Source organism: Colletotrichum destructivum, chromosome 9 (genome assembly GCF_034447905.1).
Source record: "Colletotrichum destructivum chromosome 9, complete sequence".
Taxonomy (NCBI): Eukaryota; Fungi; Ascomycota; class Sordariomycetes; order Glomerellales; family Glomerellaceae; genus Colletotrichum; species Colletotrichum destructivum.
The window spans coordinates 582,349-1,059,374 of record NC_085904.1 but is presented as its reverse complement, the minus strand read 5'-3'; the positions used below and the strand labels follow the sequence as shown (position 1 = coordinate 1,059,374).

General features: G+C 56.1%; 163 protein-coding genes across 163 annotated transcripts; 77 read left to right on the top strand and 86 right to left on the bottom strand.

Moving 5' to 3' along the window:
- Nucleotides 1-2,374: 2,374 nt before the first annotated feature.
- On the bottom strand, nucleotides 2,375-5,033 carry CDEST_13445 (Putative ferredoxin-NADP reductase (FNR), nucleotide-binding domain-containing protein). The gene has a single exon (XM_062929601.1). It carries the CDS (start codon nucleotides 4,753-4,755, stop codon nucleotides 2,854-2,856), a length of 1,902 nt encoding a protein of 633 aa, XP_062785652.1. The 5' UTR covers nucleotides 4,756-5,033; the 3' UTR covers nucleotides 2,375-2,853.
- A 4,774-nt stretch (nucleotides 5,034-9,807) lies between these two features.
- Nucleotides 9,808-11,302, bottom strand: CDEST_13444 (uncharacterized protein). The gene is made up of 2 exons (XM_062929600.1): nucleotides 10,879-11,302; nucleotides 9,808-10,790 (listed from the first exon to the last, which is right to left on the bottom strand). Exons 1-2 carry the CDS (start codon nucleotides 10,981-10,983, stop codon nucleotides 10,263-10,265), a joined length of 633 nt encoding a protein of 210 aa, XP_062785651.1. The 5' UTR covers nucleotides 10,984-11,302; the 3' UTR covers nucleotides 9,808-10,262.
- A 2,001-nt stretch (nucleotides 11,303-13,303) lies between these two features.
- On the top strand, nucleotides 13,304-17,100 carry CDEST_13443 (Putative protein kinase). The gene is made up of 6 exons (XM_062929599.1): nucleotides 13,304-13,497; nucleotides 13,679-14,563; nucleotides 14,587-15,360; nucleotides 15,411-15,668; nucleotides 15,734-16,495; nucleotides 16,526-17,100. The coding sequence occupies exons 1-6, from the start codon at nucleotides 13,405-13,407 to the stop codon at nucleotides 16,988-16,990; spliced, it is 3,237 nt and encodes a 1,078-aa protein (XP_062785650.1). The 5' UTR covers nucleotides 13,304-13,404; the 3' UTR covers nucleotides 16,991-17,100.
- A 387-nt stretch (nucleotides 17,101-17,487) lies between these two features.
- CDEST_13442 (Putative quinoprotein amine dehydrogenase, beta chain) lies at nucleotides 17,488-19,574 on the bottom strand. Its single transcript, XM_062929598.1, has 2 exons — nucleotides 18,908-19,574; nucleotides 17,488-18,846 (listed from the first exon to the last, which is right to left on the bottom strand). The coding sequence occupies exons 1-2, from the start codon at nucleotides 19,321-19,323 to the stop codon at nucleotides 17,514-17,516; spliced, it is 1,749 nt and encodes a 582-aa protein (XP_062785649.1). The 5' UTR covers nucleotides 19,324-19,574; the 3' UTR covers nucleotides 17,488-17,513.
- Nucleotides 19,575-20,542: 968 nt separating this feature from the next.
- Nucleotides 20,543-22,408, top strand: CDEST_13441 (Putative metal-dependent hydrolase, composite domain superfamily). The gene has a single exon (XM_062929597.1). The coding sequence runs from the start codon at nucleotides 20,793-20,795 to the stop codon at nucleotides 22,245-22,247; it is 1,455 nt and encodes a 484-aa protein (XP_062785648.1). The 5' UTR covers nucleotides 20,543-20,792; the 3' UTR covers nucleotides 22,248-22,408.
- Nucleotides 22,017-24,182, bottom strand: CDEST_13440 (uncharacterized protein). Its single transcript, XM_062929596.1, has 4 exons — nucleotides 23,713-24,182; nucleotides 23,490-23,609; nucleotides 22,995-23,371; nucleotides 22,017-22,906 (listed from the first exon to the last, which is right to left on the bottom strand). The coding sequence occupies exons 1-4, from the start codon at nucleotides 23,935-23,937 to the stop codon at nucleotides 22,492-22,494; spliced, it is 1,137 nt and encodes a 378-aa protein (XP_062785647.1). The 5' UTR covers nucleotides 23,938-24,182; the 3' UTR covers nucleotides 22,017-22,491.
- Nucleotides 24,183-26,331: 2,149 nt separating this feature from the next.
- CDEST_13439 (Putative succinate--CoA synthetase, beta subunit, ATP-citrate lyase/succinyl-CoA ligase) lies at nucleotides 26,332-28,478 on the bottom strand. The gene is made up of 6 exons (XM_062929595.1): nucleotides 28,308-28,478; nucleotides 28,186-28,251; nucleotides 28,051-28,123; nucleotides 27,139-28,002; nucleotides 26,934-27,055; nucleotides 26,332-26,878 (listed from the first exon to the last, which is right to left on the bottom strand). The coding sequence occupies exons 1-6, from the start codon at nucleotides 28,353-28,355 to the stop codon at nucleotides 26,789-26,791; spliced, it is 1,263 nt and encodes a 420-aa protein (XP_062785646.1). The 5' UTR covers nucleotides 28,356-28,478; the 3' UTR covers nucleotides 26,332-26,788.
- Nucleotides 28,479-28,889: 411 nt separating this feature from the next.
- CDEST_13438 (uncharacterized protein) lies at nucleotides 28,890-29,327 on the bottom strand. The gene is made up of 2 exons (XM_062929594.1): nucleotides 29,097-29,327; nucleotides 28,890-29,037 (listed from the first exon to the last, which is right to left on the bottom strand). Exons 1-2 carry the CDS (start codon nucleotides 29,219-29,221, stop codon nucleotides 29,001-29,003), a joined length of 162 nt encoding a protein of 53 aa, XP_062785645.1. The 5' UTR covers nucleotides 29,222-29,327; the 3' UTR covers nucleotides 28,890-29,000.
- Nucleotides 29,328-29,448: 121 nt separating this feature from the next.
- CDEST_13437 (Putative short-chain dehydrogenase/reductase SDR, NAD(P)-binding domain superfamily) lies at nucleotides 29,449-30,984 on the bottom strand. The gene is made up of 5 exons (XM_062929593.1): nucleotides 30,811-30,984; nucleotides 30,508-30,755; nucleotides 30,237-30,440; nucleotides 30,097-30,179; nucleotides 29,449-29,910 (listed from the first exon to the last, which is right to left on the bottom strand). Exons 1-5 carry the CDS (start codon nucleotides 30,863-30,865, stop codon nucleotides 29,727-29,729), a joined length of 774 nt encoding a protein of 257 aa, XP_062785644.1. The 5' UTR covers nucleotides 30,866-30,984; the 3' UTR covers nucleotides 29,449-29,726.
- A 1,092-nt stretch (nucleotides 30,985-32,076) lies between these two features.
- CDEST_13436 (Putative alcohol dehydrogenase, zinc-type, GroES-like superfamily, NAD(P)-binding domain superfamily) lies at nucleotides 32,077-33,948 on the top strand. Its single transcript, XM_062929592.1, has 3 exons — nucleotides 32,077-32,514; nucleotides 32,585-33,564; nucleotides 33,625-33,948. The coding sequence occupies exons 1-3, from the start codon at nucleotides 32,238-32,240 to the stop codon at nucleotides 33,652-33,654; spliced, it is 1,287 nt and encodes a 428-aa protein (XP_062785643.1). The 5' UTR covers nucleotides 32,077-32,237; the 3' UTR covers nucleotides 33,655-33,948.
- Nucleotides 33,949-34,465: 517 nt separating this feature from the next.
- CDEST_13435 (Putative PLC-like phosphodiesterase, TIM beta/alpha-barrel domain superfamily) lies at nucleotides 34,466-35,946 on the bottom strand (the record flags this gene model as incomplete). The annotated part of the gene is made up of 3 exons (XM_062929591.1): nucleotides 34,466-35,447; nucleotides 35,516-35,584; nucleotides 35,648-35,946. 3 exons carry the CDS (start codon nucleotides 35,944-35,946, stop codon nucleotides 34,466-34,468), a joined length of 1,350 nt encoding a protein of 449 aa, XP_062785642.1.
- Nucleotides 35,947-36,379: 433 nt separating this feature from the next.
- On the top strand, nucleotides 36,380-40,014 carry CDEST_13434 (Putative membrane attack complex component/perforin (MACPF) domain-containing protein; the record flags this gene model as incomplete). The annotated part of the gene is made up of 14 exons (XM_062929590.1): nucleotides 36,380-37,008; nucleotides 37,070-37,160; nucleotides 37,224-37,364; nucleotides 37,416-37,522; nucleotides 37,592-37,707; nucleotides 37,763-38,082; nucleotides 38,145-38,271; nucleotides 38,330-38,463; nucleotides 38,527-38,660; nucleotides 38,714-38,768; nucleotides 38,832-39,088; nucleotides 39,155-39,242; nucleotides 39,318-39,831; nucleotides 39,902-40,014. 14 exons carry the CDS (start codon nucleotides 36,380-36,382, stop codon nucleotides 40,012-40,014), a joined length of 2,826 nt encoding a protein of 941 aa, XP_062785641.1.
- A 261-nt stretch (nucleotides 40,015-40,275) lies between these two features.
- Nucleotides 40,276-40,895, bottom strand: CDEST_13433 (uncharacterized protein; the record flags this gene model as incomplete). The annotated part of the gene is made up of 2 exons (XM_062929589.1): nucleotides 40,276-40,387; nucleotides 40,474-40,895. The coding sequence occupies 2 exons, from the start codon at nucleotides 40,893-40,895 to the stop codon at nucleotides 40,276-40,278; spliced, it is 534 nt and encodes a 177-aa protein (XP_062785640.1).
- A 1,969-nt stretch (nucleotides 40,896-42,864) lies between these two features.
- On the top strand, nucleotides 42,865-43,480 carry CDEST_13432 (Putative ubiquitin 3 binding protein But2; the record flags this gene model as incomplete). The annotated part of the gene is made up of 1 exon (XM_062929588.1): nucleotides 42,865-43,480. The coding sequence occupies one exon, from the start codon at nucleotides 42,865-42,867 to the stop codon at nucleotides 43,453-43,455; it is 591 nt and encodes a 196-aa protein (XP_062785639.1). The 3' UTR covers nucleotides 43,456-43,480.
- A 1-nt stretch (nucleotide 43,481) lies between these two features.
- Nucleotides 43,482-45,314, bottom strand: CDEST_13431 (Putative Zinc finger, MYND-type). Its single transcript, XM_062929587.1, has 2 exons — nucleotides 44,241-45,314; nucleotides 43,482-44,115 (listed from the first exon to the last, which is right to left on the bottom strand). The coding sequence occupies exons 1-2, from the start codon at nucleotides 44,952-44,954 to the stop codon at nucleotides 44,035-44,037; spliced, it is 795 nt and encodes a 264-aa protein (XP_062785638.1). The 5' UTR covers nucleotides 44,955-45,314; the 3' UTR covers nucleotides 43,482-44,034.
- A 321-nt stretch (nucleotides 45,315-45,635) lies between these two features.
- On the bottom strand, nucleotides 45,636-47,887 carry CDEST_13430 (Putative glycoside hydrolase, family 76, six-hairpin glycosidase superfamily). The gene is made up of 4 exons (XM_062929586.1): nucleotides 47,501-47,887; nucleotides 46,953-47,432; nucleotides 46,653-46,894; nucleotides 45,636-46,596 (listed from the first exon to the last, which is right to left on the bottom strand). Exons 1-4 carry the CDS (start codon nucleotides 47,586-47,588, stop codon nucleotides 46,033-46,035), a joined length of 1,374 nt encoding a protein of 457 aa, XP_062785637.1. The 5' UTR covers nucleotides 47,589-47,887; the 3' UTR covers nucleotides 45,636-46,032.
- A 374-nt stretch (nucleotides 47,888-48,261) lies between these two features.
- On the bottom strand, nucleotides 48,262-48,798 carry CDEST_13429 (uncharacterized protein; the record flags this gene model as incomplete). Its single annotated transcript, XM_062929585.1, has 1 exon — nucleotides 48,262-48,798. One exon carries the CDS (start codon nucleotides 48,796-48,798, stop codon nucleotides 48,262-48,264), a length of 537 nt encoding a protein of 178 aa, XP_062785636.1.
- Nucleotides 48,799-50,540: 1,742 nt separating this feature from the next.
- CDEST_13428 (Putative prolyl 4-hydroxylase, alpha subunit) lies at nucleotides 50,541-52,248 on the bottom strand. The gene is made up of 2 exons (XM_062929584.1): nucleotides 51,244-52,248; nucleotides 50,541-51,081 (listed from the first exon to the last, which is right to left on the bottom strand). Exons 1-2 carry the CDS (start codon nucleotides 51,764-51,766, stop codon nucleotides 50,753-50,755), a joined length of 852 nt encoding a protein of 283 aa, XP_062785635.1. The 5' UTR covers nucleotides 51,767-52,248; the 3' UTR covers nucleotides 50,541-50,752.
- Nucleotides 52,249-53,691: 1,443 nt separating this feature from the next.
- CDEST_13427 (Putative major facilitator superfamily, MFS transporter superfamily) lies at nucleotides 53,692-55,814 on the bottom strand. The gene has a single exon (XM_062929583.1). The coding sequence runs from the start codon at nucleotides 55,482-55,484 to the stop codon at nucleotides 53,730-53,732; it is 1,755 nt and encodes a 584-aa protein (XP_062785634.1). The 5' UTR covers nucleotides 55,485-55,814; the 3' UTR covers nucleotides 53,692-53,729.
- A 127-nt stretch (nucleotides 55,815-55,941) lies between these two features.
- Nucleotides 55,942-60,013, bottom strand: CDEST_13426 (Putative major facilitator superfamily, MFS transporter superfamily). Its single transcript, XM_062929582.1, has 5 exons — nucleotides 59,578-60,013; nucleotides 59,491-59,516; nucleotides 59,149-59,434; nucleotides 58,506-59,097; nucleotides 55,942-58,457 (listed from the first exon to the last, which is right to left on the bottom strand). Exons 1-5 carry the CDS (start codon nucleotides 59,745-59,747, stop codon nucleotides 57,879-57,881), a joined length of 1,653 nt encoding a protein of 550 aa, XP_062785633.1. The 5' UTR covers nucleotides 59,748-60,013; the 3' UTR covers nucleotides 55,942-57,878.
- Nucleotides 60,014-62,466: 2,453 nt separating this feature from the next.
- On the top strand, nucleotides 62,467-65,248 carry CDEST_13425 (Putative Zinc finger C2H2-type). Its single transcript, XM_062929581.1, has 3 exons — nucleotides 62,467-62,484; nucleotides 62,706-63,435; nucleotides 63,501-65,248. The coding sequence occupies exons 2-3, from the start codon at nucleotides 62,975-62,977 to the stop codon at nucleotides 64,036-64,038; spliced, it is 999 nt and encodes a 332-aa protein (XP_062785632.1). The 5' UTR covers nucleotides 62,467-62,484; nucleotides 62,706-62,974; the 3' UTR covers nucleotides 64,039-65,248.
- Nucleotide 65,249: 1 nt separating this feature from the next.
- CDEST_13424 (uncharacterized protein) lies at nucleotides 65,250-67,522 on the bottom strand. The gene is made up of 3 exons (XM_062929580.1): nucleotides 67,278-67,522; nucleotides 66,687-67,223; nucleotides 65,250-66,619 (listed from the first exon to the last, which is right to left on the bottom strand). Exons 1-3 carry the CDS (start codon nucleotides 67,332-67,334, stop codon nucleotides 65,525-65,527), a joined length of 1,689 nt encoding a protein of 562 aa, XP_062785631.1. The 5' UTR covers nucleotides 67,335-67,522; the 3' UTR covers nucleotides 65,250-65,524.
- A 189-nt stretch (nucleotides 67,523-67,711) lies between these two features.
- CDEST_13423 (uncharacterized protein) lies at nucleotides 67,712-69,819 on the top strand. Its single transcript, XM_062929579.1, has 2 exons — nucleotides 67,712-68,851; nucleotides 68,909-69,819. Exons 1-2 carry the CDS (start codon nucleotides 68,617-68,619, stop codon nucleotides 69,643-69,645), a joined length of 972 nt encoding a protein of 323 aa, XP_062785630.1. The 5' UTR covers nucleotides 67,712-68,616; the 3' UTR covers nucleotides 69,646-69,819.
- Nucleotides 69,820-69,825: 6 nt separating this feature from the next.
- Nucleotides 69,826-71,321, top strand: CDEST_13422 (uncharacterized protein). The gene has a single exon (XM_062929578.1). The coding sequence runs from the start codon at nucleotides 70,310-70,312 to the stop codon at nucleotides 70,910-70,912; it is 603 nt and encodes a 200-aa protein (XP_062785629.1). The 5' UTR covers nucleotides 69,826-70,309; the 3' UTR covers nucleotides 70,913-71,321.
- A 7-nt stretch (nucleotides 71,322-71,328) lies between these two features.
- Nucleotides 71,329-74,006, bottom strand: CDEST_13421 (Putative transketolase, thiamine diphosphate-binding protein). Its single transcript, XM_062929577.1, has 6 exons — nucleotides 73,856-74,006; nucleotides 73,578-73,624; nucleotides 73,402-73,497; nucleotides 73,243-73,327; nucleotides 71,528-73,186; nucleotides 71,329-71,472 (listed from the first exon to the last, which is right to left on the bottom strand). The coding sequence occupies exons 1-6, from the start codon at nucleotides 73,907-73,909 to the stop codon at nucleotides 71,356-71,358; spliced, it is 2,058 nt and encodes a 685-aa protein (XP_062785628.1). The 5' UTR covers nucleotides 73,910-74,006; the 3' UTR covers nucleotides 71,329-71,355.
- A 3,813-nt stretch (nucleotides 74,007-77,819) lies between these two features.
- Nucleotides 77,820-79,277, top strand: CDEST_13420 (Putative SAM-dependent methyltransferase; the record flags this gene model as incomplete). The annotated part of the gene is made up of 1 exon (XM_062929576.1): nucleotides 77,820-79,277. The coding sequence occupies one exon, from the start codon at nucleotides 77,820-77,822 to the stop codon at nucleotides 79,275-79,277; it is 1,458 nt and encodes a 485-aa protein (XP_062785627.1).
- CDEST_13419 (Putative SAC domain, inositol phosphatase, hSac2 domain-containing protein) lies at nucleotides 78,703-82,710 on the bottom strand. The gene is made up of 3 exons (XM_062929575.1): nucleotides 82,116-82,710; nucleotides 80,275-82,054; nucleotides 78,703-80,212 (listed from the first exon to the last, which is right to left on the bottom strand). Exons 1-3 carry the CDS (start codon nucleotides 82,312-82,314, stop codon nucleotides 79,339-79,341), a joined length of 2,853 nt encoding a protein of 950 aa, XP_062785626.1. The 5' UTR covers nucleotides 82,315-82,710; the 3' UTR covers nucleotides 78,703-79,338.
- Nucleotides 82,711-82,878: 168 nt separating this feature from the next.
- Nucleotides 82,879-83,829, bottom strand: CDEST_13418 (Putative ribosomal protein eL8/Nhp2 family). The gene is made up of 3 exons (XM_062929574.1): nucleotides 83,725-83,829; nucleotides 83,540-83,670; nucleotides 82,879-83,481 (listed from the first exon to the last, which is right to left on the bottom strand). The coding sequence occupies exons 2-3, from the start codon at nucleotides 83,643-83,645 to the stop codon at nucleotides 83,210-83,212; spliced, it is 378 nt and encodes a 125-aa protein (XP_062785625.1). The 5' UTR covers nucleotides 83,646-83,670; nucleotides 83,725-83,829; the 3' UTR covers nucleotides 82,879-83,209.
- A 197-nt stretch (nucleotides 83,830-84,026) lies between these two features.
- Nucleotides 84,027-85,396, top strand: CDEST_13417 (Putative V-ATPase proteolipid subunit, F/V-ATP synthase subunit C superfamily). The gene is made up of 5 exons (XM_062929573.1): nucleotides 84,027-84,235; nucleotides 84,391-84,403; nucleotides 84,526-84,655; nucleotides 84,736-84,996; nucleotides 85,054-85,396. Exons 1-5 carry the CDS (start codon nucleotides 84,219-84,221, stop codon nucleotides 85,119-85,121), a joined length of 489 nt encoding a protein of 162 aa, XP_062785624.1. The 5' UTR covers nucleotides 84,027-84,218; the 3' UTR covers nucleotides 85,122-85,396.
- A 562-nt stretch (nucleotides 85,397-85,958) lies between these two features.
- Nucleotides 85,959-88,831, bottom strand: CDEST_13416 (Putative sterol reductase). The gene is made up of 4 exons (XM_062929572.1): nucleotides 88,397-88,831; nucleotides 87,002-88,183; nucleotides 86,402-86,951; nucleotides 85,959-86,344 (listed from the first exon to the last, which is right to left on the bottom strand). Exons 1-4 carry the CDS (start codon nucleotides 88,429-88,431, stop codon nucleotides 86,333-86,335), a joined length of 1,779 nt encoding a protein of 592 aa, XP_062785623.1. The 5' UTR covers nucleotides 88,432-88,831; the 3' UTR covers nucleotides 85,959-86,332.
- A 204-nt stretch (nucleotides 88,832-89,035) lies between these two features.
- Nucleotides 89,036-89,441, top strand: CDEST_13415 (uncharacterized protein; the record flags this gene model as incomplete). The annotated part of the gene is made up of 2 exons (XM_062929571.1): nucleotides 89,036-89,216; nucleotides 89,326-89,441. 2 exons carry the CDS (start codon nucleotides 89,036-89,038, stop codon nucleotides 89,439-89,441), a joined length of 297 nt encoding a protein of 98 aa, XP_062785622.1.
- Nucleotides 89,442-90,590: 1,149 nt separating this feature from the next.
- On the top strand, nucleotides 90,591-92,676 carry CDEST_13414 (Putative Translin family). Its single transcript, XM_062929570.1, has 5 exons — nucleotides 90,591-90,933; nucleotides 91,153-91,392; nucleotides 91,473-91,569; nucleotides 91,631-91,776; nucleotides 91,860-92,676. The coding sequence occupies exons 1-5, from the start codon at nucleotides 90,879-90,881 to the stop codon at nucleotides 92,201-92,203; spliced, it is 882 nt and encodes a 293-aa protein (XP_062785621.1). The 5' UTR covers nucleotides 90,591-90,878; the 3' UTR covers nucleotides 92,204-92,676.
- A 906-nt stretch (nucleotides 92,677-93,582) lies between these two features.
- On the bottom strand, nucleotides 93,583-95,282 carry CDEST_13413 (uncharacterized protein). The gene has a single exon (XM_062929569.1). It carries the CDS (start codon nucleotides 94,978-94,980, stop codon nucleotides 93,586-93,588), a length of 1,395 nt encoding a protein of 464 aa, XP_062785620.1. The 5' UTR covers nucleotides 94,981-95,282; the 3' UTR covers nucleotides 93,583-93,585.
- Nucleotides 95,283-95,340: 58 nt separating this feature from the next.
- On the bottom strand, nucleotides 95,341-98,120 carry CDEST_13412 (uncharacterized protein; the record flags this gene model as incomplete). Its single annotated transcript, XM_062929568.1, has 5 exons — nucleotides 97,871-98,120; nucleotides 97,286-97,799; nucleotides 96,669-97,199; nucleotides 96,222-96,612; nucleotides 95,341-96,151 (listed from the first exon to the last, which is right to left on the bottom strand). The coding sequence occupies exons 1-5, from the start codon at nucleotides 98,105-98,107 to the stop codon at nucleotides 95,341-95,343; spliced, it is 2,484 nt and encodes an 827-aa protein (XP_062785619.1). The 5' UTR covers nucleotides 98,108-98,120.
- A 409-nt stretch (nucleotides 98,121-98,529) lies between these two features.
- CDEST_13411 (Putative mitochondrial carrier domain superfamily) lies at nucleotides 98,530-99,662 on the top strand (the record flags this gene model as incomplete). Its single annotated transcript, XM_062929567.1, has 4 exons — nucleotides 98,530-98,682; nucleotides 98,757-98,891; nucleotides 98,942-99,114; nucleotides 99,206-99,662. 4 exons carry the CDS (start codon nucleotides 98,530-98,532, stop codon nucleotides 99,660-99,662), a joined length of 918 nt encoding a protein of 305 aa, XP_062785618.1.
- Nucleotides 99,663-100,440: 778 nt separating this feature from the next.
- Nucleotides 100,441-102,266, top strand: CDEST_13410 (Putative major facilitator superfamily, MFS transporter superfamily; the record flags this gene model as incomplete). Its single annotated transcript, XM_062929566.1, has 5 exons — nucleotides 100,441-100,712; nucleotides 100,783-101,010; nucleotides 101,081-101,154; nucleotides 101,222-101,646; nucleotides 101,718-102,266. 5 exons carry the CDS (start codon nucleotides 100,441-100,443, stop codon nucleotides 102,264-102,266), a joined length of 1,548 nt encoding a protein of 515 aa, XP_062785617.1.
- Nucleotides 102,267-102,939: 673 nt separating this feature from the next.
- Nucleotides 102,940-104,877, top strand: CDEST_13409 (Putative heterokaryon incompatibility). The gene has a single exon (XM_062929565.1). It carries the CDS (start codon nucleotides 102,972-102,974, stop codon nucleotides 104,781-104,783), a length of 1,812 nt encoding a protein of 603 aa, XP_062785616.1. The 5' UTR covers nucleotides 102,940-102,971; the 3' UTR covers nucleotides 104,784-104,877.
- A 1-nt stretch (nucleotide 104,878) lies between these two features.
- On the bottom strand, nucleotides 104,879-106,768 carry CDEST_13408 (Putative zn(2)Cys(6) fungal-type DNA-binding domain-containing protein; the record flags this gene model as incomplete). Its single annotated transcript, XM_062929564.1, has 4 exons — nucleotides 104,879-105,260; nucleotides 105,326-105,429; nucleotides 105,496-105,624; nucleotides 105,710-106,768. The coding sequence occupies 4 exons, from the start codon at nucleotides 106,766-106,768 to the stop codon at nucleotides 104,903-104,905; spliced, it is 1,650 nt and encodes a 549-aa protein (XP_062785615.1). The 3' UTR covers nucleotides 104,879-104,902.
- Nucleotides 106,769-107,061: 293 nt separating this feature from the next.
- CDEST_13407 (Putative gfo/Idh/MocA-like oxidoreductase, NAD(P)-binding domain superfamily) lies at nucleotides 107,062-108,273 on the top strand (the record flags this gene model as incomplete). The annotated part of the gene is made up of 2 exons (XM_062929563.1): nucleotides 107,062-107,659; nucleotides 107,735-108,273. 2 exons carry the CDS (start codon nucleotides 107,062-107,064, stop codon nucleotides 108,271-108,273), a joined length of 1,137 nt encoding a protein of 378 aa, XP_062785614.1.
- Nucleotides 108,274-108,681: 408 nt separating this feature from the next.
- On the top strand, nucleotides 108,682-109,724 carry CDEST_13406 (Putative glutamine amidotransferase domain containing protein ChyE). Its single transcript, XM_062929562.1, has 2 exons — nucleotides 108,682-108,767; nucleotides 108,823-109,724. The coding sequence occupies exons 1-2, from the start codon at nucleotides 108,746-108,748 to the stop codon at nucleotides 109,707-109,709; spliced, it is 909 nt and encodes a 302-aa protein (XP_062785613.1). The 5' UTR covers nucleotides 108,682-108,745; the 3' UTR covers nucleotides 109,710-109,724.
- Nucleotides 109,725-109,847: 123 nt separating this feature from the next.
- On the bottom strand, nucleotides 109,848-112,357 carry CDEST_13405 (Putative HNH nuclease). The gene is made up of 4 exons (XM_062929561.1): nucleotides 112,194-112,357; nucleotides 110,739-112,051; nucleotides 110,118-110,627; nucleotides 109,848-110,059 (listed from the first exon to the last, which is right to left on the bottom strand). Exons 1-3 carry the CDS (start codon nucleotides 112,239-112,241, stop codon nucleotides 110,156-110,158), a joined length of 1,833 nt encoding a protein of 610 aa, XP_062785612.1. The 5' UTR covers nucleotides 112,242-112,357; the 3' UTR covers nucleotides 109,848-110,059; nucleotides 110,118-110,155.
- A 323-nt stretch (nucleotides 112,358-112,680) lies between these two features.
- On the bottom strand, nucleotides 112,681-116,557 carry CDEST_13404 (Putative nucleoporin Nup85). The gene is made up of 2 exons (XM_062929560.1): nucleotides 113,887-116,557; nucleotides 112,681-113,835 (listed from the first exon to the last, which is right to left on the bottom strand). Exons 1-2 carry the CDS (start codon nucleotides 116,275-116,277, stop codon nucleotides 112,909-112,911), a joined length of 3,318 nt encoding a protein of 1,105 aa, XP_062785611.1. The 5' UTR covers nucleotides 116,278-116,557; the 3' UTR covers nucleotides 112,681-112,908.
- A 272-nt stretch (nucleotides 116,558-116,829) lies between these two features.
- On the top strand, nucleotides 116,830-120,860 carry CDEST_13403 (Putative alcohol dehydrogenase, zinc-type, GroES-like superfamily, alcohol dehydrogenase class III). Its single transcript, XM_062929559.1, has 5 exons — nucleotides 116,830-118,176; nucleotides 118,351-118,480; nucleotides 118,599-119,372; nucleotides 119,450-119,663; nucleotides 119,754-120,860. The coding sequence occupies exons 1-5, from the start codon at nucleotides 118,156-118,158 to the stop codon at nucleotides 119,794-119,796; spliced, it is 1,182 nt and encodes a 393-aa protein (XP_062785610.1). The 5' UTR covers nucleotides 116,830-118,155; the 3' UTR covers nucleotides 119,797-120,860.
- An 8-nt stretch (nucleotides 120,861-120,868) lies between these two features.
- On the top strand, nucleotides 120,869-121,461 carry CDEST_13402 (uncharacterized protein; the record flags this gene model as incomplete). The annotated part of the gene is made up of 2 exons (XM_062929558.1): nucleotides 120,869-121,097; nucleotides 121,127-121,461. 2 exons carry the CDS (start codon nucleotides 120,869-120,871, stop codon nucleotides 121,459-121,461), a joined length of 564 nt encoding a protein of 187 aa, XP_062785609.1.
- A 4,142-nt stretch (nucleotides 121,462-125,603) lies between these two features.
- On the top strand, nucleotides 125,604-126,855 carry CDEST_13401 (Putative Zinc finger, AN1-type, AN1-like Zinc finger). The gene is made up of 2 exons (XM_062929557.1): nucleotides 125,604-126,055; nucleotides 126,154-126,855. Exons 1-2 carry the CDS (start codon nucleotides 125,912-125,914, stop codon nucleotides 126,226-126,228), a joined length of 219 nt encoding a protein of 72 aa, XP_062785608.1. The 5' UTR covers nucleotides 125,604-125,911; the 3' UTR covers nucleotides 126,229-126,855.
- A 1-nt stretch (nucleotide 126,856) lies between these two features.
- Nucleotides 126,857-127,229, bottom strand: CDEST_13400 (uncharacterized protein). Its single transcript, XM_062929556.1, has one exon. The coding sequence runs from the start codon at nucleotides 127,129-127,131 to the stop codon at nucleotides 126,940-126,942; it is 192 nt and encodes a 63-aa protein (XP_062785607.1). The 5' UTR covers nucleotides 127,132-127,229; the 3' UTR covers nucleotides 126,857-126,939.
- Nucleotides 127,230-127,795: 566 nt separating this feature from the next.
- On the bottom strand, nucleotides 127,796-129,559 carry CDEST_13399 (Putative endonuclease III-like protein). Its single transcript, XM_062929555.1, has 2 exons — nucleotides 128,571-129,559; nucleotides 127,796-128,511 (listed from the first exon to the last, which is right to left on the bottom strand). The coding sequence occupies exons 1-2, from the start codon at nucleotides 129,398-129,400 to the stop codon at nucleotides 127,869-127,871; spliced, it is 1,473 nt and encodes a 490-aa protein (XP_062785606.1). The 5' UTR covers nucleotides 129,401-129,559; the 3' UTR covers nucleotides 127,796-127,868.
- Nucleotides 129,560-131,075: 1,516 nt separating this feature from the next.
- Nucleotides 131,076-133,555, bottom strand: CDEST_13398 (Putative alpha/Beta hydrolase, lipase). The gene is made up of 3 exons (XM_062929554.1): nucleotides 132,660-133,555; nucleotides 132,227-132,526; nucleotides 131,076-132,161 (listed from the first exon to the last, which is right to left on the bottom strand). Exons 1-3 carry the CDS (start codon nucleotides 132,714-132,716, stop codon nucleotides 131,196-131,198), a joined length of 1,323 nt encoding a protein of 440 aa, XP_062785605.1. The 5' UTR covers nucleotides 132,717-133,555; the 3' UTR covers nucleotides 131,076-131,195.
- Nucleotides 133,556-134,859: 1,304 nt separating this feature from the next.
- Nucleotides 134,860-137,765, top strand: CDEST_13397 (Putative ribonuclease H-like superfamily, exonuclease, RNase T/DNA polymerase III). Its single transcript, XM_062929553.1, has one exon. It carries the CDS (start codon nucleotides 135,458-135,460, stop codon nucleotides 137,612-137,614), a length of 2,157 nt encoding a protein of 718 aa, XP_062785604.1. The 5' UTR covers nucleotides 134,860-135,457; the 3' UTR covers nucleotides 137,615-137,765.
- Nucleotides 137,766-139,323: 1,558 nt separating this feature from the next.
- CDEST_13396 (Putative prohibitin, Band 7 domain, Band 7/SPFH domain superfamily) lies at nucleotides 139,324-140,570 on the bottom strand. The gene is made up of 2 exons (XM_062929552.1): nucleotides 140,026-140,570; nucleotides 139,324-139,952 (listed from the first exon to the last, which is right to left on the bottom strand). The coding sequence occupies exons 1-2, from the start codon at nucleotides 140,344-140,346 to the stop codon at nucleotides 139,446-139,448; spliced, it is 828 nt and encodes a 275-aa protein (XP_062785603.1). The 5' UTR covers nucleotides 140,347-140,570; the 3' UTR covers nucleotides 139,324-139,445.
- Nucleotides 140,571-140,640: 70 nt separating this feature from the next.
- On the top strand, nucleotides 140,641-141,598 carry CDEST_13395 (Putative cytochrome b-c1 complex subunit 8). Its single transcript, XM_062929551.1, has 4 exons — nucleotides 140,641-140,810; nucleotides 140,963-140,988; nucleotides 141,169-141,346; nucleotides 141,419-141,598. Exons 1-4 carry the CDS (start codon nucleotides 140,752-140,754, stop codon nucleotides 141,471-141,473), a joined length of 318 nt encoding a protein of 105 aa, XP_062785602.1. The 5' UTR covers nucleotides 140,641-140,751; the 3' UTR covers nucleotides 141,474-141,598.
- Nucleotides 141,599-142,040: 442 nt separating this feature from the next.
- CDEST_13394 (Putative ribosomal protein eL8/eL30/eS12/Gadd45) lies at nucleotides 142,041-143,694 on the top strand. Its single transcript, XM_062929550.1, has 2 exons — nucleotides 142,041-142,501; nucleotides 142,598-143,694. Exons 1-2 carry the CDS (start codon nucleotides 142,204-142,206, stop codon nucleotides 143,005-143,007), a joined length of 708 nt encoding a protein of 235 aa, XP_062785601.1. The 5' UTR covers nucleotides 142,041-142,203; the 3' UTR covers nucleotides 143,008-143,694.
- Nucleotides 143,695-143,726: 32 nt separating this feature from the next.
- Nucleotides 143,727-144,877, bottom strand: CDEST_13393 (uncharacterized protein). The gene is made up of 4 exons (XM_062929549.1): nucleotides 144,702-144,877; nucleotides 144,463-144,531; nucleotides 144,157-144,392; nucleotides 143,727-144,106 (listed from the first exon to the last, which is right to left on the bottom strand). Exons 1-4 carry the CDS (start codon nucleotides 144,712-144,714, stop codon nucleotides 143,972-143,974), a joined length of 453 nt encoding a protein of 150 aa, XP_062785600.1. The 5' UTR covers nucleotides 144,715-144,877; the 3' UTR covers nucleotides 143,727-143,971.
- Nucleotides 144,878-145,628: 751 nt separating this feature from the next.
- CDEST_13392 (Putative FCP1 domain, HAD superfamily protein) lies at nucleotides 145,629-148,568 on the bottom strand. Its single transcript, XM_062929548.1, has 3 exons — nucleotides 146,737-148,568; nucleotides 146,453-146,681; nucleotides 145,629-146,387 (listed from the first exon to the last, which is right to left on the bottom strand). The coding sequence occupies exons 1-3, from the start codon at nucleotides 147,898-147,900 to the stop codon at nucleotides 146,236-146,238; spliced, it is 1,545 nt and encodes a 514-aa protein (XP_062785599.1). The 5' UTR covers nucleotides 147,901-148,568; the 3' UTR covers nucleotides 145,629-146,235.
- Nucleotides 148,569-150,832: 2,264 nt separating this feature from the next.
- On the top strand, nucleotides 150,833-152,559 carry CDEST_13391 (Putative nagB/RpiA transferase, initiation factor 2B-like protein). Its single transcript, XM_062929547.1, has 3 exons — nucleotides 150,833-151,166; nucleotides 151,228-152,394; nucleotides 152,450-152,559. Exons 1-3 carry the CDS (start codon nucleotides 151,072-151,074, stop codon nucleotides 152,547-152,549), a joined length of 1,362 nt encoding a protein of 453 aa, XP_062785598.1. The 5' UTR covers nucleotides 150,833-151,071; the 3' UTR covers nucleotides 152,550-152,559.
- A 919-nt stretch (nucleotides 152,560-153,478) lies between these two features.
- Nucleotides 153,479-156,491, top strand: CDEST_13390 (uncharacterized protein). The gene is made up of 2 exons (XM_062929546.1): nucleotides 153,479-153,663; nucleotides 153,748-156,491. Exon 2 carries the CDS (start codon nucleotides 153,779-153,781, stop codon nucleotides 156,473-156,475), a length of 2,697 nt encoding a protein of 898 aa, XP_062785597.1. The 5' UTR covers nucleotides 153,479-153,663; nucleotides 153,748-153,778; the 3' UTR covers nucleotides 156,476-156,491.
- Nucleotide 156,492: 1 nt separating this feature from the next.
- CDEST_13389 (Putative GNAT domain, acyl-CoA N-acyltransferase, N-acetyltransferase Ard1) lies at nucleotides 156,493-158,006 on the bottom strand. Its single transcript, XM_062929545.1, has 2 exons — nucleotides 157,492-158,006; nucleotides 156,493-157,398 (listed from the first exon to the last, which is right to left on the bottom strand). The coding sequence occupies exons 1-2, from the start codon at nucleotides 157,802-157,804 to the stop codon at nucleotides 157,028-157,030; spliced, it is 684 nt and encodes a 227-aa protein (XP_062785596.1). The 5' UTR covers nucleotides 157,805-158,006; the 3' UTR covers nucleotides 156,493-157,027.
- A 1,142-nt stretch (nucleotides 158,007-159,148) lies between these two features.
- CDEST_13388 (Putative short-chain dehydrogenase/reductase SDR, NAD(P)-binding domain superfamily) lies at nucleotides 159,149-160,287 on the top strand. Its single transcript, XM_062929544.1, has 2 exons — nucleotides 159,149-159,328; nucleotides 159,394-160,287. The coding sequence occupies exons 1-2, from the start codon at nucleotides 159,277-159,279 to the stop codon at nucleotides 160,194-160,196; spliced, it is 855 nt and encodes a 284-aa protein (XP_062785595.1). The 5' UTR covers nucleotides 159,149-159,276; the 3' UTR covers nucleotides 160,197-160,287.
- A 226-nt stretch (nucleotides 160,288-160,513) lies between these two features.
- Nucleotides 160,514-161,207, top strand: CDEST_13387 (Putative essential protein Yae1). Its single transcript, XM_062929543.1, has one exon. It carries the CDS (start codon nucleotides 160,662-160,664, stop codon nucleotides 161,193-161,195), a length of 534 nt encoding a protein of 177 aa, XP_062785594.1. The 5' UTR covers nucleotides 160,514-160,661; the 3' UTR covers nucleotides 161,196-161,207.
- A 246-nt stretch (nucleotides 161,208-161,453) lies between these two features.
- Nucleotides 161,454-162,300, bottom strand: CDEST_13386 (uncharacterized protein; the record flags this gene model as incomplete). The annotated part of the gene is made up of 3 exons (XM_062929542.1): nucleotides 161,454-161,478; nucleotides 161,565-162,082; nucleotides 162,244-162,300. The coding sequence occupies 3 exons, from the start codon at nucleotides 162,298-162,300 to the stop codon at nucleotides 161,454-161,456; spliced, it is 600 nt and encodes a 199-aa protein (XP_062785593.1).
- A 256-nt stretch (nucleotides 162,301-162,556) lies between these two features.
- CDEST_13385 (Putative Thioredoxin domain-containing protein) lies at nucleotides 162,557-163,991 on the bottom strand. Its single transcript, XM_062929541.1, has 2 exons — nucleotides 163,342-163,991; nucleotides 162,557-163,255 (listed from the first exon to the last, which is right to left on the bottom strand). Exons 1-2 carry the CDS (start codon nucleotides 163,688-163,690, stop codon nucleotides 162,825-162,827), a joined length of 780 nt encoding a protein of 259 aa, XP_062785592.1. The 5' UTR covers nucleotides 163,691-163,991; the 3' UTR covers nucleotides 162,557-162,824.
- A 1,141-nt stretch (nucleotides 163,992-165,132) lies between these two features.
- CDEST_13384 (uncharacterized protein) lies at nucleotides 165,133-166,526 on the top strand. Its single transcript, XM_062929540.1, has 4 exons — nucleotides 165,133-165,875; nucleotides 165,949-165,998; nucleotides 166,092-166,131; nucleotides 166,234-166,526. Exons 1-4 carry the CDS (start codon nucleotides 165,849-165,851, stop codon nucleotides 166,291-166,293), a joined length of 177 nt encoding a protein of 58 aa, XP_062785591.1. The 5' UTR covers nucleotides 165,133-165,848; the 3' UTR covers nucleotides 166,294-166,526.
- Nucleotides 166,519-169,417, bottom strand: CDEST_13383 (Putative mitochondrial carrier protein). The gene is made up of 2 exons (XM_062929539.1): nucleotides 167,836-169,417; nucleotides 166,519-167,779 (listed from the first exon to the last, which is right to left on the bottom strand). The coding sequence occupies exons 1-2, from the start codon at nucleotides 168,374-168,376 to the stop codon at nucleotides 166,977-166,979; spliced, it is 1,344 nt and encodes a 447-aa protein (XP_062785590.1). The 5' UTR covers nucleotides 168,377-169,417; the 3' UTR covers nucleotides 166,519-166,976.
- Nucleotides 169,418-169,816: 399 nt separating this feature from the next.
- CDEST_13382 (Putative cytochrome b-c1 complex subunit 7) lies at nucleotides 169,817-170,852 on the top strand (the record flags this gene model as incomplete). The annotated part of the gene is made up of 3 exons (XM_062929538.1): nucleotides 169,817-170,124; nucleotides 170,219-170,381; nucleotides 170,450-170,852. 3 exons carry the CDS (start codon nucleotides 169,817-169,819, stop codon nucleotides 170,546-170,548), a joined length of 570 nt encoding a protein of 189 aa, XP_062785589.1. The 3' UTR covers nucleotides 170,549-170,852.
- A 1,790-nt stretch (nucleotides 170,853-172,642) lies between these two features.
- Nucleotides 172,643-175,588, bottom strand: CDEST_13381 (Putative nucleotide-diphospho-sugar transferase). Its single transcript, XM_062929537.1, has 6 exons — nucleotides 174,622-175,588; nucleotides 173,861-174,489; nucleotides 173,679-173,807; nucleotides 173,494-173,628; nucleotides 173,261-173,443; nucleotides 172,643-173,208 (listed from the first exon to the last, which is right to left on the bottom strand). The coding sequence occupies exons 1-5, from the start codon at nucleotides 174,792-174,794 to the stop codon at nucleotides 173,295-173,297; spliced, it is 1,215 nt and encodes a 404-aa protein (XP_062785588.1). The 5' UTR covers nucleotides 174,795-175,588; the 3' UTR covers nucleotides 172,643-173,208; nucleotides 173,261-173,294.
- Nucleotides 175,589-178,568: 2,980 nt separating this feature from the next.
- On the top strand, nucleotides 178,569-179,696 carry CDEST_13380 (Putative HhH-GPD domain, DNA glycosylase; the record flags this gene model as incomplete). Its single annotated transcript, XM_062929536.1, has 1 exon — nucleotides 178,569-179,696. The coding sequence occupies one exon, from the start codon at nucleotides 178,569-178,571 to the stop codon at nucleotides 179,694-179,696; it is 1,128 nt and encodes a 375-aa protein (XP_062785587.1).
- Nucleotides 179,697-181,515: 1,819 nt separating this feature from the next.
- Nucleotides 181,516-183,153, bottom strand: CDEST_13379 (uncharacterized protein). Its single transcript, XM_062929535.1, has one exon. It carries the CDS (start codon nucleotides 182,661-182,663, stop codon nucleotides 182,175-182,177), a length of 489 nt encoding a protein of 162 aa, XP_062785586.1. The 5' UTR covers nucleotides 182,664-183,153; the 3' UTR covers nucleotides 181,516-182,174.
- A 1,367-nt stretch (nucleotides 183,154-184,520) lies between these two features.
- CDEST_13378 (Putative Receptor L-domain superfamily) lies at nucleotides 184,521-187,174 on the top strand. The gene is made up of 4 exons (XM_062929534.1): nucleotides 184,521-184,785; nucleotides 185,299-185,370; nucleotides 185,463-186,321; nucleotides 186,374-187,174. The coding sequence occupies exons 2-4, from the start codon at nucleotides 185,316-185,318 to the stop codon at nucleotides 186,666-186,668; spliced, it is 1,209 nt and encodes a 402-aa protein (XP_062785585.1). The 5' UTR covers nucleotides 184,521-184,785; nucleotides 185,299-185,315; the 3' UTR covers nucleotides 186,669-187,174.
- A 49-nt stretch (nucleotides 187,175-187,223) lies between these two features.
- Nucleotides 187,224-189,408, bottom strand: CDEST_13377 (Putative G-patch domain, RNA recognition motif domain, RNA-binding domain superfamily). The gene is made up of 5 exons (XM_062929533.1): nucleotides 189,056-189,408; nucleotides 188,510-188,983; nucleotides 187,743-188,437; nucleotides 187,573-187,656; nucleotides 187,224-187,504 (listed from the first exon to the last, which is right to left on the bottom strand). Exons 1-5 carry the CDS (start codon nucleotides 189,237-189,239, stop codon nucleotides 187,409-187,411), a joined length of 1,533 nt encoding a protein of 510 aa, XP_062785584.1. The 5' UTR covers nucleotides 189,240-189,408; the 3' UTR covers nucleotides 187,224-187,408.
- Nucleotides 189,409-189,776: 368 nt separating this feature from the next.
- CDEST_13376 (Putative AMP-dependent synthetase/ligase domain, AMP-binding, AMP-binding enzyme domain, ANL) lies at nucleotides 189,777-192,162 on the top strand. The gene is made up of 4 exons (XM_062929532.1): nucleotides 189,777-190,655; nucleotides 190,711-190,747; nucleotides 190,800-191,668; nucleotides 191,722-192,162. The coding sequence occupies exons 1-4, from the start codon at nucleotides 190,113-190,115 to the stop codon at nucleotides 191,824-191,826; spliced, it is 1,554 nt and encodes a 517-aa protein (XP_062785583.1). The 5' UTR covers nucleotides 189,777-190,112; the 3' UTR covers nucleotides 191,827-192,162.
- A 1-nt stretch (nucleotide 192,163) lies between these two features.
- CDEST_13375 (uncharacterized protein) lies at nucleotides 192,164-193,062 on the bottom strand. Its single transcript, XM_062929531.1, has one exon. It carries the CDS (start codon nucleotides 192,776-192,778, stop codon nucleotides 192,248-192,250), a length of 531 nt encoding a protein of 176 aa, XP_062785582.1. The 5' UTR covers nucleotides 192,779-193,062; the 3' UTR covers nucleotides 192,164-192,247.
- A 1,603-nt stretch (nucleotides 193,063-194,665) lies between these two features.
- On the top strand, nucleotides 194,666-195,059 carry CDEST_13374 (uncharacterized protein; the record flags this gene model as incomplete). Its single annotated transcript, XM_062929530.1, has 2 exons — nucleotides 194,666-194,751; nucleotides 194,807-195,059. The coding sequence occupies 2 exons, from the start codon at nucleotides 194,666-194,668 to the stop codon at nucleotides 195,057-195,059; spliced, it is 339 nt and encodes a 112-aa protein (XP_062785581.1).
- A 190-nt stretch (nucleotides 195,060-195,249) lies between these two features.
- On the bottom strand, nucleotides 195,250-197,410 carry CDEST_13373 (uncharacterized protein). The gene is made up of 6 exons (XM_062929529.1): nucleotides 196,762-197,410; nucleotides 196,321-196,706; nucleotides 196,105-196,271; nucleotides 195,840-196,053; nucleotides 195,605-195,790; nucleotides 195,250-195,548 (listed from the first exon to the last, which is right to left on the bottom strand). The coding sequence occupies exons 1-6, from the start codon at nucleotides 196,973-196,975 to the stop codon at nucleotides 195,396-195,398; spliced, it is 1,320 nt and encodes a 439-aa protein (XP_062785580.1). The 5' UTR covers nucleotides 196,976-197,410; the 3' UTR covers nucleotides 195,250-195,395.
- Nucleotides 197,411-197,694: 284 nt separating this feature from the next.
- CDEST_13372 (Putative large ribosomal subunit protein P1/P2) lies at nucleotides 197,695-198,687 on the top strand. The gene is made up of 4 exons (XM_062929528.1): nucleotides 197,695-197,883; nucleotides 197,983-198,060; nucleotides 198,128-198,266; nucleotides 198,323-198,687. Exons 1-4 carry the CDS (start codon nucleotides 197,815-197,817, stop codon nucleotides 198,367-198,369), a joined length of 333 nt encoding a protein of 110 aa, XP_062785579.1. The 5' UTR covers nucleotides 197,695-197,814; the 3' UTR covers nucleotides 198,370-198,687.
- Nucleotides 198,688-199,003: 316 nt separating this feature from the next.
- On the bottom strand, nucleotides 199,004-200,762 carry CDEST_13371 (Putative UBX domain, UBA-like superfamily, Zinc finger C2H2-type, Ubiquitin-associated). The gene is made up of 3 exons (XM_062929527.1): nucleotides 200,368-200,762; nucleotides 200,080-200,305; nucleotides 199,004-199,919 (listed from the first exon to the last, which is right to left on the bottom strand). The coding sequence occupies exons 1-3, from the start codon at nucleotides 200,450-200,452 to the stop codon at nucleotides 199,280-199,282; spliced, it is 951 nt and encodes a 316-aa protein (XP_062785578.1). The 5' UTR covers nucleotides 200,453-200,762; the 3' UTR covers nucleotides 199,004-199,279.
- A 457-nt stretch (nucleotides 200,763-201,219) lies between these two features.
- Nucleotides 201,220-203,061, top strand: CDEST_13370 (Putative major sperm protein (MSP)). The gene is made up of 7 exons (XM_062929526.1): nucleotides 201,220-201,684; nucleotides 201,747-201,817; nucleotides 201,878-201,900; nucleotides 201,956-202,014; nucleotides 202,065-202,180; nucleotides 202,246-202,383; nucleotides 202,443-203,061. The coding sequence occupies exons 1-7, from the start codon at nucleotides 201,645-201,647 to the stop codon at nucleotides 202,845-202,847; spliced, it is 852 nt and encodes a 283-aa protein (XP_062785577.1). The 5' UTR covers nucleotides 201,220-201,644; the 3' UTR covers nucleotides 202,848-203,061.
- Nucleotides 203,062-203,100: 39 nt separating this feature from the next.
- CDEST_13369 (Putative fatty acid desaturase domain, sphingolipid delta4-desaturase) lies at nucleotides 203,101-205,346 on the bottom strand. Its single transcript, XM_062929525.1, has 2 exons — nucleotides 204,774-205,346; nucleotides 203,101-204,688 (listed from the first exon to the last, which is right to left on the bottom strand). Exons 1-2 carry the CDS (start codon nucleotides 204,966-204,968, stop codon nucleotides 203,741-203,743), a joined length of 1,143 nt encoding a protein of 380 aa, XP_062785576.1. The 5' UTR covers nucleotides 204,969-205,346; the 3' UTR covers nucleotides 203,101-203,740.
- Nucleotides 205,347-208,485: 3,139 nt separating this feature from the next.
- On the top strand, nucleotides 208,486-210,752 carry CDEST_13368 (Putative protein Ice2). Its single transcript, XM_062929524.1, has 2 exons — nucleotides 208,486-209,437; nucleotides 209,577-210,752. Exons 1-2 carry the CDS (start codon nucleotides 208,916-208,918, stop codon nucleotides 210,363-210,365), a joined length of 1,311 nt encoding a protein of 436 aa, XP_062785575.1. The 5' UTR covers nucleotides 208,486-208,915; the 3' UTR covers nucleotides 210,366-210,752.
- A 280-nt stretch (nucleotides 210,753-211,032) lies between these two features.
- On the top strand, nucleotides 211,033-212,485 carry CDEST_13367 (Putative alpha/Beta hydrolase). The gene is made up of 2 exons (XM_062929523.1): nucleotides 211,033-211,836; nucleotides 211,888-212,485. The coding sequence occupies exons 1-2, from the start codon at nucleotides 211,209-211,211 to the stop codon at nucleotides 212,379-212,381; spliced, it is 1,122 nt and encodes a 373-aa protein (XP_062785574.1). The 5' UTR covers nucleotides 211,033-211,208; the 3' UTR covers nucleotides 212,382-212,485.
- Nucleotide 212,486: 1 nt separating this feature from the next.
- CDEST_13366 (uncharacterized protein) lies at nucleotides 212,487-213,561 on the bottom strand. The gene is made up of 2 exons (XM_062929522.1): nucleotides 213,300-213,561; nucleotides 212,487-213,112 (listed from the first exon to the last, which is right to left on the bottom strand). Exons 1-2 carry the CDS (start codon nucleotides 213,491-213,493, stop codon nucleotides 212,488-212,490), a joined length of 819 nt encoding a protein of 272 aa, XP_062785573.1. The 5' UTR covers nucleotides 213,494-213,561; the 3' UTR covers nucleotide 212,487.
- A 91-nt stretch (nucleotides 213,562-213,652) lies between these two features.
- Nucleotides 213,653-215,380, bottom strand: CDEST_13365 (Putative folylpolyglutamate synthetase, mur-like, catalytic domain superfamily). The gene has a single exon (XM_062929521.1). The coding sequence runs from the start codon at nucleotides 215,059-215,061 to the stop codon at nucleotides 213,814-213,816; it is 1,248 nt and encodes a 415-aa protein (XP_062785572.1). The 5' UTR covers nucleotides 215,062-215,380; the 3' UTR covers nucleotides 213,653-213,813.
- A 353-nt stretch (nucleotides 215,381-215,733) lies between these two features.
- CDEST_13364 (uncharacterized protein) lies at nucleotides 215,734-218,543 on the top strand. The gene is made up of 3 exons (XM_062929520.1): nucleotides 215,734-216,119; nucleotides 216,436-216,973; nucleotides 217,030-218,543. The coding sequence occupies exons 1-3, from the start codon at nucleotides 216,109-216,111 to the stop codon at nucleotides 217,978-217,980; spliced, it is 1,500 nt and encodes a 499-aa protein (XP_062785571.1). The 5' UTR covers nucleotides 215,734-216,108; the 3' UTR covers nucleotides 217,981-218,543.
- Nucleotides 218,544-220,030: 1,487 nt separating this feature from the next.
- CDEST_13363 (Putative serine/threonine-protein kinase, active) lies at nucleotides 220,031-226,586 on the top strand. The gene is made up of 11 exons (XM_062929519.1): nucleotides 220,031-221,347; nucleotides 221,438-221,572; nucleotides 221,640-221,669; nucleotides 221,726-221,790; nucleotides 221,838-222,279; nucleotides 222,334-222,706; nucleotides 222,764-223,293; nucleotides 223,338-223,829; nucleotides 223,881-224,024; nucleotides 224,084-224,573; nucleotides 224,629-226,586. Exons 1-11 carry the CDS (start codon nucleotides 221,174-221,176, stop codon nucleotides 226,080-226,082), a joined length of 4,329 nt encoding a protein of 1,442 aa, XP_062785570.1. The 5' UTR covers nucleotides 220,031-221,173; the 3' UTR covers nucleotides 226,083-226,586.
- Nucleotides 226,587-226,590: 4 nt separating this feature from the next.
- On the bottom strand, nucleotides 226,591-227,618 carry CDEST_13362 (uncharacterized protein). The gene is made up of 2 exons (XM_062929518.1): nucleotides 227,321-227,618; nucleotides 226,591-227,082 (listed from the first exon to the last, which is right to left on the bottom strand). Exons 1-2 carry the CDS (start codon nucleotides 227,456-227,458, stop codon nucleotides 226,840-226,842), a joined length of 381 nt encoding a protein of 126 aa, XP_062785569.1. The 5' UTR covers nucleotides 227,459-227,618; the 3' UTR covers nucleotides 226,591-226,839.
- Nucleotides 227,619-227,702: 84 nt separating this feature from the next.
- CDEST_13361 (Putative ubiquitin specific protease, papain-like cysteine peptidase superfamily) lies at nucleotides 227,703-231,827 on the bottom strand. The gene is made up of 5 exons (XM_062929517.1): nucleotides 230,761-231,827; nucleotides 229,780-230,715; nucleotides 229,624-229,730; nucleotides 229,405-229,567; nucleotides 227,703-229,355 (listed from the first exon to the last, which is right to left on the bottom strand). Exons 1-5 carry the CDS (start codon nucleotides 231,388-231,390, stop codon nucleotides 228,324-228,326), a joined length of 2,868 nt encoding a protein of 955 aa, XP_062785568.1. The 5' UTR covers nucleotides 231,391-231,827; the 3' UTR covers nucleotides 227,703-228,323.
- An 843-nt stretch (nucleotides 231,828-232,670) lies between these two features.
- CDEST_13360 (Putative DNA endonuclease activator Ctp1, DNA endonuclease RBBP8) lies at nucleotides 232,671-235,059 on the bottom strand. Its single transcript, XM_062929516.1, has 2 exons — nucleotides 234,898-235,059; nucleotides 232,671-234,841 (listed from the first exon to the last, which is right to left on the bottom strand). Exons 1-2 carry the CDS (start codon nucleotides 234,983-234,985, stop codon nucleotides 232,776-232,778), a joined length of 2,154 nt encoding a protein of 717 aa, XP_062785567.1. The 5' UTR covers nucleotides 234,986-235,059; the 3' UTR covers nucleotides 232,671-232,775.
- Nucleotides 235,060-239,041: 3,982 nt separating this feature from the next.
- On the top strand, nucleotides 239,042-241,874 carry CDEST_13359 (Putative Zinc finger, CCHC-type). The gene is made up of 9 exons (XM_062929515.1): nucleotides 239,042-239,193; nucleotides 239,602-239,707; nucleotides 240,348-240,367; nucleotides 240,425-240,459; nucleotides 240,512-240,525; nucleotides 240,584-240,598; nucleotides 240,652-240,788; nucleotides 240,842-241,004; nucleotides 241,062-241,874. The coding sequence occupies exons 2-9, from the start codon at nucleotides 239,653-239,655 to the stop codon at nucleotides 241,208-241,210; spliced, it is 588 nt and encodes a 195-aa protein (XP_062785566.1). The 5' UTR covers nucleotides 239,042-239,193; nucleotides 239,602-239,652; the 3' UTR covers nucleotides 241,211-241,874.
- Nucleotides 241,875-242,123: 249 nt separating this feature from the next.
- CDEST_13358 (Putative cytochrome b5-like heme/steroid binding domain, acyl-CoA dehydrogenase) lies at nucleotides 242,124-244,559 on the bottom strand. Its single transcript, XM_062929514.1, has 4 exons — nucleotides 243,437-244,559; nucleotides 243,046-243,322; nucleotides 242,847-242,955; nucleotides 242,124-242,766 (listed from the first exon to the last, which is right to left on the bottom strand). Exons 1-4 carry the CDS (start codon nucleotides 244,253-244,255, stop codon nucleotides 242,430-242,432), a joined length of 1,542 nt encoding a protein of 513 aa, XP_062785565.1. The 5' UTR covers nucleotides 244,256-244,559; the 3' UTR covers nucleotides 242,124-242,429.
- A 4,208-nt stretch (nucleotides 244,560-248,767) lies between these two features.
- On the top strand, nucleotides 248,768-250,700 carry CDEST_13357 (Putative amine oxidase, FAD/NAD(P)-binding domain superfamily; the record flags this gene model as incomplete). The annotated part of the gene is made up of 3 exons (XM_062929513.1): nucleotides 248,768-248,920; nucleotides 249,123-249,708; nucleotides 249,796-250,700. 3 exons carry the CDS (start codon nucleotides 248,768-248,770, stop codon nucleotides 250,698-250,700), a joined length of 1,644 nt encoding a protein of 547 aa, XP_062785564.1.
- Nucleotides 250,701-252,081: 1,381 nt separating this feature from the next.
- On the top strand, nucleotides 252,082-259,999 carry CDEST_13356 (Putative vacuolar protein sorting-associated protein). Its single transcript, XM_062929512.1, has 3 exons — nucleotides 252,082-252,930; nucleotides 253,010-259,054; nucleotides 259,118-259,999. Exons 1-3 carry the CDS (start codon nucleotides 252,757-252,759, stop codon nucleotides 259,133-259,135), a joined length of 6,237 nt encoding a protein of 2,078 aa, XP_062785563.1. The 5' UTR covers nucleotides 252,082-252,756; the 3' UTR covers nucleotides 259,136-259,999.
- An 888-nt stretch (nucleotides 260,000-260,887) lies between these two features.
- Nucleotides 260,888-263,086, top strand: CDEST_13355 (Putative glycosyl transferase, family 8, nucleotide-diphospho-sugar transferase). Its single transcript, XM_062929511.1, has 2 exons — nucleotides 260,888-261,355; nucleotides 261,572-263,086. Exons 1-2 carry the CDS (start codon nucleotides 261,319-261,321, stop codon nucleotides 262,570-262,572), a joined length of 1,038 nt encoding a protein of 345 aa, XP_062785562.1. The 5' UTR covers nucleotides 260,888-261,318; the 3' UTR covers nucleotides 262,573-263,086.
- A 1-nt stretch (nucleotide 263,087) lies between these two features.
- CDEST_13354 (Putative helicase, P-loop containing nucleoside triphosphate hydrolase, SNF2-like domain superfamily) lies at nucleotides 263,088-266,488 on the bottom strand. Its single transcript, XM_062929510.1, has one exon. It carries the CDS (start codon nucleotides 266,288-266,290, stop codon nucleotides 263,096-263,098), a length of 3,195 nt encoding a protein of 1,064 aa, XP_062785561.1. The 5' UTR covers nucleotides 266,291-266,488; the 3' UTR covers nucleotides 263,088-263,095.
- A 315-nt stretch (nucleotides 266,489-266,803) lies between these two features.
- CDEST_13353 (uncharacterized protein) lies at nucleotides 266,804-269,263 on the top strand. Its single transcript, XM_062929509.1, has 6 exons — nucleotides 266,804-267,848; nucleotides 267,918-268,022; nucleotides 268,072-268,110; nucleotides 268,166-268,301; nucleotides 268,358-268,494; nucleotides 268,554-269,263. Exons 1-6 carry the CDS (start codon nucleotides 267,786-267,788, stop codon nucleotides 269,202-269,204), a joined length of 1,131 nt encoding a protein of 376 aa, XP_062785560.1. The 5' UTR covers nucleotides 266,804-267,785; the 3' UTR covers nucleotides 269,205-269,263.
- Nucleotide 269,264: 1 nt separating this feature from the next.
- Nucleotides 269,265-271,479, bottom strand: CDEST_13352 (Putative adaptive response protein AidB). The gene is made up of 2 exons (XM_062929508.1): nucleotides 271,290-271,479; nucleotides 269,265-271,233 (listed from the first exon to the last, which is right to left on the bottom strand). The coding sequence occupies exons 1-2, from the start codon at nucleotides 271,384-271,386 to the stop codon at nucleotides 269,396-269,398; spliced, it is 1,935 nt and encodes a 644-aa protein (XP_062785559.1). The 5' UTR covers nucleotides 271,387-271,479; the 3' UTR covers nucleotides 269,265-269,395.
- Nucleotides 271,480-273,802: 2,323 nt separating this feature from the next.
- Nucleotides 273,803-276,094, top strand: CDEST_13351 (Putative Marvel domain-containing protein). The gene is made up of 2 exons (XM_062929507.1): nucleotides 273,803-275,423; nucleotides 275,499-276,094. Exons 1-2 carry the CDS (start codon nucleotides 275,154-275,156, stop codon nucleotides 275,721-275,723), a joined length of 495 nt encoding a protein of 164 aa, XP_062785558.1. The 5' UTR covers nucleotides 273,803-275,153; the 3' UTR covers nucleotides 275,724-276,094.
- Nucleotides 276,095-280,335: 4,241 nt separating this feature from the next.
- Nucleotides 280,336-281,947, top strand: CDEST_13350 (uncharacterized protein). The gene is made up of 2 exons (XM_062929506.1): nucleotides 280,336-281,599; nucleotides 281,679-281,947. The coding sequence occupies exons 1-2, from the start codon at nucleotides 280,464-280,466 to the stop codon at nucleotides 281,842-281,844; spliced, it is 1,302 nt and encodes a 433-aa protein (XP_062785557.1). The 5' UTR covers nucleotides 280,336-280,463; the 3' UTR covers nucleotides 281,845-281,947.
- Nucleotides 281,948-287,060: 5,113 nt separating this feature from the next.
- On the top strand, nucleotides 287,061-288,851 carry CDEST_13349 (Putative autophagy protein Atg5, UblA). The gene is made up of 2 exons (XM_062929505.1): nucleotides 287,061-287,730; nucleotides 288,087-288,851. The coding sequence occupies exons 1-2, from the start codon at nucleotides 287,425-287,427 to the stop codon at nucleotides 288,642-288,644; spliced, it is 864 nt and encodes a 287-aa protein (XP_062785556.1). The 5' UTR covers nucleotides 287,061-287,424; the 3' UTR covers nucleotides 288,645-288,851.
- A 955-nt stretch (nucleotides 288,852-289,806) lies between these two features.
- Nucleotides 289,807-296,061, bottom strand: CDEST_13348 (Putative zn(2)Cys(6) fungal-type DNA-binding domain-containing protein). Its single transcript, XM_062929504.1, has 6 exons — nucleotides 293,642-296,061; nucleotides 293,394-293,503; nucleotides 291,751-293,331; nucleotides 291,578-291,679; nucleotides 290,856-291,509; nucleotides 289,807-290,742 (listed from the first exon to the last, which is right to left on the bottom strand). Exons 1-6 carry the CDS (start codon nucleotides 294,443-294,445, stop codon nucleotides 290,277-290,279), a joined length of 3,717 nt encoding a protein of 1,238 aa, XP_062785555.1. The 5' UTR covers nucleotides 294,446-296,061; the 3' UTR covers nucleotides 289,807-290,276.
- A 1,345-nt stretch (nucleotides 296,062-297,406) lies between these two features.
- CDEST_13347 (uncharacterized protein) lies at nucleotides 297,407-298,264 on the top strand. Its single transcript, XM_062929503.1, has one exon. The coding sequence runs from the start codon at nucleotides 297,856-297,858 to the stop codon at nucleotides 298,237-298,239; it is 384 nt and encodes a 127-aa protein (XP_062785554.1). The 5' UTR covers nucleotides 297,407-297,855; the 3' UTR covers nucleotides 298,240-298,264.
- A 9,621-nt stretch (nucleotides 298,265-307,885) lies between these two features.
- CDEST_13346 (Putative RNA polymerase I-specific transcription initiation factor Rrn10) lies at nucleotides 307,886-311,178 on the bottom strand. Its single transcript, XM_062929502.1, has 2 exons — nucleotides 310,516-311,178; nucleotides 307,886-310,447 (listed from the first exon to the last, which is right to left on the bottom strand). The coding sequence occupies exons 1-2, from the start codon at nucleotides 310,649-310,651 to the stop codon at nucleotides 309,828-309,830; spliced, it is 756 nt and encodes a 251-aa protein (XP_062785553.1). The 5' UTR covers nucleotides 310,652-311,178; the 3' UTR covers nucleotides 307,886-309,827.
- Nucleotides 311,179-311,218: 40 nt separating this feature from the next.
- CDEST_13345 (Putative DNA excision repair protein Rad28/ERCC8/Ckn1/ATCSA-1) lies at nucleotides 311,219-314,693 on the top strand. The gene is made up of 2 exons (XM_062929501.1): nucleotides 311,219-311,582; nucleotides 311,655-314,693. Exons 1-2 carry the CDS (start codon nucleotides 311,365-311,367, stop codon nucleotides 312,877-312,879), a joined length of 1,443 nt encoding a protein of 480 aa, XP_062785552.1. The 5' UTR covers nucleotides 311,219-311,364; the 3' UTR covers nucleotides 312,880-314,693.
- Nucleotide 314,694: 1 nt separating this feature from the next.
- Nucleotides 314,695-317,962, bottom strand: CDEST_13344 (uncharacterized protein). The gene has a single exon (XM_062929500.1). The coding sequence runs from the start codon at nucleotides 317,850-317,852 to the stop codon at nucleotides 315,570-315,572; it is 2,283 nt and encodes a 760-aa protein (XP_062785551.1). The 5' UTR covers nucleotides 317,853-317,962; the 3' UTR covers nucleotides 314,695-315,569.
- A 562-nt stretch (nucleotides 317,963-318,524) lies between these two features.
- Nucleotides 318,525-318,835, top strand: CDEST_13343 (uncharacterized protein; the record flags this gene model as incomplete). Its single annotated transcript, XM_062929499.1, has 2 exons — nucleotides 318,525-318,571; nucleotides 318,643-318,835. 2 exons carry the CDS (start codon nucleotides 318,525-318,527, stop codon nucleotides 318,833-318,835), a joined length of 240 nt encoding a protein of 79 aa, XP_062785550.1.
- Nucleotides 318,836-319,573: 738 nt separating this feature from the next.
- Nucleotides 319,574-320,564, top strand: CDEST_13342 (Putative S-adenosyl-L-methionine-dependent methyltransferase superfamily; the record flags this gene model as incomplete). Its single annotated transcript, XM_062929498.1, has 2 exons — nucleotides 319,574-320,333; nucleotides 320,395-320,564. 2 exons carry the CDS (start codon nucleotides 319,574-319,576, stop codon nucleotides 320,562-320,564), a joined length of 930 nt encoding a protein of 309 aa, XP_062785549.1.
- A 294-nt stretch (nucleotides 320,565-320,858) lies between these two features.
- CDEST_13341 (uncharacterized protein) lies at nucleotides 320,859-322,016 on the bottom strand (the record flags this gene model as incomplete). The annotated part of the gene is made up of 1 exon (XM_062929497.1): nucleotides 320,859-322,016. The coding sequence occupies one exon, from the start codon at nucleotides 322,014-322,016 to the stop codon at nucleotides 320,859-320,861; it is 1,158 nt and encodes a 385-aa protein (XP_062785548.1).
- Nucleotides 322,017-323,486: 1,470 nt separating this feature from the next.
- On the bottom strand, nucleotides 323,487-324,988 carry CDEST_13340 (Putative malate/L-lactate dehydrogenase). Its single transcript, XM_062929496.1, has one exon. It carries the CDS (start codon nucleotides 324,795-324,797, stop codon nucleotides 323,727-323,729), a length of 1,071 nt encoding a protein of 356 aa, XP_062785547.1. The 5' UTR covers nucleotides 324,798-324,988; the 3' UTR covers nucleotides 323,487-323,726.
- A 176-nt stretch (nucleotides 324,989-325,164) lies between these two features.
- Nucleotides 325,165-327,710, top strand: CDEST_13339 (uncharacterized protein). The gene is made up of 4 exons (XM_062929495.1): nucleotides 325,165-325,356; nucleotides 325,421-325,515; nucleotides 325,573-326,632; nucleotides 326,695-327,710. The coding sequence occupies exons 1-4, from the start codon at nucleotides 325,258-325,260 to the stop codon at nucleotides 327,700-327,702; spliced, it is 2,262 nt and encodes a 753-aa protein (XP_062785546.1). The 5' UTR covers nucleotides 325,165-325,257; the 3' UTR covers nucleotides 327,703-327,710.
- A 1-nt stretch (nucleotide 327,711) lies between these two features.
- Nucleotides 327,712-329,873, bottom strand: CDEST_13338 (Putative dihydroxy-acid/6-phosphogluconate dehydratase, ilvD/EDD domain, dihydroxy-acid dehydratase). The gene is made up of 3 exons (XM_062929494.1): nucleotides 329,394-329,873; nucleotides 329,089-329,300; nucleotides 327,712-328,989 (listed from the first exon to the last, which is right to left on the bottom strand). Exons 1-3 carry the CDS (start codon nucleotides 329,839-329,841, stop codon nucleotides 327,787-327,789), a joined length of 1,863 nt encoding a protein of 620 aa, XP_062785545.1. The 5' UTR covers nucleotides 329,842-329,873; the 3' UTR covers nucleotides 327,712-327,786.
- Nucleotides 329,874-330,260: 387 nt separating this feature from the next.
- CDEST_13337 (Putative short-chain dehydrogenase/reductase SDR, NAD(P)-binding domain superfamily) lies at nucleotides 330,261-331,243 on the top strand (the record flags this gene model as incomplete). Its single annotated transcript, XM_062929493.1, has 1 exon — nucleotides 330,261-331,243. The coding sequence occupies exon 1, from the start codon at nucleotides 330,434-330,436 to the stop codon at nucleotides 331,241-331,243; it is 810 nt and encodes a 269-aa protein (XP_062785544.1). The 5' UTR covers nucleotides 330,261-330,433.
- Nucleotides 331,244-331,414: 171 nt separating this feature from the next.
- CDEST_13336 (Putative stress-response A/B barrel domain-containing protein HS1/DABB1) lies at nucleotides 331,415-332,243 on the bottom strand. Its single transcript, XM_062929492.1, has 3 exons — nucleotides 332,110-332,243; nucleotides 331,798-332,026; nucleotides 331,415-331,737 (listed from the first exon to the last, which is right to left on the bottom strand). Exons 1-3 carry the CDS (start codon nucleotides 332,126-332,128, stop codon nucleotides 331,614-331,616), a joined length of 372 nt encoding a protein of 123 aa, XP_062785543.1. The 5' UTR covers nucleotides 332,129-332,243; the 3' UTR covers nucleotides 331,415-331,613.
- Nucleotides 332,244-333,135: 892 nt separating this feature from the next.
- CDEST_13335 (uncharacterized protein) lies at nucleotides 333,136-333,579 on the top strand (the record flags this gene model as incomplete). Its single annotated transcript, XM_062929491.1, has 2 exons — nucleotides 333,136-333,467; nucleotides 333,528-333,579. The coding sequence occupies 2 exons, from the start codon at nucleotides 333,136-333,138 to the stop codon at nucleotides 333,577-333,579; spliced, it is 384 nt and encodes a 127-aa protein (XP_062785542.1).
- A 1,308-nt stretch (nucleotides 333,580-334,887) lies between these two features.
- CDEST_13334 (uncharacterized protein) lies at nucleotides 334,888-335,067 on the bottom strand (the record flags this gene model as incomplete). The annotated part of the gene is made up of 1 exon (XM_062929490.1): nucleotides 334,888-335,067. One exon carries the CDS (start codon nucleotides 335,065-335,067, stop codon nucleotides 334,888-334,890), a length of 180 nt encoding a protein of 59 aa, XP_062785541.1.
- A 1,238-nt stretch (nucleotides 335,068-336,305) lies between these two features.
- On the bottom strand, nucleotides 336,306-338,328 carry CDEST_13333 (Putative heterokaryon incompatibility). Its single transcript, XM_062929489.1, has 2 exons — nucleotides 337,773-338,328; nucleotides 336,306-337,660 (listed from the first exon to the last, which is right to left on the bottom strand). Exons 1-2 carry the CDS (start codon nucleotides 338,271-338,273, stop codon nucleotides 336,365-336,367), a joined length of 1,797 nt encoding a protein of 598 aa, XP_062785540.1. The 5' UTR covers nucleotides 338,274-338,328; the 3' UTR covers nucleotides 336,306-336,364.
- A 1,630-nt stretch (nucleotides 338,329-339,958) lies between these two features.
- CDEST_13332 (uncharacterized protein) lies at nucleotides 339,959-341,839 on the top strand (the record flags this gene model as incomplete). The annotated part of the gene is made up of 2 exons (XM_062929488.1): nucleotides 339,959-340,905; nucleotides 340,960-341,839. 2 exons carry the CDS (start codon nucleotides 339,959-339,961, stop codon nucleotides 341,837-341,839), a joined length of 1,827 nt encoding a protein of 608 aa, XP_062785539.1.
- Nucleotides 341,840-342,171: 332 nt separating this feature from the next.
- Nucleotides 342,172-345,100, top strand: CDEST_13331 (uncharacterized protein; the record flags this gene model as incomplete). The annotated part of the gene is made up of 5 exons (XM_062929487.1): nucleotides 342,172-342,346; nucleotides 342,405-342,485; nucleotides 342,550-343,172; nucleotides 343,224-343,900; nucleotides 343,988-345,100. 5 exons carry the CDS (start codon nucleotides 342,172-342,174, stop codon nucleotides 344,991-344,993), a joined length of 2,562 nt encoding a protein of 853 aa, XP_062785538.1. The 3' UTR covers nucleotides 344,994-345,100.
- Nucleotide 345,101: 1 nt separating this feature from the next.
- CDEST_13330 (Putative six-hairpin glycosidase superfamily) lies at nucleotides 345,102-346,958 on the bottom strand. The gene has a single exon (XM_062929486.1). It carries the CDS (start codon nucleotides 346,804-346,806, stop codon nucleotides 345,103-345,105), a length of 1,704 nt encoding a protein of 567 aa, XP_062785537.1. The 5' UTR covers nucleotides 346,807-346,958; the 3' UTR covers nucleotide 345,102.
- Nucleotides 346,959-347,268: 310 nt separating this feature from the next.
- Nucleotides 347,269-349,687, top strand: CDEST_13329 (Putative major facilitator superfamily, MFS transporter superfamily). Its single transcript, XM_062929485.1, has 6 exons — nucleotides 347,269-347,623; nucleotides 347,701-347,870; nucleotides 347,937-348,811; nucleotides 348,865-348,900; nucleotides 348,950-349,090; nucleotides 349,143-349,687. The coding sequence occupies exons 1-6, from the start codon at nucleotides 347,444-347,446 to the stop codon at nucleotides 349,358-349,360; spliced, it is 1,620 nt and encodes a 539-aa protein (XP_062785536.1). The 5' UTR covers nucleotides 347,269-347,443; the 3' UTR covers nucleotides 349,361-349,687.
- A 343-nt stretch (nucleotides 349,688-350,030) lies between these two features.
- On the bottom strand, nucleotides 350,031-351,720 carry CDEST_13328 (Putative arylsulfotransferase; the record flags this gene model as incomplete). The annotated part of the gene is made up of 3 exons (XM_062929484.1): nucleotides 350,031-350,583; nucleotides 350,652-350,788; nucleotides 350,848-351,720. The coding sequence occupies 3 exons, from the start codon at nucleotides 351,718-351,720 to the stop codon at nucleotides 350,031-350,033; spliced, it is 1,563 nt and encodes a 520-aa protein (XP_062785535.1).
- Nucleotides 351,721-354,402: 2,682 nt separating this feature from the next.
- CDEST_13327 (uncharacterized protein) lies at nucleotides 354,403-355,053 on the bottom strand (the record flags this gene model as incomplete). The annotated part of the gene is made up of 3 exons (XM_062929483.1): nucleotides 354,965-355,053; nucleotides 354,807-354,875; nucleotides 354,403-354,726 (listed from the first exon to the last, which is right to left on the bottom strand). Exons 2-3 carry the CDS (start codon nucleotides 354,834-354,836, stop codon nucleotides 354,403-354,405), a joined length of 354 nt encoding a protein of 117 aa, XP_062785534.1. The 5' UTR covers nucleotides 354,837-354,875; nucleotides 354,965-355,053.
- A 416-nt stretch (nucleotides 355,054-355,469) lies between these two features.
- On the top strand, nucleotides 355,470-356,483 carry CDEST_13326 (uncharacterized protein). Its single transcript, XM_062929482.1, has one exon. The coding sequence runs from the start codon at nucleotides 355,734-355,736 to the stop codon at nucleotides 356,457-356,459; it is 726 nt and encodes a 241-aa protein (XP_062785533.1). The 5' UTR covers nucleotides 355,470-355,733; the 3' UTR covers nucleotides 356,460-356,483.
- Nucleotide 356,484: 1 nt separating this feature from the next.
- CDEST_13325 (uncharacterized protein) lies at nucleotides 356,485-357,375 on the bottom strand. The gene has a single exon (XM_062929481.1). It carries the CDS (start codon nucleotides 357,151-357,153, stop codon nucleotides 356,662-356,664), a length of 492 nt encoding a protein of 163 aa, XP_062785532.1. The 5' UTR covers nucleotides 357,154-357,375; the 3' UTR covers nucleotides 356,485-356,661.
- Nucleotides 357,376-357,910: 535 nt separating this feature from the next.
- Nucleotides 357,911-361,359, bottom strand: CDEST_13324 (Putative Homeobox domain, Zinc finger C2H2-type). Its single transcript, XM_062929480.1, has 3 exons — nucleotides 359,716-361,359; nucleotides 358,446-359,595; nucleotides 357,911-358,343 (listed from the first exon to the last, which is right to left on the bottom strand). The coding sequence occupies exons 1-3, from the start codon at nucleotides 361,133-361,135 to the stop codon at nucleotides 358,268-358,270; spliced, it is 2,646 nt and encodes an 881-aa protein (XP_062785531.1). The 5' UTR covers nucleotides 361,136-361,359; the 3' UTR covers nucleotides 357,911-358,267.
- A 308-nt stretch (nucleotides 361,360-361,667) lies between these two features.
- On the bottom strand, nucleotides 361,668-365,391 carry CDEST_13323 (Putative peptidase S8/S53 domain, Fn3-like domain, peptidase S8, subtilisin, His-active; the record flags this gene model as incomplete). Its single annotated transcript, XM_062929479.1, has 9 exons — nucleotides 361,668-362,560; nucleotides 362,648-362,860; nucleotides 362,931-364,243; nucleotides 364,312-364,371; nucleotides 364,432-364,492; nucleotides 364,569-364,677; nucleotides 364,730-364,793; nucleotides 364,848-365,192; nucleotides 365,260-365,391. 9 exons carry the CDS (start codon nucleotides 365,389-365,391, stop codon nucleotides 362,149-362,151), a joined length of 2,709 nt encoding a protein of 902 aa, XP_062785530.1. The 3' UTR covers nucleotides 361,668-362,148.
- A 1,112-nt stretch (nucleotides 365,392-366,503) lies between these two features.
- Nucleotides 366,504-368,299, bottom strand: CDEST_13322 (Putative GPI transamidase component PIG-T; the record flags this gene model as incomplete). The annotated part of the gene is made up of 2 exons (XM_062929478.1): nucleotides 366,504-367,896; nucleotides 367,950-368,299. 2 exons carry the CDS (start codon nucleotides 368,297-368,299, stop codon nucleotides 366,504-366,506), a joined length of 1,743 nt encoding a protein of 580 aa, XP_062785529.1.
- A 283-nt stretch (nucleotides 368,300-368,582) lies between these two features.
- On the top strand, nucleotides 368,583-370,118 carry CDEST_13321 (uncharacterized protein). The gene is made up of 3 exons (XM_062929477.1): nucleotides 368,583-369,079; nucleotides 369,145-369,842; nucleotides 369,893-370,118. The coding sequence occupies exons 1-2, from the start codon at nucleotides 368,723-368,725 to the stop codon at nucleotides 369,595-369,597; spliced, it is 810 nt and encodes a 269-aa protein (XP_062785528.1). The 5' UTR covers nucleotides 368,583-368,722; the 3' UTR covers nucleotides 369,598-369,842; nucleotides 369,893-370,118.
- On the bottom strand, nucleotides 370,114-371,898 carry CDEST_13320 (uncharacterized protein). The gene has a single exon (XM_062929476.1). The coding sequence runs from the start codon at nucleotides 371,634-371,636 to the stop codon at nucleotides 370,290-370,292; it is 1,347 nt and encodes a 448-aa protein (XP_062785527.1). The 5' UTR covers nucleotides 371,637-371,898; the 3' UTR covers nucleotides 370,114-370,289.
- A 1-nt stretch (nucleotide 371,899) lies between these two features.
- On the bottom strand, nucleotides 371,900-372,745 carry CDEST_13319 (Putative nucleoside 2-deoxyribosyltransferase). Its single transcript, XM_062929475.1, has one exon. It carries the CDS (start codon nucleotides 372,540-372,542, stop codon nucleotides 372,042-372,044), a length of 501 nt encoding a protein of 166 aa, XP_062785526.1. The 5' UTR covers nucleotides 372,543-372,745; the 3' UTR covers nucleotides 371,900-372,041.
- A 1,115-nt stretch (nucleotides 372,746-373,860) lies between these two features.
- Nucleotides 373,861-378,036, top strand: CDEST_13318 (Putative peptidase M20, WD40/YVTN repeat-like-containing domain superfamily). Its single transcript, XM_062929474.1, has 3 exons — nucleotides 373,861-374,367; nucleotides 375,109-376,139; nucleotides 376,190-378,036. The coding sequence occupies exons 1-3, from the start codon at nucleotides 374,241-374,243 to the stop codon at nucleotides 377,828-377,830; spliced, it is 2,799 nt and encodes a 932-aa protein (XP_062785525.1). The 5' UTR covers nucleotides 373,861-374,240; the 3' UTR covers nucleotides 377,831-378,036.
- Nucleotides 378,037-378,267: 231 nt separating this feature from the next.
- On the top strand, nucleotides 378,268-379,925 carry CDEST_13317 (Putative peptidase T2, asparaginase 2, nucleophile aminohydrolase). Its single transcript, XM_062929473.1, has 2 exons — nucleotides 378,268-378,561; nucleotides 378,644-379,925. Exons 1-2 carry the CDS (start codon nucleotides 378,424-378,426, stop codon nucleotides 379,904-379,906), a joined length of 1,401 nt encoding a protein of 466 aa, XP_062785524.1. The 5' UTR covers nucleotides 378,268-378,423; the 3' UTR covers nucleotides 379,907-379,925.
- Nucleotide 379,926: 1 nt separating this feature from the next.
- CDEST_13316 (uncharacterized protein) lies at nucleotides 379,927-381,525 on the bottom strand. Its single transcript, XM_062929472.1, has 5 exons — nucleotides 381,278-381,525; nucleotides 380,971-381,194; nucleotides 380,853-380,906; nucleotides 380,687-380,788; nucleotides 379,927-380,613 (listed from the first exon to the last, which is right to left on the bottom strand). Exons 1-5 carry the CDS (start codon nucleotides 381,318-381,320, stop codon nucleotides 380,572-380,574), a joined length of 465 nt encoding a protein of 154 aa, XP_062785523.1. The 5' UTR covers nucleotides 381,321-381,525; the 3' UTR covers nucleotides 379,927-380,571.
- A 282-nt stretch (nucleotides 381,526-381,807) lies between these two features.
- On the top strand, nucleotides 381,808-382,580 carry CDEST_13315 (Putative GNAT domain, acyl-CoA N-acyltransferase). The gene has a single exon (XM_062929471.1). It carries the CDS (start codon nucleotides 381,863-381,865, stop codon nucleotides 382,376-382,378), a length of 516 nt encoding a protein of 171 aa, XP_062785522.1. The 5' UTR covers nucleotides 381,808-381,862; the 3' UTR covers nucleotides 382,379-382,580.
- Nucleotides 382,581-382,713: 133 nt separating this feature from the next.
- Nucleotides 382,714-383,560, top strand: CDEST_13314 (uncharacterized protein; the record flags this gene model as incomplete). The annotated part of the gene is made up of 2 exons (XM_062929470.1): nucleotides 382,714-382,810; nucleotides 382,922-383,560. The coding sequence occupies 2 exons, from the start codon at nucleotides 382,714-382,716 to the stop codon at nucleotides 383,380-383,382; spliced, it is 558 nt and encodes a 185-aa protein (XP_062785521.1). The 3' UTR covers nucleotides 383,383-383,560.
- Nucleotides 383,561-383,927: 367 nt separating this feature from the next.
- Nucleotides 383,928-386,018, bottom strand: CDEST_13313 (uncharacterized protein; the record flags this gene model as incomplete). The annotated part of the gene is made up of 1 exon (XM_062929469.1): nucleotides 383,928-386,018. One exon carries the CDS (start codon nucleotides 386,016-386,018, stop codon nucleotides 383,928-383,930), a length of 2,091 nt encoding a protein of 696 aa, XP_062785520.1.
- A 1,282-nt stretch (nucleotides 386,019-387,300) lies between these two features.
- CDEST_13312 (Putative NACHT-NTPase and P-loop NTPase domain-containing protein) lies at nucleotides 387,301-388,175 on the top strand. Its single transcript, XM_062929468.1, has 2 exons — nucleotides 387,301-387,364; nucleotides 387,449-388,175. The coding sequence occupies exon 2, from the start codon at nucleotides 387,470-387,472 to the stop codon at nucleotides 388,160-388,162; it is 693 nt and encodes a 230-aa protein (XP_062785519.1). The 5' UTR covers nucleotides 387,301-387,364; nucleotides 387,449-387,469; the 3' UTR covers nucleotides 388,163-388,175.
- A 1-nt stretch (nucleotide 388,176) lies between these two features.
- Nucleotides 388,177-391,827, top strand: CDEST_13311 (Putative P-loop containing nucleoside triphosphate hydrolase; the record flags this gene model as incomplete). The annotated part of the gene is made up of 4 exons (XM_062929467.1): nucleotides 388,177-388,232; nucleotides 388,286-388,478; nucleotides 388,691-389,225; nucleotides 389,286-391,827. Exons 1-4 carry the CDS (start codon nucleotides 388,209-388,211, stop codon nucleotides 391,825-391,827), a joined length of 3,294 nt encoding a protein of 1,097 aa, XP_062785518.1. The 5' UTR covers nucleotides 388,177-388,208.
- Nucleotides 391,828-392,295: 468 nt separating this feature from the next.
- On the bottom strand, nucleotides 392,296-396,442 carry CDEST_13310 (uncharacterized protein; the record flags this gene model as incomplete). Its single annotated transcript, XM_062929466.1, has 7 exons — nucleotides 392,296-392,895; nucleotides 392,951-393,399; nucleotides 393,453-395,066; nucleotides 395,132-395,449; nucleotides 395,502-395,798; nucleotides 395,851-396,175; nucleotides 396,224-396,442. 7 exons carry the CDS (start codon nucleotides 396,440-396,442, stop codon nucleotides 392,296-392,298), a joined length of 3,822 nt encoding a protein of 1,273 aa, XP_062785517.1.
- A 756-nt stretch (nucleotides 396,443-397,198) lies between these two features.
- CDEST_13309 (uncharacterized protein) lies at nucleotides 397,199-398,219 on the bottom strand. The gene has a single exon (XM_062929465.1). The coding sequence runs from the start codon at nucleotides 398,100-398,102 to the stop codon at nucleotides 397,233-397,235; it is 870 nt and encodes a 289-aa protein (XP_062785516.1). The 5' UTR covers nucleotides 398,103-398,219; the 3' UTR covers nucleotides 397,199-397,232.
- Nucleotides 398,220-399,272: 1,053 nt separating this feature from the next.
- CDEST_13308 (Putative heterokaryon incompatibility) lies at nucleotides 399,273-401,139 on the top strand (the record flags this gene model as incomplete). The annotated part of the gene is made up of 1 exon (XM_062929464.1): nucleotides 399,273-401,139. Exon 1 carries the CDS (start codon nucleotides 399,313-399,315, stop codon nucleotides 401,137-401,139), a length of 1,827 nt encoding a protein of 608 aa, XP_062785515.1. The 5' UTR covers nucleotides 399,273-399,312.
- A 515-nt stretch (nucleotides 401,140-401,654) lies between these two features.
- CDEST_13307 (Putative FAD-binding domain, FAD/NAD(P)-binding domain superfamily) lies at nucleotides 401,655-403,335 on the top strand (the record flags this gene model as incomplete). The annotated part of the gene is made up of 5 exons (XM_062929463.1): nucleotides 401,655-401,783; nucleotides 401,858-402,209; nucleotides 402,284-402,599; nucleotides 402,723-402,804; nucleotides 402,859-403,335. 5 exons carry the CDS (start codon nucleotides 401,655-401,657, stop codon nucleotides 403,333-403,335), a joined length of 1,356 nt encoding a protein of 451 aa, XP_062785514.1.
- Nucleotides 403,336-403,344: 9 nt separating this feature from the next.
- CDEST_13306 (Putative major facilitator superfamily, MFS transporter superfamily) lies at nucleotides 403,345-405,452 on the bottom strand. The gene is made up of 3 exons (XM_062929462.1): nucleotides 405,035-405,452; nucleotides 404,148-404,941; nucleotides 403,345-404,076 (listed from the first exon to the last, which is right to left on the bottom strand). Exons 1-3 carry the CDS (start codon nucleotides 405,211-405,213, stop codon nucleotides 403,583-403,585), a joined length of 1,467 nt encoding a protein of 488 aa, XP_062785513.1. The 5' UTR covers nucleotides 405,214-405,452; the 3' UTR covers nucleotides 403,345-403,582.
- A 2,798-nt stretch (nucleotides 405,453-408,250) lies between these two features.
- CDEST_13305 (uncharacterized protein) lies at nucleotides 408,251-409,243 on the top strand (the record flags this gene model as incomplete). Its single annotated transcript, XM_062929461.1, has 2 exons — nucleotides 408,251-408,459; nucleotides 408,520-409,243. 2 exons carry the CDS (start codon nucleotides 408,251-408,253, stop codon nucleotides 409,241-409,243), a joined length of 933 nt encoding a protein of 310 aa, XP_062785512.1.
- Nucleotides 409,244-410,131: 888 nt separating this feature from the next.
- On the top strand, nucleotides 410,132-413,069 carry CDEST_13304 (Putative mechanosensitive ion channel MscS, LSM domain superfamily; the record flags this gene model as incomplete). Its single annotated transcript, XM_062929460.1, has 4 exons — nucleotides 410,132-410,787; nucleotides 410,844-410,949; nucleotides 411,008-411,794; nucleotides 411,853-413,069. 4 exons carry the CDS (start codon nucleotides 410,132-410,134, stop codon nucleotides 412,815-412,817), a joined length of 2,514 nt encoding a protein of 837 aa, XP_062785511.1. The 3' UTR covers nucleotides 412,818-413,069.
- Nucleotides 413,070-413,351: 282 nt separating this feature from the next.
- Nucleotides 413,352-414,603, bottom strand: CDEST_13303 (Putative tyrosinase copper-binding domain, di-copper centre-containing domain superfamily; the record flags this gene model as incomplete). The annotated part of the gene is made up of 4 exons (XM_062929459.1): nucleotides 413,352-413,684; nucleotides 413,760-414,189; nucleotides 414,246-414,401; nucleotides 414,476-414,603. The coding sequence occupies 4 exons, from the start codon at nucleotides 414,601-414,603 to the stop codon at nucleotides 413,352-413,354; spliced, it is 1,047 nt and encodes a 348-aa protein (XP_062785510.1).
- Nucleotides 414,604-416,831: 2,228 nt separating this feature from the next.
- Nucleotides 416,832-417,383, top strand: CDEST_13302 (uncharacterized protein; the record flags this gene model as incomplete). Its single annotated transcript, XM_062929458.1, has 1 exon — nucleotides 416,832-417,383. One exon carries the CDS (start codon nucleotides 416,832-416,834, stop codon nucleotides 417,381-417,383), a length of 552 nt encoding a protein of 183 aa, XP_062785509.1.
- A 2,069-nt stretch (nucleotides 417,384-419,452) lies between these two features.
- On the top strand, nucleotides 419,453-421,270 carry CDEST_13301 (Putative NAD(P)-binding domain superfamily; the record flags this gene model as incomplete). The annotated part of the gene is made up of 1 exon (XM_062929457.1): nucleotides 419,453-421,270. One exon carries the CDS (start codon nucleotides 419,453-419,455, stop codon nucleotides 420,710-420,712), a length of 1,260 nt encoding a protein of 419 aa, XP_062785508.1. The 3' UTR covers nucleotides 420,713-421,270.
- A 1-nt stretch (nucleotide 421,271) lies between these two features.
- Nucleotides 421,272-423,252, bottom strand: CDEST_13300 (Putative peptidase M20). Its single transcript, XM_062929456.1, has 7 exons — nucleotides 423,072-423,252; nucleotides 422,980-423,011; nucleotides 422,853-422,920; nucleotides 421,983-422,767; nucleotides 421,605-421,928; nucleotides 421,423-421,539; nucleotides 421,272-421,364 (listed from the first exon to the last, which is right to left on the bottom strand). The coding sequence occupies exons 1-7, from the start codon at nucleotides 423,125-423,127 to the stop codon at nucleotides 421,277-421,279; spliced, it is 1,470 nt and encodes a 489-aa protein (XP_062785507.1). The 5' UTR covers nucleotides 423,128-423,252; the 3' UTR covers nucleotides 421,272-421,276.
- A 612-nt stretch (nucleotides 423,253-423,864) lies between these two features.
- Nucleotides 423,865-427,063, bottom strand: CDEST_13299 (Putative Cellulose-binding domain, fungal, WD40/YVTN repeat-like-containing domain superfamily). The gene is made up of 7 exons (XM_062929455.1): nucleotides 426,843-427,063; nucleotides 426,575-426,789; nucleotides 426,443-426,518; nucleotides 426,273-426,393; nucleotides 425,800-426,222; nucleotides 425,507-425,682; nucleotides 423,865-425,436 (listed from the first exon to the last, which is right to left on the bottom strand). The coding sequence occupies exons 1-7, from the start codon at nucleotides 426,948-426,950 to the stop codon at nucleotides 424,009-424,011; spliced, it is 2,547 nt and encodes an 848-aa protein (XP_062785506.1). The 5' UTR covers nucleotides 426,951-427,063; the 3' UTR covers nucleotides 423,865-424,008.
- A 5,517-nt stretch (nucleotides 427,064-432,580) lies between these two features.
- Nucleotides 432,581-432,959, bottom strand: CDEST_13298 (uncharacterized protein; the record flags this gene model as incomplete). The annotated part of the gene is made up of 2 exons (XM_062929454.1): nucleotides 432,581-432,760; nucleotides 432,813-432,959. 2 exons carry the CDS (start codon nucleotides 432,957-432,959, stop codon nucleotides 432,581-432,583), a joined length of 327 nt encoding a protein of 108 aa, XP_062785505.1.
- Nucleotides 432,960-435,063: 2,104 nt separating this feature from the next.
- On the top strand, nucleotides 435,064-435,363 carry CDEST_13297 (uncharacterized protein; the record flags this gene model as incomplete). Its single annotated transcript, XM_062929453.1, has 2 exons — nucleotides 435,064-435,251; nucleotides 435,327-435,363. 2 exons carry the CDS (start codon nucleotides 435,064-435,066, stop codon nucleotides 435,361-435,363), a joined length of 225 nt encoding a protein of 74 aa, XP_062785504.1.
- An 888-nt stretch (nucleotides 435,364-436,251) lies between these two features.
- Nucleotides 436,252-437,057, bottom strand: CDEST_13296 (uncharacterized protein; the record flags this gene model as incomplete). Its single annotated transcript, XM_062929452.1, has 4 exons — nucleotides 436,252-436,497; nucleotides 436,564-436,720; nucleotides 436,876-436,909; nucleotides 437,054-437,057. 4 exons carry the CDS (start codon nucleotides 437,055-437,057, stop codon nucleotides 436,252-436,254), a joined length of 441 nt encoding a protein of 146 aa, XP_062785503.1.
- Nucleotides 437,058-438,264: 1,207 nt separating this feature from the next.
- Nucleotides 438,265-440,200, bottom strand: CDEST_13295 (Putative major facilitator, sugar transporter, major facilitator superfamily). The gene is made up of 4 exons (XM_062929451.1): nucleotides 439,910-440,200; nucleotides 439,495-439,851; nucleotides 439,001-439,422; nucleotides 438,265-438,935 (listed from the first exon to the last, which is right to left on the bottom strand). Exons 1-4 carry the CDS (start codon nucleotides 440,130-440,132, stop codon nucleotides 438,306-438,308), a joined length of 1,632 nt encoding a protein of 543 aa, XP_062785502.1. The 5' UTR covers nucleotides 440,133-440,200; the 3' UTR covers nucleotides 438,265-438,305.
- Nucleotides 440,201-442,188: 1,988 nt separating this feature from the next.
- On the top strand, nucleotides 442,189-446,135 carry CDEST_13294 (Putative Beta galactosidase small chain/ domain 5, glycoside hydrolase, family 2). Its single transcript, XM_062929450.1, has 3 exons — nucleotides 442,189-444,282; nucleotides 444,336-444,639; nucleotides 444,711-446,135. The coding sequence occupies exons 1-3, from the start codon at nucleotides 442,471-442,473 to the stop codon at nucleotides 445,874-445,876; spliced, it is 3,282 nt and encodes a 1,093-aa protein (XP_062785501.1). The 5' UTR covers nucleotides 442,189-442,470; the 3' UTR covers nucleotides 445,877-446,135.
- A 2-nt stretch (nucleotides 446,136-446,137) lies between these two features.
- Nucleotides 446,138-446,877, bottom strand: CDEST_13293 (uncharacterized protein; the record flags this gene model as incomplete). The annotated part of the gene is made up of 2 exons (XM_062929449.1): nucleotides 446,138-446,506; nucleotides 446,623-446,877. The coding sequence occupies 2 exons, from the start codon at nucleotides 446,875-446,877 to the stop codon at nucleotides 446,138-446,140; spliced, it is 624 nt and encodes a 207-aa protein (XP_062785500.1).
- Nucleotides 446,878-448,027: 1,150 nt separating this feature from the next.
- CDEST_13292 (Putative mitochondrial carrier protein) lies at nucleotides 448,028-449,456 on the bottom strand. The gene is made up of 2 exons (XM_062929448.1): nucleotides 449,147-449,456; nucleotides 448,028-449,060 (listed from the first exon to the last, which is right to left on the bottom strand). The coding sequence occupies exons 1-2, from the start codon at nucleotides 449,249-449,251 to the stop codon at nucleotides 448,209-448,211; spliced, it is 957 nt and encodes a 318-aa protein (XP_062785499.1). The 5' UTR covers nucleotides 449,252-449,456; the 3' UTR covers nucleotides 448,028-448,208.
- A 1,191-nt stretch (nucleotides 449,457-450,647) lies between these two features.
- CDEST_13291 (Putative chloramphenicol acetyltransferase-like domain superfamily) lies at nucleotides 450,648-452,297 on the top strand (the record flags this gene model as incomplete). The annotated part of the gene is made up of 4 exons (XM_062929447.1): nucleotides 450,648-450,732; nucleotides 450,808-450,917; nucleotides 450,999-451,783; nucleotides 451,916-452,297. 4 exons carry the CDS (start codon nucleotides 450,648-450,650, stop codon nucleotides 452,295-452,297), a joined length of 1,362 nt encoding a protein of 453 aa, XP_062785498.1.
- Nucleotides 452,298-453,043: 746 nt separating this feature from the next.
- Nucleotides 453,044-454,699, top strand: CDEST_13290 (Putative SKP1/BTB/POZ domain superfamily protein). The gene is made up of 2 exons (XM_062929446.1): nucleotides 453,044-453,922; nucleotides 454,006-454,699. The coding sequence occupies exons 1-2, from the start codon at nucleotides 453,229-453,231 to the stop codon at nucleotides 454,467-454,469; spliced, it is 1,158 nt and encodes a 385-aa protein (XP_062785497.1). The 5' UTR covers nucleotides 453,044-453,228; the 3' UTR covers nucleotides 454,470-454,699.
- A 667-nt stretch (nucleotides 454,700-455,366) lies between these two features.
- Nucleotides 455,367-457,225, top strand: CDEST_13289 (Putative zn(2)Cys(6) fungal-type DNA-binding domain-containing protein; the record flags this gene model as incomplete). Its single annotated transcript, XM_062929445.1, has 3 exons — nucleotides 455,367-455,850; nucleotides 455,993-456,261; nucleotides 456,365-457,225. 3 exons carry the CDS (start codon nucleotides 455,367-455,369, stop codon nucleotides 457,223-457,225), a joined length of 1,614 nt encoding a protein of 537 aa, XP_062785496.1.
- Nucleotides 457,226-457,443: 218 nt separating this feature from the next.
- Nucleotides 457,444-459,744, bottom strand: CDEST_13288 (Putative peptide-N4-(N-acetyl-beta-glucosaminyl)asparagine amidase A). The gene has a single exon (XM_062929444.1). It carries the CDS (start codon nucleotides 459,563-459,565, stop codon nucleotides 457,547-457,549), a length of 2,019 nt encoding a protein of 672 aa, XP_062785495.1. The 5' UTR covers nucleotides 459,566-459,744; the 3' UTR covers nucleotides 457,444-457,546.
- Nucleotides 459,745-460,679: 935 nt separating this feature from the next.
- CDEST_13287 (Putative cation/H+ exchanger, sodium/solute symporter superfamily) lies at nucleotides 460,680-463,862 on the bottom strand (the record flags this gene model as incomplete). The annotated part of the gene is made up of 4 exons (XM_062929443.1): nucleotides 460,680-463,014; nucleotides 463,092-463,421; nucleotides 463,554-463,637; nucleotides 463,722-463,862. The coding sequence occupies 4 exons, from the start codon at nucleotides 463,860-463,862 to the stop codon at nucleotides 460,750-460,752; spliced, it is 2,820 nt and encodes a 939-aa protein (XP_062785494.1). The 3' UTR covers nucleotides 460,680-460,749.
- A 2,692-nt stretch (nucleotides 463,863-466,554) lies between these two features.
- Nucleotides 466,555-467,983, bottom strand: CDEST_13286 (Putative ribonuclease Z/Hydroxyacylglutathione hydrolase). Its single transcript, XM_062929442.1, has one exon. It carries the CDS (start codon nucleotides 467,763-467,765, stop codon nucleotides 466,761-466,763), a length of 1,005 nt encoding a protein of 334 aa, XP_062785493.1. The 5' UTR covers nucleotides 467,766-467,983; the 3' UTR covers nucleotides 466,555-466,760.
- Nucleotides 467,984-469,152: 1,169 nt separating this feature from the next.
- On the top strand, nucleotides 469,153-470,939 carry CDEST_13285 (Putative zn(2)Cys(6) fungal-type DNA-binding domain, fungal transcription factor; the record flags this gene model as incomplete). The annotated part of the gene is made up of 1 exon (XM_062929441.1): nucleotides 469,153-470,939. The coding sequence occupies one exon, from the start codon at nucleotides 469,153-469,155 to the stop codon at nucleotides 470,851-470,853; it is 1,701 nt and encodes a 566-aa protein (XP_062785492.1). The 3' UTR covers nucleotides 470,854-470,939.
- A 1-nt stretch (nucleotide 470,940) lies between these two features.
- CDEST_13284 (Putative major facilitator superfamily, MFS transporter superfamily) lies at nucleotides 470,941-473,218 on the bottom strand (the record flags this gene model as incomplete). Its single annotated transcript, XM_062929440.1, has 3 exons — nucleotides 470,941-472,046; nucleotides 472,177-472,312; nucleotides 472,401-473,218. 3 exons carry the CDS (start codon nucleotides 473,216-473,218, stop codon nucleotides 471,132-471,134), a joined length of 1,869 nt encoding a protein of 622 aa, XP_062785491.1. The 3' UTR covers nucleotides 470,941-471,131.
- A 2,070-nt stretch (nucleotides 473,219-475,288) lies between these two features.
- Nucleotides 475,289-476,098, bottom strand: CDEST_13283 (Putative SIS domain-containing protein; the record flags this gene model as incomplete). The annotated part of the gene is made up of 1 exon (XM_062929439.1): nucleotides 475,289-476,098. One exon carries the CDS (start codon nucleotides 476,096-476,098, stop codon nucleotides 475,289-475,291), a length of 810 nt encoding a protein of 269 aa, XP_062785490.1.
- Nucleotides 476,099-477,026: the final 928 nt, after the last annotated feature.

Here is a 477,026-nt window from a genome sequence, read left to right as displayed (position 1 = left end):
CACAAACCCCTATAACTTGGCTCGACCAGTCACAGACGCTGGGATTGTGGATGGATGCATGGTTTGCAAAATGCTCCGATAGGAGGAAATGTTTGCTCCAAAGTCCAAACCCTTCCACGGTGCGGCAACATAGCACGAGGAGGACAAGTTCTGGTAGAGGTGGCGGGGGCCAGACCTCACCCTCCCTCGGAATGTAACAGTGCAGATTGCCTTTGTCGGTCAAGCCTCATGACCGGGGTGTAGGGTCCAGGTACAGCACTCTACCAGACGCAACGGGAGACATGAGCAGCCAGATGAAGGGGCGGTGCGCAAGGCCATCATGGAGAGGCGAATGTTTGCTGCCGAGCCGAGTGGCGCCAGACAAACGAGAATAAGACACACCAGAGACTAGAGAAGCAGGGGGGAAACCTCAGATAAAGGAAGACGTTCCTGATGTCGAATGAAGCATCATGATTTCAGCGTTTCTACGATTTGTACAACGCCTCGAGACACGATGAAGGCTCAAGACGGCTGGGGACGTTCGAGTGAGGTCGAAACAGGCGCGCAGGGCGGTTCCAGGAACGGGAATGCGGAGGCAGCACGGCGCGTCCCCACGTTGCGGTGCGGCATTTCGATCCGGGCTTCCCCCCTCCATCAGTCGCTGGCCGGGGTCAAAGGTCGTCAGCTGGCGCCTCTTGGCCAACTTCTTGTCAGGAGCAGGATCATCAGGATGCGACCCTCGGGGACGCATCAGCCATGCCGCATGCGCCGCTTTGCTGGTGTGTGTGTGTGACAGTGGGCGTACTGCGTGTCTCTCGGCCCCCTGCCCGCGAGACAACGCCACGGAGCTTCTCATAGATTGCGGGGATGGCTCAGAAGCAAACACGATGCCGGCATCTTGTCAAAATCCCAGGCGTTTGGGGAGGCGACATGCAGTTGTCTTGGTTTTCCGCATGGAAACAGATCAATCAAGTCCATATCATTTCCCGGACCGGGAACAGTGTGTATGTAGTAGACGGTAGAAAACAGTAAGGTTTTGCTGTGTTGGTGACGAGTTAAGCAGCCGAGATCACTGGTGTGATTGCAAGGCTTTGTGCATTCCTTTTCTCTTCTCCCCCCTCTGTCGACAGAGCGGATCACGTCTGTAGTCTGTGTCTGTCGATGGCAGCAGTGGGAAAAGGGAGGGGAAGAGGGGGAGCAGCAAGAGTAAGACGCCGCCCGGTTAATCAGAAAAGTAGCCGGCCGTCGTGCTGTGGTTCATTTCGGCTCGCCACGAATGCGACGGTACGGTATTGCGTCTCCCGAAGCCAAGGGCGAGGACAAGTCGGCAACGGGGTCGATTGGTGAAGCCAAGAAATCGACATGGAGGCTCGACTGAAGAGGGAGGTCAGTCAGTCTGTCTGTCTGTCAGACGGTCCCCCCATATGGCCAGCTCGACGCGGTGAGTGGCGGCCTTGGTACTATATGACATTTATCAAGTGCTGGGGGGAGGGGGGGCGCAAAGAGGGCGCGGGATGGAGCTCCGAGTCCGGATCCGGCGTCTTGGCGAGCCCTCGAAGAGATGGCGTGGGCGGCAAAGCGATATCGAGGTTCAGGTTGGACGGAGTGAGTTGGTTGGATGCAACGGGAGGGTCGTTTGGGCGTTGCTTAGTCGGGCATTTGTAATCGAGGCGGAAATCTGTTCTGATGATTATGCGAAGATGTGTGTTTTCCGTGTAGTGTTGTGTTGTGGTAGATGGAAAGGAGATGAAGTGATGATGGGTGGGTGGTGTTGTGAGTTGGAGGAGGAGGATGGATAGGGAGGATGGACAATGTAACAGTCCCCGTAAAAGTATTGTTCCCACTGTAAACTCACCTAACAAGTACTTGAAGTCAGGTAGAGACTGTATGCTAGAGGGAAGTATGCGGTGCGAGAAAAGAGAGGACAGCCATAGTTAGCACAGCCAATAGTTCAATGTTATACAAACCAACAACTAAAAAATGGCTTCGTTCTGCATCAAAGTAACAGGGAACACACTAAAACCGACAGCAAAAGAATGATCAGTGGGAGGCTTGAACTCCCGGCCTTGGCATTACATGACATTCCTGGTGGAATATTAGTACCACGCTCTAACCAACTGAGCTAACCGACCCGTTGGACTGCCGTGATTGGCTGATGTCTTGACATGCAATGTGAGAGTCTATATACGTCGACAATTACGGGGAAACTGAACATCAACAATACCGCCGCCCGTTCAGACTATTCGCAACTCTTACCAGATTTCTGTAGTTGCAATGGGTGTAGGAGCAAACTGGTCGACAAGCACTCTCTTAAATATTCTTTCTTCTACCTTTTTCTTTCTTCCCTATAACTGTGAAGTGGGAACAGCTCTCTACCTCAAACGCCGCCCAGCCAGGGAGCGCCAACATGAAGCAAAAAAAAGAAAAGAAGCCAAGATGAGAAAATCCACAAATCCACAAATCCACAACCAAGAGAGAGAGAGAGTGTGTGTGTGTGCGTGAGGGTGAGAGAGGCTAACCCAAATCCAACTAACCCATCAAGATACCCGCCAAACGCCTGCCTGCTATGCCGCAATCCCGCAAATGCCCGCTATGCAATTGTACACAAATGGACGCAACCAAGACAACTTCCCTACCTCTCCTCCTCCTCCTCCTCCACCACCACCACCACCACCACCACCCCCCGGTTCACCCCGTTGCCCCAGTTCCACCAGCGTTTGATACGACGGTGAGCTACAAGAAGCAAAAAAAGCAACGACTCCCCAACTCTCACATACGCAGACATGACAGACAACACGACAAGAGAAATATGAAAAAAGAAAAAAAGAAAAAAAAATCAACAGCTTGCTTGCCGCCCCGTGTTAAACCTCACACTCACGAGTCGAAGATGGCCCCGTAAGCCGGGATGCCCCGGCTCTCCAGCCCGTAGACGACCTTCCTCGTCACTTTTTGGTTGGAGATGATGACGACCGCCTCGCAAGGCCCCGTCCTTCTCCCGCTCCTGGTCGTCGTCGTCGTCGTCGTCGTCATCGTCGTCTGCATAGTATTTGTCGTCATCGTCGTCGTCGTCTTCGCCTTCGTCTCGTCGTCTTGCGCGAGCCCCAAGGCCCGCCGTCGGCTGCCATCCCAGATGCGGTACGCCACCGCCACGAGGTCCGGTCGCCCCGTCTTCTGCGTGTCGATGATGACGGCCCCCGGGTCCGCCCGGTACAGTGCGTCGATAACCGCCTGCCCGTACGTCTCCGCCGGCCGCTGTGCCGACCACACGATCCGCACCGGGTGCTCCGGCCGCTGCACGAAGAGGCTGAGGCACGGCCCGATCCCCGAGCCCGTCGCCATGACGATGCACGGCTCGAAGAGGCCCGCCACCCGGAGCACCCCGTACTGCGGCACCCCGCGCGTCCAGATCTTCTTGGGCGGGTCCTTGATGATCTTGGCCGTCCAGTCGCCCGCGTTGGACACGAGCACCGAGAAGCCCTTCTTGCCGGCGTTGGAGAGCGCTCCTCCTCCTCCTCCTCCTCCTCCTCCTTCCCTGCTCAACGCCTTCTCGACGTCGTCGTCGTTGTTGGCGGCTGTCGAAGAAGACGGCGCCGCCGGGTTGGGGATCACGGCAAAGGCGTGCGTCTCGCGCAGCGGCGCGTCCGTGAGCCGGACGGCCTGGCCGTAGTGCACGTCGGCGTAGTTAAAGTTGAGCTTGACCACGTGGTCCGACATGGCTTCAGCCTCGACGTCGCGCAGCCGCAGTCGCGTCCAGGGGTAGGCGACGAGGAGCGTGGTGGCGATGAGCATCCAGAACGACGGCGTCGCCACGAGCTGCGCGGCGTACGGGACCTCGGCTGCGCTGTCGCCGCCGCCGCTGCTGCTACTGCTACTGCTACTGCTGCTACTCCTCCTCCCGTCCTCGGCGAGCATCATGACGAGCGCCCAGAAGAGGAGGATGACGGACCACCCGAGGAAGCGGTGGGTGCCCTCAAACCAGTTGTGCAGCAGCACGCGCGCCCTCGGGTGCGCGAAGCCGATGATGGCGGCGAGGAGCGCGCAGATGAGATAGCTGTCGAGCAGGATGTAGGCGCGGATCGCGCCCGGGTTCGCCGGCGTGTCGCGCGTGAGCACGACGAGGAAGGTCACGAACCAGAAGAGCGAGGCCACGCCGCAGCCGCTGTGGATGCCACCGTACGAGTAGATCTTGGCGAAGGCGCGGCGGACGGCGAGCGGCGTCCGGGAGGCCGGGAGGAGGGCGAGGGCGCGGAATAGAGCGTTGACGGTGTGCTCGTTGCGGATGAAGAGCGCGGCGAGGATGTTGGACGAGACGGCCGTCGCGCAGGTCCCGGGCGTCAGGCGGGACGACGACGAGGACGGCCCGCCGATGAGGGACCGGACGACTACCAGGGCGAGGGCGGCGATGTTGCCGAGGAAAGCGAGGGTGAAGACGCGTCTGTAGACGGAGCCGAAGTTCCAGCGGAGATAGCGGTAGGCGCGCGTGCCCCTTTTCGACGGGACGGCGAGCTCGTTGTCTTCTTCTTCGTCGTCGTCGTCGTCAAGGTCAACGTCGGTTGAGCTAGACGAGGACGGTGAGGCCCGGTGCCTCGTGTAGGTAGTATCTGTTACCACGAGAGTGTTGGAGGATGAGTTGCGGCTCGAGAGATAGGCTCTCGCGGGGGCTGTCAAGCTGAGTTCGGAGCAGCCATTCTGGGGTTCTGGCGTACACGTCCCGTCCTGCTGGACGTCCTCGCCGACTGGAAGGGTGACTGAGGAAGACGACGTTGTAAAAGACATGATTATCTGATATGGAATACGGGGACACAAAAGAAACTAGGATGGTCGGTCAGCGACAGGCTTTTTAAACAAACGTCCCACGCGGTCGGGATCGACAGCTGCTGCTACTTACAAAACAAGATGGAGGATGAGGAGAAGGAGGAGGAGAAGGATAAGCGTGCAGAAAGAGAGACGATCTGATCCCGGGGTATACGAAGGAGGCCAGCGATGGGAGATATAAAGAAAGTGAGGCGACTGGGGGAGGGGGGGTGTTATCCAGAAAAGGAAATCTAATCGAGGAGACGGGGGAACGGAAAAAGAAAAGAGAAGGAGAAGGAAGGGGGGAAAAAGGAGGAGAGAAAAAAAGAAGGAAAAGCGTGTAGGGAAAGACGAGAAGAGACTAGTGTACTTACAGACAGTGAGTATGTGCTTTGATCTCCTGTATGACTATCTAGAGAAAAGGATGCCATCATGAGCCGAGAGAGGGGGGGGGAAGCCTTGATGAGTCCCGATATACACTCCCTTCGTGATCATCCCCGGGGGGGAATGTCTTCACCAACTAACCCCTACACATGTCTGTCATCCGGTGAAGGCAACCATATGCGGCCCATGACTAGCGGCAGCTGCCACAGTTGCAGTCGAAAGGAGAACGACGTTGGACCTTATCCCTCCCAGGGACGAAACTGAACCCGACTTACACCATCGACGGTGGCATTTCCATGGGCATGGGTTATTGGGGGGGCTCTGAGGTAGTCGGGAACAGCATTGTCGAATGTACCGTGTATACGGGAGAGAAGAAATGCAGATACAGATGCAGATGCAGTGCTGTATGGCTGCATGGCTGCATGGCTGCATGGCTGCATGGCGGCGTCGAAGGCTGCGGAGTCCCGTCGCGGACCCGCGGTGGAGGGCGGCCAAAGCCGGTGGGCCGGCCCTGCTCGAGATAGAGTCAAACAAGGCCGCAGGGCCACAGGGGCGGGGATCCCGGACTGATTGGCCACGAGATGTTGTTATCTGGGAACCACAGTACAGGAGCGATTCCGCCTCCGCGATGACGGTCTTGGCCGTGGATGGTGGTGCGGCGTCTGAGGGGGGCGGCATCTTAGTAAAGAGGCTGCATCGTGGATGCATGTGCATGAGCTGGGGTCATGGAACGCACCTTGAACGACCGACGAGGCTTGAACTGCTGTCGAAAGGGGGCTTCATGGCTAGTGAGGTCTCTTCTTCTCGACCCCCTCCTCCCCTTACTCGATCGATGCCCACTTGGCCGCCGACACTCTTTACTCGGAGACGGGCGCAACACCACATCAGCCGAGAGGGCCAATTGGACATGGGCCCACGATGGCGTCGACTAGGGAATAGGGAATTGCCAGAATAGGACGATGGGAAAGACAACACGCGGGATGGGGGATGGGAACCTTGGACGAGGAGGGTGAGGAGGACCACCAAACCCCACGTGAGACAGAAACGCTTCATCCCTTCACACCTGGGCAGTCTCGAAAAGAACCGTGAGAGGGGGGGGGGAAGAGAAGAAGAAAACCCCGTTCGTGCTTGTTGTCTGCCAGCTTTTGCAAGAGAAGAAAAAAAAGAAAAGATCAAGCCAAATCGAGGTTGAGTGAGGCGGCCACGTCGTCGTCCTCGGCGGCGGCGGCGGCGGCGGCGGCGGCGGCGGCGGCGGGATGACAACTGAAAAGGGCCTTTTTGGAGAGACTCAGACACCGTTATCGTGTCCCGGAAGAGCCTCCCCGGAGAAGACTTGGACCGTCAGACATTGGCAGTTTGTCTTGTATACACCCACACACACACACACACACACACGCACACATACTTCGGGCGGTCGAAAAGAGGCTCAATAGCCGAAAGTCAAAGCTGCCAAAAACAACAACGAAGGCGGGTTTTGTGTCTCTCCTCCCCCTTCCCCTTAACCTCTTCGAGAGGAACAAAAACGTCACACACGCGGCGGCGGCGGCGGCGGCGGCGGCGAAACGGTTGACTCTGCCGCTGTGGTGTGCCCATGCCACCTGGCGTGGCGGAAAACCCGCGTGGTCTGAATAACGCGATGCGGCGTTGTCCCATGTCCCCCCTCCCGGGGAGCCGCGGGGCGCAACGCCGACACGGGAATGGCGATGCCGGAACTGGCGGTGGTGACACCTCCGCTAGGCCAGTCCATCTCCTTCTCTTCTCGAAGTTGTGGCTGCGTGGCTGCTGTCGCTGTGCAGTAAGTGGCATGTCTTTCTTTGTCTTTCTCTCTCTCTCTCCCCGCGGTGCTGACCGAGCGGGTTTTCGTTTCGTGGCGTGGCCGAGAGCCGAGAGCTGCGGGAATACCAGATTCCCTGCCTTTGAGATTCTCAGCTTCACCTTCAACATGGCCAAGAATATCCCACCGGGCTCGAATCTCAAAACTCACGGCTGCATATCGCTATTCCCCCCGTCCCCTCCAACGCTCGGACACCAGCTGATGCCCCCCCCTCCTCACACCCCCCGGCGCGGATCGCGTCTCGCCAGACGCGAGGGGAGCCGAAAAAGCAATACTGGAATACCCAAGATCAGGGAACCGCGATGGGGGTGGGGGGGGCACAGTCGACGAGAGTGGACGAGAGTAAACAGCGAGTGGACGACAAGTGACGGCCAAGGGAGGCAAACCATAGTGCAAGAGAGAGAGGCAACGAGAGGGCGGCTGACGTGCTCGAAGCTCGGTCGAGCCCCACTGGGAATGGCCTCCCTCTGTCTTTCTCTCTCTCTCTCTCTCTCTCTCTCTGTGTGTGTGTGTGTGTGTGTGTGTGCGTGTCTCTCTCTCTCCCACGAGGCTTTCGCCTGGCGGACGCCGACTGACGTGACATCGGTCGACAAACTCTAAAGTCCTCTGTCTTGGGGGACCAAGTAACTCCGTAGATTACATACATACATACATCATGCAGTGCCCGGCGTTGGCGCCGTGTTCTTGTCAGTTTCAGTGCCACCCAATCCATCGACTCGTTCGATTTCGGCGCCCCAATCCATGTGAGACGTTCCCATCATGACAGCCCGATCGTGCGTGTCTTATCCTTGTACTCCCAAGACTTGACGCATCGTGGCTGTAGGGAGACTCGAGGCAAGGACGACAAGAAACACACACACACACAGACACAGATACACAACCCCGGTAAGAGGTTTTGCTTTCTTGCGTCGCATCTGCCACGGGGAAGGGGTTTGGGACGCCAAGGGATTGGTACCCTTACCCAAACCCTCGTCACATCTCACCTGGGCCGTCACTCATCAAAGCAAGGGGGCAGACCTCAGCGTATCCCGTCCGTCCCGATACGGCATGGCTGCAGGTGAATATCGACTCTTCTCGTATCGTCACTGAACCACATCCCCGTGCGACATGAACCCCGGGTCTGCGCGTCTCGGGGGGCCGGACCGGGGGGGGACGGGGAGGGGGGGTTGTTGCGGTGACTTGGCTGGGTCAACGCCCGCGACGGCCGGGGGGGGGGGCCTGCGTCGCCGGGGACGATCGCCGCTGATCCATTGGCAATGTCTATGAGGCTTACTGCAGTTCGCAGGCTGCATCGCGTCCGCCCTAGAGTTGATCTGTCGATCCGCTTCGGCTTTGGGACAAGGGCCTGGCCGTTGCTGAGGGAAAAGGGACCCGGGTCCGAATGGGCGGATGAGAAGAAAGCAAACCTTGGGAAAATCCAGCAGCCGGGAGAAGATGCTATTTTCGGGACTCCGCACCAAGATGCAATCAATCGGTCCGCCTCGTTGGGGGGTTGCAACCCTCCCCTCCTCTCTCCCCCTCCCCCCTCCCCCCCCCATCGTCCAGGTTTACTCATCGCCCTCATCACGTTATGAAGTCTTGAATCCTTCCCGCCCTCTTTTTCCTCTCTCAACCTGTCTTCTCGCTGGTTGCAGCCATAGGCAAAGTGTCGAGCAATTGGCGATGAGCTCAGCGTCAAGCCGTCTTGCATCGTTGTCCCTCCTCCCCCCCTCCCCCTTGCATCGGCGGTTGGCTGACTATTCCTGGGCCATGTGATACTCCCCCGCGCCTCTTATCCACGTCCATGCAGATGTGTGTGTGACGTTCTGCCGGGTGCTCTCTTGCAAATGCCACCAATGGCAGCTGTGGCAATACATCTAGTGTTATTTATGCTACCAGATTGATACCGAAAGCCATGTCTTCGGTTACTGCTTATCGCCTTCGGAATCATCTCTACTCCGACAACCATCTGCGACAAATGGTTCGAATACTTGGGACGTCGAACGAGTTGACAATGTGTGAACTTACCTGTATCTGTGTCGGACCGGTTCGTTCGACACATGTTTTCTCGAGCCTATTTTAATACCATGGCACAAGAATGATGCGCAGCAACTTGCCTGACAACACCTATCCAACCTTCGGCAGCTAGGGGACAAGTAGGATAAGTCTATCAGCATAGATAAGCAAAGAATCATACCAGGAACCGATATAACAGCACATTGGGTCGTGCTAGAGCCTTTAAAGCGCATCTCACATTATGGCACATACTGCCCCATCATTTACCGAAATCTGGGCGAAATCAAATCCATGATGACAATCAGTGCCCTCCCCAATCACTTATAAAAAGGGAAGATTCCTTAAGTTCAATTTCAATAACCAACTTTGAAGGTGATTTCCCAGTTCTGGTTGTGTCATTGTCAGAAACTATCACAGCTGTCTCGACTGTAACTCTAGGAAAACCAGTACCGTCTTTCATTTCTAATAGTGCCTGAAACTATGAAGTAACCACCTTCAGCTGGGGGGGGGGGGGCGGGGGGGGCTCTCATCCAGTTGTGTAAAACTCAGCCCGAGCCTCTTCTATATACGCTGCTCGAATTGTCTAGACATGGTCTCCCAGGGACTCTGAAGTTGCGATCCCCGTTCGAACTTCCGCCGTTTCCCCGTCTGGTTTGTTTTCAACCCACGCCAACTCCGGAAACAACTCGATGTGCTTCGACATTTCGATCAACATAGGGAGACGCAAGCGACCTTCGTTATCGTCCTGTTCCATCCAATTCTCATGTCCATAGTACACACACATCCCAATGCTTCACGGCTTGTGCAAGTGGAAATCACGGGTAATAAATCAGCCTCCTTCCTTCATTGGTACGTCAAAGAGAGTCGGGTGCTTCAAGCAGCCCTCTAAACTCTTCGGTTGGCTTGGCTCGGTCCAGTAGATATTGATCAACGCGTTCAGGTCGTGCGCACAGGAGACACCTGGTCTCTCTGGGTTCCCACTGCAAGCCCTCGCGATCCAGCCGAAACTACAAACCAAAAAGAAGAGACCACATAACGCCTTCTTGCCGGGGAATCAGTGAATGACAAACAAAAAGACCCAAAAAAAAAAACCATGCTGGAAACCTCCCTGCCGTAAGAGAAAAACCTTTGGTATCGCGCGTGTTCCTCTTCCTTTTCCCACCCTCCTCTCTCTCTCATAGACACACACACACACACACACACTGTCTCCATATTCCAAGAGGGTCCAGTGACCGAGCTCTCCCTCATCCGTATGTCCCAGCTCCCCCACCTCGACTCAAGAGGCCTGCCCTTGAGAGCCACCGCGGTCCCCGTGGTCCGGGTCATCCGGTTGGAAGCCGCCGTGCTTGACCTTCCGGTACTTCCACTTGCTGATCGCGCGCTTCGGGCTCATGGCCTTCTTGAACTTGGTCCAGGTGCCCTCCCTCTTGCCCGCCGCCGGCGGCAGCTCGTACTCGCAGTCCTCGAACGGGTTGTCCCCGCCGTCGTGGTCGTGGTCGTGGCCGTGGTCGCGGTCCCAGTCCCGCCCGGCCTGCTCGTTCTGCTCCCGAAAGTCCTCGCCGAACGGGCTGCTGTCCGAGTACGGGTAGTCGTCGTCATCGTCGTCGTCGTAGAAGGGGCTCGCCGCCCGCCGGCGGAACGTCGGGCTGCGCAGGGACGGCGTGGCGGACCGCGGCAGCCAGGAGAACCGGCGCTGTGGGTCGGCGGGGGTGGAGGCGGCCGGCGGCGGCGTGGGTTCCGGGATGATGGTGGTCATCATCGCCGTGTTGATCGTGTGCCTCATCCTGTTCGTCGACGCGCTCGGCTACACGGTAGAGAAGAAGAAAAACTGTCAGTCTGAGCTCACGTGCGAGTGTGTCTTGGATTTTTTGGCAAAGGAGCCTGGTGCGTACAGGTGTTGATATCTGCGCCTGGGAGAAGGCGGTGCTCTTCTCGTCAATATCCATCGATGGTCCTCTCGCTCTCTCCTCCTGATTTCTGTCGTATCCGTCCAGCATGATGGGAGAAGGATCCGGGGAGTGGACGAGAGAAGTCTTGCTGTTTTCGCCCAGCGATCTGCAGCGCGGGAAGGAGAGAGAGCCGTTTAGGAACCCGCCGTCTGTTTCCTTCGTGTGGTTCTTCCTGTGCACCCGGCACTCTTATTGAATCAATCCTTTCCCACGGCGGCGAAACGACCGTTGGGTGGCGGGGGGGACGACGAAGGGGGCGCGAGCGGGTATGGCCAGCCACCTATTTGTATGCAGGCATGCGCGGAAAAGCGAGCGATGTTTCAAGGGATGACGAGTCATTGATCTCATGTTCTGAGTTTTGTCTGGGTCTTTCTTCCTTCGATCGCCGCGATGCATGGAACAGTATATTCGATGGATCTTTTTCTGGTCCCGAGTGAGGGGGAAACACTGGGGTTTTCCCCTCAGACATGGGATGCAAAAGAGGCGTCTTGGGCGATCTCGGTCGATCTTCCGTTACAACCCGTATGTATGTACTTGTATGTACACCGTGTCAACGCTTGACAGGTGGATCTTATTCTTGATGGAAACAACCACATCTGGGGAGATCCATGTTTGACGGGACCATTGTGCTGGCACTGAGCTCCTCTTCAGCCGTTGCGTCCAGGATCGTCCCAGCCCGCGCCGGAGTACATCAGTTCTGTCTATGCGGGGGCCGCTCCGACTTACATGGATAGCCCGATTACGATACCCATTCCGCTGATAGCTGGTCGAAGGTATGGGAGCTTGTTTGCGTCTGCATAACGGATTCAGAACGAGGGCCACCGTGGGAACGGATTTCCTTCCCCGCCTCTTTCCCTCCTCCTCTGGGTTGCATGAACAACGCACCGTACTGCTGGACAACTGTGCGTGGTGCTCATGGAGCATATCTGCACAGCCATGTTTGGCCGCAACTCAAGCTTGGAATGCATGCTGCCAGAGAACCAGGGCGCTTCGACACGATCATCATGCGTGACGACGGTTGCAGAGACACTGGTGGTCCAAGTTGATACGTCCGACTGCCGCCGTGCATGAAGTCCCCATGCTGAATCCAGATGGGATTCTGTCAAACCCATCCTGCCCATGAACCCCTCATCAACCCCGGGTCTTCCGATCCAGCCCGTGCGCCGACTACTCCCACTCTTCTCCCACTATTGGACGCGGAGGGGGGGGAATAGTGATCACAGACCTCATTTCTTCCGTGCGGGCCTCTTACCTTTAGGCGACTGAACCAGTTCGCATGAATCTGATTACAGCCACAATCCATTGACCAAAGCGACAAAGCGCTAGGTCCTTGATGACGTTTCCGGTCATTCCGTAAATGAGTGACATACCGCCGCCTACAGGACCGGAAGAAAAGCTGCAGCTGTTAAGATGATATGGGCGATGTTACGGCATAGTTAGCTGCAATTTGTCTCATTATCCCATCGCCGCATATCTATGTTTGTGCACTATATATGTAGCAGGATCGCAAAACAGTCTATTTACATACCTACAGCTCGTCAAGGTCTTCGCGGCAGAATATGCCAGTAAGGGCTGTCACGAAACAACCAACTGTTCAACGACAAATTGTTCAACAACCAATCCAACTCTTTTTTACTCACATTCACGGGATCCGTGTATCTAAGCTTCTTGAAACACTTCTCAGTATAAATGTACCGATCCTACTCTCGTGGCTCATCAAAATACCCAAAAAGCATTGTTAGATGTTGAAACAAGACAGCGCAAGCATTTTGCTTCAGGCCAGGCGTTGGACGGGTTGTCACGAATGGTGTACCGTAGCCAGTCAAACATCGCGCCACTGTTGTCACCGAGGACCCCAAATTGCACCTTTCCTGGATCCACGGCCGCGTGTTCGTAAAGCGCATGTTATCTGGAAATGAGGCCAGATTGCCCTGTGTACCTTTTGCGTGAACAACTCAAGGTTGCACCATCATGGCGCAGCTGGGCGGGTGCGTGGTGCTGATGCTGCGGCCCGTGGCGGGCCCAACCCTTCACAGCTGCGCCTGCAGCAGTCCTTCTACGGCTGCCAATGAATTGTGTCTCCGAGGGCTTCTGTGTGCATATCCTCCAATTAGAAATTGGTGGCGAGGGAGTCTTAGGAGGACGAATATGCAATGGGGGGTTGTGGCTGAGAGCGCTTCTATCAATTTCGTAATTCGCAGCAACGGCTGCAGCCAGGAGCCCGAGCCGACGTGTTTAGGTGGGATTCGCTAATATTACCTCTGCGCCCAACACAGAAGCCTCGCTGTGTGCCTTGGAGGCAGGATTGCTCACGGTTGTGATGACGCATGAAAAGAGAACTATGGCAATGGTTAGGTCCAGCTGGAGGCTTAAATAAGCAGGTCCAGTCGTAGTCTTTGGCAATGAGCACCTAGAAGTTTCATCTGGGCCACGCTCTACGTTTTTCTTCTCTTTTCATCCGCATGAAGCATGTCTTCTTTCAAGTCACAACGCAAAACATGGTCGTGCGATTCGGCAAGCCCGACGACTACCATCTCTAGTCATGGGGTGAATATCGGAAGGGTAAGCCAATTGTCTAACCCGGCTGGGCAGTTGTCCGGAACAAGTGGATGATGCATTGTTATAAGGCTTTTGCAGCTAACGATGTTGGAATGATAGCGAACAGCAGAACTTGTTCGCACCACAAGCTCCTTTGTAGGTTCAAACTTTCCCACGCCAAGTCTATCGTCTAACCTGTTGAAAGCTCTCTGTGAAACGGGATTCGGCGAGAAACACCAGCATAGCTTCCTCCACGTCCGACAGCTTCCAATCTAGAGCAAGCTACCTGGGAGAGGACTGGATGGAAGTTCCACCCATCGAGGACACGGACGATAACCAGGTTCACGAGGGAAGTAACACCCTGATTAGTGACCTTGAAGAAGACATTGAGATCATTGAGGACCGAGGCGAGAGCCTAAGAGCGGTTCAGCTACTGTTGGAAAGCCATGCACCGGAATTCAAAAACAGCGAGCATGAAGAGTTGAGGGCGGCCCTCCTGAGTGCTCGTGTAAAGTCATATGAGGGGCAGAACTTTATACCGACGCCAACCGTAGAAAGGTTACTGACTGCAGAAAGTGTGAGGTGGGAACTAGGTAGGAGTCTGCCGGACAACACAAGCCAGGAACTAGACGGCATTTCGCGGAAAATTTGTCTTCGGTCAGGTACAGATGGCGAATCTCACCAGCCGGGTTTCCTCCGAGTGTTTGCTACACTGATCCTGATGAACCGTCCCGCCGACATTCGAAGATTTATGCAATCCGGTATCTCAGATGACGACCTTCCTCTTTCCGAGAGCCAGCTTCGGCAAGCCCTGGATGGCGAGAACTCGTCTGATAAAGTGCCTGCCGTTGTTGATTGGAGTTCGAAACTCATAGAGGAATTCCAGTCCCTACAATGGGAGCTTTGTGCGCCTTTTTTCTCAGGGCCGAACATCGCGTCCAAGGTTCACTTTTACCGGCTCGACAAGAATGCCATTCTTCCATTTACTACCGAGGAATTGGGTGATTCTGCACAAGAAACGGTGGGGGGATACGGCGTGGTGCACAAAGTAAAGATCCATAACGGGCATCACGGCTTTTCAGGTGAATCTGTACGATACTGCCTTCCTCAAAGGTTTGGAAAGCCAAGACTGATTCATTACAGGCGTCAACCAGGAGCTTTGCGGTGAAGAAGCTCCGAAATAGCGATGAACGTTACTTCGCCGAAGAGTTGAAAGCCCTTCTGAGGTGCTCGAACGGAAGTCGTGGTCATCTTGTAACTCCCCTGGCCGCTTTTCAGCGGGGCGAGACCTACAATATCATCTTCGAATGGGCAGATGGAGGAGACCTACGGCAATATTGGAGAGCGAACCAATCTCCTCGCCAGTTCACCCCAGGATTCGTCCATTGGGTAGCCGAGCAATGTCTAGGCATAGCCACAGCGTTGGGAGAGATTCACACCAATACTCTTGCGAAGTCCGGCACACGGAAGTCGTCGAGATCAACAATTGATTACGGACGACATGGAGATCTCAAGCCCGAAAACGTGCTCTGGTTCCATCAACCCGGCAGTCGCGGAACCCTATCAATAGCCGATTTTGGTCTGACCACGTTCGGTCGATCTGCAGGGGCCCAGCATAGAGATAAGAGACATACACCAACGTACCGGGCCCCGGAGTACGATCTTAACAGAGGTGTCACCACTCAGGCATATGACATATGGTCTCTGGGGTGTGTGTTTCTCGAATTTACAACATGGCTCCTGATCGGGTCCAACGGTGATGCCAGGTTCAGCAGAGCCCGAACCACAAAAGGGATCGGGGACCTCCCTGATGATGGCTACTTTGTTATCAAGCGAGACGAGGCAGCTGGCAGTTTAAGGGCTGAAATCAAGCCTTCCGTTTCACAAGTCAGTGGCTCATCACATCCCCCCCCGCACCATGCACCCCATGCTAACAGCCATTGGTGCAGTGGATAGACGAATTGCGACAGCACCCGAACTGCATAACCTTCTTGCAGCGCATGCTAGATATAATAGAAACCAGAATGTTGCTGGTAGATGTTGAAGAACGTATCAAAGCTTTAGACTGTGCTTCTGCTCTTGCTGAAGCAGCATTGCTTATAGAACCCGACAGCCCGAATCAACTCGAAAGTCGGGTCTCCAGCAGTGTAGTAGCAAGAGAGTCATGTTATGAGATACAGGATGAGGATACAAGAGTAGGTTCAAGTTGTATTGACTGCTCTGTAGCCGTGAATACTAACAGTGGTAGGTTGACCATCAGTTAGCGACTCCACTTCCTCGGGAGAATGGCATCCGAAATCTGAGGTTGGAGCTTCTCGATACGACGTCTCACAGGATATCAACCTTTGATGGATTAAGGTGGTGGGTCGAACGCCAATTTGGCCTCAAGTTCGACTGGTTCCCACTGCCCTTGTTGGACCGCCGTCCAGCTTCGGCCAAGGCGCGTCTCGTCTGGAACGTGAGTTTCAAACACCCGCAGGCAACTGGTGGGATCCTTTTAACAATTATGAAGTATGGCGGCCATGACGTGTCGATATTTCTCAGTAGCCATCAACTCCAGCGTTACAGAAGCCGCATTCGAACTTGTGACCCGGGGATTCTACCAACAACGAACGCTCTCCAAACTTCTTCTTCTACAGCATCGATGAAATCGACGAGTTTGAAGTCTCGCTGGGACTCCGTCGGTAGAAGTTTTTCGAAGACAATGCAGTACTGGCAGAAAAACAACGCGGCCAAGTGCCACACTGCAGCGACACATGCTCCATCCAGTTTGACGGCCGGGAGTCGAAAGGAATCGTATTTCTGCATCGATAAGCACTGTACAAGCATCAGACAGACCAGCATGTATACCGTACCATCCATTGATTCATTGGAGAACGACTATCAGCTTTTTCTTGCACTCCGAGAAAGTCTCACGGCTGCTCGAGGATCTTGGCTACACCGCCTGAGCTCTTGGAGAACTTGCACAGGGGTTCGGCTCTCCAAGGTAACACCGAAATCTGCCTGTTTTGCTCAAAACCAGGTCACCAACCGAGCTGACGCGTTTCTCTAGTTCACCTTTCTCTTCGATAACTGCGACTTGGTCAAGGCATTCGAACAGGAATTCAACGGGAACTATCGAGAAATATGTAAAGGATATGATTACTGTTGCTTGCCAGATTTGGACCCCCAAGAACACATGGAACTTATGGCTGAGACCATACTGCAAGGGCTCCAGGAGCCCGAGCGCGGCAGATGCGGTCGCGCCGTTCTTGACGGCATTCCAAAACTGCAGTCCCCCCCCGGAATTAACAAGAGACAGTACAACTCCGGATGGGGCTTCCACACAACCCAGGGGTATTGCTTGATGAAGATCTTATTGTGGGTAGGCGTGATCCTGTCTCCTGGGGTCGTCTTCGCTTTGGCCTGGCTTTCGTCGGTGAATGCCTTGGACCTGCAGAATGCCTTTGTGCCTATATCTTTACTGGCGGGTCTGTTTACTATCATGCTAGCAGCTGTCTTGATGTGTACAACCTGAAGGGGCTATAGAAGATGTTAGTGTTATGTGAATACTAATGTTTCTGGTGTTCTGGCGTGGGTACTATTGGGGTTGGTTTTTAAGTGAAATATTGAACGCATTGAATCGGTGATTTGTTCCAAGGAAGTGACTGTAAAGCTGTCATTGGTAAGAAAGATGTCACGAGTTAGAGCACACAGTAAGGCATAGGAGAATAGGGGAGAAAGATGCTTATTCTATATAATATGAAGAGTGAAATGTGGTCTAGTTATATACGTCTGACCACGTCAAATGGCACGTGATGGGACTGAATCGGTGAGCTCTGATATACGAGGGTATTCCTGTGACAAAAGATGTTGCTGGACCACAGGAAAACATGTTCTTGTCACTGCCCATGGCCACAATCGGAAAGCAGTTCAGCTGCGTGAGATACCCCTTGAGTCAAGCGATAGGAGGATCCCCTGTGTTAGCCTTGCCGACGATTGTGGTAAGCAGTACGCTGTGATGTCTTTGGGCCTGAACTTGGTAATAATAATTTCTTTATCTATGTTTGAATCTCCCACATGTTAAGAATACCCGAGTCGGTCCGGGCGTGGTGCCCGTTCAGGCATCGTCCGACAACGAGATACCGCCCACCGGCCGAGAAGGCCGCCGAGACGGCGAACCCGGACTCCAACCTCGCCGAGTACACCACCTTGCCCGTGGCCAAGTCAGTGACGTCCGCCCCTTCATCCGAGCGGTACGCGGCCCACCGCAAGTCGGACGAGACGGCCAGCGGGATACCCTCGCTCCCTTTCGCCGTCTCGAGGTTGTAGCTGCTCACGGCGCCCGTCTCGTAGTCCCAGATCGTCACCGTCCGGCCCCAGATGGAGGCGACAACGCCCGTCGGCGACACGCCCAGCATCAGCGGGTTCCGCCAGTGCTCCATCTCGATCTTGGCGACGTTGCGCCCGGTCTCGACGCTCGACACGCGCAGGGTGCCGTCGCGCGACATGGTCACGAGCCGGGCCGCGTCCGCCGTGAACTCGGCGTGCGTCACCTCGTCCGTGTGGCCGCGCAGGACGCTGTAGCCCTGGCCCTTGGCGCTCGTGACGACCTCGACGCGGTCCCGCACGCCGCGGATGGCGAGGAGCCGGCCGTCCGGGCTGAAGGCGTACGGGCGGATGCCGTGCCAGTGCAGCATGAAGCGCCGCGCGTTCGGGCTGTTGTCGTTGGCCCAGTCGACGACGTGCAGCGCCGCCTGGCGGAAGTGCGCCATGTCGTGCGACGTGAGGATCGGCTGCGGGTTGAGCTGGTGCAGGCCGTCCTCGACGTGCTCGGTCGTAACGGCGACCAGGTCCCCCACCGGCGAGAAGACCATGTACGCCCCCTTGACCTTGATCGACCGCCTGCGGTCGCCGGTTTCGGCGTCGAAGAGGCTGATGTCGTTGAAGAAGTTGGACACGGCGAAGGAGGTCGGGTCGCTGGGCGAGGTGAACTTGATGCCGACGGGCTCCTTTTCGAATTGCATGACGACCTTTCGGATGTGTCGGAAGGTAACGGGGGATGAGGCCGCCGGGAGGAGGGACGGGGCCGGGTACGGTTCGACGCTCGGACTCGGCGAGGCGTCGTCGGGCAGAGAATACATCGATGTGCGGGCGTTGCTGGCGGTGACGGTCAGTCTCGCCATGTCCGACGCCGGGACGGTGGTCGAGTGGCTATGGACATAGGACTTGAGATACTCGAGGAACGCGGCGAGTTTGCGCAACGACGCGGCCTGGTCCTGTGAAGATTGCCGACTGAGAGTTTCTTTGATGGAGGTGATCTCCTGCAAAATGATGTTGGTGGCATAGGGAGGGGACTCGCCCGCCTCCTCGGCCCTGCGGAGGCTCTTGGACCTGAAAGGCGAGTTAGAGTCTATTGCCCACGTACATACATGGATGGAAAAGGTGGACTCACAAGTCGAGAGCATCGACGGCCAGGCTCATGATCCTCCTGCCCGTGGCGAGGCACGAACCCAGCGCGGACGCCCTCTCGGCGGCGCTCCTCCACGCGTCATCTTTCCGCAGGGACCATCGGCTGCTGCCGTCCTCCGGGAACGCGCCCTCGACCTGACGGACGATGTCGGCGCAGACGCCCGGCACCTGTCGCGCCTCTAGCAGAAAGCGGTCCTCGCCTTCGCAACTCGCGGCGCCGCGCAAGAGGGCGGCGACGACGTCGGGCAGGCAGAGCAGCTCCTCGGCCAGCGGGGAGAGCCGGACCTGGGTTTCGGGATGGGCCGAGATGAAGGCGCGGACCGCTGCGCCGGCCGGTGTCAAGCCGGATTGCAGCCTCTGGCACTCGGGGCCGAGACCGGCGGTGTGGGATCCGTCCATTGGGCAAGAGAGAGGTGGTGGGTGTCGTCTTTGTATTGTGGGTATAATGTAGAGAAGTTAAAGCCAAGGGACAGACAGAAATCCACGCTATCTCACGGTGCAAATAGCTGCGATTATATAGGGAAGAGCTCTTTCAAAAACATTCTCTCGACGGCCGATGATCAACTGTGTAGTACGGCAGTTTAGTTTAGGCAGACGAATTCCCGATGCGGCTATGCTGAACCATGTCAGATCCAATCCCATGTCGCGGGTCCGGCGCTGCCCACAACACAAAAAACGCCATTCAAGCGATCCGGGGCTGCGGTCAGGTCTCATGCCCCGGGCGGTGCCAAGACCTATATACAGATCTCACTCTTCTCGCTGTTCGATGAGGGGTGTTTTGTGTTCTGTGGCTGTTCAACTGTGTGCATCCAAAGAGAATGTCGTGGCTGTGTTCTCGGTAGATGTTGGAGACAGTGTAGCCATGCCTCGGCACTTGACGTTTGTGTTCAGAGCGTCGGGTTGTACTGTGATTTAGAAAAAAGGCTGCTCTCTAGCCAATTTCAACTCGATTCCAGCTAAGCCGTCGAGATTAGAGGGCACTAAAGGTACGACATCTGGTGAAATTTGCAAGAAATCATTTATATACATCAATTGTGCGGTAGGTCTGCAACAATCACACTATCACTGGGTGATCACACCCATCAATCCCCGATAGTCTAGTGGTGAGGATATCTGCTTGTCATCGTGGAAACACAACTCGCAGGGGACCGGGGTTCAATTCCCCGTCGAGGAGATTCTTTTTGCTTTTTTTTTTTGCGTCTGACACAATGGATGAATTCTGCTTACTCAATTGGCCTAAGAAGCACCCCTGTCATCCAACAGTCCTTGATAGTCTAGTGGTTAGGATATCTGCTTGTCATTCAAACGATTCGCAGGGGACCGGGGTTCAATTCCCCGTCGAGGAGTTCTTTTTGCCTTTTCGACCCATCATCATGCATTGCCTAATTTTAACACTCTGACGATGTCTTTTGTTGTCTCGTTTGGCTTTTGTCTCAGGTGTCTCGAGGCGTTCGTCAAATTTGCAGTGCATTTTTCTTTTTAGCAAGGTCTTTCTTTGCTTGTTGCTCTGCAGCTAACGCTATTGTCGAGATATGTCGGCCTTGAACCGTGTAGACTCTGCTCTGCTTAGTTCACAACCCTTCGGTAACCTGCAAGGATATGGTTTGCCGTGTGTTTTGTTCCCAAGAGGATGAGCGATCCTTCAGCCATTTCAGGAAGGTAAACTCGCCTATCGCCGACTCCGCACCGGCAAACATGCTCCGGCATGCTTATCGGCCTCATGCAGATGGACTCTCCCTCAACTCTCGACGCGCAACCTCGACCATTGGTATTTGAATGTTCCACTTCATTCTTCCATCCATCTACCCTTCTCCTTCATCTGAGTTGCATTTGAGTCCTTCAAGCGGCTAGTCATCAACCCAAGGCCAATGACGGTCCGCAAAGCTGTTCCCGTCCCCGCGGACCCCGCGACCCATCTACCGCAGCGTCCGTCGCCGCCGCGGCAAAGGGCCGATGCCGCACATGCCATCCCGGAGAAGCTCATCAAGCCGTGGAAGCTTCCAAGGCAAAACACCTATTTGTTCGTCAACGCCAACGTTGTCGACACCGCCGCCGGCGTCATCATCGAGAACACGACCGTCAAGATCTCTGACGGGCTGATCGAGAAAGTAGGCGGGGGAGGAGGAGGAGGAGGAGGAGGAGAAGACCTTGAAAGCATCTCCGGAGACGCCGTCGTCGTCGACCTGCGCGGCAAGTACCTTTCGCCGGGCCTCATTGACTGCCACGTCCACGTCACCTCCGTTCCCGGCGAGGCCGGCCTCGACGGCGGCTTCGGCATGGACGCCGCCGTCTCCCACTTCAGACAGCCCTTCGTGTGCGGCCGCATCCTGAGCAAGGGCTTCACGACGGTCCGCGACACCGGCGGCGCCACGCGCGCCCTCGTGGAAGCCGTCGAGGACGGCGTCTTCCCCGGCCCGCGGCTCTTCATCGCCAACAAGGCCCTGTCGCAGACGGGGGGCCACGGCGATCGGAGGGGCGTGCACGACCACTCCGGCTTGTGCTGCGGCGGCGGCAGCGGCGCCGCCGGCCTCTCTGTGGTGGTGGACGGCGTGCCGGAGTGCATCAGGGCCGCCAGGGAGCAGCTCAGGACGGGCGCCGACTTCATCAAGATCATGGTCGGCGGCGGCGTCGCCTCGCCAACCGACCGCATCGAGAACGTGCAGTTCACGGCGGACGAGATCCGCGCCATCAGCGAGGTCGCGCGCAGCTACGGCACCTTCGTCACCGCCCACGCCTACACGCCCCGGGCGATCCGCCACGCCGTCGACAACGGCGTCGCCGGCATCGAGCACGGGAACCTCCTCGACGCCGACACGGCCGCGTACATGGCCGCCAGGGGCGTCTGGCTGACGCCGACGCTCGTCACGTACGACGCCATGGGGTCCAACCGGTACGCCGGGTTCCTGCCGCCCGCGAACCAGCGCAAGAACCGCGAGGTCCTCGAGAGCGGGCTGCGGTCGCTGCGCCTCGCCGCCGACGCCGGCGTCGTCATCTGCCACGGCTCGGACCTGCTCGGCCCCCTGCAGGCGGAGCAGAGCAGGGAGTTCGGCATCCGCCGGCGGGCGCTCGGCGACCTCGAGGTGCTGCGGTCCGCGACGGTCAACGCCGCGAGGATGCTCCGCCAGGAGGAGTTCCTCGGGCAGGTCAAGGGAGGGTTCGCCGCCGACCTGGTCGTGCTGAACGGGAACCCGCTGGAGGACGTGTCGATCCTGGACGAGCCCGAGAAGAGCGTGCTGGCGGTGATCAAGGACGGGAGGGTCTACACCAGCCGATGGAGCAGATTGCCGGAGGACGTCACGGAGCCCCCGGCGCTCATCGAGTGAAGGTTTCCCTCGCTTTGTCGATGTTATAGCGTCTTGGGCCATGCCACTGTGGCTTTCCATCAACACTGAGCCAGTCACGCTCTACACCTTGAGGAGACCCCTTCCATGCACATCACCAGTGTCGCATCATCCGCATCTCACACCACCGGTCCATCATACCCCAGGAAGCCATCAAGTAGATGAGGGGGGAAAAAAGGACATGATATCTCGTAACATTCGTGTGTCTACGTTTGCCGTAGCTGCTCTAATAGCTATCCCGCGCGCTGCTGGCCCTGCTATACGTGACTTTCCCCGGCACCGTCGGCATCGGTATCACCGGCACCTGCGTTGGCGTCGGGCTCCTGCTCTTGCGCTCGTAGTCGTTGAGCTGGTACTGTGACGAGTTCTCTTCCACGAGAACGAACCCGCTGCTCTCCCGGCTCTTGCCGCTCCGCGCCAGCCTGGCCGAGTCCCCGTTCGAGGTGTAGTAGTTGGCGGTGCCCTTGGGCGAGTAGTGCGAGCGGCCCAGCAGCGGCCGCAGGAAGGGGATGCAGGCGAGGGTGATGCCGACGCCGGGCTCGAGAGCGCTGAAGATGAGGGCGTGGGGGATGTTGAAGGTCACGTCCATGTACTCGAGGTGGGCGAGGTAGTACAGCCGCAGGGCCGACACGATGCACGTGCTAAATACGAAGGAGAAACGTCAAGGTCAGCTCCGAGTCACCAGAGATATGCTTCCGGGGGGGGTTGGTGTTATTAAACACGACTTACAAGACTCCCAGTGAAAAGGTCACGATGAGGGCGACCTTCTTGTACATCTCGAGACGCAGCCTCCACAGGTGCGAGATGGGCATGACGAGCACGGCGACGTCGGTCATCATGTTCAGGACCCCCATCGTCCCGTCGGCCGCCGGCTGGTTGCCGCAGTGGCGGCCCTTGAGGTCGAGCAGCCAGTTGTCCGAGAGCGGGCGGCAGATGAAGAAGGCGATCAGGACGGTGACAACGGTCCATGCCATGGTGAATCCGGCGAGAATCCTCGCCGCCAGGACCATGGCGCGCGTCGTGAAGATCCTCGCGTAGAGCAGGAGGATGGCGATCTTGCAGAGGCTGAGGCTGATGGCCCAGAGGATCTGCTGTGCGACGAGGACCTGTGGCGTGTGTTTGCGGGTCAGTCGTTTTTGTCGTCACGGACACTCTTGGCAAGCTGCACAGCAGGGGGGGGTGGAGGGTTGAAGGGAAGGGGGACTGAAAGAGAGATCAACAAACCTTGAGGAACTTGATGATGGGCCCGAAGCCGTACTTGGGGATGATCTCGGTGTTGTGGAGGCCGACGCCGCACTGGATCACGCTGACAATCGAGACGGCCTGAAGAGCGTTTGAGAAGACCTGAGCAGAAGCACAAGAATCAGTATATACGATGAAATCACTACCAGTTTGGCCCTTCTTGGAAAAGAAAAAAAGAACATGAGCCGCGGGGACCAAAACGTACGCATGCCGCAATGATGCACCAGTCGCTCCCGTCCACCACCCTGTGCGCCATGCGCTTCGCGAGGACGCGCATCATGACCATGATGGTCGGTATGACGATGAAGGCGATGGACACGGCCACCACGGACACCTGGATCTGCTTCTCGAGCGGGAAGATGACGAGTCTATCCACCGTCGGAGGCATTCTCGGGGGAGAGGAAGCAGAAGTCGGAGGAGGCGCCGCCATGTTTGCCCTGTCGTCGTCTTCCCTGGGTCGTTACAATGGAAGGGATGACGGTCCTGGCACGGTTCCACGACGTTTGGATTGTTTCTGCGGGATGCCGAGGAAGGATAAAGCTTTCCGAGTTCAAAAGCAAAACACACAAACCACACACGCTGGGGCCGGGAGACATGGTCCAGGGGAGAGGGAACGTGAGCATATACACGCTCTTATTTTGAACCTCGCGAGCGTCCCCCGACGAAGGGGACGAACATGTTTACTTTTTCTGCGAGACACCTCAGGTCATCGATTTCCGTCCAAGTCGGGGGGTGGAGTTTTATTTGCTTTTTCTTCTTTCTTCCCAATACGCCATTGACTTCGTCTGTGGTTTATCAAGAGCAGCGTGCAGACGCAATGCAGGGAGTCTGGCAGGGATGGGGAAGAGTCTCGAGTCTTTGCAACCGACCAGAGCTTCCAGAAAAAGGGCTGGCGAGGGGGGCGGGTCGGGTCGGCTTGGTGTCGTACCACCACATACAGCTCCATCGACCGGCAGACTAGGACGGCTGAGGGTGTGATGGCTGGCCGGCTGGCTGCGCCGTGCTTTAGCCAAGGGGGGAGGGGGAGGAGAAGCAGGATGGTCAACGGTGTGATAACGTGATGAAGCCTGTCGGTGGGAGCGAATCCGGCAGCGATTGCTGGATGATGCAAGGGTACAGTGGTTGGTTGTAGATGGTCGATGATAACGACGTTTGTTGCTTGAACCGAGTTGATAACCTCACCTCGCCGGCGCTCTCTTTCGCTCTCTCTCTCTCTCTCTCTCTCTCTCTCTTACAAGCAAGTTAACAAACAACCAGACAGACCAACCAGAGCGGTTCACAAGGATGCCCATCTTGGCTTGCTTGAAGAAGTTGCCGGGCCACACGGAACATTCAGGAACCACTCGAGGAACACGGATGTTGCCTGTAGTTTTTCAAGACTCGGAGTTCGCAGAGAAACCCATCAACACGTGTTTTTGTCGTGCCCACTCGAGAAATGGCTGCATCACCATCAGCAGCAGGGGGGGGCGGTTAGACAGCCAACTCCCTCCCATGTGGTGATTCACCCCCCCCCCCAAATAGCCACTCTGGGCTCATCGTACATAAAAACCGCCAGGGCCCATCAGTTCTCGGCCCATCGAAGGGGGTGGGACCCTTCTTTTCTTTTTCCTCCAACTCTAGTCAGCCTAGTGTATGTCGGTCACGCATATCCCCGTCTTCCATATGCCTGCGTGGCCATCCCAGGCCAATCACGGCCGCCGCTGTCCTACATTCGCCTGAAGCTTTGCATGTCTAGTTGCTCAACTTGCTCTAGGTCGATGCTGGCCTCAGCCGTTTTTTTTCGCAAACCCTCTCTCACGGCCTGTCTCCCTCAGCCCAGCCCCTCCCTCCCCCAACCTGCAAGTAGTGGCATATCAAGAACTACTGTGGTGTAAATAATGTGGGCTCGCGTGGATAGCCTCCCCCCCGCTACGCCCTTTTCCACCCCGTCAAACCCTTGTCCACCGTTGAACCCCGTGTGGTACACCATGGGAAACCATCCAGAACGGGCTCGTCGTCCGTGAGGGCAGGGCAACCTAAATCCGACGTCTCGCTCGAAAGCGGCAGGGCCAGCATTAGCCTCGGACAGACTTTTCCCAACGCCGCATGCCTATCTGTCCATCTGCTAATCCGTGGAACCCTTTTCGGCCTCCCGCGCGGCATGGCGCCCGAGCTAGACCATGCACGCCGGGACGGGAGGCAGAGGCCGGCCGCCCCGCCCCAGCCGGCGGTGGGCGTTGCTGTCCACGGAGTTGGAGTGTGGTGGGTGGCAGCCGCTTCATCTTGCAGCATACGTGTGTGTGTGTGTGTGTGTGTGTGTGTATGCGTTTGTGCCACCTCGCGTCGACCAAGGCCTCCCGGCTTACCCGGCGGTCTTAGTCCCTCGTGGTGGCTGGTCTGTCTGTCAGCGGCCAGAAGCCATCTGTGAGAAGGAATATCCTTCGCCTTCGTGCCGAACCGAAAGGGACGAGATACGGGATTGGCAAACAAAAGGCCTCGTACGGAGTGCAGACTCGTCATGGTGGACTGGTCATTGGTGCTGAGTCCGATCAGTTTTCGTTTCAGGAGTTTGTTTTTCGATCAAGATCTATAGCTGAGTCGTGTGCCATGCAAAACTCAATCTATTCACACCAAACAATGCTCGTCGAAAGAATAGCACATCAAAGTTAAGCGGAGTCGTTATCGCCATCCCCGCGGTCATAGCCGAATCGCTATGAATGAAAGTGGACAAGTTGAGTTGAGTGTACATGCGGCTCGAGACAACGGTAGTTGGAAGACCACAAGTCCAGGACACAGCACATGGCCCAATGGGATGATAACACTCGGCGCCTCGTGGAGCTAGTATCTTGCCTCCCCGAAGTTGCACAGGATGTGTCTCTCATGAAACTATAGTTCGATGCAGGGGCGGCAGCAGGCTTGTGTCTCTTCTAGGAATGATACAGTATCACTAGCCACATCCAGGTGGATAGGCTAGCCTGATGATGGAACAGAAGAGAGTACCTTTGTGAGAACATCAGCCTATTAGAGGACTCAACATGAGAGGCTAGAGCTCCCTTCGACAGAGAGTGACTGAAGAAACGAAAGGGAACCAGCCTATCGCCAATGAATCCAGGGCAAACACTCGCCACCATCAACTTCCCACTACTCTCCACAACCAAGGTGGACTGATGAACTCAGAACCAGCTTGAGGCCCAGGAGTGCTGAGAACAGAGCAATCTCCACATGACGTATCCAGCTCTGGACTCTCGACTGCTGACTTCCTCAACAACTCTCTGCGGAGCTCCGTCTTGCAAAAGTTGTCGTTACTGGCGCCATTTGGCCAGTTCCACCGCCCTCTCCGCCGCTTTTCCAAAGTCGGCTTCCGTATGCAGCCCGAGGTTGGCCTTTTCCAGCTGCGTGACCCTGTTAGCAAATCGTTGACTGGAAGACACCCGGAAAAAGACATACAATTCTCAGTCCCAGTTCGGAATTGGTGCCTTGGAGCCGGACCACCATGGGCACCCTCAGCGGGCCCAGCTGCTTCGCTGCCCCGAGGATGGACTCCGCTATCATGTCGCCTCTGGTGATCCCTGTGAGACGCCGTATCAGTGACCCGGAAGACATCCGCCCACTCCCCCCCCTTGTCCGTCAGAAATGCATCAGCCGGACTCACCGCCGTATATGTTGACAAGGATCGCCTTTACCCTCTCGTCCCGCAGGATGATCTCAAACGCCTTCACCATGGTCTCCGTCGTCGCCTGCCCGCCCGCGTCGAGGAAGTTTGCGTTGGCGCCCCCGTGGAGCGCGATGGCGTCGTTGGTCGCCATCGCGAGCCCGGCGCCGTTCACCACGTTGCCGATGTCGCCGTCCATCCGGACGTACACCAGCCCGTACTTCTCCGCTTCCACCTCGTCGGGCACCTCGTGCTCCGTATCGCGCATCGAAAAGATGTCCTTCTGCCGCTTGCCAGCAGCGTCGTCGAACATGAGCCTGGCGTCCCGACAGGTGAGCGTCCCGTCGAACGACTTTGCGAGTGAGTTGATTTCGACCAGGGTGGCGTCTTTGGTTGTGAAGAACTCGTACAGCCGACGCAGTAGGTTGTGTAGATTCTTAGCCTCCTCTTCAGATGCCCCGAGGCATCGCGAGACACTCTGAATGACCTCTGATGTGATTCCTTCGGTGTAGCCAAGCTTGAAAGTGTTCAGATGCTTCGAGTGTTGCTTCACCGTGGTATCGATGTCGAACCCCCCTCGCTTCGAAGCAATGATCGATGGGCAGTAGTTTTCGCGATCAAACGTGATGGCCAGATACCATTTAGCTTCGTGCTCGATCAACTCCGTGACGAAGAACTTGTTGTCTGTGTTATCGCGTCTAGATCTTCTACCTGCCTTCAATTGGTGCCCAAGTAGGTTTTTGGCGATGTCTCCGGCTGTGTTGACAGCATCGATTCTTCCAATACTGCCTTCAGAGCCCTCTTTGTCGGTAGTTGAACATCTGCTGCTCTTCAAAGTCTGAGGCTTGGTAATGCGGCTTCCGTCTAATGATGTTATTAGCGACTCTGGGTCTTGCATCAAATTGCACATACCGAATTCTTCTGTAATTGTTCTAGTTTTAGTCAATGCTTGGGCGACTTTTCCCCTGGACACCGGGATTCCAAACTTGAGGTCGCCGTGTTAGGTATCCATAGTGCATAATGATAGTCATAGGTTCTTTGATTTACCTCTTTCAGAATCTCGTGCGCTTGGTGACCACCTAAGGTAAGTCGTCTTATCTGCTGGCGAGATGGCTGAGACACTGGTCAGCGATGAGTTGGGGTTCAGTATAATACTGGTGCGTGCATGCCTGTTGTCTAACCCTCCAAACCCTTGACAAGATGCTCCGAGACGCCATAGCGAATGACAGAAGTGACTTGACATGAACTCGAAGACAATGATGGAATAGCAGAGCATTGGCTAGCAGAAAGAAGGCAGTCTCAAAAGCGACAGGTTAGTTGTCGAAGACGTAGCTGATGGCACAATGGCTAGATACGTCATCGTGGCATATCGCGGCAGCTTGGGCGGCTTTGTTGGGGTCGACATAGCCGAAGCCCGGGCGCGGGGAAGATAGACATTCGGTTATATCACCGGCTATATCGCTTGTTACTAAGAAAGCTTGCATACATGATTCATTAGAGTAAATTAGTCAGAGTAGGCCGCACAGATTAGTTTAGGCTTCATCACTTCACAAGCACTGTCTAAGATAGGCAGAGTGGGCAGGGGAATAAGCATAAAATGACCGGGCTGATGAGTGCCAGTATTGACTTGGATGGGGGGTCACTCTCTCCTGTCTGCGAACATCAGTCGTAAGCTCTGATGTTCCGACTTTTCACCTGACATCATTCGAATCTTCAACGATACGACGTAAATCGAAAAGTGATATTATCCTGATAGAAACAACGTAACTCCGCAGTCTATGCCTAAGAAAATAGCCAAAGGTCGAACGTTACTCCGTTGTTGTCACGTTTCCGATGTCAACGGCTCCGGCAACGGTTAAGCTCTAGTAGGGAATGCACTCGCAGAAATTACCCGGGAGGCTTGTCATATGAGCGTTAGCGCGTGTGCTAGAAAACGAAATTTACCTATTAATACTCACTGGCACAGGTTGTCTTTGCCCAACCCGCAATTCTGAGGGCAATCCGCTGTGGATTGACAAGCATATGCTTCTTGTGTGAAGACGACGAGTGCGGTCAAGGCGATGGAGATGAAGTCTAGGCGCATTTTGGGCAGGGTTTGTGTGGGTTTTAAAATGTTGGAATCAACGAAAGAATAGGTTAGGTACCTCGATTTTCTCAGTATCAGTATAGTTTGAAGGAAGCTCTTTGCGTTTCCTACGTTCAGCTGGATAGGGATAGTCGTCGAGATTTATAAGATTCTTACTGCCCAGAAATGCGGGTCTTTTGTGTATCCATTCAGGTCCCAGGATGGCCTACTGGTCGGTCCGTAACAACTCGACACGAGTCATATTTTGTCTCGACATTAGATAGTTAATCAATCTGACTCGATTCAAGCAGCCTTCCTCGTCGGTGCGGACTTATAACCTGACGGCGATTGGGAAGGATCCGGCACCAGGACAATGACAATGACAACTCCTCCGACTACTAACAGAATATGATGTATATATCCTCCCGGAAGCCTACCTGAATCCAACCGAATCAGACATCTGGAGTCTGAGCGACTTAACGCTTCATAGGAGGACTTTGAGGGTTTAAACCTTTTCAGTCTCTCAGATGGCTCTGCCACCATCGACTTCCAGATTGATGCCGGTGATGAACTTGCTTTCATCAGAGGCCAGGAACAGGCAAGCATCCGCAACGTCTGCTGCCTCGCAAAGTCGCCCGAGAGGGACGTTGTCGATGAACTTCGACCTGTTCTCGGGGGTATCGGCCTGGCCGGCAAATGACTCGAACCTGATATCGATGTTGTGTCAGAGGGCTCGGTTTCGCAAAAAAAGAAACACGATAATGACTTTCAGTCCCGTTCCGCTCAGTAGAGGGCTCGGTTTCGCAAAAAAAGAAACACGATAATGACTTTCAGTCCCGTTCCGCTCAGTAGAGGGCTCGGTTTCGCAAAAAAGAGACACGACATTGACTTACAGTCCCGTTCCGCTCAGTAGAGGGCACACCGAGTTCACACGAATCTGGTGGGCACCATACTCGGCCGCGAGTCCCTTCGTTGCCTGTGGCGGGCTATCAGATGAATGCAACCACGGTCATTCCACTTGGTGACAGCGTACCGTGCACACCGCCCCCTTGGAGGCATTGTACCACACGAGGCCTGGTCTAGGGCGCACCGCCCCAATCGACGCAATGTTTAGCATGACACCGCCCTCACCCTGCTTGATAACCCGGGGCATGAACGCCGCAGTCCCGAGGAAGATGCCCTTGACATTGACGTTGAAGACCCTGTCGAACTCGGTCTCGGTCACCTCCAGGGTGGGCTTCGAACACGGTTAGCGCCTCTCGTTCCCCATTTCATACGCGAGTGGTGTGATCAGCGGCCCGAACCTTGTTCCTGTACGTGGTGCCGGCGTTGTTGATGAGGCAATCGATCCGCCCATATCGCGACTGCGCCGCGTCCATCAGCTTCTCCCAGTCCTCTGCGCTCGTCGCGTCCGCCCTGAAGAAGGAGATCGAGTCCGGAACGTCTCGGGCGACTCTTTGTCCGTCGTCCTCGTTGATGTCGGTGATCAGGACTTTGGCACCCTCCTGGGCGAACTTCCGGGCGATTCCTTCGCCAAAGCCATGTCCACCGCCTGGTTAACTGTTGGGGAATGCGATCCAAGCTAATTACAGCGTGGGGGCACTTACCAGTGATTATGACAACCTTACCAGCGAGCCTTGGTCCTGTCTTGGATTCACTCATTTTCTCCTAAACTTGGTTGTATGGTATCAGAGAAATGATCAGTGGTGTGTGAGATTTGCTTCACCGTAGGCTAGTTCGGATTTCAGCTTTACTGCAAAGTCCATCACGGAATAGAGCAACGCCACTTTCTTAACCCCTCATTTATATATCCGTTCAGGTTTTTCATCTCAAAGAAATGGTACGTCGACTTTGGCAGTGTTCATTGCATCATAAGGAGGCGGGGGAATGCGGGGGTCCTGGGTGAGCAGTCCGGGCAACGAATTCCGCGTGGTGTCACAGGATGCCGAAGATGCATACCTAAATGCTCGGCAACCCCTCTTCCAAGATCCATACTGCAGGTAAAGCTGCCAGATTTATGCTGCTCTCTTCTGTCGACACAATGATCTGTGAGACCGTGTCGACAAGGCGGCTTCAGACGGCTAGCAGCCGCTTGTTTTCCCTCTCGTCAGACAGCAACCGAGGATATCTTCTGTTCTGGGCGCGCACTTGAAACTAGCAATAAAATTCAAGACGAATATTGCAGATTTTGGAACCCAGTCAGGCTCCGATTGGTTACCGGGGACTATCAGGGTCATTCTTGATTACCATAAGCCAGCTCTTTTTAGAATATTATATAAATATTGAGCCTGCCGGCTTCACCAAGGGAAAGAAAACGGATCTGATGTTTCTAGTGAGCCAGATGCCCAGATAAGCGACGCAATGTGCTTCGCATAACGTAAACTCAACGTGGAAAATCAGTTCCAAGTCCATTTCTCGGGATTAATATGAGTTTCTTTTCAAGGCCATTGAACACCAACCTCGAAACACACCAGCAGGCAACCGAGAGACAATGGCTCTTGAAGAACACAACGGAATGAGACTATGATTCGCACTCATGATATGGAAGATACTTGACACATTGTGGAGGTTCTGGAGCTTTGGTCCTGGATGCAGTCATGAGTAGGGTACTGTCGATGGTTACAGGTGCTTGACTTTATCAAGGACTTGTTTATTCCTCCTTCAAACCTGTCCTCGACATTGATTTTTGTCTACTAAGAATAGGCCTTGTTCATCCCAGCGTACCCCGCACTTTGCTGAAGTCTAATGGAGAATTGGCGAGTCTGGAAGTCCCGGTGATGACGCCCGTCATAGCAAGATACCCCATCGAGACTGCCTGAGTGCGGGGTGCCAGACAAGCTCCGTATCAGAAGTCCTTGGAAAATAGATGACCCATCTGGAGTTCCGTTGCGGAACTATTGATTCCGCAGTGCTGTTCTTTTCCGAGTCTTTCCTGGATGGATATTAGGTCGTCAGCGTCTTGGTGCTTAAAGGCCTGCATCTCGTCTTTCTTCAACACTGAGCGACTACCGCGGATCAACCAAGAAAGGAAAAAATGGCAACCATCCCAGCTGTTTCCCTAGGTATCAACCCTGGCACCAGGGCGGCATTTTCACATAGTCCCAAGTCAGCAGCCGGGCATGTGGATCACGTTGAGGACATCGCTGCTGCGGGTCAAGACACGGAGCCGAAAAGCCGCCTCGGGCTCAGGAATGTCGAAACCGAAGCATACGTGGTGGAGCACGTCAAGGCCGGATTCAAACTGGTCCCGATCGTCCTCGATGAGGTCCGACCAGATGAGGTGCTGGTTGAGATGAAGTACAGCGGAGTCTGTAGGTGAACACTGGCAGTTTTCCCTCCTTTGATGATTTGCTTCCGGACAAACTCACAGTTCAACCTCAGGTCATACGGATATCGTGATGCAGCAAGGCGGCCTCCCGTTTGTCGACTTCCCCGCCATTTTCGGCCACGAGGGCGCCGGCATCGTCCGCGACATTGGTCGAGACGTCAAGATCAAGGACCTCCAGGTCGGCGACGCCGTCCTCCTGTCTTTCAACAGTTGTGGGACGTGCAAGACCTGCGAGAGTGGGCACTGCGCGTGGTGTCCGGACTCGACAACGATCAACGTCAACTCGGTGCGCACCGGCGACCGCAGCACCCCAGCCCGCCTCGCCTCCGACGGTCGCGCCGTCCGGAGCCAGTTCTTCGGCCAGTCGTCCTTTAGCAGGATGTCCGTCGTCAACGAGAAGTCGGTCGTTCGGTGTCCCCCTTCGGCCGTCGAGCACATGGGCGTCTACGCCCCGCTCGGGTGCGGACTCCAGACCGGAGCCGGAACCGTTCTGAACGTCGTCAAGCCGGGAAAGGAGGATTCCATCGTCATTTTCGGACTCGGCAGCGTGGGTCTGGCGGCGCTGATGGCGGCCCGCTCCCTCGAAACCGGCCAGATCGTGGCCGTCGACATCGTCCCAGAACGTCTAGAACTCGCGAGGGAACTGGGAGCGACGCATACCATCGACTCCAGAAACAGTCTCAACGTGGTTAAGGATATCAGAGATGTTACCGGAGGAGGCCCGACGTTTGCCTTGGACTGCACTGGCGTCCTCAGAGTTATCGAAGACATGATTGCGTGCGTTGGCCCGATGGGCACCGCCGTTCAGGTCGGCGTCCCGCCGCCTGGTGTTGAGATCAAACTAGACCCGCAAGAATTCTTGTTAGCCAACAAGAAATATATCGGCGTGATCGAAGGGGACGCGAACCCTTCCGATTTCATCCCGAGGCTCATTGCCATGCACCAAAACGGCAAATTTCCCATTGACAGGCTGGCCAAGTTCTATCCAGCCGCAGAACTGAACCAAGCCATGCGAGACATGGCTTCGGGCAAGGTAAGTGCGGTGATTTCGGCCTCGACCGTGATCATTGCTGAGACTGACTTGACTGAAAAGGTTATCAAGCCCGTTATTCAATGGAGCTAGGCTGCCCCTCACCTCTTGGTTGATGAGAGCAGCATAGTCACTTGGGGGCTGTAAACTAAAGGGTCTCAAAATGGTGGCTGAAATCCACGGGTTTTGACAGTGCTAAATCATCCGTATGTAAGTATTCTGGTGTGCGGTTGGTTCCGCAATTGATTTTGTCTTTTTCGGTGCATCTCACTCGATTCTGGTGATCTTGGTCTCAACATGTACAAAATGAGGCTGCGTCACTGGTACTGTCTTCGTTCAATACCTCAGCATCCCTTCGCAACGGAAAGATGAGAATGTAAATCCCCTTCAGCTCGAGCAAGCAAACCGGGAAGTACTGGTCTTGTCGTGTCTCAGTCGACCTTTCAGCCCATCCGCCGCCAGCATCAAGTCTAGAAGGAATGCGTTTCAGCTCAGCCCGCGAACCATGGTCATGGGGACTTCTGCAAACGTATAGAAGTCAGATAGTTCAAAAGCTACCTAGAACACCGTTGGAACCCCCTCCATGTGCAAGCTACTTCAGGGAGCGAGTGGCGTTGCTGGGCAGTAGACACCACGGTTTTGGCCGTAGGCTCGGGCCGGTCTTGTGGTAGTTACCGATATTCCTCGAACACGTAAGTAGACATGCAAACCCACGAATTCAAAGGGGAAAATGAAAGAAAAACAAGTCGACTTGGCTTCTCTGCCTGGTTCTCAGGTACGTGCTTGGAACAACAATCTGGTCTCCTTCAGGTTGTCTAATCATGATTGAAGCTATCGTGTGATGAATTATGATTAATGTTATCCCCAGACTGGAGCTTGCTAACATCCCCCGACGAGTTGTCCTTCACGCAGTTTTGGAAGCGACCGGCGGTGGTCTGTTGACCCCCTCGTCGTCCGACCCCCAGATATTCAGCTTCGCGATCGCCATGTTTGTCTTCTCATCCATGTCGTCGCCGTAGATCCATAACCGCTGCAGCTGCCTCGGACACTGGTTGATGTGCTCCTCCGCCTTCTTCTGGAGGATGGGCGCCGTGTGCAAGGGGGGAATCCAGGTGGTGTCGCACCCGGGGTCGTGGTTGAGCGAGGCCGCCAGGACTATCGACTTGAGCGAGTCGTGGCTGCGGAAGTCCTCCACGATCTCACTCCACCTCTGCTCGGCGAGCTCGGCGGCCTTGGTGGACGACGGGGAGCCGTTGACCGAGTCCCACGCCGGCAGCCGGCAGTCCAGGGCCCACCGGTTCGCACCCGAGTCCAGGCCCCACCCGCGGAAGATGACGGCCTGGCCGCGCACGTCGCCGAGACGGGGCCACTCCGTGCCGGTATACAGGTCTTTGTCTCTCTGCATTTCTCTGCTGACGTCCTTGTTGAAGTGCTCCGGCACGTCGTCGGCCTTGACCGAGTACCCTTCGGACCAGGGCTTGGCGGCGTCGTACGCGGCGGTTGCCGATGAGAAGCTGAGCATCACCATGACCGTCTCCGAGTCGTTGTCGGTCAGAAACGTCTTGACTTGGTCCAGTGCGTCGTCCAGCTGCTTTTCTATAGTTAGCGGCCCATGTCGGAGGGTGCGCAAGCCGTCGCAGCGGAGGTCGAGAAGCCGCACGCCGCTTTTCAGCTGGTTGAGGATGCTGCTCTTGTGGTACTTGTGCATTTCGAGTATTCTTGACTTCAGCCTCCTGTCTTCGATCTGCGGCTCAACGTCTAGATCCCCTGCGTCGTTGATCCAAACGGACGTCGCACTGCTGCAGCGAGTTCCGGGCAGGGTCAGGTCCTTCAGGCTCAAGTCATCGTCCAAGTATTTCATCCAGCAGGACGCAGAGAACTCGGGCCTGCAAAAAGCAAAGTCAGGGATCCTGAAGCAATACTCCAGTTGGTTAGGCTGTCGGAATTTTCTCACTTGGGCCTCATGATACACTGCTTCTTCTCAAAGTCGAATTCAGCCGTGGAAGCCACGTACGTAGAGTAGCTGTCCATGGTCAGCAAAGAACTGATCGTTCAAGATCACAACCCGAATAGTATGCCTACTTACTTATTTGACCTCATCTTCTTGTGATCATACTCATAGGTTCCCTCGATTATGAAGTAACACTCGAAGTGACGGGTGCCGTTCCTGAAGGTCGGCAAGGTACGGCTGGTGGGAATTTCCTCGCTCGTCCGTCCAACCCATCGGGTGCCGGGCAGAAAGTTGAAGCACGATCCCGCATCGGAGTACCATAGTACGATGTGGTACTGGGGATATTTGGCCTGCAAGGCCTCGAGCCTCGCCTGCACAGGATTCTTCGAAGGGCTTCCCACGGCCATGGTCGGAAAGCTGTCGAGGATCAACATGGTTGCCACGCCAGGGGAACGCCGAATAAACCGAGTTCCAAGACAGGGTTATATAGATAGCCGCTAGCTCCCGCGTGCCGCTTCGAATCTCGACGTTGCACGGAACTAGTTAAGCAGGCCGACATGAGACACGCTGCATTCGTGCAGCTGAAGTGAGTCGGCCAAGACGTCGGGCCATATTACTTCCCACGGCTGAACAGACATGGTAAGATAACCTATCATTGAGGTCCCTTTCGTTCGCTTTCAGCATGATTCAAATCATTTTACCTGAGTTCATGCCCCGGGCCGGAAAAGGATGTCCGTCCAAGCCAAAGGCTGGAGGTTTCGGTACATAATCAATGCCATGCCTCTTCCACGTGCGACCTTTTTTTTTTTCTAATCGCGTCTAAACGATTCTCCATCTCACATTTCCCTATTCTCATACTCTTTCAAGATGGCAGGTTTACCACTCAGCCCTCCGCCGTCTGGAGGTGACAAGACGTTCAACGATGTGACAAGAACCTTGCTCGACAGAAACACCATTGTCACGTTTCAGCGAATCGGCAAACCGATCCCGGCATCCGACAGCAATATAATGTCAGGCCCATCCGTTGCCCAAGAAGCAGGCACCATTGGATTTTCCGTCCTGCTGCAGAAGTGTGGCATTAGCGATGATACCGGAATGAAGGATGTCTCCATGGCTAAGATCAAGGACGGCATGAGACGAATCGGTCTCGCAAAGGAGTTTGACATATGGAGCTCGCCCACTTCCAAGCTTCTAGACTATGACCTCTCGTTTCTGGACTATCTGGACCAGGTGTCACGCCTCTCCAAAGCGCCGGAGCTGTCCATGCAGGTCTACTACGGTCTGAGGAAAGACCACGACCAGCAGACGGTCCAGGAAATATATCAGTCTGGGAACTTTGTCATCAAGCTAATTCAGATCAAAGACGGGAAGACTCAGGGAGTTGGGTCCATCCGGGTCATGGAGGCGCATCCCGAGGAAGCTAATTGTGACAGACTGGACCCGGAAAGACTTCAGTCTCAAACTCTTGGAGATTTCCGAAAGAGAATCCCAACCATGTGAGCTTCGCGGTCTGCCGCGTGTACCACCGACACAACCTCTTCTGATGCAATTTTCAAGGTCGCAACTCATTTCAAAACATCAATTCTGTCTTCTTGACGAGACGCCTGTTGCAGACGCTACGTTGTTCAAGGACTACGTAGACCTTCTCGTCAGTCCATTATGATCCGACCGCCATAGCTCTATATAGAACATCGCTGACTCTTTGTCACAGGATGAGACATATCCTTACGAAAGCAATGTGCCGGCCATCAGCCTCAGGTTCAAACAGATGGTCTCCCCTTTTACGGATGGAGACAAGGCAAAGGCAGCGCTGGCCGCCTTGGGCATTAACCAACCAGTTCAGAAGAATGAGGTATTTGGGTCAACAAGTGAGGCGTCGGTCCATCGCTTACTGGCGTCATAGACCCCAGCCAGTTTTTCAAGCTTGGCTTCAGGCGCCTACTCTGACAAGCCCCAAGCATCGCTTGTTGCTCAGGAAATGTTGAAGATTGAGATGTCCCAGAACGCCAGGTAGTTGAGCTTCTCCTCTTTATTAGCTTCTTGACCGGCCACATCGCGACTAATGGGGTGTCGATATAGTTGTCCATCGGCGTTAGACGAGCTGCAATGGAGTCTCGTGATGAGAAACTGTCAAGTCATGCATGGCTGGTACACGGACACGACAAACAACCAGTACAAGATGGCGCCGAAGCCAGGTGCGTCGCACAACATTCCCCCGCCTTGCTATCATGATTTTGACAAGAAATCCAGCGTTTTCCCTGCGTCCAGGTCTGAACCTGGAGTACGCGCCTAGCCGAGGAAACGGTAGCGTCTCCGGGACCCCCGTCGCCGACGCCATCCCCAACTACGGCGTCACGGACGGGTCCAAGATCGACGTGGTGATCGCCGAGAGCGACATGCGCAACTCGCTTGTGCGCAACAATTTTGAGAAGTCGTCGATGGACAGCAAGATTGCGATGGGCTACTCAGGACTGGGGCTCTCCATAGGCACTGGGACGAGCTCCGACGCCCAGAACAGCCAGTCCTCCGAACGGAACAGGTCCACGAAGAGGATGATTGGCAAATACATGGTGAGTATCCCAGTACATCCCGAGACTCTGAGACTCTGTGAGGATTGCTCATGGGTTTCCAGTTGCCGCGAGTCACGCTTTTCCTCAACGCCGACGACCTTGTTCCGACTCGAGAGTTTGCGGAAAACATAGAGCATATCAGGAATACCAAGGACGTCGCGGAAATCCGGAAGTTTCACAGAAAGTTTGGTAGGCCGTTCTTCCAACCACTCCGCCGTCTGAGATGAACCGCGCCTTACCCTCGCAGGACAATTTTTCTGCCATGAAGTCACTCTTGGAGGCATGTTGGTGTCGACAAAGACACTGACTGACGATGAAATGGTCGAGCAAGACAAGAACCGAGACATGTTCAAGCACGCGATCGGATTGACGGTCTCTTCGGTGAGCTCCTTGTACCAGATATTTCCCAGAGTGTCTTTGAAAAACTGATGTCTTGCGCCGCAGCCCGTGGAGATTGGGGGAGACTCGAAGAGCGAAACCACCAGAGGCAGTGACCAAGACTTGAGCCGCAGCTACAAAGCAAACAGTAACGATGTGGTTTTCGAGGCCGTTGGCGGCAACACCATCTTGGCTTCGAAGTAAGTGAAATCCAGATCTTGCCATGTCCTGACGGCTTCCAACGTTATCATAGCCCGGGCCAGTGGTGTCCTACTGTCGGTAACCACGTCAACTGGAGAGTCATCGAGGTGGGAGCATCTACAACTCTTTCGAAAGAGACAAGGTCTTGCAAAACGTCTAACACCTCACAGCGGGCCGAGTCGAGGCTGATCATCGACTCTCTGGTCGATATCGGGGACCCTCGGTTCACGAACGCTGCCGACGCCTTTTCGGGCGCGACGCCCGGCCCGGCCACAAAGGGCATCAGCATCCCCAAGTTGAACAAGATACTCGCCCAGCTCCGTTTCAAGACGAAGATAACCAGCGAGAAGACGCACTACCTGTATCACGATATCCATAACCCCATTGTCGCGCAAACAAAAAGTGAACGGAGGGTTTCGCCCCCAAAGTAAGACTGCCGGCTCTTGACCTCGACCTCCAGCAGGGCCACTTCTGACATCGCGTGCTCTCGCAGGTTCCAGGGCCCGCGAGCCGCACCCTACCACAGCAGTTGGGAGAGCAAGGACGGCATTTGGGTTATCACTCCGACCTTTGATACCAAGGTAAGCAGTTGACTGGGCTCGGTGGGCCTCGACATGGACGAGACTACATTCTAACACTGGACTGCAATATGAAAGTACGGCCTTAGTCGACAATCGCAGCTGGTGGATGGCTCCACCGTGACCATCAGTTCCGCGCGCAGTCCTCAATCTCCCTGGTTTCTGTCCGTTCTACGCACAAACGCGGGGCTCTTCATGCCCTGCATGACCACGTCGGAGCAGTTCGTGTGGCGGGTCCGCGAGGTCCTGCGGCCCTCGTCCTCCAAGACCACCGTCGGCGAGAGGCCCTCCCTCCAGCCGCTCAAGCACGACGCCTGGCTGTGCCTGACGTTCGATTACGACGACAACCCACGCGGCTTCCGCGACTTCAAGGACGACGACCGCGGCTCCCGCAACGTGGAGTTCCCGGACAGCGAGAGCAGGCGGCTCGTCCTCGTCGAGGCGCCCAACAAGTCGGACTCCTGGGAGGACCGCAGCGTGCTCTTCCTGTCCAACGGGGACGACCTGAAGCCCGACTCGTCGCCGCGGGTCATGACGTTGGACGACGTGGAGATCTCGGTCAGGATTGCGCAGTTCAGGATCGACGTTCGCGGTAAGCTGAGTCGGTGGTTTTTCCCCCTTGCAATGATACGGAAGCTTACCTGACGTGTTCATGGTTGTAGATGGGATGGACGATGATTATGATATCTTGGAGATGGTTGGAGACGACATCGAGGCGCAATACGAGGCGCAGCAGAAGAAGATGAGGTCGAAAGGCCAGGGGGTCTTGGACTGATGGCTGGGGAGTTCTTCCCAAAGGCACAGGAGCGGTGGTTACGAAAAGCAGTTCATCTGAACTGAGTTGTTATTGACAATGACCATCGTTATTCCCCAGGTAAACTAACTCTAAAATAGTACAAAAACATGAATTCCTTAGGCAACGATGCCAAAACCCTGAACGAAACGTCACTCAATACCAGTTCGAACCCGCAGGGTGAGCAACCAGACTGATCTCTGACAGCCTCCCAATCACAGAACACCTTGCTCGGAAGCCTGTTTACTTCAGGCAGTAAAAACATCCCACGCCGTCGCCAAAGTCCTCCTTGTTGAAGTTGTTTCCAGGGTAACTCATATCCTGGGTCTTGTATCTGGCATTGCAATCAGGGCCGCTGAGGGGAGAACACACACACACACGCGCATCGTTAGCAAACACGAAGCCCGGCGACCAGGTAAGTGATATAATCATGTCGCTTACAAGAAGAACTTGCACTCGGCGTCTTCGCTGGTCCGGATGGACTTGATCCTGGAACGCCACTGCGAGCGGAGGTACATATGATGGCCGCTGTCGAAACAGGCCCAGTGGCACACGCCTCCCCAGTTCTCCTCGGTGCAAAGGTAGATGCTGACGCACTCTTTCTTGTCCCGCCTCGTCAGCGCGTCGATGCCAGCGAGCTCGTGGGCGGAGAGCGGGCCTGCGAAGGCGTTGGGCAGAGGTCCGTCGTGCCAGAAAGGCCGGGGTGGGGATACCAACTTCCGGTGCCCCGGCTTGACCTCGTTATTGATTTCGTTCAAAACGGCGGTCGGCATAGGCGTCACCATCGCCATTGTTGGGGAGGCGAAATTGACGGCCGTGGAGGGGCTGAAGAGGGTGAGTCCTGAGTGGCTGGGGATCATCATCTTGACGATCCTCGAGGGCGACGGCGCTGGGAAACCAGTGATGCTGAGAGGCTAGGGAATGAAGGTTGTGGTTTCAAACTTCAGTGGCTGATTCTCTGCTTTTAACATCCGATTTTCTGCATGTTTTGTAGTTCGTCACAATTTAGCTGGGATACTCGTCGTACGTGGTTTGGATTTCGATGATGAATGAATTAAGGAAGGCATATGGCAAGTCGTACAATCTCGAAACAGCACAAAGAATCTCAGCAGTTGAGCAGTTGTACAAGAGTGTTCCAACCCCATGAATGTTTGCTCCGCGTCTTTGCCATCCTCCCTGAGGTGTAATAGTCCGCAAGGGGGGTCGTATTGATATCCTTGTATTCGAGGTCCCAAAAAAAACGCGAGTAGATCGAAATCTTTCCTATTGCAAAGGTGGACTTGTATGACTGCGCTGCTGGTTTTTACGACATAGCAGGCTAGGTTGGTTGCTTCAACCATGGTGTAGCACAGGCAGTGTCGGGTACAGAGAGAATGGAGCAAATCATTGAACAGAGTCCTCTCAAAGTTAATCAGCAGCTCACCATTAATGATTCCGTTTATTGTGTGAACTTGTGAGTTACCGTATCCTTATTTAACGCAACGGCCTTTCCACTCCATGATCCGCGTCCATCACACGAGCCTTCCCCTTCACTTTAAAAATATTTGCGATGGATAAACTAACCACTAGCAACCATTGAACGGAATAGTGAGCACGCCATAGCCCAAGGACGGGCGATACGTGTGGCTGAGATGTGCGTTGTCAAGAGACCTCTCAGCTCGGCTTACACAGCCCACTCACAACGCCAGCCAGCGCCAGCCAAGTCAACATCGTCGACCTCGGGAAAAGAGATGCACTTTGAATTACACCGCGTCTTACGCCCTTGAAATAGAACAAACCAAAGACCCAAGATCGTCTGTCTGTCTGTCTGTCTATCTCTCTCGTCTCGCCATACAGTGAACCCTCCGACCCTCCACTATAAACACGTCCCGTATCCATGTCTCAAATAAAATCCCGGAAAGTACCATATACGGACGAATATGTGTGTGTGTGTGTGTGTGTGTGAAACTCTCTACAACTTCCTCTCAGGTCATGCTAAAGCACCGTCAAGCACAGCTATGCCGCCACAGCCCACAGTAGCTCATCAAGCCACAAAACGCAGCCCACGATGACACCCCCGACAGGTTGCAGCCCGCCTATTCCCCGCTCCCGCGCTCATTGGGCGCCCAGCTCCCGGGGAGCTTATACCTGCTGAGCCTCCACCACACGAGCTCGTCATACCCCAGAACCCGCACCAGGTGACGGCGTTCCGGAGACATATGCCGGCAGCATCGTGGATGTTGGTTCAGGTAGGCTTTCCGAGGTCACCCTCGCCATTGGCTGGGTTCGGGCACACCGTTTTCCTGCTCTACCCTCGCGTGATCTAGCTTCTGCTCGTATAGCTGGCAGATCCGAGAACGCCACCTTTCGCGGGGGAATCGGGGGGAGGAAGAGAATAGAAGGCCCGTAGGGCTGATCGGATCTGACCCGACGGCTGGACTAATTATTCGGGCTGTGTCAGTTTTACGGATGTACGCTCGGTGAGAAAAGGTTGTGCTCGTATGTCGGCGTTGCTATTTTTGAGAGATCCGTGCAAAAAAGATTGATCCGCGAGCTGCGTCGAGAACGCCTCGGGCGTTGGGATGAAAGCCACGATAGTCAGGCCATGTCACCTTGATAGCCTGCTTGAGGGTCACGATGTTCGAGACGTTGATGAAATCCTAAGCATTCGAGGCGAGTATAAATATCCATCAAAGTCGCTGCGAAAATCATTACTTCCTTCTCTCTCACACACATCTCCAGCTCATCCTCAGGTACATCTACAACTCAACTCAAACATAGAACCTTTCCAGCAAACCAACCAAAAAACATCTCAAATCAAACCTAACCCCTGAACCCCCCCTCACCATCACAATGTTCTCCAAGACTCTCCTCGCCCTCTTCGTCGCCGCGACCTCGGCCGTCGCGAGCCCCCTCCTCTCGGCCCGCCAGTCCACCCCGCCGCCGACCTCCTTCGCCCCCTCGGCCATCTTCACCTACAACACCCGCAACGGCGCCATCACCCCCTCCTCCTACGGCGGCGTCGTCTCCAAGTCCACCTCCAACGCCGGCAACGACCTCACCGCCCTCCTGACCTTCACCTACCCGCAGGCCGCCGCGGGAAAGAAGTGCCAGCTCTGGTTCTACCTCGACGCGCCCACCTCGAGCGTCTCGGGCAGCCGCAAGCTCGACGTCTACACCTCCACCAAGCCGGCCCCCGCGTCCGGGTCCACCGGCTGGGGCGCCGGCGGGCCGGGGAACCAGCGCGACGTCAACCTCGGCCGGTGGTCCGTCGCCCCTGGCGGCTGGGCGACCTGGGACGCAACCTACGGGGCGTACCTCACGGCGCCGACGGACTGCAAGGCGCCCGGCGCCGTTGAGGGGTTCGAACTCGTCGGCGTCTGGGACAACGACTACGTCTCCTGGAACGCCCAGGTCTCGGGCGCGCGCATCGCCTACTTTTAAGTCCGGTCCGATTTGCTGGTTTTTCCAAGGAGTGGTGGGTGGAATGTTCGGGGCATGCGAACGCCTCTTCGATTCTTCTTCATTCTCTTAGAAGCGTTTATTTAATATGTTATTCTTGGCGATAGGTGCGGGATATGTATGGTGTCAATCGGCGTTGGACGGCGGGGTTCGGGTTCGGGTTCTGGGTTCTGCGATCACGGTCCTTTCATACCAGAGAGCCGGTTGATTAGATGTTTCACTCCTTACGATTCGTTCTGCTTCATGAATATATCATACAGCATCTTTGGAACTGGCGCTCACATGATTACATGACCAGGGCAACTCGTGGCACTCTGGATTGGGACGTGGATTTGCCTTGCCCACCACACCTGACGGGCCGACCCAGCTCGCCTTCGATCTCGACGACAGAGATTAGGGCCATAGTCTGAAAGGTCGGACGGCAGACTTGGTTATTATTTCCGCGAATAAGCGAGACGGTGATATCGTCGTCGTCGGTGGGCACGTCCTCGCCTCGAGAGCCTGCCTTCCCCCCCCCCCCTTCTCGTGACCCCAGATATCCTAAATCTCAAGCCTCGCTCATCATAACCCCCACGCGTTCACCATGCCCCTCAGAATCTTGCAGTCGTTCTTGTGCGTCTTCCAATCCTCCTTCTGGCATTCCTACACCCGGTCACGTCAGCACATCATTCAAGCAGCAAACCCCACCCACCCGCCTGCCCCTCTTCGCTGCCCAAGAATTCAAGCAAAGAACCCATTTAAACACATATCAAAAGGAGAAGACTCACCTTGCCGCAGTACCTTGCGACGCCGCACGCAGTGCAACTCTTCAACGCGCCGCCGTCCTCCCCCTCGAGGCTCCCGCACCCGGCACACCTGCCCCTGAACCCCTTCCCCTCCTCCCCCTTCTCCCCCTCCTCCTCCTCCCCTTCCCCCCGCACCCTCGCCCCCAGCTCCCCGATCCTCTCCAGCCCGCCCGGGACGTACTTCACCCCCGTGCCCCTCCCCTCCGGCACCCGCACGAACCCCCTCTTGCCCCCCTTGGGCGCCGTCCTCACCGCCCGCGGCACGACGATCGTCCACCCCTGCCTCACCGGCCGCAGGTCGATCCCCCGGTCCTCAAATGTCACGGCGAACTCGGTCCCGGCGCGGTCCACGACCACGAGGGTCGGCTTCGTGATGGTCATGTTCTGCCGCACCTCGGCGACGAGGAACCACTCCTCCCGCGCGTCGTGCGACGATGGCTTGGGCGTGGTGACGACGGCGGTGGCGGAGGTGGCGGCGGGCGTCGTGGCCGCCGTGTCGATCAGGGACGTCGTGGCGGCAGATGCGGAAGACTGCGAGTCCGAGTACGACGGCGGGTCCGGGGGCGGCGGCGGCACGTAGGACGGGGGCTCGGAGGACGCGGCGTAGGAGGGCGGATCGGCGGCGCCGGCGTCCTCGATGGGGAGGCCGTCAAAGGCCGGGAAGATGGCCTCGTTGGCGAAGTCCGGGATCGGCATTGTCGCGTTGGTTTGGTCTCGCGATGAACAAAAGCTGTGGCAGGGGAAGGCCAATCAGAGGGAGGTTGGATCGGGGGAATGAATAAGTTCGGATAAGAACAAGGTCGTGCGGCTACTCTAACCTGACCGCTATGTGGTGAGATTTAATTGAGTCGTGGTGGGTGGGTGGGTGAGTGAGTGAGTGAGTGAGTGATTGACAATGCGGTCATTTGTGTGTGTGAGGTTGATTGTGTGAGAGAGGGATCGCCCATGAGAGTTTCCAATGTCGTGGTTGGTCAAGATGTCTTTGTGGTGGGGTGTAGGGTGCTGTGTCGCCTATGAGAGGAGAGAAAACAAACACTGTTGTTGGTTGTAGCGGTGATGATGACTGATGAGCAAGCCCGGAGGCGATGAGCGGAGAAAAGTCGGCCAGAAACAAAAGAAGACTTGGCAGGTAGGTTCTGATGAAACGCCTGTCGCCACAGGATAAGACGACAGACACAGGATGACGCTGAGTTGCGGCGTGCAGACGTCCCATGAACAGGTTGGCGACTGCAGATGACAGCTGCAGCATCAGAGTATCGGTGCCTCTAAAAGCCGGCTCCCAGTAGCAACATCGGATGAAATGGTCTCATGTCGTCATGGCGTTGCCAAGATTCCATGCGTCCCGTTTCACGACTGACCAAAAATTGGCTGCCTCCCAGGTTCAGGTGAGATAAGATGCAGTACATCTTCGTCGTCGTGACGAGTTGTCTATTCCAAGATGCTGTGTGTGAAGCAGCACAGCTAGCTACATTATAGACTATAGGTAGTGACTTTGCACAATCGTGGCTTGTGTATCCGACACCCACGATCACATGGGGTAGAGACAGGTAGTTGTCAGAACCCGAGGACACTGCAGGACCCAACATCGCTGTGGATGAATAAGAAGGGAAAGCCAACGCCAAAAGAATACATCCAATAAAGCCTGGGCCTTCCTTGGCCCCTAACGCCCGTGCATCCCTATTGCGAGTACGACTCGCCAGCAGAAACCATAGTGCTGCTATGTGAATAAATGGTAAGAAAATCAAGTCGTTATATAGGCCGCTCGTCCAACTTTTCACGCTCCGAAACTCATCCAGCCAAAGGTGCCGGCGGCGGACGCCAGCATCAAAAACGTCAGGATGCCGGCGCCCGCCTTGTCCGCTGTTGTTACCGGGCTGAGTTCTCCGAGCAGGTTGTCTGAATGACTGCCGGCGTTTGGGTCTCCCTTGGAGATACCGCCTGTGGTATTTGTCACCGGCGGCTTGATTGAGTTGATGAGGAGAGACGACACGGCGGCCAGCACGTTCATCTGCTGACCGGCTCCCTTGGTCCCGTCGTAGGTGCCTGTGCTCCATTTGAAGCCACACGTCCGCTGGTTGTCCTGTCCTGTGCACTGCTTGATCGCGGCTTCGGCCGATGTCTTGAGCACCGGCAGAATTGTTCCGGCGGTATAGGGTGCGACCTGGGTCACGACCGACATCCATCGAGCGACGTAGCCCTTGAAACTCAACATGTCAGTCGTGCAAGTGTTGTGTTCCTCGCAAGCAATCTCAAAAGCGATGTTGTTGGGGAAGAACAAGTTGAAGGTGCCGTTGATGAGACCGTCGAGGCGCGATTTCCACTTGGTGTCTCCGTCCGTCTGTGGCAGGGTCAGAACAAACTCGTCAAGGTTCGAGAACAGGGGCAGCCGCTTACGTAGTTGTACATCATGGCGGCGCCGAGGAGGAAAACGCCGTTGTTGTAAGAAAACTGGGCCTTGTTGATGTCGGTGCAGTTCTGCTCGACATGACCACCGTCGTAGATGTTGTAGTCGGCGTCGATGAAGCCGACGTTCGTCATCCAGTCCCAAGTCTTCTCGGCCCAGTCGGCATACGTCTGGTTCTTGGTATACCGCGCCAGTCTAGCGCCAATGTTGAAGAAGCAACCGTTTGCAATGCCTGTTGCTTTCATCAGCATCGAATTCGCGGATGGGCGTTCATAAAACATCAGCCTTACTGTTCTTGTAGTTGTACCCGTTGTTAGAGAAGGGAATCTGCCAGCGGAGACCGCCTCCACACGTGGTGTCGTGCCTTTCCGGGCTCGCCATAGTGTTGAAGACGGCCTGGGCTAGGGCAAGCCATTGAGCCTCATCCTCAGGCGGGTTCGGGAAGCCGTTCTCGGCGGCGGTCATGGCGGACATGCCCCAGAATCCTTGATCGTCGTTGCCCAGCGAGGCCGTGTAGTTGGGGGGCATGTAGTCGCGGTCGGGGCCGACTTGGTGCAGCATGGCTTGCATGACGACGTCGTTGTAGGTGGCATCGCCGGTCAAGTGCCAGTAATCAATCATGGTACCCCACATGGCACCGGCCTCCCACCAGTAGTAATCGCCATTCGGCGGAGGGCCGGGCAAGATACCGGGCGTGTGGCCAGTCAGGTTGCCGTCGTAGAAGCTCATGAGATCGTAAGCAAGGGTCTTGGCCGACGACTTGATTTCATCTGGACGCGGCGTTAGTTCAGTCTGGGGCACGACATCGTGTCGGCCGGTAGGGCGCAGGTGGATGTACCGTCTGAGGCGATCGAGTATACGGCGTTGGCGAAGCCGCTGGAGAGGAGAAGGGCCGCCGCAGCGCGAGCGATAAAGGAGCGTTTCATGGTTGTAGAGGTAGTCGAGTGACGATGTATTGCTGAAGCGAGTGACTGGTGGAGAGAGATGCGGAGAAGGAAAGGAACAGGGAAGGATGGTCGATTCCTTCGAGAGAAAGCGGCGCGATCGTTTCACGGTGGTATCATGAGAGTACGTCGTCGATAAGGTACGTCGAACGGGTAGAAGGGCTAAGGGGCAAGGGGCCAGCCGTCGAGTCGATTGTCGTCGCTGGATGCTGCGTTTGGTGGATTTGGTGGGTATAAGAAACAGGGAAAACAAGTGATTGAAGGAGAGAGAGGAAAGAGATGGACAGGGACGGCGAGGACGGAGGGAGGAGGAAGAGGAATAAGAGGGTCGGGTCGGGGGAAGGATGAGTGGTGACAGCGAAGGGGTGTGGGCTAGCGTCAGGTAGCTGGACATCGGGCGGGTGCAAGTGCGAGAATAGGAAAAGAGGGATCCCGGGATGGTACCGGTACGGGCGGCACGATGATTCCTAGCTACCTTACCTGATAGGTATTCGTACCTGCCGACCTAATGACGGGTGGACCGAGGTGTTCATGCCAGGAAACGGTACAGGTACATTGCTCCTCAATTTGTGGTGGTATCCAACCAGCGATACGAATAATGCGCTACATCTCCCAGCCGGGGCTTCCAGCGGGAATGCGGATGGGAAACAATGGCCTAAGCAACTGTGCTTCGAAAGGAGTTGCATCCTTGCACGATGCGTGCGCCTTGTAGACTGTAGACTGTACATAGACTGACGGCTGAACAATCGAAGACAGTAGCTACCGTAGCTGCGTGGGTAGGTAGGTAGTGTACATGGCCGGCGGTTCTGCCGGCAGTTCGTGGCGTACCACGCAGTGCCCAGGCGCGCCAAGTCGCCAGCACCGAAAACAAGCAAATTCCAAGTTTTCCAGCGTCTTGTCCCGTGGTCTTGGCGATCCAGGACAGGGCCCGATGTGCCAAGAGACTGGGGGGGAGGGGAAGGAGGGAAAGAAAAGGGCTAACAGATCCCCCATATAACGGTTGCAAAGCTTGGGTCTTGGCGTTTTTGTGCCATGTCGACTGACTGCGTCCTTCATGTCGTGTTTTTGCATCTCTTGTTCTCCATGTCAAGAGCAATTGTTCCCGACCTCGTATGGATACGATCAAAGGTATAGGTACCGGTACCTCATGAGACGCAGCAGAGGAAGCGAGCGATGGCGCGCCAACAGTCATCTACGGCGGGACAATCGCTTTAAGGGGCAAGGGAGCCCCTGAATCCAAAAGCAGAAAATGGGTCACGTGACCTGCTCTGAGTCCAGTGAGATTGTCTTCCGATCCTTGTTTTCGTCGTCGCCCTTGTCGCTGTCCCGTTTTTCTCTCGTCTCCCGATTAATTAAATATGGGTCCGAGTTGGTCGAAGATGGATGGAATTAGAGCGAGCGAGTGGCCTGTTTTCATCTTCGTCTTCGTCATGCAGGGCCAGTCTGGTGGTCGGCGTATGGGATCGACAATCTCTTGTTTCCATCACTTCTTCAACAGGTTATGACGACAACGACGACTCGCCCTCCTCAGGACACACACCACTCACTGCATGCAGAATGAGCGCGGATAGTGTAAGCACCACCTCTGTCGATGGCGCCACAAACGACATCAATCTCCAGAACAAGCTTTTGTGTTCGCTCGTCCCCTTCTCCCTCGGGGCCTCAGGTTCTTGGCTCTGCTAGCCAGGCTTCCTTGCCTCGCCCGCGCGGCCACGCCCCTGGACTGGGCCTCCCGCGATCTACGCGCCTGGGCGTTCCCTTGGCACCAACGCCGCCAGGGCCATCCAACGTGAGCTCGTTTGCCCAGGTCTATCTCATCCGTCAGTCCATGGAGAGCGAGAGGGAGGGAAGAAAGAAGAAGACGACGAAGGAGAAGTAGAAAAAACGGCCAGCTCATGGCCTGCTCTGGGCCGTAGTTCTGGAATGCCCGTGTCTGGGATGCATCGTTTGTATGGATTACTACTGCACACTAACATTATCGGACGAGTGACGAGTTATTCTCGTTGCGCACCGACAGCGTGGCTTTGCAGCGCCTCATCGAAAAGGGGCACTCCCTCAAATAGCCCGTGGGCAAACATGGAAAAACACCGCTTGACCCTAATGGGAACGATCCTCGGAAGGTACTCACTCTTTGCACCTAACACTCAACAACAACGCCCGCCTCCATCGTGCATCATGCTAGGTCTCAGCGGTCAACGTGCATCGTCTCCTGCCAAGCCAAACCTGTCTGGAAGGATGCCCGGTAAGGCTGGATTTGCTGCCTCTCGGTCTCGACTCGAGCACGCCAAGACCAAACATGCAGGTTACCCGTCTTTCCCCCAGAGTGACAGTGACACACCTCGTAATACAAGAACCCCGACGCGGGCCCTCTTGACGGGTTCAGTGTTCAACAACCAATCTCTCGACCTACCGCAGAGGGTCTTGCACTGCCCCGGATGCTTCCCCACCCACCAGGCCCGGCCGCAGAGTTCCGCCCGCCCCGAGAGACCCTGAGCAAATCGCAAATCTCCGCGTGGAGTATGGCTAGGACGGCACGAGACTATGGAGAGACCCGACTTGGACCCTTGGTGCGGATGTGAATCCGGGATGCGCGCCTGTCCTACGCATTGCGGTCGTGGTTGATGCCGATCGAGCCAAGAGATCGCAACCGAAGGTGCAACGCTTGTCGGATGCAGACAACACAGCCATTGTCAGACTGGTTGAAAAGGACTGCGAGCTTTCAGAAACAACAGAAGGGCACGCAGGGGATGGAAATGATGGGGATGAGAGGTGGGTCTAGAGCGGGTTGTGTGTCTTCGATTTGTCCCTCTAAATGAACAAGTTTTCAGAGATTCATCATCCAATCAGCAAGCCTTGTTGGCTAAGTGGTATAGCGTCTCACTAGTACTCTAGTGTCATGAGAAGATCGGCGGTTCGATTCCGCCACGAGGCAGTTTCTTTTGCTTTTTGGCTGAATTGCATGCTACTAACTAACTAACTGATTCGATTTATTGCTGTGTGAGTCGTGCGTGGGCGACTGGTTTGCTTATACGGCTGCTGCGTCCGGAATTTCACCTTTGATCTTCGGGGCCGAAATGTAGTCGACGACAAGCACACAAACAAACGGACCTCAACGATGTTGTGTACTCCCCCCCCTAGTTCCTTTTTCACCGACTCTGACGACCCTTCTCGATCTTGGTCTTCACCAGCTCGTATAGGATGTCGGTCCTCATAGTGAGCTTGGTCCCCTCGACGACGTCGTCGCCGCAGTGGTACAGCCCCGCGTGCTGGAAGATGAGCACCCTGCCGGCCCGCGGGTCGACGTCGACCCGCCGCTTCTCGTCGCCCGACAGGAACGTCGTCGCGCCCCCCACGAGGCCTGACTTCTCTGGCCCGACCTCGGCCACCGAGTCGTTGAGGTAGAGGTGGACGGTGTGCCACGTCCGGAAGACGGTCCCATCCGCGCCCTCTTCGCCGTAGGGGCCGTCGCAGTGTGCTGTCGCGTCTCGAGTCAGCTTGCTTTGATGACAGATCTACACAGGCAGGAGAGTGAAACAAGACAACAACAAAAAAACAAAAAAAAAAAGAAGAAGAGAGAGGACAGAAAGGGAGGGTGCAGCAAACCCCCCCCCCCCCCCCCCCCACGAAAAAAACTTACGCCTGAAAAACTGCCCCTTTTGGTACCTCAGAAACCTCATCCGCTTGTTGAACCGGTTAAACACCCACCGCGTCTCCTCTCCCTTTCTCGTCTTCCCCACGCCGGCCACCTCCTTCAGCTGGTCCTCCAGCCCGGGAGCGAGCCGGCACCGCGCCCACAGCCGGTCGACGACCTCCTGCTGGTCCCAGATGATGCGGTCGCTGTTTCGGTAGTGCGGCTCGAGCACCTCCCACCCGGGCCCGATGTTCACCATGGCCGGCTGCCACGGCTCGTCGCCCGCGTCGCCGCGATCCTTGGCGCTGTCCTCAGCCATGCGGACCAGCCGCGCGCACTCGTCGGCGGTGAGCACGTTGTCGATCACGGCGGCGTAGCGCGGCCCGTTCTCGGGCAGCGGCGTCGCGGACCAGTCGATCTTTCTCAGCGTCACGGGCGGCGCGCCGGGGGGCGGCGGCCTGGAGAGGAAGTCGGCGGGGACGGCGACGTCATTGGATGTGTAGGACGTCTTCTGCGGTTTCATGGGCATATCGAGGGTTCGGGTGGGCTTTGCTGGGCGCGCTGGTGTTGGGGAGGTATGGCTGGCTGTGTTGTCCTGCCAAGATCGGTATTGGCGCTCTAGGGTGAATGAAACTGCAGCGTAGGAGGCGGGAAAACGGTTGTTGAACAACGAAGATCCTTAAGAACTGATACAAATATTTTTACAAGAAAAGGAATCTCGCTGCCTGCGCGCCAAATCCAAGGGGCTGCCTGCTTGGCTTAGGTGTTTAGTTTACTTGCTGGTTGGTTCACGGGCCGGCAAGTGGCGGTGTTGAATTGGCCTCAGGCGGCGCTGTTCATCAAACACTTGTCCTCTCAGGGGGTAGCGGCTCTCATTTGGATTGGTGACTGTTCCTGGAACAGTTGATGTGTTCCTCGGGCGTCACAGGCCGGAGGAATCAGTGCTTCCTGATGTGAGTCTGGACATCGGATCAGGGTGTGAGTGACGGGTGCCTGGTGCGAGTTGCCGGGGGAAGGGTTCCGGTGATTTCGCAGCGCGCAATGCCGGCGCTCGGTCCCCGCCAAATCGTCCCTGCCTTTGAGGTGGATGGTGTGTGTGGCGGTGGCTCACTCATCTCACTTCCCCCATCGCCAAGGTGGCGCAAGCAAGTTTCCGCAGGCTTCTTTCACTTTACCACCTACTGATATTTTGGACTCACCGAGTCTGCGATTTCTTCTAAAGCGACATGGCGAAGCGCGCAAGGCAGCTTTGACAAGCAAGAACATCGTTAGTGGCTGAGCATGGACTGGGCTGTGGCCTGTTGGTTCAGCCAAGTCCCTCAGTTGTCCTCTGCTGCCCGGGTGTACATCAAACCCTGACATTCAGGCTACTCAGGCGTACAAAGGGCTCTCTGATGGCAAGACAAGCGAAAGGTGGGCTTGAGAAACATCGGCAGTACCTTTCCCCCCCTCATCGCCCCCTCAAGAAGAGAGCCGAGCTTCAGGACCGGTTCAATATTCCGCGAGCTTGACGACAATCAGATTACCCGTCGCCTGCTTTTACAGAACGTTTACAGGGGGGTTGAAGAATAGTTCTACTCTTTTTTTTCTTCTTTTTTTTTTCCAACGAATAACCAAGGCATTGCAGCTAGAGATGTCGATCCTAGCAGGGACAGGAAGCGGAAGAATGTCAAAATGAGACCCAATTCAAAAGTCCCGGCTCGGCGTTCTGGATGCCTAGTCCGTGTGGATGGGTCCTATCTCCTTCCGCGTGCGGCCTGGAAGTCTGTTGTAAAACTAGATGTCTTTGCTACAGTTTCTGGCTGTTCTTTACCTGCGATCACGTTCTTGTTCGTCATAGAAACCGGACGGTATGTCAAAGTATGAGGCGGCATCCGCGCAGGATTCGAGGCAATGAGTTGCTTTGGTCGTCGATGCCAGAGTTGTCTCTGCAGACTGTGCCGTACACATGTCAAGAAATTCTTACTCCAGATTATTGTTTCTTGCAGATTTCCGTGCGAATACGAGCAGTGTCGGAATGGGCCAGCCGCCCGTACGGCTGCTACGGGCTAGGCCCGCGCGACAGCCTGAGCTCCTGAATACACCGGTGTTAAAGGTGGGGCCGACGACACTCGCATCCCTGCCGGACCGGCCTGACCAGCGGCGCCTGAATGCTGCTGCCCCCGTCTATCTTTAGGAGGGGAGCCTGCGGCCGAATGCCCGTATCGCCTTTATCCTTCCGTTCGTTGGATTTCAGAAACAACTGACTTACCTGCTGTTGTCTCACCTTGTCGGAAGGTATCTTCGCATACGCGTGCAATGTGTGATACCAACAAGAAGGCAGGAATTCGGTCGCCGGATCCTGGGACATCTCCCTCGTCGATTTCGTGATATTGAGCCTGGCTTAGACCCAAGCAAAGAGTCTCTACAGTCATGCTCCTAGACCACACGTTCTACATATCATCACACGAGTAAAGAAGCCCCTCAGCCCTTCCATACTATCCTGACCGAACTCAGACCGCATTATCGCCCTTCGTCGCCCTCACCCTCGTCCTCTCGTCCTCAACAACCTTGGCCTCCTCCGCCTTCAACCCCGTCCGCGTCTCCGTGTGCTCCCGGCTCAGCTCGACCTGACGCACAAAGAAGGTCGCCGCCAGCCCGACCCCGGACGCGACGCAGAAGAAGATCCACAGCTTGCTGATTCCGTCCGCCACCGCCGCCCTGACGACCTCCTTCTGAGCCTCCCCCAGCGCCTCGACCACCACCCCGTGCGCCGCGATCGCCGACCCCGCCCCGAGGCTCGCCGCCACCTCCTGCGGCACCCCGGCCTCCGCCATCCTCCCGGTGTGCCGGCCCATGACGCTCTGGAAGATGACCTGCCCGACCACCACGCCCGTCCCGAGCGCGACGTGCCTCACGAACGCGAACGCCGCCGTCCCCGCCGCCACGTCCCCCGGCCACACCTGCACCTGCACCGCGATCAGCAGCGCCTGTAGGTTCGGCGACACCCCGAGCGCCGCGACCACCTGGAACAGTACCAGCCGCGGCCAGTCGCGCCGCGCCGGCAGCGTCACGAACAGCCCGAGCGCCACCGCCGACAGCGCCATCGACCCCCGCACGATCTCGACGTACCGTCCCGTCCGCTTGATCGCGACTCCGACGCCCACGGTGCACGCCGCCAGCGGCAGCGCCGTCGCGAGCAGCCACACGCCCGACTGCACCGGCCCCGCGCCGAGCACCGCCTGGAAATACAGCGGCAGAAAGAAGGCCACAGCCGCGAACCCCAGCCCGTGACAGAAGTCGGCCGCGTAGCAGGCGACCACCGAACGGTTGCGGAACAGCGACCCTGGCATCAGCGGATACCGCGCCGAGCGCTCGACCAGCGCGAAGACGCCGTAGCCGACGGCACCGAAGACGATGAGGCAGACGACCGTCGGCGAGCCCCAGGGGTCTCGGACCCCACCGAACTGCAGCCCGAGAAGGAGCATCAGCGTCGCACCCGTGAAGGTGAGCGCGCCGAGCCAGTCGATGGCCGCCAGCCCCTTAACGAGGGGTGTCCTGGGCTCGTGGACGCGCAAGAAGAAGACGAGGATCACCAGCGAGGCGCCTGCGATCGGGAGGTTGACCCAGAAGCACCACCGCCACGACACGACCTCCGTCAGCCCGCCGCCGATGAGCGGCCCGACGCCGCTGGCGAGGCCCCAGACGGCGCCGATGACCCCAAAGTACGCCCCACGCTCCCGCGGGCTGAACAGGTCGCCCACCGTGATGTTGACGAGCGCCATCAGCCCGCCGCCCCCGAGCCCCTGCACGGCGCGGCCCGCCACGAGCGCCCCTGGCGCGCGCGCGAGCGCCGACGCGACGCTGCCCACCATGAAGACGGCGTCGGCCAGGACGAGGATTGACTTGCGCCCGAAGACGTCGCTGAGTCGGCCCCAGAACGGCACCGACGCGGCGTTGGCGAGAAGGTAGGCGGCGCCGATCCAGGCGAAGCCCGAGTCCGAGGCCCCGACCTCGCGCGCGATGGTCGGCAGCGCCGTCGTGATGATGACGGCATCGAGCGCCGCGAGGAAGACGGACATGCAAAGCGCCAGCATCAGGACAGCTGTCTGGGCCCGGCTGCGGCCCGGCGGTATCTTGGCCTCCGTGGTTGTCGTGCTGCCTTCCTCGCCTTGGTCGGTACTTCTCTTCTCTTGGTCGCCTCCTCCATCTCCATCGTGCGGCGGCGTGTCGTGTGAAGGAAGATTCTGGACCTTTTCAGCCATCATCGCAGATAGCAAAGATATCTCGTGTGTCGGGAGCACGACATGTTGCTCGAAACTTCACTCGGGACTGGATTCATATACCTTCTTTCGCAAGGAACCAAAGAGGCACTGGTCCTATTTCCTTTCTCCGTCTCTCGGCTCCACAGCATACGGCAGGGTCGTCGTAGCATCATCGTTGTTCGATATCAAGAGAGCCCCTTACACGCTGGACCTTTGGATACTTAGGTACGACCCACCGTACATGCGATGGAGGGCATCGAGCAACAGGGGTTCCAGGGACGTGAAAAACGGGCGACGTTGGCCAGATGTAGTTGCACGGCACATGCGCGGGAGCCACGCATACAGCTTTATCCGCTGCAAGCTGAGACTGTGCAACTCGTCATATGGTTGGCTGTTGTACGAGTTCGTCATGGGGGCCGGCCTGACTCTTGTCTCTCGCTCGTCCTGCCGACGATTTTCCTTGAGAGAAGTCCCGAAACTGGTAGACAACCAACGATTCTTCTATCGAACCCACCCCCCCCAAAGAAAATGCCAGAGAGAAAAGAGCCCGAAAAGCCCAGCGCACAACGGCCGTACGTACGGATCCAAAAGTGCTATTCCGATCAACCGATGGGCGAGGCTTTCAGCCCCCTGCCTGTTGGTCGGGCTTAGCGACGCCCGCCGTTTTCGTGGGCTGACGCTGGGCGGACGAAAAGTGACAAAACGAGACACCCAGCATCACTTTCGGATCAGCCTCAAGACCATCCATGGTTCTCGAGGTATCATTTTTTTGCCTTCTTCAAGCCCTCTTTCCAACGCAACATTTAACGACGCAGGGGGGAGGAGGCGCGTGAGCCCTCTCCAATCGATCGCGTAACCGGAACACTGCGTGAAGCAGAAAACCTGCAAGAAACAGGTTCCGAAGCGGACACGAGACGAGGACAAGAAATGGAGGTGGTAGAGGAAGAAGAAGAGAACGCTCGGCCCGGCGTCTAGTGGAAAGGGGGAGGCGGCCGACAAAATCGCGTCTCCGATAAGCACGATCATGCGGACGGCCGACATCACGCCGAGGAGGAGCAGTGCACCAGGTGACGGAACCCTCTTGGAATATTCGTTGCAGATGATGGCTGTGCCTTGCGTAACCGTGTTTTCTTATCGTAGGACACGCGTGTTAAAATCGTGTCCTGTCATCATGGCCCTGAAGCTACTTGGCTGGAGGGGCATGCGTCAACTGTGAATGTATGGACGAATGGATGGATAGGTGTCTGTCGACCAGAATCACTGTGGCGTGCGTGTTCTCGTCTATTTTGCCTTTTCCTAGCGGTCTTCCCGAGTGTTCGTTCTCGTCCTCCCAATGTTCCCGTTCATCTACTTGAGCCTCGTATTCATGTCCCAAGGCTCGCCTTTTGCAACGTGCTAGGCGGTTGACATGCGCCATGTGGTGTTTCGTGACGACCAGTCACACGCCCTCCGAAGCGCATGCGAGCCTCGTGGAGTTCTTGTCTCACCAGCGGGGAGGGTGGACTCGAGGTCTTTTGCCGGGGACTGGGATTCACCTTGCTTCCTTCGGCGATTATAAACGGAAGCCGGACGAGGGGAAAGAAGACTCAATTTATGTACTATGAAAAGACTGACTAGTCGTTCCTCCCTCTCCTCCTCTGCATGCAGTCAGCCAAGCTGGAAAGCCGGTAGTGAGGCGATAACGATATCGTATATCAAAACAAAACAAGTCGAATTCGCAAAGCGCGCCCACGAGACAAGCCAGACGATAGCGCAGGGGCATTGTCGCCGTCATTGTCTCGGTTCAACACGCAGTCCCGGCGATGGCGTAGCAGCACTTTCGCGGTCGAGTGGCGAATAACTCGAAAGACAAGCGTATCTAAACACGTATGGGGTATCATCAAAATGCAAAACAGAAACGCAAAACTCCCTTCATCCTCTGTCCTCCTCTTGCTCTCGTTTGTTTCCAAAACGTCCTCCCTTTTTTTTGGTTCCCACGAGGCGGTCCGAAATGCGATAGCGCAAGAGCATTGTCGCCGGTCACCGTCTCCAGTTCAATACAGCCTTTCCCGACGATGGCGTAAAAGCACTGTCGCCGTCGAGGAATCGGGCCTCGTCTTTCCGCCGCTCATCGCCCTGCGGCGGCGTGGATTCAGGCCTTTCCTCGGATGAAACGCATATCCAAACGTCGGATGGGTAATCTGTATCCGTAGTGTGTGTTGTGTGATTAAGTCAAGTTGTCGAATTAAAGTTGCCATGCAATGGCATAAAGAAGAGAATTTCGCAGGTTGAGCCGCTTCAAGGAGGCAAGACGTCGTACCCGTTGTGGATCTGGGGGAGGCCATTGGCGGTTGTTGAATCCTTCGAAGCAGAAATTACTTCGATCATTGGTCGGCCCGGCGTCGAGACGGAAGTCATTCAGGCTTCCTGGCGTTGGTTGTTACGGGGGAACAACTTGCCGAAGCCTCGTTCCCGGGCCTCACGCCTCGCGGCACCGTCCTCGATTTCGCTCGAGGAGTCGTGGTTCGACATCTTGGCCGCGGGCTTGTTGCCGAAAATCTTCAACAGGAAGAACATGGCAAAACTGCTGAGGATGCTTAGACAAAGGATGCCAATCATTGCGTAGTTGCTGCGACGGTACTGGTAACGGCCCTTGGCAGCGTCCTCCGGCCATCCCGTGTAAAGCGCGTAGGTAGTGACGATACTTCCCAGGTTTCCGAGGCCGGACACCAGGGCAGTAGCAGCCGCCACTCCGACCTCGCCGTGACGGCGTTGGAAAATCTCGTTTGTCCAAGTCATGCAGTTGGGGACTGTTGGGCCCAGGCCAAAGCCAACCATCAGAAGCCCGCCGTACCGAGCCCATCCGTTGTCGAGGGCGAAAGTGACGACAAGCAGTCCGGTGATCTGAAGGCACACGGCGGCCGAGAAGATGAATGGCCGATGACCGTGGAAGCGGTCCGAAAGTGGCATCACCAGCAGAATGGCGATCAGATCCATCTGGGCCGGGTTAGCTGGTGCTGGAGAAAGACGGTGCGGAATACTCACGATCCAGATGGGAGCGAAGAGCAAGCTGACTTGGATGCTGGATGCCGTGGGCACAATGGAACGAATGATGACGGAGCCGTAAAGCTGAGTGCCAATGCCGACGCCGACAACTCCGAAGTACATGAAAGTCAAAGGCCAGAGACGCCAGTCGATCAGGACTCTGACGAGGTCCCTAAGGGTCCAGGGTCTCGGATGATAGACCCGACGGAGGTCATGGTAGTGAATGACGGCGTCCTGGCCCGAAAGCGCTTCCGGGGTGGGTGGAAGCCACTTCAGCCAGGCCGACCTTTGACGCTTCTGCCCAGGAGGAAGGGGGCGGTCGGGAAGCCACCAGAGCAGGCAGAAACCAAGCACGATGGCGACGAGTCCGTAAATGAGGAACATCCAGCGGAAACCAACCAGACCTCCAAGGCCATCCATGAGCTGGAAGCCGGCAGATACGAGACCCACGACGGCAGCCGAAAGCTGGGCAGCTGTAAAGTACATGCCGATTCTCTTGCCGGTCCGAGAAGGCGGGTAGAACAGGGTCAGATAGTAGGACATTCCCGGCCACATGCCTGCAATGACAACGCCCAGCAAGAACCGAAGCAACCTGGGGCGGTTATGTTAGTCAGGATCAATAACCGGGGTACGAACGACATACTTGACACTCCAGGCACTCTGTACGGCAGCGAAGCAGGTGCCAATGATGCCAGTGGCGATGACGATTCGAGCCATCCAGATTCGGGGGCTCAGCTTGGCCATGACCAGGTTCGAGGGACAGTCGAAGATGACATAGGCGACGTAGAAAAGAGCCAGCGCGGTCGAAGTATCCCGTGCCGACAAACCGAGAACCGACATCAAGTCATGACCTTGCGCCGCGTTCATGGTTTGGGCGATGCCGATATTGGACCTGATGGCAGAGCAGAGGAAATACAGTGTCCAGAAAGCTGCTAGAACGTTAGATGTTTTGTTACACCGAGAAAGGGACAATGTAGTGAGTGACCTGGAATGATGCGAAGGTCGAGTTTTCTAGGGACTGGTTAGCATCGTCTGTGCATCAAAAGGGCGATGGCAGCGTTGAAGGGCGTACCGGTAGACCTTCTCGACCGTCTCGACATCGTATTCCTCCTGCTCCTCGTCCTCGTCTCGATGGGATGGTCCAGCCGGAGTATCTGCGCCCGACGAAGCAGCCGCAGTGGTGAGAAAGTCAATGGGTTGCTTGTCGTCGGCGCTGCGCGCTTCTCCATGTAGGTGAGCCATGCTTGACCACGGAGCAATGGAAGTGCGTGCTACTGGTCTTTTTTCTGGCCACACTCTCACAAAAGGCTGATTGAAAGAACACTGGAGGATTCGTCTTGGGTTCTAGTCGGCTCAGGATTGCGTTTCCAGGGTGAAGCAACCAGCGCGAGGTGTGATCTGCAGTGGATGCTCAAGTAGGGTGAGTGAGTGTATCCGTAAGGTAGGTAGGTAGTGAAAGATTTGATGAGCGGATATTATACAGGCGGGTTTTATTTCCTTCTGAAAGGCCATCGGAGCTGGTAGTGGACACCTCCCAAAGAGCAGCTAGAGCTCTTCTTTTTCCCTCAGGCGGTTCTGGCCTAGCTGCACTAGCAGATCTAAGCATGCAGCCCAAGGTCTCTCAAGCGGCCTAAGGGAGCGATGCCCTCTCCAGTGACCTTCCAGTGGCCTCTGTTCGGCCGTTCTCGCCCAACAGAAAATGGCGCTCCACCCTTCTTTCGCTGCCATTTGTCCGTCGTCTGCGGTGAGATCCACATTTTCGATCTTTTAGCGACTCCGGACTCGGTCACTAGAGCCAGTCCACCTGTGCAGAGTAGCGCTATTAGACCGGCCGGTCGAGGGTTGGGGCACCTTGAATGGTAGCCGAAGGAGCCAGCTGTTCGTGTTTTTCTATGATGAAGAAAGAAGAAAAGGAAAAGAAACACAGCTACAGAAACATGGGTGAGTCTTTCGCGTATGCACGACTTGTTGATTATTACAGTAAAAAAAAAGCCCGAGACATGTTGTGTGTAACAATAAGCCCGAGCTACTCTGACGGAGCAGACAGACAGAGACAGCTGTTGGGCGATGACGAAATGGAACGCGGTTTGTGTGTGCGTAGTGTGTATATGTATGTGTGTGTGTGTGTGTGTTTGAATGGGAGAGGGACCAGACGTGGTGGTGGGGTAAAAACTCCCAATAGACATTGGACGCTGCTTCAACCTCACACCCGCCCGTCTGGCTTGTCATCATGGCCGGCCCCAAGATCCATTTGCCTCACATGTCTTCTACCGTCGCAGTATATGCTTAGACGCTCGTGTACCGACCTATGCTTGTTCATAACCTGCATCCATCAGTGCCCATCCCATGTACATGCCTGGCTGGGCTGATACCCGCCTTCCCTTGGCCGTCACTGGCTTCAGGCATCAAAAAGTCTGCCTCAGAAGTGAGGGCAGACGTTCATCTCCTTTCCCTTCTCCTCACCACAAACCCCACTTCAGCGGTCTCATGCCCATCGACAACTCGAACTTCTCTCCTTTTCTTCTCTCTCGTCTCGCTTCCAGTCTCCCTGGTGTCTGCTGTTAACACTCCGCTAGGCCAGAACTGCCTAGCCAAGTCCCGGATTGGAGATCTTGATTCTCCTTCACACATTCTCACTCTGCACATCGTTGCCAAGTCAGGTGCCTGCCTGTCCGATGCCCCTCAAGTTGCCTGGCCACCATGCTGTCAGCCAAAACTACGATGCGCAATTACCTCGATGCGGTCTCACAAACTGGCAAGCTTGGCTTGCTAGCCAGCTGCTTCACCGAGGCAGCCGGTGAAGATCCACCGTGAAGGAGTCCAGATCTGGTTTTGGTCCTGGTCCTGGTCCTGGTCCTGGTCCTGTCAGCGCGGGATTGTCCTCCACACACACACCCGTCGTCCTTCCGTCACGACACCTAACCCAGTCACCGGCCAAGAGACCGAATAGGCATCCAACTCCTCAGCTAGTAACCGATCAACAGCGGCGGCTTCTGGCGACCCAGAAGTGCGGTAATCCGCCTGGACGGCGAGTATTGGGAAGACCACCCGAGTCCCAAAGGGGGAGGTGGTGTGAGCCGTTGCCTGTTGTTCATGGCTCAAGTAGACCCAAGACGCGCGAGTGCGAAAGCAGGCCACTGTACAGAGTACACAACCAGTGATTCTCTGTGGGTAACTTCGTGGTAAGCTCCAATGAGCAAATGCCAGCAGTCTGGCTGCGTGGTTCCTTACGAAACCTACCTCTTGCATGCATGCCTCATGTTACCACTTGTAACATGTCTTGTCGAAGAGGGCCAACCGCTGCCTGCGAGAATCCGCACATCGTACTTGGGCATCAGAAGAACGGCATCACTTACGCCAGTTGGAACGCCCGCAGTCCCCAACGGCACGCTTGTCACCGAGAATCATTTGTTGGCCTAGGTAGGCAGCACCACCAGATTGGCCACCGGTTACTAGGCCCCCCAATAGCTGATCCTGTCAGACGGCCTCATTGCGGCTGTGAATCTCGATTTTGGACCAGTGCCTTGGTCTAACGCGGCCCAGTCGCGTTTGACACTACCAATCATGGGCACGAGGAATGCTTCTAGCCTTGAGGACCATCTCTATAAGAGTCCTTCGCAAGCGGGTGAGTCCTCCAACACCATCCCTCTCCTATGTTTGGACTAACCGTGCAGACATCCTCGCCCGGAAAATTCAAGACATAGTCACGGGACCGACCCAGTGTCAACGAGGCGAGCGCAAACCCCTGTACAGGATGGCAGCCTTAACGCCAGCCGGCGTCGTGTTGTGACTCACCTTGGACGGGAGGCATAGCAGCCATCACCATCGCTGAAGAATCGAGTCACCTGTTGTCTGCCGCCTAGATTCCCTACGCGACCGTAAGACATATAACGATTCAGTTGTCGCCCAGTACCAAGTCGAAATTCTCGTATTTTGCTTCATTTTGTTACAGTGCACCAAGGTTGATTATCAAGCAGCTGTAAGTTGTTGTCTTCTGACTGAGTGAGCAGGGGGGGTTCTCTTATGTGCTTTCGGCTTCTGCCTCCTCCCCCGCGCCACATTGAGCACGCAAGTGTGGGTCCATGTGGCTGAGTGGCGAGCAAAGGTAGTCACGTGGACCAGATCATCCACGTTGTGGCTGCTACTGCCCGGTCTTCCGCCAGAATTCTCAGGCCAAACTAACTTTTCTGCCTTTCGCAGCACCACCCCCGGAGCTCATCGCAACTTGTGCAAGCTTGACGAAAGTACGCGTTCTCGAGTACGAAAGTGCAACCGCAGTTGCTGCACCCCACAAACTGCACCCTTTCTTCTTTCTTCTTTTCATTCATCATCTTCTACGGTCCTGATTGCGCATTCCCCGCCAAGGACGTGGAGGTTACGACTTCTTTTCCCGCCGGTCACGACATCCCACGGCCATTCTACATCATTCGTAGCAAGCTTCATTTGGTAGCCACCACATCGCATTCAACATGAGCGTCGTCTACGAACCCCGGACGTTCATGCACGATGGGTCCTACCCTCCGATCGGCGACCCGGACCACGACCACAACGTCGACCCGACAGCACAGTACCAAGCGACCGACGTCCCAGACCTTGCGTCCTACAACCCGACAGCTTCGATGCTCGGAGATGATCGGTCTCTGATGCCGGATGGTCTCGACGATGGTTCCGTGGGTGTTCCTGATGCTACGCGACTCGATCTCTCCGCCCCCTCGACCCTCGCCTCTCTCCCCTCTCAACTTCCCGCGCTACCCGAACCTCTGCCGTCAAACAACAAGGACGAGGGCGAAGCCTCAACACCATCTTCGAGGGTTAAGTGTATAGCCAAACCCGAACGCGAAGTTACAAAACAGCCCGACGGAAAGTTCTACTGTACTTTCCCGGGATGCACGGAAGAGACGCAAGTTTTCACACGGAAGTGCGAATGGAGGTAAGCATAGCTCGCCCCAAACCTCGCCACTCTTTGTAACTCCACTAACATACTTCTCCTGTCAGCAAGCACATGGACAAACACGAGCGACCCTACCGATGCGCCGCCGAAGGCTGCGAAAAGCTCCCGGGCTTTACATACTCGGGCGGTCTCCTCCGCCACGAGCGCGAGGTCCACGGCAAGCACGGTGGCCCGAAGAACACAGTCAACTGCCCGCACCCAAACTGCAAGCGCCATACAGGCAAGGGCTTCTCGCGCCAGGAGAACTTGAACGAGCACCTTCGACGGGTCCACACAAGCGACGGCTCCAGCACTGTCCAGGAAGACGTTCAGACGGGCAGCGACGGTGACAGCGAAAAGGCTGGCGTCTTCGGCGCGGGGAACAAGCGGAAGCGCTCGAGGAAGAGCTCCGACGCGGGGCTTGACGAGCTGCGCGAGGAGATCAAGCGCGTGCGTCAGGAGAACGAAGAGCTGCGTCAGCAGCTCGACAGGCAGGGCCAGCACAGCTTTGCCATGATGACGCAGATTGCAGAGCTGCAGGACGCGCTGCGCACGAATCTCGACGGCACCGGCCTGGGTGCGCCTACGGCCACGATGTTGTGACAATCAGAGTCAACGCCTGCGCCCCCGCCCGAAAGCGACAGCTTTCTCTCGAACTTCCCGTTACGGCGTTACGACAACATTTCACCCTAGACATCTCCGGTGGTCGCGAAGACTCGCTCCAGGCTGCCACAATCTCCACCACTCCAAAACCCATCGCCCCCAATCCGCTTACGCATACGCATACGCACCACGCCACCCATCATACAACGTACACAATCTGCTCACGAAGCACGCATCAACGAGGCGTTCCGGGGGCCAGAAGCGCTTTTCATGATCCATACCTCATCTCTACCTTTCTACTCTCCTCCTTTTCCTTATTATGTTCCCTAGGCGTGTGGCCACACGCCCCGTGTATAAGTCTGGCACAACGTGGGTAATTCTACAAGACAAGGAACCGGCGTTTTCTACGGCAATCATTCGTGGGAGGGTGTTGCGATTTTTTGTTTTCATTTTCACCGGTGGCGAAGCAAAGAACGATGACGACTTACTTTTTTGATATCCCACTCTCACAATTCCCTTTCTCCTAATCCCATCTCTTCCTCTTCCTCACTTGGAGCGTGAAACAAATCAGGAGGGTGAGGTAGAAAAGAAGGGGGGAAAGAGAGAAATACCACACCTTTTCCAGAATCCCCCCTCCTATTGCAATGGCAGCAAATGGTAGATTGTACATTTCCCCTCGTCCTTGCCCCCTCAACTCATGGCTTCAAACTTGTTGCTCAACACAACTTTGTAATTGTATTGTTATTGTATTTTGTCTGGCCTTTTTAACATGTAGTAACATAGACCTGAGGAGATGGGATAACTTTTGCTCATGAAGAAAAAAAGAAATGAAAAAAAGGCAGACATCCCCTCCCAGACACCCAAATCAACAAACCCTCCTCTTCTCTCTCTTATTTTTACTGACATCCGTGAACATTTCTGTGACTTTTCTTTCTTTCCCTTTTTTTTTTTTTTTTTTTGTGCTTTTGCGGTAGCACTTTTCGTACATCAGTTTTCTTCAGACTTAATCTATGCGGCTCCAGAAGTCTTGGCTGAACACCCCCATTGCTTACACTTACAGTCTCTTCTCCCCCCCCCCCCCCCCTGCCCCTGGGGAGTATATGAGATGACGTACCCTCGAGGTGCTTTACGCGTCCATCGCCGACATGGGAACGCCCGGATACGCGTCGTCACATGCGGTTTTGCCTGAGGCCAACTGCCTATCCTGCGCAGGGGAGGGGGGTCGGATGCACGATGCACGATGCACGAGTGACGATCATCTCAGGCTGAGTAATTGGGGGGGTTGGCGACCAGTGAGGGCGGGATGGAGATGCGAACCTGGCGATGCTGGTCTTGCATCGATTCTCTCGAAATTCCCATTGTATTCAGCTGGATATCCAGCCTTGGTCTACCCACCTACATAGTACATGCGACACTGGGAACCCGGGTCAGCAGAAATGTCTTCAATCAAAACCAAACACCAAGTTCCTAGTTGCCACAGCTAGATCTAGACCTCAAACACCTCACCGACGCCTTCGGAGCCGCCCCGCCGGTTCTCAACGAGGTCCAGCCTCCATCCCTCCCAGTTCTTGAGAGTGCGCTTGATCTCCTTGATGCGCTCGAGACGCTTCTTGGACTCCTCTTCCTGCGCGCGGCGGAACGCGTCCTCATCAAAGTCCACGTCATCGTCCTCGAGTAGCTCATCATCGGCAGTGCCGGTGAGGGCGTTGATGCCGCTCTGGAAAAAGTCCCCGATGCCTCCGGGTTGCTTCCTCTGCGCGGACGGCGAAGTGCCGCGGCTACCGCCGAGGTCAACGTTTTCGAAGCTGGGGCTGTTGAGCTCGCGGCGCTTCTCCTGCCAGTGCCCGTGGCGGAGCTCGTAGACCTCGGCCTCGAGATCGCGGACCTTCTTTTCGAGCCGCAGGCGCTCCTCGTTCTCGAGCTCATCGACTCCGTCGTCGTCCAGGCCACCGCCGCCTTCGGCAGACTTGCGGCTGCGTAGTCTCGTGTTCTCACTCTCCAGGCTCTCGACTCTCGCTTTGAGCTCGCTGACCTCCTTCTCGGCGCGCTCTTTCTCCTTGCGCAGTGCCTGCGTCCGCGTGTCTTGTTCCTTGTGCAGCGTCGTCAGCGTCGCGACCTTCTTCTCCAGACCATCCGCCTTCTTTTCGGCCTCCAGCCTGGCATCGATGGATTCCGCGAGTTCGTGCTCTAAACTGCGAAGTTTGGTCTCTGCGCTTGTGCGCTCGCTACCCTCGCGAACGGCCTTTTCCGCCGTACGGTCAAGGTTCTTCCGCAAGTCGGTGAGCTCCTGCTGCGCTTTGGTGGCGGCCTTCTCAGACCGAGCAAGCTTCTCTTCCAGAGCCGCGATCTGCTCGCGTTCTGAGGATGTGCCGCTGGCCTGACGTTCAACCTGGGCGCGCAGCTTCGAGATCTCGATCTCCATCGACTCGATGGTCGCTGTCTTGGAGGCCAGCTGGGCTTCGAGCTCAGCAGGGGGTGATGACATTGAAACCGATGGCGAGGATCCATGACGAGCACCAGAGCGAGAGGCTTGTTGCTGGAGCTGAGAGTTCTGACGCTGAAGGGCCTCGATCTCGGATTTCTGTTCACAAGCATGTTAGCATCATGAACAACTGCTGTCGCACATTCGAAACCAGTAGAGTTCTCACCAGCTTCTCAACTTGACTGTCTGGTCCGACCTTAGCTTCGCCCTCTGTCTCGCGCAAGTCAGCAAGCTCCTCTTCGGCCTTCTTCCATCTCTTCTCCGAGTCGGTAGACTCCTTGGCGAGGCGCTTGTTCTCCTTCTCGAGCTCTTCTATGCGAGCAACATGCTTGCGGTAGATATCGGTGGCGGTTTCTCCCTCTGGACCCTGAGCCCCCCCCGGTGAAATAGGTCCACTGCCGGCTGACACAGATCCTTGCCTGAACGAGGCAGATCGAAGCTTGGACTGTTCAGCCAGAGACGGCTGGGATGCAGTTGGCGATGCCGGGTGGTCTGCGACGGCTTCCGCCGCCTCCCTTTCTTCCTCGTTCGTCTCTTGGTTGGGGTTTTCGGGCTCGGCAGCAGTTGTTGGCTCGGGTTCGGGTTCCTTTTCCGTTTCCTTAGGGGTGCTAGGTTCTGTCGTCGTCGTCGTCGTCTCGGCTTTATCCTTCTTGGATGATCCGGCGGCAGCTTTCTTGGTCTTCTTTTTCTTCATCTCTTCCACCTGGTAGGCTGTCAGTGCCGGGCTAAAAGTCGCATGCTAGGGATAGAAGCTCACCCTCTTCCTGGCCGCAGCCAGCTTCTCGGCCTTGGCTTTCTCCTCTGCGTCGGCCATCGTGAGTCAGTGGACGTAGTTGCTGTTTGATTTGCTAACGAATCAGTGCGGTGACGGAGACAGTTGCAAAAGCTGTGAAAGAAATCTGGAAGTCGTTGCTGGAAGGTTTGTGGTAGAATGCGAATGAGATCGCGAATTGAATGGTCGAGCAGATTTGGCTGGCAGGAGCTTGCTTCAGCTTAGCTGTCCACTCGTGTCAGGAACAAGCCACATTCCACTGTCGGTAGTGGTGTCCATGTAGGTATGGTACCGACAGTGCGTGGGCAGGGGCCTTTTCCCCAACAACGCGCGGGCGCACGCTTTACGCGGTATCGCGGACGCTAAAGTTACAGGGAACAACCCTCTCATCCGATAAGCATCTTCCTTCACCTTCACATCTTGACATCTCCAACGCCGCCCATCAACCAACAAACAACACTCCATAATACTCTTTTGGTTTTCAGGGAAACATCCTCAGCCGGTGTACTGATTGATTACACAGACATCTAACCTCCTGAAGTATGCAGTCATCGTTTCAAAGATTGGCCACTCTTTGTGACTGACTTACTGGCTCCTGACTGACCCTGGCATATTTGGGCTTCATGTCACTGCTCCATGGAAAAGTCAACATCATGAGACGACGAACAGTTTGCGGCACCCGTCGAACGGGAACCTGATTCGCAGGTTCCTCTGATCCACACAGAAATAGACGAACACAGTCCAACGACTCAAGCGGGCTTGGTGACAGCTTAACGGCACCGCTCAACTCTCTCTCCCCTGCACTCTCGTATGGTCCACTCGACAATTTCCAATGCGTTGGCGCCTTACGTCGTCCTTGTCGCATTGCTCCAACTGCTCCAACCCTTCTCTCGCGCACGCGACTTGATTGGCAAGCCCTCAGTCGTTTCGTCTGCGCCGATGTCCAGTTGGCACCAGTCCCGCACCCAAAATGGATGTGAAATGCATTCGCGCCTCCAGTGACAAGGGGACCTGTCTCTCAGAGTCTGTCTGCCAGCGCGGGATGCGACAGACAAGGGGAGGGGTGCTCTGCAGCCTCTGCTCTGTCTGTCGCTCGTCAGGGCGGCCGACCTGCCCTGTCCTGCCGGTCCAGAGGGACGACTTACCTCATTCAGGCCATAGGAACAAGCTGCCGCAGTAGCAGCAAGACTGGCACCTTTTTTTGTGCCGCCTAGATGTCAGACGGGTACTAAGCTGACCTGCTCTTCGAGAAATGCTCTCCTCCAACACCATCCGACCTCCCAGCGCGTGCTGGAGGAGGAAACGAGGACGGCAGTAGGTCGTCATGGGGCAGTGTGTTTCGAGCGCCACCTCCGGCGCCGAGAACAGCAGCAGCAGCAGCAGCAACGCCAATAATAACAACCTCGGCAAACCCAGCCCTCGCTGTCAGGCTTCTGGTTGCCAGAGAGCTTGCGATCCAGGGCCCAGGTCGCGATACTGCACTCAACATGCTGTGTGTAGACGACAGGGATGTACAAGGCCGCGATACCGCAAGGGCCCATACTGTCAAGAGCATTTAGGTGAGTGTCCCACCTGGCTCCTTCGATGGCATACGGGTTCTCTGACTCTCGAGCCAGATACGTGTCGGGTGTCCAGGTGTGCCAACGACCAGGTCAGAGTTCACGATGCTCGCTTCACCAATTATCTTTGTTGGGACCACCAGCCTGTCGAAACTCGCGAGGCCTGGTTCAACGGGACCCTCTTTTCAAACCACGAAGCATCCAGGGCAGGTGCTCCCAATCATCAACAGCAGCAGCGCGCCCGACGACGTCGTTCGCGCCAGAACACCAATCCCGCATTGGCCGAGGCCGCTCCAGAACCAGTGCATGAGCCTCGAGAGCACATTTCCGAGGCCTCCTCGTCCGACGTCGATGACGATGACGATGCCTCGAGCGTGGGCCGCCGGCTGTCTACGATAGAAGAGACCGACAAAGCCGACACTGCGGTCTGCTTGAACAGGGCGCCGCGAGATATCTCTCTAGAAGTAGAGCCAGGAACGCCAACCGCTCGTCGCAGTCAAAAGACGGTGCATTTCGCCGAGTCTCCCCCCCGGGTGTCCTTCCCGGAGAAGCACCACGGTGCGACGGCATCCGTCCGGGCTGCCGACCCTGTACAGTCTCCCTCGGCAACCCGCCTCCGATCTTCCCGTCACCGGCGCAGCGTTGACGGTCGACACGCAACACGCTCGTCTCCCAAGACTTCGAGCAGCGCCGTCGCCCCAGTGGTGCATAACCGCGAGAAGCGTAGGAGCACCGGCAGCACCCCCAAGTCAGCCGACGCCAAGCGAGCACCGAGACCAAGGTCCAGCCCTTGAAGACAGACAAGCAAACCGGCCCCTGCAAACAAGGCTTTGACGTGGCGTCCAACGAGTCTCATGGCCAGTCTGTCGTCAGATAACTCAGCTGCGGCTACCTATCGTTCTGGGACCATCACGCTGCTTGTTATCGCTTTTCTGCAGGGAGCCCTCTCCTGTTTCTTTTGGAAGTGGGGAGGGGAGCAACAGCAGATAGTGTGCTAAAGATCCCATGTCATATCTCTCAACGGCGGTAGAGAGGGTTCCACCTTTTGGTATCGGGCACGGCATTTGGCGGGGTAATGGCGGGGTACGGCGCGAACCAGGCGCTATAATCGCTGAACCACCACAAATGCAACCCGCGCCAAACCGCACCCTGTCTCTCTCTCGCTCTCTCTCTTTCTCGCTCTGTCTCCCTTTCACCAAGCCTCGTCGTCCCTCTCCTCTTCTATTCTCTTTTCTCCTTCCAACGTTGATCTTCTACCAATTTTCTCCAAAATTCGATACTCTCGTCGTATTCTCCCCTTGGCAATACTGATTCTTTTCCACACCCTCGTCCCCTTACCTGTCTTTAAGATCAGCAAATTCCCAATTCACACACCCACCCAACCACGCGCGCGACGTCACAACAGTCAGTGTCAGCCCATCGTCGTCGTCGTCGTCCGCCGCCGTCCCCGACGACATAATGGCCTCCCTCCCCTCCCAGCACCCTTCGCTGGCGCTCCATCTGACGGACCGCGCCCTAAACCCGATCCTGACCTCGGCGCACTCCCAGGCTCAGCTCGAGGCCCTCACCTCCTTGACAACCACCTCCTTAACCGCCCACGCCGCCGCGAACCGCTTCTCTCTCGGCCCCGCCCAGCGCATCATCGTCGAGCACGGCCCAGGGAGCCCCGTCGTCCTGGCCTCCTTCCTCAACGGCGCTGACGCCCTGCCGCACGACGGAGAAGGCCCCGCCGCCATAAACAACAACTACAATCATACTTCCGCCGCCTCCTCGAGGCCCGTGTCGTCGGGCGTCGCGGCCGGTGCTGCCCGGACGGCGGACTCGTCGGTGGGAGGCGCGTCTTCTTCAGCGAGGACGGGCGCGATACCAGACGCCGGGAAATCAGACGATGACTCGGAGGACGCGGCGCCCATGCTCGTCGGCGTTGTGGTCGCGGCGACTGGCGAGGAAGCTATGGAGGCGCGTCGTGCCGCTGGAAGACTCGAGAGGGTGGGTAGGGAATTTCAGCGGGAATGGGCTGTCGAAGAAGGGACGGGTGACATATCCCGCGGAGGACAGTGAAACAAACAGATACGCGGAATGGGTATTGAGAGTCTGCTTTTTTTATCGCAGCAGCAGCAGCAGCAACAGCTGAGGGCATCACTGAATATGGGAGAAGAAGAAAAAAGAACTATTGTGTCCGCGAACGGACGATTGATGATGGGAGGACCACGGCTAGGCCATGCGTGACTTGGATGGGCAGGCAGGCAGCCAGCCAGCGATCGATCATGACAAGGACATGAGCGATGAAACGAGAACTGGCCGCATGAGAATTCGGCACGGCGCACCACCACAGGTTGCAGAAGCGGCGTACAAGAGAAAGCGCGATTCGCGTTAATCATAATCTTTGATTTTGACGGTCTCTATATACCGAGTTCATTTTCCCCGTAAACATCCATCATCGCGTTAAAAAAAAACCAGAACAATCGCCCATTAACAAATTTCTACCCATGGATATAACCGCTCTAAATGATCTGCTGGAAAGCACGGTTGATAGGAGAGCGGACGTTGGGGACGTCCTTCCAGAAGTCGACGGTGGCAACGGCGCGCTTGGCAATGCCCTCGGGGGTGAACTCGAACTTCTGCAGAGGTTGTTAGCATCGTCACTGCTTCGAGATAAGAGATGGGTGGGCTTGCCTTGTAGACATCCTTGTAGGGTCCGGAAGCACCGAAACGGTTGATGCCGAACTGCTCGTGGGAGTATCTCTCCCAGCCGAGGGTGCTCATGACCTCAACGGACATGATGGGCTTGCCGTCGGGAAGGACAGACAGCTTGTAGTCCTTGGGCTGGGAATCGAAGACCTCCGTGCAAGGCATGGAGACGACACGGGCAGTGATGTTGTGCTTCTCCTTCAGGTACTGGACGGCATCAATGCAGATGCAGACCTCAGAGCCGGTGGAGACGAGGGTGATGTCGGCGTTCTCGGCCTCGTGCAAGACGTAACCACCCTTGATGGCCTTCTCGATGATGGAGCCCTCAAGCTGGGGCAGGTTCTGGCGAGAAAGGGCAATGATGCTGGGGGTGTGCTTGGAGGTCAGGGCAACGTAGTAGGCGGCGCTAGTCTCGTTACCGTCGGCAGGGCGCCAGACCATGTTGTTGGGGAGAGCACGGAAGTGAGCGAGGGTCTCGATAGGCTGGTGGGTAGGGCCGTCCTCGCCAAGACCGATGGAGTCGTGGGTGGCAACCCAGATGGCGCGGATCTGGGACAGGGCGCTGAGACGGACGGCACCGGCAGCGTACGAAACGAAGTTGAGGAAGGTACCACCGTAGGGCAGGATGGTGCCGTAGGCGGCGAGACCGTTCATGATGGAACCCATGCCGTGCTCGCGGACACCGTAGCGGACGTAGCGGCCAGAGTAGTCACCCAGGCCGGTGGCGGGGGCCTGGAAGTCGACGGCGTCCTTCCAGCGGGTCAGGTTGGAGCCAGTCAAGTCAGCAGAGCCACCGAGCAGCTCGGGGATGACCTGGTAGATCTTCTGGAGGACAGTCTCGGAAAGCTTGCGGGAAGCGATGGCAGGGTCGTTGGGGGTGTAGACGGGGAGAGACTTCTCCCAGCCCTCGGGAAGCTCGCCGGTAAGGCGGCGGGAGAGGTCCTTGGCCTCGTTAGGGTACTTCTCAGAGTACTTGGCGAAGAGCTTCTTCCACTCCTCCTCAGCAGCGGCGCCCTCGGCAGCGTGCTTGTTGTACAGGTCGTAGACCTCCTGGGGGACGACGAAAGACTGCTCGGGGTTGAAGCCGAACTTCTCCTTGAGCTGCTTGATGTCGTCAGTCTTGAGGGGGGATCCGTGGACACCGTGGGTGCCCTGCTGCAGGGAACCGAAACCGATGGTGGTTCTCAGCTTGATGAGGGTCGGCTTGTCCTTGGACTTCTGGGCCTGGGCAATGGCCTTCTCAATGCTGTCCAAGTCATTGTCGCCATCGTCGACGACAAGGACCTCCCAGCCGAAAGACTCGTACCTCTTGACAACATCCTCGGTGAAGGCAACGTTGGTGTCACCATCAATGGAGATGTGGTTGTCGTCGTAGATGGCAATCAGGTTGCCGAGCTGGAGGTGACCAGCCAGGGAAGAGGCCTCGCCAGAGACACCCTCCATCAAGCAACCGTCACCGAGGAAGGTGTAGGTGTAGTTGTCGGACAGGTTGAAGCCGTCCTTGTTGAAGGTAGCAGCGGTGTGGGCCTGGGCCATGGCCAGACCGACAGCGTTGGAGATACCCTGGCCGAGAGGGCCGGTGGTGACCTCGATGCCGGGGGTGTCGTGAGCCTCGGGGTGACCGGGGGTGATGCTGTCGACCGTCTTCGGGCGGTGTAAGCAAGGATTCGTCTCATGGCATCGAGAGGAGCAGAACTTACGCGGAACTTCTTCAGGTCGTCGATGGAGACGCCGTAGCCGAAGAGGTGGAGGAGAGCATACTGAAGCATGCAGCCGTGGCCGTTGCTGAGCAGGATGCGTCAGTCTTTCATGTTCGGCAACGGTTGGTGCTATCGTCGGCAGGGGAAATGAGAACTTACGAGAGAACGAAGCGGTCACGGTTGACCCAGTTGGGGTTCTTGGGGTTGAACTTCATGAACTTGTTGAAGAGAACGTGGGCGACCGGCGCCATACCCCTGGAAGACAGATTGGTGAGCTTGATGAACTAAATGTTGTTGTACACGAAATGCGCGCATTGCGGGGGACTGCTACGTACATGGGCGCACCGGGGTGGCCGGAGTTGCTGTTGAAGGTAGCATCGACCTAGAAATCACAATCGTCAGCAGGCCAGTACACTTTTTGGAATCGAGCCCCGTCCCCTCTCATGTCGTTTGGAAGCTTGAGCTCGTTGAGCGAAGAGCTCATGGCGAGCTGTTCTCTCGTCGAGCCAGAGCAAGAGCCGGTGCCAGTGCCAGTGCCAATGGCGGGGTAGCCAGCAACGGTCTCTCAACGAGCGTAGGCGGGGTAAAAATTTGGCGGGCGGGTGAAACTCACAGCGAGCAGGCGGATCGTGTTGATCGCCTTCCAGTCTTGTTCGGTGTAACCCATGATGTCTGATTTGCTTCCAAGAGGTTTTGGTTGTGAAGAGCTCGATCAAGAAGGAAGGACGAGAGAGTGAGGTGGGAGAGGGAGAGGTTTTAAAAGAGCAGCCGGATGGGAGAGGGAGAGGGAGAAAATTAAGTAGATCAAATAGGAGGAGAGAGAAAGAGGCGGACGGACAGGGAATGGTGGTGGTAATGTCTCTCTCTCACTCCTCCCTCCTCACACTGCCTGAGTGCGTATGTCGGCCGGGAAGGTAATTATTGAGCATCTGGTGGGGACCTGACGTGGGAGTGGACAGGGGACCTGAGGGACATGGAGGGGACATGGAGGGGACATGGAGGGGTGGAGGGGCAAGCCAGCTCGCGCCAGGCCAGACCACACCACACCAGATACAGACAGGCCAGGGACGCCTGCCGCCGGATGCACTCGCTGGCTCACTTGCCAAGCGCCCCCAACACAAAAAATGCAATTGGTACACCAGGATCTAGCACCTGGTTATGCTTTACTCGCCATCACACGTTGGAATGAAAGCCTTGCCTGGGGGGGGACGTGGCTGAAGAAGTTGTGGTGAGCTCGGATCAAGTAGCCCTGGCAGCCCACCAACAAGGCACGTCTATAGATTGGATTGGATCTGGGTTGGACTGGCCACCAATTAGTTGCTGGCTGAACAGTGGTGATGACTGATGAAGAGCATGGAATGTATCTCGATGTACCCAACGCCAGGTACTCCTACCTACCTACCTTCCTACCTCCTGACTGACTGGCTGGCTGCATGTACAGATGCTGTAGCTTCGTTCCGTCGCCTCTGTCTCATCATTGTGAGAGGCGGGAGGTGAGGAAGTAGCTCTGCCCCTCCACTAGCGCGATAAGATACATTGGCCCAGCTTACCAACCTGGAGCTATGCGCCTGCCTTTTCACTGCCATGTCCTTACTCAGAGCGGGCATCAGCTTTTGGACGGAACGCCCGGCGGGGGGCAACTCTTTCTGTCCTGCCTCACCAGCTTGACAGACAACACACAGTTCTTGTTCCCAGGCAATAAGACGGTTGTCCTGATATGCATGTCTACCTAGTATAGAACAACACGTCGAAGAAGAGAAGGGTAGGTACATCGCGCAAAGTCACTCGCTCATCCCAGGCATTCACCGTCGTCCATTCCAATCCAGCTTCACATGGAGTGGGTTGTCTTCCTCGTCCTTCTCCTCCCTTTCTTGTCGCATCTCCAGTTTTCGGCCTTGAGAATGGGACAAGAGAGACCACGGTAACCCTCAGCTCCGTCTCAACAACCCCGTCATCCCGGCAGTAGAAACGCTGTGGACTGGCCGGTTCCGCCCCTCCCGCTGCCCAGTCACCCGTCTTCCTCGTCCTAGCATTGGTGGCTTTGGTCAAAACTTCAGACCACAGCCCGAGTCTCTCCCCAATTCACCCGGCAACCCCTGTGAGGCAAAACCGAAAAAAATCGTCGGGGGTCTCGAACTCCCGCTGTCGCTTGTGTTTTCTCGACCGCCGCGTACCGACGTCGGGGCGACACATGGCTCCCAGGCCATCCCATGATTTCAATCCCGACGAATCATACCGGGGCTCAGGCAGTCCAGGTTTCAACCGTCACTCACCATCCACAACAATGCATCCCTCACTCAGTCAGCACCCAGATTGGCATATCACATACCTGTCGGTGACGTATTGTTCGCCATGAACTGACTCTCGACATCTTCGAGAAGTCTTGTCGAAGCCGTTATTGACTCGTGCGGACAACGGCAGCGATGGGATCGATGGGGACTGGAGACGAACTGTCGTCATAATGCCCACAACGCTTCACCAGCGGTCCTGTGCTTCTTCTGGGTCCCTCTTCTCGGTATCTCGCACAACTGGCACTGCTGGTTTCTCCTTGACTAATCCGTGGAGATGGCTGCCTCTTTTTTGGGTATCTCCGGTCCACCCTATCGCCCCCTCCTGGTCCCCCCCACGGGCCCTAGGAGCCTCGCGCTATTTATTCACTCACTCTGCTGGTGCTGTGCTGCGACCCGCGTCGGCCATAGGCCCAGAGCCTGTGCCATGCCGGACTTTAAGCCTCGTCCCTAGCAGAGCAAGCCCACCGCAGCGTCTGGGACAGACTGGGAATGAGCCAAGCGCCGAAAATGTCCCGCCCTCGTCAGTTTCGCTCGTCGCTCGCGCCGTTTCAAGCCGGCGACGCGGATAAGCTCGACCACCTGGATACCCCCTGGTCGAATCTCTTCGCGGCGTGCTCGTTGCTGAGAATCGCAATTGGATCCAGTCAATGTCAATATCGGTGGACCCTGACTGCGTAATGACACCCCTTCCCGTCTGGCGTTGAAATTTTTTTGCTTCACACTTCGGTCGCAGGGCCGACTCGCAGCCTTCCGTTCGGCGTCAGGATCGCCCCTCTGACCCCTCCATTGCGTCGTTGCCTTGCATTGAGATGTGCGCGCGACACCCGTTGATAACACATAATGTGTCCGTAGTGTACCTGTAGGTGACACGGCCAGCGCGGGAAGATCCAGCTCCAGCAAGACCGATGGCCAAGCGTACCACCCTAACCCAAAGACCGAGCTGGCATTCCGCCAGATACTAATGCATGCAACGGAAAGAAGGACTTGAAAAGAGGTTTTTTTTTTTTTAATTCTGGGTTTTCCCCATGACCGATTCTCGGCCTGTCTCGGAGCGCGGCACTCGGGACCGGTAGAATTCACGCCGCATCGACTCCATGCCGCGAAGCTTTTATTTAGGCTGTTCAGTGTATTGGCTACCTGCCTACCTACATACATACTACGCTTTACTGCTTCACTACCTGCTTCAGGGCGCCTCCGTCCCGCTCTTCCCACCACAACGTCCGCCCGGAGCCGGTGCGCACGGGCCATCCGCCTGGGATCCGGCCAGTTTCGTATTTATCCGCACAAATCAAGGCGGCCCCAGGTCCAAGCTCCCTTCTTCCCTGCGGATGACATCAAGCCACTCCACCCGCATATCCGCCACATGTAGCGACTGCGTGTCCGTTGTTGGCTGGGATTGAGCGGAAGAACATGCGAATGGATAGAAGCAAGGGGAAGAGGGGGAAATTGTGACTCTTGGTATTTCGAGACTCATGCTTTGCCTCATTTCATTCGAAATGGGATTAGCCTCGTCGTTACAGGATCGGAAACCGGCCGCTAATCGGGCCTCTTATGACGAGTTGACCCAGCGAGGCTTTGTTTTGCCCATGAGTTTGTCGATGCCGCGTTTGGCGGTGCAACTCATCATATCTTATGTGATTAGCTCGATGTGAGGCCAGCAAAATTCGATTTTGCGCTTTGCGAGATAACCGCCCATTTTTGAGTCGAGATGCGCAGACGAGTGTCAAGACGAGACTCGAGCGTTGTGGTACTACTACTAAATTACAAGGCTGGCTCTCTCATGAGCCCGCTTTCAAGCACCCACTGACCTCGACCGCGAGTGAAAGCGGGCGGTGTGGATCCTGCCCGATTGAGTTTTCGCCTCACCCAACTTCAACCACAGCCGTAGCCGAAAAACACCTTTCTATGAGAAACCCATTACGTGAAGCCGACATCGATACATCGTGAGAATTAACCTACAAGTTTAGACAGCTAGGGGAAATAGACAATCTCAACTGGTACCACTCGACAGTCTTGTACCATTAACGCAGAAGCCCCCCGTCCGAAAGAAAAGAAAGAAGAAAACGAAGAGGGAAAAAAACGGAATTAGGAACAAGCGAAGACCAAAAAAAAACTACCCCTCCATTACCCCTCCATCAAATTCTCACCCAGAACCTCGACTTTGTGTGAATATCAGTCCAACCCAAGTCTAGACCCTCTGTCTCTCTCTCCCCTACAATCGAAAGGGGGAAAAAACAAGAAACAAGACAAAAAGAAGGGAAACCACCCGCCACACCCACCGCAACCATGGGCAAAAAAATGAAGGTCGAGCACAACATCCGCGACACGAGCCACCAGTCCGGCCGGAGACCCTCCAAGAAACCCGTGGCCGCCGCTGCCAAACCGAAGAAGCAGGCCAAGGAGGAGGCCCCGACCCCAACGGCCGAGTCCAACGCCGTCAGCGCCCTCCTCCCCATGCCCCTCCAACAGCGCGTCCTCTCCACCTTCAACGCCGCCTACAACCCCGTCCTGACGTCCCGCGACCTCGGCGACGTCCTGCAGCGCGTCAAGGCCGCGCTGTACGCCCGCGACTTCGACGCCGCCTTCGCCCGCGCGACGCCCGAGGCCCTCGACGCCTACGCCGCCCGCTGGAGCCCCACCCGCGCCCTGGGCTACGCCGCCGTGCTGCTGGGCATTGCCGAGTACCTGGAGGAGCTCGAGGTCGAACTCGAGGTCAAGGTCGAGGCTGGGGCTGAGGCTGAGGCGACTGAGGCTCGGACGGCTGGAGACAAGGTCGAGACCACGGCGGAGGGGACCGCGGGTGATGTTCACCAGGATGCCGTCCCCCCCTCCTCCCAGACCCAGGCCGTCGGCACCGCTGGGCCCTCTGGAGGCGATGGACCCTCCGTAGAAGCTGCTGCTGCAGTTGTAGCAGACGACGATCAGCCCGCTCCCGCCCCCGCGGCGGTGGGCGAGGACGTCACTCCCCCTCCACCCGCGGAGATCGAAACCACCGCCGCTCCCGCTGCTGCCCCCTCCACGGCACCCAGAAAATCCATCAGGATGCTCTCCGTCGGGGGAGGCGCCGCCGAGATCGCCGCCTTCGCTGCCTACCTCTCCGAGCAGCCCTCCCGCTCCCTAGGCGGCACCGTGGCCCTCCTCGACTCGGCGCCGTGGGACGACGCCGTCGCCAAGCTTCATGCCGCCCTCACGACCCCGCCGCCGCTGTCGCAGTATGCCAATGCCGCCGCCAGGGCCGCCAACGTCGCCATCGTCGAGCCCGGCCGTCTCACATCCTCCTTTACGCAGCAGAACGTCCTCGCCATGACGCGCGACCAACTTTCGCGCTGCCTCAGGGGTGGGGACGGTGATGGGCATGGGAACGGGGGCGTGCCGGTACTAGTCACATTACTATTTACGCTCAACGAGCTCTACACAACCGCCGGCATCGGCAAGACCACAGCCTTCCTCCTCGACCTGACCGCCACTGTGCCCCTCGGCTCCCTGCTCCTTGTCGTCGACAGCCCCGGCAGCTACTCCGAGACAGCCGTCGGCAAGGAGAGCAAGAAGTACCCCATGCAGTGGCTCATGGACCACGCCCTCGTCACCAAGCCCGAGAAGGAGGGTATCGTTGAGGGATGTCGCTGGGAGAAGCTCGAATCCCACGACTCCGTCTGGTTCCGTCTCGCCGACTCTCTAAAGTACCCAATCCCCCTCGAAAACATGCGCTACCAAATGCACTTGTACCGCGCCACAAAGCCTTAAAACGCCACCCGTAAAAGGAGATGATGGGAAGGGCGGCCGTCCGAATCCGGCGAGCACAAGCCTATGCCCACACGAGTCTCTTCAGGGAGTAGCTGATATGGTCTAGCAGGCCGGTGCTCTGTCTCGCCTCCTCCAATGAGATGATGTCTCCCTTCTCTATAATGCTTTCGGTCCCTGGCTTCTCCTTGCCGGGCTGGCTCAGGAACGCCAATCGTTCTATATCAGCACAGATGCTGACAACCTGCTGGATCTCGCTGAGCTTCGGTCCCTCGCCCGTCACAGCGGCAGACGACTGCGAGTACGGAGCCTTGAAGGCGATCTTGCGTATCGGCAAGGCCTTGGGGCGTCCACCGCCCAGGAAACTGCTCAGTGCGGATTGAGGCTGTCGTTGTTGCTCCTCCGACGAGCGCGAGCGGTCTGTCTTGGTTTTGGTTATGCCCAAGTTCGAAAACGTTCTAGTGTTCGTTCTCGTGACGTCGTTCTTGCCCGGCTGGTACGAAACGACGAAGCCTACGTTCTTTGTCTCGTCCGTCTGTCCCGGGGAGACCGTCGAGATGATGTACGTGCCGAACTTGATGCCGACAACGTGGGCGAGGTCGATCCGCTCAAAGGAGGAGACCTTGTCCATGTTCCAGTCGAACCGGCACAGGTAGATGGCAGCATCGGTCAAGAGAAGCACCACTTCCTCGAAGGGCATGGCTCGCAGAGTGTCTGACTGATGAGGGCTGAAAAGAACCCAGCCGCCCATGAACTCCTCGCTCTCGTCCGAGATGACTCGTCTCCGGGATAACTCGATGGCCTGCTCCCTCATTTTCAGCATGGAGACGGCGGGGTCTTTCGTCATCATTTCAGCCTCGAACTCTTGGAAGACCATAGAGTTTACGTTGCCTAGAAGAAAGTCGATGGCGGCCTGACTGAAGTAGTCATTGACCATTCTGGGTCATGCGTTAGCAAGTTAGAACTGAAATAGCAAAATAAGAGCCCAAAGCAATCTCACCCGTTGTAGTATCGAGTCAGCGAAAGACCCAGATCGTTCAAAGTGCCTCCAAGATTCCTTTTCCTCGTTCTAGTGTAGTCACCCTTCATGGCGGCCGTAGATGCGTATTGCTTCGACACCGCATCGCCGTTGTCGGCCCACAGCGTGTTGAACCATTGTGTTTGCTGGTCCACCTGAGCTGCGAGGTCGTAGCCCTCCGCCTTCAGCTGAGCCTCGAGCATGAACTTTCCAAACGAACTCTGGCATACGTTGGTTCTGTCAAGGCAGTCCATGCAGTTGGTGCGCAAAACGCCTCGCTGTTTGGCTGTAACCTGCCCAGCTTCTTCGACAGTGCTCCCAAACGCTTCCAGCTTGTCGCGGAGTGTCTCGAGAAGTAAACTGACGTTCTCGAACTTCATTCCCCGGCAGGCCGAGTGAAAGTCGAACCATTCGAATGCAACACCCTCGTCCTGGCCCTTGAATTCTTCTTCATTGAGTCTCTCGACTGTTTTTTCGTACTGGTCGCCGACCGTTGCTTCCACGCCATGTTTCTCGACAAGATTGACAATTTGCAATCCGCCATATTCTTTCTTCAGACGCTCCAGATGCCTCTTTGTTGCGCTATAATTTGCTTCAACTGAGTGTTGAATCACAGGGGCGGGCTTCAAAGAGATGGGTGACTGCGTAAAGAACAGCGGAATGCTGCCTCTGATCTGTAGGAAGGAGTACGTCTTTGATGACTTGTCCCAGGAAGTGCTCGAGAGAATCTGTTCCGTTTCGACGGCGTTCGCAACGAAGCCCTGTTCGTCAATGCCTCGTCTCAGGTATCTGAGACCGGCTCTCTGCGTTGAACGACGGGAGATGATCGTCAATAGATACTTTTTCTCAGTAGAACGAAGATCGATTGAGTCGCGGGCTTTCTCTGATGGCGGAGAGGGGAGCTCTGTGTCGGATTGTTTCATGGTAGACATCTCCACAGCATCTCCCAGCCCATCATCCTGCTGAGGAGGGCTGCTGTCCACCACGAAGCTCGTCTGGCCTACGAACCCCTGCATCAAGGGAAGTAACAACGTATCTTGCCCGGCTTCCATGAACGGCTTCAGGGTGCTCCTGTTCCAGAAGAACATCGGATCTACATGCTCATGGAGAGGTACTTCCTCGGATTGTGACGTCGAACGGCTTGCCCACCGCCGGGTGATATCAAAGTCGTACGAGAAGAAGAAGCTCCGCGACGAGCCAAAGAGAATCTGGGTCGTTCGGAGAAGCTTCGGCAGCAGTGTAGATGCTGGCGCCGATTCCTCATCGTCCTCCACTGCTGGCCGCGAAGGGGCGGCCTTTGTGGGACTGTGATCGACGGAGCGCCGGACTTGATGCGCAGCACCGCTCCAGCCAGCAGATCTCTTTTGGTCTTGCGTCCATCCACTCTTGCTGAACCAGGTCTGAGCGAATCTCCCATAACTTCCTCTTCTGCCAATAACGTCCTTAGCAACAGTACTCTTCACGGCCTCGGACCCCTTGTCTTCGTCCGCCTTGGCTTCTTGTGCGGGATCCTCGACTTCGTCACCGCTCGTGGGGAGCTCTACAAAGTCGTCACTGTCACTTTCATCAGCATCCTTATCCGCACTACGGTCTTGCAGCTCCGAGGCCGTCTTCGCGATAGCCTCCCCGGCTTCTTGCTGCGAGGTGCATGGGGTCACTGCGACCTCGGTGACGACGTAGATCGGGAACCCGCAGACTTGCGCGACCTGCTTTCGTCGCGTAATCGTGATCAGGTAGCTCAAACGTGAGACCGTTATGAGTCCTACATGACACGGTAGTCAGCGTCTGATGCACAACAGCTAGAAGAAGCTTGGAGTACACACCGATAACGCCGAAGGCTTCAAAGGAGGAGTTTGGTTGGGAGACATCGGGGATCTGCTCTCGAGATGCAGGGGTGATAGAAGCGTCGCCATATTTGATCCTGAGCGGCTGCGCGGGGCGCTGTCCCTTGGTCACAAATGGCTGGATGATAAGGCCGTCGACCGCAGCGCAGATGATAATCTTGCGGGCGATACCGGGCATCTTGCGATCCGGCGACCACACAATGCGCGTGGTTTTATGGAGATGGGTTGAGCGATCGGAATAGTCCAAGAAAGATTCAAACGAAGCAAAGAATTAGGATATCAGCAATTCTCAGGCCCGAAGTATTCGCAATAACGGTGTTGGTGAAGATGTGCAGGGGAAGAAATGGGATGTTGTACGCAGCGCGAACTGCTGATGAAGTGCGTGCATGCCCTCCAGCACCGCCCAGCAGCGTCAACCAAAAATCGTCCATTTAGCTATGACATGGGTGGTGGGCCGCGGGGTAACGTCAGAGTGCATATCCCAAGCGGTGCGACTGGCTGCCAACCCAGGTAAAGAGTCTGGGGATCACGCCTGAGACATGATGCCAGCCGATGAACAACTGATTCGCTCTAGTTGTCCCAGTCCATTTGATCAGTTACGTCTAGTCTTGGCTACACCCTAAGCACTGCACTCTCGTCTGCTGCACTATCTAGGTACCTAGGTATAGCTTTGTCAGTGCTGTAGCTCCCAAGAGGGTATCCTTTCAATTTCAAGTCTCCACTGCCTACCTAGGTAGGTTACAGTTCATGCACTTGTTCCAACCAGGCACCGTTACCTGCACAATCGCTGACTATTGCATATGTGATATTTTTTAAATTTTAATTTTTTTTCGACGATCATCAATTGACGCTTTTCCAGGCGCTGGCTATTCGTAGCAGTCAACCGTACTCGCAGCAATGAAACCACTTTCATAGCCATTTAGCCGCTCTACAGGCGATGCAATCAGACACCCTCAACTCGAGAATAACTAGTCGACACCTAGCAACAGTTCAGGCTTTTCCATCCTAAATTGTTCGGTAGTACCTCCAAGCTATAACGTAATTGCCGCCCAACATCCAATATCGTGGGTATCTTAGATAGCAAGTCTCTCGATCTTGTCGCGGAGAGCGCGAATGGGCCCAGCGAGCTCGCTGCCCTCGTTGGAGGTGATGCTGGCAGCAATGACAGCGCGAGAGACACCACAGGCACGACCAAGGGCGGTCTTGGACTTGACGTAGACGTAGGGAACGTTCTTGTCCTCAGAGAGGAGAGGCAGGTGAAGAACGATGCTGAGAGGGTTGGTATCAGCGGCGAGGATGATGAGCTCGGAGACACCACGGTTGAGGGTCTTGGTGGCTTCGTTGGCTGGATCACAATAGTCAGCACCAAATGCAGGAACCATAAGAGAGGAAGTATCACATACCGCCCTTCTTCAGCTGGCGGTAGTGCTGGCACTGCTGGACCAAGTCCAGGATCTCCTGCTGAAGAGCATCGTCGGCCAAGGGCCAGGCAGCGGATTGATCAGCCATTGTTGAGGTTGGGTCGAAAAGATGTCTAGCAATGAACAGTCAGATTCTGCCAATCGGCAACCAGAGAAGCGTATCTTACCGATGTTATAAAATGCAGGGTTCCTTGCGTTGGCTCGCCCTGGTGGTGAGGATGAAGATGGGTGGGTGTGTGTGAGCGTGAAGATCCAAAAGTCTCGGTCTGAAGCCAGAAAAAAAAAAATCCCACCTTCCCCAAATTCGGACGGCAAGTTCCGCTGAAAAAAAGAATGGGGATGTTCCACAAATGCCAGCCACCCTCGGAAGTGACCTTTCACCGGGCTCCGTCGCACCGCCTCCTCCTTGTCTTACGTAAGGGAACGGAGCTGTCGACGCGCCGCAAAACCTTGCAACCAACCAGAAGGCCAACCTGGAAACGAGATCTTAACAAGCACACCTCATCTCGAGCAGTCGCCGACGCAGCATCGAACCTCGCCGCCCCAACACTCATCACCGCCATCGTTCTCAGCCCAGCTGCCGCCGCATTCCCCTTCATTTCCGACCTCCTCTCGACGATTTCTTCGACTTTTCTTGTCCGAACTCCCACAAACCGCCAAAATGCCTAGCGAACTTTGGTACGTCGACGTCAACATGCGTGTTGCCCCCGTTAACGACGAGCTCCTTATCCATCATTCGAAGCTCCCAACCCCATCCATTCCGACGCCCAACCTGCCCAGATAGCTTCCCATTGTTTTTCTGAAGCTCATAAGCTAACGCGATAATGCCACAGCCCCGTCTATGCGGTTCGTCACCCCTGTGCTTCGCAGCTCTTCGATCCATGACGTCGCCCCCTTCCAACTACCCACAATGAGCCATTTGGGCATCAACTCGACATCGCGTTCACAACATCGCTAACATGGAACAGCCCTTTTTCGGTGCCATGGGTTGCACTGTGGCCATCGTCTTCACCTGCATGGGAGCCTCCTACGGTACCGCGAAGTCCGGTGTCGGTATCTCGGCTATGGGTGTCCTGCGCCCTGACCTGATCGTCAAGAGTACGGCATAGCCACCACCTCCAACGATCTCCCAAGTTGGGCGGTCGATGTACTTCAACCCATGCTAACAAGTCAACTAGACATTGTTCCCGTCATTATGGCTGGTATCATTGCCATTTACGGTCTCGTCGTGTCCGTGCTTATCTCCGACGGCCTTGCCCAGGAGATGTCTCTGTACACTGGTTTCATCCAGTTTGGCGCTGGTCTCTCTGTCGGTCTGGCTGGTCTTGCTGCTGGTTTCGCTATCGGTATTGTTGGTGACGCCGGTGTCCGTGGAACTGCTCAACAGCCCCGTCTCTTCGTCGGCATGATTCTGATTCTCATTTTCGCCGAAGTCTTGGGTATGCTCCTCCACCGTCTTTGTGCCCAACCTACATCGGCTAACATATCGCTACTAGGTCTTTACGGTCTGATTGTTGCCCTTCTCATGAACTCCAAGGCCACCCAGGACGTTGTCTGCCATTAAAAGACACCTACATCAGCGACGAATGCTCGGTTGAACGGTTGACAAGATGTACTTACGCCACAACTTGCACGGGCATCACTGCCACAGAGCAGACAAATATCATCAGCAGGCGCGTCGAAAATTCGATCAAAGGTTTGACGGCATGGACGTGGAAACGGTCAAGGGTCATGAGATGCCACTGTTTGGGACAGTCGGGGATCGCTCCGGCCTGGATTCAAACGTATATGTACTATTGTGCCAACAAGGTATGCTATCCATTTAGGGGGCGGTTGCTCAGCATAGACGACGGTGATGGGGAACGGAATTGTAGTCTAGGTTGCGATAATGCTTTTCTGCGTCTACTATATGCATTGATCCCCTTGCCCGCACGCACGTGACTTTTTATATGACGGAACTCTTCTATGCGAGTGTCAGATGGTTGCCTCGTGCTATACGCTCAGCCGAATCAATTTGAACGATGAGGGTCCATATGGACTAGTTCTAGTCCCTCCACACGTTTCTCGTCGAATATTAGCACAATGGAGCTCGCGTTGTCGGGCAGCCCCAGCAAAAAGTAGGTAACCAGTGACATGCTGTAGTGGAGAACTGACCGCTTGGCCGATGAAAGCGCCCCGTGAACAAACCGTCGGTCAAGGATAAAGTCTCTTGGGGCAGATTAGGAAGAAAACCTCGACCAAGTCTAAATCGGAAAGACTTGGACCACGGAGAGTTTGGCAGCCCTTTGCTTTTTTCTTTCCACCAAGAAACCACGCGGATCGGTGTACTAGCGACACAACCACTAACTTGAGGCAAAATGTTCTCAAGATGTAATTGTTTTTAATCTTTTTTCATTCTTTTACATTTCACTCATTTTAATCAGATCCGTAACTCACAGCGCGCACTGTGGATGATATGTACAAAGAAAGCCGCGGTGGTACCAAAATAAAGAAAAAAGAATAAAAAAAGACAGAGAAAAAGCGCCACCGCTTGTGTGTATGATTACAAGAGATCTGTGTGTCGGCATCGTTTCCACGTCAGATGCCGGCATCATTTTGTTTTCCGTTTCCCGTAGCTTTTTAGCCTCGATTACCTCCAGCGTCAAAGCAGTCCCGCCGACCGGCTCCTTCCAGGTGAATGAAGCATTTATTTACAGAAAAGAATGGCCCAAAGGCCGTGGCATTAGACGCCAATTGTTAAGGGGAGGGCTAATATGTCAGAGAGCCTTGCGTCATTTAGATGACGTACTGTGGTCATGGTTAGTTCAAGAACATGATCCCGCTTGGTTGAACGTGGAAACTCACGGGGATGAAGAGGTAGGGAACCTCGCGCTCGTACTGGGCCCAGGCGTCGCCGTACTTTTGACGGCAGCGGTGGATGTCGCGGGCGGCGCGGTGGGCGATCATGCCGCAGAAGAAGACGGGGTAGAACCAGGGGAAGGGGCTCTTGAAGCCCGTGATGAGGCCCCAGCAGATGGCGAAGAAGGCGTCGCAGGTGTAGTGGATCTTGCGGGCGTAGCCGTACCAGCCGTCGGCGAGGATGACATCGCCCTTGGCCGAGGTGATTGTCTTTGGGTTCTTAACAGTCTGCCAGGGAAGCTGGGGGAACGTGCGACGCTTGACGAGCTGGCCGCGCTCCTGCGCGCGGAAGCCGTTCTTCTGGCTGTTGGTCGTGTCCCAGACCCAGTAGACGAAGAGGTACGACGCAAAGAGGAGGGCGAGCGCGAAGGGGTTCCACTTGTACTCAGAGGGGTGGTGGTTGGCCAGGAAGATGGTGCAGTGGCAGTACGAGAGCGGCACGCCGGCGAGGTTCCAGAAAATGAGCATGAAGCCCCACTTCTCGTAGTACATGTCCCTGAGATAGTGTTAGTCAGGTTACTAGGTCGAGGATCACACAGAGCTTACCAGGTAGGAACGATGAGCTGCTCGCCCTTGGCGCAGGCGTTGGCGTACAGGTAGTGAGCCATGACCAGAAAGAGCACCTCGCCCGAAACGTAGCCGTACTTCTCGTACTGGCGGGCGGCGGCGCCACAGCTCAGGCCGAAAAGGATGAACCAGGGGATGCGAACCTCGAAGAACATCTTGAAGTCCAGGATTCCAAACATGCGAGGGTTCAACTCGGCTCCCAGGAAGAAGTCGTAGATCGGATAGCCGGTCATGCGGTGCTGGGCACCCCTCAATAGAGCGGAGAAGTAGGCGATGAAGGACACAAGGAAGCCGCTCAGGATGGCAACGGACATCAGGGGACCGAACTCGTCAATAAAGGTGTAGACGGGGAAGAGACCGGTGAAGTGGAGGACAGCCATGACGGAGATGGTGAAGTAGAAGCTGACATAGGCGTTGCAGAAGTACTTGAGCTGCTTGCCGTTCTCGTGGGCGAGAGGCTTGCCCCATGCCCAGACGCCGGGCAGGACGCAGTAGCAGATGCCCTCGAAGACGAAGAAGGTCCAGTAGATGCGCCAGGCGCGGAGGCTGGGGAAGGCGCCGGTGTAGGCGAGGTCCACGAGGTGGCGACCGAACTCGCCCCAGCTCTGGCCCTGCTCGCGGGTAGGCATCTTGCCATCATAGTAGGTGGCTCCGATCCACATATACCACATGAGCAAGGGAAAACCGATCATCAGCGAGAGTGCGCCGATACTGCCGCCGAACTCGAACTCGCCCGAGGCGTCAACCTTGGGGTCTGTGCCGACCTCCCAGCCGTCAATAATGTCGCCCTTCCTGTAGGCGGGCAGCACCTCGTTCGTTTCGGAGTGGATGTGTCCGTTGGCTTCTGCGGTCTTCTCCGTCTTCACCTCAAGGTGCCCGTTGATGGCGTGACCGTTGCCGTTGACGGCATGCTCCTCCTCCTTGACGTGCCCGTTTGTGTGTCCATTGGCGTGTCCGTTGGCATGACCGTTCGTAAGGGGTTTCTCAACCTCGTCATCCGATATCTCCTCTCTGAATTTGCCAGTGGTGCGCCGTCTCGGGGTGGCACGGGTCTGGGGCTTCGACTCTGTAACTTCTGCAGTGGTGGTAACCTCGGGAGACTTGCGCCTGGAAGAAGCACGGCGAGGTGTCTCGACCATGCCCTCAAAGAGCTCCTTCTTCCTGCTCCATAAGTTAGCCATGGCATGAGAGAGACACGTTGTACGGGATATTGACCCGTTGGAGGGATGGGTAAGGGCAGCCATAGTTCCAGTTCGTGACAACGGCCGCCTTGAACTGAGTATCCGTTGGAATGGTGGTAGTGATAGTCCCAGCAATCGGAGCAGGGGCTTTCAAGACCGCAGGAAGAAAAAGAAGCAACACAGTTGGACTAACCTAGGAGTCTGGCGCAAAGAGTATCGACCTGTCATGTTGGCTGCTTCTTTTATACAGAGATACAGATAGCAGAAAACTTCAACGTGGGGTCATGCACGTCTCATGTAGCTGAAAGGCTAGTCCGTGTGATGGTCGTGGATCTCGCAGCGCAATCCGGCCGAGGTGGGAAGGGGGAGGGGGGTTCGGAGATGGAAATTGTCTGACGGAAGCCGAATGGAAGCTTCGTCCAAAGAAGCGTCCAGAGCACACAGGGAGACGGGGTGAGGTGGGAAGGAGGAGAGGCGGTCTGGCACGAGTAATCCGAGTACGACCAGACGAAGGCGTCGGGGGTTGTGGCGGGCAGTAGGAAAAAGCACGGGAGGATAAGAGACTCGGGACGGCGTCAAGTCAAAAAGTTCGCAGCGTGTCCTCGGACTTGGATTGGGCCTTTTCCAATTTGGCTTGTCTCTCTCGGCTGCCACTCAAAATTTTGTTGACATTTGTGTTTGCCCCTTTCAGCCGGTAGTCATGGGTCACCACTCGGAGCCGGGAAATGGAGGTACATGAGAAATATAGTGGACGGGCAGCAAAAGGAATGTACCACCCTCCAAGTCCTAACCCTCTCGGGAGCGTCCCTCGGCTGCAAGGGGTGGGCGCCATATGCACCTTTCGTCTAGACGAGCCGCCAATGAGAAGCTTGATTTTGCTTCGATTGAGATGGTAATTCTGGCTTTCTGGGTGGTGTGGCTCTCCAAGCTGCGTTTGAACGAATGGAAGCGCGCTGCAGACAATGGCTGCACCCTGCTGGGCGTTGAGCGTCCGAGCTTTGAGATTGTTCATCGTACAGATAGGAACACGCTACACTAGGTACCTAGGTGGTTAGAGCTCCCCTTTTCCCACTGCTAGACGACAGCTGCATGACATGCATTGCTGGCCGGTATCTCGACCAGGGCTCAAGAACGGCCGGACCTATGAGTCCCCGAGTTCCCGCCTCCCAAAGGGAACGAAGCACGTTATCGACTGGGTTCACCCGGATGTCGACTTGGCGTCGCCTTGTAAAATGTGATACCCCATGTCGATGCTTGGTGCCTGTGATTGGACTGTTTGCCTGCTGCACGAGACTTGATGTTCTCGAGGCCTTCTTGATATGCGATGATACCCGATCGGAGCACAAAGCGTTCATTGTCCAAAGGTCTCGAGACCTCCTACCTATCCCAGTTGAACCTGTTGCCAACAATTAGGGTTTACGGCGGGCTCTAGGAAGCCTTAAAATGTCAACGGTCCAAAGATGCATTGACTTCATTGTTTTATTCGAGCAAACTATACTAAACATGCTTACTTCACTACAGGCCCGTGGTCTTGCAGCAGGAGGCCTCTCTTCAGAACTGATAGAGATGCTGATGGTAGATACTTCGCCGTCAAGGCGTCGTCAACCTTGGTAGTTCGACAGTTACATGCGTGGGGTCATGCCGAGTGCGAGCCATCAATGGAGTAGAAGCAAGGTGGCGGGCCCATCATGTCGCTGTTCGGGTACTCAAAGATGGAAACGTCTGATGCATTCGGCCTTCCATGCACACCTTGTGCAGAACAGGCAGTTCGACCGAAATGCAGACTTAGACTTGGTGGTTCTGCCTGGATTTCGATTGCCTCGAGGCAGCAAACCGTTCAGATACAAGAACCAAAGGGTGTCGAATGTAAGCTTCTGCACTTGCAAATGCGGACACACATTTGGCCTCTCGTTGCTGGCAGAAGTGATCTTCGATATCATCACATAATGAAGCCTCAGAGCCTGTTGGCTGTTGGTCGGTACGCATCGGTCGGTATCTAAGGTACCTAGGTGGGTACTTCAAGATGCACTGCAATACGGATACAGAGCACCTACCTACCTAAGGATTTGGCCTCATTTTCCCTTTGTGGTACGTACCTGTAGAGTGATCTCTTCGCCCGCACGGATCACTCGCAAAATGTATATAACCCCTCCCAATCCCGCCGGATCTTGGGATTTCTTCTCCTTTTCTCCTTAGCTCTTCTTTGCCTTTTGGCTTAGATCAAGTGTAGTATCTGTTCTTTTCAGTTTAATCTCTGAAAGATGCCTATTGGCATCAATCTTGATTATTCCTATTTTTGATCACCGGAGATGGCCTCTGCGGCTTGCTGTATGTCGTCTCCACCGTGTCCCTGGTATTTCACTGCCTCCAGGCGACGCAAACCCCCGATCTTCATTGCATTCGTCTGGCTTGCCCAGGCGTGTGAAGAAGTCCTTATTATCCTGAATCTGGTGTCCACCAGTCAATAGTGCGGTTCAGAAGACGACACTGAAGTGAATAAACGGTTATTTCTATGCGTGCCAAGAGAATGCTTGCTCTCTCCAAAGTCTTAAGTCAGTTGCGATTGATGCTCGAATTGCCATCCGTGACCGCCTTCTCTTTGCTTGGTTTTCCTCGAGCCTTTGACCATCCATCGCATCGCGACTCTGCCGTGACCGTAAATATTTCGTCCGTTGATGCTGCGTGGTTGTGACTGTAAATTTCATTGCCATCAAAAGCACGTCGTTCGAAGTAAGTAAAACTCTGATTTTCTGTGCCTGCCTCTGCCTCCTACAGTGACGTCGCTCCAAATCGCGGGGCTCAGTCCTCGAACCTCACCCCCTAAAGTTGCTACTGCCCAATTTTTCCCCCCAGCAACGGTTCAAGAACACTCATCGAGATTACGCGACTTTTTCGGAGCGCAATTGGGCGAAGTAACCACTCATTTCAATTTACTCACCCGTTTGCCAGAGTCTTCTCCCATCCACCGCCCGGTCGCATCATCACCAGCCATGGATAACGACACCAACATGGGCGAGGTTCCCGCCTCCCGCCTCCTGGACCCCCAGATCTTTGAGCACCTCAAGGATAAGATCGACGAGGATCAACAGGTTCGCGACCATATGAGCCAGACGGTCCAGAAGCTCGACAGGGCCATCTCCTATGTCCAGGGCCTGCTGTCCCGCATCCACGCCACCCCGCGTGAGCAATGTGAGTCCTCGCCCGTTAGCACATGCCCCGTCGGCGTCTCTTGCTCGAGAAAAATGGCTGACAATGGATGTCACCGACAGATCCCTCCCTGCTTTCAGACGTGCAGGCGGGCATCCAGAAGGAGATCGAAGTCATTGGGGAGCTCGAGGAAATCGCATCCAAGCACCCCTACTACAAGTAGGAATCCATCCCATGTCGTCAAGGCAGCAAGCACACCATCTGACTCATCCGTATCTAGGTACAACCAGAAATGGAACCGCCAGGTCCAGAACGCCATCTTCACCGTCCTTCTCTGCGGCTGGTTGGGCGGCCTCACTTCCGACGGCAAGCCCGGTCCCATCGCCCGTCTTCTGACCCTCGAGGAGGTCGGCAGCATCTTCAAGGGTACGTGACTCATCTCGGCCGTCCCGGACGACCGTCGCTGCCTCGCTTTTCGCCCTCGGAACCTAGAGCTAACGACATGGCAGTTCCTGTTAACCTCAAAGACCGCGACGCCTTCCACCTCACCATTGAGGAGTACCTTCTTGCCCTGACGGACCTGACGCAGGAGCTCTCCCGCCTAGCCACCAACGCCGTGACCCTCAGCGACTTTGCCATGCCCGTCGAGATCAGCAGCTTCGTCAAGGACCTGTTCGCCGGCTTTCAGCTGCTCAACCTCAAGAACGACATCCTCCGGAAGCGCGTCGACGCGGTCAAGTACGATGTCAAGCGCGTGGAGGACGTCGTCTACGACCTGACCCTCCGCAACCTGATCCCGCAGAAGAAGAAGGAGGTCGCTGTCGCCGAGTCGTCTTCGGCCCAGAAGGCGTAGATGACCTCGGAGAGATGTCGATAGTGCCCGAGGCCTCTGTCGACTTGAGTAAGCCTGGCCGCTTAGGAAACGGGATACGGACAGATTGGTTCTGGCACTTGGTGGGTTTCGACAGGAAAGGATATCAAAAGCGCTCTTCACCAATTTATCGATGCCTTGGGTTTCGATCGTGCCGTACTGTGACGTCGAGGAGTTATCGTTCCCCATCGCCACGTCTTTAAAGCGGGCTATCCGACGGCACGACTAGTGTCGTGTTTGCCCCCTGGACCACCTATGTTGCCTTGTCTCTCGACTGCCCATAGCACATGCATTCATTGCCTCCAGCCCCCAAGCAGGAGAAAACCGCTGGCATTGTACTTTTTCCAGTTTGAAAAAGGGGCAAGGATCATGCATGAATCACATGATCAGCGGTTTCGGAGTGTTTGTTCTTTCGTTTTTTAGTTACACACGCCTGAGTAGCCGGGAAACCTCGTGAAGACATTTGCTGCGGTCGAACACACGGCAGACGATGGATGCCCTCGTTTCGTCTCTATTCCCAAGCCACCGCGACCGCAACGCATCGCAGGGACTCACTCATAAGATAAGCAAATAAAAACAATAACGCGAAAGAGAAAGACAAAAATCATTTTCTGTCATGGGGACCGGCCTGTGTAGCCAAAAGCAGACACAGACAATCCGTGGGGGTACGCACTGACACCAGACTACATAAATGCTCCACTTGCAACTTCTCCCAACCAACTATCACTGGATGAACACATCCACTAATCCCCGATAGTCTAGTGGTGAGGATATCTGCTTGTCATTGATAATCAACGATTCGCAGGGGACCGGGGTTCAATTCCCCGTCGAGGAGATCTTTTTAACCCTTTTGTGTTTATGATAACTTCAACTTCCAGCTCTTGTTTGTTGTATACTGAGCATCACGACCCATCGCATCAATCAATCCAATCCCCGATAGTCTAGTGGTGAGGATATCTGCTTGTCAGTGTGGAAACACAACTCGCAGGGGACCGGGGTTCAATTCCCTGTCGAGGAGTTTCTTTTGCTTTTTGCCATGACCATCTTGCCAAGTGCTTTTTTGCTGGGTTCTTCTTTTTTTCGTGATGCTCTATCGTCGGCATGAAGTCCTGATGGGTCGGGCTTGCAAAAACCCTAGGTCAACGTGGGAAGTGGGCTGGGGAAAACATGAACTTACGTTTTTGCTTTTTGGGCTTCACTTTCAAGCAAGCCACCCAACGAGCCAAGAAGAAACTGGCAAAAGATGCGGTGCCACTGGCGTGATGTCAAGTCGTCATGAGAAAGTACATTTGGTGTGTCTGTGACACATATCTATCGCACGCTATGCTTGAATCAAACCCATCTGATCGGTCCCCTCTTGCGTATCATGAGTAATAGAGGACGTTGCCCTCAAAAAGCCGCCGCGCCGTCCTCGTCACGACGCATCGGTCCACCGCAACTCCCTCTGCGCCCTCGTGGGCCCAGACCTCAACGTCCATTGTGCCACTGCCATGCTTAATCCGGACGGTCCGGCCCGCGTTGTGCTCGCCGGTAAGCGAGCCGCCGAGAACCTCTCCTGCTGGTGACTTTAGGGCTCCCTCTACCGGACTCGGCGTTCTCCTCGGCGTGGGTATGCCCTCCGTCTGCAAAGTCGATCCCTCACCGCCTGCGATGCGATGCGCTACCGTTCCCTCCGTGATGACGGCGCTCGCCAGGGTGACGCCGCCGGTCAGTTGCAGGCTGGGGTGCGGCTTGCCCATGCTATAAGCCTGCACCCGGATATCCGCCGCTTCCTTGGCCATCGTGTTTTCGTCGGCAGATGGCCGCGAAAGGTACGCGAGCTTCGGCGTTCCCCTGACCAGACCAGCAGCCTCGATGGTGGCGGCGAGACCCATCCGGACAGCTCCCCGTCTCCGGATGGCCTCGGCGACCTCGAGAGCTAGCGGGGAATCTGCGGGCTGGCCCCTGAGCGGCGCAGGCAGGCTCTGGGCGTCGACAAGGACGAATGGATTAGCCGAGTCGATTAGGGTAACGTCCACCGCGAAGTCTCCCAGCGCGCGGACTTCTTCCACGACGATCTTCTCGGACCGCTCCCCGCTCGGGAACAGCTTGCCGGTCATGCTCCCCACGGGCTCGACGAAGGCGACCTTGATCTCGCTGCCGGAACCCCTGACGCCGGGGATCAAGCAGTCCCCGTCCTCCTCCACATTGCCGTCCTCGTCGACGTGGACGGTCTCGACAATGAGCTTCGAGGTGTTGGTGTTAAAGATCCGCACGTCCACCGCCCGAGCCCCCGGCGGCGGTGCCACCAGCCGCTCTTGCACGGCAAAGGGACCGACTCCCGAGCAGATGTTGCCGCAGTTGCCGCTGAGGTCGACGGTCTCGCTGCCAACGGCGACCTGGACGAAGGTGTACTCGACGTCGACGCCGGGCCGGCTCGAGGGGGCGACGACGGCAACTTTGGAGGTCACGCTGCTGCCGCCACCGACGCCGTCGATCTGACGCGCGTCGTTGTACCTCGATCCCATCGCCGCGAGGAGGGGGGTAGCCCACTCATCTTGCGTCTGCGGGAGGTGAGACCGGTGGATGAAGAGGCCCTTGGAGGTACCGGCGCGCATCAGGACCGCGGGGAGGGAGTGCCTCACACGGCGTTTTGGTGTGGATGGGGTTATGGCCATGATGGGGATGGGAAAAGGCGGTGGTATTGAAGTGTGTAAGACTTGGTGAAGGAACCTGCGGGGGCCAATGTGCGTATTGAAGGCTTTGGTGTTGAAGGGCATTGGTGGCGCTTATAAGAGAGGCCCGGAAGTCATGCTCTTGGTATAGATAAGTCTCTTGGGTTCGAGAACGAGTGGCCTCTGTGCGTGTAGTGTAAGTCTGTAATCTTGGTGACGACAATGTCATTGTTCGTCGCTGTTCCATTGCTTGTTAATAACATGCTTCGGTGTCGTGAGTTGCGTCAGTGTGTTAGTGGTCCGTATCCGCGGGAGTGGTTTTGGCCCGCGGGATCTGTCGCCGTGTCTGTGCCACCCGCAGCAGGTGGAGCAACGGCCTCGCAGATCTGTTGTCCGGCCGGGAACAACCCCGTTCACTGATCAGAATGCCCCCTGCTGGTGGTGTTATCAATTAACTTGTTCACATCAGGAGAACATGCTGTCAAGCGCGGAGCCGTTGAACCCGAACAGAAGGTCGTCGAAAGAAGCAGCGCCGCTGTCTCCTTCCGGTATCCCGTGGAACCAAGTCTGGTTTCCGATGAAGCTCGAAGAGTCGAAGTTTGCCGGCTGCAACCCCGTTCCCGAAGGGACCGGCTGCTGGTTTAAGTCCGTCTGGCTCATATCCGTTGCGGCAGTGTTGTGCTCTTGCCCTCGCACAAAACTTTGGATGATTCCGTCGATATCTGACCACCCCATGGAAGGGGATACGTTCTCAAGCACTGTCTGCGGAGGGCGTGCCTCATCAGTTATTGAAAGACGCACTCTGTCGTTGGGATTCCCTAAGGCGTCGGGCGCGTCGCCGTTCGCTGTCGAGACGGGAAAGGCATTGCTCCTCTGTCTTTCGTTGCCGTCCACGCGGGTGAGACTTACACCCAGACGCGTCATCAAGCCTTCGACGATGGTTTTGGCCCTTCTCACGGCCCAGTTTGTTTCCTGATTCTCTCGAAACACGGACATACAGGTTTCCAGGCGCTCGCGAGCCTCCGATTCCGTGCTGCGCTTCGCGGCGATTCGTACATGAATCGTTGCAGCGACATACGTGGCATAGGAAATCAAATAAGGTGCGTGTCGCACAGAAAATACCCTATTGTATGCTCGAAGAACGCCGACTATGCTGTCGGCTGCAGACGCGCAGGTGATGAACGAGTTGACCGATATGGAACGAGAGGTGTTGTACAAGTGGCCATCAGCAACAAACGGACGGTGAAGAAGGATGGTGAGAACATTGAACATGGCGCTATAGTCAAGTCAGATGGGTGTTTGCGACGCCTTTGTTGACGCAATGACCAGTTGCCACAAGTACTTACTGCAAGCTTAGTACGTGTGGAGGAGGAACTTGGTCATCATTCTTTGGATCGAAAACGAGATGGGTAGGCAAAGCTTCTTTCCAAGCAGCCAACTTGGAGCTTAGACTCTCTAGCATTGTGGAGAGCTCAGTTGCGCTTTTGTCAAAGGCTCTCTCCGTATAGATGCAGCTCAGAATATCGCTCATGACGACCGAGAGTCGACACAGGTAGGTGAAAGTAGACACACTGAAGGCAGGCGATCCAGGGTAGCTGGTGGCATCAGTAGAGTACGCAAACGGCTTCCAATTTTCAAACTCCTCGAACGTATCGAGAAATTTGATTGGTACCAGCGTGTCGGACTCTTTCAAGGAGGCCGGGCGTCCCTGATAGAGACTCTGGATCTTGTCAACGACTATACGATGGTTAGGAGTCTCGTCCGTCAGCTGTTCGGACAGTGTGGCTTCGTACCGAATGCACCCCAGAAGACCCGCCGTCGTATCTCTAGGTCTTCGTCAGAGAACTTCCGTGTGCTGCCGAGGCCTGGCGCATCAACATGCATGCCTAAGTCGATAATCATGCGGAATGCCAGGCCCGCGTATAGCCAAGCAGCACTCCTTTCGTCACCTAAGGCGAAAAGCGAATTTGTCATCACCAGCAAAGCCTGAATGGTTGTGATATCACTGCTATCGAGCGCGTCGCCAAGCAGCTTCCTGACACGCTCACGGAACGCCCAGCCGGCGGTGCGCACGTCGTTGTGGTCCCTCCGGACTTCTCGACGCGGGCTGAATTTGGAAGCCCCGAAGTAGATGGCGTTGAGCAGTATCTTTGAAAAGTACGGCCCGTTGCAGGCCATGTCCCGCATGAATGCGGGTCGGTACGTGAGCAGAAAGGAATGGTGCTGGCGGTTCCAGTGCAGGGACAGGAGGTGCATGCCTAATTCCGGGTCCACACCATCGAAGTCGAGCGTTCCCGCGCGATAGTTGAAGTCTTCGAGCTGGCCTGTTTTGCCCTGTCAGTGCGGTCCCGCGACAGGCGGCGCGAGATCCAACCGAAGCCAAGCTTCTGGTGGAGAAGAAGGATCATACGTTGTCTAGCCGCCTCGGCAACCAATCCCTTCTCTATCCATTCATCCGGCATCCGTGGACGTAAGTCGACGGCCGATGATCGTTCCTGTAGATTCTCCTCGAACAGGGCGCTCGTGCGGCCGTGATAGCTCGAGACTCCGTTAGCGGATACCACGATGCGAGAGACACCTGCTCGGCGAGAAGGGTTATGTTCTGTCAGAGCTCCGGGCTGTTGCGTGCTGGTATGAGGGGGAGGGGGCGGCGAGTGGATAGCAGTATCAGGGCCGTCAGGGGTGTGTGGCTGTGGCGTGTCGCCGCCATGCTCCGCGGCAGAGTCGTTGCCGCTAATATCCTCCGGAATGCGCGACGGGGTGGTGCCGAGGTCTGTTCTTTGACGACTCTGACGAGTGACTTGTCGCCGCCGTTCTGCACGGCGCGGTGTTGGTGTTGACTCTACTACCAAAGGCTCATAGACGCAATCCTTTCCGTACGTCCTGCAATTGGCGCACGTCGGCTGCTCATTGTTGCACTTGATCTGGCGGAAGGAGTTAGCCCTCATCAAGTGTGCGACGGACGGCTACGATGTCGACCACCACCACAACGAACCTTGCGCCGTCGGCAGAACGAACAGGCCTCAACGGCCCGCCTCCGAGGGCGACCGGATGCCGTGATGCTGTCTCCCGGTCTCGGTGCCATGAGAATAAGAAGCGGGAGAGTGCCGAATGTCTTGATCTCAATACCCGTGGGTGGCAAGCGGGTAGACGAGTGAATCTTTTCCACGTTCGTCAAACTGAAGGGGTTGTCGGGAGAAGAAGCAAGCAAGTCTATCCGCGGAAAGAACATGACGTCTGGTGGGGGTTTGAAGCCGCCCACCCGGCCGCGAACGCGGGAAGAACCCCGATTGGTCAGCGTCTAAGTCCGCGCATGTCCCTTCACACCCGTCCAGTGTTCCCGCGGATAGCGAAAAGCGGCAAACCAGGGGTCGGCCCCTTGTCCACAACGGTGCAGAAGGAGGTATTAGTGGTGGTGTGCATGTCATAAGGGAATAACGACAAGGAATGGATTGCTTTCCGTGTTCCCACAGTTGACTCGTTTCCAACAAGTTGGTCGTGTTGATGAGACCGTCTCAAGGTTCGCATCGGATGTAGGTTTCTTGCCACGCGGCAGCCTTTGTTTTATTTACTACTCGTCACGTTTTCCCTCGGGCATAGTTGAGAACAACAGGAGGCAACGACAGAAGCATCTGGTTTCTTGACATAAGAACCATGGCGTCCGTGATCTCAGCTGTGCCGAACCCGGCACTCGGAAAAACAACCGTGCTACAACGGAAATCTGATTCAAACGCGAAACACAAGATCTCCCCGAGCATCTCGTTATTCTCGGGTGGGGTCGCCGGGGCTGTCGAAGCTGCCGTCACTGTAAGTGATCACTCTGTCAATCTGGAGGTGATTTGTTTGTTCTCCAAGTCTATACTCACTGATACCCTTTGAAGTACCCTTTCGAGTTTGCAAAGACAAGAGCGCAACTCCAATCAACCGGCAGCAAGAACCCGTTTTCGGTTCTTCTCCAGGTTGCCCGACAAGATGGACCCAAAGCCATCTACACCGGCTGCTCAACGTTGATCATTGTACGGCATTTCCGTTTCCCCTGATGATCTATCGCGCTCACCTGTTTAAGGGAACAACCTTCAAGGCTGGAGTTCGATTTCTCTCCTTCGACTCCATCAGAAATGCCCTCATTGACGAAAGTGGTCGTTTGACGCCTGCACGTGGCATCCTCGCCGGTATGATCGCCGGGTGTGTCGAAAGCGTCGTGGCGGTGACTCCTACCGAACGGGTGAAGACGGCGCTGTAAGTTCTCTAAAGCTCGCCGGCTGGCGAGACTCGCCTGATCAAATCTGTGCCTCTTGAGAGTATCTAATCAGTTCTTGAATAACCACAGCATTGATGATGCCAAAGCAGGCGCAAGGAAATATGCGGGTGGAACGCATGCGCTCATCACAATGGTTAGAGAGCACGGAGTGGGTGAAGTGTATCGCGGTATCGTTTCCACCACGCTGAAGCAGTCTGCGACCTCTGCTGTGCGGATGGGCTCTTACAACGTGCTGAGAGAGGTTTCCAAGCAGCATGGGCTCCCTAACAACAGCCTCGTGACGTTCGGCTCTGGTGCTGTTGCCGGCATCATCACTGTTTATGCCACCCAGCCGTTCGACACCATTAAGACGAGAGCGCAGTCTGCGCGTGGAGCCGGTACTCTGGAAGCCTTTCGAATGGTACTGTCAGAAAGAGGTGTGAGGGGTTTCTGGAGCGGAAGCACAATGAGACTCGGTCGTCTAATTCTGAGTGGAGGAATTGTATTCACTGTATACGAAAAGGTTTCAAGCCTTCTGGCGCGTTAGAATAGCTCGTCAGAGTTACTGGTCTCAAGCAGTGGAATCGAAAGTTATCGGCATAGTCTTCTCATCCCAGATACTAGATTATTGGCAAACCGTAATGCGCAATGAATGCGAGGCCCTGACTTCGCCAACATGTGGCGAGACATCAACTGCTTGTTCGTTAGAACGAGTGGAAGTGACGTCTTCCAATCCAAATTGAGGCTATGCATCAGAAGCAAGACCTTCGCAAGGTAGTTAGAGCCATAGAAGTCACCATCTCGGAGACTAAATCTAACACCGGCCCCAAGCCCATGCATGATAGTTTTTATGGCTGGTGGTTGTTGACGAAAGTGAAGGTATACATGTCCTAACCTAAACCAACTAGCTCGGTTATTGTATGTGGGTTTTCCAGCAACCCAAAAGAGTTCAGGAGCCCAACATCGCTCCCGGTCACACAACCTACCGTCAAAGGTGCTTCCCGCGGGAACGCTTCCCCAGGTGGTGGGTGTGGAGAGTCCGTCAGACCCCAATGCTCCTGGACCCTGCTAGACGGTTTTCGACGCGGGGTATTCTGGAGTCCCCGGATTGCCAAGAACGCCAGACAATTCCTAGGACTTGCAACTCGCGGCTTATGACTGAGAAGATGGCCTCGTTGTACAAGTATAAAGTGACAGGCTCGGATCGAGGGTTGAGGGAGACTCAGATGCTACCGACGAGAGGTCTCTCATCGCCTCAGTTCCAACATCAGCTCGAGCACCAATACCGGTCTTCTGATATTTGAGCCACCTCCAATCTGATGAAGATGACGACGAACACCAATGACCCCGCGGTCATCAGCGTCACGAAGGATGCCGTCGAATGCAGCCAGCTCGAACACTCCAACAGATCGGGCGACGATTTGCAGTCCAAGGAGAAAATATATCGGCAGTATGAACTCTCCCCTCGAGAGATTCAGGGTCGCTTCGATCTGCTGCGGGATTTGAGCGACACGGAAATGGAGAAGCTCAACAAGGGGGTGGTGCGGAAGATCGACTGGAGGATGATGCCTACGATCACTGCCATGTTTCTCATGAGGCAAGTTGGCGAACCACATCTGTCAGAAAGCCTATAGAAATCAGCAACTAACATCGCAGCGGCATCCCAGCTACCTCGATCGAATCAACGTCTCCAATGCACGGCTGGGTGGCATGCAGGAGGATCTGCAAATGTCAGACACCATGTGGAATCTGGGGATCTCGACCTTCTACATCGGATATCTCATTGGACAGCTGCCGGGCAACTTGTGGTTGGCCAAGGCGAACCCAAGATGGTTTCTCCCCTCGACGATGTTGGCATGGGGTGCCGCGACGATCTGCACTCCGGCCCTGACGAAGTAAGCATGAGCTTCTCGACCCTGGTTGGCAACGAATATGAAAGAATAGTACTTACCATTCGTTATTCAGTGGCGCTGGCTTTGCCGCCCTGCGATTCTTCACTGGCCTGGCCGAAGCCCCTTTCTTTCCCGGCATCACTCTCAGTAAGCGGATGCCCTCGAAGTTATTCACAACACCAATAACATCGACTGGCTGATTAACGTCTGCTAGTGACCTCCTCCTGGTACAATAAACACGAAAGCCCGACTCGCATGGCCATCTGGCACGCCGGAAACACCATTTCCAACATCATCTCCGGCTTCCTCGCCGCGGGCATCCTGACCACGATGGGCGGCGTCGCCGGGATGTATTCGTGGCAGTGGTTCTTCCTGATAGAAGGTATTGCTACCTTCTTGATCGCCTTCGCCGCTTTCGCCCTTCTTCCGGACTGGCCTCACAACACGCGATTCCTGACCCCGGCGGAGCGAGAGATGGCTCAGTATCGCATCTTGTGCTCCAACGGCGGAGTCGAAGAGGTGGTGGGCGGCACCTGGGACGGTTTCAGGGACGCCGTCAAAGACCCTTTTACCTGGATCTTCTGCCTCATGCACTTTGCACTCGTTACAGCCCAGGCATTCAAGGACTTCCTGCCTTCGGTGAGCCTCATGTCCATCCGATTCTCTCCCTTGCCGGGAAGATGGTCACAAACTCTAACATCTATCACCAGATTGTCAACACCTTCGACTTTGGTGAGCTCACAACCTACCTCATCCAAGCACCTCCGTACGCCTTTGCCTACGCCTTTGCATGCGTCGTTGCCTGGTCTTCGGGTCGGCGTCAAGAGTCCTTTTGGCACATCGTCCTGCCCATAATCGGCAGCGCCGTTGGTTGTGCCGTGTTGATCTCGACGACAAATGTCGGCGCCCGATACTTTGGTCTCTTTCTGCTCATCTCTGGCACGTACAACGGCCTGAACCTGCAACTCTCCTGGGAGACAACCGTAGTCCCGGCACCTCGGAGTAAGAAGGCTGCACTAATCGCGATTGCCAACTGTCTCAGCCAGGTCAGCCACTGGTTCAGCCCCTACTTTTGGCCTCGTTCGCACGAGCCCTTCTACAGACTCGGCGGAGGCCTTGTCCTGGTCGGTTGTCTCTTGGTTGTCACGTCAGCCGGTCTGGCAAAATGGCGCGCGATTAAACTGAACAAGAAGTTGGACGAGGCCGAGGGATACTCGGAGAACTCGGGGGTCGAAAGAGGCTGGAGATATGCGCACTGAATAAGGGGGAAATCTTCCAGCTTAAGGTCTTTGTCACAGGAACCTTATTGGCGCATAATGCTCACTATGGGAAGAGGGATGGGTTGTTAGGCGGGCGATTGGAGTAGCTGGGGCCAGCATTTCTCAATAATAAAACGAAAGGGCATGTCATTTCCATGCAGAGGATCTCACATCTTGAAGATGGATCCTGACTTCTAAAACCATCACACAGACATTGCTCCAAGTCGCCTGTACAAGAATCATACTCCTCTATACTTTACGGCTGAAGACGAAAGCGACAACATTGCCCCTGACCACACATAGTTAAAGTCGATCCACGAGTGCGACGGAAAATGGATGGAAAGATGTGCCGTAATTGTGATTTGGGGAATTGACGTATTTGGACGAGAGGCATTACGCATGTCCCAGAAGCAAAAGGTGCTCTAAATGGAGATTGCACATGAGGCGGATGTATCGCAACTGGTAGTCTGTGAAATAAAGATGATGAGTGACTTCAGGTAACATTATCAAAGAAGGAAAGTCTTTCTGTCCCAGTATGCGACTAGAACAATAGACCAAACAGGGCATGTCGTTTTCCCAAGTTGTCTGCTCAGCTGCAGGCTCATGCTGCCGTCGCTTATGTTGCATCGTGCATAGCGTACCCATGGTGACGATTTCCCCGCCTCTGACCCTCCTCAATTCCATTCATACAAACAGCAGTCAGATATGTGGCTGATCAGTACGGAGACGTTGACGCTTCACGCCTTCATCCCCCCGGACGTTCCACCTTATGCCATACTGTCTCATACCTGGGAGGCCGGGGAGGTGACTTTCCAGGAGTTCGCCGACCTCGATGCCGCCAGGGAAAAGCCCGGCTTCGCCAAGATCGATAAGACCTGCGAGCTCGCCCGCCAAAACGGGCTAGAATGGGTCTGGGTTGACACCTGCTGCATCGACAAGTCCTCGAGCGCCGAACTCTCAGAGGCGATCAACTCCATGTTCGAGTGGTACAGGCTGTCGGCCGTCTGCTTTGCTTATCTCGCCGACCTCCCCGTCGGTTCGCCTTCGCTCTGGATGTTCGAATCCGAGTCCGGCATCCACAAGCGGCCCTGCCGTTGGTTCCAGCGCGGGTGGACTCTCCAGGAGCTCATCGCGCCCAGCAGGCTCGAGTTCTTCGACGTCGGGTGGAACTCGCGTGGGTTCAAGACCGACGGGACGGTGCTGCGGCAGCTGTCAAGCATGGCAGGCATTCGCGGCAAGACTGCTCGGGTTCTAAAGAATAGCGACGCGATCGGCGAGATCTCCATCGCCGAGAGAATGTCGTGGGCTTCGAAGCGGCAGACGACCAGGACGGAGGACATGGCCTACTGCTTGCTTGGCATTTTCCGCGTGAACATGCCATTGCTATACGGCGAGGGTCCACGGGCTTTCATACGGCTCCAGGAGGAGATTCTGAAGAACAGCACCGACATGTCTCTTTTCTGCTGGACCGCGTCGGAGGAAGCGATACAGCCTTACCGCGGGCTTCTGGCCCGGCATCCGTCCGAGTTCGCAAGTTGGTTCGACACGGAATTGACCTCGCGGAAGTCCATCAGCTGGGCCATGTGCGAGCAGGAGAAGGAGTTCTCTTCGACAAACAAAGGCATCCGGATGGAAGCGACACTGGCGAGCTTCTTTTACGACGGCGAAGAAAGAACCTGCTTGAGGTGCACCCTCTTCCCGGACGAGTATGTTGTGTTCGTTGCCCTCCGATACCACAGGGACAACATCTACGTCAGGGAGCTCCCCAAAGTCATCATCCCGTCGCGCACGACGCGGTACGAACAGAAGACCATCTACATCGCCAAAGACGTGGACCAGCGCATGTCGACCTCGCTGCAGGAGACCGCTGCGGAAGCGTTGAGCTTCGACACCTCGTTGCTTCCAGCGAGCTTCTCCCTGGAAGTGGCCGAGTGTTGGCCAAAGAAGCAGTGGCACCCACGACGGAAAGAGTTTGCGTTGACGGGCTCCAAGCTATTCAGCTGCACAGTCGTCTATACTGTTGCGTTTGACGGTGTTCAGATCGGAGAAGTCTTCCTCATATGCCAGCGGCACGCTTCTGCCCTCCAACCTCTGCGGTATGCCTTGATTCCTAGCCGGCATGCAGCAGGGATAAAGAAAGGCATCCTAGACCACGAGACGGGCGATGATCAAGGCAGCCCTCCATTCGAGGCTTTCAGCATGATGGAGCAGTTCATTATTGATGGACGCCAAGAGGTGAAGCTCTGGCACGGGGAGACCTGCTTTTCGCTTTTCGTCACGCGGTATTCCGAGACTGGCGAGAGCACCAACCAGCTTTTCCTCAAGGCGACGTCGTCGGATGATCTTCTTCATCCCATGCCTGTTCGGCTCCCAATCCAGAGGTCGATCGGTGAGGGGAACGAACCCGATCAGCGTCTCGAACGTGCCCCTCAGATCGGAGGCGACGCTGGTGTGTTGGCTGTACAGCAGCCAAACCCCATGGATATTTTGGAAGCTGAGCGCGAAAATACAGGCTGAGGATCATAGGAGTTGGCCTCCGTCCGGGCTTTTTAACATCGTACCCATAACAGCAGATTTCATGAGTGCTAATACGTCTTTCCCCCCTCTCTCCCAAAATAGTATTTTATATCTTATCTCTATTTTGTATACTTTGACTCTTGCATAACTGCCATCCACACCATCATCCCAAGCTCGTCCAGGCTCTCGCACCACTCTGCAACCCGGCCTACAAGCCGCCCTTCCTCGCTCTGATCTGTAATATCTGTCTCCAGAGCTCGTCTCGCCCGCCGAAGGTCCTGTATATTCAACACATTATCGTCGCGGTACCGAGCATGAAGCTTCCTATACCGTGCCGCCCACTCATCATTGGACACGGTCTCCCACAGCTCTCGTCCCGAGGGGAGAGGCAGTTGGCTGTAGCCGCCGCATTCTCCTCCCGCGACGTTGAAGTCCACGTCCAACATAAGCTGGACACCGAAAATGATACATATCGTCCTGCAATTTTCTCTTTTCAGCAACTTCCCTGCCAGACAATGTGGCGATACGTTTCTGCGGCTTACCTTCGAACACTTTCGCGAGCGACCCATTTCCGACGATCAATCTTGGTGCTGTTGGTCAGATTGACGGTGTAATCGGAGGACGTGTGAAGGGACTTGGCGATGGACTGCCAAAATCAGTATGTTCTCGTCAGCAGTGTATGGGGAGCATTCTCCTAGGCGGAACTCCTCACCTCGGGGGCTGACACCAGTGCTGCGATATCGTTATAGGGCACCGAGTCCGGGTCTCCTGCTTGCAGCAAGATGTATATGACTACAGCCTGCAGAGCTTGAAGCAGCTCTTCACAGTTGTATGAGTCATGCTTCATTCAACAGATCTGTTAGAAGAAGAAGCAGAAGAGCAGCCCAAGCGGGCCAGGGTGAACAACTGCGGCGGGGGGGCCTTACCTCATTCTGGAGCCTCCCGACCTCTTTGTAAATGCTCTTCCATACAAACGACGCACTTCCAGCGGTCCTTGCCTCAAAACTCTGTACCAAGTTGCAACAGATGGCCAAGGTCTCTGGCAGGCACTTGTGGTAGCCAGTGCTACAGCAATCCGTCGTCAAAACATTCCCTTCCACGACACAGGGAGGGAATATGAACGGCGGCAGTCGTCCGCCCTTGGCCATCATTTTGGGATAAGCCAAAAGCTGGCCCATGAGTACTTTTACGGTAAAACACGCCGCTACTACCTTGTTGGGTCGCAACGCAAAGGGCCTGTCCTGGTAGAATGGGCGGCGAGGCCGGGAGAGGCGTGTTCTGGCTTGCGTCTGCAGCTGATCTGGCCTGGCAGTAGGAATAGAAGGAGGACTACCTAATGGAGACCGGGCCTCTGGATGGTCTGGTACACCGGGTCGTTGGCCGTTCCGAATCCATGGCACCCCGCTAGACTCGGGTGGTGCCTGAAGGCCTTGAAATGTGTTCAGGCGCATGTCGGAGGAGGACGGGCTTAGTAAACTTGAGAAACCAAGCTCACAGCCCGGGGACAGCTGTAAAAATGAGGGTGAAAGTAACGTATCCCAATTCATCGACGGCCCATCAAAATGGTCAATGTGATTTTCCATCAAGGGCCCGGGAGGAGGGCTTCTACGGTGAGTCGATCTCTCGGCATGGGATCTAGTTTCTTCTATGTCTCTGCGTGAGCTCTCCTCGGGGGTCTGCAGGGGACGCAATGCTCGGTAGGTCGCTGGACGCCTCGGCGGATGGTCGTACTTGCAGTCGAGGTTTCTCTCCTCGCATCGCCGACACGGGGAATCGAGGGAACATCTCGCCTTGCTGATACGGCAAGAGGCGCAGGACTTCTTGCGGCCGAATGTCGCGCTCATGCTGATCGCCGAAGCAGCGCTGTTTTTGGTGTAGGTATTGATTGGAGGAACTTGACAAGTAACGTCGACGTTGCGGACTTCATCCGGTCTGCCCGCGGAGTTCCGACCAATCACCGTCAATGCCGGAAGGCGGCTCCACATCTCCGACCCGACAGGCCGGAGTTTCGTCCTGTCGGGGCCTCTGTCATCTGAGACCAGGTACGTGCTGCCAGCAAAAAATGTAGGTATAGGAACGAGGAAAATACAATTGAGGGGATCACATTTTGTTGGTTTATATTGAAAGCGTATAAGAAGACGCTTATCCCAATCGACTGGAAACCCACAATCGGTCAGTCGTCGAACTAATACTCTTGCCGGTTGACTATTGAATCAAAAACTACCCAAACGGTTTTCCCCCTCTTCTCCAAGGTCAAAACACACTCATTTTAACTATCATGGCTCCCACACGCGTCGGAATCGTCGGGCTATCTGCCAAGGGGCCAGGCTTCGTCCCGGGAGTGTGGGCCACATTGACCATCCTGCCGTCCATCCGGAACTCGCCCGAGTACGAAATCGTCGCTCTCTGCAACTCGTCCGTCGAGGCCGCCCGCCGCTCGATTGCGATGCACGGGCTCCCGAGCTGGACCAAGGCCTACGATGACATCCGCGAGCTCGCGGGGGACGCCGACGTAGACCTGGTCGTCGTCAGTGTCGGCGTGCCCAAGCACCTCGAGCTGGCGGTCCCCGCACTCGCCGCCAAGAAGAAGGTCTATATCGAGTGGCCGCTTGGCGCCTCAGTCGCGGAGGCTGAGAGGCTGGCCGGGCTGGCTGAGGCGGATGGGCTGCAGACTATTGTCGGTCTCCAAGGCCGGAGTGACAGCCTCACCGTCAAGCTGAGGGAGATAGTCGAAAGCGGCGAGATCGGCGACCTCTTAAGTACTTCTGTCGTTGGCACGCTCCTGATCAACCCCCCGAGTTACTGGGTCGAGGGGGCTGAGTATTACCTCGACATCAAGAGCGGAGCGAATATGTTCCACATCGGCTTTGGACACTGTGAGTTCTGTGGTTCTTTTTCTTCCGGCAGTGTCTGTTGATGAGTCAACGTGGGCTAATTGACTCGGTGTACAGTTCTAGACTCATTTACTCACGTCCTTGGCGATTTCGACCTTGGCACTCTGTCCTCCGTCCTCAAGATTGACCTCACACATGGGCCCCTACGCAACGCAGAGGGGAAGGTCGTCGACCCAGCATACCCTAAAAGCGCGCCCGATCACGTCCTCGTTCAGGGAAAGCTGAATGGCGGTGCCACGGCCTCGCTGAACTTCAGGACAACCAGTGCCACTGTTGGTGACGTTGGCGCCCGCTGGATCATCAGCGGGACCAAGGGAGAAATCGAGGCCAGCTGGGGCAACATGGTAATGTGGCAGACCCCCCACCCCAGCAAGAAGCTCAAAATTAAGCTCTTCACCGGGGAGGAGCGGGACGTCGAGCTGAAGAGGCCGGATATCCCCACCGTAGCCAATGTTTCAGACTTGGCGCTGAACACGGCTCTGATCCTAGATGCCTTCGCCAAGGGTAACGGCTCGCGGTATGCCAACTTTGAGTCTGCGTTGAAGACCCATCGTCTATTGGACGAGATCTTGAAAAGGTCCGGCTACGAGGCCTAAAGATGAGGGCCTGTGTTGCGCTTCTTTGTCATCCGTCGGGTGAGAAAAGACTCTTATCGGAGCTTACCTTGGGTGGCATGAGGCTAGAGTGGCGCAGTATTGAACGATTGTTTGGTTAGCATCAACTTTAAGGAATGGCTCTCTTCGAAACATTCATTTTACCGAGTCCAAGTTGTCCACTTGCCTCATCTCATGTTGAAGACTGCAGTCACTTCGACTTGGGTTGCTGTGGGCCAATCGCTAGTGGTCTTGACTCGGCCCCGGGGACCGACGCCGGCGTTGACGTCCGAAAACGGGGATCGTGACAAATCTACTCCGACTCGGAGCAGCTCCCGAGCTTCAACAACGCCCGAATGCCGGCCAATGCCACCCGCACTGCTTCCAAACTTTTGCCCGTTCGAGTCGCTGCGACACAATCTCGCCGTGGTTTCTAGTAACGAATACCTATACCCCGTCAACAAAAAAACAAAAAATGAGACAAGAAGATTTGCAAGGTCAGTGGGCAAAGTGATGCAGAGGCCGTTCCTGTACTGAAATGACGAGAGGCAGCCGGGGGAGGGGTGGCATCAGGCACGGCGCCAGAGACAAGCCCAGCCGAGACGCAGAAAATCAGGCACATCGCCATCCTGGACACGGACGTGATGGTCCCAGCCGTCGTTCCGACCTACGGCCGGTATTTCAGTGGGCAATACATCAAGCTCCTCGGCGCAGCCGCCAAACGGCTCGGCGTGTCCCACCTTGTCCGGTTCACGACCTGGGACGTCGTCGCCGGCCACTACCCGGACCCGTCGGACGTCGACGCGATCCTCATCACCGGCTCCATCGCGGCCGCCTACGACACCGACCCCTGGGTCCTCGCGCTCGGCGCCTTCATCGAGGGGGTCTACGCGGACCACCGCCACGTCCGCATCTTCGGCACCTGCTTCGGCCACCAGCTCGTTGGTCGAGTGCTTCTCGGCCCGCACGGCGCCGTCGTGGAGAAGGACCCTAACGGTTACGAGTTCGGCGTCCAGACGATCGCACTACACCCAAGGCTCGTTGAGGACTTCCCGTGCCTGGCAGCGCTCGGTGGTGCCGAACCCGACGCCGCCGCCGACGGCACGGGCCCGAGCCGTCGCGGCCTACGGCTCCAGATGTGCCACGGCGACCACGTCGCGCTGCCCCGGCCACCGGCAGGGCTCCCCGGAAATTGGATCAGCATCGGGGGTACCGCGCATTGCGCGGTCCAGGGCCTGTACGAGCCGTCGAGGGTCCTCACGATTCAGCCGCACTTCGAGTGCGACCAGGTCATCATGGAGGAAACGATTCGGTACTTTTATACGCCGGATAAGGGGTTCTCAGAGGAGTTTCTGGAACGGGCGTTTGCAGGTACCAGGAGAGAGGACGACGCGGGGGCCGCGGCAGAGTGGGTTCTGAGATTCCTGGCGAAGATCTGAGTTGTGTGAGGGTTTTTTTTTCTTTGATCTTTTTGGAAAGGTTGGGGAGGACATGTCGTTTGGTTAGCTTCTGGAAACGATCGTCACATCGGAAGGTTGATGGTCGATGCAGCTGACCCCAGGGGTACCAAGAAAATGGGGGAAAAGGTGACAGGTGTCGCCGCTTAACGGCTCTCGAGCAGCAACGCTACGAGTGAGTGATCTATATACAGTATTCTACATGATGGTGCAGGTACATTACTGAAACATGGCATGGACGCCTACGGTCGAGATCGTCTTCGAATACAGCCTTTGTGACAGACCAGGAGCGGAGGGATGAGTCTCTTATGCAGAGAAGCGCTTGATTACGTCTAGGAAGAGTTAGTTGATGCAGCCGGCTGGGCAATAAGGCCGGCTGAGAGCGCTTACCGAGGCGGTTATTTGGTGGGCGCTCCACCCTAACTCAGCTAGGCTGTGTCAGTAATCCTCCACGGCTTGAATCTGGACTCGAATTCGCTGCGGTGGTACTTCGGTTTGCTACGGTGCGAGCTCTTGTGCTCCCTGAACCTCGTGGTAACCTTTCTTTTCGGAAGAATCTTTCCTTGTGATCCTTCAAAGCCCGTTTTTCTCAATGGAATCTTGCTTTGCGATTCTTTCAGAGGCCGTTTTTCTCGGAGGAATCTTGCTATTTGTTCCTCGCGACTCCCAGACTTGAAAACATGTCTGTACCAGTCCGCCCATTCAGGTCGGCTGCTCAGCGCAAGCTCGATCTCATACCCGACGGTAGTCGTCGGGGCACCTGCTTTCCGTAACGCCTTTCGCAATGCACGACGTCGGTCACCGATACACTCATCGTCGCCGGGAAGCTCCCGCTCATACCACATTCTGGCGAGGATCTTGTCGAGCATGGCCAAGATCACTTCCAATAGCGCTCCAGTCCTATGGTGATAGCATCAGCATCGTTTCCCTCACCATGAAGTTGGGGGAAAACGCCGGGTACGGAGAGAGATGAGGGTTGAAAGAGGACGCGCGTAAACTGGTGTTCCTTACTTTTGGAATCCCTTTATATTGTGCGGGGCAGGGGCTGCCATGAGATGATGCAGTTCTTCTGTAGATAAACGCTCCGCAAAGGCCAACCACATTTTGAATAGGTTGTTTCTTACAACCGCGCCACTCCACGTGAAGTCATCAGCAAGCTTTCTGTGGGAGAAAAGCCCGTGCAGCACTTTGTGGCATGGCTGGCAAAGCGCCATGACCTCGTCCCTCATGTCGCGAGGGTAAAGATGTGCCACGCTTTTTGGCACCACGTGATGAACAGTCCTTCGGTCACTGTGTCGTAGACAGACGGAACAGTCTCCTGAGAGTCTTGACAGTGTGTCCGTATTGTTGAGAAGCAGTTCCATCCAATACGCGTCGCCAATCGGCCAGGAGTTCCGTGGTCGATAAAGTCTCGCAATCTCTTCCTGTACGACTGGTTTCCCCGTTATATCGATGGGTTGTCGGTCATGATTGGCGGTACATGGCTTCCAATAAGCCTTTGGTCTTAACTCGACAGAGCGATGCCCTTGTTGACTTAAAACCCTCCTCTTCTCTTTCCTCAACGCCCTTTTCCTTAACTTCTTCAACAATTTTGCAGATATGCTGCGGTTCTCTGACGGCGGTGCTGTTTCGACAGATGGAAACTTTCCTGAGGGAGGTTTCAGCACGTCGTCTTCTGTCGGCTGCAACTCGTCTGCTGTCGGCTGCGACTCGTTTGCTGCCGGCTCGTCAGTTTCGGCGGCGCTCGCGACGGATGAGTCGGCTACTGGAGGGCCCCCTGAAGATGCAGGTTCCTGTAGAGCGTGAAAAAGGCCCCATGGGCCAGCCCTTTTCTTGACCGGAAGGTTATCGGGCCTCCATCGCGGCGCCGGTAGATGCTTCAAGGAAGTCCTGATGGCGGCCTGCCTCGGCTTCCTCTCGACCCTCGGGGGGGAGGGGATCGATTGCCTGTGGAAGGTTCCCCATTCCGCACTCTCAGGTTCCTTCGGAGCAGGCTGGGCCACCTTTTTGCCTGCTGCCGTCTGCGTCCTTGAGGCAGTCTTTTTGCTGCTGGCGCGAAGGGCAGGAGCAACGGCGGGCCGGGGAGGAAGCGGCTCAGGGGCTGCCGAACCCCATTTCTCCGTGCCTGCTTTTTTGGGGAGTACTTGAGGTTCTTCCTTCGCCACGCCCGTAACGATCTTGGGGCCGGTGCTTGCCGGGGTACGCGACGTAATGTGGAACGCGTATCCGCCCGCCGATGGCCGAACTTCACTTGGCGCCCCGGGCCGGTGAAGGCGGTGGCAACGCGTCAGCCGCCGAAACGGTAACGTGCAACCCAACGAGACCTGGTACACGTCAGAATACGTCACAAGATTAAACACGATACGGAGCTCTCGAGTGAGTCAATATCATGGGGACGGATTTTTGGGCTGAGAGGTTCCATGAGATGCCTAGGTAGGTAGTAGGGTTAACATGATCGACGCGTACCTGGCTCCGTACCGTGGTTGCTTTAGCCACCGTCAGCAAGATGAGCATCTTCTCGAGGTAAGTCCAAACCCGTATATGCCAGTTAGAGATGTAACTGGTCTTTGGGGCAATCGGGAGTGCGACGCCGGAGTGTCATTGCTGCAGTGAAGGGGGTTTTCTCGTACTTTTCATGTAGGTGCCATAGTGAGGTAGTGGCGACACGGTGAACCACAGTTGATTTACAGCAGGTGAGACTATTGCACTGTGCAACTTACCGAGTCGGACAGGGGGCGGCTTGTCGGATTAACCGGACAATAGGTGCCTAGGTACCCATTGAGCACGGCTTCCTTCCTATCTATCCCCTGACTTACAACACAAGGACGGCGCCATCTGTGAGATGAGACCTAGCAAACAACACGAAGTTTTGGCTCATTTCCAGTCTACATTCACAAAACACGCGATTCGGCACCTCGAGCAATCCTCTGCACAATGAATCAACTTTGGCGTAGTGTGGTCTTGAATAATCAATCATCCGAGAACAGCGACGAGTCGTCACTTCCCCCAGCGAACCAGTGGTATTATACATCAGTTTGAATGCCTTCCATTTACATCATTATCAAACTCCATTTCCGAATCATCCCTATCCCGTCTCCGTCTCTCTGGCTCTCCCCTGTATCTAGGGAGCCATTGCCCCCTCGTGCTTGCGCTTGACACCCGCGACACGTCCGATGCGATCCTAGTACTCGGGCGTGTTGTCCGCATCGGCCAACCACAACGTTGCCAGGTCCCTCGAAAGGCCCAGCCGAAGCATGCGAAGCACGTCCCCGGCCGACGTGCCAGCAGTGAGCCCCGTTCGCCAGTCCCAGCCGCGCCTCGTCTTGGCGAGAGAGAGACCGCCGCCGCTGCCGCTGCCACTGCCACCGATGGAGCGGTGGAGCTGGCTGGCCAGCAGAGAGCTGCCGCTAAGCATGTAGCTGCTTCCGCCGAGAGAGCCGGTGCTCTTACGCATCAAGTCTGCCGGCGTAGAGCCCTTCAGTCCTGGCGTCGAGGCCAAGACGAGCTTGAAGAACTCATCCGTCGCGTTGAAGATGGTGGAATTGACCGTCTCGATATCCTCGATGGCCTTGAGCAGTGTGTCCATCTGGTCGAGAGTGATGACGGAAGGCTCCTGGTTGACGAACGGGAGAGCCTCGCCGAGGAGCGCGAGGATGAAGTCCTCGCTGACGACCGCATCGCGCGTCTCGTCGTAAAGACCGCCGCGGATGTTGTCGTCGGAGCTAGCAATGACGGCCACAAGCGCCGAAGCAGCTTGCTTGCGAAGCGAGGCGGACTTGTATCGTGACATGTTTGTCAGTCCTTCGGTGTCGCGGATGTCATAGAACTTTCGGAGAGTCGCGTATCCGCTGAGCATCCGGCCGAGGAGGTTCGCCGCCTCAAGGTCCTGTTTGGCATACTTCTCAAGCGTCTGACTACGCTCATTGAGCAGTCGGTAAAGGTGATCGTCCAAGTCGTTGGCGGGAGGATACACTGTGGAGTGAAGAAGAGAGTAGGACATGAGGAGGTTGAGCACTTCACGTACTTTGCCTGGCCGGTGGGCCAGAGCGTAGTACCAGAGAGCCTCTCCGTATCTGTGCGAGTCCTTTGCGAGGATCTCCGCGTATGTCTGCCATGGTTAGTCGCGCTGTCAACCCAGGTCCACAGGTGGACGACATACCTCTGCTGTCTCTTCGGCATAGGTGATCATGCCGAGATCGTTCAGAATCCTCCAGACCTTATCGACGGTGGCGCCAGAATCCGAGTCCAGCTGCGCCAGGATGTCGCGAAGCAGCTCTCCAACCATCTCCTCGGATTTCGTGGCCGAATCCATACGTCCGAGCACTTGGATCGCCATTTCCCAGCCGCTTCTGTCTTCGGAAAGCTGGTCGATGCCAGCCAGTTCGCGCGCGTAGTGCGTAAGTGTCGTGTCTTTGATACCCTCAACCTCATCCGCCGTCTGGGGCGAGACTCCCAAAATGTCCAGGTCCTCCATATCCAGGCTCTCCATTGTGATCAGGTTGGGTTGTTCGGGCTTGGGTAGCCATTGGCCGAGAGACGCGAGTTCTGCGACCGAAGAGGCGATGGGCAAAGACCATGCTCGAAGGATCCCGATGACAGCCGCGAAATCCGATTCAAAAGCAGAAGCGATGGCAACCTCCACGGGATTCATGGAGTTGAAGTGGAAGCCCGACTCGACTGCCGTGTGGAAGGCAAGCGAGAGGCGCTCAAAGTAGCCCTCCGGGCTCGAAGAGCTACCCTGCATCCGCAGTCCCTGTGAGCGAGACATACGCAGGCTCTTCTGTTGACCCCGGCCTTCCTCCCACCACCCAAACAGACCAATCGTGGCTTCGCACCAGTCCTGTGCCGTGTCCAAGATAGCTTCCGGCGTTCCCAAAATGATCTGGTAGATGGACTGGAGGTGTTCGTAGATGTCCCAAGGAACCTGGCCCTCTGCCTTTCTCACCAGGCCAGCCAGAGACGCACCTCCGTTCCCGTTATCGTTTCCGCCGGCGAAAAGATTCTTCTCCTTGCCCTCCGCAAAGCGCTGTAGCTTGTCGAGGGAGCCCTTGGCCTGAATGCGATACAGTGTCCAATCGCTGCTAAAAATATCCCAGTTGCCCTTGTTCGCTGGACACATGTCGAGTGCCTCGCAGGCAATGCCAACTGCGCGTTGCAAGTTCTCGAGAGCTTTGCCGGAGTAAGCGTAATCAGCTCTAGGTCCCTTCTTAACAGACTCCCATCCAGCATTCCTTAACAATTTGGAGGCAAGGTCGACACTGCCACGAATGAGCGCGCCTCGTAGCGTTGGCCAGAAGAGGCTGTGGCTCGCCGGGCTCGGCCTGTGGTTCAGCACGATGTCGTATTGCTCGGGGTATAAATTGTGGTTTTCCTCGATCCATCGGAAAAGAACGTCAGGGAGCGGGGGCACCTCGGTTTCGGCGGAGCCCTGCTTTGCGAAGCGGGTGTGGTGCATCTGGAGAACCAGACGAGCGACGTAGGCGGCCTTCTGGAAAGGCTCACTGTCGGGGCCGGGGCCAATCTCGGCAATGTGTTCTCCCTCCAGCATGGGCAGGCTTTGGGCAAAGTCGTCCCAAAGCTCCACCAACGGGTAGACGATGGTCGATAACGAAATGTCGAGCTGCTCGGGGTCCTCTTGCGCACCAATACCCTCGTTGTAAAGCTGATTGATCAGGTCCTCCGTCTTCAGAACGACCTCGGGCGACTCTGTGATAACAGTCATGCCCAGTCCCTTGTACAGATCCTTCGCAATGGCGGAGAACTTGAAGTCTTTCCGTCTCCCAGCTGACGAGCGGCGCATAGACGAAGCACGGAAAATATCCTCGGCCTCTCTGCGCATGCGCTCCGTCGCGGCGGGTGTGGCCAGGAGCAAGAGATCCGAGTCCTCGGCGCCGAGGCCGCCTTCACCTTCGTCCGAGTAGTCGAGTTCTTGGTCGTCGCGGTCGCTGTGTTGCATGTTGAGGAATATGTCGTCGTCATCTTCGATATCCTCGACGCCCGGTTCCGCGGCAATGTCATCCTGATCGATGTCGGCCTCAAGGTATCGCTCCATTTCCGCGTCGACGGCGTCGCGCTCATCGTATTCGTCCTCCCCATCGTCCTCCTCGTCTTCAGAAGACTCCGGTAGCGTGTACCTGCCCGTCCGGTTGTCGTGGCTGGCTTGGCTGTTGCCGGTGCCGTATTCCCTGCTCAGTGCCGACGGCTGCCTCGTCGATGGCTTGGCGCTCTGGATGATGGATCGGCCAAGAGGTTGCTGAGAAGCCGAGTCACTTCTTCCGAAGAGGTTTTGCCTGGCGCCATTTGAGCTTGCACCACCAAAGCTGAAAGGTTTCTGTGCAGTGACGCCCTGTAGCAGGGAGCTTCCGAGGTAGGATTCGGATGGCGCGCCTGCTGGGGTGAAGGAGGCGGCCGAGGACGGTGGGGGCCCGGCCGGCGTGGTTGATGGATTATCGCCAAATGGGTAGTGTGAGTTCTTCTGAGGAGTCTGGCCTGGTGTCGACGGCGGCGAGCTGTCGAAGGCTGAGTCGTCAAAGGAGAACTTGTTGGGCATGGCGACGTCGATGAAGCGGGCGACCTCAGGTCACCACCCCGTTGGACCTTTGTGTGTTGTCGCCGTACTCTGATGGTGGGCAGGAGCGGGCAAGATTGATGCAATAACGACAACACAAAGTCAAGCCGTTTCCTTAAACTTTGCAGAGGTTGTCGAGGCTGATTGGTGTTGCAGGCACGGCCGGTGACGAGGCTGAGAGGTGGGTGGGTGGGAGCTGTGTTTGGCCAGACGCGGTTTTGCTGGATGGGTAGGTAAATTTTGGAGATTCGCGATGCCTGGCCGGTCAACGCGGAAGATGCCGCTGACTTGGTCCCACTTGGAGCTTCCACTATGCACGTTCCACCATCGGTGCAAGTGTGAAGCCCTTTTTTTCCTTTTTTTTTTCCCTCTCCCTCTGTTTCAGTGGATCAAGCTCCATGGCCGCTTACCTTACACACCAGGTCGGGTTTTAGGCGCCAAGTGTTCCAGAGCTTCCAGGCGGATGGCGCCGAAGCATCCCCAGCCTTGGAGACTCCCGCTTAAAGTTCAGATGTTCCCTCCACAACTATGCAACTGTGATGCCATTGTGATGGTTTGATACGGGGTAATGCGACACACACACATTCACACGCTCACATGACGGATCCCCTCTTTCTGTACTGTTGGCCATCTCCATCTTAACGACAGTCTCGCATTGGATTGTATCTGGGTTGATTGTTCATCTGCTGTTGAGATAGAGAACCTCCCTTACCCCATTGCAGTCCCACCAGCAATCTTCAACCGAAAGCATCCGCGGGCAACTTTGTCGTCTAATCGTCTAATCCCCTAATCATGGCTCTCTCCCGAGTCTCCAGGACGTATCGGGGAGGGGCCGTAGATTAGATAGGCTACAGCTACCAAAGGTGGTAAAACGACGAAGAAACCAGCTCCGGACATAAATCGGACAGTCAAGACAGTCGCCTGCCTCCCCCGACCTTGGCATCACGGGAAAGCCATCGCGAACGAGCCTTGGCCCAGACAATCGCCGATGGGCCATGCCTGGACGGCCTGCATTGACGGGAACTCAAAAGCCTAACCCCGACGGCCTGAACTGAATCATTTTGGCCAAACCCCTCATGGGCTCGTCATGCAGGCAGAACCGGCGGGAAGAGAGATGGAGGAGGGGGGGCATGTAAACACTTAGATCCGGCACACAGACTACGGAGTACCGTACCAAGGAACTGGCCCCGGCTGCACCGGCTGGGTGGCCGTGGTTCGGTTTTCGTTCTCGGAAAGCCATCCGCCGGTCGTCTCCTCGTTTGCTACGACACATGGCCAGTTCGCTAGGAGACCGGAACAGCAGCGAGGTACAAGTACATGTCTGTTGATATAGTTTCGTCGCCCAATGACGTAACATACTCTCTCACTCTCTCTCGTCTCCAAGAGTCCCGGCTGGCGTCGCCGTGTCAGTCGTGATTTTACCCCGTTCCCATCTACTTCCCAACTCACCTTCCACTATGGCGGTCACTCTGGCGGTCGATGACGGCCTGAGACCCCCGCTTTTCAAAAGTGTTTGGCAATTGGGGCTGGGCTGGCGTAAGGTATAAAAAAAAACCAGTATGTATGTACAGCTCAGCTCCCCGAACCCCCGAGGCTCTCTTCGCACAGGCAGCTTTCCCCTCCTTGCCGAGGGGGGGTAGGGGCGGGAGGGGAGAGCAAAGGTGGGGTTTGGAGATATGCGCCAAAAGACAACCGGGGCGGCGGCAGTTCTTGGCCCATTTGCATCTCGAACTGATCCCCCCTCCTCTCTCCCTCCCCTTGAAATAAATACCCTACCCTGCCCAGTAAGCTAGGCTTAGTGTGTGATTTCTCTTCCATCAAGGTTCTCATAATCCCATCGTCAATCTTAAAGAATCAGCAATGTCTGCCACCGCAGGAAAGGTACGTTTAATCTATATTAGCACCCGTGTTCCCTGCTGCTGCTGCTTCGGATTGCGGGGTAGCTCTCTCTCGTCGAGGCGAGCCGAGTCGAGTCGGGTCGGCCAGAGACCAGCAGCCAGCACGCAGATTTCCCGCCCCGAACGCTCCCGCTGACCCAATTGATCTTCGAAACAGACCATCACTTGCAAGGCTGCCGTCGCCTGGGAGGCCGGCAAGCCCCTGAGCATCGAGGACGTCGAAGTCGCCCCGCCCAAGGCCCACGAGGTCCGCATCGAAATCTACTACACTGGTGTCTGCCACACAGGTGAGGAAACCCGCTCGCTAGCTGCCTGCGCTCCCGAAACCACACCATACAAACAGAAACGAGAGAGAGGGAGCAACGAAGACGGAGACAGAGTATGCTGACCCGCGACCTCGTCCAGATGCCTACACCCTCTCCGGAAAGGACCCTGAGGGTGCCTTCCCCATCGTCCTGGGCCACGAGGGCGCCGGAATCGTCGAGTCCGTCGGCGAGGGCGTGACCAACGTGAAGCCCGGCGACCACGTCGTCGCCCTCTACACCCCCGAGTGCCAGGAGTGCAAGTTCTGCAAGTCCGGCAAGACGAACCTCTGCGGCAAGATCCGCGCCACTCAAGGCAAGGGTGTCATGCCCGACGGCACCTCGCGCTTCAAGTGCAAGGGCAAGGACCTGCTGCACTTCATGGGCACCTCCACCTTCTCCCAGTACACCGTCGTCGCCGACATCTCCGTCGTCGCTGTCCAGCAGGACGCCCCCATGGACCGCACCTGCCTGCTCGGCTGCGGTATCACCACGGGCTACGGCGCCGCCAAGATCACCGCCAACGTCCAGGAGGGCGACAACATTGCCGTCTTCGGCGCCGGCTGCGTCGGTCTCTCTGTCGTCCAGGGCGCCGTCGTCAACAAGGCCGGCAAGATCATCGTCGTCGACGTGAACCCCAACAAGGAGGAGTGGGCGAGGAAATTCGGCGCCACCGACTTTGTCAACCCCACCCAGCTCGGCGACCAGTCCGTCGTCGACAAGCTCATCGAGCTGACGGATGGCGGCTGCGACTTCACCTTCGACTGCACCGGTAACGTCAGCGTCATGCGTGCTGCCCTCGAGGCCTGCCACAAGGGCTGGGGTCAGAGCATCATCATCGGTGTCGCTGCTGCCGGCCAGGAGATTGCCACCCGGCGTAAGTTCTAACCGACCTTTCAATCTCATTATCCATCACAATCAAAAAGTCCTGTCAGATGCTAACTTTTTCCAAAGCATTCCAGCTCGTCACCGGTCGCGTCTGGAAGGGTTGCGCCTTTGGCGGCGTCAAGGGCCGCTCCCAGTTGCCCGGCCTTGTGGCGGACTACCTTAAGGGCGATCTCAAGGTGGACGAGTTCATCACCCACAGGAAGACGCTGGGCGAGATGAACAATGCGTTCGAGACCATGAAGCAGGGCGACTGCATCAGAGCCGTAGTCGACATGCGCAAGTAAGCAACGGGCTCTAGTTGCAACCTGTCTGCTTCGTTCTGTTACCAAAAAGAAAAAAAAAGTACTGATAGTTTAATGCAAAAAAAAAGTGAAATCGATATCCTTGGCAGACCGCGCGATTCCAAACTGTGAAGCCAGGCGGACGGGCGAGACGGTCGACGACGACGACGACGACTGCGGCGAGTTGGAACCCCTCGGCCTGTCCATACGAGCGATGCCGCGATGAATGTCAAGAGCAATGCAACATTTGTGTCGTCAATTCCCGATCTTCCCGATTCTCATACAATTGATGTGTGCTTTTGGGTGCTTGTACCGAGGTTCTAGACCGTCGTCCATGCCCATGTGGAACGGGCCCAGTAGTCGGTAGGGTCTTGTGCAATGTGGCGCACCTGCAGGCTCACATTTCCGTCCTGGCTAGATCCTGGGGGGGAGCACATCGACTGCGGGTTAGCGCTCCTTACAGGAGGAGGAGGCCTTGCTAAGGGAGGAAGGGACAGCTTCTTGCTTCGGTAAGTCCAGGCGAGCGGTGCAGACTATCGTGAGTGAGTGAAGCTCGTCTTACAGCAGTTCACCCAAGCGAGCACATTGCCAAGGGTATGCCCACCGAAGTTGCTCTTCCTTCATCCTTCAGTGCAGCACGACGCGAAACTCCACGGGGCCATGCTTGGCCACGGGAACAAGCTGCATCGCCTCTTCGGGAGTGATCGATGAAGTCAAAACGATGATTCCAACTACAGCTCAGTGATATCGGATTGTCAGCGTGTCGAACTGGCGTCCCGTACCGACGCCGGGAAGGTGTGAGCTGATGCCGGAACCCCTAGCAAAAGAAAACATGCGCCGCGCCCCCGACAAACGTTATCCCATTGTGAGTTGCATGTACCCGGCATCCGCATGTCTTTGTCTCCTCCTGTTGGCTCGGCTGAGACATGGCTGTCTCCCTCTTGATATGGCTGCCTCCTGACCCTGCCTCCGGGCTGTCGTTTGGGATGCGCTCCTTCAAAGGACCATTGACCACTGTCTTGGAAACTAGTGGACGGCAGCCTCGCAGCATGTCTCGGAGCTCTGCGGACGCATATTAGGTTCGCTGCAGGTAGTACTGACCTGTCGTGCCCCCTCGCCTCGCCTCGCCTCTCATCGACCGCTTGTCTGCTTGGTTCCAGTACCTTGGAGGTAGTTATCTCCCCTGGTTGTATGGGGGTGGAACATGAATGGACAGACGTCGCAAGCGCCTCAATGGGATATTGGCAGAGCGGGACCTGGGGGAATCGGACGATTTTTGGAAAACGGGAACAAGGGTTGGAAATGGAATGAACCGTGGGGGGGGGATTGCATGGGAAACAACATGTCAATAACAACAGCAAACCCCGTCCGGTTCACCGTTTGGCTCATCATTGCTAAGAAATTGGTGGATGGGGACTTCCCAGCTGTAATGGGTAGGGGGTTTTCCCCATCAAAAACCAAGATCCGGGTGCATTGATGGCTAATTTTGATGGGCAATCAAGGCTAGACCGGCAATTTCGACTCCGGCGTTGTATCGAATCGTACTGCCCGGGGAACAACCCAGAGACGCATTCCGTGAGAGAATGGCGTAGGATGCGCTCTGCCGGCGTTTCCATAATTACTGCACCAAACTCGGGGTTTCGTTGGAATGTCGCGGCGTATGGAGCGAAGGATTTTGTAGGCTTGATCATAGCTCATATTTTGACAAATAGGCTGTTTGTTCCGAAAGAGACGACGGTTTCCATAAAAAGGTACGGACGATGGATGAATCATTCACATCAGCCAGCACCACCCTGAATCCAATTGCTTCGAATGTCGGTCAGCTGCGCCAGACGGGATCGTGCTGGCTCGCTACTTCTGCAACGCAAGGCAGCCTTGGGTCCCCAGCGGAGGAGGCATCAGTGCCTCCGTACGGCCTAGGCGGTTATTACCCAACGATGCGAGCGAGGTTGGCTGGTCTCGTGGACAGGCGGAGGTCAACAATACAATGCGTCTCTGCCTATCAAAGACGATAAGACAGATAGGAGGGGCCTGGCCGGCCATATCAACGATCCCGACAGTGTTCGGCGACGTAAGGATTGCTGCCCCGGGGTCTTCGTATCCATTCGTCCGTCTCGTCTTCGATTAACAGCAGCCAACCGAAGCAACGACAACAAGTCCGGGTTCGGTATCAGGGCTCGAAGTAAGTAAGTCGGACAGCGACGGCCGATGCTCTCTCTCGGCGGCAATTCTCTTCCACGATAGTATGCTATACATGCCCACGTCATGTCTCTCAACCATCTAGCCACAGCACAGAGGCTGCTCCCGAAATCGCATGCCATGAGCAAATGGCGCCGCACCCAAGCACCAGATTGTAGTGGCTGCAGGAAGCCAAATCCAATAACGGTAGGAGGCCGGGGTTCACGACGCTAGGCTAGGTAGCACTGCGTAAAGGTCCAGTTGCGACTGACATAGGCAGGCGACGACTTCACTTAGTTCGCTCCAACCGTCAGAACTCAACTTATGGGTTGAGCTGATCAGGCCAGAGAAGGGAAATACGTGGTTCGGCATAACAAGAAGCGTTTCTGGGCACACGCCGGTACACATCACCGAAACCGAGCCTACGAAGCGCAACCCAGCAATGCTTGGTACGGCGTTGCTCTTTGACGATCTCAGCAGCCTGCTGCACCGCTCGGCCTAGTGGTGTCCGTCTGTCTGTCTGCTTGTCTCCCCTCCGGTCGACCCAGTCAGACTGCCAGCACTAGCATCCGTTCTGTTCGAAAATAAAAGGTTGCCCAAGTCGCGGTCACTGAGTGCGGTGGCCCCGACGGAACGAGGCTGGTCCCATTGAAAGTGTGTGTCTGGAGGGCGAGGTTGTCCCTGGCAGGCGTCCAAGTAGTACAAAACTTCGGGCCGGTAAAGGGTCCCAGGATGCTTATCCTTTCTTCACAATAACTTTACCTTGATCCGCCGCCGTGGTTGCACGTCATTGTACAGCAGCAAGGTCTGGGGCACTGCACTAATTGTAAGAGTGGATGAGGTGAACGCAGTTTGCAGACACAACTGGTTGGGCAGCGGCATGTTCATCGCAGTATGTGAGAGTTGGAAACTGGTAGGTAGGCTGCATTTGTCGCGACGGGCAGCCGGCGATAACGGCTCGATGAGGGATGAGAGGTGAGACAGCCGGCTGAATGCCGAGCGCGCGCGAAATGACTGGATGACTACTTAATCACACCACGCACAGCAAGTCAGGCATCCGCCCATTGCCAGCCATATTCGTGCTGGGCTGCGAACGATTGTAAATCGAGCCGGGATATCTCCTGTAACTCGTGGTTCTACGGGAGCCATGATCCATGGGGCCATGCGATTGCCATCGTCCGTGCCATGCGGCGCCATGTGATTACCAAAGCAGAGGAGTAGGATCCGGGATCTGGACCGCAGGACGGGCGCAACTCGTAAGTCGGCATTGTGTTCGTAGGGTTTCCGTGACCGGTTTGTTGGATTGTGGAATAGCCGGCATTGGGAAGTATCTCGACACTGAGAGGTGTACAGCATTAAGATGATTGAAACTGGTGGTTTGCAGGGTGGTGTTGGTAGGCATGTCACAAGAAGAGAAGAAAATTTACGATTACCGTTGAAGGTAGATAGGCATTCGCAGATACCTTACTGTGTACAGAGTACGCATACAGTACGTACATTGATTGGCAAGGTACCTAAGGTAGGTAAGCAAGAGTGTGCCTTCCTCAACACTGAATCATGGGATGTTACTCTGTGTCTTCCCTGCCAATGTTTCTCTGTCTCGTCAATCGCAGTTGCTCTTTCCGAGCCAATGAACGCAACTTCCACGTCGCAGGAACGCCCAGTCGTGACATTTGTTCGGACATGGTCCCAGCATGTACGGCTACACCAACGAAAAGAACGCTCAACTCTCCATCTTCGCACGCATTGTTGGCAGCATTGTTGCATCTGCCTGACTCAGGCTCGGGATTCCGCAAAAACACGCCCTCCTCGGAGCTGGTCGCCCTCAATAGTCACCTCATCTCAACTGATATCCGACCGACCGCTGACGTACTTGGTACACTAGGTACCTCCTCACAGTTCACAGTTCCCTGCCTGTCGTTCGGGCACCTTCATTCCACCTCGCTCGATCCTTTCCAGTCTCACCAGTGAACCCTCAGCACCCGTCCCCCTCACTTGTTACTTGTATCCGTGTATGACAAAACCCATTGCCGCATCGGACGGGGGAACCAGCCAGCGATCGTACGCTGTTCCGGTACAGATCCGGCAGAAGTGCTGCGTCGATTCGGGACAAAAACAGACGGCAGAGAGACATTACTTCCACACGACGCAGAGACAAGACATAAGGCGTAGGGTCCAGTCCCGCCCAGTGCAGTCCAGTCTACGGCGAACCACAGCGGTCCAGCCGGAGCTACAGGTATCCCCCGACGTCGCCTAGTCACCGCTTTCAGTGCCTCGCAAACCCGTCGACCCCGTGTCATCGCAGTTGCACAGGCGTCCATTTGACGCAAATCACTCCAGCCACCGCCAGCCCTGGTACCGCTCGTGGACCTTTGAATAATCCTGAGGTCCAAGCCACCACCGAGATCCGCCGGTGACACAACGAGTTCGATGTCCCCTAGCCGCCGGTGTTTGCATTTACACTGGTGATGGACGTGGTAGCCGGCGGGTGGAAAGCACCTCGAGAGGCCGGCGGGACCGGCAGAATTGCAGGAGCAAGAGATAAGAGAAGACGGCGCTTTCGTTCCGCACGACCCCGACTCCATCGCGCTCGTCTCCGTCAGCGCTGTCTCGGTCGCCTCCATCGGATCTACTAGCCCATCTGTTAACCACTTGCCTACAGTCTGCAAGTTACTACTAACAAGGCGCTGGGGACAGTGTGGGACGGTACCCAAGTACCTCGGATGCACACGTACGCCGTTCACTGCCTGGCTGCCCGTCCTATCATAGCAGGGAAACACCCACTGTTCCGGCTGAACAAAGGACAGGGAACCTCGCCATTGTGAGCATGTGTGTCACCAGCCACTGAGCCTCTCGTTCTTCATGTACCCGTTCGTACCCCCTACCCTGATCTGGTTGCTTTCTGTATCTTTCCCTACCCCCCTCCCACTCACTTGACCTTATCCCCACATGGCTGTACCGGTATCCGCATCGTCAACTGCGCTTCGAAGTTGGAGCTGACTCCCTCCCATCGCGTCACGATGGCCAGTTGTCCATGTCGGTCTGCCGGGCTACAGCCCAACATCGTGCCCAAGATAGCAACGGCGGCCAACACTGCGTATCTGCTTTCCACTGTCTCGTGTCTCTTACCAGCACTAGCTGCCTCTCCCCCCATTGTTCCATTGGATTCTGCATGCGAAAACGGAAACGGCCACCTTAGCACGCTGCGTGGCATGGATGTCGCTGCGGACACCGCGGACGTCGTGGACCACGGAATGGTCTGGCCGTGCGTTGCAGCGCAGGCGTATTGTGTAGGTACTCAGTAGTATATCGGAGCGCAACTGAACAGACGTCCCCTCGAGCGGAGGTGAGTGTTTCCACTCTCTCCTCTCTGGCGTGTAGTGTGTTGGAGCCACACCCACCGTCCTCTCTCCCGGCCTGGACGCCTCGCCGCTTCGTTGCTTGGGGTCTCCGTTTTAATCAATCCTGCATTGGCGCCTCCGATGAAGTGTGCCCTGCATGGTCATTTTCCCAATAAATAACAACACAATCCACCCCCCCCCCCCTCCCCGGACCAGACCCAAAGCTCCACCAGCCACCCTGTCCCCTGCCCCACGTCGTCTCTCTTGTTCCTTGTCTTGCGTGTCTGGTGTCTTGTGTCTTGCTTGTCATTGTGAGCGCTTCTCCCGCCTTTGACCTGGCGGCGGCCTGGCCTGGCTGGGACCTGGACCCGGACCTGGCTCTTTTGCTTATTAGATCATCATTGACTGACTGACACAATTCGCCTCCAACCGACTGCTTATTACTTCTCCTCTTGCTCACCACTTCTGCTTTTCTCCCCGTTCCCTTTCTTTCTTTTCCTTCATCACCATTCCATCTCGTCCACTCCTACTCCCTCCTTACCCTCCTCCTGCAACTCCCCCGTCGTCTCAACGGCGAGTCACCTTCTCACGACCGACCAAAGCCGAGCTCGACTTCCGAACACACCACATTCTACGTCACCTCACACGAGCGCCTTACCGCTCATCTGACGAGATCACACACAAACACACACACACATATAACACCACTACACCGACAACCACCCATCATGCCTCAGAAGAAGATCCGCTGCACCTTCAAGGAGTGCAAGGACGCAGCCCAGCGCATCGTCGGCGACTGCGGTTTCTGCAACGGCCATTTCTGCGGCAAGCACCGCCTCCTCGAAGACCACAAGTGCTCCGGTTTGGAAGACGTAAGTTGGGATCCCAAATTTTCGTGCTCTTGGCTTCTCGGCCTCGGCACTGTCTTGCAAGACGAAGGGCTTCTTTGCTAACTACTTCGGCAATCAAGTGCAAGAAGCAGTCGCACGAGCGCAACGCCGCCCAGCTCGAGTCTGAGCGCACGCAGGTCATCCGTGGAGTATAGTCGCACCTTCAGCTATCACGAGACCACAATCTTCCCATCGCAAGCACGAGTGGTTTACACCGCACTTTCTACGTTTTCGTCCAAGATGCAGCGAGTCTCGACTTTCGCACATCTTGTCACGGCTCGGATTACGCCAGCAGCGACAATGCATACCGACAGACGCGAGACGGACTCATAATTGCACGTCCCCTTTCACACTTTGGGACCTCTGCACGATGCGAAGGCTTCCCCTTATTACACAGTTTCAGCGGCATTTTATAAGGTGCAGCCACAGCAAGCGGTATCAGCAATGGATGGTGGCAAGCGCTCCTGTGTAATTTCTTCCCATCGTTGTCGATACACGGAGCGACTCGTCGTCCCCGAAAGTTCTACAACCAACCAAGGGTTATCATGTTTCAAGCTTTTTAAGGATATTGTTTTAGGCTTTCTTACTTCCTCCCGCACGGCGTAATGGCGTTATTTCGGCTCATCGAGCGGCCGCCAAAGGAAGAGAACTGGCCGCCAGAATCAACTTTACTATCAAATTTCAAACCCCATTCCACGTTCCATATGTTCGCTTGTCTATTACTCTCATTTGTGATCATTGAGTTTTAACTATCTCGTATCGGTCGCCAACGCGCCGCACGTGTTGCGGCAGCGGAGATGCACCGGCAGCCAAGCCCGGAGAAGTTAGTCGCCCATGTCAGCCGGATGTAAACACGGACGAATATTTCACACGCGTACCGGAAGAAAACGACGACCGGCGCAGGATATCTTTGATCCGTAACCTACTCCATGTTCCAGATGTCTGAAAGGGGAAAGGGTGGGGTTTGTTTCCTGTCTTTCGGGGAAGAGGGCGAGGAGGAGGAGGAGGAGGAGGAGGAGGAGGAGGAGGAGGAGGAGGACAAGCCGAGGCCACGCCATGGTTCACCCGGCCGCATTTGTCGTACGCTCTGGACTGGGGGCGAGTCAGGCCCGCCCGTCCGTCCGCCTCCGCCTACGTCGCTGTCCACGTCACACACTTGCACTGTGAGGTAAGGTAAGGCCAGGTCTTTACATCGTATTTTTAAAAGCCGACAACGACGACGACGACGACGACGACGACGACGACGGCGAAGAAGGTGGGCACGGGCGCAACGACCGAACCCCGGCCCATCTCCGACAATGTTTGCTGCTGACTGCTTCAGTGCTCGGGTCGTTGATGGCACTGCGCTTTTTCGCCTCCCTCCCCGCCCTCATCTCACTCTTTCTCCCAGTGTCTGTCACCTTCTCTCCGCGGCAAAGGGCCGGCCCACTTCCGAGGATGTATTTACCTAAGCCGCACAGTGCTGCTGACAAAGGCATTGGCAACGAGACACACCCGTACAATTCCCCCTTCGCGATGTCGGATTCCCTCCGAATCATCTCGGGCCCGTATATGCCCGAAGCGAGGCAGGCAAGCCCCGGACATGCCCGCCCCCGTCGCACGGTCGGCGTGCGGTACCCTCGACCGGGGCGGACTGACTTGAGCTGCGTCGCAGCCCCCTGTGTTGCACTGGGTTGTTGCGCACACTTCGCGCGTCGCACACTGATGATTCTGGTCTGTTTTGTGTCTCTTATGTCGGAGCTCCCGAGTTATTCAGCGTGGGCTTCCCCCCCTTTTCCCCAGTCGCTAGGACGGACTATTTATGCCTTTGCGGTGATGCCTTTCCATTCCGCCTTCTCCGCGGGGCATCCGCACTCGCTGTCTCCTCCAGCCCTCCTCCTTCTGCTGCAGGCCGCTGCTCGCCATCCCCCAACTCGGGCTCCCCCGTAGCCTTGCTAACGACCCTATCTCGTATGATTTCCTCTTCCTTGACGACCTCCTCTTTCTTGATAACCACGCCGCCGCCATCCTCCTCGTTCACCTCGATTTTCACCTCCCTCGCCCTACGCCCCTCGTTGACCTTCTTCCTCTCCGCCGCCCGACACATCCCGCGCAGCCCGAGCTCGCAGTCGCCGCACTTCCGCCCGACCGGCAGGCACACGGTCTGGCCGAACCCGACGAGCAGCCAGTTGATCTCGCGCCACCTGTCCCGGGGCAGCCAGCCTTGCAGCGCGAGACGCGTCGCCTCGGGTTGCGTCGTCTTGTGCCACCCCCAGAGGTTCGTGATGCGATGCACGTGCACGTCCACGCCGATGCCCTCGGTGCGGTCCCACGCCGCCGAGAGGCAGAGGTAGGCCATCTTGGGCCCCACCCCGGGGAGTGACGTGAGCCCTTCGATTGTGTCGGGGATGTCGCCGTCGAACTTATCGCGGAGAATTTCAGCAGATGCCTTGATGTATCTTGATAAACGCCCCCGTCAGCGTCACAGTCCTCCAACGGAGGAGACTCCGTCACTTACTTGGTCTTGTTGTTGTGAAACCCTACCGCCCAAATCAGCTCGTTCAACACGGCGGGCTCCACGGCGAGCACGTTCTCCAGGTTCAGCCCGCCCGCCGCGCCCGGCTCGTGCGGCGGCAGCTCCGCCATTAGCCTGCCCATGGCCACTGCGTTGACTGTGTCCTTTGTCTGGCTCGAGAGCATCAGCGCGATGAGGATGTGGAACCGGCGATCGCGCTCCGAGGCGTCTGGATCGAAGAGCCGCTCGCAGCCCATGGTGTCGACGGCGGCGTTGCGCGCGGTGCCGTGCAGCCGCATCTGCTTGACCGCGTCGTACATCGTTTCCCAATCGGAGGGCGGTTCGACGCGAGGCTCGGCGGCGGTGCCGACGCCCCTGATGATGCGAGCCGGCTTACGAGCGGCCTTCCGAGGCCGCGGGGGCGACGGCTGCGTCGCTGCCGTGCTTTCCGTCTCGGCCTTTTCGATCTTGACGTTTGCTACGCCGTGCCCGGTGTCCGCGCTAAGTGCATCATCCTTTGTCTTGGTGATCCGTCTGCGTTTCCTGGTCCTCGTGTTTGCGACCGCATCTTCGATGTCGGCGACGCCCAGGACGATATCGTGGATGGCGTCCGTCGCCGCTGTCGTTGCGGGTTGTGCTGCGGCGTTCGTGCCGGCGGCAACGGTAGCGGCGGCGGAAGAGGGTGATGGGTTATACGCGAACCGCGCGAGAGAGGAGCGCGTCGTCCTGCGCGTATGCTGCGGTGGCGACGGTGCCGTCGTCGGCGGCGAGGATGGTCGGGCCATCTTGTTGAGGAGGGCCGATGTCTCTTTGGAGACCTTTGACGTCCTCATCTTTCTTGTGTGCTCCCAAAACACATACTATCCGCCGGAGAACTGGATGCTACCCGATCGTCGACTTCCGGAGTGGAAGCTGCCGAAACCGGGGGAAAAAAATCAGGCTTGGTATTTGCGATATCGAAGACGCAACTGACTTTGCAAGATGCAAGAGGGCCCTGCCGCCCGCAGAGAGCGTAATCGTAAACCCATTGGTCCCAATGCACTCCCAGGGGTTCGTGCGGAATTTGTGGATTAGCGTGAATGCATCCCTGTCCCATCTGCATAGCCGGCGTCGGGGGGGCGGGTGGCTACAGGAGGCAGTTAAGCGGGGCAAGATACACATCCCTGCTCGATGACGCTACGAGCCCAAGACGGAAGAGCCGAAGGTTCGTTCCATTGGCTTGGGCCTGGGACCGTTTAGGGTGGTACTTAGGGGGGGGGGGGGGGGTAACCTAAAGCGTGATGCGGCTGAGGGACGCCGGAGGAGAGGACTCAAACCGACTGCGAGCTTGGGTTGGGCACATTGCGGTGATTGTACGTGCTTGGTTACTTGGAAGACCAAAGAAGACGAGCTTAGCACGGACTATGGTGAGAGAAAGGCGAATTCAGACCAACATCATTTGTATTGCTCAATAGGATAGTTACGGCCCTGGAAGCTTTCACGATACTGCGTCTCTCATTGCCACAGAAACCATATTGTTTCCAATGCTAGACATAGCTTACTAACGTGGGGGGGAGGGTTCCCCTTTCTCTTCTACCTTATGTTATGTACATGTGCGACTTTAAGAGGGACCGCCTTGGCTACGTACCTAGTCGTTTGTGATACCATTACAGATGGCTTAATTATACACATCCAAGTCTATGACCACTTTAGCCTAACCTTGAAGTCCAAACCAGTCATTCCACCAGTGTAACCGTGTCCCTCCCAAACCTTCGAGGCAGACGCGGAAGAAACCCGTAGGTCGAAGTGGGAAATAAATACCCAACCGTGCCAACTCCTTTTCTTCAGTTTCACCCCTCTGAAAGTTGACGGGATCACCACCGCGCAACACGCGAAAAGCTGAGCGCGAGCGCTCTGTAGATCAGCGGTACCTTCACTGAAGTGCCGCCGAATCATCAACGGAGTCCATACAATTGGGTTGTGAAAAGCTCATCAGTGATGAGACATGGCTGCTGACGTTGGGGCCTGGCTTTTGCTGGGCCCCGACCGTGAATAACCCACAGTCAAAAATGTCGTCTGAGATGAGGCGCTTGCGCAAGGGTCGATGTCGAGGAGCGAGGTGTACTTGGAGTGGGAGGGGCTCAACGTACTGCGAAAGAATGTCGTGTACGAGGGCGAAGAGGCCGACGACGATGACGACGATGACGACGACCATCCACCTGCAGGTTCGGGGATGATGGAAAGTTTGGAATGCGGATGGCGATACAAAAGATGCTGGAGAATGATAGATGGGTGGGTATTCAGGATGGAGGATGGAGTTGAAGGTTGGAGGTCGGTAGTCCATGTAGTCCTAAAAATCACGTAGGCCTAACGTTCGTCTATTGTCTGACCTTGGAATACAGAGAATAGCTATGGGTGTGGCAAACGAACCGAGGCTCATCTGTCCCCGGAGTCGCTTTCAGCCAATGTCGGAAACCAGCAGTCGTCATCGAGGAGTGCACTCAAACATACAAACATTTGATATAGATACGGGTAAAGAATATTACAAGAAGCAACCCCTGTACTGACACTAGAGTCTCCTCGAGGAGTCGATATTTACCAAGTCCCAACGCCTCGCTTACACCAACTCCAATTTGCAAAAGCCGATACCTAGACCACAAACTCTTCGTTCAGCCAGTGCTTCAGCACGACGTGCCCCTCGGCGAACCCCTTCTTCTCCCAGCGCACGATGATGGCGGCATGGCTGTGGCGGTCCTTGTGGATCCACACGGGATACTTGTGCCAGCCAACAGTGTCGAGGCTCTGGATCATCTGGAACTGGTAGGGCGCGAGCGCGAGCGTGGGCTGGGACGGCACCGACATGCGTCTCTCCCTAGCGAGCAGTTGCGTCGTGCTGCGGTCCATCTCGACCTCATCCAGGTCGTCATCCGTCTCGCTCGCCAGGTACTCCTGGTCCTGCGAGCTGTTGAGGGTTTCGTAGACGTGCTCCACTTCTTCCCGTATCTCCTTCATCCACAGCGGGCCGCGGTACTCGTCGATCGCTACGCCGGCAAGGCCCTTCTCGTGCAGCTGGATACGTTTTGACGAGCGGACTGTCTGGACGACGGAGCTGAAAAGGAAGGCGACAATTCCAATGGGGACGAAGATAACGAGGGCGAGGGCGAAGGGCACTCGTTTGATTCCCTTCCAGCCAGCGGAAGCGACGGACGAGAGGGTGGCCGGCTCGGCAACCTTGGGCTTGGGTGCGACCGGGTGGTTGGGGTCGAGAATGACATCCTCGTAGCCGTCGACGAAGTTGCACTTGACCTTATCGAGGTTGGTGTACGGGTCAGTCTTGGTAATGCCAGTGGTGTAGTGCACGGCGCTCCTATCGTTGACGATGTTGCTGTAGAGCGTGTGGCGCTTGAAGCGCTTCAGGCCGGCGAGGAAAATGGAGTTCGGGTCGGCCAGAATGGCGAGCAGCGGTCGGCCAGTGTCGCGGAAGTCGTCGATGGTAAACAGCTGCCGGCCGGACATGGACAGAGTGCGGGCGCCGAGGACATTCCAAACATGGTTGTGCCATCCGCGGAGCGGCGTGCGGACACCTAGGTGAGGAGTCGCAAATGTGACAAAGTTCTGGACTTGGTCAGCGATCGTGAACAAGCTCTCTATCGACTGGGATTAGGAATGCGCATCCGTACCATGCATTCCAAACTGTCAAGGATGCCCTTGGAATGAAGCAGGCCGACGGCGTAGCGGGAAACAAGCCCACCGAGTGAGTATCCCACGATACTCAACTTGGTGATCTTGCCGCCCCTTGCCTCGATCAGGCGCAGCTCCTCCTCGATTTCGGCGCACACGCGCTCGCCGCCACGCTCGATACCGTCGTAGGTGAAGGAGCCGCTGTTGCGTTTCGCGAGCAACAGGTAAAGTTTGTCGGCGGGGTACTTGGCTCGCAGGCTTTTGGCGATCTGGGCCATGTGGTTGGGGTTACCCCAAAGCTAGGCAGCGTTTCGTTAGCATGGTAGCAACATTCAGAACGTCGGTGCGGGTAAACGGTGCAGATGCAGATTCCAGGAACGGGCGAGGGGAGGGGCAGCAGCACGACAGACGACGGGAAATGCATGTACGAACCCCGTGGACCAAGACGCAGAGATGATCGGCCTCCGCGGTGCCGCCGGTGTAATCCATGATGGAGTCGGATGAGATCAGGGACCGGTGAACAGATTGAACGGCAAAGGGCAACAACTTTGGCAAGAGTTGCAATGAGGAACGTCGAGGGGAAGCTCGTGTGGGACGCGCGCCGAGTTAATTAAATCTCGGGGCGACCACAAGAGTCCCTCCAACGGACAGTCCGCAAAAGCCCGACCGGGGGAACGAGGGAAGCCCAAGTCCGCCTAGGTCCTGTTCCTGCACACGTCGCCGTGGAATTCGATGACACTAACACCTGGCCCGCCAGGCACACCACCGCTGCTGAGAGTGCCACTGTACGGATACCTAGCAGCGTCTAGATAGGTACGTTGGCGCTATTGGGTGCCGTGCGCCGCGTGGCTTCGGTGGTGATTCGTCCACCGGCTCCCTTCCAAGGTACTCGGTAATTGGGTGCTATTCGTATTACCCAGGGGTGACGGACCGAAATGGATTACGCGCACGCGACGTCTCGATTAGGACCTTGGTTTTACAGGCGGAGGGGCTGCAATAAGTATAATGGGGACGAGTGGGGGAGGGGGTTAATCGGAGTTTCGATCCGTGACCACTGACGACGAACTGCTGGATTTGGCTTGTGAAATTGGGTTGGGTGAGTTCCTGCGATGGTCGATTCGGTGAACCAATCGTCAAGGCTGGATGGATGAGGGCCAATTTCGATGTCAATTTTCGAAGTTTGAATTCACGTTGGGAGCCTAAGCGTCAGGCACCCCATGTGCTCGCCCAAAGTCAGTATGGGTGTAAACACAGATGTCGCGGGAGAGCAACTCGTCGTCTCCAAAAGTTGTCGTCAGTCGAGATAAGGCTCAAGATGGTGACAACGATCCCAGAAGAGTCCCAGAGATCATGTTTACAGGTCGATGGGCAACGAAGGCTTGCTTTTATAGACCCCTCTCGGACGATGGAATCTCGCAGAAGCCTAGAAAACCCCGGAATGGCTTGTGGCCCCCGATCGCCATCATTGATAACGATTTCTCGATAAACTGAGGGCATTTCCCCCCGCCGTCCTCCGTACACCGCCGGTGGGTTCTGTCCAACCGGTGTACCGCGATAGGCAAGTCCATCCTCAAGGCCAGGGCTGCCCATGGTTTTGCACAACGGCTTGGTGCCACTAGCATCCGCCGGGGCTCAGATACCGGCCACCCGTTATCAGTCACCAGCGAAGATAAAATGCACCCAAGTATGGCCTTACTGGTGCTCCTTGAGTCGTTGCCCTCCGCGTCACCTTCCCATCCATCCGTACAGGCGAGAAACATCCGTCCGTCACGCGTGTGACCGTTTTCGTGTTACCCTTTTCAGATAGTCCACCCATGCACTCGTTGGGCACACATCAGATAAGAGGCGCCGAGACGAGCGAGCATCTATCTCACTGGGGGGGGCATGTATGGCTTGCCACGCCGTGGGGTTGTCAGACTTGGGTAAGCAGCCGCCAAAGTTAGCCAAATAATGGCCGAAATTCCCATGGCCTTGAATATTCCCAAGCCAGGAGTCCATGTCAGGCGTTGCTGAAATTGTCCGTGTGTTCTTGTTCGCTTTGGAAAAGATGAGACGGCGGATGAAATAGAGTTAGCGTCCCTAGATCTGCAGCGATAAACATTCTGTACCTCTGTGTCTGTCTCCTCGATCCTCCCTGCACAAGGGCCACAACCCCCCGGAGATGGTGAGTAGGGACGCCGCCGTAAGGGAATCGAGAACCGCCTTAGTTCAATATGATTCAGAGATTCCGAGGGCATTTCCGCAGTCGAGGGGCTAGATTGTCGGTAGGAAAAGGAGCTGGCAGTGGAGGATAGGGAAAGACTGCCATGACATTGATGAAATGAGCCGCCCAGGCTGGCGGTGATTTTGCACTAGTCCAACTATGAAGACGGCATTACCCTTTCTCCCTACGAGGCACCTTAGCGGCTTCCATTGTCGTGTGAGGTGCGTAAGAGAAAATGGCGAGGGGGAAAAGGTTTGGTTTCTGTTCTGGCCCAAGCTGGGAACTGGCAACGGTTGATCGAAAGCATCTCCAGCGGTGGCCCCACCACAGCTCTAACCATACAATGCAGCATTACCTAATCCGTCTAAAGCTCGGAGCCTACCTCCATATCCCTCCATCCCTTCATCCCAACTCTGACAACATTCGAGACACATCAACCTCCTGTGACACGTTCTCAAACCAGTCCATCTTTATGCCTTGGACGTTTCCGTTCCCGCTGTTGTCGTCGTCTTGATCAACGTCCAATCTCACTTCATTCCTGTACCAGCCTCATCCTGGCCACGCGCCACTTCCGCCTATCGTCCACTCGCCCACTTGGATGTCCACGAATTCTCCGACTGGAACGGGACAACATCACAAACGACCCGGCTGCGGTTTTTGGTTATGAGATCTTCCGACCAATCCCCCGGATCTTCGCAGCCTTAATCGGGCGCATTTACCCTCATTCTAACCCCCATCTCCCTTGAAACGACCAGGCGAACACGGCCAGATAGACCTCCTCGACTGTCTGGAACCTAAGTCACCCTTCTCTCGCGGAGAGATATTCCTTCCTCGGACGAGACTCTGGTAGTTGTCCTCACCTTCCGTCGTCATTGCCCTTGTCTTATCCTCCTCTTCTTCCTCCTTCCCTCCGCTGTGTAGCAACAGTAGAAAGGCGGAAACAACAGCATACCCCTCCTGTTGTCCTTGCTGTCATTGGGCCAAATCTGGTGTATTTCAACAGCCCGAGGAAGGTCTTATTGTCACAATGTCCTTTGTTGACCTCAAACACATCCCCTGTCCGGCCGGAGACAGGTGCACCGCATTCCAATGCCTTTTCCAGCATAAAGATGACAGGGATAAGATGGCGGCACTTTCAGCACCAGCGCCGGCACCAGCACCGGCACCGAAGACGTCAGCGACGTTGGTCAAGAGGTCGTCGACTGATACCACGACGGATGCAACCCAGGGTGGCCCTCGAAAACGTCTGAAAATTGTTCAAGACGTCAGAACCCCCACCGATTCCGCAAGAACGCCTCCTCCTGTCAAAACCACCTCAAAACAAGACACGACTGCTCCGAGACCAGACGACATTCTGTCAGCTGTCGCTCGGCCCATATCACCTCCGCCTTTAAAGCGCCCCTCATCCTCCTCCACGGCCGTGAAGAAGGCCCCCAACTCCGGTCCAGTCGCACCTTCTGTCGCTTCGTCCGACCTCAATAAGCCGTTGATTCACTCAACGACTCCCATCGGATCCTCTCCTTTATCTGCAGTGAATCACCCATCCAGACACAATACCACTACTTCAGTCACTACTCCGGCTTCTACTGCTTCTTCGCACACTCCTTTAAAATCCATCACATCCAAGGCCGACTCATCACCCAAACCCAAGCCTAGAAAACCAGAGGCTCTTACGCCTCGTTTACTCAAATCATCTCCGGCCAAGTTCGATATCCGATACAAGCTCGTGCAGATGATGCACGGCGAATACACCCGCCTCAACAACGAACTCAAGAAAACTGCCAAGGACGCTGAAGAGAAGCAACTCATTCTCACAGACCAGGACCTCATCTGGAGAGTCCTGGACGAAGAAGAGACTACTGCTATCGAGAAAGGCGCCATCTACTCCAACGTAATCAAGAATAAAATCATGCAGTACAAAAAGATGACAGTGCTGCAGTGGAAGGACGAGAGGGTCGTCCAAAGCCGCCAGCAAACTCAAAAGGGCCCTCACAAGAAGCCGCTTGCGTCTCCCAAGAAGATCCTTACTGGATTGACGCCGGCGCAGGAGGTTCGGCTCGTCCGACAGCTCATCACCCCTATCGACGATCTCGCTGTCCATGGATACGTCTCATCTGTCCCTCCCGAGGCGGACATCAAAAAGGCCCGTGAGGGCCTTGAGGCCGCTAAGGGCTGGGAGAAATGCGATCGCTGTGACAAGCGCTTTCAGATGTTCCCGGGCAGAAGAGAAGAGGATGGTGCCCTCGCCTCCGGCGGCACTTGCACCTTCCACTGGGGCAAAACCTACTTCCCCGAGCGCCAACTCGGCGACAGATCCCAGCAGCCGAAGCGTTACCGTTGTTGCGGTCAGGCTGTTGGTGACTCTGCCGGCTGTCACACCAATCCCCATCATGTCTTTAAGGCGTCAGACCCCAAGCGACTAGCCACAATTCTCAACTATGCCGAGACCCCTGCAAACCCCAACGCACCTTCCGACAGAGCTGTCTGCTTCGACTGCGAGATGTGCTACACCGTCCATGGTCTTGAGCTAGTTCGCCTCACTGCCACAGCTTGGCCTACTGGAGAGGAGCTTTTGGACGTCCTAGTCCAGCCGGTCGGCGAGATTATCGACCTCAACTCACGATACTCGGGTGTCTGGCCCGAAGACATGGCGTCAGCGGAGCCATGGACTGCTCAGAAAGACGACAAAGAAGATCCGACTCCTGCCCAAGCCAAGAAGATGCCCATTTCTAAGAAGAACAAGAAGAAAATGAAGATTGTTTCATCCCCCGAGGTGGCACGCGACCTGCTCTTCTCTCTCATCGCCCCCGACACCCCTCTTATCGGCCACGGTCTGGAGAACGACTTAAACAGTGTTCGCATCGTACACCCTACCGTAATCGACACTGTTCTCTTATTCCCCCACAAGCACGGCCTCCCCTACCGTCAGGGTCTGAAGATGCTTATGGACAATCTTCTCAACCGCAAGATACAGGTTGAGACGGCCGGCAAAGTCCAAGGCCACGACAGTGCGGAGGACGCGCGTGCTGCAGGTGATCTCGTGCGCTTTAAGCTCTCTGAGGAATGGAAGAGCATGAAGCTCTTGGGCTGGAAGCTGGAGGGCAACGAGTTCATACCGCCAGGCGGAAAGGTGGACGACTTTCAGGGTCAGTTGACCGTAGAGTTTCTCGAATCTGCTCTCTAGCGACGGGCAGTCTTCGTTGAAACTTGATTCTGAGGGGTGCGTATTGGCGTTGAGGAGGACCAGGGAGTCCTCAGATGCATTGGAAGGCGTGGAACGGACACAATGATACCTATCCCGTAAAAATGGGTCTTTTTTTTAAAATAATAATGGCTCTTTTCCACGAACCTTTCGACTCTCGATGACCTTTGCATGCCCAATTTCATTATCCAAACCGTTCATTTACGTTTTCATGAACGCGATGTCAATTATACGCCTTACTCCTCTTATACTCTTTAGGACTGGGAGTGATGCCGGCACATCAAGGAAGCACTTACTCACCCCCTTTGCTGTTGTGCTAACTTCGTGACATGTACATCGTCTACGCCCTTCTGATGAGAGCACTGTGAGTGAGATACCGGGTCAAATCTGTTCCTTTTTATAACGTTAGGATTTCACTATCCATTGTCTGGCATTGGGCATTGCTGTCCATCGCTGGCTTGTTCCCCGTGCTACACAACACAACATTCACGCATAACTCTTGGACACAAGGGCAGCAAACGCGTTGTACTCTATCTAGAGTTGTGCCTAGGGCCGTTTCGAATAAAATCGTTGTTTGTTTCTTTCAAGTGACTGCATTATTCTGAGAGTATTGAACGCGTTGGTTGTACCTGCCGCTGCTCAGTATAGTGCAACTTTGCACGCCCCTTCGCACGCCCCTTCGCTGAAGGGAAGCACCCCAGCACACACAGCACCCCAACGAAGAGGACGCTGGAAGCGAGCGAGCCTTGAAAAAGGGATTTCAAAAACAAAAGAATCAATCGCTCGAAGGCGCAAAACTTCCGAAACCGAGAATCGAACTCGGGGCTATGCCTAACCTCTCAAGCAGATGAGAGGGCATCATGTTGGCCACTACACCATATCGGATATTGATGAAACATTTCGCCAGTCAGTGGCCTAAGTACGTCTGCCCCACACCGCCCACACAGTATGATGTACGCCCAGGTCTCGAAGGTACTCACGCTGCTTGAACATCAATCTGATCAACAGTTTTGAAGAGAGTAAACTCAAACATTGTCTCACTTGTCGCTCTGCATGGAAGTATAGTGATTTCACTCAAAAGTGTTTTCTTGATAACCACTGATTGGAAACAGAACGAAGGGGAGAAATGGAAAGGCGAAAAACCCGCATAGGAAGAAGGAGAGAGAGAAAATGGATGCCGTCTTATCCTGTATATCTACCCTGGATGTGGAGGCTTGTTGGCGGGTGGAATCGGTCTCTGAGGCTGCGATAACATGCTTGGGCTTCTGTTCTTAAGGGAAAATACGATGCTTTTGCTATACACATGTAAATAGACACCCATCGGCTAGTCTTATTTAACGGACCAGGCACCGGGTTTGTACCAGTTGTCTTGAAACATTAATCTTCCTCTACCGCATCGTTCCAATGGTTCAGATGCCTTCCAAGGACATGAGGACGTAGCATCGGAACAGCTTCTAAAGGACCGCCGTAGGCCTACATATCTGCGAAGCGCGCTTGGGGTTAGCGTTTTGCTCTTCTTGTTCACCCCGTTCGAAACGGTTCGGTCGAAAGGAACCAACTCTCAGCAATCAAACATCAGTAACAACAAAGTCTATGATCGACGCCACGCTTTCATGTTGTCACAAGTCGCTTGCTGTCGCATATATATAAATATATATACAGCGCAGCAGATGACACCATTGCAGGCTCAGTTCGTGGAAAGGAGGCAGGATTCATTGCCCTATGATTACATTTATTGAAGCGGTGACTTGCCTTCAAAGTCTATAATACAGCATCGCCTTTTCTTCTCTCATCCAGCCACTTCGCAACCCACTCAACGTCCGACGTTCAGCAGCATCTGGCTGCCGCTCTTGCCGCCACTGGGCAGGTAAACGACGTTGGGATTCGCCGCCAGCGTCGCGGCGATGTCCCTGCTGGCCTCGATCTTTCTGATCTGGACAAGACCGTCGCCGTTCTTGGCGATGGCCTTGCTAATAGTCTCGGCACTCTCGGCCTCGCCCTCGGCGCGGATGACGTTGGCCTGGCGTTCCTGCTCAGCCTTCTCGACGATGAACCGCGCGCGCTCGGCGTCCTGCTGAGCGATCTGCTTCTGCTCGACGGCCTTGGTAAACTCCTTGCCGAAAGTCATGTGCGTGATGGAGACGTCCTCGAGGGCGATGTTGAACTCGGCGGCGCGCTTGCGCAGGTCGGAGCTGATGCGCTGCGAGACGGCCTCACGCTGAGTGATGAGCTCGGCGGCGTCGAACTGCGCGACGATGGACTTGAGAACTTCGTTGCCGATGGAGGGGAGGACTCTCTCGTCGTAGTCTTGGCCAAGGTTCTGGCAGCATGGTTAGAATCTCGTTCCTCTCGTCGTCGTGGTTGGCGAGCTTGTGCGAGAGCTTTCGACTTACCTGGTAGATCTTGGGAAGAGCCTGAACTTCAGGACGGTGCAGCACACGGAGGGTCAAGCTGACCATTTGAAGATCCTTGCTACCCGTCGTCGTGGCGATGTTTCTGGGCTTCGTCCGCACGTCGAAAACGATGCTCCTCTGCAGCCACGGTACGAGGAAGTGCGTACCCTCGTTGATGACAGTCTCCTTGACACCAGACAGCCTGTCGAAAATGACGGCCCTGGATCCACCCTTGACATCGTAGATCGACGACTGCAGCACCGCGACACCGATGGCCGCGGGGACGGCCATACGGTACGCAAAGCCCAGAGCTTGAGCCATGGTTTGGGAAGCGGAAAACGGGGGGTTTATTCAGCGGGAGATATTGTTGACGAAGCGGTTCAGTCCGTTGGCGGAGATCGCGGGCTATCCGACTGGGCTTTTAGACGTAGATGGTGGGCTTAGTTGTTCAGTGTAAGGACGGATGAAGCTGTCGAAAGCTCCTCTCGCGGTAAGCTCCGTCATGGAATTTTGGGACTTTCGACCGGGGTGGTCGGAGGGTGGTGGTGCACTGGTGACGGTTCGAAAGCGCAAAATGCGCTAGTCTATTTTGGGACGTGCACCTCAGCGTTCGGGTTCGGCAGGAAGGGGACAAGATTTGAACCTCGTCTGATTCGACCCATTCCGACCGCCAGCTTAACGACTTTCAACCCGGTCACACATCACCGTCCACCACACGCCGCCACGATGAGACCTACGCAAGCTCTTATGGGAGGACCCAGCGTCCCTCACGGGAAGTACAACCAGTAAGTGACGCCCCGTTCGAGGCCAATTGGGCGAAGGGGACCGGAAGGGCGTGCGGGCTTTTCAGATCGAGAGGCCGAGATGATTCCGTCTGCCCGCCGCTTTGTGCTGCCATCAATTACGCTGTGGGTGCATGCCGCTGACATCGCGATAGCCACCTCGGCTGGTGGGGACACATTGGTACGTTTTCTTGCAATTTGCTCGATGTCGAAGCGAGATGGCGACGCGCTTGAGCGATGCATCCTGGGACCGACCGACCAGATACGATGATACCGATGAGGATGTCGACACGCGGCTCAACTCTGAGACGATATGACTGGAATTTTTGATGTATGGGACAGCAAGCTGACGGACTTGCAGGCGGCGAGAAGCAGAGAGGCATCATCACCTTCGGCATTACCCCCAACCGTCAGAACCCCTTTGCCGGCGCTGCCCACGACGCCGTCTTCAACACCTGGCGCCGCACCAGCGCCCAGATCCTCTACGTTGTCCCTCCTCTGCTTGCTGGCTGGTACATCATGGACTGGGCCATCCACCGGTCCGTCACCCCTTCCGAACGCTCGCTCCAGAGATGAGCCTCAGTAAGACCTGGTATTAATAAGTGATGCAGCAACCACTACCTGAACTCCAAGCAGGGCCGCGCCGAGTTCGCCGATGAGGAGTAAATACAATTTTCGACAATAGTGAGTGGCGAGAGCTAGAGGCGGACAACGATTCCCTGTGTCAAAACACGTGTATATCAACTACGTAGAGGGGAGATGTGGAATAGAACCCCAATTTTTTGACGATTTCAAAGACTGAACTTTCGGCCGCTGTAGAGTTGCAAAGCAGTGAGTGCAACATATCAACCACCAAATATTATAGGTTTTAGTAGGACAGTATTCAATGATCTAACTCAGAAAAACATAGCATCAGACAGACCACTTGCTTTCCTGCTACTAGATTCATAATCCGTGTAAACATCCATGCTTAAACGTACATTTTCTACATCTATTTTTGACATTGACATGGACTCGACCAAGCCCTTCGAAGACAGGCAGAACCACTCAACGGGGATGCGCTGACATTTGCCGAACATCCAAGCTGCGATTGGCTGGCCTACATCACGTGAGTGTCTCTACAGTTCTGCGAGCTTATTCGGCACGGATATACCACAATTCCGGGAGTACTCTCTGCACTTGGCTTGCACGGTGGGGCCCCGCCGAAAAAGCTGCATGGGCTCTGGAAAAAAATTGAGCTTTTGCAAATCGACCTTGTCCCGCCGAAAGCTTCAACTACCGCCGTCGCCGCCAATCCACCGAGTCCTTCGATTCTCTTCTTTGGACCTCCTTCGCCCTTCACACTTCGAAACCCCTCCAATCAACAAAAGCACCGCCCCCCCGACAAACCTTCACAATGGCCGCCGAGAAGCCCGACAGAAAGGAGAAGAAGGACAAGAAGCGATCCGTGTCCGACGGCGCTATCAAGAAGGACAAGAAGGACAAGAAGGATAAGAAGGACAAGAAGGAGAAGCTCGAGCGCGCCCTCGATGAGCACCTCCAGGCCGATGTTGCTGCCACCGCCGTCGCTAGCGGCGAGATCGCGTCCAAGTCCACCGCCGACGGCCTCCCCGTCGTCGGCGCTCTCGTGCCCTTCGCTGTGCCATTGGCTGATGACAAGGCCATGAAGAAGGTCATGAAGTCCATTCGCAAGGGTATGTTCTGTTATAAGTCTTTCCCCTCCCTCTAACGGAGTGCCATTTTGTATCTCATGGTTCAAGACCAAGCAAACTGACACCGCACCGCAACAGCCGCCAAGAACAACACCCTCAAGCGCGGCGTCAAGGAGGTCGTCAAGACCCTCCGCAAGTCCCCCGCCGCTGGCCCCGGTAACACCGCCTTCCCTGGCGTCGTTATTATCGCCGGCGACATCTCTCCCATGGACGTCATTTCCCACCTGCCCGTCCTCTGTGAGGACCACAACGTTCCCTACATCTTCGTCCCCTCGCGCGCCGAGCTCGGCGCCGCCGCCAAGACGAAGCGCCCGACCTCGGTCGTCATGGTCTCGGAGAAGCGCTCCGCCGCCGACGCCAAGAAGGCCGAGAAGAAGTCTGACGCCAAGGACGACGAGGAGGACGACGGCGAGGACTACTCTGAGGTATACGCCGCGCTCGTCAAGCTCGTGCAGAAGGAGACCGCCAAGCAGTCTTTCTGGGCCTAGATGCCGGCTCCTGAAGGTACGGACATGGCTTCGTCTCACAGAGCGCGTCACACCATGTGAAGACGCAGACGGAGCGATTTATCGAACCAGGCACGAGGATGACATCCCTTGACTTGCAACGACTAATGTCACCGGGGAGGTAACATCTGCCACGCTTCGTTCCCGTTATCTTGACCAATGGGGAAGCGTGGTTCATGATCGCAAACAGTAACGGCTTTGGAGAGGAGTTGTATTATATGCACGCTTCCTTATTTTTGCCAAATGCGGCGCGGACATACGGGAATCTGGCTGGGGAAAAAAAAAAGAAGATATCGGCGTTCTAGGGCACGTCTTTCTTGCTGCGCTGGGTAGCTTTTCTTCTGCTACTCGAACCCAATAAATGATTTTCAATCATTACAACCTCCGTTGGAACCTTTAGGGTGCGGAGGTGTGGAGGACCCTAAATTTGCGTCTCAGACACGAGGTGTTGAGAATGCTCAGTGAGGCCGTGACCAGGTGTCGCGCGAAAGCTGACGACAGTTTCCCATCATCTCGTCAGACTGACAACTGAAGGCAGAGCTCATGTTGACCTGGTCGCTGCACTTCTCATCGTCTATTAACCCTTTGTCAACCCATCTAAGTTCAGCTGACAACTGATTGGAATATGGTCCAGTCAAGAATCACTCATGACAATCGGTCCTCAATTCCCTGCTCACTAATCGTGTACAACAATGAAAATGTGTCGCGTACAATAGCTAAATCTTCACGTGTATGTTTGATGAAGAGCGATGGCTTGACTTGACTTAGTCAATTGAAGAATCATGGCTCGAGCAGACGTAAAAGTGTAGGTACATGGCAATAACCCTAGCCGCGATTATGGGCTTTCTTTAACTCCATGACCACATCCCATCCGACCCAACTATAATAGCACAGTAGCAATCCATATCCTTGGATGCTCGACGGAATTCATAACACATTAAACCCTTTAGTCGAAGGGGTTGGTGCGGGTGCCCCACCAGGTAAGGAAGACTGACAGGCCAACGGTCTCGATGACCTTGGCCAGGACGCTGACGCCGACTGTATCAACAGGACGCTTCTCGACAAAGACCTGAGAGATGTACTACGTTTTCATTAGTGTCTGGATCGTTTTTGAGGAAATCAAGGACATACTCCGGGGGCAGAGGTAGCGAAGAAGATCAAAGAGCCGAGGTAGGCAGCGCCCTTGTACGACAAGGTACCAGTCGCGTTGATGAGGGCACCGACACCATATGACTGGAGGGCAGAGCCGACGAGGGAAGTACCCCAAGCGACGGCAGCACCCTGAGCCTCCTTGGAGCGAGCGAATTCCTCCTTGGTGTTGGCGGCCTTAGCGCGCTGGTAAGTCGCGCCAAAGATGGGAGTCAAGACTGCCAAAAGGAAATGTGTCAGTTGACCAGGTCTAGAGCATTAAGCAGTGGGTATCAAAGAGATCCATACCAGCAAGCTCGGCAGTGTGGTTGAAGATGGTGCCGAGGGCGATGGCCGAAGGCTTGACGGGGGGGAGGTCTATGGAGGCCTGCGGTCAGCGGGTTGGTTTCTTTGTTTCGACATCGCTTCGACGAGGAATCGAAATCAGGTCTCAAGTCCATCAAAGGCGCGTCTCGGATGGACGCATCGGGATTCTAGTTCTTGGAATACGAATCCCTAGCTCTCTTGTCGGGAGGATGTTGACTTACAGTGCAGAGACATGTTTGCAAATTTTTTGGTATCTTATGGTGTAGAAGCAAGAATCGATTGGTCTGTTTGAATGATGTAAACAGAAGCTTGGGAGCAAAGTGGTGGGAGGGAAGGGTTTTTATGTGCCGGCATGTCGGGTGGTATGAGCTACTTGTGACCTCAGCCTCTACATGCAAGCTTGGTTTGGTAAGTAACCGGAGCAAGGCAAGTGCGTCGTGCTTCTCCCCCGTTCGTCCTAGGCGAAACAGCAGCTAGCTATCTCGAGCTGGGAGGCGCTTGGGAAGGTGGCCCAGCCGGCCAGATCGAGGTCTCATTCCATCATCGGTTGTCCCTGGAGGCCTGTTTCTCTGCCACTTTGCCCTTTCCTTGTCACCTCAGGCAAAAGGCGGCGCGCAGCTAGAAAGCAGCCGGGCATGGTACAAGCAGGGGGCGGGTGGTAAGCACCAAAAGCCATGTCACTGTGCTCTCCCTCCTGGTTTTCCCCTTCTGATTCCTGCATGTGCAATGTGTGCTGCTGCTGTCTCTGCCGCTTGTGTCCCAAGCTTTCCCAAATCGCGCCATGCCCCTTTCTCTCCTCCCCAGTGGTCGATGTCGTGGTGTCGTCACCTGTGCCATGATGTCACCACCTACTTCCCCCGCTGAACCCACCCATGACCCACATATGCTCCGATAATTGGTCGAGACTCTTCTCATTGACACCTTTCCCTAGCCATATACTCCCCCTGGCCAACTACCCGCTTCTAGCCCGTCCACCTCCCATCCCGTGTCGGCCTGGGATTTGATTAGCACATCGTTTCTGTGCTTAATGCCTGCCAGATGCTTGCTCTGTGACGGTCTCGGAGCATGTCCTCCACGACCCCCTGTACCGCACCCGCGCTTGCAAAGCAAATCCATCTTGGTGGAGATTATGCGAATAAGAATGATCGAGGTGGTACAGATGGGATTTCGTTTCTTGCCTACTACGGCCAAGGCAGATTCACCTTGTCGCCAGTCCATTCTGTATCATATCCACCATGTCGGGCCCATTCGGGCTGCGCCTCAACTGCCGCCAACGCAGATAGCTTCTGGATGTAGCTCCAGCGACTGGGACCCTTACGTATGCATTGTATCATTCCCGCATGTTATGTAGTTCGTCAGAGTCGCCCTCTTCAGGTCCCACGTTAATCAAGCCCGGGCGCATAGAGAACAGAGACAAACGGACGTGTCGCCGGGCTGGCAGACGTTCAATGTCAACACTGACCAGAAACAATATTCGCCATCTACCGAGTGCCAAACGCTGCAGTACTGTCTTACAAATACGCGACAACTTTTGGTGTGGACTTTGGCAATCGCTAAAAGGCTGGTGCCCTGGCATGTGTTCTTGAAGCTTTGCAGAGCCGTGCCGACGACACGTCGTACCACCACAAGAACTACTTGTCTCCCGTCACTTTATCAAAATATTAATACAGACCTACACCACGTAGTTGAAGCCGTCGGTGTTCGCCTCGTTGTTCCCATGCCAGTACACCAAAGTTCCTTCTACAGACCCAAACTCTACGCCATGTGCTGACCGTCCTCGCCTCCGCGCAATGCAAGTAGCGCCCTCACGTCCGAAACATACTGTAAACCTTCGAGCAGTGGCACCAGGTGCAAGAGGTCGTTGTCCGTCGGATCGTTGATCCACCCTTGGATAGGAATCGCATTGTCTATCAGAGGACGCACGTCAGATGACACTCCCGAGACCCAAGCAGCACGCGCCGATCCCACATACCTTGATGAAACATATAACTCAACGGACTATTGTCCAAGATCATAACCTTGCTCAAATCTGGTTCAACCGAGCTGAGGTCTTTGATAAAGGCTCCTTGCCGGAATGTGCAGTGCTGTCGGTAGTATCGCGCCGAAAAAAACTTCCTCTCGGCTTCCAACCAGTCAATGACGGGATCTGCATATTCTTGAACCGAAGCTGTGAAGACAACTAGATTGTACCATTTGCAAACCTTGAGGAAATGTTAGCGATCTGTAGCACGTAGACCAGTTGCGACGGCTTCTTACCCGGCGCAGGAAGTCATCGCAGTGCGGGCGCTTGTTGACCCAGTAGAGAATAGGATGCTGCGGTCCGATAGACGTTTGTCCTCCGGCGCCCACGTAGGTCTGGCTCAGTCTGACCTCAACCATGTGCCCGGTGCTCATGCGTCCCCCCTTGGACATGCTGTGAATCAGAGTCTCGTCGAGGTCCAGAATTAGCGTCTTCTGGTATTTGGGGTCGGTCGAAGGTTCAAGGTTGAGGTACGAAGGCTGTCTGCGAGGAATCAAGGGGCGAGGCGGGGCCGGCGTCTTAGGATAACGGGTCAGCGCGCCAGCAGGAGATGTCGGCGACTTGAGCTGTGCGGATATGTCGGAGGAGCCGGGTTCGCCGTTGCCTTTGGAGCGTGCTGCTGCAGATTGCGTCTTCCTATGCTTACGCTGAGGCAGGGCATCATCGCTGTGTAGTTTTATGCGTATGGATCTCCGTGCAGGCGCAATCTCCTCGGAAGCGGATTTCGAGCGGGAGTGCCGACTAGAAGAACCCCGGCGTTGGCGGTCTGCATCCGATTCCGATTCCGAAGATACACCTGACGAAGAAGACCCAGAGGATCCCATTGGCCTCGAGTAAGTAACGCCTCCATATCCAGCACTTCCCTGGCGACCAGACTTTTCGTCCATGGCGTCAGGGTAGTCTGTCGCAAGCTTCCCGTTTCCGTCGTGAAATCCCAACAGCTTTTTAAACTGAAAGAAGGGCGCAAAGTTTCCTCGTTCGTCGCACAAACATGAGATCAGATAGACGCCCGGGACGGCCAATATGGACAAGACCCAGCGGAGCGAGTTGATGAAACCGGCAGCGATGCGCCGCGGCAGGGAGTGCCATGTGGTCGACCTCAAGCTCGGGTTTGTCGATTCGCCTATCAACGGTGTTGCTTCGCTGGCGAGGTCCATCCCATGGCTGTCGTTGCGCTGCTCGAAGGCGGACTTCTCGAGCGGAAACGTCTCGTCGTCTTGGTCATCGTCGCCGTGGTTCTCTGCGCTTTCGCCGCCGCGCTGGTCGTCAGATTGTACGGCTAAACCCAGGGAGCTGATGGAGTTAGATCGCGAAGCAACCGGGCTCGGCGGCGGAGAGACGCGAGAGGTGATGATGTTCAGGGAGTTCATCTTTGACAGCATGTACAATCCATGAGGCATGAAGGCTCGACGACGGATAGCGAAACGGGGACAAAAAAGGCCAGGAGAGGTCGGGGGTTCGGTAGTAAGGGGTGGTATCGGTGGCCAGGAATGTTCCAGACGTTCCGCGCGACAGAGTATACGATGGGCTAACAGTCGCGTCAGGGGAAGCGGGCGTCGTGCAGCAGCGAAGGACGCAGTCGAAGGGAAAGAGTGAACGGATGCCAATCGTCTGTCCGTTCGTCGCTGAGGTTCGATTCGGGAGGGCAGATTGCTGATGGTGGGGAATCGAGTCTGCGATGGTCCCGAAAGAGTTCCAGGTCGTGGGTTGGCCAGATGTTTCCCCCCCAGGTCCAGAGTCGAAGTGCAAGGAGCGGCAACACTCAGCTCGCCATGGACGAATAACGAGGCCCAAGTAAAGTAAAAGTAATCAAGCGCGAAGTGGTGGCGCTGGCAAAAAAAGGTTCGTCCGTCTGGTGCTAACGAACACTAAAAAGCGAGTTGTGGCCGTCAGCGCAAACCTGACGACTAGGCCGTGTGTGAGGTGTCAGATCAGAGAGGAGGAAAGTTGAGTATGCTGCAGAGGGAAAGGGACAGTCGGGCTCTCGGGAGTTGGAGGTATTGAGGCGGCCGGGATGCGGTAGGGCGCGCAATGAATGGGTGGTTAATGGTTGAGATGGACAGGGAAGTTGCTTCTGATTGGAGGTGACAAACCATGCGTCCGGGGCCGCCCACAGTCTAGAGTGCCTTGGAGTATCTACTGCCTCGAGGTACCCAGGTGGGTAGGTGAGTAAGGTACCTAGGTAAGGTACCTTAGAGAGGTAAGTAGAGTGAGTGGTAGAGAGCCCGATTGTTTCCCGCGACGCCCCAGTGGAAGCTGCGGAACAGGAGCAGCTGCGAGAGTCAGGGAGGGGGACAGCAGCAAGTAGCTCAACACTCTGCACTTTTGGTCTGGGGTGCCAATACACGTGTGGTATTCTGGTTCAGTCTTGCTTGGGTAGCAGCTTTGATACAGTACTGGGGTTACATTGCCTGCTGACCCTTGTGGGGGATGTGGAATGAAGATAGGTTCACGTGTCGAATCTCGAATCGTCCAATTCCCCCTTTAGGCGTTGCCTCTCGTTTTCTTCCTGTCACGTTGCGCCTCATCTTCTGACTTGCCAGCAGGCAGTTTACTATGGGGATGCAGAGAGGAGGGAGAGGAGGGAGAGCAAGGGAGCCAGCTGCCGCCAAGCGGCTGCGTAATCTATGCACCGATACACAGGTAGGTCGGTAGGTAAGGTACCTACCTACTGTACCTCACTCAGCCCACATTCTAAGGTGGTCTTCCCCAACACAAACTGGAGGGACGGATACACTACTAGAGACACGCGGATCCCGAAGCCACTATGGGTCTGCAAGGCGGTTGCAGTCAGTTGTCTTCCCTCTGACCCTCTCCTCTGAGCTGGTCCCCCAACTGGCTTTCGCCCCGGAGAGAAATTTTTCATCGACTTTGGCTGTTCGTTGACTTCTGACATGAGTGAAAGCGTCCATCGGCCGATTCCCGAGCCACCCTGGCTGGCAGCATGTGCTCTTTTCATGTGAAAGACCAACAACTCCACTTTTGTCTTTGTTGTTGAGACTTTTGATTGAACAGAGCCGGGGGCTGCAGGCAGCGTACGGATACATATGTAGCTCAGAGAGCCTTTGGCGGGATACGGACCCTTTCGGGTGTCACAACTCCGATCCGTCTGTATCTTCGTGCCCGTCTTCTGGTGCCGCCTAGCTATTCGCTCTGAGTTGATGGTCAGCCCCGTTATTCAACTCTGACAGCAACAGCAACCCCTCTCTTTGCAACTCCACCCATCGCGAGAGTGACAAGACTGCCTCGGGAGCGGCACAGAACGAAGAGCCGTTCGGTATTATTGACATGGTAATGGCGCCGCTAGACGATTGGTCGGACACTGTCACTTCCCTGGGCATAGCTAGTATCGATACCGCGTTGGGCACAGTGCTCTGACATCGCCCAGCATTGTTGTTATCTGGGCTGATTTGTCTTGTTTCGTATGCTCAAGTCAACGATACCCATCTCAACCCAATGTTCTTTAAGAATTGCTACAAGCCGTTCTAATAGACGGCAACGTCGACTGATGGCAATTCGCAGCGGGCGGAAACAAGGGTCCAGTACGATACACGCCATGGCTTGCGTCTCTCAACCGAGCGGGATTTGAGGTGTGTCCATGCAATGCAATATGCAATGCATCAACAATGAGCTCTTGTTGTAATCGGCTTATAAGAGATCAGATGATGCCGTTCAGCCTGCGGCTACCCGGAGGCGGGAAGTCCCTTATCCGAAGTTGCGAGTGAGGGAGAACGAACACATATATGCATACATATATAAACATAAATCAGCAGGTCTGGAAGCGCTGGTCAGTACCAGGTACTAACTGTCGCTATCGAACCAAAAAAAAGCATGTATCACAATCCAGCTAAGCAAGAGGACACTCGACAACCCTAGGTAGGTAGGTAGAACTAAAGAGTAAAGATGGCATTGGGTTTCTTGTAGGAACTCAAAAGGAACCCCCAATTTGACTGCCAACATTTACCTTCGTTTCTATCTACTCCGTCATGTCGGTAGACCTGGTTTGTCAAGATGACGGGCAGCTCGCAGAACACTGGCCAACCATCTGGCGCCCTAACGTATCACTCACAGCGGCGATTCAGTGACCAACGTCATTTTGCAGTGATGGAGGGGCATCTGGATAGTGGAGTAGGTTTTTTTCTTCGCGAGGTGCTATTGGGGATATTACCCATGTCCCCAAGCACCGGCCGCTTCGGTCCGAGCTTCGAGCGAGCTCCAGCGAGCCGTCACCCCCTGACGCCAGCTGCCCCCCTAGAGCTGCTTCGGTCATCCAATGCCCCTCGAATTTTTTAGTGTGACAGGGGTGGGTTGATTGTCCCTCCACGAGCTTCATTGTTGAGTCACAACCACCTGCGCACAATTTCCCAATTCACCATCAGGCCCATACCAAGCGACAAGAACAGCCGCTGCACTGTGCGTTGATGTGTTGCTGCAGCTGAAGGCCACTGCATCTATCTCAAAAAAATACATTGCGACTCCAGTGACCTACCGACTGCCTCCTGAAAACTTTGCGACAGCCCCGCGACACGACCTTGCCCAGCCTCGGACCTTGAAATTGGCACCCACCGAAGATGGCGACCCTGAAGCCCAGCGCGGGGGATCTCGAGCGGTATCTGAAGACTTTCAAGGGTAAGACCTTGGAAGCGTCAATTGACAGTCTCATCTCGTACGTACCCTCACAGCCGCAGCATTGTACAAAATGTCGACTGACCCGATTCGACACTCAGGCTCTTGAAGAGAAGACAGATCCAGGGCTCCGAGCTCTGCGCCGTCGCGACCGCACACATACTCCTCCAGGTCGTTGCCAAGGCAAAATGGAATGACGTGGATTCATTGCTGGAAAAGGTCCAGCAGGTCGGCTTGCGCCTCATCGCTGCTCAGCCCAAGGAACTGGTGGTCGGCAACATCGTTAGACGCGTATTGAGCCTGATCCGAGACGAGGCTGCTGAGGACCGAAACGAGGATTTCAGCGAGACCGCCACAGAGGCAGGAGCGACGCCGACAACAGCGGTGCCGGACCCTTCTAAGCTGGAGCACCAATGGCCTCCCTCTACCTACACCAAGCAGGATGCCGGTGCAGACTACATCTCGAGCGGCCCGAGACCCGTTCGCCCTGGCGCCCTCACATCCACGAGCTCTTTCCACGTTTCCAAGTCGCTCTTCTCACTTCTCGAGGCCTCTCCCCCGATGGACGCCGCCGGCATCATGGCGGGCTCGCCGTTCGGCAAGGACTCGGGCGCCTCGACTCCACTCCGTGGACAGTCGACCAGGGTACACGCTCTGAGATCGGAGGTAATTGAGGGTATCGAAGAACTCAAGGACGAGATCGGCCAGGTCGACGACCAGATTGCTGCTGCTGCTGATGTCCAGATCCACCCCGGCGACTACGTGCTGGTGCACCAGCCCTCGGCTACGGTTCAAAAGTTCATCTTGCGCGCCGCGACGAGGAGAAAGTTCACCGTTTTCATTGCTGCCGGAACCGTTCGCAACTCGGCCAACGAGGCACCTTATGCATCGTTCAGGAAGAAGTTGGGGGCCGCAGGCATCAGCGCCATCAGCATCTTGAATGGTGGCTTGATGGCCTACATGCCACGTATTAACAAGGTCATCTTAAGCGCAAGAGCCGTTCTGGCTAACGGCGGCATCCTGACGGATGCGGGAGCCGGGGTCATTGCTCGTGCAGCCAAGGAGCAGGGCAACCCGGTAATCATCCTCAGCGGTGTTTACAAGCTCTGTCCAGAGAGCTACTTTGACGAGGAGAGCCTGGTGGAATGGGGCAGCTCCATGGGCCATGTGAACTTTGCAGATGGAGCCATGGTCAACGGTGTCGACGTTCGAAGCGCTGTCAGCGAGTTCGTACCTCCCGAATTGCTCGACACCTATATCACCAACCTGTAAGTTGGATGGGCGGTTGCATGGTGTTGGGTCACACAGCTAACGAACACATAGCGGCGCGCACTCTCGCAATCATCTGTCAACCATCATCGCAGACCACTACAAGCCGGAGGACGTTGACTTCCACCTGTGGAGCACCGAGGCTGACCGATGAGGTGGCGCCTACGCAAGTACGTCGCAAGAAACGCCTTGAAACATTTAGAAGCCTGCCGGGACGCGACAGCGGCGTCCGCGGCCTTAGGAATGATTCGCGGCCCCCCGAAGGCGAGAGCGAAGTATTGGCCCATGGCCAAACCATCAATGTATCCAGGCACATGCATAGCCTGGTCTGTACAGGTAAACTAATATGCGGGCTGGCCCTGGGCTCTTCCTGTTCTAGGGCTAGGCCCGGTTGGGTCGGCAGCACGGCGTCAGTTGGAGTGGTACACAAGTGTTTTTTTGAGGGTCCGGTGTTCCAACGGCAAGGCCACTGTGGCTGATATGGAGGAGGGGGCCGCTGCTGATGATGATGATGGCGTACTGGGAATTGCTGCCTTCAGAGGGGCCGCGTCAGCCGTGCTGCAGTCACCGTGAGCCAGCCTGCTCGCGTTGTGACTGCGGGCCATGCATCGTTTCAAGCGTCGAATCGGCGGTGGTTTTTTTAAGGGATAAAGTTGGGTTGCGAGAAACGCGTTCACCTTGCAGAAGGTGCTGCTGCGCCGTCCGCAGGGTCCCCCCTAACCAAGCTTGATGCTTATCTTTTATCTGCCTGGCGGCGTGGGATCGGCAGCACCGTTTAGGCTCCCGATGGCGGGGTTCCCCTCTGTTTTAGTGATGAACCGTGGTTCGATAGCTAGGACTTGGCTTGGTGTACGCGGTAAGGCTACGCGAAGCGAAAGGGGGACGACTGGAGAGGAAGAAGACAGTGTTCGCTACCGCGGGAGCATGGGACTGGACTTGGTGTGAGGGCGGATGTGGAATTCGGATTCTTGTTGATGGAAGTGGAGGGGGGGGGAGGAGAGGGGATGAAGGAGAAGGATGACTGGGTACATCTATCTACCTACCGAGTTTGGCCCATTTAGCTCAGCCAGCCCAGCTTGTCAAAATGCCATATGATCCCACACTTTCCTCACCCTTCGACGCCGCCGCCGCCGATGTGCCGTTGTGCCGTTGTGCCGTTCACACTGACCTTGGCTTTCTTTCCTTTTACTGTTACCCTCAATTTTCATCTTCATCGCCGACTCATCGAACGTCAAGAAAACTGTAAGGGTGTTAAATAACAAAAAACCGTAAGGAATTCCAGACCGCATTTCCGACCTTCCAGAGAGCCTCGCAGCTCTCTTCAAGCTTCACGAGTTATAACTCCCACTTAGTTCATCGTGTACACGCCAGCCCATACCGCAAATGGCGATGCGGCAGACTGACGTCGACGACGTCCCGCCTCCGCCGTATTCCGAGACGGACATCTACTCAACTTCCGGCCAGCGCTCACAGCCGTCCTTGAACTCGCCGCGCATCCCTTCCCACCATGGGGACGACGCCGACTCGCGCGTCTCGTCGCACACCTCATCTCACAGCGAAGTCATTTACACCCCTCCGCTGACACCGCGCACCACCGCCGCTGCAGCCGGCCCTCACCACCGCGATTCGAATCCCAACCTATCCAACGGTTCGCCGCAGTTCCCTGCCGCCGCTCCTTCGTCCACCTCATCAGCACACTCGGAATTCGCAGCCGCCTACTTCGAATCAAGGCCCGCGCCCACCCCGTCCCCGCGAGACCAGCTCGTCCACCTGTTCACCGTGACCCCCTCCACGACGCCGGACGACATACCTTGCCCCCCGACCTGGGCCGTCCGCGACATCACGCGGCAGGATTGGGCGACTTTCACGAACTGCCTTATCCCACACCACACCGCCGCGCGGAACGAGGCCGTCATCAACCGCAAGCTGCAGGCTGAGGAGGAGGCCATCGCCGCCGCTGCCGCCGCCGCCACGTCGCATGGCGGACGAGCGGGGAACACCTCCAGCGGTGCGCGAAGTAACAGCAGCAGCCACGCGTCGGCCCAGTTGGATCAGATCCGCTCCGACCCGGTCACCGACCCCGGCGCAGCGGCTGCCGTTTCGGGATTGAGGCGGGAGGACGTGGAGGCCGTGATCGCACAATGGAACGAGGGCTTCTTCGGCCCGCGCGGCGTCGCCGTGGCTCTCCACCCCACGGTTGACGAGCTGCGCATGCCGGGCGCCTGGGACCGGTCTTTCGACAGGAACGTTGAGAGCCCGTCCATCCCGGGCGGGGGAAGCGGCGGCCCAACGCGCGTGTCATTCCCCGCGCACCCGGGCCCAGGTATGAGCGAGAGTGCGAATGACCCCCGGGGCAGTTGGAGTTTTGGGGGCATTACGGTCACGCCGGACGGGATCTCGATCGGCGACCGCATCGTTGCGCGCAGCAACGGCATCCGGGTGGGAAACCTGATCGCAGACGAGAACGGCATCCGGTTCGGGAGCAACACCACGCCGCGCGCACAACCTCACTATGTCGGTCCGAATTCGAGCTGGGCTCCTCCCCACCCTCCTATCCCGCCTGCCCCCTCAGCGGCCCCTGCGGCGCCCGCGCCACCTCCACAAATGTTCGGGCCCGGTCCCGGGCCTGGCCCATTCCCTCCCGGACCGCATCCTCCTCAGCCATTGGGACATCCGGGATCGCACGAGCACCCCTTCTTCACAGGCGGCCATAACCACGCCCACGCCCATGCCCATGCCCACACCCATATCCGCCACGACAGCGGGAGCCGCGGCCGCGGTCGCCCACCAGCCAGACACCCTTCCGACCAGCGCTCATCATCGACATCATCATCGTCCTCCTCCTCTTCCTCTACGTCTTCGACATCCTCCGTCGGCTCACTGCCAGATTACGAGGACCTCTATGCCGCCCAGCTTCCCGTTTACCAACAGCGCGTGGCGTCGTGGCTCGCGCACCCAGACCAACCCGTCTCGAGGGCCGACATCGCGCAGCTCCGCGAGGAAATTCGCTCCGCACCCGATGCGCCGGGGCAGCAGAAGCAGGACGGCGGCCGGACTACCGCATCTGCCGCGCCGAATACGGCTGACGAGGCGGCGCTGAAGGCGGAGCTCAAGGCCCTTACGCAGGAGTGGCGCAAGCTCAAGCGTCTGCAGCGCGCGGCGCGTAAGGAAAAACGGCGGGAGCGGCGCGCGAAGCGCAGGGAGGAGAAGAGAGACCGCAGGGAGCAGAAGAGGGAGCGTAGGGAGCAGAGGAGGGAGGAGAGGCGTGAGCAGAGGGGGATTAGGAGGGGCGGTGGTGGAGGTGGTGACGGCGGAGCGAGGGGGGGTCATCAGCACCAGCAGCAACATCACCAGCAACAGCATCACCATCACCACCACCACCACCTTGGTCCGGGACCCATGCCGGCGCCGTCACCATGGGGTGCGCCCCAGCCGTTCGTGCCACAGCCGCCCGTTATGCATACCCCGCCCATACCGGCCGTCCCCATAGTCGCGCCGAACGTTCCTAACAGCTTCCCGTGGGCCCCCGGCCCCGGCAGGGGGTTCGCGCCGCCGAGCGGGTTCCCGAGTGGCGGAGGGCCGTGGGGCATGGGATTCGGGACGGGTTGGGGCCGCGGCCGCGGCCACGGACCCGGACACGGAGGTGAGCATGCGTTTCCGTTCACCAGCGGGCCTCTCCATCCACCCGGCGCGTGGCCCGTCTGCAGTGGTGGTGGTGGCGGCGACGAGAGAAGTCCAGGGGCATCCACGCCGACCTTGCCACCGTCGCAGGGGCTCTTCAAAGCCGTGGAGGAGATGGAGAAGGACATTGCCCGGAGGGTCGACGAGCTGGACAAGCTGAGGAACGAGATCAGAAGCGGTAGCACTGTCGGGAGGGGAAGGGACAGTAATGGTCGCGGTAGGAGCCGGTGCGGGTGGGGAAGGGGCGGCGGCGGCGGCGGGAGAGCTGACGAGGAGGCCCGGAGGATGGAGGACGAGATCGACGAGCTGTCGAGGAACGTCGAGAAGCTCAAGGTCGAGGCGGACGCCGAGTTTGCAAGAGAGCTGGCGGCGGAGGATGGCAAGTCTAGCGGGTGGTAGGGACAGCACAACAATAAGGGTACACATACACAAAGGGGGGGTTGTATGTAAGGTGTAGAAAAATAGACCAGAGTGCTCTTCCCCCCCCTCCCTTTGCTTCCATTCAAAACTAACACCTTTTGTCTCGTCTATTTTGTTCTTGTTTTTGGTAACCCGTGCTATGATGCGTTGTATTTGTCATCGTGATTCTTCCGTTCTTTTGGGGCATTTTTGAAACTTCCTCCCTGCAATGGTGTGTAGAGATATGCTGGTTGTCTGCTAACAGAACTCCTTGTTTCGTTGGCTCACCTGTTGTAAAGCCTGCAACCCCTTCGATATCGATTTCAGTTCGAATTTAGCACCATCCCAAGATGTGAACTTCTGAAAGGACCAAGGGGTGTGGCTGTGACCGCAAGGCCTGCGCCATCAGTCTCTCAAAACACTTCCGAGATCCTTGCAGCTTCTCCCTCCACTGCGTGTTCAGGCGCAAGACTCGCCGCTTTCAACAATGTCGACGATGCCACCCTTCTGCAGCCAGCCTCTAGCTGCTGGATTGTACAAAGGTTCGGGTCCTTAGTTCTTGCTCTCGTTCTTCTCGACTAGCTCGCCGACGCCGAGGCCGCGGCCAACCTTGACCTTGCGCTTCTTGTCGGCGGCGGCGGTAGCGCTGGGGTCGCGGCCGACATCACCGACGGCCTCACCCTCGTCAACGGGCTCGCCGTCCTTCTCCTCTTCGCGGTCGCGCTCGTCCTGGACCTGCTCGCGGATGTAACCCAGGTCGAGTTTCATGCAGAAGGCGTCCTCGCCGTCGGCGTAGTACTTGCTCTCCGTCTTTTCCGTCTTGAAGCCCAGGGTATCGCGGTACAGGTGGATGGCGGCTTGGTTGGAGACGCGGACGTGAAGGGAGACGTACTGGGCGCCAAAGGTCTCGACCATGGCGAGTTCTGGTGGTGGTTAGTGGGGGGAGGGCATGGTATTTTTTGGTAGGGCCAGCGGCAGCAGCAGCGAAGGCAGAGGCAGAGACAGAGGCAACGTACGACTTTGGCGCATCAGCTTTTCAGCGATACCCAGACGGCGGTGGGTGCGCATGACGCTGAGGCTGGTGATATGGCCGTGGGCAATGCCGTCGGCGGGCTCCTCCTCCATCTTGGCCAGGACGTAGCCGACAATCTTGGGGTAGTCGTAGGGGGTGCGCTTCGGGCGCGAGACATCGACGGCGACATAGCTGAGCTGGGGCCACGAGAGGGCGTGGTAGAGGTAGTACTTGAGGAAGTAGTTCTCGGGCAGGTTCTCGAGGTTGGCGTGCTGTATGAGGGGGAGGTCGGCGGACTTGAGCAGGCGGATATCCATGATGGGCGTGTCTCGATCGCGGGGTTTCCGGGGCGGGGGAAGGATTTTATGGGTGGAAGGTTCGATTCGAGGGAGAGAATCGAGTCGATCGGAACTGACGAGGCCGTCGTTGAGTGCAGGTAGGCAAGCGGACGCAAGGCTGAGAGGAGGGGTGTGAGCGGGTGGTGGAATTGAGTGGTGATGCAGGCTGGAGAAGGGGAGGTAGACTTTTAGAAAGAACCCTGGTCGCTGAACCACGAGTTGGCCGAAGCCTGTAGGTGGCTGCTGTTGACCCCACCACTGCGGCACAAGGCTCCGAGGGTCGGGTCGCTCAGTGGTCACTGGTGCCCCGCTGCGATCCGAGCTGGTGATGCTTCTGTATCTTGTAAATTGCAAGATGACTACCTAGCCTGTCACCCGAGAGTGCTCAATGATCGCAGGCTCTTTCAACGCTTGAAGCCATTCTCTGAGCAAGTCGTCTTGCTTGCTCCGCCTCCTTTATGTGATTAAATTATAGCATTATCATGTTCTGGTCGGCTTACACTCCTTGGCAACTTGGATTATCAATACTATTAATTTCTAGGGAGTTGTGAGAGTTGCTTCCAGCCTGAGCGTGACTTACGGCCACGATAACCTCTCTCTGAGTGTGATGATAGTGAATGGCATCTTGCTTGTGTTTCACAAGCTTATTGCTGAACAGATATGTAACAAGAAAATACATTCAGCATAGCGATTGCCTGATAAAGCCCATGCGGCCTCGCTGCCTCAGAAAGGGCGGTCGGCGGCGCCCTAATTCTCATCGTCGGTGCTATCAGACTCGAGTTTCCCTATACATGTGTTCCTACCTCAATATACAAACTCCTCGGTCGAACTCAACGACAAATACCAAACATTCCAAAGGCATGTCCCCCGCCAAACGCGGAAAGCCGTAGCACTCACTAGCTGACAGGTGGCCCTGAAGGTCTAGAAGCAAACCCCCTCCCCGATCGGATCAAGCCCTGGCCCAGGATTGGCGCGGGAGAATGACGTGGGGGGAGCACCACTTCAGCGCCGTTACAAGTCCACCGCGGGGCAACTGAGAGCTGTTGCGACAGCGGGGTAGCTTTCACCCAGAACGCCCCCAAGAAACCCGGCAATCCAGATTTCTCCCGGGATCGATGCCACGAGCTCGCCTTCCATTGGGTGGGATGCGTCCATCTCTGGGTTCTCATCATAATCCCGACGGGTCACGAGAGCTGCTAGAATTGCCCGTTCGGGACAATCGCATCCTCGGGTTCTAGCTGCTCCTGAGTGCCTAGGGGTCAACATAGGTATAAACCTTAGGTCCCCCGTCTCCTCGTCCCGCTCTTGTCGTGACTTGCCATCGTCCTCTTCTTCCTCTTTCCGTCTTCTCTCTTCGTTTCTCTATTACTGAAACCGTATCTCATTCTTGCTTGTATCCATCTTTGACAATCAACTTCGTTTGCAGCCCATATACCTCCGCAGATCACACGATGTCTCGTTCTCTGGAGGGCAAGCTCGGCATCGTGACCGGCGCCTCTCGAGGTAAGGAACCCCTTTAAAACACCGTGATGACACGGCACATTTTCTGACACAACACCCGCACCCAGGCATCGGCGTCGCCATCGCCGAGAACCTCGCCGCAAAGGGCTGCAACCTCATTCTGGGCTACACCTCCACCTCCTCAAAGACTCCGGCCGAGCAGCTCGCCACCGACCTTCAAACCAAGCACAACATCCAGACCCTCGCCGTCCAGGCCGACATGGGCACGACCGACGGCCCCGCGTCCCTCGTCGCGACCGCAAAGGCCCACTTTGAGGGGCTCAAAGGCGGCAGGTTCCAGGTCGACGTGCTCGTCAACAATGCCGGCGTCGCCCACAACAACCTCCTGCCCGCTGTCACCGTCGACCAGTTCGATGTCTCGTACCGCGTCAACGTCCGCGGCCCGCTCCTCCTTGTCCAGGCCGTGCAGCCCTACCTGCCCACCGACCGCAGCGGCCGCATCGTCAACATGTCGTCCGTCAGCTCCTCCACCGGCTTCCCCGAGCAGAGCGTCTACGGCGGCACCAAGGCCGCCCTCGAGGCCATGACCCGCACTTGGGCTCGCGAGCTCAGCGAAAACGCCACCGTCAATGCCGTCAACCCGGGCCCCGTCCTGACCGAGATGTACGCCGGCAACACCCCCGAGTTCAAGCGCTTCATCAAGGGCTTCATCGAGCACGCCCCGCTTATGAAGGCCCGCTCGGGCGTCGACTCGGACGACCTCGTCAAGGCCGCCGAGGAGGAGGGCGGTCGTCCGGCGTACGTCGGCGAGATCGCCGGTATCGTCGGCATGCTCGTCTCGGCTGAGTCGGCGTGGTGTACGGGTCAGGTTGTGTGTGCCAACGGTGGCATGTTATTTGGCATGCAGTGATTAGTTGCTAATGATGATGAAAAACGATGGGCAAATGGCTGGCTGGCTAGTTATAAGATAGACTTAGAATTGATTCCCCACATTCACAAATGAATCGAACAGTCGCACTGCTTCACTTTTGAGAATTCAGGTCTACTCATGGAAGTGTTAAAGCCTCCTCAAAACGATTTCCCGATCACAATTGGTCTTTCAACGTGAAGCATACGGATACATGTAAGTGAGGTGAGTTGTGAAATGTCACTAGCAAAGAAATAATTAAAAAAAACCAGTTGCTGAGTCAAACTCTCAAATTTGCCCCGCCACCATTTCAAATCACCCCTCCATCGGCCTCACAGCACTCACCACCCCGACTTACAACCAGCGCAAGTGTCTTGTAAAAGACCACCAAGCAAGAAAAAGGCGAGCAGAAAAGCACGGTTCCACCTGTAATTTTCATTTTTCCTACCCCCCCCCAAAAATTCAAGCATGTCCCTGGACCCATTTGACGACGTCCTCACTCTCGAGGACCAGTTCTTCGCCGAGGGCTACCGCCAGGGCACCGAAGACGGCATCCAGGCCGGTAAGATCGAGGGCCGCTCCGTCGGCCTCGCCAAAGGTTACGAGAAATTCCTCGAGAGCGGCAGGATACACGGCCGCGCCGTCGTGTGGGCGAACCGGCTGTCCTTGCCACAGAAGGGCACCTCCTCCACCTCATCCTCCGCCGCCGCCGCCGCCACCGCCGCCGCCACGAGGCCTTCAGACTCTTCGTCGCAGCAACAGCAGCAGCCAAAGGCCTGCTCCCTTCCACCACTGCCGCCCAACGCAAGGCTTGAGAAAAACGTCACGGCTGCCTTCGCCCTCGTTGAGCCCGACACGCTGGCCAGGGAAAACAGCGACGAGGCCGTCAACGACTTTGACGACAGGCTCAAGAGGGCGCAGGGCAAGGTCAAGATCATCGAGCGGATGACGGGCGAGGTCGCCGCCGAGCCCAAGGCGGCGACAGAGGCCAAGGGGCTTTAGTACTGTTTCGTTCAGAGCATGAGATGTAGTTTCGTTTTGGCGAAGAAATTCGTCGGGTTTCGGGCTGGAGATATACCCCAACGGGTGAAAGGGTATAAACATGGCAGGGCAAACTCTCAATCCCAAGCCTGTTGAGAAAGTAAAACGTTCAATGGAATCTAGTGCCCTGTATATCTACATTCGTTGCACACCCTCGCCCCCCCTCCTCTCTCTCTGTTTCTCTCTTCTGTACAACAAGAACTCCGGATTTCTCATACCTCACGCAAAAGTCCGGCAGGGGTAGCTGCTCCTTATCATGTTAGCAAACACCATTGTCACCGAAGCCCATTTTCAAAACATTGAAAGCCGCCGCGGACAGGAGAAACTCACCCCTCGCCGTAGGACTGATCCTTGTTGACCTCGTACTTGTGCACATTCCACGTTCCGCTCTTGAGGTCCTGGCCGCTGGGCGTCGGCGGCAGGCCGTTGGTGAAGAGCGCCTCCTTGCTCGCCTCGATGGCCTTGGCGGCGTTCTTCTCGAGGTACGGCGCCAGGCCTGTGGCGGCGGCCTCTTCGCGGGCGGCAACGAGATGTTTCTCGCCGGCCTCGCCGATGAGCTCGACGCGCGGGCTCGCGGCCGAGCCGACCGACAGCAAGCCGACGACGTCGGCCTGGTTGACGACGCTGAGGGCCGGGTAGTTGCGGCGGGCGTCGCGCTTCCAGTACGGGTTGTCGGCGATGTCGCCCGCGGGCAGCGTGACGGGGTCGTCGTAGCTGAGGGGGTCGTAGGCGCCCGGTGTCGGGTTGCGGAAGGTCGGGTTCAAGGGCACACCGGAGGAGCGGTTGGGGTCGAGAGCAAGGGAGCGGCGGATACGTTCCCAAACGCCCTGGGACTGGAGGGTGTGCTTCTGTGGATGGAAACAGGGTCAGCTGAGTGAGCCAATTGAGTGGTTCCGCGGTCCTCGGGATGAGATGGCGATGCTAGGTGGTTTTTCGTGCTTCGCTGGGAGCAGGAATGGGCAGTGGGTGGCCACCGGGTGTGAGCGACTCAGCGCAGCGTAGAGCGTACCTTTGAGATTTCCACAACACCGCTTGCCGCGGCCTTCGCAACTGCCTTGGAGGCCATATTAGGCGACGTCGTGGACGGTGGAAGGAAGATTGGGGGGCGGTTCGATTGGCAACGGTTCGATGACCAGCTTGAGGTTGGTATGTGAGCGTTGCGGCGCCTGGGTCGTCGATAGTGCTCCAGTTTCTGGCAAGGACCGGGCGGCCGAGGTTTTGCCGGCCGAAGCAATAGCCGTGCTTGAATTTGCAACCCGACTTTCTCGACGGGTATCCACTTCACCCTTTTCCCCTTGCAATGCCCTCGAGGCTGCATTGCTGCCACTCACTCAAGAGGTTCTGGGGGGCGATTGACGATTTGGCCGTGCGTTGGTATGGCACCCGGTATCCGGAATCATGCAATGATTGCAGTGCATCGCAGCGCCGTCACTGAAGCGGGAGAGCGAGTGCACAAGACCAAAAACGCCAGTCAATCAATTCCCAGCGACTATACGGTTACAAGAAGATCGCCCCGTGTCCTACCCAGCCCTTTCGTTCGCAATCACATGTTTTCCCATCACGATTTCTACTTACGCAGAAGTACTGTAATTACTCGTCCTTTCCATCCTTCTTCTCGGCGGCATCCTCCTTCTCCTCGGCGGTCTTGGTCTCGCCGTTGGCTGGCTCCTCCTCCTTGGCATCGACGGCAGCGGCGTCCGCGGCAGCCTCGACATCGCCGCCCTCAACGAGCGCCGTGACGACCTCGACGGTGCCGGCGGGACTGCCGGGCTCGGCAATGAGAACCTTGCCGGCCTTATCAACTACAAAGACGCCGCGCTGGGTGCTCTTGGGCGCCTTCTTCAAGCCGATGGCACCAATTAGGGTGGCCTTGGGGTCGCAAAGCAACGGGTAAGGCAGCTTCTGCTTCTCCTTGAAGGTGGTATTGGCTTTGGGCGAATCCGTGGACAGGCCATAGATAGCGAATCCCGTCTTGGTCAGCGGCTCGTACGAGTCTCGGAAGAGACAGGCTTGCTTGGTGCCTGGATATCACGGAGCAGGTTAGCATGGTTGGTCCGAGAGGACTACCGGGTGACATGCCGGAGCAGACAGAAGGAGAGATACTCACATCCGGGAGTCGAGGCCTTGGGGTAGGTGAAGAGGACAACGCCGGCCTTGCTCTTGTCGACGAGCTCCTTCAGAGTCGTCTTGTCGCCTTCGTTGGTCTCGATCTCGCCGCCGAAGCCGTCGAGGTCGATTATCTCACCCTTAATTGCCTTGACCTTCTTGTCGGAGCCATTGGCGGCGGTAGGCTTGTCGGCAGGCTCATCGACGACTGTCTCGACAGGCTTCTCGGTATTGCCCTTGACGGCGCCCTTGACCTTCTCTGCGGCCTTGGCGACCTTGGAGGAGGCCTTCTTGGGCGCCGGAGCCGGGGCAGGCTCGGGGGCTTTGCGCTTGCGAAGCTCGACGGGCATGGCGTCTACTCGGGATGGGATTGCTGTGGGAAACAAGGATGCAATAGGTGTCGCAAAGGATGGGCGACTTGGGTAGCGGCGTCACGCTGATGATGCGATCCGGATGCGATGGGGAAAACGGGTGAAATTACAACAGATGAGAGGGGGATATGGGAGTCGAGGGAAGATGGGAGGTAAACAGGAGGTTCAAGAGGACGTCCTCGGGACGAACCAATCACAGGTGGCCATGGCCAGAGCTTCAGCCGGGACCAGGGGGCTGATGCGATGCAGATGTTCTGCGGTGGTGGTGGTGACTGAGTGGACTGGTGCTGGCTGCATTTTGCGGTGCGGTGCGGTGCGGCCCCCCCCCCCCCCCCCCCCCCCCCCCTCGAGGCCCACTGGCCCAAAGGCCCAGACTAATTATTAAGCTCGGTCGCCGCGAACAGCATAAACGGTAGCAGCCGTTGCTGGTTTTGGCGTGCGAAGGCAAGGGGATGGATGGTGGTGCTGCCGCTTCACTTGGGTTTGCGTTGCTGCCAGGGCGCTGGCTCGGGATCTGCGTGTCTGTGTCCCTCCTCTCGTTCCCCAACTTGAGCGGTACAGGCTTGTCAGTTCGTGTGTTGCTTTCGTGCTCTCTCTCGGCTGTTCTCATACCGCCGAGCTCCCATCTCTCACTCTCGCTGTCTCCCTCTCATCCTCCCCCCTCTCTCCCTTCCTTTCTCTCTCTCATTTTCTCTTTTCATTTCCAACTGACATTTCTCCTCACCCACCCACACCCCGGTCCTCGTCGTATCTAGTAAGCTTTTGACCACCGGCCGTGCGTTCCTCAACCCCGACATGGTCTTAGCCTCTGAGAGGAGCGCACGTTCTGGTGCCCGTCGGGCTTATGTGGGGGATACTCTAGGTGGCTGGGCCCAACAGCCCGTGTAGGTTGCATGGTTTCACCCGCAGGGCAACCGTCCTGGACGGCCAGCGACTGGTCTCTTCTCCGCCTTTGCTGTCAGTTATCGAGATCTAGGACACTCACTGATGGGCTCTCTTTTCCTCGTCCTCAAATTGATGCCGACCTATGATTTGCTTCCCGCTTTCGACCGGAACGAGTCACTCCATCCAGGAACTTCGTGCTCGTGCTTGACACTGTCTCTCCGGGCTTACCAACGCCACGCCGGTGTTGGGCAGTCGTCCGGGGCCACCGCTAGTTTTGCGTCTACCTGACGGAACGGGTCTGAAGACGACAATCATCATCTCCCCCCACGCGCCGTGCAGCCGTGCCGTCGACTTGAGGTCCCCGCTCTCTTCAACACGTCCCCTCCGCTGGGGGAGATGTTTGGACTTAATCTATAATACCCCCACAAGACACAACTTCCAACATTCACAGCGGCAAGATGGCCGAGCGGTCTAAGGCGCTAGCTTCAGGTGCTAGTCAAGTAATTGGCGTGGGTTCGAATCCCACTCTTGTCATAAGAGTCCCGCGTGGTCTTTCACTTTTGCTGTTCAAAACTACCAAGGTGTTGAAGGGAATTCCGAGGCTGGGACGACTTTGTTTGCGTTGGCATGATCGAGTTGACAGGCGTGGGCGCAGAATATCGCGTCAAAACTTTTAGCCTTTCTTTTCTGTATGGCCCCACTCTGGTCTCGCACGCCGCCTTCAACATGGCTTGAATCGGCTTGACATACAGCAAAGGACTCCGCCCTGTCCCTGTCGCCCAAGAATTAAATGTGTGATATGTAATTATAAGAAACCGTTGTCGCCTTCGCCCTTGCGAAACCTCGAGCGCAGCCAGACGCAGAGTCCAACTGTGGTAGCATAGTGCGATGAAAGTGGTTCTCTAGGATATGACGATGCAACAACACCCTGCACAAAGTGCTGGCCCAATTCAGGCAACAGGTAGCAATTCCAACACTCATAGAGTATATTGATTCATCGCTTGACATGCTATTTCTGTCCCAAACCACCAATGCGACTCTCGTCATTCGCCAGCCGCATATGCAACTATCACAGCCGTAGCCCCGATACCTGCAAATATCCACCCCGGACCATGTTCTAAACTACAATCAGCCCATTCTACATCTCATCTATAATCCCACTTACACACTTATACTCATTCTACTCATTCGCAACACAAACACTCCCTTTTCTTAACACAGACCGTAGCAGAGCCGAAGGAACACTTTCGAGATGCGGAAAGGAAACCTGACACCCAAGGTGAGCAGCTCTTAAACCCCCCACCCCCCGCTCACGATCCGATCAAACACCTCCTGACTGCCCATCTGCGTAGACAATCACGGCCCCGCTAGCGGCGTTCACGATGGCATGCATCCTCTTCGCGTAGGTTATCCGGCAACCCCCTCCACCCCTCGTCGCACGATGCTCACATTGAGCGTCGTAGTGACTGCAAAGTGTCTTACTGATTCAAAAAAGCTATACCCGCTCGTCTATCCGCTCAGCGCGTGATCAGGCCGTACGTCTGCCTCGTCCCCGTATCATTGTCTTTCCTCCATTATCACATCCTCCATCATCACGCTCACTATCATGTCGAGGCCGATACTAACAGCCGACTAAGAGATACGGCAACAGCCCCAGAAGTCCTAGGTCACCATCCTCGGATTCCAGCCCCTCGTAGCACCGCGTATGTGCTGAACGAACAAAGGCGTGCATAGGACCGGTTGTTATCTTCCGAATTGCATCCATCTCACCATGAGATAGGAGGATGAAGAGAAAGCGAAACTTTGCCGTTTCATTTTTCTTGTCTTTTTACTGTTTTCCCGTGCTTTCTCAATAGTCAATACCCCTTATTTCTGTCTGCATTTGCTAGATACCAACCAACACAGAACTTGCCGACTTTCTTTCTCTCATGCATATGTGGGTGTGTTTGACAAATCCTCAGAAATTCCATGCCAACGGCTTCAATGCCCCAAACTGTGTCAACCCCGCTGAATATAGCTCTTGCCATGCTGGCTTCGTTGGCTAACTTGAACTCTTCGGTCCAGTTTGTGTGAAAAGGAAAGAAAGCGCTCCGCAATGATTGAATGCGATGGAAAAAAGAAAGGGGAGGGGGGGTTGAATCGATCCGTAAACCATCCCTCGGAGAACTCCTGCCGCAGTGTGCTTGTTTCGTGACCTGAATCGAGTTTGTCTAGACCTGACGACCAAAATTAAGGGTATCTGGAAAATCCCATCCCCATTTCCTAATCTCTCAGCAACTCTTCGCTTCCATCATTGTTCAACCGCACATCTGGTCTTGCCAACTTCTGTCCCAGCGTCTTCTCGGAACGATGCCGCTCCTGGCCCCTAAATTTGCTGAGGTCAGGGCTCAGCAGGCGCGCTGCCCCTTTCCAATTTCCTCTTGCCCTCGGCCCTCGCGTGGTTCAAATGCTTCATCACGTACTCGTACGTCAGCATCGTCACCGTCGCGGCTGGCACCGCTCGCATCATGTTGGTGCCCATGCCAGCGTAAAAAGCCCTCCAACCCTCCTCTTTGAGAATGGTACGAAAGGTGCTGGCCACGCCACGATACTTTGGAGATAGTACCTGCTGCGTCTTGCCATCCTCTCCTGTCACGGAGGGCGTCACCTTGATACCCAGACCCTGGAGATACTCAGCCCCTCCTACAGGCTTTCGTTGGGTCTGCAGCCTCGTACGGATGACCTCGTGCGGGTATGTAGCACTGCTCGCCATGATCTTCGACAATATCGAAGCGCCCAGCACTCCCATCCACTGCGATTCTTGTGTGTCGCCCGGAGTCGGCTCTCCCATGCCCTGACCGGTAAACTTTGTCTTCAGGTACTCGTACGCGGGAAACTGGACGGCCACATGTGTGAGACCCAGTAGGGCCGGAGTGAGGCCTGAGTAGAAGGAGAGTACGCCCTCTGACGTGTACATCTTGCGTGCCGCGTCCATCGTTGACCGGTAATGCCACGAGCTGTGCATTGTCGGTCTCGAAGTCGGGGTGTTGCCTGATCTCGGGAACTGCGAGTAATGCTTGCCTGGGTCGTGTGCAACGCTCTGCGACATTAAGCGAGTCTTGATGACCCAAATCGGGTTCGTGACGATAGTGCTACTAGCACCAGCTATGATGGATGACCAAAAGTTGATCAACACTGTGTTTTCTGTAGTCCGAGTCAGTCCATGGGGCCCGGTCTCTGACCTGCCAGTTCTAACATACCATGGCGGTGCTTCAGGTAGTCTTTGCTCTTATTGTAGACAGTAAACCACACAGCCCATGTGGGCAAATAACCCAGTACTATCGGGCCGAGTCCCCTGTACATGCCCCGTATGCCCTCTTCTTTCCATATCACACGGGCGGTGCCCAGCAGGCCGTTGTAGAGTTTCGGGTGTCCGACATGCCTCCCTTTTTCGACGGGATTAAACCCACCCTGTGCTTGCAACTTGGTCTTGATGACGTCGAGCGGGCACGTCACGACGCCTGAAGTGAAGCCTCCTACTGCACCGGACAGGGCGTTGAACTGGGCGTCGGAGGCACCGGCGGCCCACCTATCGAAGGCAGTAATGGTCTCGTTTACGGGTATCGCAGCGGCAGCTTTCTCTATGGTAGCCATTGCTGCGCGGGTAGGGGTCGGGGCCGGGGCCGGAAACGCTCTTGAGCTGCTATAGTTGGGGTATGTTGAGGTCGGATACGGCCCATATTCTTGGTCTGGCGAGTGCGGCGCACCTCGTTGAACGTCGTGGTGTTCGTCGTGAGACATCCCCTCTCACTGTTGAGCTCGTTCAGGCTTCAGAATATGGAGGTAAGGGGGATCGAAATGGGAACTGAAAGGAAAGCACACGGTGATGTCCCGGGGTTTGTGGGCTCTCGCGAAGCAGCCAAAGCGGGATATCAACTTTTTGAGGGGTCTGTTCACCCGAGGCGGATGTTCAGTTTTGTCCAGATTCGTCGTGTGTCGTCGGTGGTGTGTGTTTCTCTCGGTATGCGTCTGCCGTTTACCTCTCTCTCTCTGTCTGTCAGGTAGATGCTGGGCCTTCCCAAGTGTCCCGGTATGCGGGGAACGCTCCCACGCCGCCGTGACACTGAGCGACTAGCGGTTATCGCAGCCCATTGGCCTTGCGAGGAACAGAATATCTAGCGCGGAGAGTTGAGGACGGATTCGGTGGGCAAGGCGCTCCCAAGCATACGGGAATGGGAAGTGAGGGGGGAGAGAGGCGGGCGGCGGAGGAGAAGGGAAGTGGTGGTGGTAGTCGGAACGGTGCTGTACGGTAAGAGCGCAGTCGGGGGAGTTGGAGATGGAATATTGCGAAAAAGCGCCGAGTGTGGAGCGGGACGGAGCAAGAGAGCAAAATGATGCGAGCTATCGGCTGTCTCTTTTGGCAAGAGTTCCACGTCCCGGGGGTACCCTTCAGGTGGAGGTGGAAACAATCCAATGGGCTGGAAGGAAGGAGGAGCACCTGCCGGGCTGGATAAGAGGCGCCGAAGCTGGTGCGATGGCCGCTGAAGGGGCCTGCGCGATGACGCTGTGGGGGCAGGCACTTTATTTCCGACCACTGTCCAGGCGTTGTGCTGAGACGGCCAAATACTGCGCTTCTGGGATGTTGTTGGCCTGAGTGAGACCCGGGAGCTGCCGAATGTGCCAATACTTGTTTGCAGCCCTGAGGGGTCAGCAAGTGAGAGATGACGCAGGGCCGATTATGTCAGATCAATCAATCACAGGCAAGCACGTGAAGTACGCAAGGAGTGTTGCGTGTTGCAGGTTTTGTGGCGTTGGGAGCTGGGAGATGTCGAGACGCTTGCAAGGGAAACACCACTGCTCTCGAAAATTTGCCAAGTGTCCAGCTAACATGCAGAATCTCTTAATGGCAACTTCAAAAAGCCCAGAATGAGGGGAGAGGGGGAAGGTTTTGAGCTTCCCGGCCATAAAGAAATGAGCTCCACCTCCGCCGGTTCTTTGCGGCTTTGCTAGCACCACAAAACCACCATCTCCCATCAGACAACCGGGACTGCGGCGGTGCTATCGCATCGCAGAAGGCCGCAGGGCATCCCGTTGGTAGCTCCCATTACCTCATCGGTTGACAGGCCCCAATCACGAAATACCTGTGTTGCTCCCCGCATGTGATCCGTGCTTTTCGACATCTGCCCCCCACCAGCCACATGGGATTATTGTGCCACACATTTGACTGTCATCTTGTGGCTGATGTCGGAAGCTCGAGGGAGGTCACATGACCCGACATCCCGAATCTTTGCGCCTCTCCGGGATGCTCCACGATTTTGCCAGAGAGACCAGTCCCAACCTCAGGCGATCCGCAAAACCGTACTCCGAGGCATTATATCGAACCCTCTCCTCTCCTGCGTCCACCACCCACCCCCAGCCGCCACAATGACTTCTCTTATCTCAAAGAAGCTCGCTGATGGCATCCTCGCTCGCCCCTTCCTGAAGAGCATCTTCGTCCCCTTCTCCAACTGGTACGCCAACGCTGCCGGCCACCGCAAGCTCGGCTTGAGGTAAGCAATTAGACGACACGCACCCTCTGCGACAATTGGCCACCGCCTGGAATATCGATGACTGATTGTCTTTGTCTTTTTGCTCCGCTTCCAGATTCGACGACCTTTTCGAGGAGGAGACCGATATCGTCCAGAAGGCCCTCAAGCGCCTCTCCCCCAAGGAGTCTTACGACCGCGTCTTCCGCATCCGCCGCGCCGTCCAGCTCTCCTACCAGCACAAGCTCCTGCCCAAGAGCGAGTGGACCAAGCCTGAGGAGGTGCGCACCTCCCCGAACTATTGAAACTATAACAACCCGGCGTAGAGGACTGACCCCTCGATCTTTAGGACTACCCTTACCTCGGACCCATCATCCAGCAGATCCAGGCCGAAGAGGCCGAGAAGCTGGCCTTCGAGACGATGGAGGTCCAGAAGAAGCACCACTAAACGAAGCCTCTCTGGTGGGGGGCACACGTTGACCGTGGAGGAGCGAAGCCGCGCGCACGATGCTGTAAAAGTATTAGGGACGAATGGAACCGCCTGGCCAGGGCGCGCGACTGAAATCTAGACCAGGGGGTTAGAACCAAGGCCAGGCGGTTCGTGTACCTTATGTATAGACCTCGGGGGGGTTCTTGCCTGTCAATTGGAACTCACTGCTACAGATATAGGTTCCGCCGCGCTCGAATAGCACCAATTGACGACTCTTTTTTTTTGCGTTTTGATATTTATAGTCTCGCGGCCCTCTCGCCCCAGCTCGATATTGAAGCTAGCTGACATTATGCGCCCTCTGACTGGTCAAAAAATACTAGACCCACCATGCTTACAGCAACATCACGAAAAACGACTGCTCATCGACAGTTGATGGATGGGCTTGCAGCTGCACCACTACCCCATCCTTCAACTTGGACAACGGTTTCGGGATGGAGTCCTGGATGGGCTGGCTCCCTTTTTTAATCTGCTGCAGTTCCCTATGTCAACTCATTTACTTTCCAAATTACCATTCACAAATGCTTCAGCGATGATATTGGAGAGAGCTAATCCTCTTTTGTTGCGTCTCTGTTGACGATGCCCTCAGCTGGCATTTGGGTAGCACTTTAAACTTCCTTGTCATCTCTTTCTGTACTGTTGTTTATCGGAAATCTATTAAGTTCATAGGGTCACCATATTCATTCTCCAATAAAGTTTGCCTACAAGCTTCTTCATTACTTCAGCTTCGATAGCCTAGTCACCCTTTATCTATGCTGTGCCCGGAGCCAGGGCTCAAGGCTTGCAAAACACCGACCATTTTGCCTCGTCAAGGCTTCTGCAGCCCCGGCCGACTAGCAGGACTCTTCATGCAGGTCAAAAGGGGCATTGCGATGACACGCTTCTTCACTAATGCAAGCTGATACTTGCGTGTTGATTTTAGGTGTCATCCTCCTATGTCTACTCACTGCCATCGTCCGTCAGTAATATGGTTCAGTCACAGTAATGAGCCGACCACCTTCAGTTGCACCATTGAGCTTTGGCAGAATATGTCAAAATAGCAACTCGGATGTTTGACTGTAGAAAGCAACTCCTTATTGACATGTGAACGTATCCGTTAGGAGCAAACCCTCCACAAACCGACTATCGAGATCACGCCAGCAAAAGCACGTATCACAGCAACGCCATATAAAACGATGCAGGTCAGATCTAATGGAAAGAACCTTGCTGAAGTACGGCAGAAGAGGGAGCTGGAAATGCTGTATACCCTACCTACAAGCAAGCTGGATCCCCCCACCTTTCCCCTTTCCTACGACGCCCAGAATCAGAAATGAGACATACATCTATTTAGAAGATCAAGATGGCTCACATACGCAGCAGTATTCCCCTGCCTCAGCCTAGTAAGACCAAACCATGATCTCGACGAGGATGATCGATAGCCGACTTGACAAGGAGGGAATTCAATTCCTCAGTTGAGACTGGGTCTGATACTCACGCTGCCTTCATCAACACCTCATCGGATAGATGCCCCCCGGCCCATAACATAAGAGAGCAGGATCATTATCACCGCACAGTGACGATCCCACAGTCTACTCGCCTTCATGCTGCGGCGACGATCCAGAGTCATGATTCCTTCGTCATACTGCCATTGTCGTCATTCACCCGGCAAACGACTGCTCTATGTCAAGTTCGAAGGTTACTTTGGGCCATGTCCAGTTACCCCATGCTTGTCTGTCTATGCATGTTCGTGTAGACTAACTCACAATTGCCCGACATAGGACCCAGATTATCCTAGCTTCCCTTCTCCCGGTTAAACGACATGCGACCTACCTAATCCGAGGCCAAGAGTCAGAAAAGAGCCTTCCTGGGGACAGGTGGCAGAAAGGCATGTTACGGTATAGGAAGTGCCAGACCAAGTACTGGCTAAACCTGCCAAACCTTGCAATCTCATGCCCAAGCGTAAGTCGTCGTCGAGAATTGATGATGGCCCCTTCGATCTTTTTCTCACCGGACCGGGTCTTGCTCGATCACCCATTAGCCAGCGTGGTGAACCACGAATAAAAGACGGACATTTGGAGACAAGCCAAAATGTTTAAAATTACGCCTCTTTGAACTCCAGAGTTTCCTCATACCCTAGATATCACACTCAGACGTCGGGATAGAGCCTCAACACACAAGCGTCCTCCCCGCACAATGCTGCTTCTCATCACCGTCCCAAAGTCTGAGGCCGTATAGAGGGCTTCCCTTCCTATAATGGGCGACACCTTTCTCCCTCCTATGCTAACAGGTGATATAACCAAGTCTATTATTACAGCGAGACATCCCTCCATCTGGCATGAATCGCCTGTTCTGACAAAAAGAGCACCCCTTTAGGTTCCGTTCCGTAGGTTTTGCGTTTCCTGGCCAGCCCTTTCAACTAGTTGAATTCGAGCGAAAGAAAGGTGAGGGTTTGTTGGATATATAGGTAGCGGGAAGCCAAACTTGCGAAGAAGCGGCGTAGCCGGGATAGGCAATCTAGGCTTTGAGCCTCTCGCCAATCATTCGCAGCCCAAGACGTTCCTAGGCCAGCATACGGAAATGCTTTTCGTCGTGAAACGCTCCCCAGATCCCGTTTGTGTGTATCGTTACGTGGTCATACAGTACTTTGTTCCGTCAGCCGCATTCTGCGGATGAGCCGGAGGAAATTTGTCGTACAATCGAAAGAAAAAGGTAAAAAACGCAACCATGATCATGCGTTTCCAGGCTTCTCCTCAGTATCAATGTGCCAAACAACGTAGTTGGGCAGACCGACAACACGGTAGCCAGCACGCTTGGCCATCTTGGCGAAGCCTTCTGTCTCGGCCTGGTTCTCAAAGGCATAGCACGGGAAGTTGATTCCTGGAGAAGTTAGCAGGCCTGCAATTCGATTTTCGACGACGAATACCAACCTGACCGGTGGACATCGCCCTTGACGAGGATGTTGACGCCACCAATACCATCAAGCTCCAGCTCTTCGTCCTTGTTGTTGCGCCAGTCACCCTCCCTGGCCATATGTCTGCGACCAGTGTCGTACTCCTTGTAACCTGATTCTTCGTAAGCATGCGCGTTTGACATTCAATGGCGTGGCCCTTACCTTCTGCGAGGACGACATCCTTGTCCAAGCTCGCTGCAAGCCTGCGGCCCTTATCAGACTCAACCCAGGAATTATAGTCGAAACGACCCTCGATATCGCGACCATCGCGGTAGCGGTGAAACCAGATGTCTATCAGGCTGTTAGCATCGTGCGGGTTTTCGCCACGCAGCATGTGGACTCACTGGGCACAAGGATGTCGGTGTCGTGGGCAATGAAGTCCTCGAGGATCTTCTTAGGACTGTCTACAATGTCGACATCACGCCAGTAGATCCAGGAGTGCTCGGGCTTCATGGCAGCAGAGAGGAGATAGTTACGGGCGCGGCCCATGGCCATTCGTCGGGGACCCTGCGCCTTGAACGAATGGCGCTCCTCGACGCTCTGACTGAGCCCGAAGCCGAAGTCCTTCTCGACAATCATGGCACTGTTAAAGGGAATCTTGTCGGGTCGGCGCTGGATGCGGTCCAGCTCGGAGGCGAGAATGGCGAGGGTATCATCCTTGGAATCGCCCACAAGGAAGGCAAGGTCGATCAGGTGGTGGGGGTAGGTGAGCTCGGCGATCAGTTCGAAGTACTTGGATAGGTAAGGGGCGGCGTCCTTGAGGGGAGTGAGGATCAGAACACGCTCCTCATTGGTGACAGCCTTGCGCGTGGACTTGATGGGGTTGAGGTTGACGTGTTGGATCGAGGTATGGTTGACTTCCAAGGGTTCGTGGTGGTTGAAGATGACGGGGGTCTGGAGATGGCCGGCCCACGAAGCTTGCTCATTGAGCGACATCTCCATGGGGGGCTTCGCAGGGCCCCAGCAGTAGAAGCTGTGCGGCGTCACATGTTAACAAGCTTTCTTGTACGTGGTGCGCGCGCGCATCGCCGTGCATGAATGACAAAAAAAAATAATTGTCGCGCCTCTTGAGGAGGGCTGGTCTCCAAACCCTTGGACAACATACCTCTGCATTTCAGAAGCTGACGAGCGGATACCGCGCCATAGCAGCAAAACAAAGCCAGTAAGGGCGATGAGAAAGAGGAAGCGCGTCCTGGTCAGGAAAGCCCATATCGCTCTGGTAGGGGGTAGTCTGGACTGGGCCGACTTCCAGTTGATTCCGCCTTTGGGAAGAAGCATGGCTCCTGTGGAATGGGTGGGTGGTCGGGGACACCACCCTAGAAGACGTCTTTACAAAGAGAGAAGATGTCGAGTGTGTATTCCAGCACGACAAGCGTCCAAAATGGCGGCGTTGCAGGTATGGCAGAGTTGTTGCTTGTTGCGCGCGCAAGATCGTTGCACGTGTCGCTTGAGGGCAGAGGCCGGGTAGAGGTAAATGGGGAGTCGAGCGGAAGGGATGTCTGGTAGCACAAGCCTCCCTAGAATAGATGCGAGTCCAGCGACAAATTGAAAAGTTGGAGGCAGCGGGCAATTGATTCAGCGTTTTTGTGTCGTCCGAAAGATGGCAGTCGTGGCAGCACAACTCTCTACACAAGAGGTGGGCCAAGGCTAACTGACGACGAAGGTCCGGTCGCTGGATTGAACTGATAAGGGTCGAGATGCCAAAAAGGTAGACCGCAACGTCAGTAGTTCCACGGTTCTTGGTTCTTGCGGGGGATGCGATGCGGTCGCAAGGTCTTGGAGCAACGGTTCTGGTTGTCTTTCAGCCTTGTTGTGCCTTTGAAGAGGGCGATGGTTTCGGCCAGAGTGCTTGTCGAAAGGCAAGAACAAGAACGAGGGACGTTTGGGTAAGCCCAGGCAGGAAAGGGAAGGAAGGAATTGAGAGAAAGGAGCCACACCAAAAGGGCCCCGGAAAAAAAAAGGGTCGACTGAGAGGAGAAGGACTGGCGTGTGTGGGAGAGGAGAGAGAGCAAAGCTTGCTTGGATGGGACAGGCTAAGGCAAGTCAAGGTAGAGAGAGGCAGGCTTGATTTGGTGGTAGCAGGTAAGATACATGCAAGTACGCGGGAGACGGGAGACGCATGGCCGGCTGGCAAGGCCTAGGCTTCAGCAGCACACCACGATTGCGGATTAATTACAGGCCGTCAACAGACACCAAAACCCACCTTCAATAGTCCGGCCAGCATGTAGAATACCGCCGTCAACTCTCAAGAAGACAACTTGACCGGAATCGCAAACCTGTGTCCTACCTATGCAGTGAGGTGCGTATGTGACCTACCTACTGTAGGTAGCTTGGAACGGGTTTCGAGACAGCTGCCACCCGCCGTTGGAGGGTGGCAGGATACGAACGGTCAGCCAATGGCATGCCGTCCAAAAGTTTAATCAGGATCCCAAAGTATCTTTTTGTACTGATTGCTCTCTGCACGCGAGATTGCCGGAACTGCCAAGCGCTTCTGGACTCAGGAGAGGGCCTGTGCCGCAACCTGATGGTACCTGTCATCCTTTTCCCTTCTTCCTTGCACTCAATCCCCTTCCATTTCTGTAGAAGGCGACCAGGTTTTCGACATCTGGTATTTGTTTCTTTGCCGTCGTCCCCGGATCGATAGACGGCGATGTCCTTAGACATTGTATCCTTATTCGTCCCTAGGTACATCTATATCAGCGGTCGGCGGCTGGGGCTGTCAGCAGGCCACAGCATAAACTAAAGGCAGTCATCAGCAAATGGAAACAAGTTGAATGACACAACCGCCCGCCAAGGACTGGTTATCTCGCGGATGGTAGAATAACGGACCAGGGCATACCCCAGTGGCCTCCAGGGGCCAGCCGAGGCATTAAGCACCCGAGGAATCACCATCTCGCTCTAGCTTCAATACTTTGGGGGTCTGGATCGCTGGAGCATCACAACAGGGCTCAGGACTCGGCACCAAAAGCCTCTCTCGTGTCTTACAATAGCTAGCGTAACTGGTTCTCTTCGATGTCGTTGAAATCGACAGCTGTGGCCAGATCTCCACACGTCGTTTTCGTGTGTCCGACACTTCTTTAAGACCTCGATTCCTCGTTCATCGATGAACGGTCGCCGATGGGCCATGGCACACAGCTCCACCCTTGCTTTGCCAAATATCCGATGTCACCGCACCGCAAACCATCACAGGTAGCAACCTCCTGATACTGGCCTGGCGTTACCGTTTCCAGCGTTTCAACTCGTTCACGGTCCAACCGTTTCCTGCGCCAAATCCTCACTGTGATCCAAGGAGGGAAAGGGTAAGAAGGGGAAGTTCAAGCTCTTCGTGCAGCGGCATTACTGAACTTGGTACAGGTGAATTATGCGAGAAGGAAGAACCGACCACACCGACGACCAAGACAGTCACCTCCCCCCCGACCAAACGATGACTTGGCAATTCTAGCCATCTTCTTTGCTAGTCTCGACCATAGCACAGTACGGAAAGCGATGAAGGAATTTAGATGGAGAGGGGGGGGACGGACAGGGGTCGTGGTCAACCTCCAATCCACTATCCCACACTTTTTGCCCACGCAACGCACGCGAATGCCACCATCCGGAAGACAGATATATGGGGATATGGAGAGATTCCCAGGTGTCCACGCCATTTGCCAGTGCACTGCAAACCCTCGAGCCCACGTCTCCGGCGCCAGCGTCCCTCTCCTCTCCCCACGGACAGTGGGAGTGACAATGCTCTCCACTTCCTGGTATGTTAAGACATCACGATATCTAGTCGTCAGCCCATCGAAAAGCCCAGCAGTCGTCGTCATCCGTCATCGTCATCACGATATAGGCACACCAAAGAGTCATCCTTCGCACCTACACTTCTGAGGTTGTGCATTCAGCTTCGCTATTGACTGCGGGCACACCGGCTTAGAACATCTGACTGTATGGGAGAAGGGATATCGCTGTAGGCGAGACTGAAATACGTTGACGCGGATGTTTTTGCACTCTCGTGTTGACCATGAATGCTCCGCCCTGTCGGGCTGTTAGTTGCGTGCGTCAACAGACAGTTTCCACCGGCCATCCCCAACTATCTGTGGACAACGGCCCGTTTATGCCCACGACGCAATCGAATCACCGATGCCACGTCGATCCATCACTCTTAATTATAGCAACATGCCAATGTTCAGCATGTGGGAGTGCTCCATTCCAAGGTCGCCCAAACAAGGAAACCCGGAGTAACTGCGTATCTCATGTGGCCAAGCTCACACCCACGCACTTCCAGCTGCTTTTACACTCACATCGGGTTCCCAAGTGATTCTTCAAGCCGAAGAAACTATAGCTTGGTAGCTCAGTAGCTTGGTAGCTGGATCATCACTCTCTCGCAGACATAAAGACAACCCCCCCCCCACCGTAGGATGCGCAACGGTCTAAACGCAGGGTTTCTAATCTGATATTTGCGGACGGTGCGAGGGGCAGCTGCTTTGCTGAACTTCGGACGAGCGACGACGACGCAAAGGTACGGGCTGCCTACATCTCGAGGGGCTGTGCTCCTTGCAGCTTCTTCGCCCATCAGATGAGAACGCAGGCAGCTTAAGTAAGCCGCTTTTGGCGGACGCCAATGTCGATCACGGCAGGATTTGAAAGCGGCAACGTCGAGCTGCCAAAACATCGGATGACAAAGCAACTGCGCTCCCGCCGCTGAATCCCGCCTTGACTGACTGCCTCCCGCCGCCGTGAACGACTGCATCATTGGAGACGTGACAACGTGTTGTTGCAACCCATTCGCACCAGATACTTATAATTGACTTTGAACGCCAGGGGTTCCACCGACGCCTCGAGCTTTTTGAGACGTCCACGCAAACCAATGACTGCCAGATGAGATTTGGCGTGATCCATCGTCCACTGATTCCCCTTGCGTCCGCACAACTGGCACCTTTCACAAGTTACTTGATACCGTCATCGAACAGGTACTTCGTCGCCCACGGCGGCCTACGTTTCACCTGGAGCGCGTTCAAACACTCAAAAACTTACTCTTCGTCATCAACATCGCCATCAGCAAACACAACAAAGATGGCGACCCGGCGTTCATCTCGTCTGAGCGCTCAGGCAAACACCATGATGGCGCCCCCTCCTGTCGCACCAGTGGCCACCAAGAGCCGAAAGAGAAAATCTACGGCAGAACCTACACTCACAGACCCGGTGCCGTCCTCGGAACCCGTGACACCCCCGAGAAAACGGGGCCCGAAAGTTGCTCCCGTCACCCCGATCCCTCCGCCGATCACGCCCACCCCGAGCGCCGTCGGCATCATCGCTGAACGGGTGAACCGCACCGCTAAGGCCAAGGTGAAGGCTGTCAACCGCCTTGCTGATCCGAAGCTCACAAACGCACCCGTCATCTCACCCGAGACCTCGCGAATAATCGCCTCTAATCCTGCCGAGGACTCGTCCCCGTCCAAGGCACCTGCTGCAGCCTCCGCCACTGGAGGCGGGAAACACACTACAACGTCAAACATTCTTGAGGAAGCATGCCGGCATCTTATACAGGTCGAACCGCGTATGAAACCTCTCATCGAGAAGAATCATTGCCGCGTGTTCTCGCCCGAGGGCCTGGCCGAGAAGATCGATCCCTTTGAGAGCCTCTGCAGCGGTATCATCTCGCAGCAGGTGTCCGGCGCCGCCGCAAGGTCCATCAAGAACAAGTTCGTTGCCCTCTTCGCGGAAGAGGGTTCCGATGCCGAGTCCAAGGAGTTCCCCCACCCCTCGGAGGTGGCGGCCGCTTCCATCGAGCACCTCCGCACCGCCGGCCTGTCGCAGCGCAAGGCCGAGTACGTCAAGGGCCTGGCCGAGAAGTTCGCGAGTGGCGAGTTGAGCGCGCAGATGCTGGCGGAATCTCCCTACGAGGAGGTGCGGGACAGGCTCATCGCGGTGAGGGGTCTAGGGCTTTGGTCGGTCGAGATGTTCGCCTGCTTCGGGCTCAAGAGGATGGACGTGTTCTCGCTGGGCGACCTCGGCGTGCAGAGAGGCATGGCGGCCTTTGCGGGACGGGATGTGGCCAAGCTCAAGGCCAAGGGCGGCAAGTGGAAGTATATGTCGGAAAAGGAGATGGCCGAGATGGCGAGCCGCTTCGCGCCATATCGCAGCGTCTTCATGTGGTATATGTGGAGGGTCGAGGAAACCGATATAAGCACGCTGGAGTAAGCAGTTGACAGAGCTATTAGGCGTTTTTGGTGTCCAAAACCATACCCACTCTTCTACTTTCCAATATCTCCATTTCGATATATCGCGAAATTGCAGATTGACCAATACAGCATGTGGAGTTTCTTGGGGCAATACGAGTCCAGACGATACGAGGGAACTCGACCCTGTTTCGCTCATGCTCAGAATGACCGAAAAAGGGGCCACTCACGGGCTTCCCCGACAAGCGTTCCCGGTATAGAATCAAGTCATCAATATCAATCTTTAACAGAGTTGAGCGGGTCAGGTCATAATAATTGCCAGCAGCACCGGGTCAGATTTTGGGCCGCATCCCGAGATTCCCGCCCGTAGCAAACAAGCTTTCTGGCTATCCCAACCTTGTGCTGCGATGGCCAAAATTACGGGCATGGCTTGTGAGCTTGTCCGAGTCAAGAGGCAAACACCAGCCGCAGAGCTTTTGTGCATCTGAAGTTCTGAGGCGTTGCGGGTTGAACGACGCACCGGCACGAGCGCCAAACACACATCAAATAGTAGTATGACGGCAACACAGAGACAGGAGGCTGGCGGCATATAAACTGCTGCGGGCCGCGTCAAGGAAGGACATTCAGTGGTTCGCGGCAGGAATGGAAGGCTTTCTCCACGCGGATACTCCGTCTGGAACATCGTGACCGTGGGGTGTACAAGTTGGACGTGCGTGCATCAGCCAAGGGTGTCGATGTTTGAAGTTCCGTCGCAGGATGATGAGCCCATTGTTACCACTATACTTGGTGGGCGCACAAGACATTCGATGCTGGAATAACTGAAGGAGCGTCTCAAAATACTTGCGTCACAGCCGCAGAGTGACGCCTGTTTCTCAATGTTTGTGGTCGGTCCAACGACAGAAGCGGTCCAAGTCGTTCGTTGCCATGAATAAAGATCTGGAGAGATCTACCGCAAACCGCCGTCTGACTCCAAGACGCTGTACCGAATTTCGGCGACGCAGTTGGCCAGCTGCGATTGATTGGACGCGGTAGCACATCAGCCGTTGCAGGCTTTGTAGGTATTGGAAGCGTCCGTTTGGCCAGCGTCGTTCGCTAACGCCAACGGGTGCCATGAACGCAGCCACAAGACAGCCGAGCAAAGCCGTCATGAAGCCTGGGAAACCTTTGTAAGAACCCCCATGGCCCCCCTGCAGGTCTGCGAGATTGGATAACTAGGAAGAGCGCGGATAAGCTAGGGGGGAAGCGTTAAGTACGCCGCTAAAGTGTTGTAAACAGGCGAGCCGGCCGTTAGTTGGGGCCCATAAAGGTCAAGCGGACAGGCGAGCCGCCGGCCGGCATAACGCAAGGTCACAGATGTCGAAAATGAAGACTGGCATGTGGTAATATGTTGCGCAGCAGCGGCACAATCTTGCAGGGTGTTGTATTTTTGCCTTCTCCCCCCCTTTGTCATTCCGACCTCCTATTTGGGGTGGATAACATTCAATCGGTGGGTGATGAGGCTGGCATTGGGGAGGCAAAGAGGCAAATCTTGGATGGGGCGAGCCAGGCATTGATGGACGGCCGGGGGCGAAACGGCAAAGGAAGAATGCCATCGAGTCAAGTCTTGGTCGAACCGTTGTCTCGGCACGGTATCGTGGCAGATCAAGACCGAGAAGAAGTCTTGCTTCCGGCCACTCAGAGCCGCGGATGTTGTCGTGGGCTGCTGAAAACCCCCTGGAGGCTTGGACGGACCCGTGTAAGGCAAAGAAAAGAGTCGTCAGCCCACTCAATCGCCTCTCGCAAGCTGGCTTGCTGGCCTCGCTCAAATGTGTCGGCGCGTCCTCGGTAAGGTTTTAGCGTCTGTGGAAGAAGGCGCAACAAGTGGCTAGCGATGCGAGACTGTGAGCCGCCGAATCATGACGATGACGGTGGATAGCCGTCGTACCCAGATATTGCCGTGGTTGGTTCCAGGGATGTGCGAATACACTACTCCGTCACATCCACCAAACGACAACGCTCTGCTGCAGCAAGACTGCTGCAGACCGGTGAGTGCAGAGGGGCTACAGGACGAATGCAGAATGCAGAATGCTGATGGACAGGCCCCCATCCACACACACACATGAACCTCCCGCCAGGCCCGTTAAGCTGTCAACGAATAGCAGCGCTCAATGCATTTGGATAAGTTCCTATCTGACGCGTCGCGCTATCTGCACAGCCAACTTCTCTTCTCAATGGGTTGCTTGGTCGCAATTCATGACCCAGGCTGCCTGGGGCGCGGCGAGATTTGACATGAAGCGAGCGGAGGTGTGGCTATCCGAAGCTTCAGCCGAAAGGTTTAGGGCCCTCTCAATACTTGCATCTTGCCGGTCTTCGTTGGCAGTAGCACTACGATTCGGGTCCAGGCCAGGGCCGTGCCCATCATCATTCGGATGGCCGAGCAACTGCATCACGGAACAGCGTCGGTCCTTGGTGGTGTGCTGGCAGTTCTGGAATTGTCGATTTCAACAACCTAACTCTCTGATCAAACCGGCCAACTGGTCATCGAGATGAAACATTTTGTGGATGGGTAGTTTGCAGGCGTTCGTGTCGCGGCAGTGACCACAATGTACTTGGTACACGCCCGGCACCATTTTTGATAGGGTTTTCTCTGGCTTGGAGGTTCGGCTTGGTTGCGTGGTTTTGGATGATTCGAGCAGGAGCTTTTGGAGACTGGGCCTGTTGGTGGTGTGTGTCCGTCCGCGCCGATATGGCCTGGGGTGTTGGCAAAACAAGAAAAGACCGGACCGCAGATTGATTGCCAGATGAGGCCTGGCTCGGAAGACTCGGTCTTGATTGGCGCTGGAAAGGACTGATTGTGGATTGGGAGTCCTTGAGTTGTGACACTTTTGTCAGAGAAGGAAGTCCCGGCTGGAGCCCCAGGCGGTATAGACTCGACTAGGGGAAAGTCGAGTGAGAGTCGCCGTTTAGTCTCAGACAAGGAATCCAGTACCATCAGTGGACACTGGTCCATTTCTCGCGTCTGAACTTGGCAGGGCCTTGTGCGGGATAACTGGGGAGTGGGAGAGTCCGTTGACCATTTCCATGCGCATCTCCATCTCCATAACCAGGTTTGACCTTACTGCGTAGGGAGAAGTGCTGCAAGTTATGTAAGGTACAGCCCGTAGCCGGTGGAGCGGTAGGAGGTTGTTTGTTTTGCTTGTCGACGGCCGATTTTGCTGCTGGCAGTGTCGTGCCTCGTGCATCCATCCTTGCGGATGGTCGAAATATGGTGGAAGTGGTGGAGGGGGGTTTGCACTTACCAACCTGGCATGTTGACTTTGACGGAATTTTTCTCTCTTGGGGCACTTGGTTCGTCGGTGGGTTGGGCCATCATCGATCGTTTATTGCCCGGGATCCCGAACACGGCACATGATGGCTTTGGCAATTGGACTCGATTTAGCCGCGCAGTCTACGGATACATGTTCATCCTATATATCAGCAAAGAAGCCAACTCTCGTAGGTTCGCATCCGTACAGGTACTGCATTGAAGAAGGTTTCTGGCTGACTGTTGTGTTGTTGGCCTGTGTGTTTTGATTGAAGAGTTTGTGCTCGTGCCTGAGCACGGGAGTGGTGTCCTGCCTGTTCTTGCCTATCATTGCCCGACTGTGTCTACCTAATATCCACACCCCTCTCTTTCGAACACTCACCCTAACCCACTCCTCATCTCGCCCCCCTGCCCCTGTGCTAGTGCAAAGAAGGAGATGGTCTGCTCCAAAGTGGTTCCCGATGGGCGGAGCTAGGCAAAAAACCAAGACGCTCAAATCTCGCCAGAACGGTGGAGGCAGGGTTAGTTGCAGCGTAATTGCCTTGGTCCGATGGGCACCGCCTTGGCTTGGGCGGCCACCGCGAATTCATCGTCACTGAAATCAGCTGTCCAATAATTGCTGATACGGGCTTTTACTCCGTTGGATGCAGCAAATCCTTGGTATGGAGTTCCCCATGTGGAAGGGTGAGGTCAGATAGGGAAAAAAGTCCCAGAGTCGGCAGATAGAGTCTGGCGGGAAAAGGGGGTCGGCGAGGCGAGTTTGTACATGGCTGAACACATGGTCAACGCCCATTTCTTTCAGGAAGCCCACTGACGAAACACCACAGACGTCGTCCTGTCGTCTTTGCCAGCTGACAGGGCTGCCACTGTGTGCCAGTTTCTGAATGATTGGCGACTCTCTCCACAACGGCAGCAGCCTACGGAGTGTCCGTCCACGCCGTAGCGCACTCCGTGTCAGGTACACGCAACTCTACCCGTCCATTCTGACCAATGGCGTAGCTGTGGAAGTACGTATTGAGTATTGAGTTGATTGGAGGCGTGCTAGAAGCCAGCGATCGATGTTGACTTTCACAACAACGATGCAATGCACTACCTCTCGCGCGACAACACTACCATCCATCCATCCATCCATCCATCCATCCATCCTCCTCCTCCTCCTAAACATTGATGAGTATACCTATGACTAGCCATGATGTGATCAATGAATGATGAATTGGTAGACATCTCGCTCTCCCTCTAGACCAGCCGGTGGCCAACCCAGCCGGTCCAGGTCCAGGTCCAAGTCGGCTCAACCCCCGTCGGTTCTTGGTGTGTCTCTTGGTCCCAGTCTTGACCACACCCTCGCCGACCCTGGCCCCTGTATTGGTCACTCTGTACCCGCAGTGTGCACCACGAATAGCAGCGTGATAATTGCCTTGACCCCCTCCACTTGGGTTGTTCCCTGTCGCTCTCCGTCTCTTCCTCTTTCCAGACTCCCTCGTCCTGGTTCCCCCTTGCCCCCTTCTCCAAAAGTGTGTTTCCCCTTCAAGCCACACCCTCCTCTCCCGTACTCTCTGTCTGTCTGCTAGCGCCAGCCCACGCCATCTTGCTCACCACACAAAGTCGGTCTCGTCCCTCCCTCCAGCTTTCCCAGACCATATTCTCCCTCTTCCCTTTCCGTGACAGCTTCGTTTCCTGTTCGTTTTGACATTCTATTCCCGTCTCTCGTTCATCACTGTACCCACAAAGGCTCTCCTTTCCCGCCTTTCTCAGCTTCCTTTTCTTTATCTCCAAGAGAAAACGAAGTCCAACGACCAAAAACAAACACAATCAACACACGTGGATAAAGGTACGTAACCGTCGTACAACGACGCCAAAGGAAAAAAAACTCCCCCAACACGAACGGAAGGAGCGAGGCAAAGAGACGCCGCCAATGCTGGGCAGGAAATCTCCAGCCATTGCTTGCCGCGTCTTGGAATTCCACCTACCTCCTGCTGGCCTACTCCTTCCCAAAAGCCCGTGTCCAATTCTTCTCTCTCTCCCTTCCCACTTCTCCTCAAGCCAAAGCTCTCGCCATCGTCGACATTCGAGAAAATAGGAGGCGCCTGCAGATTTCAGAGAAACACACGAGGCCCCAATACCCAAACCCACCAGAAACCCCAGAGTTGACCTTGTCCACTCTTTCACCTTTCTCTTCAAATCATCGTCGCGCGTTTTGGACCACCACTTCAGCGTTATCGACCTGGAGTAGCTTGCTCCGACTTGAATCAACCCCCGAATCAACGCTTCCATCATCCTTCTGTCGAACCATCATCTCGAGCTTGTCTTCTTCTTACAAAGTCCGCTGACCCCAAGACCACAGCGTCCAGATCAATCACAATGTACTCCAAGATCATCCCCGCCCTCGCGGCCCTTGGTGCCGGTGTTGTGTCCGGTAAGTCTTGCCATCCGCGGTGCCCCCCCCCCCCCCCCCCCCCCCCCCATCTCCACGAGAGGATCAAGCTGACAGTAATACGTGCTTTACAGCCCAGAGCAGCAGCAACATTTGCTCCTCGGCCACCCTCACCATCACCGATGCCGCCATGGCCACCAACATCCCTTGCGGCACCATCAACGGTGCCGTCAAGATTGCAGAGGACATAACCGGCAACGTCGACATCAACGGCCCCAGGACCATCAAGGGCGACCTGATCGTTACCAACGTCACTCAGCTTGTTGGCCTCAGCAGCTCCACTCTCGCCTCCGTTGAGGGCACCTTCAAGATGCAGGGCCTGACTGTCCTCTCTAACCTTCAGTTCACTTCGCTCACCACTGTCGGCTCCATCGACTGGGTTACTCTGCCTGCCCTCGGCTCCCTCGTCTTCGGTACCGCCGGTGTTACCAAGGTTAACGACATTCTCATTAGCGACACCTTCCTCAAGAGCTTGGACGGCCTGAACGTTGCCTCCGTCGACTCCCTCCGTATCAACAACAACAACCAGCTCGTTTCCTACAGCAACCAGCTGGCTAACGCCACCAAGACCATCGAGATCAACTCCAACGGCCCTGACCTGGGCATCACCCTTCCCAACCTTATCTGGGCCGGTGAGATTATTATTGCCGATGCCGCCAAGGTCCAGATGGACTCCCTTGAGGTTGTCAACGGCTCCATCAAGTTCGACAAGAACACCTTCACCGAGTTCATCGCCCCCAACCTGACCGAGACGTCCGATGGCGATGTTTCCTTCATCAACAACGTTGAGCTCACCAACCTGTCGCTGCCCCTTCTTACCAAGACCGGCGGTGGTCTGACCATCCAGAACAACACCCTGCTCCAGAAGATCGATGGCCTTCCCGAGCTTAAGCAGATTGGCGGCGCCGTCCTCCTCCGTGGCAACTTTACCGAGTAAGTATCACCACTAGCTCGGATACCATGCCAAGATCTAACCATTTAACAGGGTCGCCTTGCCCGCTCTTGAGGACGTCAAGGGTGCCTTCGACACCCAGTCCACCGGCAACATTGACACCTCTTGCGACATCTTCAACAAGATGGACGGCCGCCAGATCCAGGGTGACTACAAGTGCCGCTCCAACAACACCAAGGCCAACGAGGACGGCGACTCCAACGGCGGCAGCGCCGGCGGCTCCCAGAACGGTAGCGGCAGCGGCTCTGAAGGTGCTGCTGGCATCGTCTCTGTCAACACCGCCCTTCTCGGCGCCGCCCTTCTTTTCGGGTTCGCTAAGCTGTTGTAAAAGGCTGACACCGGATAACATGGGCTCGGATAATGGTGGCGTTCTCCATACATCTTTCACTGTTTGTGCAATTTCTTTACTGCAATTCTGTTTTTACAGCTTGCGAAAATCCTTCCCCCGCATTCCCTAGACAGGGAATCTCCTACGTACAAGGGGAACTTCTAGATTTAATACTGGACGACGGGTTGAGATGTACCGGACCCTAGTCGACTTTTCACTCCTTTTGCGTGATGAACCAAAAGCACCTACAGGCCAACGCGTCGCGTCGTTGCCATCGCATCGCTCGGCTCCGGCCTTGTCGCGCACAATATCATCCCGACTGGACTATTTTGGGAATAGAGTTGGCCAAGCGGCATGTCGGGGCTTGGATGATAGATGGCGAAACACGAACGATGGGATGGCAGATACCTGATGGAAACATGAGATTGAGGGGGCAGGCGGAGGATCAGGCAACGAAGATAGAGAGGGTTGTGGTGTGTATTGAAGATCCATGATGTGTATACCTTTTCCATCTTGGTTGTGTTCATACCTTGCCGCACGCGCTGTGACCTGCTTGTGTATCCGTGAAGCATTCAACTTGTGTGTACTGTGGAATGGCCGGCTCAAGTCTCACAACGATGACGGGGGTTTTCCCCCAAACGAACTGTATCGAACGAGGAAGCTAACATAAAAAACAACTTGATGTATACGGAGAGGTGAGAGGATCAATCTGGACCATTGTTGGCGCTGCTGGTTTAACACTACTGATAGACCCCTCTCTCAAATTTTTCAGTATCATAGAACTTGGGCACTACGGTGTTGCCGTTGAAGACGCGGCCATCCAGTTCGTTGACGGCCTGTTATGCAGGGCGATGGTTGAGTCAGCCGGTTCAGAACATATGGGGCCAAGTTGAATAGAACTTACACGAAGTGCGGAAACTTGATCTGTGAACCTGATGAAGACCTGCCGGTTCTCGACGTCGATGTATAAGCGCTCAACACGGCCATACTGTTCAGCGTCAGTTTGTAAATCCATCGTATTCCCAAAACGTGTCAAAGACAACGAGGGATGCGGTAGGAATCCACAAAATATACCTTCTCGCCGCACTCTTCCCCAATCTCCTGTCCCAGGCCATTTGCGATCTCTCCCCGGAGGTCTTCCATGTTGTCAAGCATCTGCTGCAGCACGATGACTTCGCTCATGGGCCCGCCGAACTTGCCGCCCTCAGCGTCGTCCTTGCGCTTCCCGCCGAGGACCTTGGCACGGTTGGCGGGCTCAGCCCAGCCGCCGCCCTCGGCGTCAGACCTCTTCTTGCGCTTCTCCACCTGCACCCTAAGCGGGTTGACGATGCCGGACTCGTCAGCGCCGAGGCCGGAGCCCTTTGTCCAGCCGTATTTGCTCATCAAGCGCTGGGCGAAGCCAGCTTGGCCTGGGCGGGAGGAACGCGGCACAAGCGGTTCGTCGTCGGCGCCGGCGGGGGTGGCGCCGAGGCCGAGGGCTGGAGGAGGGGAGTCTCGGTCGGAGTCTCCCTTTTCTGCTGCCGGTTGGGGTTCTGTGGACGGGGTGTAGCGAACGGGCGCGCGGGATATGGTTGCTGCGTCTGTCGGAGGTGGCAGAGGAGGAAGATTGGCGTCGGGAGGGGGTGGCGGTACATCTCCGGAGAGAGCTAGGCGGCGAGTGTAGACGTCGTCGCCGGCTGTATCGTCGGGAATCTGTACCGCGGACGCCGGCGGCGGGGAGGCCGGTGGTGGAGGGACGAAGGAGTATTCGGGCGGCGGCGCAAACTGGTCTAGCAAGGTGTTAGTCACGAACCGTCTTTCAGCATATGCGAGGGGATAGGAGGGTGAAGGTTGGAACGGACTTGTTGCCTGCTGGCGAGCCGGCTCTTCGTCACTATCATCGCTTGAACTCCTGCGTCTGCGGTGGCGGTAGAGCACCCTCTTCCATTCCTGCACCTCGCGGATACGTTCGTCGCTGCGCAAGTACTCCTCGACGTTTGTGGGCTTGGTCGGGTCGTAGATGTCGTCCCAGTTCGTCTCAGCCGGCTGGTCATTGTGACCTTTCTTCTTCTTCTTCCGGCGGCCGCCGCGCTGGTGAGATTTATCGCCGCTCACGTTCACGCTGTACCGCCACTCGTCGTCCTCGGTGACGGCCCAGTCGGCGAGGGTGCTTTTCGGCGGCGGGGGCTGCTGCGGAGCTGTCGAGGGCGCGGATGCGGGCGACGGTGCTGATGATGCTCCTGCAGAGGCGTTCGCGCTGGGTATCGTTTTCGGGAAGGTTGGCTTTGGTTTTGTGGCCTTGGCCTGTGGCCTACGGATGGGCTGGAAGCGGAGGGCTGGATCGAGGTGAGATGGTAAGTTTGCTGTGGGCGAACGAGGATACGGAGTTTAAGAGGGTGATGTGATACATGGATCTATGAGCTTCTTCGCTGCTGCGTCGTCTTTTGCATCTGCAACGGTACCATCTTGATTGTAGCGGACTGGTGCGCTGGAGATCGTGGCCGAGGAGGCGTCGACAACCGGGTCGAGGAGGTTCGCGTAGAGAGACAGGCCGCCTCGCGCCGGAGGAGGTGGAGGGGGGGGCGCTGCCATTGAACCCGAGTTCGAGGCGGTGGAGTGTTCTTGAGAGGTTGATATCGTAAGCGAGACTCAGGTGAATCGTGTCGGGTGGGTTGGTTTGCAAAGAATGTGTACGGAGAGTGGACTATCGATGCGTCGTAGGGGAAATCGGCAACATGCTCTCAGCCTCTTTGGGTTGCGATCCAAGTTGAAGCTGCAGAGCTGTGGCCCCACCCGCTGCTGCTAGCTGTTACTGCCGTTCTTCCGTCAAAAGGCGGAGTCCAGCGTCTGGGTTTCGGCGCGTCGGTGGCCTCTGGGGAACATTTTGGGGCATCTGGGCCACTGGAAACCCACCCCCAGCGCGATCCGGCACAGCGCCCAGCCCGCCGCGCAAGCGAACGTCCAGGTTTCTACTGGGGAAGGGCCACCCGCTGTTAAGGGCAATGCGCTGGAGGGCCGGACGGCGGGTAACCGAGTGGGCGAGGGGTTCAATGGCCAGAAAGGGCGACCAGGGTCTTCCGGCTTGTCCCAGGCTGGGCTGGTCCCGAGCACATCATTGTTCTAGTCAGGTTTCCCTAGCAGTCGACCATATTTGTGCCTCAATTCTTTTTTACTTTGTACTTGTCTTCCAGCATCGTCCTGTACTTTTTACCTTTGATTTTATCGGAGCAACTATATACGCTCATTGAAGCTCGGCTTAGTACAGATTGAGCTCATATCCTAGCTGCAGCTAAGACTTCCAGCCGGTTTCACGCCACCTCGCTCCACCTCATCTCACCCCGAGTCTACTCCGACTTCGCTGGCCTTCGCATTCTCTATCAAGTGCCGTCCAGCCGCAAACGCGTTGAACTATACTCTGTCCTCCAATAGACTGAGAGCGAGAGACCTGCAAAAGTGAGCGCAAAGATGTCATTGACTCTTCAAACCGCCATCAATGGCCCCACCAACTCGACGGCAGTCATCGTGCCGTCCAAGTCCAATCCTCTGACTGTTACGTACGGCGACCTGGTCAAGGAGACGTCAGCCTTTCAGCAGAAACTGGCGGCCATCGGTATCACTCGCGGCTCGCCCGTCTCCATCGCGACCGTCAACTCGTACGAGTTCATCGTCTCCTTCCTGGCCGCTTCGTGGCAGCGTGGCATCGCCGCGCCCCTGAACCCAGCCTACAAACAGGACGAGTTTGAGTTCTACATCGAGGACGTCAAGTCTGCCATAGTCTTGGTTCCCAAGGGCGCCTATGCTGCTGGTGCTCCCGCCGTCAAGGCTGCGAAGAAATTCAACGCTGCTGTTGCCGAGACGTACTGGGATGAGTCCAAGAAGGAGGTCGCGCTGGATGTGAAGGACCTGGGCCAGCTCAAAGGCAAGGGGCCCGAGAAGGTATTGAAGGCCGAGGTGGACGACGTCGCCTTGGTGCTGCACACCAGCGGAACAACGTCCAGACCCAAAGTCGTAAGTCACGGTCGCAAACTGAAGCTCACCAGCTTGACATGCTAAAACAGCCTAGGTTCCTCTGACACACCGCAACCTGACCAGGACGATGAGTGAGTCCGGGTCTGAACTGATGAAGAGATCCATGGCTGACGCAACCCCCAGAGAACATCCAAAACACCTATCAGCTGACGGACAAGGACCGCACCATGCTGGTAATGCCTCTTTTTCATGTCCACGGCCTCCTCTGCGGTCTCCTCGCACCCCTGGCCTGCGGCGGCTCCATGGTGGTTCCGTCTAAGTTCTCTGCTACCGAATTCTGGGGAGATTTTGTCGCCCACAAAGCCAACTGGTACACCGCCGTGCCCACCATCCACCAGATTCTCCTCAAGAATCCGGCGCCCAATCCGTTGCCCAACATTCGCTTCATTCGTTCGTGCTCCTCCCCTCTGTCGCCCACCGTCTTCCACCAGCTCGAGGAGACGTACAAGGCCCCCGTCCTCGAGGCCTACGCCATGACCGAGGCCGCCCACCAGATGACCTCCAACCCCCTGCCCCCCGCGAAGCGCAAACCCGGCACTGTAGGTCTCGGCCAGGGCGTCGACGTGCGCATCCTCGACGACGCAGGCAACGAACTCGCGCAGGGCCAGGAGGGCGAGATCTGCATCCGCGGGGAGAACGTTACCAAGGGCTACCTCAACAACGAGAGCGCCAACGCGTCGTCCTTTACCAAGGGCGGCTTTTTCCGCACGGGCGACCAGGGAAAGAAGGACGAAGATGGCTACATCATCATCACGGGCCGCATCAAGGAGCTCATCAACAAGGGCGGCGAGAAGATCAGCCCCATCGAGCTCGACAATGTCCTCACGCGCCACCCCGCCGTCTCCGAGGCCGTCAGCTTCGCCATCCCTGATGACATGTACGGCCAAGATATCGGTGTGGCTGTTGTGCTTAAGCCGGGACAGCAGCTCAAGGGCGACGACTTGAAGAAGTGGGTATCGGAAAAGCTGGCCAAGTTCAAGGTTCCCAAGAAGGTCAGTCCTGCCTTTTGCAAATGTTGCGATACGAAGTCGACTGACGGCTGCAGATTTACTTCACAGAGACGATGCCCAAGACAGCCACCGGCAAGATCCAGCGCCGCATCGTTGCCGAGAAGATGCAGCAGCAAGAGGCGCCCAAGGCCAAGTTGTAGACGTCATCAAGCGATCCACACCAGACCATATCTGTCCATTTAGATGGTGATGTAAGAGTGTTGAACGCTCGTATATTTCCCGACAGCCGAGCAGAAAGATTTAGAGCAAGGTTTCGAGTAAGAGTAGAGAGAACTTTGTTTAACACCTAGAAGGAATAGAATAGAGGGACTTCCAATATCTATAAACGCCGGCCACCCCGCATGAGTTACAAACAATGTAGCAAAACAATGCCTCATACGTTCCGAAGCAAAGCCGCGTACTTCAGGCCCATAGGCCAAGTCATGAATTCCTGCATCCCAGTCGTCGTCGATCCATTCGCCACTCAACCGTTGTGCCAGTCAAGCCCGCGGTGCAACGGTGTTCACTACCCAAACGCCAACTCAAAAAAACCAGCCCGAAGCAGGACGTCTGCAGTCTCCCTTAGTCGTAGTGCCCGCCCTCGTCCTGGTCGTCGTCATCAAGGTCGGGGTCCTCGCCCTCCTCAGCATCATACAGCTTCTTCGGCGGCTGCTGCTCCGCCGGCGACGACCCGGCGGATGTAGTTCTTGGCACGAAGGTCTTGGGCTTGACGGCGTGCGCCTCGACCCAGCACGACGTGCCGTCGGGGGCGTCCCACCGCACGGGGCTGATGTCGTTGGCCGTGACGTCGGCGAGGTTGACACCCTGTTCCCGCGCCAGCCTGCGCACCTCGGCGTTGGCGTCAGCGAGGCCGGCGTGGACGCCCAGGACGGTCGTCGTCGAGGAGGAAACGTCGTCGCCAGCGTCGCGGTAGAGGACGAGGGCGACGGCGTGCGGGAACTCGCGGCGTGCGGGCGGGAGGGCGGTGACGGAGGGACCGGGGGTTGCCGCGGGGCGCTTCGCAGGGGGAGGGGTAGTCTGGACGGCGCTGGTGGCCGAGGCGGTGCGCTTGTGCGCGGATTCGTCCGTGGTGGACATCGGTTTGATTGCCATATGGTTTCTTTCTCTCGGTAGGTGTCTGGTGATGAGGTTGTGAGACTTATGTGAGGAGGGCGGGGCGTGGGTTGATATCGATCAACGTAGGTTTGTTTGTATATTGAGGGGCTCAGGTGTGGTGTATGGATGTATGCAGTTATGAGACCTCAGTCGGTGAGAGAATGTTGGTCAATGGCAGTTGGATTGATGAAAGGGAGAAAACCTTTCGTGATTTGGTGTAGAGCAGGAGATGATAGATTGATGCAAGATCATAGGCAACGCTCCATTCGTCCCCTCGAGCGTCCCGAATTCCCCTTATATATCGAAAGAAAAATCTCTCGCCCAGTTTTGATGAGTGATTCTATGACTGATACCCAGATACAGAACGCCGATGGAGCCTCGCGGTCTGCCGCCGCGCCGCCGTCCGCTTCGCTCTTCCTCGGAGCTGTGCAGCCGGGCCACACGCACTCCTGGCAGCTCCCGTTCTGACCTGACATGGATCGATGGCCGGTGGAGCGCGACGCATCACAAGACAGGCTTATTCTGGGAAAGGGCTCGGCTGGTCCGATGACCGGCACGCGCAGGGCTAGGTCAGCCATGGGCCCGGGACGTTGCGTGATGACATACACGCTCTGTCCAGGGACTTTGTTCCAAGAAGGGAGGGGGTGAGCTGTAGGGGACCACCCCTGGAGCTGAAGGAGCTTCGGGGTTGAGCTCGAATGCGCGAAGTGCGTGAACGCTGCGTGAGCCGACTGTAGCCAGCTGGCCCCGCCGTGGGTTCCCGTAGTGTTGGGGCTGCGTGGTTCTAGGTCCAGCAGATGATGGAATGATGGAATGCGGGAAGCTCCTACGTACTACGTAGAGATACGGACACCGAGCTCCCAGCTTCTTGGGGCCGGCGGTACCGGAGATATGGGTCTGGGTGACTCAACGAGTTCAACAACCCAAGGCTGGTTTGTCCGTCACCCGTTTTGCTCACACTTCACGGTACGCTAGAAAGGGGGGCGGGGCTGCCAAGGTCGACTCTTACTTTCTCGTTTTCCCTCGTTTCATGCGCGTAGGTAGTCGACCTGAGCAGATGATTCTTCTTTCCATCCAGCTTAGAATAAACCTAGCCGTCACAAACATCCTTCGACCGGAACCACGTCGCTCCAGCCGTATCTTAACCGTCAGCCCGCCTTATCCATATCGGCTCCTCCAGAGGGGCCGGGGAGGGGGGATGAGCCGATGGTTGGGGCCACTTTGCACCGTGTTCTCCCATCTCTCGATCTCTTATCTTCGTGAATTTCTCCGGTCGACTTGCAACGCGGGGGGGTAAACATACAAAGCAGCCAGACGTTGTGATTGCTAGCTCATAGATGACTCGCACCCGCCACCTCTCCCCGCAGTTTCTCATCAGATGCATCCCCTGTAGCGTCTTCGAGGTCCTCCTGCCCAGTTTCCTCTCTCGTCCGCGGGGCAGCATCGAAGGATTCATCATTCCTTGGAAGTCAGTTAGGGCGTCTCCAGTGGCTCTGCTAGACTGAAGTAGGAAAGAGAAACAGAATGCCCAGCCATGAGCGTCGGGCAACATCAGTATTTGCAGTCTCCCATCGCCCTCATTTGATCGGCTCGTGGCTTGGGAGTCGCCTGTGTCGCGAGTCTGCATGAGACTGGCCTGCGCACGCGCGGGGGAGGGAGGTGCATGCTAAAAGTCGATTGAGGCCTTCAAGTCATTGGTAGACGATAGCGAGCCTCCAATATTAAGACAGCGCCCTCTTCTATCTATATGACAGCCCTATTGCCCTGTACTGTCAACATGCAAAGTTCAGGGAAGTAGTGATGGCATCTCGCTACGCAACTTCAGCTTTCCTCCGGTGCACAAGCCGGCTCTTCAGCCTCGGACGGCCCTCCGGATGCCGTAGCATGGCTACCACGTCGACGAAGTCTGAATGGCTCGTCATCATCCCTGACAAGCCCGGTTCTCTCGCGACGCGCTTCGCTGTCCGCTCGTATGGCCTGTCCAATCCCTGTATATCCCAATTGGATGCTCACACCAATTGATAGCACGCACCTCAAAGGCGTCGAGCCGTTTCGGGATTCCGGCGTCTGGAAGATGGGCGGCCCCATCCTGCACGAACTTCCCGCCAACGACGAGCCTTCGAGTCTCAAAGTCATTGGCAGCACCATTGTATGCGTGGCCGAGTCTAAGGAGGAAATCATGGAAATGCTGAAAAGGGACGTCTATGTCGACAGAGGCGTCTGGGATCTCGAAAGAGTCCAAATGTGGCCTGTGAGTCTGGTCATGGCCACCCTGTGAGATGATGTGATGGACTCTCGTGCGAGCTAACACATCTGAAGTTCCGATGTACTTTCAGAAACCCTTGAGTCGGGATGGAATGTCAGGGCACAACCGCGCTGCTGTCGGCCGAGGTGCCATCCGATATTTGGCAGAAGCTCGAGCTCAAGATCCCCGACTGTTGAGAAATCATGTCATTGGTCCATATTTGAATACACTTGAGTTTGCCTCGTCCCGTTTACCTTTCCCATTAGACTGTGGTCCTGACAGTCCCAGTGGCCAGTTGAGAACCCAAGGCCGACATAATGCAGCCGCTATTCCGCTTACGCCCCGAAAACCCAATATCCCCACCCGTCATTAAGCCTCAGCCTGCTCTTCAGCGGCGACCCTGAGCTCGTAGTTGAGCTCGAAACACTCAGCCAGAAGTTCACTGACACTACCCTGCCCCTCGGGAATATCGTTGTTGATCATGAATTTTCCGTCCTGGCGCATGTTGTCAATCGAGTGAAGCTGCGACACAGTTAGTATTGTCTCTCCTGACCGGTTTCCGGGCTAAAGTAAAGCACCTTCATGCTGTAGGGGTACAGCTCTCTAACGGATTGAACGCCACCGCTGTTCTTCACCTCGATCAGGCATCGCTTCAGCGTTTGCAGCTGGTTGTAGATCGGTAGCAAAGCCTCCGACACTGGTTCCGAGGATATCATGAGGGAGTAGATGTAGGCGTAGCTTCTTCTAATAAGGTATAGGAGCGTCTACCAGCGTCAGCCGAGAGTTCCGACACGGATCGGTGGGTTCACTTACACGCTGAACATAGAGTTCAGCAGGCTTGCCTTCATCATCTAGCCAGTTGCCGTTGACTCTGCTCTCGTCGATCTTGTCCAGCTGCCGCTGGAAGTCAAAGAGATCCGCCTCACGCAGAGACCATGCTTGCGTAATAGAGAGCTTCTCAAGCTCATTGCGGATGCGAAATAAAACGTCGTATGTCGGTCGGAAAGAGTCGGGGATCACTCCCTTTCTAAAACCACAAATCAGCAGCATTCTTGGTAGCGAAGGCGCGGCGTTGTACCTATCAAGCACAGTATCGGACCATTGCAGACATTTCTCCAGTAGTGCGGCCATTTCTTCGCCCCCGGCGGGAGCCTTTCCATCCGCCGTAACGAATTTGCCATCCTTGCTCTGTTCATCGATCTCTCGCAATTGAGCTTGAAGCTTTTGTACTTCTGACGACGAGAACTGCGTTGCGTCAGACGTTATACCACATGCCTCAAAACACCAAACCTACCTTGGATCGTGTGTTTGCCAGAGACATGGACCTCAGAATAGAGATCAGCTTCTCGTAGGTCTTCGGCAGTGGATCCTCGAGACGTTCCAAGCGCTTTCTGAGATTCGCCAGCGACTTTTCACAGAGCTCCAGCCTGTTAGACAATAGAGTAATGATGTATGGCGAGTATTCGTTCTCGGTGGACTTGACATTATGCGCCAGCTTCGTTAGAGTGTGCGACAGACTCTCCAGGTCTTTGGCCGAGTAAAGATCGACCTCGGTGAGGTGATCCAGCAGTCTCCTAATGGTGGACGTCAAGGCATAGGCGGCCGGAGCCTCGTTGTTTCGACCGATCGTCATGAAGAAGAGCGACAGCAGCTGGAAACAGCTTTCCAGCACCCTGTCCACTGTAGTATGCGGGTTAGCCGTTGACCCCGCACAGTCGCGGCGATAGCGCAATACCTCTGTTCTCCTCCCTTCGATCAGACGACCGGCACTCGTTGAGCTGGCGGACCTGCTCGATGGTCTCGTCGTACAGTGGGAGAACATCCTGACTGCGAATGTAGGTGGTGCGGTCCTGCTTCAGTAGCTGCAGTCTGTCGCGGATCGCGACCAGCTTCTCCAAAATCTCCTTCTCGCGGTCGTCCCGCGGCGGGGGGCAGGTAGGGGTATCCATTATACGTGACGTAATCTACGATGGGCGCTGGTTGCTGGGAGGGTTGTAAAGTTGAAATATAGGTGACTGGCGACTGTTCGAGATCATGGACGGCCAAGGCATGCACCTCTTGCGCTGAATGTTAATACCCTTGCAGATCTGCCAATGCTCCAACATTCAACGAAGCACGATAGCGGGGACTAGGAACTCAAAGGTCAGTCCAGTCCGGTTGCCGGTCGTGTTCTGCGAGCGGATGGACACGGTAAAAGCGTATTGGTAAGGGTGTCTGTGACAAAGAATGTCTCCCGTGGGATCCGCAGGTAGATATGCGTGGAGGGGTGAGTATGTGTAAGGCGAGTGGTGTATTGCGGATGATGCGCGTGGTCGTAAGGTGGCCCAGCTGGTCCGGAATCTGATGGAAGGGGGTGCACGTCGACTGCAGCAAGCAATCAGCGGTGCTTGTGATAAGTAACAGTGTGCAGCAAGCAAGGTGGGGGGGTCTGACCCGGTGCTGCCACACCTGGGCGCTATGTTGAAAGTCAAATGGGGATGTTGATGTGGGGCATGACCCAAGTGACTGACGGCAGCGGGGTCAGGTATACCCAGCAGTCCAGGCTGTCGATCTGTAATCCTATTGGCTCGGGCATTCGTCCAATCACAGACACTTCAGAGCGGAACCATCGGAAAGGCACTTACTTTAGCCGAAAAACCGCCGATTGCAAAATTAGGTCTTGAAAGCCCTGCTAAATTTCGACGGTGGATTGAACTCGCGATTACCATATTGACTGCTCCTTCGACAATCACACTCACCATCCGCGAAGTCAACCTCCAGTCGCAAACGCCCCCCCAAATCAGTCACAATGTCGACCGCCGAGCTCGCTTCTTCCTACGCGGCCCTCATCCTCGCCGATGATGGTGTCGAGATCACTGTGCGTCGCCCCGAGAACACACACACACACCCCGCAACGGAATTGATACGATACAAAATATCCCGGACTCGGACGAATACTAACGATGGTGTTTACTAGGCCGACAAGCTCCAGACCCTGATCAAGGCTGCCAAGATCGAAGACGTTGAGCCCATCTGGACCTCTCTGTTCGCCAAGGTACGACGCGACAATTCTTCCAACGATCCAACGAAGAGCAACGAAGGCTGATTTTGAGGAAACACAGGCTCTTGAGGGCAAGGACGTCAAGGACCTGCTTTCCAACGTCGGTTCCGGTGGTGGCGCTGCTGCCCCCGCTGCCGGTGGTGCTGCCGCTGCCGGTGGTGCCGCTGAGGCTGCCGCTGAGGAGGCACCGAAGGAGGAGGGTACGTTTCGATCCGCATTCCCATTCAACGTCCCACACACTGACACCTAGCTACAGACAAGGAGGAGTCCGACGACGACATGGGATTCGGTCTCTTCGACTAAGCGATTTCCGCGACGATTTCCTTCCCTTTGTAACTTCAACTGCATGGATCCGGGGGTTCTACGATTCGCGCGATCATAAAGGATTGGGTGGAGGCACGATATCCTGCTGCCTGGACAGAGTAGCTCTCATACGGAAATGTGAAGACGCTCTCTACGCGGAGTTCACTGGACATCCTAAAAAAATGAAAGTGGAATTTGGCATGCTTTGAACATACCGGGACATACGCGCGGCGCCTCTGACGGAGTGAGTCGCGTACGTCGACATGATACACCAGCTTAGCTCGAGCAGAAATGGCTTATGATTCAACCCTCGGTGCCTATCTTGCCTAGAGTGACTCATCATCACTTCTGGTCCGTGTCGTGCCAACGCCCTCGGCACCGGCGCAGAGCGATGCCCTACGTCACCAAGGTCGAACGCGCCCAGTTTATCATTGCTTCAGTGGTTGAGAGGTGTTTAGTCTTAAGGGGGGGGTGCCCTGGACTGACAGTTCGTCCTGTATGTCACTGATGCGTTGGTGTTCTTGTCTTACTTATGGTTCTTGACATCCGCATGCCTGTTCCGAGTCCAGACCTGGAGTGTTTGGCCCGGAGCTGTACAGTCATACTGCTTTGTGGCTCAAAGTTTGTCTTGGCTGCGGACGTGAAACGGCTCGATCAGCCGTTCATCTGAGTCGGTTTGAAAACTCGTGTATTCATGTGTATCGCCCTTCCTCATCGAGGAGGGTGTGATCTAGCTTGGGTCACAGTATGCGTGCTTATATTGAATGTCATTTTGATGGTTGGACCGGCGGCTAGTGTCAACTTCTTCACTCTTATGTCGCACTTTGGCGTCCTTTCCTCTACCTTCTACCACCCCAACGCCAGCCTATGCAGCCCTGTACTTCCCGATCGTTATTCCAAACTGGCGCGCCTATTTGACGATGAGAACAGCGCTAGGTGTTAGACCAGCCTCCTTCAGGGTCTTGCTGAGATCCATGTGGCCCTCAAACGTCTTCCTCGGGAAAGTGGTCGAGAAGCTCGTAACCTCCAAGCCGTTCTCAGACTGGAGCATCTGCGCCACCTCGAATAGGGTAGTCTCGGCTGGAAGGGTCTTCAGGATGTTGCCGTCCGACGTCTGCAGTCTCAAGCGAGCCTCGTTGTGGTTTGCAGTCGCCTTCGGGATGGAGGTCGCGGCAACGGGACCAGGTGCAGGGGCTCTGCCTTCTCTCGCGGCCTTGGCCTCCTCCGCCTTGCGGCGCCGATCTTCCTTGTCAGCCTCGATCTTGGCCTTGATGCGGCGCTTCGCCTCGAGGTCGTCCTGCTTTTCCTGACGCTTCTTGGCAGCCTCCTTGATCTGCTCCTTGCGCTGCAACTCTTCCTTGGCTTCCTGACTTTCCTTTGTCGCCTTCATGCGGATTTTCTCGTTGCGCTTGGCTTCCTCCTTGTCCAAGAGGGCCTGCTTGGCCTTTTTCTCCTTAAGCTGCTCACGCAGTTCATCAAGCTTAGCCTTCTTCTGATCATCTGTCAGGGGAGCAATCTCCTCTGTCGACTCCGAGAAGTCAGTGTGGTCCCTGTTAGGTGTCAGCGCACAAGTCCATCGTAAATAGAGTCATGTCTGTTTGAACAGGCCTGCACTCGCTTCAGGTTGCCACTGAGATAGGACCCCGTTTCGTGCAAGCGCAGACGGAGGGCAAGGCAGGTAGCAAGGGAAAGTAAGATAGGATAACTCACGTCTTGGTTGCATGGTAAGAGGCCGTGTCCTGAGATCTGAAGCGTTTGCCACACTCATTGCAAACTAGCGACTTTGCGGTGGCACCGCTCTCAAGAGCATCGATGTTGGCCTGGACTTCACCTGCATCATCGTCGTCGTCCTTGGCAACAGTGCTGGAGGCAGCAGCAGTGAGCTCATCGAGGGGTTTATCCTGGTTTGCCTCAAGCCATTCAAGGGCTCCATTTACTGTGAAGATTGTCAGCAAAGCTGTTCTTGGGGTCTGTTTTGTGACATGAGACGGGACTGACGGTTGCCTGTCTTCTTAACCGCCAGCTCAGCCCGGGCCTTCTCAAAGCCCATGTCGAGCAGCTGATCAAGGTCGGACTGGGTCATCTTGCGTGGCGGGATTGGTGGTTGTTGGTTGTTGAGGCAACGTAGATGACGAACTGCAGCTTGAGGAAGCTTGGTCGTTGAACGAGAAAACGTATGGCGGTAGACGTCTGCTTCTGATAATTAATCAGAGTCGGGGGTGTTGTGAATAAGCGTTGATTTTGGTGTATGCACCGCTAAATATGCAGGAGGTGAAGGAAGTACTGATCTGAGTCGGATTTCTGTTGGAGACGTCATCTGCAGCCTGCAGGTCTCCCAGTTGTGGATAGAGGGGCTGTTTCCCTTGGAGCAGAAGTGGCTGGAGCGCGCGGGAGGGACCGAAAACACGGACGATGGGCCTCTCTCGTTTCTCATCTTGTATTCATACATTCATTGATTGCCCTTCCGTTTCTGACTAATACACCTATTCTCTGCTCTGTTGACCCTTCTCCATTCTTTTGACAGCGTCTGCAATTTCTTCATTGGCCAGCGGCGTATTATTTTCAATGTTTCTAAGGAAAAAAGAAGAACACAAGAGCAAAGCATTCGTCGTTGTTCGCCAACTCACGCCCCCATGCCTCAGCAGCCATCTCGTGTAAAGTACATTTCATCTCGGAGGCCTGGCCACGAGGAAGTGGTCCCTTGGGTTTCCATTTTTAGTGGACAAACATCCCAGGAGCCGGATTAACCCCCTGTCCCCAGAGCAGCTTACTAGTCGAGGGCCCCAGCGCGCAACTCCGATTGACCGCCCGCTAGGGGCTAGAGTGCACCTTAATGAAACCTGGCCTGGACTCCTGGACAGGATTGCTCAGAGCCGGACTGTGTGCGCATCCTCCCTATCCCAATCGAGTCCAGCCCGGGTCGTGCTACTGTTGGTTACCTACGGTAGTGTGTATTACGTCGTGGGCTCTTGCGTGCGAAACACCTGCTTTTACCCTACTACCTTCCTTTACTTCCTTCCTTCCTTCCGTCCTTCCGTTCGAACACTTCCAGGAACCTTGACCTTGCCTTACCTACCTTTTACCCTACAACCCGGCGCCTTTTTCTAATATTGCCCCGCGCGCAACACTCCTTCGACACGTTTCTCTCCTCGCCTTTCATAAATTCTCTTTTCCGATCTATCTGCTTAGGCTAAGGCCTGCGTTGAATGCGCCGAGACCTGCCATACTCCTCACCCGTATCCTAAGCGTTTGCATCTCCCTCCCGAGCTTCCGCCATGTCCGTCGACATCGAGCCCTCCGAGCTGAGCTTCCGACGTAAGGACTTTCTTTGCGCCATCAATCACGTTGCCTCACACTCACATTCCCTCCTCTCTCAGGGCCTTTCACCGTCGAAGTCTCTCAGATTCTCCGGATCAAGAACCCGAACCAGACCCCCATCGCCTTCAAGGTACGTCATCGCCCAAGTTCTGGCTCGCCATTTGACTCTCCTCTCACGATATGCGACCAGGTCAAAACCACCGCCCCGAAGCAGTACGATCCCCTGCACCCCATGCAGGTCCTCGTAGGCGACTGACGACATCTGCAGGTACTGCGTTCGCCCCAACTCGGGTCGTGTCGAGCCTGGACAGGATGTGGAGGTTACCGGTAGGCAACTTGCAATTGCCAGGTGGTCACACGCAACTGACCGCAACAAGTCCTTCTCCAGGCCATGAAGCAGGAGCCACCTCTCGACACTAAATGCCGCGATAAATTCCTCGTCCAGTCCGTTCCCATCACTGCCGATAAGGAGTTCGCGAGTATTGCCAACATTGTGAGAACAGACTTTCAAGGAAGCCCAAAAACGTGGCGCATGGGCTAATCAAATTTGGCAAATAGCTCGATCAGACCGACAAGTCTTCTGTCATTGAGAGGAAGATTCGTGTCAACTGGCTTACCGCCGATGACCAGTCGCCCAACCCGCCCAGTGCCTCTGCTGTTACCTCTACCCCGAACCGCCACTCTGTCGTTAATGGCGTACGTCGATACCGGCATTCCGATCGAAACTACCTCGCGCCCATGCTGACAAATAACAGGACAACACTCCCGATGTTTCGAACGTCTACTCTTCCCCTGGCCAAGAAGCTGATCGCTCTGGTAGCCCCAGTGCTTCAGCTGTCCGTCCCTCGACTTCCGACACGAAGGACGACACGGTCTCCGAGAAGGCCCAATCAACAGTCAGCGCCGCGAGCCACGTTGTCGCCAACACCGCCCAGGTCACCTACGAAGAGCTGAAACAGAAGCTTTTCCAGGCTGAAGCCAAGATTGCCAACCTGCAGGATAGCAGTGGTCTACGCCAACGTATCAAGACGGAGAGCGAGAAGCTCCCCAGCACCCAAGAGGCTGCTGCGGCGGTAAGACAGGGAGTTGAGGGTGTATCGGTGCAGATGGTTGCCATCCTGTGTCTCCTCAGCTTCCTGCTTGCCTACTTCTTCTTTTAAACTTGGTAACCCCGACAAATAACCCTTTCTACGAACTTTCTATTGGAGGATTTACGAAGAAGTGCTGTGGGGTATTGGAGTGCCTTGGTGTTATTGCCATCACTCTTGTAGGCCCAAGGAAGGCAGCATGGCGAGAGGAGGTTTTGACGACGGGGTTTGGCGGATGGAGACCATTCATCCACAACAACCCCGATCTGACATGGAATGGAGTCACAAATTACACATGTAACCATACGGATTCTTTTTGTTCTAACGGCCCGGCGTCCTGGACGCGAAGTAGTTGATTTCAGAAACTGATCTCACCATTTGGCTCTGGCATTTGCAAGTGACAGTGACCCCTACCGACTTGCCCCTCCCTTGATCCCTTAGGCTTTCGCTTCGGGGACTGGTACTGTGACCATGAATAGGACATGAAAGAGAAGCTTTGACGATGGGGATAGGTTTTGAGCAAGTGCTTCCAGTACATGTTTGCATTTGCCCCTCGTTTGTCACTTATGCCTTGGTCATATCGCAGTGAAACGGACATCCTCCTCACCGAAAGCTGTGTTCGACCGGTGGCATTTCAAGAACTGAGGTCTTGAAGCACCTTTGCTCAGATATCTAGCAGGCGGGTATCTTAGCAAGACCCTTCTAATGAGCACAGTCCAATGCCTATGTATAGTGAGTATTCTCGTTCGTCATTGCCACAAAAGCTTCGTACCGACGTGTGCTCGTACCAACAGGCCATTTTATCAACGCCCACTCATGAAACCAAAGGCAAACGAACAACAATTCTTCTTGCGGGTGCTGTTCCATCTTTCTCTCCTACCAGCCCCAGCGTTTTTTTTTCGTGACAAAATGTTAATTAAGTTGAAAAGGGGGTTTTCTTAAGAAATTTACGGCTGTATCTAAACTCAAGCCTCAATCTCCTCGCGTGACCATTTTGCGCCGCCACCAACAATGCGGCCGCCCTGCTTCCTCTTGACGCGGGAGGTCATGCCAACGTTCTCGTCGAGGATGAAGCGCCAGATGACATAGGTCCAGCTCTCATGGCGGGGCAGGTCGTCGTAGAACTCCTTGGCGAGCTCACGCAGCTTGGGCAGGCGAGTCCAGGGGACGGCGGGAAAATCGTGGTGCTCGTTGTGCAGGCCGACGTTGTAGGTAAGGAAGTTAAGGGGCCCGTAGTAGGAGAAGGTCTCGGGTACGGGGATATTGTTGGCGGCGTCGCGGGCAGCGGCGGGGACGGTCTCATAGACATAGTGCTCGGCGATGAAGTGGCCGGCGACCGGGTGCAGGGAGCCGGCGAGGAAGGAGGAGAGAAGGAGGTAGAGGATGGCGTTGAAGCCAAAAGCGGAGTAGAGAGCGAAGTCGAAAGCGAGCTGGACGGCGATGTTGACGTAGTGGACCCAGGTGAAGGCGACGCTGTAGATGAGGGTCGGGCGGATGGCGTAGAAAAAGATCTGGAAGGTGCAGAAGAAGGCCTTGCCAAGGATGGAGTCAAAGAAGACGACCTCGATTGCGGTGGGAAGGTCGGTGTCGAGGCCGTCGACACCCAGGGACTTGTGGTGGGTGAGGTGATAGGGGCGGAAGGAGGCGCTGTAGGGGACGCCGATGGGAAGGTTGGCGACAATGGCAAAGAGGCGGTTGGCAAGCGGGGAGCGGAAGGCGAGGTTGTGGGAAATTTCGTGGATGGCGAGGAAAAGGTTCTGGTTGGCGGTGGCGCCGAAGATGTAGCCGACCAGCCAGAACTTCCAGGAGAAGAAGGGCGTCTCGCTGAGGTACCAGGCCCAAAAGATTTGCATCGCGACGACGCCGGCGACGACGTACTTTGTCAGGGGCTCCGGCCCGCAGAGCTTTGTGACCTGTTGGAGGAGGGGGGTAGTCAGTTGCCTGCGAACGCTACGGCGACCCATTGGCCCGTCAGGGGAAGTTATGAGAAGACGGTACCTCGGGGTGAGCCTTGATGATGGCAAGGCGGCGGGTTCGGTGCGGCTCCTCGGTGTAGGTCCAGAAGAAGTCTTTCTCGGCGGACGCCGCGTCGGTCTTCAGCTTACCGGCGGCGGCGGCGCCATCTGCAGCGGGCGCGGCGGTGGACTTGCGCTTGGACGCCGCTGTCACGGTTTCGGCGCCGGATGAGGCCATTGTCGCAATTTGGTAAAGAGGTGTGTTGTCTGGTGTATCCTCGTGTTTGCGCGTGTGTGTAGGGAGCGCGTGAGTACAGAGAGATGGCACTGTTGTTGTTTTTCTGGCAAGAAACAAGTGGAATATATCTGTCCTGAGTGGAGGGGGGCGAATGGGACAAGGTAAAACGAGAGTCCGTCACTGCTCTGGGTCCTTAATATGGATTTATATAAAGACAAGAGATCAGTTGGAAGAGGGCGCCCGTGGAAGGAAACGGCAGTGTTGACCCTGTGCGCTTTTCCTGTACGAAAAGAGATTGTTGTGTATTTCCCCCTCTGCACGCAAGCGAATCGAGTGTTGTCGGGAAGAAGATCACGCCTCGAAAATGGCAAATCTCCTGATGGCGGGCTGTTTTAGGGGATGGAGGGGCTTGGGTGGCACTGGGGGAGACGAAGGGGTTCGACATTTAGTAAAAGCGGTGTAAAGGTCGCCTCTGCAGGACTACAGCTGCTTCTGCTATCTGCAACCTGTGGCGCAGCGGGTATCAGTGGGGGAAGAGGTGGAGCAGGATCCCTTGTCCCGCTGTGGCCAGTCGTTCAGGCGGCCACACGTTGCTGCGTTTCTGGTTGCATGGTTGCATGATTGCACGAGGTACAAGGTAGCAGAAACCCAGAATGAGAATTGAGATGCAGCCAGGGTGGTAATTGCGCTGTAAATTTTCTTGGTCGGGGAGGAATTGGGGATGCTAGAAAGAACTACCCACACACCAAATTATGTTTTCGGCACGGTTTTGTGCGTGTTGGGGAGCGAGATGAAGAACATGGCCCATTTAACACCGCAATGGCTTCTTAGGTATCTCTGATTGCCGGTTTTCATTTTCGTTGCTCAGAGTGGCCAATGCCGGCGGCGTCGCTTGGCATCACCCGACGCTGTTCTGTAACCCGTTTGATCAAGTACGGTTACGTTGTGCTTCGCATTGTGCGAGGGCGTTTTCATGATCTTTTGTTCATACGCAAACTTCCATGTTGTTGCGATTCTAGTTGATTAAGGGAGCCATGGGGTCATTGTACACATGATTGCACTTCATGCCTCTATCATCAGGATCGAAAACGCAAGACACAGCCCAAGTCTGTTGATATACCCGCCATTTTGATCTGTCAATGTCCGAGGAAATCGCACCTTTCCGTGCCTCGTGAACTTCCATCGCTGAGGATCATGAGCTGCAACGAGGGCATGCTGTGAATGTTCAGAGTGGCCCGTTAATGACCTTGATGATCCTATCTTTGCAAGTCCATCAACCTGTTACTCGACCTGCATGTCACAACCTGCCAGTAGTCTCAACGCAACGGTCCAGCGAGTGCGTATTCGTCCTACTTATGACCCGCCTCGGTCCCCTTTCCAGGAAGGATGCTGGTCAAGCCTGAGTACCAGGGGCGTGAGCAGCCCAGACAACCGCCTGTACCTGGAAGTGTAGGTGGCTCCGGGATGAGTCGAACCCGGTGCTGGTCCTCGGCCGAGTTCTTCAACATCGCCAGGGCCACCCAGAACATCCGATTGAGCCTGCAATTGCACGATGGGAGCAAGGCAACGGCGTCAAATATGTTCCTATTCGCCGTATACGCCTAATAAGTCATGTCGAAATCGCACGTATACGAACAATTGATGATGAGCAGATCTGAACGTCGTCAGTAAGCTAGGCGAGAGCTGTTGGTAACTGTATCTACAGACCTGCAGGAACGCCCAGACGGTGTCTCTTCCACTGTATCTAAGTGATACATGGACACGGCACTCGCTGGCGGTAAGTAAAGTATCCGTTTGCACTTGATGAACTTGACATAGTTGGCAACGTTGCATCCAGGCAATCGCTACCAAGAGATATCATCCACGAAGCTGTGGCTGACGACTGAAGAAACACGCGCCATTGTGCGACCTCGAAAAATTGGTCTCGAATGCTTGCATTGGCGAACAAGGAAACCGTTGGCTGACAGGGTCGACGCCACTCGAGCGATCGGCCGGTCAAACTATATTACTCCGATCACGGATGAGGTCTCACAGGGCTACACCAAGCCTGGTTTTCACTTTGCATACTTGTTTGGTGTTGTTCTGCCCGTCGTACGACCACTCGCATCTGCTTTGAGAAAAGGGGGTCGTATGGTTGTGTGCATGTCACGTATTCTGCCTCAATTTGCGTGAGAAGTAGAGTTGATGCTGAGGGTATTTCCTCATCGATCGGACCAGAGGTGATATTCCTCTGTGAACACACGCGTTTCGCGGGAGCGACATCGGCGCTTACCCTGGCGGCGGCTGAGATTCCTCTCTCTGCTTTTCATAGTCGATCGATTCTGGCCCCCCAATGCATGATTCTTCTAGCTCTGTTGGTCGTCTACACTTGTGCATTGTCCGTATTGAGAGAAGGTCCTTCTCCTATGCTTCGCTGACCGCCCGACCTTACCGAGTTCGCATAACCATGAGAAGTGAAGTGAAACCCAAAATCAAGTCCGACAGACGGTAACGACTGGTATCGTGTGCAAGAGAAAGAGGTGAGCTGTTGACAGAGACGCGGTATCCGCCCTCAGTCTCGAGAGTCGGGGTTTGCTCCGGGGCAGTCCCAGTCAGGGAAGCCATCCTTAAGAGCACTACTGGCTGCAGTACATTATCGTCAAGTCCGAGTTTGCCGTCGAATTTGGGCTGAAGGATGCAGAGGGGTTTTAATTGTTCAGGTGACCTGCGGTGGCTGTTCAATCGTGATGCCAAAGGAGGGTTAGGTGAGGTTGAAGCAGAGACACTGTAAGGAAGGGGGGGTCTGTGATTGGTTGTCACATGCAGACAACTTGGAGCTTGACTTATTTGGATGGAGAAGCAGAGGGGGCCAAGGGCAGGGATGATATCAGACGGGCCTAGAATTGCACCAACTCGAGAAGTGGAGGGCTGTAGTTTACTGTAGCTGCAAGGGCGCCTCTGGAAGAAACTGCAACGCTGGAATGACCGCTGCAATACGTCCAGGCTGTGTCGTCGTCGTTTGGTAACCAGATTCCATTAACGCCCCCCTAGAAGGCCGTTATCCGAGGCCGAGTTGAAAGAGACTGCGATAGGGGCACGGGACCTGGGAGTTATCTCCATGCCCACCAATGCCGATATTTTTCTTCTTCTCTCTGCCTATCCTGCATGTGCGTCACATGCCGCCTGTGGCCTCATGTATCGCAGATCATGGTCTCATTGCTGCCTCCCCAGCATTTACACTATGTAAGAACACCGGCCATTTGTCCTTATTGTCTGCAGGGGTCTGAAGAAAGAAACGGACAACAAAGGGGGAAGGAAGGGATGGAGAACAAAAAAGCATTGACACTACACCAGAGCTGCAGCTTCACCGCCCACAAGCCTAAAGTGCTTACATCCTTGGGCGTTGGGGGGGGGAGGAAGGCCTTTGTCCACTAGGTAGCAGACGGTGCCACGTGAAGATAAGAACTAGGCAAGAGCAGCCGCCTAAAACGATAAGCCCGAGCTCCAATCCTTGGGTCCGCTTCCTGCCACCTCGCCCAAAAATTCCCCGTTGAATTTAATCACCCAATGCGAACCCTCCTCCGGACAACAGTACAACTGCAACCAGCAACCACGCTCTTTCTCCCACGAGCATCTGCCATCCTTACACAACAACGGCTTTCTCTCCAGCTCTTGGACCACCTGCTTCGACCACTTATTCTCCCGCTGGTCTCGACCGCCGAAACAAGACGATATACCTTGCCTCGATAGCAACCTTCAGCCTGCCCTCAGTCCCCTCGCCATCTCTCCTCCACCACCAACCCAAGTCCGGCCCTCTCAAGGACTGCGGCAACCCCACGACGGCCTCTCTCTCTCTCGCGTTCCTTGTTTGACCTCCCTCGACCCGCCGAGCCGTCCAAGGTGGCCGGCCATCGCCAGAAACAAACCCCTCTGTCGGCGCGGCTCCAGCAAGCCAGCTCGTCGCGCCGATGTGGTGGTTCCTCCGAATCCTCACCAGTGCCATCTTCTTGCTAAGCATAGTGCTTTCCATCCCCGTCGCGTTCGATGTCGGCGGCAGGGATAGTGGCCTGGCATACAGTCTTGCTCTCTGCAGCTTCTACTTTATCTACTCGGCCATCGCCGTCGTCACTCCCGCCGAGTCGCGCGTCCGATGGGCCATATCCGTCATCCTCCGTCTCTCGCAATGGATCGTCATTCCGGGCCTGCTGATCTGGGCCCTCGGCCGCTTCGCCGTTGACGCCGGCGCTACCAACTGGGTTGAGCGCACGTTACAGGGCATCACGGCCTCCAAATCGACGTCATGGGGCGAGTGGGTGTTTGGCGAGGGCGGTGTTATCGAGACCATTACCTTAGGTGGTTGGGATAAGACTTTAAGGTACTCGAGTCCGGTATTTCAGCTTCTTGAAGGGTTTTGCACCTTGCTCGTCATTCAGGCCGCAGGACAGATCACGAAGTGGCTGGTCAATAGAGGGCGAAGTGACACTTGGATTGTACGTCGAAACCCCTCCCTGTGCCCCCAACGTACGGAGCAAGACCCAAAACGTCACCAACAACCTGGTGATAGTAGGGCCGTACGAACGCTGGAACTACCAGGCACTGTTGCGACCAACTTGCTAACAAATGTCGCAGATCATCCTGCTCGTCATCTCCGGCAGCGTGCTTGCGAGCGCCGTCTACTTCCTCTGGCGCGTCGCCCACTTCCCCTACATCGACAACTCCGATGCGATCCTGATCGGTGTCACCATGACTTCGGCCTTCTTCCTCTGCGCGTATGGAATCGGCAGTGGTCGCGGAAACCCTGTCGAGTCGTCGCTTCTCTTCGCCTACGTCGTCCTCTGCGTCTATCAAATCTTCACTGATTACCTCCCCTCCGAGTCCACCGAGGCGGACCAACACCAGTCGTCTCAGCCCGACTTCCCTCCTCTGCCGCCCATCATCATGGCATCGTACTCGACCCTCCTTCACATGCTCGGTTCTCTTCCTTACGCCGTCCACTCGTCTCTCAGTCTTCTCTACGCCGCTTTCCAGACCATCACCCCATCTGTCATCATTTCGCTTGCTTTCCGACTTCTCGTCTTCTATTGCGCTACCCGCATCATCCCTGCGGTCCGCGAATCTGGGGCTAGGGCTCTCATGGAAGAGCCATCTCTTGAGGAGTCGGACGCAGCCAATTGGCTCATTGGAACCATCACTTACTTCTCGCCGTCGATTCTGATTGCCATGTACACAAGCTTGCTTCTGCAGCATTTCTCGACCAACGACGGACCGGATGGTTGGACTCTTAGAGGAGGCGACCCAGGCGGGAACGTCTGGCGCTGGACGAATGTGGCTGCGACAATGTCCCTTTACGCGGTCGAGCTCTACTTAGGCAGCGAAGACCACGACAGTGGTCTGACAAACCATTGGAAAATGGATTGAGTGCGAAACCATCCAGCATTTGCGAAGCGGTTATAGCATCTACGCCACGAAGGCATAAGTGGTCACCTGCGTCCCAGGAAGACTTACTGAGCATCGCCTGTTCGAGCAGGCCAACCAACAAAATTGACGGATCAACGTACATAGGTCGTAACGACAGGACTACAGGGACAGGCACGGAAGGGGAATAGGAAAGGTACAGAAATACGGCGTTTCGGGGGATTGAGGAGTCTGCATGCTCGAATGGCGACTCTTTTACTGCGTATTCTGCGGAACGGCTTCAAGTGACATTGACGACAAAGGCGGCTCAATAGTTCGTGTTGCCACTGCTTAGGCATCTCCACATCACATTAGGAAACTTATCTTTTAAATTGATTGCCTTGGAAATCATTTCTGCTTGTGTTCTCCGCTCTCCGCTCTGAAGCCGCTCTCGACAAATGCACTACGAACGAAACGAGAGGGTTCAACTGGTTTGGGGGGATCGGATCAATCCTCGACACGACAGTCGCTGAGGCTGTAACAGGATGAAGTTAAAAGTCGGGATGGGTTCAGAGCTGCTCGGGAATGACGCCGCTCGCACCCACTTTGACGACACTCGACTCCGTCGCAGCACCGTCTTTTCTGGGGCCTCGGCAACGTCGTGCCCGCCCTCTCACTTACACCTAACCTAGACTTCTTCACTCACCCACCTCCTACCCCATCAATCCATCAACTCACGGTAAAACCTTTCGTCGTCGCTAGCTGCGTGTTTCCTTCTGGGCATCATAAGAATACAGGATTAGCCATACCCTTGCTACAAAATCATTTGAGACTTGAGGGCGTCAATACCACCTGCTTACGATCAAGATGGCATCGACAAACAACCCGATGAGCTCGTCCACCCCGGCACCTGATGTCTCCAAGACGACCCTACCCATGTCAGGCCTCCTCTGCGACGTCTACGGTCTAGAGGAGCTCATCGCGAAGCAGGCCTCGACCGTCTCGTGCCTGTGGCTGCACCACCCACGCCTGCGCGCCAAAGAGGACATGGCGGACTTCGCGAGCCGGGTCATCTCGCAATGGGAGCAGACATCCGCATCCGAGTCCACGCCCGTCACCGGAAATAAGGCAGGCGGCGGTGGCGGCAGAGCGCTCATCGCCGTAGCTTTCGACCAGCAGAACCACGGCACCAGGACCGTGTCCTCGACGGCGAGCGACTCGTGGCGCGAGGGCAACGCGACGCATGCGCTCGACATGTGGGCAATGGTCTCGGGCATGGTGAGCGATACGACGTCGCTGATCGACGTCGTCGAGGGGTACTTAAAGCTGGAGCTCGCGCGGAGGGGCGCTGGCGCTGGCGCCGGCGCCGAGTGGGCGATGGATCAGCACCTCGTACTGGGCGTGAGCTTGGGCGGGCACAGCGCGTGGCAGACGATGTTCCGGGAGAAAAGGGTATCGGCTGGAGTTGTGATCATCGGGTGTCCCGACTACATGGGTGAGTAACGGTGATTAAGGGTCGAAGAGGGAGCTGACGAATCGGTGACAGCTCTGCTATCGGACCGCGCGAAGAAGTCCAAGCTAGCGACCTTCTCGGCGTCCGACGACGGCGCCTCGTTCCTCGGCAGTAAGGACTTCCCGTCGGACCTCGTGGCGTCTTGCCTGCGGCACGATCCCAAGGGCATCCTCTTCGGCACCGGCGCTGTCCCGGCGTCGGCGGAAGGCCTCCCCGAGGATGAGCGGCGGCGTCTCGGAGGCATTTTGGACGGTCTCGGCCTCCGACGCAAAAGGTTCCTTGTGTGCTCCGGCGCCGAGGATAAGCTGGTCCCGTACAAGATGTCGGAGCCGTTCGTCGAGTTCTTCGCCGGGGCGGCGGGCGCGTGGTACGCCGACAGGGGTGTGGTGGTCGAGAACAAGGTGTACGATGGCGTCGGGCACGCGTTCAGCGAGGGGATGGTGGAGGACTCGGTCAGGTTCCTGGTCGATGCTGTTGCCGAGAAGGATGGCGGCCAGGGGGGTGACGAGAGGAGGGCGAAGATTTAATTTGTCCGTATCGTGGGATCACGGTGTAGGCCCGGCAATCGACTACAAACTCTTGGCGAGTTAGATGGAGTCTATGCTATATGCTCGGTTTTATGGTCTATCTTTCTTAAGCCCACGGCCTCTTCGCGTCTTCGACCAATGCCTCGTGGCCGTCTATGACCCTCGTGACAACACCGCTCCTCGCTCTCTCCTCCTCGCTCGTGAACAGCCTATCATCCAGACCCCACGGGTTTCTCGCCCTCCTCTTGCCAGCCAGACTCGGCCCGACGCCGTGGGGATCCTGCGTCCACTCGTCCACGGCACGCTGCACGCCCACGATGGCCCCTGTCTTGATATCGCCCCCTCCATCGTTGCCCCCGTTTCCCTCGGCACCCCCAGTGTCGGCAGCGTCACGCATCCCCGGTGGGTTGATGCCGATGAACCGCACCCTCCCAGGCGGGAATCCGATAGCGACGCAGTGACCGTCGACGATGCGCGGCCTCTTGAAGGTGTGGCTGACCACCGTCAGGGTGCGTGGCCAGCAGGCGTGGAGGCGGCGAAAGAGGAGGAGGGAGTGCAGGATGTTGTGGTACGAGTCCAAGGCGAGAGCGTCTGTGTGGATGCGGGATGCGAAGGGGGCGGCAATGCCGCCGCCGGGAGAGGATGGGAGGATGCCGAAGTAGGCGTTGGCGGCGGCGAGGTTGGCGTAGCTCTCTGCCTCCGAGAGGCGGGTTTCCCGACGTGTTGGTCCCCTGCGCGGCGGATCGTTAGCGTATGTGTCATGTCAACGAGTTACATGTAACAGTTCGACTGAATGAAGTTCTATGGCTCATCCTAGTGAGCGCAGAGACAGACAGGCACGTGAGCGATTTTCAGTGAGAAGAGGGGGGGGAGGGCATCAATGTTCTGCACAGGGCCGAGGTGGTTGCGTGAGCTTACCCCGAAAACACTAACACGGAAGCCGGGTCGTCCCGCAGCGCCGCCAGCCCGGCTTTGATGTGCTCGATGAATGTTGGGGTCTCGCCGGCCTGGAAGCCGGCGATGAGCCACTCCGACTCGGCGGCGCCGTTAGTGGGGCCGCCAGTCCAGATGCCGTGGCAGCAGACGATGATGAGGTTGCTCGTGACCGACATGACGCGGTTCCGTTAATGGCACGAGGGGGATCAGGCTGTGGCATTGCACCGTACAAGTTCCTGACGAAGTCGGGACAGATCCCCGCGCATTGGATGGGCTGTTGTGGATCATGTGATGCGGTGGCGGCGAGGATGTGGTGTTCTCCATTCATGCCACGCAAGGTTTCGCGAATGAATGAAGTGAGATCGTCACGGTCAGCGAGAGCCGCAGAGAAACCACAATCTTCACGAATCTAATCGTACCATGCTGGCGCAATATGCCAGAGTGGTGTATTGCCATGCACTTTGCCTTGATCCTTGATACTTGATTCAACCCTTTTTCATGACAGACTTCTGTAGGCATCTCCAACCAGATAAAGGCTCCCAGTCAAAACAACAGGTCCGTCTCTCGCAGTATCGACAGCCCATTGAGTGGCCGCCTCAAGACCTCCCTCACCCATGAAAATCTCCTTCGCGCCTGCGTTTGATGCCATTTCCCTCAAGGTGTCCAGCGGTAAGGGTTCAACCCAGGGCATGGTCTCTCGCTTGGAGAAAAGTACGCAAGCGACACTGTCGCCGGGCCTCAGCAAGGTGCGAAGCATGCCTCCAGCGTCCTTTCCGTCCTGTTTAGAGACCGACACGATCCACGTAACGGGTTTGTCTGCATCCCGCAGGCGTCGCTCGACATACGTGGACAGAGTCTCGGCCGACTGCGGGTTATGAGCCCCGTCAATGAGAATGGGCTTCCCTTTTCGTGACGGGTACTTCTCGCCGAGTTCCAACCAGGACAGCCTGCCCAGATGTGTGATGTCCTTCAAGATCGGCAATGCCTTCTCGACGGAGAGGTCCAGATGCGGGTAAGCAAGCTGAAAAGCTGTGATGGCGCATGCCATATTCTGGGCTTGGTGAGGCATTAATTCGGATCGATACAGGGTCTCCAGCAGGCCGGTCTGATTTGTGGTGAGGTGCAGCGGTGCCGAGACACTTGCCGCGTGCTGCCGGAAGACCTCGAGGACTTCGGGCGGGTTGCTCCCGTCGACGACGCACGGGACACCGGCCATCATAATGCCGGCCTTCTCCTTGGCGATCTCGGGTAGGGTGTTGCCGAGGAAGGCCTGGTGGTCGAGGCCGATCTTGGTAATGACGGTGACCTTCTTCCGCTTGAGGGCGTTTGTTGAGTCGAGTCGCCCGCCAAGGCCGACCTCGACGAGACCCATCTGCACGTCGGCGCGGCCAAAAACGCCAAAAGCGATGAGGGTAGTCACCTCGAAGATGGTTAGGGCTTCCTGCGATGTATCTTGCGATAAACGGGCTTGCTCGTCGTCCAGGATCTTACGTCGGACGTCGTTGTAGATATCTTGCTGGACGGGGACGCCATTGATCTTGATGGCGTCGCGCGGCTCGACAAGGTAAGGTGAGGTGAAAAGGCCGTTGGATATGCCGAAGGACCGGCAGAGGGCCGCAAGGTACGTGCAGGTGGTGCCCTTGCCGTTGGTCCCGGCAACGTGGATGGCATCCCACTTCTGCGGGACGCCTTCGAGAGCCCTGGATATGCGGTGCAGGCCTAGGCTAATGCCCTTCATTGCCATGCTTGGAGCGTGCTGAAGTCTTGGGGTGTCTTGTAATGGATGTGCTGCTCTGGATAAATGTTAGGCCCAAGGGAGCCAGCCCATCTCTCTCTCTTTCTCTTTCTCTTGGCTTTCTGGGGCAGACAGACGTCAGTGAGTGGACATGGAAGCCCGTAGCCCGGCAACGGATGGAGATGCCTGGGAGGGTGGTTCCGTCAGTAGGAGTGAGTCACTGGAATGCTCTGGTGATGAATGGGTCTTGGATTTTCAGGGTCTTCGATGTCGCATCCAGGGGCGGGCTGGATGCTACTAGTGGTTGGTATTGATGATACAGGCCTTTCCGTCTAACCCAAGCAAGTGTGCACGACAGGACAGATGCTACCTTGGTAGACATGAGAGGAAGCTGGGCTTGGTACGTACCTGCCTCCTGCAGTCCTCCCAGCCACGCCTGTCGCAGCCTGCAGATAATTGCATCGACTTGCTCCCTCAGCCACACTGCCCGATGTCTCCACTACCAAGACCCCATTTTCCCCATACCGGGCGCCGAGGAGCCCCCGTGATTGGTTACATAGGATTTGCTTCTCAACCTGACGCCACATGGCAAGGAGTCCTGGGACTACAGCCAGCAAGGGGCAGGATTGGAGCGGATTGGAGAGGCCAGCCACTCACAAAAACGAAGTAAAGCGGCTATTCCCTAAAACACCGGCGCATTTTTCCTATTTTCCCTCCTGTTTTCCTTTCTTTTTTTGATTCCCCGTGCATGCCTTTTGGTTTTTCCCTCCTCCCGTCCCTGACTGTCAGTCCACGTCCAGTCCCAGTGCCCCGTTTCCGTCACTGACTCGACCCATCCTTATCCTCTTTCCCGCCCGCCTCCCGCCCCACGTAAAAAGCTACCTATATTGGCTACGCGCAATCGCGAATCCATCGCGAACCACGGCTCGCGGCCCCATTTCATTTTTGACGACGACGATTGGATCCATCTCGCGATCCATTCGATATCCCTCCTCCATCACCCCTCATCTTCGTCGTTGTTGATTCATACATCGTGCGCGCAACGAGCCGTTCAAGATGGGACTTCCGTAAGTTTCCCTTCCACCCCTGCGTCTTCACCGGCTCGCTGCATTTGCCTATGCGCCAGGCCTCGACGGACGCTGGCTCAATCTCAGCCCGCGCAGCCGTGTCACCACAATGTTCCAATTCATATCCATCTCTTCTCTTCCCGTTCACCACAAATCGCCTGCATCTTTGTGCGCAAGCGATGCCCGTCGCTTTAATGTCCGTCCTCGATGGCGCCGATGCCGATACGCATCGCAATCGCAATCGCGGCTGATGTCGGCAGCCGCCTCCAATCTCGCCATCGCACCCCTCGCTAATCTCGGAACCGCCCATCTGCAGTCTTTTCATCGCTCCCGTCGAGTCGGACGTCCCCTCTCAGATTGGCGACAAGTCGGAAATGTCGCGCCATGCCCGCTCCGCCATTCGCCGCGCCCGCCGCAATATCGACTCTCGTCCTTTTCGACGTCGCGCCGCACTGCTTCGCGATAACTTCCCCACTCCCGGACCCGAATCCGTCGCGCGCGCCCGTTATCCATGGATAGAGTCTGGTCATCTACCACCGCCGGAGGCTTACGTCGCCCCTCCCCCGCGGACTATGCCGCCCACGGATGCGGATCGGGGTGCCCCCACTCCCGAGAGCACCGAACTGCGTGATGCGCTGCGGGAGATGAGAAACCGAGCCGCGGAACGGGGCCCCGAAGCCAGTGAGGCTCGATTGATCTCCCTTTTCGGCGAACGCTGGGCTTTTGAAAACTTGCCTCAGCCCTCTCGGACCAGCGCCACCCCCCCAGCTGGCGAAGAGCAGAGCGGCTGGCAGGAGCCTGAACGGCCGTCTCATCCGCGATTCCCCCGTGCGCAGCTTGATCGCATGTCGATGGTTGGCTCCCTTGTCAAACTGATTGACTTGAAATGCAGAACTAACGTGCAAAGTAGCCTGCCCCACCGGTTGCTGCCCGGTTTGACCGCAGTCCTGACAACCTGGTTGCCGCCAGATTCTCTGGTCGAAGGCAGCGTGTGGAGCCGCGAACGGTACCCCAGACTCTGCACCAGCGCATCCGTCGGATACGTCCTTCTGGACAACCCAACGAACCGTCTTTGGCTGACGGCCTCGGCGACCGCGACCGAAGCTTGAGTCCTGACGAAGACGGCGTGTGGGACACGCTGCTTACTACGCTGACACCAGATCCGCAGCCTCCAAGTGCTGGATCGTCCTTCGCCTCGGCGTCAGCTTCCGCATCGGCCTCGGCATCGGCGTCGGCCTCTGCATCACAGTCACAGAGTGCCGCCGCATCATCCCGCACCTCGCTCACCGGACCCGAGACGACCGAAGAGGCTCTTGAACAGCCCTGTGAATCTGGCCTCGACAATTCAGACGACGAAGGCCAGGAGGCCATGCATGGGACCAGGTCCTGGGCAGACCACTGGACGATGAACTATCCCTCGAGGCACCGTCGGTTCGTCGCCGATCTGGACGCAAACGACACGAGCAGGTTGTCATTCATGCGAGACGATCCATCATATAGGCGAATCGCCAGAACGCCCGCTGCCCGTAACGCCCAAGACGACGAGGAAATGCGAACTCGTCGACGACTCGAACTTCTTCGACATTACCGGATCGCCACCCGCGACCCCACTCCGCTCCCGGAGCTATTGGATCACATCGTGCGGGACTCGAGCGAAGAGGCAGGAGGCCCCAGTGGCCAGGGGGATAGCAACGGTGACGGTGACGGTGACGGTGCCTCATCGAGCCACAACCAATCGTCCAACGACAATGCATTGCATGGAATGCAGATGATTGTTCGCAACCTCGCGCGTCGGGAAGACATTCCCGATGAGTGGTGGGCTGGTGCCGGGCTCAGCCGGACCCTGCCAGAGGGGTCATGAAGAGCGGCTGCGCTGCGTATGGGTCGCTGTTACGTTCTTCCATGAACAACAAGGAACGGCGAGCTGATGATGAAAAAGCCCTTGAAAAGGCATTGGGTTTTTGACTGGGGATTTTGGCGTTCAAGGTGTTAGACACCTGCTGTGGACAGGGCACGGTCTTGTTGGGTTTGCCGGGGCCATGCTGCGACATGGGCCGTCTGTATAATATTGTGTAGTCGTGGAGCGGGTCGAGTTCAGTTCCTTAGGCGTCAAATCTCTACGAGTATGCTAGGGCTGGGCGATAGGTGCCTCATTTGGACGGGCGAAAGGACCCGATATTCTGGAGACGGAGACGATAATGAAATCAACCGGCAGCCAGTCACTTGTTTGTTGTGAAGTTGGGGCATGGCGTGGGTGACAGACATAATTGACAACGTGACCGGCACAGAATGGACACTGGACATAAACACACGAAGTCGATATGTCTCAGTTCCACGACCCTGTCTCAGTGGATTTGTTCATCGAGCGAATGCCCTCGACAGTCGAAGAATGAAAGCTAGCAATAAGTGGAAGTACTAATTCACAGCGTTGACTTGATTCTCGGTCTCGGTACGGGGTATTGTGAGTCACCTCATCTAGGATGATTAGGTGACGATCCATAAGTGAATGAAATCTGCAGTGTTGAAATTTGACGGGTACTCGACGGAGACGATAGTAATGGAGTAAGAAAAGATTGTTCTCGGCGCCCGGGGCAGCCGTTTGCGGCGGCGGCAATGTTTCTTGGGGCTGATGCAGGTCGCCGGGCTGGCCACTGACATACGGATCCGGAGGGGTCCTACAGTATTAGTGTATCGTTCCCGCGCAGATCCGTCAGTTTGAAACGCTGCGGCTAGCGTCGTCTCCTTCGCCCTTGTCTGCCGGCCGACTGTCGTCTTTGCTTGTCGCCGGGCTGGGAGTTTTGGGGAAGAGGGATACATTGGGTAGAGGAAACCGTGGATAGAATGAGAGGGAGGGACTCAGTGGCCCTGTCCTCGACATGGGGGTTGGACTGGGGGTGAGCTGAGGTAGGGGTAGGTATCCGTAACATGCAAACCAGGGTTTTGTTGACCTTAACCAGACACTGTCACGTCGTTACTACGGTGAAGAGCGACTCAGACAAACACCGAATGATTGGAAAATGGGACGGAGGGGAAGGGGGGCGACCTGGTATTGTCTTGATACTTCAAAGAGTTTGAGAGAGAACTGCTATGCCGCGTGCCTGGGTGGAATGCATCTCTCGCAAGGACGGGCGCCCTGGGGTCGGGCGTGACGTGGTTCCTGTCTGGGTTTTGGCACGAATTGGGAAATTCTGGGGAAGACCAAGAGGCTCGGAATGTGTCTGAGCGGGACAAGACAGGGGTAGCGTCGAGTGTCGTCCGTTGGATGGCTGCGCGTGTCCGTCTTGACCTTTTTTTGTTGTTGTTGTTATTTATCGAATACGGACATCAGGGAGGAGCGTACGGATAGACTGTCCAGGAAAACAAAGCGATGGAAATCGAGTCGAGGGTGTTGGTGGCCGGCGAAGGTGAAGCCCGTTCATTGTGTTTCCGGTTCAGGCCGGGTGCTTCTTAGCCCTTAGCGTGTCGGTGGAGCGGCCTGTGAGAGCTTCTAGCGTGGCTAGCGCGCGTGGCCGGCGTTTGTCCAGCAAGTCGCAACTCAGGCATCATCACAGCACCAAACGCGTTGCCTGTAGGTAGGTACCTTAGCATTGTCCACTCGCTGCCCCGCTCGCCCCTCATCGGTCATCACAGCCAGCCCAGGCCCAGGTGGATGAAATCCCAGCAAAGGCTACCATCACGATCGGGTGAGGTTCTGACCAGGGTCCTACGAGATGAATCGGTGATATGATGGTCGTCACCTGTGAAACTAGATGTGCATGGGAAACGGGCACTGCCGGTGTGATTTGGGTTGCGTGAACGGATTTTATGATACCCAGTGTACGAGATGAGGTGGTAGGTGCATCCGTCGTTCGTTGCCATTGCTGCCCTGCGGCTACCTGACCACTGACCATTGACCGCTAGCTGGGCTGACCGCTGGAGTTGACCAGACTGGCCCTGGCTGTGTGTTGTTTTTCTAATATTCATCGTTGCTTTTTTTTTTTTTTTTATACAGCGAACGTCCCTGAAAGAGCCTGATGCCGCCAGTCCTCTGGCCCGTGTGCATCAGCATCGGTCAACGTGAGCCCAAAAATTTATCACCTTTCTGCAAGGGATCCAGCAGCCGCCGTTTTGGCTTGTTCCCCTACGAATAGAGTAGTCATTTCTAGGGGGCCTTTCTCCCTCTTCTTCTTTCCTTCCTTCTCCTTTCCTTCCGTCTCTCTTCCGCCTCTAGTTCCTGGGGTTCACTGCTCCCTAGCAAGGTTGGTATCTAGGTGTCTACACCACGACATCGTCGCATCTCTCTCTCCACCTAGCGCGCCGCTCGTTTCCCTTGGACCCGAACCCCCTCCACCAACATCCACCGCGCGACCGGCATACAAGCCAGACCAGACCGAAACCAACGGTTTTGAAGACAACAGAAGACGCCGTACGAACTTCCAAAAAAGAGGGGATCAACAAACGTCATTCGTGTTGTCTAATTCTGCCCCCGAACCCCGAACGAAACAAAACGCCCATGTACTTTCACAACTTGGAATCTCCGTCGCCTGTCTGTGTTCCTCGCATGTTGTACATGTGTGTGTCTTGAGCGTGTACGCATATATCGCCAGCGTCATTCGGCATTGTCCCTGCACCAGAGTTGCGCGCGCGCGCCCTACAACGCATTTGGCTCGCTCGTCCTTCGACTCGGTTTCTTGTCCCTCCCCACTGATGCTCACAGACATCTCCATGGACTAAACCGCCTTGTCTGCGAGACCACCGACGCTGACCCGACCGACCGAATCCACGAATCGCGACTCGACTGGCATGCCGTCCTGCCGCCGGGCTACGTGCAGCGCGCCCTCTTCGTCTTTGTCCTAACCGCTGCCCGCTTGCTGTCCCGCGATCCTTAAAACGTCCGTACCTACCTGCGTCGACTTCGGCGCCGTCCAATTCCTCCCTCGGAACAGCTTCCGCCCACAAGGGCCCCCGCGAACCCCCCGAATCCGATCGAAGAAGAGAGAGTGAGAGTGAGAGAGTGACGGAGAGGGATAAAGAGAAGTCTGGTCCCGTGCCAGACTGTCTGCCCGCCGCCGGCCATGCCCAATCCTTCGCCGCCATCCTCGGCCTCCTCATCTGTCGAGCGCCAGTACCATGCGAACGGCAGGGCGGCCGTGGTCGCCTCCCGCGAGAGGGGCTCGGGAACACCGCGAAAGGAAAAACAGGGCCCAAGAGAGAGTTCTGCGCTGCAGGACCCTGGCTTGAAAGATTATGTGCGTATACGCGGCCATTAGGTCTGACCCGGACACATGGACAACGGTACTTTATCAAGGACGAATGGCTGACGCTCTTGTGTACTGCAGCGCTTAGGAGAGTGCCTCGGAAAGGGAGCTTTCGGGTCCGTCTACAAGGCATTCAATTGGGGAACCGGCGAGGCTGTCGCCGTTAAGCAGATCAAGCTCGCTGACCTGCCCAAGAGCGAGCTGCGCATGATCGAGGTATACCTTTGTTCCTGGAGCATGTATCTGCCCATCCTGTGGCTAGCCGAGACTGACGCCTTTCCAGTCTGAAATCGATCTTTTGAAAAACTTGCATGTGGGTGTTTCCGAGTCAGTCAAGCTGTGAGGCACCTCAGCTGACAGTTTTCGTAGCATGACAACATTGTCAAGTACATTGGCTTCGTCAAGTCGGCCGACTGTCTTAACATCATTCTGGAGTAGGTCAAGCCCTCACTCCTTCTGACCATGGCTGAAACTGCCCCAGGTACTGTGAGAACGGCTCTCTTCACTCGATTTGCAAGTCATACGGCAAGTTCCCCGAGAATTTGGTCGGCGTCTACACGACCCAGGTCTTGCAGGGCTTGCAGTACCTTCATGACCAGGGAGTCATTCATAGGGATATCAAAGGAGCCAACATTCTCACGACCAAGGACGGCAAGGTCAAGCTCGCGGATTTTGGAGTCTCGACAAGCACTCTTGCTGGAGGACAGGACAAGGAGGCCCAGGTTGTCGGCACTCCTTACTGGATGGCGCCCGAGATCATCCAGCTTTCCGGCGCCAGTCCTGCGTCTGATATCTGGAGTGTGGGGTGTACCGTCATCGAGCTGTTGCAGGGCAAGCCGCCGTACCACAACCTTGCCGCCATGCCCGCTCTCTTCGCCATCGTCAACGACGACCACCCCCCGTTACCTGAGGGCATCTCACCGGTGTGTACCTCGCCCATCTCGGCGTCCAAAGCAAACACAGCTGACATCTTGTAGGCGTCTCGGGACTTTTTGATGCAATGTTTCCAGAAAGACCCCAACCTGAGAGTGACGGCGAGAAAACTCTTACGGCACGCGTGGATCATCGGATGCCGAAGAAGCGACGCACCCGTTTCCAAGGCCCCAGCTAATTTCAGCCAAGCGGTGGAGGAGGTAAAACAGTGGAACAAGGCCCTCAAGTCCTCCGAGAGCTCACTAAGAGTGTCCACCGGTTCCGACAGCGGATTTCCTGGCATGCAAGGCCATCCTGGCGCAAGATTTGGCACCAATGAACCGCACCGGCCGAGCCTGATCACTCAGCCCAAGGGGCCTTTGGCCCTCGCGAAGCCGAGAAGGACCCCCGAAGCCTTCAGATCTCCCGAGCTTGCTAGTAAGTATTAGTCAACATCCATGGCGGCGAAGGATAAATGTGTTGACATGCTGGCAGACGACGACAACTGGGACAACGACTTCGCGACGGCCATCTCACCAAGCGCACTGCACTTGCCTCACCTTAAGCCCCAGGACAACTTTGGTGGTCTGCTCTCTGCCGACAAACTCAAGGCCTTCGCTTCAATTACAGACCCTCGAAACGATTCTGAGAGTTACGATGACGACTTTGAGGGTGAGCTGTTGACGATCAAGGGGCCCCGGCAGTTCGCCGATTTTGAGCTCCAGGAGCAAACAATACGTCCAATGTCCCGCAAGAAGAGTAACAAGTACGCAGAATCCATGAAACAACAGCAGCAGCAACCACAACAACTGCCGGCAAAGTCTAGCCCGCGGAAGACGGCGCATTCCAGAAATCCTTCCCGCCCCAAATCGCCCAGCAAGCCGCAGCTTGGCCCTGGCAGATTTGAGATCCCTGCTCCTCCAGACCTAGCGTACAGAGAACAGAATACCGAAGATTACTCGGATTTGTTCCTTGAAAACGACAGTGTCTTCAACGACAACGAACTGAACCCATTTGTCAAGAAGGTATGTTCAGTCTCAGTCTTTGATTCTCTTGCTGACACAACCAGGCCGATTCTCCTCAGCTCTTTCATCCTTCGGATCTTACAAGTCTGCCTCGTTCGACACAGTCACCCGTGGCAGGGGGCTCGAGGCGGCCACCTAGCGCGAAACTGCGCCCCTCCGTATTGCCAGACCGCCCAATGCGAAGAACCAGGTCGTCCATTGAGATACAAAAGTTTGCCGAAGACGAGGGTGACGAGGACTTCTCTGACATCTTCGGACCCGAGGATGCGGTCACAGAAAGGGAAGAGAGCGACAGGGGCTCGGAGGACGGCGGCCTGATGGTGCTCTCGAAATATTCGAACAACTCTTGGCTGGGCGATGACGAGGACGAAGACGACCCCTTTGCTTCCATGGATCCTGGGTGGGATGAGATGGATTTGGAAGCAAACATTGCCAGGGACAGACACGCGAGACTGGCAGGCAAGGTCGAAGGACTCGTGCGCTCCCTGAAGACCTCGGAAGGCGAAGAGAAGCTTTGCGAGCTGGCCGAAGACTTGGTGAGATTGATCCGACGCATTTTGTGGAAGAGTCGGCTGACCAAAACGCAGCTTGCCTTGCTTTGGGAGAATACCGAGATAAAAGACTTGATTCTCAGTGCTCATGGTCTGCTGCCCATTCTGGAAATCCTTGAACCTTGCACGGTCAAGAGCAGGCAACAGATGATCCTGTCACTTTTGAAGGTCGTCAATACTGTAAGTCAAGACAATAATGACGCAACGTGTTTAGCAGAATGTTGACTGGGCCTCGGCAGATCATTCTGGACGATGTCGAGATCCAGGAGAATCTTTGCTTCGTCGGTGGGATTCCGATCATCACTAAATTTGCAGCCCGCCAATACTCCAACGAAATCAGGCTGGAAGCAGCCGCCTTTGTGCGCCAGATGTACCAGACTTCCACATTGACTCTGCAAATGTTTGTCAGCGCCGGTGGTCTGAACGTGCTTGTCGAGTTCTTGGATGAAGACTTTGATGATGCGCGAGACCTCGTCCTAATCGGCGTTAATGGCATCTGGAACGTCTTTGAGCTTCAAGGACCTACTCCGAAGAACGATTTCTGCCGCATCTTCTCGAGAAGCAAGATCCTGTACCCGCTTGCTCTGGTGCTCCATAGAGTGCTCGACGAAGAGGGCGAAGACGATCTTTCCGAGCTCATCGAGGGGCGAATTGTCAACATATTCTACCTCTTTTCCCAGGCTGAAAACTACGTCAAGGAGGTTGTCGCTGACCGACAAGTATTGAAGAGTCAGGAAGCCTTCACTCGGTATAATTGACTGCCCGATTGCTGACACTCGATCAGGCGTTTTGAAAGACTTGCGACGAATGACGCCGAACCACCAGATCACGATGCTCAAGTTCATTAAGAACCTCTCAATGTTGTCGACGACGATAGAAACGCTCCACACCGCTGACGCCATTGAGTTCCTGATTGATGTTCTTGGGTACAGTATGAAAAAGGGGCACAATCACTTCCGAGAGATATCAAACCAAGTTTTGAACACCTTGTTCAACCTGTGTCGCCTGAGCAAGGAGCGACAGGAAGACGCAGCCGTTGGCGGCATCATCCCCCTGCTCATGAAGATTATGCAGACCGATCGCCCTCCAAAGGAGTTCGCCTTGCCTATACTGTGCGATATGGCGCATTCGGGGAGCAAGGGCCGAAGATATCTGTGGCAAAATAAGGGGCTGGATTTCTATGTCTCTCTATTGGCGGACCAATACTGGCAGGTCACGGCACTTGACGCTATCTTTATCTGGCTTCAAGAGGAAACAGCAAAAGTTGAAAGTCATCTTCTGGATGGGAAGTTTACAGACGCGATTGTCGCCTGTTTCCACACTAACAAAGTCAACTCATTCGACGCCAACCTCTTGGAACCTCTGCTGAAGCTTCTGCGGTTGAGCCCTTCCATCTCAGGGTCGCTTGCGAAACCCGAGATGTTTGCTGGCATTGGTCAGAGACTGGGCCACAAAAAGGCCGTCGTTAGACTTAACTTGCTACGTTTGGTGCGTAACATCATGGACGCCTGTGACCCAGAGATGTTGGGCATGGGCAATGGCAGTAGCTCTTTGAACGTCAAGCAAGTCAGATCTCTGTTCGACGCCATCCAAATGCTGGCAGAGAAAGACACGGCTGTGCTCGTTCGCAACCTCGCGTCAGAGTTGGTCAAGTCGCACAACGAGAGCGAGCTATACGACATGGCCTCGGAACGCAACGGGTCGTCTGGGTCGGTGACATCCCGACGCTCGGGATCCGGGCCCAGGCGGAAATCTTCATATACGCCGCCAGGCCTTCATCACGCAATGTCGATGCCTGCCACGCCCACGCAGCCACAGTCCCGTCATCATCGGCTATCTCAAATACCACCAGGATCCAGCGGCGCGTACATCGAGGTGGCTGCAAGTCCACGGCGGACGGCTGTGCAGGAGCGGGAGGCCATTCTCTACCGCCCACGTAGCAGAGACGGGGCCACGAGCATTCCCAGACGGGTGAGCGGCGAGATGTCGACAAGCATGCCTACCGGGCCATCATCAGGAAAAAGCAGATTGCCTCGCCATTCGTTCGCGAGACCTAGCAGCTCATCCGGACAGCCTCCACTGGTGAGGTCAGAGAGTTCCTTGTCAAATAAAGAGAACATGGGCAGAACCACTTCGGCCATATCAACACCTGCGGCCGCATCGCCAGCTCTTCCGACGAGCATGGCTAACAAGCGGCGAAGCAGGGCTCCGAGTTCGGACGTCAAGTGGTCTTCATAGTTGGAAGATTCAACGATAACCACATTCCAGCCATCCGGCTGTATTCTCTTTTTATTTTGTCTTTTTTGTCTTTCTTTTTGCATGTGCGAGCGGACGTCTCGTACCATTGGGTCGCATGTCCCGTAGGCCAAGAGCCTCTCTACAGCTCCCACTTCGGTTGGGATATGACATTTACTTATATTGTGTGAGGGTTGGTCCGGGAAGGAGGCTTAGACGAAGGGTTGGGAGGACGACGGGTATGGCTTTATCACGTTGTACGTTCTGCTATGAGACGAGACGAGGCTGCCATGGATCATACTCATGCGTGCGGGGCGGGAGTCGCAAGGGAATGCGAAGAGGGAGAAGAAAAAAGCACACCGCAGCACCTTTGTCCATTCGATTTTTTTTTGTCATTGACTTTTGAAGACCGAGGGCGTAACTGGTCAAGTTACCCAGAACACGCACGGGATAGATGCGGTTGTCCAAACGCATTGAGTAAGACAGAGTGAGGCATTAGAAACACCGTATAGCAAGCAATTGCATCTTTTGACTTTAACGGCCATCCTACGCCGTCATTGCGTGTCTGCGTCCTTCGCCCCCTCTATGGATGAACAGTATCCTAACCTCCCAACCAAGGCCCACCTGTCGAGTTCCTCATCCTATGCTTTAAACCCCCGTTTTCGCGGCAATGCTCTTGTCAAGGAACGGCGGGGAGGGGGGGGTCCCGCCTTCGGAGAGGGAGGACAGAGGCGGCGGCGACACATGACCTCTCCTCTCCTCAGGAGAGCCACGCGTCGCCCCCGAGAACCTCGCTCCAGGCCCGACCCTCGTCGCCCCGGACGAAGCCGCGAGCGTCCTCGACGTCGGCGGCGCCAAAGTTGCGACCGTAGAGGTGCGGGAAGCAGCCCGCCCCTGAGGGGAGATCGTCCCACCGGATCTGGGCCTCGAGGGCGGCGTAAGGGAGCTTGAGGAGCCAGAGGGAGGCGGAGGCGGAGAAGAAGCGGTCCGCCGTGCCGAGGACCTGGGGCGTGGGGACGCGCGTGATTTTGTCAGTTTTGGTGTCAGGGGCTAGGACTCTGGAGTGCCGGGGGATCGAGGATGGGGATGGGGATGGCGGCGTTTTCTCCCCGAGACGAGATGGGCCGGACGTTGTGTGGCGAAGGGGAAGTGTGAGAGTAAGTGAGATGATCGAGAAAGAAAGGGGGGGGAGGGGTGGTTTTGTTTGCAACCACAGCGGACAGACGGAGCGCCGGACTCACCTGCTCGGCAGTGCTCAGGTGGATGAAGCCGTCGTTGCGGTCGAGGTCCGAGAGGGGGTACTCGGCTGGCAGCGGCGAGGGCGGCGCCTCGGGGACGATTTTGTACAGGTACTGCGGCATCTGTGCAGGAGCGGGCATCTTGGTCGGCTTTTCCTTTTTTCCCTCTTCTTCGTAGGCTGTTTTTTCTCTACTTGTTCTATCTGCCTGTGGAGTTGTCGACTCTTCGATGTGTGTGAGAGAAGTCTTCTAGATACGCGATATATAAGAGTAGCCTTCGATGAGGTCTGGACGTTTCGGGACGTTTGAGTGGTTTTGTGCGGGGGACGTATGCGTAAGAGTGATCTTGACCCCACTTTGACGTTCATCGGCCTACACACACACTCACTCACACATTCCTATATGGCCAGCACCTTAAGCATCTCGCACCACAACGACTAGGGCTCGGTATGTTTATCATCAATGGGGTTTTATTTTTACAGGGACACTACATCCCATGTTTGGCTTCATTGATTCCTTCATCGCTCACCCCCTCCTCCCTGCTTTTCGGCTCAGTCTTCTCCCCCTCCCTTAAGTGTGGCCGATCGCCGAGACACACCCAACTAACACCTTTGCTCCCGATTCACCCCAACCATGCCACCTCACCTCACCTGCGTCCCTCCTCTCCTGTTTGTTAACCACCACCTGTCCAGACCACCAGTTAGTCATAAGAAAGCCTCCGCGACATTCTGCAGATGACTCCGATCAACTTTTCTGTTCCTGTCTCGCCGGGATGTTGAAAAATAAAAGCCCTTCCAACCGACACCGCCGTGAATATGTGTAGTCAAATTAGATACCGGAACATCGCGGCATCGTAGAGGCACCCCCTCTACCACTATCCTGTCGTTGTTCCGTATGGTTGGTAAAGCTGTCGAGGTTGAAGCGCCGCCTCTCTTAATCGTTCATCCCCACGCGCCGTCAGCACGGGGATTTTCTTTCGATCTCTGACCCCATCTCCTCTTGGTTCTCAGATGCGCTGGTAGAATAGCAGATACGCGACCTTGTTATCCTTGATGTTGTCCTTGGCCGGCTTGCCCTTGGGAGCAAGGCCGTTGCCGTTGGCGACAGCGCTCCATTTCTTCTCACCGCTCTTGTCACCGCCCCTAGCAGATGTCGTGACCTCCTTCCAACCGTCACCCTCGTCCTCATCGGCCATGGCACCGAACCGGTTGGCCGATGCGTCGCGAGAGGCAGGGCCGGATCGGCCAGTCTCCTTGACCTCCTCCTCGGCACCGGCCTCAGCTACATCTTCGCTACGGACCCGTCGGATGACCGTATCATCAAGCCGGATCCACTCGCTGTCGTCTTGCCGTCGCACATCCACCGTGTAGTGGCCGCCGTTGGCTTGTTTGCCGTGGTGGTAGACGACGCCGATCAGTCTGTACTTTGGCATGGGCGCACCCTCTGCAACAAGCGCGTTGCGTCGTCTTTTGGAAAGAACCTCGACCGGAAGCTGCAAGTCGAGCGGGTAACCAACCTTTTTCCCGATCTTCGTGGTTCCCTCGGTGTCGAACTTGAAGCGCTTGAGATGAAGGATAAGAATGGGGGGAAGCGTCTCAATCAGCGTCTGCTTTGTCATAGGGGCAGCATCGCCTTGCAGTCGCTCAGGCACCGTCAACCCCTTGATGGCATCTACAACGTTGTGAATGTAAGGAGCGCCGATGTCAAGCTGCAGCGACTGGAAGGGTTCGGTGGTAACCGAATCCTTGACACCAGGACGACGAAGCTCCGAGCGGTACTGTCCACTGAAAAGTCGAGTGATGGGCGTTGTCGAGCTGGCCCCAGATGAGCGCGTCTCAACAGCCCGCTGTCTGGATCCAACCTCAAACCATCCCTCCGCGCCGTCAGTTGACTCAACAGCGCTGGCAGCAGAGGATGTCGGCCTCGTTTCGGCAGAGCCATTGGCGAGACCACCGGCTGACATGACCTGGGCGCACTCTTCGTCAATGGCATTCAAAATCAGGCCAAGGAACTCCTGGGCATCTTGCTGGTGACCGCGCTGCAAAGACATTAGCCGGGAACTCGATCAAAAGCAAAGGGCAACATACCCTCATGCTCGCAAACGCTGGGAGGGGCTGAATAGCCTTGTAGACAAACTCCGGAATGAACGATTCGCCGTATTGCTCCAGTTGTTCGCTCTTGAGCTTGCGGCGAAGTTTCTCGACTGAATCGGTTGCGTCGATAACCCGGAACTCTCTCATGAACATGATCCTGGCGGAAAGTCAGTCACCAAGCTTACCTTTTTGGCAACAGGCAATGAAACTTACATGGCGTCAATGACGGGCGTATCGCTCTTGAACTTGTGGACGGCTCTCTTGCTGACCTGGTCCAGGAAGTTGTAGAACGGTGCACAGAACAGGAGAACTTGCAAAACCTGCACTTGTTAGCAATTTAGCTTGACGATATGGATAGAGAGTACCCACTGAATTCATATAGCACATGTTGCCGGTATTGATGAGGCCTCTGGGCTCGATGAACTGGACCTTGGCAGGGTTGCTGACGCGGAAGTCCTGGATAGCAGCAGCAAGAGAGTTTGTGTTTCCCGCCGAAAAGCTGGAAGCACCACCATTGACCGCACCATCCCCATTCGTGGCCGCTCCGTTGGTCGCCGCCGGAGCAACAGGGTCATCGGCACTGGGCTGGGACTTGGAAGCTGCGGCAGCCGCAGCAGAGAAGAGACCGCTCCACGTCTTCGGGGCTGCCTTCACGGGGGCCGCCGGTTGGTCACCGGCCTTCTGCTCCGCACCGGTGGCATCTGTTGTCTCCGCTACCTCTGCAGACTTGGTCTCCTGGGTTGCGGGCTGCTTCGGCTCTTCTACAGACTTGCTGATACTAGCGGGCTTGGTCTCCTTGGGGCTACTTCTGGGAAGAACGGGAACAACCGGGATGATGGGAACAGCAGGGCGAGAGGCAGAAACGTTGGAGGAGCTTGTCGTGGGTCTCGCGCTTTCCTTGGGTGTCTGGGGTGCGGCACGGTCTGAGGCAGGCGCATTTGCCTTAGGGCTACCCGCGTTTGACACACTGGTTGCCGATCTGTCACTCTCCTTAGGTGTCTCAGAAGTCAAGGAATCAGCGTGGAGAGTGGCGCTCTCTGAGTCGGTGTCCTTCGAGTTCCAGAATGCCGTCTTCTTGGATTGGGCCTTCACTGCCGAGCCAGGCGTCGCATCGTGCACCTCAGTCGCACTTACCTCAGCGGGCAACTGACTGGCCGAAGCGTTGGACTCCAACGCGCCTTCATGTTGTTCCACGGGCAGTGTCAGATCTTGAGCGTTTGCGCTCATCAATCTTCTTCGCCGTCTTGACTTGGGAGCTCTCCTCGGAAACGGCGCCTGGTCAGGTGGCGTCCACGGGAGCTTTGGCTGCTTAGCAACATGATCGATATAGCAAGGAGTAGATAGACTTACCGGTGCCCGGAATTCCTTGTTCTGTTTAGGAAGCTCCGGACTCTGCGGGACTGGGGCGGCAGGTACTGAAGGATGGAAAGGCTCGGCAAAAGGCGTAACAACTGAAGACGAAACGACTGAAGAGGCGACAACTGAAGGCGCAACCACCGAAGGCTCAGGAGTCGGCTCAATGGGCTGAGGCGGAGGAGGCGGCGGCGGCGACTGAACAGGGATGGCAGTGGGCATAGGAGGCGGTTGGTAGGGCGTCGACAGCGCAGGAGACGGTTGAGGCGGCTGGGTGTACGGCTGTGGAACGCTGACGCCGGCCATGGGAACATACTGAGGCATCGCCTGTGGTGACCGAACGTAGGGCTGCTGTTGTTGGTAGTGCATGTAGCCTGAAGGCATGCCGCCGTTCTGGTATTGATGCGGCAGCTGATGGTAGTACGGCGCCGCGGCGTAGGGGTTCATGTAGTTCGGATACATGGGCATGTGCTGCTGTTGGTATTGCTGCTGCTGATACTGCGCGTATGTCGGTTGCTGCTGCATCCTCCGCCTGTTACCTCCTCCAGGCCCGCCACCCATATCAACTCCTCCAGCACCTCCAACCCCCGGCATGGCTTGCCCAGCCGGCAGATGACGATTGTTCATCCTGCCGGCTTGGGATTCGTGTATTTGCAGTGACCGTCCACGGCTGGAACTATCACTGCCTTGGATCTTCGACTGGCTTCGACGCGGTTGCCGGGGCGGTTGCGATGGAGCGTCGACAGGGGAAGCGGCGGCCGGGTCGTGCGTTCGATTATTATGTTATTTGGTCGCGTGGGATGCGCGAAGGCAAAGGTTTCCAAAAAGCTCGCCAAGTAGTGCGTCGAATTTGCGGGGGACCGGGAGAAAGAAAAGGCTCGATTCAAATACCCGCCGGGGCGAAAGCGTCACACTCGTTAGGAGTGATGAACCGCGTCGAGGCGAAAGGGCGGGCTGCGAAGAGGAAGACGGCAACAGTGAAGGGCCGTTGACTGGGGCAGGGCGACAAGTGTCAAGCTGTGCGGTTGCCTCCAATGGAGGTAGATGACAAAAAATTAAAGCCGCGCGCGGGAAAGGTCCAACTGACGCTAGCAAGCAGCGGGATCCGGGCTTTGTTGGCGCAATGCGATTGCCTGGCTGGACCGAAAGCCTCGCGCACGGATCGTTAGGTAGTCCCCGCAGGGCTACCCCCCAAGAGTCTCTCTTCCGTAGTTTGCCCGAGATCGGCCCCACCCTTTGGCTGACATAGAAGCACACCTGCTCACCAAGAACACTCTCAAGGTGAGCTCGGTCAAGTTTTTGATCTTTGATCCGCTTACGAATTCGCTTTTGGTAGGTGTGGCTGGTGTGGTTGCTGGTGTGGTAGTGCTCACTTGACTCTCCCTCATCTGGTATGAATCAAGCCCTCGGAAAGTGTATATTGAATCGGATTCACCAGCCCTAGAAACCCTAGGACATTCCGTCTCACAGCGTCCGTCTTCGTCACCATCGCTGTAAGACGCTAAGCTTGTAAACAAACAAAGTTTCCGCACTAAATTGTATGCCTCTATCTTTCTTCGACAAGTGGCAGGGAACACATGGTGGCCGAGAGGCTGAAACAACGTCATTAAGAAATCTTAAGAAAAGACACAATGGCGTTTGGAGTTTCACCTGCACCGTCCCATTCATCCTTGTCCTCTGCCTTTTTATAACTTCTCCGAGCAACCATCCATAGGGCTTGTCCATCTATCGTGGATACTTCATCATTCGGCGTCGAGTAGCTGATGCTGCCTGGTCATCATGAGATCAGTTACAGCAGGAAGATCACTGGGGAACTACTGCATTGTGAGGGAAAGAAACGCTGCGCCATTCGATCTGATATAAGATATACCGTCTGGGCCTTGGAGCCACGCTATCGAAAAAGTATCAAAAAAAAAACAAAAACCACCATAAGCCACCAGTCCCAGCTGACGAGACGAAGATACGCCACGATGCAGGTTATTTAAAAAAAATCGAGCATCAAGCACGCCGCTTCATTCGTCCCTGAACATCCACCGCCCTCCACCTCTAACCGCCTCCCGATACCTCTCCTGAATCAACTGCCTTTCCCTTTTCTCGGCCTCAGACCTCTCGTCTTCTACCTCTTGCGTGGTAGGGAAATCCGCGTTCCAAAACCCTGGAGGAGAAGGCCTTCGGGCATACCGGTGACGATGCTTGCCTAGTTCGTTGGCAAGCTGCCACGTCTTGGCCTCGATCCACAGCTCGTCTTTTTCCGCCTTGGACATCCCCAATGTTATCGTGATTCTGTCGCCGAGGTAGTCTTCGAATAGTTTTGCGTCCGACGCCGGGGTGCGATCGATGTTGTTCCTTTGGGCGAGTGCCATGGCACGGAATTGCTTACCACAGCAGTCCATGTCGACACAGCCAGGTAAGCAAGCCCTGTCGTCTTTGCCCCTGACTACCTCCGAATATGCGTAGTCTGAACCGCCGTTGAACTTAGGGTTCACCTTGAAATCCTCGAGGCGCATGGACGCCATGGGTTTGGTTCGCAACGATCCTCTGACCGTGGGCAATGGCGTTGTAGCCCCGCTACGGTTTCGACCAAGTGCACGTGGAGTATCATTTTCCGTATTCTCATCGAGCGCTTTCCGACCAGCAGGGGCTTCCTTCAATCTCTCACGACGATCCTTGTTAAACGGTAGCTCTCGTCGCTCCGGGAAGTGAGGGCCATCGTCTGCCGCCCTATGCGTATCACGAAGACGCGGCGCTGATCGTACTATTGTAGGAGCCTGCTCCGGAGATGGCACGTTCAATAGCGTTTTCAACCGACCAGGGGGCTGTGGTGTGCTAAACAGTCCTCCGGCTGGCTCTCCACGGCCTGTTTTCTTATAGGCAAGTCCATCCTCGGCCAGGCTTTCTATACCATGGGCGAGTCCTTTCTTGTTCGGCTTGTCCAAAGTCTTCAACTCGTATGGCCGCACCGGACGGACGTTAGGGTTGACTGGTGTCAGAACAGCTGATGGTTCGGCGTTTCTCGGCGTCGGCGTACCCGTATTGTCAGGTCTGACAAACAAAGGACCCGCCGTTCTGGCTCTCCCAGTGTCCACCTGTCCTGACGCAGCAAGAGTGTCGGGCAATGTTCTGTTCTTCCTCGGCGTACTCAGTTTCTGGCCAACCTCGTCGAGGTCCATGCTTTCTTGTTGAAGTTGACTTGTGGCAGGGCCTGCAGAAGGATTCGAGCTCTCAATTTTGATTCGACGTCGCCCTTGTTGCTCAGCGGGGGAGTCGTCCGAATGCTTTCTCTTGCCAACAAAGCGCTCCGACACGACAACTGGACCGTCGGAGGAGGGCTCTGGTTTGATGCGAATATCGGAATCCGTTTTGGGGGGTTGTCTCAGGGGTGGAAGAGTGAGAACATCGGCATCCTTGCTGCTCTCTGTCGTGTCCTCTTCCGTCGAGTCCTCCAGAGGCAGATCTCGAGTCTCGTCATCGCTTGCAGCAGAAGCAGCAGCGATGGGCTCGGCACTACTCCTTCTGGTGAGCTTCGTAGTATCATAAGTCGTTGTCGGTCTTATACCAGGATCTGAAGCGAAGCTCGAGGCCAGACCAGCCTCAGGTCTACTGGGTTCTAAGTATGCTTCTGTTAAGCGCGTGGCTTTGTCTGACCCCCCTCGATACTGTTCATTGCTCTTTAATTTGGCTTCCAAGCTTGTCGCGTACTCTTCCCATTTTTTATTCTCGTCTCTCCTTTTTTTGAACTCTACCTTGAGGATCTTGAAATTGCGATCCAGCGCATTGTATTTCCGACGAAGCTTTTGACTCTCGCGCAAGACCTGCTCCAATTCTTCGTCTTTCTCGGAATTCACAGCTGACGTAGAATCTGTGATGGTGCCTCTATCATGGGAGACATACTCCGAACGAGAGCCGTAGGGCGACTCGGCGGACCGGGTCTGTTGGTGGAATTGCAGCAACTTCGTCCGGAGCTTTCGATTCTCCTCCTCCAAACGGTCAACCTCGGCGGAGCGAGACCTTAGTATTTCGAGCTCATCGGTAAGCAGTGCGCGTGATCGGTTGTCCTCTTTCAACCGCTGCTCGACCTCTGTTCCTTGAGCTAGTATCGCGGGCCATTACGTCAGGGCGCGTTGTTGCACGTACCGTTCTGGGCTTCTTTGCTGATGGTTTCACGTAAGGCATTGAAAGCATTCTGAACCGCTGTCCGGCTTTCCGGCGACCAGCTCTCCATGATGACTGACAAGAGCGTTGTCAATGATGCATGTGAGGCTGATGTACTATGGTAATCATAGGGCGAGGGGCTTCGTGCGTTGCGTCAAAGCAAAGACGCGTCTTCCCTGCACGTGTTGCCTAGAGCTCGGGTGCATGCGCCACATTGTAAATATGTCAGCAGTCTTCCTTCACCAGCCACACCTGGCAAGCAACAAGCACATTTGCTGTCACTCACCAACAGTGGACTCTGGTCGAACCGGCTCTAAACGACTTTACTCATTATATTATTCCCTCTGGAACTATTGCGGTTAAACTCTGGAAATATTGTCATTCACTGACTGGGGTCGCAATGAATAGAGGTCTCGGGATGGATTAAACGCCCGAGGCTGCGACTCTCTCTCCACACTTTCCCATTCGTCGTACACCGCATCGGAGCCACTTCCGCAGCTAGATACCAATTCAAGTCGACCTTCGGCGGGGCACTGTAATCAATAGCTCATTGCAACATAACTTCGACTTCAATTGGTACGGTTGAACTGGCATACGATTGACAGTGGACCTACGCATCACGGCTATTCCGACAAAACGTCGGGGTCGAAGCTGATGGGGAGTCATGCCCCCCCCGAAGTCTCCACGGACTGCGGTCCTACAGCCTGGCAGGTCTTTAACGGTCGCCAATCCTGGTGATTGATCGTCGCGGGAGAAAGTGCGACATGGGTTCCGTTTGTCGGCCCTCTTGTTTCTGTGCTGTCTGTCCATAGCGACACTTCATGTCTCATTTAGAATGACAATGATCCTCCCGGCGCCTACACCAAGTCACGAAAGCATTACATCTGTCCAATCCAGCGGATCGAACGCTAGCCAAGCTTTGAGAAGGACTCTGCACAAGGCAAGCGTCGATTCCTGTCCAAGCCGGTTAGCCTTTCGAACATGGCACCGCCAACAGGACGGTCTGCGGGATGATGGCATGCCCCAGTCCGTTCCTAGATGGAAGCCGTCGACCAATGTTTTCGGCTTCTCGATGCCACGTCTTCGCCTGGAGATTGCATGGTGCTGAGACTTCCAGGGGGCGTATGTCGGATAATGCTCATGTTGTTGGTCTTCATCCACAGCCTGTCGGCTCCTGCATATGACTGAGGCGGATTGTGGTTACATGCCGTCCTAGCGTCTTGGGTCGCAGGTGCGGCCTCGAAGAGGCCAGTGATCCGGCATGTTCTCCACTAGGGTCGCATTCGAAGAGGACGGTGCCTGTCTTGTCTTTTGCAGAGATGCAATGAGACCGTCATGTTATCCCTACGTCCCCATTGGCAGCTCGTTCAGGCAGGTCATGGGCTCGTGGGCATCATCGCTTCAGGTGCTCCTGGCGACACACCTGCGTTCCTTGGATAAAGCATAACTCAAAATATTCATGAGCTATCCTATGAGCCAGCGTTGGAGATTCACAGGATCAACGATATCTATTTAGCTTGCAGCCTACTATGTAAACAAGACATGGGGTTGGCGGCACGGTGCGTCCTGCCCTTGCACGCCTGTTGCGTAAACGCTAATCAAGCGAAGGAAGATTCGATGGAACCTGAACATGGCCGTCGACCAACGGCTTTGGTGCAGCAAGAGCTGCGCATTTGTGAACAGAAGCCAGCTTAGACCAGGACAAAATTCCGGACAGGTGTGCAAACGCCACGAAAATTTGCTGGCATCCAGTACGTGGGGTGTTCATCGGTCGAGGTGGGTGACGGGGTTCATCCGGTCGACTTATTAACAGGTTCGGGCGGAAAGGTTACCACCAACCTGAAAGGGAAGACTGGCCGAGATTGTGCGCGGCAGATCTCTCCGAACCGGAGCAGCATCTCGGTGCAACGAACCAATCCTCGGTCGGAGTTCGTTTGGATGGCGTGGCTCACTGGGCGTTCGGAGCTCTTTGGAAATTCGTGCGTTATTTCCTCCAGTGAAACATCGCAGATTCGCTTGCAGGCTGGAAGGAGGTTGGAAATACGGAGCCGACGGTGAAGGCTTTCATGGGGTTTGATGAGGGGAGGACGCTGTCGATCTGGAGGAGGCGGTCCAAGCCTCGGTTCGGTTCAAACCTATTTCGATGTGACCTGTAAGGGTGCCTCTCCATGGCCGCCAGGCCAATAGGGCTCTCAGCAGGTAGCTAGTGGCATTGGCGAGCAAGTGATAGTTTTTCTTCCTAAAGATATGACTGACGCGGCAAAACCTTTCTATCTCGGAGGATCCTTGAGTCTGGATGTTCCGCCTCGGACGATAAGGAGCAAAACACGAAGCTTCCTCGACTTGGCTCCCGCCTAGTATAAAGGGAGGATCACAAGGAGGCGTGTGTCATCCCACTGACGCACCATCGTCGACCGGCAGTCGAGGATCGCGGGGCATCAAGCTGAGGTGTGTGCAGCCGAGACAATCGGGCCAAACAATACGCGGGAGAGCCATTACCTCGTCCTACGCACACACACACTCAGACATGAACACGATAGCACAGTGTGAGTCAGCGTTGCTTCCGGGCAGAGATTTTCCATTGCATGAGGGGGGGGTGGGATATGCTGCAGCAGTGAAGGAGGCTTGTGAGACGGATTTATCAGTCCACTTTTGACTAGGAGCGTCGGGCGTGAATGCGAGAGCAACTGAAAGGAGGGGTCGAAAATCCATGATTTCGTGCGCCACTGTGCTCCCGTCCCTTGCATCTCTCCCTGTCCTGTCCTGTTCTGTCCTGAGTGCCCCTCACACGCTCGCCAGGGATGGAAGCGGCTTAGCGAGTTTTGGAGCATCACTTCCCACGGTGCAGAGGCCGGGCCTGGCCTGCCATTTGCCTGTCCTGTCGGCGATTTTTAGAATCTTGCACAGGGGGTACCCCACCTATCAGCTTTTTTTTTTACATGCTGAATTTTCTGATGAGCTGGGTATTTTTTATATTCCCCATGGCAGAAAAAAAAACCGAGTCGGGAAAATGGAGGGGCAAGAAGAGCCAAAGACAGTGGGAGACCGGGACCGACCACCTCAGCATGCAACACAGCAACGTAATGTCTGGGTACCGCCCAGCAGACGCTGAGATTTGAATTTGCGAGTCGCCTGCCTTTGAGTTCGCGTCCCTGGTGTCTGAGAAGCGCATGGGCCCGACCCTCTTCTTCTTCTCCGTTCACAACTCTGAGTTGTGTCCCGTCCCATCCATCATTGACGGAAATGCTGGGTTTTGTTTTTGTGCTTGGAAGCAGTGAAAGTCCAGACTGTGCCTCGTCACCCGAACTTTAGGAACCTTCTTCTTGCCGTGGACACCCATTCCACCGGGAAACATACGTAACAGCTTGGGAAAATGCCCCTTTGGGAAGCCCGCGTTGCTTTCCGACAATGCGTTAAATTATTCAGGCATATCACTGGCAGTAGCTGGCTTCTCTCTCTCTCTTTCTCTTTCTTTTTCTCTTTCTTCCGGCCTAGGTCCCGAACAGATGATGTGCACTGTACCGTGCCGGTGTAGATGAAGCGGAAGCACAGTCTCATCTTCGGCTATTGTAAGGCGCTGGAGGCGCACCCTCGGGCGACGCAGCCCGGCCCAACGCAGGTGTAGCAGCAGGCAGTCTGGCCAGTCCAGGCTAGCCACAGACGGAGCGGAGGAAAGAACAGGCTCTATGGTACAGTGACCGATGATCGATCATGTCGAGTGGCGACATGGAGGGGCGCGTCCTCTCGAAGCGACGTGAGCCAGCAATGCGTACGGGGCGTCAGCCGGCAACGACACTATCAACAGCATCATCGAAATGTCATATCAACAGGCCGTTGGCGGTGGTCAGGACGAAGTAAGGGTACATGCGAAGGGAGGCTGAAGCTGAAGACTCAGTCACACACTCTCACCTCCAACATTTTTTTCACACAGTCCGTTAGTTAGTTGCCTGCCTACTTCGGCCAAAGGTAAGGGATCCGGGAAAGTGAGGTAGGTAGGTTAGGTTAGCTCGCCTCTTCCCCTACGGGAAAGCTCTTGCCTCGTTGATTGGTGCTCCGCGCCTGTCCGTCTACCAGATTTTCTTGGGCTCCACAAGGCGGTCTGTCTTCCAAATTGACTGCCTTTTCTTTTTTAACCTTGCCCACTCCCTGCCGCAACCACCGGTCTCCTCCCCTTCTCTCCCACAACATAAACCACCACCATCACAAACCTTGCAAAACTTCCAAACCCCCTCCTTTTCGAGCAGAGATTTCTTCCAGCTCGATAGTCGCCCTTCATTCGTAAGTACCAAAGTCTGCTTCTGCTGTATTTTGCGTCCGCGGTCTGAATACGCGATGATACGGCTGCTTGGCCATCATCAAGACCTCTCGAATCGCCTTTGGAATCGGCACGCGCGCGCACACATGGCAGGGCGCCTACCCATTTGCCTCCTGTGTACCTAGTGTATCTGGCGAAGACGGCGCGGCGCACACACGCACCCCCTCCATCTCCAACTTCCCCACATGGCGCGCGCACACATGCCACTTCGACTTGCCCCTCCCCACCTCATTTACATCGATCGCGACAAACCACTTCCTTTCACCTCCCAGATCTCCCTCTTTCACACACGGAAGCTTGGCTCAATCTTCTCACGACATCTTCATCATCACTCCATCAATCCGCCGTGCCTCTAACACATCATTTACTAGACAAGAACCAACACCTTTACGTCTCCGCATCACCAACCAACATCAATCGCAATGGACTTCCAGGGATCCGCCGGCGCTCCTCCCCAGGCTCGCACTTGCTTCACCTGTGAGTTATCTCGATGCTGCAATTTTTCTTCTTTTCGCCACTACCCCATCCATTGCCTTTGCTCGCCACCACTGGGGGCCCTGCTGGAATTGTGTGATTTTTTTCACTTTCATTTCTTGTGGGTGGCTTCGGCATTCGGTAACAAATGACAATGGATCTCGTCAAGACGTCTGGTTGTCATTGGTTCACCGAATTCTCACCGCTTCCACGATGAGCCAAGTCAATCTGTTATTGGTGGCAGCTTCTTGTGCAACTGGTCTTTGCGACTTGTATTCCAGTGTCCATACGCATCTGCCCCAATTGGAGGCCTTGCATCTCAACCCAGCCAGCCTTGGGTTCTACTGCTCAGTGGTTGCCGAGGTGTTTGTCTTGAAGCCTGCCTCACCTGGGGTATTAGGGTTGGATAGATGGAGCACCTCAGCGCCGCTTGAATGGGAATATGTCACTTGACAGCTCGGCACCCTCGCATCACCTCTGTGGCAGACTCTCAAGACTATTCAAGAGCCCGCATGTAGACCCTACTGCGATGTCTTGCTGACTCTGAGCCGGTGTGCCAGCGACACCTTAATCCCACACTCCCCACCATATCACCATATCACCACCCTTGAATGAGCGCAAGAGTCTGACCAGAGAAATTTAGGCGGTACTGCTGGTCACCAGGTATGACACAGGACAGAATGACCGTATTCGGCGTTCAACGCACTAACAAAATGGTAGGCTCGCGAGTGCCCTAACCGTGGCGCCGCCAAGTGGTACGTTGACTCTCACCGGCCTATCTTCTTGATGTATACTGACATGCTATAGCTACAACTGTGGCAGTGAGTTTTTATGCTTGTCCTGATGACAAGGAGGTTGCTGACATATGTCTGCTCCAAGACGAGGGTCACATGAGTAAGTTTACGTTCGGACCAGAGACATCCACTCATTTACTGACTTTCATCAAGGCCGTGACTGCCCCGAGGGCCCCAAGGACACCAAGTCCTGCTACCGCTGCGGCCAGGCTGGCCACATCAGCCGTGACTGCCCCCAGGGAGGCAACGTCGGTGGTGGTGCCGGCCCCTCCAGCTCCGAGTGCTACAAGGTCAGTTGATGCCAACTCGACCCCGAATTTGAACAATGCTGACTTGTCAATAGTGCGGTGAGGTCGGTCACATTGCCCGCAACTGCCCCAAGTCTGGCGGCGGCTACGGCGGCGGCTTCGGCGGCGGTGCTGGTGGCTACGGCGGCGGTGCCGGTGGCTACGGCGGTGCCAGCCAGAAGACCTGCTACTCTTGCGGTGGCTACGGCCACATGTCTCGTGAGTTTTAGCCAAGCCCGCGACCTGAAGAATCTTGCCTCCCTAACATATTTCCAGGCGACTGCACCAACGGCTCCAAGTGCTACAACTGCGGCGAGAACGGCCACTTCTCCCGCGATTGCCCTAAGGAGTCTTCCGGTGGCGAGAAGATCTGCTACAAGTGCCAGCAGCCCGGCCACGTTCAGTCCCAGTGCCCCAACAACTAAAGTCTCTACAATGGCTTATCGGTGATGAGTGTTCTGCCAGGTAATGGCAGTTTCGGTTTCGAGACAGTTTGACGGCTTCGAGGCCACCATGGCTATGGCTCACTTATGCGATCGACTTGGCATTGCGGATGATTTGTACATTTCCTTTTTCTTTTTTTTCTTCTCCTTTTTTCCCAGTCTTTCTTCCTTGCGCTCATGTTCTTACGGCAAACAACTCTGGGACTCGGCCCGCGGAAAAGTTTTACACGGACAACGGCATATGAATCACGGCTTTTTCTTAACGCACCAAAGATACACCTTTCGCATTTGGTCGTCAACCTCGGCAAAATGCGGGGTTGGTCGGATCGTTTGGATGACGATGGCAGCAAAGCAATTGGGGGAAACAAGCTTGCGCTGACCTTCTCTCCGGTTTATGAATGAGAGAGAGAAGAGCAGAGTGGGAGGGGCCTCCTCGGGCCGGATAGCTTTCGACTCTGATAGATATACTGGTCGCTCCGGTTGAGCAGCTGGGAAAAGGGCTCTCAACACGACCTGGACAGTGTGGGCCGTTCGAGGCGGTCATAGCTGTCGTTCAGGGCAGGGAATGGAACGTTTGCGTCTCACTTGGTTGCCTTCATTTGTGTGTGCTGTGACGGCGTTTGTCCGTAGCGACGGACTCTACTAAAGAGAGACTTTGATGCCTTACGTGCTGGTCCAATACTGCGTCCCACCTCGGTATTTCTGAAACTCGATAAAGCCTGCCCTTCCATCGCCGGGGGGAAGCAACTGACTGAGATTATCCTATTTGCGCCGGGAATTCGGTTTTGCTTGCTGGGCCGAGCTTCGGAACTCATGAGGCTTAGTTGGGTTAACTTTTCGCCTGGCCCCTAGAATGGAAAAGCAACACCGGATGGCTGATGCGAAAACCCACGCTTTGTCTGATTTTCGCAGGCATCTCTAATCCGAACATGTTTACGGAACTATGGAAAAGCCTTGAAAAGGGGGCCTGTCCACAAAGTCAAAAAGGAGAAAAGGAGAAGGGGGGTGGTAAGTCTCATCCGATCTTTTGGTTTAACTTTGTTGGTTCCGCTCTACTCTACTACGTGGTTGCCGTGATGTTCCCGAACATGATAGTTGATACATTACAATCCCGAACCCACCTCTGTCGGCCCTCCCCCCGCGCTGTAAAAGTGGTGATCGTGGTGATAGAGAACGAGGAGGTGGCGGCGGCGGCGGCGACTTACAACCGCGATTTGGGCATGAACTTCATGGCCTGCCTAACGCCCAGGTCGCCGAGGACCTCCTCGGCACCGCCAAGGATGGCATCGAACTTGTAGGTGCGGTTGAACATCTCGATGACGCGGCCCATGCCGGTCCGGGTGAGGCCGCGCCCTCCCCAGATCTGGACGGCCTCGTCGGCGATCTCGTGGGCGGCGCGGGTGGCGCTCATCTTGAGCAGGCCGATGGGCCCGCCGAGGTGCTTGGCCTGCTCCTTGTAGGGCATCTGGTTCATTTGGTAGGTGACGGTCTCGAGCCAGGACTGGTGGGACTCGGTGAGGGCGATCATCTTGGCGAGCCTGTTGGTGGGCAGGAGAGGTTAGCTTAGCTGGCTGTGCGTCAAGCCGGGGATCCGGACATGGGGGGAGGGTTTGGTTACTTGAGGCGGATGACGGGCTGGTCGATGAGTTTCTTGCCAAAGACGAGGCGCTGGTTCGCCCAGAGGAGGCACTCCTCGACAATGGTCCTACACTGACGGATCGTGGCGCCTATTATCATCATGGTCAGCTCCAAACATGGTCTCCCCCTTCAGTGTTCTCTCTCTGTCTCTCTCTCTCTCTCTCTCGCCTGTGACTTACAAGCCATGGTCCACCGCTCGTGGTTGAAATTGCTAAGAATGACGTGGATTCCCTTGTTCTCCTGGCCCAAAAGGTTCTCGACGGGAACCTTGACGTTGTCAAAGGTGATGTAGGTCGTGCCGGCGGCGGGCGAGTATGACGTCTTGATGGCCTTGGTTTCGACGCCTTCGCCGCGCTCGATAAGGAGGACGCTGAGCCCCTTGTCCGTCTTGACGCCGGTGACGAAAAAATCTGAGAACGTTCCGTTCGTTATCCATTTCTTAGTTCCTTGGACGATCTATATAACGTATTATGTTAGTATTATTCAAATCATTGTATAGCTTTCTATAAGGTAGGGCTGGGTGGTCATGATGGTTGCGATGGTGATGGTGGCGACGGGAAAAGGGCTTACGTAGTGCTTGCCATCGGGCGTCTTTGTAGCCGTCGTCCTCAGGCCCGCAACGTCACTTCCGGCAAAGGCCTCGGTGATGGCCAGGCAAATCTTCTTCCGGCCGCTAAAAACCTCGTCGGCGATGCGCTTCCTCAGGGACTCTGAGTTGGCAAAGTTGAGGACGACGGGCAGGCCGATGGTCATGCCGGCCAGCATGCCGTCCTGGAAACCACGGCAGTTGGTGCGGGCCATCTCCTGGCTGAGGATCATGTCGTGGAAGTAGTCAAACTCTTCGCCCTTGACGGCGCCGTTGAGCAGGTCGACGCCGTGCAGGTGCTTGCCCGGGCCGAGGCGCATGTGCAGGACGCCGGCCTTGGACATCTTGTCGATGAGGTCCTGGGGGATGTGCTCGCCCTTCTCCTCGCACTCGAGGGCGACAGGGGTGATCTCGCGGTCAGTGAAGTCGCGAATGGCGCGCTGCAGGGCGCGGTGGGAGTCGTTGAAGTAGGGGGACTTGAACTGGGGCGTGAGCCAGGTGGGCTCGGCGTAGGGAACGGCGGACAGCTCGCCGGGGCCGGGGTTGGCGACCTGGGGCGTCTCGCCGGCGACGGTGCCGATGACGAGGGTCTTGTCGTACTTTGTCAGGACCTCGTGGCGGTGGAGGTTGTAGAAATCGGCGGTGGCGTCGCGGCCGGCGACCTGGCGCAGGACGGCCTCGCCGCCCGGGTGGCCGTCGACGAAGTCCGTGAGGTCGTAGACCTTGGAGTCGATGATGCACCAGAGGGAGTCCTCGGTGTTGTTCTTGGCGACCTCGTCGCGGGTGAAGGTCTTTGCGGCCATGGTGGGCGAGAGAGCTGTAGAGCGCTGTGTCTTGTGTGTTTGTATGTGTGTCCTTTGTTTGGGTTGGAACAAGAACAGACGGCTGTGTGCGGGCGTTTTGGAGCTGGGCTGGAGTCGCAAACAGTGGCAGTGGTAGGAGGGTGAGAAGGGAGTCGAGCTTCTCGGACGTCGAGGAATCAGGAGGATGGAAGTTCGTAGAGCTGGCAAATGCGGTCAACTGAGTCGATAGGATGAGGAGGAGGAGAAACGACGTGTATCGGTTGACGTCGGTCTGGGGGCGCACGGGCGGCGGCCAGCCATGTCTGGAAGTTGTGCCGCGAGCCTCGGCTTATGTGGATGGAGAGTGTGGAAGACCATTCCGGAAGGGGGCGTGCTGAGATTCGGAGGAGACGTGATTGGGCAGAGGGAAGCTGGGGGAACGAGATGGCGTCCCGGGGCCCGGGGGAATGACATTGAAGGCTAGCCGGGGGGGCTTGCCAGATCAGAAGCTAGGTTAGTAAACTACATAGCAGAAAAGGCATGCCACTGAGGTCCAGGTCAGAGAGGGGTGTTTTTTTTTTTTTTTTTTTTTTTTTTTAACAAGAATCCTGTATCCGAATGACGCAAATGACTTGGCACCCACGACGAAGTATAATGATATGCAAAGACACGACGGCCGAGGGCGGGAAGCTCTGTCAGAGTGCTTGATCGCTTCTTTGCGACGTCTGAAAAGCTGCGAGCCTCGATGGGACCCCCCTGTCGAATGCTCCCCACATGGGAAGCTTTTACCCCGCAGAGGGGCGCTTCTCCCCGTACCGTACCGCACCGGAGCAGAGTTGCATCCATTCCGGAGGCTGGAGGTCGGTCGCCTGCCTTCGGAGCCGGCGTCGTTTTGCCCCATTCGGCTGCCGCGTCTCTTCTCCACGTGCATGGCTCGCCTGAGTGCCCCGGACCCGGGGGTAGGTGGCTCAGCACCGATCAGACGGCAACCAGTAGGATCTGGGTCAACATTGAATTGGGACACCGTCACCAATATCGGACTGTCGTGGGGAGACGGCGTTATTATCTCTCCTGATTTGGGCCGGCAGGGGCTGGATACCCAACAGCATGCATCAACCGAAACCGCCTCCACCGAGCCAATTCCTTCCCGTCCCATCCCTATCCCAGCACTTCCGTCCGTGCCGGTTTGTAAAAGTCGCATCCCGATCATGCGCAGAGGTCCATAGAGATGGCCATCATCACTACAACGCGTGAGCCGTGGACCAGAGTAGGAGAAAGGCAGATTGTTGGCTTAGGCGTTTTGTTGCAGTGAGTATCTGTAAGTTGCCTGCGTGTGCTACATCTCAAGATAAGAGGACATAGGCCCACGGACCTTATCACAATGCCCCAAGCTGAGAGAGCCTGCGTGGACAGCTCACCTCTCTGCTAACTGCTCCCTGAAGGAATATAAGCTGCAGAGAATGAATACATGCCGCTGCGTCGTTAGAAGAGACATCGCAACGATGAGTGCAAGTTTTGCGTCTGCCTCGCAGGGGCTCGAAGACGAACATGATCAGACCAGGGAATCATCTCGATGCGGAAGAGACTGCCTAAATTAATCGCCGCCAGAGCTCAAGTCTGAAGCGTGGCCTTGTAGGAATTGGGCTTGGCTGCTTGGAACAAGAAGTCCCAGGACGAAGGCGGCAATAGGAATGAGGATATCGAGCTGTAGGGGCTGAAGGTCAATACAGATGAGGGCATTGGTTATGTGACTGTCGGTGGGTGACCGGCTCGCTATGTCGAGGGGGACGAAAACGAGGGTTATCACGATAGTTGGCTGGTTATCAGAGGCCTTCGAGGAAGGGGGACAGGTCAGTTGCAGTGCCTGACGCGGCCAGGATCATGAGGACCAGGGGGGGGCGAGAATCGGCAAGGCTTCGTCACCGCGGGCATGAGGCTCTGACAGGGACTTTGAAGGCAAAGCTGCAAAGGTGCGTGTGGATGTGGCGGCCATGATCGGCAAGACAGCGTGACCGTGGGCATCCATTCCCTTGTCGCGTCGGTCGGCAAGAAGACCCAATTGGATTGGCTTGCGGACCACACGGAAAGGTATCTGTGTCCGTATCCGTACACCAACGAACACAGGGGGGTGCAGCGTGGGGCATTGCGCATTTTGTAAAGGGATACAGCGGCTGGAGAGTGCAAGGCGGAAGGTGAAGGGCGAAAGGTTGAGGGTATCGTCGGCTCCTCTGAAATGCAGTTTCAGACCCCTTTTCGTCAGACCGTCGTTACGTTCCATCGAGTCAGTCGGCGACATCGTGACAGGGTGGGCATGGCGGGCGCTGTGTCGACGACCGGAGGACTGCAACACACGCACACACACACACTCTCTCTCTCTCCCTTCTCTCTCTCCGGCTGGGAGGGCGGAAGTGGTAGGGAAGAGCTTGAAAAGGAGCGGAGAGGAGCAGAGTCGGATAGAGAATGGAAAAGGTGGAGGGATGACGCCGACGGTGGAGAAGAAAACAGTGAAGTGTCACCGGCCCAACAACTCACTGTGACTGCCCCTCCCTCCCCTCTCCTCCTCCCCCCTCCCCTCCTTGAGTCCTTGGGTGCCCATCATCCCACACGCTGTCGCCATTGCTGTCGTCGCTGTCGCTGTCGCTGTCACCTATTCACACACATCAGGTCGCAAGTCGCAATTCTTGCATTGTCCCGGCCCCACCAATTCCACCAACCTAGTAATTCCACTGTCCACCGCACCGTCACCGTCACCGTCGCGGCACATCTTTCACTATCCCGATTCCGCTCTTTTATCCCTCTCCCTCTTTTCCCTCTTGGTCTGTTGGTGGTGCCTTGGCTTGCGCATCTTGAGACCTGACCCCGAAAACCGAAGACCAGGACCCTGACACCCGCTTTTTCTCTGCCCGCCCAGAAGAGAAAGAAGAAAAAAAAAAAATCTCCCAGAGCGGCGAGAGCTTCAGCAGCAATTCACTGAACCCAATCTTACCAAACAACAACGCCAACAACCGCCTTAACCAGCCGGACTTCTGTCCTACCTGGACGTCGTCGTCGTCTGTCGTCCGTTCATCCTCATCCTTCGTCTTCCATCCCAGCTCCATTTCTCTCCCCTTTCCCCTCCACCTTTCTCTCTATCTCTCTCTCGGGCCTATTCGATCAATCCCTTCCACTCGTTTTTCCCGGATGATATCGAGGCTTAGCGCGCGCGCAATCCCCCCCGTCCGCTCGCGTATTGCATTGTAAGTCTTTTCGACGCTCTCTTCTTCTCTACCTTCCTGTCCTTACTCCCCTCGTCTCTTATTCACGTTGCGAAACACCAACACCAAACACAACTTGCTTCGATGCCCCTCCCATTCCCTCTCCATGAAAAAAAGAAAAGAAAAAAAAAAGTGGAAAAAAAAGAAAGGACAAAGAGGAAAAAGAGTCGTCAAGCAGCAAGCACTTAAACGTCCCGAGGGGAAAGAAAAGAAGAAGAAAAGGAGTGTGATAGCTGCAGACCAGATGCGAGCCGCTACGTTCCATCCCACCCACGACCAGCCCAACCGCACGTACTAGAGCACAACATCACCCATCACCCGACTTTCGCCCAGCGGTCCATGCCCCTGATTCCAGCGAGCCCTGTTGGCGAGAGTGATGGGTGCCGAGACGACACGTCGGAATGGGAAGGGTGACGGGTGTGACTGGTCATCGCTGCGTCCGAACAGCTTCTGCAACCCAACTCCATCTGAAAAGAGACGGAGAAACAGAGACAGTGTGTGAGAGCGAGGTTGAGGGTGAGTGGACGAGTGAGAATGAGCGCAAGAGTGAGATACCGAGAATGAGAGGGCGAGGTTGGGTTTCGAGAACTGCAAACTCTGGAATGGCTCAAGTGTCTCCAGTTTCTTCTTTCTTATGTCCTCCTTACCCCCCTCCTGTTCCTTATCTACTTTTCGGTTAGGCATGATACGCTCAAAATGGCACTTCGTGGCGCACCTCTTGGGCCTCTCATCCAAGCTTGCTCTGCTCTACACCTTGCAGCTTGCAGCTTGCACCACCCTAGCCGTCTCGTCTCGCCTTACCTCTCTCCTCTCGACCTACCTACCACAACTTATCTGGACCTCTCGCGCTTGTCCTTCTCGGCCGCTGTACCCAGATCGACGGGTCCTACCTACATATTCAGATCCCCCCCCATGATCCCAACCGGAAACCCTCTAGCCGCTGGTTGCAAGACACTTTACCACGTTCCTCGCCCATCCATCCCCACAATCGCTCGGCTGCCGCCTCCGCATGACATACATCCTCTCCCGAACCCCAAGTTCCCTTCCCACCCCCCAACTGCTCTTCCCATGTCTTACTCACCCTCCTGGTTTTCTTCCCCAGAACCGGACCCGAACCCTGTGACTTCACTTGTTTCCATACCGGACTCGTGCTCAGTCGGCAGCATCGTGGTCTAGTTTGGCCTCTTTCCCCCCGTTAGCCAGCATCCGTGACCGGCTCATCAAAACCCCAAATCATACCACCTCTTCTTTTACCCTCCTCATCGAGGACGTTGCAGCCATGGACGCTTACTCAGTATCTTTTACCAGCCCTGACCACCGGAGTACATCCCGCATCTACCAGGACCTCGAATCCTGTCGAGTTCAGAGCCTCTTTGGGACCGGCCGAGACAAGCTGCTGCTCAGATCGCTGACAATGGACTCACTTCTGCGGGTAAGTCTGCTTCTTGTCAACCGCCTGCCTAACGTCGCTAGTGGGACGCTTCGGGCCTGGGCCGCTGACTTGTCTCCTCTGATGAACGATATCCCGTCTTGATCTTTCCCCCTTGACCGTACTACCTGTCCTATGCCTCAGCGTATAAGACGATGACGGCCTCTTGTTCCTGTACAAGCAGCTTGCTCCTGACACGTCGCAGCGCAAACAATCCGAGTCAGGCCCCAGACCTCATGTGGCTATCATCGGCGCTGGCCTCGCCGGATTGCGTTGTGCCGATATCCTGATCCAACATGGCCTGCTGGTGACCATAATCGAAGGCCGGGAACGACTCGGAGGCCGCATGTTCCAGGAAACGCTGCCGAACGGACACACCGTCGACCTTGGACCCAACTGGATACATGGCACCGACGACAACCCCATCAACGACCTTGCCAAGGAGACAGGGACTGCTACTGGCCACTGGGACCGTCGGTCGTACGTATTCGATGAGGCGGGGGACTTATTCGATCTGAGCGAAAGCGAAGTCTACTCGACCATCATGTGGGGCATTGTCCAAGATGCGTTCGACCATTCGAATAAGAGCACGGCCGATATCCATCCCGATGAGAGTCTATGGGATTTTTTCCAGTATAAGGTGGTAGAGAAAATTCCCGATACCGAGGAGGACTACGCCAAAAAGAGGCAAACCGTTCTCCAGATTGCCGAACTTTGGGGTGCTTTTTCAGGAAGCCCAATCGAAACCCAAAGCCTAAAGTTCTTCTGGCTTGAGGAATGCATAGAGGGCGGTGAGTTATTGTGCTAATACGGATCCCGCAAGCCTCTCTTTATTTGCGGTTCTCTCGGGAAAAGGTACTCTGACTGACTTGCGGAAGAAAACGTATTCTGCGCCGGCACCTACGAAAAGATATTTGATAGGATTGCGCAGCCTGCGAGGCACAATGCGGATATTAAATACGACACCCGGGTTGTCAAGGTTGAGTTGAAAACCCCGGAGCGCGAGAAGCCCAGGGTACACACCAACACGGGCGAGACACTTGAGTTTGACGAGGTCGTCATGACGGCACCGTTGGGCTGGCTGAAAAAGAACCTGCAAGCCTTTGAGCCGCCGTTGCCCGACAGGATCGAGCGCGGGATCCAGGCGATTGGCTACGGGTGCCTTGAAAAGGTTTACATCAGTTTCCCTAAGGCGTACTGGCTCGAGCCCGACGCGGAAGGGCGGGTAGTGCAAGGCTTTTGTCAATGGCTGGCCCCGAATTATACCCCAGATACGAACCCGAACAGATGGAACCAGGAAATTGTCGACCTCGCCTCGTTGGGCGAATACTCGCACCCGACGCTACTGTTCTACATTTACGGAGATGAGTCGAAATACATTACAGAGGAGGTGGCCAAGCTGAAGACGATCCCGGAGAGGAACTTCTTCCTTTACGACTTCTTCAAGCCCTACTACTCCCGGCTGCCGCACTATGACGAGACGTCGCCCGACTGTAAGCCCACGGGGTGTCTTTCGACAGATTGGATGCGAGACGATCTCGCGGGCAACGGTAGCTACAGCAACTTCCCCGTCGGACTGACGGAGGGCGACAAGAACATCGAAGCGATGCGGGAGGGCGTGCCGGAAGGCGGTCTATGGCTGGCCGGCGAGCACACGGCGCCGTTCGTGGCGCTAGGGACGGCGACGGGGGCTTACTGGAGCGGTGAGAGTGTCGGTCTGAGGGTGGCCGAGGCTTACGGCAGGGCGAGCAGCAGCAAGGTTCCCGAGAGGAAGGAGGAGTAGCCGAGGAGAGCCTGGTCGCGAGTCGAAATTTCCGACAAAAAATTGAGCGGGCGAATATTCTTCATGTGATTGATCGGCCACGGCCATGACGTTGCGCTACTTACGAACCAAGACGGTAATGCGGGACGTTGAAACGGGTCGTGGTCATTGCATCTGCTGGCCATAGGGAAGCCTCGGGGCTGCATTCTCTTTTGTTTTAGACGGACCCGACGGCCAGGATAGCTATCCGATCCACCCAACATCTATTTACACTACAATCTAATCCCCCTTACCGTTCGCTCCCTCCCTTGCTCTCTCTGTGTGTGTGGCTCGGAGCTTGCTCATCACACGTGTCGGTGTTGGGAACAAACCTTCAAGAATCAAATGCGAATAATGGAGAAGTCTGCTGTGTATGTAAGCAACAGCAGCAGCACTGAAACACGCACTCTCAAATGGAGCAGGCAGGCAGTACGAGATGCTTCTAGCGAGAAAAGCACTCAGACCTAGGAAAGAGAAACGGTCGCCTTTGTTCCATGAGCGTTGTGCCTCGGCCCCTGTTGTTAAGAAAAGAGCCTGCCTGCCTAGTCGAACAAAGAGCAATGCAACGGCCAGCCAGTCCGGGACTCATTCCAAAATAGACTCACGTGTGTATGTAGATTACGCCCATCGAAGAAAGTGGGATGGATATTTAGACGCGTAAAACAACAACAAGTAAGACCACCTATCTATTTAACCCTGGAGAGACTGTTGCCAGGCAGACATGGGGTATGGCGAGTGACATGCTGATTCTTTCATTCTGGGGAGAATGACGACTTCAACAACTGGCAGGCTGGGACAAAGAGGCAGAAAGAAGCACGCAAAATTGTAACAAGACGCACTGCACTCACTGAGACAGAGACAGCCAGCTGTAGCCAGCCGCCACCCGCCAGCCGGTAGCCTGCAAGTTTGAGAGAAATGTACGTACAAGGCGTGGCGTGGTGGCTTCCTTCTCTTCTGCATCAATCAGGTGGAACAGACAGACGCACGGCTCACTGCTGTCCTACTCATTGGAGTCAGTGATCCAACATGCCCAGTCACAAGTGAAGGGTACCCCTGGTCCCTCCAGTGAGTTTTATCCCCCCCTTGGCCCTTGCCCCCTCCTCCCCAGCATCAAACCGTCCTATCGGCTCCAGCCACGGTCATTCCCCATCACTTATCGATAAGAACTCAGACCAAATCACCAAGTCAACTGATACAACTGATAGGGCCCGGCGCCCCCTGCGCACCCTGTCGGTGACGTGAACCCGGCCAGAGTCACGCGCTGTTAGAGCTTGTGGGGGGGGAACCAATCTTTAGTGCATTTAGGTGCCAAGTCGCTCCTCTGCATCTGGGCCCCGTCTTTCCAGCCCAGCCCACTGCCTACCGCCAACCTGCCTCATCAACACCCACATCCAGGCATACATACCATTTGCTCAAGGTTGCCATTACCGCTGTCTAAGAGGGCACCTTACCTTACCGTGCCTTAGGTACATACTCTGCCATACCTTAGTTTGACCCATCTTCGCCCTTTGCCCAACTGCTTCAAAATCCCAACTGACTTGGAACCAACCACACACAATTGCTTGATTCTTGTTTCTCTACTTCTCTCCCAAATACCTCTTCAACTCCAACCTCTACCTCTCCGGCCCCTCCCTCGGCCTTGGTTCACTCCCCATCTTTTGACATTTAACCACCCACTCTACAGTTCGACATCCCTCTCTCTCCCTTTCCTCTCCACAGCGAAACCCTATCTTTGGATGACGAACGCACCATGAACAGCGTCCCCTCCTTGGGCCGGATGTCTTCTGATAACACGGCGACTGCAGACTGCGTCACCCACCCCCGGTGAACCGCTGCCCTCGTCATCCACTTGTAGACCAGCTTCGGACGTTTCTTCTGTTGTAGTCTGAGGAAGTAACCCTAGCTGTATTTATCGTTGTCTTCAAGATCGCCTCTTCCGCTTTCCAACCTCCAAAGCGACCGACTGAGCAAACCCCGCCCTATCCCGAACCGAATCGAACCGAGCAGCCCACCGGGGGTCGGGCATACATAGCCCATTATGGCGACGATATTCCAGAGCTTCCGAAGCTCGACCCTGTCGAAGCGTCTGCTCATCTACGCTCTGCGGCGTCTGGAGCTCCTGGACGAGGAGACGCTGGACATGGAAAACCTGCAGTTCGCCCTCGGCAGAACCACCACGGCCGAGTTCAAGGATGTCGGAGTGCGCCTCAAGGTACGGCTCGGCGCCACTCTTGCCGTAGTTCTCTGTTACCTAGTAGGTCACTCTAGCTGACATGATCGCCAACCTCTAGAAACTCGAGCGACTCCTGCAACTCCCCACCTCGTTCCAAGTTCAAAAAGCAAAAGTGCTAAAGCTCAACGTCACGGTCCCCGTCGATTTCTACACGAGCCCTATCATTATCGAGATTGATGGCGTCGACGTGCGCCTAAAGGTGTCCACCGCCGGCGAAGACAACAAGAGCAAGGCGGCCGCCGCCCCCACAACATCAAATGAAGACGAGTCCAAGGGACTGCCGAACACCGTTAACCTCGCCGAGTCGTTCCTCAACGAGGATGCTGCTTTGAAAGATACCAAACTGGCCGACGAGAAGAGGAGGTTGGAGGATGCCCTGGCCGCCGAAACGCAGGACCTCGGCGGTTCGACCTTAAGCGAAAGCTCCACGAGCGACGACGGTAGTCAGTTCGGCACAGGCCAGGCGCTGTCGCTCCCGGGGTTTCTGGCCGGCTTCCTCCAGGGCATCGTCGATCGTATCCAGGTCCGTATCCGGGGAGTCACCTTCCAGCTGGACGTCGAGGTCCCTGTCGAGCCCAACTCGACAACGCCTGAGCTGGTCACTTTCCAGCTCGCCCTCGATCGCATAGATGTCGAAGGCGTCACCGCGGAGGCACGCAACGACGAAGGTGCGCCGACGATAGTGCCAAAGGACGGCAAACGCCACATTGCCTTGTCCAAGATCCGTGCCTACCTGATATCAGAGGCGAACGTTTTTTCGCAGTTTGCGCGCTCTCCCTCCGTCTCGTCACCCGCCGTCTCGCAGTCTCCGTCGTTCAGCGAGCGCGCTTCCGCATCGAGACACAGCTCCTTCCGACCGACTATGCAGGACAGTTATCTTTCCGACTCAGCAGACCTCTCCGAAGTTGACGATGCGCTCCTGCAGGACAGCGAAGATGCGTTTAACATACCGTACGACTTTTCCGGCCAGACGGAGGAACCTGTCGAGGAGGAGGAAGTGAACACACCCAGGGCCTCGATATACCAGGACTTTTCTCCTCGAGGCCATGTTCCAATGTCCCAGTCCACCGTCGTGGGAGACGATAACCGTGCTGCGCCGTGGGCGAGCTTCCAGCGGGAGGCGAGATCAGAGCCCTCGCTCCAGCCCATTGAGGGCATGCAGACAGCCGACCTGCTGGACTTTGGAACACCCGAAGCATCGCAGCACTCAAGCACGACAGGCCACAGCTCGAGTCCTGGGGCAGGCGAGGATTTGGCGCAGTCGCACCTGTTCACCCACGAGGAGGCTGAGAGCATGTACATGAGTGCCTTTTCTCAAGCCGAGCCACAGCCAGAAGGACCAAGGATGCCAGGCGGCTGGGATGCGGATTCGAGCCCGGAAGCCTCGCCTCAAGTCAAAAAGGCGAGTCCAGTCCCGCGCAAACCGTCACCACCCGCGTTCGAGGCAGCTCCAGATATCCCCGAGTCAGCGACCCCCAAGTATCATGATGCACCTGCATCTCCGCGGCCACAGACACCGCCATCGAAAATCGAGTCTTCTGAGCCCAGCTTTGAAGATGCGCGGGAGCCAAGGCAGTCTCCACGGATCCTCGAAAAAGACGAACTAAGGGATCATCTGGCAGATACACTCGCGCAGGCGGACGATGTGGCGACCCCGAGAGGACCTACCAGATTGGTGAAGGAGCTTGTATCTCTCCAGAACATATCGCTATACGTCCCATCACTACACCAGCACCAGCATGTACATGCGCCACTCGATGCACAAGCCTCTGTTATGAGCCATAATGCGGCGTCAACCGGTCTTGCCAAATCAGTTGCGCCTCAAGTCCCGGGAGCCTTCTCAGTGTACTCTACATCACCAGGAATGAGGTCAAGCTTCGCGCCGAGGTCGCCAGGACTCACTACGACCGAGCCAGACAGTGATGGGCCTCTGGAGGTACAACTATCCCCTCTGGAGATCCGTTTCGATGCCTCGCTGGCGTACCTCCTCGCCGTCGTCGTTGGCAAGTTGCTCGATGCGTTGAAGGGCAATGCCCGCTCTACTCCTGTCCCGAAGCCGACTGGGGCTGCAAAGGAACAGCAGGAGTCCACAATACCTGACATCAAAGTCGTATTCGAGAAGATCTCGCTCCATTTTCTCCACCAACTTGGCGGTGTTGCCGACACTGCGGAAAGAATCCTGGGTTCTCCGAGATTGCAGCTACAGCCAGAGATCCTTCTCCGCACCGATCTCGACAACCTGAGCGTGTCGCTCAAGAACTCCAAGAAAACCCTAGAAACGACAGTGGACCTTGAAAAATTCCGCTTTGGCTATGCGAAAGACGACATCATCTCGTTTGACCAAAGCCTCCAGATGCGTGCTTCCGTCATGGACAAATTCCCTTCGGCCGGCTCAGACATATCTGTCAAGGTGATAAAATTATCTGACTCGATTCGTACAGAAGTCACGACCTTGCCATTGCTGGTGCAACTCGATCTACAAAGACTAGATGAGACATTCAGTTGGTTTGGTGGCTTGAGTAGTTTCCTCAACATGAGCTCTTCCATGTCATCAAGCGCCTCCCCATCTGTCAGGTCGCCTGTGCAGCCGCCTCCAAAACCCCGTGGAGTTCACTTCGACGCGCCGATCAACCCAGATGACAAGTCAGCATCGGCCGAAAACAAGATTGACATGCGGATTGGAGGCTTCAATCTCGAACTGAAGGGCAAGGAGTGCAGCGTTGGCTTGGAGACCAGTGCCGTTAAGATGGTGAGCCGAGAACTGGGCATCGGCTTTGCGATCAGCAAAGTCCGACTCGCTGGACCTTACATAAGATACTCTCGAGGTGAACCGCCTATTTCGGCGGATATTGGAGGTGTGCGCTTCGAGTACCTCGCGACGCCAAAGGACAAGGATCTCGAAAGGCTTCTCGAGCTCATCATCCCTTCCAAGGCCAAATTTGACCAGGGCGACGATGAGATCATGGTGGACACGCTTCTACGGCAACGGCGCAAGGGCGGCGTCCTGCGAGTCACATTTGATCAGTTCAGCGTCAGGGTCGACCGGATGCATCAACTGAACTGCCTTCCCGTACTGGGAGATGAGGTGGCGCGACTTGCCACCGTTGCTAAGTATCTTCCGGAAGACGACCGCCCTGGCATCCTCCTTCTAGCCGAAGTCAAGGAGCTGGCTGCGGTTGTCGATTTTGGCGGAAAGCTCGGCGTGCTGAACGCGAACCTCCGAAACTTCGAGGTCGCTCAGATTACGGTGCCGTCGCTGGTGGCATTCGGCGTGCATGCTATCTCTGTGAATCGCAACCACCGAGAGGACCTCGTGAGTTCATCGACGACATTGCCGCCCGGAACGCTCACCCAAGGGCCCGTGCTCATGGTACGCATGATTGGAGATGAGATGGAGCCGGTGATTAAAATCAAGATGCGCGATGTGACGATTGATTACCGTGTGCCGACGATCATGGACGTCCTTGGGCTTGCAGACGATGCAACGCCTCAAGACTTCGAAGCCAGCCTGGCCGCTTCTGTGGCCAATCTCGGCGAGCAAGCACATACTGCTCTGGCCGGCAAGAGGCCTCAGACCACGACTCGGCTGCCAGATCCTGCTCGACCTAACAGTAAGCCTATGACGGTCGACCTGGTTCTTCGCGATTGCTTAATCGGCCTAAACCCCCTGAACCTGCCCTCGAAACTTCTCATCGCCCTGACTGATGCCCGGTTCCAAGTGGTGCTCCCCAAGGACGTGGATACCACGGCAAGTCTGGACTTAAACAAGGCCTCGATCTTGCTCATCGACGATGTGGCTAACGTAGGTGCGAGCTCAACTGTCAATCGTCGGCAGTCGGCCGACATGTCGTCCCAGCAGGTATCTCGACTGGTTTCGCAGGGGTTCGTAAGCATCTGCTATATATCGTCGGCCAAAGCGGTCGTGAAGGTGTCGGAAACCCCGGATGACGGTGAAAAGCATGTCGACATCGAGCTCCGTGATGATCTGCTTGTGCTGGAGACATGCGCCGACTCGACGCAGACGCTCATTACCCTGGCCAATGCATTAACGCCGCCCACGCCGCCCAGCAAGGAGAACAAGTATCGAACCTCGGTTGTCCCCGTGCAGGATCTGTTGGCTTCGATCTCGGCGGAGGCGTTCGGCAAGGCGGAAGGGGATTACGACTTTGACAAGGATTTCGAGCTTGCCCAAGAGCTAGGCGGCAGCGACGAGTACGATGCGGCGAGCGACAGCAGCCCGTTGCAAATCGATTCGCGCTACTACGGAGATGCCGGCGGCCCCTCGGAGCCGCTCTTTGACGCGGAGGGCTCAATCACGTCGAATGCCACAACCACTCAAGACACCCACGACGGAGTGTTGCTGACCAGCTTCAACGCGAGCGCATCTCACCATTCCGATGACGGCAGCGACCTAGTGATCCACGAGCACTTCTTCGACAAGGGACCCGAGACCGACGGTAGAGCCCAGGTCTGGAACTCGTCCAAGAACAGCTACGACAGAGCGCCGAAGGAGCTCGTCAGGAGGAGCCCGCTTCGGGTCTCGGTTCGCGACGTGCACGTCATCTGGAATCTTTTTGACGGCTACGACTGGGAGCGCACCCGGGACGTGATCTCGAAGGCCGTGCAGGACGTGGAGAACAAGGCGTATGAGCGCCGCCGGCGATCGGACCGCGCCGTGTTCGAAGACGACGCCGAGGAGGATGAGACTGTCATTGGCGACTTCCTGTTCAATTCGATCTACATTGGCATCTCAACCAAGCAGGATCCCCGAGAGCTTGCGCAAATGGTTAATCAAGAGTTGAACGACAATGCGACCGAGACCGAGTCTCTTGCGACCACGGCGTTCACCACGACAACGAGCCGAGCGGGCGGTTCCAGGCCCAAGAAGAGACTGAGACTGAATCGAAGCAAGCACCACAAAATCACGTTTGAGCTGCAGGGAGTCAACGTCGATCTGATTGCCTTCCCTCCTGAGTCTGGCGAGACGCAGAGTTCCATCGATGTTCGAATCCAGACCCTGGACGTCTTTGACCACGTCCCGACGTCGACATGGAAGAAGTTTGCCACGTACGACCAAGACGCCGGCGAGCGGGAGATGGGCACCAGCATGGTCCACCTGGAACTGCTCAACGTGAAGCCCCAGATGGACCTGGCGGCCTCCGAGATGGTGTTGAGAGTCACGGTGCTGCCTCTTCGACTTCACGTCGACCAGGATGCCCTCGACTTCATCACCCGATTCTTCGAGTTCAAGGACGACAGTGCTCCTGTTCATAGTTCTACCAGCGACGTGCCGTTCCTCCAGCGTGTCGAGGTCCACGACATCCCCGTCAAGCTGGACTTCAAGCCCAAACGGGTTGACTATGCAGGGCTGAAGTCGGGGCGGACCACGGAGTTTATGAACTTCATCATCCTAGACGAAGCGCGCATGACGTTGCGGCATACCATTATCTATGGCGTCTCGGGCTTTGACAGAATGGGCAAGATTCTCAACGACATCTGGATGCCGGACGTCAAGGGCACCCAGCTGGCCGGTGTCCTGGCCGGTCTCGCGCCGGTCCGCGGCATTGTCAACATTGGTAGCGGTTTCAAGGAGCTCATTGAGGTGCCCATGAGGGAGTACAAGAAGGATGGCCGCATCGTGCGCAGCATCGGAAAGGGCGCGGCGGCCTTTGCGCGCACTACCGGAACGGAGATGGTCAAGTTCGGAGCCAAACTGGCCATCGGAACCCAGTATGCGCTTCAGGGGGCCGAGGGTCTTTTGAACAAGCCGCAGGCCGACAACACCTGGGAGGAGGCCGATCTCGATCCAGAGGAGAAGAAGCAGATCTCGCTGTACGCGGATCAGCCGACGGGGGTGATCCAGGGGCTGCGCGGCGGTTACTCGAGCTTGACGAGAGACCTGAACATGGCCCGCGATGCCATCATTGCGGTTCCGGGTGAGGTCATGGACAGCCAGAGCGCGCAGGGGCTCGCAAAGGCAGTATGGAAGCGGGCACCGACCATCATCTTCCGACCAGCCATTGGGGCTACCAAGGTGATTGGACAGACGTTGATGGGCGCGACGAACAGCCTGGATCCTCAGAACAGGCGTAGAGCTGAAGAAGTGAGTGATAAACGCATCAACCCTCACCTCAACGAGATGAAGAGTGACTGACTTTGCATGCAGAAATACAAGCGGCACTAGATTTCAGTGCTGTTAGGAGTGCACACGCATGAAATACACCAGATACCAGTAATCGGACATACATTGGGGACGTTTCTTTTTCCTTGTTTGGATTGGCTTGGAGCGTTTGTCACCAACGACGGGTCCTGTACGACTGCATGAGACTGCATCATAGACTGGCGAAGGAGGGCTCGTCTTTTTATTTTTATTTTACACGCAAAGTTGAGATTTTGTTAACAGTTCAAGGGCACCCAACCAGTGTATTGCTTGCAAGGTAGCAGGTAGAGAGAAGCATGCACTTGATGATATCATGGGGACTGGACTTGCTTCACTAAGTTGGCCTGGGCATTGTGGGGGAAAGTCGAAAGGCCAACCTTATTTCTGTAACTATTTTGTCTGAGGCAATAGGGGTTCATGGCCTTTCCTCTACGAACATTCCAACCGAGGAGATTCCGACGCGGGTGATGCGATATGTTTGAAGCACGGATGCGAATAGCGAGACGACGACGACCATCGGAGTTTCCTGCGCCGGAATGTCGGAATCCGAGTATCCACTCTTTCTGCGAGGGGCAGTTAGGCAGACACAGATATCGGGATCGAGCACGTCAACGGGCTGGAGGGAAGAAGGGGGAACACGATTGGTTCCGCCGTCAGATCTGCTGCGGGTTTAGCGGGGGTCCCCTGGAAACCCGCGGACCGACCGGGCGAGCTCAGTTCAGCGTGTCCTTAACGCTCATGGCTCATGCCGGATGCCGGCTGGGAGACGAGGTTCTCGTGGCGGAGACGGCGGACATTGAATGGGGAGGAACGCATCCCGCCAAACCAAAAAACGGCTTTTCGGTTTGCGGACCGACGAACGGATTGAAGACCGATCGTCCCCCGTCTCTCAAGCATTTACAGAATTTTATTTTATTATTATTAAATGAAAGAAAAAGGAACTAAAAACCAAGGGGCTAAGCAATGTACTAAGAATTATGGTTATGAAACGTGACTCGGGGGAGAAACAAAGTAGGGCTGACACGAGCAGAACCGATATGGGTGGTAATATGCATGCGCGCGTTATTTGCACCTGTCATATGCAGGGATGAACTCTACGATAAGATGCCGTTCCTCGCTCTCGTTTCCCGGATCCTGAATGGGTGGGAAATCTATGACCCTCACACTGCAGAAGACGCCCGGAAGCCATGGGGAGGAGGGGGGGGGACTAGGACAAATTGGACAGAGAAGTTCCCCTCTTTTTGGACATGGGCAATCTCTTGAGGTCGTGTTAATCCATGCGGGAATATGAGAGAGAGAGAGAGAGAGAGAGAGAGAGAGAGGAAGAAGCACCACCACTCTCAGGTCAGAGTTCACACACCCGCCTGTTACTTCAGGCTGTCCGAAATCCCCGGCCCGCTCGCTCTTTTCTGTATCCATCCCCCCCCTTTTGCATCCGTAGTACCGAGTTGCGCGCGGCTATCCGCTTTGTTTGTATTTCTCAGCTCGACCTCGATGTTCCCAGACATGATGGCGTCATCGACGCGACGGCCGATCGGAATCCCTCGCTGTCTATCAGTCGAATTTGTCCGTCAAACACCCCCCCCCCCCCTCTCTTCTCCCCGCTTCAGCTCAGAACGGTTCCTTGGGTACATGGGCGAGGATGGTGAAAATGGAAACAATTCCCATTTATGGCTGGCCAATGTGGCATCGTCGGGATGACTCGTGGGGGAGTGAGGTTTTTCACCCCCCCCCCCCCCCCCATTTGACGCGCCAATTTTTATTTCCATTGTTGACATTTGGAGCTAAAGTTGACATTGATTGCTGCTACTTTATCTTCCACTGAAATGTTAATATCGTGAACCTGTCCTCTCCCCCTTGTCTTCCTCCTTTTCTCTTCCTTTCTTGCCTTCCCCTCCTCCCGCCTCTTACATTCTGCTTCGCATTCACACGAAGGGCGCAGACAAGACATCCCCCAAAAACATCCCGGCCGTCCCGAAATACCTACCCTGCACTCTGCTCTCCGTCGCGCTCAAGCTTCCATCAAGCTTCCATCAAGAGAGAAAAGAGGGAGACACCAATACCCCGCCTCCACCGCCGGAACCTGCCCCGCCAAAGTCGACGCGCAGCCCGCGCATCGCATTCGCAGCCCGCCGTCGCAACGAAGCGCCCCCTTGGATTTTGTGAGGTTTGAGTTGACAACCGCCATCATTCTTTCAATCGCCAACATGTCGGACGGGAGACGCGCCGTTGAGTCGGACAAGGGTTTGTCTCTCTCCCCCCCCCTTCCCGCCTGTTCTTGCCCGCGCACGCACGCAACTGCATCACTCCCGACTCTCATCTCACTCACTCAATGAACTCCCCCTTGCACCCAACCAACCACTCACTTGAGTAACCCTGTTTCTCATGATGTTCCCCCTCCATCGGCGCATCGTCGCAAACCGCTCCCAACCCTCACCAAGCTGACTTCCCGGCGCACAGTCTGGACAACCCTCATCACCAACCTTGACTATCTCCCCGGCCTCCTCACCCTCAACCACTCTCTCGTCAAGTCCGGCTCGGCGTACCCCCTCGTCGCCCTCTACACAGACTCCTTCCCGCCCGAGGGCCTCGCCGCCCTCGAGCGCCGTCGCATCCCCGCCCAGCGCATCGAGTACCTTCTCCCCACAAAGGGCCGCGACTACTCCAACGACCCGCGCTTCTACGACTGCTGGAGCAAGCTCTCCCCCTTCTCCCTGACCCAGTACTCTCGCGTCGTCCAGCTCGACTCCGACATGCTCGTCCTCCGCAACATGGACGAGCTGATGGAACTCGACCTCGACGACGGCGACTTCGCCGCCCAGCAGACCCCCGGCGCCGCCATTGGCGGGTCCCCCAGGAACCCTTCCTCCCCGGGTTCTCCGTCCCTCGAGGACCTCGCCGTCAAGAACCCGAGCACCCGCGTCTTCGCCGCCGGCCACGCCTGCGTCTGCAACCCGCTCAAGAAGCCACATTACCCGGCCGACTGGACTCCGGCCAACTGCGCCTTCACCACCCAGCACGCCGATCCGGACGCCGCCCAGCGCACCTCGCCCGACCCCGTCACCCAGTCGCCCCTGGGCTTCATGAACGGCGGCCTGCAGGTCGTCAACCCCTCCAAGAAGCTGTTCGAGCAGATCGTCCGGCACATGGAGCTGGGCGCCATGGACATGGACTTCGCCGACCAGAGCCTGCTGTCCGACCTGTACCGCGGCCGCTGGGTCGCCTTGCCCTACGTCTACAACGCGCTCAAGACGATGCGCTGGGACGGCGTCCACGCCGACATCTGGCGCGACGCCGAGGTGAAGAACGTGCACTACATCCTGGCCCCCAAGCCCTGGGACGAGATCGACGCCGACACGGGCGAGTGGACCGGCACCGAGGAGTCGCACCGCTGGTGGGTCGACTTCAACAGGGAGAGGAAGGCGGGCGAGAAGGCGAGGGGGGTCGACGACCGGTTTTGAGGACGCCCGGGGGTGGGGGGCAGGGCGAGTCGAGGAAAGGGGTTTGAGGACGACGTAATGAGGAGGAGAAGGAAGGGTGGACGCACATAAACTCACTGCCACGGCAATTTTTTTTCTCTTCGGTTAACTTGGCTTGGCCTGGCTTCACGGTATTAAAGGGGATGTTGGGATACACTTCAAGCCTCTCGGTTCCATGGGAAACGGACCGAGATAATAATACCCGGGTATTGAATCGTGCTAGACATCAGACACGTCTCCCCCCCCCCTCTCTATGCATGCGCCGCGCCATGCATGCTCATTGTGTTTCCCGTCTCGGGCGAGAATTCTGTGCGCCCTGCCTGATCCCCCTTGTCCTGCTAACTTCCCGGGTCAGGCCACTGCCATCACCCGTTTGTCGAACACAATTTCGGTAACGTCAACTTGCGAGGCCCGAAGCCCTCCCCTCTTCTATTGATCTCGAGATAAATCCGTCAAAACACCATAACGCCAGGGTATCTATCTGCCTTTAGTTTCCAGAACGCCTTCAAAGCTCATCTGTACCGTCGTCCGTGTCGTAGAGGAAGACCGACGTCCTCTTCAAGACCACATCCGTCTCTAGCTTTACCATTTTGGGTTCCTCCTTGACCCCTTCTTCCTTGACAGCGTCCTCATCGTCTTCCTCCTCGGTTTCAGCGTCATTGTCAGCGACCATGACGTTGTCCTTCCTTGCCTCGACCTTCACCCTCAACTCCTCTTTGACCTCGTCTTCGGCCTCGTCTTTCGGCCTCGGTGACTCCTCTTTGGCAGCCAGTTCCTCGGCCTGGATCTCCGCCTTGACTGTCTCCTCAGCTAGCAGCTTGCCTTCGCGAATCTTGTAAAACGCCTCGAGGCAATTCCGCCTCTGGGCCTGCGTCCAGCTGCCGACCACCAGGGCGAACTCCGTCGCGCTCGCGAAGCCGAATTCGCGTGCCATGGAGCAGAATTGCCGTTGCATGACATCCTCCGGGGGGTTGTAAATGTACGCGAACCCTTTCAGCTTCTGCGCCTTCTCGTCAAACGCCTGGCTGTCTGCGAACAAGGCGCTGTCGCCCTCTCCGTCCACGTCAGAGCTAGCCGCCATTTCCGCCTTGCGGGACAGCTGCTCCTCGACTTTGGACGTCCCAATCACTTCCGAGTTTTCGTGCGTGTACTCGACGCCTGCTGCCGACAGGATGGCCTGGACAGCATCACTCTTGGCCTGCTGGGCTTTCTCGGAGCCACCGGCATTGGACTTTTTAGCGGCCAGGAACGTGGCGAGCTGGCCCATGTCACCGTCTTCAGAGTCCAGGGGTGGCTGTTGCTTCAAGGATGCGAGTTCTCTTTCTTCCTCCTTTGCAAGCTTCTCCATGTCGACCGTGGTCATTGCGATGCCCGTTCCTGCTTTTGCCTCGGCAATATTGGTCTTGTTGACAATGTCACGGATCACGAGCTGGTTTTCACGATAAGTAAAGAGGTTCTCCAACCCAAAGATCTCTCCCTTGCGTTCAGAGTCCTGCTGGACACCTTTGAAGTACCGGCGCTCCGACGACGCCGTGTAGCCAATGTTGGCCTGCTGCTGTTTGTAAATCTGCCTGCCGTAGACAATCTCCTCGATAGTGCCGGTCGAGACCAGCCGGAAGACGTCGACATCCCGCACCTGGCCAATGCGATACGCTCGGTCCTGGGCCTGGAGATCGTATGAGGGGTTCCAGTGAGGGTCAACAATCACCACCTTGTTTGCCGAAGTGATATTCAGGCCCACACCGCCGGCCTTGGTCGAAATCAAAAAAACAAACTGAGTCGGGTCGGAGTTGAAGTCATCTACGGCCTTTTGCCTGTCCTCGTACGTCACCGAACCATCCAGATACGTGACGCTGTAGCTGGTATTGTGGAACAGGTGCTGCAAAATCCGTAGCAGCCGGACGCTGTGCGAGAAGACCAGGACTTTGTCGCCGCTGTCGTGCCAGAACTTGAGCAGCTTCTTTAAAACCTTCCATTTGCCACAGAATTCGGGGTTGGCCAGATTCATGATCGCGTCTCTGTTCGTGTAGAGTTGGTGCCACGACCCCGGACAGCAGGTCTGCAGTGTGCGCATCTCTCTCTTTTGCTTTTCATCTTGCTCGCCTCCCCCGGCAGGGATTAGAAGGGTGAGGTGGTTCGACAGCTTTTGCAGCGTTGTGACGCAGGGGAAGATAATTGACTGCCACGACGTTCCGTCGTCGAGCGTCTTCCGACAGCACCAGCCTTGACCAACACCCGACCCGCATTCGCAGGGATCCGAAAGGGTACGAAGAAGCTCGACATCAGGCCTATTGATGAAGTTCTTGTATGCTTCCTGTTGCTGCTCGGTGAGCGGGCAAAAGACGACTCGGTCACTCTTCTTGGGTAGCTGATGGGCTATCAAGGTTTTCATTCGGCGCAGGAAAAATCCGGGGAGCAGGTTATTGACAAGCTTCCTGGCAGTGACCCTGGCATCTCGTAATTGATTCAAGGTTGCATCGTGAGACTGGCCTCGCGTCAGTGGCTTGGTGATGGTGTTGTTCCATTCTCCCAAGGTCCCGAAATGGCCTGGATTTGTCCAGTTCAACAGAGTCCATAGCTCTTCGTACTTGTTCTGGATGGCCGTGCCCGTCAAACCGATGCGGCAGAGCGCATTCACGTCGTTCATCGCCTTGGCAGTTTCGGAGCTTCTTTCCTTCATTTGGTGGCATTCGTCGGCGATGACGGCATCCCATTTGACTGTGTTTACCAAGCTCTTGTGATTTTTGTACGTCGTGTAGGTCGTGATCATGATTTCTGTCCGGCCCGCCTTCGCAGTGGAGAGCACGTCCTCTTTCCCTGCGCCGTGGAAGACGTCGACCTTCCACCAGCCCCAACGGTTCAGTTCGTTCTTCCAGTTTTCGATGATGGACCCCGGGCAGATGATCAATATTCTCGGATACCAGCGACCGGATACATCACGGATCTTCTTCAAACGTTTCCTGTCACGCTCGTCGGCGGTCTTCCCAAAGGCCGCGGTGAGAAAGGTGGCAACCTGCACCGTCTTTCCGAGACCCATGTCATCTCCGAGTATGCCACCTCTCTGGTAGACGAAAAGACGATGCAGGAACTTGACGCCGACGATCTGGTACTCGCGTAGATACTGCGCGATGGAAGCAGGTATGATTCCTGCCGAATACTCGAGCTCGACTTCTTCGTAAGGCCGGCAGGGCTTGATCTTGGTGCTCTCTTCGAACTTGGGTCGGCGTTCCAGGACGTCCAGTCGATCATCGTCGGAGAAGACGACGTCGGAATAGTCGGGCGGCAGTAGAAGGCCGGCATCTTGCAGCCTTTCTCGGTTCTGGTCGAACTTTTTCCTGCGCTCCTTCAGATAATCCGGTGCTTCGGCGACATCGAGGTCGTCAGGCTCGTCGGTCTCGTCGATGTCTAGCTTGACAAAAGCGCTTTTCCTCGACGGTCTGCCCGTACCCGTGCCCTTAATCTTAGTCTTAGTCTTGTCTTTTTTTCCCTTGCTAGCGGAGGCACGCTGGCCTTTCCGCTTCTTGGGCTTGGGGAGCAGCTCGAGGTCGGAATCTGCGTCCCACACTTCTTTCTCTTCGAAATCGACGTGGATTTTGCGTTTGCCTAGGGCTTTCCCGCTTGAGGGCTGAGGTTGGTCGCTTTCTGATGCAGTTTCCTCGTCAGAAATAACGATGGGTTTCTGCTGGACCTGACGGGGCATGGTGGCGGCAATCGCATCGGTCGCATTGCGTGCATCAAGGATCTCGGTGATGATGATAATGGGTCGATGATGGTGGGGGGTTGAGAAGCGCGACGCGACAGGACGCGGACCTGGAGTTGGAGGGGTGCTTGCGGTTAGTAGGTGGCCTGCAGGACCGGCTGGGTCAAAACCGATTTAGGCACCCAGGTAGGTACCTAGCTAGGTAAGTAATTGTTTATATGCACAATTATGACAAGTTGGTACCTAGGCAGGCACCTTTCACATAGGTACTACAATTTGCTTCACTGGCAAACCAGCATGTAATTCAATTGGCTCGCTCGCTAAATCCGTGGACCCAGGCACTGCAAAAGGTGCTGCCTTTCGTGCCTTTCGCGGTGCTGGCAGCAGTGGACAGGTGCGTCTTTTTGTAGACCTAAAGTTTTGGTTGAATCCTTGATGGTATCGTTGCATTTTAAACCCAATGCTTGCAGACAAGAGGCTTTCTTTTATGCAATCAAGAGATGGTACACTTTTATCTCCTCTTCTTACGCGGCCATTCCCATTTCCCTGGCCGATTGCCGAGTCTCCCCCTCCGCAGCCCGATCGGAACGGGTTTGTTTCCTTCCTGCATCGCGGCAAACAATCACCAAGATGTCACCGTAATGCCCAGGAACTGATTTCTCAGACAATCATATTTCCCGAGTGTGTTCCCCGGACAGTGTTCCCTGGACAAAAGAGTTTCCGCTAGGTTTGCTTCCAAATAACTGACCGGAGCATTTTACACCCAGACCGGGCTACTTAGGAGAAGGGATGCCGCGAGTCATGTCGACTTCTAGAAGATGTCTAAGACTGGGCGTCGTTTCTGTCCAGGTCACTCACTTTCCAGGATGCGATATCAAACAACAAAGAAAAGCAAACGTCAAACTTCTCAGACCCAACTTAACGATGAACGGCGGGAAGACTTGCGTATGATAGATAGGAGTATCCGACGCCACGCTCCGCTGTACGTCTCGATCGAAGACGAATACTTCGATGAGCCGGATACCCCGGACTGCACTCTATGCCGGGGCGGCAACGAGCACAGGACGCGAGCCTGTTTCGAACTAGGGGGAACCTCGGAATACTTGCTAACATGCCAGCTTCAACGTATTTGCCGACAAGCTGGGGCCCAGGAGTCCGAGCTCGTCGCGGTGGGATGCCCAGTTGATGGATGGGCAGCAAAGGGAACCTCGAGATACAAGGTTCTGGACCGGGCGTTCTTCCTCTAGCTTCAGACGAAACAGTCCCTTTATTCCTCTCTTGTCAATCGAAGCAACGTGATCCGCGGGAGGGGTGAGCGTCCCCATCCCATGCAAGCAACAGGGCCCCTTTCCTCTCTTCTTAACCCAAACCCATTTCATCCAGCGCGTCTACCGCCACTTTACCTACCCGACCGGCTTCCCATCCGCCAACTTTCTCATTCCAGTTCTTACATCGACGAAATGCAGATGCCTCTGGCGACGACCCAGGCGAGATTATGCGGGGACCAAGCTCAAATGTCCAGTTGGAGCAAGACGACTCTTATCTACCCGAAGTCTGGGTAAAAACCTCAAAGCCAATTCCATCCGCGGGACCCGAGGCCGTAGCTGACATGTAGGTGATGCGCCAGGCTTGGTATGCCATCGGCGTCTTCGTAATACTTCTCCGATACGCGGTGCGACTCCGAACCGTTGGCATCCATGGGCTCCGCGGCGATGATTACCTTGCTTTGCCTGTAAGTCCATGAACATCTGTCGGGCGGTAGGATGACTGATGCGATGCAGTACCTCGTGCTATACAGCATCAACATGTACGTTGTACAAGTGAGTACTTGGTGCGTGTGCAATCGTCAAGGAGGTCGGCTGATGGCGGTCCAAGATCACGTATTACACAGGCGGGAACATCGATATCACCGCCGACATGGTACCGAAGTTGTCGGACCACGACGTCGAAATTCTTGAACTCGGTTCGAAGCTCGAGTTTCTCTCCTGGTATTCGTACCCGGGCTGCATCTGTAGGCATCTTTGTGTGGTGGTTCGGCCCAGGCAAGATCTAACTAGGTTTCAACAGGGGTCTTGAAGTTCACGGTATTGTTCTTTTACAAGCGTCTGACGATGGGGTTATTCAGGAGGCGAGCCATGATTGGGCTCTTTTGGTTGTGCGGCCTGTCGTACATCGTCTTGTGCATGACGGTGACGCTCAGCTGTGTTCCGTATGTTTTCTCTCTAGCAACGCCTTCTTTGCAAGTCGGGGTGCTGACTACTAGTTTGGATTTTCCGATAACTGGCGAATCCGGCCATTGCCAGGCCCTGAATGCACGTTCCGACCGCAGAACTTCTGGGTACTGCTCTGGCTCAACATTCTCACCGATGCGGCGCTCCTCACCATCCCCATACCGATCCTGTGGCACCTCCGAGTATCCCTGAAGCGGAAGATTGGCGTCGCCATCCTGCTATCGTCGGGCGTATTCGTCATATCGACGGCGGTCGTGCGAGCGATAACGACGCTGGGTGGCGCGCCATCCATCATCAACATCAACCGATGGGGGTTTCGCGAAACTGCCGTGGGTCTCATCACCGTCACCCTGCCTGTATTGAGCCCCCTGGCCACCAGAGCGTTCTGGCGTCGAGGCCCGTACATCCGAGACTACTACGACCGAATCCGGGGTCCTCGGGAGCAGAACCATGCGCGGTTCGGCAACTGGCTCGGCACTGTAATCCTGAGGTACGTCGACGAGGAGGACGGCACAATCCCTAGGAGTTCCAGCGCAGCGAAGCAACTGGGAGAAGAGGGACACGGTGGAGAACAGGCCGCGCCGGCCGAGTCGATTCGAAAGGGCAGCTCGGAAATCTACGAAATGATGACGAAGAGCGTCGGGACGAGCACGATGACTATGGATGGGATCGAGGAGGCATGACAGTCAGTCATGCGGTGAGAGCTTTCCGGCGTTGGAGAGGGAGGAAAATCGCAGGGATCTTATTATTATGAGATTGATTGGAATAGTTGTATCTAGTGATACCCCAAGAGCAGATGTAGACCTAGGTCTTTTGACATTGGAGACGAACTCAAAGTCCGCGTGTTGGTTTCGCTACCGACACAATGGAGTCGTTACAATTTTGTCCGCCGCGCAGCGTCGGAGCCCAGCCTACCGTACACAATTATAGTGTTTCTTCTCAGCCGATCCTCACTGGAGAGCCGCGTCTCATTCTGTGCGCCCCCTTTGGATGATGGCCCCCGCAGAGTCGCGCGTGTTGAGCGAACCTTATGGCGGCAGAGAAGGTCGAATGCTGCTGCGCTCTCATCCCTGGCATAGTCCATGTGCAGCAACAGTCCGATAAGGGCTTCGGCCACTGTCCAGAGTATGTACCTTGCGTGTGCAACAAGCTCCGGCTGGGAGCTACCACCCAGTTCCCTCCTAACGGCCCGCCACGAATCGTTCGGGCTCCCGTTATCGACGGAAGAGGAACCCTGCCTGGGCCAGTCGTTCTCCGCGAAGAGGGCGTCCAAAGCCTCGACCGACCCGGCACCGCCCTGGGGGTGTTTCAGCGCGCGCACAAAGTCCGTCGCCAGGACGTCCGTGGTCCCCTCCCAGATGGCGAGCACGCAGCAGTCGCGGTGGAGCCGGGCGACGTTGAGATACTCGGTCTCCTCGTTGAGCATGTAGCCGACCCCGCCCAGGGCCTCCATGCAGCCTTGGAGCAGCTGGATCGACGTCTTGCAGACGTACGCCTTGCAGAGCGGCGTCAGGACGCGCAGGAGAGGCACCACGTGCTTGCGATCCAGCTTGAGGGCGGCAGGCGCCCCCGATCCGCCTCCGGTATCCGGATGTTCGTCCAATCCCAGGAGGTGTGCCGTAAAGAAGGTCAGCAACATCAGACCGTGATACTCCCCCGTCATATCCGCAAGGGTCTGCATGTGCAGCGGGCTTTCAGACAGCGGCATCCGCCGTCCTCTCCCCGCGTGGACCTGCCTGACTTTGGCGTATGCTCTCGCTATGGCCAGCCCGCGGCCGACGTATCCCACAGCGGCCACGGCCGAGTGGACACGCGTGAGCGTGAGGACGGTGCTGATCTCGTGGACCCCGCGGCCTTCCTGGCCGAGGAGCCATCCACGCATGCCGTCCAGCTCGAGCTCGGCGGTCGGCAGGGACTGCGTACCCGACTTGTTCTTCAACCGCTGGATCCTGACCCCGTTCAACTCCGTGCCGGCGACGCCCTTGGGTCGTCCGACCATGGTCGTCGCGGAGGAGCTATGCCTCCTCATCGGCGCAAAGAAGGCGCTGATGCCGTTCTGCGTCCTCGCGAGGAGGATCGTCATGGCCGCGTCGGTGGCGCTCGAGAACCACTTGAACCCAGAGATCGACCACGGCCCGAGCGGGATGCCTTCTTGTGCGTCCGCTAGCCCCTGTTCCGCGGATGGGGTGTGCCTGGCCACGGTTTCGGTGAGGGAAACGTCGCTCCCGCCGGTCCGCTCCGTCATCCACTGTCCGCTGGTCCAAGCCGTTGCCGGATCCCTGGACAGCAGGTGGTGGAGCGCGTTCTCGAGCACCTTTCGCAGGGTCGGGTCCGCGTCCTTGGCCAGGTGCAGCTGCAGCAGTCGGGCGGCGCCGTCTTGCATGGCGGACGGGCAAGACACATTGGAAGCAGAGCCCTCCCACAGATGAAGCCTCAGGAACTGGACCATCCGCGCGGATGACCCGAGTGAGGCGTCGTACCCGGTCGCAACGATGCCCTTCCTGATGCCGAAGTCTTGTAGGCCGCGCCACCCTTCGCCGACGACTAGTTCCGAGGTGGGCCGTCCAAAGGCATCGCGGCCGTTCCCTTTCAGGTACGGCTTGTTCCTCTCGGAGTCGGTGACCCACGAAAAGACCCGATCGGACAGGACGTCCTCGCCGAGCTGGGCGAGCTCGACCTCGACGCGTTCGACCACGTCGCTCGGCAGGAACACTGGGGCCCCAGAGTTAGCAGCACCGGACGAATGTCGCGTGTCACGAGATACGCACGTCTCAGAACCCTTTGGAAGCTGGAGTCTTCGAAAAATTGGTTGGGCAGGACCGGCAATTCCTGGAAGAAGCCGGTGTTCGCGGTGGAATGCTTCATGACGACGTGTTACTGCCCCATGTGGCAAGGCACTCCTGATGAACTAGAAGGAATAGGAGAAGAAAAGCCAAGAAATACCGGTACGTCTGGAGATTGCGCTTCTATGGTCAAGCCGTCCGTACAAGCAGCCCGGACCAACACGCGTTGCTGTGGAACGCTGTATGCACCCCAGACTGGCCCCCGCGGGGTTGGTAATTTGTGGGGTTGCCGAGGTGCAATTCATGGAGTGCCGGTGGAAGAATTCACAAAATACCGGGATCATCCCCGGGGCCGAAAAGGAGATTCGGCCGAGAGGCACCACGCACCCCCCTTCCCCCTCCCACCCGACCTTGAAGCTTCCTGAAAGTACCAGCGCCACGGCGTCTTTACCTAATTGAAGAGTGCCTCAGACAGTAACAAGAAGACACAGCGACGTAGCCTCGGGAAATTGCCATCCATCCAGAACAGTCTCGCATCGGCCAGTTTTGTTTCCAGGCCGATGGGAGTAGCCAGGATCGTGAACTTCGTCACCCCGTTGAGGGCAACAACCAAAAATACACATGATTGAAAAGATCTCCCACATTCGGAATCTCACCTGGTTAAAAGGCCAATCGTCGGCATAGGATAGATCGGCCTGTGCTGCCGACTCAGCCTGCCAAGGAAAGTCTAACGCTGTATCGAATAAGCCAAGCGGCGGCCAACGCCGTGGTTGTTTTCGAGCATATTTATTTTTGGAAATTAGGTAGTTCTAGCTGATGGGCGTATCCTGACATGGGATTGCCCGTACGTGTATGCTTTTATTCGAATCGTCAATGAATTGACTTCAAACTTATCATGTCACTTTGCGTAAAGGGGGCTGGACCATGAGTCGATGACTCGCAACAATTAGCAATGACACCACTTTGTTCATACGTTGTGCTTGGCACTATCAATAACAGAGGCGTGATAAGTGCTCCCCAGCCTATACGTCCTGTCGTGCCAGCATTCAACAACCGCAGATCAGTCTTGGGGAATTAGAGGCATGTTTTCTTCAAGGTAGTCCCTATTTTTTTCAATTTTGGTACGGGATAGATCAAGCTGCTATTTTCCGCTTATTTAACACTAACAAGAACCTTCCGATGAGTAAACATGAGGTTAGTTGTTCTAGTTCCACTTTCAGACCCGCCTGAATAGTCAATCAGTCAGTTCACTGCCCCAAACTATTTTTCACCAGGCTTGTCATCAATGAAATTTGGAAAGCACACATTCGATAGAGAGTGTAAACGCTTATAAAACCTATCAAACATTCCTTCTCCTCAGCCTGCCACAGATCGATCCTCTCCTATTAGCAGATCTACGTTCATCCCTACATTGGGCAACTTCAGCATCACTCAACAGACCATCTAGTAGTTGCATCAAGCACAACTCAAGCACAAATCAACATGCAATTCCACATCCCTGCTCTGCTCGTCACCTTGGCCGTTATGGCAGCGCCGGCTGCCGCTTCTCGGGTATTCATTGCTTCCCTGCGCCTCTGGCCCGTTAGCTGACATGCAGCAGTGCGAAACGTTCGATGGCTTCATGATAAGTGGCATAGTGGGCAACTGCTGCTATGGCAGAGACGCTAAGTCGTGCAGGGCACAAGGAAACGGACGCAGGTGGTGCAGAAGGCAGAAGGGGAACTTTTGCTCAGAAGTCTTTGTTCTGGGCACAAACAGGAAGGTCTCGGAGAGTTGCGTGAGTATCTTCCTTATTTCCCCCAACCTCGAAACCCTGAATGCTGATAGCCCTGTACAGGACGCCGACTGCTGCAATATCCAGACTGGATGGGGGATGCCTTGCCCCAAGTAGTCAACGACTCTCTAGGCGTATCAGACGGATTGACCGAGATTTCTCTTACAAAGTCGTTACGATAGATATTTGGATTTTTCGCGGTTGCATGGGAATGGCCTTGGTGTCTAATGGCCCTGGGTTACGGTTAATATCTGGAATGCGGAGCCCCCAGTCAGGTATTACGAGGCTGAATATACCACACAGACAAACAAGAAGTACATAGAAAAAGAGATTTCGCCCAATCTATCCGTTGAAGTGTCGTTTGCTAGTCAAGCGACGAGGACGCCGGTAACACGCAAGGAAACTCAAAGGACACAGAATTTAGCGCTATTTCAGGGGGGTTTTTGGACTCGGCAATCTAGCCGTTACTTGCACCAGATACCAGGTGATCAAAGTAAAACCGGTTGAACTTATTGGACTGACTGCAAGTTTGCAACGGTTCGGGAAGCATCATGACATGAGGAGCAATTCGGTAAGTGTGTGGCTGGAACGGGATGTGGCGCCACACCCGCAGGAAAAGGGCTGTGACGTCACTTTCACGTTTTCTCGGTGAGCCTGGCTTTTTCGCTGTACAGGTACGAATATGGCGATGACATTCCAAAATTCTTTTTCCTTACCTGGCAGGCCTGGCAGCCCAGGGAGGAAGCAGGGCCAGCCACCCAAATTGCATGGCGCTGTCCGCGTGACGGCCCATCGCAAGCGCCCCGAGCCTGTTCTCCTTGCCGAATGCCGATCGCAAGAGCCTGGAACCCGTTGAGCCACAGCGATCGCCACAGACGTCGCAAGCGACCACACTGGACGGTGGCCTCCTGGCAAGTAGCAAGTAGAACAAGTCGCAAATGAGATGCCGCCATTCCGACATTTACGCAAACATTACACAGTCGGCTAGGTCGAGGGGAGGGAGAGGAGGTACGACGCAACGGTGCCACCGTTGACAAACTCTCCGATGAGGTCACGGTTGGAACCCAACTTCGAAGAGCAGCCACACCCCAAGCCGCCGTCGCACGACAAACCGCCTCGCTGGTCGCTTGGCTGAGTGGTCTCGGCCTCGTCAGCTTGGTGTGGACTCTCCACTACCCAGCAAGCCGGCCCGCATTGGCTGACAGCATGCAAATTTCCCCCCATCATGCACCGAAAGGAAGACTAAACGGCTGTCCGGACATTGCATCGCGGCCCTTCATAAGCGTGTTTCAAACCTTATGGACGGGGTGGATAGTAAGCGCCGCCCTACCGGGAGGCATGCCAGCCCTGCCATCGTCTTCTCATACGGCCATCGCTTCCCTTCACCCTGATCGGGGATGACCTCATCCGGGACAGCTTCAGGGCCGGGACAAGCGGACAAGAAGAAGAAAACGAACGGACTCGATAGCGTGCCACGAAGCCAGCCTGGTGACGTTGAGCCAACCCCCCCCCCTAGTTTCCTCCCTCCCTTTTCTCACGGCATAGGTGCCGAAGAAGTATGCTTGGCAGGGTCTCTGCGTTATGTACCGGCCCCGCACCAAAGAAACCGGGACTGTTGGGTGTCTTTATTGTACACCGACATGAGTCTGTCTGTCTTTCTTGGGCCTCTCTGCACTGCGTGTCTACCTACCTACCTTTACCTACATCTTTAGCCCCGGTCCCTTTAGTCACAGATTTTCGGCACACTAAGACCCGCGATCCAGGCGCGTCTGCTGTGCTCGGCGGTGACGATGCGACTGACTCTCCTTGTTGGCGAAGTTTGCAATGTCAGACCACACCACCCTCAAACCTGCTTTCTCCCCGATCGTCATCCTGATGTGTCTCTCCCCCTAACTGGCCCAAACTTCTCGGCATGCCCGAAAGGGTGATAAATAGAGATAACCTCATGCCCTTCCCATTGCTTCTTGATATTCCATTTCATCAGGACAGCAACAGACCAGCAGACGTTCAGAGAGACAATCTTTCTTCTCAACCATACCCACACTACACACACCACCAATAACACCACAACCACAATGGCGTTCGACCGTATTGTGCAATTCATCCTTCGCGGCGCCCAGCTGGCGTTCGCCGCCATCGTCGCCGGTATCACCGGCTCCTACCTCCACAGCTCCAACGCATCCTCGTGGGACAATGGCCGCTTCATCTACACCATCGTCGTGGCCAGCTTGTCGCTGCTCTTCGCCCTCCTATGGCTGCTCCCCTTCTCGGCCAGCTTCATCCACTGGCCCATGGACATCTTCCTCAGTATCCTTTGGTTCATCGCCTTCGGCCTGCTTGTCAACGTGAGTTTCCCTCCGACTTTATCACTGCCCTAGGCAGGCGCAATCAACATACTGACGTATATACTCTCCCCCCAGCTCATCGGTGATGGCTGCGGTCCCGTCTTCGACTGGAGCAACGTCAGCCCTCGCGGTGATGCATGCGGTCGCAACAAGGCCAACATCGCCTTCTGCTTTCTGTCCGCCATTGTCTGGCTTGCGTCGGCCCTCGTCGGCCTCTTCTGGGTCCGCCGTCGCAACGCCGTCGCCGACACCCGCCACACCCACGGCCGCCGCCGCTGGTACCGTTCTTCCCGCGTCTAAGCAACGCGCGCTCGTTGTTCATCAGTTGCCCCTCGCGGCAATCCGCTCTCACTACTTGGTGCGGTGGTCTCCATGGCTTTAACATGCCAAACGGGGACCACAGGGGCAATGTTTGATCGACCTTTTTTGACGGCCTATGGAGGAGTTAACTAATGGATCTTGTGTGTTTGTAATGTTTTCTTATGTAGGTTCATGATAGTATGAGAAGATGGCCTGAAGCTTCACGGGAAGGCTTGATACCCAATAATACCCAGCCTGTTGTATCATAGTATCTACGTTAATGTTATACCATGGCACCTTTCTATGACTTGGTTTGTTTTTTTACAATACCTACAGTGAAAACGAAACAATCTTTTCTTTACTCAAACTTTGTTACATGGCATAGGTGTGAAGTATTAAGTTGTATCCTACTTCGAGGCAGTTCGGATGACACTTGCCAAGGACCCTGTTTAAGCCTGGTGACCTTCGCTGTCCAACTCCACCGGTCGAAACACACGTTCGTATGATTCCGGGAACCCATCATGTTCAGCGGCGCAGCCACACATAAGCCACAGTCTGTTGGTCCAATGTTTCGCCCCTGACACATGCATAGCCTTATCGGGTAGCGTTGATTCAACACGGCACTCGCATAACGTTAGGACGCAGCCCTCAAGTCACTCACTCACCGGGCTGCCGATGGGCCCTTCCCCCCCCTCACGTAGGGATGGGTGGGTCTCCGCGGCGACGGTCTCAGACGATCCGGGGAAAGTGGAGTCTTCCGCCCGGGGCGCAGCCCTAGGAAATCCCCGGATGCGGGCCGCAATGTTTCGGGATGCTCGACACACGCGGTCCACTTCCGATGGAGACGGGAGGTGGCTTTCTGAATTCTTTCTTCAACTGCGGAGGGCGGAATCCCCGCCCGGCGGTTCTCTAGGGGCCCGGCCGATGACAGTCATGGAGCACAGCAGCGTCGGCACGATGCAATAATCAGGGTGCCGACTTCATCCGTCACGGCCTTTGGGTGCCAGACTGGCGGCGAGCATTTACCTCCTTCCTCCGCATGCAGGCAGTGAGACCTGAAGTTGCAACAGTGTGATTCTGCCTTTTGGATCGTGGTTAAAAGTAAACTGGAACCACTTGCCGTCGCACAGTGCCACAGATAAATGGGCGTCTTACTAGAGGTCACCGGCGGCATCGGCTCTGAATGAGCAACCGGTCCTGAGTAGCTTGAGGGAGCCTGAATAGGTTTGACACCATCATGGACCTCGTTCTACTCGTCCGACTCCCATGTCCAAACCTGAGGCATTCGACTCATTGTGGCGTCGAGGACACTTCGAGCATTATCGCCACATGTGTGGCATCGCCTCTTGAGGGGGGGGTTATGGGCGCAGCAGACGGCCTCATGTGGCAACCTTGCACGATGACGTAGACGTGCTGGGAGGAAAACCCCCCAACGGGATATCAACCAAGACGGCAGGACGAAATCAGGGAAAAATTGCTGCCGGCTCGAACAAAGACCGAAGGACAGACGAGCCCGCCGTGACAAGCGAGATGAGAACGAAGCGGGCATGGCAGCCCAAAAGAGACAAATGTAGAGAAAACTAACCCCTCCCCCCCCCAAACAAAAAACACCAACCAAGCAACCGAGTGCTGCATACCATCACGATTCACCCACCCCGCCTCGGTTACTGACCGCCTCTCGTATCAGTATTTCAGCGGCCGCCATGCCGTTCCGAAAACAGCCTTGTGCTCCGCGAGGAAAGCGTTTGAAATGAGAGAGAGGACACATGGCGTCTTGTTCCTTGGCCCGCCCCTCCCCCTCGTGACCACACTAACGCCTGGCGCCCCCCGTTTGGGGAGCCTGCCGTTCTGGACCGCTCCATACCACAGGTGCGAGCGTGTGTCTCGGTTGGTTTGTATGGCTGTCGGATGGACAATTGGCGCTATTATTCCCAACTTCGTCTCGATATTAAACCTGATCCACTGCAAGTATTCTCCCGCGGGCGGGGCGGCGGTGCACTTCTGGGGGCTGACCGAGCTAGCAGAGACGGAATCCTTGTATCGTTTTCAAATGGGTGTTACGTAGGATGGTCGGTAATCGAGATGGCTTTAGGATTCCACGATCTGCATTACAGAATGCCACGACGTTCGGGCTGAGAGGTCAGGTCAGGGCTGGGCGGAGGGGAGAGAGAGAGGAAGAGAGAAGAGACACGTCCCCTAGGCCGCTTTCAAGCTGCCGTGCCGTGGTTCCCTTAGCTTTCCCCTCTCCTTCCTTCGTGTTTGGACTAGCTCTCCTGCAACCGCTTCTTCCCAAGAGGGCGCGCGCGACTGCCGGGTCGAACGGGAAGACGACATGCGGGAAAGATGAGCGAGCGCGTTTCATCGGCTCTGGCGACGAAAAAACAACAGGTCACGCAGCATCCGTTGCGCATGGCCTAGTAAGGTAGTGTAGTGCGAAGGCAAGGGGGTGGGAGGTTGCGGGACAGTGAGGCGCATGTGGCAGATCACTGTAAGGAACGGCGACAGCGACAGCGACAGCGCAGGTCCTGCAGGAAAAAGGATGGAGGGGATCGGGGTGATGGCGCAAATTGGACTTCACAATGACCCAACTCTGGCGATCTTCACCCCCATTTTCTAAGGTTGGTAGGCAGGTAAGGAAGAATGTTTATTTTTATTTTTGTTGCGTGGCATTGAGTTGACGGGTATCCGCATCCATCCATGTACATATGCGAAGGTAGTCAGCTCAACTCTGCGCTGGCATCTAGGAGGATCTCGAAGCAAACAGAACAATCTCCTGCCTAAAGACATGGAGGGGGAGGGAGGGAGGCAGGCAGGGAGGGAAGAGCATGTACCTGACTTTCTTGTCCGATGAGAGCCGCATGGCGTAATGCCCCGCAGAGCGGCGTCGGAGCAGGTTACAGGCTTAATAGCTAGCGCCACGGGGCTGCAAGAGCTGATCCATCTATGACCGCATGCTTTGCATTGTGTGGGGTAGGTGACGCCACAGAGCGCTACACCAGCCACACCACAGTCTCTTGAAGCTGTCCCATTACCTTGGCTTCCAGCCAATGATGAAGCTTGCGCCACACGCGGGGCCGTCCAGCCCAGCTTCCGAGCTGCGTCATTGGCGGAGTTTCTTCCTCCCCTGGGCCCTGCCTTGGTCCTGTGGACTTCACATTTCGGGAACGTCAAACCTCGATCCATGTCATTCCTTCCGTCGCCTCACGCCGCACACGCCTCACAGCAGACAGCTTCTCTCCCTTCGTCAACGTGCAGACCAGCTCTCAGACCTCCTTTGGGAGCTCATCCCAGGCCATCCCCATGCCGGGGGGTAGAGAGAGAGGCGCGAGTCCAGGTACAGATACACACAAACGAATAGATGGCTCGGATCACGTCTTTCCTCGTACAACCGCCGCCTTGGATTGCGTTTTTCTCGGCCTGGCACCCGACTAACCGCCATTGAAACCACGCAGACGATCTCCGATGTCTTACAGATTGATTGACTGTTGTCCCTTTTTAGCCTGTGCTGGCATGGGCTGACACAATAGCTGGACACACCCCGTGAGACACGACGCGCGGCAACCGGTATTCCAACGACCGCCGCACTCGGATGCCCATTCTAGCTTGGCGGTTTTCCAGACTTCCCCCCGTCCGCTGGGAGCGGCAAGGAGAGACGAACAGGGACAGGAGCCGCCCTCCCCTACCACGTGTAGTAGCGCGTACCTGATCAGAAAGCTAGGTGCCCCAGGGTGAGCCACAATGAGCCAGTCGCCATCGCCCTTGCCACATTCCGTGTCCATCTGCCATCCCACGCAGCCTTAGGACGTCACTAGCCACAGATCTTCATGGCTCTGCAACCACCGTGACCCGCCCTTCTTCCGTTCATGACGACAAACCCTCGATACATTACGTCCTTTCTCTCCTCAAGAGACCCTGAATTCCAGTGTACCCCATGTCGAACAGGTGGGCACTGTGTCCCGTACAGCGGTGGCCCACGCAAGATATGCGAGATTCGTTTTCATGAGGCAGGCGAGAAGAAAAGGCTTGACGAGAACAAGCGCCGTGTCACGCCAGACAAAGGTTCTGGGTCGTCATCCGGCCATGGCAAACTGGGGCCCAGACCCGTCGCCTCGCCATTGGCCGTGGGTCCCGGCCCCCAGTCGTCGGCGGAGTCCACTCCATGTACCGGCGTACCAACACCTCATCCCGACTGGCCGACAATTGAAGCTTGTATTCCGAACGAGACACCTACGTCCAAGACCGATGACGACGTATCAACGTAACGGCTCAAGCGCGCCTGTTCTTTCCCTTCCTCTGCGGTCCTTCTCCCAGACCCATGCCGGCACGACGGATGATGGGCATTGGCGCTGACCTGGCCCAGGCAAGACGAGCATGAGCATGTCGTTGCTGTTGCGGATTCCTTGATTGCTGTCAGTCACAGCGCGCCGCCAGTCGACCTGCGCTGCATAGGCTGCATGGGTGTGCAGGGCAGCCGCAGGCTTCCTGGATCGGCATCGTAATTCTCTCTGATCTGCCATCGGCAAAGGAAGGATGAGATGCGGCCTTCCAGATGCCTTCTCACATCTATATAACCACCTCAATCTCCCACCCTCATTGCCCTTCTTTTCTTCCCTCCTCATCATAACACAAGATACCCAAACAAAACAACCACCCACAACAAACACTACCAACAACAAACCATCATCTCTCAATATCTACATTTGATTTTATTTGATACCCACATTGCGAAATCAGCCCAACATGTCTTCCATCGTCAACAAGGTCAAGGACGCTCTTTCCTCCGACAAGAAGCACGACCAGCCTGAGGGCACTTCCGGCCCCCACACCAACCGTGCCGCCAACGCTGCCGACCCCCGCATCGACTCTGACCGCGACCACCGCGCCAACCCTGCCGGCACCACTGGCACGCACACCGGCACTCACACTGGCACCACAGGTTCAGGCCTGACTGGTTCTCACGGAACTACTGGCACTCACACCGGCACCACCGGCTCCGGCCTGACTGGCAGCCACGGTAACACCACTGGCTCCGGTTTGACTGGCAGCCACGGTACCCACGGTACCACTGGCTCAGGTTTGACCGGCTCTCACGGAACCACCGGTACTCACACCGGCACCACGGGCTCCGGCCTGACTGGCAGCCACGGTAACACCACTGGCTCCGGTTTGACTGGTTCTCACGGTACCCACGGTACCACTGGTACTTCCGGTCTTACCGGCAGCCACACTACCGGCACTCACGGCGCCACTGGTTACGACGACCCCGATGGTGTTCACGGCCCCCACAGTGGCCGTGCTGCCAACAAGGTTGACCCTCGCGTCGACTCCGACCGTGACCACCGCGGTGCCCCCGGCTCTGGTTTGACTGGTAGCCACGGCACCACCGGCACTCACGGCACTACCGGCTCCGGTTTGACCGGCTCTCACGGTACTCACACCGGTACCACCGGCTCTGGCCTTACTGGCAGCCACGGTACCACTGGCTCTGGTCTTACTGGCAGCCATGGCAACACCACTGGCTCCGGCCTCACTGGTAGCCACGGTACCACCGGCTCTGGCCTGACCGGCTCCCACGGTACTCACACTGGCACCACCGGCTCCGGCCTTACTGGTAGCCACGGCACCACCGGCTCTCACAACACCCACGGCAACTCTAGCTTGACCGGCAACCCTAGCACCGGCGCCACTGGCGGTGTCTCCAACACCCACAACGCTGCTGGCCACGTTGGTTCCGCCGTTGCCGGCACTCACGGCACCGGCCCTGCCCCCAACACCGCCGGACCTCACAAGTCTGATGCTCTCAACAAAGTCGACCCTCGCGTCGACTCTGACCTCGACGGCTCCAAGACCGTCGGTGGTAACAAGACCTACGCCCAGTAAGCGACCATCTACGAGCGCGAGCCGATGTACGACTGTCGAAGCCGAGAGAGAATGGGGACTGACGAGCAACCTCAGGGACACCACGGGCGTTGCCAAGGACCCTACGGATGCCGCTCAGGTCCCTCCCTCGGTGCTGGCTAAGCATATCGGTGAGCCCGAGATTGCTCACGACGACCACTCCCACGGCCGTGCGAGACGCAACAGCAAGGTGTCAGCTCAGGAGCTGCACCGCGGACTGTAAAGGTTCTCAATTAATGCGAAGGAATGGAGGGATTGATACCTAGTACTTGTTGTACACTAGCCTGATATGACTTAATGATATTAGCATCGTTAAACTGCTGCAAGTTGTTCACTGTTTGTGCTTTTGTGTGAAATGTGTGTCCTCATCACGCGGTGGAGTGTAGGTTTCTAACCTATATTTTACCATGATTTGTCTCTTTCGACGACGATAGGTTAAAGTAACCATTTAACTTTGTTTGAAATTTTGTAAATTTACAATCTCAGGATCCTTTACTACAACTCTGAAGTTAAACTCACATAATGGGTTGAGAGAGACGAGTCGATGCACAAAGGAGCAAAGGAGCAGACCGCTAGCTAGTTCGTCATAGATAGCATGTCGAGGACTTATCCTGTCTTACCCATCCAACTATTCCCAAACTCTGTCGATTACAAAGAGCTTGATCCATCATGCGGATGGTAAGACAAACCATGGTCTCTCGCCCCGCGGGAGTCCTCGGTCGAAGGGGTTGGTCGGGCTGGGTTAGTTGGTTGGTGACAATCGGCCTCATCATCCGCCCATCATCTCCGGGTCATTTATCACCCGCATGCAACTTTCGACGGCCGAGGGGAGGAGACACATGCCCTGTATGCAAGGTCGCACGACAGTTGGCCGTTGCAGGTGGTCTCGTACAAGAACCGTCGATGGTGATCCGGATCGTGATGGCATCTCATTCTAAAACGTACCAGACGCTGCAATGAGACGCATCCCGTCGTCTTTTGCATTGTGCCGCTTCCCCCCTTCCTCCTGAAGCGTACGTACATCGCCCCCCGCCCCCTCTCCTCATCCTTACCAATACGTTTCCACGCGGACGGAAATCGAGTTGCCATGCTTTTCTTCTTGGATGTTGAGCCTCGTCGTTTTTTATTGGGGGATGGTTGTTGGAAACGAAGAGCAAGTGCCGGTCTCACGGCGTAGTCGTCCTGTCGTGTCCCCCCCTTCTCCCGTGTCGTTAAAGTGGGAGCGATGCTGACTTGCATGATTACGGCAATCGCCCGGCGCTGTCCCGGACCGTCATATCTGTCGTATCTCTCTCTCTGTCTCTCATCCCATACCCCGTGGCATCATGCACCCCGCCGGCTTTTCTGGCGCGAAAATGCTCCGATGGACTACGACGTGGGCACATGCAACAACGTTGGCGACGCAGCATACCCCGGCTTCCGGGACCATGAACACCTTTGTCACCATTCCGTCACGATGCCGTAGACGGGACAGGGTCCGGGGGGGAGAATGAAAGAGCGGAAATTGAGCCTCGGCGGCGTTCGGTGGTGTCGAATCAGTCAGTCACCTCATACATCCGTCCGTTTCGAAAGGACCGGACCATGCTTCCTCTGGAACAGCATTGCCCAACGTGGTTGTCGCGTTGTTTACTGCATGGTCGCATGCAGTGTTGTCAAAAAGGGGGGGGGGGTTAGGGGCTAGGGCGATGCTCGGTGTTTACCTGAGTTGTCATCTGTATCAGCACTGAGAACTGAGCGATGGAGAGGTTGAGATCCACCTCTCAAATATCGAACAGGTCGTTCTCGGAACCTCCGACAGTTAGCAACGATGCGGCCGCTGCATCTCGCTTGACAATAGATGGGGGGGGGGGGGGGGGGGGGGGGGGGGGGACAGCGGATTGTGTTTTATTCGAGCACAGTATCCATCCATCCATCCATCCACCACTCCCTATGGAGTCGCTTTTGGGGGCCGGCGTCTGAGAGGTCGCCTTGCTTTCTTTTTAGATTGTGTGTTGGCGAACGAGTGCAGTGGTCTCGCAGCGCATCCCCTCGCCTTACGCGCGCGAAAAAGAAAACCGACCGATTGGAAGGAAACGAAAAAAGGGGGGCACTGCTGCAACATTCGATGACTCGCCTCACTTAGTGTAGTTCAGAAGGATGCTGTCGAAACCCAAGTTTGGCTGGGTGTGATCGATGCACCGGGGAACTTGGCGGCATGGAAATCGCATCGCATCGCACCGCACCGCCTAGCCCTCCCCTCGCTCCCCGACATCCGTCAACTGTCAAAACAGGTTGACAGGCAGCACCCCCTTTTTGCTTTCTCCAAATGCGATGGGCCTCGAGGCGAGAGGAGTCGACAAATCAGTCTGTCTAGCCCTGCACATTGCCGTCCCCCGCTAGGTCTCTGGCCCGGGGAATGTAGCGCTTGGTGAAATGGAGCCTTGGAGGAGGTGGAGAAGCGGTGGCGTTTGTAGAGCGGACTCCCTAAGGGCGTTTCCATCTGGGAATCACCCGTCCCTGCCACTGCGGCGAATTGGAGAGGAGGATGAATGGATGGATGGATGGATAGATGGCTAGGCAAAGCAGGCCGGCACAGTAATCTGCATGCACGGCAAGCAAGACACACCCCCAGCGTATGAGGGTTTCTGGACTTAGTTGGTGATTGACTGGGGGGAGCTTCGTGATGGTCTGAAGGGACCTAGACAAGAATCAAAGAGCCCGGAGATTGGGAAGGGAGTTGGAAGTGGGCGCCGTTGTGGCGTGGGTTGGTTTCCACTGGGTGGTGACATGTGCCTTTTTGGGACAAGAGGGAGATCATTCGCCCCTCGGAACTGAAGGACCAGTGCCTCGGGACACTGGTCGAGCCTCGTCTTTCTGATGAGAAGCGGGCTTGCCTTGCTTGGTCTACCCGAAGGAGGCGGCTCATCTCTGCACGGCTGACGGGATGGACGGATAGACACTCACACGGCGAGGCGGCGGTCGACGCAGGGCGGGACGCGGGAGGGGGCTGGTCTGTCTTCGAAGGGAATTCCTTCGGGAGGTGGGGAGGGGACCCAGGCCAAAGGACCGAACACCCGGACATGGGATAGCGGTAAGGCACGGGAAGGCCAATCTCTGTTTGGAGGACGGCCGGGGGGAAGGGGTGGGAGGAGGGCTAAGATGGATCAGGGTGCCTCACGATTTGCAGATTCTGCCGTTTGACGGCCATCGTGGGAGATGGGGAAAAAGGACTCGAATGTGATGGGAAAGTGATGGGGACGAGCTACGAGGGAGCTGTGGTCCATGGAGGTAGCTAAGCAGGGGAGGGGTGTGGATGTGTGTGTGTGTGTGTGTGTAAGCAAGGCACTTGAGGTTGGTCGATGGCAGGGGGGGGCAAAGTGAGTGAGACTCTTAAGTGCGTTAGTGTCCAAGTCAGTAAGAGAGAGCTTCGCGTCCGCAAAGGTGATCTGGCTCTGTAGGCAACGGGGAATGTCACTCCAGGTCACTCAACCTAAGAGGTACATTGCGTTGGGCCAGGTTGATGGGAGCTTGGGGGACGGCTGGGTGCGCAAGACGCAGGGAAGAAGAAGGTCGCAGCGCATGTGCTGCTGCGGTGTGCTGCGCAGCTATCTCGTTTGAGTGATTTTGTCAGGAATGATAAGTGACAGCTGCGAGGGAGGGGCGTGTGCAGACGGGCAGACACGCCAGATAAACTACTAGCCAGCGCGTCAGCCTGTAACTCATTGCGAAAGGAAAGGGAAAAAAAAAAAGAAAAAAAAGCAAACAGAGTCCAAAAGCCAAGGAACCCTGAATAGTGTCTCCCGTCGCAAAGCGGCCCCCCCCCCCCCCCCCCCCCCCCCCCCCCGGCCAGCAGCAGCGCAATACTGACAGGGATGCGCTTTTTGGGACTCATCTTTTCGAGAGTCTAGGAATCTGATAGCTCGCGCCGATTGCCGATTAGTGAACCGCGCTAGGACGGCATCAAACGCTAATATGGGCTTTGCCTCGTGCTGAGGGACGAGGAGAGCGAAAAAGGGCTGATTGAATGGTGTTGAGTGCATCGCATCCCCGGTGACATTGGGCCCAATGCACATCCAGACTCGCCAGCATTGGACCGCCCCGGCAAGAGAGTTGAGATACTATTGATCGCACCAGCTCCCGCGCATCATGCACAAGGAACGGATACCTGATCCCCTATCGTTCGTACCGGGGAGTACGGGGAATAAAACCCCCCTCCCCCCGTGGGCCAACGGTCGACTTGGTTCGTGGTTTATCTCGGAGGAATCATGGACATAACGTGCTGGCCACGCGTGCGTTCCAAGACTTGGGGGGAGAGAAACTCTGCGAGAAAAAGCAAGCACAACTTCGAGAGCGACGTGATCGTCTTGGGGGTGGAAAGGGGGGGTGTGTGAGAGCGCTACGAGGTCGCTTGGTTGCCTGGCTGCTATGTTGGAATGCTGTGTAGACTTAATCAGCTACCAAAGAGGGCGCCTTCGTTCCCGTGTAACCAGGAGGTGCGCGTATTGGTGCTGTTGTTTGCTTTTTCCTTCTTCTTGTTCCCTGCGCCCAAGTGCGCCTACTGCGCAAGTCGCGTTGCATCGGGCCGGGTTGGGACGAGGGCGTGCTTGTGTGGAATGGTGAGGCGTGCCGCCGTAGCTTATACACGTGTTCTTCGAGTGAGAGGCCCGTGTCGGTGTCCCTTTTCGGAGGTGGATATCCAGGAATATCCAGACAGGACGAGCGATTCGGCGGTGGACGCGAAGCGAGGGCGATCGGTCGGGTCATGTGTTATCTGGACGACTGGATGACTGGATGAGCTCTCCCAGGCAGAAGGCAGAGTGTCCAATCGCTTCATGACAATGGCCCCTTCCCCTCCCCTCCCTTGCACCCCCCTTGGGAAGACGTGATAATTTCTGTCGTGTTCTGTGGAACCTGTCATACCTGCGCTCATCACGTTCGTTGCACCGGAAGATACGCAGGCACCAAGGCTCCGACGATAGGCTCCTGCTGTGATTGGGGTTCGTCGGGACAATCATAGCTTGGGGTATCTGTATGACATCTCCAAAAACAACAATAAAAAATTCACACCCCCATAGGTGGAAGGGGGGGGGGTACGTGTCAGAGCTTCAGAAGGCAGATGGATGGATGTTGTTGAATTTTGAGTGTTGCGGTTGCAGTAGGATTTCTCAGCTAGGGGCGCCTAGACCACCCCCTTTGTCCCTGTAGCGGCCAGGGAAAGAGCCGCTGTCAGTGCTGGGAAGCTCCCTGGAAGGGAAGCCTGACGACGAACAAGCTGCGGGAGGCCGGAGCTGACCCTGAGCCGAGCTGAGCTCCAGCCCTCCAGGATAGCCCCAGGTGGTCGCAGCGGGCAGCGCGATGACGCTTATGTAATTGGACGATACCAAGGTACATGCATCTCCTCGGAAAGCGGGGCTTCGGTTCGGCCGGGCTGAGCGAGGTCGCCCCACACTCCCGTCCGCATCCCGTCGTACCGTCGTCCGTCATCCGTCTCCGAACCTCATTCACCCTCCACCGCTCCTCCGGACGCCCCTGCAACCTCATTCTCCGCCTTCGTCTTCCCGTCGGGGCTGCTTCCAAACCTCAGCACTTGCTGGAAAACGGCGCAGCGGCTGCCTCGTGGCACTTCACAAACCCCCTCCCACGCAGACAACAACTCACGATGATTCCCTGACCGCCGTCTCTCTCCCCCACTCACTCCACTGGAACTTCACCTCATCTCATCCAATTCCGTCTCACCTTTTTACCGGGACCAAAGTGACCGTTGCAAGCCTCCTTCAGAAAGAACATCCCTAACCCGGCATCACCACCACCACCAAACACCACCATGGCCTCCATCCCCCAAGCCCTCTGGTCCGCCCAGATCCCCCTCCACATCATCCACCCCTCCCACCCCAACACGCCTCTCATCACCTCCCTGCCGCGCTTCTCCTACCTCGCTCTCCTCGTCCCACGCTGCTCCGCCTTCTTCCGCGCCCCGGTCTCCGCCTTCCACCATGAGGACCTGCTGCTCCGGAACCTGCCCCTCGGCCTGCTCGTCGACCTCTACCAGCCCCCGCTGCCCTGGCGCCTCACCGTCAGCGACGGCGACAGCTGGGACATTGGCGACACCTTTCTCAACTGCGTCAAGGAGGTGAGTCGAGCCGCTTCTCATGAGACCTTGTCTCGCATTTTCCTTTTCTCTCCCAGCCCTCTTCATTTCTTGTCTCATTCCTCACCCACCGGAGACCTAAACGCTGCCAAGCGGACATGTCATGTCATCCGGATGTCTCTCTTCCAGCTGTTTTTGCTTTTCATCAACGCCACTCAAACTATCACCTGCCCGCTCGTTTCCCCCTTCACCTGACCCGTCCCTACGTGCCACCCTGCCACGAGGAAAGCTCTCCACCACTACCACCTCACCTCACCCCCCCCCCCCCCCCCCCCCCCCCCTAATCATCTGCATCTTCCGTCTCTCCTGAGACCGATGCTAACAACAGAGAATCACAGGCAGACTTCGTCCGCTACGGCAACGCAAAACGCATCATGTCCCTCTCCAAGGCCGACACCTCGGCCCTCTGGAACGCCGTCCGCGACAACGACCACGCCTCCTTCGCCAAGATCAACGCCCTCCTCCTCAACGCCCCGACGCCCCTCCGCAACGTGCCCCTGCGCGTCTACATCCCCTCCTCGCCGCCCCCGCCCTTGTCGGCGCTGGCGGCTCCTGTGCCAGCCTCGCCCTCGCCGTCACCTACCCTGGACTCACCGCCGCCGCCCCCGGCTCCGGCCGCCGCCGCCGCCGCCGACCAGCCCCCCTCTACGGGCGCCTTCAAGGTCCTCCAGGCCCTCGTGCCCCCGACCGTCCCGGGCACCCGCTCCACCCCGCAGACGCTCGGCCGCGCCCTGCAGTCCCATTTGCCGTCCCTCTTCCCCTCGAGCCGCGACCCGGTCCTCGCCAACGTCGTCCTCCACGGCTCGCCCGTGCCCTTCTCCGCCCCGCTCGAGGACCTCATGCGCGAGGCCGCCTACCCAGATGGCTGGCTCTGCCTGGCCGTCGTGTTGCTGTGATGGTGGTGGTGGGGACCTGTACTTAATGGGACTGGAATGGGAGTGGCGGCACTAGGCGTTTTTTGGGAGTTTCAAGTTGAGGGTCTTCATGTTTGGTATTGTATGGTAGCAGCGTTCAGTGTGGTTTGTAGACAACCCTTGAGAAGCAGGGGCAAGCAAGCATTCTTCAATACAGCACAAATAATTCCGTTACACCCTGTCTGTTTGGTTTCATGCTCTAGCTATACTCCGTTGTCTTCTGTTCGTTGCCCCGTGAATCTGTATCCCTCCGGCTTCCGCCGCAACCATAAGGAGACTGTCGACGCGTTGATATTGAGAAGCCACTCCGTGGAGGCTGAAGAGAAGGGTGAGACCTTACGCCTGTTGAATGGTATATCCTCATTTGCCGAAACACGCCCAGCTTTGATTTTGAGATGGATGGAGATGGAGATGAGAACTGGTATTCTTTTTTGTCTGTCATGTTTTTTCTCTCTTTCAATATGAAGGAACGTCCCGCCCAGAAACACTCCTCCACTCCCGGTTGAGAAGGGAAGAGAAAAAACCAAAAAACAAAATCAGACCAAAAAAACAGACAAGACACCACCGGTCGACAGGACGCACGAAACAACCCAGACTTCTCCCGATATGCATGTGATGCGGCTAGTACCCAAGAATGCAGACATAGACAACAAAGTCGCCAAAAAACAAGAAAAGAGGAAGACGCGAGCGGTATAATGCTTGAAGGATGTTTTGTGTTTGTGTGGGCTGTCCAAGGCTTTCCCTCATGGAAGAACAAAAGGCCTCCGCAAACCCGGCAAAACAAGAAATAGAAAACAAAAATCCAAAGAAACAACGAGGGGAGGGAAACCCCAATAAACCAAAAACAACCAAAACAAACAGAGCGCAGAACCGGACTCAGTCCCCCGGAGTCACGTCTTTATATATATGCAATGTTTCCCTCCCCTCTCCTCCCATCCCCTCCCCTCCTCTTTCCGGCGGCCTCTTTTCCCTCCTCCTGGACCCCCCTCTCCCATTTCCATTCCAGAAAGCCCGTGAAGGAGATGTCGTCTGATAACGACCGGCGCGTGCCGCTTTTCGATGAGCCCCCACCTTTCCCTCCTTCCCTCCGTCAGCCGGGCCTGTTGTGTCCAGATATGCTGCCTCCCCCACCTCATTAACCCCCAATCCTTGCTTCGGTCCCCCCCCAATGATTGTCGGGCTTTCCTGGCAACGACAGACCGAGCGGCGGCAACCCTAGACAGGTGTGGCCTAAAGAATGTCTTTGCCATGCGTCGTCAATCTTGTCGAGTCGAGGTTGTTTTCGCCCCGGGGAGATCGAAAGTAGATACGAGAAGTGAATCGAATTCGCAAAATGAAACAAAAACGCCGGTTCATGTATAATGATGATGATGACGATGTTGTTTGGGTATGAAGAGAGGTTCGTGACCAGGAGCGGGGAGAGACACCCCTGGCCCGTATCATCAGGTTCGTGTCCGGTTTTCCTCCCAATTAGTTATCCCGTTCTCCCCATAGCCAACCCGGCTCCTTTCCCATGAGGTGACTGGTCCATCCGACCTCGGCTGACATCTCTTTCGTCGTCGCACGCAGGCCTTTATCGTGTACGTTTCGACTTCCGCGTATGGGTTGCCCCGTCTACATCTGCATAGGCTGCTGGCCAGGCTGCGTGGGGTATACCGCGTGGCCGTGATAGCTCTGGCCGTGGTTCGGCGGGTGGCCCGATCCGTTGCTCAGGATACGGGGGCCCTGACTCGGGGAGTTGTGGGCGCTGTGGTGGTTGGGCTCGACGGCGTAGGACATGGACATCGGGCCCTGGTTGTGGTGAGTCGGCGGCGGAGGCGGCGGCGGGATGGTTGGACCCGTCATGCTGGCCGAGCTCGAGAAGCTGCCGGAGCTGACCCTGGGCTCGTTGAAGAAGAGCTCCTTCTCGATGTGCTGCAGGATATGCATGTCGATGGCCAGCGCGCTGGAGGATTGGGCGTGCATGTTGAGCATGTCAATGGTCTTCCTGAAGAGTTCCTGCAGCTGCGTCCGTTCGATGAGGCGATGGAGGTAAGGGTCTTTGTAAGCGGCGGCCAAGATCAATAGGTTGCCCCATTGCCTACAAGAATGGGTTAGCCGTTGTTCGCTTCTGCTTCGCAAGAGGGGGCCCGCCGGGGGCCGGGGGAGGTGGGGGGGGGGGTTGCCCTCCAAAGGGTCTAGCTGTTTACTTACGCATGTGCTGTGCCAAAGATGTTGGTCACGAGGAGTCGCTTGCTGTCAACGCCGTGGAAGGCCCGGGTGCTCTGGATGAGGGCCTTGATGCCTCTCTCGGCCCAAGCCTTCACTTCCGGGTCGAGCTCGTCGTGTCCGCGGATGCCGTGAGAGCCGTGTCCCACGAGTGCGGAGGCGTCGTGCGGGTTGAAGACGCCGATGGCGGCGACGTTTTCCTTGTTCAGCATACCCGAGTCGTCAGATCGTTGCTTGAGCCTCTCCGAGACCTCCAGGATGAACCTGATGAAGGGCCGGTAGATGATGACCCGGGCGCCCCAGTACTTGGCGCGCAGTCTCGCGTCAAGCAGGTCGGTCGCGGGGGGGTCTTCCTCTTTGAACCTAAAGTCATTGGAAACCCACGTCATGCTTCGCAGTTGTTGCTCCAGGGCCTGGACCTTTCTCATCTTGTCGTACACTGATACGTGTTGTTCTTTGGGATCGTACAGCAACGTGTGGATGGTGTTGAGCGTCTTGCGCAGGTACAGCTGTCCGATGTAAGAGTCGCGGACACGGACCGAGAAGTCGGGGTCCATGAGCGCCATGTTGGGCCATGGCATCTGTTCTTCATAGTCCTGACACCTTGACCGTGGGAGTTCAAGCTCCGCAATGATATCGCTGCCAAGTAGCAGTCAAGTCAGTACGGATTAGAGGGTTGACGGCAGGATAGGCTAGTTGCCACTTACTTTTCCAACTGCAGGCAGCTCCAGAACGCGAGGAGAGTAAGGTTGTCTCGCTTCTTTTCCGGAGGATTATACACTCCCATCTTAAAGAAGCGGCTCATGTCGCTGTATAGTTAAGCTTTCGTCAGCCATTGACTCCTACCCCAATCCACCTTCATCAGTCTTGTATTACTTACCGGCGCATAATCATGTTCAGTGATCGGGCGGCGTTGAAGAACATGGCGTCACTCTCCAGAACCCGACCCAGCTGGCCGTAGTACAGACCAGCAAAGATGAAGGTCTGCGCGTGCTTCATAGTCCATCCGGCCATGTGATTGCCCATAATGTCGGAGGCGTAGGCAAAGTACTCCAGCCCCGGGATGATGTCGTAGTTGCGCCTCAGGGACTGGCCCGTCTTGAGGGCGCCGGTGCCCTGCATGGAGTGCCGGCGGCTCGGCAGGCTGTTGTTCTGCTCCTTGGGCGAAGGCAGCCCTGAGGACTGCGAGTGCGCCGAGTAGGAAGGGGGTGATGCCTGCGCGCCGGGCGAGGACGGGTATCCGTTCCGGTTGGCCGGCGAGTTGTGGTTGTGCTCGGGAAAGTCTCGAGGCAGGTCGGGGATCTTGGATTCGTGCTGGCAGATCTTGCCGAGGGCGAGGATGACCAAGACGAGAGCGTTCTCGATGGTCCTGTGCGGCCGGCCGGGCTTCCTGGGCAGCGGAGCAGGCTCGTCGGGCTGGTCGCCTGCGGGCGAGCGCTTCCGCTTGTTTGACATTTCCGAGAAGTTTGCCGGCGGCACGAACTTGGCGACGCCGGGAGCCGAAGGCTTTGTCTTCTTCTCGGTCTGCGCGAGGCTGTCCAAGAAGCGCTTGACCAGGCTCCTCAGGTCGCCGAGCGGCAGGATGGGGTGCAGGCTGAGGATGTGCTTCTCGAAGCTGTGCACGTACGACTTGACCGTCTCTTCGGAGAAGTCCGGATGGCCGTCGCCGACGAGGGTGCCGCTGGTGTAGCCAACGCTCGTGGGCGGACTGAGCCCTCCGACCTGGCCCCAAGCCTCCCCCGGCGAGGGCGAGTTGCCCGTCTCGGAAAAGTTGTCGTCGATGGCGTCGACAGTGCCAAACGCCTCGGCGGCGTTGCTCCGTTCGTATGCGGCGGCCGTAGCACTGGTAGCTGGGGTCGTTTTCTCTTGGCCGCTGCCCTCGCCTCGGCCGTAAAGGCGCAAGACTCCGCGCTTCTCCTCCTGGGCGATGGGATACTCCTGGGGGTACCTGACGCCCTCCCTCTCCAAGACCCCCTGGGTCATCTCCTTGATGCCTGGCCACGATAACAGCATGTCGGCTCGGGTAGTGTGGTTGGCGGGGATGGACGGCGCGCCCGGTGCCACGGGTTCTCCTGGAGGCATATGTTCATCGGCATCTTCGGCATCGTGCATCTGCTGGGGCAGGTCCGTCTCGCCCACGGCCATGGGCTGCGGCTCGTCCATGTCCACATCGGGCGCGGGATACCTCTCGAGCATGGGCGCGGCGGCGGCGGTGTCGGCGTCAGCGGCGGCGACGGGCGATGGCGACTTTACAATGGACTTCTGATGGATAGGCGAGTGGTCTGCCGGCTGCATCTCGGGTTCGATCTTGATGTTGTGCATCTTGAGCGTGTTTTCCAACTTCTTCATCCACCGCTGCTGGGCCTCGATCTGGGCCTCGAACTTGGCCTCCATCTTGGCCTCCATGGAGCACTTCATCTCGGAGATGGCCTCGAGGATGTCGGTCTGTCCCTTGTCGATGCTGTGTTGTCGACCGGTCAGCAAGATACTTTAGGAGCGGGAGGGGAGGCAAACTCGACTGACGCCTTTGGGATGGGGTCGCGATATTTACACTCGACACCCTTCTCTCTGCAACTTTTGCAAGGCTTGGTTTCATCACATTTCGCCTTGAGCTGTCGACAGCTATCGCAAGCCTATACACGTCGAACACGGGGGGTAAATTAGCGCCAAACGGCCCATCAAGCAGCGCAACATGGCGCAACATGGCGCAACATGGCGCAACGGGGGTACGGGGGGTAGGAGGAGGAGGAGGCTGGCCGAGGGCTTCGCACCTGGGAGGCTCGTGTCGCCTTGCGCTTCGCGGTGGACGAGTATTGGATATTGTTATAGATGGACTCTGGAGGAGCCTGGTACTGAGGCGGTTGTTCGTAGTGCTGGGGAGGAGGCGGCGGTGGCGGCTGGGATTGGGCCATGGGCGGAGGGGGGTAGCTGCCTCGATAGCCCCCCGGCGTGGGGGGCATCTGCTGAGGCCCGCTGTCGTAGCTCATGTGTCGTCTCGAGTCGTCGGGGTAGGGTTGATGAGGTTGGTGAGAAGGGTGAGGCGGCGCCGAGTGCGGCGGGGGAGGTAGGCCGTCTGGCGGCGCGCCGCCGCCGGTCGAGTGCGGGCGTCGCGGGTGGGCAAGGTTCTCTTCGTGCGGCTCCCTCTTCACGCTTCCGGGGTCTCTGTTGTTATTGTTGTTGTGGTAGGGAGGGTAGTGCGGGTGGGCAGGCGAGGGCGGGTGTCGGTAGTGGTCCTGCATCGGCGCGTAGGGAGGCTCTTGGTCATGGTGTCGTCGGTCGTCGGGGTGATGGTGTTGGGGCGCCGCGTGGGAAGGGTGGTGAGGCTCGACGGACCGAGGAGGATAGGGCGGCTGCGGCTGGTGGTTGTTATATGGGGCGGGCTGCTGCTGCTGCTGCGAGGGGTGATGAGGCGGCAGAGTATGGGCCTGGTGAGGCGTCGACGGGTGCGAGGAGGACGGAGGAGGAGGCGGCGGCGGCGGGTGGTGGAGTGGCGGTAGTTGTTGATGCTGCGGTGACCACGAGTTGGTACTCGACAGACGGGGGCGTTTGTTATCAGGCTGCCCCGGAGGATCCATGCTGGATATATATGTACATGCGTACACAATGTTTATGAAAGAAAAATAAAATAAAAAACAAGAGACGAAGAGAAAATAGGGTCAGGCCGGATCCGAGAGGAGGGAGTGGGAGCAGGAGGAAGCGGAGGGAAAGGAGGAGCAGGTGGCGGCCATGGACAAGCTATGGGCAACTCGGAGGAGAGTAACTGGTCCCAGTCGCAGTCCCAGTCGCAAGTCCCAGTCAGTCAGGACCTTGCCTGGTCCGGTCCGGTCCGGTCCAGTCAATGTCCAGTTACTTGGGCCAGCGCAGGGCAACGCAACGCAACGCAACGCGACGCAGACGGGAGGTAGGTGGCGGGGATGGTGAGAGGAGACCAGGAGGAAGGGGGTTAGGGGAGAAGAATGGGTTAGGAGGCGAGGGGGACAAGCAATCAAGCAATCAATCAAACAAGCAGGTAGGTAGCCTGTGTGAGTGAGTGACTGAGTGAGTTGAGAAGGCCGGACGTGAAAACGGAGGGGCCAGGTTGAGTTTGGTTGGGGGGCGTGTGTGTTGTTTCTTGTATATGTGTGTGTACAGGTATGTATGATGTGTATGTTGTGTGTATGGATAGTTTGGTGTCCGTGGTGTATCTGATCTGAATCCCGGGAGGGGAGGGGAGGGGAGGGGAGGGGAGCAGGCGGCGCAACGGCAAGCAATGGGAGAAGCTCGCCGTGTTTGGAAGAAAGGTCGAGTGTGCCTGTCTGTGTCTGTGCCTGAGCCTGGGCCTGAGCCGTTCCTCTCCTGACGAACAGTTGACGGTCGACGGTCGACAGTTGACGGCGGCGTGTGTGTACCGTACACTATGCTATGTATGCAGCGTACCTAGGCAGCACGTCGCGCGGTGTGTATCTTGTACTGTGTGTGTGTATGTAGGCGGAAGGGGGAGAGGAAGGGAAAGGAAGGGGGATCCTGTATCCGCAGGTTGGTGTGAAAGTCGGGACAAGAGAAACAAGGTACTTTGTCGTTGGTTCGCGTTCGTGGCCGGGATCCGGGTATGTCGTTGGGTTGGGAGGAAGAAAAGGTGCGGGATGGCGAGGGGTGGTGGTAGGTAATCCCGTCCGAGGCGAGAGTAGGTAGGTAGGTAGGTAAGTTAGGTAAGGTAGATCGAGCTTCGAGGTTTGTTGGAGACTTGCGAAATGTCGGTTTTCTTCCCTCTCACTTTGCGCCCGGATGCCCAAAAAGGGAACTGACTGGATAAGATGGATGCGCGGCAGAGAGCGTGCGAGGGGCGGGGATCGGCGCCGCGTTGACGTTGGGCAGAGATGGAGATGGAGATGGAGACTCGTCTCTATCTGAGAATAGTCTGGAGTCAGTCAGTCAGTCAGTCAGTCAGTCAGTCAGTCAGCCTGTCTGTCCGTCTGTCCGTCCGTCTGTCTGTGTGGTTCTCTGTTTCTCTCGCGCTATCGTCGGGTAAAAGATGCGAGCGAGGTGGGGGAGGGATCTCTATCTCACTCCCTCTCTTTTTTCCTCTCTGTTTCTCTCTCTCTCTGTGTGTGTGTCTCTCTCTCTCTCTGTATGTCTCTGTCTCTGTCTCTGCCTCTGTCTCTGTCTCTCTCATTCACTTTCTCTCTTTCGCGACGTGGGAGGTGGTAAAAAAAAAAAAAAAAAGGAAAAAGGTCGAGCGAGGAAAAAGGTCAAATTGTTTAGCGGCGGCGGCAGGCGGAGGATAGTGGGTGATGGGGATGGAGATGGAGTTTTCCAGGCCGCCTTGCTATGTACACCACCCACCATCCAAGTACACCACCGCGCGCTTTACCCGCCCCAAGACAAGATATGAGCAGAGCGAGGTAGAGGCTACGTGCGCTAGCGTGACAGTAGTGGTGCTTAGGAAAGTATCAAGTACCGACAGAGGGGCGTGTGAGTATAGCGAGCATGTGTGTGTGTGTGTGTGTGTGTGTGTGGGGAGCCGATGGATACAAGAAGAAAAAGTTGGAGGCAGAAAATGGACACGCCCACCACACTTTGAAGGCGGTCTGACTCTCTCTCTCTCTCTACAGGTATCTATCACACTCTCTCTCTTGTAACTCTTTTCCTCTCTCTTCCTCTTTTATCCTCTCTCAGACCCCCCCCTTCCTTTGCGTTTCAGGGGTCTCAGAGAAACAGCTGGGATGGGGTATGGAACTCGTAGGTCGCATTGTGTGTACTTGGCAGCACTCGAGGAAAAAACAGACCCCGGAGAGAGGAAGAAAAAAGGATTGAAGAAAAAGAAAGTAGAAAAGAAAGGAAAAAAAAAGGACAGGGGAACCCCCCCCAGAAGGCACACAAGTAGCGGCGGCGACGGCCAGCTGGGATTGGAGGGGTGAGGAGGAGGAGGAGGTCTGACCAGGGGAAGAGGGGATCTTCGTGCGAGCGAGAAAGACGAGACGAGAGCGAAGGGAGGGCGTGTCGATAGCATCGCAGCCGTTTCTTCCCACCTCCAACTCCACCTCCACCACGCGCCGCCAGCAAGTGCGTGCGTTCCTGGCCCCAAGAAAGGAGACCGGGGGGGGGGGGGGGGGGGGGGGGGATGGGCGGGCTGTCATGTCATGTACACACCAAGGCATGGTACGAACACTCGACCTGCAGGTGCTGAACCGCCTAGAGAGTACCGGCCGTCTGTACCATACCGTCACGGGACGTCTCTCGATGCTTTTGCTTGGCCCTCCCCCCCCCCCCCCCCCCCCCCCCCGGGAAACTCTCGGGCATGCCCTTCAGACTGGGAATTCACTTCTGCTCTGCTCTGCTCTGCTCTGCTCTATTTTTCTGTGGGCCGCACTGCGTACCTGGGCGGCGGGATACCATCTGTATCATGGTTCATTCATGGATGCGTACAATTATTGTCGTATGCTGCATGCCAGACATCAACACACCGCGTGGGCGTGCCCAAGTATATCTGGGGGCAGAGAGTCCTTCTCGACTACCTGTACTTCGTACTCTCTCCTGTAGCTAAGGTTTGTCGCACGCCTCATAGTATCCGTATCGTAGTCAGGGATGGGCGGTGACCGGCAGAGCTGACCGACTCATACTCCCGACGACACCGCCCTCTTTCTCTCTCTCTCACTCTCTCTTTGTCTCGCACGCGCACACACACATACACACACACACACACACACACACACACACACTTTCTCTCTCTCTCTGCCTCCTAGTCTTCCACCAGTCTTCCGACAAGTTCCTCGGCGGCACAATGCCAGCCCGGACGGGACGCGCCGTCTGGAGGAGGAGCTGTCGGAAGCGAAAAAGAGGCGGGGTGGCAGCGACTCGAACCATGGATGGCCCATCCTCTCAGCCACGGGTCCGTCATGCTGCCAACTAACCAACCCCTCTCCTCCGCGGGGTCTCATGTTTTTTTTAATTATTGTTTTTATAGTTGCCTTCTCTTGGTGTCTCTAGTCCTTCCTCGACCCAAGTCATGGAACGGCGCATTCTGTCTGGATCATCATGGTCCATGCTCCTGCTCCAGCCTCCAGCCTCCAGCCTCCGTGCCAGACAAACTGGGGATAAGGAGGGTCACGGGGCTCGACAAGGAAATTTGCTTTCCTGGCAAACGCCCGAGCAGAGGAATGACGAGGTTCCGCTTTTTCTTTTCTTTTTTTCCCTCTTTTTCTGGAGACACTCTCTCAGGAGCTGCTCGAGGATGCCCACGCCCCTCTCGTCTTCGTCTTTTTTGCCGGTGAGCCCCGTCGGCCCGCGCGAGTCGAGTCGAGGTGCCGTTGACGGGTGCCAAGTCAAGACGATGCGCGCGCGACCCGAGGCAGCGGACAGGAAAATGACGGTGGAGCAATGGATAGGTTAGGTAGGTAATGCATCGCTTCATCCCTGCGGAGAATCAGCTCCTTCGTCACTTGACCGCTGAACTGAGCTGAGCTGTGCTATGCTGTTGCTGCGCAGCTGCTGCGCGATATCTTGGGGGGTTTTTTTTTTTTTTTTGTATGCATGTTTCTGTCATGGTTCACGCCGACCGCTACATTGGCAGACGGCAGACGGCGGGCATTACAATGTCAACTCTCCCGTTCATCCCGTCCCCAAAGCAGGCGAGGTTGAAGGCGAAAAGGTGAATCGAGTGCGTGCTCGAGTCGTGGAGAAACAAGCGCCGACGACGTTATCTGAGCGAACACGTTATCCCAAATACAGTGTCTGCCCTCCCTGCCTTCTAGGTGTGGCAACGTCGTGTCAGTCTTGTGTGTGTCTATCACACACACGCACACACACACACACACACACACTCACGCACTTCTATACATCATCTGCCTACCCTGCGTTCGAGGCTGTTGTTTGTCAGGACGACGACAAAGCAGCACGCGTCTCATCCGGGGAAGGAAGGGAGGGGAGGAAAACCAACCTAACCCCCTCCAAGAAAAAGGACAATGACCAGCGCGAGGGCGATTTTGTGCGTACAAATTATACAGGTATAGGAAGCATCCGCCCAGCAGCTGCGATTTAGTGTGGCGGAAGACGTTTGGAAGCAAACATGTCGCCGACTCGGCGGTCCAAGGGACCGGTACCTGGAAAGCAAATGCCCGGGGGGGAGGATGGATGGAGGGGGGAAAGAAACTCTCGGGGCGCTCAGAGAGCCCTGCCTGCCTGCCTGCCTGCCTGCCTAGCTTGTCTCGAGGGGTCCTGGGGGAGGGTTGAGCAGCAAGCAGCGCAGCGAGACATGGTGCATGTGGCCGCGGGATCAGATAGGGATAGATAGGATGGAATGGGGGGGGGGGGGGGGGGGGATGGAGGGGTCGACGGCCGAGGGGCAAGGGGGCGTGCGGGGAGGCAAAAGGGATATTGCTCTTTTTTGTGCTTCTGCTTCTGCTTCTGCTTCTGCTTCTGCTTCTGCTTCGACTTCTGCTGCTCTTCGGCGACCACCACTTTTTAGAGTTGCTCACGGAGCTGGCAGAGCTGGTGGTGATGATGATGATGATGATGATGATGATGATGACGGGTGCAAAGGACCTTTTGCTTGCTGGGGCTACGTGCGAAGAAGCAAGGGGAGCAAGGATATATGCTGCTGCTGCTGCTGCTGCTGGCCCCGTCAGTTAGTCGTGAACTCGTCGTCGTCGTGGGTTAGCTGCCGAAATAGAGGGGGAGGGGCACACCCGAGACAGATGCAACAGTCGGCCGGGACATACAGTACATGGTATGTGGTAGTGCTCCTGGTGGTGGTGGTGGTGGTGGTGGTGGTGAGTTAAATTCGCCCTCTGAATGGTTGGAGCTGAGGTCCGGCCGGGCTGAGAGAGTTTGACGTCGACATCTAGTCTGTACGACGGTATCCGGTACAGTAAGTACATCCATCGTACACTGACGGCCGTCAAGTCAAGTACAGTTTGAAGTACCTACTTGTAAGTCTGTACAGTAAGCAGTGCAGTGCAGTGCAGTGCAGTATACGGATACGACCAGGCAGACTTCGTTTGTCGAGGAAACTCTGATGCGCAGTCCAAAGCAAGTGATTCCATTCTCCGTCCAGTCCACCGTCCAAAAAGGCGCCGTGCTTGCTTGCTCCCTTTTTTATTTATTTATTGGTCTTGTGACTCGATTGTTTGAGTCTGAGCTTACGCCCGAGCCTGAGCCTGAATCAAGCTCTTACTCCTTCTGGCCTCGTCGCAACAACCCGCAAGGAACTCCAAGCCTCTCCTGGCTGATGGCGGTGTTCGCAACGGCGCCAAAGGGGGGGGGTGTAAGCGGGGGAGAGATGGGAAAGCCTAGCTGATGGAGCTTTCCTCCCTCCCTCCCTTTTTGGGTCGCAGCCGAGAGAACGCTGCCTCATTGTCGGCCGGTTCGGTCAAGAGTTGAGACTCTCCCCCCTCCTCCAAGTCATCTGGCCTAGCGCGCGATGGCCTCGGGACATGGTGATGAATTCGCGTTTGGTGAGGCATGGTGGCGAGTGCGAGGTATTCCTCAAGTACCGAACAGCCGCCTCTCATGCTGCGAATCTACTCCAACATGGCTGGCCGGCGGCTTCTCCGCCCTCCCCACACCCACGTATTCGGTACTCGCCAACCCCGTCCGTCGACGCGCGGATCGCGTCCCAAAATCCGGACGAGACTCCGTACTCGGTACTTTGATGCCCGTATCCGCCCGACTCGACTCTCAACGACTCTCGACTTGGAGAAACTGAGGCCTTCTCTGTCGTCGGAGGCTCTATCAACACCCATGATGTCTCTATCTCCTCTCGGTCTCGGTCAGTTGTCATCATTCAAAGACCAAGAATAGAATATGAGTCTTCATTCCACACGCCTTGTCGCGACTCGGCAAGAAGATGGGTTTCCCACGACGGTCGGTGGAGCAAGCGGCTGCCGGTGGGTTGAGCCCAGGAGCCAGCCCAGCACGACGTTTAAAATTTTCCTTTTTTCTTTTCTTTTTCTTTTCCCTCCTCCCCCACCTCCGCGTCTCCCATAAAAAAAAGATGGAAAAAGAAAAGAAAACGGAAAGGGGGCAGTAGGAAGGGTTGCAGCGTGCGCCGAGTCCTGACGTTCACTCACCCACTCACTCAACCACTCAATCACTCACCTCCTCCCGCCCACAACTGCTCGGTCGGTCCGCATTCCCACTCAGAAGAGAGAGCGCCCAGTTCTGCCCTGCAGCTTTCGCAAAGAGGACGATGTCTCGGAGTCTGGTGAGTTGCGACCGCCACTGTTAGTTGTGATTGCGGCGCCCACCCCCTCCCCCCCCCTTGGAGGAACAGATATCTCTCTCGTCGTCTGCCCCAGGAAATTTGCCAAGCGGCGAAGCGAACCTCGCTACACCGCGAAAGTGTCCGTACGGCCGTTTGCCGAGTTTCCTCAACGTCGGCCTGCCACCCCCAAATAAAACGTCCAGAAGTTGAGAGCCATGGCGCCCACATGCCGTCATGATCAGAATCGGTTGCGCCATGCGTGCTCTCTCTCACTCTCTCACTCTTTCTCTCTCTCTCTCTCTCAGGAACCTGGCCGTCGACCTGTGTCCGTGCCCCCCGGGTTCCGATTCGGCAGGGCCGGCGAGCTTCGCCGCACGTGGAATGTTCACCGTCCGTGGGCCCTAAAGTCTGCCCATATCCTGCTCCTCGCCCTTCCTTCTGTAGATGCCGCCCATCCATTCCGTGTCATGGGGAAACTAGCTTTCGTGGGGTTATGACGGGCTATGTTGGCCAGGTTTCGCCGCCTCTCTCTTAAGGCACCGCGCGCTTCCGCCTCACCTCGCTTCGCCTCTCTATCTCCCCCCCCCTCCCACTCGGGCCGTTCGGACCTTGGTGCGTCTCGTGTAGTGTACCCGTTACCGTACAGCAGCCATGTTCGATTGCTCGTCAGTGCTCAAAAGTTGCGTCACGCCCGACCGAGGCTCTGTGTTGTTCCTCGTTGCAACCCACGCCCGAACCCTCCCCCAAGTTCGGTCACATGGGACATCAATCTCGTCACTCCGCGAACCACAGAGACGTCGAGAGCTGACAGCTCATCGGGGCCTTTGCTGCAGGGTATGATGGACGCAAGATACTGCGCGCGACAGAATGCGACTGCCGATGAGTGATGCGCCGGGGTCCGGGTGGCCCGCAACGGGCTACCGACCTGCCCAATGACCGGCTGAGGTATGCTGCTGTGGCTGCTGTTGCGCTGCAGGATGCTTTGCTTGTTGGTCAGCTGCTCGTCACTCGGAACGGGTCAATGGCTGCCGAGACTAAAAGCCTGAGCGCAAAGCTCCGTCGTCGCTGAAGGGGCGAATCCAACCGAGGATCGATACTCCACCCAGGTCAACGTGTTGCTAGCCTCTTTGTCGGCGAGGCTGCACAGTGAGGCGTACGCACAAAGCCAAAGGCATCACGGCGCAGGGTAACCCGCGGGGCGGAGGGAGTGATGCTCCAGCAGACAGGTAGAGCAAACATGACAATGAATGCCAGCCATGTCAGCCACACAAGTCGTCTGTCGTACACACCCAACTCGTGTCTCCTTATCAGCTCCGTCCAAGCTTGTTCCCTGTACGCGAGCTGTCGGCACCTGCAGTTCGTCGCCGGAGGTTTTTTTTTATTTTTATTTTTTATCATCAGGGCATCCCGTGACGTTCGAGAGCCGCCGTGATGAAATGGTCCGACCGCAGTCGTCGTCGACATGTGCGTCCATGGCTAGATGGCGAAGGAGCTGCAACAGGAGGGTTCGTGTTCATTGCGATTTGTGTAACAGCCTCCATACCCATTCTCCCCCTCCCGTCCGCAAATAGGCACCCCACGCTGCCGCTTTCCACTACATCGAGTTCGTATCCCCTTCGCCGGCCTTGTCATGCTTGACCTTTATGAGCGCCTACCTGACGGGGCTCCCTGATCGTGTCAACCGGCACCCTCAACGACGACGCCTCAGCGTTTCTTGCCGGCACTTCCACGTCCTTGTCGAAAGGGCGTCAAAATTTGATTTCGGACCCCCTCGCTACAGCATAGTCCGTTCTCGGCAAGGTTAAGGCGGCTGAGCGGATGAAAGTCGTTCGGAGCCCACTCCGACAATATTGACCACCCATGTGTGACAAGGGCTCGGTTGGTCGAATCGGCTGCTGGGCAGAACAAAGACCTGACAACAGACCAGGCTCTGCCGAAATGAGGTTGCTTCGTGATCGAAAATACCTTTACTCAGTTGCTGACAGACATACCGATATCATGTGCCCCATACACGCCGCTACCGTCACCCATGCCTGGTTGAACGCAATATCTCATCGAACATGCAGAAAAGAGAGAGACAGAGCAAGAAACATGCCGAAATTGACCTGTTCATGTCCAATGAGATGCCCGTCTCTAGTCATGTCGACACTGGTAAGCACAACTCTCTGCATCACCCTGCGTCTCCTCTCTCTCCTCTCCCTCCCTCTCTCTCTCTCTCTCTCGCTTCCCCTCAAGCATGACGTGAACATCACGAGCACGCAGTCGCCGAGCTTTGTTGCTGGCCTCGAATCAGTCACCGCCTTTTGAATCCTTCTGTACGGTGAGGGGAGTTCGTGATCTGCGGGTTCTCGTCGACCGTCAGTGGGCCGTGTGGTCGACGATAAGAGAGGGGAAGCGCACATCCAACTGGCTGTGCTCGAGGTTCCAAGTCAAATCGGCGGACAGATAGATGTTAGTCTTATGCGACCGCCCCCCCCCCCCCCCCCCCCCCCCTCCAAAACCCCAGTAACGTCGTTGGGAAACCGAAGCCCGCTGCCCAATTCCCTCACTGCGCGAGGGGATTGCGCGGGTTTTCGAGACCCCGACTGCAGTACATACAACTGCCGTCGAGGAAAATCTTGCACGCACCCCCTCCTCAGCCTGACCGGTTTCTTGCCGGGAAACCGTGCTTGAAGGGCTCCCCAATTTTTCGTCGTCTCTTGTCAGTGCCAGTAGAAATGATCGCTTGCTAGAGTTCCGGGGCGCAGGAGTTCCGCCGTTGAGTCTCAGCCCGCAATAACTTATCCCGGATGCTTAATCTTCTCGTCCATCAGCGTGATCGGCCGTCTGATTCGAGCCCGTGTGGTCCGTTTCCTGGCGCCTACTGTGTGTAGTAGTAGTAGTAGTAGTAGTGGCAGCCAGGCCTTGCCGCCTTATGCAGCAATATCCCCTTGCGTTCGAGCAGCCATTCTGTAGCGCACTCGATAAATAGTACCGGAAATGGCGTGAGTTTGAGTCAAAGAGGTTGCATTGCTAGGCCTTTCCCTGCCCTAAGAGCCTGCCAACCTGCCCCTCGACGTCCGTGTGCTTAGCTGCAGGAGGGCGTGCAGCAGAGAGCCACGCTCTGCACATCAAGCACGCCAGAGATAGGGCCTGCGTGAGTATCCGAGAACGAATCCACCATCAAGTCACGGGATCGGAAACCGACGTCTCGTACGCTGTTGCTGGATGGGAAGAGTCCCAGTGACAAGATGACAAGGGGAAGGGGGGGGGGGGGGGGGGGGGGCACACAACTTCTGGGTTCCAGAGTCAGCCGTAGAGAAACTCAAGGATCGTTGGTCGGCGGGCTCGGCCGGCCGGGGAAGGCGGAAACTGGACTTCTGTTCGTCCCGTCTCGGCTTAAAACCGCCCATGAGTATCCGTAGTGTAAGGCTATCCGTACTTGCGCTCCGGAGGCGCGTCCGCGAAAGAGAAACGGCTTTGTTTTTCCAGTCTGGCGCGGAGTGCGGGGAGCAAATCTAGTTGTGAGATCGACAGGGTTCGCGCCCACTAGTTTGCATAGACGACTGAAGTTTGTCCATCGCGAAGCCTACTACCGTTCCTGACCGTCCCGAGACGAGCCTACTTCGTACGCAGCCACACTCATCAGCCGGACATGACGCCCAAAAGGCAGGCCAGAGGCCTTACGCAGTCACATACGCAGGCAGGCAGGCAAGCAGACAGGAAGACAGGTAGGCGGGCAGGCAAACGACGGCGAAATCCGGCATCTCCCCCTTCGGCAATGAGACGTTGCGTGGATGGGTCGAAACCGGTGATTGCAAGTTGACTTTTCCCGTGCTTATTGACTGGCACCGCCTTTTGCCTGCCCTAAAGACTCAAAGCGGAAATCCGAGGAGACGTTAGAGATCCGGAAATTGGCGCACCGTAGACTGGGGACGAAGGTTTACCAGGGCCTGCCAGGACCTTGATGAAGTCCAGGCGGCCATGTTGCAGAATTCCAATGCCAGTCTGGCATTGCGCTTCCCGGTTCACCCCCCCTACCCCTCAACCTGGCGCGTCCATACTCACCGGGCGACGTCGGACGGCGGGCAGTAAGTTGAACGGAGCCGGATTCGTTCCACGAGATGCCACCATCCTTTTGCCTTCTTCCTTGGTTTGATTTCAAATGACACCTGGCGACGTTGGCCGTGTGTCAAACAGCTGTCATGATTACGGCCTAGGTTGCTCGAGGTGAGCCGAGCCATGCCATGTTGCACTGTTATTACGTCGGCGGCTACATCGTATAAGTCGTCTGATTGTTTACTGTACGCCCGTTACGAGTACAGCATTCGTTGCAAAAGGGTTCGTTCTGCCCAATGACACCTGCCACACTGCCTCGGCGGACAGAAAGTTTTCACTCTCGGGAGGGTTATCATCGACCATCGCGGCGCCTTGCTCCTTTGGAGGGTTCGGAGACCCGGCCACAATGCCTTGAGCTTGCCCAGGGTATCAAGGTGTGTATCCAATGGCAGTTGAAGGTTGATTCCGATACAACGGTGCCAGCAAAAAGATTGCATGGTACGCCCGTCATCCTACGCTTATATCATTTCTCAGAATCGTTTAGCCTGCAGGACAGATGAATGACTTCGAACTTCGAAGCGGCCCCACAATGGAAGCTCAAATCCCTTTGCCGGTCACTTTCTCACAGGGCTGTCCTGGACAGAAGCCGGCCCGGAGCCTCGGCGGTGAGGGAAGTCGGTCAACGTCCAGGCTTGATCCCTTCTCCAATTGTGCATTGCATTGCTGCGAGTACTTTGTGTGTAGGCCGTTACCGTCATGTCGAGACCAAGAACGGGCATCAGTCGTCATGATCGGACAAGATGACAATGACGTCCAGTTGTTTTCACGCAAGTTTCCGAGTGTGAGATTTGCTGGTCATCGGGGCAGGCTTTACGACCCGCGTTATGACATTGATTTTCAATCGGCCTTGTGAAGAAGATCCCAAGATGCACAAGGACTTCTTCCTCTCCCTCGCATGGCGTCCCAATTTCGGAGACAGCGCCATAGGTGGGAAAAGAAGTACTCCAACGAGAGCGGAGCGCCTTACGTCTGAGAATAGCAACCACGGCGTCTAGCCGGTCCTTGACAATGCCATTGCCCTCTCCCTGTCTTCATATATGCAGCATGTATCCGCAAACCCCGCCGCAGTCAAACAGCAAGATGTCGGTCAGGACTGGCAGCCACGTGGAGGAGGCGGCGCATCGTTATTGTGTGCTGTATGCGCTTCGTACTCCGCACAAGCAAAACTTTTGTGCTGTGGCTAACAAGACGCCGGGTCCAGCTTTAACACAAGGAGGGGCCGGAGAGGGCTGCCAATACACTAGAATGGCTTGTGAACTCCATTCCTGGAGACGAAATCCAGGTTTAGATCCGGCGCCGAGAGCTCTAGAAGGATGGACCGCCGTTCCACCCACCGACACTACTTGTAGAACAGCGTTGTCGCCACGCCATAATCTGAAACTGGCCACCGGTCCACTTCGACAAAAAAAGAACCGTCGGTGAGCGTGCAATTCTTGCAAGTTTGGAACAAACAAGTACGAATACTCCCCTCCGTCCCGATGTTGTACTGGTGCGGATACTCTGGCCCAGCTTAGGATGGCTGGGACATGCCTGCTTCGCTTCTTCTTCTTCTTCTTCTTCTTTTCTCTTCTTTTCTTTTTCTGCGCTTGTCGGTAGATGCCGTGCTGACAGCTGGCCCTATTTACCTTGCGTATATCAAACGGTCGCGAAACCCAACGGCCGGAGACTTGGTGTGCGCCTTAGCCAAAGAACCTCCGGAGAGATGGGTCATGAGGAGTAAACACCAGCGTATTCACGAAGCTGGCTGTGACGCGACGATCATTCTCGTGAGTGATGCCGTCGTTTTTCGAATAGAAACAAAGAGGCAAGGAAAAAAAGGAAAACTAAAAAAAAAAAACTTGATGATTCTGCTGCCGTGATTTGCTGTTGTAGTTAGAGCCACCTGCAATTGGACTACCGTGACCGGGAATCATGGACAGTTGCGCGGCATCCATTTGCCCCTCTCCGAACATGACACCCAGTACAGCAACTGTATCCGTAGAGCAAGTACATGGCGTGCAGGCAGTCCGTCCATAGGTATTACCGACGTTGACGAGATGCTGCTGAATTACCACATAGGAGGTGTAAAGAGTACTGCACACTGTTGTTGCATCGACAGTCACATGACGAGACCGGCACCGAAACTGTGATACGCCCCCCTTGCGGATCGCGTGGCCCGCCAGGGATGGGTAAAACTCGACGCTCAGCCGTGATGCCGCCTAAGTGTTGCAAAGCAGGGTGGGAGTCTGGGAGATCCCATCAGCCGGTCAAGGGGTTCCGTTGCGCGAGGGCTGTCAAGCGGTCAATGCGAATTACACATGGTCCAACAAACTTTCGTCGCAAGGTCGCCAAATGCTGATCTCGATGCCCAACCACAATCGCCGGCGGCATTTCCGACTTCATTGCTGTTAGGCGACCGCACGATGCCTCCTTGAGATAGTGAGCCCCTAAATGTCTCCGCCAGCTTTAGTGTCGTCGCCATAGGCAAAATTTCGCCTCCGAAGGTGGTTTTGTGAGAGGGGTTTCCGTGGGCCGTATTGTAATGCGGGCGCAACTTGCTGAGTGTAGCCAGACGCGAAAGCTTGCAAGTAGGGTAAACAATCCCAGTGTCTCCTCTTGTCACCATGCCTGTCGAAGGAGGCCACGCCAACCCCTAGTTCCCCATACGATACCTAGTAAGGAAGATACGATCAGACCTCGGAAGGGGGGTTGCAGTCCCCTTTCATGCCACTTTAGGGGTTTTTTTGGATTGATCAGTGGGTGGCCTCAGCAAATTCTTCCTCAAATGCCATTTCAAATGATCCCCTGGACCAGAGACTTGCTGTCCGATGCCGGCAAACTTGATGTGAGGGCATGGCTCTGCGGCCTTGGTTGCTACACTCTGCTACCTCTACTGGACGAGAAACGGATCCTTCAATGTTGTTTCGCTACCGATATCGTCGAGAAAAGCCCCTTTCGCCCAACAGCATGCAGGACCGGAGGAAATGATCGGGCTGCGTACCGGATGAATCCCCCACACCGACATCAGGAAAGCCACACACGCCCGTGTCCACCTCCACTTCGGGCCCGATGCGCCGGGCGTCACTTGATGGGAGTATCCGGTCAATAACAGACACGAAGAGTCCAGAGAGGTCTTCTCGGATCTCGAAAAAATCATCGCAGGCAAGTTGGCTGGGCTTTGAGGCCAGCGACCTAGGTTCGATTTTGGTCGCTCGCTTTGTGTTTGTTTCAGTCATTATCTCGTTAGGTCCCCAACGCTGAGTCCGAAGCAGGATGAAGAACGAAGGCTTCCACTTGTATCAGGGCGTCGGCCATCTCTGCCAAATGAAAACTTTGTAACGACGACCGGATCGTCCGGCGTGTGAAGGCGCTTGACCCGAATGAATGCACACCGTTGGTGGCTGGATTTGTATTGTCAGTGGCATGCGTGGCATGTCTGTCGAGCCGCAAGTACAGTGACAACGAGTAACTGTTGGGCCGCAGACCAAAATGGCTGTCAAAAGCAAGTACTGTGAGATCTTGCAAAATAGCTGTTGCTGCCATGCTTGAGTCCTAGTGGCGAGCTCCTCGCTCTTAACGGGACGCCGCAAGCCGTGTGCAACGAACGAACCGCAAGGAGCGTTGCTATTTCTGTCATGTTACCTCCATTCGGGGCTCAGCAATTGACCGGGAGGCGAGAGAAGATCCGCTGTACTGCCGACGTTTGTATCCATGGATGACATCGTTCTTGTCGAGGCCGGCAACGTCAGCGTCCCACACGTATGGAAGTGCTGTTCTCGCCAGCCATATCCACCGCTTCGCAATTTGATGGGAGACCGGTGGCACGACGTCTCCTGGTTCGCCAAACTCCTTTGCGTCTAAATTGTGTGATACAAAAACGGCTAATAACAGACTGTATCAATCAGCAGTTGACGCGCAAACCGGCGGGGGCCACCACCATCGAGGGGTCAAAGCAAACAACTTCCAGGTTTGTCCCGGTCTGCGCTGTGTTTGCACGACGTGAGTGGCCTCCCAACAACTGTTTATTAGCCGAGAGCAAGCTGAAAAGAGAAGCGTCCAGCGCGTGCCGGCGACGTCATTTCTCCAATCGTAGCAGTAACAGTCAAGGAACCAAGTGCCCCAAGAACGTTCTCTCTGGGTTCAGGCGCGCAGATCTGGCTGCGACGACAGAGGAAAGACAACCAAATGTAAGTGGGCGCGTTAGCTAAACAGCTCTGATTGCACTTGCCCAAATCAACAGGCTATTGTAGTGGTCCAATGGCCAAACCCGTCTCGATCTGTCGTAGGAATGGGGTTGGTGGATGGAAAGCAGCTGGCGACTAGCAGATTTGTGTAGTTGGAATTGGTCGGCTAGGCTCGGGCGTAGAGCCCTCTGCAAGTCACGCACTCGGGTTTATTAAAGCGGTGCTTCGAGTGACGTTGACTTTGCAGGCTGATATGTTTGTGGTCCAAATTTTCAGGAGTAAACAGGGCTTGGTATGGTGCAGGTCACCAGATGTTTTGGTACATTGTGGTACCATCTGCCAGCCGTGGTACGATTATTTCCTGATCAACCAGCGAAGTTCCATTCTTTTCTGCGGGATGTTGGCAACGGCGACCAACAGAAAAAGTACCAACAAGCCAACAATCGTCAGGGGCTTCGATTTGAGGCGTTGGGCATCGGAGCCAACGGCGTGAACACAGCAAGATCTGGCGGGACTCTAGAAGTCGTCGAGATCGGTCGTAAATTTTCGGCGTTTGGGGGCCCTTTTCCATGAGCCATGGTCGACGAAGTCAACAGACGACTGATGGGGGCTCGAGTGGGCGGCCAAAGGTTGACTCGAGGGGTCGGCGGCAGTGCGTGGTTCCGAAGATGGGTTGGCGTTTGAGGAGATTTCCAGGCCTTCAGTGAAGACCATGTCTCCTTTGTTTCCCAATACATCTCTGCCGGCTTCTTCAAGCAAAATGCCAAAGGCCAGCAGAGCCGACTCGTCCATGCTTCTCTCATCAATGTTTCGGCGGCCGACTTGGTACGAGAGATTGCGCTCGGCACCGCCCAGGGCAGAGTAGAAGTGGCTGGTGTATGAGTGGATAGACTTGAGGAGGTCAGAGTCTGGCAGCGATGCAGGGCTGTCAGCCAACAGGTTCCGCTCGTGCGCCATGTAGATGTCGAACTCGGCAAAGCGCTCAGGTGCGGCCTTGCGGCGAAACAGGACCTCCTCGGGGGCCAGGGCAGAAGCGTTGACGGGATGTCTGCTCAGCTTGGGCGGTTTGGAATTGGTGTCGGGCCACTTCCCGTCCTTGACGGCGGCATCCGATTTGCTCTCAAAAGTGATCCGACCTGTGCAATGATTGGCATCGCGTTCGAATGACGGGGGAGAGGGGGATCTTGGTTCATCAAGTGCTTACCTGCGACGGCATCGTAGACGTTAGCATGGCGCAGCGAGCGCTTGGCTTCGGCTGCCGGAGGGTGAACGGGACCCAGCTCGCTCGCTTCAGTCTGGTATTCCATTTCCGGATCGTCATCAACTCTTTGAAATTCCATTTTGAATGAGATTTGTCGATCGAAACAGATCCGGTTGGCCGAGCAAGGTGATACGTTTTGCAGGTGATCAAGAAGTGGCTATACTCATGCGATTAAATGTGATCGATGAGCACCGAGGGATGCTTCGGGTTGAAGTCTGCGAGCTTCAGGGCTATCGTGTTTGACATGAGATGGCCAAGCACCAGCAGTTCCGGGTTGATGCTTCCTTCTCTTATCTTCTTTGCTGGAACAAGAAGAGTAAGACAAGGACGTCTTGAAATCTCAGGTTGAAGAGACGAACAAAGAACGGAAAGAAAACTGGAATGGCAAAAGGAGTAAGATTATGGACGCCCAAGTCCCTTCACAACTTCCGGTGGCCTCGGAATTGGGCAGGAACCAGCGTCGGTGAGAAAGTTTTGGAAGGTGGGTCTATCAAAGAAATCCGGCCAATGATGTGGTTCCAGTGAGCAGCAGCAAGAAACAGCAGGAGTAGCAATGGCGGCAGCAGCAGCAGCTTCCGCAACAACAGAGGCTGCTGACATCATCACGACCTTAGACTTACCTTGGGTAAGGTCGACATCTTGGTAAGTACATCTCTATCCATCAACTTCGATTTCCCCTAGTATCAACAACTGTAGCACCGGCATCGACATCGACAACGGCTTCGACTTCTGCTTCGGTTAATACACTAACGAACCTTAGACTCATCCCTGCTGGGTGCTCCACGCTGATGAATGCAGGCCCGTCTGTTTGCCCGCTCAACGGGTGAGCTGAGCCCGGACGGTTTCGCGCGAGCCACGACCTCGGAGCTCGTCCGGTCTTTTGCCGCCGCCGCCCACCACCGATTCGACGGCGAGGGCGCCGAACCCGAGGCGGAAGGCCGCCATGTATCCATCTGGGCTCACCGCATTGGCGTCAATGCCCTGGCTCTCGACAAATTCGATGGCCGCCTGTAAGTCGTATTGTTCCTCGCCTAGGTGCGCCGGAAGCTCCCCGTTGTCTGACGCCAAACGTTGGACGGTAGCCTTCTTTCCGGCGGTGCAGACGGCTCTCTGAAGCTTTGGGATCTTCATCAAGAGGGAAACGCGCGTGCGTCTCACATATTTCGTCCCGTCGCAAATGTCGCCCGCTCCGTGGGGGAAGGGGCTAACGCCCACAAACACGGCATCACCCACCTCGGATTTTACCCCTTTGACGCAGAGGCGTTTCTCTCCAGCTCATTCGATCGTTCACTCAAGTTGTGGTCCACTCAGCGCATGACTGTCTCGGCCAACTTTGACCTGAACGCCAACATATACACTCATGCAACCAGCCCCGTCGCCAACCACCTCCTGGTTGCATGCGCAACCCAACATTCATCAGTTCGCCTGATCGATCTCAGATCCGGATCTTCTGTTCGATCTCTTGTGGCACACGGAGGTGCTGTTCTCTCGGCAGTATGGAGCCCCCGCCACGAGCACGCCCTCGCCACAGGCCATGTCGATGGAAAAGTTCGCGTGTGGGACATCCGGCGCGCCTCTGGCTTGGTCGGTCAGCTCGATCAAGAAGACAGTCTCGGAGTCGTACACCGCTTTGACCATGCCGTGGCATCTGGACTTGATTGGAACCATGTTCCTCATTTCCGCACCTCGGCTCGTGCACACAACGAAGGCGTGAACGGCTTGGTATGGACCGACGACGGCAAGTACATCGTGTCAGCCGGCCTCGACCGTCGAATCCGCGTGTGGGATGCCGCTACAGGCGCAAATACTCTTGCTAGTTTCGGCTCCATCGTACAAAACCGACAACCCAAGACGGTCGACATGTTCGTCACGCCCGCCCGGCTGACTCCGATACGTCGCGACCTCCTATTTTACCCAAACGAGCAGGAGATATTGGTCATGGATCTTCACGAAGGCACCTTGGTATCTCGCTTACGTGTGCCGGGACTGTCCCGAGCGGCTGCAAGTCAGGGCAGTAGCAGCGGTCTAAACGTTAAAAACCGGACCATGAGTATGGTATGGCGTGGCAGCGGTGGCTATGGGCTTCACAATGGCCCCGTGATGGGTGGTGGAAGTTCCTTCGGCGCAGTCTACACCGCTCACTTGGACGGCCAGATACGGCCCTGGATGCCACTGTTGCCCGGATCTGATGAAGACGATGCAGCCCCTGATCCCCAAGATGCAGACGAGGAAGAGAAAACACGCAAGCGCAAAGCCCTCGATGATGCCTTCAGGAGTTTAATGGGCAGACAGGTTACATTCAACTGATTCGTTTTTGCCCGTCTCTGGCCTGCCTCATCTCGATGCCTAGCTCCTCTCATCAGTGCCTAGTGCGAAGTGGTCGAGGCAAACTGAGTCAATCTGTGAGCCGAACACTTCGCCGACACTGTCTCGACTTCTTGCCGAGGCTGCCCAGAGCACACCCTCTCAACCCTCAATCAGGCATCATGATCCGCAGCTTCCCGATGTGGAGAGGCTGAAACTCGCCGTCGTCCCTCATGACGAACTACATGATGTCCCTTGTAGATTTGACTCGGACTTCGAAAGGAGTGTCGGGGTGATGCCGACCATCTATTCGCTCGATGGCATCGTCAATCCTCTATCTGAATGGCGCCTCTGCATAGACCCTTATTTCATCAACCGTAGGGTTGCATCCTTCTAGCTATGCTGGTGGCTATCTGCTCGACCACTTGGCGACCATCCAGGACGCCACACTCGTTGTATAAAACACTAGCAAGATGATGGAGAGAAATGCGCCTCTTCAACACCTCCTCCCAGAGGTGCCGAAATCAAAATCCCACTGGTGCTTCATGCTTGTCTCGATTACTATCACCCCATCTTTCAGTCGTTACTAGCGGACCACTCATATCATTACCGCTCGGATGTCCATGCATGAACAGCCATCCACTCGCCTCCGGTCCGTTGATTAATCTATTGTCTACGACGTCTTTCTTGTAATGTCGTTACATCGCTCACATCTGCCGCAGATTCCGGATTCAACAAGCTTCACCTTCGTCGCCACCACCCCCCCTCCTCTATCATTCGCTCGGCACTAGAGCTGGCGGCCAAACCATCCCGAACACCCGCGGACGCGCCGGAAGTTTCCCCGGCGCCTTTTTCGACCTCCTCTTACATTAGCTCCCGCGCGCCGTCCCAGCATCGTGGTTCTTATTGACCCACACTCCCAATGAAGTCATGGTACAATTTCTTCAAGCTAACCGATTAATTGTACCAATATGCGTAAATCAGCGGCATTTAAAAACTTGCAGCGGGCGATGGCGAGGGGGTGCCAATCGCCAGCCACCCAGTACTGATCAGGCGATCCTACAACACCATCGTCGTTGGATCGGAACAGGGATCCGGACCAGGATACTTGGAGATCTTGTTCAGAACAAGAAGTCGGTGGTAATAACAACCGAGCGTCACCCGCGACATCAAGACCGGCATCCAGCCCTCTCCTGTCGGAATTCATGGGCACTAAGCATTTGAGCCCTTGTCAGTTGCAGGACTATGGGATGAAAATGCAGGCTAGCTATCACTAACTTTTCACTAAGCTCTCACTTGGTTCCAGCTGGGTTCCTACTTGGTTCTCACTTGGTTCTCACTTGGTTCCCACTTGGTTCCCACTTGGTTCCCACTTGGTTTTCGCTCGCTCAGCCAACATGTCGACGGCTCCTTCTACTGCAGACATGATGGTTGCCCAGCCCGCATGGCGCCGTGACGTCCGAATCTCGCCGACTGCGCACTACTTCTGCAGGTCGAACACCGAAACACGCTGTTTTTCACTCAAGGCCTACATTCCGTGCTCCCGGGGCCTCGCCATCCTGCAAGCTGAACCATCCCCCCCTCTCTGGATGTGTGCTACATCAGACACCGGATGCTCTCCGCCCTGCCAGACGAACCCTTTCCCCCTGATCGGTCTGTGACTTTCTTCTTGGCACGGAGCGGACGATGCAGGGGCTCTCATGACAGGGCGTGGTCGTGTTTTTACCCCACCCACCGAGCAAGAGTCAGTGATCTACGAACGGCGTCGAACATCGTCTTTCGGCCCCTCCCACTTTCCATCACACCGGTGTCCGTCCGGGGGAGCAGGCGCCATCAGATCCTGGGTGCCATATATTTGCCTGCAAACCGCGGCTTCGGACGGTTATTTTTTTCGCGTCAAAAGAGTGGGCCAGCTACAACCGGTGAAGATGGCATGGTCGGCGGGCAGGGTGACCAATATGGGGAACGAGATGCCACATCTTTCGAATCCGTGCCACGGAAGGATTTTGGACGATACGGATAGAAGCAAGCGACCCAAGGAACAGCAACGTGAGGCTTGGTGGTTGAAGATTCCTTATGACCCTTCCCCCCCTAGGCTGTCTTGTATTGTTGGGGGGGGGGTCGATCTGGCCCTCCGGAATTCAACTCCTCTCGAAAGATCTGAGATGAAGCTGGCATCTTCAAGTCGTGTTCGACGACGCAGCCCCTGGTGCCAACGTCGTTGTTCGAGGTCCGAGAACCGGACGTTGGCTCTTACACTCGTGCACGGCAGGGGAGGGGGGTTGTTGATTGCGGGTATTCTATGGATGGCCCTTGTTTCTGGCGACGTTCGTGAGGTATGGACGTGTTGTATCGCTTCAGAGATAAGGTTCGGCTTGTATTCCAGCCAACGTCGACTGCCACAAGAAGTCAAAGGCAGATGCAGATGGAAGTGTCCCACAGGGCAAGCAACGTGGACCATGTTTGGACTCGGCCGGATGGTACGTTTAACGAGTGAACTTGGTCAAGAAAGAGGGGAGAGGCTGATTACGGTATGCTTTATATCTATCGAGCATGTTGTTCATCGCTATAACTATCAACGTTGACGTCCACCATTGCCTTCCCAATTTGACTCCGGCTCCGGCGCCGGTTCCGGACGCATTTCATGACGGCCAAAACCCCAAGCCTCACAGTCTCACATGCACAACATTTACCTACCTCATGGACGACGTCGCCGAAGGGCCTCCCCAGCCGTGCTGCTGGTCCGCGCCGGAAAACATACTCTCGAGGTCGTCGAGGAGAAGGTCCTGCTCGCGCGAGTCGTAGCGCAAGCCGATCCCAAAGTCGAACTCCCCGAACCCCTGGCCGGCGAACTGTAGGTCGGTCGCCGGCACGGGCTGGATGTCCTCCGCCGGGCGCGTCTGCGGGGGGGGTCCCTGCGTGAACGAGTTCCCGTGCGCCGAGGACGCGCGGCTCGGGTTCTCGGACTCGGTGGGATCCGACTGCGGCGGCGTGAGGTCGATTGCGTCGTGGGGCGGCTGCCGCAGGCCCCTCCGCGCGGCCCACTCCTCGTAGATCCTCTCGAGCACCCCGTCCCTGACGAAGCGTTCGTACAGGCTTGCCCTGTCTCCGCGCGCGAAGTCGGGGTCGTGGGCGCTGAAGTAGCTGACGACAATGTCGTTGCCAGAGCTGGCGAGGAACTCGTGGAAGCTGCAGACGTCTTCGGAGAGGACGCCGTCGATGTAGGCCGAGGAGGGACGCGGGGTGTTGGGGAAGATGGTGTCCCAAATCACGAACCACTGCTCCTCCTCGGTGTGCCTCGGATCCGCCCGTTTCGAGACCTGCCTCATCCGCCCAGGAGCCAAGCCCCCGCGGTTCGCGATGTAGACCGGCTCCACGACCTCGCAGCGCCTGGCCCGCAGGTGTTCGTCTCGCACGTCCTCGCTCTGGAACTCGGCACCGCAACAGGGGCAGGTGATCGGGGCGGCATGGAAGCGGTACAGATGGGTCTTGACGTATTTGATCCTGCTGAGGACCTTCTTGTAGCATTGCCGGTGGTTGTCGGGGTCTTTCTTCCAGAAGGGACAGGCGAGCGTCCTCGCAGGAGGCGCGGGGACCTTTGGCCTCTTGTGTCCTGGAACCAGCTGGATGTCGTCGTCTGAAGCAGGGTCATCGGGGAGGCCGGAGTGCGATCGCTTTCTCGAAGAGCGGCCAGAGTCATTCGTGTTGAAGCTGACCCGTCGAGCCTGACTTCGTCCTTCCTGCATTCCACTTTGCCCCCTTTGCCGAACTTGCCAGTCTCTGAAACGGTCGAACGCGAAGGTGACGACAGCATCCAAGTGCGGCACGAATGGATCATCGTCATCAAGTTGAAAGGGCTCAATCGGGGAATTCGGTACCGAGAACATGCCGGATTCCACAGAGGATTCATCGCCGCTTTCGTTGAACACTTCGTACTGCTCTTCGACGGACGAGAACACCAGTTTCGGCACGGCCGTTGAATGCCCGTTTACGGGCAATGCGGGCGGTCCAGATACCGGCCGTGGCTGTCTCTGGACCATGGGTCGAGCTGTGCCTTGGCTGGTGGGAGACCACGTCGAGGTCTTGAGGAGAAGGCTTGGTATGCGGGCTTGAGGGCTGTTCGAAACACTAGTGTTGGGTTCCGTCGTGGTCTTGATCCCCGGCCTCAGTGGCCGAAGCTGAGGATCGACCTCTGGCCGCAAAGTAGTTGTCCCTTTGACTCGTCGTAGTCCTTTGGGCGAATGGGATGGAGAACGTGTCAGACCAGTAGTCTCCACGACTGATTGCTGGTGCTCATTTGGTGCTACCGATGTCGCATCGCTGGTGGTCTCGGTGGCTGCTGCTAAGCTGTGCCGTCGGAGGCGTCTCCTGGGCCGTCTAGGGATTCCCAAGGTCTCGTCGCTGTCGGAGTCGGATGCCGGGCAGCTCGTGACAACCACCTTGGACTTATTGGAGAGCATCTCAATGTTGACTCTCTGCGCATCGGAAGCAGCTCGTCTTTGCTCGCGGCGTCGGCGGCGTGAGTCGGAGCCATAGCCTGAGTCGCCGGAAACCCTCTTGCAGTGCCTCTCCTCCGTAGAATCCATTTGTTCTTCCACGTCGTCGAGCGGAGGGCTCCCCCTCTGATGCTTCCTCGGATTGCTGGCCTGTTCTTTGACGCGGTACGCCAGGCCTGAGGTTGTCCCCGGCTCGAAGGACGAGTGACGCCGGCCTTCGGGCCGAGTACATTCAAAGGAGAAGGTGACGCGATCTCTTGATGGCGCGCATCTGGTGGGTATGACGGAGTAATCGTCGTCGACTAACACCACACGGCGAGCGGTGCGGTTCGTTCTAAGAAACTGATAAGCCAGGTCCCTGGAAGCCTCGTCGGTTCGTGCTGATGCGTCAACAGGCGTTTTCTGGGGTACAGCACTCTCGTGCTCTCCCGCAGACCAGACTCTCGCCACGCGGCTGTTTGCTACTGCTTGGTGACTCATGGTAACGGGTATTTGCTATTAGAGCGGTTTCGCAATTGCGCAAAGCGACATATGGAAATAAAAGTCGAATGGATCGGAGAGAAGAAGGAGGGGGGGGGGGGGGAGAAGGGCTTTGAAATGCCTCGAAAGGCACCGCCGTGTGAATTGCTCAAGAGCGCATTTGCGCCCTCTGCTCTTATGCGGGCTGCGCCTTGCCAGGGTTGTCATGGTGCCAAATCCAGGCGTTCGCATCCGAGTGCAACCAATGGTGGGCATGCTGGCGACCGACAAGTCAACCTTGAACACGCGCCTCGATGGAGCGTACGCGAGACGCCAGACAGAAATTGCGCAGTTTCGTGAAAGTACTGCGTGGCATTTCCCCCCCGCGATTTTTTGTGTGCAGGTTGAATGACTCGATAATCTAGCGGATGTTGAAAGCGCGTCTGTGCCGTTGTGAATATTCTCAAGTGAGCAGAACACAGTTGAAGCCGAGCAGAAGATGGAACGGGAGACATCCTCAGGACGGTATATCAACGAGTGGTCTTCCGGTCAGGAAGAGAGGAAGCATGCATTTCAAAGACAACATTGCGTATATACTCAACCGAAAAGATCCAGACGAAGCCTATCAGTTCCATCGTACAGTGCCGTATCCCAGGTCTGCTACTGCTTTTCCGGCAGCCTTTTTACTTCAAAATGCCCCAAAGGTCTGCATCTTCCGCTGCCACCGCATCAAATGGCAGGTGAGTATCTGTACACACCCCGACTGGCAATGGCTGGGCTTCGGATTACGTGCTGACCTCGGGTGTGCTAGCTCGGTCGCCTACCATGGCGCAGCGCCGATGATGGATGCGTATTATCAGAGCCCCATGGAGATGCCTGAGAGACTGCTGTCCGTCGCTGCCGGCACATCAACAAGGCGAACGACCTCGAGCAGCCGCAGACAGGCACAGCAGGCTCTGGCAACATGGGACACGCGATGGCACCAAGCTGGCCAATCGTCGTGACCGGCCCTCCCTCCGCACCCCCCCCCCCCCCCTTGCGAAATGCCAGGCAGCGAGCGGCACTGGGTAGCTTGGTTGGCCAACTTCATGCACGAACGGCATTCGTCTTCTTGCCCGGTCAGACAGAAGAGAACTTCGAGCTCGGATTTGAGCGAGATTGCCGTCGACGAAGAGATTGTGGCAGAAAAGATAATGTCTTCCTTGTTAGAAAGGTGTTGCAGGCGAATGCGAAGGAGGTAGTCGAAATACAAGGGAAGGTGGTCGGTCTGTGCTTCAGAAGGTATGGTATGGAGACATTTGAGTGGGACAGGTGGGGTGATTATGAGATATGTGATAAGGACATATCATGTTACCTGGATACACCGATATATATCCTTTGGAGCGGTTTATGTCAGTATAGAGAGAACGTTTCAATCAAACGCCAATACATGCATACCCCACTTAGTAATACTTCTTCTCTCTCCTCGCCCCGAGAGGTCGGCGGGCGTCCTCACCCACTTATACGGCAAACCCGGCCAGACCCCGGCATCTCATTGCATCCTTCGCACACCATTTCACGAGTGAAGCCAGGGTTGAGACCTCCTTTTCCTTGACTTATCTAACCCTTTATCATTGCGCTGCATCGTCCACCCCCCTTCATCTTTAACTTTTACCATCTATTGCCCACTTACCACCCACCCCTTCCCCTTCCCCCCCCCCCCCCCCCCCATTACCACCAAACATCTAGCTATCACGCCCGTCATGCCCACTCTCACCGAGATATCCGAAGTCGTCGGCGGCCTCGTCGGCCCCTGGGTCTTCCTCTCCTACTCCTTCTACTACCTGCCCGGCACCATCCTCCGCCTCCTCCGCTCCGCCGACTTCGCTACCCTGACGTCCCCGTCCCGCCTCCAGGACGCCTGGTTCTCCGCCTTCTGGGGCTGGGCCGGCCCCAACATTCGCGAGGGCAACTCGGACCGCATGGTCGCCCTGCTCGAGGGCCGCGTCACCCGCGGCGACGTCGTCGAGGACCCCGTCCACCCGCCCGTCAGCGGCGTCGTGCTGGAGATCGGGCCCGGGTCCGGCCTGTGGGTGGACCTCTTTTCGAAGCGCGGCGAGAAGCCTGACGCGTCCCGGAATCGTGGTGGCGGCGGCGGCGGCGGCAGTAGCAGAAACGGTGGCGTGAGGCGCAGGGTCGCTGAGGGCGTGACCAAGGTCTACGGCGTGGAGCCCAACACCGAGGTCCACCCCGCCCTCAAGAAGCGGGTGCATGACGCCGGGCTCGAGGACACATATGAGATCGTCCCCACGGGCATCGAGTCGCTCTCCGACCCGACGGTGTGGGGCGGCAAGATCGAGAAGGGCAGCGTCGACTGCATCGTCTCCATTCTCTGCCTTTGCAGCATTCCCGAGCCTGAGAGGAACATCAACGAACTGTATTCGTATCTGAAAAAGGGCGGACGCTGGTATTTGTTTGAACACGTCAAGGCGACACGCAGCTGGCCCATCCGGCTTTATCAACGTAGGAGCACCCTGATCGAAGTCATCCAACGAGGCACCTCCCATACTAACGTCCGCTGCAGGTGTCGTTAACCTCGTCTGGCCGCGCGCCTTGAACGGCTGTCAGCTGTGTCGCAGCACGGAAAAGACATTGAGGTCCGCTGGACCCTGGCAGGACATTGACCTCTTGCAGCCCCCATCCGAGCCGTGGTTTCAAGTGGTGCCACACATCCTCGGAACACTCACCAAGTAAATCCGAGTATGGGCATCCCGCCAAGGTCATGGAAGAAGACCCTAGGCTCTAACCCCCCTTACCAGCTCGACTACATGTTACAGACAAACGTGAATGATCGTTGCATAACTTGTAACCAATACTCGCGTTGATTGACGTAGGTAGCTAGCTATACTGTGCGGCCCTCGGTTCCCATTATCATACAACCCCTTCGCTCATTACCGGTGCCCTTCTCGGGGTCTCTGCCACAGTGGTCATCCAACCCCATTCCGTCAAATTCGCTTTCAGACCCAAGCCAAAGCGGCGCTTACCATGTCATCTCAACCCAGAAAGCATGGCCTGGGCAGCGTGAGACAACGCTTCGCAGTCCTCGTCGGTGCTTTCGAGAATCTTCCGGATGAAGCCGAGGACATTGGGAACATATTGACACAAGACGGGAAAGTTCTTCTCGCAGATGGCATTCAGCCTGCCCCGAAGCCATTCGATGGCTTCTTCCGGAGTCATTTCTGAGGCATTCTCCATATTCGACTGGCCAGCTGAACCGATTTCAGTGTGAGCAGTCCGTAGTGACCTTGAGAGAGCACGCATATCAATGCTGTTGTTGGTGTCAACGTAAGCCCGGGCGGCTTGGCCGAGCCTTGAGATGTCTGAGAGTGCTTCCAGGATAGAGAGGACTGCGTCCATGACTAACGGAATAAAAGGACACAATGGGTCAGCGACCTCGCATGCCAAGTCCAAAATGTCCTGGAAGCCCTGGATGGTTCGCCTCAATTCGAGCCTGGGCACGACGTCCTTGATGTTGGAGGTGACAGGGCATGTGCCGGGCAACCATCCACAGAGTTGGTCCAGGATAAAGCCGATTCCAAACCGGAGTGCGTCGCCGTTGTCTGACTTGATGTTATGAGAGCTCAGCGTCCAGGGGAGCCAAGGACATCTGTCCGAGTTGGGATGTTGTTGACACCACTTCAGGGCCCGGTGCCAGGGAGGGGGACAAGAGTGTGGCTCCATGGAGCACTGCGCGTCGACATCATTTCGGGCTACGATGGTGGCAGAGGCACTGCCCTGCTGATGATGGATGTTGAGTCGAAAGTTGGTCTTTCCGGTGCAATTGTCGCAACAGTGAAACTTGTGGCTGGCCTCGTCAAAAATACAGTGGGCGCCATTAGTGTCCTGGACGATGCCTGTGGTATGGTTGAAGCAGAAAGGACCTTGGCCAAGACGAGAACCGTCAACCAAGGACTCGCCGACGCTTCCATCAAACGGGGAGAGGGGGTAGCGGCCCGTGGAAGGGTCGAAAGAGCCGAGAGTGAAGCAGCAGTAGTCTTTGTGTGGTCGATGGAGGGGGCCATCTTGAGAGATATATGTCAAGGGCTCCGGATGGGGTGTTGGAGAAGGATTGATAGCGACGGCTACACGGGCGGCCGTGGCGGAAGCGAGCAGCAGCGGAGAGGCCGAGACAGCGTTGAACTTCATGATTGATGTTGTTGATAATGAAAGGAGTTCCAAGAAAGCAAGAATGACGAAACTAAAGTAAAGAGTGGCTTAGTTGGATAAAGGGAGAATGGGTTTGGTGGTTGATGGAGTTAATGTTGATGTTTGGGGGATGTGTTGAGACACGAGTCGACGTCCACTTGGCCTCATGTACCTGAGTGTCTGTCGTCTTCATCGAACGGCAGGAAGCTGCTGTGGGATGTCAAAAGAACATTGCAGGTACATATGAGAGTGGGAAACGGCCAACCTGACACCTCCACCCCGCCTTGCCTCTGAGGAAAATACTTAGAGAGGGGAGCATACACCTGAAGGCATCGTGGCCTGGACGCACACACGTGCTTCTTCACACAACCGGAAGGAGCAAAACTGCATTAAGAGGGGGTACCGTCTGCAACCAGAAGGAATAGTCAATCTATAAATGACTTCACGCAGGCGGGGAAGGTGCACAGTGACGAACATCCCAGGCCCACCTGGCACTCAATCTGTCAGACTGTAGCTTCTCTGCCTGCATTCTTCCAGCACACGACGTTTCCATGAGAGTCGGGAAATTTCGACATGCAGGAATATGAATGGTCAAGTTTGCATGTTGAAGGAGCCCGGCAGTGATCGCCCTTGATCAAAGTCCGACCTCACCAGGAGACACGCTCCCACATCTCTCGGCGTCCCTGGCACACATATATGTTGCCACAGTACGTTGCAATTTTGCTGTGCTGCGACGTCGTTGACATTGGCAGCCATCTGAACCTGGATACGGACATCAATTGCCATCTACCTATTCAATATCGCCGGGTGATTCCTGGTATCGAAAATTCATCTACATCCATACGCATTGAAGCCGCTTTACCGCATTTTCGGCGTGGTGCTACGTTACGAAAGACCGACCGGCACTGGCCGGCACTGGCCCGCAGCGGAGTGGGGCATCGGCGTCCGACTGATCTCGGCCCGAGACGGCACATATCGAGGAATTCGCTTATTCCGCGCCGGCCGATGCGTCACTTTCAGTCTTGAGTCCCAAGTCCGAACTTGATCGTATCATGGCACAAACCCTGGTGAAACGGGACTCATCGACCCCGAAACTATTGAAACCTGCCGACTTTGTACTTTCATTCTAGACCACCTGCAGCAGCACCGGAACAAAGTCCTCTATTGAAGTCACAGCGAGGCCTCTCCATGAGAACCAACCCTAGGACTAGCTAGGGGAGTAGAAAAATTTGCGTCAAAGACGGTGCCATGCATTCTCACATTCCTTTCACTTTGCTTGCCACCCGAAACCTGAACGCTGGTCTTGGTCCGCATGCTCGTTCGACTCTTGAAACTTCCTCAAACCCGACTCATGGTGGAACTCTGGCTGCTCTCATTATTTGAATTTCGAGAAATGTTCGTTTTTGCAACAACAAAAAAAAAAAAGGCAAAAAAAGGTAGCGTATTCCGGTTAAACCAGCAGCCAGTTTCGTTGATCTCAAACGGAGGGTTGACGATGCATGCTGAGACCTGTGATTGCCAAATGAGAGTCCCAAAACCAAACTTGGACATAGAATGGAACTTTGTACCCATGAGGAGAGAAAGAGCATCGTATGCATTGAGAGATGACTGGATCAACTGACTTTTTCAGCTGTATCGCGACGAGGTCCCTCAAGCCATTCCCGTTTCATTAGATATTTGGGAGAAACGTCTCCACAACGGGCTTGTAGTTTAACTACTCGCCAGTGTTGTCAAAGGTTGCGCACCAACTCTCGCAGCTTCTGCGTTCAGAGCGTCAATCTCTGCCTGTACCAGTGGAATCCCGTTTTTCTCCCGGTCCTGCTGATTCAACTGCTCAATCTCGCCGGGGAAATAAATCCTGTCCACCCCGGCCGCCTTGTCCGACCCGACCACGCGCTGGTACAAGTAGTCCATCCTCTCGCGGAAGTCGTCCAGGCTCATGAAGAGGTCCGGCTTAACGGCGACCAGGAAGTGGCCGACGTCGGCGGGCTTCGAGGGGTCGTATGGGTTCGTCACGTGGCCCGCGAAGGCCGAGCCGGAGAGGACGCCGGAGAAGACGTCCATCATGATGGACAGCGCCGAGCCCTTGGGGCCGCCCATGGGGAGCATGACGCCCCCCAGGGCGGCCGACGGGTCGTCCGTCGGGCGGCCGTCGGCGTCGAGGGCCCAGTCGAGGGGGATCTTCTCGCCGCGCCTCTTGGCCTTGTAGATCTTGCCCCTGGCCGCCACCGACGGGGCCATGTCGAGGATGAAGGGCTTGTCCTTCCCGGGGGCGCCGCAGGCGATGGGCGAGACGCCCATGAGCTTGCTCTTGCCGCCCCAGACCGGCAGCGCGGGGCTCGAGTTGGTGAAGACCAGGCTCATCATGTCGGCGTCGAGGGCCTGCTGGACGACCCAGGCGGCCATGCCGAAGTGGTTCGAGTGCGACACGCTCGCCATGCCGATACCGAACGTCTTGGCCGACTCGATGGCGGCCGCCATGCCGATGCGCGTCGCGACGAAGCCGAAGCCGTTCTTGCCGTCGACGTGGGCGACGACGGGGGTGACCTGCCGGAGCTCGGGCTGGGCGGCGGCGTCGAGGACGCCTTGACGGACGCGCTCCATGTAGGAGGGGACGCGGTTCATGCCGTGCGTGTCGACGCCGCGGAGGTCGGCGGCGATGAGGCAGCGGGCGACGACGGCGGCGTTCTCGGCGGGCACGCCGTTGCCCTTGAGTATGTCCTCGACGAGGCGGCGGGCCTCGGAGGCGGAGACCGGGATCTTTGTGGATTCGTCCGCCATGTTGTTGATGTCTCACCTGTTGCTGGATGTAGTGGTTGTGTGGCTATTGGATATGTGAGACAAGGCTGAAGTACCGCAAGGCGCCGTGATGATGTGTAGTATATGATTAGCGACGATTATGTTTTATTCGATTTTTCCATATCCGACGTCTGTTTTAGAAAGATGACATTCATTCACAGCTTTGTATGTGATGGTTTGATCGTTGAGCACAAAGCGGCGGGAAAGACGCCCGAGAGCGGATTTCGCCCGTCTCAACAAAACTCGGACACCGCGGGGAAACCCCGCACGTGTCGTTTTCTCGGCTGTCGTTTCCAACTTCATCATTCCCCGTCCCACTGCGGACATTTCCCGAAACCACCCTTTGTCGGGCTCCCAAGGAGCAACCTCAGTTCAACGCAGAAACGCGGCATCGCAGTCCAAGCCCAGCGTCGATTCAAGAAAAAAAAGAGGCCCTCGGAACATGGCCGATGCAAGCAATCACCGCCACGAAGCCCGGCAGTCCCGGAGAAACCCCAGGTTGAGGCTGGCCTGTTCCCGGTGCCAGCGGAGGAAGATCCGTGTAAGTGGTTGGATGGACACGCGGGATGACGGGACATGGGAACGGGGGTACTGATCGAACGCAGTGCGATGGACAACTCCCGGCCTGCAACAACTGCAAGAAAGCCGGAGTGGCCTGTACCGACGGCGAGAGTGTCCGTCTCCGAGACCTGCCAAGAGCGTGAGTCGAGCACCCGCTTCCGGTCGGTCTGAGAAACCCGTCTGACAGCAGACCCAGTCAGATCGCAAACCTCAAGGAACGTATCAGATGGCTTGAAGGCATCGTCCGTGAAAGGTGCCCCGATGTAGACCTCGGCCAGGGCCCGGCCGGAGATCTCAACATGGATGTCGACGGTGACGAGCCCTTCGTATCGGACTCCATGATCGAAGCCAGCAGTGAACGGCCCGACGACACCTTGACAGTCACGGAACAGAACGCTCAAAGTGCCAGGGGGCGATCACTGGCATCCCCGGACGGGCAACAAGTCCCACAACCCATCATCCGCTCGGACCCCCGACTGACCGATCCCGCCGCCAGTAGCACACTCTCCCACGAGATCGGGCTCGTCTCGCTCGGCAGCAGCCAGGATCCCAAGTATATCGGCCCTTCGAGCGGCTACTTCCTGGCCCGGATCATGTTGACTTCGAATCGGCAAGACGACCAGACGGCTTGGTCGAGCAGGCCTCCGGAACCGGTCTTCTCAATACCCGCGGCCCTGGTCGAGGCGATGCATGGCCCGATGCCGTTGCCGACAAAGGAGCAGGCAAAACTGCTCGCAGAGAACTACTTCGACGTCATCAACTGCCAGTTCCCCATCCTGCACCAGCCAACGTTCATGGCCCTGCTCCAACAGGTCTACGACAGCGGCGTGGACGCGGACCGTGGGCCCACGGGTGCTTTCCAGGTCTTCATGGTCCTCGCTCTCGGATCGACCGTCCTGTCTCGCAGGACGAGGGTGCGTCTCCCGGCGGAATCGTACTGCCTGTCGGCGATGCAGTACCTCGACCGGGTCAGCGTCGACAGCTCCATCCCGGGCCTGCAATGCCTCCTCCTGCTGACCATCTTCACCATGCACAGCCCCAACATGCGGCTCAACGTGTGGTACCTCAACTACCAGTGCATTGCCGCTGTTCTGGACCTGGGCCTGCAGCGCGACATCAACACACACTCCGGAATCTCTCTTCTCGAGCAGGAGATGAGGACTAGGATATTCTGGGTCGTGTTTTCACTCGACAGGATGATCGCGACCATGATGGGGCGTCCAATTGGGCTGCGAGATGAAGCGTGCGACCTTCGAGTGAGTACCACCAGCCTCATGGCGCAGTGAGATGACCGATATCATGACTGAAACCCTCTCAGCTTCCGCAAAACATCGATGATGTCTCTCTCCAGAGCTTCAGCCAGCAGCCGTCGGATACTGCAAACCCCGGCCGCATGGCCTTCTCGATCCACCTGTTCCGGCTGGCGAAGCTCAACTCGGAGTTCAAGTACGTCGCCAACAGCGTCGTCCGCGACACCCCCAGATACGCCTATCCCGCGGTGATCGACATCAACGAGTGGCAACAAGGGATGCTCCAGCAGCTGGACGAGTGGCAGAGCGGCATCCCCGAGGCGTCGCCCGGCTCCGACTACATTCGCACCGTCTGCCGGATCCGATGCCACAGCCTCCGCATGCTCGTACTGCGGCCCAGCCCGGCGATCCCGAACCCGTCCCCCGGGGCGCTGCGGCAGTGCTACGCCGCGGCCCGCGAGGTCCTGTCCCTTTTCGACCAGCTGTACAAGCAGAACCTGCTCATCCACACCTGGAACACATGCCACTCCGCCGTGCTGGGCCTCATCACCATGCTGTACTGCATCAAGATGGTCCCCGACATCGCCAAGCAGACCTCCCTGGACGTTCTGCTGTCCGACTTCAGCGCCGGCCTCGGCGTTCTGGCCGCCACGGGGGAGCACTGGTCCGGGGCGAAGCGGTGCAGGGACATCCTCGACGACATGGTGCGGGCGACCGTCCGGTGGATCAGGGATCTCGCGAACCAGCCGTCCGGCGCCGAGGCCCCGGGCCAACGTAGGTCGTCGAGGCTCGAGTCGGCGGGTATGCAGATGATGAGCCCCTACGACGACAGCGCCGGCCTGAACGGCGCGTCCGAGGCCCGACTCGGTTTCTCTGAAGGGATGTCTCACCCGGTGGCCATGGCATCCGTGGCGGCGGGAGGTCCCTCTAGCTATCTGCCGCAGGATCCCTTCGAGGCGTTCCTTGCCAGCACTTCGTTTGGGGAACAGTTGCCGGTGGGAGACGCGGCGAACCTGGACGGCATCATGCGCGGCCTGTTTGACGATTTCATACCGACATACCCTAACTTTAGTTGAAAGGTTCTTGTGTTTACTGTTCCGAAATGAGTAGATATACATTATAATATATGTGTCAATATTACAGTAAAAACAGGAGAGATTTTATGAAGGGCCATCAGCTGTGAGGAAATCAAAGTCGGCGCCTCCCTCGGCCTGTAACACAGAGCGCAGATATAGCCCACGATAGCCACGGATTCGCTTCTTGGCCACCCACGGCGCGTTGCTGCCTCCGTTCTCCTCCTCCTTCTCCAACGCCTCTCTCCTCTCGGCTATTCTCCTCCGGATCTCGTCGTCCGAGACCTCGACCCGGATGACGCGCCGCTCGACGTCGCACGTGATGACGTCGCCGGTCCTCACGACGCTCAGGACCGATTCGGGATCGGCCGCCTCGGGGGAGATGTGCAGGACGATGGTGCCGCCCGCGGTGCCGCTCATGCGGCCGTCGGACAGCCGCAGCATGTCCTGGACGCCGCGCTCGGCGAGCTTCCGCGGGATGGGGATGAGCCCGGCTTCGGGCATCCCCGGGTTGCCGACGGGTCCGATGTTCTGGAGGACCAGGACGCTGTCCGGGGTGACGTCCAGCGCCGGGTCGTCGATGCGGAGGGCCATGTCCGCCGAGCCGGCGAAGACGACGGCCGGCCCGGAGTGCCTGAGGAGCCGGCGGTCCTTGGACGCGCTCTGCTTGATGACGGCGCCGCCCGGGGCGATGTTGCCGCGGAGCACGGCCAGCGCCGAGGCCGGATACAGCGGGTCGTTGAAGGGCTGCAGGCAGTTGACGAGGCTGTCGCGGGGGATGGGGGTGAAAGGCGTGGCCGCGAGCTCCTCGCCCAGCGTGCGGCCCGTCACCGTCATGGCGTCGAGGTGCAGCAGCGGCTTCAGCTCGTGCAGGAGGGCCAGCATGCCGCCCGAGTTGTGGAAGTCGTCCATGTAGTTCTGCCCGCTGGGCTTCAGGTCGACCAGCAGCGGCGTCCGGCGGCCGATCTCGTCAAAGGTGTCGAGCGTGATGGTGCCGGCGACGGCCGGGTGGCGCCCGATGATGGCCATCATGTGGACGACGGCGTTGGTCGAGCCGCCGATGGCCTGCAGCACGGTGATGGCGTTGAGGAACGACTCGCGCGTGAGCAGGTCCTGCGGCTTCAGGCCCTTTTTGTGCAGGGCCACGGCGAGCCCGCCCGTCTGCTCCGCGATCCGCAGCCTGGCGGAGGAGACGGCCGGCGCGGTGGCGCCCTTGAAGGGCATCATCCCCAGGCCGACCAGGATACACGCCATGGTCGACGCGGTGCCCATGACGCCGCAGGTGCCGCCCTGTTTGTTTGTTTGTAATTAGCGCGGATTCTGTAAAGGCCCGGAGCTCGAATGAACGAGAGAGAAGAAGAAGAAGAAGAAGAGGAAGGAGAGACTTACCGTCGGGGCAAGCTCGTCGTTGATGGCCGAGATGTCCTCAATGTCAATCTTGCCGGCCCTGTAAGCGGCCCAGTTGTTACGGCAGTCGGTGCAAGCGCCGATGCGCACGCCCTTGTGGCTTCCCGGCATCATAGGTCCAGTAACAAGATGCAAGATGGGCTTGTTGGCAGATATACCGCCCATCAGCTGCGCTGGGGTCGTCTTATCGCATCCTTGTCTCGTCTGTCAGTTATACTGCTCTCTACCCCCATCCTTCCGTCGCCCTCTCGCCTCACAGGGGACTATCACGACTTCGCCGCACTCACCTCCGATGAGCACCACCGCGTCACACGGCTGGGCCTTGATCATCTCCTCCGTGTCCATGCTCATCAGGTTGCGCAGGTACATGCTCGTCGGCGACGCGAAGCTCTCGTGGATGCTGATGGTCGGGAAGTCGATGGCCAGGCCACCGTTCAGCTGCACGCCGCGCTTGACGGCCTCGATCAGCTGCGGCACGTTGGCGTGGCACGGGTTGAAGCTCGAGTACGTGTTGACGATGCCGATGATGGGCCGCGAGAGCGCGTCCTCGCTGTACCCCAGGGCCTTGATGAACACCTTGCGGAGGAACAGGCTGAAGTGGTTGTCCCCGTACGAGGTCAGGCCCTGCCGCAGGCCGACGCTCGAGTCGATCGGCGTCGAGAGGTCGTAGTCGCCCGTGACGACCGTCGCGGGGGCCTTTCCGTCCTTGCCCGGCGTTGACGATTGTTCGCTCATGGTTACTTACGGATGGGATATTTGGGGGATATCTGGGGGGGGGGACAGGGGGGGGGAGGGGAGGGGAGGGAGGGCCACCGTGAAGATGTAATGCGGTGTCGAGAATTATAATTCCTCATCTTATGGTTGGCCAGCAGGATATCCAGCTCATTACTTATCCGCCATCTCCCTCATTCCCCCCCAAAACCGTCCCTCCCTCATCCTGTGGAGTAGTGGGCGGTGCGGGGACTCGGCATGTCGTGATCGTCCCGTCGGCAATAGCGCGGCCGAAGGTTTCGGCGACTGGGCCGTGAGGCGACGGAGTTTCCCCGTCCGGCGGCTACCGGAGACGGGAATGCCGCCAAATTACACAAAGGAATGGATGGATAGCCTTTCCGTGTTTTCCTTCTTTTTAGACGGTTTTGTTTGTTGGATTAGAGCCATTGAGCTCAAACAATACAAACTCATTATCAACCTCATCATATAATAGTCATATACTAGACAACACTCACGGTAACTCTGTCGTCAAGCCCGCTCCCCCCTGACCTCTTTTTCCGCCATAGTACCTACCTATTTTCCCCATTTTCCGTCCCCCCTCCCCCCCTCCATCGCCATGCTCAACCTCCAAGGAAAAGTCGCCCTGGTCATCGGCCTCGGCCAATCAGGCTCGGACGGCTGGGGCATCGGCGCCGCCTGCGCCGTCACCCTCGCCAAGCAGGGCGCCCTCATCTTCGGCGGCAACCGGACCGTCGAGTCCACGACCAAGACCCGGACGGCCATCGAGGAGGCCGGCGGCGTGTGCGACGTCGTCGCGACGGACGCGACCTCGTCCGAGTCCGTCAGGGCCCTCGTGGACGCCTGCCTCGCCCGTCACGGCCGCATCGACATCCTCCTGACCAACGTCGGCCAGTCGCAGCCCGGGTGCCCCGCGACCATGGCCGAGGCGACGTGGGACGCGCAGATGGACCTGAACCTCAAGAGCGTCTACCTCGCCTGCCACCACGTGCTGCCCGTCATGGCGGCGCAGCCGTCCGGGGGCAGCGTCGTGTGCGTGTCGAGCATCGCCGGCATGCGCTACATCGGCAAGCCGCAGGTCGCGTACAACACGACCAAAGCGGCCGTCATGCAGTTTGTCAAGGCGACGGCCGTCATCTACGCCGGAAAGGGGGTGCGGCTGAACACGGTCGTGCCGGGGCTGATGGACACGCCCTACACCAAGGGCCTGTCGCAGAGGTTCCCACAGGAGGGCGGCTACGAGGCCTTCCGGAAGATGAGGGACGACCAAGTGCCGATGGGGCGCATGGGGGACGCGTGGGACGTTGCCAACGCGGCGGTATTCCTGGCTTCGGACGAGGCGCGGTACATCACGGGGCAGAAGATTGTGGTGGACGGCGGTATCACTTCGTCCACGGGGCGTGTCTAGAAATGTAGTCGCTCCTTTGTTTCTGTTGAAATACCACCAGTGTTCCTTTTCGATTCTTGCCGAAGACTTTCTATGTATCATGAGACCAAAGCTGTAGTCTGAATGAGTATATGTGAAGAAGTCATCACAATGATTATATAATTCGATGACAAATACGTATACCAGCAGACTGTTAAAGTGAAGTCACAGCCACTTGCATCTTAGACTGTGCCAGTGTAGCTGGAAAAGAAACAGCCAATCTTCTCCAGTCTTCACACTACGTATCTTACATTAACCGGAGAGTATTTAGCTTTCCGAATTCCATCGCTTACATGTGCTTTTGTGCTACAAAACACTGCCTACTCGTTGCAACATCACAAGCCTTGCCCGCCTACGCCGAGCCGTTTGCCAGTCCGTTCGCAACAAACTGGCACATGTATTCGTCTTCCTCCGCCACTTCAAAGTCAAACCGCGTGACGTCCTCCTTGAACGGCCAAAGATAAGTGCTGGTGACCCTGATTGATATGAGGGTTAGCATCTCTTCCGCGGGTGCAAAGCGCGACCTGCTGGCGTACCTGTGGTGCTCCGCGCTTGCCTGGTACTCCTCGAGCGCCTTGCGGTCTTGATGGAAGCTCAGCAGGGAAAACTGGTACCCCTTACTCTTCTCGATGGGATCCGTGACGGAAGGCCCGCCGACGATCAGGCGGTGGTCCTTGACGCATGGCAGGGACTTGAGCGTCTTGAGCTCCCGGACAAAAGTCTCCTTGTGCTCTTCAGAGACGTCCGGGCGGAACTTGAAGAGGACTGTAGGCACCGAGATTGGATCAGCACTTCTCTTCAACGTGTCCATAGGAATTCATCGCTGGGATGACGCGATTAGGCCTTACCAATGTGAACCAACGTCATGCTGAGAAAGGGTTACCGGTAACGGGTATGTTAACTTTGTTTGAGCGTCCAAATGACTTTGCCTGAATTTAGTAACCTTAAAAAGGTTCGATGGCTTGAACTATGAGATGACAGATGAACAATGAGTGTGTGGTCGTCTGACTCGAATTTCCCTCCCACAGCGGATCAAGCGGCAGGCCAATCTGCTTGCTTTGGAGCGAGACGGACAAACCCCGCGAGCCACTTAGATGACCCCCTCGCATGGCGGCGGGATTCGTCCGCTTTCGGCCCACGCCTAGTTGGGACGCCGCTGGGCCTGGCGCAGCGGGATTTGGACGTACGTATTCGTAGACTCACCAATCCACAAGTCTGGCATCAGCCAAAGGACTCGAAGCCGGCAAGAGGACTAGCGGGTCTTCGGCGCATCTCACGGAGTCCGGTTCGGCTGGGTGGGTATGAGCCATATGCCAAAACCGAGATCAGCGCCGGAATCCGCCCCACCCTGCTCCGTGACACGGTCGGTTATCTCTACACATGTTCCTCATGATGTTAAAAATAAAATAAAACTTTCGCCTTTGAAAAATCAAAAGAGTTTCATTGATTTATAAAACCAATATGTTGTTTATCTTATTGTTCTCTTTTTGAAATAAATAACACCCTAAGTAGTGTGTTGAAGAAGCAAGGGTAGAGCTTCATATGTCTAGCTTACGTTTTTTTTATTTACCATTGGGAGCTGTCAATCTACTTGTGTGTCTTTTTTTTGACTGACCGCTTTTCTTAGGTGGCTATCCCAATATGGAAATATCAGTTGGCTGATTTGGGGGCACGCGGTTCAGGCAATTCAAGACTCTTCCTTCCAGCCTCTTCTTCCTCCTCCCTATCCACAACCCATCTACCACCATCACCACCGCCGCCACCAGCAAGTAAGCATCAAAAGTCACCCTACATCTGCTCCTCTCATACGAATGGTATCTATTTATTTTTTTCCTTTCTTCACTTACTGACACTCTGCATAGACAACCTCAAACATGCCAGGCCACTACAACAAGCGCGGCGGAGGACGCAACTTTGTAAGCACAACCCTGCTGCAAGTCTCTCTGGTAATGCACGCTAACGACGTAATGTATCAGAGACCACCAAAGCCCACGGTCGAGGAGCGCGTGGAGCAGAAGAGAAAAGACTTTCAAAAAGCGCAGGCGGAGCTCCTGCAGGCCGAAGAGCTTCACTGGGCGCGCGCCCATTCCTTGGAGCTCCTGACGGCGATGCCCGATGGGCTCGACAAGGAGGCCTTCAAGCGCATGCTCCGCGCCTTCCAAACCTTCCCAAAAGACAAGCCGGAGCTTGTCGCTGCCGAGGGCCCGTACGTACTCCTGACACGCGATCATGCTGTTGCGTCTTACTAACTCTTGTGGGACGTCAGGACCGTGACCGACGAGACGCCCGCCGCCGCCACGACCGACAACATCGAGTAAGCTTCTTCTCATGAATCCGTTCTCCATCTAGGTACCACGCATTCACTAACATTCCGACCAACAGAAAGGCCGATGCCTAGCCTTCCTTCGCGGTGAGCGCAACTAAGCTCGCTGTCTTTCGATTTTCTCTTTTCAAGGTGGTTTACGACTCGAAGTCTTGGTTTTTTTCGGGGGGTCATCTGGCGTTAAAAATGCGTTGAAGAACAAGTAAAGACAATGAAGAATGAAAGACTCCCAAAGACAGATATCGCGATCTCGGCGTGATAGTACATGTGCCTATCTATCAGTGACTCGTGAGTTTATGGGTCTTGCCTAGATTATTTTCCCTCCAGCCGCGGCCTGGATCTGTCTGTCCCTTGTCTCTCAGCACCAAACCGTCTGATACTTCGTGTATAAATCTACGTTTCCAGCTCAGTTGGATGTAGTTCGTAAGGAAAGAAAGTCGGCGGGGTGCCTCGCTCGACGCTTTGAGTTGAGAAATGCCGGGTTCCCCCTCCTCATCTTTTGTTACCTGTTTGCTTCTGTCTTCTCAAAATCGGCCACAGGCTGACAAAAAGGGTAGGGCAGAAGCTTGGAACGCGTGGCCCAGAGTGCAGGATCGTCGGAGAAGATAGCTGGCCGTGTAAAACCGAAAGGTGCTTCACCTTAACTAGTGTCAAAGAGACGAGCCGCCATCAAGCGCGCCAAAGCCCTTTACGCGTCCGAGGTAACGCTTTTTCTGAGCAGCTGCCTTCACCTTCACCTTCAACACTCTTTTCTTTTGGACCTTTTTCACCAAATACACCCATACTGACTCAATTTACCGGTTAAGGGTTTTCTTGCTCATTTTTAAAGCTGGCGAACATCCGGAGCTCGCTGGCCGGCTAAAATTGCCTCCAAGTCAGGCGACCCGATCTCGATATCTGACTGTCTCCAAACCCCGGAATCACGGTACGAGGGTCCTTGTCAACACGGGTTTCTCGTCTGGACTCCAGGCCGACTATTAACACTCTCTATCGTACTTGAGCATCGACTTTGTCCTCCACCCTTTGATGACTCTTGAGCGGCATCATTTTCCTCGAAAGCAGCCCTGACAGTGTCTTCGTTATCGAGAGAAGATTCTAGCTCATCTTCTCCGTGGAATTCTGATCTCATTGTGCGTATGACTTGACGGAACTCACTCAACGTCACTGTACTATCACACACGACAGTCAAGGAGTAGGCGCTTGCGTTCAGGCTAATGGCCGAGTAGACGCCCTGTTAAATGTGCGAAGCAACCTGACACAAGGCTTTGTCAATTGGGCAATTGAGAGGAGCCCCAACGGACTTCTACCCCATGGACGAAGTCGATGACGCCACGTTGAACCATATGGCCTGGATGCTCGGTGGACCTGCAACAAACATGGGCCCTGCATCCTCCACTTGTCCAGTTGTGGGATTGGTGACTTTTCCGCCTACAGTTGGTCGGTTATATTTCGCGTCCCAGACTTCGTAGGTGGAAGAGGCCATGGTGCTGGGCAGGGAACTATTAGTCCAAGTTAGCCTCGGTTTCTATTCTGGAGAGGTTCTTGCCTCTGCCTACTCACTTCGTATATCCCGCAAGAAGCTTACTTTAAGATTTTGTTTACTTTGCGTTTTTGGGTTGAGGGTGAGATAAAAGGCCAGATACTACAATTTAGGAAGTGGTCAAGACCTTCCATCAAGTAATGATGGATTAGAGAAACAAAAGACTTATTCTCTGACAAGTCATCAGGTGCCTTTCAATCAAGGCGTCTGCTGCCTAACAGGCTAATAATGCAGGAGGTGCGTTACTAACGCATGCTGCAATCTGTTATCCGGCCAATCTCAAACGACAACACCTTTGATGTTGCTATGGCGTCAGCTGTCTAATAAACTAATGCAGCAGGTGCCTTACCAACGGATGCAGCAGACGATCATTTGGCTTACCCCAAGCGGTAATGTCTACAAGAGTCTATGAAACCAGCTTCCTTAATACTCCTGCTACATGTATGCGTTTTCGTGACTGTAACTTTTCAGAATTTAAACAGAGGCGGTTGAAGAACCAGTAGTATACGATAAGTAAGGGAACTGTCCAGAACTTGTTCCAAATCGCTCCTATCTCCACTGTGCAGGGGTTTAAGTCCTAAAAAGAAATAACTATTTAGGAGAGAGGATTAGTATGTAACTAGATCTTGCATTCTTTTAATTAAGTGAGATCTAATGCAAGGCCGCTTGTAAAGTTTAGGTTGTTGGCAAGGTTGGTCAACGCCACGTGGGAAGCATGCAGAATCGACTTCCACTACAAGGGTATTGTCACATAAATCTATTTAAAATAAAGCAGCAGTAAAAATGTAATATTCTAGAAACTTGTCAAGACATCTCATTAGCGACACCCACCGACAAATTTTGTACTGCTGTTGCCGAGTGCTGGTCCTGCTCCGGTTCTGACGAGCTTCCTATTTCCAACAGCACCCCAGCCCAACTAGCCCATGTTGATCTAGAATTTGTCTCTCAGGGACTTGGAACCCGCCCGTACAGGTTTCCTGTACTGTACCATTCTTGTCCTTTCACTTCTGTCCATTCGCTTTCAACCATTATCTCTCTCATCAAAGAGGTTTATCATCTTGGCTATTCGCATAGATACATGTAGACAACCGCATTGAAATAACATGCCACTTCTGTCGGTTCCTAGCAACGTTGAGTTAATCACCGCCCAACTCCAAGATGGCTTGAGATGACTCGAAATTGTCTGGATCTCCGTGAGGAACGTTCGATCTATCATCTATGAACTGAGCATCTTGTTGAACTAGATCATATTCAACCACATCCATTCCGGATCGTCGCCGACACGCTCTCCATGCATGAAACCATCAACGTACGCATCTCCAATGAAGCTATAAGTCACGGGGCCATTCTCAGTCTCATACCCCAGCTCTTCGTGGAGCACGTACGGCACCCTGCCGCCGGCAAGTATCATGACCACATCACCACGCCGAGAATCCGGGGCCACCATGCCAAAGTGCCCTTCCCTGGTCCGCATGAACCTTCGAGCTGAGAGCGTTGCTACCAATGCGTCTTCAAATGCAGGTCTGTCATCGAGTTGGGGGTCCGCGGATGGCACTCTGTTAACGATGTCGCTCCATTGTAGGTAGGATTCATAGTCAACCGCGGGGTCTGCAGCTCTCCAATCGCGGGATTCCTCTCCAACGTGAACAGCTAGGTTTCCACATAGAGTCCTCCAGAACCCGAGTTCTCGGGAACTGGCCGCTTCCGACGATTCGGGCGGGCGGCCAGGCAAGCCCGCCAATCGACGGGCCTTATTCACGTAGTCTTTTGCTTGGCCGCAACTTGCCAGGTCCGAGAAGAAACACGCAGGGCCGAGAGCCTCGATCCGGTCGATCGCGATGCCTTTTGTAAGCGCCCGGTCACCAGGTCCAATTTGGAACTCTGCCGGAAAGCCACCAGACGCGTTGTAGTGCGGCAGCGTCATTAGGTGGTCGATGGATAGGTGGTGGGTGAGGATGTTCTTCGTCATGAGCGTCCAGTCAGGCACGTACGAAGGGATGCCCAGGGACGTCCTCCTCTTCCCCGGGACGACGCAGCTGAGTACTTCCAGGGTCCGCGTCTGCTCCACCTGCTCCCGGGCAACATCAACGAAGAGCTGCTCGACCGAGATGTCGTAGTTCGGCTGGAGGCGACTTGCCTGTCCTCTGAACTCCATGCCCAGCATGCCGTAGATCTTGTCTCGGGGGTTTGTGCACCGCCGCTGACGGCAATGATGCAGCGTTTCCAAAAAGCTCGCCGCTTTGGGGAAAGTCCTCATGGCGTTGAGCGCTTCCATCTGAGCCATCACGTTAAGGAACGTCTCGCCACACGCAAGAATCGAATGCGGCCCGCAGCATCTATTTTGTGCGTGCTGCCGAATGTTGACGATGCCTTGTTCCAGCCGCTTACCATCGACAATAGTCGCTCCACAGAAAAAGGTAGTCTTTCGGGCGAGGACGAACTCCTGTACTGTCCACACTCGAGAGAACCACGCCGACGAGAAGAGCCTGAAGAGATTGTCTCTCAGATAGGGCGTTGAGATGTTTTGACCACGAACCTAACTCAAGTCCCATCAGCTTTATGTCATTTCAAATCACAGCTGTGGTGTTTTTCGCCACCTCCGTCTTCTTTTCACAGGGGGGGGGGGGGGGGGGGGGTGGCGGACTAACCTCTAAATGCGGTTGAAGTGACGGGGCGAAGTGAGCGTCCTCTCGCTGCGCGGCGAGCTCGAGGTATTCGCAAGCGATTCCCAGACCGTCCCATTCGTTTCCGAGGTAAATCAAAACACCGGAAGCTTCTCGGTAGATGTGCCCCATGATGCTGACCTGGTGGCAGCGCTCACCGAGGTCTTCTTGGTTGATGCATAGTGCATCGATCCAGACAGTACGGACTGAATCTTGCCGCCGTATGTTGAGGAGGACGTCGAATAGGTTGCTGGTGGCTTGTACGTCGGCGCCATCCACCTCTACTATTTTTGCAAGGCTCTTATCTCCCCAGACGTAGGAAATCGCTTCATAATCCGAGGCTTGGCCAAGCGGAACTGTTCGTAGACTGCACCGGATAGGGTCGAATCTTTTGGTTGCAGGTTGCAATTCTAAAAGGCGAATATGCTCGGGTTCGAGCTTCGAATAAGTCAGATAGCCCCGTCTAGGTTTCTGCGTTTCGTCCATTGCGTTCTTTATGTGCTGGCTGCTCACCCCAAATCGGTCGAAGAACCAAAACGGGGATGTAGGTAGTTAGTCAAACTGAAGGTGGGTTTGCTGCAGTTATGAATGGACTGCTGTGCCGCAAGATGCCCCTGGCAAACGCCAATTAACAGAGAGGCCATCAAACTTAGCCCACCTTTATTTACCCCTTGCTACTTACTGTTTTCACGGCAGCGAGGTCTTCTCATGCCCCATTGGTTCAAGCAGATCGAGCGGTTAGCCCGCACGTCAAGAGTCAGCGCTTACAACACCCGACAGTTACAGGGCGGGCCATATCGGGACTCGTAAGCGCTGTGTTCCACAGCCACAACACAAATTCGAGGCCGAAAGAAAAACCATCGAAACTGATATATAGAAGGAGGATAAATGTATGGTTGAAGTCGGCAGTCGAGTCGGCAGTCGGAATGGAAAAGGTCAAGTTGGACCAGCTGGGCGGGGCGGTATCATTGGCAAATCCGGTGTTGTTAGGTGCACCGCTCCAGACCATGCCTGGCGAGGCGGTGACTGTTCACTTGTTATCTGACAATTCCATCCGGGGTCACGAATGCGTCGAACTCACAGACAACAGGCGCCGCGTTAGGGACCATTGAAGGTCGAGTGATTTCCGAAGTAAACATCACACCTGAAGATGTGTAAACTAGCTTGGAAACAGTTCGAGCCAATTTGGCTATTTGGGTAAAGTAAAGCTCAAAGACGTAGAAAGTGATGGAGGAATAGAATATGTTCATTTCAAGAACAGCCAGGTCTTTGCTGATGAATTACAGAGTCATGGTGCAAGTTTTTACCTACCTCCGGTTGAGAACACCGTTAAGCTTATAATAGAACTGAAGCCTGGTTGGCAAAGACCTTGACGGGTTCCTCCCCGGGATAATAGAGTATAGCAAAGCCCTTTGCCGCAAGATTGCAGAGGTCTTAAGTAGCTTGACGCATCTCGTCCGTGCTCACAGCCGGTTTTTGGATACCATTCGTTGACCTGTCCGCTCTAATTCGGGCAGTAAGGCGACGAGTTGATTGCTACTTGGAGTTGCTGGCCTCATTTTTCGCTGGCCCCAAGAGGAGGAGAGGATTGATAGCATGATCAGGCATCGCGTTCGGTCTTGTTCGACACCCAGCAATAACTTTCGTGTACCCTCCCCATTATAATGCTTCCAATGCAGCTCAGAAAGACAGGCCCAGCATAGACATGCCGGTCGCCAACATCCACGATATGAATCAAACCACCTGATAGCCACTGTAGACATCACTCATTGCTATCAAGTTGGAAAGCATGGATGGTGGTTGGGGTCCAGTAGAGTACCTAGGCACGGACACAACACATAATGGACTACCTAGTCGTGACATGCAAGGAACCCCCGGCGTCACCAAAAAGCTTCGCTTTGGCGCAACTGCCCGCTACGTTCGTTATCGGCCCCACTGAAGGATGCTTTGGATGGGTGCTATGTCCCCTGTCCTGTCCTGTTCTGTTCCAGGGGACCGGCATCCGGAGCCGAGATAAGCCACTCGGGTTGGATCCCGTGCCTTTGCTTCAACACCATCGTTTCCCCCGCACTCCTCTGCTCTCATCACTGCTAGAGACATCAAGTCTCTTCATACCTCCATCGCCATTCCAACAGACTTTCATCTCTGTACGAGCCATCTCCTTCATCACTATGACCGCAGAACACCTTGCATCAAGGCCTCCTCGTCTGGCAGTGACCAAAGACTCAGACGGCGACTGGATCCATCTCCATGCCGCCAAACGGCATGAACCTGCCGCCGCCAACCTCGAGTCCATGACGGAACGCATTGTACGAATCACAGAGGATGAAAGGGATCTCACGGACTTCTACAACATCAAATGTTCCCCTACGAGGTCTCGGCGTCTCGAGAAGTTCTACAACGATGAGCTCGAGAGCCTGTTCAAGGCGCCGTTCGACACGTTCAGCCAAGAAGACAAGGTCGACTTTTTGCTGCTTCGCAACTATCTCAGACGGAACATCCGTGTCCTGCTCCTGGATCGCAAGCGAGACGGCCAAGTGGCACCCGTGCTGCCTTTTGCCCAGGCTCTCGTCGATGTCTGTGAGGCTCGCCAGAACATGGACCCAATCGACAGCAAGAAGACGGCCATGATTCTCAACGAGACGGTCAAGAGAATAGCGGCGACGACAAGGGCCATCCAAGCCAATGAGATCCAAGCAGCCGACTCGACCTTCTCACGGGCCATGAGCACCATCGACCAGCTGCGAGGCCACGTCGACGAGTTTTACGGCTTCTACGCCCCGTACGACCCCCTATTCCCCTGGTGGTGCTCGGTGCCCAAGCAGCAGCTCGACGATGCGCTAGGCGGCATGAAGGGCGCCATCGACGCCCGTCTTACCCAGAAGAACGGATCCGGGTCCATCCGCGCCGCGGTCGAGCCGATCGGGAGGGACGGTCTCCTCAACGAGCTCGAGGCGGAGATGATCCCCTACACGCCCGAGGAGCTCCTGAAGTTGGCGAGGGAGCAGTACGATTGGTGCGAGCGGGAGATGAAAAAGGCGTCACGAAGCATTCGTCGCGACAGAGTGAGCGCCGTTCCACCGGCGGGAGAGGGACACGGGACTAGCAGCACATCGGGGTAAGTGGAGTCGGATCACTTTTGGGACTCGAGTTAGCTCTAACAGTCATCCAGCCTCGAAGATGCCGATGCCGGCTTTGGCGATGACTGGAAGGCCGCCATGGAATACGTCAAAAACAGCTACGTGGAGCCGGGGCAGCAGCCGCAGATGGTGCGGCGGCTGGCCCTCGAGGGCATCGCCTTCGTCAAGAAGCACGACCTGGTCACGGTGCCCGAGGTGGCCGAGACGTGGCGCATGTTCATGATCTCGGCGGAGCAGCAGAAGGAGTCGCCCTTTTTCCTCGGCGGGCCGTCCTTCTGGGTCTCGTACCCGACGCCGGCCATGGACCACGACCTCAAGATGATGGTGATGCGCGGCAACAACCCTCATTTCTCGCGCGCCACGGCCTTCCACGAGCTCATCCCGGGCCACCGGCTCCAGCTGTTCATGGGGAGGCGCCACCGCCCCCACCGCGAGCTGTTCTCGACGCCCTTCTTCGTCGAGGGCTGGGCCATGTACTGGGAGTACGTCTTCTGGAACCGGGGCGACTTCTTCGTCAGCGCCGAGGACAAGATCGGCACGCTGTTCTGGCGCATGCACCGGTGCGCGAGGATCATCTTCTCGCTCAAGTATCACCTAGGCGAGATGACGCCCCAGCAGTGCGTCGACATGCTGGTCGACTGGGTTGGACACGAGAGATCCAACGCCGAGGGCGAGGTCACCCGGTCCTTCGGCGGCGACTACTCCCCCTTGTACCAGGCCGGCTACATGCTGGGCGCGTTGCAGATGTACGGCTTGCGGGAGGAGGTGTTGACCAAGGGTCTCATGGGCGAGAAGGAGCTTCACGACAGGATCCTCAGGGCCAACACGATGCCCATCGAGCTGCTCCGGGCGCTGCTCCTGAACCAGAGTCTCAGCCCGGAGCAGACCTCCAAGTGGAGGTTCTACGACTGAGCCTCAGCTGCACGTGGGTCTATCGCACCTTCATGTATGTGGTATGTGTGTATGTGTGTATGTTACATTCGCGTCAACGATGAACTATATCTTCCAGTAAAACGGCGTTCCTTTTCTCCGCAACAACTCCAGACTGTTTCCACATATTGACGCTTAAAATGCGGGGGACGATTGCGGGGGTGCCTCGGTCCTTCGGGGTATGTCGACCGGGCCGCCGGCCCATTCGTCCTGGAACCATATCTAGACCAGCCTCCGCCATACTTGACGCGGGACTGCCAAATCCGCGTGTACCCTAGAACATTCTTGGGCCCCAATGCCCTCCCCGGACGACCATGGATAACGGGAGTGAGCTAAGCCACCACGGCGAGGCCGCCGACGGAGGCGTTCTCGACGACTCCGGCGGCGCCTCCGAGGCGGCGGCGGCGGCCCTGGCCTGCAACTGCTGCCGGCGCCGCAAGCTGCGGTGCTCCCGAGAAGTGCCTACATGCCAGCACTGCCGCAAGACAGGTGGGTACTACGGCACGAGATCAATCTTGGTTGGAACATGAGGTTTGACATGCAGCAGGGAGCGAGTGTGTGTACCAGAAGCAAAAGTCCAAGCCAGGGATGAAGGCTGGGGCGATTGAGAACTTGCATCGACGACTGGGTTGGTCTCAGCCACATCCGTGAATAGTCCCGAGTCTCTCCACTAACGCCGGACCAATTATCAGATGCTTTGGAAAGGACTGTTCACCAGCAGCAACGCACGAACAACACGACGCGGGAGAGCGGACATCCCGATGTGGAGCACTCGCCCGGCCAGGAAGACTCTCCCGACACCAACGGCGGGCTCGAGAAGAACGCGTACAACATCATGGCCTTCTTCGCCAAAGAGCTGCAAAAGTTCAACTCCAGCAACAAAACGTTGGCCGACGACGAACGACGGCAGCAGCGAGAAGCCCCCGAGCAACAACCCACCCGGGCCAAGAGACGTCGAATCAACGACGGCGAGCCCAGTGTTGTCGCCGGCAACATACCCGCATTGCCGGATGCAGAGACCATTCAGGTGGTCCTGCGAGCTTACTTTTCCCATGTCCATCAGTGGATCCCCATGATCCACGAAGCGAGGTTCCGTCGGCAGCTCGAACACGCGAGTGAGGCCGACGCCCTTGATGTCGTACTCCATGCCATGATCCTGTCTGCTTCGAGGTATATAGACGATGAAGAGGTTGCCTCCAGTCTTTTCGGCTCTGTACAGCAACGTGATGCCGTCAGAGACTGGATCGTCTCGAACGCCATGCGTAACCTGAGCGTAGAGAGCCACCAAGCCCTTATTATCGTCGCCTTTAACGATGTAAGTCTCAGACTCTGTTTACTCTCATCATACCTACTCACACGCCCACAGATCGGCAGCGGCGAGGCAGCCAAAGCCTGGTCTCTAGCCGGCTCCCTCACCCGTACCGTCGAGTACCTCCAGCTGACGGTCGAGCTCGACGACGCCGAGAGGCCGTCCCTGTCGCAGCCCTTCGTCTCGCTCGCTCCACCGGGGAGCTGGACCGAGGCCGAGGAGCGGCGGCGCGTCTTCTGGAACGTCTTCAAGCTCGACCGCTTTATCTCCGTCACCATGGGATGGAACACGAGCCTCACCTCGGACGACGTGCGCCGCCGGCTCCCGTGCGACGGCATCCTCTGGCGCAAGGAGGACAAGGTCGCGACGCCCTACTTCGGCATCTGGGACAAGGCCGCCGGGCGGATCGGGAACCCCATCGCTTTCATCCCGTCCCACTACGCGCCGCCGGTTTCATCCCAAACCGTGGCGACGACGGCAGCGGCGGCGTCGTCAGCGGGGGCGGCGGCCGAAGAGGAAAACCGGACCCCGTCCGAGGCGGCGACGTCCCCCGGGGCCGCGTCCGCCAGCGTCGACATGTCGACCGTCGGCGCGTTTGCCTATTCACTTGAGGCCACCGAGAGCCTTAGCCGAGTTACCAGCTACTTCCTGCAGCAGAAGATTAACATGCGAGACCAACGTGATATTAGCAGCTGGCTGACGCGTTTCAAGGAGCTCGACCTGCGTCTGGTGCAGTAAGTCGCACAGCTTCCCCCCCCTCACCGTATTATAGCAACACATCAGCAGCAATTCTGACCTTGACCCCTCTCTCTTGATACTAGTTGGAAGATGCTCCTCCCCCTCAAGTGGCAGGCCAACACGGCCCGCCAGTCGACGCGGATGGACCCCAACCTCACGCTGGCGCACCTCACCCACAACGCCTCCATGATCCTGCTCCACCAGCTCATCGCCTTCCCGCCGGCCGAGTGGCCCTTCCGCGCCCGCCTGCCGAGCGTCCTGAGCGCCGACACGTGCCAGGCGGCCGCCGTGGAGATCGCCATCATCACGGAGAACTACCTGAAGCACGCGCCCCGCGCGGCGCCCGTGTCGAGCCAGTTCGCCTTCTGCGTCTACGTCGCCGCACGCGTCCTGCTCCTCCGGTGGCGGCACGAAAACGAACACGGCCCCGGCGGCGGCCCGGCGCCCGAGTTCTGGTCTCTGGTGCGGATCCTCGACCAGATGGCGAGCCAGTGGGCCGGGCCGCATAGCCTGGAGCCCTCGCGGAACAACTTGGCCGGCAAGTACTCGATCAAGCTGGCCGAGATGCACGCTCGCTGTCGGGAGGATCCGTCGTTCACCATCAACGTGCTGGGATATACGACAGAGATCGATCATACGGCCACCTTCAGAAGCTCGCAGGTATACCCACCGGCAAGGGAAAAGTGTTTCCAACACCAAGCCAACGCCCCGCGAAGTAAGCCGGGGCTTGGCAGGAATGGCCAGCCTGCCACGGGATTTGGGCATGTTTCCGCCTCTCGGGAGGATGCCAGACCGACGACCCATATGGATACCATCGTTGTGGGCCAGCAAATAGCAGTCAACGCCTCGGTCATGAACCCGAACCCGAATCCTCCGTCGTCGTCCTCCGTCCTCGTTCCGCCCGGGATGGAGATGAACGGCGTCGAAGCGATGCCCCAGCCGGACATGTACCACAGAGGCAGCGTCGGCAGCGGGGACCTGAGCAACATCTCCCAGATCCTGCTCGACCAGCAGTTCATGGACATGGACAGGATCATCAGCTTCGACGACGGCATCTTCGGCACGGAATACGAAGGGGGAGGGTGGTAGTCTAGTGTAATATTCTCTATATCGCGTCCATAAACCCCCCGCGAAGCGGGCAAACAGCCAACCTACAAAGTTGTAACATCTATCCAAATAAAATAAAAACCACACACTTCTACGCCAGACCCATGTTCAAGAGCCTGTTCCCGAACTCCACGAGGTAGTAGTCCCCGTACACGAGGCCGTGGTTGCAGTACCTCCGTCTCGCGTTCTCATTGTTGTTGGCGGTGCCGTGCTTCAGGATGCCGTCAAAGGTCTTCCCCTCGGCGGCGACCTCCTCCTCAATAAGGATACCGCCACCACCGCCGCCGCCGGCGGAATCCCCGTCCCTCGCGAAGCGCGCCTTCTCGACGGCGAGGGAGTGGTCCAGTGTGTCCCTGACGATCTCAATGGAGGCTTGGTAGAACCTACGCCCTAGTGCGTGCTGTTGGACGCCCCTCAGGGCCTGCGACAGCAGCAGCATGCCGTTGGCCGCAATTACCCCGGCCGAAGAGTCTCTCAGGGGGTCCGACTGGTCCTGGATGGGAGCGTCGAAGTCCCACAGCGGCACTCGGCGTCCCACGGTCTTCTTCGGCAGGCCGTGGTACAGGCCAGAACCCCGCTGCCCCCCTTCGTCCGCAACCGGGATATCAACACACGAGGGTGCCGTGTCGAGCCTGTACAGGAAGTACTCAGCCACTCCACAGGCAGCTTCGAGGAACACCCGGTCCTTCGTCCAGAGGTAGGTCTGCGCGTACCCCAGGACCGCCCACGCCTGGCCCCGCGCCCACGTCGAGTCGTTGGCGTAGCCCTGCGCCGTCCAGCGCCATTTGAGGTCCCCCGTAGCCGGATCGATGTTGGCGACGTGGCACGTCGAGTAGTGCTGGCCCCTGTACCCGTCTTTGGCGAGCGTGTTCGTGGGCTCCGGCCGGAGGTGCGTGTGCAGGAGTGTGCGGGCGTGGGTGGTGGCCATCTCTGCGAGGGCCGCGTCCCCCGTGTGCGCGGCGGCGTAGAACAGCAGGTCCAAGTTGCAGAGGCTATCGATGATGGCCAGGCAGTTGGTCGTCTGGTCCGTCACGGTTATATCCTTCTTCAGAAGGCAGTCCCAGCTTCGGATGGCGCCGGCGGAGGGGATGTAGCGGGTGGCCAGGCTGCGGGCCGCGCGGACGATGGAGTCGAAGCTCCGCTGGTTGCCGGTCAACTCCCAGTCCCGCTGCAGGGCCGGCATGATAATGAACCCGATGTCGTGGGTGTCGGTCCTACCGGCCATGCCGTGCAAGGGGTCGGCCCAGGTGTTGCACAAGTCCCGCAAATGCGCGCGGAGGCTGGCCGTCTGGAGCTCCGGGCCGGCGTCCGAGAGCCGCATCGTCTGCGGGTGCTTAACGCTTCGCTCCAGCAGGGCATATAGCGTTCCCGGGAAGAAGCCGCAGGTCCAGAAGTCGGCGTCGCGGAACTCGTACTGCCCGGCGTTGGGGCCCTCCTGGGGCACGATTTCCGGGTAGGCGGTGGGGGTCTTTCGCACCTCGTTGGAAGCGAACGAGACGTTCTCCTGGAGTGATTTCATCCCGGTGCGGCAGATCTTGGCTGTGATGTTCTCCCCGTAGAGCTCCGAGAGATAGGATGAAAGAGGGAGCACCGGGTCGAAGGCGGGCCAGTCCTCGGTCTCGACGGCCGCATCGGACCAAGACGTCTCGCTGCTGACTTCCAGCGATCTATCACCCGGTGTCGAGGTTGGTGGATCGGATGACATGCTGTTGTGGCGGCGGGCTGGGATGCTGTCTCTGGACGAAGGTGTTGTATCCATGTCGACTTGAAATGGTTCGGCTTCTATTTCTGCCATGTTCAGGAAGCGTAAATAAACTGAGATGGGTTTACAAAAAATAAAAGTTGTGTTCAATTTCAAGAGAGGGTATGCAAGAAGTTGCGTAGATGGCCAGTAGGGAAGTCATTTTGTATTCTTACACCAAACTCCCAAAGCTTGCCCGCTGATCACCGAATCGTCGTGGCAGAAGTTAGTCACGGGTAATGGCCCGTCGCGGTCAAAGGTCTCTGGCTCCCTGGGGTCGGATCCACGGTCTGTCGGTGGAAAGTTCCCGCGAAGTATCACGTACTGAAGAGGTATCGCCCAGCACCCATGTTTCGGGGTAAACATACCCCTTCTCCCCGAGGACAATCCTCCGAGAGGCCGTCGTCAGCCCGCGATGGTTGATCAACACCGGCCATGCCTGCAGGCACGCGGTCTACTCCGCAAGTTGCCCACTGCGGGGTCTGGGGAAATCTGGGCCGAAGCAGATTCCAGCCCGTTTGGTTTTCTTTGTCGAATCCGGGGAATCGACTCTTGACCAGGTCATGCTGGTTTACTTAAACACGCCCAAGCGCTCGAGTTCATCGTCAACCACATCCATCTATACTGCCATATTCAATACCTCTACCTTCTTAACATCAACTTTGCAGCACAGCAGGAAATCACCAACACGATGGTCCCTCTCCGCTTGGCAGAACGCCTGAAGGCCACCGGCTACGACGACAAGATCGAGCCAGTTCAAGACCTGGGCGGCAGAACTATCGTCAGAGTCAACGACACGGAGGTCGTCGTCAGCTCCGCGACGCAGAAGCCAAACCGCTCTCTGTGGGTGGCATGGATGTACATCTTTGACGTGAGTGCATATTTCCCAGTCTCTCTGCCTCTTGGCCGAGGCCTTCGGTGACTCTGCTAATATCGATGCGACCGCAGTGGTACCCGAGCCATTACTCCAAAGAGGAGAAGCATCTGGTCAAGAAGCTGGACCGCGTTTTGCTTACGCTGTGCTGCCTTTGCTTCTACATCAAGTGGCTCGACCAGAATGCCCTGAACAGTGCGTACTGGTCGGGTATGAGGGAAGAGTTGGAGATCAAGGGCAATGAGTAAGTTTTTCTGTCCATGGAAGGTTATTCCATTGTTTTCGTTATTTATTAAGCTAATCGCGCTAGGTATTCTCTGTTCGGCACCTTCTACAACATCGGCTACATGGTCTTCGAAATCCCCAGTATGATGATCATCTCACGACCTCAGTTCGCCCGCTATTATGTTCCAACGATGGAAACCCTTTGGTCCATTCTGACCTTTACTCAGTCCACTCTGAACAGTGTTTCGCAAATCTATGGTACCCGGTTCTTACTTGGTTTTCTCGAGACACCAGCGGCCACCGGGTCCATCTACCTACTTACATCTTGGTATCGATCTGATGAAGTCTTCAAACGTGCCGGCGTCTGGTACGTCTCGAGCAATATGGGTGCCATGTTCTCAGGGTATCTGCAGGCCGCTGTACACGTTGGTTTAAACGGAACGCACGGCATGTCTGGTTGGAGATGGCTGTTCATCATAGACGGCTGCATCAGCATCAGCATCGCCATCGCCGGATTTTTCCTATATCCCGGCCTCCCCACCACGCAGCCTAGAGTCTGGTGGTTAACCGAAGAGGAACGCATACTTGCAGTCGCAAGAATGCAGAGCCAAGGCACCAAGCAGAGCTCGAAGATCGGGAAGCGCATGCTGAAGCGTGTCTTCACACACTGGCACTTCTACGTCGCCGTTCTCACCTACGTCTTCTTTCAGTGCACTTCCTACGTTGGAGGGCAGATGCAGGCGTGGCTCAAGAAGGAAGCGGACATGAACGGCACCTACACCATTGAGGAGATCAACCTCATCCCTACCGGCGTCCAGGGCCTCGCTATTGTGTCAGGCATCCTGATCACCAGTCTTGTCATGATCTACCCGATGTGGATCATCTTCTCCTGCGTTACCTCGGTTCTGCTTTTCTCTAACGTCTGTTTACGCATTTGGAACATCCCACTCGGTCTGCACTGTAAGTCCGCGCATTGAAAAAAAACATCAGAGATCTTTACTGACGGAACCCAGTCACGTGCTACTATCTACTCGGTCTCACCTCTTGCAGTAAGTTTGCAATCATCAAGTCTGTGGCTAGAGCTAATCAATCCTGCAGTGACTCCTATACTTTTCCCTTGGATTCAAATGATCATGAAAGACGACAATGAGGCACGTAGCTTCACGACTGGTGCCATGATGACCATCGGCTGGGCATTCTTCAGCTTCTATCCCATCACCGTTTTTCCCATCCTGGAAGGTAAGCATCCCATTGTTACATTTGTGCCTGTTTGGATGCTGACGTTTTCTAGCGCCCCGCTGGAGCAAGGGGTACACGGTGAATATAGTATTCATCATTTGTTACTGGACAATCTTCATGATCGGGCAATATCTCTGGCGCCGGGAGGAGCAGACCAAGAAGTTCGACATCAACCAACATGGGAACTCCGATGCGGACGAGTTTGTCAAGCCGGAGGCAATCGAAGTAGAGATTGACGATGAGAAGATGAAGAAGGAAACAAAAGCCTAAAGGGAATATGTCCTGGGGAACGGTATCCGGTGCTCCGGAGCGGAGCGGAGCGGCACGGCTGTAGTGGGACCGGGCCGGAACGGAGCGACCGCCGCTCTGGATTGTCAGAAACCGTTCTGGGTCGGTTCTTTTCCAGATTTGCCAGGACTTCGTGAATTATTGCGATTCTATTATTAGTTTCATTGAACTCTGTCAGACTTTCTTTTGCGGAAAGATGTTGAAGGATGTTTCCTTATTTTGCCCTGAGTGAGGACCTAAGTCAAACGATTCCCCATCGCCCATCAGCCTTAGCATGCTTCAGTCACATAGTTGACAAGTCGATGAGAGTTCAAACAGATAGGAAACTACAGCTTTCTTTACATCGCCGTACGGGATGACCATGAAGCTAGAGGCCGTTCGCTACTGGAAAAATGGAACGACTCAGCGCCACAGCATCGCCAGACTGTTGCTATTTTGCATCGTTATTACTGCTAAGTACAAGACACGCGGATGGTCTTTTTCGGCTTCTGTCAGGTCGTAGTATTCACTGTTACGATGGTCTCATGGACTTTCGGCCGTTTGCGCGGCACAAGAATATTTGACATTAACAAGACTTAGCTAAATTTTAAAACCAGTCGGCCAACAACGTACGTTGTTTTCGTAAACACCAATTTACAAACCGTTGACTTGTCTAACACTGACCTTCAACAGCAACAACCTCAGACACGCCGGTCTCGATGCCCTCGCCGCTGCTCTCGACGCGAACAAACTGAGCCAACCCGGCAAAAGAGGCCTTGGTCTCGAAGCCCGTCTTGTCAACAGCCGACTTCTCCTCCAACACGTCCTCGGAGGCGCCGGCGAACACGGTCCACCTCTCGTTTTCCGTCGCGCCGTTCCAGCTCATGTAGACCTCGGTCCGGTTGTTGTCGGCGCCGCAGGCGAAGGCCTTGGGCGCGTAGTGGGGCCTGCCGACCCACGGGTACCGGTGGCCGCGGTAGCTCTGCACGAGCCTGTCCGCGCCGAACTGCGCCGTGAAGACGCACTCGCCCGCGGCGTCGAACTCCTTGATCTTGGGCGTGCTGCCGTAGCCGACGACCACGTGGCCGCTGCCGTCGTCGAGGACCTGCACGTTGCCCTGGGAGACGGCGAAGATGGCGTCCGACGGGTCGATGAGCTCCCGCTCCAGGGCGGCCTCCCAGGTGGCCGTGTTGACCGTCAACAGGATGCCCGAGGTCTCGTTGACACTGTATTCGTCAGTCAGTTGATTGTGCTCTCGGACTAAAGGCAGAATAGAAAAGTAATGTCGCCTTACCCGGAAGCAACGCCGCTGTTGTCGTTGTTGAACAGCGAGATCAAGGTGGTGCCATTGCCCTCCGAGTGGATGCGGGCATCGTGCTGGTAGCAGAATGACAGACCATTCTTTAGGGCGAAAGAACCACCGGTGCGACCCTACTGTTGTCAGCTCGAAGACTCATTGGGGCGGTTTCAAGACAGCAGAAGGAACGTACGTTCAGAGTCCATTCGACAGACCCGTCCTGAGCAATCTTGAAGATGGAGCAGTAGTACCGCGAGGACACCAGGAAGCCGCCATCGGCAAACCGTTCGATCGAGTTGATGTGGAACGGGCCCCAGGGGTAGGACTGGTTACGTCCGAGATCCCCCAGGGGGTAGACCGCGGCAGAGTCGGCCAGGGGGATCTCGTCGAGGTGGTCCAGGTGGCTCCACTGGAAGAGGATCTCGTTCGTCTTGATGTCCATCTCGAAGAAGAGGGAGTCGACGACCCAGCCGTCCGCGGGGCCGCCGACGGAGGTCAGGTCGACCTGCGTGACGTTGTTGGCCGGGACGTACATGGTGCCGCGGGGCGTGATCAGGTCCTCGTGCATGTCGATCCAGCTGCCGCCCGCGAGGCCGGACGCGTCCCAGCCCGCAAAGGTCTGCAGGTTGAGGCCGTCTTTGTGCCGGTCGAGGGTGACGTTGTAGATGTTCCTGTAGGTCTGGTCGTAGATGAAGACGGCGCCGTAGCCGAAGCCGTAGGGCTCCGGCATCGTGATTCCCGTGTACATGGTCAGCACCGGCTCCCCGTCCAGGGTCTGGGCGCGCCAGGCCGAGACGTCGCCGTAGGGGCCCTCCCAGATGAGCTCGTTGTCGTTGCTCATGATGAAGACGGAGTAGTTGTGGGCGCTGGAGCCGGACTGGTCGAAAAACAGGTGGCCCTCTGCGACGTCCCCGGTCTGCGTGATCTTGAGAGACGGGGGCTGCAGCGCGGGCTCAGAACGGTAGGTCTGCCATGGCCAGGGGTCTGCGGTGCTGTTCTGCGCCGAGGCTAGATGGCTGAGGCCAAGGGTGGCCGTGGCCGTAAGGAGGAGGGCAGAGCGAACCATTGTGACTACAGTCTGACGATCGGTTGGTCAACAGGAAGCGAGGCCTTGGAGGGAAAGAAGGCAAGAGGCAGAGATGACGACGGACGTGAAGCCTTTTGTATCCTGCAACATGTGGGCACCGTTGTGCATTTTCCCGACATCGGTCATTCGAGTTCGAGTCTTCGACTTTGGCTTGAACTTTTCTCAATAGTATTGATTGATCTTGCTACCCTCTCCGGTCGGTCTGCTCCTGACCGTATGTAATGCGGGGCACTTCCGAGGAGCAGTCTGGCTTTTCCCAGACTATCATCGTCATATGTCTCCATCAGATAAGATGAGATTGATAAATCACCAACCATCTACGGCCTCACGGTTCCGGGTTGTGGGGATCCTCGCATGTTTTGGTGGCATCGAGCCCCAGTATATAAATCAAGGCACCCACCGTGGAGGCTTGTTTTTCGTCAACATGCATCCACAACTCTTCGCATCGGCATCCACAACGGCAGTCGGGAGCCATGGCGACCGAGATGGTGATGAGGACCGACTGCCGTCTACCCTGGTGCTTTTGTTGAGTCTGGTAGGAACTAGGGGGGGGGGGGGGCTTTTTTGTTTGTTGGTGTCTTGCGTCAATCTGATAGGGTTGGAAAAGCATGCCGCGAAGACTGCCGAAACGAGGTACTCGGGACTCTGGAGTCCCTCACGAGCCCGTGCCGCCAAGTCCATCGCCAAGGTGCCGGACTCGGACGTCTCCCGACTGCCGGGTCGGAGAGTGATTGCGGATGGAGCCCGGTGGGCCCTCTAAACTCTCAGGGATATCGCATCTCGGAGATTTCTGGGCACAACCCGGGTGGACAACCTCGCCGTCCGACTCCTGCTCCGATTTTCGGTATTAGGCCCGGAGCTAAGTGAAAACAGGCGGTGAAGCCTGTTTCCAATGTTTTCCAAGGTCTGGCTGTACGAGTAATAAAGACTTGGTGTTGGTTGTTCAGGCAGATTACACAAACGTCACCTGTCTGGAGAATCACTGTGAGCAGTCTCAAATGACCCGAAACTTTTGCCTAGGGCCCTCCCCTGAGCCAGATGCGAATCTCGGGAAGAGTTGTACTGAGCACCAACCCATGCAATTTACTATTTAAGCTTACTCACTTTGTTACAACAGATGTATGACGTACTTGGTCCACTGTTTGATGTCAGGGACGATCGTTGAGTGTGAGTTCGGCACTATACTAGCCTCGTCTGCGATCTATGTGAATCGCTAAAAGAAGGATACCGTCAGTAAGTCATTGGCAATAGGAAAGAAAAGTAGAGACATGAGTTACTCGCAGCGGTGATTTGGTTGAACTATCTGTAACAAAAGGCCTCTAAAACAAGATCCAATAGTCATGGACTAGAAGATTTTATCAAACCTTCCGACCCCAATAGCAACGAACCAAGCCTGCAAATCCGCGTCGCATTCGTTTGGGGATGGACAGCATCGCATAACACTAGCAACCCAACGGGCCTTGGGCTGACAACAGGACAACCATTACGCGGCAGGGTTGGCTATACGCGGTGTCGCGGCACCCAAGCCTGCTTCCAATTCCACAATATATGCCTTGCGCCAGTTCAAATGGGCGAGGGCAAGTCCAATGGTTGTCGATAAACAACAGATCCATGTTCACACTGACGATGTATCACGCTTCAAAGACACAATAGATGAGGTTATACATAGTTGCTGGGTGTGATGGAGTGTGTAGGAGGACAAGGTTCTAAGTGAAGGGGCAGCAATCGACGACGGAGGCCGTGATTTGGCTGGTGGATGCGCGTGATCTGATTGGCTCAGCCAGGCCGCCGTCTCCATTTTTTCAATCAATAATCCAGTCGGCATTCCAACAATTTTGCTACAATGTTTGCTAGTCACTCATCATGAATGGCTGAGCAAGGCGAGAGAGTCTGATTGCGCCCATGCAGGCCATTCCAAGGGTCATCAGGGAGCCCTGCAATTCAGGACTCGTCGTACGAGAGGCAATCAGCCGCAAGTTCAACCCCAGAACTCGTGTCTTGAGATCCTGAGTAGCCATAATAATCGAGAGTGGTCTTGACAGAGACAACCAATACGGGAACAGTCATGGCCGAGAGATTGGAGGACCACGGGGCGGCTATGCTGCGAATGGGATGGCTCAAGTTCTTGGAGGGAGGCTCGCAAGAGCTCGTATCGAATGACAGGACATCTCTACTGATCTGGTTCAGTTTCTACAGTACCGTGGAAACGGCAGCTGGATGGGCCCACCCAGGTCCCGTACACAGCTCATTGCCAACCCATGTTCCGTAACTGGAAAGAACAAATAGGATTGGTTCACTGACAACCGCCGAGTTTATTGACCAGTTTCGTTGGGTGCAGGAACCAACAAATGGAAATGACGCCACGAAGCCCCTGGATGATGGATAACGACCCCCCCCCCCCAGCGTTTCGACTCGTGCCCGTCCAATGGGGGGGTACGGTGCGTTCATGTGTGTGCCTCACATTGCGATGGAAGAAGACTACGTGGGTGGCTTGCACAGGGGCTTGGTCTAGTGGAGAAAAGCTTTCCAGCGAGCAACGGATCGACGGGAAAATATGGTCGACCCGGCTCGCGGCACTTAGTAAGGCGCTAGGAAGATTGTGTCTCAAACGACCGCTAGGACGGGCAGGACGGCTTCCAAAGGTGAGGTGGGGAGAGTGGTTCAAGTGCATTTCACGTAGCTTTTCACGTAGCTTTTCACCACCTCAGTGTGGCTTGCTTCAAATATTGGTATGATGGTGATCGGCGTCGGGCAGTGCGCAAAAAACCATTGGGAAGAGACCATCCGTGACAAGGTAAACAACCTACGAAAGAGACGGTTTGATGAACATTGCAGTCCAAGCGTCTCGTGGCGTGCGGAATGCTTGCTAGGAAGTCCTCCTTTACCGGGGTGGAAGGATGGCGTGTGGCCCAGCGGCAACCTCTCAGAAGGATCCGAGAGACTCCATTCTCGCGGTTGTGTTTGTTGTAGCAATAGGCTCGAGAACTGAAACCATGGTCAGCGGTTGTTTCAAGACGAATTTTAGCGTCATCAAAAGAAGAATGAATCAACACCCAAAGTCATACATCCAATGGAAGTAAAATATTGGCGCTCATCGCACGTCACAAAGGCTCGAGTGACAGCTTGCGTGGAAACTGCGAATAGTAGAGGAAATCTAATCATGTGGTGTGGGAGGGGGGGGGGGGGGGGGGGCAGGAAAGAATGAGAATCAAGTAATACTCACATTTGATTCAAATGCTGACCCCGTTTGACAGTTCGGAGAACGTTGTCGGGGATGAAGAGACAGACGGAAGTTGTGGTTTGGAGATTTTTTTCTTTTCTTTAAATAGACACTTTAGAGTCTGCTGTGGAGTGGTGTGGGACTAGCAAAGGAGCGGAAGGGAAGGACCATCTGCCGGAGATACTCCGGGCCGGTCAGCCGCGCAAAAACCGCACAGACCCCAAAGTAGACCCATCCTGTTCATTTGGACAAGGGGCGTTAGTCATCATCTTACATGCCCAATGGACCTAGGTACATACGCTAAAATCCTACAAGGGCAGAGTGGCGTACGTCTGCCCGTCTCAGACCGGACCAGACCACCGTCTAGGCCTGGTCCTGGTTCAAGGCAGGCAGCCGTTGGCGCAGCCGTTGGGATTGGTGTGTTTGGTAATGGTGTGTTTGGTGTGTGTATGCAGTTGGAATTGGGAAATTGGAAAAGATCAAAAAGGATCTTTGGTGACGCCTGTTTTCCTTTTGTTCTCGTTTCCCTCTCTCTCTTCTCTCCCTCTTCTCTCATCTTCATCAGCACAAACACACTCGTTCTTTTCCATCCCATCCCATCCCATCCCATCACCACATTCGTTTGAACATCAACACAATATAGCCTACCTACAGAGTAGTGTAGCCGTCTACACTAGGTATTCAGTCAGTCACTCGTTAACACCCAAAGGTAAACGAAAAACCGATACATCATCATCATCATCATCATCAAGAAAACTCAACAACAACAACAATGTCCTTCAGAATCGTCTCCTCCCTCGCCGTCCTGGCCACCGCCGTCCTGGCCAAGACCGACCTCGCCGGCTGCGTCTCCTCCGACTCCATCTTCACGCCCACCCAGGGCGGCACCCCCTACGCCACCCGCGTCTGGTACCTCCCGGACACGGGCGAGATCTGCGCCGCCCTCGACTGCGGCGGCGGCCGCGCCCCTCCCAAGACCACCGTCCCCGGTTGCGCCGCCTACGAGGGCACCGAGACCTACTCGCCCTCCTTCCTGCCCCTCAAGACCACCGCCGCCGACGCCGTCGCCCAGACAACCCTGCCGACCGTCACCACCTCCGTCCCGGAGACTGCGGCCGTCACCACCGCCACGGGTATCGCCAGCAGCACTGGCACCGCCACCGGCGAGAGTGCTCTCGCGACGGGCACCAAGTCCGCCGAGACTGAAAAGGTCGAGAGCCTGACCGGAAGCGAGGTCGCCACCTCGCCCGCTTCGGAGCCCACCACCACCACTACCGCCGCCGTCTTCCCCGACGTCGGAGGCAACGCTACGGCCACGTTCTTGGTGTCGACCACGTCGGGAGTCAGGCGCCAGACCTCCATCCTGGGCGGCGGTTCTGCTGCGACGGCCGGCACTTCGGCCACCAACAGCCCCAACGCCGCCGCCGCCCCTACCGGTGCGTCCCGTGAGCTTTTCGGTCTCGTCGCCGGCGTGGCCATTGGTGCGGTTCTGTTGTAAACATGATTTTGTTTTGCTTTTTTCTGGTTGGAAAGGGCGATGCTGGTGTGACCACGTCTCATGAGACATACGAACCAGACCTCATGAGAAAAAGGAGTCATGATTTATCCATAGACAGCTTTGTAATGCAATAATACACACACACACACACACACACACACTCATACAAGCTCATACCCACGCGGGATCCGTCTCGTGTCCTTCAGACGGTCCCGCCCTTGAAAAAGTCCGGGACCCTCTCCAGCAGCGTCTGGAACTCCTGGTCGGCGTTCGTGAACTCCCACCCGCCCTCGAGCCCGTCGCCCCGCCCCGTCTCGACCCGGAACCCGTAGACGTTGGTCCACGTCCACCTGTCGACCTTGCTCGTCCGCGGCGGCACCATCTCAAACGTCACCCAGCAGAGCGCGCTCTGCGACGAGACGACGTCGACCCGCCCGTCGCCGCACAGCCGGATGTCCGTGCCGAGCCCGCTCTCGTTGAGCCGCTGGAGCTGCTGCAGCACGCCCTTGGCCGCCGTCTCGCCGCCGCCGACGACGCTGACGCCGCCGAGGGTGAAGCTCGTGAAGTTGGCCAGGTAGAAGGACGCCAGCGACGAGGCGACCTGGGCCAGCGGGACGGACGCGTTCCCGCCTTGCTGCGTGGCGAGGCCGTAGGCCGTTATCGCGGCCTGGGCGGCTTCTTTGACGTTGACCATCGGAAATTTCACCCCTTGAGAGTCACCTCTTCAGAGTCACCCCTTGAGAGAGAAAGAGTGAGAGGGAGAGAAAGAGAGAGAGAGAGAGAGAGAGAGAGAGAGAGAGAGTCGGGGGAAAAGAGTTGTTGGATGGGGCTTTGTGAGTCGCGTGACTTGGTGAATTGCGCGTTGGCTTTTGGTGGAATGGAGGGGAGGTGAAGCTTTTGTATGACTGACGTCGGGGAGAAGAAGGGTCGTCTTTCGGATGTCCTCGGCTTCCGCAAACGGCCGGGAGGGCACGTGGGTGGCTGGCCGCTTCTGACGACGGCGGTCACCAACCGTAGCTCTCCGGACACGGTTGCCATCCCGAACGATGCGAATGGCTCGCGACGACTTTCGGTGGGGGCAAACGCTGAACGTCTTGGATAGTCGGCGTCACTAACAGTACACGGATGTCGGCAGTAAAGTTCGCATGCTGAGCTCAACTGATTATTAAACCCAAGGAGCGCCCGCCACGGGGGTAAAACCTTATTCCCTACGGGGGTAGTAGACCCCACATGAACGGCATACTGTATCATTCGGGGCCTGTCTAGTTGAACTTCCCCCGGCGCGATGATGGGCAGAGGCGGTTCTTGGGAGCGTAGGCTCTACCTGTATTGAGGTCTTGTAGGGAGTAAATAAGGTTTGCTGGGGCTGCCGAACCGTGTTTCTGGACGGGATAACTCCGTGACCATCCATGCAAAAGGTTGTACGCGGGACATCGAGTCGATTGCTCCGTGTTTCTATTCTAACCTTATTCTAGCAACGTGCCACTTGTGGTCTTTATTCTCTGTAAATCAAAAATGAAATCCCCGACCCCGCTCCGCCAAAGCCCGTGTGCCTGTATGAAGCCAACGTCGCTGCCCGGGCCCCCCGTGTCCGCCTTCCCGCTCTGACCGGGCCGGGTTTTATGGGGCGGTGTGGGACAGCCGGCCCGAGAATTCGATGCGGCCCGCCGACAAGCCGTCGATCATGTATTCAATTTGGTGTGTGGTGGTGAGTACTGATGTTATCTTTGCAACAGAATTCGAGAACATCATGGCATCATTCGAGGCGCAAGGCATGTAGCGGACTTCCACGCCTTTCCGAGCTTCTACTACAGCCCAACCTGCTTCTTGAACTCGGCCAACCACTCGGGCGTATCCGCCGGCGTCTGGTTCCAAGGGTCATCGCTGCGAAAAAAGAAAGCGATCTGTTAGCAAAGATCGATCTTCCATCAAAACATTATCCTCTCTTTTTGACCAAGATGGGGAGGGGGGACGTCGTTCACTCACTCGTCGTAAAAGATCCAGCGCGCCTGGTACCGGATCTCGTCGTCCGTCGGCACGTGCTTGTTGGGGTTGTTGGGCGACATGGAGCTCGCGACAAAGCGCGAGAGCTCCCCGGCTAGCCGGCCGTACCGGTTCGGGTCGTTGAGGAAGAAGGGCATGCCCTTGGCGCTCGGCTGCTCAGTCCACCCCAGCGAGAACCCGGACCCGCCGAAGAGCGTCTTGCCCGTCTGCAGTCGCGAGTAGAAGTCCTGCGGGCCCGTCGCCGACGCCGATGCCGACGCCGACGCGCCGTCCTTCAAGAGGTCGTCGGGCATCAGCCCGGGCCCGGCCCCGGGCGGTTGCGAGTACATCGCTGGCTCGAGGAAGCTCGCCAGAGCGTCGCCGCCGCCGCCGCCACCGCCGCCGCCGGCCATCCTGTCGCCGTGGCCTGTGGGAGCCGGTTGGCTCTCCGATCCCAGGGTCATCTGGCCCAGACCCGCCAACCCGCCGCCAAAGAGCCCGTTCATCGGGTCGTCGGCCAGCGACTCCAGCGTCGCCTGGACGGGGCCGAAGGCGAGGTACGGGTCCCCGACGAACTGCTCGGCCCTCTGGCGCAGAGACTCGATCCAGCCGGTCGACTCCCAGATCAGGCGGACCAGGAACCCGGCGAAGCGGCGCGAGGGGTTCGTCGAGGACGCCTCGACGCGGTACAGCGTGGCGCAGGCCTCCTGCTGCAGCTCGGCGTCCGAGACGGCGAGGCCGAGGCTCGTGTGCTCGCGCAGGTGCCGGCACAGCTGGGACTCGAGCTCGCAGTCCTCAAAGATGTCGGCCTTGCCCTTGATGCGCAGCTGGCTCATGCGCAGCTTGGCCAGCTGGTTCATCGGGCGCAGGCGGGCCCGCGCCGCGATCTCGGTCGCGTCCATGAACAGGTCGCGCAGCCAGGAGCTGGCGGCCGAGTCGAGGTCGGGCGAGAAGAGCTGCGAGCCGAAGATGATGGTGCACCCCTCGTAGACGAGGTCGTCGTCCGACGGCAGGGCCTCGTGCGCCTCGAAGAAGTTGCGCACAAAGTACTCGAGCTCGAGCTTGAGCAGCTCGTACGCGCTGGGACACGTGTCGGCCGGCCCGTCGTTTGCGCAAAAGGGCACCGGGGCGCTCTGCTCCCACTGGATGAGGTCTGTATCTGGCGCGTCAGCGAGGTCGATGATCCTTGGTTTTCTTTTTCTTCGTTTTTTTGTTTTTTTATTCTTCTTTTTCGAAGAGGGGGGATAGTGATTTAGAAAGGGTCAAAACTCACATGGAGGCACCGCGTTTTCCAGCTTCGCAAGCACCGAGGGCTCAAATCCCCAGTCCCCTTTCCAGTCCGACATGGTGATGCCGTCGTTGCGGTAGTGGTCGGCGATGTGGTCGCCGCGATGGGACCACGACTCGAGCGCGGCGTCGCAGAACCCGCACCTCGACCGGATGGCGTCCGTCGTGACCTTCCACTTCTCGGCGCACTTGGTCATCTTCTTGGTCCGGTGTACGAGCTTCAGGTGCTGCCGGAGGTGGTCTTTGCGGTAGAACGTGCGCTCGTCCAGCGGCCTGTCCGAGCAGGCCGCCTGGTGGTGGCCGTCGAGATGGTGCTGGTCCGGGCCGACCTCTTCGCAGTAGACGCACAGGATGCCTCGCTCCGGGTCGATCTCGATGGCGCCCCCGGGCGAGCACACCCACTCCTCGAGCGAGAGGTGGAGCGTCTTCTCGTGGCGCTGCCAGTCATACTTGGTCTTAAACGTCTCGGCGCAGAAGGTGCACTGGTAGAGGTTGCGCGTCTGCATCAGGCTCTTGGGCTTGTCCCTCTGGCCCTTGGCCATGGCCCGCCGCCTCCGCCGGCTCGAGTCCTTCCTGATGCCGTGCGTGGGCACGGGAGACGCGTTGGAGCCGTACGAGTACGCGGAGCCGTTGGACCTCGAGCCCCTGCTCGAACGCGAGGTGCCGACGCTGCTCACCGACGAGGCGTTGTCGGACGACCTGGCGGACGACCGCGACCGGTTCGAGAGGCCCGACCGCCTCGACGACGACGCGGCGACGGCGCGCGAGATGTCGGATACCAGGGCGGGCTCGTGCTCCGGCGGCGAGTGCTCCCACCTCTGCAAGGGGTTCATCTGCTCGAACGGCATGGGCGTGGGCCGGCGCGCGGGGATGTCGATGGGCCCGGAGCCGGGCTCCGTGAAGGACGGGACCCGCGGGGACGCGGTTCCGTTGGCGCAGAACCGCTTGCGGCGGCGCGTGTTGGCGAACCAGTTCGTGAGCTGCTGCTTGCTCAACCCCGTCCGCTTCTGCAGCCTCTCGACCTCCTCCGGCGTCGGGTAAGGGTACCGCTCGTGGTTGTCGAACCACGCCCTCAGGACCCTGATGGTGGTGGAGGTGAAGCGGCTGCCGGCCTTGGATGTTGTTTCTGCCGCGGAGGCGTTCGTGTCGTCCGCGGTCTTGAGGTCTAGGTTGTCGTTCTCAACGACGTCGGACAGTATCACGCCTCCGGAGATGCTTGAAGACGGCGATACCATAGGCTCGTCTGGTTGTTGCGTGTCACCGCCGGTGTGTTGAGCCTGGTCATGGCTGGCGGAGGCATCCTCGTAGATATCTTCTGCGGAGGGGAATAGGCAGAACTGACTGAAGTCGAACTCGATGTCATCCGGGAGCACTGGAGGGAATTCCGTTGCGAAAGGGTCCGCCATGATTGCTTTTGGATGTCTTAGAGGATGTTTGGGTCTTAGTCTACGCCCTACGAGTGACAATATTGATTTCTGGGTTCAACGAGAAGTCGATTCCAGCCACACAAGCCAGGCCAGGCACCGTTATGTGCCCAATAAAGTCAAAGTTGAAGAGAGAGAGAGAGAGGGAGAGAGAGTTCGCGAGTTGCAAGAACACGTTCAACTCGTCCGGTTCCAGGAGAAATTGGGGACGCGGATGTGGGGAATCGTGGGTTGACATGTCAATTCAGGGCGGAAGTCTTGCATGGAAATCCCTCCATCACACTCTGCCAGCCATCCAATAGAGAGTCGCAAACAACTCATCAGCGCTAGCCGCCGTGCCGCTTTCGTGCCGCTATTGTGCCTCCGAGTCCGGTCTAGACCATGCAGAGCGGCCAACCCCGTAGGTGTAAGACCGCCTGATTGTGAGACCGAATGGAACCCTGAAAAGCTAACGGTTATAAAAAGGATCTTCTAGAAGACGGGGGCGTTACTGAATGACGATCGGTTTTGACTACTGGGTGAGTTGCTAAAGGCGAGTTACTAGGCTTAGGATACGCACTGGATTTTGGAACGCGGATATCGCAACGTCAACACCATCTTTGAAATTTTTTATTTACACACGAACAGCCAACGCCCAGCCAAACACAACCTTCTTCCGCGATAAGCTCAGCCAGTGGTAGGCGACTGCGCCGCACGGAAGTGTGCCAGTTCTTCCACCCCCCTCACTGGGCATCATCTCCAACTGCGACGACGGCAACCTCTGCAGAAGGTATCGAGCCCTAGAACCCGGATACACCGCCAGGTAAAAGACGTCTCTCATCAGGCTCCGTCTGGTTGCCAATGACCTCAAAGTCGCGTCTCCAAATGTCCCAGTGGCCACTCTTGGTGGGATCGCCAAACGGAGACAGCGCGGCGATGCGCATCCTGTCATGTGTCAGTCGACATCGGAGACAGCATTACACCGAGTCCGTCCCCGAATACCAAACATGCTGTACTTACGTGTACTTCCCCGCCTTGATCTTCTTGCCGTTCGCCAACCGTCCCAGCCACCACGCCGCGTACGGGGGGTAGTTGTAGTCGTCGCGCGACAGCTCCGTCAACGGGCCCCTGACGAGGTCGAATTCGTCGTGGAAATCCGGGTCAAAGTACGCCGTGTGCCTGTCGTTGTCCTGGCCTGGAGTCAGCACTTTGATGTAAGGAAGTGACTTGAAAAGAAAGACGAGGCCTACCCAGGTCGCCGCCATCCCGACGAAGCCGTTTCTGCCAGGGATTGGCGGATACGTGCCCCAATCCTTCTCCTTCCAGTCGACCTCGAAAATGTCCCAACGGAGGACCTGGGCGCCGTACCGGAGCCGGACCTGGAGCTTCGGGAAGTCCTGCTCAAAGTACGAGAGATTGAATGTGAAGCTGCAGACGCCGTTAGTCTTTTGAATCCATCCCAGATAACCCAAAGTCCAGCATATAGAGAAAGTGCCTTGCGACTGAGCGACTCACTTGGACTTGTACAGGATGGGGATCGCGCCCCGTCCCGAGTACATGGCGGGACTGTTCTTGACAAACATCTTCCTAAAGTTCTTGCGGACGTCTGAGGCGACGCCCATGTACGGCACGGCCAGCTCCTCGCCGTTGGACCCGTGTACGAGGATCTTGCCGCTGTAGAGAGGCATCGCCGTGCCGTTGAGGCCCTTGGGGAGCGCAAAGACGAACCTACAGACACACACACACACACGATGTTAACTCGGGAGGGATTCTGGTGTGGGGAGAACGGTAAACTTACTTCGCCTCCCTGGTCTCACCGGGCCCGATGACGAACTCGCCCTCGGGGAACGTCACGTTCGGGACGGGTGTCACCTCCGTCGGGACGAAAGCCGTGTACTGCGGCCCCATCTTGATGGACGCCACCGCGGTCTCGTCCAGGACCTCGTACCCACCCGCGGCCTGGACACAAAACTTGTACGTGACCGGGCGGGTGCAGTTGTTGGTGATGTTGACGTAGTGCTCCGGGACGAAGTTGACCGTGTCGTTGAGCGCGAATTTGGCAAAGGACAGCTCGGACCGGTAGTCGAGCACCTTGGTCGCGTTGACCAGCCCGTTCCCGAGCTGGAAGACGGGCGCCCAGACGCCGTAGTCCGTCATGTTGTTGCCGTCGTACCAGCGGGCCGACTCGCAGCTCGCAAGGATCCGCGCCGAGAGCCTCTTGCCGAACCCCGGGCCGTGGGTCGCCCTGCCACCGTGCTTGCCGATGTAGAGCGCGGCGATGCCGGCCACGTACGGCGTCGCCATCGACGTGCCCGACATGAGGCCGTACTTCCCGCTCGGCAAGGTCGAGAAGATGTTGGACCCGGGCGCGGCGACGTCCGGCTTGATCTGGAGGTCGTACAGCCCGCCCATCGAGGTGAACTTGGAGCCGACGACGGCCGGGTTCCGGAGGCTGACCAACGACGCGTGCGACTTGTCGAAGAACCGGGCCGTGACGTTGGCGCCCTGCTCGAGGGCCGCGAGGATCTGCACGCCCGCGGCCTGGTCCGTGATGCCCTCGACCCGGAACGTGGCGTAGTCCCCCTCCAGCGGGAACAGGCTGTCGTCGTTGAAGAGCATGACATGCTCGGCCCCGGCGGACTGCAGCGCGTACCGCTTCGTGGCGCCGTTGCAGCCTCCCCTGGGCGCCAGCACGAGGAATCCCGACAGGTTCCGCGCGTCGGGCCCGAGGAAGCGGCAGCCGACGGTGACGTTGTAGGGGTCGAACGAGAGGGCCGTGATGGGCAGGCCCGAGGCGTTGGCGTTGACGGGGAACGGGTGGGCGAGGCTGCCGTGGAAGAAGCCGAAGCGCGTCGTGTTGACGTCGCCGTTCTCGTACTCGAACGTCACGTCGAACGGCATCCCGGGGACGGCCTCCGGCTCGGTCGAGGCCACGGAGAGCACGTTCCGTCCGGACTGGCCGTTGTCGGCGAGAAAGGCACCGCCGGCGCCGTCGTTGCCCGCCGAGATGGTGACGACCAGGCCCCTATCCACGAGCCGCGAGGCGATCTCGGCCCAGACGTTGTTGGAGAACCCTCCTCGGCCTCCAATCGATGAGGTGATCACATCGGCCTGCAGCGTGGTTAGAAGTGGATTGAGACTCGGCGGTAGTTTTTTTGTTTTCTTGAGTTTGAACGTACACCGTCCTCATACGCCATCAAGAAGGCCTCGATCAGGGTTTCTTCGTCCGTGCCGCCGCTCTAGAACCACAGTGTCAGCGGTGGTGGATGGTTGATCGAGAAGAATAGAGTCCCAGTTACATTTCCGGCCCCAAAGACCTTGTAAGACAAGATACTGGCTTCAGGTGCCACGCCTTGCCAACTATACACGGGTCAGCCATGGTGCTAGCCCAGAAACCTTCACTAGATGTGCAAGTATGAATAAGAAGAACTCTTACCTATCTGATCGTCCAGCAACGATGCCGGAAACGTGTGTGCCGTGCCCTATTTCGCTTTCCTCATAGGGGTCGCTGTCCGGTTTCTTGAAGTACCCCTCAACCGGCCACTCTGTGGTACAGATCAGTTATCCTACTCCAACAACTCCAGCTCGATGTCTTACCTGTACCGCCTACAAGATCATAACCGCCGACGACTTTGAAACCCTCGCCGAAGCCCCCGCCAAGCTGGACACGGTATCAGTATCCGTGGTTTCTTAACAGAAAAAATGGCTTCCTCACGGCAGGATGGTCGTAGTCCACGCCAGAATCGACGACGGCGACTCTGACCCCCTTACCCAAGATGCCCTGCTCGTGGAGCCTCGCCACGCCGGTGGCGCCGTGGATGGAGTAATTAGCCGCGGACACGTCCCGGCCGAAGGTACGGCCCTTCTCGGCGAGGGCCATCTGCACCGGCCTCGACGGCCACACGTTGCGCGCGCCAAAGAGGATGCGAAGGTCCTCAGCGCCCTCACTCGTCGTCTCGACACTGACGCCAGTAAAGACGTCGCTGCTAAACGTCTTGTACACTTTGCCCACGCTCGAGTAGGCCGAAAAGTCGGACCTGATCCGGTTCAAGTCTGAGTCCTGTCTCGTTTTACCTTGTCAGCGATTGGCTATCATGGACATGTCTGGGGGGAAGGGGTATATGTACCTGTGGAAGTTCCAGGATGAAGCGTCTGGGCCTGGCGGGCTGGGCATCTTGCGGGTGATCCGCCGTGTGTCCGAACCGAGCCAAGCCGGCGCCGGCCAGGAAGAGGATCGAGAAGGCGTTTCTCAGCAGCATGTTGGGCCAAATTCAGTTGTCGTCCTTTCTTCTGTGCTTAATCACGACGAGGATGGGAAGTTGGCTTCAGGGAAACCGGCCGCCGTCGTCCTCGGGCCTTCATATGAGAATGCGAGAACCACCCCGACAGGCCGTGTCTGCATCTTGACCCCGGCCCAGGTTCCTGTGGCTGAACATTTATGTGCGATGCCGGCCGCGAGGGAGCCTGCAGTTCTCGCCTCGTCCAACACCCATGGAGAGACAAACATAAAAGGCCCGCACGTCTGGCAAATGTGATCTCAGAGGAAGAGTCATTCTACGCGTCCAGCGAGCTTGGAGAGAGATCACTGCCTCTGGAGCTTGTATGTTGCGGGAGCCGGGTGGGCCAAGAAGGCTCATCATAATGCCGGGGCCCAGGAGCAAGCAGACGGCTCGCCGCCTTTTGTTTGCATTTTTTTTTTTTTTTTCCAGCTCGAGTAGATCCGAATTTCAGACACGGAAAACAGACCATCATGTCTTGGCCGAAGCCGACGACCCTGCTTTCACCGCATTCTATCTAAAGGCTATGGCCTGTACCTGTATGACGGCAAGAACCAGCGTTCCATAGCAATCTCGCAGAAGGGTGCACCCCGTGGCAGTCCGCATGCCCCGCCGATGTCCACAGCATCCGTGTAAGACATCGGCTGGAAGGCGTTATCAAATCATGTTGGGTCATGCTACCCGTCTTGAGCGACGGTGAAAGGCACGAGCGTGGCGAGGTTCTCTATATACCTGTGTCAGGAAACCGGCAGGCGACAGTGATCAAATAAATACCCTTGATCTGCAGACCGGCCCGAAAGTCGAGAGACTTGATGACCCTCAGAAATCATGGACGCATGCGAGATTGGGTTGCACGGGCTTTATCGAGTGTTCCATGCATCCGCGAGGCTCATACGTGTGATGCGCCTAGCCGCCTCTTGAGGTCTCGTCACAAGGGATGGCAACGGATAGAAACGTGAGGCTACGCGTAAGCTCATCCGTGCCTGTGGTCACATAGCAGGACATAGCTTGCCGAAACATATGGCAAAGTCACCCGATGCTTGTTGCAAGTAGCGAGAACACAAACTTTGCGCGGAAAACATAAACATAACTTTCTATTTTCTGGAGAGCAAACCCTTGAGCTTTCCCAAGAGTGCGCCAATCTTGGCCTTGAGCACCGGACTGGGGCCTTCGTCAGCGCCAACCAGCCTGCGAACTAGGATGTTGTACATCCCGCCAAAGGCGAGGGCTATCGCCGTTGAGGTGAAGATGATGACATTGTATGGCATGCTGAAGTCTGGCGTGGGAAGATTCAGCAGCAGGGTCGTGGTGCGCGTGCTCTGCGTACGCGGGCTCAGCGTGGTAATGACGGCCGCAGCAATGTCGAAGCCACGGTTGGCGTCGGGGGGGTATTCGGTGTAACGCAAGATTGACTTCTCAAAATCATAAGTAAGGAAAACGGTGGAGGCGGGAGGGATCCGCATGCGCAGCTCGAGCTGCGTGCCTCTGGCACGGTCGACGGCCGGGCGATAATATATGTCCTCGACGATGGACGGCTGCGAACCAGCGGATCCTTCAATGCGAGCGTTCAAAGTGTGGAGGTAGACCCTCATAAACCACGGCAGAGATTCCATATAGATGAACTCAACCTCGGTATCCTTGCTCGGGTTCGTAAGGATGGCCTGCATGCCGCCATGCTCTTGCCCGTGTCCAGTAAAACTGCGCTCGGCATAGATGAGAGGCGTTGGCGGCTCGACGAGTTCCTTGGTCGGATCCTGACCTTCCTTGTCCTCGAGAGGGAGGACGATCTCGAGTTCCGACTCTGGGCCAATCTTGAAGCATCGCGATACGCCGTTCGGGTTCAGGATCTCGGTAGCGCCGCCAGAGGTGAAGACGCCTCTCGAGTGAGGGACTTCGATGCACACTGGAGGCACATCGTCGTCTGTCAAGGGGCATGTTCCCTTGATCGACTTGCCAAACAGCTGGGACAGCGTCCATTCTTGACCGGTGGTGAGGCCAAGCGGATAACACGTGTCATCGGAGTGGTAGGGTTTCGTGGTGTCGCACTTAAGCTCGTGCGCTGGCGGCGGGCGAGGAATCGGGTTATCTCTCGGGCGTTTCGATCGATCAATGTCGAGAACCATGTCGATGGTCTGTTCGATCTGCAGAATGCACTCCTTGCCCTGGGGACACACGGGCTTGATGTCAATGGCCATGCTCTGGAACGAAGAGTCGAAGAGCTTGTGACCGTCCAGGAGACTCGAGATGCCGGCCTTTCCTTTGCAGGGAAGAAGCTTCAGGAAAGGAGTCAAGTTCTCTGTGCAGACCACCTCTTTCGGGAGAACGCCGTGCAGGAGCTGCATGTTGGGAATAGAGGCCTCGGGGTGGTCACCCTCGGGCTGAAATGACATGACGGGTCGGGTGGTGCGGGTTCCATCGACGAAGTTGAGCGATGCGCAGAAGAGACCCGAGAGTGCATTGGTGAGCGTCAACCACTTCTGATCGGCCCTGCGAACCGATTAGTATTCGACCATGTTCAAAACTAGAGGATCGTGCCATACTCCTCGTCCGTCTCGGCCTCGAGCCATGCCCACAGCTCCACGCCCGTCCCGCCCTCGCGCTGTCCATCCCACGGCCGACTCCCCCAGCTCTCGGAGTCCCATCGTCCCAAGCTGAATCTCAGGTGCAACTCTCGCGTGCCGGCATATTGCAATATCTGACCGAGCGACCGGGGAAAGTATCGAAAGTTCTGCGACTCGAAATCGGAAAGCGACGTGTTGGACCGGAAGTTAAAGCTCGCGAGCAACGCAGAAAGGGGCAGCGGCCGGAGGTTGAGCTGTTCGTGGTAATCCGCGGCCAGGCCGAGGGACGCCAGGAAGGAGGCAAGAACGATGACCAGGAAACGGCGCATCTTGACGAGGCTGAAAAGAAGAGAACGAAAGTGACGTCTGCTGCTTTCGCTCTCTCCCCTGCACAGCAACGCATGGATGGTCCCCCGGGAGTGCAAGTGGGAGAGCCGTGGTCGCGAGGGTCGCTTGGAGATGTCGAGGAAGGCGGTGGACAAAGGCAGAAACAGCCTTATGTAATCCACCCTGTGCAGCTCTCCACTTTCCGCCCCCCCCCCGTGGGTCCACTCCGACTCGGACCTGTGGCCCATCCCGCGTGCGCGCGACACGCTTTCTTCGCCCAAGTCTAAACTTTTGAGAGATTCTTCACATCCCAACGCCAAAACACCCAATTCTCCCCCACGAAACGCACCCACGATCGACGACATAGCACGGCCATTACTAATACCGACGCATCACGATCCCCGGTACATACTCCACGACACACAATGGCCGCGGAACAGAGAAAGCTGCTCGAGCAGCTCATGGGCGGCTCGGCCAGCAGCCGTGGCGCCTCGCTCTCCATGACGGACCCCAAAGTTTGCAGGTCGTTCATCGTCGGCACATGTCCCCACGACCTCTTCACAAACACCAAGCAGGACCTTGGTCCGTGCCCGAAGCAGCACTCGGAGGCACTCAAGGCCGAGTACGAGGGGCTGTCAGACAAGGAGAAGCAGAAGTACGGCTTCGAGTATGACTACATGCGCGACCTTCAGAAGTACATCGACGACTGCAACAGGAGGATAGACTCGGCGCAGCGCAGGCTTGAGAAGACACCCGACGAAATTCGTCAGACAAACGCTCTGGTACGTCGCTCAATGCTTTACCCTTCTCGTGACCCATTTCGTCACATTGGCTAACTATGCTCTAGCTGAAAAGCATATCGGAATTTGGCTCCACCATCCACAACGGTACCCTCGAGGTCGAGATCCTGGGCGAGATGGGCGAGGTGTCCCGCGCCATCGACGAGTTCTACCGCGTGCGACAGGCGCAGCAGACGAAGGTCGACCGCGAGAAGGAGCTCAAGGCCCTCTCGGACACCTCGGGCCCCTCGGGCCACCAGAAGCTCCAGGTCTGCGACGTGTGCGGCGCCTACCTCAGCAGGCTTGATAATGACCGCCGCCTGGCGGACCACTTTTACGGAAAGATGCACCTGGGCTACGCGCAGATGCGCAAGACGTTTGACGCGTTCCCCAAAGACATGCGCCACCGCCAGCGGGCGCCGGTTGAGGATGACGGCATGGGGCCCGGCGGGCCCAGGGGTCCCAGAAGCGGCGGCGGTTACCGCGGGAGGGGCGGCAGGGGATACCGTGGCGGATGGTAGGCTTGTGAGGAGGCCGCAACTAGAACGACATCGAAGACGACGCCTCTGCCGACAAACCGTCCACATCAAGGGCCGGAAGTGAGGAATCGTCGCGACGTTTTCCTGCGTATCCCTACTTATCTCGAGCTAGGGTGAAATCTAAATACCCACGACTGGCACAATCACCTCAGCGGACGACGACCAAGCCCCCGATCCGCCACCTCAAGGGCATGGTCTCCAGCATCTACTCGAACAGAATGCAAAACGTGGGTGACGAACCACCGGAGTTCCGTTTGCTTCATACTAAGTCTTTTAGGACTCGATCACGCCATCCGAGGGCGACCCGGCGCTGGTCAAATGGTCAAATGAGTCCAACACACGGGCATGGTGGGAGACGAAGATCACCGGGTACTTGTTTGCAGTGGTGTATTTGGCCTCAGTCGATGGGCGGCGAGGCCCGGACAACTTCCATATATTTACGTCGACGACGGGGGAGCGCCCTTTTACATTTTCGACGCCCAGGTGCGCCTATTCGAAAGGGGGGGGGGGGGGGGGGGGGGGGGGGGACCATGCTCGGAAGCGAATTATAATAAACCCCCCTATAAAAAAAGTCCTACTCATTTTCTCGTCCGTCGCGGCATCCAAAAAAAAATGCATCGTCGCTTGTTTTGTGATCCAAACCCATCTCCGCGCCTCGTGAAAACAAAACCGCTTCATTTCGCAGCGCCAGCAGCAGCAGCGCTCTTGAGCTTGGCGTCGAACGCCTCCATCTCGTCATCCCACCTGCCGAGGGGCGACAGCACAGGCGGCGACACATCGCCGCTCGTCGTCTTGCCGGGGAGGGCGGGGAACTCGTCGGTGCTGATAAGGGGTGCCGGTGCGGCGGGCTTCGCGGCGGCGGCGGTGATGGGCTTGGTCTCCTGCGCGCCGTTGGACGCAGCGGGGTGGTCGCGTTCGTACTCGCCGCCCCGGCCGCCCCGGCCACCACGTCCCTGACCGCGACCCCGACCACGTCCGCGGCCACCTCTGCGGTCTTCGCCGGCGCCGCCGTACCGATCTCCGCCGGCATCGTCCTCGCGAGCGAACCTGCTCCCAGAAAGCCCCGCGCCGGATCTGGTGCCGCGAACGCCGCCGTTGGCGCCGCGGAAGCCCCGCTTCTCCTCCTCCTGGGCGAGCGCGTCTTTGCCTTCGTCCCAGCCGCCTTCCTTCATGCTCATGGCCTTGAGCTTCCGCTCCCTATTTTTGGCGCGCTCGTCGTCCATGCGCTTGCGCTCCTCCTCGCTCCGCCGCCTCCTCTCCTCGTCGAGCTTTCTGCGCTGTCGCGCCGCCTCCATGCCGCGCGCGTAAGCCTCGGCGTGGCTGCGCTCGTCCTGCTCGGCCTGCTCGAACTTGCGTGTCTTCTCGGCGTTGAGGATGCGCATCTGCTCCATCTTGGCGGCCAGCTCCGACTCGGTGAGCTTGGTTCGCGGGTTCGCGCCGGACCCCAGGCGCGCGGCGGCGTTGAGGGCCGTGTTTGCGCCGGGGGTCGCGCTGGCGGTGGTAGTGCCGGCGGCTGGGCCTGTGGGAGCGTTCTGCGGCGGGTTCGGTGCGGGCGATGCGCTCTTGACTGTCGCAGTGGGCGAAGCGCTTGCTACGGTAGCGGGCGCGGCTGGTGTCGTGGGTGCTGTAGCGGTTTGCGCGGCGGGACCAGTGGGCGCTTGAGGAGTCGGCGTCTTTGTGATCGGGGGTGTTGACGCGGGTGCTGGGTGGCGGGGTGAACGCGGGGCAGCGGCGGGCTTGTCAGCGAACCTCGAGTTGGCCAGCCCGCCCCTGGGTGCAGTAGGCGGTCGTTTCGCGGCGGGTTGCTGTTTGGGAGGGGGTTGCTCGACAGTCTTTGGAGCGACTGGTTCAGGTTTGGGAGCCTCGGCGGGGGGTGTGGCGACGGCGGCGGGAGGGGCAGCAGGAGGAGGAGCTGCGATGGCGACGGTCTCGACGGTCTCGACAACCTGGGGATCGCTCACAGGCTCAAAGTCGTCGAAGAAGAGATCGTCATCTGTGCGGCCTCCGAATTGGTCGTCCATCTTGATTAGGAATATGTTGAACAGATATCGTGACAAAGAGTTGAATGATTCTTCCGGAAGTCCACTGCGGAAAGGCTATGTATGGGATATGTAGCAAACGCACGAGAAGTTGGTTGGCGAAGTTCGAAGTGCTTGGTTATTTGGATCGCTGCGAACCATGTCTGATTGGGTAAGTGGGGGGGCAAAGCCCAGCGCGGATTGAATGCTAGAGGGAAGGACGGATGGAGAGAAGGAACGAGGGGTCATACGGATTTTCTCTCGGCCCGAGATTCACCGAATCGGGCCCATGCCCAATCACACAGTGTGAATCCATTCTCCCATGGTGTCACTTTCCAATCCGTTAAATGAGTGACATTTCCTCTCTCTCTGAATCTTGTTCCATCCATCATCTAACCTGTCCGAATCTCATCGAGTCTTGGAATTGATGCTAGCCCCCTGCAGCTCGCTGACCAGCCTCTCTCGCAATGCATCGTAGCTGTCAACCAGCGGAATGCCATACCTCGCACATACGACCTGGACGTTCCCTCGTTTCTTGTATCCCTCGGAGCACGCAACGATGGCCTTGCCAGACCGAGCACATAGACCCAGCTCGAGCAGGCTGATGTGCGCCTCGGTGTCTGGCTCGAAGTAAACGACGATGATGTCGGCCCACTCTTGCATCTCGAGCTCCCACTCGACCTGACCTTTGAACCTCGCATCCGAGATGTCTTCCCTCCAGGTGCTGTCCCAGTCTGGGCGGAAAGGATTGAAGACGGTCACGGGGAGATGGGAGATGGAGTCGGCGAGATGTTTGCGCCAGTCTCCTTTGCTCGTTGTGCCGGCGAAAAAGACGGACCTGCCAGTCATCGCGGGTGGCCGCTCTAGAGGACAAACGACCTTGCCGGGGTTCGGTGGCGGGCCCTCCATGCCGCTTGATTGCTGGTGCACTGTGCCTGATATTGATGCGTCAATGTGTTGATGAGCCCGGTCTGGTTATGCGGATGTTCAAATGCACGCCGCCCTGTGTATCGTGATGAGAGACTGCGACGGCTTCCTGGATGCGGTCAGGTATCTGGTATTGTCTGGACATTGAGTCGTCCGGGTGAGATTGGCCACCGGATCCTACAACTGATACAGGCAGCCTTGCAACGGAAGATGGTTACATTCGGGCTCTTCCATTGGCCATTCCCTGGTGGATTCGCAAGCTTATGGTCCACACAGCTCCAGGGCCCGATGCACCCTTATCCGGCCAAGTCCAACGCCGCTTTGGCGACCCCACACGGCCGCCGGGGTCGAGAAGTTGTTGGATTAATGTTACTGACGTGCCCGGTGTTCCCTTTCCAAGCAGAAGCAAGGCCGGTTCATCGCGTTAAGACAATTGCCTCCTTCATGCTGTGAGATATTTGGCCAACGACGAAATCCCAGGGAGTAAAGGCGGAATCCGAGTCATACCTAATTTCAGCCAGAGGGACGACCCACCGATTCTCCGGCAATTTCTCCAGATGTCCATCTCCATGCTCTGGACTCCATGCTCTGGACTCCAGGATCAACCTGAGGATGAGGATGAGGATGATGGACGGCTTACGGCGGACTTCTGCCGAATGGTCTGCGGGCAAACGAGCGACAAGTATGAAGAACAGAAGAGACGCACGGAGTGTCACTAACACCTATGGTGACATGACGACATAAACAGGAGGCCGCTGATAACACCCATGCTATCAAACGCGCCGTTCACCGGTGCTCCGTTTTCGTCAGAGGTCAGTGGGCAGTGGTCAGCGGTCACTCCTCACTCTGTGAACACGCGAGGCCGCCCCCTAGTAGGGCAGCTGACAGGGTCTTCGGAGGATCACCATACGCACCCTAGATTGGGAGGATTTATGCCACCTTACTGCAAAGAAGCTCCCAGCTCAGCACACCATCTTGCGGTGAGCTATGCGGGTGTTGAGGCCCTCCCCAATCCTCGCATCTCACACCCAATTGCCCTCCTCCAGGGAGATTCGGCGAGCTTTCCGAGGGCTGTCTCAGCCAGGTGGCTCCCCTCAGCCAGATCAGGCCGGCCCCTCTCCATCGGGTGGATGGGAGAGACAGAGCGAGGGATTCGGTAGAGATTCAGGTGGGAGCTTGGCGGCCCGGAGAGACACATTGCGAAGCGAACGGGCAGATGTATGTATCTGTAATACGAGAGCAGATGTGCAATCACGCAACCCGATCTCGGGCCCCCTTTTGGCATTTTTACGGACGTCGTCCCCCTTGGGCTGGGGCTCGTGTGTCCCGCCGGGGCAGCCATTCTTCCTTTTCTTCAAGCAATCTCGTTTCTCAAATACCGCTTCATACCAACAACCAAGACGATTGTCGTAAACCTCGAATGATACCATCCTTCCGAGTGTTGCGTCATAAAGCGGTGAGGGACCCAGGAAAGTTCCAAGCCATCGAGACCGCCGTCCCGTACAAATAGACAAAAAGCTCTCTGTCCACCCGCCGTTGGCCCGCTCTCGTTGGGCTGGCTTTTACCCCGACATTGAAGCGGATTCAACTTGCCAGCCGCTCCGGACCCCCTTTTTGCTCGGAAGAATAGCTGCGAACATCGATATCGTCGTCGTGTGCCGTGTCGTCTTTCGAGAAGCGATGGCGGTGGTGTACAAGTCGGGAGATCACGCCCCGGGCGAGGACGACTGCGAGGGATGCCGCAAAATCCAAGAGGAGCTGACTGGGTTATCGGTCGGATCCGAGTCCTCTGAGGAATATGAAGATGGTGAGCCCTCTTCTTTTTTTCTTCTTTCATATGCATAAGCCGTTCATCTATCTACCTTACCCTTCGACCAAGAGTTTTCCCCCTTTTCCCTCTTCACTCCCTCAGGGGACAAGGTTGTAACCAGTGTGACAAGTGTTACAGGTGTTCAAAACAGGATGAAGAGGAAGAGAGGGACAGAAAACAAGCCAGTGGGAGAGGGAGAAGCAGGTAAAGCGTGACAGCCAACTGCCCCTGAAAATACAGCAGTGGACCTGGGAGACGCGGGAGCTAGAGCCCTTAGAACTGCAGAGGAGATCCACCCCCCAAAACCCAAAAGTTTGGCAGTTCCGGGGGATCCACGCCAGGGAATGTCCACTGTCGGGTGCTGTCTTTCCCTCTTAGCGCATTTCGTCATTCGCCATTTTTCTGTTGCGATACCGCACCCGTCGGTCTTGTCTTGTCTTGCCTTGCACATTGACTCTCTCGCCTCTATCTTTCTCTCCTCCTCCTCTCCTGGAAATGCGTCACGGTCAGCCACTCCTCCACCTCCCTCTCCTCCCCTCTCCTCCTCCCTCCCCTCCCCTTTTCACTGTCTCAGCCGATCCGGAACCATCTCTCTACCTTGAGCGGCCCATTCCTCTGCTCTCGTCCGGCTCAGCCGCTGCCCGTTGCCCGTTGCCCGTTGACCGTTGCCCGTTGCCCGTTGCATTCTCCCGCCCCGAGAGAGCCACGAGACTGACGAGCCCGCCTCCCGCGCGACAGAAGACACAATGCCCTCGGTCATCGCGCCCTCGGACCTCTCAACGACCCTGAGCGACACGGAGGACTGCCCCCAGGTCGCCCCCGAACTCCTGCACAACCTCAAGCATGACAGTTCCGTGCTCGCCCTCGCCGTCAGCGCCGAGAACGAACGCATATATGCCGGCACCCAAGATGGCGAGATTGTTGTGTGGTCGCTGGCCACCTTCCACCAGGAGCGTATCGTCCAGGCCCACAAACGCAGCGTCCTAAGCCTGTACCTGACCCCCGACGGCTCCATGCTGTTCTCGAGCGCCGGCGACCCCATCATCAACGTCTGGTGCCCCAAGACCATGAAGCGCCTGTATGAGATCTACAGCACCTACGACGTCGGCGACATCTTCTCCGTCGCCTACAGCGCCCAGCACGACACCGTCTACGTCGGCGCCCAGAACACCTCGATCCAATGGGTCAGCCTGACGGATCCCAACAACCGCGTGACTCACGACTCGTCCCAGCATCCTGACCGCCGGAACCACCGTTTCTTTGACTCGCGAGCCGTCGGTGGCACCTCGACCCCGCGCCGCAACGACGAAAGATGGACCCTGATTCCGCGCTCCGAGAAGGTTATCGAGATACACCCGGGCGCTCTGCAGATGTTCGCTCACTACGGCTACGTCTACTCGATGCTCATGGCCAAGGGCCCGACTGTTCTGGTGGAACCCGATGAGGAGGTGCTTATTTCGGGCGGAGGCGACGGCACCATCAAGCTTTGGAAGCTGGGCGCCGAAGGAGACGACCAGGCGGCCGAAAATGACCGTGAGCCGGGCTTGCAGGAGCTCATGTCGCTTGGCGCCGATGACGCCGAATCCGTCATGTCTCTTGCCATTGACGGCTCGTTTCTGTACGCCGGCAAGCTTCAGGGGGTTATCGAGCTGTGGGACCTCGACACGGAATCCAAGCTGAGGGTGATCAAGGGGCACAGGGGAGACGTCATGACTCTGCAAATGGGCTGGGGCTACCTTCTCAGTGCTTCGCGGTCTGGTTCTGCGAGCGTATGTTGCCCTCAAGTTCGTTCTCGCTGTTCCTTACTGACGACATTCAGAAACACACGACCGCTCACTATGGAAAATACCAAGACAAACGAGTTGCCAACATCAGCCAAAAGTACCAGTGTGTCGCACGCTGGAAGGCACATGAGGGCAAGGTCCTGTCGTCAGCAGTGACGACCTACAACAACAGACAGTACTACATCACGGGCGCCAATGATGACGATGTCGCTATCTGGCACATTGACTGCTCGTCTCTCGAGGAGCAGAAGGAAGTGGACGAGGCCAACGACGTGATGATCAAGACCCTCGGAGAGTTTGTGTCATACCGGACTGTGTCGTCGCGTCCCGAGTTCGCCGAGGACTGTCGGCGAGGGGCGACATTTCTCGGGTCGTTGTTCAAGAGGCTCGGAGGCCATGTCGAGATGCTGAGCACGGAGAGCAGCCCGCACAACCCAGTCGTCCTGGCCAAATTCGACGGTACGCTCGAGCCGGCCGAGAAGAGGAAGAAGATTCTCTTCTATGGCCATTACGATGTCGTTCCAGCCGACACCAAAAAGGGCAAGTGGGAGACGGATCCCTTCCAAATGAAGGGCATCAACGGGTATCTGTACGGCAGAGGTGTCAGTGATAACAAGGGGCCGATCATGGCCGCGCTGTATGCAGTGACGGACCTGCTGCAGGCGAAGAAACTTGCCAACGACATCATCTTCCTGATCGAGGGCGAGGAGGAATCGGCGTCTCGCGGTTTCAGAGAGATTGTCCGCAAGAATAAGGACCTGATTGGCGATGTCGACTACATCCTCCTGGCCAACAGTTACTGGCTCGACGATGAGGTTCCATGTCTCACTTACGGACTGCGCGGCGTTCTGCATGCCACCGTCTGCGTTGACTCTCACCTGCCGGACCAGCATTCCGGCGTGGACGGCTCCTACATGAACGACGAGCCTCTATCCGATCTCACCTCGACGCTGTCGAAGCTGAAGGGCCCAGGTAACAAGGTGCTCATCCCCGGATTTTATGACGACATCTTCCCGGTCACAGCCGAGGAGGAGACACGCTACGACGACATCGCGTCAACGCTGATGCGGCAGAACCCAGAAAAGGGACCCGCCGACAAGCTCAAGGGCGCGTTGATGGCCCGCTGGAGAGAGCCTAACCTGACGATTCATCGATACAAGGTGTCCGGGCCCGACGGCAGCCTGGTGAGCAGCCACGCGAGCGCCAACATCAGCCTGCGCCTCGTGCCAGGCCAGGAGGTCAATGACGTGATTGCGTCGCTGAACTCGTACCTCGAGAGCGAGTTCGCGACGCTCGAGTCCAAGAACTCGCTGACCATCAAAGTCGATAATAAGGCGGAGCCCTGGCTCGGTGACCCAACCAACGCCATCTTCCAGACACTCGAGGAGGCCATCATACAGGCCTGGTCTTCCGTCTTCGAGGGCGGAGCGGCCGAGGACGGCGCCGAGAGGACGGCAGCAGAGACGAAGGAGAAGAAGCCGAAGAAGCCGTTGTACATTCGCGAGGGCGGCTCGATCCCTGCGATCCGGTTCCTCGAGAAAGAGTTTAGCGCACCTGCTGCTCACCTCCCCTGCGGACAGGCGAGCGACTCTGCCCACCTGGACAACGAACGTCTCAGAGTGCTGAACTTGGTGAAGAGTAGGGAGATTATCGGGTCTCTATTCGCCCGCCTGTAGCTTGCAGAGAGAGAGAGAGAGAGAGAGAGAGAGAGAGAGAGAGAGAGAGAAACGATAGGGATGGATGCATTTGTTGGTGTTTCTTCATCGGCTGGTGATAACGGCGTTCCGGAGAGGGGAGCATAAAACAAAGCACGGCTCATTTGAGGATCTGCTTCAAAAAAGTAGAGATGGATACCCAAAAAATCAAAAGTATTTACTAGACTGAACAAAACGCCGCCTGCTTCCTCGAGTGTGAGATGTGCCGAGACTGGTGAGATTTATGATTTGTGCACTGCGCCGCGCCGACTGACTCGCCCGGCATGTCACCTCACCACCCCTCCGTTGACGTGATCCGAACATCGGCGCGCTGAAGCCGAAAAGCCACGCCGTGTCGAGCTTCCCGATTTGGTCCTCGGCGGGGTGCTTTTTTATCTTATCGCGAACAACAACACCTCGTCCACTATCAGTCTCCGTAGTCCTAAACTCACTCACACCTGTTCGCATCACTCTCTTTTTACCAATTTACACCTTCAGCATCGAGTTGGCTCCTGTATTATTGGCAGTTCGCTTCATTTGAATATACATTGAATCCTGTCCCACAAAAACACACAATGGAGTATAAGCACCAGTCCCCGGCCGCCGTCAAGGTGAAGCCTCGACTCATCATCCACGGCGGCGCCGGCAACATCAAGCCGTCCAACCTCGCGCCGCCAGAGTACGAGGCCTACCGACGTGCCCTTCTGACAATTGTGAGACCCTCACTCAACCCCCTTCTCCCTGTCCTGGCTCGTCCCTTAGCTCCGGTCCTAACACAATACCCCTTGGCCTCAGATCAGCAAGACGAGCGCCTACCAGACGACCCCGCTCCCGTCGTCGTCTACCGGCAAGCTCCCCTCGGCCCTGGACGCCGCGGCGCACGCCGTGTCGCTGCTGGAGGACAACCCGCTCTTCAACAGCGGCCACGGCGCCGTCTTCACACGCGACGGCATCAACGAGCTCGAGGCCTCCGTCATGGTCTCGCGCGGGCTCAAGAAGCGCGGCGTCGGCGTCACGGGCCTGCGCCGCGTCCGCAACCCAATCCTGCTGGCCAAGGCCATCCTCGAGCACGGCGAGGAGGACCTTGGCGGCGACCCGGAGAGCAGCCGGCCCTCGTTCTCGTCGTCGTCGTTATCGCCGGTGCCCGCTCAGGGGCTCGACGTGCCGAGCGCGCAGGGCCACACGCTGCTCCACGGCGAGACGGCCGAGACGCTGGCGCGGCGGTACGGGCTCGAGATCGTCGACCCGGCGTACTTCTTCACGCAGCGGCGGTGGGACGAGCACGTGCGCGCGCTCGAGAGGGAGAGGACCGGCGAGGCGGCGACCTGCACGTGGAGCGCCGAGGAGTTCCTGCCGCAGGGCACCGTGGGCGCCGTGGCGCTGGACGAGGACGGGGTCGTGTGCGCGGCGACGAGCACGGGCGGGCTGACGAACAAGCTGACGGGGCGGATCGGGGACACCCCGGTCGTCGGAGCCGGGTTCTGGGCCGAGGAGTGGGTCGAAGAGGGGGATCCGACGGCGGCGGCGAGGGGGCCGTTTGGCGTTGCGGGCGCGGCGGTGACGATCTCGGAGAGTCTGAGAGGCCTGATGGCGGACTGCCTCCCCTCGTTGGCGATGTACAGCCCGTTGCCGACGGGGTTTGGACAAGGAGGCACGGTGACGACGCGCGCGATTGCGGCCTCGGGGACGGGCAACGGGGACTCGTTCATGCGCGTGGCGGCGGGGCGGACCGTCGGCGCCGTGGCGCGGTGGAAGCCGCTCTCGGGCGCCGACGCCGTGTCCTTCGTGGCCGGGCCGGGCGGCGAGCTGCAGCGCAGCGCGGGGAACCGGTGGCGCGTCACGGGGGAGGGGGAGGGCGGCATCATCGGCATCGAGGTCGTGGTGTCGCGGGACCCCGAGAGCGGCGGCGTCGTGGGCGCACGGTCGGCGATCCTGCAGGACTTCAACTGCAACGGCATGTACCGGGCGTGGATCGACGACGACGGCAAGGCGTACGCCAAGATCTACCGCGGGGACGTGGAGGGCGTCGACGTCGGGGAGCTTTGCGAGAAGTGGTAAGAATGAGCCTTTGGTTTTCGAGGTCCTAGATATTTGGCGATTGGGGGAGCAGCAAATTATTCAAACGTGTATGGGGCCGACTCAGGGAGGATAGAAGGCATGTTTGATGGTACAATATTCGAACAATATCTCTATCCACACAGATTCAGTACGCCCATCATCAATAAAAAGGGGGGATTCTGCCGTCCTGCTTCTCGGATCCAAATCCTGGTCATATCAAGCTGCGATTCCTTGCCACCTTGAATCTGCCCAGTCATGTGAAGTTCCCCTTTCTTCGTCCCCCAATGTCTAAAGTCCACACCCCCTCTCCTCTTCGCGGAGGGAATCGGTGGGGGAAAAGTCCTGCCTCAGTGATCCTAGTCTCTCCTCTCCCCTCCGATGACTGGAAAGCTTTTTTATAGTACATGGAACGCCGCTTCCCGTCCTTTTTCCTATATGCAGATTAAAAAAGAACGGCGCCGTTCGTTTTCGGTGATGGTGGTGGTGAAAAAAAAAAACAAGAGTAGATCGGGGCCTCGCAGGAAGGGGAGGCATCGAGCTGGAAGAGTAGAGGGGGGTTTTTTGTTTGATGTGCTGTGGTTGTTGGTTGTGTTTGTTTCGTCGGCGGCCGCTGGATGCCGCTTTTCGGTAAATAGAATAGCAAGAGGAGGGCGATCGGGTCGGTTTTAAGCCAGCGCTCTCTCGTCCGACGGCGGCGGCTGAGGCATCTGGTACGATAGAGTTAGCACATTTTGACTCCTCCATCCGGGAGTGGGAAGGGGGGGAGGCGTTGCAACTCACCTCGAGCTTCGTGCTTCCCGCAAACATCTTTTGGAAACCGATACCGACTCCTTCAATGACGGCGAGCAGGACTGCGCAGCCGATGGCACCGTTGCGGGCGGCCTGGTTTTCCCGGCGTTAGCTTGGCTGTGCGCGCAACGGGGGTGATAATCGTAAGTGTACGAACCTTGTATCCACCACGGATAGCCAGAGCTCCTCCGGTGAAGAAACCGGCTGTAATCTGCACGCTGGTTGTCAGAAAAATACTTGTCGCAGCTGCATCAGCTGTGAGTTGGGGTGCGTACGCTGTTCCAGGGATCCTCCTTCTGGCGGACGCCCTTGACGGCGCAGTCAAACGTCGAGAAGAGGCCACCCCAGACGCCGAAGTTGCCGCCGAGGACGGGGGCGCGCATCTTGATGGCCGAGATGGCGCCGATGCGGCGCTCGCCGTAGGGGCTGTTCCTGTAGCCCTTGATTCCATGCCAGATCGTTCCTCCTATCGCGCCCATGGCGAAGGCACCGCCAAAGTCTGTCATCGCATCGCGTTAGTTTCTGTCTCGGTCCGCGACGGCGTCCGCGTTCAGGAGAGAGAGTGTGTGTGTGGTCACCGACCGTTGAGGATGACCCAGGGGCAGGGGTCGCGCGTGTGATCCATGGCGAATGTGTTTGGGGGGAGGGAAAGATGCGATTGATAAGGGATCCGACGATGGAGGTTCTCGTGACGGCTCGAAACGGCGGGCGAGCTGTTGGTGGGTGGCGTGCGATGGCGGCGGTCGTGGGGTTTCGGTGATGAAGGAGGGATCTCGACACGCGGTTCGGATTACAGCTTTGCTTGCGGCCGTGGCGGACGTGCATGCGATGGATGGAGTGACGAACAAGTCGAAATTTTTCGGCCGGCGGCTTTTCGGTAATTCCGCTGCTGCTTTTTTTTCTTCTCTTTTCTTTCGTCAGACTCTCTTATCTTATCGGTCAGCTTCGGTGGCTCCGCTCCGGATCGGATAGCTCTCCACTATCGGAGGGGGTACGGAGGTACCTCGCAATCGTCCCAAATAGGAAACCTGCTTACTTTAGCCTGACCAGGGACCGGGTTCCTCGATTACTATGTATCTGTACCGTTATTTAAGTAAATCCGAAGAGTCAAACGGAAGAGTCATACCCAACCACAACTGATTCCTTACAGTTTCTGGACATGCCGAAATGGCCGAACAAACTTTTGAACCCAAAGCCTCTGTTGGAGGCCACACCCTCGCGAGAGCTAATCTCGACGATGTCCCGGCGATCCAGTCCATGACCAGGGCGGCTTATTCCAAGTACATCGACCGCATCGGCAAGGAGCCGGCGCCCATGAAGGCCGACTACAACGAGCTCATCAGAACGCAGCTGGTTTACGTGCTCCGAAACGACGAGACAAACGAGGCAGTCGGCGCCATTCTCCTGCGACACGACCCCGCGACGAAAGCGCTCCACGTAAACAATCTAGTCGTCGCCCCGGATGCCCAGGGGCGCGGATACGGACGGGTTCTCATGAGATGTGCCGAGGACGTGGCCAGAGCCTGCCGGTGCACGAACCTCCAGCTTTACACCAACGTCAAAATGTTTGAGAATCTCGCCTTGTATCCTAAACTGGGCTTCGTCGAGACGGAAAGGAAGACGGAGGATGGGTACGAGAGGGTCTTCTTCCGCAGGGACTTGGAGGGGGAAGCTCTGAGGTAGCGATTGGCTGTTCCCGACCATACCTTTTTCTCGGCATCTAACCTATTCTTTACCTTCAACTTTGATATTAAATGTGGATGACGACGACCAAGTCTCTGTACTCCGGATTCAAGCAAAGAAGAACTGCAATGAACCCCGGCGAGACAATACGACCGCCTTAAAGTTGGCAGCCTGAGGCTTCATAATGGTATAACGTACTGAGCACCGCAACTACGTTGCGACTTTCTTCGTTTAGTTTGACATGATGTCTTGTTTCTGACTCCTCTTGTGAACGTACATCACAGTCCCGGCCAGTTTCGCTTACCATGGTTACCGGCAATGAAAAAGAGGATTTGATGTCAGGGTCTCCCCTAACGACTTCCTCCCCCATCGCTACTCCTACAACCTCGACAGCGACAGAAGAGCCCTTTGAAAGTAGCATGGATGAGCACGGTGAGCGCGGGCCCAACCCTGTCCTTGCCCAGACCCGAATACCATTTGCTGTCAAATTACTACTCTGAGTATTTTTTTGCCATCACCATAATAAGGGACTGACAGTTTCAGACCAATATCAACCCTCTACTCCATTCTCGACGAGAATATGTTCCGACACCACCCAGTGGGATACTCCATGGCCAGGTGATATCTTTCAAATCGTTGAAAGATCAACACGCAGGGCCATTACACTCGTGGACCACGAGGTCTTGCTTAGATACGCCAGCGGCAGCCGCACCCCAAGCACACTGTGGTACTGTATTGAAAAGGATGGTTACTTTGGGTTTCAAAACCCTAGAACGGGTCGGTACCTTGGCCATGACAACCGTGCCGGCACTTGCACCCAGGTCCACATGAAGGGATGGGAAATGTGGACGCCGCGGAAGCACCCCGATGGAGGTTACCAGCTACTATCGCCGTTTTGGTCAGGGGCGTTGATGGTGCTTTGTCTTGCCGACGATGGAATCACTCTAACCAGGCGAAAACATGGCACAACTCTGTGGGATTTCAATCGGGTCGATCACTTGTAGCGAAGGATGCGCGGGATAAATGTGAGCTTATGCCTGGAAGGCATAGTGCGACATGTTAGTTTACAAAGTTCTTCACGAAGGATAGTTGTTAAGCTGTCTTCCTTACCTGAGTATATGCGGGTTTGTGACCTTGGAGTCTCCAGTTAGTGGAATGGGTAGAAGTCGCGGTACAAGTTCTGAGCACACAACAAGTTTACAACGTGTCACAACTCAGTGCCTCGCTACGTATTGATATTTGCTCTCAACTCCTCATCTTTGGCGAAGAAAATACAAGTCTAAGAAGACTCCAACAAGCTCTTCTGGGGGCAATGTTAGTGGAGAAGCTGGCAGCGCACTCCAAATAGAAAGATAACGACGATGATATCCTGCGGGCTGCAAATGCTTTTAGTGTTGAGATAATCATTCCAAAACTTGAGTAAGTCTGCTGACAAAATCTATTCAAAGAAGCACGGTCATAACATTTTACTTCATCATTACAGACATAACACATCACTCTTCTTTTCGAATCTTCCCCTGTTCGTCTTCAGACTGGCACTAAGTCACAGCTACTGAATCCCAGCTCGTCGCAGGTGTGGTCTGGGATCCGGAACCCTAGGGAGCTGGTGTCTCAGGTCCGGATGGCCGGCCGGAAACTCGGGATAGGTAGCATCGCGCTTGGAAAACAACTCCTCGTTGTCCGACTCGTCGTCATCCGTAAATAACTCGCCGGCGTCTTCGTCCTCATACATAGCAGCAGCAGAAGCAGGTACGTGCTCACCGCGCCGACCCAACGGCCTCGTCGGGTTGCTTTGCTCGCCCTGCCGCACTCCGCCGTTGTTTATTCTGTCCTGGTAAGCCATCGCGTTTGCCCCGGCGCTTGAAACGGCCTCGCCGTTACTCCCTCCGGCCCAGTGTCTGGGATCCTGCGCATGCGTGCCAGGTTGAGTCCTCAGGTTGTTTGCTTGAGTTGGCAATGGTTGCTGCTGGAGACCGGCGCCGTAGGTCCGAGGATCGCTCGGCCCCGCTACGTCCTCTCCTCGGCGCCGCGGTCTTCGCGATCTAGACGGTGCTCCCAACCATGGCCTCTCGTCGGCCGGTTGACTGGGTGCCGCACTTGGTATAGTGTAGTCGTTCTGGTCGAATGTCACTTGGACTGGCGGGCGTCGAGGGCCAAACCGATTGCCCAAGGCAGGGTTCACGCCGCCGTCGTGGGTGTCGGGGTACCGGTTTCGCGGGTAGTCCCACGCTTCGGTGCGAGGATCGTAACTGTCTGAAGCTGTCCCTCGGTTAAACGACCGCGACAACGGTCGCCGATAGTGTCGCTGTCCCAATTCAGATCCTCCAATTATGTCGTAGATGATGGTTTCGACCTCGCTCCGTAACTCGGGATCGATCCGTGATCCTCGTGCCGAACCCCGGTCCGCTTGCATTCCATGGCGAAAGGCCGCTCCCGAGGTTGAATCCTGTGGGTGGAGCATTCTCCTCCCTTCCTTCATCCTTGTTGTCTCCTGCATCAGAGCGTCCTGATACTCACCGCCTCGCTCCGCCCAGATATCTCCATCGCCGTGTACGGACCGGGCCGAACCCGCGTAACCTCTCCTGCCGCTATCCATCCGTGACGGCACTCTGCCAGGCTCCGACTGTGACTCGGACAGGCTTGTTTGGATCTCTTTGCGGATATCGTTGACCGCGTCGCGGATATCGGACTTGAAGCTCCTCTCAATGTCTTTCCGCAGTTGGTCAACCTTGACATCCATTTCCCACTTTTGCCTCTCGGCCTGCTCCCGCTCTCTACTGGCTTGACGCAGGTCCCTTTCGCGATGGCCCTCCATTTCCATGTCCCTGACCCGCCGCCGAAGGCGGTTCACCTCGTCTTCTTGCGAAGGAACTTCGCCAGCGGGAGGTCGCGGCCGGCGTGGTCGAAACGGAGAGGCGTGTCTGGACTCGCGAGGCGGATCGGCTGGGTGCTGGGTGGGCATGTAGCCCCCGTAGGGCTGGGTCTTTGGGGGGGGATAAGCATACGGGGTAGCTGGTGCGACTGTAGAGAAAGGTCCTGGGTACGGCGGGGCATACTCAGGCGCCGGAGGCCACATTGGCTGGGGACCGTATGTGGGAGGTAGCGTGTTGTTGTGATACGGTCTAGCCTGTTGGCTGTTCCAGGGCCCTGGGATTGGCGCAAATGGATTCTCATGTGCCATGTTATTCTGACCGGGTGGCAGTGAGCCACTGTGTGTAGGTTGATGCTGAAAAGGATGAAGGCCAGGTGGTGGCTGCGGTTGTGTATATCCGCCTCCTGTCGAAGGGAACGTCCCTAATGGACGAGTGTACGGAACAGCTTGACCACCAGATCGCGGATTGGGTTGGTTCTGGTCCCAGTCACCTTGGTCGGCGTAGGTCTCGCTTGGTATCGGGTTCCTGAGGTGAAGTGGTCTTCGCCGTCGGGAAAGAGGGTTGATACCGGGCCCAGTCTCGGCTCTGTCGTCTCGGTAGGTAGACTTCTCCGATTCTGAATCGCTCCAGTTGCTGGCGCTGTCGCTGTCGCTATTATCTCCAAAAAGGCTTTGTTGATGTGTTGGTGCGTTGCGATGGCCTTCATTTCCAGGGTAAGAGGATGGAGTCAGTTGAAGGTGACCCTGCAATGGTGCAGCTTGGTACATAGCTGTGCAGTAGATATACCTCTGCCGATAAACCTGCCGAGAGATACGTTGTTTGCGCAGCTCGAAGCTTTGCAGTCGCTTCTTGTGATGGCTGTAGCGAGCGAGCGGGCGAGCGCACAAGGTCGTGAATCATAGGTGAGGAGGAGCTAAAATGCAGATTATGGACGGCTTAATTCCCCTAGCTTGTAAAAGAAGGACGCTGTCAGAATTTGAGAAAGAGGGGATGTTACATTCTAGGACACGGTTAATGATGTAGGTGGTGCATCGACGTTGTCGGCACTCAACTCGTCAACCCTTCATCCATGCTACCGATATTCTGCTGGCATTGCATGTTGCCAACTCGGAGTTCTTTGGTGTGAGTCTGTCTCATCCAGGATCTTGATGGCGTAAAGGACGCTGTTTCGCAACCCTTTCATCGTTGCGATTTCCCCCAGCAGCTCGGCATGTCTTGGGCCGCCTCTACTCGGTTGCCTCACGGGGAGCAGAGTCTGCCTAGCCACTGCCTGCTTCTGTGGCTGCATAACTTAGCCTGTATTTCATATGGCCATCATATAGCAACCGGAGGACTCTTCTGCTTTTGACAGTCTGCATCTGCATTGGCGCTAGAGGATGCATGAAGCCATCCATGTCAGCTTCACGGCGCAGCATCGGAGTTCAGCAATGCTACCGGGTATTCCGGCATCCCATTGCAACGCCGACTAGGCGCATAAGAAGTAAGGGGTTTGAAAGGCGCTGCTGGATGACCCAAGGTAGATATCTCTACAAGACCTACATAAATATCAACCAATGTCCCCTATTGTGACACAACAGATCCCACTAAAGACACCGGGTCTTGATCAGATGATCTACAGATCTTTGGGATGGTAATACTAGCATAAGGCTGGCTGTTCAATTCGAAGATTCAATGGTGTAGGCAGACTGACATGGAAGACGGCATGCATGCAGCGAACTCCAGTAGTGGCAGCCTGCTCAGCCCACAGCATGGCGATGCATGCATTCTGCTGCGCATTGCGAGTTGGTCTCAAATGAGGCTGTCGGGCCAATGAGGGGTGATCTGGCTATCAATGGTTCCCTTTGATTGAGGGGTCACTTGACCCCTCGAGAGCTTCCTGCTTACCGGAATGTAAAGCGAGGGCATGCTCATGATGTGCATTAGCCGTTGTCCACTAAGGCATGATGGGCCGTTACTGTGGAGGTTTGAGTATATTGCCTTAGAGTGTCTCGAGACAATCGGATCTATGTCTATTTGTGGCCCTTCTAATTTTCTTGCCTGGGAGAATCTTATTAATATTGTTTCCGAGTTCGTGTCATTGCTGCCATCATCTTGTTATTTGTCTCATTGCTAGGTAAGTTACTAATTGGTGCGCCTCCCAGCAAGCTGCATTGTCAAGTAGAATATCCTGTATGTACACTGACAGTATCCCACACAGAACGACGCTGGATTGTACAAGATGGATCCCCTTAGCATCACCGCCTCGACGATCACTGTGATACAGTCGCTTTTAGCGACTTACGACACGATCAAACACATCAAAGACCTCCCTAAAGCATTCGCCGAGGTGGGACGCAATCTCCCCTTGGTGAAAGAAACCCTTGACCTCGCCCAACAAGCTCTCAGCATTGACAAGCCCGACGAAAATGTCAAAAGTGCGATTCAGCCCGCTCTTGCAGAGTGTCTTAAACGAGCAAAAACCATCGAGGATATCTTCAGCGAGATTGAGCCTGGAAACCAACAGAACAAGGGCGCCAAGGATTGGTCCGCCTTCGTCCGCTTCTACCGCAAGAAGGTGGTGCCGTACGGCAAGGCAAACAAGGTTGAGGCTCTGATGCAGGACATCCTGAACAAGTTGAAAGTGCTGGCCATCCACCAGGTCTTCAAAGCGCATGCAGAGTCTCTGGGGCACATTGAGAAGTTGGAGGAAGCCATCAAGTCCCTAGCTGAAGTCGAGCCGTCCCTCCCAGACTCGGAATTCGATAGTGGTCCTGCTACCAATGTCACGCAGCACATTTCCGACAATGGTAGGGGCCTCGTTTCTACAGGACACTACTCGGAAATTGCCATGGGAAACACGGCCAAGTATGACTCGGGGGGCGGTGCCATGAACTTTGGTATGGATTTCTTGAGATCCCAAACCAGAGACTGAAAGGCCCGTCGTTGGAGAGCTGACGCACGAGCTGGGACAGCGTATTATGGGCATGAATCAAATAGGATTGGTTAGTTCAGTCATAAGAACTCTTTTTTGAATAGCCGTTCACATTCGATAGAGTGCGATCCCAAATCCAATCCGGTCGAATGGCTGAAGCACATCTCGAAGCCACTTGATTTCGACAAGATCCATATCGAATCTTTACAGATTGCCCAAAAAACTCCCAAAGCCGGCCGATGGTTCCTAAACTCTGCAGAGTTCAAAGACGACTGGCGTGATGGCACCTTGCGGAAGCTGTGGTGTCATGGCATTCGTAAGCGCATGCCTCCAAGCTAGCCTGAGCGATATTGTGTGGGTTGGAATACTGATGATACATATCTAGCGGGCACAGGAAAGACTGTCTTGTCGTATGGGATCATCATCTCTCTCCAGTTGACGTCTGTCAAACCGAAGCTAACAGGGTCGTCTCCAGGTCCATAGTCATAAATCATCTTCAGACTCGCTTCTCGTCTAACCACGAGATAGCCTGCATCTACGTCTACTTCAACCACAGGCAACACCAAGACCATTGCCTGACAAGACTGCTTTGTACCTTAATACTTCAACTACTACATGGCACCAAACACGTGTCAACCAAGATTCAGGAAGCACACAGCGCTTGGAAGAGCAATCAACAGATGCCGTGTGAACGCGACTATCTGAAAATGCTCAAATCCCAAGCAAAAAGCTTTAAGAGGATCTTTTTCGTCGTAGACGCATTGGATGAATGCCTAGACGACACGGAAGCCAACACATTGAACAGCTTCTTAGAGGCCTGCCAAGAGCTCCCCGACAACTTTCGGCTGCTGTTTACTTCGCGGCCTGTCCCCAAGCTCTCAGCCCTGATCAAGCCGGGCTGCGAACTCCCTATTACCGCCAATGATGACGAAATCAATTCGTATCTCCGTAAATTCATCGAAAGCCGTCCTCAACTAAACGGGATAGTAGAAAAAGGCTGCAAGACAGACCCCTTGTTTAGGGATAAGACTTTGGAGACCATTGTTCAAAAGTCACAAGGAATGTAGGCGTTTACGTCCCTTTGCTTGTCAGGTTTTAGCAGACCGTTGACACTCCTATTCAGGTTTCTCCTTGCTCATCTACATATTCAATCCCTGGCTTCTACTCACAGCTTGGCCACCCACAACCTGGCCGAGTTTAGGAGCAGTTTGGCTCAGCTGTCCACAAGTCCAGATGCCGTTTATGCTACGGCTTTGGAGCGAATTAAGAAGCAAGACAGGCCCCAGCGCCAGTTGGCGATGAAAGCACTCAACTGGCTGGTACACGCAGAAAGGCAACTCAGCGTCGACGAGCTGGCACATGCCCTTGCGATCCACACTGGTGTGGATGAGTCCAGGTCTGAGCCGTGGCAACTGCCCAAAGCCTCCGAAATCATCGGTATTGAAGACGCCCTGATATCAGCATGCGTCGGTATCGTGGTCGTTCTCCCAGCTACGGACAACAAGAAAACCGTTCGTTTGATTCACGCAACCGCCGAGGAGTATATAAAGAGAAACCAGGCGATTGGTTTTCCCAATGAAGAGGCGATGTCAACGTCAATGCTGACGAGGACCTGTCTTGACTGTCTCACAAGGATACCATTGAGCATCGGAAGTCCACCCGAGTCAAGTGTGGATGACATTTGCCAACAATACCCTCTCTTCAGGTACGCCGCAAATTTTTGGGGCGTCCATCTGGACCAAACAACGAGTTCCAAGGGAGACCTGTACAAGCTGGCCTGGCGTTTCGTCTCGGACAAACCCAAGCTAGACACGGCGATGCACGCCATGTCTGACCCCCGGATCTCGCACGAAGCAAACGTTTCCGCAGTGCATATTGCCGCCTTCTTTGGCCTCGAGAGGCTGGTCAGAAAGGCGATTTCAAACAACAAAAAGGTCAACTTCAACGCGCAGACCAAACGCGGAGAGACGCCGTTGTATTGGGCCGTAACTCACGGGCGCCGGTCTTTTGCGGAGTTCCTCATCCAAGAGGGCGCCGAGCTGAACGTCCCAAACGTCGAAAAGCGGACGGCCCTGCACAAGGCAATCATGGCAGGAGACAGAAATTTGATGGAAGTGATTCTGTCCTCTGGAAGTCTGAACCTCGAGCTCGAGGATTCCGAGGGCTACACTTGTCTGAGATGGGCGGCCAGATACGGACAGCTCAAGACCGTAGAGGCGCTGCTAAAGAGTGGAGCGGACGTGAACGCGGCGGACAAAGACAGCTACACGGCTTTGCGATGGGCAGCCCACGAGGGCTACAAGCCCATCATCAAGTCTCTTGTGCACCACGGGGCGTCCGTTAAGACCTCGGGTCGCGACAGTTGGACCCTACTCAACTGGGCGGCGCAGGAGGGGCAAGACGACATGGTCAAGTTTCTTGTCAAATGCCGCGTTGACCTCGACTCGACGGACGCCGACGGCTTCACAGCCTTGCGTTGGGCAATGAAGTACAACCGCTCAACAACTGCGTGGCTGCTGATACAGGCTCGAGCGGACGTCAACAAGCCGGACAACCAAGGCACGCAGCCGCTCCACGCGGCAGTGCAGAGCTGCTGCGGCCCGGACAGCAGCAAGGCCTCGATGAACCTTCTGTGGCTGCTGTTGGAGAACAAGGCCAACGTCAACGCGCAGGCCGGTAAGCTTGGCCAGACACCTCTACACCTTGCCGCCGTGGGCGGAAGCAGCTCTGTCGTATGGCTGCTCCTGGAGAACGGGGCGGATCCGAGGCGACTGGATTCCAAGAACCGCACGGCGCTTCACTGCGCCATAACGAGCAAGATTGTGGCGGTCTGTCGGACACTGCTTCAAAGAGACGGTGACTACCTCGTTCACGCCGTGGATCAACACGGGCTCACCCCGCTTCATACCGCCGCGCTGGGAGGGAACAGTGCCATTGTCAGCCTGCTGCTGGAGAACGGGGCGGATCTGAGACGCGTCGATTCGAACCGACGCACAGCTCTCCACTGTGCCATCCAGGGCGAACATGCGGAAGTCTGTAAAACTCTGATCCAGCGAGGCGGCAACTATCTCGTGCTCGCGGTAGATGACGAGAAGCGGTCCCCCTTGCATCACGCGGCGTCTTGGGGCAATCTCGCCATCGTCGGCATGCTCCTGGACCACCAAGCACCCATCGACAGCCAGGACAGCAAAGGACTTACGGCTCTGCACGTGGCGGTTTCCCAAGGGTACGAGAAGGTCGTTGAGCTCCTGCTGCAGAGAGGGGCCGGCATGCACATCGCCATTGCCAAGCGGAAGAGGACGGCGATGCACATTGCGGCAACCTTGGGGCATCTGGAGATTGTCGAGACGCTGTTGCGGCATGGCGCGGTAGTGGACGCGCGGGATAGCAGAGGGGAGACGCCGTTGCACCTCGCAGACGCCCACGGCCACAGGATGGTCAAGAAGTTGCTGGTCAAGCGTGGAGCCGACGTTCAGTGTCTGAATCGCAGAGACTCGACACCATGGTTTCTGAAAGCCATGCCCAAGGAAGCAGGAGTAACTGACACGATCCTCCCGGTGGTTGAAGATGAGAGGGTCGGACTGAACGGGGCTCCCATCCAGGAGGAAGTGAAAAGCTGGTGGAAAGGGGACAAACGGTTTGCGGCCCGGGTAGAAGATGAGTAGCACGGGTAGAATCTTGGCGGACAAAAGGATGGATACGTCGTCTAACAGCAGCATTGTGTCTAGGGAACCGGCGCACACGTGGAAATGTGCCGGATGTCTTGTCATGAAAGAGACGGGCTTACCCGCCGCATGTTAAAGGTCGTTTACTTATTCTCGATATTCATGGCTTGCTTATGGGCGGCGTGTTTATACCCTACTCCGCTGGAAAGACTTCACTTCCTCATAGGAAGAAGTTGCCATGAACAGTTCTCAGAGTGAAGTGGTGGCCATAAACTGCATGGAAGGCTTATTTCACTCGATTCCATTGATATTAAGCAACAGGAATGACTGGCCTGGATCGTGGTTGTTTAGAGACTAAAGATTCATCATCGTCAAGTGTTATAGGCGAATTACCAGAGCGTCAAGTATCTTCTTCCTCTCTCTAAGCCTTTCACCCAAAAGCCCAAGATACGATCAGCCGTTCAGCCCTCAAGAAGGTTGGCCGATGGCGTCCTTCATGTTCTGCGTGCGCCCCGCTGGCTCCAGCACCGGGAATTTGCACACGATGCGAGGCTTGAAATTCTGCTCCGCCCTGGGGTGCGGCCCGCACTCGAGCAGCTCCTTCGCGCGCGGGTGTCTCTCGCAATCAAACTCGGGCACGTCGTCGCACGACATCTTGCCGAATCCCCGAGGCCCGTTCCCGCCCTTGTATTTGCACTTGCGGTGGTCGAAGAAGGGCTTCTCTCCGTCGAGCGGCGGGGGCCAGGGCACGCTGTTGATATTCAGGGGCTCGTGGAGTTGCAGGTGGCCCATCGGGTACTGGTTGCACGGGTTGAAGTTGGCGGCATTGGCCGCCATGACGGGGAACATGTACCACGCGCCTTCACGTAAGAGCTTCTTGCCGTCGTCGTCGTCGGCCGAGAGCGTCTCAGTGTAGAAGATGGCGACGGCCTCAGAGGAGGCTGGGACCGGCTTCTGGCTGGTGATTGGCTTGTCTTTGATTGGTATGACGACGAGGGTGTCTTTCGATGATGTCGTGGCCGGTTTTGAAGTTGTCGTCTGTGTCACGATGGTGGGCATAGTCGGCATCTGCGAGGATCTGGCGGTTGTGTGAGTTGACGATGGAGAGGAACTATGTCCGTACGGTCCTCGTGTGAAGAAGATTGAACTTGATGACGTTTTTGTGATGACCAATGTGGTGGTTTGCGAGGAGGGAGAGGGGGGAGGAAAGGAGAACGTAGTGCTCTTCGACACCGTGTTTACCAGGCCTGTTGACGAGGTTATTGTGTTGACCAATGTTTTGGTTTGCAAGGAAGAGTAGAAGGAGGAAGAGAAATGGGAGGAAGACAACGCAGTGCTCTTCGACATAGTGTTTACCAGGCTTGTTGACGAGGTGATTGTGATTACCGGTGTGTTGGTTTGCAACGAAGACGAGGAATAAGAAGCGGAGTAGGAAGAGGAAGAAGAGGAAGAAGAGGAAGAGAACGTAATGTTCTTTGTAACGGTGTTTCCTAGGCTTGTGGACGAGATTGTTGTGATGACCGATGTGTTGGCTTGCAAGGAAGAGGAGGGGGAGGAAGAGAACGTAATGTTCTTTGAAATTGTGTTTCCCAGGCTTGTTTGTGTGCTCGAGCTGCTTCCATTACCTGGCAAGATCGGAGATGTAGTCGGTACCATGAGAGTAAAAGTATTCAACATCGATGATGGCACGCCAGTCATCCAAGTCGTTACTAAGGACGAAGAATTGTGTTCGTACGGCCCCCCTGGTACTAGGGTCGACGTCGGTAGAAACCCTGAGCCCACCGACGTGAGGGTTTGCGAGGCCACTGAGCCGTTCCTCGACAAAGTAACTTCGATGCCTGCTCGTGTACTAGAGCCGCCTTGAGACACGGGAGGCGAGACAGACACTCCGACAGACGTGGGAGTGGCCAAGATCGGATTCTTACTCTTATTGGGAAGCTCGCAAACCTGCCTGCGTTCAACCTTCTTGTCCGACGGACTCTTATCAGATGGATCCTTCTCGTCGGACGGGCTCTTGTCTGCCGGGTCCTTCTCGTCTGACGGGTCCGGCTTGCCCGGCTCGGACAAGGAAAGGAAGATCTGCCCCGCCAGCGGCGGCCACTTGTCCAACCGATCACCCGCCGGCTGTCCCTCCACCCAGAGCCGCCACTCGGCCTCGTCCTGGCAAGTCGCCGCGGGCTGGTACTGCAGGAGGATCTTGCCCCTGACGTTGCCGCGGGACAGCCTCCCGTGGTACTCTGGAATCGGCATCAACTCTCCATTGACGATCAGCTTCCCCGTCCATTGGAAAGCCGCCCAGTTCTCCGGCCTCACGATCGTCGGGTTGTAGTCGATCACCTCCACGGGTATATCGCCGTACACGTCCGTGACGGCCGTCTGCAGAGCCCTGACCTGGTCCGGGTACCTGATGGTGCCCTTGCGGAAGTCGACGTGCGCCAGAACCTGGTGAGGTATCATTCGGCCCCTGGCGTCATAGTACACCTCCGGATACGTCCATTTACGTGGCGTGACGATGAATGCCTTCATGTTTAGGCTTTGCGGCGTGTCGGTGGCGCCGTCCTTGCTGTTGCCGAACATAACGCCGGCGTCGCCATCTTCCGGGTGGTCCTTCATGTCCTCCAGGCCATATTCGTAGAACTTGTAATACTCCATGTCGGGCGGAATTCTGTAAGGGAGTTCTACTTCGATCAAGTGCTCGAAGGGGTCCATGGAAGAGTCATCCTCGGCCTTGTCCTCTTCCTCGGGGTCCATGGTCGTCTGCCAGATATGGCTTATCCACGCGCCCTTGCGGGAGACGATGACGATGGAAGTACACCCGTACAGCCCCTCGAGCCCGATCGCCTCGACGTTGTCCTTGAATGTCGTCCAGTTCGCGCTGGGGCCGTCGTTGGGGCCATGTTCGACGAGCTTCGGGGTGTATCTTTCCTTCTTCGCGGTGTCCTCGGCGATCGCGTCGATCTGGCTGACTATGAAGCCTTCGTGGTTTTCGTGATCACTCGGGTCAGGCCACTTGCCGAGACTGGGATCGCCTCGTCTCACAAGGTCTTGAGCGGCAGAGTCCTCAGATCTCTTGATATCTTTTATAGCGCAAGATCGGCCTCCGCAACTGTCGGGGCCACATAGAATTGCCGATGGCATCGACGTATACGTTGATGTTGCTGTCGTTGCTGAAGCGAGGACACTACATTCCTTAACGGTGGTGTAGACGCTGGTATAGCACTCTGCATCGGCAGTGTTTCCTTTTCCAAAAGTATGGAGATCAGCAAAGCTTTGGAGTCTGGCCTCCTTGACGAAAGTGGCTCACCTAGCGTCACAGAGCAAAATACGCTCTTTTGAGTGGCAGTGACGGTGGCAGTGCACGAAGATGATGTTGTGGTGGCTGTCGATAAATGTGTCTTGGTCCGAGTCTTGGATTTCGACTTGTCATCATCGTCCTCGTCGTCGTTCTTGTCGTCATCTTTCCCATCGTCTTTCCCATCTTTGTTCCTCTTGGGCGGACAATTGCCGATTTTGAGCCCAAGCAGCTGGATGCAAAATTCCGGGATGTCGATCTTGATGTTGGGCGGGAACTTGATTATACATCCAAAACAGATCTGCGGGGGGCCAACAAAAGGAATGATGACTAGGTTGATCATCGTCAGTAGAAGGTTGGCGAACTTGGGGTGGTGACTTACTTGGAACGATCGTGGGATCGTCACTACCCGGAGAAGTAGTCGTGATGTACCTTGGGGATGTGTACGTAGCGCCTGTGAGAGTTTGAAAGCTTGCCCCCGTTGGCAGAACAGTCAAGGTCTCGGGAGGCGGATCAGTTGACTTAGAAGAGGCTGTTGAGACCGGAGAAGCAGTCGACAGACTGGTACTTGACCTGGTACTCGACAGCTTGGTGTTCGACAGGCTGGTCTTCGACAGACTGGTACTCGAGGAACTAACGGTTCCCAAGCCTGGCTGAATGCTGGGAGGTCTGTCTCTTCCTGGAGGCAGTTCAGTTTCAATCGCGGAAGAGGAGGTTGTGCTATATGACACTGATGAAGATAACGAAAAGGGAGCCTGAGAAGTAGTGGGCTGTGGTGTTGATGACGGCAGCACAGTCGGCGGTACAGTCGGCAGTACGGTCGGCACCAAAGAGTTCACTGGTGGAACGGACACCGAGGTCGACAACGGATCTCTCACTATGGTCGTCCCGAATGATACCGACGAAACCACAGTTTGAATCTCTACAACTGTTGTCGTGACTTTGGCAGTGGTCTTTCCAACGCTGGTGATACCAGGGGTGGTTCCTGTTCCCAGCCTCGATGCGGGTGTCGTAACAATCGTGGTTGACGAGATGTTTACAGCCGTCTGCGTGTAGCTAGTCAGTCATCTCAAATGCCTCGAAAGAGGTCTTTCTGGGACTTACGCCAGTGGTGTTGGGCCAGATAATGATATTGACCCTGCTGCAAGAGCTGACTCCAATTTGGCATGTGGTCTGCACTCCTTGGCCCCAGGTGGTGTTGGTGGTGGTGTTCTCGAAACGGCGAACATAATGGAGCTGGCCTCGAGACTCTGGACTAGCAAGCGACAACCCGAAAGCGAAGGCTTCCAAGAAAGCCAAGAGAATGAGAAACAGTCTCGCCATTTTCGTGACTCAGGAGAAATCCAGGGCCAGTCCGGTTCAACTAAAGGAACGAGCCAACCTTGGGGGGGTAACGTCGGAAGGTGGTTCAGTGTGAAGAACGACAGGAAGTTTGCTTCAATTTATGGGAAACACTATCCAGGCCCCGCTATTTGCACGGGGCTTTTTTGATCAGTCTACACTGCGTTGATGTGGCTGCATTGGGGGGAGTCTTCCATTTCCTCCTTGAAGTCAGAAGTTGTAATCGAGTTTTCAAGTGTTACACGAGCTTAAATGAGCTGCAAAATGAATGCCAAACGGCCTGGAAGCAATTACACCTGCATCTAGAATATCCTGCTTGTTTGCCCGCTTGACACACGAAACCAGTGTTGAAGCGAGAAACATGACACTCTGTATAACATTGAAATGGATTATGAGCAGAAGAATTGTTTGCTGTCGTTGTACATAGAAACAGGTTACATCCCGTCCTAATCTGTGGTTCAATCTGTTGCAAGAACCCAGTAATTCTGTGATGACTCTCTCTTTCTTGTTCTTGCAAAATATTGTTTATGGTTGCCCCAATATGTCTCTCAAACCCGGCTAATGTATCTGCTAGCTACGGGTCGCGCAAAAAGTAGCTGAACCAAAACCTTAGCAGGTCGACGGGGGTAAACCAAATCTCGTGCAGTATGCATTGTGTAGAATAAGTAGCGATGGTAGGGAAACCACAGTCAGAAACACAATTGGGAACAAACATCTGTTCATGGATGATAGGACGCCTTCACCATCTTGAGATTAATAGTTCACAGGCCCCTCAACGTATTCTGCCTTGAAGGTGAAGGAGCCATAGTCTTATCGCCGTAACGAGCGCCATGACAGACCACCGGTCTCCCAAGCCACCAGTCGCGCCGTCTCCCAGAAATTCGAACCTGAATGGCTTCTTCCACGACAAGGAACCCTTGAAGCCAGCAATGGCAACGACATCAGGCATGTCCCGACTGCTCTCGGCTTCGCTCACTTGGTTTGTTCGCGACTTGAGTCGCACAAGCTTGTAGACGGCCTTGGCGTCCGCCATTTCATTCTTGTCCGCTTTCTGCCATTCAAAATCCTCGCGTCGGAGCAAGCCACCGTGTTCCACCTCAACAGAGAACCGGAAGCCAAAGGTGACCTCGTTGTCGAATATGCCCGGGCGCATTATCTCTGTCACACCGTTTGATATCCCTTGCGGTGTGGCGGCTGCGCCAGCTGGGGAGTTCAGCGGTGGTAGCGTGATGATGCTGGCTGTCGAAGCGAGCGTCCAGCCCGGCTCTTCGCTGATCGTTGCCAAAGCGGCATCCTTGTCGTCGGGACCGTTGTGGAGAATCAGGCACGGTTTTCCGTCGTACGTGCCGCCGGCAGCGATGAAATGGGACGACAGGGCGTACAGCTTGTGGTTCGTACTGTCGCCGACATGAATGGTGCGAGTGAGCTTCAACTGCATGTATGCGCTTAGAGATTGGGGTATAGGGTGGTGTAGAGAAAGAGACGAGCTAGTAGGGACGTTGGCACTCGCTGAGGCTGGAGAGAAGCCAAGTTGGGCTGCGGAACTCGATGAAGCCGTGGCGGCGTCGCTCGGTGCGTAAGGAGGCGGCGGAATGCTGCTCTCGAGGGCAGCTTCAGCCCCAGCTTCGGTAGGCTTGCCCATAGTTGCGGTGATCGGATTGGTGCTTCAATTTGCGTGGGTAAAGTGAAAGATTGTAGTGGGTGACTGGGCTGATCCCATGCCCACTTCCATGTAGAGGTGAATGAGACCTGTGCGTGGTTTATGAAACCCAAAATTGTGTAGAAGTCATTTGGAACTCTCGACTTCTCTTATAATTGTTGTCCCTGGTTGGTGTTGGTGCCTATTGAGGGGGCGCAGCGGAGCTGGCAAACACATGCCCTCCCCTTCCTTGCTCACACCTGCAATATTTACTGGGTGTCAAGGGTGTGACGGACCCAGCAGGAGTGACATGGGGCTGCGGATATTCAATGGATCCTCCAGCTGCGGCCGCTTGAAGATTGCAGATCTCGGAGACGTTCCGCCTTGAGGGGCAGTTGAAGAGTTGCAAAAGGGCTGCAAGAGTTGATAACTCATGAAATGGTTCTGCTGCTGGTGTGATATACTTTGGCCTGCTAGGTCACTGAACTAGCACTGACCTGAATAAGATAGCGAAAGTGCTAGATAGAGTAATAACTGTGTCTATCAGCACGTAATAGAGCTAGCTGTTCTGTATAGTTCGTGCTGTTGCGATGCCTAGTTGTGACTCAGAGAATTTGTTTCTTACAACGATCAGTAGATCCAAAACGGTGGATATGTGGCTCAAAAGCAACAACGCAGTCAGTGGACACAAAATCCTTGGGGGAATAGGTAGATACAAGAGCACTCTATCGAAATACGAGTCCATGGCTGTCATACTTGTTTTAGTGACAGATGAAATGGCTGTATAGCCTAGTTACTCACTTCGATTATGGCCCTAGATTTCTCTCAAGTTGAACATAAGCATTTACACCTTGTGCAGAGCCAGTGGAAATTCCCAAAATAGGAGCGTCAGTCGAACCATGGAAATAAACAAACCTTTCTAGAAATGAAGCATTCTTTACTGCACGCCGATTCTACCCACCGCCTATTACGCAGTAAACCTGCACCGAACAACACCGATGATGATCATTGACTGTTTCATTCGGTGATCTTAGACTGAGCCTTGAAGTTATGTCTGCCTAAAAGGAGGCTGGGATTCGATGTTGGTGGGGCTGAACTTGTCGCATGCATGCGTACATAATGATTACCCCGCGGCTTTGAGAAAGGATCGGGCTAGAATATCTTGCTGACTCTCCTACCTCGGATCGGCTTTCTTTCCTGCCACTGCAGACGCATGGTGTTCACCAAACCGGTCTATACGATGTATAAACCCCTCAACACTAGTCGGAGGGAGACAAGACTTGTCACCATCCTTCCAGGTCGGTTTGATGACGCGGTCTATTGCGAGCTGCATGTCATATCTTTGTCTAGCAGCCCTGTTTACGACGCGCTGTCTTATGTCTGGGGAGATCTGAGAATCACGCGAGAGATATTCGTTCAGGGAGCTGCCCACCAAGTCACCGCCAACCTCGAGGTTGCATTACGCTATTTACGCCAGGTCGATAAGCCGAGGGCTCTGTGGATAGATGCCCTTTGCATCAACCAGAATGACATCCCTGAGAGGAGCTCACAGGTCGCCCAGATGGGTCATATCTACAGGGGTGCTCAGGAAGTTGTTGCCTGGCTTGGGGAGGAATCAGACAACAGCAACTTTGCTTTCGACCTGACGGAAGCCGGATCACGTTTGTCATATTGGTGCCGCGGCCTCCAGTCGGACGGTGATCCAGCACCATTGTCCTTCGGCTCGGAACACATTCGTTCTTTGGAGAACCTAACAAACAGATTGTGGTGGAAGCGAGTATGGACGTTTCAAGAACTCATCCTGGCAAAATCCGTCCAGTTTATTTGCGGAAACCGCAGTATGGACGCTGCTACACTCTTCGCGTTTGCCCGAGTGTATTTCCAACACGTCAATACTTGCGACAAATGCGATGCCTCACAAGCTCCGCACCAGGAAGACATGCTGCGGCTCGGCGAGATACTGGCCCCTCTAGTCATGCTGGACCAGTCGCGTCAAGATGCTGCGGGCTTGTATATCCCGCACACGGTACTCCTATATCGCAGTCGAGACTGTACGGATTCGAGAGACAAGATCTACGGATTCATCGGCTTAGAAGCAGCCAACAACGCTTCACCCTCCCGGCTACCAGATTACTCGCTCCCAGTGTCCGATGTCTACGCGCAAGCAACTCGCGACTTTATCGCCACAGAAAAGCAATTGTCCGTCTTCTCGCAGCTGCTGCCCCGATGCGCGCCGCACAAGAGCCCTATATCCGACAACCTACCGACCTGGGCCCTCGACCTGACTGCCGCTGCCACTCCTCAGGTCTCGATAGACATGTACACACGCATGACGAACCTCCGGCTCTACAACTCCACCGAACCCGGGACGTTGACGCTGGCACGCCGTGTGGGGTTGAAGAAGCTCGCTCTCATGGGCAGAATTGTCGGGACGATAGGTTCGCCTCTCGGCGAGCCGTGTCCGGCGGACCATCGCGCAGACGCCAACATTTACTACGCCTGGCGGCACTTTGCGAGAGTGGACGACCGATACGACGAGCCCTACGCCGGGCAAACGCACGTAGCGTACGGCGACGCGTTCTGGCAGACTCTTTGCGCTTCCGTCGTCCCTGCGCACTCCAGGGTCGCCGACTACGGAGACCTCGCCCGCGCGGATCCGAAGAGACACCGCGGGCTCCACGACGCGTGGTGGCACTCCCTCTTACCCGACGACCTTACGGACGCCAGGAGGAACCTCCAGATCGACCACGACATCACAACGAACGAGATCTCGCAGTTCTTCTCCTGTGTCAGCATCGCCACCACCATGAGAAGGCTGATGGTGGAGGAGAGGGAGCATGGGTGGATGGGGTTGGTGCCCCAGGATGCCGAGGAGGGCGATCGTATCGCGGTCATTGATGGTGGCAAAGTGCCATACATACTACGCCCAAGTAAAGAGGAGCCGGGATCATGGTGTTTGGTCGGCGATGCCTACGTTCACGGAATCATGGACGGCGAAGGCGTAGCGCTGGGCGAGCGTCGTGAAATATTGCTCGTCTAGATCTTTCTTAGGTCTTGATTTACGCCCTTCTCTCACCACAATCATCATCCTGAGGACTTTTCAATCCATTCGTATAGCGTTCCCAGACGACCTTTGGAAATTCACCACGTTCCGTCCAGTAACAATACAAAAGTCGACGCTTTCATGTCTACACTGGATCGGTAGGTGAACCAAGGGCCGGCTATTCAAGCAAAGGTCATGTGGAGAGAATGATGTTGCATCAAGAACCTGAAAGTAAGATTTCAATACCCAAAAAAACCACCTTGGTTTGGACTCGGCGACGTGTTTCAACTGTGCAAAGTCCAATACTGAGTGCTTCATCGTGCTCAACTGGTCGTGTACAATCTGGCTCGGTGGGGTTTCCGCCCGCGGGGTAATGCGGACCAGGGTATCTGGCATGATGCACCTCAACGAGGCCTTAAGTAACGGCCACTTGCAGCTTCAATTCCGCAAAGCCTCTTCTCTGTCCATCTCGTTTCCATTGTATATATGCTTCGACGTCACCCACTTCAACCATGAAGACTGCTTTGAGCCTGAAAGTTATCATTGTCGGGGCAGGCATTGGCGGTCTAACTTGCGCCATTGCTTGCCGGCGAGAAGGTTTCGAGGTCGTGGTTCTCGAAAGAGCAAGCAGGATCGTACTGGTAAGTCCACCGGCCTAGTCAAGCCGATTCTTCTTGTCTCGTTTTGACGCAAAGTATCTGATCATCCACCGCAGATGGGTGCTGGCATGCAGATACCGCCCAACGGCGTGAAAGTCGCGCGGCAGCTGGGCTTCCTGGACAAGCTACAACAGGTGGCGAACACGATAGAGGCTGTAGAGCTCCGCCGATACGACAATGGCGAGCAGCTCTGCGAAGTCACCGAAGAGCAGTGTCGGAAGGAATACGGCGATCCGTGGATGGCCGTCCACCGCGCCGATTTCCACAACGCGTTGTGGCGGACGTGTCAAGAGCTGGGAGTGAGCCTCGACCTGAATATGGAAGTCGAGAGGATCGACTTTGAGAACGGTACCGTGTACATGGAGGACGGGGACGAGATTTCCGGCGATGTCATCATCGGCGCCGACGGTATGGGTGGTGGTGGTGGTGCCCTGGTAAGACGTTGCGCAAAGAATCGTCGCTGACATGTCGCATAAGCAAAGGCCCTCAGTCCGTCTGCCGCGCGCAGCTCCTCGATACGCCTTCGCCGCTGATTGACACGGGTGATGTTGCCTATCGGGCGGTGCTCCCACTCGAGTATCTCAAGGCCCTGAACGACTCCCGGGTCGACAACCTCTGCGCCCAGAACAAAGTCATCACATGGCTGGGCCCGAATCAACATGCAGTCCTTTACTCGGTTCGAGGAGGGCAAGAATACAACCTCATACTGATTCGGTCAGATCATGGTGAGCCCGGGGACCCGCACCAGGGTGGCGATGCGGGGGAGATGAGGGACTACTTCGCCGGGTGGGATGAGATGTGAGTCTATGCGTTCTCTTTCTCTCACAATTGTATTGTGAGCAGATGATGGGCGGTGTACGCACATAAACAAACACGCAGTTTAAAGACTTGCAGACACTGACGGATTACAACGGGTTACAGACTGAACAAAATCTTGTCTTTGGTACCGCGAGTCCAGAAGTGGAAGATCTGTACACCACCAAAGGTTGACACAGCAATTAGGGTGCGTCTGGTCTCCTGGTCCTTCTTCAAAGTCAGAATACTTACATGCTTGCAGGGCGGTTTTGCCATCCTCGGTGATGCTTTTCACTCGAATCTTCCATACCAAGCGCAAGGAGCAGCAATGGCCATGGAAGACGGCGCCTTCTTAGGCAAGATCCTTGGCCTGGCCAGAGGATATGTGCTTAGTGGTCGTGGGGATGCCTTGGATGCGGATTCTTCCGAGACACAGCTTCGAGACAAGCATGAGGGAGATGTCGATTTGAAGAAACTCGTTCCCGCTGTGCTGGAGGGATACGGGGCGGCGCGAGGCACGCGAGCATCTGACGCTGTACGCGGCGAGGGTCGCACGGAGCCGGTCCGGAAATGGTTTCATCTGCCCGATGGGCCCGAGCAAGAGGCAAGGGATGCCGCGTTATCGCATACCGACGTGAGAGACAGGTCCGCATGGCGTGATGACTGTCTCTCCTTGCTCGGGTACGATGTTGTTCAAGAAGCTGAAAAGGTCACTGCAGCGGTCTTGGAAGTACGATAGAGCTCCTTCAGCAAAACATACTCAACACTCTCCATCCCCGCTACATTTGCTGTTTCTATGGTGAACAAGGGGGCTTTGCTCTATTTACAATATTATTTAAGTGCAACTTGTACTCAACTCCATTTCCCCATCAAGCGAATAACACTTCTACGATCTAAGTAGCAATAATTCCCAATCATGATAGTAAATGACTTTTCCGATCCTTGATAACGTTTAATCGACATTTGTCTCGTGAACTCATGGCAGCTCAGGCATCTCTCGTATACTCGGACTTTTGGCGCCAGACGTGGCCGTATCTCATAATGACGACCGGGATGGGCGCCAAACACATGCTGAACGCCCCCAGCATCGTGAAACCCCAACCATACCCGAACGTCTGCACCAGCGGCCCGCTGGCTAGCGGCAGGAAGGTGCCGGCGAGGCACCGCGTCACGATGACGCCGGTCATCGCGGAAGCGGAGTACAACCCGGCGGCGTCGACGACGTAGGCGGAGAGCGGCAGGGAGGCCATCAGGAGGGTGAAGCCAAGCATTGCCACCGACAGCAGAAGGAAGCCGACAGGCAGGTGGAGCTGTGCGATCCAGCCGTACGCGGTGATGGAGAGAGGCAGGGTGAAGGCGCCGATGATGACGAGCGGGAGGCGGTACTCGGGGCGTCCTACAGGATCGTTTCCGCGGAGCTTGATATAGATCCTGTCCAGACTGAAGTTGCTGACTAGGACACTGATGAAGGATCCGACACCTGGGTTGTGTTAGAGGGCCGAGTCGTCGCCAGAGGGATGATCTTTTTTTGAGACCGAATCGAGAACTTACTGAACGACATGAACGAGAGGCCGGTGAGGGCGGGCGAGAACCCGTACACATCCTGCAGGATGCCGGGCAAACTGATGGACATGACATAGAAGAAGGCGAACGTCACGCAGCCAAAGAGAGAAAGCCCCATCAAGACGTGGGATTTGAACAGCACATGGAACGGCCGCTTGACGGACTCCCACAGCTTGAGCATGCTCTTGTGGTCGTCGACGCCGGCCGGGTGCAGGGGCGCGCCGTGCTCGTCGGCGTGCTTGGCGGCGCGGCGCCTCAGGATGGTCATCTTGTAGGTCTCCCGGAAGCAGGTGAGGAAGAGCAGCTCGCAGACGGCGGCCAGGCCGGCGCTCATCCAGAGGACCTGGCGCCAGCCGAGGGTCTGGGCGATGGCGCCGCTGATCATGGGGCCGACGGCGCCGCCGATGAGGGGCGCGAGGGAGACCATGCTCATGGCGGAGCCGCGGTTGTCCGGGAGGAACATGTCGCCGATGATGGCCGGGTTCAGGACGTTGGAGGCGACGGCGAGACCGGTGAGGCAGCGGGCGGCGATGAGGAGCGGGGTGCTGGCGCTGAGGGCGGCGAGGACGGTGGCGGTGATGAAGAGGATGTTGGCGGCGTTCATGACGGGGTAGCGGCCGTAGATCTCGGACAGCGGCGCGATCAGCAGGGGCCCCGCGGCCTCGCCCAGCTCCCAGATGGTGACGAGCAGAGCGCTCGCGGGGGAGTTTGTGCCCTCGTTATGGTCCAGGTCCTCTATGATGCGCGCGGCGACGGGCACGACTGAGATGCAGGTGAAGGTCCTGTAAGTGGGTTAGTCCCCGGCGTGGGGAATGGGGGGGGGGCGGAGGAGTCGATGCGAAACGTCTACGAGGTGCTTGCTTGGGTCAACTCACACAGTGAAGGCCGTGAGGGCCAGCAGGCCGACAATGGTCCACTTGAAGGGCGTCGGCCACTCTCTGGGGTTGTCAGAGTCGCCATTGGGATCAAAGTCGAGCAGGTGCTTCGATAGGTCTTCCTCGCAGAGAGGGTCCTCCACCAGCAACGGCTGCTGCTCTGCCGCCATAGTCGCCATCTTCCCTTGTGTTTGTGTGTGTGTGTGTGTGTGTGTGTGTGTGTGTCTGTCTGTCTGTACTGAGAGCGAGTGGAGGGGTTTTGCTGGTCGACAGGCAACAAACAAATAGGATTGGATGTTGGTGTGAAGAGAAAGCAACGGGCGATGGGCGCCAGAAAACAGAACAATGGACGACGACGTTACCGCTCCTGCAATGCGCGAGTTGCGTGCTCGCCCCACGCCCTTGGTCTATCATCCTGGACCGGAAAGAAAAAAAAGAAAAAGAAAAAAAAATTCGATGGCCGGGGGTGGGTGGCAACAGTGGGGCCGCGATATTGACCGTCCCACGTGACACCCGTTTGGTTATACGACGGAACCGTGGTTACCCTCAACCACAGAAACAGATGCAGATGGTACGTGAATAGCCGACACCGCCGTAAGGGTTGCTAACCAATTTGGAGTTGTATTATGCCTTGGCACGGATTCCGGCTCTCTGTAGTTGACGCCTTTTGGTGGGGGGGGGGGGGGGGGGGGGGAGAGGCCACTGTCAAGGGAAAGGCGCGCCAGATGGCCTAACACCCCCTACCACATCAGCACTAACATCACGGGACATTGTGAACCGACGCAGACCGACCGCCGGGCCGGCCGGAGGACCCGACTCGGGGCGCCGAATCCGCACTACGCCAAATCGGGAACTCTGCAGGGTCTCTGCAGGAACCCCTGCAGCCAATCAGCGACGTTCCCCGGCCCGGTGAGATTCAGGGACCAAATGCCCTCTAGGCCCGGAATCGTATCTATCTTATTTTAGTTTGCGCGGTATTCTTTCCGTTTTCTAGTTCTTCATCGTTCCCAGCAGCATCATTCCCAGCAGCTTTGTCTGACCGAATTGACAACACATATTGGAATCGAGGCTTAGATTGTACACACGACTTGCTACATCTCTCACTATCATGAATTTGAGATATTGCTGCTCAGATAGCTCTAGTTAATGGTGAGGATATCTGCTTGTCACGCAGAGGACCGGGGTTCAATTCCCCGTCGAGGAGTCTTCGATAGTCTGGTGGTGAGAATAGCTCTGGTTAGGGAAGACAGGGCCGAAAGCTTAAATCAAGATCCACTGAACTAGGGCAGTAGTTGCCCATCGCCAATCAAAATATAAATTCAACCCTTAGGGACCGACTGTGGGACGTGCTGTTTTTGTCTCGAGTAGATAATTGACAGATTCCTGCCTCAATCGTTGAAGGCCCCATTCTATTCCGTTGAGCTTCGGGCGTCTGGGTTTCTCCTTCCATTCAAAAATGAAAAGAAAAAGCAAAACAGCAAGAAGACTCTAGCCATGGATTCCCTCTCTTCATCGAAAGGTCAGGGTGCCCGCATATATCATCGTCATCATCCAGAAAAACAACATAACGTAGCAGAGCGCGAGCGTAAGCTCGACCTCCCTCTCAGAGCCAGCCAGCTTCAGGAGCGTCTGCATAAGCATGGTGATCTGTATGATCAAGAGAACACCATGCCCCGTAACCTGTTGTCAGTAATCGCTCATGTTCTAAACTCTTCTATTGTCTACAGCTTGAAGTACGTACGGCAGGCGACTTTGACCTATGCGTGTGATGATTTGAAGCACTCCAGGGGTGGTTTGACGACAGATGACGCTTGAAGTTGGCGTATTGAGGGCTGGGCTGTTTAATTTGGAGCCATCCGCAAGGCTTGAAACCGTGTAGTCACCCATCAAGGCTTGTGGTTCGGAAGTAGACCGCCCTCGAACATGTGTCATGATGGTGTTCAGAAAATGTCTGTACTTTGGAAGTACTGGTGGCGATGGCAGTCAGATTTGATTCTAGAGCATCCGTGGGACTTGAGAAAATCAGTTGAGCTGATGAGTGACGGAGGAGATTGAAGTTTGCGAATGAAGCAAGTGGATTCATACTAGTTTCAAAGTACATTCATTATGCATATGTCCAACGATCGGATCTAGCTACCGGCTTGGCTGGGACCCGGAAAGTGGCGCTGAGGCCCACATCACAACAAAAGAGGGACAGCCGACAGCAACGCTCGTGATTGTGGACAGTGGAAAATGAAAACAAGACTGGTCCTAGGACCCCATCCCAGTACCTCATGGAAGAAAGAAAACGAAAAACATATGCCCCCCAGAGATCTCACAGCTGGATCTGGCAACACCTAAGAGATTCGTGCTCTAGTGTTGCAAAATATGATCGGGCCGCGGACTTGAAGCCGTATTGGCCTACATCTAGGATGGGATGATTTACCTACCCCGTTAGGTCGTGATGCAGTTTTCGAGAAACGATCTTCCATCAACCAGAACCCGGTAACGAAGAAAGTGGACAACCTAAAAGATTACAAACAAGCACGTAATGTGACAGGTTGCTAGAAGCACTTTGAGGGGCAGTGTGGATGCAGCTGTTGGTTGACGACCAACACGTAGAAGTCATCGTCTTAGGCCCGCTGTGGAAACAGCGTCAAGGAAGTAAGTTGCCGAGAAATTCGTTAGCCCGGATTAAACTGGGAGCTTGCAAGCAATTTAGTGGCTGACTGTGGATATGACAGTTGGCCGGAAACCCATACGTACCATGAATTATGCGGGAATGAGACGACAAAAGCGGATTGCAGAGCGTCGTTCCCCGTAACCTCGCAAGCATTGCAACAAGATAGCCGTTGGTTCATGAACTTGGATGATCAAAAGAGATCAGTCAGTATACTCAATGGTGTGATGTGTAGTCTTACCTCTCAAACCGACAAAGTGGCTTGTTGAAACTTCCAATCTAAGAGAAAGACAGACACCAGCGTAATAATATAGGCCTTAATTGCATGGCAAGAACAATATTCAAGATTTCAGTTTGGATTTACCAAAAGGTTCTTGTGGTTGAATCAGACTGTAAGATCTCAAGAAAAAACATAAATCCTGGGCAAGCTCCTCATTACCGTTATTATACTCCTCCAAGCTCACCACAGCATCAAATCCGACCTTATCAGCAAACCTCTTTTCTTGATCTGCTATTATACCAAGTTTTTTTGTTTTTTTTTGACCATCAGAATCACCATGAAGTTTCTTGTTTCTGCTGCTTTTGCCTTGATGGTTGGCCAGCTTGCCGTAGCTGCGCCTTTGGTGGATGCAGGAGGGCCCAAAACCGTTGTCGAGTTTCGGACTGTCAGCGAGGCACATGCCGTAAAGGCCGCTTTGGAAGAACGTGCGAACACCTGTCAGAAGATTGCTCACACCCTCCGCACCATTGGCACCAGCGCGGTCGTGTAAGTTTCTCATGGGCCCCAGACGCTCCTGCTGATACCGTTTCTGACCAACCACTCTAGTGTCGTTTGTATGTCAACAGGATCGGATCTGGCCGAGGTTGTCTGTCGACTTGCGGGCGGACTGAATTGCGAGGATTGGGCAAAGGCGATACGGCTCGGTTTCTTGCTGATCTACTCATATGCCTCTTACACCGGCGGGGCTGTACCCGAGACTGGTATGAGACGCGATGTTTACGACGACTTCGGCAATGTCATGCTGCAGGGGTGGGAGAGTGCGTTCGTCGACAGCGGCCTGGTTTATGACTCCATCGAGGTATTGCCCCATGATGCCGGGGACGCAGCACTTGAGAGGCGTGACGGCAATCCCAAACTCTTGACCCGAATCCACTTCAGCGGCGTTGTCGATAGCGAGGCGGGCAGAAAGCACGAGATCATTGCCAACCACTTTGAGGGCAACAACACCGTCCTACACCTGCCCGCATTGGACCAGGCGGCCTTGGCCTCCCGGGATCTCAGCAAGCGCGTGGGTGCTGCCGGCTTCAAGATTTCGTACACTACGTGCCCCCAATCCCTTCTTACGCGTAGCCACCAGCAGGAGATGTCGGGATACATCGCTTCTGCGTGGTCAATTGCCGCAGAAAACTACCGTCTGGAAGACTACATCGGGCTTGCCAAGACTGATCACGATGCGAACTTCTACTGGCGTATCATTCCCGAGCTCTACGGATTCGGTCTGAACTATGAGTCTGTAGATGTCTGCGGCGGCATGGCCGGTTATCTCTAAGCTATTGGACGGCTCCAACTTATTTGAGAACCTTGTACTCGTAGATAGAAACAGGCTTCCAGTCGTGAACAACGAACTGTGTGTCAGTTTCACCACGTGGGTGTCTTGGCTGGAATGCTGCAGAGTGGCTCGCATGGGGGCAATTTATATCAATAACTCGTTACTTTTCCATTATAAATTCATTTAAATTTATGCGAGGACGGACACGTCTTTTCTACTGAGTTTCAAATCATTTAAATACTGGAGGTCGAGCTTCATCATCCTTTCCCCATGCAACACCCCTTGCAAATTAATATAGCATACTAAAAGTAACAATTGAGATGGAACGGAAGGAACCTTGGCTTCTGGACCGATTCCTTTTAGGATCACAGCACGAAATGGCTGCCTGGAGGCTCCTGTGTGAATATCAACTAAAAATTTCTTAACAATCCTTGTGGCGCCACTCGAAACGGCAGCACGAAATTTTCGAACCGAAGTTGATGAGCCGTGTTCCAGTCCTACGCCACAAGGCAGCAGGTCGTTCCGAGCGCATACTTAAGCGCGGGGACAGACATACTGCTGAAAATGGACTACGTCCCACGCTGGTAGTCGCTTAAATGAGGGATCAAGTGCATCCGCACTAGGAACTAGCGGCGCTTTGAAGCCTGTTCGTGTGACGGCAGACACAGTCCTTTCAGCTGGGTCCAGCGAACTAGAATCCTACCCCTCAAAGTGGAAGATCCGTGAATCTGAGAGCCGCATTAGTCTAGGTCGATACCCAGAATCCGGGAAATAGATGGCGGATGACGGCTTGTGTCGAGGGATAATCACGCAAGGGGCCCGCAGAATGTGGCTTACACTGGGCTGTACAGGTAAGTCATTAGAAAAGTGACGAACGTCCCCAAATCAATGGCCTCTAATCAGACATCGGCTGACTTCCGACACTCTTTATTACCGTTGCTGCATCTTCCTCGAAAAAACCGTGTAATGGATGGCACATTCAAGGACAGCTTGCCGCCGAGCTATCCAACGCCCTCTGCCAAAAACCTTCCTCAGACGATTCTGCCGGTGTCCCAGCCTCTCACTCCCGGGTCCGGTTCTTCGGCTCGGTTAAGCATGTCGTACAGTCCTTATGAGCATTCTCACAACGCCCCAACGATGCAACAAGAGTCTTCGCCGAAGCGCTGGACAGAGTCCAAGGCATACAAGTCTGATACGGAGTCGCGGGAGATTCCAAGCCGCGATGAGTACCAGAGCGCCCAAGAAAACTCACAACAACACATGCCGCCCATTATCGTGGCTCGGTATCGACGGGAGCTCTTTTGGTGGGCTTTTCGTTATGCCGTCATCGCAGTGGTCGTCTTTGTGGCCTTTCTCGTCCCCATCATCATTCTAAGCAACGACGCCGATGTTGTGGAGGATAGTGCCCTCGAAAAGATCGAAGCGGAACAGTACCAAAATCTCATGTTTTACATCTGCCTGTGGTTAGAAGTCACTTGGCTGGGAGCCGTCGGTTCCGACTTGCTTGGCCTAGGACTTCCATACCTCTTCAGGTTCATTGCAAGGTTAGCTTCCCACTCTCGCATGACTCTGTTTGTAAGGCCATATCTTATCTCTTCAGGTACACCAACTCGGCCCATCAGAGATACTGGCGAGTTCTCAAGTTTATGCGGCGACCAATCGCTTTCCTCGGAACCACGGTCGTCACTTACATCTTCTTTGCTGCTGTCAGTCTCCCAAACATCCCAGTCTTCGATCCCAACCTAATCCCCGCCTTGCCAACAGTGTATCAACGAGAATGAGCTTTTAGCCGTCAATATCAACAAAGCCCCAGACACCTTCGCTTGGGACGATGCCGTCGCGGACGTCCTGGAACAGATGACGCTCTGGGTAAGTTTCTACTTACTCGAAAAGCTCTTCATATCCTACATTGCGGTCCACTATCACTACCGAGGTGACAACGTCAAAATCGCTCGGACCAAAGACCTCCAGAATGCCCTGATCGCTTTGTACGACGCCTCGGTGTTTCTGCACCCGCCCCACCGAGAGCCCTTTGCCGAAGAGGACATGCTTATCCGCAACGCCAGAGGCGACTCCCACGATCCAGGCCGTGTCAGGATCTCTAGCTACCTCGCCCGGCTGGGCATCGACGGGTACAAGATGACCAGTCTGTTCGGTAACTTCATTTCCGCCGAGCCCAACGCCCACTGGCTGCGTCCAGCGAGCACTTACTCGGTGATTGAGCGCGCGTGGGCCAACCCCGTGTCCGCTGCAGCCTTGGCGCGGCGTATCTGGCTCTCTCTCGTCGCCGAAGGCAAATCAGGCCTCACCGTCGACGACATCATCGAGGTTCTTGGTCCTTACCGCAAAACAGAAGCGGTCGCGATCTTTAAGACGTTGAACGAGAACAACAGCCCCGATATCCGCGTCGAGGAGTTCATTGGGATCGTCACGGAGGGTGGTAGGACCCGGCACCAGGTCTACAAGAACATGGAGAACATGGACCACTGCATCAACACTTTCGACTGGTTCTGCCTTCTGATACTCGCCAGCGTCATGATCTTTTTCATCAGTAAGCAAGGAAGATGCGATTTCTCCCGAGAAGATCGAGGGCTAACTCCGTGCCGCAGTGGTCGCCTATGTGCCGGCGATCAAGCAGATTCAAACCATCCTCTCCAGTCTCGCCATCGGCCTCTCATTTGCCGTTGGCCGCACATTCCACCATATTCTCGTAGGGATCGTCTTCGTATTCTTCGACCACCCCTACGACGTCGGCGATGTCGTCAACGTCTACAACATGAGCTCGACCAACGGCACCACGTGCCTCGTCAAGCGGCAGTCGCTCTTGTACACCGTCTTCCGGCGACTCGACAACGGTTGCGACCTCCAGATCCCCAACGAACGGCTGTCGCAGAAACGGATCGAGAACTTTTCGAGGTCCGGCATCAACCGGCAGGGCGTCTCCCTGTTCGTGGACTTCAAGACCGGCTTCAAGGACATCGTCCGCCTGCGCACAATCTTGGAGGAGTTCCTGGCCAACAACTCGAGAGACTACGTTCCGGACAGCTTGGGTCTGAACGTGGTCAACATCCACGAGCTCAACAAGATGGAGCTCCGGTTGGCGTTCACCCACCGCAACAACTGGTCCGATGACAAGCTCCGCTCTCAAAGAAGCAACAGGTTCCACTGCGCCTTGGTTGCCGCCTGCCGAGCCATCCCGCTCTACAAGCCCGGCGGTATGGTACCGAAGTCTGGAGAGAATGGCAATCCGATGTATACTGTTCAGCTCGATGCCACCACTGAGCTGAGCGACAACATCAAGAAGGAGAAGGATCGTCGACAGGGCCTTCGATGGGATGAGATCAAGATGGACGTTCCACAGAACGCATATGTCAACGTGAGCGAAGAGGAGGCTCTGCAGGCCAGGGAGGATGAAGAAACTCAGAAGGCGAGGCTGGCCAAGTTGGCGGAGGAAGATGCCTTTTCCAGGCTGGCAAGACTTCCAACAACCTCCGCTCGAGCAGGAGTCAGCACTGCGATTGAAGTTGAAGCCACAGCAATGGGATTGCGGCAGACTACAAGACCTGGCATCTGATTGAGATCAACGGGGCTCGGGATGGCATGTCTTTTGACTTGGTAGCGTGCCGTTGGCATGGACTGGCTGTAGAGTAACGTTGAAAAAGGAACTCGGTTCTGGGAAGGCTTTCAGAATCCAACCCGAACTTGATTTTGATCAAGGGTATGATTTCACGACGCACATATCGGCCGACAGGTTTTAAGGGAAAGGGATATCAGACGGTACTAATGATCTCCATAAAGATGGACTTCGTGGAAAGCCGTCAATATAAGGAGCTGGAATAAAGTCATTGTTAAGGTATACGGCTGCGTATGCGGCTAGGTGACAGATGAAAGATCCAGCTCATGATTTATCAAGACTTCTTGATGAAGTCTCACGACATGCGAGTGAGCAGTGCGAGAGCAGAAATAGCATAGGACTATTGCAGTCGGCTGGCTTGAATTTGAGAGTTTCTATTTCCGTCAAATTTAAACCTTGACGAGGACGTTTCTCAGCATCAGAATAGCCGCCATCCTGCAGGTTGCCGTGATTACCCTATAACGCATTATACAATTACTCCTCCGCAATAACGTACTCGGCGCAGATGACGTCGCCTCTGAGATCCATGACATCCGCAATAGTCTTGTTGGGAATGATTTCAGCCATCCACAACACGTGGTTCAGAGTGGTGTCGTTGCCCGGATCACCATCATAGTCGAGGTACGCTTTGGAAGGGGGAAGCCAGCGGTTCTGCTCCATGATGAACGTCGGAGGAATGAGTTGGCCGCTCATGTCCGTCAGGCGGGATGAGAGATTGGCAAGTTGCCAATTCCACCAAAGTCGGTCCAGGTTGGCGTGGTGCAGGAAGAAGAGGGGGTCACCAGGGCTGGCATTTTGGTTTTCCATCTAAGAGTGTAACTGTTAGTGTCCATTTTACAGCATGAATATGACATGAGTAAACCAGTCTAAGGGGATACTAACAGTGCCGCCAGTTGCGAGATGGCCGCAGGAGTGGGGCGAATCAACGTAGCAGAAGTTGGCGTCGTTGTAGTTCGTCTTCTCGAAGCACACATCGACATACGACTGGTTGGCAAACGTGAAGGCCGTCTGGTTCCACTCACGAGACAAGCAGTACTCGTCGTAGTAGTTGACGCCCCAGATCTGATCCATGCGCAGAGTTGTGTTGGCAAAGGGGCCGTCGACGACGCAGTTGGTTCCGCTGGTGGTGTTGACGCCGTTGGTGCCGAAACTGAACTCGTCGGCGCCCCAAACGGAGGCCTTGTCGAGTGTTCCGTAAACCTCGAGATCATGCTGCTCGTCCCAGTATGGGAGCGCCCCGGTGTAGCCGCATTCATCCTGGAGAAGCATTTCCTGCAGACGCAGATAGAGACGGTGCCAAGGAAGGAAAGCACTGCATTTGAGATTAGCAATCCGTCTAATGTCAGGCCGTGAGAAGGGAGGCTGTACCCGACACCGTGGATGAAATTCGATTGGACCACATGGCACCATTGGAGCTCATCGTAACGCGTCTTCGCGCCGGTGATGCCGCTCTTGGCAGGGGAATCCATCAAGCACTTGACTGCCTGAAGATACTCGGACTTTTCTTCGTTGCCTAGAGTGTGCCTGGTCAAACATTGTTAGCTTCAAATCGAGACCAACATGTATGGCAAGATGTTCCATCCAGTGACAGAACTTACCATGCTTTTCTTTGATTCAGCGATGTGCAAGTCGAGTTCGAGAACGTTCCGTTGCCGGCAGGGAACAGAGGTGAGGCGCCAGCCAAGCCGATTGCCGAAGCCAGGCTGAAAAGGGTGAACCGCTTCATGTCGATTAGTGACAGAGTTGCAGTAGTCTAGAAGAGATCTGCAGAAAGACTAGTAATCAAAAAAGCAAGAGACAAAGTGCAAGATTCCTTGGGTTCCCCCATACTTATCAGAAGACGGTTTTGCCAAATACCATAGTGTGTCCCCCTCAGACCTACATGTTTAATCATCATCCAGGGTCTCGGACTTTGGGTACCCACCATCTACGCAAAGGATTGCGAAGGTGCCACGAAAGATGTCGGCTATGCTGCGCGAGGCTCCACAGATCCCGTTGTTGATTTAGCGATGCTTGAGATAAAGATCCGACCACGGTGCTTTTCCCTTCGAGTTGCCTACAGAGTGGCGTACTACAGGGATGTTGATCAAGTGGTGTTCATCCCAAAGCTACAATTGGCGTGGAAGTAGACCGAGAGCGGGATGCTAATTTCTATCTTGTGGGCCCCGGTCTCTTCCTGAACATCATCCCACATACCGAAACTCTGGGTCTGCAGGGCTCGAAGGATGACTATTTCAATTATTAGGGTCTGCATCGTGGAGGTGTCCGCATCACGGAACTTCTTTTACTGGACGTTCACCTTGCAGATAAGCAAGAAAGACTCGGATCCGGAATCCCACATTGTATTCACTTCTCTGGTGGGACCCGAGTACTCGTAATCAGACTCAGCAACAGCGATTAGATAGACAGCTCCGTCCTTACCGGAACTCATAGCAGGCTCTTTTAAGGATTACGACACCATTCCTCCTCACGGTCCAGAGTATCTTCGGTAATGTGGAATGTTTTGCTATGGTCATATACTCTCACGTAGATAATAATTTGGTCATGGACTGCATGTAATTCGTGCTATTAGCACCGTGGTTCATAGCCTGTGGGCACATTGAATGTAAAGTTGTGGATTGGATGGCTTGCTTATACAGAAAGCTGCCGCTCCTTTTAATTCTAACCATATAGGTTGCGTTGATACTGAACAGACTGCAACATGCCCTAGAGACGCCTTGTATATAAATAGATTTCATATAACGATACTATACCTAAAACCTATCGTAGCTATGAATGATGACTAAGAGAATCAGTATAGCGAAGCAGGTGCCCCGTTGCACCACCAATATATGCATCATCCCGGGTTAGGATCTGGTGCCGATGAGATATGCAACACAACAAAAGCCAAATAGTTGCTAAATAAGGACAGCCCCACTTCAAGATCTTGAAGGGGTGTGGGTAACAGTTCTGTGGTGACTGAGCGGGGTAGATGCTCAAATGAGAAATTTTGTTTGCTTTACCTGTCTTGTAACCTTCTTGGGTGCAGAACACTGAAGCAATAAGAGTACTCTTGCAAGGCTCGAAGGCGCCTGATTTGATATAATATTCTGAAGCCCCCATCCGAGGGTTCCTTTGAACCCTTATCTCATCCTGTAGGATTGCTGTCTAACTAAGAACGGAACAGATTGTATTTAATGTCCTTTGGAAGTCTTGAATAGGGAGAGTGCTTACGGACTACATCGCTCTAACCGAAGAAAGGGCTATAATTTCCTATTTTGATTGACTAGACTAGCCCTTCATGTAGGTCCCTCGCTAGTTTGATTCATTCCAGGCAAGTCCAAGAAAAAACATCATGTACCTTGTTGGAACCACACGGTGCCAGTGTAATATCTAGGTCCTGTAGCATTCTTAAAGGTACACCGTAGGATGAAATACTCCTTTTCGTGAAGAAACTTTATAAAGCTCTATAATGTGATGGTTTGAAATTTGTCAATTTGTCTTTGATAGTTTCTTAAAACATATCGACTGCCAGCCCAAAATATCATAATGTAGGTCACGCGTATTTCTGTGACAAGTTTAGCTTTATCTTTGCCAACAAGATTGTAGCTAATGAAGATGTAAGCTGACTGCATTGAGGGTGTGAATGGGTTGATAACCCTCTCTCATTATCCAACAAGATACTGCTTCAACCGCGTCATGATTGTCACAGCCCTTTCGTAGTCAGGCGACCGAAGCTCTCGTGACATGGTCTTGGTATTATATATAGGCCATAAGTTTCCTCTGGATCGTCGGACTATCTTAACCCAACACACCCAGAGATCAACTCAGAACACACCCCTTCCGACCATAACTACGGCCTGCAGTGTTCGGCACTGGTAGCTTCCCTACTCTGTTGTTACTCTCATCGTTGCATGAGAATCTTTTGTCAGGCTATCAATAGCATCATCCTTTTTCTCATTTCCCAAAGGAAAAATGAAGCTTCACTACATTACTCTTTTGCTGGGCGCCGTTGTCCATGTCCAGGCATGCATCCGCATCCATGCCCGTCACTTTCAGGCGCCATGGCCAGAGAAAGATTCCCTCAGCATCGAAATCTGGGACGACGATAGGACTTATTACCGCTGTCCTTCCTGTATCTGGGAGTCCTTCTCCGACCAGGGGTGCACGGTGCAGTGCCATCAGTTCAAGATCGAGATGGGGGAGTACGGGAGATCTGGCCGAGTCACCAACACCAACAACGGATACTCGCACAAATTGTCGATCAAGACTCTTGCCAAACCTGAAAACTGGTGCTGCCTCTTCGGCCAGAACGGCAACTGTCGAGGCCAATGCACGGTTTGGGATACTTGCCTGACGGACAACTTCAGCAACTGCAACCAATACGCCTGCAGGCTGTGTGGGGGAAAAGAGATTTGCGGCATCAGGGACAGGCGGGGCCTGGTCGACGGGTTTGAGTATGATGACTTTCTCAACGGCACAGCGATCCAGTTGGATGTCAATGATGTTTTTGACAGTAAAGAATGAGGCAAATTTAAAGAAGCAAAGGTCTCTGCTGGTATATGCGTGGAGGAACATGGGGCCGTTCGTAGTTACAGAAGAGTGAACTCAGGGGTACTTGCTGCATTGATACATGAACATATCTGTTCATAATGCTGGTCCCATTCTTTCCAGAAGATCTGGTTCATCAAAGCTTCTCCTCGTCGCAATTTCCACACAGCAAGTCCACGTCGATAGCAACAGAGTCTTTAGGCAGCAGCAATAGTATAATTGCTCGACCGGGGGTAGCCAGCAACCAGGCCGAGCTAGTGGAACCAATCTCACGAGAGAATTACGCCGGTGTTTGGACTGAGGCTTAAACCATTCTGGAATTCATATTATGCCACGTTCAAATAAGTCAAACTGGTAAAGAAAGACCTTGATTTACTGATTGTTCTTACCAAAATATTACCGTTGCCAGGTTGGGGCGACCTCGATTTCTAAATGCTCTCAACCATCTACGAAGCTTACGGCAGAACAGGCGCCTCATTGTTCTCGCGATTCGTGGCATCAAAATTCAACAACGCTTTCCATAACTCGAAAAGTATCTTGTTGTAGTATGAGCTGATGTCTTTTCCACCTTGAATGGGGTTTAATCTCGGGCTGGGGCTGTGCACGACTGCTGGGCTGGAGCACCGAGGGCATTTGCATGAGCCCATAGCCGCGCTAATAATTGAACCTCCTCGGAGGGCCGCGGCTTTAGTGTGAGTCGAGATGAGTTAAGTGAAGTACCTATTATTCGTGTTGTGTATCCCACCGGCATTCGGTCCTAGGCAGCAGCATTTCAACATCTCCAATTCGACATGAGACTCTCCATCGACGAAACCTTCGGACTGAGACACGACGATATGATACCAAGATACGTCCCTCCTAAAAAAATAAAAATATACGTATACCAACGCCCTGACCTGCCTCTGATCAGGCCGTCAAGAAGTCGGAGTCTTTTTCAGGGTCCGATTGCGCTTGAGACCCTTGATGGGCTGAAATTTACAGCTGACCAAGTTCACAGGGCTGGCTCAAGACTCCCTCAACTTTTTCTGGACAACACACTTAGCAAACGATTATACTACCGATCTTTTCGTTTTTTTTTCTTCATGATACGCCTAGGAAAAGGGGCAATCAAAAGGAGAAGAACCCACAGACACTAGTTCTGGCAGGAAAACTCCGAGAGACTAGATTTTGTGGACCGGAGCCTTGATTTTCGGTTCAAACCAGCGGTACGCGTATCTTTTGCGCGGAAACCTTGACAAAACGAAACCCCCCTGAAATAATTCTGGGGAACATACCCCCTTCCTGGTGTTTCCGGCTCTGCGTCCTTTTGGCTTGCCAGCTTGCTGGCGCGAACATGCTTATTGCTTAACGGGCGTTTGAGTGATGCCTAAAACCCAATGCGCAAGGTTTTCTTGGCAATTACAGCTCCCCTTTTCTCTGCTTGTTGGAAGTACCTCGAAATGACACCCTTCACAAGGTGGTACCTGGTTGTGCGGAGGTAGATGACCGGCTCAGAGGGTTCTCTGACCTTTACGGACGTCTGAAGGCATTTTGTGTCCTCGACGAGAGTCACACTTTTTTTCTGCCAACTCAACAATTGTTCCTGCCTGCTGGACCACTTTGTTGAGCGCTTTGGTAGCCAAAGCATTCAAAGTGTACCATAGCACGAATAACCTTTATGGTCAACATGAGCGGTAGGGTCTTTTCGTGCTAAGATTCCATCCACTGACATCAATGGGATGGGTGTTGAGCCGCGCCAGCTGAGCGGTGGGTTGCGTATCAACACGAGACCAGCAGCGGGTCTTTACACAGCCTGTGAGGACGGGGTTCTGTCGAAATGCACACTCCGCCATGAATGGTAGTCGTGACTCGATCCCTATACGACAGTGGCTTGTTGCAATGGATCTCCAGGGTAATTTCCTGAGAGAACAAAGGTGTCTGTGAAGTGGAAAGAGGTCTCTTGAGGACGTTCACGGGAGAACATAAATGCCAGAGGGAATCCGGTCTTGTCTCAGACAGCTAAAGTAGCCACTGCCGTGGCTTCTTCGAAATCAATAAGCATCATCATGTCCTTCACTCCCTATCTCGAGTTACCATTCCCAGTGGGAAGCCTGACCCAACGCTTGTCATTTTGCGTGTTTCACTTTCTCTCCGGGTCTTTCTTCTACGACAGCGTCCACTGGCTGGCTCACCATTCCCAGCGGTCTCGGTTCCGGGTACTTCGGCTGCTTGCAAAAGCGCACGCCATCCACCACCAGTATTTTGACCGTAACTTGAGATACAATGAACGGTTTCGCTCTCAAAATGTCAAATGGCACCTGCCACTAGAGTTGTTGTGCCAGATGATTGGTAGCACGATGAGTTGGACATTCTGCCTCCTAGCCTTCCGAGGACTCGCGCTCGACATGGCACCGGACTTGATCCTGGTACTCTTCCTTCAGGTTGCTCGGACAGCTGTGGTTGCCTGGAACTCCGGCCACGATTCCAATCATATTTCCTACCCGCGACTTCCAAAAGACCCCTTCACATTCTTCGTTGGGCCTCAGTACCACGCGCTACATCACATCGACCCTCTCAACTACTTCGGGTCGATGACACGCCTGCTCGACTGGTGGATGGGCACCGCGGTCTCACTCAGGGGCCGGCGTGTGACGATGACAGGGTCTAGTGGAGCACTCGGGCAGGCTTTGGCCGAACAGCTCCGCCTGGAAGGCGTGCGATCCATCTCAGCCCCCAAGTTCGGAATCGACTGGACGTATGACGACTATTCCTACTTCGAGTCGACGCTCCAAAACACGGACGTCCTTATCCTCACCCACGGCTCCAAGAACGGCAAGCACGACTTCGAGGCGAACTGCGATTCCGCCGTCAAGATCATCGAGATCTTCAGAGAGTATTGCAAGCGCCGCAAGCTCGGCCTTTTGCCGGAGGTCTGGTATGTCGGCAGCGAGGCCGAACTCCACGGGGCCTGGACAAGCGACATGCAGACCTACACCGGCTCGAAACGGGCGTTTGTCCGCCACGCGAGGGCCTTCTACGATGAAGAAACTTTCAACTACCGCCACATCGTCCCGGCCGCGTTCGCCTCCAGCATGGGGCCAGGGCTCGTGAGCGCGAGGTGGGCGGCCAGGGTGGCGATGTGGTGGATACGGAGAGGAGCAAGATACGTGCCCGTTACGTACACTGGGTTGGCGCTTGTCAACTTTTTAAGATTTAAGCTGGGGAGAAGGCTTGCAAACCAGCAGGGTCGTAAGCCGCAGGGTTCAACGTCGCTTGAAGGTCCGGAACCGGGCGGTAAACCAGCGTTGTCATTGAGGAGTCTTTGAGGGGTGTAAATTGTAAACATAGATATGGGGTTTAAAATCTGATTGCAGTTTAGCGTCTACATATTCCAAGTCCACAGGGGTGGTCAAACTCCTCTTTTGCCTGCTTCCACGGGGCTCAACGGGGGAAGCCTGGTCGCCTTTAATGAGCCAAAACCTTAACCTAAAGTACAATAACGTTTTTGCTGTTGAGTGATGGGTCAAATTAATCAGTTTTCTTGATGATTGATATGTGTAATTGCGCGTCGGCTGAAATTTGTCCATCTTTATTGCAGTCTTTCATTAGGCCACAGCTACCGGCTGTCATCGGTGTTCTTTGGGCCGCTTCTCCTGCAAACCCTGAGCAATAACCTGGATTGACTTGATCGCCGGCGCACCACGAGGTAATCAACCTTGCCGCACATGAGGACTAAACTTTGACACTCATTGTATAAGCGACATCGTAAGGCGAGCAAGGTTGTCCATGGCCTTCTAACAAATCTTTGTCCTACGGTTGTACCGCCTCTCAAATGATCTCTGAAAATATGTATCTAAATAGCCCCTGCTGGTAGACCTGCTACCCAAAGGTTATGCACTAGACACCCTGTTTTTATTCTCACGCCACAAGGTTGCTGCCTCCCTCAGGTAAGACCCGTAGAGCTTGATGGCATTGATGCTGTTGCCCCACGTCAGCCATATCCAATAATCGATTCGCTCACGGATAAGCCACTCACTAGTTGCTCTTATCAAGCTTTTCGTTGGTGCTGTGCTGCCCATCCGTGGGTCTCCCAACGGGAAGCAACAGGACGTTTTTCTTCAGGATCTTCTTGAAGTCCAGGGCGATGGGTATACTGAGACGGTGTCAGCTGCCGAGATCAAAGATCGAGTGTCTCCTAGGCCAGAAGTCACTACTTACCTGCCACCCTCGCACGTCATGGCTGGGTCGACACCCCAGACATTCCGAGTTGCCCGGATTGCCGCCTGGTAGTTCCAATGGCCGGCGTCCTCGTAGAACCAGTCGCTCGGGTACGCCTCGATCTCGATGTCGTTCTTGCTTCCGAGGCTGGCGAACCGGTCTTGGATGTGCCTCCGCACGATTACGTCAATCTCCTCCGCCTTCATAAAGGGCACAGTCCGAATGCTGAACTTTCCAACCAGCTTCGCAGGGATCGAGGTGACGGCCCCGGCGCCGGGCAACGCGTTCTCGATTCGGTGGAGACTAAGGGACGGCTTCTTCCATCTGTCCGGGTGTTGTTAACGCAACGTTCAGGCGCCAGACGGAATAGAGGCTTACCGAGCGATCAGGGCATCGGCCTGGTTGTCGTGGAGACTTCTCCCTCCCGTGCCGCCGTACAAGGAGTCCTCGGAGATGTTGAGCTCTTTGTAGCTCTCGTACTCCTTTTCCGTGACGGGTTGGACGTTGTCGTAGATGCCGGGAATTAAGATCTTTCCGTTCGAGTCCACCAGCGACGCCATGATGTTCACCATGTCGATCATCGGCTCCGAGATCTGGCCGCCAAAGCCGCCGCTGTGGGCGTCCTGCCTCGCGCCGGTGATGGTCACCAGGTAGAAGATGATGCCCCTCAGGCCCTGCGGGATGCTGAGCTGCTCGTCGCTGACCCACACGACGTCGGCGATGCAGACGACGTCCACGTCGGCGAAGTACTTGTCCGCCTCCTCCTCCAGGGCCTCCCGGAGGCCGAAAGACCCGTTCTCCTCCATGCCCTCGAAGCAGAAGACCAGGTTGGCCGGCACGTCGACGTCGACCTTTTGGAACGCCTCGATCATGTTGATCCACCCGATCAGGGGGCCCTTGTCGTCCGAAGTGCCGCGCCCGCAGAGCCTGCCGTTGTCCTCGACCGTCATCACGAACGGCTCGTGCTTCCAGCCGTCCTCGAGAGAGGCGGGCTGGACATCGTAATGGCAGTACACGAGGACTGTTGGCTTTTGCGGGTCCTTGCCGTATCGTCCCAGCACCAAGGGTGGAAGCTCAAGGTCGGTGCCCGCTTGCTTGCCAAGAGGTTTGAGTGTGACGTCGATCCCGACAGTTCTCATCTTGGCGGCGACCCATTCACTCATCTGGCTTGGGGTTAGCACCGGCAGCTTGACGACCTCATGCTCTTGCTGGGACTTGTAAATTGTGAAATTTCCGTTGGGTCCGTACCTCGAATACATCCTTCCTCCGGTCTGCTTGGGCAGAGATTGATGGGATCTTGACTGCATCCCCGAGTCCTGTGGCACAGGCGTGAGTAAAATCGGCGCAATCCCAGAAATGGGCGCTCGTTACATACGTTCAATGAAGACGCTTTCGAGCTCATCAACTCTGGCAGGGGTCAGCATGGTAACCTTAACGAAAGCTAACGAAAGCGTGCATTCGATTTACTTCGCATAAAAATTAGCCAAGGGGTCGTTGGCACCCGGGGTAGGAGTCGGCGCCATTGTGTTCTGTATTCCGTGCGTTGTTTGGCAAAAACAAGAGCAGACCCTCGACAATGATTCAAGATATTACATAGCACTCTCACCAGCTTAGTCTTGGTCGAGGTGCTATTTTGACGGCCTTCGCGAGAGGGGCGGGAAGAGGGGAAGTCGATGATTCCCAGCTGGGCCTAGCTGCATCGGGCCCACGTTGAAGCGAGATCGGACACTGGACGCAACTCTTGCGTCGGCAGCGTGGGGGGGCCGGTGTTACGGTCCACAGCCGATAGATTGTGGGTGGAACGAGAAGGGCGGCCCCGTTGCGCTATTATTGTGCCATGGGAACGGTATGCTATGATTTGATCATGGCAGACAGGCTGAATTTCGAAATACATAAAGACACATCGTTAATTGTGCTTCTCATTGTATAAATATAACTTCTCATTCTTTCGGCGGCTTTCGCTCTTCAGCCTTTGTTGTTCGTTCCCCAACTAAAGATTTTTGAACGGATAACTGAAATGACATCTGGTTTTAGAGTGCATATCGCCCGTTGCATGTCACTCCGTTCAAGGCCGGTGCGAACACTGGAGTAAACGGACCGAAGTGGGGCCGATCGGACGTCGTCTCCGGTACATCAATACCGATTAGAAATATCCGGATGGCTGACCACCGACTGTATCTTCTCATCACGATTGGCCACGAAACAAGGAAAGGGTCATTGAAAAATGATTCGTGGGACATGATCAGCGCGAGTTGGGTTTCCAGGATCAAACTTGTGATTTGGTTGAAACGAGGGTAACTCTGACTACCTGATTTTCTACACACAGAAAGCAGTCATGAAACCCTCTCATCAATATGATTGCAGATTGACTATCATCAACAATCAATCGCTCTCACGATAGTGCTTACACGCACTGAGAGTACCACTCGTTCGCGTACTTGCAGACAAACGGCGGCACGCACTGCGTCGGGCCGTTCCAGTTCGGCCCGCCGGCACACTGCTCAAACTGCTTCGCCAGGTTGGTCGCCGTGGAAGCCGGGGCAGAGCTCGTGGAGGTGCGGACCGCGGAGCTGGAGGAGATGCGGATCGTGGAAGTAGAGGTCACCAGGGTGGTCCTGACCGACGAAGTCGATGAGGTCACAGGGGCCGGCGAGGTGTTGCTGCTGCTGCTGCTGCTGGACGGCCTGCTGGAAGACGTCGGGGCCGTAGAGGTCTGCCCGCCGCCGGAAGAGCCGATGACGCCCGAGGCGTAGAAGGCGCCGCGGCCGTTGGTGCCGACGTACACCAGGTTCTCCTCGTTTCCGGAGCCGGCGAGCTTGGCGCTGTCGATGGCGCCGAAGCTCTGGGTGCCCTGGAGGTCCGTCCAGGACGCGCCGAGGTCGGCGCTGCCGTAGAGCCGTCGGCCCGCGGGGCCGGTGCCGAAGGCGTAGACGTTCCAGTTGGAGCCGGAGCCCTTGCCGAGGGCGACCTTGTTGGTGTTCGTCAGCGTCGTGGAGACCAGGGTGAAGGTGGAGCCGTAGTCGGTGCTGTGGAAGATGCCGACGTTGGTCGAGACCCAGACGTCGCCGGCCTTGACGGGGTGCGCCTCGACGTGACGGATCTCGGAAGCGGAGCCGAGGGATCCCGCGGTGGCAAAGGTCGCGCCGCCGTTGGTGGAGCGGTAGAAGCTGCCGCCTGAGCCGCCGTAGAAGACGGTGTTGTTGCGCTTATCGCTGGCGATGACGGCGCCGGCGGGGATGCTGGCGACGACGGCGAGGGAGCCCTGGTTGGCGCTCCGCTGCACGCCGAGGGTTGCCGTCGACCAGAGGATGATGTCAGCGTCCGCCGAATAAGCCACCGATCCACCGTACTGGGTGGTTCCTGCGGCGTAGTTGATGTACCAGCCACCGCCGCCGTCGGAGCTCACCGCCAGCTGCTGGGTTCCGGCAACATTCCCAATTCTGACTACGTTCGCAGGCTTGTTCCCGGCGTAGTCGACGCCCACGGCGCTTGCCCACATCGGGGTCGTCCAGGTGGTCTGGGGCGAGACGTCGAGGCTGCTGCGCGTCTTGTAGGTGAAGCCGTTGTTATCGTAAGTGGCGGCGAGAAGCTCCGACCCGCCGGGGGCGCTGGCGAGGTCCTGAATGGACATCTCCTCGATGCCGTCTGCCAGGGACTGGATGTTCACCTTGGCTCCCGTGTCCCAGTTGGTCAGGTCTCGGCCGCCGAAGATGGTAAGTCCGGTTCCCCACAGCCAGTGGTTGGAGTCGGTAGGGTCGATCTCGAGGGACTCGATCATCCAACCCAGGTCCTTGGTGTCGACGTCGAGGAAGTTGGTCTTGATCCAGGGCGCCTATGGGGTGTGTCAGTGGCTGAGCTGCTAGCGTTTGCTGTCCACCATAGGAGACTGGTAAACTGCTTACCTTTGGAGAAGTCTGGACGTAGCTCAGGTTCTGGTTGCCGTCGGTGCCCCAGGTCCAGATTGGCTTCCATGTGTTACCAGAGTCGGTCGATCTGAAGAGCTTTGCATCGGGCCACCAGCTGTTCAGGGAGGCAACGATCAGGGTGCCGGGCTTTTGCAAGTCCACACTCAGCCCGCCTGGGTTGCGTTAGCATCTGTTTTCGCAGTTTCTACAAGTCCCTTTTCCACGTAATAGCCACAGGTACTTTGACCTGCTGGGGTAAGGGACATAGCAGGGGTATTCATTGGACTTACCAAAACCGTGGTACAAGTCCGGACCAGGGGCAACAGGGGTGATATCCTTCCAAGTCCCGGCAGCAATGTCGTATCTCCAGACAGCACCAGAAGAGCCATCATAAGGGCCGGTGCCGTCAGAGTAGCTTATGTAGAGAGCCTTTTCGGCCGGCTGAATCCTTCCCTTGTGAGGGAAGTATCGGCCAGGCTGGCCGGCGACAGCAGACCAAGTAGAGCCAGCGTCGTTGGAGACGTAGATAGAAGACGTGGCGTTCTCGGCAACGCCGACGAAAATACGGGACGTGGCACCACCCACGAGAGCAGAGGTAGGGTCGAAGGTGACGAAGTTAAGGCCCTGGATGTCACCGCTGTACTCGTCGCCGGCAGGGCCAGCGCGGAACGTGCCGACGGCGGTGAAGGAGGAGACCTTGGAAAAGCTTGCGCCTGGGTAGGGTCAGAAGACGAAGACTGACTTGGGCGTGGGTTTTTCATACCTCCGTTGGTGCTCTTCCAGAGCCCGTTGCCACTTCGGGCGCCGAAGTAGACGATGTTGGAGTTCTTGGGGTCAACGGCAAGACGCTCCCCATTTCCTCTTCCCGGCATGTTTCCGCCAACCTGGCATGTGTGTTAGCCTGGCGAACCCAGAGGCTTCTGTCATTCCTACCTTAAAAGGGAGGCTTGCGAACTGCCACGTCTGTCCTCGGTCTGAACTGCGTGCAATCTCTCCGTTGTTCGGGTCCCTAACGAGGGTTAGCAGACAGTCCAACAACATCAAGAGGCCCAAGCCTGTTCTCACCAGCTGTTGGTGTAGGTTCCCACCGCGATGAAGACCTTCTTGTCGTCTTGCGGATCCAACGCAAGCGCGTCTACGCCCCATCTCGACCACTTAGAGTCCGAAGCGAACTCGTTGGCGTCGGTCACAGCAGTCCACGAGTCGTCCGCGTTGAGGCGGTAGAGACCGCCGATGTCGGTCCTGGCGTAGGCGACGCCCTTGGTAGTAGGATGGAAAACCTTTCGAACAATAATCAGCTTGAGAATTTTGTAGCGGCCTCTTTGAATCCTACAATGGAAGGCACAAATCCGCCACCAGCACCCGTTTTCACACTCTTCCATGTGAAGGCGGCCTGGATTGGAACCGCGAGGGCTGCCAGAAGGAGGTTGGCGTACTTCATCTTGGGCCGCCGACTGTTATCGAGTCGTCGAAGAAGGGACGCTGAGTGGCCTCTGAGACTATACTCAAGGTGAGATAAGGATCTTTTGAGGATACAGAATAGGAGAAACAAGATCGACGCCGGCGGCTGAAGTCGATACTATAAATGAAAGCCTAGTACATCCAGCCGTTCCTTTAACAGACCCCAGAGAGAACGCGGTGCCACAATGGTGAGAGCGGATAATCGCCTCCTTCCTGTGGGGAAGTCGAGCACATTATCGCGACTCCGCCCCCCGGGAAGAGGACGAGTCAAGACTGCCGCACTCAAATTTCCATCAATCAATCAGGCTCTACGACGCCCTGCCAGATGAGGTCGCGGCAACAAGCTTGCCGACGTGCCGGAGGCACTACGCCCGTTTGTCTCTGAAGGAGGGAATGCTTCCGCTTCGAGGATCAAAGCTGAGTCGAGGATCAAGAAAAGAGAGAGGAGAGAGAGGTTCATCCGCGCACGCAGGTCCCAGGCACCCTGGGGCAGCCAAGGCTGTCTTCATCCGCCGGTTCCAAGATCTTGGAGACCCGAAAAGGAACGCGAATCCTGTCATCCGGGTCATCACATGATGGTTTATAAGAGGAATGGTGGGTGGCGTGGTGTGTGATTACCGGGCATGGCGTGATGTACAACGGTCTGGTTCCTCGGACTCGGGCTCTCCTCTTCGATCACGAGACGCGTGGGACTCGCTGCCGCGTTCCCAAATTGAGGGTTGCTTTCCTATATCCGACGCGAATCGGCAGCGGTGGCAGCATCTAGCGCAACTCTGCAAGGGGACCGCTGTCGGTAGCAGCTCATGCGGGGGACATAGCCGACAGGAACAGCTTCGAGGTTGTATCTTTAAGCTTTGTCCCTGGGTACGTCCATTTCCACTCATATTCTCGGTCCTCCTGTAACTGGCTTCCTCGTTCTTCTCGGTTTTCTCGTCGTCTCCCTTCTGTTCCTTCGATTCGCGTTGTCTGAATGGGACTCAGGGAGCAGCATCAAACGAAGAAAGAAGGCGACGCCCGTCTTTCCGCCCCACGATTCGGATCCCACCGGATCTGAGTCCCCATGAGCTCGCGGGGTGGCATGGGACCAGGCCAGATGCGGGAAGCGGTAGATGGCCGAATCGGGAAGAGGTGGACGGCAGGGTCCGAATCCTCCCTCAGAGCGGGAATGCCGCCGCGGGATTGGTGGATCCGATCGGGATTGATGGTCTGGGGTTCTTCAGTGTAAAGATATGGCCACCCGCGTGGTTCGGGACCTGACGAGGAGAAGACATGTCGAATGACGTGAGAGGAAGTCCAAATTGTATTATTAAAGGGCGGGTGTGGAACAGGCTTCCTGACTCAGTGTCCGTATAAGGCTGGGGTGCTGCGCTCTTGAGGCGACTGTATGGACTCTCGCGGTAACGAATCTTGGCGGAAACTGACTTTTGGCCCATGGCCTAAGCCAAATGCTTGGATTGAGCGACAGACCCCTGAACTCCTGTCCGCTCTTGAGTCAGCTTTTAAAGCTCGCAGGCTTGGAAAAAGACACATGAAAAAACATGAAGTACCTATGGGCCGTAATGGTCTTGTTGTCAACCCCGAAGAGATCCGGCCGGATCATGGAGGAAACCCCGTCATCTTCAGTTGGAGGCGCTCGTGTCAGCAAGCTTAGGTCTTCTTGTTAGTCACAAGGCTACTGCCCCATCAAAGGCGAGGCGTTGCCTACCTTCCCACTTTGAGGTAGCTATCTCATGCGTCAGCGCTCTCCGAGTGACAGTATCTGCAAAGATGAGGGTTGACCATGTGGCCAAGCGCAGCTGAGCAGACGCGTTTTTGCGTTCCTGCCCAGGCTGCCTATGAACGTCGCCTTCCACCCTCACGATAAATCTATACTCAAGGACCCAAACAAGACTCACCAGACTCAATGATAGGTGTCAAACATGCAATCCATACTAGGGCAATGCAAATTTCGGGGCTGTGACGGAGATCGATGAGAAAGAAAGGTCGAGAATCGGAGACCAGACCCTGCCTGCCATCCACGCTTTCCTAGTTCCGCCATTCCTATCTTTGGCCTGGTAGCCATGCCACGGCACCACCCTATAAGGAAGCAGATCCGGTAGGTTCCGAATCGTGGGGCGAGGCGATAGTGGTCTAGTTAGTGTCCACGACCATGAGGAGGCCAGCCCGGCTGGCATCTACAGCTTACCATCCGGCGTCGTTCTCACACAATGTGACGAGGAACGAAAGAGGGCAAGAGTACAGAAGGTAGGAAGAAAACATCGACAGAGAAGGTCCTCTCCTCCCCTGTCCGACTTGGGGAGGAATTGCGCTCGCGGATTTGGCACCTTCCTGACCACAGTCCGCAGATGTGATTGGAAAGTATTTGACACGGAGAGAAACCGATGGAAGTCCCACACCAGGCGCAACTCCCCAGAAGGGGGAGGAAAGGAAGGGGGCATGTTTGCATACCTCAAACGCAACTGATGTTTCAAATCCATGAAATTGGCAGGTCTCTGGGAGGGAGCGAAAGTACCATCTCGCTATGGCTACTTTCAAGAAAGGTATGATCCGGTCATGGGTTGCTTGAAGTCCTGATCTCCCGATGGTGACAGGTGTCCGGGGCGCCAGTCTCCAGATGGTTATATGCAGTTGACCGCTATCGCTGGAACGAATCGAAGAAGCCAGCGTAAACAAGAACACCGCCAAGCAGATTTGAAGTCTACCTCCGCAATTGTACCTGTGTACACATACACCATTCGAAAACACATGCACTGCTCCACGAACACATGCCTCCGCAAGGTACCACTTTACGAAGACCGCCAACGAACACCTTCCCCGAACACCACTCTACAAATACCACTTTGCGAACTCATAATCCTAGATCAAGTGTGCTCAACGAAAAAAAGGCTCGGCAGACTCACTGCTCTACGAAAAACACCAATGCATGAACGCAGCACTTTACAAACACACAAAATTGCACTTCATGCACACCCTGCTTTACCAACACATGGCACGACGAGGAGACCGTTCCGAGAATATACAACAACCAAAATAAGAGAGAACTAACAAAGAAGGCCGCATGAAAATGATCCGGGAGAAGGGGATCCAAGAAAATGGGAAATGGAAAGAGATGGGAAAGGATGGGGAAAAGAGAACGTCACTCACACACGAGCATCAATTCACAGGCTCGCAAGATGGATTGATGGAGCTACGGGAAATAAAGGGGGATGTGAAGGAAACTGGGATGAGCGCGAGGAGACCGGATTGGGCGCAAGGGGAACTAGGAGATGCGGAAAGACTGGAGGGAGCCTGGGCAGGAAGACATTGAAGTTTGAGAGGAGAGGCAGAGGGGGAACATGCTGAAGCGTGTCTTGGACAGCGAGGAAGTCTGGAGGGGAGGGGAAAGGGGCCTGCTGGAAGATTGATTTGGGGTCAAGTCATTCATTGGATCACGATCATATTGACTGCTGTAGACACCATACCATGGTAAGTTGGTTGCCTCCCAAACGAGTACACGAGCTAACGCTGCACAGAAACAGTCAAAACAATGCGGTCAGCAACTTTACAAGACGACCCGAGGCTTCGAATCCACATCCACTGCCCAAGATCATCAAACCGACGGGGTGTTTTGAAGACTCGAAACGCACAAACAATCTCCATCTCGAAAACCCAACACACACTCAGAGGCACGGGTTCGCCGATTCAATAAGTCCAAGAATACCAACAGGCGACGTTGTGGCGTTCGTTTAAAAAGGAAGCTCGCTCCCGCCACACAAACACACCCATTCAACCGGACGTTTTGCTTCCACAGCCGACACGGCAACATACGCAACATCACTCCACTACGCGTCCCCGAGGCGCCAGCGAGGCTATCGTCAACCATACACTTCCCCAGCCACTAGACCAACGGGACACACCACAAAAAACTTGAACGGCACTCACTGTTCGAGTTAAACAAACATTCGTCTTCGCATAGTCGAAAGGCCTCCAGACGCCTATCCGCTTGCGGGAACACTCTACAATCTAGACTGAGACACTCAAGCACCACTGGCAGAAGTCCGGCGTCATCATCGACGCTTCCTGTCACACAAGGCAGCCAGTCTGAATACCAGAACCACGCATAAGTCCATAAGACGCCACATCCTTACAATGCGGCATCCATCATCCACACAATGCAACACTATTCGACACCATCAAACAATACCAAAACACACATCCACACATACCCATTGAACCAAATCGTCCAAAAGCAGGCACCGTATCTTCCCATCCAGATAGAATCAATGTTCATAGACATAGACTAGGCAGTAAACATATTGATGAACCCATGCTCTGCAAACTTTGACCTGTTGTCGTGAATCACCCACCTTCCTGGCCGCGATTGGCTTACGTAGATGATGTCTGGCACTGAAGATAACGATGGCACAAGTGCAGGCTTATTCTTGGATTTCTTCACGCAGATGATTATTTGTAAATGCCAGCCTCACTAGCCTAGTCACGGTCGGTGATGCAATACTTTTTTTCACCGTTTATTCTCAACTTCAGTCCTGGCCCGGCTCTCGTCGTTCTCGTCTGTAGCCTGGCGACTTGGGGATGTTAGCAAAAGATCCCATCTCCGCGGCATACTTTCTTTGATGAGCAATACGTAGGTGAAATATGAATCAGAGGCGTCTATTCCTCTAGAACGGAGATACAGGACGAAAGCAGGGTATTTATACTTGTCTTGAGGGCATATACGTCTTGGACCGAGCTTCAGGACTGACTTGCAGGACTGATCTGCAGACCCCCCCCCTTGTACCTATGATGACACACCCCCTCAGAAACACTGAATGAGTTTCTGGATTCTAGACACAAGACTCCTATCTAGAGGGTCTAAAAGGCTGCTTGGCAGGTGCAGCCAACGGTCAATGGACGGGCCTACAGAGGGCCCAGAGTGAGGGCCACAGAGGACCCAGCCCTCCGTCTAGAGGGCCAAGCAGACAGACTTACCTGCAGTTAACCTATAGCTTCCTAAGCGATTGCTGCTTGGATCTGTGAAGCAAGGGGTCCCCTTCTTTATATTGTTAGACGGCCTATCTAGTTTAAAACCGGGGTTAAGTCCTTGCTTCTCTTTCTAGGGGCCTCTTCCCTTTCCCTCTGCTCTCTTCGAAGTCATGGGCTTTGGCTCTAGCCTTGATCTAGACTTCCTAGCCAGATCTTTCTGACGGCCTGTCAGGCTGAAAGGCTGCTTATAATTCATGCCCCGGAGGGCTCTCATGGAGGGATCCCTCTGGACGCAGCAGACAGACTGGCTACAGGGAAGGCTATGTTAGGGATCCCTTTAGGCGCAGCATAGGGCTGGCTAGAGGGCTAGCGGAATGAAGGATCCCTCCAGGCGCCCTGAAGGGCTGGCTGGGGGGCCTGTTGAAAGAGGTGGTAAGAACGCTCTCTACGCAGCTCAGGCACAATAGAGGGGGAGGAAACAGAGCATGGTTCATAACTGTATTAAGCAATGCGTAGGTGAAATAAGGATCAGAAGCGCCTATTCCTCTAGAATGGAGATTCAGGACGAATGCAGGGTGTTCATACCCATCTTGAGGGCATCTACGTCTTGGACCGAGTCTCAGGACTGACTCGCAGACCCAACCCCCCCTAAAACCCATCATGACACTCTCTTAGCTCCTTCGCTCTCTTGCCGTGCTTCTCTGCTTCGGCTTTCAAGCGGCTGACCTCGGCCTCGAGTCGTTTGACCTTGTCTTCGTCCGTCTCTTCTGTAGCTGGCTGACCTTTGCACTTGTTCGGTTCTTTTCGCTTGTTCGGTTCTTTGCGCTTCTTAGGTTCGCCGTTAGTAGGCAAAACCAGTTTTGTAATCCAATTCACTTACATTGCGGTTGTTGTTGTTACTCCGGCGTCGGTGGACGACGTCGCCACTGCTACCGCTAAGCAAGCCGTTGATGAAGTTCAAAGCTTCTCTCTTTCGGTTGTCGTTGCGGTGACTGCCAAAGGCGTCGAACAGGACTCTTTGGGCCATTTTTCGGTTGTCGACGCGGGGACGCGTCATCTTCGTTTTGTATGGGGACTCGCGACAGAGACTGCGGACGCTGAAGTAATAGATTGTGAAAGCCTTCCAGCGAAACTCTTGGAGCAAAGTTACGCCCTTACGGTAATGATTAGGTGGACCATTCGGCAGGTCCTCCTGACAGACCTCCTGCCCTTTTGTCCTCTTGCCCTCTTGCCCTCCTGCCCTCCTGCTCGTGGCGGCAGCAGCACTCGCAACAACTCAAAAAGAACTGTTTTCCAGTCAATGGCAGTCGTCTCTCTCTTGCTGCACATCGAGGACTTTTCCCACATCTGATGACCAGTAAGCCCTATCGGTTGGTACAAGAACGGCTTCCATTACAATTTACCCGTCGCCGAATACCCGTCCAGAAAGCTTGCGGCCTGAATTCAGTTGCCGTTGGAATCATCACCGTCGGTTGTTGACTTCCTCGGCCTCTTTCATCTGTTTCCAAGCCTCAGTATTAGAACACGTAGCCCTGGCCCTGCCGTCGTCTTTCTTAGTCTTGACCTCAGCATTCGGCTTCTATATTGTCAGTCAGTACGTAAACCCAGGAATCGCAAGTCACACGCTCATATTACTGCTGCTGCTGCTGCCTTCCGGCGGTAGTAGCCAGTGTTGCCACTTTAGCTAAATAAAGACCCGAGAAACGTTCAGAGATGTTTCCTGCTTGACCACTACCGCCTTCGTTGCGGGGAAGACGTCGCGCACGTAGGAATATCTTCCTGCTGCCCCCAGATATCTCTGTCTGTAATCTATGCTTGCCGCTGGTCATCGTCGATTAGAAGGCCTGAGGTCTTTTATCCTGGTCCCTAGGCGGATGACCAGCGTTGTTTTTACTCCATGGTATCTTCCGGCTATGATGGACAATGATACGAAATGTGCTGACGTAATCTCGTAGGGCATCCCTTACCTCAGTGAGGGCAGGAGCTAATGGCCCCTTCAGGTTTCGGGGGAAGTCCCCACTCTTTTGGACAACAGCCGAACATCTATGCTCCACCCGGCGCCGGGACAGCTCCGGTCATCTCCTAATATGACAATCCTAAGCAGCAGAAACTGGAGACTGCTTTGTAAGAATAAGACAAACTTCACTAATAATACTTATCTGCGCTATATAGCTTGAGCTGAGGTCTACATTTCTATTAAAACTAGGATATAAGATGTTAGTTTTAGCTAAGCAGGACTGGAAGTCTGATCCTAGACAACCTGTGTCAATGACGGATGCTGAACAAGATCATCGATACCTTCAAGAGTCGTTCCTTCCTTTAGTATTTGAGTTACCGTATTTGGCTAGCTCTAGGGCTGCAGTAGGGCCGCCGCCTGGCTGCCTTTCGTCTACTCAATCTCAGACCTTTCTCTTCTTCTTCTTCTTCTTCTTCTTCGTGCCCATCGTTGTAGTTGAATTTTATTTTCGAAAGAGTCTCGCCTTCGAATTTTTTTCCAATCAAATACGCATACGCACACGCATACACACGCATACACACACAGACACACACATAGACACACATACAGACACACACACACACAGTAAGTAACAGTTCTCTCTCTCTGTTTATCGACCTTCCTTCCTCCCCTCAAGGACCTGTAATGTTCTCTACTGTCTTTCCAGTTTCTCGTCAGCGTTTTTGATGGTTCAGATGCTGACTTAGGAACCATGAAGATGCCCCGCAGCAACAGCAGCAACAACAACAGCGCCCGTGCGGCGCAGGGCCTCTGGGCAATGGCCAGCGCCATTGGCGGCAACGGCGGTGGCGGTCGTGGCGGCGGCGGGGCCAGTCGTCGCAACAACAACCGCCAGAGAGCGGCAGATAGTTTTTTGGACGCCGTGTTTGGCGGTCGTGGTGGCGGAGGCAACCGCCGTCACAGCACCACCACCACCACCACCACCACCAACAACAACAACAGCAGCAGCAGCAGCAGCAGCAGCAACAGCCGCAATGGAAAGGTAAAACCCCATTTCCTGCCTGCAACAATCCTCACTCAACCTACTGACAAACAACTTTAGAAGCGGAAAGCAGAAAACGAGTCTGAGGATGACGAGGGTCGAGCCAAGCGCCTCAGGGCCGAGGCGGACACCATGGCCAAGAAGGCGGAGGAGATGGCGGCCAAGGCCGCGAAGGCAACTGCCTTCGTGAACGCCAAGGCCTACTTGTTGAATTATGTCAGCAAGATGGCCGAAGGCCATCAAAAAGAGCTGTTGAAGGAGGCCCTTCGGGGTTTGGATCTCTGGGGAGAGATCCCCGCCCTCCAGCCCGCCAAGGACCAGTAAGCACTTACTCAGTTTTTCATCCTACTTTATCCACTTCATCACACTGACTTTTCTTTCTTTCCTACCTACAGGCAGATGACGGAGGAGACCGCCGGTCCCAAGGCCTAGCTTTTCTTTTCTTCTTCTCTCCTCCTTTTTTTCTTCTTTTGTTTTTTCCCGCTCTTTTTCTCTTTTTCTGTGGGTTACGACTCGCGTTTGAAAATGCTTGACGAACGGAATGTCTTGGTTTTGGGGGTAATATGGTACAATGCGTCGAAGAACAACGCAAGGGCTGTACATTACAAGACAGTGAAGGATGAATGCATTCAATTGCAAGCATACGGTTTCGTTCTCTATGGTTCCCTCGCCGATAATGACCAAATGAATCCCCTCTTTTAGATGTTTTGTATTGGATCTTGGCCTGCTACTTGCGGGTTTCTGATTCGAACGTGCGCATCACCGACGTTCGAAAATGTTCAATGTGTTCTTCTGTCCCCTCATTGAGGCGTGGCTGCCGGCTAGACACTGTCGTGGATTGGGCTTACCGATTCATGACAGTGTTTCGGCCGATGCCGTCCCTTGACGGAGCATGGTTTCGGAGCTTGAGGACCTTGGGGGTTGCTCGCTCCAATCGGCTACTCAGGATGATGCCTTGACGGTTTGGTTGTGGATGAGGTAAATGCCCTCGTTGATCAGCCAAGTAGTCAAGGGAAACTTGGGGATTGAAAGAGGGGGGGGTACGGCACTGGATGCAGCGATGCTAACAACAACACAAACACACACACACACACACACACATAGCGACATTTTCGAGCGACACAAGACACGATGCGCGAGCTCTGGAGGATTCGACACACGAGCGATTCGACATACGAGCTCAAGCGATTCGGTCCGCGGACACCGTACAGTGAGTCAGCAGACGGTCATATTGGCACACACTGGTTGCCCGCCCCCCCCTCTTTGAGCCTTTCCCATCCTTAACTGGTCCTGGGCGGGGAGCAGGGCGGGGATCTCTCCTCAGAGATTCAAACCCTGAAGGGCCTCTTTGAACTCTTCCTTCTCCTGACTCTCGGCCATGTTGCCGACTTTCGCCAGCAAGAAAGCCTTGCCGTTCATGAAGGCAATTGCCTTCGCGGTCTCGGCCGCTTTGGCTGCGACATTCTTCTGGGCCTCCTCGGCCTCCTTGGTTACGACCTCTAGCTCGGCCCGGAGGCGCTTCACGCGGGCCTCGTCGTCTTCGGCCTCGTCCTCGGCCTTGCGTTTCTGGGATTGTTGTTAGTACCGTAGTCTCTGTAGAAAGGGGCCCTTTCAGAGGGCACATAGACTTACGTTGTTTCGATTGTGGTAGGTGAAGGCCTCCTTGAACTCATCTTTGCCATCGACCAAGGCCTCAGCCTTCTTGATTTCGTCCAGCCTGGCCTCAGCGTCGGACTCGATACGATTTGATGCGCGCCTCGTCGTCCTTGGTATCCTCCCTGGTCTAACTCTTCTACGATCGTTGTTAGTCCTACAACTGAGCTCGGAAGAGAACAAATAGACTTACGGTGCTGCGATTGCAGCGATTGTTGCCAACACCGCCCAAGACACTAGACAGAAGTTTCAGGGCCATTCTCCAGCTCATGTTCTTGTGGTCGTGGGGACCGTAGTCTTGACTGCCAAGGTGGCCAGCGTAGGTCTGCGGGTGCGAGGCATTGTGATTGTCTATTTCGTCTGGCTTGTTCGCGTGTGCAGATCCAGGGCTGGCGAAAATGAAGAAGAGAGGGAGGTGGTTAGACTGGTGGGGCGCTTTGGTTCAAAGGAAGGAGCTCCTGCCACAGACCCATAATGACTTCCACTTTCATCGATGCGCGACTTCTGCTTTCAACGGAATTGAAAGTCGAACAATTCTTTCAAAAACGAATCTTTTCAATCAGGGATGCGCAGAAACTTGTGCTTGCCTTTCATATCCCTCCCCCGACGATGAAGTCGCTAGTCTTCCCTTGGAAGAGTCATGTTAATTGGCGTCCCAGCCTCTCTCTTCCGCCTTCCACCTCTGTATGGTTTCCATTCAAGGTAGGTAGATAGGCATGTAGGCAGACTTATGTTGCAGGTTCCTTCATCCCATAGCGGAGTCAACAACATCACGTGAGGGGTACCTTAGCCACCCCGAGGAAGGAACGAGCTTCAGCTGTTTCCAAGCAGTCCAACCGGTGAATTGTCTACTTTTACAAAAAGAGAAAGTCGATGAAACAATTAGCATGGCGCTCCCTCAGAGCAGGAACGATCTCACCGGCAGCGGAAGTCGTACCAACGACAACAAAAGGGGCTTGAACAGAAAGCCGCGAGAAGACAAAAATTAAAGGCTTCAGGGTTTCGCCTTTGGATGACAAGGCGACCCCGTGGACGATTAATTATGGTTTTCTCGAAGGACAAGTCGTCGAGATGAAAGGACGGGCTTGCTCTGAGGCCTAAGAAGACATGACCAAGGACCTCCAGGTCGGAGCAATACCATCCCTCGCTAACCTTGATTAGATAAAAAAGTCGTTTATCGCGTATCATGGTTCTCCTTTTGACGTTGTTGAGGACTGCAACACTGGCAGGCCACCGGAGCTGTCTCGGCGCCGGGTGGGGCTTGAATCTCGGCTCTTATCCGAAAAGCGGGGCACCGCGGAGTGCACGGCAATTGGAGGATCCGGGAAAACTTCTCGACCCATCGATTCGCAGTCAAACCAATTTCGAGGCCGGGAGGCAACAGGTCTTAGAAACTTAGGAACTAACATGAGGTCGAAGTTTCTTGGTCCTGTGCTTCGAGTCCGTGATTCTCGCGCGAACGCCGCGAACCCCGCGGCATCGGCCTACGCCGGCTTGCCATGCTGCTTGACGCGCAGTTTCCGAAGAACGTTTCCGCAAGCCCTGCCACTATTGTGGCTTGGAACGATTGGCAAGCTCAGGAATTTTCAAGTTCGGGTGCTCTGAAATTCAAAAGGTGTTCCGCTCGATGCAACTTTTACTAAGATACATGACTGGTTGCCACCTCGGGCACTTCTGATACATAATCCTCTTCGTTATATACTGTAAGTTCCAAGGAAGACCTACAGGCTAGACGTAGTCTCTCCAACGTTTACAACGTTTCCAGCCCCATCGACCACAACCTTGGTCTTCTTTGTAGATTCCTTTCTCGGGTTGGGTGCCTCGAAAATCGACTTGAGCTCCTCCAAAGTCTTTCCACTGGTCTCCACGAACCAAAAATAGATAATTACAAGTTCGATACAGATCCAAATTATAAAAACCAAGTAGAGACGCCAAGAAATCTTTTGAATTCCGACGCTGATGCCATAGGTGTTGATAATGATGGCGATGTTCAAGAAGAGAAACGACGCCGCGGAACCTTTGGCACGGGTTCGGTTCTCAAGGCACTCGACAGCGTACAGTGTCTGCAACGGTGTAAAACCCCAGGAAAAGCAGATGCCGAAGAGGTAGATAGACACAATAACACCATATGACAGGTTTTGGTTCTTCTCGGACTCGGCAGTGAAGGCGGTCAGCATGACGTATGAGGCGAGAGCGCCGGTAAGGCCAGCCATCATCATAAATCTCCTGCCCAGCTTATCGAGCAGAGTAGCACCGTAGATGGCTGCAATGAGACTGAAGATGGGGTTGATAGCCGTGAGCAAAAGTTGGGTGCTGTCGCTCGTGATTCCCGCTTGCTTAAACATCTCCGGCTATTGCACGTGTTAGTGAAGGGTTCTAAATCTCCTGGCATCAGCCTCGAATGGGTGTGACATACCATGAAGTAAGACACGACGTTGTTTCCACTCCACTGGCCGAAAAAGGCCATCAAAACCACCATGGCGAGCCGGTAGCGGGCCGCCCTGGTGTTGAACAGCTCGCGCATGTCCCACCACGGGTTCTCGTCTCTCGTGAGGCGGTCGTCCTCAACAATTTCCTGATATTGAAGTTGAACGATGGGCGAGCTGGCGTCGCCGTCACCGTGGTACTTTGCGAGGATGGCAAGGGCCTCTTCGGCGCGGTCGTGGGAGATGAGCCAACGGGGCGATTCGGGGAAGAACATGATGAAGCACATGACGACGGCGGGCATGCCAGCCTGAACGAGGGTAGGGATGCGCCACGCCCAACTGTTATTGAGATGCTCGTTCGTTCCGTAGGTGGTCCACCCGGCGAGGATGTTGCCGAGCCACCAAAAGGTGTCTAAAAGAAGTACGGTTAGCGAGGGGCCACAAGAAACGAAAGACGACAGCAAAGTCAGGAACGTCTACGTACTGTAGGCGCCGGCCATGGTTCCTCTGTACTTAGGGTGCGCCAGCTCGACGATGTAGGCGGGCCCGGCGGCGGAGGCCAACGAGGCACCGAAGCCGAGGACGAAGCGGCCCGCGATGAACTGGCCGAGGGTGTTGGCCGGGGTCTGAATAGCGGTGCCGACGAGGACAATGAAGCATCCCACCCAGATACACACTCTCCTTCCGTACGTATCCGCAAGCGGAGAGCAAAAGGGGAAGCTGGCGACTTGGCCGACCTGGTAGATCATGAAGACGATGCCGGTGGTCGACCCGGCTCCTGTGAGGCCGAAGGTCTTTTGGTACTGGGGCATGGCGTTCTGGCTTCCCATGAGAGAGCTGTCTGTCAGGGCGTTAGCTTCTTTGTGTTCCAGATGGTTATAGCTTCGTGGGAAACATACCGAATCCGTTCATGGTCGACACCAAGTAGCCGATGGCGAGGATGAAGTACAGCTTCAACATGTTGGGCGACCAGATGTTAGGCGGCCGCTCTTCAAGAGCAGCCGCGAGAGCCACAGAAGCGGCATTGATCTCCTTGACCTCGCCGGCGGCGGCCTTTTCGTCGAACGGGGTGTTGTCATGCTCGACCTCGGGGTGAGACTTGGAGTCTTGAAGGGTCGCCATGATGACTGAACCTATCCTCGGGTGTGGATGGAGGGGGGGAAAGAGGACGAGGGACGGAAAGAGACACGGGACGCGCACAGAGAACGCGGGAGGGACGATGGACTCTTTTTAAGCAAAAAGACATACCCGACCCCGGCCGTGGCATTGAGACCAGGGCCGGCCACCGGTCAACGGCGGTCCAACCAAGGGACCGGGACTGGACTGGACTGGACTAGACTAAAGACGACTACCCACCGTTACATGACATCTCCATTCTCCTCCCACATACACGCCCCCCCTGTCCCTGTCCTCCATGGGGTTATCGTTTGACAAGTCCCCACATGGTTCGGGGACGAGCCAGACAATGCCACAACGGAGAGCGGGCAGCTTTTCGCACGGGGAAGACGGAGCCGCGGCACGTGGGCTGGTCTTTCTGAGCGGAGATTTTTTAGTGTGCGCACGATATGGGGCATGAATGGCCAGGAAATGATCTGACTGGGTTCATTCTAGATCTAACAAGTGGTCTCAGCACGTTGGAAAAAAAGGTGCCTCCGCAAGTATTGCCTCTTCAATGGGCCTGGTGACCGGCCTACCCCATTTCTTCCCCAAACTATGGGGGGGGAGCAGTCGGCACCCGGTGTCGAGGATGTGACGTGTGATTCGCGAGGTCGAACCATGTCTGTCGAACTGCGATGCACAAAAGGGCCGACATGGGGGCTGGGGCAAGTTGAGGGGAAGAAAGAAGGTCAAGCAGGCGGCGAGAGGTCCGGTTTGGACACGGTGAGTGGCATCAGCCAAGGTGCGGGCGAACCAACACAGGTGGCGGCATGCCGATCCGGTGTCCCTGGCCGGCACGAAGCCCGCCAAGTTTCTTGATTGTCCATGTACAAATGTCCGCAGACTGCAGTCCCACGCCCGTTGCGGGTGCGGCGCAGCAGGACAGATCGATCGTGTGACGGAATGATACGCTTCGATGCCGAGGCTCAACTCACGGCGACCAGGGGGGGTGTTGGTGAGAACTTCACAAGAGAAAAGAAGAAGCAAACAAAAATGGGAAGGGACAAAAAAAAACCCTTCTCCTGCCTGCCCCGAAGAGCGACGAGGGGGATGAAGTCCGATGCGGAGTCTCCTCCCCGATCCCCAGACGGGGTAGAAAGCCGAGGCCCAGTTTCGGCGCTAGCCCCGACTTGGGGGCAGACGGGTGGATCCTGGGGGAATTCTTTCAGCGCCCTTTCCCACACAACCCACGGCGGAAAGCACCGCGCGCGAAAGAGGGGGGAGACCTTGGGAAAAGTTCACGTGCGGGAGGTCGACAGAGCGGCTCATTGGCTCTGTGGCCGGTGGGCGAATGGAGAAATTCTCGGACGGGGCCCGAACCTGACTCGGGGGCTGGTCTAGAACGGTACACGAACGGCTCGCGTTCAGGGACACGGTCAGTAACCGGGTGGAATTATTGAAAAGAGTGAAAAAGTGACGGTAGCGTCTCCCTTAGCTGGTGTTGTTGTTGGTGTAGTTGTCGATACTTTGTAATGACGATGCCACCAGCCGGGCGATGGAATCAGAATGACAGTTCTAGACAGCTGGTGCCATTGCCAAGTGCCCTGTGGACCGGACCTGCTCGAAGAAAGCACGCCCGACGATATCCGAACTAATCCCGCCCGAAGGTCGGTCTGCCATCGACCGTCCGTGCCCCTCCGGGTGTTCGTCTCGAACCGAGAGTCACATGACCTCGACCAAGAGTCACATGTATCGTTTGCTCCCCCGCAGCCTTTGGTCCTCACTCTTCAGGCCTTTGCGTTGCAACTCCAACTCGCTCATTACATAATCCAGATGGTGCTCCTCCACGACCAATCATCAGCTCCCCCGCTTCCCCCAATCCTTCCCCTTGCAGCTCGCAAGCCGGTCCCTCGTGATTCCCCCGCACTCCCAGACGCTGCACCGTCTCAGGTGACGTTCTGGACGGACATGAGCGACACGCAGCTCAGAGCTCGGCCTGCGTGAGGTGAGACAAAGAGGGAGCTCTCGTTTCCTCGTTTTCTCGTTTCCCAGGTCCAAACACACAGCTCCAAGCTCCATCTCCATCTCCGTCTCTAACTCAATCTCAATCTCTCCCTCCTCCTCCTCCTCCTCCTCCACTACTGCCAGGCCTCTCGTGAACTGCCTACATCCTGTCCGTCCTTCATATCCACCTCTCGTGTACACCACCTCTCCTTGCATGCCCTCATCTCCGTCCGCCGTGTCGTGTCTCCACTGACCCCGTTCTGTCTCTCCGTCCCTTTGCCGTACCTGAATCCCCTCCCGAGTCCTCCCCACCCGCAGCGTTCCACCCTCGGTCGCCGGTGCCGAATCTCGTATCACCATGTCCGACATCTCCGATCAAATCTCGGATGACTACGTCAACATCTCATCCGAGACCGACCTCCATCTGAGCGTCTACATGGAAAAGCTGGGCCGCCATCGCCGTCTGCATAGCTCGTCAAGTGACGCCTCATCCAGCGAGAGCCTGTCACTCACCACCGCCCGCGACGCTCCCACGCACACCTTTCCCAAGAACCTGCCGGACTGGAGCAACCTCAAGGTGATCCATCGTGGCACCCTGCCGCCACGGAGCTACTTCTTCCTGTACAACAATGAAGAGGACGCCCTGACTAGGGACACCTCCAAGTCCAAGTCCAAGCTGCTGTCCGGAAAGTGGAAGTTCCACCTGACCACATCACCCTTCCATGAGCCCCGCGACTTTTACAAGACCGACTTTGACACGTCTGAATGGGACGACATCGTCGTCCCCGGCATGTGGCAGTGCCAGGGATACGGCAAGGGCCCACAGTACACCAACCTCAACTTCCCCTGGCCCGTCGACGCTCCCAACATCCCATACGATGACAACGAGTGCGGCCGACACGTGACGACGTTCCAGGTCGGAGATGACTTTGCCGACCACCAGCTGAGGCTCCGCTTCGAGGGCGTCGATTCCGCCTTCACCGTCTGGGTCAACGGCAAGGAGGTCGGCTACTCCCAGGGCGCCCGCAACCCCAGCGAGTTCGACGTCACGGACCTCGTCAAGATCGGCGAGGACAACGTGCTCGCCGTCGAGGTCTACCAGAGGTGCGACGGCACCTACCTCGAGGACCAGGACCAGTGGTGGCTCAGCGGCATCTTCAGGGACGTCTACCTGCACGCCTTTCCCAAGTTCCACCCAGTCGACTACCACGTCCACACTCTCCTCGATGACGACTACAAGGACGCCACCCTCCGGGTCGACATCGAGCTGGAGCGCGGCGCCTACGTCGACATGAAGCTCCTCGACGCCGACGGCGAGCTCGTTGCCAAGGACATGCAGATCTTTGACCGTCACAACAGCTTCAACATTCGCGTCAAGAACCCGCACAAGTGGACCGCCGAGACTCCCTATCTGTACACCCTCGTGCTCAATTTCAAAAACTGCAGCCTGGTCCAGCGCGTCGGCTTCCGTCGCACCGAGCTCATCAAGGGCGTCTTCTGCATCAATGGTGACCCAGTCAAATTCCGCGGCGTCAACCGCCACGAGCATAACCCGGATTCGGGCCGCGCCGTGCCCTATGAGTTTCTCAAGCACGACTTGCTGCTGATGAAGCATTTCAACGTCAACGGCATCCGCACCTCCCACTACATCAACGACCCGCGCTTGTACGACCTCGCCGACGAGCTCGGCATCTGGATCCTTAACGAGGCCGATCTCGAGTGCCACGGCTTCGGCGTCCTCGGCAACAACGCCGGCGACTGGGCCTCTAACAACCCGGACTGGCGCGAGGCCTACGAGGACCGCGCGCGGCAGATGGTCCAGCGCGACAAGAACCACGCCTCCATCATCCTGTGGTCCCTCGGCAACGAGTCCTTCTACGGCTCCAACCACCAGCACATGTACGACGTCATCAAGAGCATCGACAAGTCCCGTCTCGTCCACTACGAGGGTGACGGCGGCGCCCGCACTGCTGATATCTACAGCCGCATGTACGCCTCCGCCAACGACATCGTCAACCAGGCCTCCGAGAGGGACTGGAGCAAGCCGCTCGTGCTGTGCGAGTACATCCACGCCATGGGCAACGGGCCTGGCGGCATCAAGGAGTACATCGATGCTTTCTACAAGTACCCGCGTCTCATGGGAGGGTTCGTGTGGGAGTGGGCCAACCATGTAAGTCTAACCACCAAAGTGACTGTCGTCTCGACTAACACCCTACCCTTCAGGGCCTTCGCACCAAGAATGAAGAGGGTGAGGAGTACATGGCCTACGGCGGCGACTTTGGCGACGTGCCCAACGACTACAATTTCGTCTTTGACGGACTCTGTTTCGCCGAGCATACCCCGACGCCCGGCCTGGTCGAGTATGGCAAGGCCATCGAGCCGGTGCAGACGCTCGACATCAAGGACAACGAGGTCACCATCATCAACCGTTACGACTTTATCTCTCTCGACCACCTCACCGCCACCTGGCACATTGTCGCCGACGGCATGGTCATCGGCGGTGACCAAGAAGTCGACATCCCCAAGGGTTTGTCCACTCCACTCCTCTTGAGTTAAATCACCCGTTTTGTCATCCCGACTAACAAACCCTCCTCACAGGCATCAAGCCGCACACCGAAGCCCTCCTCAAGATCAAGGGCCTGCCCAAGAACCTCACCGCCGAGGCCTACCTGCACATCGACTTCGCCCTCGCCCACGACACGAACTGGGCCAAGGCCGGCCACCGCGTCGCCTTTGGCCAGCTCCCGCTCTCCAAACCCCCATCCATGGCCGCAATCCTCTCCTCCCTCTCCAACCCCTTCGTCGACCCCGTCCCGCACGTCACGCAGGCCTCGCCCTCGCTCCTCGCCATCACCTCCTCCACGGGCCGGTCGACCTGGTCCCTCGACCTCCAGCTCGGCACAATCACGTCGTGGCGCAAGGCCGCCCGCCCGCACCTCGAGCTCCTGACCGAGCCCCCGTACATGGACTTCTACCGCGCCCTCACCGACAACGACCGCGGCGGCCGCTTCGGCCAGAACTGGCAGGACCGCCGCCTCCACCAGACGCGCCACTCGGTCAAGCGCGTCGCCTGGCGCAAGGAGAAGCGCGGCCTCGTCGTCGACGTCCACTCGCGCATCGCCCCGCCCGTCCTCGCCTGGGCCGTCGACACCTGGACCACCTTCACCTTCCACGGGGAGGCCGTCTACATCAAGGTCAAGGGCAAGCCCAACGGGCCCCTGCTGCCGGACACCTTTGCCCGCGTCGGGTTGACGCTCGGCCTCAGCGGGGTCGAGGAGGTCGCCTGGTGGGGCCGCGGGCCCGGCGAGAGCTACCGCGACAAGAAGATGAGCCAGGCCTTTGGCAACTGGGCGCAGACCGTCGACGACCTCTTTGTCGACTACGAGTTTCCCCAGGACGGGGGCAACAGGACCGACGTCCGCTGGGTCGAGTTCCGCGGCCGGCTGCCCGAGGGTGACGATGACAACGGCGGCGACGACGGTAACGGCAACGACAACGGCAACGAGGAAAAGCCCGTCGAGCGCCTCATCCGCGCCCGCTTCGGCGACCTCGAAGGCGCGTCTTTCTCGGCCATGCATTACACGACAACCGACCTCGACGAGTGCACGCACCCGTACGAGCTGCACAAGCGCAAGAGGGAGGACACGATCGTCAGGCTCGACTGGGCGCACCACGGGCTGGGGACCGGGTCCTGCGGGCCGGCCACGCTGCCGCAGTATGAGCTGCGGACGAGAGACTTTGAATTCGAGCTTGTTCTGGACTAAAGAGCTGGACGGCATGTGTATATGTACGGCAGACGACAGGCGCGAAGGACCTTGCATCAAATTGTGAACCATCTACTGCTTCCACAGAGCGCACAGCATCAACTCATGCCATAACAGTGCTTGATGGTGATACTTTGTATTATACTACTACTGCTGATCGCATGGATGTATCTGATCCACGGCCTTGGCCCCGTGGGGGTTCGTTGGAATTTCAATGCCACGCTCTCTTATACGAGGTTTCAATACGCAATGCCATACTTCTTAAGCTCTGGTGTACTCGTACGCCCCGACTTTGGCCTCACTCGGAACGGCCAACACGCCATCCAAGGCGACACACTGGCTGTCCCACACCGCGTCCGGTTTCGAAGTCCACCGGGCCCTGAGATAAGACAACCCACCCGCCTTGTTGTCGGGGCAGGCATAGATGTTGGAGTAGGCGGGGTCTCCGCCGAACGTGTAGAACCGCAGCAGATGGGTCCCCTTGATATGGGGGGCCTTGACGGATGTCTTGACAAAGGCGTTGAAGTTGGAGCCGGGCGGCATCGCCGTGATGGCGCTGTCGCCGCCGGGGGTGTAGGAGATGACACCGTCGGGGTCGGCGTAGACTCTCTGGCCACCCTGCTTGGAGATCTGTGGTTTGAGAGTGAAGCATCAGCGGCTGTGGAGGGGAACAGAGGCACACAGTGAGAGACCAGTGGAAGTGGTATGCAAGTCATGTGTATCACGGGGAAACATCTGACACGAACCTGTAGCTGTCTGAACAAGTCATCAACGACCGTCGTGTTGCCGGGCGGGCAGTTGGCGCCGGAGAAGTCTGGGCAGTGCGTCGTTGGCCGGAGGGCGCCGATCCAGAAGCGGCCGTCGCGCGCGTTGATGGTTAGCTCTTCGGGGCTCTTTGTGCAGTCTTCAAAGGGCCCGGAGGTGTAGGCGAGCAGGGTGAATGACTTGGCGGCAACCAGGGCCACGGGGGCCAGGAGGAGGGAGAGTGGCTTGATGAGCATGGTTGCGGTAGTGGTCTAACAGAGCGATGGTTGCGAAGAGTCCTGCAATGCAAGTCTTGCGGCTGGTTGATGGAGGATGTTGGGTTGAGGGGGTCTGGGTGGGATGTAATGAACGATGATGATGAGGTTGGAAGAAGATGCTCCTGTCACCCGTTTGTGGTCTAGGATTGATCAGACCTTGGAGCCAGCAGCAACGGAGGCAATGGGTAAGAAGGAGGATGGGATCATAGTGAAGAATGTCAGGCAAGAGTGTCGTGTCGTGTCTGGCCGTTGTCATGATCTTCGCCCCCGACGTTGAGCAGCAGCCACTCTTAAATGGCTAAGATTCCTGCCCCAACGGTCCCTTTGTGATCATTGGAGTTTCCTGGATGTGTCGATATGATAGTCGTGGGAGGTGAGATGGTATCCTACCTCATTCCAGTCAAGGGCCCTGAATGCGTTGTACTCCTTCCATCACCTACACTCTTAGTCTCAAAGACATCACCCTACGAATGCCGCTTTCCTTCCCAACAGGCTTTTGAAGCCGGCTGCCCTGAAACTCACCCCATTTAACATTGACAGCATTGGAAGCACGGAAGAAGGGCATTTCCAGAGCAGCGGCAAAACTAGTGTTCAACTTTGATCAGCTTCCCATCGCTGCTTTCACTGCTCCCGCTCGGAGGCTGCGAGATGACATTACCATTGCTGGGATGTGGGCGTGGATAATTTGTATTAACTGAAAGGAATCTCCGCCTTGAGCCTAAGGTGCTCCACAGCTTGCTTGGAGCGGCAGATGGTTCATCTTGTTGCCGTGCTTTACAGCGGCCAGCCGGGCATCGTAGATGCAACTCTTGCTCCTCAACCCCCCCCCCCCCCCCCCCCCCAGCCATGTTTTTCTTGTTTCCAGGCACAACATTCGAGACAAGATTCGAGCAACAGAAAACCGTCGACACGAGTCAAGATCCATGAGCGCCTGCTGAGAGAATTGGCGGGCCCGGACAGAGTACATGCCGCAACATCCGCGCGTTCCACGGGACCCATCCAGGTTTACGTGCGAGGGAATAAACATGGGAGGTCTCTGGGCTCGTCGAATTCGTTTTCTAAAGTGAACCTTTGATAACTAGATATGGTGATAGGTGTCAACAATGTAAGCGTAGCATAACAATATCCCGAGAGAATAAGGTGATGGATTATGTCAAGTGTAAACTAAGCAATCGCTCATCTGCCCGCTTCTACCAGCCGGAACCAATGCAACCGAAACGCCAGACCGTCCCATGCCCCTTTCTACCCTCTAGACGCGTGAACGCAACAAACCCAAGTGGTAAAATAAAAAAAAAAAAAAAAAGATCCATCTACAGAGACTGTTCCTTGTGAATCTCAATGCCGGCCGGCGCACCAACCAGCGTCTTGCACTGCGCGTAAATGACAAACTGGCCGGCGACCAGACCGCAGGTCATGACGATACGGGGACCCAGGCCCGTCAGCAGCAGGCGCTTTGGGCCAAACTCCTTGGCGAGCTGGATCATGCGGCTCGTGGCGCCCTGGTTGGGGTCGCCGGCGCCCTTGTTGATGGCGGACAGCAGCGTGTCGGCCGGGTGGGATAGCACGGCGGCGGCGACACCGGCGACGACGCCCGAGGCCAGCTCGACCCCCGTGGACTGCAGCTGGGTCATCTTGGCCTTCTTCTCAGGGCCCATGGCGCGGTAGATGACCTCGACGGCGGCCTCGTGGACGGAGAACTGGCCGACGGCGTAGGGCACCTGCTTGAACAGCAGGGGCACGAAGCCCGAGTAGAAGCCGCGGAACCCTTCCTCGCGGGCGAGGCGGGCGAATCCGGGGACCAGGCCGGAGGCGTAGTTGCGCTGGGAGACGAGGCGGATGCGGGTGGCCTCGAGGGGGCAGAGCAGGACGTCGGCGAAGACCTCGGCGGTGGCGCTGGCGCCGAGGTAGATGGCGGTGCGCCTGTCGACGGCCTTGTCGGGCCCGCCGGCGAGGGTGATGAACTTCTTCTTGAAGAACTCGTAGCCGGCGAACTTGCCGCCGCCCTGGACGAGGTAGCCGACGGCGGTGGGGCCGAAGCCGGTGAGCAGGGCGGAGGCGCCCTCCTTGGCGACGATGGTGCGGCCGGCCTTGAGCATGTTGAGGCCCTTCATGGCGTCGTCGACCTGGATGCGCGTCTTGACGACGTCGATGGGCGTTGCGGCCTGCACGAGGGTGTGAGTATGGTGGTCGTCATGGTCGTCGACATGTTGTGAGAAGGGAGGGGAGAGGTCCATAGGCAATGGCTTACACCGTGGGTGAGAGTCGCCGCGAGGGCGCCGGCTCCGAAGAATTTTCCATAGTCGACGGGGGAGAAGGTCGGGAGCTCCGTTTGTGGTGATTTTGCGGCGGCCATGGTGGATGTGTGATGTGTGCTCGTCCTCGTCAGTCCTACTGCTTCTGAATCTTCTCTTCCAGGCGCGTCTCGTTAGTGGTGGTGGTGGTGGTGAGTTGATTTGAGAATGAACTGAGCAAATTCAACGGAAGTCTACGCGATCAAAGGGTGAGCATGAAGAACGAGGTTGGAACGTGGCTGGCCGTGGACGGACGATGCAAGTTTATTAAAACCAACCCCCGAAAGAAAAACGAAAAAGGGGACTACATTATCTACCCGGGCATCATCGTCATTGTTCCCGGAGACCTTGGCCCTGATCCGGGAAAGTGGATCCGCTAGAGTGGATACCGAACTGTGGAGCTGAGTCATCACATGCCGATGACGTCAGCTACCCGGTTATCTCCTTTTTTTGGGCAAGTGACGGAATCGCCGGTCGGCTTCTTCGGGGAACCATTTACAGGGACTTACAGAGCGCGCGCATACAGACACGCACAAGTGACAGCACACGACATGACTCTGTACACACACACACACACACACACACACACACACACACACAAAAGATCAAGAGACAACGGACAAAAAAGGCCGAACCCCGATCCAAGATCCACCCTGTCTGCGATAAGCTTCCCGTCCGATGCCGTTCGTCCCGACCTGCGGCTGCTCCCGCGCCGCGATTTAAGGCGAGCCTCCGACGTCTCGAGTGAGTGGGCATGCGTCAAGGTCCTGGTCTTGATCCGGGACCCCATGGTTCTCTGTCTGTCTTCGGTCGATAGTCTGGTTCCTGGGTCTCGATCCACACGAACGGCAGGCAGGTTGTCAGGTGCTGCCCTCCGGCATCATCCCCAACCAAGTGGTTGAGAGTGGGTTGAGGCTGCCCTTTCCGCTTCCCCGTGATAAGAACTGTCGGCATCTTCCTTCTTCCTCTTGGAATACGGGATGCTGACTGCTTCTTTTTCATCACACCGATGCCTTAATGTCCACTAAGTCAGTCGTGCCTACTCACCCGTCCCTCCCCGCGGGTCGTGCATGTCATGGCTGGGCGGGAGCAACCCTGGTGTAATGCTGCAGGCATGAGCCATGGGCCGTGAACCAGAGTCAAGAAGCACGACCGAGAGAATGTAGAGTCCTGAAATCCAGCTCAGCTCAGTTCAGAAGAAGGTGACGCCAGACATATCACGTCGGACAGGCCCGAGTCTATCGTTGCCTGCAATACTGGCAGACCCGTGCGGTCGTGATACACCAGACTTCATTCTTCACCCTGGTATCCCATACCACGTCGTGTCGTTTGCCTTTCCAAGCACTCTCGACTATCGCTTTTTTTTTTTGGATTTCCAGCATCACTTCGTCAGACCACATCATTCGCATCACCTCTTACACGCCCGTTTGCATAACCCCCCACGCGCGGCACGCCATCATGTCGAATCCCCCTCCACCGAGTGGGGACAACGCGCCCTCACTCGATACAGTAGTCCATACTCTCAGTCCTTTCGATCAGGCCGGTAAGTCTGCTGCTTCCTGTTGTCAACCACCATGTCGTCCTCGAATGGCATTCGATTCTGATCGTCAACACCCAGCACCTCGTTTCAAATGCCTCCTGAGATCGTTCGTTTTCCGCCTCTCCAAGCTCCCCAGCGACGAAGAGTTCGCCACTATAAAGTGCAACATACTCGAAAGGCTCGAAGCCGTCATGCTCGAGTATCCGTTCTTGCGCGGCTACGCCAAGTGCGGCCGAGATGGCCTGATGGAACTCGTTCCCGGGCCATAGGACAAGCCCGGTTCCAACCAATCTCGGCGGTCGTCTTCACCGGTCCTTTTGACGTCTGAGGACTACGCCGACGATTTTTGCAGAATCAAGCACCGAGATTCATATTCTGGCCTGACGGCAGCATTCATCCAGGATAGCGGTTTTCCGCCGTTGCCCTCGCGTGACGCAAACAACAACTACTTTTTTCCGGAAGGCAAACAGCCTGCCATGACCCTTCAGGCCGACTTTCTTACTGGCCAGGACACTTGTTATCTCATTCTTTCTTTTGCCGTCCTTGGTACCCTGGCCGACAATGCGTCTCTGGACTTGATCTACAAGGCCTTCGGCGTAGGTCTACCCCCAGGTGACCGGCCCTTCTCTTGCGTAGAACTCAATCCCCTCAACCACCGGTTGGAACTCAGCCTGTACCGGCCCGCAAGACCCTCGACCGTCAATCGCATTCCCGAGTGGAAGGGCAGAAGGATGCAACGTATTAGACCAGAAAATCTCTCGGCAAGTCCTGTGAATGTCATCTTCGCCATATCATCCGGTTCCGTGGACGATCTGGTCTATCTGGTCAACGAATACCTCAAAGGAAAATCCAAGCTTAAAATGGATCACGATATCTGTGTGGCCGCCTGGTGCTGGGTTGCCATTACGGAAGCCAGGGTATGGCGACTCGACCCCAGGGCCGAGACATGCTTTGGCATTTCCGTCAACTGCCGGTCAAAGCTGAGGCCACCCTTGCCGGTAACCTTCTTTGGTAACATGACGCTTAAAGCATTCGCCAGGACCACCGTTGGGACGTTGGTCGGGCTTCAGTATGTTGCGCACTCTATCTTGCAGAGCATGTCCTCCTGCCTTGATTGCCTCAGAGGCAGTCTTGTTTGGATTCTGGACGTTCATATCTTCACACAAGATTGCTGACAGGAGCGCAGACCACTTCCGCCCTGCTGTGACCCAGCCCGATTCCACCGAACCAAGTCGCCGGTCGAAATCATCGCTGCAGCTGCGCTCTTGCTCCGCGAGGCCATCGATTCGCTCAACCACGAGTACATTTGTCGGCGACTCTGGGCTCTTTCTGGAGCTACAGTCAGTGCCATCAGAAATGTGAGTCGTTCTTCCAACCGAAAGACGCGCAGCAACAACGAGGGCGTCCAGTTCACCCCCCTTTCCGACTTTGCTGCCGAAATGGACTTTGGCATACCTCTCACCGCAGGCGGTGGCCTCCCTATACACTGTCGTCAACCAGCGGGCCTCCAGGAAGGAGTCGTCTACCTACTCCCCCGCAACGCAAGTGATGGGAGCAATGCGTCGTAGGAGATGCAAATATGCCTCAACAAGAATGACTGGGCAAAATTTGGCAAATACGGAGATATCTGGGCCGAGGAAGTTTGGGTAATGCCGAGTTCTTAGACTCCTTGTCAGTGATCAATAACCGGGGAGAGAGAGATGGCTTTTTGGGGTTTGTTCCTGCAAACGCTGGTCGTTAGCGGTTGGCTTTCCAGGCGAATGATGGGTGTTGTCAGCGAGGGGAGCAATATGTTGTATCGTGATGAACAGTTACGAGTAGCGTACAGCGTACATGATTACCACGAGATAGAAAACTGAAACAGCGGCTCTTGACCCGAGAAATGAGTAAACTCGGGGCCAGTGACGTATACATGGTACACGATGGATGTGGAAGCCGGTGGGAGGATCAGACTACCGCCGGGATGCCATCGAGATCTCGGTGGCCGCGCTCCCCGAGCCAGCCCTACCTGGGACCTTTCGGATCAGTTCCAATTGACTGAACCACGGCGACTGGCCCACAAAGGACACAAGGCATGGATGAGCCCCCTTCTAGCGCAGAGGCCTTGGCCAAGCGTGGCGCAATGGCTCGAGGCTCGGAGACGAAGCCCTGCGCCACGGACGAGACGGAGTTTTGCTCAATGCCCACGGGCTGGAACGCTTTATATAGCAACCTGGCTGAAAAAGGATACGAGACCCAACCCCCCCGCTATATAGAACTAACTCTGTGAGATCAAAGCATCCAAAGAGCCTCAAAGGGATATAAGCTTGCGGCATTCATTAGGATAGTACTTGGACGGGACGAACGAGACGGCAACCAACGCGCGCAGGAAAAAGTCAATCGTTTCACAAGTTTCATTCCATCTCTCTTCGCCCTTTGGATCTCTCTCTTACCCTGGTCTCTTATCCAGAACCCCCCAACCCACTCACTTCCAGAACTCAACAACAACTGCAAGGCAAAATGTCGCCGCTTCCGGAACAAGGCACCCCGGCACTCACGGAGATGGATCGGAGGGGGGACGTCGTCTTCGTCGTCGGGTCCGCCGGCGACGACACACCGGCCCGGAGCTTCCGCGTGTGTTCCCGGACCATGGCCCGCGTGTCGCCCGTTTTCGACCGGATGCTATTCGGCCATTTTGCGGAATCCAAGTCGGCGGCCGCCGACGCCGCTAACGCCGCCAACGCCATGGATCTCCTCTCGTTTCCCGGGACACCCGGCGGCGGCGGCGCCGCCGCCCCAACGGCCAAGGAGTGGACCGTCCACCTCCGCGACGACCGGCCAGAGGCGTTCGACCTCTTCGCGGGCATCGCGCACGGCCAGTACCGGCGGGTACCGCGCAGCCTGTCGGTGGACCGGCTATACGAGCTGACAGTGCTGACGCACTACTACGACGCGACGCCGGCGCTGACGCCCTGGCTGCAGGGGTGGGTGGCGGGCGTCGGGGAGGGCAACCACAGCGCCGAGATGAGCAGCGGCCACGTCGCGGGGCGGGACGGGGAGCTGGTGATGCCCAAGGTGCTGTGGATCGCGTGGGAGCTGGGTCACAAGCAGCTGTTCGAGGGGACGGCGCGAAGGCTGGTGATGGAGAGCTGCGGGAGCCTGTTTGGGGAGGAGAGCGGGCTTGGGGAGCTGAGCATGCCGCCGGATGTCATTGGTATGATTTCTTTGTTTGTTCTGTTGTTGTTTTTCCCCCTCCCGGCTGGTTGACCAAGATCCTCTTCACTGACACACAAGCAGAACGCGTGGCGGCCATCCGCACCGAGACGATCCGGTCCATCATGGACGTTTTCCGCGACCTGGTGTCGAAGCTGGTGCTCGTCGACGAAGGGCCGCGGTGGTGCCGGCACGCGTCGTACATGGGACCGCACCGGTGCGAGAGCATGATCCTGGGGAGCCTGACGTTCTGCCTGACGCGGGCGGGGCTCTGGCCGGTGCCGGCGGCCGAGGACGTCGAGGAGAGCGTGCTGACGCTGTACTCGACGCTGATGAACCTCGTGATCCACGACATCGGGCGGCCGTCGGTGGATGGTAGGGGGGGTGGTAGCGGCTCGTCGTCATCTGGGGTGGTGGACCACGCCGAGTGTAACCCGCGCGGGTTCCTGATGGAGCGGATCAAGAACATCCTGGCCGAGGTGGGGAGTCCCGTGTCCGAGGGCCACCGGAAGCATCTGGACCGGCAGATTCAGAGACTGCTTGTTTGAGTGGTCGATAGGCTGTTGGGTTGATGGTGGTGGTGATGGTGGTGGTGATAGTGGTGCTGGGATAGAGGAATATTTTCAAGAGGAGTTTTCGGTTCGATAGAGGTTGGGGATCTTGGGAGTTGTCGTGATGGGCCTGTTGTGTCTAGAGGCCCCGGGGTGGAATTTCCGGGGAATAGATGGTCAACGAGCAGTGATAGCTGCCATGGGATGGTTTTTAGACATTCGGCTCTTTGTATCACCACTTGAACAACTTGAACGGAATTGGTTATACACACAGTCTGGCCTGGGTCCTGCAAGCTGTCAACCTTGAGGCCTGGTGCTAGTCCAAAGGGACAAGTCGGAGTCGTGTTGAATCCATGGTCTCTTGATTCTGCCACTTGGATTCCGTCAAGACAATCTCGAGAAGATTAAATGCTCCCTAGAGAGTATCATCCGACTTCCTCCCCATGATCAATGACCTTTTGTACGGGTTTGCTGCTCATTGTGTGGAACTCACTTAAGCCTTGAAATGTTCCCATCCCAGTTGCCAAGGAGAACTCGGACTCCGCGAACCCCCGGCCTCGACTCGACTCAAGTGCCGGCCGGCATGGCATCCCGGTCCATCCTTGTCAGCGGGACCTACAGCAGCAACTCTGTTTGACGCCGCTAACTACGGCGCTGTCGCCAGGGCACGACAGACCCTGGAACGAACAAACCATGATTGTCTGTTATCTTGCCAAGGCTAGGCTCTTATCCACCAACATATCTATCGTTCGCTGCCAGCACCGACGCGGCTGCGAGTTTGCACGTCGAAGCCTCACATAACACCCTCGATCAGGCGACTCTAGATAGAATCCCCCCTCATCAGACCTTCTCGTCACCGTCGATGGAAACTCCCCTCACAGCGATCAACAAGCCATGTCGCGAAGCAGAAGCGGCTGTCTGACCTGCAAGCGCCGCCACCGCAAGTGCGACGAGACGCGGCCCGACTGCCTGCAGTGCCTCGGCCAGGGGGTCGAGTGCGGGGGTTACCGGACCATCCTGCGATGGGGCTCCGGCATCGCGTCGCGGGGTCGCTTTGCCGGCGCGCCGGCGCCCGTTGATGCTGTCGCTGTCGATGCGCCGAAGCCACCGAAGCGGAAGAGGACGACCTCGGTGCCGGACCGAACGGCCGGGGAGAGCGAAAGCCCTGGCGTGTCCTCCGAGTACAGCTCCCCGAGCTCATTTCTTCCCACCAGTCTCAATCATGACATCGGCACGTCGGCTTCTACATATCCCGGGTCGTCCACGGCCGGCCCGAGACTGATGGACCGGACTGGGCTGAGGCCGGAACCGGAGCTGCCACCAAGCCAAACCCTCTCGCCAGGCCGTACAGAGCAGGATCGCCGTCTTTTTGAAGAGTGTAAGTGTGTCACGGTTTCCGAGCATGGTCATCTTCCAAACACACGAATTCTAGAATTCTGAGCGTCTGTTGCCAACCCGCGCGCCAACACAACCGTATATTATCACATCTAACTCCCCCTTTCCCCCCTCCCCCTTTCTAGTCAACGAAACCACCGTTTTTCTTCTCTACTCGGGTCGCCGAGACGACGGGTTCAGGGACGAGCTCCGCCGCCTAGCACAGAGATCCGAGGCCCTCTGCTCCATCCTGCTGGCGACGCACCTCTACGTCTCCTGCCCGGCCAGCCCGCCGCCGTTGTTCGAGGAGTACTACGTCCGCGGGCTCTCGCTGTTCCGCAAGCAACTGGAATCGTCCGACGGGACGGTGAACGTAGGCGTCATGCATGCCGGGCTCTTTATCTGCACTCTCAACGTACGTTGCCCCCCCTCTCCCTGCTACCTCAGCACAGCTCCTGTGCAACATACTCCTCGCGCCATCACGTTCATACCTGACTCACTCGCGTCTTCCCGCACAGCTTTTCCAGAGCGCGCCCTGGTCCATCCACCTCGAGCTCATGACCACCGTCTACGGTCTCGGCGGCGCCCTGCACGGCTCGCCCGTCCTCGCAGACCCGGACGCGCAGCTCTCCCTGGAGATCATGGCGCTGATGGACATGCCGACCTTCGTCCGGGGCCGCTCGACGCTGACGCTGGGCATCTGGAGTCGCGTCCGCCAGGCGCAGCAGATGTGGCAGGACGCCGGCCCCCCGCCGGCCGAGAGGTGGAGGAGGGGCGGCGTCGAGCTCGTCTCCGGCCTGCCGCGGTCCCTTCTCGACATCTTCTCGACCATCGAGGACGCGTCCTCCGAGGCGGCGTTCTTGGCCTGGCCGGGTGAGGTCGGCGAGGTGCCGCAGGTTCACCTGTGGGAGGCGTACCGTCTCGCGGGCGTCCTCACGGGCCGCCGGCTGAGAAGGAGGAGAAGGAGGAAGACGGGCAACTGTGGTGGCATCAATGGCGGCCCAGCGGCGGAAGACGTCGTCCCTTCTTCGCCGGAGATGGTGTCTATACCGCCGACAGATGTGCTCCTCTGCCGCCTCGTGGCCGCCGTGGACGCGCTCTGCGACACGCGCGGCCGGCCCGAGCACGCCCGATCCCTCGCGGCCAACTCGCTGACCTACCCGTACGTGGCCGCGCGACTTGAGGTCGCCGCGCTGCTCCGCCATCCAGAATGGTTGCGGCATCTCCGTCGGGCGGCCGACGTGTGCCGGCCGTACGGGAGGACGGCGAACGCCCTCCACATCGCGGAGATGCTCGACGAGGCCTGGGTGCTGCGGGACGACGAGTACGACATCGATGAGGGTAGCCGGAGGAGGAACGTCGAGGTCGCCCTTTTCTGAAGCGCGGCCGGCTGGGTCGATGACCCCGTCCGCCTCGCCGGAGGGTGATTTGGGGCGCTCGATACTCGGTAGGACATGGTACTGCACATCAAAGCCTTTATGTGACTCCGTATGCGAGGTATGGCCAGTCAGTGGGCAATGGAGGGTGGATAGGCGGGGGGGGGGGGTCTTGATCACGGAACGAGCTTAAGGAGTGTCCGACAGGAAACTGTTCAAACGAAGGGGCCTTTCCATCTAGGCCATTGTACTGCCATTCCAAAGCAAGCCAAATAAAACATAAATGTTACATGCTACTACTGTCTTAGAAGTCTACCTCCTCTCTCAGGCAACCTTGTCCGTGATAACCTCTTTATCAGCCATGACGGTGTTGTTGTACGCGGTGACGTCCCGTGAGTACAGCTCCGTCCCCGGCGTCTCGAACGTGCCGTCGCCATCGAGCCCGCTGAGGCGGAAAACCTGGCGCGTCCGTCCTGCGCCCGACGTGACCGAGTTGTCCGCGTAGCGGGAGTAGTTCGCCGTGCCGTTTCTGTCCGTGTCGACGACGCTGCCGGCCCATCCCGTCCCGCCCTCTCCCTGGAACGCCTCGAGGCCCGTCGGGTAGACAGTGTTGCCCTGGACGTGGAGCTTCAACCCCTGGTCGAGTCGGGCCCAGAGCGTCAGGTTGCCCTGCGGGAGGAGGAACGTCGTGGTGTTGCAGTGCAGGGGGTACGAGAAGGTCGTCTTGTAGCCCCCCCAGCCGGGGCTCCCGGACGTCTCCTCGCCGGTGGTTGAGAAGGTGTTGACGGCGCCGTGGCCGTGGGCGTAGAGGCCGCCGGCGTTGGAGTACGACAGGCGCTGGCTCCAGGACGCCGTGCCGCTCCCCTTCTGCGTCTTCACTTGCGAGGTGATGGAGAAGTGCCGCGTCACCGCGACGGTGTACTCGAGCGACTCATTGAAGCCCGTCGCGTTGCGTGTGAGTGTCTGCAAGAACTCGATCTTTGGGTCGTCGTCGTCGTTGGCGGCGTCGTCGTCGTCACCCCCTACGACGCCCGTCGTGACGCTGTCCTCGTCGTCGTCGAGCCAGAGGAACACCTTGCCGACGAGATACCAGCTGCTCTCCGTCGTGTCCGACAGCCTCGCGCTGGTCTCCCCGTCATCGACGAGCCCGACGACGCGGAGGCCGATGGTGTGGTCCGCGCCGTCGCACAGCAGCGGCAGCCAGGGCGTGATGTCGATCTCGTGGTCGCGCAGGTCGAAGGCGTCGATGCCGACGACGGGCCGGTGCAGCTGGGGCACGACGCCGCCGGTGTAGATGACGGGGAAGGGCCATCGCACCCCCGCTAGGCGGCCGTCGATGAGGACCTGGACCTCGCGGAATGGGGAGTAGCCCGGGTAGGTGCCGACGTCCGGTTCGAAGGCGGCGGCGGCGGACTGCGGCGCGTTGGACCACCAGAACTCCTCTTCTCCCTGCGCCTTGACGCAAGAGGAGAAGACGGCGCGGTTCACGTTGCGGGGGAAGCGGAGGAGAGCGGTGGCGTCTTCCTCGGGGTACGTCCAGTAGCCGGCAGAGGCGGCGACGGCGGGTGCGGCGGTGGGGTCCCCGGCCTTTCGTCGCGCCGCCGTCGCCCTCGAGACGGGGAGGATGAGGTCGGCGGGCGGCTGGCCTCCCGTCTGCACGGGGCTCCTGAAGAAGGTGGCCGTCAGGGTGGCGTTCAGGAGACCGGTGTAGACGTCGTTGACGACGTTGTCGAGCTGGAAGAGCAGGGTCTGCGGCTCCCTCCAGAGCGAGAGGTAAGGGGTGACGTCCTTCATCCAGGTCCAGGTGATGCCGCGCGGCGTGGGCTCGGCGGTGGAGGTGGAGAAGAAGTTGACGTCGCCGAGGTAGGCGCTGCCCCAGCGGTCGAACTGGCGGCCGCGGACCTCGACGGTGAAGTTGATGACGACGTGGTCGAAGTCGAGGCCCCGGGGCGGCGCGTAGGTCCCGACGAAGGGGTTGCCGTAGCTGTTTGCGAACTGGTGGTCCATGAGGGTGACCGTGACGGCCTCGTCGGCGGCGGCGGGGCCCGACGGGAGGAGGACCGGCTCGGCGACCTGGAACGTTTCCAGCAGCGGCGTCATCGTCATCGCGGCGGCGGCGGCGGCGTCCATGTCGTATGCCAGGCGTCCCATGTGCGCCAGGGGATGCTCCTTTCGAGGACGTGGCATCTCCAGTTCCGGCTCTTGATATCGGACATCACCAGGACGCTGCACTTGGAACTGCGTGCCGCACACCAGGTCCGCGAGGGATCCGACCGCAAGGGCCATCAAGAAGAGAGCATTATTACTGCCCCGCCCGCCTAGCCGCCGGTTGCTGTTAGACATGGTGCTCCTACGCTGTCGTCCCAGCTCAAGGTCAAGAGATGACGATATCGAGATGCCGTAGTGTGTATGAAGCAAGGGCCTATAGGCGAGAGAGACGGATGGAGGGGAAGGGGGGTGGTAGTGGTGTTGTGGTTGATGGGGGGTTGTGAGGGGGGAGCATATCGCCCGGCATTCCGGCGGCTGGCGGGATGATGGGGTCAGGTCCCGGCGGGGCCAAAGCACCCAAAGCGGCAGAGCCGACAGTGGCTATGATGCGATCGCCATAGCGTCTCGTCACCTGGACAAGGGAGAGATACTCGGCCGGGGCTGTTGCGTGAGTTTGCCGAAGGGACATTGGGATTTAACGTGAGGGGATGGTGGTTGAGATGATATAAACCCAGCCAGCATTTGTTATGCTAGTTGTTTTGTTAGTGGCTAGAAGTAACATTAAAACATTCAAACATAATGCAGCATTCATCCAAGCACAAACAAATAGGTGCTCATCAATAGCGCTGAGAGGAAGTCTAATACGAACGATCTTCTTATACACAATTCAGAGACAACCTGACCGACGTGCTTCAAAGGTCGCAACTCCGCATACAAGTAAACATGCTATCTATCATAAAGCTGCATAAAAAGAGAGAGTTGCTTGTTGCATTTTATAATGGCTACTTACTGCTATACTTAGTGCCTTGTAAAACAGAAAGGGTATTGCGATTGCTAATTTTTAAGAAAGCGTGTAATAGACCACAGAGCGGAGGACGTCCTCTAAACCCCTACGACTGCCGCCGGCCAGTTATGCAACTAAATATTAAATGAAACCGCCTTTAGGAACGATGAACCATCACGACAAAACAAAAGATTGCGCCGAGGGGGAATCGAACCCCCGGCTCCCCGACGCTGCTCGATGGCAACGGAGAATTTTACCACTAAACCATCGGCGCTGATGATCCGTCTGTTGGATGACAGGCGAAGCAAGTTGTGGGAATATTATGTGTGCGTTGAGGTGGATCGTTAGGGTAACGGGATTTGAAGAGGATCCATCGCGACGATGCCCTCATATCCTGCACTCAGGGAACAGGGTCATTGGGAAGTGGGGGGGCAGCATCATAAATCAAATCAGATGTATTTCAAAACCACCCGGGGAGGAAGGGGGGATATCATATTATGGTCAGTCTCGTAAAACAAAACCCACGGCCCGGCATCTAGTCCCTGCTCGAATCCACGCTCGCCTTGCGCTGCATCGCGTTCGGGTCCTTGGCCGGCCGCTTCGCCTGCACCACCAGCAGACTCACGTTGGCCGCGCCGGTCTTCTGGACCTCGGAGATGAACTCGGCGGCGACCGGCCCCAGCGTCTTCCGCGGATCCACGACGGACGAGTCTCCGAGCGTGTTGGGCCCGGCGCTCTGCTGGTGCTGGTACTGCTGCTGGTGCTGCTGGTGCTGGTGCGTCGTGCCGGAACGGCCGAGGACGTACGTCGTTGGCCTCTTCTCCCCGGTCTGCAGGGCAAACAGCCCGGCAACGATGGCCGCCGTGGCAGTCTCCTTCCCGGCGGCACCATCCAGCTTGCTGAAGGTGACGCGGCCGGCGACGGAGCCGTGGATCCGGGACCGGATCCGGACGAACTGCATGTTGGCCTCGGCGTCCGGGTCGGCTGCGTCGACAACGTCCACGTCGAGGTTCTCGTTCTGCGCGAGCTGCAGGCCGAGCCGCACCGCGAACAGGTCGTCCTCGGCGCCCGTGTAGAGCACGCGAATCAGCTTCCTGCCGCGCCTCTCGGCCGAGAAGAACCGCGCCGCCGACGGGTCCTGCTGCTGCTCTGACACGCTGACGGCCCCCGACGCGGTCCTCGTGAGCTGCTGCTGCTGCTGCTGCTGCCTCGCCCTCCTGGCGCTGCCGCCGCCGCCGCCGGAGGACTCCGCAGCGGCCGCTTCGTCCGCCTTCTCGAGGAGCGTCGCGTCAATGTACGTCGCCACGGCCGCGACGGGCCTGGCCTCGTTGAACACGTCCGCCACGAGGCTCGGGAAGTCGCCGCTCGTGATCGGGTTCCCCCGCGTCGTCGCGCTGTAGAAGGACGGCAGCTCCGAGACGGTGCCGGTCTCGCTCCAGGGCACCAGGACGAGGTCGCTGCCGAGCCGGGCCGCCTGCGCCGCGAGCGTGCCGGCGTACGAGTCCTCGGGCACCACGGCGATCTGGCCCGAGACGAGCACGTCCCTGCTGGCGGTGCTGGCCGACGTGCCGAAGGCCTTGATGATGGGGTCGTGGCCGGCGTACTCCTCGATCTCCGAGACTTTCATGACGGACGAGTTGCGCTCCGTCAGCCCGACCAGGCGGCAGCCGTGGATGCGCAGGAGTTCACGCGGGGGTAGTTCGTTCTCGTCGTCGCCGTCGCCGTCGCCGTCCCCGGGGATGTGCACCGGTTGCTCGACGAGACCCTTCTCTCCGCTCCGATGAGGTTTGTCATCGACGACTGCTTTTCTCGAGTCTGGACCACCCCCCTGCCCGCTCGTGAACAGGGAGATGGTGGATAGCAGACTCGACAGGCCGTCGGTCCGGAGATAGACCAGGAGCTTGGTCGCGGGCTCCCTCCTTTCGTTGGCCTCGTCCTCGCCGTCGGCGCCGTGCCGAACGATGGGCGTGCCGTCCCAGTTGATCTTGCCCCTCTTCCAAAGCTCGAGCTTCTGCTGGTAGGACGGCGGGTAGAGCCACATGACGAGGGGCGTCGTGGCGAAGGTGGTGACAAGCGCCATGACGACGAACATGGTGAAGGTCCGCGTGCTGAGGATCTTGGCCTGGAGGCCGATGTTCAGCACGATGAGCTCGACGAGCCCCTTGCAGGACATGAGGGTGCCGATGGTGAAGGACTCGCGCCACACGAGGCCGTTCATGCGGGCGCCGGCGGTGCCGCCGACGACCTTGGAGAAGAAGGCGACGAGGATGATGGCGATGACGTACCCCCACGTCTTGCCGCTGTCGAGCAGGCCCAGGTTCGTGTTGATGCCGGACAGGGCGAAGAAGAGGGGGACGAAGAGGGTGGCGATGAGGTCCTCGATCTTCTCCGTCAGCTTGATGGCGAAGCCGCCCTCGTGCGGGCACATGAGGCCGACCATGAAGGCGCCAAAGATGCTGTGGACGCCGATGATGGAGGTGAAGAAGGCCGAGGCGAGCACCATGACGAGCGTCAGCGCCACGACCCCCTGCGTCGGCCCGTTCTCGAGGCTGCGCGTGCGTCGGAGCACCCACATGAAGCAGGGCCGCACGGCGTAGGCGAGGAAGAGGGCGAAGCCGACGGAGACGAGGAGGATCCAGACGGCGGTGACGCCGGCGCCCGAGTTGACGAGGGTGACGCAGAGCGCGAGGAGGACCCAGCCGACGACGTCGTTGGTGATGCCCGACGTGAGCACGATGACGCCGACGGTCGTGTTGAGGAGCTTAAGGGACGTCAGGATGCGGCAGAGCACGGGGAATGCCTGGGGACGTGTTAGTTGGAGGGCGGGGGGAGGAGACAAAGGAGATATAGCGCTTTGGGAGGGGGTGTTTCTCCTACCGTGATGGCGATGGCGACGCCGATAAAGAGCGCAAAGACGCCGAACGAGATGGGTGCGATGCCCGGGTCGTCGCTGTACTCGTGATACAGCCCGTAGGCCAGGCCGACGCCGCAGCCAAAGGGGATCGCCATGTCGAGCGTCGCGACGCTCACGGCCGTCCGCCAGTTGCCGACGAGGAACGACAGGTTGATTTCCAGCCCGACGAGGAACAGGAACAGGACGAGGCCGATGTTGGCGACGAGCCGGAAGGGCGCCATCGAGTTCGCGGGGAAGATGGCGTCGGTGAAGCCGGGGATACGGCCGAAGACGGACGGGCCGAGCAGGATGCCCTGCGTGCCGGGGGGTCAGCTTTCCTGACGCATAGATCTCATGGGAACTTATGGGAACTTGTAGGAACTCATGGGAACGCAAGGGAGCGTATGAAACGCCAATCATAGAACAGAGGAAGAAGGATAACTCACGGCGATGACTTCGGCAATGACCTTTGGCTCGTTGATCTTGCTCAGAGGCCAGTACAGCAGCCTCGTCAGGGCGATGACGATGGTCTAAGCAGCAGCACGGCCACTCACTGTTAGCTGCGCGACTCTCGGGAAAACCTGTCTTCGGGTTCGATTGTTGTTTTTGCGCACCGCTTGGATTATGAACAGGATGATGGGGTCCGACGGGTTGTAGACAGACGGGTCCAGCCCTTCAAAGATGCCGCCCTGCGAGGGGGCCCGGTTGCCGGTCGGCGTGGGCGTCGCCGCCGTCGCCGCCGCCGTGGTCGACATGATGTTTTGTTCTTTGTTCTTGCACTGTGACTGCCCCCGTTACGAAAAGGAGAAGAATTGTTCGGTGTGTGTTCTGTTCAAGGCGGGGACCGATGAAGGACGCCGGAATTTGATATATATATATATATCCTCAACGGGGCTGATGGCGTATTTCTCTCCACCTTCCGAACAAGAAGGTTACGAGAAATGAGGAACAGTCCGGACGAGGTGGAGAGAAAACAACCCAACTTTAAATCCAAGAGGCGGATCAGCCGGGTGAGCAAGTTTAAGACATGCCCCCCCGTCTCCATGACCCCCCCAAAGAGAGGAAGCTGTCTTGTAGCTCCCTTCGCTGGTTGGTCGTTGAGCTGCTGCATCTCACCATGGTGGGATCTAGACCTTTCCGTCTTCGGCACCGTGGTGACTGGCATCCGTATCCCCCTCCCCCCCCGGGAAAGTCAGAGACAAGCGGCTTGGCGGCTGCAAAGTGGCTTCACACCTCGAGAAGAGAAGGGAGGGATTGCACATCTCTTGGGGTTGGCGCCAGGGGCCCTGGGGGGGGGGAAGGGTGGGGCTGGCATTTGTACGAATACACCAGAGGATCAAACGATCAACACGGCGAGAGAATTAGAGATGCCGCCGGAGTGGCTTGGAGCTCTTGGGGGCAGTGAGGTGAAGGGGTGAAGGGGGAAGGGTTGCGCCCGTCGTGTGATGTGCAGCTGTGCATCACGCCCGCCTCGCTGCTCGTGAGCCGGTGTGCTGACGAGCCAGCGGCGTGATATTTGATATGGGCGAGAAAACATACAGTTGGTTTCGGTCCAGGGAAAAAAGCCAAGATGGCCGGACGGGCAATCCTTCTCCAAATCAGCCAGCTCGCTTGCCAAGAAAAGCCGTCGGGGGGAGGCCCGACGAAAGTTGAGGATGGATAGGGAGAGGGAGGGTCACGCTCCTTTCCCGGTGGCTTGCCGGCCAAGCAGACTGACCGCAAAAGCGCGGTCTTGGAAGGGTTTTGTTCGTTGCCGTACCACGGGAAGTTGAGATTCGACATCGAACATCGACTCTCGAGGTTCCGTTAGACTCTTGAAGTTCCGTTAGACTCTTTAACGCGTGGCCTTTGACGTGTCTCGACTAGTGTCGTGTTGGTCTGAGATGCGCCGGTTGGCCACTGCCACTGCTAGTTCTACCACTTCTACCACAACCACCACCACCACCAACTACTACCACCGCAGCCTGGATTCCCGGTTGTTTGGTTGAGTTGGAGGGTCTGGACCTGTCATCCACTGCGGTCCGAGGTGGATACTACCCTCCCCCGCATCGGACTGTGGTTTCATGGTTGGATAAGTTGGATAAGTTGGATGGACTCTTGGAGAATGGGGCCGGTTTGGCATGGCACACAGTCAGCTGCCCGAAAGGTTTTGAAAGAAACGCCAGTTGATTTTCGACATCCGTGTTCTAACTTCTCTCAGCCTGGCTGACGGTAAGCTAGAGAAGCGAGTGCCCAAAGCCCGCCGTTGTGTGGCGTCATCGAGCCCTGGTTGTCCCAAAACCAACAAGGCCTTTTAGGGGGGGGAGGACTCGGCGGGTTTGGAAACTCGGCGCCTTTTTGGGGGAAATTCGGCGGGTTGCAGGTAAGTTGGGCCTATTGGTATGATTGTCCTTCTCCTAATTCCAGCCCGGACGGACCCCAACTCCACACAGCCACAGCTACAGCTACAAGTACAGCAAGGGGGTTCGGGTCGTCTTTACATGCTGGGGTGGGGGGGGGCACCCGGGGGACGGGGGTTGTTAGAGCCACAGCAGCAGACATCATACCCACTATCCCGAAGGCCTCCTTACTCGTTGAGCATGGCTGGTTGTTAAAGAGAAAACACCACCACAGACAGAGTGCTTCCGCAGGTTTGACTTTGGGGCTGTGCCCCGAGCCTAACGGCGCCGATTCCCATCCCCGATTGAGATTGCGACGTGCGTACCAGGCCAAGAGAACCACCGCCCGTATGACTTTGGCAGCACGTCGCCAAGACAAGCAAAGAGCTTGGCCCCGACTGTCGACTGCGGTGAGCAAGCAAGCATGCATGCATGCATGCAATGCAGCAAGGGGAGGTGGCAGGAGCATATGCTTGGGGCACAGCAGATAGCATACCGCCCAGCCGCATCGCCAAAGTCCCTACTAGCCTCTTCTAAGACGAACAGCTACTGGAACAGGCACGTTATACCTTAATGACCCAATGTCAGTTTCCCCTAGCATTCGCCACCAGCTTTTGTTGAAGATGACATGGTATTTACCTTTGTCTTTGGCGGGCTTAGGGAGGGTCAAGTTAGGCTTCAGTGGGACTGCGGTACTTAAGGTAATACCCCACCCCGATAATCATCAAACACATCCTTGATAGTCTAGTGGTTAGGATATCTGCTTGTCATTTAAACGATTCGCAGGGGACCGGGGTTCAATTCCCCGTCGAGGAGATTCTTTTGCCTTTTGCATCAACCCTTCTTCTACTCACCGAATCTGGCTTCTTCTACACCGAACACTGTTACCCCCGCCATCAAACAACAACGTCCTTGATAGTCTAGTGGTTAGGATATCTGCTTGTCATTGCATAGCAACAGCTCGCAGGGGACCGGGGTTCAATTCCCCGTCGAGGAGATCTTTTGGCGTTGCCATCAATCGTATCCTTTTGATGTCGATTTATTATCCTTCGTAACCCTTCACGGGTCCAGCGACTCTTGAGTTGCAACTGTTTTATCAGCCAGGCCTGTCGATCTGCGGAATGTGTTGTGGAGTTGCGTTACAGTACAACGTTCCGCTGCGGTGTCTGCACAATTGTTATTATTGGAAAAAACACAACTAGAGACTACTAACATAATCGCTGGCTCCTCATCACAGACAGAGTCTCTCTCTCATCTACTTTGACGGACTCTTGTTCAAGTCAAGATGTGACTCCCGCCGTTTCCGACCACGACGTAGTTGGGCCTCCGTTGCTCCCCGCCCTTCTCCCTGGCCTCCTCCTCGAGCCCCTGTTCCAGCGTCTTCCGTCCGTATTGCATGAAGTAGCCCAGGATCCCCGTGTACTGGAGCTTGTCGTCGTGCGTGTTGACCCAGTGGCGGACGCCATTCTGCCGTTCAATCTTCAGCCCGTTCGCGACCCCCTTGGAGATGACGCCGACGCCGCACTCGTTGAGCGGGTGCATCATCGCCACGATGCTGGCCTTCGGGTTCGCCCTCATCGCCGCCTCCACCATCTCGGGCTCCACGCCGTGCGGCGTGTACAGGATCACCTCGTCCTTGCCCCCGTCCGCCGCCGCCGCCGCCGACGACGACGACGACGTCCCGATGATCATGGCGTGGTATATGTACGGGTATGCGCCCTTCTCGTCCTGGAGGCGGAAGACGGACAGCCACGCGGGCATCCCGGGGGTGGCCGGCCACGTCTCGCCGCGAACAAAGTCCGGCACGACCGCAACGTTGTCGAAATGCTTCAGCGCCGACACCGCGGCGGCGGCGCCCGACACGGCGAAGACGCTGATGGAAGGGTCAAAGGTCCGCAGCGTCGGCTCGTGCAGGTGGTCGGCGTTCAGGTGCGTGATGAGCACCGCGTCGAGCCACCACCGCTCCTCGGCCCCTTTGGCGCCCCCGCACGCCGTCTCCGTGTCCCGGATCCAGTCCTCGACGGCCCCGATGCTGCCGAGCGCTGCGTCCTGCTTGAGCCGCATGCGCAGGATCCATTTGGAGAAGCTGTCCGAGTGACCCCCGAGCCAGGGGTCCAGCAGGATGTGGTAGAAGGCCTTACCGCCGCCACCGCTCGCGCCGGCGTCGGGTCTCGGGATCGAGATGAGCCAGGTGTTGTCGCCGTTCACGTAGGTCAGGATCGGTCTCCTCGGCGACGCTTCCGCCGAGGCAAGCGTTTGAAGGAGTCCTGCACGGTCCATGACGGTGTATGCAACGCTCGCCGTGTGTATATGTGTTTCTGTGTGTATTTGTGTGTGTGCACAGTTGGTTTGCCGTAGGTTCCGTAGGTTCCGCAAGTCAAGAGGCGGCCTGGTGGTGAGGAGCAGAAGCCGTTCGCTCTAGATGCGGGGGAAACAACCAGATATATGAGAGAACCTTGAAGTGGCACAAGGGACGTTTTCCAGCGTGTCTATGCAGGATGCCTATTTGAGAGGTCTCACGGCTGATTACGAGAGATGGCACATAAGCTGGACACGTCTTTAGCGCCAACTTTAGTGCTGACTCGTGGGCTGTGTTGGGAAGGATCTACAGTACGTCTCAGTGTGTGAAGCCACACCAAGATAGATTTAGGTATCTGACCACCTTTACTGGTACCGTAGCTCTAGGGCAATCCTCATTTTCATTATCATCGTTGAAGGACCTGAGGAGGCCTCGTCAATATCTTTTACAATACCATTTAGGTAAGGGCGAAGTTGTCGGTTGCCACTTAACAATAGACACGGCACTTGTCCCGCATCTCTACTCTGAGAGCTTTGATTCCACGATATCCGGTCCCACTCCACGTTGATAGATACTGAGAGGCAAGTAATGTTTAAGGGCATGGACTCTCCGCTTCAAACGGCTCTTCATTCGCTAAATTTACAGATGCTGGAAAATTTAAACTAGCTTACGCGCAGTACATGGCCTTTAGAAAGCATCCCAAGCTTTTTGCGTAGTAATAACCTATTCATAAATGGCAGCAGTATGCAATAACCTGAGAGCTCGTATTGGCTTAATTCCGCAGAAATGCCGTTAGTCGATTCTATTCCTGTAACGTCCTTACAGTCATAAAGAATTTGACTTGTGCATATCCTTTGTTTATAACCACACATACCAGCCTTTACTCTTCTCCAAAGTTCAATTTCTCCATCATTTTCTCTCACAGACCCTTCTCTTCTATTATTCCAACCAATAAATACAATAATAGCCTTGTTTGTCTTGTCAGTATCTAGCAGAGTCAATTGTACATGCATACAGACAGAAACTTGCTATTGAATCAGACGGCTGACTCGCCTGCCGAGTTTCTATTGGACGCGACCCTCCAGGAATCCACCGTCTCGGAGGTAAAAAGGTATCTGGCGTCGAAACCAAGGTCGCGTTCCATGACGATTCATGCGACCAAAAAACACTCTCGACCACCGATGTTGTTCACCGATGTTGTTCATACACGATCCCCCACAACCGTCGCTTACTGGCAGAGCCAGGCCCTAATTAGTGACGAACAACTATAGACTATGGTTATAACAACGGCACTTGCTGAAAAGTCCCAGGGTGTCCTATCAAAACTATACACACACCGCCCGCGTCAAGCCATGCACGGGCGTCACGATGGCCTCTCAAGAAGTCCACAGACGCTCGAGAAAGGGTCAGTCAGCCCCACGCCGGACACGGCCGCTCCGAGACCCGGGCGTCCCCCTCGACATTTTCCGAGCTCTGTCTTACCGTGAAGCAGGATGCGGAACATGTCGAACCGCCCGCATCAAGTGTGACGAGACGCGGCCGTACTGCACGCAGTGCGGCCGTCGCGGCGTAGCGTGCAGCGGCTACCAGGTCCAGCTCAAGTGGGTTGAGATCAGCGACATCGACCCGGATCCTCGACGTCCGATCAAGAGTATCATCAAGCCGCGAAGCTCGTTGACAGTCGGCCCGTCGAGGACTTCGGCTGGGCGTCGGCCGCACCCGTCGATTCCACGGAATCCGTCCCCCGGCCCACGCCTCCACTCCTCGTCGGACGTCTACATCTTCACTCACTGGGCCGAGTCCCTTCCAGACTTGGTATACCCTAACCCCGACGAGTACGCCAGCATACGCGGCCCCTATCTCGCCTTCGTGTTGAGGAACAACTCCGTGCTCCTGCCGGCTATCCTCGCCGCCGGGGCCTCCCACCTTCACACCTTGGGAATCGCTACGCCGACCGATGTCCTCGAGAGGAAACAAAAGGCGCTCGCCAGCATGGTGGCCTGCGTGAAGCAGTCCGCCTTGTCCTTCGCGCATAAGACTCTGCCGGTCTACTTGACCGAGGAAGCCATGGCCGCGACCTCGGCACTGGTCGGCCTGGAGGTGATGCAAGGGTCGCCTACGTCGTCCATCGTACCCCTTCTGAGAGGCATGAAGGCCCAGCTGGAAGAGAGACGGCGGGCGGTGCAAGGAAAGGGCGGCGTTTTCCACGTCGATCAGCCGACTCCCATGCTTGCGATAAATACGAAGATGATGGCCTACATCGACACGTTATGCTGTGTCCCATGCGCGAGGAAGCCGGTCTTCGATCATCAGTTCTGGCGAGACTTCGTCGTGCCTCACTGCCACGTCTCCTTCGACGGGGGTCCCGACATTGTCTTTGGCTACTCGACGCACATTCTTCCCTTGGTCGGGGACTCGGCGTCTCTGGTCAGCGACTTGATCAACAAAAGGGTGACGCCGGAAGAGTTCGTCCAGTCTCGACGCCGGCTACTAGAGGCGCTCGATTCCTGCTGCCGCGACCTGCCGCCAGCCCGACATCAACCGGGCTGTGCCGAGCATCTGATCGCCTCGGCCGGGAGTCTCCAGATAAGAGACTCGAACGCTTGCCTTGCGGCAGCCCTGGCACATGGCCTCGCCACGCAGGTTTTCCTGTCCCGCGCGGACGAGAACGACCCAAGCACGCTACGGACGGAACAGCCGTTTAAGCACCCGTCGGCGTTGGTCGAGCAGCTTTCAAGTATGATCGCTGCTGTGCCCATCGACACGCATGCTGCCACCATGATGATATGGCCGTTGTTCGTGCTCGGGTGTGAGAGCATGGCGACGAGTGCGAGGCGGCGCCTGGTGGAGGGGTATTTGGAGAGCATGCTGGCCAAACACACGATGCTGAACATTTCCGTTGCCCTCGAGCTGCTGCGGACCAGGATTTGGAAGGATGGCCGGAGAGAAAGGAGTTCAAGCCATGCGGAGAGTTGTCCACTTCACGAGGATGACCCCCCATCACCGCAATCCCAATCCGACTGGGTCAGGCTGTGCTGGAGAGAGAAGCTGGAGCTGTGTTCGGCGTAGGAAAGCAGTCAGTCCGCCTCGACTCCCCAATGATCAACGAAACCGCGCGAAAAAGACTTTCTTATAATCATTGATAATATTTATCTCGAAGAAGAGCTCTTTAACTACATGGTATGGGAGGAAACTATTTCTACAAGAATATGGTGACTGGGTTCACAGCTCAGTTCAGTTCGGGTTTTTGTTCAGTTGATCGACATAAGGAAAAAGGGGTATCTTTCCGGGCTGCTTCTTCCGTGGCACAGAGAAAGAGAGAGTTTTTTAACAAAAAAAAAAAAGAATCACGCCATCTTCTTCGCCTGCTCCTCCAACGTCCGGATCAGCTTGCTCCTCTGCCGGATCTTCTTCCCCCACTTGAAGAAGATAAAGGGCACCGGCATGAGCACGACCTCGGCGACGCCGACCGCGATGCCGGCGACGCGCGGCGTCAGCGCGGCGTACATGCTCTTGCCCACCAGCACGAGCACGGCGCCCAGGATGGAGCGGAACACGAGGTTCCCGGCCGACGCGGACGTGGCGTACATGCCGAAGACCTTGGAGATGTAGCTGGTGCCGTAGATGAAGACAAGACCGAAGCCGTAGCCGAATGGCACGCCGGATAGCACGCTCCAGTAGAAGGGCACCTCGACGGGCAGCGAGGTCAGGGCGAAGGCGAGCTGGCCGACGGGCTCGAGGACGGCGCCGACGCAGATGAGGAGGACCGTCGCCTCGGGCTCGGCCTGGCCAGTCTCGGGGTTCTTGGGCTGGCGGTTGACGAGCCTGCGGAGCAGCGGCTCGGTGGCGAGGACGAGGGCGATGCCGACGAAGACGCCGACGAAGGCCAGCCCGGAGATGGCCGTGGTCCAGCCGCGCTCGTCCTGGTAGACGATGGGGAAGGCGACGTAGGCGAGCTGGACGATGGCGTAGATGACGGAGATGTAGACGTTCCAGAACATGAGCACGGGCTCAGTGAAGGAGAGGATGAAGGGCCGCGAGACGGCGGTCCGGATCCGGCGGAGGATGGGCACCGTGTCGTCAAAGTCGGACCAGTACCGGTGGTCCTCCTCCTCCCGCCGCTTCTGGGCCGCCTTCTTGCGGAGGAGCGTGGGCCGGTACGTCTCGGGGACGGTCATGATGAAGAGGGCGCCGACGGCCGTGGAGATGAGGGACATCCAGTTGAGGGATCGCCAGCCGAACGCCTCGACCAAGAAACCGCCCTGTCACAAACCGTTAGCCTTTGTAATTTTCCTCCCTTTTCCCCCTTTTGTTTTCCCCCTTTTTTTCATTTTCTCTACACTGTCTGTGTGATGATGATGATACCCGTAACGGAGGTTTGGTGCTGCTTACCATGAGCGGTCCGAGGACGGGCCCGTTGAGAGGGCCGAAGGAGTACACCGACATGGCCAGGGGTAGGTATTTGGGGTTGGTGATGTCCATGATGGAGCCGCCGACGTTGGACAGCATGACACTTCCGGCAACGGCACTTGACTATTCGTCAATATATTGATCATGGAGCAGCGGGTTTTATACAATGATTTATACAAGGGGGAAGGACGAGAAAGCGCACTCACCCCAGGAAACGCGCCACAATCACCGTGGTGAAGTCGGTCGCGAGCGCGGCGACGGGGATCAGCCCGAGGAATATCGTCAGGCCGCCGATGTACATGGGCCTCCGCCCGAACGTCTCGCTCAGCGGCGCCATGATGAGGGCCCCGAGGGCCAGGCCGACGAGGTAGAGGGAGATGCCCAGCAAGGGGAGCGACGGGTTGGTGATGCGCAGCTCCTCGGACATCTGGGGGATGCCGCTCGAGTAGGCGGTCGAGTAGATGCCCGTCGCCAGCGTCGTGAAGGCGAACATGCCGACGACGAACACCCGGTACGCCGTCGACCAGCTCTTGGGGTCGGCCGGGTCGCCGTCCCAGAAGTCGACGCGGAAGGCCTTGAGCGCGGTGGGCACGCCGCCGTAGTCCTCGTCGTCGTCGTCGCCGCCTTCGCCGCCGTTCTCGCCGCTGAGGGCTTTCTCGTACTTGTCAAACTCCTCGACGTCGAAGTCGAAGTCGGGCACGTAAAAGGACCATCTCGGCGGCAGCGCCGTCTTCTCGTTGAAGACGCCCTCGATGTACTCGTTGGCGACCGGGTAGTACGACAGCCGGCTCAGGCGTGGCAGGCGGGAGAGGCGGCCGGAAGGGGGAGGCGGTTGGAAGCGCTGGCTCTTGCGCATCCACGAGCTCCGGGGGTTCACGCAGGAGTGCCGGCCCAGCGGCGGCGGTGGCGGCAGAGGAGGCAGAGGAGGCCTCGGCGGGAGGGGGGCGAATCTGGTCTGCTTCTGCCCCTTCAGAGGGGAAGACTGCAGCCTGGCGGGATCAGGCACTTGCAAGTGGTTCGACATATTAGTTAGTGGTGGTTCATACTGCTATGTATGGTATGGTATGGTATGGGTATGGTCTGGCATGTGTAGCCTTTCTCTCCTTCTTTCCAAGCGGTGAGAAAAGGAGGGAAAGATTCGGTTGACAATGGAAGTGATAAACTAGCCGGCAGAACCAGAGAGGTAGCAGGGAAAAAGGAGCCCGTTCAAGGACGGGGGACTGACCCTATCAGGATGGCGAAAGAGGTCCGAGAGGGCCGCTATTCTCGCTTGCTGTGTGCAAGGCAAGGCATGGTCTTGTTTTGTCTTGGATGAATTGACGTCTGGTGTAAGTCTCACTCTCAGCAACCCAACCCAACACTTCCACTCCCCACATGGCATACGTCGTTGTAGACGCCAGCCCGCGCGGGTGGCTGACGAACTTGCTCGAGGTTAGGGACCCCCCCGGCGCCGTTGATCGACGGGGGGGGGGGGGGGGGGGGGGGGGTCTCGTCTCCTTGGGCGCGGATCAGCGTCGCCGCAGCGGTAGACCCAGACATGATTAATCTCTCTGAGGACTCCTGAATCAACGAGATCCTCGCGGCCCCACCGGTTGAAGTTGCGTGCGTACAAAAGCAGTGCACGCACATACAGGTAGTAGAACATAGAGGACCCCCCCCTCCCCGGTCACTACGTGTCGAAACCCCACGTGCCGTGACGGGCTGGGCGTTACTATAACAAGACCCGTTTTAAGGGACTCGCGTCTCGATGTATGCGGTGGGCCCCCGCGCGCTGTTTGCAGCAATGCGAATGCAGGCGAGACCCGTTGCCGGGAAGCCCTTGTCGGCCCTTGGTCCCGACTCAAATGGATGACTGGATATGCACGGGCGATCTCTCTGCAGGGGGGGGGGATGGAAAGGATGAAGACGAGATGGCATGGCATCCCATCCTCTGCCAATGTGAGATTGACAGGGGAACAAGACAAGGGCGGCGAGAGCCGCGTCTGGGGCTGTGTGGGAGAGAAATTGCAACTGAATCCGTCCAAGACAGGGGGGAGGGGAGGAAGATAGGGAGATGAGGGGGGGAGGGTCTGTCTGGCTGCAGAAGCCAAAACAAACTCATGGAGATTGCTTGTGACAAGCAGGTGGATGTCCCGAAGTCCCAGATCTCTCGCAAGAGAAGCAAGAAAGCATAGCAAGCATAGCAAGCAGAGCAAAGTGAAGCACCCCCATCCCACCAGTCTGTGGCAACAGCTCCGCAAAAGAAACTTGTTCGTTTGGGATTCTCTGCTGGTGAGACCTGAGGGAGTTTGGGCAAGTCTATCTACCTACAGTCGGCATCGTAGACCGGCAATAAGCTTTGGGGGCTTTTTGGGGGGGAGGGTGGCATCCCGATCTGAAGTTCCTGCAGGCGGTAATACGCGTGTGTTGTGTACGACGGTGAACGAGGGGCCCAGGCAATCAGTATGCAGGAAAAGAAGAAAGCTGAGCACTCAACCGCAAGTGAGCTACTGTGGCAGTTGTGTCAATGCGAGACAGTCTCGCCATTGCCCTGCATTAGCGTGAAGGCAACTGCAACGTCCATCCGGATGATATGATTATCATCTTGGCAAATCACTGTTATTTGCTGTAATTGGTGAGGTTGAACAGCTACTACTACTGCACTTTTCAACGTGGGGGTAATCACCCCAACTTCGATTAGGTTTACTCGAGACCTTGTGAGAATCATTACATCGGTTTATACTGGTCCTGCTTCAGCTCTTACTATTCATCGCACTAAGAATGAGATGCCCTCCGGGTTTTTGTATGCACCACACAAGATGAAAGATTTGGTCTGAATCGTGGTATCGAATAATTGAGAGGAATTCTATAGAGATCCCCAAAAGACGCGCTTGATCTGACAAAGTGATACCCATCCCAGCAAGATATATGTACAAAGAAGATTGAGACAGAAAAAGAAGAAAAAAACACCCAGTGAGCAGCATGAGCTCTTGTTTCCCTACAACCTGACGGAGATCCTGTACCCCGAACAAGTAAAAACGCCCCGCCCCTTTAAAACAGAAGTGACTTGACCCGCTCAACAAACACACACACAACATCCCCCTCAACTGTCGGTCTATTTGCTCTTGAAGGCCTGGCCGATGGCACCGCCTGGGTGGTTCTTGGCAAAGACGGACGAGACGGACGGGTACATCTCCTTGGAGGCGACGTAGGCCAGGGCGTCGCCGACGGCGATGGCCATGGTCGTCGACGTGGTCGGGGCCGAGACGCCAAACGTCTCCTTCTCGGACTCGGGGATGGGCGCGGGCAGCAAGATGAGGTCGGGCCGCTGCCTGGCGATCTCGCACGTCTCCATGCAGGTGGGCGAGGTGAGCAGGACGAGCGGGCACTTGCGGCTCAGGTGGGGGAGCAGCAGCAGCAGCTCGGGCGTGCGGCCGGAGAAGGTGATCATGATGAGGGTGTCGTGCTCGCCGACGATGCCGAGGTCGCCGTGGAGCGCCTCGGTCGGGTGGAGGAAGACGGCGGGCAGGCCCAGGCTGCTGAAGGTGGCCGTGAGCTTCTTGGCGATCCAGCCCGACTTGCCGACGCCGATGAAGACGACCTTGCCGCGGTGGTCGCGGTGGCGCACGAGGGCCTCGACGGCGCGGTGGAAGCCGTCGCGGCAGACGCGCTCCGAGGCGTACAGCTGCGTCAGCGCCATGAGGGCGTTGGCCTCGGTGCGGAGGACGTGGATGGCGCCCTCGAGGCGGTCCTCGTACGAACCACCGCGGCTGCCGCGGTCCTCGTGGGTGACGTCTCTCAGGGGGGATCTGGGCATGGGGGACTTGGGCCCGCGGATCTCGTACGACTTGGCGAGGTTGACGTTGAGCTCTACCGGGCCGCGGCTGCGCATGCCCATGGCGGATCCAGAACGAGGAGGGACCATTGTGAAAAGGTGATGAGTTTGTCTTTTGTTTTTGTTTTTTTATGTTCGGGTGGGAGAGGGAGAGGGAGAGAGAGAGAGAGAGAGAGAGAGAGAGAGAGAGAGAGGTAGGAGGAGGAGAAAGATGGAAAACGGTTTGGTTTGGTTTGGAGAAGTGAAGTAGTGAAAAATGGAGTCCCGCTCTGAGCTGTTGAAGAATCAACCCTGTTGATGTTTGTTGAAGGAGAATGAACAAGAAAAAAAGAAGAAACCGTGGTGAAGAAAAGTTTGACGGTGATCTATCTTGCTGATGATGATGATGATGAACCATTCGTGATATGGGGGGGCGAGGAGATCCGCTCTTTAATACTGGCCAAAGGGGGCCTTCTCAGTCTCGAATTACACACACCTTAGACATTGTCGATATCTCCAGTGTAAGCGAAGAGGAGTTTGAACGTTGGACGTGGAGCGGAGTCCCTCAATTTGGTTCACAGGGAGGCCCCCGGCTCGAGCCCATCACGGACGATCTGCCGTCATTTTTTCTCACACCAATGGCTGCCCAAGGTGAACCCATGCTTCACCGTCGGGGAGACAGACGAGCCCTTCATTTACTCGGAGGGTGAAGGAAGTCGCAGAGTCAAAAATAGCCCACAATAAACAACGGGCCAAGCAAACCGTCGGTGTCTCCCCTCCCCTCCCCTTCCCTTCTTCCCTTCTCTTCCCTTCCCTCCCCTTTCTGCAACGGCAATCTGACGCGAGGGATCGTGCGCCCTCGGGGAGACAGGCGTATGCCGGATGCTGCCAGGGAGACCCGCGATGTTGATGGTGTAATCAGGGACCCGACCCCCTCGGATGGTCGGACGTATAGCTTCATCTGTCGGGGACGCGGTCAAGCCACACCGACCAGGTCCTGGTCCCACACAACGCACTATCCGTGCTTTGCCGTGACATG

Coding starts and splice junctions, on each gene's coding strand:
- CDEST_13445 (XM_062929601.1), bottom strand. CDS start 4,755: ATGTCTTTTACAACGTCGTCTTCCTCAGTCACCCTTCCAGTCGGCGAG.
- CDEST_13444 (XM_062929600.1), bottom strand. CDS start 10,983: ATGCTGGACGGATACGACAGAAATCAGGAGGAGAGAGCGAGAGGACCA. Junction 10,791..10,878: donor AGGCGCAGATATCAACACCT/GTACGCACCAGG, acceptor TCTACCGTGTAG/CCGAGCGCGTCGACGAACAG.
- CDEST_13443 (XM_062929599.1), top strand. CDS start 13,405: ATGTCTTCTTTCAAGTCACAACGCAAAACATGGTCGTGCGATTCGGCA. Junction 13,498..13,678: donor ATGGGGTGAATATCGGAAGG/GTAAGCCAATTG, acceptor ACCTGTTGAAAG/CTCTCTGTGAAACGGGATTC. Junction 16,496..16,525: donor CCTGTTTTGCTCAAAACCAG/GTCACCAACCGA, acceptor GCGTTTCTCTAG/TTCACCTTTCTCTTCGATAA.
- CDEST_13442 (XM_062929598.1), bottom strand. CDS start 19,323: ATGGACGGATCCCACACCGCCGGTCTCGGCCCCGAGTGCCAGAGGCTG. Junction 18,847..18,907: donor GCCGTCGATGCTCTCGACTT/GTGAGTCCACCT, acceptor CTCGCCTTTCAG/GTCCAAGAGCCTCCGCAGGG.
- CDEST_13441 (XM_062929597.1), top strand. CDS start 20,793: ATGACGGTCCGCAAAGCTGTTCCCGTCCCCGCGGACCCCGCGACCCAT.
- CDEST_13440 (XM_062929596.1), bottom strand. CDS start 23,937: ATGGCGGCGCCTCCTCCGACTTCTGCTTCCTCTCCCCCGAGAATGCCT. Junction 23,610..23,712: donor GGTGCATCATTGCGGCATGC/GTACGTTTTGGT, acceptor GCTTCTGCTCAG/GTCTTCTCAAACGCTCTTCA. Junction 22,907..22,994: donor ACCTTTTCACTGGGAGTCTT/GTAAGTCGTGTT, acceptor CTTCGTATTTAG/CACGTGCATCGTGTCGGCCC.
- CDEST_13439 (XM_062929595.1), bottom strand. CDS start 28,355: ATGGCGTCTCGGAGCATCTTGTCAAGGGTTTGGAGGGTTAGACAACAG. Junction 28,252..28,307: donor TTTGGAGGGTTAGACAACAG/GCATGCACGCAC, acceptor CCAGTGTCTCAG/CCATCTCGCCAGCAGATAAG. Junction 28,124..28,185: donor CGCACGAGATTCTGAAAGAG/GTAAATCAAAGA, acceptor GGCGACCTCAAG/TTTGGAATCCCGGTGTCCAG.
- CDEST_13438 (XM_062929594.1), bottom strand. CDS start 29,221: ATGCGCCTAGACTTCATCTCCATCGCCTTGACCGCACTCGTCGTCTTC. Junction 29,038..29,096: donor GGCAAAGACAACCTGTGCCA/GTGAGTATTAAT, acceptor TCATATGACAAG/CCTCCCGGGTAATTTCTGCG.
- CDEST_13437 (XM_062929593.1), bottom strand. CDS start 30,865: ATGAGTGAATCCAAGACAGGACCAAGGCTCGCTGGTAAGGTTGTCATA. Junction 30,441..30,507: donor GCACCACGTACAGGAACAAG/GTTCGGGCCGCT, acceptor CCGTGTTCGAAG/CCCACCCTGGAGGTGACCGA. Junction 29,911..30,096: donor CTACTGAGCGGAACGGGACT/GTAAGTCAATGT, acceptor CATCGATATCAG/GTTCGAGTCATTTGCCGGCC.
- CDEST_13436 (XM_062929592.1), top strand. CDS start 32,238: ATGGCAACCATCCCAGCTGTTTCCCTAGGTATCAACCCTGGCACCAGG. Junction 32,515..32,584: donor GATGAAGTACAGCGGAGTCT/GTAGGTGAACAC, acceptor GTTCAACCTCAG/GTCATACGGATATCGTGATG. Junction 33,565..33,624: donor GAGACATGGCTTCGGGCAAG/GTAAGTGCGGTG, acceptor TTGACTGAAAAG/GTTATCAAGCCCGTTATTCA.
- CDEST_13431 (XM_062929587.1), bottom strand. CDS start 44,954: ATGCCGATCCCGGACTTCGCCAACGAGGCCATCTTCCCGGCCTTTGAC. Junction 44,116..44,240: donor TCGCAAGGTACTGCGGCAAG/GTGAGTCTTCTC, acceptor GACCGGGTGTAG/GAATGCCAGAAGGAGGATTG.
- CDEST_13430 (XM_062929586.1), bottom strand. CDS start 47,588: ATGAAACGCTCCTTTATCGCTCGCGCTGCGGCGGCCCTTCTCCTCTCC. Junction 46,895..46,952: donor CGGGTACAACTACAAGAACA/GTAAGGCTGATG, acceptor TGAAAGCAACAG/GCATTGCAAACGGTTGCTTC. Junction 46,597..46,652: donor CCGCCATGATGTACAACTAC/GTAAGCGGCTGC, acceptor ACCCTGCCACAG/ACGGACGGAGACACCAAGTG.
- CDEST_13428 (XM_062929584.1), bottom strand. CDS start 51,766: ATGCCCATGAAACCGCAGAAGACGTCCTACACATCCAATGACGTCGCC. Junction 51,082..51,243: donor AAAGGGGCAGTTTTTCAGGC/GTAAGTTTTTTT, acceptor GAGACGCGACAG/CACACTGCGACGGCCCCTAC.
- CDEST_13427 (XM_062929583.1), bottom strand. CDS start 55,484: ATGATGGCTGAAAAGGTCCAGAATCTTCCTTCACACGACACGCCGCCG.
- CDEST_13426 (XM_062929582.1), bottom strand. CDS start 59,747: ATGGCTCACCTACATGGAGAAGCGCGCAGCGCCGACGACAAGCAACCC. Junction 59,517..59,577: donor ACGGTCGAGAAGGTCTACCG/GTACGCCCTTCA, acceptor ACCAGTCCCTAG/AAAACTCGACCTTCGCATCA. Junction 59,098..59,148: donor CAGAGTGCCTGGAGTGTCAA/GTATGTCGTTCG, acceptor TAACCGCCCCAG/GTTGCTTCGGTTCTTGCTGG.
- CDEST_13425 (XM_062929581.1), top strand. CDS start 62,975: ATGAGCGTCGTCTACGAACCCCGGACGTTCATGCACGATGGGTCCTAC. Junction 63,436..63,500: donor ACACGGAAGTGCGAATGGAG/GTAAGCATAGCT, acceptor TTCTCCTGTCAG/CAAGCACATGGACAAACACG.
- CDEST_13424 (XM_062929580.1), bottom strand. CDS start 67,334: ATGGCCGACGCAGAGGAGAAAGCCAAGGCCGAGAAGCTGGCTGCGGCC. Junction 67,224..67,277: donor TGGCTGCGGCCAGGAAGAGG/GTGAGCTTCTAT, acceptor ACAGCCTACCAG/GTGGAAGAGATGAAGAAAAA. Junction 66,620..66,686: donor ACAGTCAAGTTGAGAAGCTG/GTGAGAACTCTA, acceptor GCTTGTGAACAG/AAATCCGAGATCGAGGCCCT.
- CDEST_13423 (XM_062929579.1), top strand. CDS start 68,617: ATGGGGCAGTGTGTTTCGAGCGCCACCTCCGGCGCCGAGAACAGCAGC. Junction 68,852..68,908: donor ATACTGTCAAGAGCATTTAG/GTGAGTGTCCCA, acceptor CTCTCGAGCCAG/ATACGTGTCGGGTGTCCAGG.
- CDEST_13422 (XM_062929578.1), top strand. CDS start 70,310: ATGGCCTCCCTCCCCTCCCAGCACCCTTCGCTGGCGCTCCATCTGACG.
- CDEST_13421 (XM_062929577.1), bottom strand. CDS start 73,909: ATGGGTTACACCGAACAAGACTGGAAGGCGATCAACACGATCCGCCTG. Junction 73,328..73,401: donor CGTGACCGCTTCGTTCTCTC/GTAAGTTCTCAT, acceptor CATCCTGCTCAG/CAACGGCCACGGCTGCATGC. Junction 71,473..71,527: donor CCTACAAGGATGTCTACAAG/GCAAGCCCACCC, acceptor CAACCTCTGCAG/AAGTTCGAGTTCACCCCCGA.
- CDEST_13419 (XM_062929575.1), bottom strand. CDS start 82,314: ATGCCCGGTATCGCCCGCAAGATTATCATCTGCGCTGCGGTCGACGGC. Junction 82,055..82,115: donor TGAAGCCTTCGGCGTTATCG/GTGTGTACTCCA, acceptor CGTGTCATGTAG/GACTCATAACGGTCTCACGT. Junction 80,213..80,274: donor CTGACTCGATACTACAACGG/GTGAGATTGCTT, acceptor CGCATGACCCAG/AATGGTCAATGACTACTTCA.
- CDEST_13418 (XM_062929574.1), bottom strand. CDS start 83,645: ATGGCTGATCAATCCGCTGCCTGGCCCTTGGCCGACGATGCTCTTCAG. Junction 83,482..83,539: donor CCGCCAGCTGAAGAAGGGCG/GTATGTGATACT, acceptor ATTGTGATCCAG/CCAACGAAGCCACCAAGACC.
- CDEST_13417 (XM_062929573.1), top strand. Junction 84,656..84,735: donor CCCTGACCTGATCGTCAAGA/GTACGGCATAGC, acceptor CAAGTCAACTAG/ACATTGTTCCCGTCATTATG. Junction 84,997..85,053: donor CATTTTCGCCGAAGTCTTGG/GTATGCTCCTCC, acceptor TATCGCTACTAG/GTCTTTACGGTCTGATTGTT.
- CDEST_13416 (XM_062929572.1), bottom strand. CDS start 88,431: ATGACAGGTCGATACTCTTTGCGCCAGACTCCTAG. Junction 88,184..88,396: donor TCTTTGCGCCAGACTCCTAG/GTTAGTCCAACT, acceptor CTTATGGAGCAG/GAAGAAGGAGCTCTTTGAGG. Junction 86,952..87,001: donor CAGCTCATCGTTCCTACCTG/GTAAGCTCTGTG, acceptor ACACTATCTCAG/GGACATGTACTACGAGAAGT.
- CDEST_13414 (XM_062929570.1), top strand. CDS start 90,879: ATGCTGCGTGGTTGTGACTGTAAATTTCATTGCCATCAAAAGCACGTC. Junction 90,934..91,152: donor TCAAAAGCACGTCGTTCGAA/GTAAGTAAAACT, acceptor CCCGTTTGCCAG/AGTCTTCTCCCATCCACCGC. Junction 91,393..91,472: donor CGCCACCCCGCGTGAGCAAT/GTGAGTCCTCGC, acceptor TGTCACCGACAG/ATCCCTCCCTGCTTTCAGAC.
- CDEST_13413 (XM_062929569.1), bottom strand. CDS start 94,980: ATGCCCTTCAACACCAAAGCCTTCAATACGCACATTGGCCCCCGCAGG.
- CDEST_13409 (XM_062929565.1), top strand. CDS start 102,972: ATGTGGCTGATCAGTACGGAGACGTTGACGCTTCACGCCTTCATCCCC.
- CDEST_13406 (XM_062929562.1), top strand. CDS start 108,746: ATGAGACAAGAAGATTTGCAAG. Junction 108,768..108,822: donor GAGACAAGAAGATTTGCAAG/GTCAGTGGGCAA, acceptor GACGAGAGGCAG/CCGGGGGAGGGGTGGCATCA.
- CDEST_13405 (XM_062929561.1), bottom strand. CDS start 112,241: ATGCTCATCTTGCTGACGGTGGCTAAAGCAACCACGGTACGGAGCCAG. Junction 112,052..112,193: donor CAACCACGGTACGGAGCCAG/GTACGCGTCGAT, acceptor GACGTGTACCAG/GTCTCGTTGGGTTGCACGTT. Junction 110,628..110,738: donor AATATAAAGGGATTCCAAAA/GTAAGGAACACC, acceptor CTATCACCATAG/GACTGGAGCGCTATTGGAAG.
- CDEST_13404 (XM_062929560.1), bottom strand. CDS start 116,277: ATGCCCAACAAGTTCTCCTTTGACGACTCAGCCTTCGACAGCTCGCCG. Junction 113,836..113,886: donor ATGCCGAAGAGACAGCAGAG/GTATGTCGTCCA, acceptor TAACCATGGCAG/ACATACGCGGAGATCCTCGC.
- CDEST_13403 (XM_062929559.1), top strand. CDS start 118,156: ATGTCTGCCACCGCAGGAAAG. Junction 118,177..118,350: donor TGTCTGCCACCGCAGGAAAG/GTACGTTTAATC, acceptor TCTTCGAAACAG/ACCATCACTTGCAAGGCTGC. Junction 118,481..118,598: donor CACTGGTGTCTGCCACACAG/GTGAGGAAACCC, acceptor GACCTCGTCCAG/ATGCCTACACCCTCTCCGGA.
- CDEST_13401 (XM_062929557.1), top strand. CDS start 125,912: ATGCCTCAGAAGAAGATCCGCTGCACCTTCAAGGAGTGCAAGGACGCA. Junction 126,056..126,153: donor AGTGCTCCGGTTTGGAAGAC/GTAAGTTGGGAT, acceptor TCGGCAATCAAG/TGCAAGAAGCAGTCGCACGA.
- CDEST_13400 (XM_062929556.1), bottom strand. CDS start 127,131: ATGGCGTGGCCTCGGCTTGTCCTCCTCCTCCTCCTCCTCCTCCTCCTC.
- CDEST_13399 (XM_062929555.1), bottom strand. CDS start 129,400: ATGAGGACGTCAAAGGTCTCCAAAGAGACATCGGCCCTCCTCAACAAG. Junction 128,512..128,570: donor TTTCACAACAACAAGACCAA/GTAAGTGACGGA, acceptor GCGTTTATCAAG/ATACATCAAGGCATCTGCTG.
- CDEST_13398 (XM_062929554.1), bottom strand. CDS start 132,716: ATGGATTACACCGGCGGCACCGCGGAGGCCGATCATCTCTGCGTCTTG. Junction 132,527..132,659: donor TCTGCGTCTTGGTCCACGGG/GTTCGTACATGC, acceptor AACGCTGCCTAG/CTTTGGGGTAACCCCAACCA. Junction 132,162..132,226: donor TTGACAGTTTGGAATGCATG/GTACGGATGCGC, acceptor GACCAAGTCCAG/AACTTTGTCACATTTGCGAC.
- CDEST_13397 (XM_062929553.1), top strand. CDS start 135,458: ATGTCCTTTGTTGACCTCAAACACATCCCCTGTCCGGCCGGAGACAGG.
- CDEST_13396 (XM_062929552.1), bottom strand. CDS start 140,346: ATGGCTCAAGCTCTGGGCTTTGCGTACCGTATGGCCGTCCCCGCGGCC. Junction 139,953..140,025: donor CTCTTCCCAAGATCTACCAG/GTAAGTCGAAAG, acceptor CCATGCTGCCAG/AACCTTGGCCAAGACTACGA.
- CDEST_13395 (XM_062929551.1), top strand. CDS start 140,752: ATGAGACCTACGCAAGCTCTTATGGGAGGACCCAGCGTCCCTCACGGG. Junction 140,811..140,962: donor CCTCACGGGAAGTACAACCA/GTAAGTGACGCC, acceptor ACATCGCGATAG/CCACCTCGGCTGGTGGGGAC. Junction 141,347..141,418: donor ATGGACTGGGCCATCCACCG/GTCCGTCACCCC, acceptor TAAGTGATGCAG/CAACCACTACCTGAACTCCA.
- CDEST_13394 (XM_062929550.1), top strand. CDS start 142,204: ATGGCCGCCGAGAAGCCCGACAGAAAGGAGAAGAAGGACAAGAAGCGA. Junction 142,502..142,597: donor CATGAAGTCCATTCGCAAGG/GTATGTTCTGTT, acceptor GCACCGCAACAG/CCGCCAAGAACAACACCCTC.
- CDEST_13393 (XM_062929549.1), bottom strand. Junction 144,393..144,462: donor CCACACTGCCGAGCTTGCTG/GTATGGATCTCT, acceptor TCCTTTTGGCAG/TCTTGACTCCCATCTTTGGC. Junction 144,107..144,156: donor TCGCTACCTCTGCCCCCGGA/GTATGTCCTTGA, acceptor ATGAAAACGTAG/TACATCTCTCAGGTCTTTGT.
- CDEST_13392 (XM_062929548.1), bottom strand. CDS start 147,900: ATGCCTCATGGATTGTACATGCTGTCAAAGATGAACTCCCTGAACATC. Junction 146,682..146,736: donor GCGATGACTTCCTGCGCCGG/GTAAGAAGCCGT, acceptor CATTTCCTCAAG/GTTTGCAAATGGTACAATCT. Junction 146,388..146,452: donor GAGTTATATGTTTCATCAAG/GTATGTGGGATC, acceptor GTCCTCTGATAG/ACAATGCGATTCCTATCCAA.
- CDEST_13391 (XM_062929547.1), top strand. CDS start 151,072: ATGGCGACCCTGAAGCCCAGCGCGGGGGATCTCGAGCGGTATCTGAAG. Junction 151,167..151,227: donor TCAATTGACAGTCTCATCTC/GTACGTACCCTC, acceptor TTCGACACTCAG/GCTCTTGAAGAGAAGACAGA. Junction 152,395..152,449: donor GACACCTATATCACCAACCT/GTAAGTTGGATG, acceptor ACGAACACATAG/CGGCGCGCACTCTCGCAATC.
- CDEST_13390 (XM_062929546.1), top strand. CDS start 153,779: ATGGCGATGCGGCAGACTGACGTCGACGACGTCCCGCCTCCGCCGTAT.
- CDEST_13389 (XM_062929545.1), bottom strand. CDS start 157,804: ATGGATATCCGCCTGCTCAAGTCCGCCGACCTCCCCCTCATACAGCAC. Junction 157,399..157,491: donor AAAGCTGATGCGCCAAAGTC/GTACGTTGCCTC, acceptor AACCACCACCAG/AACTCGCCATGGTCGAGACC.
- CDEST_13388 (XM_062929544.1), top strand. CDS start 159,277: ATGTCTCGTTCTCTGGAGGGCAAGCTCGGCATCGTGACCGGCGCCTCT. Junction 159,329..159,393: donor CGTGACCGGCGCCTCTCGAG/GTAAGGAACCCC, acceptor ACCCGCACCCAG/GCATCGGCGTCGCCATCGCC.
- CDEST_13387 (XM_062929543.1), top strand. CDS start 160,662: ATGTCCCTGGACCCATTTGACGACGTCCTCACTCTCGAGGACCAGTTC.
- CDEST_13385 (XM_062929541.1), bottom strand. CDS start 163,690: ATGCCCGTCGAGCTTCGCAAGCGCAAAGCCCCCGAGCCTGCCCCGGCT. Junction 163,256..163,341: donor CAAGGCCTCGACTCCCGGAT/GTGAGTATCTCT, acceptor CGTGATATCCAG/GCACCAAGCAAGCCTGTCTC.
- CDEST_13384 (XM_062929540.1), top strand. CDS start 165,849: ATGCGGAAAGGAAACCTGACACCCAAG. Junction 165,876..165,948: donor AAGGAAACCTGACACCCAAG/GTGAGCAGCTCT, acceptor CCATCTGCGTAG/ACAATCACGGCCCCGCTAGC. Junction 166,132..166,233: donor GCTCAGCGCGTGATCAGGCC/GTACGTCTGCCT, acceptor CAGCCGACTAAG/AGATACGGCAACAGCCCCAG.
- CDEST_13383 (XM_062929539.1), bottom strand. CDS start 168,376: ATGTCTCACGACGAACACCACGACGTTCAACGAGGTGCGCCGCACTCG. Junction 167,780..167,835: donor CTACCTGAAGCACCGCCATG/GTATGTTAGAAC, acceptor CTCGGACTACAG/AAAACACAGTGTTGATCAAC.
- CDEST_13381 (XM_062929537.1), bottom strand. CDS start 174,794: ATGCTTCTTCCCAAAGGCGGAATCAACTGGAAGTCGGCCCAGTCCAGA. Junction 174,490..174,621: donor TCAGCTTCTGAAATGCAGAG/GTATGTTGTCCA, acceptor GACGCCGCACAG/CTTCTACTGCTGGGGCCCTG. Junction 173,629..173,678: donor GGATGTCGTCCTCGCAGAAG/GTAAGGGCCACG, acceptor ACGAAGAATCAG/GTTACAAGGAGTACGACACT.
- CDEST_13379 (XM_062929535.1), bottom strand. CDS start 182,663: ATGGACCAGTGTCCACTGATGGTACTGGATTCCTTGTCTGAGACTAAA.
- CDEST_13378 (XM_062929534.1), top strand. CDS start 185,316: ATGTACTCCAAGATCATCCCCGCCCTCGCGGCCCTTGGTGCCGGTGTT. Junction 185,371..185,462: donor TGGTGCCGGTGTTGTGTCCG/GTAAGTCTTGCC, acceptor CGTGCTTTACAG/CCCAGAGCAGCAGCAACATT. Junction 186,322..186,373: donor CTCCGTGGCAACTTTACCGA/GTAAGTATCACC, acceptor ACCATTTAACAG/GGTCGCCTTGCCCGCTCTTG.
- CDEST_13377 (XM_062929533.1), bottom strand. CDS start 189,239: ATGGCAGCGCCCCCCCCTCCACCTCCTCCGGCGCGAGGCGGCCTGTCT. Junction 188,984..189,055: donor GAAGAAGCTCATAGATCCAT/GTATCACATCAC, acceptor ACCTCGATCCAG/CCCTCCGCTTCCAGCCCATC. Junction 187,505..187,572: donor ATCAAGTTTCCGCACTTCGT/GTAAGTTCTATT, acceptor CCTGCATAACAG/GCCGTCAACGAACTGGATGG.
- CDEST_13376 (XM_062929532.1), top strand. CDS start 190,113: ATGTCATTGACTCTTCAAACCGCCATCAATGGCCCCACCAACTCGACG. Junction 190,748..190,799: donor CAACCTGACCAGGACGATGA/GTGAGTCCGGGT, acceptor CGCAACCCCCAG/AGAACATCCAAAACACCTAT. Junction 191,669..191,721: donor AGTTCAAGGTTCCCAAGAAG/GTCAGTCCTGCC, acceptor TGACGGCTGCAG/ATTTACTTCACAGAGACGAT.
- CDEST_13375 (XM_062929531.1), bottom strand. CDS start 192,778: ATGGCAATCAAACCGATGTCCACCACGGACGAATCCGCGCACAAGCGC.
- CDEST_13373 (XM_062929529.1), bottom strand. CDS start 196,975: ATGGATACCCCTACCTGCCCCCCGCCGCGGGACGACCGCGAGAAGGAG. Junction 196,707..196,761: donor TCGAAGGGAGGAGAACAGAG/GTATTGCGCTAT, acceptor CGCATACTACAG/TGGACAGGGTGCTGGAAAGC. Junction 195,791..195,839: donor CTGAACTCTATGTTCAGCGT/GTAAGTGAACCC, acceptor TGACGCTGGTAG/ACGCTCCTATACCTTATTAG.
- CDEST_13372 (XM_062929528.1), top strand. CDS start 197,815: ATGTCGACCGCCGAGCTCGCTTCTTCCTACGCGGCCCTCATCCTCGCC. Junction 197,884..197,982: donor ATGATGGTGTCGAGATCACT/GTGCGTCGCCCC, acceptor GGTGTTTACTAG/GCCGACAAGCTCCAGACCCT. Junction 198,267..198,322: donor GGAGGCACCGAAGGAGGAGG/GTACGTTTCGAT, acceptor ACCTAGCTACAG/ACAAGGAGGAGTCCGACGAC.
- CDEST_13371 (XM_062929527.1), bottom strand. CDS start 200,452: ATGACCCAGTCCGACCTTGATCAGCTGCTCGACATGGGCTTTGAGAAG. Junction 200,306..200,367: donor GGTTAAGAAGACAGGCAACC/GTCAGTCCCGTC, acceptor CAATCTTCACAG/TAAATGGAGCCCTTGAATGG. Junction 199,920..200,079: donor TCTTACCATGCAACCAAGAC/GTGAGTTATCCT, acceptor GACACCTAACAG/GGACCACACTGACTTCTCGG.
- CDEST_13370 (XM_062929526.1), top strand. CDS start 201,645: ATGTCCGTCGACATCGAGCCCTCCGAGCTGAGCTTCCGAC. Junction 201,818..201,877: donor AGACCCCCATCGCCTTCAAG/GTACGTCATCGC, acceptor ATATGCGACCAG/GTCAAAACCACCGCCCCGAA. Junction 202,015..202,064: donor ACAGGATGTGGAGGTTACCG/GTAGGCAACTTG, acceptor GACCGCAACAAG/TCCTTCTCCAGGCCATGAAG.
- CDEST_13369 (XM_062929525.1), bottom strand. CDS start 204,968: ATGGCCTCATCCGGCGCCGAAACCGTGACAGCGGCGTCCAAGCGCAAG. Junction 204,689..204,773: donor TCATCAAGGCTCACCCCGAG/GTACCGTCTTCT, acceptor CTCCTCCAACAG/GTCACAAAGCTCTGCGGGCC.
- CDEST_13368 (XM_062929524.1), top strand. CDS start 208,916: ATGTGGTGGTTCCTCCGAATCCTCACCAGTGCCATCTTCTTGCTAAGC. Junction 209,438..209,576: donor GGCGAAGTGACACTTGGATT/GTACGTCGAAAC, acceptor CAAATGTCGCAG/ATCATCCTGCTCGTCATCTC.
- CDEST_13367 (XM_062929523.1), top strand. CDS start 211,209: ATGGCATCGACAAACAACCCGATGAGCTCGTCCACCCCGGCACCTGAT. Junction 211,837..211,887: donor CGGGTGTCCCGACTACATGG/GTGAGTAACGGT, acceptor AATCGGTGACAG/CTCTGCTATCGGACCGCGCG.
- CDEST_13366 (XM_062929522.1), bottom strand. CDS start 213,493: ATGTCGGTCACGAGCAACCTCATCATCGTCTGCTGCCACGGCATCTGG. Junction 213,113..213,299: donor TCCGTGTTAGTGTTTTCGGG/GTAAGCTCACGC, acceptor TCCGCCGCGCAG/GGGACCAACACGTCGGGAAA.
- CDEST_13365 (XM_062929521.1), bottom strand. CDS start 215,061: ATGGCAATGAAGGGCATTAGCCTAGGCCTGCACCGCATATCCAGGGCT.
- CDEST_13364 (XM_062929520.1), top strand. Junction 216,974..217,029: donor AGCTTGATCGCATGTCGATG/GTTGGCTCCCTT, acceptor CGTGCAAAGTAG/CCTGCCCCACCGGTTGCTGC.
- CDEST_13363 (XM_062929519.1), top strand. CDS start 221,174: ATGCCCAATCCTTCGCCGCCATCCTCGGCCTCCTCATCTGTCGAGCGC. Junction 221,791..221,837: donor TGTCTTAACATCATTCTGGA/GTAGGTCAAGCC, acceptor AAACTGCCCCAG/GTACTGTGAGAACGGCTCTC. Junction 223,294..223,337: donor TGAACCCATTTGTCAAGAAG/GTATGTTCAGTC, acceptor TGACACAACCAG/GCCGATTCTCCTCAGCTCTT.
- CDEST_13362 (XM_062929518.1), bottom strand. CDS start 227,458: ATGCCCGCTCCTGCACAGATGCCGCAGTACCTGTACAAAATCGTCCCC. Junction 227,083..227,320: donor ACCTGAGCACTGCCGAGCAG/GTGAGTCCGGCG, acceptor CCCACGCCCCAG/GTCCTCGGCACGGCGGACCG.
- CDEST_13361 (XM_062929517.1), bottom strand. CDS start 231,390: ATGAACAATCGTCATCTGCCGGCTGGGCAAGCCATGCCGGGGGTTGGA. Junction 229,568..229,623: donor ACGCCCGTCATTGACGCCAT/GTAAGTTTCATT, acceptor ACTTTCCGCCAG/GATCATGTTCATGAGAGAGT. Junction 229,356..229,404: donor CAGCGTTTGCGAGCATGAGG/GTATGTTGCCCT, acceptor ATGTCTTTGCAG/CGCGGTCACCAGCAAGATGC.
- CDEST_13360 (XM_062929516.1), bottom strand. CDS start 234,985: ATGGAGAGCTGGTCGCCGGAAAGCCGGACAGCGGTTCAGAATGCTTTC. Junction 234,842..234,897: donor CAGCAAAGAAGCCCAGAACG/GTACGTGCAACA, acceptor CTCAAGGAACAG/AGGTCGAGCAGCGGTTGAAA.
- CDEST_13359 (XM_062929515.1), top strand. CDS start 239,653: ATGGACTTCCAGGGATCCGCCGGCGCTCCTCCCCAGGCTCGCACTTGC. Junction 240,368..240,424: donor GCGGTACTGCTGGTCACCAG/GTATGACACAGG, acceptor ACAAAATGGTAG/GCTCGCGAGTGCCCTAACCG. Junction 240,789..240,841: donor CCAGCTCCGAGTGCTACAAG/GTCAGTTGATGC, acceptor ACTTGTCAATAG/TGCGGTGAGGTCGGTCACAT.
- CDEST_13358 (XM_062929514.1), bottom strand. CDS start 244,255: ATGGCCGCAAAGACCTTCACCCGCGACGAGGTCGCCAAGAACAACACC. Junction 243,323..243,436: donor CGCCCGATGGCAAGCACTAC/GTAAGCCCTTTT, acceptor TACGTTATATAG/ATCGTCCAAGGAACTAAGAA. Junction 242,767..242,846: donor CAGCCCGTCATCCGCCTCAA/GTAACCAAACCC, acceptor GCCCACCAACAG/GCTCGCCAAGATGATCGCCC.
- CDEST_13356 (XM_062929512.1), top strand. CDS start 252,757: ATGGCGACGATATTCCAGAGCTTCCGAAGCTCGACCCTGTCGAAGCGT. Junction 252,931..253,009: donor ATGTCGGAGTGCGCCTCAAG/GTACGGCTCGGC, acceptor GCCAACCTCTAG/AAACTCGAGCGACTCCTGCA.
- CDEST_13355 (XM_062929511.1), top strand. CDS start 261,319: ATGTCGGACGGGAGACGCGCCGTTGAGTCGGACAAGG. Junction 261,356..261,571: donor CGCCGTTGAGTCGGACAAGG/GTTTGTCTCTCT, acceptor CCCGGCGCACAG/TCTGGACAACCCTCATCACC.
- CDEST_13354 (XM_062929510.1), bottom strand. CDS start 266,290: ATGCCCCGTCAGGTCCAGCAGAAACCCATCGTTATTTCTGACGAGGAA.
- CDEST_13353 (XM_062929509.1), top strand. CDS start 267,786: ATGCGGGGACCAAGCTCAAATGTCCAGTTGGAGCAAGACGACTCTTAT. Junction 267,849..267,917: donor CTTATCTACCCGAAGTCTGG/GTAAAAACCTCA, acceptor GTGATGCGCCAG/GCTTGGTATGCCATCGGCGT. Junction 268,495..268,553: donor TGACGGTGACGCTCAGCTGT/GTTCCGTATGTT, acceptor GCTGACTACTAG/TTTGGATTTTCCGATAACTG.
- CDEST_13352 (XM_062929508.1), bottom strand. CDS start 271,386: ATGAAGCATTCCACCGCGAACACCGGCTTCTTCCAGGAATTGCCGGTC. Junction 271,234..271,289: donor CTTCCAAAGGGTTCTGAGAC/GTGCGTATCTCG, acceptor CTGGGGCCCCAG/TGTTCCTGCCGAGCGACGTG.
- CDEST_13351 (XM_062929507.1), top strand. CDS start 275,154: ATGGCGTTCGACCGTATTGTGCAATTCATCCTTCGCGGCGCCCAGCTG. Junction 275,424..275,498: donor CCTTCGGCCTGCTTGTCAAC/GTGAGTTTCCCT, acceptor CTCTCCCCCCAG/CTCATCGGTGATGGCTGCGG.
- CDEST_13350 (XM_062929506.1), top strand. CDS start 280,464: ATGTCTTCCATCGTCAACAAGGTCAAGGACGCTCTTTCCTCCGACAAG. Junction 281,600..281,678: donor GGTAACAAGACCTACGCCCA/GTAAGCGACCAT, acceptor GAGCAACCTCAG/GGACACCACGGGCGTTGCCA.
- CDEST_13349 (XM_062929505.1), top strand. CDS start 287,425: ATGGCCTCCATCCCCCAAGCCCTCTGGTCCGCCCAGATCCCCCTCCAC. Junction 287,731..288,086: donor TTCTCAACTGCGTCAAGGAG/GTGAGTCGAGCC, acceptor AGAGAATCACAG/GCAGACTTCGTCCGCTACGG.
- CDEST_13348 (XM_062929504.1), bottom strand. CDS start 294,445: ATGGATCCTCCGGGGCAGCCTGATAACAAACGCCCCCGTCTGTCGAGT. Junction 293,504..293,641: donor AGGCGACACGAGCCTCCCAG/GTGCGAAGCCCT, acceptor CGACGTGTATAG/GCTTGCGATAGCTGTCGACA. Junction 291,510..291,577: donor AGCTGCCTGCAGTTGGAAAA/GTAAGTGGCAAC, acceptor GCTACTTGGCAG/CGATATCATTGCGGAGCTTG.
- CDEST_13347 (XM_062929503.1), top strand. CDS start 297,856: ATGGAACGGCGCATTCTGTCTGGATCATCATGGTCCATGCTCCTGCTC.
- CDEST_13346 (XM_062929502.1), bottom strand. CDS start 310,651: ATGGAATTTCAAAGAGTTGATGACGATCCGGAAATGGAATACCAGACT. Junction 310,448..310,515: donor CGTCTACGATGCCGTCGCAG/GTAAGCACTTGA, acceptor ATCATTGCACAG/GTCGGATCACTTTTGAGAGC.
- CDEST_13345 (XM_062929501.1), top strand. CDS start 311,365: ATGCAGGCCCGTCTGTTTGCCCGCTCAACGGGTGAGCTGAGCCCGGAC. Junction 311,583..311,654: donor GACAAATTCGATGGCCGCCT/GTAAGTCGTATT, acceptor GTTGGACGGTAG/CCTTCTTTCCGGCGGTGCAG.
- CDEST_13344 (XM_062929500.1), bottom strand. CDS start 317,852: ATGAGTCACCAAGCAGTAGCAAACAGCCGCGTGGCGAGAGTCTGGTCT.
- CDEST_13340 (XM_062929496.1), bottom strand. CDS start 324,797: ATGGCGGACGAATCCACAAAGATCCCGGTCTCCGCCTCCGAGGCCCGC.
- CDEST_13339 (XM_062929495.1), top strand. CDS start 325,258: ATGGCCGATGCAAGCAATCACCGCCACGAAGCCCGGCAGTCCCGGAGA. Junction 325,357..325,420: donor GCCAGCGGAGGAAGATCCGT/GTAAGTGGTTGG, acceptor GATCGAACGCAG/TGCGATGGACAACTCCCGGC. Junction 326,633..326,694: donor ATGAAGCGTGCGACCTTCGA/GTGAGTACCACC, acceptor AAACCCTCTCAG/CTTCCGCAAAACATCGATGA.
- CDEST_13338 (XM_062929494.1), bottom strand. CDS start 329,841: ATGAGCGAACAATCGTCAACGCCGGGCAAGGACGGAAAGGCCCCCGCG. Junction 329,301..329,393: donor CGCGGTGGTGCTCATCGGAG/GTGAGTGCGGCG, acceptor AGACGAGACAAG/GATGCGATAAGACGACCCCA. Junction 328,990..329,088: donor ACGACGAGCTTGCCCCGACG/GTAAGTCTCTCC, acceptor ACAAACAAACAG/GGCGGCACCTGCGGCGTCAT.
- CDEST_13336 (XM_062929492.1), bottom strand. Junction 331,738..331,797: donor GCAAGCGCGGAGCACCACAG/GTACGCCAGCAG, acceptor CATATCAATCAG/GGTCACCAGCACTTATCTTT.
- CDEST_13333 (XM_062929489.1), bottom strand. CDS start 338,273: ATGGACGAAACGCAGAAACCTAGACGGGGCTATCTGACTTATTCGAAG. Junction 337,661..337,772: donor CACTTCAACCGCATTTAGAG/GTTAGTCCGCCA, acceptor GACTTGAGTTAG/GTTCGTGGTCAAAACATCTC.
- CDEST_13330 (XM_062929486.1), bottom strand. CDS start 346,806: ATGGCAGAAATAGAAGCCGAACCATTTCAAGTCGACATGGATACAACA.
- CDEST_13329 (XM_062929485.1), top strand. CDS start 347,444: ATGGTCCCTCTCCGCTTGGCAGAACGCCTGAAGGCCACCGGCTACGAC. Junction 348,812..348,864: donor CATCCCACTCGGTCTGCACT/GTAAGTCCGCGC, acceptor GACGGAACCCAG/TCACGTGCTACTATCTACTC. Junction 348,901..348,949: donor ACTCGGTCTCACCTCTTGCA/GTAAGTTTGCAA, acceptor TCAATCCTGCAG/TGACTCCTATACTTTTCCCT.
- CDEST_13326 (XM_062929482.1), top strand. CDS start 355,734: ATGTCCTTCAGAATCGTCTCCTCCCTCGCCGTCCTGGCCACCGCCGTC.
- CDEST_13325 (XM_062929481.1), bottom strand. CDS start 357,153: ATGGTCAACGTCAAAGAAGCCGCCCAGGCCGCGATAACGGCCTACGGC.
- CDEST_13324 (XM_062929480.1), bottom strand. CDS start 361,135: ATGGCGGACCCTTTCGCAACGGAATTCCCTCCAGTGCTCCCGGATGAC. Junction 359,596..359,715: donor GGAAAACGCGGTGCCTCCAT/GTGAGTTTTGAC, acceptor CGCCAGATACAG/ACCTCATCCAGTGGGAGCAG. Junction 358,344..358,445: donor CGCTGGATCTTTTACGACGA/GTGAGTGAACGA, acceptor CTTTTTTCGCAG/CGATGACCCTTGGAACCAGA.
- CDEST_13321 (XM_062929477.1), top strand. CDS start 368,723: ATGGCCGCGGAACAGAGAAAGCTGCTCGAGCAGCTCATGGGCGGCTCG. Junction 369,080..369,144: donor TTCGTCAGACAAACGCTCTG/GTACGTCGCTCA, acceptor ACTATGCTCTAG/CTGAAAAGCATATCGGAATT.
- CDEST_13320 (XM_062929476.1), bottom strand. CDS start 371,636: ATGGACGACCAATTCGGAGGCCGCACAGATGACGATCTCTTCTTCGAC.
- CDEST_13319 (XM_062929475.1), bottom strand. CDS start 372,542: ATGGAGGGCCCGCCACCGAACCCCGGCAAGGTCGTTTGTCCTCTAGAG.
- CDEST_13318 (XM_062929474.1), top strand. CDS start 374,241: ATGGCGGTGGTGTACAAGTCGGGAGATCACGCCCCGGGCGAGGACGAC. Junction 374,368..375,108: donor CTCTGAGGAATATGAAGATG/GTGAGCCCTCTT, acceptor CCCGCGCGACAG/AAGACACAATGCCCTCGGTC. Junction 376,140..376,189: donor CGCGGTCTGGTTCTGCGAGC/GTATGTTGCCCT, acceptor GACGACATTCAG/AAACACACGACCGCTCACTA.
- CDEST_13317 (XM_062929473.1), top strand. CDS start 378,424: ATGGAGTATAAGCACCAGTCCCCGGCCGCCGTCAAGGTGAAGCCTCGA. Junction 378,562..378,643: donor GACGTGCCCTTCTGACAATT/GTGAGACCCTCA, acceptor CCTTGGCCTCAG/ATCAGCAAGACGAGCGCCTA.
- CDEST_13316 (XM_062929472.1), bottom strand. CDS start 381,320: ATGGATCACACGCGCGACCCCTGCCCCTGGGTCATCCTCAACG. Junction 381,195..381,277: donor CCCCTGGGTCATCCTCAACG/GTCGGTGACCAC, acceptor ATGCGATGACAG/ACTTTGGCGGTGCCTTCGCC. Junction 380,789..380,852: donor CTATCCGTGGTGGATACAAG/GTTCGTACACTT, acceptor CGGGAAAACCAG/GCCGCCCGCAACGGTGCCAT.
- CDEST_13315 (XM_062929471.1), top strand. CDS start 381,863: ATGGCCGAACAAACTTTTGAACCCAAAGCCTCTGTTGGAGGCCACACC.
- CDEST_13312 (XM_062929468.1), top strand. CDS start 387,470: ATGGATCCCCTTAGCATCACCGCCTCGACGATCACTGTGATACAGTCG.
- CDEST_13309 (XM_062929465.1), bottom strand. CDS start 398,102: ATGGGCAAGCCTACCGAAGCTGGGGCTGAAGCTGCCCTCGAGAGCAGC.
- CDEST_13306 (XM_062929462.1), bottom strand. CDS start 405,213: ATGGCGACTATGGCGGCAGAGCAGCAGCCGTTGCTGGTGGAGGACCCT. Junction 404,942..405,034: donor GCCCTCACGGCCTTCACTGT/GTGAGTTGACCC, acceptor ACCCACTTACAG/GACCTTCACCTGCATCTCAG. Junction 404,077..404,147: donor CCTCTCGTTCATGTCGTTCA/GTAAGTTCTCGA, acceptor AACACAACCCAG/GTGTCGGATCCTTCATCAGT.
- CDEST_13300 (XM_062929456.1), bottom strand. CDS start 423,127: ATGGCGCCGACTCCTACCCCGGGTGCCAACGACCCCTTGGCTAATTTT. Junction 422,768..422,852: donor GGAGGAAGGATGTATTCGAG/GTACGGACCCAA, acceptor ACCCCAAGCCAG/ATGAGTGAATGGGTCGCCGC. Junction 421,365..421,422: donor AAGCTTGATAAGAGCAACTA/GTGAGTGGCTTA, acceptor GTGGGGCAACAG/CATCAATGCCATCAAGCTCT.
- CDEST_13299 (XM_062929455.1), bottom strand. CDS start 426,950: ATGAAGTACGCCAACCTCCTTCTGGCAGCCCTCGCGGTTCCAATCCAG. Junction 426,519..426,574: donor GGAACCTACACCAACAGCTG/GTGAGAACAGGC, acceptor AACCCTCGTTAG/GGACCCGAACAACGGAGAGA. Junction 426,223..426,272: donor CTGGAAGAGCACCAACGGAG/GTATGAAAAACC, acceptor GACCCTACCCAG/GCGCAAGCTTTTCCAAGGTC.
- CDEST_13295 (XM_062929451.1), bottom strand. CDS start 440,132: ATGGCGACCCTTCAAGACTCCAAGTCTCACCCCGAGGTCGAGCATGAC. Junction 439,423..439,494: donor AACCATGGCCGGCGCCTACA/GTACGTAGACGT, acceptor TACTTCTTTTAG/ACACCTTTTGGTGGCTCGGC. Junction 438,936..439,000: donor ACGTCGTGTCTTACTTCATG/GTATGTCACACC, acceptor CACGTGCAATAG/CCGGAGATGTTTAAGCAAGC.
- CDEST_13294 (XM_062929450.1), top strand. CDS start 442,471: ATGTCCGACATCTCCGATCAAATCTCGGATGACTACGTCAACATCTCA. Junction 444,283..444,335: donor TGTGGGAGTGGGCCAACCAT/GTAAGTCTAACC, acceptor CCTACCCTTCAG/GGCCTTCGCACCAAGAATGA. Junction 444,640..444,710: donor AGAAGTCGACATCCCCAAGG/GTTTGTCCACTC, acceptor CCCTCCTCACAG/GCATCAAGCCGCACACCGAA.
- CDEST_13292 (XM_062929448.1), bottom strand. CDS start 449,251: ATGGCCGCCGCAAAATCACCACAAACGGAGCTCCCGACCTTCTCCCCC. Junction 449,061..449,146: donor CGGCGACTCTCACCCACGGT/GTAAGCCATTGC, acceptor ACCCTCGTGCAG/GCCGCAACGCCCATCGACGT.
- CDEST_13290 (XM_062929446.1), top strand. CDS start 453,229: ATGTCGCCGCTTCCGGAACAAGGCACCCCGGCACTCACGGAGATGGAT. Junction 453,923..454,005: donor CATGCCGCCGGATGTCATTG/GTATGATTTCTT, acceptor ACACACAAGCAG/AACGCGTGGCGGCCATCCGC.
- CDEST_13288 (XM_062929444.1), bottom strand. CDS start 459,565: ATGTCTAACAGCAACCGGCGGCTAGGCGGGCGGGGCAGTAATAATGCT.
- CDEST_13286 (XM_062929442.1), bottom strand. CDS start 467,765: ATGGACCGTGCAGGACTCCTTCAAACGCTTGCCTCGGCGGAAGCGTCG.